General features: G+C 46.0%; 6 protein-coding genes, 1 long non-coding RNA gene, 1 other non-coding gene and 2 pseudogenes across 20 annotated transcripts; 4 read left to right on the top strand and 6 right to left on the bottom strand.

Annotated features, from left to right (window-relative positions):
- The first annotated feature begins 11418 nt into the window (after positions 1-11418).
- On the top strand, positions 11419-76694 carry GDPD4 (glycerophosphodiester phosphodiesterase domain containing 4). 2 transcript variants are annotated; one of them, XM_037523020.2, is made up of 17 exons: positions 11419-11504; positions 15957-16147; positions 19449-19552; positions 32258-32351; positions 33765-33824; positions 44184-44282; positions 44354-44447; positions 45276-45353; positions 45856-46001; positions 46377-46459; positions 59012-59168; positions 62629-62811; positions 63754-63908; positions 65754-65901; positions 71694-71776; positions 72453-72502; positions 74350-76694. In XM_037523020.2, exons 2-17 carry the CDS (start codon positions 15971-15973, stop codon positions 74835-74837), a joined length of 2199 nt encoding a protein of 732 aa, XP_037378917.1. In that variant the 5' UTR covers positions 11419-11504; positions 15957-15970; the 3' UTR covers positions 74838-76694. The 2 variants fall into 2 exon arrangements, with proteins under 2 accessions (XP_037378917.1, XP_037378916.1); XM_037523019.2 differs by having other exon boundaries at positions 62629-62844; positions 74350-76693.
- Positions 76695-80174: 3480 nt separating this feature from the next.
- Positions 80175-87258, top strand: LOC129146609 (uncharacterized). The gene is made up of 3 exons (XR_008553511.1): positions 80175-80441; positions 85496-85612; positions 87113-87258. It is a non-coding gene; the product is annotated as an uncharacterized LOC129146609 (long non-coding RNA).
- A 2455-nt stretch (positions 87259-89713) lies between these two features.
- Positions 89714-167628, bottom strand: MYO7A (myosin VIIA). 8 transcript variants are annotated; one of them, XM_054699553.1, is made up of 51 exons: positions 167396-167628; positions 165473-165531; positions 151822-151935; positions 147423-147575; positions 140388-140405; positions 138880-139064; positions 138293-138414; positions 138076-138218; positions 137713-137826; positions 136498-136651; positions 135845-135921; positions 135106-135225; positions 134364-134506; positions 133311-133521; positions 132414-132549; positions 129730-129836; positions 128980-129033; positions 126038-126175; positions 124208-124366; positions 123677-123769; positions 121540-121634; positions 120999-121083; positions 120241-120459; positions 119696-119803; positions 118306-118515; positions 117735-117938; positions 117319-117495; positions 116763-116852; positions 115317-115444; positions 112258-112384; positions 111439-111558; positions 110704-110877; positions 109701-109928; positions 108313-108483; positions 107053-107170; positions 106225-106351; positions 104702-104871; positions 103664-103854; positions 102897-103021; positions 102129-102286; positions 100924-101077; positions 99794-99949; positions 99217-99322; positions 98003-98116; positions 96883-96970; positions 96615-96721; positions 94117-94302; positions 93550-93666; positions 92403-92486; positions 91372-91491; positions 89714-90792 (listed from the first exon to the last, which is right to left on the bottom strand). In XM_054699553.1, exons 2-51 carry the CDS (start codon positions 165488-165490, stop codon positions 90703-90705), a joined length of 6606 nt encoding a protein of 2201 aa, XP_054555528.1. In that variant the 5' UTR covers positions 165491-165531; positions 167396-167628; the 3' UTR covers positions 89714-90702. The 8 variants fall into 8 exon arrangements, with proteins under 8 accessions (XP_054555528.1, XP_054555530.1, XP_054555529.1 ...); XM_054699555.1 differs by lacking the exons at positions 165473-165531; positions 167396-167628 and adding an exon at positions 156694-156714; XM_054699554.1 differs by lacking the exons at positions 165473-165531; positions 167396-167628 and adding an exon at positions 153793-153813.
- Positions 167629-170328: 2700 nt separating this feature from the next.
- On the bottom strand, positions 170329-220948 carry CAPN5 (calpain 5). 2 transcript variants are annotated; one of them, XM_037523010.2, is made up of 13 exons: positions 220903-220948; positions 205343-205587; positions 198303-198434; positions 183376-183584; positions 181120-181312; positions 179765-179958; positions 179176-179253; positions 177365-177560; positions 176623-176745; positions 175340-175536; positions 174331-174446; positions 173660-173796; positions 170329-172745 (listed from the first exon to the last, which is right to left on the bottom strand). In XM_037523010.2, exons 2-13 carry the CDS (start codon positions 205505-205507, stop codon positions 172566-172568), a joined length of 1920 nt encoding a protein of 639 aa, XP_037378907.1. In that variant the 5' UTR covers positions 205508-205587; positions 220903-220948; the 3' UTR covers positions 170329-172565. The 2 variants fall into 2 exon arrangements, with proteins under 2 accessions (XP_037378907.1, XP_037378909.1); XM_037523012.2 differs by lacking the exon at positions 220903-220948 and adding an exon at positions 220816-220852.
- Positions 192992-193522, bottom strand: OMP (olfactory marker protein). The gene has a single exon (XM_037523013.1). The coding sequence runs from the start codon at positions 193520-193522 to the stop codon at positions 193031-193033; it is 492 nt and encodes a 163-aa protein (XP_037378910.1). The 3' UTR covers positions 192992-193030.
- A 21011-nt stretch (positions 220949-241959) lies between the features above and the next one.
- ACER3 (alkaline ceramidase 3) lies at positions 241960-327888 on the bottom strand. Of its 2 annotated transcripts, none has more exons than XM_037523008.1 (11): positions 327719-327888; positions 289248-289358; positions 274909-274961; positions 269435-269487; positions 267283-267364; positions 260470-260505; positions 254622-254680; positions 251332-251433; positions 249219-249323; positions 244960-245005; positions 241960-242515 (listed from the first exon to the last, which is right to left on the bottom strand). In XM_037523008.1, exons 1-11 carry the CDS (start codon positions 327819-327821, stop codon positions 242462-242464), a joined length of 804 nt encoding a protein of 267 aa, XP_037378905.1. In that variant the 5' UTR covers positions 327822-327888; the 3' UTR covers positions 241960-242461. The 2 variants fall into 2 exon arrangements, with proteins under 2 accessions (XP_037378905.1, XP_037378906.1); XM_037523009.2 differs by lacking the exon at positions 327719-327888 and adding an exon at positions 298379-298527.
- On the top strand, positions 281520-282842 carry LOC119255649 (60S ribosomal protein L5-like; annotated as a pseudogene).
- A 27098-nt stretch (positions 327889-354986) lies between the features above and the next one.
- On the top strand, positions 354987-355057 carry LOC119256468 (small nucleolar RNA SNORD2). The gene has a single exon (XR_005127798.1). It is a non-coding gene; the product is annotated as a small nucleolar RNA SNORD2 (small nucleolar RNA).
- Positions 355058-375772: 20715 nt separating this feature from the next.
- TSKU (tsukushi, small leucine rich proteoglycan) lies at positions 375773-389663 on the bottom strand. Of its 3 annotated transcripts, XM_054699550.1 has the most exons (4): positions 387975-388844; positions 384400-384490; positions 380539-383394; positions 375773-378165 (listed from the first exon to the last, which is right to left on the bottom strand). In XM_054699550.1, exons 3-4 carry the CDS (start codon positions 380546-380548, stop codon positions 377084-377086), a joined length of 1092 nt encoding a protein of 363 aa, XP_054555525.1. In that variant the 5' UTR covers positions 380549-383394; positions 384400-384490; positions 387975-388844; the 3' UTR covers positions 375773-377083. The 3 variants fall into 3 exon arrangements, with proteins under 3 accessions (XP_054555525.1, XP_054555526.1, XP_037378904.1); XM_054699551.1 differs by lacking the exons at positions 384400-384490; positions 387975-388844 and adding an exon at positions 389596-389615 and having other exon boundaries at positions 380539-381599; XM_037523007.2 differs by lacking the exons at positions 380539-383394; positions 384400-384490; positions 387975-388844 and adding an exon at positions 389596-389663.
- Positions 389664-389839: 176 nt separating this feature from the next.
- On the bottom strand, positions 389840-406700 carry LOC119255047 (BCL2/adenovirus E1B 19 kDa protein-interacting protein 3-like; annotated as a pseudogene).
- Positions 406701-452082: the final 45382 nt, after the last annotated feature.

Genomic DNA, 452082 nt, shown 5'->3' with positions numbered 1-452082 from the left:
GAAAGCCTGTGGTGTAGTTCAAAGATCTGAGAGACAGAGAGCCAATAGTATAGATTACAGTCCAAGTCTGAGGCCTGAGAACCAGAAGCTCTGAGAGGAGGAGAGTAGGGCTCAATGCCCCAGCTCAACACTCAGGCAGAGAGAGTGATCTTCTTCCAGCTTTTTCTATTCAGGTGCTCAAGTAATTAGATGATGCACACCCACGTAGGAGAGGGCCATTTGCTTTACCCAGTCTACCAGTCCAAATGTCAGTGTCTTTTGGAAATACCCGTACAGACATAACCCAGAAATGTCAGCCAGATATCTAGACATCCAATGGTCTAGTCAAGCTGACATATAAAGTTAACTATCACACTTTTCATCCATATCTCCAGGTGAATGCTATAACCCCAGGGGGAATAAAGTAGGCTGATGGCTCTTTTAATGCTATGTGGTTATGGCTTTCAGATCAAAGGGTCGAAAATAGTAAGGTTGGTGGCCCCCAATATTGCTTTGGAGAAAAATACAGAGGTACAGGAGAGCTTCCTTGCAGTTACTTAAAGGACAGGTACAGTTGGGTTGCTTTTGTTTGAAATAGAAGGAATGTTAGATAATGGTAAAACCAGCTCATCTGAAGACAGGAGTAATGAGGGCACAAAGTTTGTACCACCTCAATCGAAGATTGCAGTGGTAAACTGGTTCTGATGAGGTCTGAGGAATTGTTCCAGGTGTTTCTTTGGAATCTTAGAGCCATCATTAGATGGGTGTTACAACAGAAGCACTGGTTGTCCAATGGTTGTTCCAATGGTCAATTTAAGCATTACAGGAATGACTGTTTACTGCTGGGATATCTAGACACCCTCTCAGATAATGGAACATGCCCAGGCAGTTTAAGATAGCAGACCTACATGCCCATTACTGCCTGCAGAGTGTGCAAGAGAACTCGGAAATGCTCTACCCACAGACAACTGTTCCTGTTTGATTCTGCTTATCCCCTGAACACATCTATTTCCTGTGTTTTCTCTTGCCATTTTATTACCACAAATGTGGCTTAAAAAGATGCAAATTATTTCACAGTATCTGTAGGTCAGGGGTCTATCCAGGCATGGCCTGGCTATTTTCTGCTCAGGGTCTCAGCAGGCTGAAATCAAGGTCTTGGTCCAAGTCCTATCTAGGGCTTGCAGTCCTTTTTCGACTCACTGGTTGTTGAAAGATTTCATTTCCTTGCAGTTGTAGGACTGAGGTTCTTGTTTTCTTGCTGTCAGCAGAGGACACTGTTACCCTCTAGAGAATGCCTGCAGTTTCTTGCCACATGGCCCCCCACAGACAAGTCACAGAATGGATGTTTGCATTCTCCCAGGTCAGAGAACATCTCTGATTTCCACTTCAGCAATCAGCCAGCAATCCATCAACTCAGCAAATGAGCCTGTTCATTTGATTAGGTCAGGGTCATTTAGACAATCACCTCAGAAATCTAATTTAGAAATTTAATTACAGCAAAAATCCTTTCACCACAGTACCTACATTACTACTTAAAAAACTTCTACACCAGAGCCCCCCCCCCCCCCCCCCCCAGTGAGTACTGGAGGACTGCCTTCTTCTGTTAGGGCTACTATAACAAAATACCACAGACTGGGTAACTTGCAAAAGAAATGCGTTTCTTACAGTTTTGGAGCTGGGGAAGTTCAAAGTCATGGCGCAAACAGATTCTAGTGAAGCCCTTTTCCAGGTTGCAGTCTGCTACTTCTCCCTGAGTCCTCACTCAGGGCAATAGCTGAGAGAGCTCTATGGGGTCTCTTTTGTAAAATAAGCCATTTTTTTAAGATTGATTTATTTATGCATATAAGAGTTGGGGTGCAGGCCAGAGATGTGGGGGGTGAGAGGACTCACCAGGGACAGAGTAGGGGACAGAACAGGCATACTGATTAAAACACTGCTGAGGGGAGTAGTGGGTGAGACAGGAAAGGTCTGCCTCGCCATGTGGGTTTCTCCCTGCCCGGCCAGGGATCGAACTTGTGCTGCAGAGCTGTGTGTTGCTTCATAATGTGGTGCTCAACCCCCTGCGCCACCAGGGAGGCCCCAATCCTATTGTTCTTGATTAGCCTTTAACTTGGTTAACCCTGTAACTATGGATGTTAATCTCAATGCCGCATAATGCACACACAAACACATGCACACACAGTTATGGCTAGACAATGTGTCCCTCCCAGGATATTTTCCCGTGTAGTCCAATGGCTTTCACCTGTTTGCCTCTAAGGACCATGACCTAGTATAACCCTGAGGTGATCATCCAGCTGTTTCATGTTTTATGGGGGTCTCACCATAGCCACCATGGTTTAAATGTTCAAGAGAAAACTTTCTAGTTGGCAGTAAAGAGAAAGGAATAGGAGGAGATACCTCATAGTCTTATTCCTGGTGAGGATGGATAATTTGGACTGAGCACAACAATGGGAAATCTTCCAGTTGTGCTAGTCTAAATAGCTAGTGGGATTACTCCAGTCACCCAGAGGATAACCCTGGGTGGCTTAGCCAGGGTGGTTTTATGTTTATTTATTATTGTTTTAACTAGACTGGATTGACACAGCTTCAAAATCTGACAAACAAAGGGCTGTCTGTGCCCTAATCGACCACCCTTTATGAATCATGATTACTGGTAGGTAGTGTAAGTATTCTGCCTCTGTGAGAAGGCTGTATGGTTATCTTAAGTATCCCGGTCAGAACTCTAGTATGTCTGTTCTTGTCTGAATCTGAGCTCACCCAACCCCTGGTTGAGGGAAGAGACTATTCACGGCTTTCCCTATTCCAGTGATTTTCAAAGTGTGGGTCTACACCAGCAACATTAGCATCACCTGAGAATTCCTTAGAAATGCAAATTCTCAGGGCCCTCTTTGGATTTGGAAGTTTCAGATTATTTCTCCAGGTAATTCTAATACAGCTCAAGGTTGAGCTCCTCTGCCTCTAGTCAGTGTATTAACATTCTCCAGGCATGCCTATAGATTGAATAGATATGCAGAACTGATGGAGTGGGACAGGTAGCATAGAGGCCATGTAGAGATCAGAGGTAGAGAACAACAGTGGTTGAGAAAAAAAGGATTAACTTGTCTAAGATTCTCTGTACGCTGGCCTCCAGAAAATGAATTGGCCATCGAGCTCCATGGAAACTAGCTACAGTAACATGCTTACAGAAATCAATTCTACCAGCATGCTGAATAGGCCACTTATCTGTCATATCAAGACATGACCTTTTGTCCCTGGTCTTGTTAGGCGAGAGTCAGTGCACTGCTAACTGATGAATCATGAAGTGGTGGAAAGTGCTAGAAGCCACAGTTCTATGTCATGGAGCAATTAGATCACAGCCCTTATCAGGTCAGTCATTCTGTTTTTAAGGTCTCTTTTTTTTTTTTTTTAAGATTTATTTATTTATTTATACAAGCACTGGGTACAGTCAGAAGCATGGGAGGGTGAGAGAATTCACCAGAGCCAGAGCGGGGAGCAGAGCAGGCAGAAGGACCGAAGTACACTGCTGAGGGGAGCAGCGGGTGGCAGGAGAGGTCTGCGCGCCATGTGGGACCCTCCTCGGGAGGCCAGGGAGAAGCCAGGGATCGAACCGGCGCCACAGAGGCTGCAGGCAGCTTCGCAGCCCAGTGTTCAATCGCTGCGCCACAGGGGAGGCCCTCAGGTCTCTTTCTTTGTAAAGAAACAAACTTTCTCATTGGAAGAAGAGGGAGGGAGTTATTGAGGAGACACTGTACGGTCGTATTCTTACGAAAGGACCAGGATCTCTCTCATTCCTGCATGTTGACTCCCAGGGGGATGACCAAAGGGGACTTCCAAACCTGTTACTGCTCCTATAGTCACTGGTTTCCTCCAGTAAATGCTATTCAAAAGGCCTGGTATGTGTGCTGTCTGGTAATCTTACTTGGCTCCATGTTATTCAGTTGTATGAATATACTGACTATTCATTCTTCTACTGATAAACTGTGGGGTTATTTTTTGTTTGGGGCTATGAGAAGCAATGCACACACGGACGTTTGTTGGAACAGCTTGTGTGGCTAAGTCCTTGTAGGGTAAATGAAGTTATCAGACTTTTTTACTCCCTCCTGCTTTTAGCATCTAACCGGCACCAGCAGTCTTACATGCACACATGTAGCTATGGGCATCTGGGCCCAGAGAGCATGGGGCATGTATAAATGTAAATGGAGACACCTGTGACGAGGGGTGATTAGGGTAACATCACTCTGAGGCAAGAGTAGGACAAAAGAGAGGAGACAGCCAGAGGAATACTGAGATAGAAAACTGGTCTGTCCCCTAGTTCAGCATTAAAGACCTGTAAAAACCCACCAGTGCCTCCAAAATTATTTTGATCTGTGAGGAATGAAGATGAACCTCCCAGCCTGGGATGGTTGTAAACAGTCCTGTACCCCTGGCTCTTGAGGTACCCCCGTGGCCTCCTGGGCTAGGCAGTACAATCTGCCCTACACCACTTTTTTTCAAACAGAGGAGGGAGGAAACTCTCTTCCCTGACCTCTGACACAGCCCAAGCCAGATGGGATGATGCCCTGTGGCCTGAACTCCCTCCCCTGACATCCTGAGTGAGGGAGCTGTGGGAAGAGGGAGGAGCATAGCGGCCATCAGGACTTGAAAGCAGGACGACATGTGGTTGACTCTTCCTGTGTGGACGGTCGCGTGTCCTGACCTGCTTCTTTTGCTGGGCTCTTTGGTGGTGGACAATGCCAGACCCTGCAGCTCTCCAGTCTGCTCTTTAGCAAGTCACCAGATGAGAGAGTGGGCCTGGGGCCCCTCGGTCTGTTTCCATCCTCCAAACTGGGAGCAAACTGAGCCACTGTCCACTGTTCCACCTACTGGGAGTCAGACAAATGGAGGGGGGGGTGGCTGTTCCCGAGACCAGAAAAGGGCTATTGAGACCCTCTGGTCAACATTTAAAAGAAGAATCCATAGTCACTGGTGAGGGCCGGCAAGGAATCATTTATAGATAAGTAAAAGAGAAGGAGAAAGCTCTGAGGAGACCTCCCTAATCATGAAGTGCTGGGGTTAGGGCCTCTATTTAGGTTTGAGGAATGGGGTTTGAGAGCAAAGCAATTAAACTTTATTGGCTAAGAAAACAAGGAGAGCGGACTTAGCTTAAGTTCATTTATTGTTTCTCCCTGTGAGCACCTATCAGCTGCAGCTTGGTGGTCACACAGGGCTCGTGACAATCAAAGGTGAACATCTCATGGAGGCTGTGTGCCTGCAGCTTCATGTGGAGCTGGTTTGGTGTCAAGGTCTGTGGCTCTTCTCCTGTATCTATCACTCCCCTTTTTGCCCATGCTGTGCATAGAGAGCTCAGGAGTGGTGGGGGTGGGGGGTGGGGGGATGGGATTAGTAATAAAAAACAATGGGCGGGGCCTCCCCTGGTGGCACAGCGGTTGAGCGCTGGGTTGAGACGCTGCCTGCAGCCTCTGCAACACCAGTTCGATCCCCGGCCACCTGCGAGGGTCCCACCAAAAAAAAAAAAAAAAAACAATGGGCGCAGGAAATTTATGGCAGCAGGTACGCAGGCTTAGTGTCATCAGATTATTAACCCTTTGTTCACCAGCCCATTGGAATGGCAAAATTTTGTCCTTCAGTCCTGTCCTGTCCTTGTCTTGGACCCTTCTTGTCTCAAGCAAGCCACCTGGCTTCCTCCCTCACATGCGAGGTGGCTCCAGGTTTGGCCCTATACTTCAGCAGACCAGCTGGCTTCTTTCCCCACATCCTCTGAGGCTAGTTCCAGGCATTTGCCTCAGGCCTAGGCAGGCTGGCCTTCTCCGCATGAGGCTGGCTTCTTCCCCACTCTGTGGCCCAGGCTCCTGCTTCCCCTGCTGAGGCAGCCAGTGGCCATCTTGTCAGAGCTGTCTTGTAACTTTCTCTTTCTCTCTTAGCCTTCCTATTTTTACCTCCCTTGAAATATAACCTGTTATTGTTGTTTATCCCTGTATGTCTGTTTTTGAGTGTGTCCTGCAGTTCTAAGTGAGGGATTAAGACCCACCATCCAGGTCTTCCCCTTTGGGCCCTAGGTTTGCTTAGTTTCACATCATTATATATTTATCCTGGTACCCATATACCCATAAGAACACATTTATCTAGGCAATATCCTAGGTATAGAATTATTGGCTCATAGGGCATAAACATCTTCAACATTTTAAGATAATGCCCAAGAGTTTCCCAAAGGGTCACACCAATTTACTTCTTCTTCTAGTATGGGAACACACACATTGCTCAACTGAGTGAACATTGCTCAGTCAACCCTTGCTTAATTTAATTGTTTCAGACTATTTCATTGCAACCAAATTGCTATGTGTGATAGAGGATTTCGTTGTGCTTTTACTCTTGGGAAGTGCTTTTGAAAACTTTTCCCCATTTTTTGTCCTATTTTGTCATCTTTATTTATTTATTTACTTATTTACTTATTTATTTATACAAGCACTGGGTGCAGTCAGAAGCACGGGAGGGTGAGAGAACTCACCAGAGCCAGAGCGGGGAGCAGAACAGGCAGAAGGACCGAAGTACACTGTTGAGGGGAGCAGCGGGCGGCAGGAGAGGTCTGCGGGCCATGTGGGACCCTCGCCTGGTGGCCGGGGAGCAGCTGGGGATCGAACCGGCGCTGCTGAGGCTGCGGGCAGCTTCGCAGCCCAGCGCTCAACCGCTGTGCCACCGGGGAGGCCCTATTTTGTCATCTTTTAAACAATTTCTGTTGGAATATTTTGTATATTCTTTCTCATTTATGTGTTGTAAAATGTTCTATTCTGTTGCTTGTCTTTTTAAAATTAAAACACCAATAATAATGTAAGCTAATGTCACCTCAATTTAAAAAATATTTTAAAAATATGGAAGGAAAAAAACAAAATAAAATCTTTTAGTTTGAGATCACTGTAAACTCACCTGCAGTCTAAAAAGTAACACAGAGATAGCCCACAAACCCTTACCCAGTTTACTCCCATGGCAACACCTTGCAACACTATCACCAGCAGAATATTGACACTCATATTGTAAAGATACATAATATTTCCATTACCACTGAGATCCTTTATGTTGCCCTATTATAGCCACACCCACCTCCCTGGGCCCCCAACCTCTTTACCTTTCTTATAATTTCCTTCCTTCATTGTTTTTCCCTTTATCTAGGCTCTTGAGGTATGAGCTTATATTATTGATTGAGACATCCTCCTTCTAATTTATGTATTTAGTGCCATAAAGTTCCTCTTCAGTACAAGCTTAGGTATATCCCACAAATTTTATGTTATATTTTCACTTCCATTCAGTTCAATGTATATGTAAAATTTACCTTGAGATTTGCACTTGATCCATATATTACTTAGAAGTACACTTAGTTTCCAAATATTTATAGATTTTCCTGTTATCATTCTGACATGCTATCTGGTTTGATTTCAGAATACACTCTAGGATTTAATTTTTTTTTTTAATTTGCTGAAGTTTGTTTAAGGCCTGAAGTTGTTGGATGGAATGTTCTATAAATACCAATTACATACCATTGGTTGAAATTGAATTCTTCTAAACATTTGCTAATTGGCCTGTTAATTGTTGAAAGATAGGTGTTGAAGACTTGAACTATTATTATGGGTTTGTTTATTTCTCCTTTCAGTTCTATCAGTGTAGGGTAAGGAAAAATGTCAGGCTTTTCTGCCCTCCCGCCATCAGGATAGATGATGGATCCTTGCGGTCCTGAATGCATGCCTGATGGCAGGCAACTGGAGTAGGGTGTGGGCATAGGTAGATGGGATTCACCTGGGCTGAGACTGGGCTTTTAAGGGCGGTGTCATGGGGACACCAGCAGAAGCCGAAAGAGAAGACGAGAGTGAAGCAAGAGAAGCAGAAGCTGAGAGAAGGCCAGAGCGCCCAGAGTGAAGACTTGCTGGGGGCTGGGAGGCCTGCCAGCCTCCTGGCCCCCCAGCACCCTTGCCTGCCATATCCTGATAATCCCAATAAAAACCTGCAAAACCACTGAGGACTCTGATTCCTCCTTTACCCAGTCTGCTGGATCAGAAAACCTGCACAGTGTCCATTCCTGCCTTTACAAGCAGTTTTTCATTAACTTATTTTGCAATTCTGTCATTAGTCTACTTTTTTTCTTGTACATTATCACTGCCCAAATCCAAGCTACCATTCTCTCCCCTGGGTTAGAGTGAAGTCCTCCCAACCATGAAGACTTACATGGAGACATACTCCAGGGAATTCAGTAAGCCCTGGAAAAAAATACAGTCTAACTCCCTTATGAAGTTTAAGTGTGGATAGGTCTGTAGCTTATGACTATAACCAGCCAACAGTGCTTTGAACAACATTGCCAAGCACTGTAGTAAGCATTGAGGACAAGAGATGAATTAGTTATGGTCTCTTCCTCAAAAAGATTACAATTAGAGGGGAGAAGCAGAAATTAAAACCTCAGCAAAACAAAACAGGTAAGTTTATTTGAAGAGACATTTGGGACAAGAGAAGGAAGCACTTAATCAGATATGGTGGTGAGAATCAAAGACTTCCTGAGCTAAATATTACACCAAGAAAAGGAATTAGCCATGCAAAAGTTGGGGACAGGAAGTGAGTAATTCCAGCAGTAGGGAAAGAATGACTAAAGATAAATAATGGTATAGGGGAGCAGTTCAAGAGGTTTGGTTTCTATATGAATGGAGACAGAGGAGAATAGGAGGAAGATGAAGCTAGAGAGGAAAGCTAGATCCAATTTAAGCTTATACTTTAGAAATGAATTTTAAACATTGTCAGATTTGCATTTTTAAGTGTTCATTATCTGCTCTTTGAGAGGTAGATTTTGCCAAATGCAACCTGGAAATATTGAGATACTTAAGGAGTACATTGCAATAACTATGTTAACTCTTACCATAGCAGTATTGAGCAGTTGCTACTAGCTGAGATAACTAGGGACCTGGTGCATTGAGATCAGCAAGATAATGACTAGGAGAAATGAATAGAAATTAGAGAAAGTATTATAAGCAAAACTGGGGAGGGGGGAGAGCAAAAGAAAGGAAGAACTAAAAACTGGATTCAGATCATGCCAGTTAGAAACTGGAGTCAAAGAGATGGAGCAGAACTAAAGAGAAAGGTAATGAATTCAAGTTAGGATTTACTGCGTTTGAGGTAGTAAGAGCAGGATATCCAGGTGAAAATGACGAGCAGGTATTGGAGTGGAAGAGTTTAGAGCTCAGCAATGAGGTCAGACCCAGAGAAATAGCTAGAGGAATCAAAAGAAACAAAAGTAAAACAGGACAGAGTTCAGGAGGTTAAAAAAAAGACAAGAAAAATAATTTTAAAATTGAGGAAATTCGCTACAAAAAATAGTGAACGCCTGAACTTAATGATTAACAAGAACTCAATTTAGGTGTAAGTTAGTGTTAAAAGAACCAAACCAAAACAAGGAGAACATACTTTAAAAGGTACATTTAAAATGAGGTGCTCTCTCTTCTGCACAGCAAAAGAGACAGTAACCGAAACAAAGAGACACCCCATGGACTGGGAAAAAATTTTTGCACACAACACTAATGATAAAGGACTGATCACAAAAATCTACAAAGAGCTGAAGAGACTCAACAAAAACAAAGTAAATAACCCAGTCAAAAAATGGGCAGAAGAGCTAAAAAGGAACTTCTCCAAAGAGGAAATGCAAATGGCCAACAGGCATATGAAAAAATGTTCAACATCACTTGTCATCAGGGAAATGCAAATCAAAACTACCATGAGATACCATCTCACACCAGTGAGAATGGCACATATTAAAAAAAGTAGCAACAACAAATGTTGGTGAGGATGTGGAGAAAAAGGAACTCTCCTGTACTGCTGGTGGGAGGGCAAACTGGTCTGACCACTATGGAGAGCTGTGTGGAGATTCCTCAACCTGCTAAAGATGGAGCTTCCATATTGTAGAGTAAGGTAAAAGTATCAGGCTTTTCTGCCCTCCCGTCATTAGGATAGATGAGGGAACCCTGTGGTCCTGAATGCATGCCTGATGGCGAGCACCTGAAGTGGGTACACCTTGGGTTCTTGGGCAGAACACAAGAACGAACGGAAGCCGAAAGAAGAAGAAAAGCAGAGAGAAGGCCAGTGAGCCCAGATAGAGTGAGGATTTGCTGAGGGCTAGGAGGACTGCCAGCCTCCCAGCCCCCCAGCACCCTTGCCTGCCATATGCCTGGTAAATCTAAATAAAAGACCTACAAAACCCACTGAGGGCTTCAGGACTCTTTTCTCCTTTACCCCATCTGCATGGGATCATAGAAAACCTGCTCAGTGTCATTCCTGCCTCACACATACGCTCTAGCAATTCCACTCCTAGGTATTTACCCAAAGGACACAGAAACATTAATTCAAAAGGGCACCTGCACCCCTATGTTCATAGCAGCACTATGTACAATAGCTAAGCTATGGAAACAACCCAAATGCCCCAAAATAGATGACTAGATGTAGGACAGGAACAGGACACAGTGCAGGTTTTCTGATCCCATGCAGACCGGGTAAAGGAGGAGTCAGAGTCCTCAGTGGTTTTTGCAGGTCTTTTATTGGGGTTCACCAGGCATATGGCAGGCAGGGGTGCTGGCTGGGGAGCTGGGAGGCCTGCCAGCCTCCCAGGCCACAGCAAATCCTCACTCTATCTGGGCTCTCTGGGGTTCGTTCTGCTGCTTCTCGGCTTCTCTTTCGGCTTCGGCTTCTACTGCTGCTGCTGGCATCCCCGTGACACTGCCCTTAAAAAGCACAGTCTTAGCTCAGCTGAATCCCATCTACCTATGCCCACACCCTATTCCAGGTGCCCGCCATCAGGCATGCATTCAGGACAAGGATCCATCATCTATCCTGATGGCAGAAGGGCAGAAAAGCCTGATATTTTCTTTACCCTACACTAGATCAAGAAGATGTGGTCCATATACACAATGAAATATTATTCAGCAATCAAAAAAGATAAACTCATGCAATTTGCAGCAACATGGATGGAGCTGGAAGGGATCATGCTCAGCAAAATAAGCCAGAAAGAAAAAGAAAAATACCGGATGGTCTCACTCATAGCAGGAATTTAGAAAACCTAAATAAGGGACCATGAGAAAGACTAATTATAATAAAGTAAAAATCAAAATCAACAAGCAACTATAAACCAGAGACACACTGTGGGGGGAGGAAGGGAGCAGGGATTAGGGTCAAAACAAGGGGGGTGGGAATTGTATGGGGACTATAACCAAGATGAAAATGCATACATTGTGCAAAAATGAAAAATGATGTAAAAATTATATAAAAGAAAAAATACCCAAAAAAAGCTCATTAAAAAACCTGAAAAGCCAAAAAAAAAAAAAAAAAAAGTGAGGTGCTCTGCACCAAGGTTGAGAGTCAGCCGGCCACGCCCTATCAAAGCCAGGCCACGCCCAGGCCACGCCCACTGCACACCTTCCGCGGACTCCTTCCGCTGCTCCGCCATCTTGAGAGACGCTGGTCTTCTAAGCAAGAAGTCCTGATTAGGGCTGGGGCTGTGAATTTCTGTAAGTAAAATGTCCAGCTCTGTGCTTTCTCCTCAAGCCTGTCTAGAAATAGCAGGAATTGCCGGGATAGTGTGTGTTATGCTCTTCTTCAGGGTGAGCTCACTTCCTCGGGGAACCTGGAGCTGCCGTTATTCCTTCCCTCTGCTCAAGATTCGGGGTGGGGGCGTGAAGTTGAGGACCCCACGGCTTCCGCCCAGATTTGCCCTTTTCGGGGTGAGGGGCCCTGAGCCCCCCAGCTTCGAGGCCCGTGCGGCGGCGTGGCCGGGGCTGATCTGAGCGTCCGAGCAGGCGCCCGGGGTCGGCCTGTGAGTGTCCCTCCTCTCTGTGCTCACAGCTCAGGGCTTCCTTTTACTCAAACTCTGAAAATACTTGTTTTGTGTCTAGAGTTTTTGTTGTTTATAGCGGGGTACAGGGAGGGATACGCTTTTGTTCTTGTTTCCCAAGCCTCCATGCTCAGGCAAGTAGGTGAGCAGGAGGGGCGTTGACTGAGGTTGGTGCAGACCCTGGAGGAGCAGGTTTTGGTGGGAAAGTCCAGGGTTTGGTGTTGGACATTGTCATCTTGAGGTGCCATCGAGAAATACAAGTGCAGGTGTCAGTAGGCTGTTGGGTGTGTGGATTTGGAAGTCAGAGGTCTGGAAGAGAAACATTGTTTATTGATCATTCCTTAAATATTATTGAATTTTCATTTTGAATTTGCTTGCTCTTATTGGTAGACACGCAGCATTTGTGAATGTGAGGGCAGTGGTTGTAGTAATGATTTTGATGAAAATGCTGCCTTTTATTCAGCATTCAAGTGATTTACTATCTCCGAAAGAGCTTTTGTTCCACAACATCTTTTTCGCCCCAATTTTGCAATTAGTCCCATCAAATTCATGCAGTTTCACCAACCAATTCAAACTTGTCTTATTTTCACTGTGATTATTTTCCTTTGTCCCAATGGTTATTTATAAATTGGGTGTTTAATTCCCAAATGTGTAATTTTCTTGGTATATTTTTCTTAAGTGTAATAGTTACACTGTCAGTTACACCAGAGACCTCTAAGAATTGAATTCTTAAGAATTGAATTCTTAGAGGTTTATTAATACCAATTTTTTGGTGCAATACATGATCCCTTTGGTAAAGGTTCCACTTTCATTTGAAAAGAATGTACATTGTGCATCATTGTGTTAATGAAGATTAGTTGAAAATTTCTATATTCTAATAGACTTTTTGTCTGCTTATTTTATCCTTTATTGAGAGAGGTGTGCTGATTTTCCCACCACAATTGGAGATTTGTGTGTTTTTCCTTTAGAGGCTGTATGATTGGGTTCATGTAAGATTGAAAATTCTTTTAAAATTTTTTAAAGGTTTATTTATGCATACAAGAGCTGGGGTACAGGTCAGAGGTGTGGGGGGTGAGAAGACTCACCAGAGACAAATGGGGAGCAGAACAGACAGACCAACTGAAATACACTGCTGAGGGGAGCAGCAGGTGAGCCAGGAGAGGTCTGCTGTGCCATGTGGGCAGCTCCCTGGCCGGAAATCGAATTCATGCTGCAGCTAGCTTCATAGTGCTGTGCTTAACTTATTCCCTTGCTCCACCAGGGAGGCCTCCCTGGTACCTTTTTCTTTCCTACTGAGTGACACCATTTAATATTTCTTGTAATGTTAGTCATCTGATCATTAATTCTTCCAGTTTTGATTATATGAAAAGGTTTTTATTTCACTTTCATTATTTAAAACTGTTTTGCTGAGTGTTGAATTCTAGGTTAATGTGGGGTTTTGTTTTTGTTTTTTTTTTTGGTCCTTTAAAGATGCTACTTCACTGTTTTCTGGCTTGCATCGTTTTCAGTAAGAAATCTTTTTTTTAAAGAATGTGAAGAAATATTTTTATATTTGTCCCTTTACATGTAATATAGCTTTCCACTCTGACTGGGTTCGCAGTTTGTCCATTTTCTCTTACCAGTGTTTTTAGGCACCTTGATTATGATGTCTTGTAATTTTCTATATATGCCATTTCCTTGGGGTTTCTTTTTTTTTTTTTTTAAAGATTTATTTTTATTTATACAAGCACTGGGTACAGTCAGAAGCACGGGAGGGTGAGAGAATTCACCAGAGCCAGAGCGGGGAGCAGAGCAGGCAGAAGGACCGAAGTACACTGCTGAGGGGAGCAGCGGGCGGCAGGAGAGGTCTGCGCGCCATGTGGGACCCTCCTCCGGTGGCTGGGGAGCAACCGGGGATCGAACCGGTGCTGCAGAGGCTGCGGGCAACTTCGCAACCCAGGGCTCAACCGCTGCGCCACCTGGGAGGCCCTCCTTGGGGTTTCTATACTCCTTGTGTCTGTGGGTTTTCACTGAATTTGGAAAATTTTCAGTCATTTCTTCAATTATTGTTTTTCTCTTATTTTCTCCCTCCTCTCTTTCAGAGTCTCCAGTCACATTAAAATAGATGGCTCATAGTTCTGTCGCCCAGCCTACTCTTCATTTTTAAACATTCTCACGTTCTATAATCTTTTCTTCTGTAGTAGCTAATCTGAGCTTAATCTAAGCAGTGTATTTTTCATCTCAGATAGGACTATCATCTCTAGAAGCTCAGTTTTCATCTTCTAACAATATTTCACATCTTTCCTTAGCATGCTTGTTTTCTTCTATTGTCTTGAACACATAGAATACAGGTGTAATAATGTTGCAATGTGCTTGTTCACTAGTTCTGTCATTGGAGACATTTTTTAGTAGTTCGTGAATATTCCCTCCTCCAATTGGGTTGTGTTTTCTTGACATGGTAATTTTTGATGGGATGCTACTGTTGTGAATTTGATCTTTGTTCGAAAACACCGTCAAGTTACTTGGAAACTTTTGATTCTTTTGAAGCTTATGTATGATAAGCTTTGTGTGGCTAAGTCATAACAGCTTTTAATGTAGGCCTAATTATTTCCACTACTGAGGCAATACTCTTCTGAATGTGCTATTCAGTAGTTTTACAAAGTTTTGTGAGGCCTGGAGTTTGTCTTACCACCTCCTTTTATATTGTCCCTTCCCTAGCCAAAGGTAATTTCTTCAAATGCATGTACTGACCAGTCTTCAATTGGAGACTGGGGTGGGAGAGTAAGATACAGGGGAACTCTGTGTGCTCAATTCAGGGATACTGTGCTCAATTCTGTGTGCTCAATTCAGGGACACTGTGTGCTCAATTCAGGGATACTGCCTGGCTCCACCTGAAGTACTTTGGGTATTTCATCCTGGAAACTCTAGTCAGGTTATCAGTGGGCATTCATAATGCACACTTCCTTTGTTTACCATCTCTCAAGGATTACTGTCCTTCAGTGCCTATTTCCCACTGTCTGGAAACTGTTGGTTCACATATTTCTGTTTTTTAGTTACTTAAGATATGAAGGTTACTTCAGTGCCTGCTACTCCATTTTGGCTGGAAGTGGACACTCAGACTATGACTCTTAACTGTAGCACTAGAGTGAGTGCTTTCACAAAAAGCAAAGTGGGCATACCATACAGTTTTCAGCAACAGATACTGTTGCCTGGGATCAGGTCATTTAAGGCTCTTCTTGCTTGTTTTTAAATAATTTGTTGTTCCCCTTCCCACATCTGATTCCAAACATTCTCTGAAAGTTTCTATTTCTGAGAACAATTTTTTTCCTATCACAGTGTGGTGAGAAAATGCAAGTGACAAGTAGGTGCCCCTCAATATCTATTTCTTTAAATAAAAAATACTTATCTGTTAGAGAAATGTCACATTCAGCTTCTGTAAGTGTCCTTAAATAAGGGGGCACAACCTTTGTTCCTTCCCCTTCTTGCTGATTGGAATTTGGAGTGATGAATAGAGTAGCCATTTTGGACCCCTGAGAAGAAAGCTCTGTGCTGTAGTGGAACAGCAAGGTGGAGCATGTCTAGGTTCTTAATGACATTGTGAAGCCCCATACCACATGATCTGTTATTTCTACCTTTGAAATATTTTTGTGGGCAAAAGAAAAAAACAAACTTGGCTTATTTCAGTCATTGCTAATTTGAATAGTCTATCATCCTAATTCCTTATGGGAAAAAAAGGGAAGGGGCAAACAGTTGTTTGAGAAACTTTTTATTCAAGGATTGTATTTTTCATATACTTCACCCATGCCTCTTAGTTCTTAAATTATTTCAAGAGCATATTATAGTTTAAAAACACATTCATATTTATTATCGAATTTGATGCATCCAGTGTCTTTTAATTGTTTACTAAAGAGAGTGTTGCCTTGTTAGAGGTGAGAAGTCTAAGCCTTCAGTGGTGCATTGACAACAGTAAACATTAACAGGTTAGTGACAAAGGTAGGATGAAGCTGTACTCTTCTGCACTGAATTCAGTGCATTTTCTTAGATTACCAGTTTCAAAAAAATTCAATTTTTGATGGAATTTTCTGTAGAATGGGGGCATGAAACATTTGAAGAAGCTATTAGATTCTGATTATTTTATTTGTCCTTCCAGCAAAAGGGTGAACTATGCAAAAGGTCGGGAGGATTTCGCGCAGGAGCAAGAGGTCAAGAAGAAAGAAAAAGCATACTCCATGGATAATCAACTACCAGTGCTATCTTACCTTCATTACTGGCTGCTACACCTGCCAGTGGAAAGTCCAAAAGGAGAAAAGACTTAAGCATGAATTCTGCTGCTGCTCTAGGGTATAGAAACATGGAAAACATCTGGACCACACTTTCTCCGATGTGGGGAACTTGGGCTGGTGCCAGCTTCCATGTGGGTTCATGGTAGTCTCCAGGACTGGGTGTGCTAGAGCTCTCGTTCTTCTGTGAAACGACTGCCGTAATTCTGGAACCAAAGTTAACCTTACAGAAACATGCGCTTGTTTTCCTCATGTTGTTGTATTCTTTACTTCTTTTCCTTACATCATTCACTCATTTATTTACTTTTGCACTTTTCATGTACTGAAACTTGAAGAAAAAATAAGGTTTAAGTAGTTTAGGTTCAGTTAGTTATTTTTGGCTAGGGATTATAGAAATGACTTAGTCTTTGATTTTATTTTCATTGTGAGTTTTCCAAAGCAGCTGTGCTTATGAGAGCAAAACAGCAAGTGGTTAACAAGGTGCTCTTTTATTATTGGTCAGACTAAAACCTGATTTTCCTTAAAGAAGAGCTCTGGTGAGAATGAGTGGTCACATGTTACCTACCCCAGTCAGGATGTCTTTTTTTCTCTGTGCCATATCTTGGCACACCTCTGGTGGGCTGTAAGATATAAGAGACCAAATGATGTGCATGCTGAAATGAGAAGAAGGCCATATCTTGTACCTCCCCTTACTTGTAAGCATGGTTCATCTAGGATCCAAGAATTTCACCAATTGGATCACTGTGTGGAAACAGGAGGCTTCTTTGGATTAGGCAAGAGTGTTCTTCCCCCTATGTCTTTCCTGCCCAGCTGTTTGACCTTTGTGCTGGTAACTGGGGATAACAGAAGTGCCTCAGACGTGGTTCCTGCTTTCAAGGAATTCAGTCTACTGGAGGAAAAGACAAGTACACACAATCTCAGGATACTAAGATATGTGTCATGGTTGTGTGTGTGCAGCATGTGTGTATCTGTGCACTAAGGGAGGGACGGATAAGTCTTTAGAAGGTGAAAGGTGACTACTAGTTGGATAGGGAAAGAATTGTGGGTGGAGGAATAAGGTTTAAGTAGTTAAGTAGTGATGGTATTGGAGGAGGTATCAAAGAACAAAGGTATAAGCTGCTTCAGTAGTACCCAGCAATAAGATTTGTTGTAAGGATAGAAGAGTTAATATGTGGAAAACACTTAGAATTGGGCTCAGCACACAATGAGTCCTCAACTCAAATGTGAGTTCTGCTTTTATTTTTATAACTGTTCCTGGAGTCACTGACTTATAGGAGTGATTTTCTACATATAGAAATAGTACAGGGGGTTCTGGGTAGAGAAAATAATGTGGTCAAAAGTCCAGAGATAGAGAAGCGCAGTGGTGTGTTTAGGGAAAAGCAAATTTCTGGTGTTGAATTTAGGGACATGTAAGGGGATGAATGGTAAGTGGTAGGTTTGATTAAAATATGAAGCATCTTTTTTTTTCTTTTTTCTTTTTTTGCATCTTAATGTCAAGATAAAGTATTTTAACTTTATTTTGTGAATAGTGAATTTTTGAGAAAGAGCTTGAGAATCAGTATAAAGAAATGGATTTATTTAGCAGAGACAAGGTTATGGAACACCGGTTAGTATGGACCACAATAAGTAAGATGACTGAAACCTCTGGCCCTCCAACAGTTTTTGTTCTTGTAGCATGAGTTAGGTAATAAACAAGTAAAGATTATTTCAGACTGCAGTAAGAGTTTTGAATATAATAAATGAAAAATACGCCAGAAACTGGAATGGGGAAGTGGTTTGAGAATACCTCTTTGAAAAACTATCATGTGAACTGTCTCCTAAATAGAGAGGTACCACTAGCCAGGTATACAAATGGGGGCAAAAGTGTATCAGGCATAGGAACCAAAAAGTACAAAGCTCTTGGGATGGAAACACATTTGATCATGTTCTAGAAACAGAAGAAGGCTACTGTGACTTGAATTCAGAAATGGAGTCAGTGTAGAATGAGTGGGATAAGATTAAGGATGGGCACGAGTTGATAACAGCAGACCTGTTGGCCAACGCAGGTAGTTGGATAATAGTCTAATATAATAGGAGACTCTTGGATGGTTTTGATAAGGATTTGTTCAGCAAAAACACGGTTATGGAACACTAGTTACTGTGGACCACAATAAATAAGACAACTAAAACCTCTGGCCCTCCAACAGATCATATTCTAGTGGCATGAGTTAATAAACAATAAATAAAGATTATTTCAGACTAAAATAATGGTAATATCTGATATGTGGTAATATATTTACCCTGTGGTAATATCTGATACATTTTTTTAAAGTTTATATACAAATTTTGTGCAGAGAATAAGACCCGAGTAAAATCCTGTGCTCTTCATCTTCCTAGATTCAGAAAGTGGTTGTGTAGTGCCTTAATAGCTATAATATCTCTCTTTTTTGCAGTCAAATGCTCTACCACTGAGCTATACCCCCTTATCTCTCTTTTTTGAAATGCCCTTTCTATGTTTTCCATTTTATTTCCTTATTCATACTCTTCACAATACCACCATAATTTAGACAGGGCAGGGATTAGGCTATCCCTTTTAGAGAAATTTACAACTGCCTGAAGAAGCAAAATTTCTTATTCATGTGATACAGAAATGTTAGGATTAATAACTCAGGTAGCAACCCAAAGTTAACGTTCCCAGGAAGGGTTTAGCAAACTCTGCAAACTCTGGCAAGACTCAGCTTGAAGACCTCCTATGTAAAGATATCCTGTATCTTGGCTTTGGGCTCACATATCTGGCTCTGCTATTTCTTGGCTGTGTGATCTTGAATCAATTACTTTACTTCTCTGAGCTTTAGTTATTCTGCAAAATGATGTTAATAATAACAGCCATAACTTATATGGCTATATTGCAAAATGAATGAAAGCAGCTTATCAGATTTCTAGTGTCCTCAAAAAACAAAAACAAAAAATGTTTGTTCCTCAACATACTCCCTTTCAAATATGGGTAGTAGATAAATGACTAAATGAACTAATGAATGAATGAATGAATGACTTAATGAATGAATCATCAAACATTTGGTAGCTGGAGATGTGAATGAATTCAACAGATGATTGTTGCAAGCCAGCTGCATTTAAAGAACCAGCTTGATATTGGCAATAAATACTGAGATGTGTTAGCAGAAATTCCTTTTCCTCAAAGAAATGGAGCAACAGATATATAAACACATCATTGCAATTCAGTGTAATAGGGGTAAAAAGAATGCAGCCTGGGACGGGTAATGCGTGGCACCGCATCTATACAGACCCTTGGCAAGTATGTACAGATATTGGTGAGTGAAATGGGTAAATGGAGCTAAATTAGATTCCTTTCTTTGTCTTCCCAGAGAGAACAAATATTTTGCTTATTTCTGATTTTTTCGGCTGGCTTGTCTGTGCTTTTGCTGTTCTTGTGGCTCGAATCCTCAAATGAATTCATGGGCTTTGACTGGTAAGTTTCACTTTTTGCATTTTCACTTTGTTCTGATGGCCACCTGGAATCTGCCTCAGATGAAAAGATCTATTGGCATAGTAGGGAGGCCAGACAAAATTGGGCATTTCCCAGAGAAGCCTGGAGGGTGAGAAGCCTGACCCTGGGGCCTGGTAATGAAACTCTTCACTGTTTTACCTGTGCCTACTCTCAGGCTAATTCTGGCTGAGTGGGGAAGCTTTCTCTGTGCTTCCACGGTCCCCAATCCTTCTGGTTGACATCTTGTTCCTCAGTCTCTTTATCTGGGTCATTGGTGCGTACGCTAGTTGGGCTCCATGATCTCTGTCATGAACCCTGATGTTCGTTGCCAACTCATTGCCTGCTCCTAAGTCCTTAGGGGACTTCCTAGGACTCTGAACATAGATATGCGAGTCCCTTCTCAGCACTTTTTCATGCTCCTTGCCCTTGCAAGTTCTCTGGCCTGATTGTTGCACATCTTACCCATTATTTGATATTTGGAGGAGAACGGGGTATTTTCAGTGTGAGGCTTTAAGAAAAATGGAATACCATTTATTTTCCCTTTTATAGAAGTATAATATAGTTTATTATTTTAAATCTAAAAATACACAAAATTAGAAAACTTAAAAAGTCTGTTTAGACTTATTCTTTTTTTTTTTTTTTTAAAGATTTATTTATTTATTTATTTATATAAGCACTGGGCACAGTCAGAAGCATGGGAGGGTGAGAGAATTCACCAGAGCCAGAGCAGGGAACAGAACAGGCAGACTGATGAAATACACTGCTGAGGGGAGCAGCAGGCGCGGCAGGAGAGATCTGCGCGCCACGTGGGACCCTCTCCAGCAGTTGGGGATCGAACCGGCACAGCAAAGACTGCGGGCAGCTTCGCAGCCAAGTGCTCAACCACTGTGCCACAGGGGAGGCCCTGTTTAGACTTATTCTTGAGGGACAATCACTTGTTATATTTCCCAGCCTTTTTTTCTATACTTATTTTTATATTATGCTCATTCTGTATGTATGTGTATATATATATATGTGTGTATAATCATTTTGCTTTTACTTTTCAGTTAAAATAATCACAGATGTTTTGATGAATTTTTAAAACCCTTAATGAACATCATAAAATGATTTCAAAATATTTCTTGACATGAGAATGCTGTTATATACTTTACCAGTTTTTATTGTTAGGCATTATGAGTGTTTCCATTTTTCTTGTTTTTATAAAAAAGAAGTACAGAGAAATCTTTGTATTTTGACTTGTGTTCTTACAATAGATTCTCATAAGTGGCATATTTGAGTCAAGAATAATAAACACTCCTGAAATATATTATGCCTATTATCAAACCTCTTTCTCAAAAAGTTGTAGCAATTTCCATTCACAACTGAGGTATATGAATCTCTCTTTTAACCTGCCATTGACCATTCTTATTTTGAATAATTTTTTTATCACATGTGTAGATGGAATTTCTTTTTAATTTAGTAAGTTTCAAAACTAGGTTATTTTTACTTTTTATTCTTCCTTTGTCTTGTGGGATTCTTAGTAAATTTCCTCTTCAGATTATCAGTTCTAAATCATACCATAGCACTTAAAATACAAAAATGTTTCATTTCTTTAAAAATTCCTGCGTTTTAAATTCTCTCACCCTCCCGCACTTCTGACTGTACCCAGTGCTTGTATAAATAAATAAATCAATCTTAAAAAAATGAAAATACCTGCATTTTAAAAAACCTCATTATTAAGATAGAATTTACATACAACACTCTATTAGTTGCACATGTACTGCATGATTAATATTTGTACATACTGTAAAATGATCACCGCTTCAAGTCTAGTTAACATCACACATAGTTGTCACAAATTTTCTTGTGTGTGACAAGAACTTAAAAGATTTACTCTTAGCACTACTTATAAATAAGCAATGCACTATTATTAACTATAGCCACCATACAGTACATTATATCGTTTATATTTTTTAATTACCTTCACCCATTATATGTACCCTCAACCCCTGCCTCTGGAAATCACCAGTTAGATTTCTGAATCTATAAATTTGGTTTTTGTTTATTTGTTTTAGATTTCACATTTAAGTGATATCATAGAATATTAGTTTTTCTCTTTCTGATTTATTTCACTTAGCAGAGTGTCCTCAGGGTTCATCCATATTGTCACCAGTGGCAGAATTTCTTTCTTCATTATGGCTAAATAATATTCATATATATGAAATTGTGGTTTTGATTTATAGTTCCCTGATGATTACTGATTTTGAGCACCGTTTGGCCCTCTGCATATCTTCTTTAGAATAATACCTATTCAGATCCTTCCACATTTTTTAAATTGGATTTTTTATTTGCCATTGAGTTGTATGAGTTGTTTTTATGTATATTGGATATTAGCCCCTTAATCAGATACATGATTTGCAACTTTTTTCTGACTTAGTGGGTTGATGTTTTGTTTTGCTGATGGTTTTCTTTGCTATGCAAAGGCGTTTTGATTTGATGTAGTTGGGCTTGTTTATTTGCTTTTGTTGCCTTTGCTTTTGGTATCAAATTCAAAAAATCATTGCCAAGTCTAATGTCAAGAAGCTTACTGCCAGGAGCAATAGCTAGAACTTTTGCTGGTAGAAGCTTTATGGCTTCAGGTTTTGCATTAAATCTTTGATCTATTTCAGTTGACTTTCATGTTTGGTGTGAGATAGCTGTCAAGTTTCATTCCTGCATGTGGCAGTTTTCCTAGCACTGTTTATTGAAGAGACTGTCTTTTCTCCATTGAGTTTTCTTGGCAACAAATATTAATTGGCTGTGTATGTAGTCAGCTAACTTTCTGTTTCTTTCAATAATGTATAATAGTTTTCAGTGTAAAAGTCTTTTACCTCTTTGGTTAAATTTATTCCAAGTTACTTATTTTTTTTATGCAGTTATAAATGGGATTGTTTTTCTGATTTCTCTTTCTGCTAGTTCATTATTTGCTTATAGAAATGCAACAGATTTTTTGTATATTAATTTTGTAACCTGATATTTTACTGTATTATTCCACTAGCTTTTTACTGTAATCATTGGGATTTTCTATGTATATTATCATGTCATCTGCAGGTAGTGATAGTTTTAATTCTTGCCTTCTTGGGTATCTTCTATATTCTTCTCTTGTCTAATTGCTCTTGATAGGACTTCCAACACCATATTGAATAGTCATGGTGATAATGCATATCCTTGTCTTTTTCCTGAATTTAGAGGAAAAATTTTTCACCATTGACTTATGAGGTTGGCTATGGGTTTGTCTTAGATGACCTTTATTATGTTAAAGTGTGTTTCCTTTGTTGAGGGTTTTTTTTAAATCATAAATGGATGTAGAATCTTGTCAAGTGCTTTTTTTGTTTGAGTCTATTAAGAGCATATATATATTTTTCTTTTTTGTTGATGTTATATACCACGTTTACTGATTTTGGGTATGTTGCCTTTTTGGAATAAATTCTACTTGATAATAGATAATAGTGTATGATTCTTTCACTGTGTTGTTGAATTCAATTTGGTAGGTTTTTTGTTGGGGATTTTTGCATCTGTTCATCAGAGATACTGGTTTATGTTTTCTTTCTTTTGTGCTATCCTTGTCTAGTTTTGGAATCAGGGATTGTTGGCCTCAAAAAAATGCTTGGAAGTTTACCCTCTTTTCACTTTTTGGGAATTTGAGGAGAGGTGTTACTTCTTTGAAACTTTGGTAGAATTCACTAGTGAAGCCCTCTGGTACTGGGTTTTGTTTTGGGGGAGACTTTTGATTACTTTTTCAGTTTGCTGATTGCTCGTTCAGAATTTTTGTTTCTTCCTCATTCAGTCTTGGAATGCTGTATGTTTCTAAGAGTTTGTTTCTTCTATATTGTCCAACTTGTTGCTATGTAAATATTCATAATACTCTCATAAGCCTTTGCATTTCTTTAGTATCTGTTGAAACTTCTTTTGTTTCTGATTTTATTCATTTTTTCTCACTTCGAAGTCTGGCTAAAGGTTTATTTTTCAGATCTTTTCAAAGAGTCAGCTCTTGGTTTCAGTTGATTTTTTGAATTGTCTTTTTGATCTGTAGTTCATTTATTTCTGTTCTAATTTTATAATTTCGTCCTTTTACTGACTTTTGGCATTGTTTTTTCTTTTTCTTTTTTTAATTTTCTTTTTTTATTTTTATATTCCCTATACAACTGCAACCCCGATTTTGACCCCAATCCCTTTTCCCCCCACCCCCAAAGAGTGTCTCTGGTTCATAGTTGTTTGTTGATTTTGATTTTTTTCCTTTCTTATAGTTATTCTTTTTCCTGGTCCATATTTAGGTTTTCTAGATTCCTGTTATGAGTGAGACCCATTCGGTATTTTTCTTTTTCTTTCTGGCTTATTTCGCTGAGCATGATCCCTTCCAGCGCCATCCATGTTGCTGCAAATTGCATGAGTTTATCTTTTTTCAATGCTGAGTAATATTCCATTGTGTATATGTACCACATCTTCTTGATCCAGTCATCTATTTTTGGGCAGTTGGGTTGTTTCCAAAGCTTAGCTATTGTAAATTATGCTGCTATGAACATTGGGGTGCAGGTGCTCTTTGGAATTAATGTTTCTGTGTCCTTTGGGTCAATACCTAGGAGTGGAATTGCTGGATCATATGGAAGCTCTATCTTTAGTAGGTTGAGGAATCTCCACACAGCTCTCCATAGTGGTTGGACCAGATTGAACTCCCACCAGCAGTGCAGAAGAGTTCCTTTCTCTCCACATCCTCTCCAACATTTGTTGTTGCTAGTTTTTTTAATTTGTGCCATTCTCACTGGTGTGAGATGGTATCTCATTGTAGTTTTGATTTGCATTTCCCTGATTGCAAAGTGACGTTGAACATTTTTTCATATGCCTGGTGGCCATTTGTATTTCCTCTTCGGAGAAGTTTCTTTTTAGCTCTTCTGCCCATTTTTTGACTGGATTATTTACTTTGTTTTTGTTGCGACTCGTCAGCTCTGTAGATTTTTGTGATCCGTCCTTTATCATTAGTGTTGGGTGCAAAAATTTTCTCCCAGTCAGAGGGGTTTCTCTTTGTTTTTGTTATTGCCTCTTTTGCTGTGCAGAAGCTCTTTAATTTGATGTAGTCCCAGCTGTTGATCTTTGCCTTCACTATCACTGCTTTGGGTGATGCGTCTATAAAGATGTCTTTGAGGTGCATGTCATGTAGTGTTTCGCCTATATTTCCTTGTATATATTTTATGGTTTCAGGTCTTGTGTCTAGTTCTTTAATCCATTTTGAGTTGGTTTTTGTGCATGGTGTGAGGTAGTAGTCAAGCTTCATTCTTTTGCATGTAGCGACCCAGTTTTCCCAGCACCATTTATTGAACAAACTTTCTTTGCTCCAGTGCATATTCTTTGCTCCTTTGTCAAAGATTAGTTGACCATAAATCTTTGGGTTTATTTCTGGGTTTTCTATTCGGTTCCATTGGTCCATGTGTCTGTTCTGGTTCCAATACCATGCAGTTTTGATTATTATGGCTTTTTTTTTTTTTTTGGTGGGACCCTCGCTGGTGGCTGGGGATCGAACTGGCACTGCAGAGGCTGCGGGCAGCCTGGCAACCCAGCACTCAACCTCTGCGCCACCAGGGGAGGCCCTCATTATTATGGCTTTGTAGTACAGTTTGAAATCTGGGAGAGTGAAGCCTCCATTCCCTTCTCTTTTTTTCAGGAGGGTTTTGGCTATTCGGGGTTTTTGGTGGCTCCATATGAATTTCATCAATATTTTTTCTATTTCTTTGAAGAATGACATTGAAATTTTTATTGGAATAGCATTGAATCTGTAAATTGCTTTTGGAAGGATGGCCATTTTGATAATGTTAATTCTTCCAATCCATGTGCAGGGGATGTCTTTCCATTTCTTTGTGTCTTCTTCTATTTCTTTTAACAGTGTTTTATAGCTTTCTTTGTATAGGTCCTTTACTTCTTTTGTTAGGTTTATTCCCAAGTATTTGATTTTTCTTGTTTCAATAATAAAAGGAATGGTTTTCTTGATTTCTTTTTCTTCAGATTTATTGTTTGTGTATAGGAAGGCTACTGATTTTTGTTTGTTGATTTTGTATCCTGCCACTTTACTAAACTGATTGATTAGTTGAATTAGTTTTTCTGTGGAGTTCTTGGGGTTCTCTATGTATATTATCATATCATCTGCAAATAGTAGTAGTTTGACTTCTTCCTTGCCTATTTGGATTCCTTGTATGTCTTTCTCTTGTCTTATTGCTCTGGCTAGGACTTCCCAGTATTATGTGGAAAAGCAGTGGTGAGAGTGGACATCCTTGTCTTGTTCCAGATCTTAATGGTAATGCTTTCAGCTTTTCACCACCGAGAATGATATTGGCTGTGGGCTTGTCATAGATGGCCTTTATGATGTTGAGGTATGTTCCTTATATCCCGAGAATTTCAAGGGCCTTTATCATAAATGGGTGTTGTGCTTTGTTGAATGCTTTCTCAGCATTTCTATGGATATCATAGAAATATCCATTTCTATGGATATTATCATATGGTTTTTATATTTCTTTTTGTTGATGTGTTAGATTACATTTATTGATTTTCGCATGTTGAACCATCCTTGTGTCCCTGGATTAAATCCTAGTTGGTTGTGGTGAATTATCTTATGGATGCATTATTGGATTCTGTTGGCAAGGATTTTGTTGAGGATTTTTGCATCAGTGTTCATTAGGGAGATTGGCCTGTAATTTTCTTTTTTTGTGCTGTCTTTGTTGGGTTTTAGTATTAGTGTAATGTTGGCTTCATGGACGTATTTGGTAGTATTCCTTCTTTTTCAGTTTTTTGAAACAGTTTGTGTAGGATAGGCACTAATTCACTACCATACGTTCAGCCGTGAATTAGTGTTTTTTCTTTTTGTAGTTCTTTTAGATATAATCTTAGATTTTTAAAATTTGTGATCCCTCTTGGGTTTTTTTTTTTTTAAATGTATGCCTGTATTGTTATAAAATTCCCTCTTAGCACCACTTTTACTGTATCCCATAGGTTCTAGTATGTTGTATCTTCATTTTCCCTGGGTGGTTGTACTTTGGGGAAGAAGGGGCATTTTGGGGGGAATTACTAGATACTGAACTGATGTGAATTCCTGGAGATCTAAAACACCACAGTGATTCATCAATCTGAGTAATGCTATTGAATGTTAGGTGAGCCAAGAGAATTTTGACTCAGGCCCATTTCCACAGGGGTCCCAAACCTACTCTGTGTTTTTTCCCCCCTCTAGTTCTGGAATGCATAGTTGAAATAAACATACCCTGAAGCAGGCAGAATCCCACAGTAGTACTCCATTATCAAATAGAAGTTATATATCAGGTACACCTCAGGTATTGCAGGTTTGACTCCAGACCACCACAGTAAAGTGAATATCTCAATGAAGTGAGTTGCATGAAGTTTTTGGTTTCCCAGTGCATATAAAGGATGTGTTTATATGCACTGTTAAGTGTCCAAAAGCATTATGTCTACAAAAGTCAGTGTATGCACGTTAATTAAATGTGACACAGAGCTGTGAAGTGAGCACATGCTACTGGAAAATGGCACCTATACACTTGGTCAACACAGGGTTGCTACAAACCTTTAATTTCTGGAACAAAACAAACAACAACAACCTACAATATCTGCAAAGTGCAGTAAGGCAAAATGCAATAAAACAAGGTGTACCCGTGTAAGAGTGAGTTCTAGAAGATCCTAAAACCATGAGTAAGTTTCTTGGGCAGCTTTTCATTCTTACCATAGAAGTCACCACAGAATGAATTACCTAACATAATGAGGCTTTTTATGCCCATGATGGCTCATATTCATTTTAAATATAGCTTAGTTAACATATAACTACACTAAAGTAAGAAAACAAATTTTCTGTGGTCAGGGGCTATTAAGACACTGAGAACTCACCCAAAGCTAGATAAAGAAGAAATAGAACACCTAAACAGACCAATTACAAGCAGCGAAATTGAAATGGTAATCAAAAACCTCCCCAAAAACAAAAGCCCAGGACCTGATCGATTTACAAATGAATTCTACCAAAGATTCAGAGATGAATTAGTGCCTATCCTTCACAAACTCTTCCAAAAAATTGAGAAGGAAGGGACAATACCAAACACGTTCTATGAAGCCAACATTACACTAATACCAAAACCGAACAAGGACAACACAAAAAAGGAAAACTACAGGCCAATCTCCCTAATGAACACTGATGCAAAAAAACCTCAATAAAATTTTAGCTATCAGAATCCAACAATGTATCCATAAGATAATTCACCACGACCAAGTAGGATTCATTCCAGGGACACAAGGATGGTTCAACATCCGAAAATCAATCAACGTTATCCAACACATCAACAAAAAGAAATATAAAAACCATATGATAATATCAATAGATGCTAAGAAAGCTTTCGACAAAGTGCAACACCCATTCATGATAAAAGCCCTGAAATTCTTGGGATACAAGGAACACACCTCAACATCATAAAGGCCATATATGACAAGCCAACAGCCAGTATCATTCTCAATGGTGAAAAGCTGAAAGCAATTCCATTAAGATCTAGAACAAGACAAGGATGTCCACTCTCACCACTGCTTTTCAATATAATACTGGAAGTCCTAGCCAGAGCAATAAGACAAGAGAAAGACATACAAGGAATTCAAATAGGAAAAGAAGAAGTCAAACTATCACTATTTGCAGATGATATGATAATATACATAGAGAACCCCAAAAACTCCACAGAAAAACTAATTCAACTCATCAATCAGTTTAGTAAAGTGGCAGGATACAAAATCAACACGCTAAAGTCAGTAGCCTTCCTATACACAAACAATAAATCTGAAGAAGAAGAAATAAAAAAAAACCATCCCTTTTATTATCGAAACAAAAAAATCAAATATTTGGGAATAAATCTAACAAAAGAGGTAAAGGACCTAAACAAAGAAAACTATAAAACACTGTTAAAAGAAATAGAAGAAGACACAAAGAAATGGAAAGACATCTCCTGCTCATGGATTGGAAGAATAAACATTATCAAAATGGCCATCCTCCCAAAAGCAATATACAGATTCAATGCTATTCTAATCAAAATTTCAATGTCATTCTTCAAAGAAATAGAACAATTATTGATGAAATTCATATGGAATCACAAAAAACCCCGAATAGCCAAAGCTCTCCTGAAAAAAAAAAAAAGAAGGGAATGGCGGCATCACACTCCCAGACTTCAAACTATACTACAAAGCCATAATCATCAAAACTGCATGGTATTGGGACAAGAACAGACACACAGACCAATGGAATAGAATAGAAAATCCAGAAATAAACCCAAAGATTTATGGTCAACTAATCTTTGACAAAGGAGCAAAGACTATGCATTGGAGCAAAGAAAGTTTGTTCAATAAATGGTGCTGGGAAAACTGGGTCGCTACATGCAAAAGAATGAAGCTTGACCACTACCTCACACCATATACAAAAATCAACTCAAAATGGATTAAAGAACTAGACATAAGACCTGAAACCATAAAATACATAGAAGGAAATATAGGCGAAACACTACGTAATTTGCATATCAAAGACATCTTTACAGACACATCACCCAAAGCAGTGATAGTGAAGGCAAAGATAAACAGCTGGGACTACATCAAATTAAAGAGTTTCTGCACAGCAAAAGAGACAATAACAAAAACAAAGAGAAACCCCACCGACTGGGAGAACATTTTTGCACCCAACACTAATGATAAAGGACTGATCACAAAAATCTGCAAAGAGCTGGTGAAACTCAACAACAACAAAGAAAATAATCCAGTCAAAAAATGGGCAGAAGAGCTAAAAAGAAACTTCTCTGACGAGGAAATGCAAATGGCCAACAGGCATATGAAAAAATGTTCAACATCACTTGTCATCAGGGAAATGCAAATCAAAACTACCATGAGATACCATCTTACACCAGTGAGAATGGCACATATTAAAAAAACTAGCAACAACAAATGTTGGCGAGGGTGTGGAGAGAAAGGAACTCTTCTGCACTGTTGGTGGGAGTGCAAACTGGTCCAACCACTATGGAGAGCTGTGTGGAGATTTCTGGACCTACTAAACATAGAGCTTCCATATGATCCAGCAATTCCACTCCTAGGTATTTACCCAAAGGACACAGAAACATCAATTCCAAAGAGCACCTGCACCCCTATGTTTATAGCAGCACTATTTACAATAGCTAAGCTTTGGAAACAACCCAAATGCCCAAAAGTAGATGACTGGATCAAGAAGATGTGGTACATATATACCATGGAATATTACTCAGCATTCAAAAAAGATAAACACATGCAATTTGCAGCAACATGGGTGGCGCTGGAAGGGATCATGCTCAGCGAAATAAGCCAGAAAGAAAAAGAAAAATACCGGATGGTCTCACTCATAGCAGGAATCTAGAAAACTTAAATAAGGGACCGGGAAAATGAATAACTATAAGAAAGTGAAAATCAATATCAACAAACAACTAGGAACCAGAGACACTCTAGGGGTGGTAGGGGGCGGGAGGGGAGGTATTAGGGTCAAAATAAGGGGGTTGTAATTGTATGGGGAATATAAATATAAAATTAAAAAAAAAAGACACTGAGAACTTAATCTTCCAAAATGTCACAAACACCATCTTATTCCCCACCGCCCATCCCAGCATACCAGGAATTATGGGATAACATCATGCCATCATCTTGCCTAGAACAACAAGAAGTTGGGAGGGGACTCCGGAACCAATAGTTGGGTCATGGAATACTCCGATATTACAATTGCATAAACTCTACAGCTGCTGATGAGATTAATGGGACAGGAAGCAGTAGAAGAGGGAGAGACGGAAAAAAATCAGTTTTTCCTTTGTCTGTAGTTTATAGCAGGTGGGTGGAGACTTCATTTGAGCTTGGTGAGTTTTGAACTGAACTGCACTAGTATTTTCTATCTATTATTGAATATACAAAAGAAGACATTTTAGATTGGAAGAGAGTAAGAGAAATCTAATATGGCCACAGTAATTGCCCCTCTCCCTGGCCTGTAACCAAATGACTAGACAAAGATAGATGCACCATTAAGTGGCAAACTTGGAAAGCAAAGTGAATATCACTACTTGGTTAAACTCTTTGAAAAATTCCTTGCATCTAAGACTATTATTAAGTCCATTTTTTCATAGTTCCCCTCGCCAAGATCTCAATTTCATTGTTTTGGTAGTCGCTATGCTTGTGTTAAAATATTTGGTTCTTGTAACATGGAGTTGAGTCTTCCCTTTATTTCTTAGAATATATTTATTTTATGGTTCTTTTCTGATTCTGTTAATTATATTTTCCTGGGTACAAGTTATTCTGTTACAGTCATCTGCTCCTTAGTGATGTTTCAGTAAACAAACTGCATGTAAGTGATGGTGGTCCCAATAGGTTATAACATACAACCTAGATGGGAAGTGAGAGATACTATCTAGGTTTGTGTTATTACACTCGTAATATTTGTATCATGATGATATCACCTAACACATTTCTCAGAATATGTCCCTGTTGTTAAACAAAGCATGACTGTCATTGGTTTTACTCAGTTCATTTGTTGATTTTACTTACACATTTTCTGATTCCTAGTTGTGAAGATCATCTTTTACAGAGTAATCCTTCTGATATCTAAATCCAGGATAGCTCTTGCTAGGAGAGTTGCTTGCCTGTTTCTTTCTTCTTGGAGCCCTTTTTTTGTGCCCTTGACCAAAGAGAATTTGCTTTCTTATTTTTAACATGGTTATATATTAGCTAATCTATATTTTATATCATAAAAATACAATTTTTTTCAGATTTTATATGGAAAAGAGGTCATTTCTATTTAAATGGAAACTGGATTCTTTGATATGTAATATCTATAAAACTGTAACACTGTTTCTTTTAGCAAGTCAAGAATTTTCACTCAAACTACTTTAGGAACAGAGCACATCAGGGCTGTTTTTTTTTTTTTAAAGATTTTTTTTTATACAAGAACTGGGACACAGGCCAGATGTGCTGGAGGGTGAGGGGATTCACCAGAGACAGAGCAGGGAACAGAACAGGCAGACTGACTGAAATACACTGCTGAGGGGAGCAGAGGGCGAGACAGGAGAGGTCTGCTGCACCATGTGGGTAGCTCCCTGGCCAGCCGGGATTGAACTTGTGCTGCAGAGACTGCAGATAGCTTCACAGCACTGTGCTCAACCGCCTGCGCCACCAGGGAGGCCCAGGGCAGTTTTTAAAAGGTCCAAATCTCATATAGAACAGAGCAATTAATATGGTGGCTATGTTTGTAGTTTTGTAAGAAAACATATGCATATGGACAATGAATCTGCCAAAATGGAAATTTTTAGTTTTATTAAGGTCGTAAATTTATGGATGAGTTTTTCTCTCTTGGCATCCCAAAATTTATATATTATTTTTTAAAGGGGGGTGTGTAACTTTTGAGTATATATTCTAAATAACTTTGAAGCATTATACCATGTATACCACCTCCTATTAATATACCCAATTTCTTTATAGTATAAAGTTAAAACTCCTCAACTAAATGTCCCCAACGTATCTGTTCCCATATTGCCCCTCTTCCTACCTCCCTCCATTTTCTTATGCCTCATCTAGTCTCAGTCTTCTCCCATTTCATGACTCAGACGCTGCTGCTGGTTTCTGCTGTATTTAAAGACTTGAAACACATTTTTGCAGGGTCGTTTATCTAGGTACAGGATTCTGGTTCTTCTGGTCTATCGTTGTCCTGAGTATCTTTGGGATCCTGACTGCCTATTCTCTATTATTGTTGGTGAGTAATGTTTTCCATTTCTCCCACTTCCTTCTTGAGTAGCCTAAGGAAGTGCTGGTGTCTGTAGTATGGTACGTAGTCGAGACTGGGAGCCATCAGAACCTTCGATCACTCTCGTCTTAGCAGAATTTGGAGTTTACACCTGCCACTTGAATTGTGGGTGAATGAGAAAGAGACTTGTGCTATTAGAGGGTGTGTCTTACCACTTTTACCCTTTGAAGGAATGGTGGAACATCCTCCTTTTATTCCCATTCCTTAGCTTTGTTCTATAACCCGCCTAGTATTGTCATTTTAGGTACCTTCATTTCATATTAGCAGTGCCTTTACACATTGAACGACCTGTTTTCATATCCTGTCTCCTAAGAATCAGTATTTCTGGGTCTCACAGATTAGCTGTTGTTAAACCTATTATAGTACAAATGCTAATCCCCTGGTGCAGGTACAAATTACATTTTAGCAAAAGTCTTTGCAGCGGTCACTCTCCCAATGTTGCCTGACATTGTTGTGTTGTGTAGTATGACAAATTCAGGTCAGGCAAGAGAAAGCTTATGGGAGGATAACTTTTTAAGTAATTGGAGTGTTTTAGTACCCACTTACACACAGGGCATTATATCTTTGTTTGTTTTAATGATTCCTTATCCCCACTGTTTTCCTGTCTGATAAAGAAGATCCCAACCCTTAAATAAGCTGCCATTTGCATCATTTTTTCCCTTTCAACCAAAGTTATTAATCATTATATGAATGATAGGTGCTAAGTAAATACAGATCAATAAAACAGAAACAGAAGTTTCTGTTTCATGCAGGACACTTCATAGAAATAAATATGAAATATGGCTACAAAAATCCCTTAGTTCAATGAGTTTGGAATCTAGTAGGACAACTAAGTCATAGACAAGCGTAAATAGCACACAAAGATCATTACAACAATCTTTAGAGAGACTTGAATAGAGTTCATCATGGGTTCTAAGAAACTGGGGTTAATTTCCGCTAGGTAAATGACCTTGGAAGAGCTGACCCTGACCTCTCTTCTCTCACAAATAGGTCTAAGTAATACTAGGAATAAAGTCCATCACAGGGAAAAAAAATTGGCAGGAACTCAGGAAGGATATTAGTGTGGTGATTGTTAGGAAATTCCAGAGGAGTTAATAATCAATCCTTCTGGGAGTGCTGGTGAATTTTACAAATAGGAGGTGACACTTTAATTGGCTTTGAAGGGTCAGTGTCATGGGAAGAGAGAGCTTTTCAGACAGAAAAATGACATGGCAAATTCTCAGAGACTGAAAAGTACAGCATTAGCAAGAAGTGAATATAGTGCCAGAATGTGAAAGGAATTTTCAACTACAGAACAGTGCTTTGGACAGCAACTTGGTGATTTTAAACTGACCTTTTCCTTTTTCTTCTTTGCTTTTTCAGCTACTTGGATTTTTGTTGATTTGGGAAGGGTATGAACTACATCTGCACTGGTTTCATAAGGTAGGACTTCTGAATCCTCAGGAGGCTTTAGACCAGGCAGTCAGTGTTTGGTACAGAGTTGCCCTTTCTCTCATTCATCCCCTTAGAAAGAAGAGATCTACTGACACTGTTTTTTTTTTTTTTTAATTTTATAGAGGCATGTTTATTTATATTTATTTATTTGTTTGTTTGTTTTGTTTATACATGCACTGGGTACAGTCAGAAGCACGGGAGGGTGAGAGAATCCACCAGAGCCAGAGCGGGGAGCAGAGCAGGCAGAAGGACCGAAGTACACTGCTGAGGGGAGCAGCGGGCGGCAGGAGAGGTCTGCGCGCCATGTGGGACTCTCCTCCGGTGGCCGGGGAGCAGCCGGGGATCGAACCGGCGCCGCAGAGGCTGCGGGCAGGTTCGCAACCCAGCGCTCAACCGCTGCGCCACTGGGGAGGCCCATACTGACACTGTTTTAACTGAAATCATTAAATTTCTAACATATCAGTGACATGTAAGAAACTGGACCCAAACTTAATTTTTTTCACATTCCTGGTTTTAGCATGTTTAAACTCATTTCTGTGACTGTTCTTATCCCAATAAAATATTAGGCAAACTCCTTTACTTTCCCAGTTTTTTATAGTCATAAGAATATTCTTATTTCAGTGATTAAAAGTTTCAGTAATCAGACTTCTTGTAATAACTTTCTTCCCTCTCTGTTTGGGCCTGATGCAGGCCTGGCAACATAATGGTGGTGGAGAGAGAATGATGGCAGGCCCCAGGGGAAGCGGAGATAGAAAAAAGAATATAGTCCCACAAAGAGGCACAATAGGTGTGTCTGGGTCTGTTCCATCAGAACTAGGGATATGCACAATTATTGGCTCTTTGCCTCCTAGGCCTTTTCTATGAGTATTTTTGGAGATCCTTCTGTTGACAACCTTGACTAATTTTCTTAATAGAGTTAGTGCAGCTTTTTCTCTACTCCCTGAAATTTCTCTGGGAGGTCCTCTTGATCCTCCCACTGCCTTAGTTTGGAGCCCTTTAAAAAATGACACCAGCATTGTTTCTCTGAAGTAAGCATCTTTGCCACCACCATCTGGACAGGAAGCTCATTTCTAGCATAGCCTCCCTCATCTGGGTGTGCCATGAGCTTGAGCAGTTCTAGCCATAACCTCTTGCTTTTCTCTATAGATTTTTTTCGGGAATGATTTTGATAACCATTCCTAATGTTTCATCCAATCCAGGAGCGTGTCAGACTCCCTTAGTCATCCCCTTCAAATTACTCAAGTGAGAGGTATGAACTAGAAATGCAAACGTAAGAGTTATTGGAATAGATGGAAGTTGAAGTCACAAGTCACATCTTATAGGGAAAAAATATAGGTTGAGAAATGAACAAATAAGTTTTATTTAGATTACCATCTGTTTTGCAGTTGGGAAAGCATGATCAGTTAGTTGATACCAAGAATCCCTCTATATCAAACCATCCTGATTACCATCCTAGGCTTGTGTCTGTTATGCAAACCATGCTAATCTTGCTATAGGCAGTAAATGCTTCTGCTCGGCCTCAGCCATGGCAGGATCTATTATTGCCTTTGAAATTGGGAAGGCAGTTTCAGGGTCAGCAGTTTAAGAACCTTTATGTAGCACAGAGAAGAGCCACTCTAGCACTTTTAAAGGATGCTGACGTTTTCTTCACCAGTCTAGTTTTCACTGTTGTCTGAGAACTCCCAGAAAACAGGATAAGGAATGGATTAGCTGATCACTGGTGATAACATTGCAGTAAACGTTTCTCAGTAAATCTGAATTCCTTTTCTACATTACATCAAAGAATGCTGGCATCCCAATATCATTAAGCATAGGCCACTATTGAGATAACCAGACAGAACTATCTTAGCTGCATAATACCTGGAATCTGGTATATTGAAACCAGAATCTCTGTTAAGTGTGCTCATTATCAATAAATTTAATATCATCTAAAATTATGTTCTTTTCTTTTTGTCTAGTACCCTTAAGATTCATCTCCCCTTCCTGTCGTAGTCTTCAGGGTTTATTTATTTATTTTTTGGTGGTGGTGGTTTTGTTGTTAATATTAATTAGCAAAACCTTCATCTCTTGAGGCCTTCTTGGCTCTAATTCTAGTTATAAGTCTAGGCAATGAGAAATGGGGTGTAAGAAGAGTTGGCATCCCTTTTGAAGGTAAATATCTTAAGCTTGGTCCTTCAGACCATGATGGGGTATGCTTAACCGACTTAGAATATACTGCTTCTGTTGGCAAAGGAAATTCTGTAGGACTTGGAGTTTAAGTTTTATTAAACATGTATTCAGAATAAACACTGAGGGAAAGGGTTAGCAACAGGCCTGTAATTGATTCTCCTTCTACCTAGGGATGCTCAGAAATAATGAATCATCTTGAGTAAAACTCTTGTAAACATACTAATAACCCAGCCCCCAATGGCAAACACACTGAAGATACTTATTAATGAAAAAATAATGGAAAATTCTTATCTGTGAACCTTTCTAGCAGGATATAACCTGGTATATCTGGGTTGCTTATTGTAAATAAACCTAGAACTTACAGATTTGTCAGGGGGAGGGGAGGCCTGACTGGCTGGAGTCGTATAGTTAATGGAATATGAGATAAGGATGCTCAATAAATACTCCATAAATGCTCCATAAATACCAAAAATACTCCTTCTGTGAAGCAGTATATCTGTATACTTTGCTCAAAACACTCTTCACATTTTAAGTCCAAGACTAAAATTATCCTAGTAAATGAGAAGAAAGAACCTTTTGTGAATAGCTGCATTTGATAGGATCAGCTTTCTCCAAGGGAAAATGTTCTGTCTGTACTGGTATTGGTTAAGATCACAGGATCACATAAGATTTATGTGAGTCTGATTTGACAATTAAACCTTTGTGTTATGATGCATTTGATAGGTTATTTAAGATTTTTGCATTTATATATAAGAGAGATTGGCCTATACTTTTTCTTTCTTGTAATGCCCTTGTTAGGTTTGGGTACCACTTTTACTGGTTTCATGAAACAAGTTAGAACGTGTTCCCTTTTTTTAGATTATCTGAAATAATTTGTTAACAATTGGAAATATTTCTGCCTGAACTGTTTGGTAAAAATAACTATTGAAGTCAGCAAAGGTTGCAGTTATTTGGTGAGAAGGTTTAATTATGGATTCACATACTTTAATAGATGCAGAGATTATGTAAAGAAAGGAAGCAGTGGGGGGGGTGGGTGGAGCAACATGGCGGCGAGGAGACACTGCAAGTAAGATCTCCCATTAAAAAAAAGTTAATAGGGAGGAAAAGCGGCAGGTCCCAGTGAGAACCGGGACACGGAAGATAAACGAGTGACTCCAGCAAACTGCCCGAAGAAGAAAGTTGCCATAAAAGAGGACCAGAAGGGAGGAAAGCGCAGAACCCTGCTCCCCTCCCCCGCCCACAAAGTCGGCACTCTCCGACCAGCAGAGAGGAGGGAAAAAAACAAACAAACAAACAAAAACGACCAACAAGAACAAACTACGCAGCAACCGGGACTGTGAGTGGAAAGGAACTATTTCAGCCACCACACCCCGTGAACGGGAGCTGTGGAGAATCCTGCAGGATCCACTGCAGAGGTGAGCTCCAGGCGCCATTAAAGAGAGACCCCGCCCCCCAGGAGGAGACCAGCACCAGCACACAGCCCCGGGCCGCCCGGTAAGCTTGCGCGGAAAAGCGGCGCGCTGGAAAAGCAGACGCGGATCGGGATCGGGATTGCGCGGAAAAGCAGTGCGGTTGAAAAGCAAACGCGGATCCAGATCGCAGCTGCCCAGGTCCCCACGCCTGCGACCTAGGCTTGCGGGGAGACGCGCGGAGGCCCTCACTGAGTGAGCAGGAACCAGGCGCCCAGGCACGGGAGCGGGATTCAAAAGGCACCATTCCTGTGCCACTGAACTGGGCTACAGCCCGCGTCCTGGAACTGAGGGCTTTGGAACTGAGACCCGGGGCACGAAATTAGGGGCGTGGGTTCCCCACGACGGTGGGGCACAAGGCAGACACAGCACCCTAAAGCCGTTGAGGTTTACCCTACCATCCCCGCTCTGGTCCCTGTCCCACGGGGTGGAAAATCAGCTCCCCAAGGGCTCTAGGAGAGATCTCTGGCGCCACCTAACGACTTGAAGCCAGCAGAGGCTCCTGGAGGAGCCAGTGGCCAGCTGGGGAGTTAGCCCACGCCGGCGCCCCTTCCGACCAGCAGTCTGAGCCCACAGGGGGAGCGAGCACCCACAGCCGGGGCAGACCAGGTGTGCAGAAGAGTGTGCCTGAGACCGGACGTGCAGGGAGTGTGTCCCACATCACCATTTTAGAACAGGGACATTTCTTCAGTAAAGACTACCTGCAGAAGGCTTCCTCAGGAGCCAGAGGTGAGCGGGGGAAGTTCGCCCACGCCAGACCCCCTCTGGCCTGCAGTCCAAGCCCAGAGGGGGAGCAGGAACCCACCGCCGGGGCAGACCAGGCGCACAGGGGAGTGTGTCCCCACATCGGCATTTTAGAACAGGGACCTTTCTCCAGTAAAGACTGCTTGAAACTGACATATGGCTCCTGGAGGAACCAGAGGGGAGCAGAGAAGTCCACCCAAGATGCCGGCCAGTCCGAGCAACACAGTGTCCCAATGCATACGACAAATTAGAAAACAGACAGTAGGGAGCAGAAGAACCACACGCAACCTAATAACTCCTCAGGAAAGAAGCACACCACAAAAAGAAAACCACCCCCCAGATTGCAACGACAGTAACTTGGAAGAACTTCTGAGCCTTCCAGAAAGAGAATTTAAAATTGCCATGATTAAAAAAGTGACAGAAGTCATAAAGGAAAACAATGATCAGAAGAAGGAAATTGAGTCCCTAAAGAGGGAAAACAATGGTCAGAAGAATGAAATTGAGTCCCTAAAGAGGGAAGTAAAAGAAATGCAGGAGATCAAAGAATTAATGGAAGAACTAAAGAATTCTGGGAGAAGCAATGGAAGCAGAATAGATGAAATGGAAGAACGAATAAGTACTCTTGAAGACACAGAAATAAAAAGAACCAAAACAGAAAAGGAAAGAGAAGTACGAAGGAAAAAAGAACGAAGAAAGACTTCGGGAACTATCTGACTCCATGAGGAAAGGAAATGTAAGAGTTATAGGAATACCAGAAGGAGAGGAGAGAGATGTAGGAACAGAGAAAATATTCAAAGAGATAATTGAAGAGAACTTCCCAAATGTGAAGAAGGAGCTGAAAATTGATATACAAGAAGCAAGAAGAACACCAAACTTCCACGACGAAAGGAAAAATACAGCAAGACACATAATAGTAAAGCTCCCAAGAATCCAGGACAAGGAAAAAATAATGAAGCTGGCAAGAGGGAAGAAACAGATAACATTCAAAGGAAAGCCAATCAGGCTGACATCAGACTTCTCTGAAGAAACACTACGGGCAAGGAGAGAATGGAGGGACATAGTCAACAGACTCCAAGAAAACAGATGCCAACCAAGAATACTCTATCCCGCAAAGCTCTCCTTCCTCTTTGAAGAAAGAATATGGACCTTCCCAGACAAACAGAAACTCCGGAATTTCATTACAACTAAACCCCCACTCCAAAAAATACTACAAGGAGACCTAAAGCCAGAACCTCAGAGGGACGAATAACAATGAAAGAAGGCCAAAAAAAAAAAAGTTATTAAAAGAATAAATAAATAAAATCAAAGGAAAGACCATCACAATGGCAAATACAGATGCTAACATATCAATATTAACTCTAAATGTAAATGGACTAAACTCTTCAATAAAAAGACACAGAGTTGCAGCCTGGATTAAGAAACAAAACCCAACCTTTTGCTGTCTCCAGGAAACACATTTAGCTACAAAAGATAAAAATAGGCTCAAAGTTAAAGGATGGAAAACAATCCTACAAGCAAATGGACCAAAAAAGAAAGCAGGAACAGCTATACTTATATCAGATAAAACAGATTTCAAACTCAAAAAGATAAAAAGAGACCCCAATGGTCACTACATTATGATCAAGGGGACAATACTTCAAGAAGAAATAACACTTATTAACATATACTCACCAAATGAAGGAGCACCAAAATATATCAGACAACTATTGTCCTCTCTGAAAACAGACATCAGAGAAAACACATACGTAGTGGGAGACTTCAACACACCACTATCAACAATGGATAGATCAACAAGACAAAAAATAAGTAAAGAAACCAAAGCTCTAAATAAGGACCTAGAGCAATTGGGCTTAACAGACATCTATAGACCACTAAACCCCAAAAAAATGGAGTACACATTTTTCTCAAGCGCACACGGATCATTCTCCAGGATCGATCACATACTGGGGCACAAGACAAACATCAACAGATACACCAAGATTGAAATCATACCAACCATCTTTTCTGACCATGAAGGCATCAAACTAGAAATAAACCATAAAAAGAAGGCAAGGAACTTTCCTACCTCATGGAGATTAAAAACCACACTACTGGAAGACCACTGGACTAATGAGGAGATCAAAGAAGAAATTAAAAAATTCTTTGAATTGAACGACAAGGAGGACACCAATATCCTAAATGTATGGGATGCAGCAAAAGCAGTAATAAGAGGAAAATATATAGCAATAGAAGCTCACATCAAGAAACAAGAAAGAACTCAAAGAAACAACCTAATCTCGAAGCTCAAAGACCTAGAAAAAGAACAACAAAAAAACCCCAAAACCAGTAGAAGAAAAGAAATAATAAAAAGCAAAGCAGAAATAAATGAAATTGAAACTAAAAAAACAATCCAAAAGATCAATGAAACCAAGAGCTGGTTCTTTGAAAAAATCAATAAAATAGACAAACCCCTAGCCAGGCTCACAAAGGAAAAAAGGGAGAAAGCACAAATAAACAGGATCATCAATGAAAGAGGAGAAATCACAACGGACACAGCAGAAATCAAAAGAATAATCAGTAACTACTATGAACAGTTATATGGAAACAAGTTTAACAATCTAGAGGAGATGGACAAATTCCTACAACTCTACAATCACCCAAAGCTTGATAAAGAAGAAATAGAACACCTAAACAGACCAATTACAAGCAGCGAAATTGAAATGGTAATCAAAAACCTCCCCAAAAACAAAAGCCCAGGACCTGATGGATTTACAAATGAATTCTACCAAACATTCAGGAACGAATTAGTGCCTATCCTTCACAAACTCTTCCAAAAAATTGAGAAGGAAGGGACAATACCAAACACGTTCTATGAAGCCAACATTACACTAATAGCAAAACCGAACAAGGACAACACAAAAAAGGAAAACTACAGGCCAATCTCCCTAATGAACACTGATGCAAAAATCCTCAATAAAATTTTAGCTATCAGAATCCAACAATGTATCCATAAGATAATTCACCACGACCAAGTAGGATTCATTCCAGGGACACAAGGATGGTTTAACATCCGAAAATCAATCAACGTTATCCAACACATCAACAAAAAGAAATATAAAAACCATATGATAATATCAATAGATGCTGAGAAAGCTTTCGACAAAGTGCAACACCCATTCATGATAAAAGCCCTTGAAATTCTTGGGATACAAGGAACACACCTCAACATCATAAAGGCCATCTATGAGAAGCCAACAGCCAGTATCATTCTCAATGGTGAAAAGCTGAAAGCAATTCCATTAAGATCTGGAACAAGACAAGGATGTCCACTCTCACCACTGCTTTTCAATATAATACTGGAAGTCCTAGCCAGAGCAATAAGACAAGAGAAAGACATCCAAGGAATCCAAATAGGAAAAGAAGAAGTCAAGCTATCACTATTTGCAGATGATATGATAATATACATAGAGAACCCCAAAAACTCTAGAGAAAAACTAATTCAACTCATCAATCAGTTCAGTAAAGTGGCAGGATACAAAATCAACAAGCAAAAGTCAGTAGCCTTCCTATACACAAACAATAAATCTGAAGAAGAAGAAATCAAAAAAACCATCCCTTTTTTTATTGAAACATAAAAAATCAAATATTTGGGAATAAATCTAACAAAAGAGGTAAAGGACCTATACAAAGAAAACTATAAAACACTGTTAAAAGAAATAGAAGAAGACACAAAGAAATGGAAAGACATCCCCTGCTCATGGATTGGAAGAATAAACATTATCAAAATGGCCATCCTCCCAAAAGCAATATACAGATTCAATGCTATTCCAATCAAAATTTCAATGTCATTCTTCAAAGAAATAGAACAATTATTGATGAAATTCATATGGAATCACAAAAAACCCCGAATAGCCAAAGCTCTCCTGAAAAAAAAAGAAGGGAATGGAGGCATCACACTCCCAGACTTCAAACTATACTACAAAGCCATAATCATCAAAACTGCATGGTATTGGAACAAGAACAGACATACAGACCAATGGAATCGAATAGAAAACCCAGAAATAAACCCACAGATTTATGGTCAACTAATCTTTGACAAAGGAGCAAAGACTATGCATTGGAGCAAAGAAAGTTTGTTCAATAAATGGTGCTGGGAAAACTGGGTCGCTACATGCAAAAGAATGAAGCTTGACCACTACCTCACACCATACACAAAAATCAACTCAAAATGGATTAAAGAACTAGACATAAGACCTGAAACCATAAAATATATAGAAGGAAATATAGGCGAAACACTACGTAATTTGCATATCAAAGACATCTTTACAGACACATCACCCAAAGCAGTGATAGTGAAGGCAAAGATCAACAGCTGGGACTACATCAAATTAAAGAGCTTCTGCACAGCAAAAGAGACAATAACAAAAACAAAGAGAAACCCCACCAACTGGGAGAACATTTTTGCACACAACACTAATGATAAAGGACTGATCACAAAAATCTGCAAAGAGCTGATGAGACTCAACAACAACAAAGAAAATAATCCAGTCAAAAAATGGGCAGAAGAGCTAAAAAGAAACTTCTCTGACGAGGAAATGCAAATGGCCAACAGGCATATGAAAAAATGTTCAACATCACTTGTCATCAGGGAAATGCAAATCAAAACTACCATGAGATACCATCTTACACCAGTGAGAATGGCACATATTAAAAAAACTAGCAACAACAAATGTTGGCGAGGGTGTGGAGAAAAAGGAACTCTTCTGCACTGTTGGTGGGAGGCAAACTGGTCCAACCACTATGGAGAGCTGTGTGGAGATTTCTGGACCTACTAAACATAGAGCTTCCATATGATCCAGCAATTCCACTCCTAGGTATTTACCCAAAGGACACAGAAACATCAATTCCAAAGAACACCTGCACCCCTATGTTTATAGCAGCACTGTTTACAATAGCTAAGCTTTGGAAACAACCCAAATGCCCAAAATAGATGACTGGATCAAGAAGATGTGGTACATATATACCATGGAATATTACTCAGCATTCAAAAAAGATAAACACATGCAATTTGCAGCAACATGGATGGCGCTGGAAGGGATCATGCTCAGCGAAATAAGCCAGAAAGAAAAAGAAAAATACCGGATGGTCTCACTCATAGCAGGAATCTAGAAAACTTAAATAAGGGACCAGGAAAATGAATAACTATAAGAAAGTGAAAATCAAAATCAACAAAAAACTATGAACCAGAGACACTTTTAGGGGGGCGGGGGCGGAAGGGGAGGGATTGGGGTCACAATGGGGGGGGGGCTGCAATTGTATGGGGAATATAAAAATAAAATTTATTATTCAAAAAAAAAAAAGAAAGGAAGCAAGCACTCTCTAGGGCAATATAGATGTAGAAAAACTACATTTTGAAGTGGAAGAAGTTTAAAATTTATGTCTTTTTGGTCTCACGGTTCTTTCTCTATGACGTATATAGCGTCTTGGCAGGCAGGTTTTCCCCCCACCCATTTAACAAATTGTTGGGTGCTTACTGTTGCCTTCTGTAAGGCAGTGAGGCTATAATAATAAATAGATATTGCCCTTCAGTTCATGAAGCTTGTAGTCTGTTGGAGAAAATAAATATTGAAAAGCCAGTCAAAACAGTAGTGAAAACAGTAGTGGAGATTTGGAATAATAATTTTTGAAACTGGCAAGGTTGAGGACTCAGCTAAGGTGGGGGATGCTAAATCAGTAATGGCGTCAGACCACGCAGCTGGGTAATTTTTCCCCCAAGCTCTCTGTACAGCAAAGACTTGGGAGACCAGAAGGTAAATGACCAATTCCATCCAATGTTGGGGATTTGCAAGAACCTTAGATTAAAAAAAAAAAAAACAACGATGAGGAAATGAGTTCCCTCGCCCTGTGGAGACATACATAGATCCCCAATGACAGTCATGATCCCAAGCCTAGTGCCTGGCAGTCAAGAAATTCTTTGTTTCCCCAGGTGCTGATTTTGCTAATCCTTCTGGCAGAGTTGTTTTTATTGTGGCTTTTATTTACTTACTGGAGAGAGAGGTGGCTGACAGTAGGGCTGTCACTGCAGGTAAGCATCATCCTGTGGGTCTAGCACTGACTGTCCAGGTGTATTGAGCCTGACTTTTGCCTTTCTCCCAGGTGTTTGCTCCCTTCATACACTTGATCTGCATATGTGTGATGACTGTTCTTTCCTGGCCAACGGTTAGTTACTTGATCCATTTGGAAAGAGAAGGTATGTCATGAGGCAGAATCTTGTCTGTTCCTTTTAGTTCTGGGTATAACTTACATACTGCACTATCACTATTCCTCTTTGAAATTCATTTCGCTTGTACTAAGGTCTCCTCCTTGTGTCAAACTCACAGACCCTATGTGGCCTGTCATAGTTTCCTTACCAAGCAGGCCTTCTTCTGGAAGATTTTCTAGAAATATTCTCCTTCTAGAATCTATGTCTCTATTATTAGACTTCAACTAGGTTGGGATGGGGACAGGACTAGGCAGAGGCCATTTTAATCTTAGTTGACCAGAATGACAGGACAAGTCAAAGCTCTTTTAGTTTGTATTCCGTATTACTAGTTTTACCTGATGAATTCAGACTAGGTTCAGATATCCCTGGTTATGTCCTAGTAACTCAGAGCAGACCCCTGTGAGTCCCTGTCACACCCAAGGACTTACAGCAGAAGTAAAGATTTTTATCTCTGCCATTGATTTCCTCTCTGTTCTTTGCCCTAATATCACAGAAACAAGGAAGAATCATAGCTGTAAACTAAATTATTTTGAGAATAGAATTGATTTTGAGATTAGAATTGTATCTCAGCACTCTTACTAAGACTCCATTAGATTTAGATTCTTCTACATCTCCTTTTTCACTTTTGGTAAAATAAGGAGTATTTGCTTCCCAGCTTGTAGGAGATGCAGACAAGAGGCAAACTGGATTGGTAGTGTTGCCATTAGGTGTTTATATTATGTGTATGCAGAGAGTGAATTTTTGGAAGTGTTGCTGGGGCAATAACTTAAAAGGGACAATAATGAATTCTTTTCTTTTTCACTTCCTAAATTTTAGTTCAAAGCAGAAGATACCAGATGATACATTATGGGAGAAAAACAAGGAAGAGCAATAATGTACTTGTAAAGTTGAGAGGTTAGAGCTGAACATCTAGATTTGAGAATGACTAAAGTACACATTGTAACTTAAAAATGTATGAATGGGTAAAATCTGTAGAGGTTTAAAACAGTAAGTATTCTATGATGTCCAGTGATAATAGTTATTGTGGACAGTTATTGTGGACTAGGTTGAGTCTAGCTTTGAATGCAGATTTGTGACAACCAATGTCCTTTCACTGTACTGCACTGCTGTACATATAGGGATGGTTTATATTGATCTTTACAAGTTTCAGGAGTTTCTCAGAACCAGCCAAACTCTCCCTCCTAACAACGTATTCCTTAACAATCCCAATCTTTCCTTTTCTTCCCACTTCCTGTTCAGTCCATTCCCTTCAAAGTGTGCAGTTCCAGCTAATGTGCCTTAATAATAATGCTTATATTGGGATAGTCCTGATGGCAGTTTTGTGATAGTTGCTGGGGATGACTCTCCATTCCTTTTTTTTTTTTTTCTTATTTCCCTCTCCTTCCAACTTTTTCAGCTATGCAAGTGGCTGTGGGATTGCCCTTTCTTTCTCTTCTTTTGTGTGTCTATATCATACCAATTGGAAAATATTCTCCCTGCATTCAGGAGAAAGACAAACTAGGACCCAAGCCAGACTTCTTTGGACACAGAGGTGCACCCATGGTAGGTCCAAGCATAATTATGGACATGGGTGAGTATAGGGGCGTGCAGTGTGTGGATGGGAGAGGGGACCTTAGAACCATAGGAACCCCTGGAGAGGAAATGGTTTGTCTTGAGATGGCAAGAAGGAGGAATTAATTGTAGAGACTGTACTTAAACCCAGGCCACCTAACTTTCAGTTCATTTCTCCTTAGTGTGGCCAGTGATACTGTCTCAAATAAGCAGAGCCCCAGAATCAGATTGGTTAGAGGAAAATACAGGCAGATTCTTTTAAAAAAGAGCCAAGGGAACCAAAGTTTGCTCCTAAATCCTTCCCTAACATGAAAGGAACATTTGGAGAGACTCGGGCATAGAGCCTGATGTCCTTTTCTTCCACAGTTGGGGCCTGAAAATACCATGATGTCCTTTGAGAAAGCTGTTGAACAAGGAGCCTTTGGATTGGAGACTGACATATACGTCAGGTAGGAAAGCAGGGCCTGGGGTGGGGAGGAGATAAGGCCAGTGCCATGGAAGGTGACCATCCTGGCCCAAGCTGTCAAGAGGGTAAACCCTGAGAAGTTTCTTCTGTGTTCATATGGCACATGTGTACATACCACACATATGAGCCACTTCTCCCTTAAAAGCTATACATCTGTACCACTGCTTTGTCAACCACAGGTTATAAATCATACATACTCTATATAATCTCCACACCCCATTGCAAACCATGCTTACAGCTTAACCCTATTGTAATACCTTAACAATCCGTATCTTCTCCTGAGTGCCAGGGAGATCCAAGTGAGTAAGATAATAGTCCTACCTAAGAGATTTTGCCAGCAGTGAAGGAGACATGACATGTTTACAGACAACCACAATGTAAGATCATTTGTGGTGAGTGCTTTCCAGAGAAGAATAAATAAATAAAATGCAGTGAAAATTCAGTAAAGTTCACTTCCTAATGTGTGATAAAGCTCTATGGTATCTAAATTTGTTTGGGTTGAACTTTGAAGGGAAAATACTATTTTATCTAATTGGTTAGAGAAAAGGGTACTTTTGGCAGAGGCAACAGCTGATTCAAAGGCTTCTATGTGAGAAAGAAGTTTATAGATCAGTGAGCTAACCTGTATGGATGCCAGAAGTGATATTCTGGCGATAGAAGAGGGCTATGTGAGGAGTAATATGACTGTAAGGCTCACTGAGGCTAGATCTCAACGATCCCTAGGTGTATATAATGGGCAGTCACAGCAGGTTTTAGAGGACAGATTACCTTATCACTTTAGGAAGATCATCTGGCAGTCTATGAGGGAAAATTGTGAGAGACGAGGGTATTAGGTGGTGGCAATATCCAAGGAAAACAAAGGAAGACTTGGATCACAGCAGAGATGAAAACAAAAAGACATGTTTTAGTGTAGAATCTATGTACCTGAACAGCTGTAAGTAGATAAGCATCATCTCTAGCATAATGACTAGCATATTAATGAATGTTGTGTGTACAAAATACCTTCATATTTATTCTCTGAGCAAACAGAACATTCTGTTTCACATGTGGTTTTAACCTGGGTTCAAAGAAGGGAAATGTATTGTTAACATCCTAAGACTAGGTGTACTTGGTAAAACCAGGATTAATAGATTTCCTGACTTAAGACCGGAGTTCTTAACATACCCGATAATGACAACTGTTCCATGCAGAATATTTGAATCAGAGCTCCTGGGTTCATTCAGGGAAGTGCCTGGTGTCATGGTATAACGTGGTAAAGGTGCTGAGCCAATGATTCCTGGTACATTTTCTTTCTCTCTTTTTTATTTCTGTGACCTCAGTTTTGGTGCGGATGATTCTTCCAGTCCTTCAGTTTCTCTGCTTATTGACGTCTGCATTTCTAATTATCTTCTTCTCCACATACTTTCACTACCCACGTTTATGGTCATACCCTAAGTCTCATCATTACCAAAATTTGCATATCAGAGTCCAGTCAGGGTATGAGTACCACCACACCAGTAATTTGAACAGGAAAACTGTAATATCAAGAATTACTAAGTGGTAAATTGTGGTTAACTACTAAAACAAACACTTAATAATATAGAAGTAGCAAAAGAAGCTAGTAGAGCTTTTGTTCTAGGAAAAATGGGGTAAGCACATTCTACCCTATTCTTTTCAAGAATTATTAAAAAAAAAAAAAAAACCCTGCCATAAAGTAAATTTAAAATCTGGACAAAATTCACAAAGCAATTGACAGAAGTCTGAAAGTTAGAGAAAAGAAGGTAAACTGGCTAGGGTTCTTAAGATTCCAGGAACTCCCTAGTAGGGAATGAGTTACCTCTTGTTTTTTTTTTTTTTTCATTTTCCTTATATATCCTGATATGAGTTCTGGAGAGACCTAACCCCAAAACACCAATAGATGCAAACAAAAAGATAAATCTCCAGAAAAGTCTGCTCATTCTAGTCAAATAACTAGGAAAAAAGCTGCCCAGCAGGATGTAAACATACTGACCATACCCACCCTTCTCAAGTACATACCACAAAAAGCATTTCCTCTTACCTCCTGGGCTGTGGCCCTGGAGACTGTGGGCAGATTCTTGCAGTCCATTCCTGACCTGAATTATGAGGTAGTACTCCATATCCCACATCCCCCTTCCCAATTTGAAAGTGAAGGGAGAGTTAGTGAGGAGTGATTTGTGTGTGTGTATGTGAAAGTATGCTTAACATAAAGTTAACCACTTGAATGTGTAAAGTTCTGTGGCATAAAGTACGTTCACATTGTTTTGCTATCATCGCCATCCATCTCTAGAACTTTTTACCTTCTCAAACTGAAACTCTGTATCCTTGAAATAGTAACTCTTTGATCTCCCCTCAAAATGCCTGTCTCTTGATCCAACAAATTGCATTCTAAATTAGTTAACAATTTTCTATTTCACATAACTAACATCATTCCTAGAAACTGTCATTATTTTCAGACAATATATTAAATAGAGAGAACTGGGCCTCCCCTGGTGGCGCAGTGGTTGAGCCCGCAGCCTCAGCAGTGCGTGTGCAGACATCTCCTGCAGCGCCCGCTGCTCCCGTCAGCAGTGTATTTTGTCAGTCTGCCTGTTCTGTTCCCCGCTCTGGCTCTGGTGAATTCTCTCACCCTCCCGTGCTTCTGACTGTACCCAGTGCTTGTATAAATAAATAAATAAATCTAAAAAAAAAATAGAATTCTTGAAAGCTCCCCTGAAAAGCTATTAGAAACAACAAATTAATACTGTAAAGTAGCAAGTTAAAAAATTAACATACAGGGCCTCCCCGGTGGCGCAGCGGTTGAGCGCTGGGTTGCGAAGCTGCCCGCAGCCTCTGCAGCGCCGGTTCGATCCCCGGCTGCTCCCCGGCACCGGAGGAGGGTCCCACATGGCACGCAGACCTCTCCTGCCGCCGCTGCTCCCTCAGCAGTGTACTTCGGTCCTTCTGCCTGCTCTGCTCCCTGCTCTGGCCCTGGTGAATTCTCTCACCCTCCCGCGCTTCTGACTGTACCCAGTGCTTGCATAAATAAATAAATAAATAAATCTTTAAAAAAAAATCTTTAAAAAAAAAAAATTAACATACAAATATCTGTTGCATTTTCATATACAAAAAATGAGTAAAAAGTCATCTGGACCTGTCTTAAAAATCTAAAAATGGAAATGCCATATGACCTAGCAATCCTACTTTTGGGTATTTATCCAAAGAATATGAAACCATCAACTTAAAAAAGTACCGTGCGGTGTTTATTGCAAAGTTATTTACAATAGCTAGGATGTGGAAGCAACTTAAGTGCCCAGTGATAGAGGATTGGATTGAGAAGATGTGGTATATCCACACAATGGTATACTATTCAACTATAAGGAAAGATGAAATGTTACCAATTATAGCAAAAATGAAAGGTTAGCCATATTCTCACTGTATATGGAGCAACACCTCACTGGAAAATATGGAATCATTTTCTGAAACAATCTTGCCCTTGTGTAGGTCAGAAGGAAAAATCTTGCCAGCATTCATTGGGAATCAATGAAAGTTGAAGCAGAGTTGACTGAAAGAAGATCCCAATAAACTAGTATAGACTTAATGCCCCCTCTCTCCACCAACTGAGTCTCTGCTTAACTTTTTATTATTATTATTATTATTTAAATTTTATATATTTTTTACATCATTTTCCATTTTTGCACAATGTATGCATTTTCATCTTGGTTATAGTCCCCATACAATTCCCATCCGCCTTGTTTTGATCTTACTCCTTCCCCTCCCCAAATCCCCCCCCCCCCTAGTGTGTCTGTGGTTTATAGTTGCTTGTTGATTTTGATTTTTACTTTATTATAATTAGTCTTTTTCCTGGTCCCTTATTTAGGTTTTCTAAATTCCTGCTATGAATGAGACCATCTGGTATTTTTCTTTTTCTTTCTGGCTTATTTCACTGAGCATGATCTGCTTAACTTTTTAAGGGCATAAATGTAAATATTGTACCTTCCAAGAGATGTGTGACAAAGATACCAGTTGTTTCTCTCGGTACTGCCTACACCTTAATATCCATGATGAACAAAATGTTAGATATTTCAATAAAGAAAGCAAGCCCTGTTAGAGCCTGAGACAAAAGGAAAAACCAGAAACATTAATTTTTATCTAGAGTTAAAATTTAATGTTTTGTTTATCATGGACTTTTGCATTACTTTTAATCTTTTTTTTTTTTTGATTTTTTTTTTTATTTATTTTTTTGTTTTGTTTTGTTTTTTTTTTTTTGTTTTTTTTAATCTTAAATTTTATTTTATATTCCCCCATACAATTGCAACACCCCATTCTGACCCCAATCCTTCCCCTCCCGCCCCCACCCCCAAAAAGTGTCTCTGGTTCATAGTTTTTTGTTGATTTTGATTTTCACTTTCTTATAGTTATTCATTTTCCTGGTCCCTTATTTAAGTTTTCTAGATTCCTGCTATGAGTGAGACCATCCGGTATTTTTCTTTTTCTTTTGGCTTATTTCGCTGAGCATGATCCCTTCCAGCGCCATCCATGTTGCTGCAAATTGCATGTGTTTATCTTTTTTGAATGCTGAGTAATATTCCATGGTATATATGTACCACATCTTCTTGATCCAGTCATCTACTTTTGGGCATTTGGGTTGTTTCCAAAGCTTAGCTATTGTAAACAGTGCTGCTATAAACATAGGGGTGCAGGTGCTCTTTGGAATTGATGTTTCTGTGTCCTTTGGGTAAATACCTAGGAGTGGAATTGCTGGATCATATGGAAGCTCTATGTTTAGTAGGTCCAGAAATCTCCACACAGCTCTCCATAGTGGTTGGACCAGTTTGCACTCCACCAACAGTGCAGAAGAGTTCCTTTTTCTCCACATCCTCGCCAACATTTGTTGTTGCTAGTTTTTTAATATGTGCCATTCTCACTGGTGTGAGATGGTATCTCATGGTAGTTTTGATTTGCATTTCCCTGATTGCAAGTGATGTTGAACATTTTTTCATATGTCTGTTGGCCATTTGCATTTCCTCTTCAGAGAAGTTTCTTTTTAGCTCTTCTGCCATTTTTTGACTGGATTATTTTCTTTGTTGTTGCTGAGTCTCATCAGCTCTTTGCAGATTTTTGTGATCAGTCCTTTATCATTAGTGTTGGGTGCAAAAATGTTCTCCCAGTTGGTGGGGTTTCTCTTTGTTTTTGTTATTGTCTCTTTTGCTGTGCAGAAGCTCTTTAATTTGATGTAGTCCCAGCTGTTTATCTTTGCCTTCACTATCACTGCTTTGGGTGATGTGTCTGTAAAGATGTCTTTGATGTGCAAATCCCGTAGTGTTTCGCCTATATTTCCTTCTATGTATTTTATGGTTTCAGGTCTTATGTCTAGTTCTTTAATCCATTTTGAGTTGATTTTTGTGTATGGTGTGAGGTAGTGGTCAAGCTTCATTCTTTTGCATGTAGCGACCCAGTTTTCCCAGCACCATTTATTGAACAAACTTTCTTTGCTCCAATGCATAGTCTTTGCTCCTTTGTCAAAGATTAGTTGACCATAAATCTGTGGGTTTATTTCTGGGTTTTCTATTCGATTCCATTGGTCTGTATGTCTGTTCTTGTTCAATACCATGCAGTTTTGATGATTATGGCTTTGTAGTATAGTTTGAAGTCTGGGAGTTTGATGCCTCCATTTCCTTCTTTTTTTTTCAGTAGAGCTTTGGCTATTCGGGGTTTTTGGTGATTCCATATGAATTTCATCAATAATTGTTCTATTTCTTTGAAGAATGCCATTGAGATTTTGATTGGAATAGCATTGAATCTGTAGATTGCTTTTGGTAGGATGGCCATTTTAATAATGTTTATTCTTCCAATCCATGAGCAGGAGATGTCTTTCCATTTCTTTGTGTCTTCTTCTATTTCTTTTAACAGTGTTTTATAGTTTTCTTTGTATAGGTCCTTTACCTCTTTTGTTAGATTTATTCCAAATATTTGATTTTTTTTGTTTCAATAATAAAAGGGGTGGTTTTTTGATTTCTTCTTTCAGATTTATGTGTTTGTGTATAGGAAGGCTACTGACTTTGCATGTTGATTTTGTATCCTGCCACTTTACTGAACTGACCGATGAGTTGAATTAGTTTTTTGTGGAGATTTTGGGGTTCTCTATGTATATTATCATATCATCTGCAAATAGTGATAGTTTGACTTCTTCTTTTCCTATTTGGATTCCTTGGATGTCTTTCTCTTGTCTTATTGCTCTGGCTAGGACTTCCAGTATTATATTGAAAAGCAGTGGTGAGAGTGGACATCCTTGTCTTGTTCCAGATCTTAATGGAATTGCTTTCAGCTTTTCACCATTGAGAATGATACTGGCTGTTGGCTTCTCATAGATGGCCTTTATGATGTTGAGGTGTGTTCCTTGTATCCCAGAATTTCAAGGGCTTTTATCATGAATGGGTGTTGCACTTTGTCGAAAGCTTTCTCAGCATCTATTGATATTATCATATGGTTTTATATTTCTTTTTGTTGATGTGTTGGATAACGTTGATTGATTTTCGGATGTTAAACCATCCTTGTGTCCCTGGAATGAATCCTACTTGGTCGTGGTGAATTATCTTATGGATACATTGTTGGATTCTGATAGCTAAAATTTTATTGAGGATTTTTGCATCAGTGTTCATTAGGGAGATTGGCCTATAGTTTTCCTTTTTTGTGTTGTCCTTATTCGGTTTTGGTATTAGTGTAATATTGGCTTCATAGAACGTGTTTGGTATTGTCCCTTCCTTCTCAATTTTTGGAAGAGTTTGTGAAGGATAGGCACTAATTCGTTCCTGAATGTTTGGTAGAATTCATTTGTAAATCCATCAGGTCCTGGGCTTTTGTTTTTGGGGAGGTTTTTGATTACCATTTCAATTTCGCTGCTTGTAATTGGTCTGTTTAGGTGTTCTATTTCTTCTTTATCTCGCTTTGGTGATTGTAGAGTTGTAGGAATTTGTCCATCTCCTCTAGATTTTTGAACTTGTTTCCATATAACTGTTCATAGTAGTTACTGATTATTCTTTTGATTTCTGCTGTGTCCGTTGTGATTACTCCTCTTTCATTTATGATCCTGTGTATTTGTGCTTTCTCCCTTTTTTTCCTTTGTGAGCCTGGCTAGGGGTTTGTCTATTTATTGATTTTTTCAAAGAACCAGCTCTTGGTTCATTGATCTTTTGGATTGTTTTTTAGTTTCAATTTCATTTATTTCTGCTTTGCTTTTTATTATTTCTTTTCTTCTACTGGATTTGGGGTTTTTTTGTTGTTCTTTTTCTAGATCTTTGAGCTTTGAGATTAGGTTGTTTCTTTGAGTTCTTTCTTGTTTTTGATGTGAGCTTCTATTGCTATATATTTTCCTCTTATTACTGCTTTTGCTGCATCCCATACATTTAGGATATTGGTGTCCTCCTTGTCATTCAATTCAAAGAATTTTTTAATTTCTTCTTTGATCTCCTCGTTAGTCCAGTGGTCTTCCAGTAGTGTGGCTTTTAATCTCCATGAGGTAGGATAGTTCCTTGCCTTCTTTTTATGATTTATTTCTAGTTTGATGCCTTCGTGGTCAGAAAAGATGGTTGGTATGATTTCAATCTTGGTGTATCTGTTGATGTTTGTCTTGTGCCCCAGTATGTGATCGATCCTGGAGAATGATCCGTGTGCACTTGAGAAAAATGTGTACTCCGTTTTTTTTGGGTTTAGTGTTCTATAGATGTCTGTTAAGCCCAAATGCTCTAGGTCCTTATTTAGAGCTTTAGTTTCTTTACTTATTTTTTGTCTTGTTGATCTATCCATTGTTGATAGTGGTGTGTTGAAGTTCCCACTACGTATGTGTTTTTCTCTGATGTCTGTTTTTCAGAGAGGACAACAGTTGTCTGATATATTTTGGTGCTCTTTCGTTTGGTGAGTATATGTTAATGAGTGTTATTTCTTCTTGAAGTATTGTCCCCTTAATCATAATGTAGTGACCATTGGGGTCTCTTTTTATTTTTTTTGAGTTTGAAGTCTGTTTTATCTGATATAAGTATAGCTGTTCCTGCTTTCTTTTTTGGCCCATTTGCTTGTAGGATTGTTTTCCATCCTTTGACTTTGAGCCTATTTTTATCTTTTGTAGCTAAATGTGTTTCCTGGAGACAGCAAAAGGTTGGGTTTTGTTTCTTAATCCAGGCTGCAACTCTGTGTCTTTTTATTGAAGAGTTTAGTCCATTTACATTTAGAGTTAATATTGATATGTTAGCATCTGTATTTGCCATTATGTTTGTCTTTCCTTTGATTTTATTTATTCTTTAAATAACTTTTTTTTTTTTTTTTGGTCTTCTTTCGTTGTTATTCGTCCCTCTGAGGTTCTGGCTTTAGGATCCTTGTAGTATTTTTTGGAGTGGGGGTTTATTCGTAATGAAATTCCGGAGTTTCTCTTTGTCTGGGAAGGTCCATATTCTTTCTTCATGGAGGAAAGAGAGCTTTGCGGGATAGAGTATTCTTGGTTGGCATCTGTTTTCTTGGAGTCTGTTGACTATGTCCCTCCACTCTCTCCTTGCCCGTAGTGTTTCTTCAGAGAAGTCTGATGTCAGCCTGATTGGTTTTCCTTTGAATGTTATCTGTTTCTTTCCTCTTGTCAGCTTCATTATTTTTTCCTTGTCCTGGATTCTTGGAGCTTTACTATTATGTGTCTTGCTGTGTTTTTCCTTTCGTCGTGGAAGTTTGGTGTTCTTCTTGCTTCTTGTATATCAATTTTCAGCTCCTTCTTCGCATTTGGGAAGTTCTCTTCAATTATCTCCTGGAATATTTTCTCTCTGTCCTACATCTCTCTCCTCTCCTTCTGGAATTCCTGTAACTCTTATATTTCCTTTCCTCATGGAGTCAGATAGTTCTCGAAGTCTTTCTTCATTCTTTTTCCTTCGTACTTCTCTTTCCTTTTCTGTTTTGGTTCTTTTTATTTCTGTGTCTTCAAGAGAACTTATTCGTTCTTCCATTTCATCTATTCTGCTTTCCTTGCTTTTCCCGGAGTTCTTTAGTTCCTCCATTAATTCTTTGATCTCCTGCATTTCTTTTACTTCCCTCTTTAGGGACTCAATTTCATTCTTCTGACCATTGTTTTCCCTCCTTAGGGACTCAATTTCCTTCTTCTGATCTATCACTTTTTTAATCATGGCAATTTTAATTCTCTTTCTGGAAGGCTCAGAAGTTCTTCCAAGTTGCTGTCGTTGCAATCTGGGGAGTGGTTTTCTTTTTGTGGTGTGCTTCTTTCCTGAGGAGTTGTTAGGTTGCGTGTGGTTCTTCTACTCCCTACTGTCTGTTTTCTAATTTGTCGTATGCGTTGGGACACTGTGATGCTCGGACTGACTGGCATCTTGGGTGAACTTCTCTGCTCCCCTCTGGCTCTTCCAGGAGCCATCTCTGCCTTCTGGGGGAGCTTTCTGCTGGTTTTAGGCAGTTTTTACTGAAGAAATGTCCCTGTTCTCAAATGGCGAAGCGGGATGCAGTCCCTGCGCCTCCGGTTTCAGGCACACTCTTCTGCGCCCCCGGTCTGCCCCGGACGTGAGTGCCTGCTCCCTCTGTGGGCTCAGACTGCTGGTCGGAAGGGGCCTGGCATGGAATAACTTCCCAGCTGGCCACTGCAGAAGCCTTCTGCCCTTTTCAAGCAGTCTTAAGAAATTTCCTGTTCTATGGGGTGTTAGTGACTTTTTTTTTCCTGGTCACTAGGTGGCGCCAGAGATCTCTCCTAGTGTCCTTGGGGGGCTGTTTTTCGTCCCCCCAACCCCGTGGGACAGGGAGCAGAGCGGGAATGGTAGGGTACACCTCAACAGCTTTGGGGTGCTGTGTCTGCCTTGTGCCCCACCGTCGTGGAGAACCCACGCCCCGAATTTTCGTGCCCCGGGTCTCAGTTCAAAGCCCTCAGTTCCAGGACGCGGGCTGTAGCCCAGTTCAGTGGCGCGGGAATGGCGTCTTTTGCACTGCTCCCGTGCCGGGGTGCCTGGTTCCTGCTCACTCAGGGAGGGACCTTCACCTCAGTGAGGACCTCCGCGCGTCTCCCCGCAAGCCTAGGTCGCAGGCGCGGGTACCGGGTACCTGGGCAGCCGCGATTCAGGTCTGCACTTGCTTTTCAAGCTCCCCGAGTGCGCTGCGTTTCTGCGCCAGCTTACCGGCAGCCCGGGCTGTGTGCGCGTCTCCCGGGGTCTTTGTTCTTCTCTATTGGCGCCCAGAGCCGTTCGCTCACCGCCGCGGCGGATCCTGCAGGGTTCGCCTCAGCTCCCGTTCACGGGGTGTGGTGGCTGCAATAGTTCCTTTCCACTCACAGTCCCGCTTGCTGCGTCGTTTGTTCTTGTTTGTTCTTGTTGGTCGTTTTAGTTTGTTGTTTCCTCCTCTCTGCCGGTCGGAGAGTGCAGCCTCTGTGGGCGGGGGAGGGGAGCAGGGTTCTGCGCTTCCCTCCCTTCTAGTCCTCTTTTATGGCCACTTTCTTCTTCGGGTAGTTTGCTGGAGTCACCCGTTTATCTTCCGTGTCCCAGTTCTCACTGGGACCTGCCGCTTTTCCTCCCTATTAACTTTTTTTAATGGGAGATCTTACTCGCAGCGTCTCCTCGCCGCCATGTTGCTCCGCCCCTACTTTTAATCTTTTAAAATATTTCATTGATAGTATTTCTTGTGATTGCTGATTTTTTAATTGAATTTCCGTTAAGTTTTTATATGAGGCAAGTGCACTACTGTTTTGCTATTTGTTTTCTCATTTCCTACTGCCTTTATATTAATGGAGTACTTTTTAGGACTTTATCTGCAATGTTGACTTATTTAACTGTATTTCTTTTTTTGGTGATTGAACTGGAAGTAATATGAGCTTTCCCTTATCACCTGTTCCACAAATATTACACATTTTTTATTTAAAAAAACAAGTCTTTCAACAGTATGTTCCATTTCTCCTCACCTATCATTTGATCTGTTACTGTCATGAATCTCATATCAAGTTTTGCTTTAGTCAATATTTAAAAAAATTAAAAAATGAGAAAAACATTGAAATATTTACTCATCTATTATTTCTGGTACTCTTCATTCTTCTGTGTAGATTCAAGTTTCCAATTAGTATCTACTTTTGTGTAAGAATATCTTTTATTTTTCTTACAGCACAGGACTGCTGGAAATGAATTATGTGTCTTTTGTTTATATGAAAATGTTTTCATTTTCCCTTCATTTTTTTCTGTTAAATATAAGTTTATTTTTGTGCCTGGGGAGGGGGGGATTTTTTTGTGTGCAAGAAGGATTTTGTTTTGTATGAGCTCAAAATAAGTATTCAGTTTATTAAAGTTAAATCCCCGATTCTATATAAACTAGTAAGTTTAGCTTATAAAGCTTATTCTACCTATAAATCTAACATTTTGGCTGTCATATTTGAGGACCTAGTTTTAAGTTACCCCATTTCTAAGGGGTGGCCCTCTGCAGTCTCTAAAGAATGCCCATGTAATTGTTGAGTTTTATTCACTCTTGCTGGATGGAACTTGAATGGTTCACACTTGTGTGTAAGTTCTTCCAATTGTTTGTATTAAAATTTTCTGGTAATTTTTCTTTGCTTAGAAGTTGTTCTTGGCCAGCTTCATAGAATTTTACACTGCGCATGTACCAGTCTCTCCCTCTCCCTCTGTTTCTCTCTCTTCCTCTCTTCTCCCCCCTCTCACCTCTCTCTCTATCACCTGTTTGACTCTAGCCCACAAATTCTAGCTTTCTAGGGCTATCCTCAATCTGATTTCTTTCTCCTTCAGCATGATAGAGCTGAATCCCTTTTAGGTCCCCCTTCCCATTCCACAATCCATTGTTCACCTGTAAGGAGGAAGCCTGGGTAATAGTAGAGTTTATTTCACTTGTTTGCTTTCCCTCAGAGATTATAATATTACACTCCCTGTTCTCCATTGAGTGAAAAAGTTATTTTCCTTATTTTGTCCAGTTATCTATTTCTGGGCAGCAGATTGCCTCACCTCTGTGGCTTCCTCATGACCATTACTGAGTTCTTTTCATAGATACTATAATGAGAAAAGAAGAAATTTTCATAAAAGTCAAGATTTTTCAAACCAAATAGCAGATAATAGAACAGAAACGTCTCTACTTATACTATCTATTGTGAAGGAACTAGCATCATAAATACTGAGAGCAGGTGCCTAGAAGGAAAATGAGTCAAAAAAAATAAGAAGATTGCATGGATGCCTGCTTAGTATGGTTCTGAGGACTTTAAGACCTTGCCTCTTTTCCACCCTCCTTCCCTAACTCTTAGGTCATTACTGTATCTACTACTGTGTTCCTGATGCCAGAGAGGCCCTCAATAGAGAAGAAACTCTTAAGCCATCATTAATCTGAGCATCTCATGTCACAAAAGATTGATCTCTAGGACAAAAATACTGACATCAAAGTATAAATGACTGGTACTTAGTCCTTTGTGACTTTTAGGAGGGAGTAAGGAACCTGAGTAAAATTTGTGACTTTTGGGGGTATTCTGAGAACCCTGTCTGCCAATGTGGCTGAATTCAGACTATCGATCCTTTCCTTGCTTTCCTCCCTCTGCCTGCAGTTACGATGGGGTGCCTTTTCTCATGCATGACTATGACCTGAGAAGAACAACCAATATCATGGAGGTCTTGCCAAATGCTGCCTTCCTATCTGGTTCCAGCTTCACTTGGAATTTCCTGTCAACTTTGAATGCAGGCAAATGGTTTTTACGGTCACCGGTAAGACACATTTCTTTACTAAATAAACCTGCATTGAATCCCTCCCTCCTGGAGATAAGAGCTTTAGATGAAGATAGGCAAGCATATACACAGTTTCATCCCAGTTTAGGGAGGAAGACTATAGTGTTGGCAGGAGAGCTAGTTTCTTTCTCAGTAATTTAGTCAGTCTGATGGCTGCTGTCTACATTCATTAGAAGACAAACTTAACCTTGTCATTTAATCCCATTTTATCCAAGCAGGTCATGAACTTTTACAGCATACCCACCATGTAAATAGCGTTTTTTCCTGGGCAAATATTTTGAGTAATTCACAGGTACAATACAGACTAGGAAAAGTATTTATTCTTGGCCGTTACTTATTACCATTTAACAAATATTTACTGAATACGTATTGGATACTGGGCACATAGAATATACTGGTGAACATACACTAAGCCATATGGAGTTCATAGGCAAGCAATTACATACATTTTGATAAGTGCTAAACTAGAGTTAATTTTTTGGTTGTTCAGGAGCATGTCAGAACTACATTTAGCTCAGTCTGAGGGATGAAAATGGATAATTCCAGAAGGAGATGTATAGACTAATAAAGGTGTGGTAAAATATAAAGCATGTGCTGTGTTCAGTGTCATTTTGAGGCAAGAGTGAATCCACTTGAGAAAATTGGAATATTGGGAATATAAATTGGTTCTACCATCATGGAAAGCAGTATGGATAGAACTCAGAAAATTAAAAATTGAAATTCCATGTAACCCAGAATACATAAACATTAATTTGAAGAGATACATGCCACCCCCTTGTTAATCACATCTTTATTTACAATAGCCAAGGCTTGGAAACTACCTAATGCTCATCAATAGATGATTTCATTTTCATGGTCTATATACACAGTGGAATACTGCTCAGCTATAAAGATGAAATCCTGTCATTTGCAGCAATGTGGATGGACCTAGAAAGGTTATACTTACTGAAATTAGTTAGATAAACACACTGTATAGTTTTACCCATATTGTGCAAAGGAAACAAAATGAATGAAGTAAATAAAAAAAAATAAAATTTTAGAGTATAAGACCAAATTAGTGACTACCCGAAGTGGAGGAGGTAGTTAAATCAGGTTAAAGGGGTGAACTATATGGTGAAGGATGTAATTGAATTTTTAGTGGTGAATATAAGGTAATATATTTAGCTGTTGATTTATAATGATGCACATCTGAAACCTATGTAGTATTATAGTGCAATGGTAGTTCAATAAAATTTTTAAAATTTCAAGAACAGTATTCCTCATGAATATTGCAAAAGTCTTTAGCAAATATTAACAAATTGTATCCAGCATCATATAAATTTATACTATGTTATAATCAAAGTACTTTTATCCTGACAGTGCAAGGCTGTATCACAGTCCAATTGGAGAGTACTTCCGGTTTCAGCTCCAATGTATACTTGGGAGTTGTTACTCCCATCCTTAAAATAAAGTTAAAGCCAAACAAATTAAAAACCCATCATTTTTCCTAGCTCTATTAGAGAACTAAAATCACAGTGCAAACCACCACTCTGAAATCTTGAAAATGTGCAATTTATGGCATTGGTAAGTTAATTGTCCTGAAACAGTATTGCAAGTAGCATTTACTGCCACAAAAATGAGTCCAGTGCCAGTTTTTGTCCCTGCATTTAATAAACCCCTTCCTAATTGAGCCATAATATTTCTTTGATTAAGTTCTACACAAAGTGTTAGCCATTATATATTAGCTGGTCAAAAATAAATCAGAACTTTTCTGTTTTCCAAAATTACTCAGATTAAGAGATTTAAACCATTAATTTCTAGCCCAAGCCTTGGGCTATTTTATTTACCACACCAGCCAAAATGAAAGATACATTTTTGAAAATCACCTCAAAATTTTCAGTTCCTGTTGATGGGTTCAATATCCTTAGAAGGCTGTTTCCTAGGAAATATGCTATTCCTTTACACTATAAGCAGATGTTGTCTGTTGAGGGTTTGGGGAGACCTATAATTGGAGAGGTCTAACAGCTTCACAGAATATTTGACCTTGTCCTAGGTTATGATCAAAAAACCTTTCCCCCCCACGTATTAAAGATTGCAAGAGTAGGGCCTCCCCTGGTGGCGCAGGCAGTTGAGTGCTGCAGTGCTGCGCTGTGAAGCTGTCCGCAGCCTCTGCAGCGCAGGTTCAATCCTGGCTGGCCAGCGAGGGTCCCACATAGCACGGCAGACCTCTCCTGTCTTGCCCTCTGCTCCCCTCAGCAGTGTGTTTCAGTCAGTCTGCCTGTTCTATTCCCCACTCTGTCTCTGGTGAATCCTCTCACCCCCCACAGTTCTGGCCTACACCCCACTTCTTGTATGCATAAATAAATAAATCTTTAAAAAAAAGTGAAGATAAAGTATCAAGAAAGAAATTACTTGAATCTTAAGAAAATGTGAGAAGCTAGTGTTTCCTTCTCCTGAGCGATAGCCTTTTATCACTGACTTCATCCACATAATTCTCTAAAATTGACAAATGATGATGAAAGTAGTTAATATATGTGTGTGTGTTTATATATAAGGACTGAAATATAAGATGAAATTCTGTGTATTGCAAATAAAATATGACGGTTTCTGCCATGAGGGAATTCACTCCAGTAGAAGCAGTAAGAAGTGAAGGAATGCAAGTGAATTGTGCCTTTTCTACACACATGCTCCTAGATCTTTGTAAATATTTTATCATTCAGTATTCAAAATAATCCCTTCTCCATTTTATAAATTGGGCAGTAGAGACTTTGAGAATTTAAATGGTTTTTTATCAAGGTTAGCCAGCAAGATGAATGTGAAGCCAGGATTTGAATCTGATCTAAGATGTAGGTAACTAACTGAAGAAGGCATAATGAGACATAGAATTACAAAGGCAGACAAATGGCCATTGATGTTTACTGTCATTGAAATTTCTTTAGCTCAGAAATATTTAAGGACGAGTTCCTGAAGGTTAGTAGCATTTGAACTTGCATGTTGAGGACAAAATTTTAAACAGTTGAATATGGCAAGGAAGGCCATATTCCGGGAGTATTGGGATTGAATCCAATTCATTGTGAAGTCAAAACCTATGTTCTTTGCATTACATAAAACTAGAATACTAAGAGCAAATGTGGGAAGCCAGTGTGACTAAAAAAGGATTTTGTTACTTTGAGATACAGGAAAAAAGCTAAAAAGGAAATTCATGAGAAGAACATGAAGGGACTTTCAGTACAATATAACAGTTTCTGTGATAGAGAAGAAATCATTTAAAAAATCATAATTACCTGTTTAATTTCCCTCCTTGGGATCTCTTATTCCAGGACCAGTATGTCAGAGGAACTGGTTGGTTGAATGGTAATGGAGTAACATGGAAGTAGGGCTGGGTGTGGGATATGTAACAAGAGAACTGGAAAATTCTTTTGATAGGAGCCAATGTATTCTCTGATATATTTATTTTTAGCCATTTTACAATATGGAACCCCTATCAGAGGCTGATAGTGAAAAAGCTAGAAACCAGACGATTCCAAAGCTATCTGAATTTTTGGAACTTGCACGGAAGGAAAAAAAATTTGTGATGTTTGATCTTCATCATCCTCCAGTAAAACATCCTTTCAGAGGCAGGTTTATCCGTGAAACAGTACAGGTGATCCTTGACTCTAAAATTGAGCAACATCTGGTATGTCTAACTCAATATTTATGGTAGAGTTGGGAGGGTGGGTAGCATGTCCCAGGAGCATAGCAGTTCAATCTGACCTACCTTGCACATCTTCCCTTGGATCCTTCAATAATTTTGCTCCGTATAGAAATTTTCCTTATACAGTTACATGTGGCCATGACCCAGTTAAATTTCTTTCAGTGCAGAGAAATCGAGGCTGTTTGCTATTTCACACCAAATACAATATCAGCAGTCTGTTAAAAAAGAATGTGTGTAATGATTATTTGATGTGACCTGCCTCATCACCAGCATAGAGATATTAGAAAAGCCTGGAGAACTATAAGATTGAGAGGATTTTGCTTCAATCAATAATACAGAAAGGACGTCTGATTCTTATTTGAGCAGAGATTTGTTCATCATGTTTTGTAGAAGCAGCTCTGCTTTTGGGCAGTTAATCATTTCAAATCTCATATTTTCAGAATGAGTAATAAAGCAAATGGTACATGTCCTTTTGCAAATAGAGCTGTTTCAACAGATGACTCATAACAGCATTCTTTATTGGCAGAAAATGACTCCTCTCAAAGGTGACTTTTAGGATCACTAGCCAGGGGATGTTTGATTCCCACCTCTCATCTGCATCTACCAATTCCTTATCTACTTCGGTAAATATGAAACTGTCAGCACACAATAGGCCCTTGGTACATGTTAATTGAGAAAATTCCAGTCTGGAGCAACCCTGGTGAAAACTCCTTATAAGAGTTAATTAGATGATACTAGACCAGGTTGACTTTATCACCGAGGGCTAGACTCTTTCTCTACTGCCTGTAGACTGTAACCAGTGCTGAAATGGGCTCTATCCAAAATACACAGGGCTGTTTGCACCTAGACAGCTGGATTATCCACTGAAGGACCTCTTGTTTCTCCTTACAGGTTTTTTGGTTACCAGGTTTGGATAGGACATATGTCAGGAACAAAGCTCCTGGTTTTCAGCAGGTGGGCCGGTTCATCCCAGTTGAAGCCCTTGCAAAACAAAAGATAAGAATAATAAATGTTGACTATAAGAGATTGTTCTCTAATGGTTTGAGGTGAGTGTTTGGCTACACCTCTGTTGGCATGTGTTGCCTTACTTGCACAAAATCTGCACTCCAGCTGAGCTACAAGGCTTCCCCTTTTGTCTCAGGATTTCTATATGTGGCTGTTTTTTTTTTTTTTGAATCCTCTATTTCCCCCTTCTTACCCTTCCCTCTCTTTCTTGCACCTTCCCTCTGCCAACAAACTTTTATCAAGCGTAGACTCCTTGGAACATAGTCTTCAGCCACTTCTCCTTTATGCTCCAGTCTCTCATTATTCAGCTCATGTTTTTCTATCCTTTGTGTTTTTTATTTTTATATAATATGGTCATAAAAAAGTCAGTTGTTTATATCCTCCTGTCATTACCAGATGGGTCGCAGTACCTCATGATAGTGTTATGACCAGATAGCCAGATTTCTTGTAAGCAAAATTAAGAACATAGCTAAATCTATATCTGTATATAACTTAAAATAGCCAAGCATGAGAAGAAACTAAAATTATTACCCACCATATTTATAAATATATAAGTAGGTACAAATTTTCCGATTTAATAGTACCTGGGAATAAAATGGTAACTTTCTGAAACTTGACAATTATTTATTACTTAATAATCCATCTTCTCTTTCTCTTCTATTTAAAAGTAGTATTTTCCAGATGATTCTAAATGCTTCAGAGACAAATTTTTCCTTGGAGATACAGATGTAGATCTATAGTTCTGTAGGTCTTTAGAATTTCCTTGGACTTAATGAAAGTCCCCCTAGATAACCTTTCTGCATCTCAAACCATGAACTAGTCTGATGCACGTACCTCTGTTTCTGATCCTGCTTTTCCTGTTTCTCTGGCCACGGGTATTTGATCCTTTGTCTTTTTTCTTTCAGCATTGGAAAATTATGTATTTTACCCCTCTTTCCCAGTCAGAATATTTCTCTTTGTCTAGTTGCTGCTCTATTTTGAGCACATTTCTCTGAATAGAAAATGGCTCTAACATGATTTCTTTCTCTTTTGCTCATAATTTAGATTAACCTAGTGGTTGGGAAAAATTATAATAATTTCCATTTATTGAACCTTTATTATGTGTTGGTGCTTGTGTTTGGTGGGCACAGGCCCTGTTTCAATGCTGACTTACCTGTCTACCTGCCTCCCTACACATATGACTTTGGATAGTTTTCTAATCATCTATGTTTTATGCCGATTCTAATTTTATCTGGGAATACAGATTCGTATCAGCCCAAGATCTGTACAAATGGTCATTTGGGTTCAGAAAGAACTAGAATTGCAGTAATTGCCCTTTGGATTTATATATGAGGATCTCTAGATTATTATTTCTGTAAGTCAGCGGCTATACTCAAGTAGCACTTCAATAAACAGACAAAATTTGTTAAATTCATGAACAGGTAATGGAATGGATGAATAAATATCTGGATCAAAAAATAAAAAATAAAAATATTCAGAAATTTTGCAAACCTGTTTTACCAGTGGTAATCTGAAATTAGCTGTGGTACAGGTGTTTGTACCATGGACATTGGCAAATGCCCGCAAATAGGCTTTCCGTTTTTTGTTTCTTCCTTTCATCTCATTCCTTCTCCCTCCCTCTCTTCCTCTTCTCCCCGCCTCCTTTTCCCCTGAGACATCCAATTTACTGAGATACCACTGTTGTTACTAGAGCAGAGATGTTAAATCCATTGCATTATCTAATAGCAAATGAGCCCATTCTGCATGTCACATCATAAATTGTTCCAGTACTAGGTGTTTGTGGTGATGCAGGCAACAACCTTTCACGAGCGTAGTGGCTGTTCCTCTTTTAAGTGGTGAAAAATGAGATTAAGTCTAAATCCCTTGTGGGTTTTTTTTTGTTTCAGAGATTATAAAGAAGCTAACATTACCATCAACTTATACATCGTCAATGAGCCTTGGCTCTACTCACTGGCCTGGTGCTCCAGTATTCACTCAGTGACCACAGATAACATTCAGAATCTGAGACACATAAAGGATCCTTACTTCTTCATGGTAAGCTGGTTGTACAGATTGTTCTTCTCTGTCTGGTATAATGGGAGTCTCCATCCCTCAGCCTACCCACTTCATAACCCACTGTGTAGTCCCTGAGCAGCTACTTAAAAGCAGGGACTTCTATGATATTGGAGATGTGGCACTCTTGCCTAGGTCCTTTATGACTTTCAGGGAGAAATCAGTATTGTTTTAATAATTACAGTCTACTGAATCTTCACAACATCCTTTTCATGCTTTATGTAATTTAACCTTCTGAGTTAGTCACTATTATTCCTTTGAGGAAACTGTACCATGAAGATGGGTGCATATGGGTGCATGATACAAGATTCAATGTTCCTTCAGCCACACCTTCCTAGCGGCATGGTGACAGTGATGAAGGCATGGAGTGTGGGGAGAAAGCCAAGTGGACTTGACTCCAAAGTGGTCTGTGTGCCCTGAACAAAATGCTTTTAAAGAGGAGAGTCAGTATCCAGTCGCCCAGCTTAATTTCCCCTTCTGGTCTCACTATTGCTTATTGCCAGAGGCTTGGTGCTATGAAGACTTGGGTTACAATCCCAACTAAATCCCATTACTTATTATGTGTGGAGGGAGCCCCAGTGTACCAGTCAACTCCTAGAGACCTTGTTTTCCTTATAGGTGTAGAACACAGTAGGTTGACTGAGTGTGACAGAGTAGTGTACAAGAGAAAACAGCTTAATTTCTTTCCACTGACTCTTTAAACTACTCTGTGATTTTGGTCTTTCCTTGAGTAGAACCTTACTCAGGTCCTATAACTTTTATGGTCATTCTAAGATAATTTTTTTTTTTTGAAGTTCACTTCAAAGAGTCTCAGTTCTGTGTCCTGTCTAGGGTAATAACTCAAACTCCAGACTGCCTTGAAAGTTAAACCTTTAGGCACAGAAGTCTAAATGGGAAACCTCAATAACTCCAGCCTCACTTGCCCCTGTTTTTGATATGCTCACAGTCAAGACCAGGAGAAAGGTGATGAGGGTCAAGGGGACAATCTCAGAAAACCAGTAGTCTGTTGAGGCCCTCTGATGGCAGTGCAAAATTTCTGACCCTTCCTTTCTCTAGTGGCTTAGGCAGCTTTCTGGAGTTTTTGGGAAACATTTAGAGGTAGACCTGTTAGCACAGATAAAGCCTCTCCACTTGTCTATCCTAATACAATTCCCTTCATGTAGGTACTGCATATTTTTCTCTTGTTTTTTTAAAAATTGATGACAAGAGTAAATTTCTTCGTTATATAAGATTTAATCATTACAAAAATGCATAAGTTAGAAGCAGCCCCCCTATAATCCTATACTCCTACATCAATAATGTCTCAAAGTTGTCTGTTTAGATATATTAAATAAAACTTTATTATATAAAATGTGATTACATTCAGTATTTGAATTAACAATATTTGAATTTATAATAAATTCATGTGATTCAAAATTCAAAAAAGTATAAAAATTCTACACCTGGCTTGGGTTTTTTTTTTTTTTTTTTTTTTATTTTTTTTTTAATCTTAAATTTTATTTTTATATTCCCCCATACAATTGCAAACGCCCCATTCTGACCCCAATCCTTCCCCTCCCGCCCCCCACCCCTCAAAAAGTGTCTCTGGTTCATAGTTTTTTGTTGATTTTGATTTTCACTTTCTTATATTCATTTTCCTGGTCCCTTATTTAAGTTTTCTAGATTCCTGCTATGAGTGAGACCATCCGGTATTTTTCTTTTTCTTTTTGGCTTATTTCGCTGAGCATGATCCCTTCCAGCGCCATCCATGTTGCTGCAAATTGCATGTGTTTATCTTTTTTGAATGCTGAGTAATATTCCATGGTATATATGTACCACATCTTCTTGATCCAGTCATCTACTTTTGGGCATTTGGGTTGTTTCCAAAGCTTAGCTATTGTAAACAGTGCTGCTATAAACATAGGGGTGCAGGTGCTCTTTGGAATTGATGTTTCTGTGTCCTTTGGGTAAATACCTAGGAGTGGAATTGCTGGATCATATGGAAGCTCTATGTTTAGTAGGTCCAGAAATCTCCACACAGCTCTCCATAGTGGTTGGACCAGTTTGCACTCCCACCAACAGTGCAGAAGAGTTCCTTTTTCTCCACATCCTCGCCAACATTTGTTGTTGCTAGTTTTTTTAATATGTGCCATTCTCACTGGTGTGAGATGGTATCTCATGGTAGTTTTGATTTGCATTTCCCTGATTGCAAGTGATGTTGAACATTTTTTCATATGTCTGTTGGCCATTTGCATTTCCTCTTCAGAGAAGTTTCTTTTTAGCTCTTCTGCCCATTTTTTGACTGGATTATTTTCTTTGTTGTTGCTGAGTCTCATCAGCTCTTTGCAGATTTTTGTGATCAGTCCTTTATCATTAGTGTTGGGTGCAAAAATGTTCTCCCAGTTGGTGGGGTTTCTCTTTGTTTTTGTTATTGTCTCTTTTGCTGTGCAGAAGCTCTTTAATTTGATGTAGTCCCAGCTGTTTATCTTTGCCTTCACTATCACTGCTTTGGGTGATGTGTCTGTAAAGATGTCTTTGATGTGCAAATCCCGTAGTGTTTCGCCTATATTTCCTTCTATGTATTTTATGGTTTCAGGTCTTATGTCTAGTTCTTTAATCCATTTTGAGTTGATTTTTGTGTATGGTGTGAGGTAGTGGTCAAGCTTCATTCTTTTGCATGTAGCGACCCAGTTTTCCCAGCACCATTTATTGAACAAACTTTCTTTGCTCCAATGCATAGTCTTTGCTCCTTTGTCAAAGATTAGTTGACCATAAATCTGTGGGTTTATTTCTGGATTTTCTATTCGATTCTATTGGTCTGTATGTCTGTTCTTGTTCCAATACCATGCAGTTTTGATGATTATGGCTTTGTAGTAGAGTTTGAAGTCTGGGAGTTTGATGCCTCCATTTCCTTCTTTTTTTTTCAGTAGAGCTTTGGCTATTCGGGGTTTTTGGTGATTCCATATGAATTTCATCAATAATTGTTCTATTTCTTTGAAGAATGCCATTGAGATTTTGATTGGAATAGCATTGAATCTGTATATTGCTTTTGGTAGGATGGCCATTTTAATAATGTTTATTCTTCCAATCCATGAGCAGGGGATGTCTTTCCATTTCTTTGTGTCTTCTTCTATTTCTTTTAACAGTGTTTTATAGTTTTCTTTGTATAGGTCCTTTACCTCTTTTGTTAGATTTATTCCCAAATATTTGATTTTTTTTGTTTCAATAATAAAAGGGGTGGTTTTTTTGATTTCTTCTTCTTCAGATTTATTGTTTGTGTATAGGAAGGCTACTGACTTTTGCGTGTTGATTTTGTATCCTTTGGCTTGGGTTTTTTTTAAAGGACTCAATTGGTCAGTTTACTGAGGGGTCAGAATCCCAAGGGCTTTTCCAGGTAGCCCACACTCTGGAGTTAGAATGTACAGATTCAAATCTTAGCTCTTCCACTTACTGTGTGAACTTGCAAATGAGGCACAGTTTATTTATTTGTAAATTGGGGATAACAATAATATAATAGAACTTTTATCCAACACAATCCAGCCTGATCATTTCCCTGTGAACGGAAATAGTTAAAAGGGGAATAAAAAAATTGTATACATTCTATTAGCTTTTACTACTTAAAAAAAAAAAAACCACCTAAACTCAGTGGCTTAAAACGAACATTTATTTCTCACATTCTGTGTGGTAGCTGAGGTGGTTCTAGGATGGGTGAGGGTGGCCTCATTCATGTATGAGCCATTTGGGAAGCAAGGCCCATGCAGTGAGAGGGTCTCCCTTCGTGTAGTCATTCATCCTCACGGAGGCCAACTTGAGCCTGTTCCCTAGTGGCAGTGGGCTCCTCGCTGCAAGAGAGCTCAAGCCACAGAGCACAAGCATTTCTCAAGGTTCTCCCCGTGTAATGTTTGTTAATGTTCCATTAGCCAAAGAAAAGCCTGTGGTCAAGTCCATTCAAGGTGGGAAAGGGGAGAAACAGACTTCACTTCTGGATGGGTAGGAATAGCCATGTCACATTGCCTGTAGGCTGCAGTTTGAGAGAAACATTGTGGTGATTTTAATAAATAATCTATCATGTACAAACCTCACACACTTTGTTTTAATATAAAAAATATTTATTCACTGTTTAACAAAAGTCATGTTCTTTAAGGATACTTGAGCTGATTGAATTCTGTATTTTCTTGCTTATTTAAATATCCAAATGAATTTCTAAGTTGTGTTCTTTAAAGCAGAACAAGAACTTAAAGTCATTGGGAAAGAGAATCTGAATCTAAACAGATTTTTATAATCTTCTTACCCCAATCTTTTAGTGTTTCATCTACACTTAATTCAATTGAAGATATTTTAATGACTTAGTTTGTCTTTCTTGAGTTTTTCAAAGCATTGACTTTATTTTCATGAAAACGACACTTTTTTCCCCCACACATTTTTACAGATTTAAGCAACATTTAATTACACTGCATAGTTATAACAAGTACAACTATTTTAAACCATTTGGGAAGCAAGAACAACTTATTCTTGATGACTGTACACCTCACCTGGTGGGCATCCTAGGTGAGGCCCAGATCTTAGTCAGTATGTTTCCAAGAGGGGGTTAAGAGCCTTAGTTTAGTGGAAGCTGCTTAAGAACTTCTACTGTACCTCCCTTGTAGTGCTGTTGTGATTGTGAAAATATCCTTAAAGTGCTTAGAATACTCCCCTAGTTCCTATAAATGCTCATTAATTATCAGTTGTTATTATCACTGTTGTGATCATCAATGTTATTAACATTATTACTCAGTCTAAGGGAAGACCTTGGGACAGGGTGAAGAGTGACCTAAGAAAGAATAAAAAGCGCCAGCCTCACTTGCATGAAGTAACATTGGAGGGGGAATAATGGAAGAGGAAAGGGAGGACCAAACCTGGAGATAATGAAGCTCACAGGGGAAGACCCGGGAGATGGAGATCTGGGAAACGGGTGACTCGTGTAAGGAGTATAGAGAAGGAGGTATGCTAGATAAGGAGGACTTTTAACTTTAGCATACTTAACTTGAAGCATGGTGATGATTTAGAACAATGATTCCAAAATATCATTTATAGAGTAGTCGCTTCAGCATCTCCTAGGGAGCTTGTAAAAAATGCAAAAATTCTGATTCCTAATATAATACCTATATTACTGAAAGCTATCCAGGGAGACTTAGCTAAACAGTCAGGTTTGGGAAATCATACCATGAAAACATAGTGTACTGGGAGTTATGAAACCTGGCCTGTGGTCCTGGATCCAGAAAAAGCTTGCTGCGTAATTTCTCTGGAGCTCTCTCACACCTCTACCGTGAGGGTCAAAGTAGATGAAGAATCTGAAGTGTTTTATTGCTTGTAGAGCCCCCTTACACATGTAAGGTGTGATTGTTAGCATGCAGCAGGTACTTTCTGTGTCAGAGACTACCTCGTCAACCAAAGTTCCTTCCCCTGGTCGTCTTCTCCTCACCTCCCCCAGCCCTGGCAGACTAGGCCTGTGTGGTCTAAAAATCCCTTCCAAGTGTAAACTTCTTCTTTTTTTTTTTTTTAAAGATTTATTTATTTATCTATACAAGCATTGGGTACAGTCAGAAGTGCGGGAGGGTGAGAGAACTCACCAGAGCAAGAGCAGGGAGCAGAACAGGAGAGGTCTGCGCGCCATGTGGGACCCTCGCAGGTGGCCGGGATCGAACTGGCGCTGCAAAGGCTGCGGGCAGCTTCACAGCCCAGCGCTCAACCGCTGCGCCACCGGGGAGGCCCCAAGTGTAAACTTCTTTAACTATGATTTGTTTTCTGTTTTTCAGACACCAGGCAACTATAGATTCTGGTGGATTTTGCTGGATAGCATTTCTGTAATTTCTATTATTGCCATATTTTATTATCATTGGTAAGCATGTATTTATAATTCTGAATGACTCCCAAAATCAAAGTATAAATGGTTCTTATGGAATGTTGAGAAAAAAGTTACATATTTCTGTACTCCCACGTGGCAAGTTCTCAGGAAGATAGAGTTTATAATCTGAATCTCCCATTTCTTCTCATGCTGCTTATGGCTTCTAATCCCTCTTCTACCTCCCCAGTATAAGAGAGTTTCTAAGAATAGGACTCTCACTAAAGTTCAGTCAGATTCAGTATGGATCAGTTGGGAGAGGACAGGGGTTAAAGGTTGTCCAAAATAAAATGCCTCCATCTTCAACAAAACTTGACATAGTAGGGTATTGTGCAAAGAGCAAACTTACAAGTTGAAAAACCTGGGTTTTAGCTACTGGCTTTGGTTTCTGAGTAATCTTGGGAGAAATCACCACCCCTTTCCAGATCATAATCTTTTTATCTCACTGTCAGAATCCTGGAAAATGCAACAGGGTTGCAGGATTCAGGTGAAATAGGGAACAGCCTGGTAGAAGAGCTTTAGCTAGAGGAAATCAATGTTGTTTATACCCATAATTTCTTCCTTTGTGAGTTTTCATTTAGAAAGTAAGAATTTGTTTCTTTACTGGCCACTGCTTTGTATTATTCTCCTTTTGGGAAGAGGCCTATGAGACTTACAGTCTGTTTCCTTCCAGGTGGAAAAACAGCAAAAAAGAACTCTTTAAAGCCACCGGCACAAGCATAGGTAAAGTTAGAGGCCTAGGCCATTGCTATATCTTTATTTCTACCCTTTCTTTCAAGACACAGAAGCAGTTCTCATGTCTGACAAGAGCTAAGGTTATCTGAGAAATGGGAAGAAGGGACCAAGTTGAAATTTGGAAGTGTAGGCTAGATGTGGATTCTAGAGGGCTAACAAAATAAAGCAGAAAAAGCATATTAGACAGATGTCAATACCCATTTATGATTTTAAAAAAAACCCTCTGGGCAAACTAGGAATAAAAACAAACTTCCCTAATCTGACAAAAGATAATTACAAAAAATCTACAGTCAGTATAATTTTTTTTTTAAAGATTTATTTATTTATTTATACAAGCACTGGGTACAGTCAGAAGCGCGGGAGGGTGATAGAATTCACCAGAGCCAGAGCGGGAAACAGAACAGGCAGACTGACGAAGTACACTGCTGAGGGGAGCAGCGGGCGGCAGGAGAGGTCTGCATGCCATGTGGGACCCTCGCCCGGTGGCCAGGGATTGAACCGGTGCTGCAGAGGCTGAGGGCAGCTTCGCAGCCCAGCGCTCAACTGCTGCGCCGCCTGGGGAGGCCCAGTCAGTATGATTTTTAATGATGAAATAATTTTTCCCTCTAAGATCAGAAATAAGGTAAGGACATCTGCTCTTACCATTTCTATTTAGTATTGTACTGGAGCACCTGGCCAGTTTAATAGTATAAATAAAAGGCCTAAAGGAAGAAATAAAACCCCTGACTTGCAGAATGATTATTAATATTAAAAAAAGCTTAAGGAGTCAGCAAACAAACATACTGGAACTAATAAGTGAGTTAAGTTAGCAGTATCTTGAATTACAAAATCAACATACAGAAAAATCAGCCATGTCTAAGCAATGAATAATCGGAAATTTCAGATGATTTAAATAGCATCATCCGTAACGACATAAATAAATATGTTTGAATCCTTTTCAAAGAAGATATATGATTGGACACTGAAAATTACAAAAATTTACTGAAAGAAAGAAAACCCAAATAAATGGAGCAGTGTACCACATTGACAAATTTAAAATGTAGTATCATAAAGGTATTAGTTGTCATGTCATATTAGATGTTAGAAATTGACCAGCAGATTAAACTCAGATACAATAAAAATCCCCTTCCTCCTGTGAAACTGACAAAAAAATGAATGCAACTTTTCTTTAAGATTAAAATTGCATTCCAGGCAAAAATAACTGAGTTCATGGTTTTTTACTTCTTTGGAGTCTCACTTTCTTTTAGATTTTGGTCCCATGTAGTAAATTCTTGGGAAACTTTGTTTTCTGTATTATTCAGTTTTTAACTTGTCTTTCAGTAAGAGTTACTTTCTTAGCTCCATTATTGGGAAACATCTCCATCTATTTTTTTCCATCAGTTATTTTATTTCTATCAAGTTATTTTTTGAATGCTTACTATATGGCATACACTTCTGAGCATTATGTGTGCAAGCAAGACAAGATCTGGGCACTTGGAACCCTCCCATTCAAATTGAGGATGTATTAATTTTCCTGCTCAAATTAATTTGGAAGTAATGGTTGTAAAATGCATGATCTTTAAGCAAATGTTAGTTTCTACTTCAGAGGGCTTCCATGGTGAGCTAGAATCTTATGCAATAGACTGTAAAATTCTAGCACCATGCTGAATGAGAGGCTCATAATAGAGTCTGCACAAATTTGGGATAGGGAGAAACGTAGGATGAAAGAAACTGAGATGGTAGTGAGGGACTAACATTTTAAAGATAAGTAAGATTTAGCATCAGCTAAATCAGCAGCAGCAGAGGTTGGAGAAGTAACATTTGAGGAATCCGTTTTTGTCTTTTCTATCCCACAGATACTCAGAGTATAAATCTCCAAAGGGGAAAAAGCGATAACCAAGAAACGTCAACTCCATCCCGAGTTAGGGAAATCCCTTGGACTATAGCATCCCTCTATCCAACTTTAACCCAGGATATAAAAAATTATCCAGGCACTCGCCATTTTTCAATAGTTCCCAAGAAGAAAACCAAAATAGAACCAGAGCCTGTCAAGGAAAATATGAGCAGACTGACGCACGCCCAGGGTGGTTCTAGACCAACAGCTCCCATGAGGACTGTCTTTGACCTGACCCAGTCAGCCTCGTGGGCAGCCACCCACCCGGATGCATTGCCCATCGTGAGTGCAGATGAACCATCAGTTTCCTCCACAGAGGTCTTCCATTCTGCAACACAGTCCACAAAGAACGTCTCTACTGAACCCTCCCAAGAATCCTCTTATGTGTTGCTTTCCAGTGCTTCCAGCTTGAGCTTGTCCTCTTTTTGGTTGTCATCTTCGAAGAAGTAATAGCCACATTTTGCCCCCTTTTCCTCCTCCTCGCTGTGCCCGAGGGTGGTGCTGGTGGGGAGAGGTCAAGAAAGCTGTGCGGTGGGGCCATTGAGGCTTTCAGGGGTACCATTCTGGTTTAGCTTTTTTTCTTTTCTTTTTAATTAAAAATGCATCTCAAGAGGATGGGCAGGGGGGAAATGATCTTAGAGCGGGAGCTGATTCTCTGGGCGTCACAGGCTTTGTCTCTTCTGGCTTTTTATAGTATCCCTGTTAAAGGACTGACGGGTGAACATCAGCTTGTAATAAAGGCAACATCTGAGGAACCCAAAGGAAAACGATGTATTCTCTAAATCCCCCTGTGATCACTCAGCCTGACAAGGGCTAGGGATGAGTGATGGAGCCTGAGACAGAATGACAGGTAGCTGGGCATAGTTATAACTCAGGGCCAACCATCTCATCCTACGTCCACATTCTGTCATCTCCTGTGAAGTGGGATGCGTCCTAATAGGTTCATTGACTGATTTCCCATTGGGATGATGGTACAGTCCAATAACCTTGGGCCTCGAGTGGGAACAGCCAAGTATCTGGACCTATCAATCTGAATGACTGCAAAGAAGGAAGCTTGGGATCTACCAAGTGAAAGAAGCAGTGAAATGAAATCAAAATGGAATATTTAAAAATACTTCATTAATCAAACCCAGGCATAAATTGTTGAATCATGTCCTTTTGACTGAACAGGATATTGCTACTTCCCTCACATAGGATTCAAACTAGTATAGAAAACAGGATAACTGTGACTGTAAATATAAATATTTAAGTAATTCTTCATGGTTATGGTAGAGAATTACACCAGACAGTAGTAGTTCTTGGAATCTAGACAAGAAAGTGACATTATTTTGAGATTGAAAGAAATGTAGGAGGAATTAGAACTAAGATTTGAGAAAAGGAGAGGAACAGAGTGCATATTAAGTAGATGAGAATAGTCAAAACTTTAATAGCAGTCAAACTTTTTATTGTCCTTTAAGAAATTGTGATAAAATACACATAAAATTTATCATTGTAACCACTTTTAGTTGTACAACTCAGTGGCATTAAGTACTTTCACAATTCATCAGTCTGTTCTGATTTCTGAACAGAAATTCTGGATAGAGTAAATACTTAAATTTAAGACCTGAAATCAGAAAACAGGGAAAAACCTGAATGTTGATCTCAGGAATGAGATCAACAGGCAACAAAAGCAAAAAATAGATGAGTGGGATTGCATCAAACTAAAAGGCTTCTGTTTAGCAAAGGAAACAATCAAGAAAGTGAAAAGCAACCTATATAATGGGAGAACATAATTGCAACCCACACACATAGTAAAGGATTAGTATCCAAAATATATAAAGAACTCACAACTCAATGGCAATGCATGTATTCATACATACATACATACATACATACATACGTACGTACATACTCAAAAAATGAGAGAGGGACTGAAATAGACATTTCTCAGATAGTCAACAGATACATGAAAAGGTGCCCAGCATCACTAATAATCAGGGAAATACAAATCAAAATGACAAAGAGGAATCATCTCACACCTGTTAGAATGGCTGTTACTTAAAAAGTGTTGGTGATAATGTGAGAAAACAACTTGGTGAGAATATAAATTGGTACAACCATTATGGAAAACAGTATGGGAATTACTAAAAGTGTTACATATACAGCTACTGCATGAATATGCAATCCAACTCCAGGGCAGAAAATTAAATTGTCTCTGAAAGAGGTATTTGCAATCCCTTGTTCATTGTAGCATTATTCACAATAGCCAAGATAGGCAAACACCCAAATGTCTGGCAATGGAAGAATGGATAAATATGTGAATATATGTATAATTCTATTATAATATGTATTACATAAAATTCCATTATAAATCTGAAAGAAAAAAATCATTACATTAATATTTTATATATATATCAGATATATATTCCTATATCTATATTAGTATAGATATCAGGTATATATATCAAGAAAATGGAATTCTAAAAAATTTCTTTTGGTTTCCATCTGCGTAGGTTATCTTTTTCCATCCACCCCTTTCAGTCTGTGTGTGTTCTTAGAGCTGAAGTGAATATCTTGTAGGTAGTACATAGTTGGGTCTTGATTTTTTTAATCCATTCAGCTACTATGTGATTAGAGATAGTCCATTTACATTTAAAGTAATTACTGATAAGTATGGACTATTGCCATTGTTTACTTTTTCCAGCTGTTTTGTAATTGTTGCGTAAGGATGATTGAAAGGTGACCTGAGGACGGCAAGGAAAAGGGCTGACAGAAACGCTGAGCAGAATCGAGTGTGCCAGGATGACGAACCTCCTGGGAGGGACGTCCTGTACTTGTGCCGTCCTTGGAAGTCCCCTCAGTTGTAACTTAGTGCAGCAGATGGCATGCATGGGCTCATGTACATAGCATGCTTGGGCTCACGTACATGGCGTGCAAGGCAAGGTCGTTCTGTTTTCTCTGACTTACAATAAAACAGAGATGTCCTTGTTCACAATTCCTATATAACCATGTTGAGAAAAATAATCACTGCTTGTAGCTGACAGCAGTCCCCCGTCTGGTGGGTCCTTCGCAATCAGCGTCCCAGGTCTCAGACCCCCCTTGAGGCTCACAGTAATTCCTTTGTTCCTGATTTCTCTATCTTTCTTTGCAATTGATGATTTTCTGTGATGGTGTGCTTACATTCCTTTCTCTTTTGTGTATCTGAAACCTGAACCCGATTTCAACAATGGCAGGAGCCACCTCAATGACAGGAGCTGGCAGGAGCAGTGGCAGTCTGTTCCACTACAGGCCAGCTCTGGCTGTGGCTCTTCAGAGCCCAGCAGCCTCCCTTTTGAACTTGGTGCCTGGATTATAGAATGGACCAATAAGATGTGAGCTACACACTGATTGGTGCTAAATGTTTTCCAATCAGCCATAGGATTGTAGACTTGTAGGTGGGGAACCCTGAAAGAGGATATAAGGCAAGGCTGGAGGGAGCTGTGAAGACTCTGTTCCTGGCCTCTAAAGAAAGAAGCAGCATCCAGCAGCCAACCTCCATGGAAAGAAGACAAGCCAAAGACATTTGCAGAGACCAGGCCACCATACCTGCCGCCAGTCTTGTCTCTGACATTGCCTGAGAAGAGAACCAAAGGCCCTGGGCCTGGTGTCTCAAAAAGCTGTTTGTTGTTGATACAGGTCAACAACTCACAGAGAGCTGTTAACACTTGATGTCTTTGACACTGCTGCTGGTGACCAGTAGTGATGACCACTACTGGCCAGTGCTGTCCAGCTCTGTTGACAGGTGATCAGCATTCTGCTTACATCTATACTTCTGGTGGACACTCGGTTAAGATAGCTGGCCACTTGTGGCTACATTAAGCTCTTTGTTTCCGCTCGTTGTAAAATAGCCCATTATTGTTCTTTGAACCTGAGGTATCTTGCAAGTGTGTGTGCAAGCAAGAACCCATAGACAGTGACCTGTCCTATATTGGGCACTGTCCTTTGACCTGCTGCACCCTATTGTATAGATGGAGCAATGGCGCTTGGTTTTTGGCTGTCTCTGAGGAGCCTTGTTTCATATCTACTATGGTTTTTTTGGCTTTGTGGTTACCATGAGACTTATATGATACACCTAGTATTTGTAATGGACAAAATAAAGGAGTGAGAGGCAGAAAACTTATTTATACATTCTTTGTCCCTCTCCTTTTCCAAATCTTATCCAATCTTCAAATCCTCACTCTGATTCCTCCTAGATTTCTTTAACTCTCAAATCCCACTCATTTATTTTTGCTAAGTTCATAAAAACTTAAGGGTGAATACATTCAAAGCCCTGCATTTATACTCTCCCCTCACCACATTTATATTTTTGATGTCATAATTTATGTCTCTTTATCTTATGGAAAGCTGCGTGGAGATTCCTCAACCTGCTAAAGGTGGAGCTTCCATATGATCCAGCGATTTCACTCCTAGGTATTTACCCAAAGGACGCAGAAACATTAATTCAAAAGGGGCAACTGCACCCCTATGTTCATAGCAGCACTAGTTACAATAGGTAAGCTATGGAAACAACCCAAATGCCCCCAAATAGATGACTGGATCAAGAAGATGTGGTACATATACACCATGGAATATTACTCAGCAATCAAAAAAAGATAAACTCATGCAATTTGCAGCAACATGGATGGAGCTGGAAGGGATCATGCTCAGTGAAATAAGCCAGAAAGAAAAAGAAAAATATCACTTAGCATTCTTGGTGAAGAGGTATTTCTCTCATCGCTTTGAATATATTGTGTTACTCCCTCCTGCTCTGCAAAGTTCCTGCTGAAAAATCTGCTGGTAGTCTTATGGGTGTGTTTTCTCTTGCTGCTTTTAGGAATCTCTCCTTCAATTTTCAACAGTTTGCTTATAATGAGTTATGGTTTGGGTCTTTTTGGATTCCTCATTTGGCAATCTCTGGCCCTGCATCTGGATATGTTTCATCCCCAGATAAAGGAAATTTTTAGCCATTATTTATTCAAATAAATTTTCTGCCTCTGATTTTTCCTTCTAGACCCCCTACAACCTGAAATTGGTTTGCATTGTTGCTCAATAAGTCTATGAAGCTGGTGTCATTATTTTTCATTCTTTTTACTCCTTTATTTGGAGAATTCAACTTTCCTGCGTTCAAGTTTGCCAATCTTTTTTCTACTTCATATATTTTGCTCTTGAACCCCTCTTTTGAATTTTTTAGCTCAATTGTTGTATCCTTTATCTTTGTGATTTTGTTTTTGTGCTTTCTTTCATTTTCTTTTTACTGAAATTCTCACTTTATTCATACATTGTTTTCCTGGCCTTGGGGAACATCTGTAACTGTTATTTTGAATTCTTTATCAGACAAGTCATTTATCTTTTTTCCATGAGTTCTTTTTCTGTGGTTTTATCTTGCTTTTCATCTTTCTCTTTCATTTCACATTCTTTCATAGTCTTCTCTTTCTTTATTGTCCTTAACTCACTGTGTTGCTTTCTATGCATTATACTGATCTCTTGGGTGTTTTCCACTACCTTATCTTACAACTCACTGATTCTCTCTGGCTACATCTAGACTGCTGATGAGCCTGTCTGTTGTATTTTTTGATTCATCTGTTGTGGTGCTGTTTGGAACTTTCTCCTGTTTTCTCTTTGTTGTAGTTCTGGTTTTGTTCATCCATTATTCTCCAGATTCAGTGAGAATTTTTATAACTGTTTCTCTGAAATCTTCACCATGTACTTCATTTATTTTTGTTTGATTTGTTTTTTGCCTCTCAGGTTTTGTTTTCTATCATTTGGGGTATATTGCTCTGTCTCCTCATTTTGATTGACCCTCTGTGTTTATTTCTGTTAGGATAAACAGCTATCTCTTCCAGTTCTGAAGGTTTGGGCTTGTATTAGAAATGAAGATTACAGAATGTCAGCCCAGAGTACCTGGTGGACAACGACTGCTACATCTGAGGCCTTGGTGACTGGAACAGCTGGTACAAAAGAGTAGGCACAAGATGGCAGCTTGGAGAGCTCTGTCAACAGTGTTGGGAGCTGGAGCAACAGGAGCCATGGGAGTGAGCTGCTTCAGGAGCTGCTGGTGTAAGCTGGTTGGGAAGTCAGTGGGCAAAAACCTAGGGAAGGGCTATGGATACAAACTGACCCTGGAGCCATGATTATGAACTATTTCTGTTGGCTTGAGTTGTCCTAGAAGCTGTAGCTGTAAGCAAGGAAGAATACTGTAGACATGAACTATACTAGCAGCCATGGACATGAGCCATGGTAAGTACTGTGTGATGTGAACTGTCTTGGGTGCTTTGTACCTAAGTTGTAGGCAGATACTGTGGGTCAGAGCTGCCCTGGAAACTGGACAAGCCATGGACAGAGGTAGTGTGTTTTGCCCTCCTGCCCTGGTACCTTGACTGAATCTGCAAGTATGGTGCATGCTAGTTCAAGACCTAGTTGTACAAAGAGGAAATTAGGGCACTCACCATTGTCTCCATTCACAGAAAGCTAGCCCTTTATCTTATTACTGTGGCTTACATTTTAAATTTAGCAAGTGGAACCCCTTGGGGTATGGTCTAAATAACCCTCAAACTGTTCATTTGTGTTGGTTCCCCAGCATGAATATATCTGTGTTCAGCCCTTTATTTGTTGTTGTTGTTTTTAAGATTTTTTATTTATGCATACAAGAGCTGGGGTACAGGCCAGAAGTGTGGGGTTGAGAGGATTCACCAGAGACATAGTGGGGAACAGAATAGGCAGATGACCCAAATACACTGTTGAGGGGAGCAGCAGACTAGTCAGGAGAGGTCTGTTGTGCCATGTGGGTTGCTCCTCCCTGGCCAGGGATTGAACTCATGCTACAGAGGCTTTGGACAGCTTCATAGGTTGCATCTTAACCCCTTGCATCACCAGGATGACCCCTGCTCAGCCCTTTAAAAGTAAAATCTCTATTCCCCTATACTCTTATAGTTCTCCTTAAGGAAAGCCCTTTTGTTTTCCACAGCTGGAAGTCTTTGCATCTCCAGTGCCATTCCCAGAGTTTGGGGCACCTGATGTGGGATGCAAGCCCTTCACTCCCCAGGGATAACTTCCATGTTTATGATATCCTTCCTGACCATGGATGTGCGGGGTGATGTTCCTGGTGAGATTGTGTCCTCCTCATTCCCACCCTTTCCATAGGAGGTCTTTTACTTGTTGTGGAGATGCTGATCCTCTAACCTCAGTTCTGTTTCAAAGGGAGTGGCTCCATATATAGTTATAGGTTTATTGTCTCTGGGGAGGAAGTGAACCCAGGAAGTCTGCCAGTTTGAACCCCCAGACTCTCAAAAGGGTTTTACTTTCTCCACACTTTCACCAACTATTGTTATTTTTTGTGTTTTTTATAATTGCTACCCTAATGGATGTTAGGTGATATATCATGTGGTTTTGATTTGCATTTCCTTAATAATTAGTGATAAGGAATATCTTCTCACCTGCTTATTGGCTATTTGTATATTTTATTTGAAGAAAGGTCTATTTAAGTCCTTAGCCCATTTCTTAACCTGATTGTTTTGTTTTAGTTCTTTATATATCTTGGCTATTAACCTCATGTCAGATATATGATTTGGAAATATTTTTCCCAGTGTTTGGTTGGGTTGTCTCTTTTTTTCTGTTGACTAGTGTCCTTTAATGCACAAAAGCTTTTAATTTTCATGAATTCCAATTACTGTATTTCTTCTTTAGTTGCCTATGCCTTTGGTGTCATATCTAAGAAATCATTGCCATATCCAATGTCATGAAGATTTTTCCCTGTTTTCTTATAAAAAGTTCTATAGTTGTAGCTCATACCTATAGGTCTTGATTCATTTTGAGTTCTTTTTTGTATATAGTATATATTCTCTTGCATGTGGGTATCCACTTTCCCAGTACCATTTATTGAAAAGACTATCCTTTTCCCATTGAATGGTCTTGACACCATTGTAAGATCAGTTGACCATATATACAGGGGTTTGTTTCTAGGGTCTCTATCCTATACTTTAGGATAGGATATGCTAGTGCCATACTGTTTTGGTCACTGTAGCTTTGTAGTAAGTTTTGAAATCAGAAAGTATGAGGCCTCCGTCTTTCTTTTTTTCAAGGGATTGTTTGGAGATTCATATGAGTTTTAAGATAGAAAAAAATGCAGCTGGGATCTTGATAAAAGTTAAATTGAGTCTGTAGGGCACTCTGGATAGTATTATCATCTTAACAATTACATTAAGTCCTTCAATCCATGAACATGGGATTGCTTTCAATTAATTTATGTCTTCTTTAATTTTTTTCCAACATTTTGTGGATAGTTTGTGGTTTACATGTCTTTCAATGTACAAGTCTTCTTGGTTAAATCTACTCATACCATATGTGGACTCCAGTTCATGGAACCTCAGAGGCAATTTCCTTTGTGTGCCTGTTTCTACTTACCCTCCACCCACTGTATTCTACTTTATTTCCAAGGCTCATATTGTAATGGGGAATTCAAGTTTAATACCAGCTCAGAGCCCAATTGGATATTCTTTAAATAATTGGTAAAAGCATAACTATGAACCACCGCAAAAAAGGAAAAAAATGTGTTTAGCCCCTCCTGTAATTCATTGTGCTTACAGTATGATTTGAGATTGGTCAAGAAGTGACCCATAAATGGAGGTTTAAGCTATTAAAGAATTTTTCAGCTTTCAGCCTGTGTCAAAGATAACAAAAATGGAAGGGAAATCCCTATGTCTAATCCTTTATGATAATATATCAAGAGAAGCTGAAGGGCTGCCAGATTTTCATGGAAAAGCCTCAGAAGTTTAAACCTGAGATGTTGCAAATTATTGAATCTGATTCACTTAACCAAGATCTCTTTTGGCCTGGGGCTTCTGCCTGTGGCCAAAATCTAAAGACAAGGCACCCAAGTGGCCCACTGACCAATAGGAAGAACAGGGTCCCAGGCAATCTCATCATGCCCCCCGGAGTTTGGGGGGTTTTATTGGGAAACAATTATTAGGAGCATCCCTGATAGGTAATTTTCCAGGTGAGGTACCTGATGTGGGACCACATCCAGTTCTCCACTTTTAAATTATATAGTTAGAAAGACCATAACCCCACTTACAGGGTAAGTCCCCCAAAATGACTGACTTGTTTGACTCTTTTAGGTGTTTATTGCCCAGCTTGAGCTAATATATATATATATATATATATATATATATATATATATATATATATATAGCCTCCTAGTCTCTTGTTTCAGAGAAAAAAAGAATAGTGCTGAAAAGCCCTACATACATCATAAAGCCCTGGGATCTGTTCTTCAGAAAGCAACCCAACTCGTGCTGCTACAGTACCGGTAGTGGGATCCTAATGTGGTGAGAAAGGTAGGATCCAGCACTACCAGGATTACATCCTAGCTGGGTTTAGATAAGTGGTCCCCAAGCAAAAGAACAAAAAAAGTGTTATCAAAGTCCATGAGCAAAAAAAAGGTCCATGAAAATAAGACCCAAATGAAAATGCATCAGCCTTTTTAGACCAAATACTGGACGCATATCACCACTATATTAATATAGACCTGGATAAGCCTAACAATTCTCAACTAATCAATATGACCTTTATCACTCAAAGTATGCATGATATACAAGATAAACTCCAAAAACTAAAAGGGCACTCACTCGTCTCAGCTCACATTTGACTAGCATGACTTACACTTTTTTCGTAACCAGTAACATCAAATAATCAGCAGGCAAAAGCGATTACAACTGAACTAACTCAAGCTATCCAGAGGGCCTGCCAAACTCAATAGGCAGCGCCCCCCCCCCGCCCCCAGAAATCATTGTGCTTACTTTATAATGTACTGTACAATATAAGGCAGTGCACATAGGTATGTGCGATTGCAGGACAGGTGGTGGGATTTTTCTGTCTCTAATTCAGAGGAGCTTGGTTTCACTACAGCATGGTTCTGTGTGTGTGTGTTTTGAGTTAGATGTGGGTTCAACCTTTAGTTCAGGCAGTTCTCCTTCCTCTTTCTATTTTTCTGTAAGTTTTAGATTGGGTAATCTGGTTAAGTCTGGTAAAATGTGTGGAAGCTGTTTTTGTGAAAGATCCTGTGGGCATATGTATTAGGCTCAGTTTCAACCTCCAACTTAAAATTTTTTATTGGTGGACCTTTCAGGGGGGTATGTGTGTTTTGTTTTGAGGGGTGGCAAGCCTTCTACATCAACCAAGAGTCTGCTTGGACAAATTCTGACTGCCCTCCATAAACTATGTTTGGTAAAGACATAGACCTGTTTGATGGCACAAAGAAGGGAAAAGCAAAATTCCCTTTCACTGGTAGCAGTAAAGGGAAGGGAAATTAGGAGGAAGAGAACCACCAATTACTGGAGATTTTGAAATTACCATTGGAGGATCCCTTTTAAGAGGTCAGTGCCTCTCCTGTCTTTAATTTATAATATTAGGTGTTTATACTTGTATTCTATACTTACATGAGTTTGTATTACAGATGAATCTCTGAAAGGGGGAAGAGCATTAAATAGGCACCATTTCCAGTCCCCCTTCATTACGGTCTCAGTTAGGGTCTACTATTAAGGCAGGCTCTCTGGTTCTGGATCTTCTGGGTCTTCATGGTGGAGGCGATGAGTTTCATCACTAGCCTTCTTTAAAGCCATTCACTGTTCATCTGACGTTAATAGCATATGTATTATATATCCACCCAGGTAGGCTGATACGAGGCTAAAATAGAGGTAAACAAAATAGCCATCCTTTTGGAATCCTGGTGGTGTAAGTCAAAAATTGAGAAGCAAGTGGGATTACTCCTTCACGTGTCTCTGTTCTGGGTGCCTCCTCCAAGCCTTCCTGTGTCTCTGCAGGTCTGTTCTCCAAGTCTCCTCTAGCTTCTCCTCATCCCTCAGCTCTACCCTTCATTAGGTGGGGCAAGAACATGGAATCTCCCCTTTTGATGGTGGTGCCTCTCCATAATCAGACAAGTCACAATTCTTTGAAATTTGTAATCATGAAACCCTGGGTGTATCACTCCAGAGAGAAGAAAGCCTTGGAACTCAGTGACCTGTGGACAAAACCCCATTGGTTCTGTGTACCTGTCAAAGCCCTGAGATACTTATTTTAGAAAAAGACAGAAACTTAGATTTCTTTTTCTCTTTCAGATACTCTTACAAGATACCCCTGGATTGACTTCCTAATGGATAGATGGGGGATGAGGCTATCACCCTTCCTAAGTAATTGCTCTAACTAAACCTGCTTTTCTCCTTCTGAAGTCTAAGGTATGTATGATGGCATCTGAGACCATGAGCGCTCTTCTGTCAGCACTCTCCAGTTTTGGGAATTTGATTTTGACTCCATGGAGAGAACTTGGTTGTGATTTTTGGCTTTAGATTTTTTAATTTTGTTTTACAATTTTGATTTTTTGTAACATTTTGAACGTGGGCTATGTTTTTATTTTCCCATTGTCTCCTTGCAAACTTTTTTTTTCCCCAAGTACATGGTGGTTAAGGTGACTACTGTGGCCCCTTTTCATCAGACAGTGGTAAGAAGAGTTTGTTTTTGTAAGGAAACAAAGAAAAAGCTCTGTGTCTTTGTAAATATGAGTGAAACTGCAGTTGCATAAGATATTCCATGTGGGTTAACTGAAAAGTAAGGAACCTGTGTCCATATGATGTATGTCTGCCTGTCTTCCCCTTGTGTCTAACTGTTCTGGCCTCTGGAAGATTAAAATTGGTTTAGGTGGCACCTATAGAAGTTTTGAGCTCAGAAATATTAATATAATGGCCTCATCAAGTTAAGTCCTATGTTGTTTCCCTAAGTCACTATTTTACATAGGCTTGCTTCTGACAGGTTGCAGCGTCCAGTTGATATCCCTTTATGTAATACTCTGGTAATCAGGTGCTTCTAAAGATCTAGAAAAGTTGTCATCCTGAGGCCCACCTACAACCTTCCTGGAAGAGACCCTATACCGTCTTTCTCATCCCCCGCCTTAACGTTAAAAGGCATAAAATTTTGGGTTCACCATACTCAGGTAAAAACATTCCACTTCAAAGAGTAGACTACAGTTCCTTCCTCTCACTTAACTTTAAAGCTCACTAGACTCCTCCAGCTTGGAATAATGTCAATCCTGATGCTAACCTCACTCATAGCTCTCTTTCTGTCCCTGACAAAACCAGGGATTAACAGCTTTCTCGGACGGGCTCAGTGCAGACAGAAACTGTCAAACCTCCTATTGGGTTTGCGGTCCTGTGCCCTGTTCCACTACTTCAGGGCTCCCCTGTTGGGTGTCCCCCTTTCAAGGAACAGACCAGATTAAGTTATGGGATTTTATCCTTTCAATCTGAAAACAGCTCCAGGTTCTCCTCAGTCACTAGGAATAACATGTGCAAATGACATGAAATACCATCACAGATTGTATTAACGAGTCAAAAATTTATGCCAAACCACAGCTAAACACCTCAGAAATCCTCTATCCATTTTAGTGGTGAGGAAAACCTTTAACTTTTGTTGTCTGAAAAGCTCTTTATTTCTCCCTCAACTCTGAAAAATAACCTTGCTGGGTAAAGAATTCTTGATGGAGAGCTCTACCAGCACTTGAATATATTATGCTACTTCCTTCTGCCCCAGGTTTCTGATGAGATAAACACCAATCATCTTATGAGATTAGTAAGATGTTTTTGTTGTTTTAATTATATGTATTTTGGTGTGGGTCTCTTTGGGTTCATTTTACTTGTAACTCATTGAAATTCCTGAATGTTAATATCTGTTTTTTTCCTTAGGTTAAGGGAATTCTCAGATGGGACTCAACCCACAACTTCGTGGAATGGGAAGATTCGGAAATTCCACTCCCCTAAGCATAACTAAAAGGAAAAACTGGGCCTCCCCGGTGGCGCAGCGGTTGAGCGCTGGGTTGCGAAGCTGCCCGCGGCCTCTGCGGCGCCGGTTCGGTCCCCGGCTGCTCCCCGGCCACCGGAGGAGGGTCCCACATGGCACGCAGACCTCTCCTGCCGCCCGCTGCTCCCCTCAGCAGTGTACTTCGGTCCTTCTGCCTGCTCTGCTCCCCGCTCTGGCTCTGGTGAATTCTCCCACCCTCCCGTGCTTCTGACTGTACCCAGTGCATGTATAAACAAAAAAAAAACAACTAAATGCAAAGTGAAATTGACAGCCCACTGTGAGCATCTCTTCATGGGAGAAATTAGAGCATTTTCCTGTAAAGTCAACAGGGTTTGCAGTTGTAATAGGTCATTGATTCTGAATACACAAATTTGAACATGGAATAAGTCAAATCAACTCCCAGAAACAGGACATTTGCAAAAAAAAAAAAAAAAAAGGAAAAACTAATGAAGAACAGATCAAAGGGATTTTGAAAAGTTCATCACCAGAGACGGGACTTTCCCATGCTGGTCTCACACTGAGGTTGGTGACATCATCTCTTACTGAGGTCAGTGCAAGTGACTGAGCCTCCCACACTGCGCGGCCTGAAGCACCTGCTCACTACTGGCTGGCAACAGTAAGGGAAGCTGAGTCTTAACGTTCCCCAAGCCAGGAAAGTGGAGAGAGAGAGCCACCCCAAGTGCAGGGCTCCAGGAATTTTCTCCCTCTTTTTAGGAATTCTAGCTTTGTTCATCCATTCTTACAAGGTCAGTGAGCATCTTTATGACCATTACTTTGAAGTCTTTATCTGGTAATTTGCGTCGATATGTTAGGCTTATTGCTGAGGTTTTATCTTGTTCCTTCATTTGGGGCACATTCCCCTCATTTTGTTGGTTCTGTGTTTTGCTTCTGTGTTAGGCAAAGTGGTTATCTCTCCCAATCTTGGTGGATTGGCCTTGTTTTTGTGATGAACTGTATCATTCAAGCTTGCCTGGTCTTGGTTTTCTCCTGAACTTTTGTGTTCCTTGCATCAGCCCTCTTTCTTGGTAAGTGACCAAGAGCTGGCATTCCAGTTGTTTCAGATCTGTAGGACTCAGAAACATTCTCCATACCACCTGGTCACCAGAATCTTGCTAAAGTGACATTTCCTTTATGTGTTGTGTGTGCCAATAGGCCCAGCCAGTGAGGTTGGTGGCCAGCAGAGAAAGGAAACATGTGGGTACAGGATCATGGCCTGGGGTGCCTGACCACTAGTGGTGGGGCATTTGACTCGTCAGGACACAAGGGCTGGTGTATGGTGTTTCACCCTCTAGCCAGGAAATTAAAGGGAACTGGCAATTATGGTATCCACCAGTACCATACTTGCTAGATGGGTCATTAAGCAGACCCTTCCCCTCACTGAATCACATTGGCCACCTGCCACAAAGACCCACAGTATCCATCAAGGAGGCCCTTATTCTGAATCTCAACACTGAGACACCCCCATGGTTGAATCTTCCTCCCAGGAATTCTTTTATACAATACATTACTCCTCTTATAGATAGATCATTCTATTAAAAAAAAAATGCACCCCAAGGGGATAGGTAAAGGAAAAACAGTTGTGCTGTTGGAGCTGGAGCTGGTTGTTTTCTGGGTGTCACAGAGTTTGCCTCATCCTGACATTTCATGTTATTCCCTGTTAAAGGACTGACTGCATGTAAATAAAGGCAACCTCTGAGGAACCCAGAAGAAAAATGATGTATTCTCTGAATCCCTTTGTGATCACTCAGGCTGAAAGAGCCTAAGCGATGAGCGATGGCATCTTGAGTCAGAGGTGACTGGGCATGGCTAGGAGTCTGAGCCAAAGATCTCATCCCACATGCACATTCTATGATCTACCCTGAAGGGGGATGCTTCCTAATAACTCTTTGTTGGCAGATTTCATATTAGAATGTTGGGCATGACCCCATGCCTACCTTAGAGCTTAGGGCAAATATCTGGAACCAAAAATCTGTGTGTTATAAGCAGTGAATTGAATTCTGTGTGGTCTGCATTCTTCACACTCCTTCTCTGGGTCTCAGCATCTAGATCTGTATGAGGATGGTGTAGGGGCAGACCACCAGCACCTTCCTTCTGGCTCAGATTAATCCTGGGTTGATTGTGAAATCATTTAAACATTGGTGAGTCAGGGCTGTCTCAGCCACATTGTCATCCCAGAAAGCAGGGCAACTGGTTTAGGGCCTCCATTTCTACAACCAGCCCCTTCCCCTCCCTCACAGGCATCTAGATGCAGATGTCCCCAAACTCTTGAGTATGTGCCAGCAAGCAGGACTTGGCTCTGTCAGAGTGCCAGGGGCAACTTGAGGGCAGATCACAAACATGCGCACCTTAAGGGGATTCTCCACTATCACTTCTTTAGACACTCATTCCGCTTCAGGCACCCATTCCACACCCAGGAGGATGCCCTACCCCAAATTATAACTTCCCTAGCTGAAGACCCCCCAAGAGCCACCCTGGTTGTGACCAAATTTACTTGTTCATCCTGGCCACAAAGTGACATTTCTTAGGCATTCACTGGATAAAAGGATTAACCCAGGACAGTTTTGTTCTTAGAGGTGTTTTAATGAGATAAGGACATGTTTCTGGAAAAATGCAAAGGCTACTCTGGTTCTACTGGCCCTAGTTAAGGCCCAGAAGCAGTTACCCCCTCCAGATCCCCAGCTCATAAGCATTTAGTTCCCCCTCCCAGACTGATGTTCGGCATGTCTCCCCAATCTGCCTTGGTCGCAGCCAGTCCCTTTAAGCCCTTTTCTAACACAGCTTGGACTCAGGTACACTCCAGCTCACAAATCTGGACTAGTTTGGCCCTGCATGCACAGACCAATTATACAGGCTACAGGGCCCTGACCTGGCACCCCAAAATCTCCCCTCTGCCTCCCCCTCCCCCAGCAAAGACACTATAGGGCCAGAAACTGAAACACATGCTTTTATAAAAGCCCTGGGTCACCAGGGGAGACTGGAGCAGGGGCTCGGCACACACACTGCAGTATATAAAAGCAGTCTGTCTCCATTACCCCAGCCGAGGGTCCTGGGCTTGGGGAATTAAGTCAGTCCCTTAAGTTTCAGAATATTCCTGGTTTGTTTGGTTCTCCATACTCTTGATTGCCTGTCCCAGTGGTACACAGAAAGTTGAAGGAGGTTGTGTGATAGGACTGGTCTGAAGTAAGAAAAGGCATCCAAGTGGCTGTGGAATCTTGTAAGTGGGAAGGCGACAGCAAGCCAGGACTCGAATCAACCCAGATGTCTCTCGGTGGAGGGAAGGGGTTCTGCAACCCCCCTGAGGCTCCCTTACTGGAAAAAGGATCAGAGGCTAAGTTGGTACAGTTAGTGGTGGCCTACCCAGTGCCCCAGCCCTGATGGCAGAGGCCCTCCACCAGCTGCAGGGGGAGCTGATGGGCCTGAACTGGTTGCTGCCTAGAAAGCAGACACCACAGTGCTGGTGCCACCCCTGCGCCGTTCACTTGCCGCTCCTGGAGCCCCGCTGTTTGCTCATAGCTGTGAGCATCTGGCTAATATAGGAAGTCAGGAGGTCATCCATCTTGTAGCCCTGGAAACAATGGAGAGAAGATAGAGTGCAAAGTAGGCCAGAGGTAGCCCACCCAGATCCAAAACACAGTTCCTGGGACCTTGCAGTGGGCAAAACTCTGGATAATGGCAAATCCTGTCTCACTCTGGACTCAGTCTCCCCACTCATGCTGCTGAAAGGTTGGATTCACCCAGCCAGATGTCTAAGGTTCAGAGCAGTTATGACCCCATATTAAGATCTTAGCTTGTGGGTCCCTCATATCCTGGATGTCTACCTCCAGGAGTGACTGAAAGTTCTACCAGTTGAGCTAGACGTGGAAGTCAAATTCAGTCCAGAAGAGCTCATTGCTAATGGTTCTCCTGTCGAACTCAGGGGTTAGAGGCTCAACCCCCAGATACTGAAGACACTCAAACAATAGTTGTTGAATAAGACCTAAGCCAGGCCTCAAAACCTCAAACTGACCTCCTCTTCACCCCAACCAGACCGACCCTTCACCCTGACCCCAGGCCAAGTTGTGCACGTCTCGTGTGTGTTCCAGGGGGGATGGCTGAAGCTACAGATGAGGCGGAGCCCGGTGGGCCTGGAAGGAAGAGAGCTCACCAGTGATGTCTCACAGAGCAGTTTGCTGCCGCGCACCAGGTTTCCGATGGTGATGTGGAAATAGGTGTTCCCGCTGCTCCAGTTGGAGATCTTGGTGAAGGGGTGAGTCGTCAAGATGTCCTGGGTGAGTAGAGAGAGTGAAGCTGCACAACCTGTACCCTCTGGCCTCACTCCCCTCAACCCCAGCCCACCACAGACACAACCCTCATGAAAGGCCTTGGGGCCTGGGAGGGCACAAGGAGCGAGAGGGTTGCAGCCAGCTGTGTAGTGAGACTGCTGTGCAGGCAGTCTCCTCCCGCCCCAGGCCTCGGCTGGGACCAGCTAGTGGGCCACCCAAGAAGTGCAGTAGGCTTTTGGGTATTTGGGGTCAGTATTGGAAAATTTGGAAGACCTGAAGGCACTGAAACTGTGGTCCTGGACGAGATGATCCAGGGAGAGTTTGAGGAGGGGGACAAGAAAACAGGACAGAGCCTTGGGGACACTATGACTTGGGTGGAGAAGCCCTTAAAAAATAAGAGGAATGACCGAGAGATCTAGGAGGAAAAACGGAAGTGGGCACATGAAGCAAAGAGGGTGTCACCGGTGCCCTTTTCCAAAGGTCCAGTCATATCCCTGCTGTGTCCATGGTAGGACTGTGCTTCCTGGCCCCCTTGGTCGGGGCTGCTCTGGTCCACAAATACAAGCAGCAGGTATCCTAGCACAGCCCGCCAGCCTCACAGTGTGGGCAAAGTGTTCGGAAGGAAGGTGTAGTTGGGAACATTCAGTCCAATGATGCTGCATGGCCAAGTACTAAAAAGCACCTCGCTGGATTTAGCAGCAAGGTGTTAGTTACTGGAGGGGAAAGTTTTGAGGGAACAGAGGAGGGGTAAGGAAGTGGACAGCGCAAACACAGACAACCTCTCAAGGTGTGTGGCCAAGAGGCCAAATGAGGTGAGGAGGGTGGCTGGCAGGAGCTTTGGGGGCTGGGGCCCAGCGGCCTTTAGAGATGCAGACAGAGAAGCCAGTCCCTGTCCATCCCTGTCACCGCTCACCTTAGTTCTGGGATCGATGAGGCTGACCCCATACTTGTTGATGGCAATTAAGAGGATCTCAGGGAAGTTGGGCTCTGTCGTTTGCTAGTGAAGAAAGCCAGAACCGTCAGGCGGGAGGCCCGGAGCAGGGAAAGCTCTGTGCATTTGGGGACAGGAGCAGACTGCACCCAGCTGGGATTAAGTCTGCCTCTCCTGCTGCCTAGTGGTGCGAGGGGTGCTGGCAGCCCTTCCACGACCTCATGGTTTCCACTTCTGCTGGGCTCTCCGTGCTACCCCACATCCCTTCATGGGTCTCCACCGACCCCCTGGCCCAGTCTTTCCAGTAGCAGCTCCTTTCCTTCTCTCCTGCTTCTCTAGGACTCTGTTCCAATGTCTCATCTTAAAAACCTTCCTTGAACCTGAATGTGCTTCTTGCTACTTACCTACCTCTCTTTTCCTTGCACAGGCAAACTTCTCTAAAGGCCTCCCATCCTAGCCCACCCCCCTCTTTCCTGACCTCGTGCTCTCACAGCAGCCTCTGCGCCATTCTCCTGCCTTTTCGTGAGCCTCAGATCCACCCTCCCCTGCAGTCAGACTGCGCTTCTGGCCTCATCACCCCTGTTCAGAACTCTCCAAGGTTTGCTGCCATCTACAGGAGGAAACCCGGCTTACTGATCTGCTTCTCTCCTTGGTCTGCTCACCTCAGACCCTAAACCCATAACCACTGGTGCATCCTGCCCAACCCATGCTCTTGAACCGCTGGGTCTTTTCTCATGCTGGACCCTCTGCCAGGAACATTCCCCTCAGGGTGTCCCTGGAAAGTTCAGGTGTTTACCTCCAGGAAGCCTTCCCAGCTTTCATAGTCTGGGTAGGTCTCTCTACCCAGATGAGGGACCCTCTGCCACAGCACAGATCATCCTCCATTAGTTTGCCAGTTTACATGTTTGCCCTCCCCTGCCATGCCGAGCTTCAGGACCCTCTGCATCCCGGAGCTCAGCACTTAGCCGAGACATTTAGCTCGGAGCAAGGCTGAGAATGTTCCCCTTCTTCCCTTGCCAGAGGGTGGCACAAACCATTGCTGTTTCCCACGGTCCTGGGGAGGACTCTCTGTGACTTCTTGTCCCCTCCTTTCCCTCTTCCTCCTCCGAGACGCATCTCCATAGCATACCTTCACCTCGAAGAAGGCGGAGCCAAAAGTGGGCCACTTGAAGATGAGCTTCAGGAAGGCCAGCTTGGCCTCCTCCTTGGACTTCCCTGCATGCTTGTTGAAATAGGCGACGATGGACTGCAGGGGGAGGGTGGGTCAGAGGCCTGTCCCCTGCCACTCCTGCCCCGTTTGCCCTGTTAGCAGCTGTCATGGACCCTGGAGGGCTGGGCATAGGATGGGGGTCCTGGAGACCAGGAGGGGTTCCCACTTATTCCAGTTAATGGACTCCTGACCTCCCTCCCCTCCTCCAACCAGGCAGGCCAAGAGTAGCAAGTAAAATAGGTCACCATGGTAACCAGGACAGAGCAGATTACTGCCAAGTCGTCAGTTGAATCCTGTACCTGAGGGACTGGAAAGTAAAGCAGATAGAGGGGAGAAGGGGAGGGGGACCCTCTCATATACAGGGCCACAGAGGAATTTCCTTGGGCTTGGGCTGCTGGTCAGTACCTGCCCTTTTGACCCCTGAGGTTCCCAGAGGCCCTCTGGGGGGGGGGCTCCCTGTCCCCACTGCCCATTCCCCATGCTCACCCGCTTCCAGTCGTCAGGTGAGACCTGCCGGATGAGGTCCTGGGGCACCAGCTCCCGTAGCAGCTTGGGGATGCTGGGGAAGTAGGACTTGTCCTCCTCGAACTTGACCCTGTAGATCAGCGCCCCTAGCTGTAGCACCTCCTCCCTCGTGCACTTGTGGTAGCCTCGGAGATACTTGGGCAACTCCTGCCAGACACAGAGCAGGTCACAGATGTGGAGGGTTCTGGAAGGAACAGGCTCCGAGCCGATCACCTTAGGCTGGTCTACCGTCTTATCCCGCACTTGGGCTTCCCCGCTTCTCTGGCCTTAGCTGACACTGCTCTCCAGGGACCGGAGACCAAGCTTAGGGAGACGGCAGTTGTGCCTGCACAGACCCAGCAGGAGATGTTGAAAAGCATAACCATGTGGAATGTGATCTTATTTCCTCCCGTAACAGTCCAGTGAGGTGAGCAGTCCTACTTCAAAGGTGAAGGTGCTCAGCGTGACCAGCTGGTGAACTTGAGACTATTCCATCGCCTGAACCTCCTGGGCCTGACCTTCCTTGGGAAAAGCCTGTCAGGCTGGCGCCTCCCATTGTGTTCCCAAGATGGTCTGGTTTCATCTGCAGCACCAAACTCGTCCCCCACCTTGACTTTCCAGACACCGAACCAGAGTAGCTGAGGTAAGGAGAAGCCTCTGATGAGCCAGTGCTTCCCACCGGCTTCTGGAGCCTTAACAGTCTTACCCACTGTTTGGAGCATAGGGAAACTGAGGCTGGCTCGAGGACACTGTAGATGAGAAACCTGACTTTTGCCATTATCACACAATTATATATAATTATGAGCCAGTTATTATCCACACACCTTTTTATCTACTCACTTCTCCCCATTCATATATCCACCACCCCACCCATTGGGTCTGCCTACCCCCACAATCCATTTCCCCATTTGTCAGTCCATCCACCCACCTGTGCACCTATTCTTCCACCTGTCCACTCACTAATACCCATTCGTAAATTCATTCACCTTCCAATCTCCTACCTATCCATTCATCGAGTCACCAATCCCCTAGACACCCATTCAGCGATCCCATAAATACTCACTGAGTAACTGTTATGAGTCAGGTCCTTTCAACAGTAACACATACCCTGTTGTCAGGGAACTCGTAGTCATGGCACGAGTAGACATTAACCATCATACCAAATCAATATATAATTACAGTGTTCAAAGGGATTGTTCTCTGAAGATGAGAACATATAACAGGGTAACCCGAAACAGTTGTGGGACAGGGAGGGACCTCCATTATGACAAGGTGACTGAATTAAAAGCTTAGGAGGTGAAGGAAAGAGTTGAAGAACACTCAAATGAACATTCCGGAGCCCCTGTGGCTGGCATGAGAATCTGAAAAACCTATAGCTAGAATGAACCAAGCAATGGGGTGCTACATACAAGACTAGGCAGCAGAAATAGGTAGTGCACTCCCCATTTAGGGTTAGGTCAGGATTTGGGGTTCCCTAGTAGCAATGGAAAGCTACTGAGAGGGTCTGGAAAACAGGATGGCCACCCTGTGGGAACAGATTGAAGGGGAGCAAAGACAGGTGGGGGAGACAGAAAGGTAGGGCTTCATCTGGGTGAGAGAAGATGGTGATCCGGCAGAGGCTGGTAGTGTGATGGAGGGACAGAGTCTAGAACTAGTCAGCAGGTGAAAGCATTAGATGAATGATTTGGGACATAGGAGATGAGGGAAGGGACATGCCAGGGCTGACTGTTGGGTTTCTGCCTTGGGGTAGTTGATGGTGCCAGTGACCAAATGGGCAACCCGGGGTCAGGGTGGGAGGAGGCATGGAGAAGAGGCAGACCCCAGGCTTGAATGAGGGCAATGCTTCTGACTCTCAGGCCAGGTGGGCCTCCATCACAGCCGCTGCCAACCCCGCCTCCCTCCTTCCCAGCAGCTGGGTTCGCATCTCTCACAGAATGGTAAACAGGCTAGCCCAGAAGAGCGCAGAGTCTGCATGAGCCAGCATCTGCATCACCACACCCAAGTTCCACCAGCCACGCGATGCTTATTCTATTATTTAGTCTCTAAGTCTCGGTTTCTCCCTCTGTAAAATGGGAACACACTACTTCTTGAAGTTTCTTGGGAGACAGAATGAGAGACAAGGGCCAGAGACATTATAGAGGCTCAGCATGTGGACTTCTGCAGGCACATGCATCTGCCTGGAAGTGCTGACAGACTCACACCAAGGGCTTGGCTACGCCCTGGCCCTGGCGTAGCTGTTTGAATTCGGAGGACAGCCGCCTCACCTGGGGAAGGAGCTGAGAAGGTGGGAATTGAATATTCAGAAGCTGTCAAGCCCCCAAGGGCTGGGGGTTAACCTGAAGACGGCTCTGAGGTAGTGACACTCCCTAGGGCCCCAGAAGTAACTGCTTTGAGGCCTTGCTGTTCCAGGGCTCTGCTTTCCCAGTCAAAGCACAGCCAGGCGGGCAGCACATAGAGGCAACAAGGACAGAGGTGCTTACCTGGTAATAGTGGAAGATGGAGTCAGCCATGGGGTCCTTCCCTGGCACTGTGGTGGTCCACAGCTTCTTCATGAAGAATACCTGATAGGTGAGCGATGGCAAGATTCCTGTGGCACAGAGGGTGGGCAGCGGATCATCCCAGGGCTCCTAGCACCAGCCTCAGAGGAGACCTGAGCTCAGATCCCATGCAGGTGGGCCTCAAGGTATGGCCTCGAGCCAGCACCTGCCCTGCTTGGACCTCAGAGGACCCGGACCTGGCCTCACATACCATCCTTGGCGGGCCGCGCCTTCTTTATCCAGTCTGTCAGGTGTCGAACAAAGTCGAAGAAGAAATCATTCTCGGGCACGCTGATGACCTAGGGACATGGCCATTGTAGTCTGCTCATTTTTGTTTGAGCAATAGTAAGTTTTCTGAGCTTCTACCCAAGGCCTTCCTGGTGACCTCTTCTCCTAAAGACTCCTACTTACAGTCAGAGGGGTGTATGTCAGCCCCACTCTGCCCTGACTGGCTGTTTAGTGTCCGCCACACAACCTATCTCCTGTCCAGAGGGAGAGTCACTGAGCAAAGACCTACTTATTGCTGTTCAGGCCCCCCAAAGTGGCTAAGAACAAGGCCCAGTCCCAGCCTTGGATATTCTTTAGCATCCGTGGCCTGTTCTTCTCGAGGCCTTAGCTCCCCTGGATCTAGGATCTCATTGAGGTCACGTCTGGGTCCCCAGTATCTGGTACAGGGACCAGCATGAAGTGAAGAGACAGACATGGGTGCCCACAAAACTGAGTGGGCAACAGGAAGGGGTACTTGATGTTGCTCTCTGAGACGGCTAGAGAAGCCTTCCCACAGGAGGGGGCTTTAAGGCTGGGCCTCAAAGACTCCCATGGACAGAGAAGTGGGGAAGAGCAATGTGGCGTGGTGGCAGGAGCATGTGCTTTGGAGTCAAACCTGGATCTGGGTCTCTGCTATGTCACCTTGAATAAATGATGGAACCTTTCTGAGCCCAGGTCTTGTGTCTTCTTGGGTAGGGGTGATCACCCTCCCTTCCAGGGTTATTTCGAGGTTAATTGGCCTCCTAATGGCAACTGAGGGATCAGTCTGAACAAATCTGGAAAGTTCATGTGTGTTGGGGCAGGGTGAGGAGCCACATGGTTCCCAAGGGGTCCGAGGCCTGTCGTGCAGTGTCTCAGAGGAGAGATTCAGGAGTAGTTGCAATATATAAGGGGTTATTCCAGGAATGTGAGAAGCAGGTGAGCATGTAACAGAGCCTACTCCTTCCCTCCCTCCTTTCTGCCTCTTGCCCTCCCCCTGCCGCCCCCACCAGCTCCTAAGACCTCACAAAATTTCCCAACAGGCCACAGCAGGCAGATAAGACAACCAATGACCCATAACCCACCTTGTCCGCAATTTTGACAAAGAGGCTGAACCCCTCGGAGGACTTGAGCAGCAGCCTGGCAGAGATGTTCTGGCAGAAGTCCTTGGCCTTAGTGCTGGACTCCACCTCGAAGGCCTGGGGGCAGGGAGGGAGGCTTGCTCGGCTCTGTCTGGCAGGGCCTTTCTGGAGGCCTTTGGCATCACTGGCTGTGTCTCCAACTAGACCAAGTCCCCTCCCATGCAGGACACCCTCCCTCTCCGAGGGCGCTGCCCGGGGCCTGGAGCCGGGCATGTTAAAGAAAAAGGGAAAAACAACTCTGTCTGGGTCTTCCCAGATCTCAGTTTCTGCAACCCTCCCAGTGGGCCTGGCTCCAGACCTCTGGGCCTGGCTGTCAAGGCATGCGTGATGGCAGAGGCCAGGACGAGGGAGATGGGGTGAGGAGGGAGACTAGAGGAAGAAGAAAGCAAAACCCATCCAGAGGGAGAGGAGAGAGGGGCAGCAGCCCAGGCTGGGGGTCAGAGGGAATGGAGATCCTTAGAGGGTTTAGGTGGAGGGAGGATCATGATTTAGGTGATGACTCCATGGAAACTTCCACTGGAGGGGACAAGAGAGGATTTTGGGAAGTTGCCTGTCCTTGTGGCTAGAATCTTACAGTGGCACTTCCGAGGCTCTAGTCTCTGGACAGGTTCTTAAAGTGCCCTTCAAACTGCGAGTTTCATGTTGGACTCTGTTTATCTGGACGAGAGGCAGTGCCGAGACAGGGCCGGGGCCGGGAGACGGCCTGGCCGAGTGGTAGGACAGAAAGACAATCGGGGCTTTTGGAAGAGGGGCCCGGGATCAGGCCAGGTGAGGAGGAGGGAGGGTCTCCAGAAAAATGGGCTGCAAAGCCCCAGAGAGGTGTGCCCAGGAACAAGGCTGGCGTCAGGGATGTGGCGCCCACACAGAGCACAACTCAGAGGGCAGAAGCACTTTTCACAGGAAGGAGGGCGGGAAGGCAGGAGGGGTGACCTTTTCTAGGAGGCTGCTCGGGAAAGCAGGGGCCGGACCAGGAACCCAAGACCCCTCCTCTTCCCGCCCCGCCCCCCCCCACGGAGTCCATGGCCTCATGGCTGAGCCCTGACTCCGTGAGGGGCATGAGGAGGGAGCGAGGTGGGAATAAAGGGGAGCCGTCAGGACTGCCCATGTCCCCCGAGGGAGCCCGGCCCTTCATGGGCCAAGAAGCCGGTAGCCCTCACCTCATCAGTGTCATCGGGGAAGTAGACCTTGTGGAAAATCTGGGTGGTTTTGTGCTGGATGGCCTCCACCTCCACCAGATGTGGGGGGTACTTCCGAGACCCATTTCTGGAAACCAGGGAAGGGAGGAAAGTCAAGAATAGGTGAATTCACGGGGCGGTGGGGAACCGAGGCAGACCTCGGCCCTGAGTCCTGTCCACCACTTCCTGCCCAGCGACGGTCGCTTAGCCTCTCAGAGCCTCGAGTTCCTCATCGGTAAAATGGGATGACAGCCAGGGGGCTCTGGGGGGTGGAATGAAGCCAAGGAAGCAAGTGGACTTGGTGAAGTACAAATGGTCCAGATGGTTTTCTCCCCAGCACACCTGATGCTCAGAGCCAAGCCCTTTTGAGCATCCAGATTCTCAAACTGTCCAGATGGGCACAGGATGCAGCAACCTTTGTCAAGCTGGCAGCTGTGGTACCCCAAGGACAGATCCCAATTGTTACGTGGCCACATCCTCATCCCGCAAGGCCCACGTGGCCAGAAGCTGATCCCGGCACCAGCCCCAAGCTCCTGCCCCTGCCCATCATCTGCTGTACCTCAGGGCTTTCTGGAGCCGCTGCAGACAGTCAATGGCAAGCGGGCAGTGCTTGCGGGACTGCAGGAAGCGCTGCACGTGGGGCAGGAGGATGTTGCTGGGTGGGAAGAGGCCCGTGCACAGCCACAGCAGCTCCCAGCCCCGCTCTTCACTGTACCTGCAGGAAGAGATGGTGTCTAGCATGGGCACCACGGGCCAGTCACCGGCACCCACCAGCCGCCCCCGCCAGAACGCTCCCTGAGCCTCACGCCCCTCGGGTCTTCACCGTGGCAGCACGGGCCTGCCCTGACCCCCACCCCTCTCTGAGGACCAGCTCCCTGACAGCCAGATTAATTAGTGCCGCTCACAGGGTGTGTTGGCAGCCTCGGCAGGCTACACAGTTATCAGTCTGATAAGGGGCTTGTGCCAGGATGGAAATCTATGATCTCGCCAAGGACTCTGGCTCAGTTAAGGATTTTTCTTTATAGTAAGACCTTCCTATTGAAGGAAGTTGAATGTGATTTGTATTCTGGCAGAAGCTCTTCACCTCATCTGTTTTTTAGATATATACACCGTGCAGTTAGGCGCCCCCCGAGCTCCTTGGGCCTGATAGGGAAGTTTGGAGAGCTGCTGGGAGGAGGGAACATTTGATGAGGAAGATTCTGATATGTAGAGAAAAAGAGAAAAGGTTTTCCTGGCTGTGGACACTGCAGGCACAAAGTATGTCGTGTGAAAAGATACCATGTACATTTGATGGTAAAGTAAGAGGTGCAGAGTGTGACAAAACTGGGGCGGGACTGGGGCTCTGAGTGTAAGGGAAGGGGGCGGGTCTTCTCAGGCTTGCTGATGAGCACCCCTCCTTGGGCTGGCCCAGCAAGGAGGAAAAGGTAACAAGCTCTGGGGCCCAACACCAGAGCCCGGGATGGAGGCAGAGCTAGGACTGGAGAGAGCTGAGGGGAGCGCTCTGCTCTGCGTGAGGACAGACTGTTCACAGGCAGAGCCAGCGGCTGCCTGGGGAGGGAGGCGGCTCCCAGTCGGCACACACACCTGACAAAGGAGATTCTTTTTAGCCCTGAGCACCAGGGGAGCAGTCAGTCCCTTATCCGCAACCCCCCACCCTGCCCCCACCCCACCCGCACCCAACTCCCTCACCGGATGTGGTTGTCAGTCAGCTGCTTTAGGATCTGCACGTACACCTCATCCTTGAGGGGTTCAGCCTTCAGGGCCCCCTCAAATATCTGATCAGTGAGTTCATTGACGGAGCGCATCCTCTTGGATGGGTAGTCACCCATGTACTTGAGCATGGGTGGGGAGCTGTCAAGGAAGGACTTGTGCCAATGAGGGAAGCCAGCAGGCTGAAAGCTGCTCTCCTCAACAAGGTCTGCTCCCCCCAACTGTGTGGCCCTGGGCCTCAGGCTGCTCCAGGTCGTCCCACCATGATCTCCATGCCCACTACCCACCCTTTCTTCCCACCTCCTCTGGCTGCCTCCTCATCGGCCGTCTCAGCAGCGCCTGCTTGAGAGGCTCCCCTGTGTGGCTCCACAGCTGGTCCTTGCCTCAGGCTTCTAACTCCATACCCAAAGACCTCATAACTACCAGGATGGACCTTCAAAATAAAAAAATCTGACCAGGCCACCCTGTGTCTAGTAGCTCCTGGGGTCTGTGAGACCCAGTCCAAGCTTCCTAGCAGGCTTGAAACAGTCAGCCATGTCTTCAGATTCCCTTGTTAAATTCTGCCTTTCACCCCTGAAATAGCCCTGTTCTGTTACCTCAGGGCCTTTGCATGTGCTGCGCCCCCCAGAACACTCCCCACACATCTCCCCTTTGACTAACAGAGGCCTACTCAGACTTCAGATATGAAGTGGTTGTGTCAGTTGCTTCAGGATCTGCCTGGACACTTTATCCTGGAAGGGCTCAGTTTTCAGAGCACCCTCAAAGATCTGGTTGGTAAGCTCCTACTTCTTCCAGGAAGCCCTCCCTGCTCTCTCCAAGGCCAAATCAGGTCACTGTGCTGTCCATCCCATCTCAGCACTAGCCCCAGTCAGCATGTCTTCTCTCAACTGTGAGCACCATGAGGGGAGGAACTGGGTCTGATCATGGCTGTGTCATCACGCCTGACTCAGCATGTAGTACAATACACATCTGTCAACCCAATGACAGGGTCAGAGGAGACAACAGACGAGGCAGCCAGGCACATGGATGGACCGACTTCATCCTTTATCTGCTGAACACGGCTCAGCATTCCCTACCCTCCCGGATCCCAACCGGTCCCCTTAGAGGGACTCAGTCCACCTAAATCCCCCTCCTAGGGCCCTTGCCCTGACCCTTCCTGTCCCCCACCCCGTGGGTGTGGATATCGATAAAGGCCATGCAGGCCTCCTGTGACAGCTCCTCACTGCCCAGAATCTTCTTCAGCAGCGCCTGCTTGAGAGGCTCCCTTGTGTGGCTCCACAGCCGGTCCTTGCCTCGGGCTTTGGACACCATCACCCGGCTCAGTGTGTGCTTGGGTGGGGGCCTGGCAGGGAACAGAAACAGTGAGCACCGATCCCCAGGAGACCCCATCCACAGCGCCCCCAGCATCAGAGGCCGAGAGGCGGGAACAGGCCTTGCTTTTCCTGCGGTGCCATGTGACCTGGCAGGGGTCACCAGCCTCCCTGGGCCTCACAGAGATACTCACATAGCCAGCCCTGCCCACCCGCCCAGAGCAGGGCCCCCCCCTCTGCTCCTGTCTTGAAAGTGCTGCCCGTAGCGCCCGTCCACCCCGGTCACCCCTGCACCATGCCGCTTGAAGCCACCTCCTCCCCAAAGTCTGTCCCCCAGCCCCCAGCATCTCCATCACAAAAGCTGGGCACACAGTATCACATCTGCCTGTCTCCCCTCGTGACTAAGCCAGGCACAGGCCCACCTGAGTACCCAGACCCACCAGGCCGAGCACAGTCAGCATCTCCTAAAGGGTAAGCTGGCACACCCCGAGAGTGGCCGTCTCAGGGGACAGAAACTACCCTCCCTGGCACTCTCTGACCCAAGCATGCTCGTGGGTGGGGCACTCACAACCTGACCCCACACATCCACCAGAGAGTGGCAGAAGCCTGCGGCCACCATCCTGAGCATCCCCGTTCCGTCACCTGAAGTAGTCGTAGGAAAATTCCTCCAGCGTGTAGGGCTTGGCGCGCACCTCAGGCTCCGCTGTTCGCAGCTGCATGAGCCGGATAACATCCTGCCTCTGGTCTGGGGTCATGGTAACCAGGGCCTAGGGGTCCAGAGACGGGGCTAAGGTCAGCTGTCCACCTGGGGTCCCTGGGGACCAATAGTGCAAAGCCCAGAGTTCCCTGCACTGAGGCTGGAGGTCACCTCAATGGAGGGGGACCCTGTGCCCCTTTGGACCCCAGGGGCCTTTCCTCCTTGGCATCTTGGAAGTCAATGTTGCCTCCTGGGCTGGGCTCATGACCCTTCCCTCCGGACAGTGTCTGAATGAGTTTGGGTCAGTTACAAAGGTGGGACCGGGGCGGGGTGGGGGGACAAATCAGTGGAAGAAATGCCTGACTCAACAGTCTGACTCAGGAGCTGCCTGAAAAACTGGCTGAGTTCTGGGCTGTGTGAGCAGAGCCAGGGCCTCCCTCCTCAGGTCTGCCCGCCCTGTGCTCTCCCTGCAGCTGACGCCCCGCCATGAGGCCGCTCTCCTCCCATGGTGTCCCTGGGACGTTCCTCCTCTGAGGGTTTCTAGCATTCTCTTCACTTAGCACAGGACTTAAGCCTGCAGTCCACGAGCCTTCCAGATCATCTCAGAAGTGGCAGGCCAGTGAGTGTCCCTCACTCCACTCTACAGACATGGAAAGAAGACATGAAGGGTTCAGGGGAGCCTTCCCACCATTGGCCACCCCAGACCACGTACCACAATCTCCCTTGGTGGCATGGTGACCGTGGGCATGACGTACACACAGTCGGTGGGGAAGTCCCCACGCTGCTTGGTCCTCTCGTTGATGCCGTTGGCCCAGCCGGAGGTCATGACCTGCTCGCCTGTGTCATGGTCCAGGATGATGAGGTCTCCTTTGGCAAAGCTGAGGAAGCCTGATTCCTCACCCGCTGGGAGGCAGATGTGCGCGGGGCCACACGGGGCAGAGAGGGGCTGGGTTGGTACTTTTATTTGGGTTAGTGACCGATAAGCTGACCCTCCCTGCTGAAGGACAGAGGCCCTGTCCCACTTCTGTCTGCTCACTGGGCACCCTGCCATCCCTTGCCATACCTCTCCACAATTTTCCTAACAGACAAAGCTGTTAGAGTGGCCCCTCCCTGGCTCAACACCCATGGCCCTTAGAAGAAAGCCCACTTGCCTTGGGAGCTGGCCTTGCTGACTCTCCTGACTTCACCTCACTTCGTCCATTCCAGCCAAACCAAACCATCCACAGTTCCCAGACACTGCTTTCTCCAGCCTCTGCCTCTACTCGTGTTCTCGCTCTGCCCCAAACATTGTGCTCACATATCCCTGAACCCCAGGCTGCATGGGTCTCTCTTCTGGGTGATCTCCCTTCCCAGATCACTGCACTGTGTTTCCACTGCCTCTCCCCACTGAGGGAAGAACTGGGATCCGTTGCATCTATTTCGTCCATGCCCTGCCCAGAGGCGGCCAGGGGAATGCTCAGGGTAGGTGCTATGGCTGCCATCATTTGAAGATGGTGAGTATTTGGAGGACACTGAGGAAGAACCCCTGATCTCACCTGGAGAGAGTGACAGAGAGAAGAATTGGAGAGGTGGGGAGGGCAGCAGGGAGAGGAAGACTCTCCACAGGGCACTGAAGCTCTTTGGTCTACTTGGAGCCAAAGGCGTCTGGGGAAGGACAGGTAACAGGCACTAGAGCCTGGAATGCCAAGGCCTGTGATCTACCTAATGTTCCTGACCCCCAGGGCCTAGCAGCATGTCGGCAGCCACTCACCAGGGTTGGGGTTGTCCTGCAGGGCCACCACATACTTAGACCTCTTCCGGAGCCCCTCCAGGAAAGTGACCACCAGGTCACGGATGTCCTCGGAGTTGCTGGAGGTGAAGGTGTACTCGTCGCCCTTGATGGTGGCCAGGGTGAAGCTGGGGGCTACCAGTTTCGCTCCCCTGCAGGACCAACACGGAGAACAGGGCCCAGCCGGGGTCAGTCCTGCCCAGCCCACGTCAGAGCAGCCCAGCGAGAGCAAGACACGGCACTCCCTGAAGGAGACCAAGGCCACCTCAGTCAGACGTGGCCCAGCCAGAAAGAGGCTAGTCCAGCCAGCATGAGGCCAGACACGTCTCAGCCTAAGTCAGACATGGCCCAGCCAAAGTCACACATGGTCCGAGGAAGGCCTGCAGTGGCCCAGCTCATCCCTTTTGCTATTTCCTTCTCCATCTTTAGTGACATCCCACCTCCTCCCTGACCTCTCACAGCCCTCATCACACTAGTCCCTTTGAAATGGTCTGTTCGATGTCCATCTCCCGTCTCTGAAGCTGCAAGAGGGTGAGGACTATCTTGTCCCCACTGTACCCTGTGCCTCTTCAGAGCTGGATATGGTCCAGCCCTGGCCCACACGGGACCCAGCCCAGAGCACTCCTGCACGCCCCAGGGGGAGGGAGGCACTGCTGAGAAGCCCTTCAATTCCAGGACCCCGGCTCCACCACCCCTTCCCACGGCACTGCACTGCGCTTTTCAGCTTACACAGAGCTCCCCCGGGAACGATTGCATTAATAAATGCACTCATCACTTTCAGGGAAGGAAAGTATAAGAACCTCTATTTTGGGGGCCTCCCTGGTGGCGCAAGGGGTTAAGATGCAACCCGTGAAGCTATCCACAGCCACTGCAGCATGAGTTTGATCCCTGGCCAGGGAGCTACCCACGTGGCACAGCGACCTCTCCTGTCTGGCCCGCTGCTCCCCTCAGCAGTGTATTTCAGTCCGTCTGCCTGTTCTGCTCCCCACTCTGTGTCTGGTGAATCCTCACACCCTCCCACAAATCTGGCCTGTACCCCAGTTCTTGTATGCATAAATAAATAAATCTTAAAAAAAAAAAAGAACCTCTATTTTATTTTTGGGAGGAGGATATAGAAGTGAGTCCCATTCAGGCTTTGAACTCCAGGCCAGACTCATTTTGTACACACTTGGCAGGCCCTGGCTGTCCTAACCACCCACACCCATCTCAACACAACTCCACCCCTACCCCCACCCCCACCTCCACAGGAGGGAGTTGCCTGAGGGGTCTTGTGCATGCAGACAAGTGCTCAGAGTGCATCTCTCCAGGTCAACACTCCCCACAAAGCCCTGGGAACCCCCTTCTTCCCCACCTGTCTGTCTGCGCCTCCATCTTCCCCTCCACACTGCAGAGAGTACTGAATCAGGACTCTGGGTTTGCACCCCAGCGCTGCAACTGGTCTTTACGCAGCTTTGGGCAGGCCCCTGCCCTGCGCTAAAGTGGGGTGTTGGGAGACATGGACTAACCGGCTGCTGGACACGGCCATGATCTCGGGAAAGGACAGCTCCAGAAGCACCTGCTCCTGCTCATCCACGAAGTAGACTCCTGTCCAGTTGACGGCCACAATGACGTCGTTCTTGGGGAGGCTGGGGCCTGGGGCAGAGATCAAGGCACTGGGAGGGCGGCTTCCCTGCTTCCACACCCATCCCCTCCAAATCTCGCAACCTCCAGCCCATTTTACAAATGGGGAAACTGAGGCTCAGAGGATACAACCTCCTTATAAGCTCAAATCCAAGGTGCAGTGGGAAGAGTGCTGAATTAGGGAGCAGCTTTGAGTCCTATCCCTGCACTGGTTTTGTGAGACAAGCCCCTACGTTGCAGTGGGGTGGGGTGCAGGGAGGGGTTGGACTAGGACTAGCTTCCCTCTGGCCTGCTTTTTGGTGCTCCTAGGAAACCCGGTACCAGCACAAGGCCTGGCACAGAGCAGATGCCCAGTAATGATGGCCTGCGGTGGCTGAGCAGATGGCCAATGTGCGGTTGCGATGGCCACATCCACTCTCAGCCTCACAGAGCAGGCCCAGCAGTGACAACTCTGGGTGACCCTCTTCTATACACAGTAGGTGACCTCAACAGGCAATTGTTCAAACCCTTTTACTGAGCACCTACTGTGTGCCACAGAGCCCTACTGGACTACAAGGGGCCAGACCCACTCAATACACTGACCTGGAAAGACAAAGTCAGCCCACAGGCAGAAGCCTGGCCAACAAGAGTCTGGCTCGGGCCTCCTCTGACCCCCCACTCCCCTGAGGTGTTGGTCAGGGAGAAGGGCACAGAGGCGGGGAGGCTGAGGGTACCTGAGAATTTGAAGGCTTCATAAAACCTAGAGAAGAGCAAGGGCCACTTGAAGCGGGCGTAATTGACCACATCCTCTTTGACCTTCTGGGCATCAGCTCTCCTTTGGGCGTAGATCCCCTGGAGGGGGACACGGAGGGACAGGGACAAAAGACACTCTACATGCTCTGCCTGAAAATCCAGTGTCCCTGCACCCAGGCCGAGAGTGGCCCCAGAACTCCATGGCCTCACCCCACCCCGTCGGTCACAGCCACCCCATCGCTCACGGCCCTCTTAGCAGGGACATCAGTGAGCACTCACTAGAGAAAGCAGGGCCCCCTCCCACAGAGCCCCTAATCAAGCAGAGTGACAGAAAAGCAGACGATCCCAGCTCAAAGGCAGGGATCGGCAGGAGGCATCTGGGGAAAGGAGCAGTTGGCTGAGCAGGGTGTGCAGGCCAAATCAGACTGGGGCGAGGGCACGGGGAGGGTAGGGGAGTCCGGCCAAGTGGAGTTGTGGGCGAGGTCACCACCCAGCTGAGCTTCCCGTGGAAACTGGCAGGTGAATGTGGGCGTTAGGAAGGTCATCGCTCTTTCTGGAGGGGCTGAGCGTCGCAGTGGAAGGGATGGGGATGGGGCGTGGAGGCTCAAGGGCAGCTCACCCGGGAGGGGAAAAGCTGAGTGGGAAGGGCTTGTGGGGTTCCCTGATTAGGAAGAGGCCACAAAGCATTTGAGATAAGAGACTGCCACTCTGGAGCCCTTGGCAACTCAGGACAAAGCTGATTGTGCTCTTACACACCAAGGCCTGCAGGTGAGAGGCCTGGGGGTCTCCTCCCATAGCCGGTGTCTTCCTTCTCCCAGGGGCAGACCCCTTAGCTTGAAAGGGAGCTACTCATGGTTGGTTTATGGCCCAGGAAGGAAGTTGGGCCAGGGTTCTTTTAGGGGAAAATGAGGTTATCCTTGCTAGAAGCTCCTCCAATGCCCCTGAGCCATAACTCTACCACCTAACCCCAACACCCTGGGCCCTTGGTTTCCTCCTGAGACTGCAGGGCTGGACTCAATCTGCCTGTGTGCCTGGCATCAGCCCAGTATAGATGGCAGAAGGCAAGTGAACGCCTAGAGGTCCACGATGGAGAAAGGCTGTGGGAGACGGGTCTAGGATACGTCATGTTCCCTTGGCCCGACAGGTCAGGTGAGAGGTGTGACCCCTCTGATTGCCTGGGTCCGGGCCCCTCAGCTGGGTCACCGGAGAGCCCTCCTCCAATCGTCTCTCAACCCTCCTACCTTCTTGTGGGCAGCAATGGCCAGCTGGGCCCACTTCTCCAATGTCTTCAGGGGCGTGATCTCGCGGTCGGGGATGTAGGTGGGCACGAGGCTCAAGAGGCGCTCCAGGATCATCTCAGAGCCGTAATCCACAAAGTACTGCTGGGAGGCCAGCTCAGCCAGGTCATCCTCCTGGGTGGGGAAGGATGTCTCAGTCACACTGTATAGGAAGGCCTTCTGGAATGCTGAAGGCCCCAGGCCCCTGCTTCCTGTACCCTGGCCTTTGGGAAGTTGTGTTCTCATGGACTCACCAGGAACTCCTGTGTACTTGGTGGAACCCTGTGCTCCCTAAACTCAGGTCCACACCCTTGCCTTCCCCCAGATCCCCTCGGCACTAGAACAGAGCTGGGTCCTGCCCAGGAACACATGTGCTGACCCAGGAGATCAGCTAGTCTATGGGTAAATGGGTCAGCCACTCTGTTCCCAGCCTAGGGAGATGGACGAGGGGTGACAACAGAAGGGGAGGGCTTGCCAGGTGACTGTCAGGGAGGACAGTGCATCCCCGCCACATCACCACACAGCCGAGGGACAGTGAAAGCGATGAACAACCAAAAGGCTATACTGAAGAGGCTTCAGAGGCCCGGGTGGGCTCTGCCTGGGGTGGATGAGCGGTAGCCCCTGAGGCTCTCCTGGCAGCAGGATCAATAGAGAAAGGCTCTTGGGCACTTTGAAGGGAGCAGACATTTTCCAGTAAGTTCAAAGTGTTTCCATTTTAGCAACAGATATGACTATACTATGCATTCTACTCGAACACCAACACCACTCAGCATCACCACTGCCAATATCACCACCTCCTTCACTAAAGCCACAATCACCACCACCACTGTCACTACCACCATCAGGAGCACCTAGGCCATCACTACCTCCGTCACCGCTGCCATGGCCAACCATCCCCTTGGCTTCCATCATCTCCATCCTTATCCCACCACCATAATTACCATCACAATCGTAAGGGTCGTGAGAACCATGGACGCCATCATCAAATACAAAACCACCATGTCATTCCTGTCCTCAGAAGGAGAGAAAAGGATAGGCATTTGCTAGCTTGGTCTAAATAAGGGGCTCTCTTCCTCCGTTAGAGAAGTTTTTTAGGTGAACTCAGAGCAATGCTGTGAGTTCTGACACACCCACTGAACACTGCACAGGGACTGCGTGGCTGGGATGACTCCACCGGCAGAGGCCAGACTGCTCTTCAAGATCCTTGCCTGAAAGGAGCGTTAGATCCGGAAGAAGCCTGCCTATGCCCAGCCTCCGTCAGGCTGACGGCGGGTCGTCGACAGTAACACTCAGCCCCACCTCAGAAGCAGGCCGCTGTGAGCCAGGCAAGCTCAGCCAGAAGCTCCTCTCACCTTCTCACACCTGTACTCCCCGAACTTGACCCCTCGCACCACCTGCTGGTAGATGAGGTTGGTGGCCACGTTGTCTTCCGAGGGGTTGTGCCAGGGTGTGAAGACTTCTTTTCGGAAGAACAGCCTCCAGGGGGCGTTGCGCTCCTGGGCGCCCTGCTCCTTGGCGTACTGCTCACACTGGGAGATGGCGTCCATGACGTGGTCACTGCCACTGCCCAGAGAGGACACCTGTGGCCACAGGGTGGAGGTCACCGGGGGACAGCAGGCAGGGGAGGACGGAAAAGCGCCACTGACCGCACAGTGCTCTTGCTGGAATAGAAAACTGAGGCTCTGAGAGAGGCAGGCCAGCTTGAGTCCCGGCCGTGGGCCCTGAACTGGCGCAGCCATGTGGGAGTTCCTATTTCTCGTGTAAGAGTCATGAAGCCTGATGGACAAAGGGTCCCTGAGAACAGAGGAGGTTTCTGTAGATGGGAAAAATCCAGGCAGAGTGTCTCTGGCGACAGGGTTCTATCCCTGGAGTTGGTGATGTTGCTGGGTGTGGAGGCAAAATCCTCCCCTGCCCACCCACCCCACCCACCCCTCCACAGCTCAGCAGAGAAGGTTCCAGACTCAGCCATGAGCCCAGGAGATGCGCACACCAGGTGGTCACTAAACTGGAGAAGAAACGACCCTAGCGAGCTGATCAGGAGTTACATTCCCATTTGCAAATTGGAAAGTGAATGTCAGAGTCAAGGGCAGCACACCCCTCCTTGTCTCTGCGCACTAGGGGAGGACTGCTTCAGGCGGGGCACACAAGGCTGAAGTGAGATCTGGGGTTCAATCTACATTGTACCGGATGCAGGTGGTTAATTGCTCCCCGCAATCCTACAGTCAGGCGAGCCAGGGTCACTGGCCTACTGACAGGCCTCGGAAGCAAGTAACTGCACAAGGCACCTGAGCCGGCAGTGGGCAGCACTGAGTTGGAGCTGTGGGGGACAGGAGGGAAGCCTCAAGGCCCAAATACCTTATCAAACAGGGCAATGTAGAGGGAGAACCCGAAGCGGTCCTTGAGTGAGATTTTGTCAGCCAACGCGTTGCACAGCTCCTTGGCTGTGGTTGCTGAGTCTGTCAGCAGCGTCTTGGTGGTCCCGTCCATGAATGTCACTGGCAACATGATGGGTTTCTTGGACTTGGTGGCCTAGAAGTGACGAAAGAGGGTCTGTGGGAATCCTTCCACTTCTGACCCACCCGCTTAGTCCCCCGGGCTCCTGGCTCCCTGCTCCCTTTGCGATCGGAGCTGCCCCCTCTTGGCCCCAGCATCCCATTGGGACATTGCCTGTGCCTTGTCGCAGGCGCCCAGGGAGGCCTGCTGTGCTCCGTCCCCCCACTGACCCTCCAGGACCCCTGAGCTGAGAGTTGGGGCTGAGAGGTCAGGCATTGCTTCTGACCTCACATCATGTAACCGTCACAAGAACTTGTGAGATGAGTGTCACTGTCGCCGTGCTGCAGATGAAGCCATGGAGACAGAGGGAAGTCCCTGCCCGGGGCACTGCTACCAAAAAGCCAGAATATGGGAGTCGATCGTCTAGTGGAGACTTTACTGTTTCAGTAGGTCTGGGATTCCAGAACCTGGGGGTGGGCACTTAAAGAGCCCAAAGCAAAAAATGTTTCTGGGGTACTGGAGAGACAGACACACACACACACACACACACACACACACACACACACACACACACGCCTGGTGGATCCAGGGCTGCACCTGCAGCTCCAGCCAACTAGGTGGCTGCGTCCGCGTTCCATTGACGAAGGTCCTTCTGAGCCGCTCCTCACAGTATGGGGCGTAACCAGGAGGTCCCCCGTGGATGAAGTTCCTCAGGTACTGCAGACAGAGACGAGGTGAGGGAACCCCCATTCTGACTTCTCTCAGCCTCCCTCCCCTGGACCATTAGACCCGCCTCACCAGGTCTCCCGCCACAGACCTGCCCCTCAGGTGCGCCCACACCGCTCCTCTGCTTTCCATGGCCCCCCGCTGCCCTCAGGACCATGTCCACAGGCCTCAGCTTGGCAGAAAGGCCCCACAGTCTAGCCCTGCCTAGTCTCAGCGGCAACCCCGCTCTGCCTAGCTTAGCGCTTGTCTGCTTTCATCCAGGCCCACCTCTCTGACTCCACCCAACTGGAGAAGCCTTCTCTCCATAGCACCCACCAGCCAGTGTTGTCCTCTGTCACCTGCGCTGCCTCTGCATCCCCAGTGCCCAGGGCCGGGCCCTGAGGAGCCGTCAAGAAAGGGGCCTGAGCTGAACTAGTGACTGCTCCATGGGAAGCATGCAGAGGAGAGGGACTGGGTTGCGCCATCAGACTCAGCTGCCTCAGAAATAAAATGGGGCTGAAGGGAGAAAGAGTGAAGTGCTGAGACGAGGGGTCAGGAAGACGGGCCCAGGGGGACCTCAGGCCTGACAGGAGACGGCCAGGCGGGGCCTCATTGCCAAGCCACTGCGAGCTGTTTCCCCTTGCTCACCCCTCAGTGCTGGGGGAGAGGCCCAGCTCCCCCCCACTCTAGGTGGTCAGATGCCTCCCTTACCTTAACAAACTTCTCTGAGGGGGCGAAGCAGCCCACGCAGAGAGACACGAGGATCCAGCCCCGGGCATAGCTGCTCTTGGAAGGGTTGTGAGTGAGCTGCTTGCTGATCTGGCAGTAGATCTCATCCCTGGGGAGGCAGGGAAAGGAGGAGGGAGAACGCCACAGAGGAGGGAGAGTGAATGAGGGAAACTTGACCCAAAATGGAGTCAGGAAGCTTTAAGAGAAGGGCTGTCAGGCACCCGCCGCTCCTTACGCTCCAACACCTGGCAGGAAGCCACTCATCCAGCATCCAGCACTGCCCACCACTTGCAGCCAGTGAGAAACCACCACAGCCTCAAACACTCAGTGAACTTAATGCAAAACTGCCCTTTCTGATTCCCTCTTAAAGCCTAATGAAAGCGGACCTTCCCTTCGTGGACTTGCCCGAGGCTCCTCACAGTTACTTGTCCTCAGGGCAACCCCTCTGCTACTGAAGAATTAACACCAGAGTGTGGTGCGGGCACAGCGGCCACTGGTGACCGCACTGATGAGCCCCCCCCAGGCTCTGCCTGGTCTCCCACCACCAGGTGGGTGGTGCCGGCAGCTGAGTTCACCTCTCTGAGCCCAGTGCATAGTCATGACAACTGGCAGAATAGAAACAGCAAAACATCTGGAGAGTTCTCCGGGGGATGGCATGAGTAGGGACTTTGGCTTTCTCTTCACATATTTCTGTACCAAGTGGCCTGTATTACTGTTGAAATCAGTTGAAGGCAATGAAGATAGGTTTGATGTATTCATTTTAAAGGAAAATGATAGTCCCTTCCTTATAGGGCTGCTGTGAAGAATAATGAGCCAAAGCTTATAAAGCATTTAGCACAGCAAACCCTGTCTAAATGAATGCTAGCTGCCCTGTTGACACTGCTTAAGGGGGGGACGCACCATGGTGAAGTGACCACTAGGGGGCACTCACCCCTGCTCTTCCCACAAAGGGCAGCGCTGGCAGGAAGGAGGAAAGAACTAATTCAGCGGCTCCCCAATTTTGAGAGTTCACAAGCCAGTGCAACTTCTAAATAAAATATGAAGGTGGCTAACTTTTTTTATCATTGTAGGGTAAGGTAAAAGTATCAGGCTTTTCTGCCCTCCTGCCATTAGGATAGATGAGGGAACCCTGTGGTCCTGAATGCATGCCTGATGGCGGCACCTGAAGTGGGTGCACCCGGGCTGAGAGACTGAGTTTATCAGGGCGGCGTCGCGGGGACACCAGCAAAAGCCAAGAATGAACGGAAGCCGAGAGAAGAGAAGTAAAGAGAAGGCCAGAGAGCCCAGATAGAGTGAGGATTTTCTGGGGGCTGGGAGGACTGCCAGCCTCCCGGCCCCCCAGCACCCCTGCTGCCATATGCCTGGTAAATCTAAATAAAAGACCTGCAAAAGCCACTGAGGACCCTGACTCCTCCTTTACCTGGTCTGCTGGTCAGAAAACCTGCACTGTGGTCTTCCTGCCCCTACAATCATAAGTAAAGACATTTAAAATACACGCCACAGGGCCTCCCCTGGTGGTGCAGTGGTTGAACGCTGGGCTGCAAAGCTACATGTAGCCTCTGCAGCGCCGGTTCAATCCCCGGCCACCGGTGAGGGTCCTACATGGCGCGCAGACCTCTCCTGCCACCCGCTGCTCCCCTCAGCAGTGTACTTTGGTCTTCCTGCCTGTTCTGTTCCCCGCTCTGGCTCTGGTGAATCCTCTCACCCTCCTGTGCTCTGACTGTACCCAGTGCTTGTATGAATAAATAAAATCTTTTAAAAAAATAAAATACACACCACACATAATAACCTGTCCACAATCTATACTACAATCATTTCATAAAACAAAGGTAATTTTAATGTCCAAAAAGTTGGAAAGCTGAAATCTTGGAATAAAGAGCGATCCTTTAAATAAAATCATATTTAGCCTCAGCACATCCTTATTCTTCCCAGCTTATCACAGACCAGTGACAACTTTCTCAGAGAGCTCTGTCTGCAGCTGGGAGCCCCTGACTGATTTACTTTATGGACAGAAAATAGAGGCCGAGAGAGGAAAGGGATCCTGGTGGTTCCCCGGGGAGCCGGCCCCTCAGCCTTCTGACTCTTGAAGGCTCCTGACACTGTTCTTTAGAAGTGAGTCTGATAGTGAGATAATTGGGAGGCAAATTGTTGCTCTTTAAACACACCTTGAGTCCTTCTTCCTGGTGGCAGGGGCCTGGGTGCTGTAACCATCTCTACTGGGACAGTGTATGGCCTCAAGGAACAACTAAAGGAGGCCTCAGTGGAAGGCAGGGTGCCCGGGAGGCAAGTGACCCCTGGGCAGGTCTCTTTGCCCTCTCTATGGGACCTCAGCTTTCCCTTTGGAAAAATGGGGCTCATGCCCATCCCCATCCTGCTGTCCTCCCAGCCAACACAAAGTCCATGAGATCAGCTCTCCTGACTGTCTTGTGCAGACAGAGCTCTCTGAAAAGCCCTGTCTGCCCTCCACCAACCAGTTAGGTTGATTCCTGAATTGCTTCTGGTAATTCCTGAATCGTCCTGTCTCCTTCATGACACCCCAGGAAACTGAGGTGGGCTTCTCCCGGGTGTAGGTGGGGGAGGGAGGCCCCTGCAGGATTTCAAGGCATGCTGAGCTCTGTAACTGTCCCCACAGGCCTGGCTCAGCTACACTGAGCTACACTACAGCTGGCAGGGATGGGGGTAAACCAGGAAACGCACGTAACAGGGTAATACTTAGGTCCTGTCACACACCTTCCAGTTTTATCTGCCTGTAGTCTATTATTCCCCCTTTACAGACAATGAAACTGAGGCTTACAGAGATAAATAACTCTACCAAGGTCACACCGCTAGCTAGCAGCAGAGCTTAATGCAGGCCTGTATGGCTTAGTCTAATGTGAAGGTGACAAAGTCACAACTCAGCCACCAAAACCTTCCAGGACCGCTCTGGGAAACAGCCTCCCTGAAGCCACCCATCTGGTGCTGGCCCCGCCCCCAGGTACTGATCCCGCCCCTCTGGCTCTGGCCCCACCCCTGGGTACTGGCCCCACGTCCCAGGCGCTGACCGCAGAGCTGGCCGCAGGATGCCATTGCCAATGATGAAGTGCAGCTTCTCCAGGTTGGAGGTGGGCCTGTCCTCCAGCATGCTGTTGCCCTGCACTGTGGACTCCCCGTCGTGCAGCCTCTTGGTTACCTGGGTGAGATAGAGGAACCCAGGCTTTACAAGGGAAGGATGAAGGGAGGGGCCTGCCTGGTGGTGGAGTCCACCACTCCTCCCAGAGCAGAATCCTGGGAGATGCAGAAGAGTGGGGCTTCCACTCCAGTCATACCCCTGCCCTGAGAATAGCAAACATTGGAGCAACAACTGGCCCAGAGAGCTCGGACCACTGGCCTGGTACCACCCACTTCCACATATAACCCTCCTTAACACTCCCATCCCCACACCAGGGGCCAGCTCCTCTGACTCCTAGTGGCCCCCTGTCTCTCTGGGGTGGGCCCACACACAGAACTGACACCCGGAGTATACTCCGGTTCCAATGACTCAGTCACCTTCACCAGTCAGAGGCAGCACCACTGGGCCCTGGGGAGCAGACTCAGACCTGGATTCTCACAGATGTGCTTCTCTCTGGACCCACATGGCCAGACACCAGCCTGAGTTCTACCCAGAGATGCAGAGTGAGGGGGTGAGCAACAGGAAATCACCCCTGTAGACAGGATGGACACAGAAGGTCCTCAAGTCTCCTGAGCACCCACTGGGGACATACCATCTTCCCAGGAAGACATGAGTGGGTATTTCTTCCCTGGGGTCCTCAGATTCCAAATGGCAGACAGAGCTAGAATTCAAACCTGGGACCATGTGACATTAAGCTGGGGTCTGAGCCTCAGCTGGGGAACAGCACAAGAGTAGAGACAAAGCAGGCTAGTGGAAGCCCAGGGGAGGAGTCTACTGCTGTAGAGGGGTTGAGGAAGCATCCAGGAGGCGGTGACACCCACACAGAGAAGAGAAAGGAGGAATATCAGGCAGAGGGATTGCTGTGTGCAAATGTAAGGTCGCAGGGGAGCCAGTCATCCTGATTTGTAAATGACCTGGTAGTCTGTCTGCCTTCCCAGCCTGGGCAATCCTGGAGCACAGGGCAGGACGGTGCTCAGAACACAGAGGTAACTAAATGAGCAAATTCAAACAAATTCATAGTATTAATGCCCCGAGGGCATTCTCACAAACCAAACAATTCTCAGCATCTGAAGTGTCCTTGGATCAAATGCAACTCGCCAATCACCTGGCTAGAAATGTTCTCCCTCCCCACCTGCAATCCAGCCCTCCCAGCTCTTGGGACGCCTCCTCTGGGAAGCCCTTTCTGATCTGGCCCAAGCCTGAGCTCATCAGCCTGTTCCTCACATTCCTCTCTGTTCTATCACTCCCCTTGCCGGCCAGTCGCTGGCTAGCTGGGGCCCTGGGGACAGGCACCCCCCATGATCTTGAGTTCAGCCTTGCCCCAGCCTGGGGATCTAACCTCCTCTGTCAGTTTGGACTTCTTCTTCAGGGTCAGGTGCACCAGCTTGTGCCTCACGCTGCTCTTCTTCTGCCCCTCGGGGAGCTGGGTCTGCGGGACCAATGGGGTGAGGGTCAAGCCACGGGGCTGAACGTAATGGCGAGACAAGCTGGCCACAGGACTGTGTCTAGAGGGTTGTCTCCCCACCACACCAATATTTACCAGGTGTACCACACTGCCACCCCCACCTGTGCTCCCCCAGCTTTCCCACCAGCAGTGAGAGATGGGAAGCCGGAGACCCAGAAAAGCACAGTAGCGCAGCCTGCCAGGCCTCCCGTGGAGTCAGCGTGTGGAGCTGGCTGACGGCAAGGCCAGCCTGGTGCCGCAAGGCCTACCCGGTGGCCTTCGGCAAGTTTACTTTCCCGCCAGTAGACAGAGGAGGGCGGGGAGGCAGGGTGGAGAGGCAGAGACAAATTTTAGGATTCCCCTTTGGCTGAGGACCCTTAGTTGGGGGGAGCTGGGTAGCCCTGCCCACTGGCCTGGGGAGGGCATCCACCAGAGGGAACCCTGGCCTCACCTCGCCCTCGCCCTGCAAGGCCTGCAGCTCCCTCTTGTACATCTTCTTGCCCAGGGTCTCATAAATTTTGGTCATCACGGGGATCTTCTCGCTGCCATCACTCATGGCTGTGTGGTACTTGGGCTCAGGGAGGTCCCCCATGAACCGGAGGATGGTGATCCAGACCGCCAGGGCCGCCTGGGGGCAGACAGAGCAGTCTGACCCCAAGCACGAGAGTGAGCACAGGGTATTACAAAGTCGTCAAATAACCTGGGGGCTTGGGGAGAGCTGGAGAACCCCACAGAAGAGCCACTGAGCTGAGCATGTGAGGGGCATTGCTCGGGATTTGCAGCAGGGGTGACTGCTGCAGAATGAAGTCAGCCCTGGTGCTGCCCCACCCCGGCTGCCTCCTCGGCACGCATGGGCCCTGCCCTTACCAGCTGGTCCCCCTCATCGTCGTGGTACAGCAGAGGCTGCTTGAGGGGCCTCCGGGTGTAGGTGTGCGTGGTTGTGCCCTGGAAGTAGGTGGCACCAAACTTGGCAAATTTATACTCGGAGAGGTCCTCCTCATCCTCGTCGGGCAGAGGCAAGGCCGCGTCCAGGTCCTCCTCCACCATCTCCCTCCGCCCACACTCCAGGTCCTGAGGAGACAGGGGATTCCCTTCCATGGGACAGACTCAGGACTAGGCTTTGTCCCCCCAACCTGTCCCTGCAGGCCTGATCTACCCCCGCAGGGTAGGGCTGTGTTCATCCTGTTCATCACCAGGCAGGACCTGACCACAGTAGGTCTCCTCCATAAATGAATAAAAGTTCATGGGTAGCCCTGGAGATGGACAGCAAGGTCACTTGGCAGGCTGGTGACTGGGCAGGGCCTGGGACCTATGGCCCCTGACCCAGGTCATCGCTTCTGCTCAGAGGGTACTAGGTGGACTGTAACGCAGAGAAGCACAAGAGCACTGAGGGTCATCTCACCAGGGACCTCTGGAGACCCTGTCCCCAGCCTGGTACCTCAAAACCTCTAGGCGCCTGGCCCTCCTGGCCCGGCAGGCCACCGGAAGTTCCCAGGAAGCCGAACATCTTGTCCACCATATCCGAGTGATTGATGGGCTCATGGCGGGCCTTCTCCATCTGCTCCAGCAGCTCCTTCTTCCGCCGAGCCTCCTCCTTTTCCTTCAGCTCCCTCTCTGCATCCTCACGAGCCAGTTGGGCCAGGCGCTCCTGGGAGGTTGGGGTGACACAGAGGAGGAGATGGTGTCTGCCCCCAATGCCACAGCCTCAGGGAGCAAGTCAAGAGCCTCTGCAGCAGCCAGGTCTTAGTCCCAGCCACCCCCAAGGCCTCCTGCTGGCTGGGAAGTCCTGAGCCCCCAGCTTCTCTATCTTGGGTCCTGCCCAGCTCATTCTTCACAGTCCAATGCAGACAGACGCCCAGCTCTGAACCACAGGGAAGCCTCGAGACAGCTGAGATAGTAGTGCCACAGGCGGGAGCTACCTCCTTCGAGGCACAGCCGGGAACTACCTCCTCCAGGAAGCCCACTCATGCCTCCCTAGCTGGAGGAGAGCACACCAGCCCAGAAATTCCACAGCTGCAGTTCTGAGGCTCTATTCCAGCACTGCGATATAGAAATACACACTGAGCCATGTGTAGAGTGACTGTTTAAAATGGTGAAAAGAAATGGGTGTGTTTTAATATCTCAATATTTTGGGGTCTCCTTGGTGGCTTTCAAGCTATCGCTCATGCTATCAAGCTACCGCCAGCCACTTTTACTTACTTATGCATATAAGAAATGGAGTGCAGACCAGAGGTGCGGGGGGTAGGGGTGAGAGGGTTCACCAGAGACAGAGTGGGGAGCAGAAGAGGCAGATCTACTGAAACACACTGCTGAGGAGAGCAGCGGGAGGGACAGGAGAGGTCTGCCTCGCCATGTGGGTAGCTCCCTGGCTGGGCTGCAGTGGTTGGTGATAGCCTGATAGTGTGAGACTTAACCCCTTCACCACCAGGGAGGCCCAATAAAAAATAAATCTTAAAAAAAAATCAGTATTTTGTTGAACCCAATGTTTCTGAAATAACATCTCAACACAAAATTATTAAGAATAGTACTGAGATATTTTATATTTCTCTTTCCTGTACCAAATCTGCAGATCAGTGTGTGCCTTACACTGATGGCGCTTTGTCATTTCAAGCGCTCAGCGGCCTCAAGGTTGGGGGCTCCCACACTGGGTGCGCTTGGCCAGCTGAGGCTTTTAATTTGGGCACCATCTCCCAGCTCGAAAGTTTTCCCAAGGGCATGGACCCTCTCTCCTGAGCCTGCAGCAGGCTCAGGCCCCTGGGGCACTGGGGATGAGCAGCCAGTGACCGAACCCGTGAACAACACCGAGGTGCCTGGCCTTGTCAGCTCACCTGATGCTTGCGTTCCGCCTCCTCCTTGGCCTTCTTGGCACTCATCTCCTTCCGCAGTTTCTCCTCCTCTGCCAGGCGCATTTTCTCGGCCTCCAGGCGCCGCAGGTACTGGGGGTGGTGTGGGTGGGCACTGAACCACATGGAGCGGCCCTGGCACTTGCTACCAGCTTGGCCCACCGAACCCTGACTGAATTCTGGGACTGGGGGTGATTCTGCCAATAATTTGGCACACAGGGAAGCAGGCATCTCAGAGATTCTTCCTGCCACAGAGCAGAACAGGGTACCATTGATCCGAAAGTCAAACCAGGTTTGCCTCAGCATCCCACAGAATCATAAGTGACTGGGGCCCTGACATTGGCTGAGAGGATGGAAATGAGGGCTGTGGCCTCAGTTTTGTGTAGTCCTCAGAGAGGGCATAGGTACCCACATAGGCCTCAGCCAACAAGTGGGGGTGATTTTCTGCCTGAGGTGGAGCAGCCCCCTCAGAGGACTCACCCCCCTATGGGGCTTGGGGCTGTGGGTGCAGTGGACTCAGGATCCCTTACCTCAGCCCTGAGGCGCTGGTGTAGCCTGCGGGCAATCATGCCCCGGGCATAGGCCTGCACGGTGAGCACGGCCCAGAGGCGGTGGCGGAAGGCTTTGCGTACCAAGTAGGCACGGCAGCGGGCCTGGAACTGGATGATGTGCCTGCGGGCTAGGTGGTACTGCTGGTGCAACTTGCGGGAACGTTGCAGGGCCTGTAGCCTCAGGAAGCCCAGCCGCATCTGCAAACACCGCCACCTGCTCAGCCGCTGCCCCAGTTCCAGCTTGGCCCCACCTTGGGAAGCATCACTCACTGGCTCCATGCTCACACCCGCCTGCCCCAGGGCCCTACTCTGTCTCTCCCTGTCTCCTTTCTGATGAAACTTCCCCAGGGTGTGCACTTGACTCCCCCTGAGTTGTGTTCCCTCAAGGACGCCCCATCCCCAGAGTAGGAGCCCATGTCTTCCTAAGCTCCTCCCCAGACACGAATCAGCCCTGTAGCCCAGTTACTCCACAGATTGGCCCATCCATTCCCAACCCTCTGCAAGGTCTCAAATAGCCCAGGTGCTCACAACCCACCAAGACATTCCAGAAGAAAAGCCACACACACTGCTGACCAGATGGGAAAAACACAGAACCAGACTTGGACTTTGGGCTGGAAGAATGGTAGGAGCTGGTGGGAGGCCAACCAGACCAGGGCACAGGCAAGTTCTGCTGCTATGGTAACAGGCCTGGGTTCAAAGGTTTCATGGGGCCAGAGCAGCTCCCTCAGAAGGCTCACCAGCCCATAGTTCCTCCTGCAGTTGTGGCCCCTCCAGTGCCTCTGGATCAGTGTGGCGGCGTTCTTCAGCTTCAGGAAGTTGGACCTGAAACAGCAGCATGTTGCAGGAGGTCCTCAGAGAAACAGCATCCAGAGGCAGCCAAAGCACAGGTGGGGCTTGGAACAGGAGGCCAGGCTGGTTCCAGCTCTGCCTCTTGGGCTATCTATATGACCTGTGGCCAAGTCACGTCACCTCTCTGCCTTAGTTTTCTCATCGTAAAGTGGTAGAATATACCTGCCCTGCCTCATAGGCCTGTCCCCTGGACCATGAAGGGAGCCATTCAGAAGATGTTTATTGAATGAATAAATGTATTAGTAACAAGTGGTGAATACGACAGATTAAAAGCTTTGAACACTGTGAAGGTCACTTATTACTGACTAACTTTTCCAGTGTATAGGTGAGGCATCTGAGACTCTGTGAGGCTGGGGCTACATGAGGTGCCACATCTTCTGACCAATTCCGAGTAAGCTGGCATGGGGAAGAGATGGTCTGGGCACGTACCTGTCTTTGAATCCCCGGATGACCTTCTGGAGGAGGATGACTCTGTCGGTGATGGCCTTGTCCCGCTCCACCTCCAGCAGCATGTCATGGTGGTCCTGGAGAGCAGGGCTCCTGAGCTCCCCGGGGCCAGGGCCTCAGTCCCAGGGCTGAGCTGCCCCCGTGGGCCCTCTCTTTCTTTACTGGGCTCCCAGCCCTGCTCTGGCCCCATGGGCAGCCTCACACAGCCGTGGGTACAGAGAGGGTGATGGTGGCTATGCCTGAAGGCCCAGGAAGGTACTGGAGGAACCTAATTTGACTGGATGGGGTCAGAGGCCCCATATGCACACACCCTGGCTTCATCTCTGTGGCCATCTCTACTCAGCCCCCTACTCCCTCCATATCTCTGTGATAGCGGCCCCTCATCTGGGCCAGGCAGCCGTTGTTGTTTCTCTCCAGGATCTTGACAACAGTCTCCTAATCAGTCTCCTACCCCCATCACTGCCCCTCCAGCCTCCCTAAAGAGGGATTTGTGTTTCTCCTGAAACACAGATCTGATGGTGCCCTCACACTGATACCCCATGGTTCCTGGGATCAAGCCTGGTCTCCTCATTCTGGCACTCAGGCCCTCCATGATCAGGCCCTGCTGACCTCACTGGGCCTCTCTCTTTCTCATCCCCAAGTTGGTCAAAACTTCAGTCCATGTGCACTGAATATCCACGTGCCAGCACTGTGCGAGGTGGGGGTGGGCAGTGAGTCCAGTGGACATGGACCCTGTCCTCGCAGGGAGCCACATCCATCAGATAATCACAGACCACATCATGTGGGGACAGGGCACAGAGGAGCAGCCTCAGCTGAAGTTTCTGAATGAATGAGGAGCCACAGCCCATTTCTGAGAAGCCCATTGAGGTGAGGATAGGAGCCATGACCATTCTCAGAGCTCCCTGGCTTCAGGCCCACCCAGGCCAGATGCCGAGCACCACACTTCAGCACCCATGACCCCCAGCAACTCACTCCCCCTCTCTGAGCCTGGAACGGGCACATAGTCCTAGCTCACAGGGCTGCTTGAGGACTTAGGAGACCAGAGATAGCGAGCCCTGCCCGCGGCGGTCACCCTGCAGGCTTTGCAGGTACAGCTGAGGTGAGAGTGACACTGTTGCAAAGAGGAAATGTAGGCTCGGGGAGATGAAGGGACTGGTCACGGTCCCTCAGGCAGACAGGGATTGGACTAGACTCCAGGACTCCCTCCGGCTCAGGGCTGGCTCTGCCTGTCTTTCCACACTGTCCTGGACTGGGCAAGCCCTGCCCCCATGCACAGGAAGCAGCCCTGCCCGGGTGCCCAGGACAGCTAGCAATCTAGTACAGCAGAACTAGAAATGGGGAAGCCAATGTGCAGAAGCTGGCAGTGTTCCTGCTGCAGCTGCCTCGCCACTGCCATCTCCCAGCAAGCACTGCTCCAGGCCAGGGTCCCAGTGGTCCAGCTTCCTGCTCCCAGCCCTGTCCTCCTGCCCCCAACTGCACGACTTCTGAGGTCCTATCTAGGGTACAGCTGGAGTCTGAGAGGGTAGGAACAGACCCCAAAACACTAACAGAGCAAAGGGGATGGCACGGGGTCAACCCAAAAATGCACTCAACCCAAAAATGTCCCACCTCCACCCTGCCAGATGCATCCTATTTTATTTATTTTCTTATATTATTGTTAATTTTTGAATAATATGTGATTTCTCCCCTCAGGTGTCGTCCCCGTGGTTCTACCACTACAGCACCCGTGACCCATCACCACAGTCCCTTGTGCTCTTCCCCTCCGTGTTTTGACCCCTTGCCCTTCCCCTCCTTGCAGTCACATCTTACTTTAAAGATGGGAAAATGGCACTCAGAAAGGACCAGTGACCTTCCCAAAGCCCCAGCACAGACAACCCCAGGGTCAGGATATGAATCCAAGCCTCCCTGGTCAACCTGCCTCTTGCCTTCAGTAATCTGACCCTACACCGGGATCATAGATGGTCTCAGTACCAATTTCCCCTCAGCCACCAAGGATCACACAGCTGCAGGACAAGAAGATCTTGGAGACCCAGCTCTGCCCCATCTGATGACGTGACTCCTCTACAGCGCCCCCTAGGATACCATCCCCACCGTGTCAGCAGTGCACAGCTGAGCTCACCTTCAGGAAGATCTTGGTTTTGCCGATCTGCCAGTCATCGTGGGCACCCAGCACAGCCTCTGCCATACGCTGGCATGTCCCCCGAAGGTCATCCTGGGGGTGTACGAGAACAGGCAGCCTCTCCAGTGGGAAGGCCAGCTGGATGTCTCCCTGGAGACCGGGAGGCCGCCACTAGCTTCAGCTCTGTCCCTGACTGGCTATATGATCCTGACTGGGCCCTGCCTTCTCTGCTGGCACTTTTCTCCTTAGCTCAGCCAGATGATTGCAAAACCTCCAATGTTTAACCTCCAGGACCCACTTGGCAGACCTGGTCTCCTCTACACAGCACATGTGTGACGTTCACACAGACAAATAAGGTGACAGGAACCTTGGATGCACCCCACTTCTGCCCCCCAATTTCCCCAGCTATAGCTGAGTTGGCTGAGCTCATGTCTTGCCGAGTTTACTGACCCAATGAGAAAAAACTAGGGCTCTTGCCAAGCCTAGAACAGGGACCCTCCCTCCTGCCATCTATGCCCCCCAGCCCTGCACCTGTTTGTAGGCTGGCTTCACGCCAGGCAGCAGCACTCGGTACCGCTCCACGAACTCCACGAAGCTGTAGCGGATGGGGTAGCCAGCTCGGCGGATTCGGATGGTCTCCATCATCCCCGAGTACCGCAGCTGGCGCACGCACAGGTGCCGGTCGAACAGCTGCCGGGCACAAAGCCAAGGTCGTCAGCACCTGAGGTTCCTGAAGGAGGCCAGCCCTGCTCAGGAATGCCCAGCCCCAAAGATCCAGAGAGGTCAAGGCCACATAGTAGATGAGAAGCAAAGGTAGGGCTGGTCCCAGATCTGCAGCTCACACCCACACAGTGGTCCAAAATGAGATCCTCCTGCAGGGTGAGCTGTGTGCTTTGGGGGCACAGAGGAGAGATGGCTTAATTACCCTTGGGCTAGCTCAAGGGGGCTTCTGAGTCTTTGCTCTAACCTCAACAGGACAGAGGCACTGGAGGGGCAGGATGAACACCTGCGGAGGTGTGGAAGCGTGAAAGCCCATGCCTGTTGGGGGACTCCAAGGGGACCAAGAAGGCTGATGCGCGCCAAGATTACGATCATACAGGTGGTGTGTGCCTTGCATCACCCCAGGCACCCTTCACACGGCAGCCTTGTAAGAGCTGGAGTTATTCAGACAACTTTCTGGCCATTGGCAGTAAAGTGCCTTAAGAGGCGCTTTTCTCTAATTGACACAGTCAGTGAGTGATGGCAGCAGGACAGGGCCTGGCCAGCCAGCCTCTGGTTGGGGAGGGACTGCAGAGGCCTCAGAGGCAGGTTCTGGGGGCAGCAGGATGGAAGGGCATCTCCGAGCAGGAGAAATGGCATCCATGGGTCCTGGCAAGGCCCTGATCTTGTGACCCAGACCTGTCTTAAAGGGGGAGCTTGCTGGAGCATTCTGTGACTCACACCCTGCAAACCAGGGCCTGAGCCCCAGGGGACTCTTAGGCCCCTCTGGGGAATGTTTTCCAGGCAGAGGCCAGGGTCAGGGGCAGGGTCAGTGTGCTGCTCCCGGCTTCCGTCACCTGTTTCCTCTCCCTCCGGGCACTTTCCCTAGCACAGCACTGGCCTCCTGCCTTCCTTCCCTCCCCAGACCCAAAGGCCCAGCCTTCCTCTGGCTTCCTCTGGCCTCTGGAAGAGCCTGGTGGTAAACAACACAGTGAAAGGAAAGGGATCCCAGTGAGGCTCTGTCCTGTCTGCAGCCTCAAGCCCCCTGTCTTCCATAAGCCTCCATTCCCCGATGGTAAATGTGGGGCCACGCTGTCCCTGCCTCATGGGCTCTTGGGAAGGTTGGATGTGGCTGTGGAAAGACAATCTAGCCAGTGCCTGGCACACAGAAAGGGTCCAACAAATGTTACTCCGAAGAGCAAAAAATTAAGAAGGTTCCCGGTCAGTCAGAGGGATCTGGGAAGGCTTCAAAGAGGAGGTGGACCAAAGGGGAAGGGATTTCAAAGGTACACCTTCAGCCAGAAGCACGGCTTCCATTTACCGAACAGCACTTACATGCCAGGCTGTCTGCATACTCACTCGTGCACAGAATCCCACTAGGAGTCCCATTTCTGTGAGGAAACTGAGGCACAAGACTGGTTTGTCTACAGTCACCCAGCTCGTAGCGATCAAGTTAGGATTTGAACCTGCACATGACCCACTGCGGAGTCCAGGGCACCTGCTGCCTCCAGCAACCTGGGGCCTCTGCTCTATAAATCCCCCCAGGTGCCCTAAAGAGGGCAAGAATCACACTATGCAGCCCCCACCCTGTCCACCCTTGGCCAGGCCCTTCCACCTCACCCTCCAGGCTGGCCCCGCTGGCCCGTGGCCAGGACTGCTCACCATGGGCTTCTTGAACTCATTGGGCTTGATGCAGCGCACGAAGAAGGGCTGGCAGGCGCCGAGCGTGCGCATCAGCAGCTCCAGCGACCGCTTGAACTGGCTGCTGAGTGTGGGCGAGCGCTTCCTGGTCTCTGCGCCCTAGGGGAGGTGGGGGGGACGGACCATAGCAGTGGGAGGAGCTGACCTCGCCCTGCAGTCCTGGAAGGGGGAAGGGAGGCCCCCAGGGTCGGGGTCTGGGGAGAGCCACCCAGGGAAACTGGCTGGTCAGGCGCTTGGGGTTTTCCTGTGACCCGCTGGCCTGGATTGGAGCTGCCATCCCAGAGGCACACTTTGAGGAGCTTCCCGGAACCTCCTGGGCCAGGCTCCCTGCCAGGAGGAACACTCCAGAGGAAGCGGAGAGCCCTGGGCTGCTGGGTGACTCAGGGCAAGGTGCAGCCCCTCTCTGAGACCCCATCCTTGCCTCCCAGTAAATGGGAGGTTCCAGAAGGGTCCTTCTGGGGCCGGCGTGGTCTCCATAGTGGGGTGGCTCTAGATCCAGGTTTGACAGACCTCAAATCAAACCCGGCCCACCACCTCCTAGCTGTGGGGTCCTGGCCAGGTCACTCAGAGCGCGGTGTCTCAGCTTTCTAGATGGGAATGGTGCCCTCTCGCTACCTGACATGGGTGGGCAGAGAGCAGGACTTGGTAAACAGCAACCAGGAGCCCCTGGGGGAGGAGAAGGGAGTGGTGGGGAGAGGGGGCCGGTCCCTCCCCCCTCCCTGTGGGATTAGTCTTCAGAGTCAGCCGTGGGCTGATGGGCAGCTGGACAAACCTCCTGAGAAGGCCCACACTGGCCTTCTGGCACTGAGGCCTGGAGGACACCACACCCCACCCCCAAGCCACAACCTGGTGAGCAGCCCTGTGACACCCTGCACCCCCTGCCCTGTCTCCATCCCCCTCTTAAGAATTCTGTGAAGTGAGGTCGAGGCCCTGGGGGAGGACCTGACGCTCCCCAGACGCTGGACAAAGAAACCAGATCCAGTTCTAAGGCATTTTTACGGTATTGCTTTTCTGGTGATTTCATTTGGGCGAAAATTTCTTACTAGTGAATTTGGTGATTAGTATGGGTATTTCTTTCACCCAGACTAACGTTGGACAATAGGCCACCAAATTGAAATAAAACTTGCCAAGAAACAGTAAACACTTACTATTCTAAAATTTGCAGTGTTTTCCATGGGATGTTTTTGTTTAGAGTATCTGCTAAGATTTTGCCAAGGGAAGCTGAGGAGTATTTATTTGCATTGGGGGGAGGGGAATGTCAGGCTTGGAGCCCCCCACATCTGTCCCTGAACTTGATCCAGTAGCAGCACTTGAGTGGCTCCCACTTGAGAGAGAGCTGCCCAGGTTGGGCTGTAGCACACACACTACACACAGCACACAACACACACAGATGTACACACAGAGCGCACACACATACAGAACACACCTACACACATAGAACACTTACAGCACATGACTCATCCAAATGTACACACAGCACATACACAAAACAATAGCACACGTCTCACACACACAATCGACACCCTTCTTGGTTTCGATCGTCATGCCCAGCTTTCTGCTGGGACTCGAACCCCACGAAGACAGGCGGGTCTGCCTGTTCACTGTCGGGCCCGGGGCCTGGCTAGAGTAACAATCATGAACACTTCGCTGAGCTGAAGTGCGGCTGCATTGGCTCCTCGCTTCCAAGGATGCACAGAATGATCCTCTGTCCAATTGCTCAGGCCCAAACCCCACAGAACCTGTCCCCAATTCCTTTCATATCCACTATGCCAACAACTCTTACTGGCTCTACCTCCAGAACAGATGCAGAATCTGACGACCTCCTCCTAGTGTTGGCCTGGTCCAAGCTGTCAGCCTGGCTTTCTTGGATTCTTGCAATAATTTTCAAACTGGACACACTGCGTCTGGCCCCCACACCACCCTCCACGCCACTATCTACACAGCCTGAGTGGGGCTGTTATAACACAATCCAGTTGTGTCTCCCCTCACACCCGCATATCCTCTGTGGCTCCCCAGTTCACTCAGCATGAACACCAAGGTCCTTAGAAGGACTGACAATGTCCCACTGGCTCTGCCCTCACTTAGCTCTCATCTCTTCTCCAACTTGCTCACCTGTTTCCAGCCACTCCAGCCTCCTTGTTCTTCCTAAGACACTTCCCATCAGCTTAGAAAGCCCTTCGGGGCTTTTGCACTGAGGATCCCTCTTCCCTCAATGCTTTTCCTCCAGAATGCACGCAGCTGGCTTCTTCACCTCCTTATCAGCCAACCACTAAGAACTTTCCTGACCCTCTATTCAAAATTGCAAAGCACCACCTCTGCCATTCACCCTCCTTCATTTTTCTCCATGTCATAGCTCCGATCTGACATACTACATATCGTCAGTATTAATTTGCCTATCACCTGCTTCCCCCTCTTAGACAGGGAGGTCCACAAGCAGAGAGGTTGTTCTCTGCTTTGGTCACTACTGTGTCCTTAGGGCCTGGGTCAATGTCTGCGTATGGTGGGCATGCAATCGATACTTGAGAATGAATGAATGAATGAATGAATGAGTGAGTGAGAACAGGCCTGATGCCTCAAAGAAACTCAGCAGGGGCAGAGAGGGGAGACACGGGTTCTAGTCCTAACTCTGCCCCTGGTTCTCAAACTACTCTGGGCAAGTCTTCCTCCATTTTCAAGGACTCAGTTCCTTCTTTTAGAAACGGAGGCACCTGTAATACACACAACTCAGGGAACAAAAAAAAAAACCACTCCACAAACCACTCCACAAAGAAAAAAGACACACTCCACAAAAAGTAAAAGAAGAAAATGTTGGTCCTCTCCCCAAGCCTCCACGCCGCGGGGGGCCAAAGACACAGCTCAGTCCCAAGGCTGCCACCATCCTCTGGCCGGGCAGAGCCCTTTACCTTCGTGGACGCCGTGTACTGGCGGAGAGAGCCTGACGAGTAACCACAGAGAAACTACAGCAGGAGCCACATGCAGGGCGAGGGGAGAAGGGAAGCAAGGAGAAGGCAGGGTCACAAATCAGCACAATTCCTCAGGAGAGCGCCTCGGGGCAGGGCCTGTGCTGGGGGTAACTTGAGTACAGGCACGGAGGGGGCAGGGGCTGCTCTCCCCCCCCCAGCCTTTCCAGGTACCCACCAGAAAACATGGGGACAGAAGGAAAATGTGAAATAAAAAGCACACAATCCTGCAGGAAGCAAGGCCGCCAGACTCCCACCCGAGGAAAAGAGGAAATGCAGCGGGCGGGGAATTCTCCCCATGTGTGGCGTCCACAGCTGCAAATCTGCCATTTATGCCAGTTTCTTGGGATCCACACCCCAGTGTGTCCTCAAGGCTGGGTGTGTCCCTCCACCGTGCTCCAAGTTAGCTGGGGGGGGGGGGGCACCTCCATGGTAAATCAAGTCCGGATCTGCTCTGCGCCTTCTCACATGACCCTTTGCTGGGCTTGTGCCCCACCTACACCCCCAAATCAGTGCCACAAGAGGACAGGATGGGAGGATCTTGATCAGCCCCCGCCCTCCCCGCCCCGCCCCGCTCCCTCCCACTGTCCCAGAGGAGCACAGCTGGAGTTCCAGGCCAAGGTTGGGGGTCTACCTTTGATGGAGCTGGGAGAAGGGGCCTGCCCCCACCACGAAGCCCTGCGCCCCCCTCACCATGGCGACGTCAGCCTGGAAGATCTGCTTGATGAACTTGTTCCTGGAGGAGTGAACCAGCTGGATGATGTCCCCATGCAGCGTGTCTCGGTTCTTCTCCAGGAAGCCTGGAGAGCGGCAGAGAACCGTCACACCTGGCCAGCTCCATGCTCCCACCTGACGAGAGCCAACCCCACCCCAAATCCACTATGTCCAAGCCAAGAGGACCCTCAAAATTCCCCTGTTCATCAGCATCCATTTTATAGTGGAGACACCAAGGCCTGGAGAGAACAGCAGCTGCCCAAGATCACAGAAAAAATGGGGGGCAGAGCCCAGACTGCACTGTTTCCCCAGTCACAGCCGCCCCCCACTTCCAGATCTGTTCAAGGAGAAGGGCAGGAGGCCTCGTTCCTGGGGAGAGAGTCAGGGCTACATTCTTGACTGAACCCCACCAGGGACTAAAATGCCATCCTTAGTCTTTTGAATAAAGAAGTCACAAATCCCTGTTAAATAAGCACATCCCCTGGGAGGGGATATACGCAGGCCTGGTGCCAGCAACAGTCAAGGACTTAATTAAAAAGACCTTGCATTTGGATGGCACACTGTGCCCTCACAGCACGGATGTGCACAACTGCCCCCGGACACGTGGGAAGGTGAGGGCTCTCTCCCCTCCCTCAGCAGGAAGGCAGTGCTCAAAGAAGCTACGTCAGCGAACACCGCACAGCCAGCCCCAGAAGGGTCAAGGCTGAGCTCAGTCCAGGGAGGCCCCCCATCTTACATGGATCCCCAGAGAAGGCTGCCAGTGCAGGGGCTGAATTAGGAACTGGATAATTAATTTCCCTGCCCTGCCATAGCAGTGGTGTGGTGACCCCGGCCCGGCGTCTGGGGACAGTGAGCTGCAGGAGGCACTTGCAAGGTAGGCTCTGCATCTGGGATGGAATTGGGGGGCTCACTATAGGACCCTAAGAAGGCCACTTCTGGGTCTCAGTTTCCTCATCATTCAAAAGGGAAAAATAATCCCTGATGATAATAAAAGCTCTTGTTTCTCTTCAGCTCACCTACCACTACCCAGTTCATCAATGAAATGCCACATAAAGTGTACTTTGTGGGAGAAATTGTTCAAAGTAGCTCAGACCTAGTCCACGACCTTAGTAGGGTCATTTCCCTCTTTGCTTTTCAGTTTCCAAATCCATAAACGCAGATGACATTTATGTTTCCTCCAGATCGAACATTCTATAATTTTATAACTCAGCATAGAGTGCGCTCAGTTTTCATTTCTGTATCCTCAGAACAGCATGGAGCCTGGTACATAATAGATGCTCAGTGAAGGCTGATTGAACTGAATTGAAAAATACAGTCGTCTATTACTCCAAACAACAGTGTTGTCCAGCACGCTTCAGATTGCACATTGGCTCCTTCTTCTCACCAGTGAAGTTGGAGCATCGCAGCAGCCTGACCCACTGACCACTCTCCTGCCTCCTGGACCCACCTCACCAGGAAGGATGAAACCCATGGCCTCCGACCGTGGCTGAACTTGACTGTTCTGAGCCCTCTTCTTCACCTCTCACTTCAAAATGAGCCCAACTGCATATCCCAGGAGAGAAAAAAGATCAATGTCCCCTTCGAAGCTCATACTTGGTCTTGTTGCTGAGTCTTGGTGGGTGATGGTGGTGGTTCTGTTTTGTGTGTGTGTATGTGTGTGTGTGTAGAAGAACTGGGGTGTAGGCCAGAGGTGTAAGGGTGAGAGGATTCACCAGCGACAGAGTGGGGAACAGAACAGGTGGATCTACTGAAATACACTGCTGAGGGAAGTAGCGGGTGAGTCAGGAAAGGTCTGCTGTACCCTCCCTGGCTTGGGCTCGAACTCAGGTTGTAGAGGTGATAGCACTTAGACTTAATCCCTAGGCCACCAGGGAGGCCCGAGGAGGCAGGACTTTGTAACCAAAAAGCTGTATCGTGTCATGGAAGTCTCAGTTTCCCCATAGGTACAAAAGAGCATTGCGCCCTCTCAAAAGAACTGAAAGCAGGGACGCAACCAGATGCCTGCACGCCCACCTTCATGGCACATCATTCACAATAGTCAAGAGGCGGAAACCATCAACATGTCCACTGACAGATGCCTGGATAAATAGAATGTAACATAATACATACGCACACATACATGCCACATAAGGAATGATATTTAGTCATAAAGAGGAGAGAAAAGCTGAATGTCCTACAACACATATGAACCTTGAGGACATTATATTAAGTGAAATAAGCCAGATACAAAAGGACAAATGGTGTATGACTCCACTTATATGAGGAGCTTATAACGGACAAATATGAAGAGACGGAAAGTAGAATAGAGGCTCCCAGGGGCGGGGAGTGGTGGAAGGCTGGGGAGTTGCTGCTTAATGGGTGCAGCTTTCCCGCAGGATGATGAAGGCAACGGAAGTGGATGGTGGTGAGGTCCACAGTCTTGGGAATGAACTTAGTGCTACTGAATTATAGGCTTAAAAATTGTTTAGCAATTTGTTTGGCTAATTTTATATATTTCTTTTACATTTTTTTAAATATAAAAAGAAAAAAAAAAAAGACTGCTGAGCCCAGGGCTTCCTAAAGGCCCTCCGTCTCGGTATTCCAGAACCCTGGTGTCTCCATCTGGCCTGGAGAAGGAAAGACAGCTTCTCTGCCTGATAGAGAGAGAGACAGCCCGCCTGTACCTTGGCTCTCATAGTAGACGACACCCGCAAAGTGGTTGATTCCAAACTGGGTGTCATAGTTGTTCTTGGGAGGAATGTAGTTTGAGTTGACCTTGTGCTGGGAGTTCAATTTATGCAACATGGTGGTGTCTGTGCCCTGTGGAGACCAAGGGGTGGCTGTCAAGTCTACCCCCTACTCATGCCCCACTCTCCACAGGGCCCTACTGCCTTCCCTGCCCATGTCTTTGCCTCTCCTCTTTTGTCTTTCCCAAGAGGATCTGCTCTCTTTTATTTATACCTCACACGGAGGCTCACTGGGCCTTCAGTTCCCCATCCGTTAAAGTGAGTGAAGTTACACAACCTTGAAAATACACTTCAGTTTAAACAGTCTATTAAGGGCCTCCCTGGTGGCGCAGCCGGTTGAGCGCAGCGCTGTGAGTCTGTCCGCAGTCTCCGCTGCATCGGTTCGATTTCTGGCCGGCCAGGGAGATACCCACATGGTGCGGCAGACCTCTCCTGTCTTGCCCACTGCTCCCCTCAGCAGTGTATTTTGGTCCCTCTACCTGTCCTGCTCCCTGCTCTGTCTCTGGTGGATTCTCTCACCCTCCCGCGTCTCTGGCCTGAACCCCAGTGCTTGTATAAATAAATAAATCTTTAAAAAAATTAAATAAAAGGTCTACTAAAATCATGGGAGCAATGTCTCTCTAGCTCCAAGTCATAGTTTGTGTCTGGAACACCTATCCTGTGCCAGCTATGTGCCTAGATCATCGTCATCTGGCCCAGGACCCCTGGACTGTAGGTGACTCTCAAAGGCCAGACAAAAGCCTTTGAAAGGCCCGGAGCCCCCTGAGAGGCTGGCATCCTTCACCCCATTTGGCCAATGAGGAGCACTGAGGCTCGGATGTGCCTGCAGCACACCTTAGGGAACTTGCTCTCCTCGTCGATGAGGGAGATGATGTTCATGGGCTTGTTGGCGATCATGTCCAGGGCGTCCTGGTTGTCAGTAAACTCGATGTGCAGCCAGTCGATGCTCTCCAGGTCATACTCCTCCTGCTCCAGCTTGAACACGTGTCGCACAAAGAACTGCTGCAGGTGCTCGTTGGCGAAGTTGATGCACAGCTGCTCGAAGCTGCAGGGAGGGGTGCAGGGCACAGGTGGGGGCCACCCAGGGCTCCCCTCTGCTGCCTTGGTGTGCAGCGCACCTTTGGACAAATGGTTCCCAATGCTGGATCTCCAGCCCCTGAGTGGGGTGCTTGTCAAATCTAACCCCTTTCATCTACACAAGAGGACATGCCCGCCCAGCGAGGGCAAAGGTCGGAGAGTAAGGCTAAAATCTGGGGCTCAGGAACCCCAGCTGAGGACCATTTTCCCTGCATGACCAAGCCTGTGGGGGAGGATTGAAGAGTGGGTGCCAACCCCCTGGCTGAGCACCTGTGAAGGGAAACCCAAGGCTCTGGGGAGGAGGGTCATAAGGAGAGAGCAAAGGACATGGGCGGGGGCGGGCAGGATTTGTCAAGCAGAGCCTTAGTGGCTGACACCTCTGCGCCACCAACTCTGGGCTCTGCAGGGGACGCTGTGTATTCAGCGTGGGTGTTCAGTGGTGGGTGAAGGCTCCGAGTCACCCAAACATTACAAGAAGTGAAGTGACTCTCCAGGGCCCCACAGCCAGGAAGGAGGGCAGAGCTGCTGCCTCCAGCCCCAGCCACCTGCTCTCTGCAGCCTGGGCTCTGGGGCCGGAGGGTCTGAGATGGTGTAAGAGCGTCCCCTGGCACCCCGGCTGGCCTCAGCTGCCCCAGGGGACTGGAAGGGTTGGGGAGGAAGGGAAGAGCCCACCAGGATGAGGAAGTGCAATTTTCCATCCCCTCAGAGCGTGCTGAGGACTGACTAAGTGCAGTTTCCAGGGAGAGCTATGGCGGCTCCGGTGTCCGCACCGTGGGAGGAAATGCCCACAGCGAGAAAGCCACGTGGTACCTGTTCACAGCAAAGTTCTCAAACCCAAAGATGTCCAGGAGGCCGATGGACCGGCGGGAGTTCTTCACTTCCTGGGACGGGGGCTTGTAGATCGCAGCGTTGATCTTGTCGACAATCCACACGAAGAGCCGCCCGTAGATGCCCTGAGAGGCGCCCGGTCGGCCACTGTGCCCAGCCACACCCTCCTGGGGAGACTGGCCAGGCTGCCGGCCTCACGGCGCCACTCTAGCCCCATCTGCGCTGCTGGAAACCCCAAACCTTTCCTCCAGCTGGTCTCTCTGCCTGCACCCATTCTGGCCTAACAATTGCTGCTTTTCAGAGCTCAGTGTGGGGTCAGCGCCACCAAAACTCTCTGACCTTGAAGCTGGGGAGGGAACTCTCCTTTGGGCTCCCATGTCCCCGTCTATTTGTCTCCATGTCTGGAGGGTCCCAGAGGCCAGCACAGGGCCTGCTGAAGGGTAGGGACTCAAGGGGTGACTCCAGCCTGAGTTTCAAGAGATCAAAGCAGGCCAGGGGGAGGGCTTGAGGGGGCCGGAGCTGGCAGGCCCTGGAGGGCACACACCCAGCTTCCTGTGCAGTGAAAGGGGCTCGGGGGAGGCAGACTCTTGCCCAGCCCCAGAGAGCAGACACTGTGGCCTGGGTCCGGGCCCAGAGGTCCACTGGCTCTGTGGACCCCTTGGGTCCTGCCCACCAACAGCCCCTTGGGTCCTGCCCACCAAAGTCCACTCCACAAACTGCCCACCTTTACAAAGGCGTCCCGCACATCCAGCGCCTGCTCCCTGCTGAGCGGGGTGGACACTGTCTCCCCACGGGTGATGAGGGTGCGGCTGGTCAGGCAGTTCATCAGATCTGGGGGGTTCACCTGGTGGGGCAACAGGCAGGTACTCAGTCAGGCAACCCACCCATCCCTCCCTCTGCCCACACCTAAACTCACTCCTTCACAGGCCTCGTCAACCAGGCCTTGCTCACACTGCTGCCTCTACTAAGAATGCCCTTCCCCACAGCCGAGCCTCCCCAACCATCAGCCCGCCAGCCCTGAGAGCTGCCTGGAAGGGGGTGTTCTTTCCTTACGACCTCTCTCTCCCGGCAGCATGTCAACTGTCCTCCCAGGACTGGCTCTGTCCCTGCCTTTAATTCACGCAAGTTTTTCAGCCAGAATGGAGTCCAGTGCTTGCTCACAGTCTAGCAGACTGACTCACTGAGAGGCCCTAGCCCAGGGTCCCCCAAGCCCCCCACCATCCCCAGAGGCACCATCCCCAGGGATGAGCAGCGAGGCCCCTGGGCGCTGGGCTCCACCCTCTGGGGCCTGTGCCAGTCCAGATCCTGCACTTAGTAAGCTCTTGATAGTAAATTTCTAGAACTCTTCCAGAGGGGTCCAGCCCCCTGTTCCCCACAAGCTCAGTCTTCTGACCCTGAAGTCAAAACTACCCCCACCCCGAGAGGAACAGAGCGGCTGTGGGGACAGAAAGCTGGGCACTGACCTCAAGCAGGGACGCCGCTGTGGCCAGGGACGGGGAAAACAGGACCTCACAGGCATCCAGGTTTTCAAATGTGCGGGCTGGTGGCAGCGAGAAGGCGGGGCGTCAGGCAGGGAGGGTGGGCCTGGGAGCGCCTAGGAGAACCTGGGGTCTGCCCTGCGCTCAGAGGGCACCAGCAGCACAATTAAACGTGTCTCTCGGTCAATACGATTGAGGAATGCCCTCCCCTTGTACTGCGGGCGCCCCGAGGGCAGGCACCGTGCAAGCCCAGCCCCGGCACCAGCAGCGGACACCCGCAGCCCTCTCCTCCCACCGCCGCCCCAGACCCCCAGAGTGACTGGCGCTCGGGCTTTGTGACAAGTGTGTCACTCAGCGCCTGACACCATCTGCCTTTCCCAAGGCCTCAAGGCCTTGGCACAAGCACTTCCTATTGCCTGATGCAGCCTTCATGTCTTTAGTCTTCTAAGACTCCGTGAACTTGAGCTCCTCAGAGCTGGGGTCATTCATTTATCCACTGAGAAAACTCCCCAGAGCTCCTCCTTTGTCCAGGGGCCATGCTGGGCACCAGGGGCAAGAATGGAGGGGACCTGGGGCCTGCCTCAGCGCTGCCCAGAGGTTGTTCTCCGTCTCCTCTCTGAGAACGGCTGCTTCCTCACCCTCGTACTGCAGGTTGCCTAGATGCAGGATGGCGGCCAGGAGCTTCGAGATCTCCCAGTTCTCGGTGTCGGTGAACATGAGCACCTTCATGGCGGAGCGGATGTTGGCGTATTCCTGGCTGTCCTCCCGGCCCTCACAGGTTGTGCAGTTACCCTGTGTGGGCGGGGTGGGGGAGAATGGGGTGCGTCACGGAGTGCCTGGGGCTTTGGGCAGAGACCTTATCTTGAGAGCTCTACAACTCCCTTAGAATGTCTGGAAAGTTCCTGGCTGGGCTTTTCAAGATACACTTTCTACACCTGGGAACCCTGGCTGTCCCTTTTCCCCGAGTCACTCTGCCTGGCAGTCACCCTGACAGCAGCAATACTTTACATTCTCCCCGCCTCCTAGGGCACACCCCCTCAGAAACTTGAACCCCTCACCAGTGCGCCTGGTGTGGATGAAGGGGGATAACTACAGAGAGACCGGCACGGACAGGGGTCTGCCCATCATGTGTGCCTGGGAGCTGTGCGTGTGTATGTGCAAGGGTGCCAGCCAGATACAGGATGTGTCCATGAAGGTCTGTCACACCTACCACTGCATGTACACGTGCATGCACACGCACACATATTGGCCTACATCCCCCAGGTGTCATAGCTCATATTGTACCCACGTAGTCCAGCCCAGCCCAGCTCCAGACAAATAGGCATGGGCTCTCCCCAGGGCTAAGGAAGTTGGTCCCCCAAGCCAGCCTGCTGTGTATGTGGCCCCCACCTGGTGCTAGGTGGCTGCAATGCCCCAGGACCCACTTCTCCTTGGTGGCCAGACAGCAGCATGACACTGCACTCAGCAAGCCCTCGAGGCTGAAGCTGCAGCAGCTTGACCCCAAATCCTGAGGGCCCTGGCGAAGGTCCCAGTCCCTGTGTTCTCAGGGACCGAACTAGTGCAGCACACGGGCAGGGAGGTCTATGAGAATGCATGTATGGCCGTGTGTCAGTCTGAGACGTCACACATTTGGGAATGTGTGAGCTGGTGGAGGGAATTCACCTAGATGTGTGTGCAAGGGGCATGTGACCAAGTGGGGGACAGGCTTCAGGGCACATATGAGCCCAGGGTGTGCTGGGGCAGGTGAGAGGACAGGAGGAAACCCACGCAGAGTTCCCCACTCACCAGGCCTGAGCTACCCTGACCTTGTGGGAGGGGCGTCCCCCTCCCCAGGGGCCCCACCTGGGCCTCACCATGGCCAGGTAATTATAGTCTGTGGCCTGGCCCAGGCCCAGCTTCTTCTTTTGCTCCTCGCTCATGCCCTCCAGCATGCAGTAGAACACGTGGTAGTTCCTTTCATCAGGGGCCTGAAAATGTGAGCACACGGCATTGGGGGGACAGAGGTAGGAGGGCAGGAGAAGGTCATCGGGAAGCAGACAATCAAGAAGGCTGTTGACATGGTTTACTATTTTAACACATGGCTTTTATGAAAAAGCCCCGGCGGGGGCGGGGTTTCACAGTGGGATTCCAGGCTAGGAGCAAGCAGGCAGCAGCGAAAAGACAGGGGGGCTAGTCAGCCTGGTGTGACCCCACCAACCCTTGAGGCTCGGGCCCACCTGGCGACAGACACGTGACTTCTCCAGCAGGTACTGCTCAATCTTGGCGCCCTCGATGGCACCCCGCTTGTTGAAGTGGATGTCGATGTACTTCCCAAAGCGGCTGGAGTTGTCATTGCGGATGGTCTTGGCATTCCCGAATGCTGCAATAGGAGGGGGTCACCGTCAAGGCCAACTCCCCCACAGCCACCCAGCCCCACCCTAGGCCTGGCCCTACCTTCCAAGATGGGGGTGGCCTCTAGCACCTGCTGCTCGATCCAGGAGTGCTGCCCGCTGATGGCCGCCAGGAACTGCAGGATCAGCTTGGTGCTCTCTGTCTTCCCTGCCCCAGACTCCCCACTGCAGAGGGAGCCAGGCAGAGGCAGGGCCCATCACAGCCCTGGCTCACCATCCCCATACTATGGGGTTTCAGGCCCCCCCGCCATCTGATTATATGGACCACTCAGAGCTGGGGGATGGCCAAAGTCACTCAGGGCTCTGCCCATCTGAAGGTTGCTTTCCTTTGCCATCAAGCAGACACACACTCCTCCATCTACGCTTGCTCTAGTAAGACACACACAGTCCTTGATCAAGGCTTTGTCCTTTTACTCCCTGGCCAAGGGAGGGCAGGAGCCTGAGGTCCAAGTGATCAGAATTTAACAGGAGACAACAGTAAACAAAGGTGGCCTCAAAAGCTAGCATGAATGGAGACACAGACCCTGGGGAAGGGGAGGCGATTCTCTACATTATGAGGTGTTAGCAGGAGCACGGAGCGGAGCTCCAGGCGATAAGTCGGGAGCTCCACAGCGCTGCTGGGCCGCCCACCTGATGATGCAGCACTGGTCACGGCTGTTGCGTTTCATGTTGAAGTAACAATTGTCAGCGATGGCAAAGATGTGGGGGGGCATCTCCCCAATCTTCTTGTTGGTATACTGGCGGATGTGCTCTGGTGAATAGATGGAGAGCAGCTGGTAGGGGTTCACAGCCACCAGGATGGAGCCCGTGTATGTCTGCAGGCAACAAGAGACAGGGGTTCACCACTTCCCTGTGGGAGGCTGTGATTCTAGAAAGCTCTCAGGCTTGCCCTTCTGCATCCCTCTGCATGGGGGAGACTTGCATTGGAATCACATGGTCTTGGAATTAGAGGTTCGCCTTTCCAGCGGTTGAGGTGGGGCCTTCAGACTAGCCTGGGGTGTGGCACTGAGTCTTTGCTCTGCAGTGTTTGATGGGGGGAGGAAGGAAGAGGGGAGAGAAGGAAGTAGGGACGCCAAGACTTGATTTCCTTATCTTTACCCGTAAAATGGGCATAAAATATAATGTTTAAGAAAATTAAAGATGTTGCTCTTTAAATTTCATAGCTTGCTTTTGGCACTCCTCAAATGTGGGCTCCCCCCTTTGCCCCAAGCCCTCATCCCCAACATTTGGGGTGACATCATAAATTGAGCCATTCGAGAGTGGAAGCTGGGCTGGTAAGAAGGGAGTGGAACCAATTACAATTTATTGAAGGAGCTGGAGTATGTGGTTTGGGGGCTGGGTAGGCCCAGTTTCTGTAGCATGGAGCCCCTGCTCAGGGGGCAGCACCTCCAGTCATCTTGGGGTGTGTGGGCATAGGGGTTGGATGCACCAGAGCACCTTCTAGGGGACTTTCCCTCCTTGGCTCCTCTGGGGCACAGCCTGGCTGCCTGGGCACAAGATTTCCTGCTATGGGCCTGGAACCCTGCCACCAGGGGGCAGCACAGCCTGGGCCTCCTGCTGCCAGGCCAGAGTGAGCACTCAGGGTCACACCCCCCACCCGCACCACTCCCATACCAAGCCCAAGTTGAAAAGGTCAAGTCCAGCCTATAATTGGTGATGGATGTATTGCCATCTGGGCCTGGAGAGGCCAGAGAAAGATGTGACCATACAGGAGAGGTGACAACCCCACTTGTCCCCTCCCGCCCAGGACATTTCATCAGAGCCACAGCCATGCCCCAGCAGCCTCAGCCCCAGGGAGCCCCGTGGAGAAAGCACTGTTGAGGGGCCGCAGCCCAGGGGAGGGCCCCACCCCCAGCCAGGGGGAGCTGCACAAAGCGGGCCTGGGCTTGATGCCCAGACCTCGGCTCCAATCCTGACCTGTACCCCCTGGGCCAGGACACCTGACCAGAATCTCCTCTCCCATCCAGACTCAACCCCCAAGCAGTGCACACAGAAGCAGCTGAGCTGGCCTGTCATGCACAAGAGCCCAGGCAGGTGGGCGTGGAATGGGTGGGGAAGGAGGCTGAGGGGAACCGCCAAGCCAAGCAGTGCTGAGAGCAGAGCCAGCTCACCCACCCTTCACAGCTGGTCACACTCACCCGCCCTCCACAGCTGGTCTGAGGTTGAAAGCGGGGGCACAGAAGAAAAGGGAGCTGGTCAGTGGGTAATGAAAACATAGAGGTCTTCTCCACCGCCAGCACCCCGTAGTTCAGAGCTGGGCCAACTCAGCAGGATTTGCTGACCTCCAACCCCGGGGCACCTCGGCGGCCATTCCCTCCAGCACAGTCGCCTCACTGAGGGAACTAGCTAGAAACTCGGGTCCTAGGTGGAGGGGTGGGAGGGGTCAGCCACGAGAAACACCCCCCTCTGCCATATCATTCCACTTATTTAAGCCTCAGTTTGCACACCCACCAGGTGGCTAAAGACCAAAGGGCCTGTTACTTTGACAGGTGTCTGGTATCAAGGGGCTGTCCACAGCACTGCTTCCTTTCTCCTTAACAACAGGAAATGCTCATCCCCTGGCCTCTGATGACCATGTGGCAGGAGGCTGGCTCCAGGTAGTCATTCAAGGATCCTTCACCCAAACAGGCAGGAGCCTAACAGCTGTGGGCCAGGACCAGGGTGGGAAGGCCCAGGGTTGTGGGCGCTCAGATGGGGCTTATGGATTCCTCGAGGTAAGGGGTTTCAGGAGACGGGGGGGCAGAGAGCTTCTCAGCGGGTATCCAATGCGCAGGCATGAAAGGGCAGGACATTTGGAAGGTCTGCTGGAAAAGGTCACCCTGCCAGCCCTGGGAGGATGAGAGCAGTCGTCTGCCGAGCCTGGAAGTGCAGACACTATTTCAGGCCTAATGACCCAGTGGACAGGGAGCGGGACAGAGAGGAGGTCTGAGAGAAGGCTCGCTCACCCAGGCCATGCTCTTCTCTCACCCACAGCCCTGCCTACAGCCCTGAGAGCGCTGCCGAGCACCAGGCCCCTCTGCCCTGTCTCTTGGACACCCCCACATGGTGTCCACCAGCTTCTGCAGACCAGGTTTGGTCCCTCTCTCCAGTTCTGCTCTTCTCAACCTGCCCAGCCCTGCCAACAGCACAACCACTGGCATATCTCACCCCGGCAGGACCTGGGAGCCCCAGATGCCTCTCTCTTTATGCCACCCCACCTCTCTCCATCAGCTTGGCCCCTACTGGTCCAGGTCACCACCAACACTCAGCCAACCACTGCAGGCCGCCCCCCTGCCACCCCCCCCCCCAGGATTGGAAAGCTGGAAGTGAGGGAGGAGGAGAAAAGTGAGGGGCTTGACTACCCAGGCCTGGCCTGCGCTCACTGAGGGGCCCTCAATCCTCTAGGCCTTCTTCTTAGGGTCTCATGGTCAGAAAGGGTTAATGTCCAGCTTCCCCTAAAGCCCATGGATCTAAGGGGCGGGATAAGGTGTAGCAGGGGCTGAATAAGGACTATTCCCAAGTCATGGACATAGCTCACGAGTTCCTGAGGGGAAGATCAGGGGGCCTCTCTGAGGCTAGAACACATAAGAGACAGATCAGGAATCAATTTCACCTCAAGTTCCACCTCCTACAGGAAATCCCCGGGTCTGCCAGCCCTGGGACCTTTCTTTGAGCAGGTCAGAGAGACCAAGACACACAGGGTGAGATGCACACTCCTTCCCAGAGCCACAGAAGTGTTCACTCAAGAAGACTCCACTGTACCAGATGGTGCCAGAAGGAAGGCTGAGACCAGAAAGGGGGAAGAACTTTCCAGGGCCACCTGCTAAGCCTGGGCCAGGCTCCCCAGCCCAGACTCCAGCTCTGCTTAGCCGTTGTCCCCACCTACCCTGCCCCCTGTTTTCTGTAGGACTCAGAGATGACCCCTGACTGGACCACCCTATAAGGGGTTACCAGGACTCCTCCCAGGGCCCTCTTCCATTCTGGGCTTATTTGTGCCTCCAGGGATGTCCCTCAGTCCCTGGGGATGGGCCAGCTGCAAGCAGCAAGCCCAGGGCACAGCCAGGACAGAGCATCTGCCCAGCCCAAGCCTGTGGGTGGTGTGGTAAGCTGAGGAAATACTGGGCATGTGGGGCTACGCCCAGGTAACCCAAGCCATGAAGTGACCAGGGGTTGCCACAGTTGGGGACAGAAGCAGTTTCCGGTGGGATAATGACCCGGTTGCCTCTTCAAAGCCCTGCTCTAATCCTGCCTGATCTAGCAGCAGCATAGCCATGGAGTCAGCAATTCTGAGCATGGCTCTCCAGACCAACGGACACCCAGAATGACGGGCCCGTGGACTATCTGAGCGGGGGCCTTCCAGGTGCCAGGCTATGATTCCTCACTGAGTCCCAAACAGACAGGCAGTTAAGACACCTCATCCTCATCCCTCCACAGGGAAAAGCATCCTGTCCCCTCCCTCAACTTCCGATGAGGCAGATGGTGCAAATCTTGGGGTTCTGGAGGACTCCTAAACCTATGGAATTATTTTCTTTGATGGCCTAGACACCTACTCAAGGACATACATCTAGGCTGATTTCTCTGCTAGCTGCCAGCTACTGAGATTAGGCCCCAGAACTTTACAATCAATGTCCCCAAACTGTTTTTCCTCTTGCTCCCTATGGATCCTGTTTTTGCATTAGTTCCTTGAATCAGCTGCCCCATGTGAGGAACCAGTTTGCCTACAAAATCACTAAGCTGCCTGCAAAATAAGCAACGACGTGCCTGTGAGTTAGTCACACGCATGGTCTGCAGGCTTCTTGGTGAGGACGATGTCATCTTACCCAGCTCCTCCCTGTGAACGGGTCCCTGGGCTCCTCCTGACGGAGACTGGATCCTGACCTCAACTCTGGCAGAGGCCTCCCAGGGACACTCCTGTATTCATTTGCCATCCAGGGAGAGGAGCAAGGAGTTGTGAAGCTGAATAAAGGAAACTGATTCAAAATGGAGTTGGGATGCTCTAGAGGGAACAACCTCATGCAACCACACTGCTCAACAAGCAACTCAATGCTTAGAGCCAGTGAGAAACCCAGGGGCCTAGAGAGCTCACTGAACTTTAATCCAAAATAGCACTTTCCAGGGCCTCCCTGGTGGCGCAGGGGTTAAAGACAGCACTAGCAAGTTATTGCCACCTACTGCAGCATGAGTTTGATCCCCAGCCAGTCAGGGAGCAACCCACATGGCGCTGTAGACCTCTCCTGACACCCGCTGCTCCCCTCAGCAGTGTATTTCCATGGATCTGCCTGTTCTGATCCCCACACTGTCTTTGGTGAATCCTCTCACCCCCATACCTCTGGCTTACACCCCAGCTTTTGCCTATAAATAAATCTTTAAAGGAAAAAAAAAAAAAACACAAAATAGCACTTTCCAGACAGTTTGTTCAATAAATGGTGCTGGGAAAACGGGGCTGCTACTTGCAAAAGAACGAAGCTAAACTACTACCTCACACCATGCACAAAACCAATTCAAAACGGATAAAAGAACTGAATGTAAGATCTGAAACCATAAAATATATAGAAGAAAATACAGGCAAAACACTACATGGCATACATGTCAGTAACATCTTTAAAGACACTCCCTCCAAAGCAAGGAAAGTGAAGGCAAAGATAAACAGCTGGGATTACATCAAACTAAAAAGCCTCTGTACAGCAAGAGACACTAACCAAAACGAAGAGACAACTCACTGATTGTGAGAAAATTTTTGCACACAATACAACTGACAAGGGACTGATCACAAAAATCTACAAAGAGCTCACAAGAGTCAACAAAAAGAAAGTAAACAATCCAGTCAAAAAATGAGCAGAAGCGCTAAAATGACACTTCTCCAAAGAGGAAATGCAAATGTTCAATGTCACAGAAAATCAGGAAAATGCAAATCAAAACCACAATGAGATACCACCTTACACCAGTGAGAATGGCACACATTAAAAATGTTGGCAAGGGTGTGGAGAGAAAGGAACTCTTCTGCACTGTTGGTGGGAGTGCAAACTGGTCCAACCACTATGGAGAGCTGTGTGGAGATTTCTGGACCTACTAAACATAGAGCTTCCACAGGATCCAGCAATTCCACTCCTAGGTATTTACCCAAAGGACACAGAAACATCCATTCCAAAGAGCACCTGCACCCCTATGTTTATAGCAGCACTGTTTACAATAGCTAAGCTTTGGAAACAACCCAAATGCCCAAAAGTAGATGACTGGATCAAGAAGATGTGGTACATATATACCATGGAATATTACTCAGCATTCAAAAAAGATAAACACATGCAATTTGCAGCAACATGGATGGCGCTGGAAGGGATCATGCTCAGCGAAATAAGCCAGAAAGAAAAAGAAAAATACCGGATGGTCTCACTCATAGCAGGAATATAGGGGAACCCAATAAGGGATCAGGGGAAAAAATAACAACAATAATAATGACAAAACACCAAAACTAGCAGGCATCCATAAATAAAAGATACTCTGTGAGGGAGGGGGGAGGAAAAGAACAAAACAGAGGAGAGTAGAGCACAAGGGACTGTGGCGAGAACGGGTGGTGGGAATTTTACGGGGAATACACAATGATCCATAAGTTATAACTAAAAAAATATATATTTTTAAAGATTTATTTATTTATACAAGCACTGGGTACAGTCAGAAGCGCGGGAGGGTGAGAGAATTCACCAGAGCCAGAGCGGGGAGCAGAGCAGGCAGAAGGACCGAAGTACACTGCTGAGGGGAGCAGCGGGCGGCAGGAGAGGTCTGCGCGCCATGTGGGACCCTCCTCCGGTGGCCGGGGAGCAGCCGGGGATCGAACCGGCGCTGCAGAGGCTGCGGGCAGCTTTGCGACCCAGCACTCAACCGCTGCGCCACCGGGGAGGCCCTAAAAAAATAAATTATTAAAAAAAATAGCCCGTTCCTATTATGCCGGCCAAAATTAGTCAGAAGGAAAAAGATAAATACCGGATGGACTCACTTATATGTGGACTACAGAGAAACCAAATGGAAGATCAAGAAAACGTGAAAACTAGCACGCTGCCTGTGAAAGGCGGCCTACGGCAAAGGAGGGGGTCGGGGGTGGCAAACCCGGGGAGAGAAGAACGCAGGGAATATGGTGATGGCTCATGGGTGATGAGGTGGTGGCAGAACTATGGGGACAATGATGTAAGAAAAAAATGTAATTAATAAAAATTTAAAAATATATATAGCCCTTTCCAATTTGCCTCCCAAGACCAATGTGCCAATTTGCCCTCGTGGTCTTGCGAAGGTTCTCCAGAGTTGCTTGTCCCAACTGAAATTCCTCTGCTGCTGCTGAATATGCTCAATTTGACTAGCTAAAGATTTCATTTCAAAGTTGACAGAAGGAACCACCAAGAACTGGAATGCACACCAGTGGGTCCCTCCGGGGTATCTCTGACCTGGGCTAGGGTTCTGGCCCCACCCACCTGGCTGGGAGGTACGGATGGTATCTGGAGGAGCCACCCCTGCCCTCAGAGTGCAGGAGAGGCCTGGGTGAGGGGGAGCGACAGGGGCTCTGTCAGTGCTCGGGGGTCCCTGCAATAGACTTCGTTGTATCTATACAATGGACGGACATCAAGGGTCTGGGCACAGAGTATCCTTGGGAGCCCAAAATTGCTGATGGAGAGGGAAGCGGAGGGCTTCCCTGGCATCTGAGGGCCACAGTGCCAGGTTTCTGAGGAGATGGACCCTTGACCCTTAGAGCTCTGTGCTAATTCCTCAGGGACAGTCCCCTGCTCCTGCAGACTCTTCCACACCTATCTCTGTGGCTCCCCTTCACGGTCACTCACCTGGCGCAGTCCTTCTCTTGCTAGCAGTCAGCCTCACCCACTTCCAGGTACCCCACCACTATCCCCACCTTGATGCTTTACTCCTATAGACCTTGCAGTACCTGTGCACTCTCTCAAGCCCTCAGAACCTCAACCTCCTCTGAGCCCTCTATGCCAGCTTCTCAGGCCTGGCGCCTGCCTCAGAAGGCTCCCTCCTGCACCTCCTTATTGCACTTCTGAGTGAGCTGCGTGAGGCAGGGGCTAGGTCAAAGCCACGCAGTGGCCCCAGCACTTGGCTCTGGGCTTGTTTGTGAACCTGGTGTTAGATCAGCAGTTCTCGAGTTTACTACAAAGATCCCTGAGGGCCCCCAAGGCTCTTTCTGAAAGTTTGCAAAGTCACTTCTTTCCACCTACATATCTGTGAGGCCAGATTTTCTTCATATACTTTAAACAAAACATCCCATCAGACTGGATGTGAAACAGAAAATCCAGACAGGAAAGAGATTTTCAAAACTTGTGAAAGAATGCCACTCTTCTCATTCATTTTTTAACGTTGACAAGTAGTTATTTTTCATAAAATATTATTTACATTACACTGTCGTTGATTTTTATGGTTATTTTTATGTGAATTGATTTTCTCTCTGTTTTAACTTCTTATGTAAATATCATTAACAATTATGCACACAAACAAACTTTGGGCTCTGCATTAATTTTTAAGAGCATAAAGGATCCCTGAGGCCAAAAAGTATGAGAACCTCGATACTAAACATTCTCATATTGTTCTGATGGTCCCCGAACCCCATGTCTTGGGATTAGCTGTCATGGTTGCCTGAGGCTGACTTTGTCTTTTTGAGTTTCGAGGCAGAGAAGTGTGGGGTGTGTATGACTGCTATTAAAATCGAGGTTTGGCCATAAGGGCAGCAGGGGTCAAGGAGCATGTTCTCTCTTCCAGCCCCTTCCTGAAGAGACAGATTCCCAGCCCATCCTCTTTGGACCTTAAGGACCTAATGGCTGGCCTCGACTCCACAGCAAATCAGGGTGGGGTAAGGGGAGGCAGCATTTCCCCATCATCCTTGTCTCTGTGCAGATCGCTGAGCCACTCACAGGCGCTGACCTCTCAGCGGATTCAGGGGCTTTGGCGTCACAAGCACTAGTGGTATAAACTGCCCCCTGGCCAACCGCAGACCACACAAGCAAGCCACAGCCCCAAACAGAGTATGAGCCACACACTCAGCTCAGGGCTGGCGAGTCCCAGGCCAGGTGGCCAGCAGCAGACCACGCAGTGTTCTGAGGCTGGACCCCCCAGGAGGCTAGACCCAGGGGGGAGGCTGGACCCCAAGGGGGGGGGGCTTCATGTGGGCAGGGCATGGCTGTAGACAGCAGGGCACTCACGTAGATGAGGTGTTCCCGGTAGCGGATGAGCAGATTGCGCAGGATGCCAGCCTCATTGAGGTCCCCCAGGCGGATCATGTCCTCCACGCCGTGGACTGATGTGGGGTGCATGGGCTTGATGTGTGTGGCCTTTTGCGGGGAGATCCAGTGTTCCTGTGGGGAGGCCCAGGGCTAAAGTCAGTGGCTCTCCTGAGGTCCAGCCTGCACAAGGGCGGAGATGGGGCCTGGGAGGGACGGGCCAGGGTGGGTGCGATCCTGGTAAAGACTTGGCCCTCTCAGGGCCTAGCAGTATGAAGATCGGACCGCCCACCTCCCCTGCTGCTCTGACCTCTCTCACCCCCTCAACCCCTTCCTCCCGTGACTTTGCAGGATAGAACGGGAAGTGTAATCATTGGAGTTAGACACATTTGCCTCCAAATCCAGGCTCTGATGAGTAAATGCCCAAAATGTAATTTCAGGGAGTGCCAAGCATAAACCAAGCAGCATACAGGCTGCAGATTGGCTCGGGCGCTACTGCAGACAGAGTGGTCAGGGGCCACCACCCCCAGGCATAGCCAAAATGATGGGAAGACACCCCTGCAAGAGGTGGGCAAAGGAAGGGGATCCCGGGCCCAGGAAAGAGCAAAAGGAAAGTCTGGGAGGCTGGCGAAGACTGGCGTGGTGGGCGAGGACAGCCAGAGGCAGGGCGGCAGCCGTGGAGATGGTAGAAGCAGAGCCATCTGGGATGAATTCCACAGAACTTGCTGCCTGTGGTGCAGGGATGAACTTTCAGAACTTCTGAGCTCCAGCAGGGCTGAGGGCAGAGGGAGCTATCCCCAGCCTTCTGCCCCCCCCCAGCCCCCATTACTGCACCCCTGCAATATTTGCTGCTGCCACAAGATGGCACCCTCTTGCACCAGAGAGCGACAGTACAGGCTCTTTGAAAGGCTTGTGGTACCCTGGCGTCCTCAGTGTGCTGGGAGCCTCCCTTCCTCTTGGTGGTCACCGTGGCCTCCTCCTCCAATCCCAGCCTCTCAAGGAAGTGGGAACCTGGACTGTGCTTTGGATGTGGCCCTTCAACTCTCTGGGCCCTTCCACATTCCCAAATGCCAGCACCCTGGGAGCCTCAGGACCAGGCAGGAGCCCGGCTCCCCATGTATAGCCCAGGCCTCCTCTGGGCTCCCTCGTGGCCTGGGCCTCCCACGGCGAGGCAGGGCCAGCACTGGGGTGCCATTGGCTGAGTGCAGTTGTGTCGCTGACTTCCCAATTTGCCCAAGGCTGGGAGGTCAGAATCCTTGTCTGCTACATCCCTGTTCCTCAGGGATCAGGCACAAATGATGAGGCAAGCGACCTCTGGTGGGACAGATGGGGGCTCGGCTCTGGGGACTAGGTCTGTGGAGAGACCTCAGGGGTTCCCTATTCCAAGGGGAATCCTCAGGATTTTCTCTATTCATATAAGACGTGAGGGTGAGGAGACAGCATCAAGGTAGCTGGCATGTGCACAGCCCTCAGAGGGACCAGGGACAGGGACAGCCATTGCCTGTGACTCCAGCTTCCCTGGCATTTCGCCAGCACTCCCAGGCCAGGAGCATTTCCATCCAGGTCAGGCTATCACACGGCCCTCCTCAAGGCACGAGCCATGTGGGTGTTGAGATCAAAGAACTCCTGGACTTTCCAATCCTTTGTGGAACATTCCTTTCCCCCAGGTACCTGTTTCTTGATACAAGCTGATCCAGTTGGAAAATTCCCTCTGCCTGGTGCCCGCGCCCTGAGTCAGTCCTTGGCCCTAGCACGGGCCAGAGAGGAGGACCCCTGGGCGGGCTCTCTGCTGTCCCCCGTCAACCCAGCCTCATCATAATCCTTCTCCTTGACAGAAGGGGCAGCCCGGCCTGTGCGTGCGCCTGCAGCTCTGTGCTCATCACTTTGCTTCCCGGAACCTCCGGGTCCTCATCTATGACGTGGGACTTCCACTAACAGTCTCTCCTTGGGGCTGTTGGGAGGATTCATTGACACAGTAAAGACAAACCTTTGTTTCATTCCTGCCAGGTCTAAAAAGAGCTGGTGCCTGGTGATTGCTCAGCCGGTGCCAGGTGTTATTACCCAAAAGTTGTCTAGCGTTACAAAGGAGACGCCTGCGCTCATTCGTCCCTCGCGACATCCAGTAACAGAAGCACTGGCCTCCAGTTTTAAAGACTCACACTCTAGGGGTAAAGTGACACGGCCAGTTACATGACGGACCTGAGCCTCCCCGCACCTCGTTCCTGCAGCAAAGGTTCCCAAACTGAGGTTAGCACTTCAGGTCAGTGCCCACAGAGGGCAGGTACTAAAAAGTGTAAGCAGGGCAGTCAACGGAGGCCTGGCTCCGAGGAGAGACAGGAGAGCGGGAGGAGAGAGAGCACAGCCAATGCTAAGGGGTCACATTTGGAAAGAGCCACATGACTGAGCTGTGCGACTAGGGGCTGCTCCACTGCAGTGGAGAGGGGCTCCCCTCTGGCAATGGGGACTGCTTGGGCAAACACAAGGTCTGGATTCTGTGAGGACTCGGGCTACCTCTTTCCCTGCACTCACTCAGCAAGTCTTTGCAGAGGAACTTTTCTGGGCCCACAGCTTACTGAGCTCCGGGAACCAGAGGCGGCTCTCTGGAGCTTGCCCTCAGGTGGAGGAGCCTGCCGGAAGGACGGAGGGGTGAAAGGAGATGGCCTTGAGTGCAGGGAGGGCCTGGGAGCAGAGGAAGCTCCTGGAAGAAGAGACCAGAACCCCTGGGGTCTAATGCCTCTGAAGCAAACCCAGCCTTCCTAACTGCTCTGGACAGCCAGTCAGCCCCCCTAAGCCCCCACTCTCTGGGCCTTGGTGGGGGTGGGTAGGAGGGGGACTCTGGGATCCGGTGACACCGTTATGGGACACCATGACATGCAACATGACCCCGGTGAAACTCAAGCCTGCAGGCAGCGCCCTGGGGCTGCACCCTGGGGGCTACATGCTGGTGAGTGGGCCTGTTTGCACTGCAAGCTGAGCTGTGCCCCCTTGGTGACTACAGCGTCACACTGGCTTCCTCTGGGGTCCACTGACTGGAGCCTCAAGAATGACATTGCAAGTGCTCCAGTTCTAAAGCCCAGGGACCAAAGGCGTGGTTACCAGAACCTGAGCCCCAGGTTGCCACTGAGAGCTTGGGAGAGGAAGCACATGGCTGGAAGCCGAGGACCCGGGTTCTAATCCCAGCACCCTCACTGACCAGCCGTGTGGCTAGTGCTAGTGGTCCCTCTCTGTGCGACAGTTGCCCCTTACGGTAGCGGTTGCTGCCCTCCCTGCCTTTCACAGGTGCTGTGAGTTGCCAGAGACAGAACTTGGGGTCAAAGGGCATTGCACCCTGATGTTCCTGAGGACTGCAGGGCTAACAGTGATCCTGCTGACCCCTCCATGTCTAGTCCTGAGCCTCCACGGTCCCGAACCCTCCTCTCATCCCCAGCAAAGATTTCTGCTCCAAATCACCGCACCCTCCTCTGTCACCTTAGGAGGCTCAGTCCAGGCCCGGTCCTATCTCCATGTCCCCAGGCAGACACAGCCCTGGGCACACCCCAAATCATGGTGCCTCATGTCCCTGCTCAGCTGCAGCCCTGCTCCCCAGACCACGATGACATGTCCACAAGCTGCGTACGCAGGTGCAGTACACATGCATACATGTCTGGGGCGCCTGGCATCCCCTCTGGCCCTCACTGGACACCCGCCTGCTCCAGGCAGGGCCCTGCTGCAGACCTTTGCTTCCCTCCCCAATGCCCACTCACACTGCCTACCAACTTGTATTTCCCGTGTCTCTTTCCTGCAGGATGACGAGCAATAAAGAGTGAACCAGAAGGACCCCAGGGCAGTGCCAAGGTGGGCGAGGAATTCACACGGTCACATGGGGGAGTCTGGGCATGCCAGACTAACTCTCACTTTGCGGAGGTGCCCTTGGCATGTGGTCAACAGCCCGTGAGAGACCCATTTTACGGAAATATCAGCCCCATTTAACAGAAGAGGAAACAGAAGCTTGGAAGGGCGAGAGACTTGGCCAAGGTTGTGTGTGCAGCTAATAAGTGGGACGTGAATCCAGGTGCTCTGATCCAAAGCACCCCTGTGCTGAGGCGCTCCAGCCTCCTTCCACCTCCTGTTCCCACCGCACACACAAGCACACTCGGACACACCTGTCCAGCAGTAGGCAAAGGGACTGAAATGCTTGTGGAAATAGCACTAGTCTAGAGCAGCAGGGAAGGTTCTATCTCACCAGGGTAGGGGGGAAGTCCCATGGTGGAGGGCATGGCTGAGAGGTGAACATGGGGCCGCAACATGGCTTCCACCCCGAGTCGGGCCTAGCCTGTGCCTCCAGTCACCAGTCAGCCTGCGTCGTCCCGGGGGCAGGGCCGGGGTGTTAGGGGCTACTTACATGGCCTTCATCGTCCACCACCTGGATCTGCCCAGAGTCACAGAGCTTCACCACTGCCCCAATGGGCACGTCGAACTCCTGTCCGGATCTCAGGTCCATCCAGACATAGTCCCCCTGGGGAAGGGAGAGAGCCCAGGCTGGGTGAGTATGGAGGGGGGGTGGGTACCCCATTCAGGCAGCTGTGTGCCCCATCCCTACCAGCACCAGAGACTCTTGTGAAAACACAGGAGAGTGGGGAGGAAGAAGGAATTGTGCTTGTGGGAACTGTCTGGTGGCTGGCCCTGGGCTGGACACTTGTTCATTGCCCTCATGTCCTCCTCTGTCGTGGCTGTTATTCCCATTTCATTTTATTTATTTTTAAAGATTGATTTATTTATGCATACAAGAGCTGGGGTACAGGCTGAAGGTGCAGGGGGTGAGAGGACCCACCAGAGACAGAGTGGGGAGCAGAACAGAAAGACTGACTGAAATACACTGGTGAGGGGAGCAGTGGGTGAGGCAGGAGAGGTCTGCTGTGCCATGTGGGTTGCTCCTTGGCTGGCCGTGGATCGAACTCGTGCTGCAGAGGCTGCACAGCTTCACAGTGCTGTGCTTGACCCCCTGCACCACCAGGGAGGCCCTATCTCCCCATTTTACAGCAGACTAAGCACAGGCGCAGAGAGCAGAGCTGACACCACACAGCTGGGCAGCTTCAAATCCAGGCTGGCCTACGCCCCGCTGCTCCAAGGCTCTACCCCCAGCACACGTACAGCAGCCTCATTACAGGTTCATAGGAGGAGAAATCAAGCCATTTTCTCTCTGTCCTAAAGGAGTGTCTCCACCAACAGCCTTCATCACCCCAGGGATTGATGTTCATAGAGTTATGAGCTCCTCGCAGTGATACCACTCAGCCATACCGCCTCCAGGCTTGCGGGAGAACCGACCTAGATGGGAGGGGTGTCACCTTTGTGCCCCCTGCAGCCTCTGGCACAGGGCCTAGCTCACACTGCACACTCCGTAAGGGCACCAGGGAGTCAAGTTTAAAACCCAGAGTCAGAGAAGTGGACTTGGAAAAACCACTTTCAGCACTGATGCCTTGCACAAATGTGTGCTGGGCACCTACTGACTAAATGTTAGGGCGTGGCCAGTGACTGTGGCATCTACATTCACATTGGGAGGACACCACAATTAACTGAGCAGAGACACTAGCATGATTGTTTCTGACAGCGCTGAGTGCTGGGAAGGACATAACACCCCAGTGGTGGCGAAGGATTGAGTCGTCCACGGCAGACTCAGTCCCCAGGGAGGCTACTCAGTGGAGGAAATCTCGAGCCGATAACTGAAGGGCAAGAAGTAGTCAGATATGGAGAGAGCAAAGATAGGAATCAGGGCAGAGGAAGGACAAGTACAAAGGCCCCGGGGCAGGAAGGAATGACAAGGAGGCCATGTTGGCAGGACCTGGGTAAAGGGAGGGAAGTCGTAGACATGGGCAAGATCCAGGACGCAGGCCTCCCTGGTGGCACAAGGGGTTAAGACGCAACCTATGAAGCTGCCACAGCCACTGCAGCACGAGTTCGATCCCTGGCCAGCCAGGGAGCTACCCACATGACGCAGCAGACCTCTCCTGACTCACCCTCTGCTCCCCTCAGCAGTGTGTTTCAGTCAGTCTGCCTGTTCTGTTCCCCACTCTGTCTCTGCTGAATCCTCTCACCACCCGCCCCCCCCCCCCCCGCCGCACACACACACGCCTCTGGCCTGTGCCCCAGCTCTTGTATGCATAAATAAATAAATCTTTAAAAAAAAAAAAATCCAGGACTCAAAGATTCTTGTTGACCTGGACGTGAAAGCATGGCTTTTATTCTAGTGCTATTAAGAGCATTCCTTTTGAATGGTTCCCAAATTCCCCAGCACGATGAGCGAACATAGACATCTTAAGAAAAATACAATATCAAGCAGTGGTTAGAAACAGAAGCGCTGATAATACTGACTCACAGTGAAATCAGCCTGCAGGGACAAGGTGCAGCAGCGGCTCTGGGCTGTGAGTCGGTGTCGGGGCAGGAATGGACACGGAGCAGGTTCTCTGACCCAGCAGACCAGGTAATGGAGGAGTCAGGGTCCTCAGTGGCTTTTGCAGGTCTTTTATTGGGGTTCACCAGGCATATGGCAGGCAGGGGTGCTGGGGGGTCGGGAGGCTGGCAGTCCTCCCAGCCCCCAGCAAATCCTCACTCTGTCTGGGCTCTCTCGCCTGCTCTCTGCTTCTCTGCTGCTGCTGGCGTCCCCGTGACGCAGCCCTTAAAAGCGCAGTCTCAGCCCAGGTGAATCCCATCTACCTATGCCCACACCCTACTCCAGGTGCCGCCATCAGGCATGCATTCAGGACCGCAAGGATCCATCATCTATCCTGATGGCGGGAGGGCAGAAAAGCCTGACATTTTTCCTTCCCCTACAGTCTGGAAGTTGGGTTCCAGGACCTGCCTGACCTCGGACAAGTCGCTGACCAACTTGAACTGCAGCTTCTACAAGTCTCAGTGAGGGGTGGGTCACTGAGTCCCAAGGTCGACTCACCACTGTTTCAGCCTCTCCCCATAGGACCCAACCACGTTCAGCCACAGCTGCCCCTGGGAACCCTCCCTTCACGGAGGTTTGCACGGAGGTTTGCACAGCTGCTCCACACCCGAGGGGGAGAGGAGAGCTCGCATGTCTGCCTTAGTCCCAAGGCCAAGCGGTGTTTCCTGCCACACTCCTCACCCACCCTACCTGAGGGCCATGGGCCACCTGCTGCTCCCGCTCATGGCCACCTGCTGCTCCCGCTCGGGCTATTCTCCTCCTTGCCGCCCCCACCACCCGGACCCCCACAGGTCTGTCCAGACCCGCAGCAAATGGCGACTCTTCCCCGGGCCCGCCCCTTTCCTCCGCCCTGGTCGGTTTATTCACTCAGGCGGCACACGTGGCGCACCCGCTCTGGCTAGTTCTGCTCGCAGAGGGGGCAGGCCCCGGCTGGACCCTCAGGTGGGAGACGATTTGGATGGGGCGGGGTGGAGAGGAAACAAGCAGACAGCGGGCCCCACAGGACAGGAGGTGGATTTCAAGCGTATTGAGAGGCATTTTCTAAATTTCACTCTGGCTGCTGTATGGAAAATGGAGACGTCCCTTTGGGCTCAAAGACCCCTGGGCTTGCCCCTTCCAGCCAGCCGTGCTGGGCCACTGCTGAGGCCACCACCACCATCTGTTCTGAGGGCCAGGCTGGGTGCAAGCTTCTCATCTGTGATGCTCTGGAGCCAAACACAGAGTCAAACACAGACAGTTTCTCTCCATGAAAGAGAGTGTGTCTGTGAGGGAATGACGGTGTAAGAGAGAGCACATGGACAAGGGGGGTGTGTGTGTGTGCATGTTTGCATGAGATGAACACAGACAGACACCAGGACATTATTATCCGCAGTATCCCCACAACAGACCGGGTAGCAATTTAGCTGCTTCCCTGTAATTAACTATCTCATTGAACTGAGTTCATGACATCCTTTAGTTGGAGGATTCTGTTTCCACTTCATCTCCTCAGAGAGGCCACACAGCTCTTCTGTGGTACAGCCAGGAACGAGCCCAAACTCCAAATGCAGCACTCTTTCCAAACATGCCCGAGGGCAGCCCGGAGAGCAACAGGGGACGCATTAACAGGGACCCTAGCGATAGATGACCATCGGCGCACAAGGCAAGCTGGAAGTTTCTCTAGTTTCAGCTAGAGATCAGAGGTCTCCCTGAGCCACCTGATCCAGGACAGGGCTTGTCTCACAGAAAATACTTCCCACTCAGCGCACAGAGAATAACCAACATGAAAGAACTCACGTGAGCAGTACATGGAGGATCAGAGAGGTCAAGTGAGGAGCGAGAGCCACACAGCAAGCGGAAGTGACTGAGCATCTCCTGGCCTGGGACTGCTGCCTGGAGGGTGGTGACTTCACTGTCACTGTGCTAAGTCAGAACTTGAACAAAAGCTAAAAGGGTTTCTGCTAAGGGGCTTCAGGGAGGATCCTGAGACCCTCTGAGGGGGACGGTTCCCATTGTCTCAGGGAAAGCTCGCGGGGCATCCAATGCAGCTCCCATACCAGAGTGATTTCCTAGGATGGACTGCACCAAATATTCAGAGCGGTCCCCCAAAACTCTCCCCAGGGGAGCCAGCATGCACCCACCGTGAACGCAGAGTTAAGAGATCTGGGTGCAGGCGCCAGTTCTACCATTAATACCACATGGCTTTGGCAAGACTGTCAGTGTCTCCCGGCCTCAGTGTCCACCTGTCTAAAGTCAGTGCCTGCGGAGGTGAGCCTTGACGTCTGTGGCCTCCAGCCCAGGGGGAGCCCAGCGGGGGCTCAGTATTTACTCGCCATGGGGCTTTAGCACTTCATGCCTCTTCCCACCTCTGGGACAGAACCTGGGGCTTCCACCCCATTGTAGAATGAAAAGAAGTCTGCTCTGGACACCTCCCCACCCCTCACTCGCCGGAAGACTAGTTTATTAGCCCCATTTTCAAGAGCGGGAAAGTGCAGCCCACTGACTCGCCCAGGGTGCCCCTGAGCCTGGCAAGTGCCCCGCTGCACCCTTGGGTGGTAGAGGGGCAGGTGGCCCACGCTTCCCCCCTACCAGGAGTTGGGGTCCTAGTCAGGGAAAGTCTGCAGAGGAGCACCCAGGGACCTCGGCGCTCCTTGCTCTAGGTCTGAGCACGGACAGGGGCGCCCTGGTCTGCCTGGGGCCATTCATCTCGGCGAGCACAGGGAGCACCTGCCTGGGGAGGACCACGCGCAGAAACGGAGGCGCCTGTTCTGCCAGCTCTCCGGGATCCTCAAGGTTCCCGAGCCCCCAGCAGGGTCTGGGGGGCACCTCCCGCCCCGGCCCGGGCCTCACCGGCAGGACGGCGTGGGTCTTCCGCGCCTGGTTCAGGCTGCGCACGAGCGCCCACCTGCCCGGCCTCCTGGCGCGCGCCGCGTCCGGCTCGGCGGGTTCGGCGGGATCCTCCGGGTCGGTGGGGTCCTCCGGGTCGGTGGGGTCCGCGGGGTGCGCGGGGGCCTCCATGGCGCCGAGGGGCTGGCGCTGTTCAAGTGGCGGCAGCTCGGGCTTCCGAATTCACCCAACCCGGTGCGCGCCGCCCGCGGGAACCCTAAACCCGGCCACCTGCTGCGGGCTCGTAGCAACGGCGGCTTAGGTGACGCCGCCGGCGGGAACAGGGAGGGGGCGCGGCGCCGTCGGGTCCCCTCCCTCCTGGTGGACCCCCAGCTTGATCCGGGATTCCCGGCGGACTTCGCCGCGCCCCAGCGGGAGGCGGCTGGGGGAGAGCCGCGCGCCCCAGGACGGCTGTGGCTCCCGGCGCGTCCCCTGACTCAGGGCTGGAGAAAATCACTATGTTTTCTATGGAGAGAAGCGCGGGAGGTCAGCGGGTAGAATCCAGTCACTTCGTGAATTTTTAGGACTGAAAGGAAGGTGCGTCAAAGATCTTCCTAGTGCAAAGGCTGCCTCTGGAAAGTGAGAGAGAAAAACCTTGGGGGAGGGGGCTTTGTGGGCAAAGTCCCTCAAGAGTCTGTCTTGGCCCTTCTCAGCGGCTCCTGAGCCAGCCAGGCCATAATCGCCAGGCCCCAGTGGAGCCTGCTGGAGAAGGGCCCCCTGGCTCCCCAGGGCAGCCAGCCCCTCCTGATGGCTGAGCTCACCCCAGTGGCTGCCCAGCTGGGCTGGCATGTCCTGGCCTGGGCAACTGGCTTGGGTCCATGCTGGGCCATGAGCCACCGTGGCTACCACGCCATCTTCTGCTATCCGCCCTGTCTGCTCGCTTCTCCCCACTCCTTCCTTCTCTTTAGGCCTCTTGTTTGCATTTTTGGCCCTCAGCGCTGTCTGGAATCCTGGAAGCTCCCTCAACAACAAACAAGCCGGAAGGAGGGAGAATGGCAAGGAAACTGTGACACCTCACACAGAACTCAGGCCTGCCCTGGGCCCTGACTTCCAACTACTACCCCACTCCTTGGGGACCCAGCATAAAGCTGATTGCTGGGCCTCCCACCCGCTACCTGTGCCTTCAGGAGGGATCAAACCCAGAACAAGCACCGTCTCCCTGCCCACCTACCCGCGGGACTCTGTTGGGACAGGAATCAGACCCTCAGGTACAGGGAGATGCTGGTGACCAGCTTCCAGGCATCTGGCCATTTAACTAATTTTCACAGGCTCAGACTAAAGCAGTGTCCTCAGAACTCTCGGGGTAAGGGGAGGGGCGGGGCCAGACCCAGACATAGATAAGGACAGTACAGCCAGATAAGGGGCAGATTAACCTTAAAGAGGCAGGAGGATGGCCACTAAGAGGTTGGACTCTGGAGCCTGATGGGTTAGGTTCAGTCTCACCGTGGTGAACCACGAGCTGTGTGACCTGTGGTAAGTCCCTCAACCTCTGTGTCTTCTCTGTCAGATGATAGCAGAACAGAGAGCGGCCTGTGATCATTAAACAGGTTCAGGTGTGCAACCCACTCACTGAGTAGCTGTTAGAGCAAATGTTGTTTGAGAATTATTATTAACTAAGAAAATCATGTTAAGGATGACACCTGGGTGTTGCGACTTTTAAAGCAAACATGTAGGGGGATGGCATTCCAGAAGAGGGTACAGCAGAGCTAAGAAGGAAGAGACAGGTCTGAGAAGTAAAACAGGTCTGGTGGATGGAGAGAAGCCAGCTGAGATGGAACAGGGTAATCCCCAGGGAAAGAGGAGGTTCCAGGTTCCCTGGCCCACCCTAAGGAAGGGTGGAGCTGGGGAAGAAGAAGAAGCTAGAAAGGGCTACCAGAAGGACTGAGAAAGCAGGAAGCAGGGAGAGGGAGCGAGGAAGAGATTTGGAGGAGGCGCGTGGAGCGGAGAGATGTGTGAAGTAGCTGCATTTGCTTCTCGGCCTTGGACTTGTCCCGGGGACTTGGGGACAGGGAAGGAGACATTTGAAAGAGACAGAGATGCAGGTGAGAGACCTGTGGGGAGGCTGACAATGGCAGCCTTTATCTGGATTTGGATTTTGCTCTTTTCCTTCAAGACTTTCCTGGCCCCTTCTACCCCTGTCCTGTGGGTCCCCACCAGAAGGTACATTAAGCTTGTGGCCAGCTCTCAGGCCTCAGTGGCCCTGCTTTTGTCCAACCCTGGTTGGCTGGACACTTAACCACGAAGAAATAGGTAATTTTGAGTGTTTCTTGGGGAAACTGTTTCACCTATATTCTTTCTCTCTTCTCTCTGTTGCATACTAATTGTATTAAAGTTCCTTTCCACGGAAGATCTTATATACTAGAGTATGTTTTGTCTTAATGTGGCAGATGGCACAACCCATTTAGAGCAGGCAAGTTTGGGGGTCCTGGGGTACCCTTACCCTGCCCCATAACAGGAAGATGCCCGGCAGGGCTGAGAGCCTGGCCCTGCCTGACCCACAACACCTGCTCTCAGGCCACCCCTGAGCTGATGTTTGGGAAATAGGCCCTGCCCCTGCACATCAGGGAGGCAAGTCTAATGCCCCTGTGACCCGCTCTGGTATCCTCTTCCAGATCCTCTTCCAGAACCAGGGATCACTGCTGCTCCAGCCTCATCTCCTGCTGTCCTGACCACATAGGACAGGGACTCCCACCTTTGCTCATGCTGAATCCTCGGATAAGAAGGTTTACTCCACTAGCTTCTTCTCAGCCCCTCTAGCCCCTAAGGCTTCACTGAGTCATGTGCATGCTATTCCCCACAACCTTTTCCCCCACCACCTTCTTCTCTGTACTCCCTGGGTGCTTCACACAGACCATGGTGCTGCCTTTACTCAGCACTGGATGGGTACCATCCAGTCCAGCTCTGGCTACCCACTTTACAAATGGGGAGACTGAGGTTCAGAGAGGATGAAGGGACTTACACAAGGATTGATAGCAAGTCAGGGCAAGGAGTTTTCAGGAAATAACTGTACCAACTGTCATCGGCAAGTGATGTCGACAAAGATGGTAGAGTAGGGAACCCCATCCCTTTACAGAAACACTAAGAAACATGCACCAAACTCTCAGGATCAACTTTACTGGAACTCTAGAAAATAGTTGAAGGTTTATAGTTACCAACCAAACACTGGACGCAGAAAAAGGTAGCTGAACCCCGTAGGAGAGTTTTGCTGTGTTTTCATCTACACACCCACCACACACACCACACACACCCACACACACACACTTGCAAAGATAAAAAAAATTGGGGTGGGGCTGTAGGTGTTTTAGAGACTTTAGTCACACCCACATGTGACAAAGAATACAGTCTGCACAAGAGTATTTTAGAAGTTACTAAAAGTACAACTCATATCAATCAGAAATGACAAACCCCGATGAGAGTCTGACTTCCAGAGTTAGCACATTACAGTATTCAAAGTGCCCCACTTGCAACAAAAAAGTAGGAGGTAGACTTCACAGAAAAAAAAAGAAATTAATAGAAACTTTCCCTGAGGAAGTCCAGATGCTGGACTTACTAAAACACTTTTTTTTTTAATTTATTTATTTATTATTTATACAAGCACTGGGTACAGTCAGAAGCGCGGGAGGGTGAGAGAATTCACCAGAGCCAGAGCAGGGAGCAGAGCAGGCAGAAGGACCAAAGTACACTGCTGAGGGGAGCAGTGGGCAGCAGGAGAGGTCTGCGCGCCATGTGGGACCCTCCTCCTGTGGCCGGGGAGCAGCCGGGGATCGAACCGGCGCCACAGAGGCTGTGGGCAGCTTCGCAACCCAGCGCTCAACCGCTGCGCCACCGGGGAGGCCCTACTAAAACACTTTAAATCAGCTGTTGTAAATATGCTCAAAGAACAGAAGGAAACCAGAGCAATATCTAGCCAAATAGAAAATATCAATAAGGAAATGGTATAAAAAGGAACCACACAGAAATTCTGAAGTTGAAAAGTATAATAGCTGCTGGGAAAAATTCACTAGATGGGCTCAGCAGAAAGAAAAAAAAAAAAAGAATTAAGAAAAATGAGCAGAACCTAAGGGCCTGTGGAACACCATTGAATAGACCAATATATGTATAATTGGGATCCCCCAAAAGAGAAAGGGGGAGAAAGAATATTTGAAGACTAATGTGTCCACACTGAGACACATTATAGTCAAACTGTCAAAAGACAAAGGAAGAATCTTAAAAACAGTGAGAAGGAAGTGACTTGTTGCATCCAAAGGATCTTCAACATGATTTTTTTAAAAAAGATTTATTTATGCATACAAGAACCTACAAGAATTGGGGCACAGGCCAGTTGTGCAGTTTGGTGAGAGGACTCACCAGAGACAGAGTGGGGAGCAGAACAAGCAGACCGACTGAAATACACTGCTGAGGGGAGCAGCAAGAGAGACAGGAGAGGTCTGCTGCGCTGTGTGGTTATCTCGCCAGCCGGCTGGGATCGAACCCACACTGCAGAGGCTGCAGACAGCCTCACGGCGCTGCGCTCAACCACCTGTGCCACTAGGGGAGGCCCAGGATCTTCAACATGATTAATAGCTGATGTCTCATCAGCAATCATGGAGGGAAGAAGGCACTGGGATGATTTATTTAAAGTGAGGAAAGAAAACAAAAATAATTGCTCCCCAAGAATTCTATGTCTGGCAAAACTATCCTTCAACAGTGAAAGAAAAACTAAGATATTCCTATATAAGCAAAAGTCGAAGGAGTTTGTTGTTCGTAAACCTGCCCTACAAGAAATGTAAATGTTAAAAATAATCCTTTGGGCTGAAATGAAAGGGCACCAGAGGTGAACTGGAAGCCATGTAAAGAAACAAGGGACCCTGGTAAAGTTTACCACTCATAAAAGCCAGTGTTTTGTTGCTGTTTTTGGTTCATAACTCTTTTTTTCTCCTTGTTTCAAAATGATTTAAAAGACTGATGCATAAAACAGCAATTATAAATCCATGTTAATAGGCACACAATACACAGAGATGTGATTCTTGAAAAATGGTAGTATAAAGGGAGAAACAGTATATAGAAGAGCTTTTCTATAGTATTGAAGTGAAGTTGCCATTAGCGCCACTAGATTGTTAGAAATGCAAGATGTTAATTGTAAACCCCAGGGTAACAAGAAAACAATTTTAAAAGTATGGGAAGAATGAGAAAGAAATCAAAACAATACACTGGCAGGGGCGGGGTGGGCAGAGGAAGTCAAACACAAAAGATAGAAATGTAGAAAAAAATGGTAGCTTAGCAGAATTAAGTCTTCAAATGCAAATGCATCAACTATCCAATAAAAAGGTAAAGATTGGCTGCATAGGTGTTGCTTTAAAATCATGCTCCACAGGAATCTAGAAAACTTAAATAAGGGACCAGGAAAATGAATAACTATAAGAAAGTGAAAATCAAAATCAACAAAAAACTATGAACCAGAGACACTTTTTGGGGGGTGGAGGGCGGGAGGGGAGGGATTGGGGTCAGAATGGGGGGGTTGCAATTGTATGGGGAATATAAAAATAAAATTTATTATTTAAAAAAAATAAAGAGAACTGATCACTATAAAAAATAAAATAAAATAAAATAAAATAAAATCATGCTCCAAAGATACAAACAGGTGACAGAAAAATATAGTGCATGCAAATAACCAAAAAAAGAGCTGGGCCAGCTCTATTACTATCAGACAAAACGGATTATACATCAAAATAAAAAATCGCTACAAGAGACAAAGTAGGACCTTATACTCTAATACAAAGATCAGTCCAATTGTTACCAACAGCCTGCAATTTATCTTCAAACGTCCTTTCATCCATGAGTCTATGTAAAGGACATCCAGTCCCCATTCGGGTCCCCCATAGAGCTGGGAGTTGTGTCCACGCAGCTCACCACCTCCCTGGATCACAGGATCATAGATCTCTGGGTCCTCACAAGCACCAGCTGCCTTGCCACTTGAGGCCCCCCCATCTGCAGTGTATTCCCCCAGTGTATTGTTTTGATCCCTTTCTCATTTATTCTTCTGTACATTTTTAATTTTTTCTCTAGTGGTTACCCTGGAGTTTACAATTAACGTCTTATTGCATGCCACAGAGCCTTCCTGACCCTCTCCCTGCCCCCTACCCAGCTGCTGGCTGGGCAGAGCCTCCCTCCCCCCCCCACTCTTGCTATCAGGGTTCCGCTCAGGGACACCCTTGCTTCTGCCCACACTAATCTAGGAGCTCCTCCAGGGCAGGGAACACGCCATTAATTTCTGCATCTGCTGTGCCCGCCCTGTTACAGATAAGGGGCTCAGTGCCTCTTTGCCGGAGGAGGGAGGTTCTGGCACATCAGGAATGTCCAGGCCAGCCACATGACAGATCTGCCAGACCCATACAGGGTCCCCAGGAAGAAGCCCACAAACTGTGAAAGCCACCCCGCCGGTCCCTGCAGCCCTGCGCTGCCCATGGGCCACCCCCAGTGCCCTGCACAGCAGCCCCTCTGGAGACCTCCTCTCCCTGCCTGCCGCCCCACCCCACATCCGGGCTCCCTCTCCTGTCCCAAGCTCCCCCTCCTTCTGCCTGAGCCCCCCCATCCGGGCTTCAGTCTCTTCAACGGTGACACAGGCACGAAGACCCCCCTTCAGAGCCTTGCGCAGGAATTCAAGCACAGCAGGCGCCGGGGCAGGGTAACCCTAGCAGGGAAGCTGGTATTAGAATCTGTGAACAATTTTTTTCATGAGTGAAGAGGTTTGGATTCTCGGTCCATCTCTGCGCCAGTGTTCCCCGTCCTTGGCACCTGATGGGGGTGAGCAAGGCTGGACGGATGGCAGGAAGGACTGAGGGATGGAGGCGGGAGGGGGAATCTGTCACCCCTGCGTCCCACATGGGACACTCTGCGCTTGAGGACAGAACCGAAGTATCCTTGCAGACTCTCAAGTTCTCACCAGAAGCAGGATGCGAGAGCAAGGCGCAGGGCCGGGGCTAGCGCCGCTTCACCAAGGAATTGCCAGATGGCCAAGCGCCGGGCCTCTCTGCTCAGCATGCCCTTGGGGTAGGAGCACTGTCCCCTCGCCCCTGGGATTCCTCCTTCGGTCAGCCCAGAGACCATCTCGGAAGAGGCAGTGGGGAGAGGGGGACGGCCGCTCCGCTCCAGGGCTTCCCAGGAGGCCAGGGGAGGCGGGGGAGGAGGTGGATTCAGAATCTAATGTGGGCCAAGCTGAGGCTTGAGAAGTCAGCCAGAAAAAAGGGGAGACTGAACGCGCCAGGCAGGCAGACAGGGGTGTGTGGGGGGCGGGTGGGGGGCGGGCGGTGGGGAGAGAAGGGGAGAGAGAACTTGGGCCTTTCAGGGCAGGGAGTGGAGGAAGGAGGCAGGAGGGAGGCGGGCCAGGGTGGCAGCTGAAACAAGAGGGGCTTTGATTGAACCCCTGGCAGCTTTTTCTCCTCTCATCGACTATGCCAGGAGAGGAGGATTTTTATTCTCACTTCACAGAGGAGGAAACTGAGGCTCGGGAAAGCTGAAGAACGTGCCCATAGCCCTCCCACTTGTCAACAGTCAAGCCCAAGGTGATGTGTGGATTCTGGGGCCACAGGCTGCATAGCTGGTCAGTTCCCCTGAGCTGGGGCCTTTTTCAGGACCAAAGAAGTAACAGAAACGCACCTCCTGTGTTTGGGGGGGGGAGGGGCAGAGCCCGATTGCACCTGCAGACACCTGCCCCCAGCAGAAGCGGCTGGTCTGCGGGTGAGGTGGACCTGCATTCAGAGGGGGCAGGTGGGGGAGGGGACAGCAGGCCAGAGGCCGGCCTCAGAGGTGCCCTGAGGGAAGGCGCTCATGGGGGCCATGGCGGCTAGGGCCCCCCCACAGTCCCGCCTGCGGCCCGGGCCCTGACACACAGCAGCTCAGGGCATGTGTCTCCCCTTCTCTTTCTGGTCCTGGCTGCTTCTGATGGGCCTTTGAATAGACTCCCAGGCCAAGGGCTTAGAAAGGGGCTCATCTTGCCCCGCAGCCTGCCTTCTCGTATCCACAACACCAGCGCGCAAACACGCTGGTCCTGTGTGGCTCAAGACCATAGGACATGCTGCCCATTGGCCTCTGGGGGCCGTGAGGACATGAAGCCACTGGCTGAGCCCCCCATAGCACATGCCCCTACCGGTCCTAGGCCCTGGGGCCAGGCTGACCTGGCTCAGGGCCCACATTCCTGACTCCAGCTCTGGAGACCAGGCGCTCATTAGAGCCTCAGGCTGATCACAGGGAAGGGCTGAAGGTCACGGGCCAGTGTAGCCCTGGGAAGGAGGGGGCCAGGGCAGCACCTTGGCTTCTTCCCCATATTTCCCAGAAAGGGGGTTCCACCTGTGGCCACGTCAGGCTCCACTCGCTGCAGCCCAATCAGCCCTAAGGCCCTTCCTGGTCTGGCTTCAGCAAACCAGACAACTTCTTTCCTTTCCCCAAGGGCCTTCCCATGTTTGAGACTTTGCCCTTGAGGTCCCACTGCCCGGAATCCCTGGGGATTCAGAGATCTCTGTAAATAAATCATTTCTGCCCTGTACAGAGATTCAGTGAGAAAGGGAGGCCCCTTCTCACACTGGAGGGAGGAGCGCTACGCTGGACTTGGGAGAATCAGGGAAAATTTCACAGCTGGGTTTTGAAGCACAGACAGGAGTTTTCGTGAAGAAGGGACAATGAAGCATATGGATGCGAGAATATGGGATGAAGCAGTGTTATTCCTCATATAAAAAATTGAGGCCAGTGGGGTTTGGGGAGCACTTACCTGCTGTAAAATCACCATCCTGGGTCAAGAGCTTGGTGCCCGTCAGGCCAGATACAGTTCTGCACAGGAGAGACCATATAAAACCTCTGAGTGGGCCACCAGCAGCCTCGCACTGGCTGGGGTCCCCTGGGCTCCTCCCAAAGCCCCAGCTCCTCCTCCCCCCAGGGATTCCTCCCTGGCTTCTCCCCTGCTGGCTGCAGCCCAGCCCGCGTGACCTGACTCTTAGCCACCATTGCCAGCTCCACTGCCCAGAGCTGCTGAGATCTCCCCGCGGTCACTGTCATTCAGGGGCTCCCCGAGGGCTCCCGGGAAGTAACATAGCCAGCCCCTCCCCTAGACATCCGCACAGCAGGGCATGGTGAATTCCAGGACTAGGACTTCGTCTCTGGCCTTCCAGCTTAAGGCTGCCCCAGAGCGGGGGCAGCCAGGCCCAGGGAGGGGGTCGCAGGCCAAGCCCAGCCTGTCCGTGTCCTGCCCTGCCTAGCGCCCATCAAGAACACCCCTGCACTCCCTGTGAAAGGTTCAGTCTCGCTCTCCCTGTTTTCCTTCCGCACCCCTTCACTCAGCCTCTTCCCCGTTCTCACTGTTCCTGAAACGTGCCTGTCCGTCTCATACCTCCTGGCTTCCGTACGCCCTTGCCCCTCTGCCTGGAATTCTAACCAATAAATCCTATGCTTCGTGGCTCAGGGCAGTTGGTCCCTCCTCGAGGAAGCCTTCCATGACCACGTCCGGGCTGCCAGAGTGCCAGCGCTCCCCTCTACCTGGATCTCACCTTATGTGCTAGGCTGACTGATCAGGGTCTGACCCACCACTGCTCCCAACGTCAGGCGGTTGATCCAGGGCAGGGCGTGGGGCTCAGCCTCATCCAGCAAAGGACCAGGCCTAGAGACAGCTCAGGATGGGCTCATGGGACTGAGCCTGGAGATCCTAGCGGCCCCAGCCCATAGATCTCGACATGAGGCCCCCTCTCTGCCCCCATGATGAGCATCAATTTTTTACAAGGCCCATTCAGAGGCACCTGGCATTTGATCTTCTGCCCAAGACACCTGAGCCCTGACCCCTGGCCTGGAGCTCTGGGATACAGCGGGCACAGAGATGGAGACCTACTCCCTGTCTGGGTGTGTGTCAAGGAAGGGAATTCAATAAGGACACACAAGGCACCTGCCCTGGGGGGCTACGTCTGAAGAGGATGCCCGGCCGATGCCCAGCCAACTGTGCTGAGCCCTGCAGCTGAGCCACGAGGGCAGAGCCAAGGTTTTCATGAAAGATTTGGGGCTTTGGTGGAGGGGAGTGGTGAGAGTATAGAATTTAAGGGTCACACATAAGGAAAAAGCTACAAGATAGATGCCCCCCCCAAGAAAAACAATACTAACCCATGTTAATTGTTTTTCAAACTGACAGCAGAGAACACGGAACGGCATCTATGTTTCTGTGCCCATGCCTAATTCACCCCTTCTTATAACCTACTCTGTGGGGCTTCATAATTCCATTTCACAGATGGGAAAGTTGAGGCACAGAAGAAGGAAGTGATTTATCTGAGGAGAGAAATAAAGAATAAGATAAAGAGAGAGATTTTAAAAAGAAAAGAGTGTAGGAGAGAGACCAAAGAAAACAGGGACCGAGGACGTCCTCCGCCACCCCCAGCTAGCCAGCCCCCGGGCCAGCCCTGGTTGGAAACAATTCAGTGGACAATATGCCCCCGGCTCTTCCTTCTCCAGGGTGCAAACTTCCCTCTCTCCACGCCTGGGATAGATTCATTTGATGAGTGCTGTGACTGAGCCCCCAAAGGAGCAGGAGGCACATTCCAGGACCCAGTAAGTTACTATGGAGGCGGGGGCTCCAGGGTGACCCAAACTCCCAGCTCCACTGAAGTCTGGCAAGCCCTTATCCCAGGGCCCAGAGCCGCAGGCAGCCCCTCCTTACCTGGATCCCTGTTGGCCGCTCTCAGTTGCCCCCAGCCTGGGAGGGCTTGGCAAGGCAGGGTCTGGGGTCCAGGACAAGCTGCAGATGCATGTGCCCCCTTCTCTGTCTTGCTCCAAGTCTGAGTCTGGGGGTCTCTGGGTGACTCTGTATCTCCCTCTCAGTCTCTCCTTTTCTTTCCAGGCCAGGGCAGCTGTCTGGAGGCACTGCCGCCCTCCCTCCCCACTCCAGAGCCTTCCCCCAGGAGGCGGAGCCGGAGGGCCCTCCAAGGTCTGGGTGTCATGACATCAGCATGGCGGGCGGGCTGTGCGGGCTCCGTGTGAGTGCTGGCTGCTCTGCTGGCCAGGAGGCAGGGGCCTGGATGTCTCTGCTGTGCTGCTGACCAGCGAGGGCCCAGGGCCCAGCCCACCCATCCCGGCTTCAGCTGCCTGCAGCCATTACAGCAAGACGACCTGCTTTCCCAGCATCAATGCAGGAAACCTGGAGCTGAGCCTCACTTGGTCACTGATTTGCCGAGTCTCAGCTCCTGCCTGCCCTTCGCCCAGTTTCTCCACCATAAAATGGCCCTTTGAGACACAGGGCAGGTTTTCTGACCCAGCAGACTGGGTAAAGGAGGAGTCAGGGTCCTCAGTGGCTTTTGCAGGTCTTTTATTTAGATTTGCCAGGCATATGGCAGGCAGGGGTGCTGGGGGGCCGGGAGGCTGGCAGTCCTCCCAGCCCCCAGCAAGTCCTCACTCTATCTGGGCTCTCTCTGGCCTGCTCTCTGCTTCTCTTCTCTCGGCTTCCGTTCGTTCTTGGCTGCTTCTGGTGTCCCCGCGACGCCGCCCTTATAAACTCAGTCTCAGCCCAGGTGAATCCCATCTACCTCTGCCCACACCCTACTCCAGGTGCCGCCATCAGGCAGGCATTCAGGACAAGGATCCATCATCTATCCTGATGGCGGGAGGGCAGAAAAGCCTGACATTTTTCCTTACTCTACAGAGACTTTTTTTTTTAAAGGGGCATGTATTTTTATTTATTTATTTATTTGTTTGTTTGTACATGCACTGGGTACAGTCAGAAGCGCGGGAGGGTGAGAGAATTCACCAGAGCCAGAGCGGGGAGCAGAGCAGGCAGAAGGACAGAAGTACACTGCTGAGGGGAGCAGCGGGCGGCAGGAGAGGTCTGCGCGCCATGCGGGACCCTCCTCTGGTGGCCGGGGAGCAGCCGGGGATCGAACCGGCGCCACAGAGGCTGCGGGCAGCTTCGCAACCCAGCGCTCAACCGCTGCGCCACCAGGGAGGCCCACCCTACAGAGACTTTTGATGAAATGACTGGGCAGGGCAGGAGGTGGCCACCCCAGCATCTGACCCTTCCTCCCCTGTCCCTGTATGCACACCACCCTTGCCCGAAAGCACTTCCCGGAGGGTCCCCTCAGATGTGTCCCCTGAAATCCGTCACTTCCATGCAGTCTCCACAATCGGTTCTGGGGGTTAAGTGGGGAGTAGCGCATGTTGTTCTAGAATCATCCAGGAAACTCTCAAATCAGCCAATTTGAAGTAACCCTGCGCGTGCCAGGGAACTGTACAAACTGAAGTGAAATGTGTAGTTTGGAAGTGCAGTATTGGGGGGCAGATGGAGGAATAAATAAATCATGTACAATTAGCACTGGTGAAAACAATGACACTGTGGGCTTCTGGTAGAGACCCAGCACTTCCTCGTCACCGCGCTTTGCCAACAGGTGCCTGGCACAGGCCCTACTGGCACAGACCTCTCCAGAGAAGCTGTAGGCATGGGCCAGGGAGGCACTCTGTGGATCCTCACCCTGTGTCACATGGGACCCCTTGGCTGCCACCCAGACAGGGCAGGCCCAGCGGAGCCCAAAGGCCCAAGTTCTCCACCTGCTGGTCAGGCACCCCCTTCAGAGCAGAACTGAGCCTACAGCCTCTGCCAGGGGGAGCAGGTGGGAAGCCACAGTGCCAGAACACAGCCTCTGCTGGGGCCAGGGCCCCTCTGACCCGACTGTCCTGACCCCTGAAAACCTCTGGCTGCTGGAGTGTCTGGCCTGGTGGCTCTGACAGGCGGTGCTCCGACTCCATGTTCCCGCCTATTGCTGACGCTAGGGACACACCACTCCTTCCATCACCTCTCGCTGAGCCTCCCTGGCTGGGTGGGCAAGTGGCGCGGGCCCTACGCAGACAGGAAAACTGAGACCTGGAGAGGAACATGGTGCCCAAGGACGGGCATGGAGAGTCGGGAGAGCAGCAGGGTGGGCCGAGACCTACAGATGCTAGAGCAGCTATAATTTACTCAGCAGGAGAGACCAGGCGCTCCACTAACGTGTGCTCAGCTCTATTATGTCCTTTGGGAAAATCTAGGCACTGATCTTAATTTACTTGTTCTCCCTTAATCCCCACTCACACAATCATCACTGTACCCCCAAAATCTATCCCCGCCATCTCTCCCCATCGCCACCCCCAGTCTCCCTGGCTCAAGCTGCCAGCACCTGCTCCTCAACAGCCTTTGTTCGGGTCTCCCCATGGCCACCTGCACCCCCAGCGGCCCGTCTCCTCTCTCCACAGCCCTCTCTGGAGGAGGCTGTCTCCTCCATGTCACAGGAGGGTTGGGGTCAAGGCTTCCTCACCCCGGCAGGCTCAAGAGGCCCCGCAACTCCTCACTGCTTACCAGGGGTTCTCTAGGTAGCATTTTTCAGGATCCAAGTATTTCAATTTGTCTTCCCCACTAGTCTGCAGATGCCCCAGAGCAAAGCTGCGGCTGCTTCCCCACGACCCCACATCCCCAGTGCCCGGCACAGGGCCAGATGACAGACGGACTGATCCAGTGATCTTAGCTCACACAGGGCAGGCCAGTTCCTCCCTCACTCGTCTCTGACCCCTGGGCAGTCACCCAGGCCTGGGAAGTGCCCCTCCATCATCCCTTACCTCCAGAGGGACAGACAAACACAGGACGATCTTTCTGGGATTGTGGTAATGTTTATTTTGAGAATGGAGATTTCTACTCCCTGGCACCGATATTGTGGTGAACCCCAAAGGGAATGAAGCCCAGGTCAGGGCAGTGTGGACCAAAGGCCCTGCCCTTTGCCGATGGAGACCTGGATGCCCCTGTAGGCTGTAGGGTGCATCCAGCCACCAGAGCAAATGCCCACCTCCCCCCCCAAAACCCCTTCCAGTCAGAGCTTGAAAAAACTCCATCTTCACCTTCCCAGTCTCCAGGGCCTTCGGAGGACCAGGATCTCTGCACAGCCAGGAGCCAGCCTGGCCCACCCAGAGCACATACGCAAGGGCTGCCGAGCCAGGTCTGTTTGGGGGGGAGCAGTATCCAGCTTCCAGGCTGACGCCCACACAGGCCTGCTGGCCGGTCTGTCACAGTTCGCTCCGTAGCCCTGATGGACACGGCTACGGAAGAGCCCACATGACAGCCCAGAGGCCCCAGGCCAGCTTATCCAGCCCTCGCTGGCCGGTCTCAAGAGTCTTCATAGAAATCAACATTGCAAAGTGGTGCTTACATGAGCGTATACGGCGCATACACAGAGATACAGAGAAAGGGTATTATTTTGCCCTTGTCAGCACTGGTTACTAAGAGTGCCAACACGTGAGAAACATTACCCCGCTTTGCAAGAGGGGGAAATTGAGGCACAGGAGGTTTAAGTGACTTGCTCCTGGTCATGCACAGAGTCCCAGCCCCAGGCCCAGGTTCTCAAGGGGAAGTTCCAGATTTTCGGTAAGAGCCCTCTTGTTCTCCGGGGGCCCCAGGGCCACGCGGAGCAGAGCTGGCCCCGGAGTGAAGAGGCAAAGTCAAGAATCCAAAATCTCCACCCAGGAGTCACATTTGAAGCTGAAAATTCAGGTCCCCAAAAGGAATTCCTGTTCTTGAACCAAGTGGTTTTTTTCACTGATGCCGCCTGGCCCGGAGCTGACATGGGCACAGAAGGACCCCCGGCGGGGGAGGCACCGACACGCCAAGAACAAGGGTCCGAGCCCGCCTGCAAAGCACCCTTGTCTTCACTCTCCTCTGAGGAGTATGGCTTCTCCCACCTCAAGCAGAATCCAAATAAAACCAAAGAACCACAGAATGGCAGTTTAAGAAGAAAAAAATGGGGGTTCAGCCTTTCAGTTTTGCTGTAAAAACCAACTGTGTTTTAAAACAGAGACTAGAAAACGCTGAGGGTTGAAGGGAACGTTCCAATCTGGGCAGAAGAGGCCTGGGGCCTCCTGGGCTGCATTTTGGGCGGAGTATTGGTGGAGGGACCTCGGGTGGAGTGATGGATTTACCTACCCCTGGCCAAGGCCAATGGGGAACCCGGCACTGGTGAATCTGAGACCAGCACCTCAGCGTCAGTTCAACCAGGAAAAGCCCAGGTCTTGCAGCAGAGGGGAGGCTGGAGCACGCCCCTCTACCCGCTCAGCAGGACACACTCCTAGCTTCTGGGTGGTGGGGGCATGAAGATGTCCTTCCTCACCACCACTGTCCCCACCTCTGCAGAGGCCTTAAGCCAGGGGCTGGGAATGGCCTCAGAGGCTGGGAGAAGGCAGCTGCACCCTCCAGGCATCGGCCTCTGATGAGACCGGGGTGCAGAGGTGAGGCCTGGGGGATGAGGAGGGTCAACTCCACCTGGGGTCTGTGGGCATTGTTTATTTATTTGGCAAATCTGTCAGATAAATAAAAGCACAGGGTTAGAGAATGTGCAGAGAAATTCCAGGCTGAGCAGGAGCCCAGGAAGAGCAAGGAGTCCTATCAGGGTGGTTAGAAATCGGGTCTTTACCTGACAGAAAAAGCAAGGTCTGCGGCCCGGGGCAGCCCAAGATCGGAGGGGAAAAGTGGGCTTGGGAATGTGGCAGTTTGTGTGTAAACAAGTGACATCTCCTTGGCACATGGTCAGCAGACAGCAGGGCCTTGGGAAAACGTTTCAGGGATAGAGTCCCTTAGCAGTGGAGACAGCTGGGGTGGGGCGGGCTATTTTAAATCTCAGGTTAGAAAACTCCTCCATGAGAAGGGAATGTCCTTGGGACGCTGAGGCCCAGGGAGGTGTAGAGACCTCCCAAGGTCACACGGCAAGTCAGCAGAGGAGCTGGGAACAGGACCCTGGTGTCCTGGCTTCCAGATTAGTCTCTAGCCAGCCCGGGTGGGGACACAGATGGTGGTGAGAACTGTGGGCCCCGGCGGCAGGCAGGCATCAGATAGCTGTGAGGGAGGCGCTGCTGAGGACATGCACACCAACAGTGCCAGGCAGGTCACTGGGCTGCCGGCTGCGGTCTTGGAGGTGGAGGGTGTGGAGAGCCTGGAGGTCATCCGGGTCAGCTTTCAGGTGCACCTGGCCCAGAAACTCATCCTTCAGGACTCGGTGGTTCCAGATCTAGGAGGGGAGAGAGGACGGTGGAGGGGGCGTATCCAAGACCAGGAGTCCAGGTTCGTGGGGAGGCCCTGGGGGTAGCGGATCCCCAGCCTGCAGGACAAGCCCGGCTGAGGAAGGGAAACCTGCAGAGCCTCTGCCTCACCGTGAGCCTCAGACAAGGCCTTCTGGGGCTGTGAACTTCCTCTTATCTGTCCAGGCTCCCTTCCACATTTAAAGTTAAATCTGTTATTAGCAGCCCTGCATTGACCTTGGACAAGTGATTACAGGCCTCCCCAGCCCTGGCTTTCCCCATCTTTAAAACGAGGGTTGGATTAACGGCCCCTTAGGTTTCTTCTAGGCCCAACAGCTATGGACCAATCCAGGGGGGCCCAATGTTAAGAAAACTTGGAGACTCTACAGTGGCTCCCCCGGGGTACTTGTGTGTTTGTTTGCAGATGGCTTCTCACCCAGAGAGATGCTGGCCTAGGCCTGCGGGACAGACAGCTTCCTGTTAATGAGCTCAGAATTGTCAACCACCATCCCTTGGCCTGAGAGGGGAAGTAAGTCAGGGCCCCGGCCCCCGGCTTTCTGATCCCTGCTTTTGGGAATCAGCCTCCCTGCAATGCATCTCAGTGTAACCTGTCCGGGTGGACCCTCCCACAGGGGACCTTAGGGACAACGCCTAAAGCTCTGGGGGACATGGTCGGGAGAGATGGCCACTGCCCCTGGCCAGGAGACAGCCCTGCAGTGTCTCAGGGTCATCTGCCAATCCGACTCCCCCACCCAGGAGCCATCCCTCTTCCCAAGGCCACACTGCTAGGGTCAGAGTGAGCACCAGAACCCAGTGTTCCTGGGTCCCTGACAAAGGCTCTGCCATCCTGGTCCTGCCCCTCTGATTGGGGGCCCCGGAGTGGCCCTGGGGCGAGTGGGCTCACCTGCACAGTGATGGGCTGGCCTGGCTTCTTGCGGTAGAAGACGCCCTTCACGTTGTACTCAGGTGTTGAGGAGCCTTTTTGCACAGCCGAGCGGACTTTGTCTCCCTCACACTTGATGATCACATAAGAGTTAGCCCCTAGAGAAGGAGAGTGGGCCATGGGGTAAAGGTGGGGGCTGGGGTAGAGTAAGATGGGACAGATTCTGGGAGCTGAGACCCCCACCCCCATCCTCTAGAGCAGACACCTGTGCTCATGCATCCAGGGAAAGGGAGACTAGAGCCTGAGGCACTGCCGAACTTCCAGAGACAGAAGGTAGACTCTGCTGGTCCTCCAGGCCTTTCCCCAGGTGGTTGCCCCTGCCAAGAGCACCCTTGTGCTCTCCTCTTCACCAGGCTTCACACTTAGCACCTCCTCAGTCTGCAGAAAGGCCACCTCTTCCAGGAAGCCTTCCCCGAGCCCTCCCTCCCAGCTGTCTGTTCTTGTGCCTGACTGCCCCACCATGCTGGGAGCCAAGTGCAGCGGTAGAGCCTGTCCCTCTATAGGCACTAGCTTCCTCCTGGACTGGACTGCGTGGACCTCAAGAAATGATTGCTCATTCCATGGGTGAGAGCAGGAGAGCTCTGGAAGCCAGTGTCTGCAGCTGGGTAGGGAGGTAAAGGTGAGGGTCTCACCGGTCGGGGAGTCCTTGAGACCAGCAGCCCCCAGGACATGGACCTGGGTGACCAGCTGGGGGTAGCCACATAGGGAGCTCCAGCAGGTTCGGGGGGGCTCGTCCAGGCGCAGCTCCCTGGTAAAGGGCACAGGTAAATGGGGGGCCAGGAAGAGGGAAGGTGAGGGGGTTCGAGAAATAGGGAAGGGACAGGAGCAGCACTTAGTCCCAATGGTGCTTGTCCTAGGTAAGCCCCACAACAGTGTCCACCATCCACCCCCACGCATTCTGCTGCTCTTTCCTGACCCGAGGCTGCCTCATCCCCCGAGGAAAGTACTTTGCTGAGCACCTACTGTGTGCCAAGCCTTCTGCTGGGATGCTGTATGATTTCTAATCCTCACACAGCCGTGGGCAATACGTGACTATCATGCCTGTGTTTTACAGGCTAGGAAGCACCAGGCCCACAGGGGAAGGGCTTTGCCGAGCTGGAGAGCAGTGGAGCCCAGACTGGGCAGACGAAGCCCACACACAGCTGCCTCTGTGGTCTGGATGTGGGCAGGGAGCACGGAATCTGAACCACCTGCCCCAGTGGGCAGGGCAGGGAGGCCCACACGGGGTCTGCCCCCTGCAAGGGCGGATGGGCAGGTCTCAGCAGTCCAGCCCCTTGGGACAGGGGGTTGGGGGGATTAGACTTCAAGCCCAGAATCAGGCAGGCTGAGTGGCCAAGGCCGACTCTGCCAGCAGCTGCATGACCTTGGACAACACCCAGCCTCAATCTCCAATTCTCATCAGTTAAACAGAGGGGTCAGGCCTCCTGCTGAGGGGTACAGGAAAGCCTGTGAAAGCATCTTGTAAACTGTGAAGTGCTATGTGCACATGAGCTCAGTTGTGGCTGAGGTCGGTGGGGACAGCGGAGCAGGGAGGACAGAGAGATGGGTGCTGGTGTCAGCTCAAGGAGGTAGAACCCAGACATCACTGGGCTGCAGATCTGGTGGCCCCACTGACCCCTGCTGCCCGTCAGCCCCGCTCACCGGCAGTTGGAGGGCACATCAGTGAAGACCCGGAGCAGGAATTCGCCAGGGTGGCCAGGCTCGAAGGTGGTGGGGATGATGACGTAGCGGCCCTCGGGCTGGTCCGTGCGCAGGAAGACGCTGCGGGAGTTGATGTAGATGGAGCTGGCGACCCTGTGCTGCAGGCTGTGCATGCGGTACTGCCGGTTCTCCTCCACCTGCCGGAGAGGCCGGGCTGGGCCACCAGAGCACCCCAGCCCCACGCCCACGTCCCCTTGCCAAGTGAATAGAATTCACTCACATGAAATGCCCAGGGTAGGCAAATCCAGAGACAGAAGCAGATGGGTGTTGGCTTAGGGCTGTGGGGAGGGGGTGGATGGAATTGGGTGGTGATGGCTAAAGGGGCCAGGTTTCTTTTTGGGGTGATGGAAATGTCCTGAAATTGATTATGTCAGTGGCGGCACCGTATTCTGCAAATACACTAAAAGCCACTGTATACCTTACATGGCTGACCTGAATGGAACGTGAATTCTAGCTCAGTAAAGTTGTTAAGGTTGGGGGGGACAACCAACTGCCTTGGTTAGCAGCACCCGTGGGGGCTGTCATGACAGAACCTATTATCACAAGTCAGAGCACGTGTCCATAAGCGCCCCTGCTGCCAGGGCATGCTGGACAACCCAGAACACGCACTGCGCTGGGCTGCAGTCACGTCAGGGAAGGTGATGACGTATCAGTTGTAACATGTCAGCACAGTGTGAACAGTTACACAGTGGCACGAGCAAACTGTCATGATATAAGCATGTCAGAGGCCCGGGCCAGCTCACACCACACGCCTGTGCCTTTCATTAGGCTCTCACTGTCCGAGGGGGACCAGGTGTCCACTGTGCTGAACTCACACCCACTGGGTATCACACACGTGCAAGGTCAGGGGGAGCAGCCGGGGTGAGCCTGCCTGGCTCTCCCAGTGCCCAGTGAGGCCTTCAACTCAGGGAGGCCTGGGGCTCTGAGGGAGGGAGCAGTGGAGGCCTCCCAGAGCCCAGCCTAACCACCAGAAGTCCTCCTCTTGCTCCCCCCCACCAAACAACCCAGGCCTAAAGGTCAGAGGCAAGAAGAAATCGGGCACAGCACCAATCTCCAAGCAGTCTGGGCCTTCTGGGTATTCCAAACTGCATCCCTGAGACATCAGCCAATGTGGCCAGGATGAGGGGGTGCAATCATCACCAGGGTATTCGAGAATACTTATTCCAGGCCCAGGCAGCTCCTGAGCTCCTCCCCAGAGCAGTGGGGTGGGGAGCTGATCTCACCTTGTAGATGTCAAAGCCAATGGCCAGGTTTTCACCTTTGCCCCCCCGACGGGTAGACTGTTTTGGCCGCTGCTGGATGCAGATCAGCACTTCATCTTCTGGCTTCTTGACATCAAAGATGTACTACAGGTATGGCCGAGGGAGACAGATGACAACGAAACCATGTCAAAGATGGACTCACTGGATCCTGAAAGCCAGAGGCATGGTCCAGAGCCAGGCCTCAGTGCAGTCACTTCCAAGCTGTGTGAGCTGGGACAAGCCACATCCCTGTCTGAGCCTCAGCCCCTCACCCGTGAGGGAGGCCCACAGTGCGTGAGGGGTAGGAGGACACTGGGCTCTGAGCTTGGCATGGCCACTGCTCAGTGAAGGCATGCCAGGGTGAGGACAAAGCAGTTACCGGAAGCTGCCAGGCAGAGGGCCCTGTGGGGAAGCCAGTCTGTCTAAGTTCCCCTGGACAGAGCAGCTGTGTGTGGTGTGGATACAAGGTCTTTGAGCCCCCCACTCAGCTTCTAAATGTCCATATAACTTTGGATAAGACACGCAAGAGTTCCCAGAGTCTCAGCTTCCTCATTTTTCCCATCCAGGTCAGACTCTGAGGCTGGGTCCCACGTGACCACACGGACGAACTGATTTGACCACCCAAGTGCCACTGCACTGAGGGATGCGCTGAGGGGACAGGGAAGTACCCAAGGTCATGCAGGTCACCACAGCAGGACAGAGGGGGGGCCCCATGAAGGCCTACCTGTGGGTTCTGGAAGAAGGTGTCCTTGTGGTTGATGCAGCCCCCGCTGCGGTTCTGCCGCGGGTCCTCGTGTTGCGTCCAGGCACCATGCAGCCGGGCCTCCTCCCACGTCTTGTGGATGCTCAGGTAGGACGTGTTCATCAGGCGGCACTTGATGATGTCGGTGAAGTATCGGCACACGTCCTCGAAGGTCATCCTGGGCATGGTGAGGGGCTGAGCTGGGAAGGCCCCCTACAGGTGCCCCCTCCCGCCCTGAATGCTCTGAGGGTGGACACACGATGTCATGTGGATGCTTCGCCAAGTATCTTTTAGCCTCAGTTTCCTGATTTGTAAAATGGCAATAAATCTCACAACAGTATCTCACAACAGTATTGCAATGGGAACACGTAGTACAACTTCCAGCAGACAGAAGCAGCTGGTACAGGCTCGCTGTTAAAATTAATAGTATAAATAACTCGGGCCTCCCTGGTGGTGCAAGGGTTTGGGCGCAGAGCTATGGAGCTGTCCGCAGCCACTGCAGCACGAGTTTAATCCCCAGCCAGCCAGGGAGCTACCCACATGGCGCGCAGACCTCTCCTGACTCGCCCGCTGCTCCCCTCAGCAGTGTGTTTCATCAGTCTGCCTGTTCTGTTCCCCACTCTGTCTCTGGTGAATCCTCTCACCCCCCACACTTCTGGCCTGTGCCCCAGTTCTTGTATGCATAAATAAATAAATATTTAAAAAAATTTTAAAAATAGTATAAGTAACTCGTTTCTACATAAAGCAGTTTCCCTCCATGAACTTCCCGCAGTGGCGGGGACACACACCACCAGAAGCCTGGGCAGGGAGGGGGGGTGCCCCCTTCAAGTGTGCACATGTATGAGAGCGGCACACACACGCGTGAGTGTGCCATGTAAGAAAGGCCTCAGGAAGACGCCCTTTCTACTGATAAGGGTTTTCTATTCTTTGCTTGGCCCTGAGTCACACTGGGCAAAAGGATCTCACCCACAGGAGTCCAGACCAGAGGGCCTGGGGCCTCCTGCTGCAGCTCCCTGACACCCGCAGGAGGGCACCTGCGTAGGGGATCCATATCACTGCCACCTGCCTCTGGCTCTGCCTGGGGCCCTCATGGCACCCACCAGACACTGGGCCCAGGAACTCTCCAGGAAGTGGCTGAGTGTCTGAATCAAGTGCCTTGCTGAAGAACAACACTAAATCTTACTTGGGACTAACGGCAGGCTGGATGGGTGCCGGAGGGAGAGAATGCCAGGGGGAATGAATGCAGGCTGGATGGGTGCAGGAATGATGATTGGGCTCTTTAAGGGAGGCTGCTACCATCTTCCAGCCCCACCCATCCACGTACCCCTCAGCAGCTCTCACCTCCCTGACCTCACTCTTCCCACACCCAGGTGTTCCCTTTTGCCTCTGGGAGGGGGCCCTCTCCTTGTTCCTCATACCCTGAGCCTCAGTGTAGGAGGTGGTCCCTCCCTGAGGCCCCTCCTCTCCCTCCTGCCCTGCGCAGCCTGGCTGCCAGCATCCCCCACCTGCTGGCATCATGCTCTACTTGCCGATGCCAGAGCAGCCCAGGCTCCCCTCAGGTGGGGAAGGGGACTATGCAGATGAAAGTAAAATGAAAAGGACCATCATTGCTCAGCTCATTTTACAGAAGAGGAAACTGAGGCTCAGAGAAATGGCGTGATTTGTTCACAGTGCAACAAGTGGGGCGTCTGCAACAGTCCTGGCTCCCACCTCCAAAGCAGCACTCCCGGGCCCACACTCAGGAAGCTTCCCCCTCAGCCTGGATGCCCACCCAGGGCCATGAACACACTCACCAGAATTCGCCATCATCCTGCACTGTCACCCCCATCTTCTCTCGCTCACTCTTGCTCACTTTCTGCCACTCCTCAGAACTGGGTGTGAGCACAGGGGAGGAAAGAGAGGAATATAAGATGAGTGGCCCCTCCAGGCCCACACGGCAGGGGCGAGGAGGTGCGAGGGACAGTTCAGCCCAGGACTCCATCAGTGTGGGTATGGTTGGGGCCCTGTCCGCCCACCCTCACTGCAGAGGGCATCCTCATGAGGGGCCTGGACCCTGCTCACCTGGGCCATGAGCCAAGCATAGAGCAGTCACCCCCATTCTCAAGCCTGCTGCGCTCCCTGCTCATTCCCCAGACTGGTCTCTGTGTCCCCTACAGGAGTAAGCACATCCCCACTGCCAGGCCTTTACTTGAACTTAATTCACCTCTCCTGTCCCCACTCCAAATTAGGTCTCCTCCTAATTTTCCCTCCCAAATCCATCAAAAGCCAGCCCCAGTGACACCTCCTCCAGGAAGCCCACCCATGTTTTTGCCCAAGCCCTCCAACCAGAGTCCACATGCTTGAGATCTACTTGGCACCTATGACCCTCCCCCAGAGCCTCACGTGTCGCTCCAGGGCCCGTTCCACTCCCGCTCGCCCCAGGGATTGCGCAGGCGGATCATGTCCAGCTTCTCAGACTTGAAGAAAGCCAAGAGGCCGTGGCCCAGGCGCACCTTGCGCACATCAGTGATGGCATACGCGTGGCCCTTCACCAGACCACATGCCAGACGGGCCTCCATGTCAGCCGCTGTCACTGCCTAGGGGAGGACACAGTTAGTGGATTAGAGAAGTGGAGGCGGTAGGCTCCTACATGCTGGAGCCAGAGTGTCACACACCTCCTACAGGACAGGGAGGGAACAGCAGTCAGTGTTCTGAGCCAGTGAGGAACTGAGCTCAGTGTTCACAAAGCCCCAGGGCCTCCCCTGGTGGCGCAGCGTTTGAGCGCTGGTCTGCAAAGCTGCCCGCAGCCTGTGCAGCGCTGGTTCCATTTCTGGCCAGCCAGGGAGGGTCTCACATGGCGCACAGACCTCTCCTGCTGCCTGCTACTCACCTCAGCAGTGTATTTCGTCAGTCTGCCTGTTCTGTTCCCCGCTCTGGCTCTGGTGAATCCTCTCACCCTCCCGTGCTTCTGACTATACCCAGTGCTTGCATAAAATAAATAAATAAATAAACCTTTAAAAAAAAAAAAAAAAAGGCCCAGGCAACAGTGTGGGGTGAAGGAAGCGACCTGCAGAGGGTCAGCCCAGGGCTGTGTTGGAATTGACCAGCATTGGCTCAGAGATTGTTAAATGTTCAGGAATTTTGCAAGCTAGCTGTTAAAGTGTTGGTAGCTTGAAATCAACCATGGTGGGAGGATTTACACCACAGAAATCAGCAAATGCAACAAATCAGGGCTTTTCATTTTTCCAGAGAGCCAGTTTATTAACATCCCACTGAGTTAGTCAAACCTGGGTTAAAATTCTATCATCTCTGAGACCCAGATTCCCCATCTGAATCAGGAGCAGTCAGAGAAATAAGGCAACCTTCCCAAGGCACCCAGTCCTGTACTGGCACCCCACAGGGGCTGCCTCCCCTCTTCTGACTGCCCCTCTGCTTGCAATGCCTCAACCCTAGGTTGAGGGATCCTCAGATGCTTAGACAACCACCATGCCTATATAAGAGCACCAGAAAAGGGGGATGCTGCTTGAACAGTGCAGGCACTGCACAGTGTAAGGGACTGGGGTAGGGGAGGTGTGGCTTGTGTTGCCCTGCACTGGGGAGGGGGCTGGCTGTACCTTGCAACTTCTTCCCTTCTCCCATGAGGCTGAGGGTCTGGATTCGTGAGCTAACCTGGGCAGGGGCTCCATCTGGGATACCACCCCACCTCCCACCCCGACAGGGGTTAACCAAGGGGAAAGAGCCTGGACTGATGTTCTCACCTTGATGGAGGCACTGATGAGGCCTCCCCGGCTGTGCACCTTTAACACTCGTTCAAAGAGCTGGTTCCTCTTGGCCTCATCATTGGCGAAGTCACCCTCAGTCAGGTCGATGGGCTCAGAAACGCCACCTGTGAAGTCCACCAGCGCATCCGCTGTGTTGCCTCCATCCAGGGCCTGATAGCAACCCGCCAGCCTGGGGGGGACACGGAAAAAGTTCCCAGCTTATGCTCCCAGACAGTCACAATCCTTCACCTTGCAGGGAATGAGCTCTGAGACTTAGAGAGGTGGAGCAAACTACTAAGGCCACAGCAGGCCACGGCAGAGTCAACGCTAGAACCCAGTCTCCAGCTCCCGAGACAATGCTTGTCCCACTGAACCACATGATTTCATCACTCAAATTCCCCCTAGCCTTAGCAGCCCTGTCTTCAAAAATTCGCTGTCCAGAAATCGAGCAATTCTTGTCAAAAGCAATAAATGTTCATGTATCCTTTGACACATCAATTCTGGATGAGTGGCATTGCTCATCGCAATGTAAAACAAGGAACAACGAAAATGTCATGTGAGAGCAAAGCTGAATTTCTTGTCTGACACATCAGGCAGCCACTGAACCCAGCACTGAATTGCTATGGCAGGGAAAATGCCAGTTCTGGCTTGTTACATTGGAAACTGTTATGTTCATAATGTATGCAATCAGTCATACAGAGAATGGTAAGCATCTACAGCAATATGCCGGGTGCTGTAGACGCAGCTGCAGCTCCCAGGAAAAGACCTGGGGTCTTACAGGCCCAGTGCTGCATGTAAGCCTGGAAGCAGAGCAGGATACTTAACACAGCACGACATACATAAACTGAAAATGGATACCATTAAATGTGGCTATATATATATGCATAAAGAATGAAATTTTGATATATGCTGCAATATACATGGACTCTGAAGACATTAAACTAATTGAAATAAGGTGGACACACAAGGGTAATATTGCATGGTTTCACTTACGTGATTTACCTGGAATCGGCGAGTTCATAGAGACAAAAAGCAGAATAGAGGATCCCGGGAGTAGGGGAGGGGGAGAGAGGAACTGCTGTCTAGTGGTACAGAGTTGATGCTGGGGATGATGAACAAGTGCTGGGTATATAGATAGGGTGGCAGGTGCACAGCATCATAAAAGTAATTCCAGTAACTGATGCATGCACTTGGACAGGGTTAACCTGCTAAATATTGTATTTCACCATCACAACAACAACAAACCAATAAAAGTGTTCCTTAAAAAACAAAAACAATCCCCCAAAGTCCTTAGTTCTGGAGCTGGAAAAGAGGCCGGCGCCTAGGGCCCTGAGCTCAGTGGCCACCAGGGGGCGCATTTTGCTTTCTTAGGATTCTAATTCATGGAGCGTTTTCTTGAGTTTTTGGGAGTTTTTCTCCCCCTCTGTTTCTCTGTATTTCTGTCTCTGTCTGTCTGTCTGTCTGTCTGTCTCTCTCTCTCTCTCACACACACACACACACACTAAGGACACTGACACACAGGCCTGGAAGAGGAACCAGGACGAGGATCCACAGGGCTGGGGGGCTGGGCTCAACCCACTGACTCCCTGCCCCACACCTGCTCTGCCTTGCAGGGGCCTGGGCAGACCACGCCGCCTCATATCCCTCCGCAGCTCAGCAAACCTTTGTGCTGGTGCTGGGGACCCAGAGTCTGGCAAAGGGCAGGAAGACATTCACCCAGACAGAATGGATGGACAGTCAGACAGGAAGACAGATGGACAGATGGAGGATGGGAAGCCTGGGAGGCAAGAAAGGCAGTTACTTGGCCCATCCGCCTCAACCTGCCCAAGAGCAGAGGCCATAGCCCCAGCCAGGCTCCAGGGTGGGCTCAGTAGCTTGAATCTCTGGGCAGCATCACCAACCTGCACGTGAGAGCTGGCCCTGGCCCAGGCCCCCTGCAGGATACCTGCCTGGGCCTGAGTCTTCACAGGCAGAAGTGTGTGCTGGGCAGAGAGCAGTGGTTGCTATATATATACCCAGCACCTCTCTGTATGGGTGACTGTGGGGACTTGAAACCAGGTACCCAGAGGCTTCTACCCCACACGGTGTACACTCAGCTGTGCTCTGGGTGCTCAGGCTCTGAGCACGCTGTGTGACTTTGCACCAGCCCCTCACCTCTCTGCCTGGACCGCTCGCCAGAAACACCCATGTGGAGCCCATCAGCAATGCTGCCCCAGCCTGGCACCCGCCCAGCTGCCCACTGCCGGCACCTACTTGGCATAGGCCTTCTCCACCAGAGCACACCAGAACTCATTGCGAGAGTTGGAATGGCAGTAGATGAGCTGGTTGTTGACCGTGGGCAGCCGGTCGTCGATGACCACGTCCACCCACTCCCCGAAGCGCCAGAAGTGGAAGTGGAAGATGCCTACATAGGCTTCGGGCTTCTCAGGATCCCACTCCTGCTCCTTCCAGTCTGGGATGACCTGGATGGGGAGGGAGGAAAGGATGAGGAGGGTCAGATCTGGATTCCAGAGGAAATGGGGGTGCATGCCTCCAGGGCACCCAAGTGGAAGGAATACTGGGTTCAGTCTCTGTCTCCACCATAAACCAATATGGGATTTGGCCATATTCTTCTCATCTCTGGACCTCAGATTCCCCGTCTCTGCAGTGGTTGGAGGCTCCCTTAGACTCCTTCCAGCTCTGTGATGTGAAGGTTCAAAGCACTTACCCTGTTCCTCAGAAATGCACCTGTCCATCCCAATTCCCACCTGGAGAATGGTGCCACCATCCCACAGTCCAGCCTGAGCCAGATGCTGGGCCACGCTGGCCTCCTCCCATACCTTCTCCAGTCAGTGAGGCCCATCCAAGCTCCTACATTCTGCTCAATCTGTCTGCTCCTCTCTACCTCTCTGGTACCACCCTGGCCCAGGGCCCCATCTCCTTGCCCTTGGACACTGTAACAGCATCAGCAGCCACATCTGCCCTCACCCCTCACAGCAGCTGAATGATCTTTCTGAACAGCTCTCTTTCCTGGAAATAAGGGTCAAATTCTTAATGTGCTCCAGCCTCCTCCCACCACCCAGGCTCATTTCTCTACTCCTACCCTCTCCCCCAGCCCAGCCCCAGACACTGCTCTGGGCTCTTCCTCCAGCTGACTCTCACTTGTCCTTTAGGGTCCATTCTTCTCCTCCTCCAGGAAGTCCTCCTTGACTTTTTGAAGGAGGCCAGGTCCTTTGTCCATCAATCATGGCCCCTAGACCCTCCCCACTAAGATACTTATCCTAGTTATAACTAAACTAGTGTGTGACATTGCCTTCAATTCTGACACTGTCACTGAAATGTCAGCTCTCGGAGGGCAGGGACACATCTGTCTTGGTCATGCTGTACATCCAGCACCTAGCACATGGCCAGGCCCAGAGGCAGTGCTTAATAGACATGTGTGCACTGAATGAATAAATTCAGAGGCATTGGCTGGGACTCTAATAACATTGGTTATTTGTGGGTGATGTTAATTATATTGGAAATGCCAGGTATCATGCCTGTGAATGCCGGGCATGGTCTATTTATTTAATTCCCACAATAACCTCTTGAGTAGATTACAATCACTCATCCTGATTTTACAAATGAAGAAAAAATGAGGCTCAGAGAGAGCAAGTAACTTGTCAGGATGACAATACACACCCTCTTTGGAGGCAGGCAAACTTGGTTTGAAGCCAGGATCCAAACAATGAGGTCTGGATAGTGAGGCTCACTCTGCCTGGCCCCAGTCCTTGGGAGGCCCCCAGTCTGGTGGGAGGGGGAGGCACACAGACAAGTATGATGTTGGGAGCACCAACACAGTGGAGAGAAGGGAATGGAGGCCCCCACCCTGGAGGGCCAGCAGCAGCTTCCGAGCAGGTATTCTGAGAGCTGGCCTCGGTGTGCCTAAACAGATGAAGGAAGACTGGCAAGCTGGGCAGCAGGCAGTGGGCAAGGAAGAGCCAAGTCTGGGTCACCTGCTGGCCTTGTAAGCATGAGACCAAGAGGGATTGAGTTTCATAGAGACCACAGGCAGCTCCTTCTGGAAGAAAAGCAGGGCTGCATCCAGCCGAGGAGCCACAGCCTCATCAGGAGTCTATAAATCCCAAGGCCCGGACCAGCCCGAGCACAGAGACTTCAGCCAAAAGCCATTCCCCAACCCCCACACTCATTAAAGATGCTTTTGTTTACAGCCTCTTGCCATCAACAGGGATGCTGGCAAAGAGAAACGCTCCCTAACGGGGCATTGGAGACCGCAAGGATGAAAATGCTCAGCACTCAGCACAGTAAGAGGCGCTGCCCTGGCGAGTGCAGCTGTGCTGGGGCCCGGCAGGCTGACTGTCTCCTCTGCTGCCCAACCCTCGCTGCTCTCCTTCGAGGCATTAAAAACAGGATACTCCAGCTGGCAAGAGGCTGCCCTGGGCATGGGTGAGGGAGGGAGAACTCACTCTCAGAGCTGCAGAGTCTGGCACTGCTGGACCCAACGTTCCGGCTCCCCACTGGCTACGCTCCCCGCCTCTGGCCTCCCTTTTCAGTCAACTCTGTTGAGCCTAGTGAAATCTCCCTGGCCACCTCTGCCCAAACCACCAGCGATCTCCCCCACTTTGCCTTTGGGACAGAAGGCTGTGTCAAGAATCTGGCATCCCCCTACCGCATGGCTGGGAAGGCTGAGGTCCACGGGGGTGCAGGGAGGCCCAGAGTGTGGGCACTCAAAAATGAGCTCACGGGCCTGTACACCATCCTCCACTCCTCCCTGCTCTGAAAGCTCTGGATTGAATCTGGGAGACGTGGGGGCCGGGAGGGTGGAAGAGGAGCCTCGAAGGGCACAGGGAGGTGCTGCTGGGGCCACGGGAGAATCATTAGCCTAACCCAAGCTTTGGCTCTGAGTCCTCTGTGGCTCAAGAAGCACCTAATGAGGCTCCAGAGTCAGTGATCCCGGGGGGGTCTTCATTTCCCCCCCTGCATTCACGGCATCGGACCTGGCTGTGGGACCCGGGCTGGAGCGAGGTGCCAAGCAAGAGGGAGACGGTCCTGGAAGGGGTGCTCACACAGGCATACACTAAAATCCACCTCAGAAGCCCAGGGAGCAAACAGAGATGCCTGGAGTCCCATCAAAGGATTCAGGAAACACCCTGAAGAGGTGCCCACTGGCCAAAGAAGGGTCAATCGATGAGGATAACCAAGACGGAGGATAACACATCCCATTTGTTCAAACCCATGAGCTCACAATGGTCCTTACACAAACAAATCATCACAGTCATCACTGGAGCTTGGCAGGGCGTCAGCTCATTATTTTGGTAGAATTAAGGGAAAAATCAAGGATGGATCCTGCCAATATAAGCTGTATCGGGGAGTAGCCAATAGCAGAAGAAAGGACATTTATCTCTGCAGATGAATTCCAGCTAGTAAATGAGGAAGAGATTAGAATATTAGATCACTACTGCTTTGCAACCACTGAAAAGTAGTGGACTCAGGTGACCGCAGCTTCTCAAATCAGTTTAGGATCCGGGATGGCTTCTAACCTCATTAAGAGGAATAAGCAGACTTTATGTGTCTCCTGAGAGAAGGACACAATTTTTGGCATGAAATGGTCATGTCAAAAAAGGAGTGTACAAGCCTTCTTAAGTCTCCAGAGGAAAGCTATCACTCACAAGAAATGCAGGACATGGGGAACATGTTAAATGACACCATAAAAATGAAGCCAGCCAGTCCAGAGTGTCAGAAATGCCACAGAACATATAACTGGATTTTTCAGCAAGGGCATTCCCAGGGAAAAATAACAGAGGAAGAGGGAACCAATCAGTTGTCATTTTTTACTTTTTTTAAAAAAAGATATATTTATTTATGCATACAAGAACGGGGCTGTCAGCCAGAAGTGGGCGGGGGGGGGGGCGCGGGTACGAGGACTCACCAGAGACTGAGTGGGGAGCAGAGCAGGTGGATCTACTGAAATACACTGCTGAAGGGAGCAGCGGGTGAGACAGGAGAGGTCTGCTGTGCCATGTGGATTAGATCAAAAGCGTGCTACAGAGGCTGCGGATAGCCCCATAGGGCTGAGACTTAATCCCTTGCGCCACCATGGAGGCCCCAATTTTTGACTTTTGGAACTGATTCAAACAAACTCTAACATACATCTTTATGGACAAGATTTCAATATTTTAGGTATTAATGAATTACAATAAAATTATTAGAGTTGAGGGGCCTCCCTGGTGGCGCAGGCGGTTAGGCACCACACTGTGAAGCTGTCCGCAGCTTCTGCAGCGCGGGTTCGATCCCAGCTGGCCAGCAAGAATTCCACATGGCACAGCAGACCTCTCCTGTCTCACCCGCTGCTCCCCTCAGCAGTGTGTTTCGTCAGTCTGCCTGTTCTGTTCCCCACTCTGTCTCTGGTGAATCCTCTCCCCCTCCCGCGCATCTGGCCTGTACCCCAGCACTTGTATAAATAAAAAATAAATCTTAAAAAAAAATTATTTGAGGGCCTCCCCGGTGGCGCGGCGGTTGAACACTGGGTTGCGAAGCTGCCCTCAGCCTCTGCAGCGCCGGTTTGATCCCCGGCTGCCGGGAGAGGGTCCCACATGGCGCGCACACCTCTCCTGCCGCCCGCTGCTCCCCTCAGCAGTGTATTTCGTTAGTCTGCCTGTTCTGCTCTCCCCTCTGGCTCTGGTGAATTCTCTCACCCTCCCACGCTTCTGACTGTGCCCAGTGCTTGTATAAATAAATAAATAAATCTTTAAAAAAAAAATCATCTATCCTTAAAAAAAAAAATTATTTGAGTTGTGGTATGATATTATGGTTAGTGGTTTCTTACTTTTTTTCTAACGAGTCCTTATCATTCAGAGAACCATCCAGAAAATATTTACACATGAAATTAGATGCTGGCTGGGAGGGCAGAGGAGGAGAAGGGCTGTGGCTTGACAATTGTTGAAGCAGAGAGAGGTACGGGAGCTAACTGGGTCCTGTCCTCCTCTCCTGTCTTCTACAGTGACATGCTCCACCAACACAGACACCAGCTCCCTGTCCCACGATTCAAAATCCTGCAGGCAGCCCTGAGGGTGCTCTCAGCCTCGTTCTGTAGGCTCTGTGCAAATCCACACCCTGGCTGCTTCGGGGCACCTCAGCTATGCAATGTGTGGCTCCCTCTGCGGGCACCTATGCTAATCCTGGTCCCCCAGGGGCTCTGGACCCAGTGCTCCCTTGGACACCATCCCTCCTCCAGGCTCCTTCCCTGCTCACTGAGGGGTTGGGGGCAGGGCCATGTCCCACTCACACCTAGATGCCCAGCACCCAACACAGGGCTCTGTAGATGAGAGGAAATCCCCAAGCACTGGCCACAGTGAGCCTCTAGTGGGCACCTGGAGCCATCTGAAGGTTTTCCCTGGGGACTCCAACCTAGACCCAAGAGCCCCAAATGTGGCTGGGGCAGGGTTCTGCCCTGGTGCATGATGAGAGGAGAGGCTGGAAAGGGCAGGCGGCACTGCTTAGAAGTGGTGTGTCAGTAGGTGTGTGCATGTGAATTACACAAGCGTGTGCACATCAGTGTATGTGTACGTAGTGTGTGGGGTGCACTTAGTGCAGAGAAAGGCATCTTGCACAGATTTCTGCCTAGGACCCCAAAGAGCCAGCTGGGAGCTTTCTGCGTAGGGTCTGCAGGGCTGAGGGGCCGCAGTGGGTCTCCTGTTACCCGAGCTGGGGAAGGGGTGCCACAGGGCCTCTATAGTCCTCAAAACCAGAGGATTCTGAGTATCGGAATAGCCTTACTTCTGCTTCTGATGCCAAGAGCCCCTAAATTCTCTATTTTCAGAGGCCATGACTGGAAAAGGCAGGAGGGTGGGGCACCACCCCTTGTCCCTTAGGAGAGCAGAGCCCCTCTGGTTCGCCACCTGGAGAGCAGCTGATGCACTGCAGGGGCCCTGGGACTCCCATCCACAGGCCAGGGGCTAGCAGACAAGGCTCAGAGACGTGGGCTGGGAGTCTTGGAATGGGCCCCTCCTGCTGGGGTCCCCAGCCATACTGTGAGGGCTGAAGGTCCCCTTGGCTGGGCCTAGTAATGGTGAAAGGGGAGTGTCCACTCCCTCATGACCACTCTTGGGCCACAGAGGCAGGCTAGGCCCCAGCTCCCGCCTGTCCCTTCACCCACACCACTGGCAGCCATAAGCAAGTCACCCCAGGCAACTCATTCTCTGCACCCGGAGCCCTCCTTAGTAATAAGGCCTCCCAGCACCCTCCTCTCAGAATAATCGTGAAAAGCAAGGACATGTGTGACTGGGAGTGTGGCGATGAGAAAACCTAGAGCAGATGCTGTGTGCCAGCTCGCAAAGCCAAGCTAACCCTCCCACAGCCTTCCAAGTGAGGCACCCTTAGCCCCACCGACAGAGGGGGCCCCCAGGGGCTTGGTGGCAGGATGGGGCCCTCACTGCCATCCAGTGCCTCAGCGGGAGGAGAAGTTCAGGAAATGGCCAGTCTCGGCACCACAGTTTCCATGGAAAATAGGTCCTTGTTTCCCATTCCCTGCATTCCTCCTGACCCAGTGCCGGGATAGAGCCAGGATTCTACCCCTGTCCTCAGGCGGAGGGCTGGGTAACTCGGTCTCCACCCCCTCCATCCACAGGAAGCTTTAGGAACAGATGAGGGGGTGGATGGAGGGGCAGTGTTTGAGGAGAGATAGGTCAAGGGAGGCAGAGACTTGAGAAACTGGGGGTGTGGGGTTCAGGAAGGAAACAAGGTGGTGACTGCTGCTCTGGAGAGAGCTCTGGGGTGGAGGACGGGGTGCAAGACCTCAAAACTTAGAAGCAGAGATTGTTCCTAAGCAAAACCCCAACTGTGGTCTCTAAAGCTAGGCCTGACCTTGATTTTTGGGAAGAAGCTGGCCTTGCTCAGGCTTGGGCCCTCGGGGAAAGTGAGGGCATCACCCCAGCCCATCCCAGGGGACCAAGATCTTCAGACCCAGATCCTGGTCCACACATTCCTCCTCTGGCCCCTCCACTCCCTCTGACCTTGGGTAGGTGGCTGCTTATCTGGGCCTTGGTTGTCTCTGTCCAAAGACTTAATGAGCTGGAGAGAGATTGAAGCAGGAAGTTTCCCAAGCCTGCTGCTTGGGGGAGTCTGCTGCTTTGATTCTGCTGCTTGCTGGAGCGGAGAAGTTGCTGGGTGTACTGCACTGCTTGACCTTGGCTACCTGACCCCCTTTCCGAATAATAAAGAATGCTTATGCTATGATGGATAGGGTAGCAAGTTTCCCCATACAAACTGTATAAAACCCTGCTATTTTTGCTCTTGGTGGATCAGCCTTTTAGGAGCGATCCCACTGAGCCCACTGCTGTGACAATGAAATCTCTCTCTCTCCAGCTCTCTGTGTGCCGCCTGATTTCTCTGGAAAATTGCCACAAGATGATGAGGGGACAGAGCAACGAGGAAGGGTCAAGAGGCACATGAATGTGATGCAGTGATATCAGTCTTATCTGGCGGGGCTGGAAGGTACCTCACAGAACCATTGTTCCCTCTAGAAAGTCAGAGGCTGGAAGAGCGTCAGGGGCTGCCTGAGGACATGTAGCAAGTTTGTGAGAGGTCATCCCTGGTTATACCCTCTCCCTGTCCCCCCACCCAGGCATCCTGCAAGGGAGACTTGAGATTGAGTGTGGCTTAAAGCATCCCCTCCCCCTGCTGGCACCATCCACCAAGGACCAGAAGGAGCTTCTGTGGCCTCAGCATCATTCTCTCCGTGCCCAGAGAGGCTGGTCTGGAGTCACTGCAGGAAAACACCAGGCGTGTTGCTTCCTGGTTGGATATCAAGAGACCTGGGTCTCAGCTCAATCCTGATGTCTGACCTCAGCCCAGTCACCTGGCTGTGCTGAGCCTCATCCCTGAAAGCTGGCAGGAGGAGGGGTTCGAGCGGGGGAAAAGGTCCAGAAGGGGTTACTCAGGGCTGTGAGGGGACAGGTAGGTCAGAGCTCCTGCAGAGGAGGACTGGCGTGCGGCGAGAGACTGTACACCACCCAGGCCGGACACACAGGTTTTATTGGGGACACGCAGTGGGCACGGCAGAGCACACACGGCTGGCACAGGGCAGGAATGGTGGGGCAAGGTGGGAGTGCAGGCAGTCTGAACCAAGCAGGTCCCTAGAGCTGCTGGGAGAGGTTAAGCAAAGAGACAGAAGGACAGGGCTGCTCCCCAAGGTCTGGCCTCCCCTAGTGGTCCGTGGAGAAGAAAGGCAGGAACTTCTCCAAAGTCCTGGAACAGGGTGTAAGTTAGAATCTGAAGCTGTGAGTTAGAAAGGACCAGAGCACACACACCACAGCCAATCTCCCACCTGATGCTAGTCCTGATGCTAGTACCCCAAAACTGCCTGCCTGCATCCAAAGTGGGGGTCCACCTTTCCAGCAGTGCCAACGGCTGCCAATGGCTCTGACCCTACATCTCTCAGTGTGTCTCTCCCCAGAACCCTCAGCCTCCAATGGCTCTGCATGAGGGAAATGTCATGGCCACATCCTTGACCAAACAGAGGGCTAGTCTTGAAACAGGGTGTTGATGGCACTTCCTATGGTGACCTTGGTGGATGCTAAGCAATAGGTAGGCCCCTCTCTCAAAGGGGTCTCACCAGGCTTGTGCAATGCAAAGAAGAATGAGGTTTGGGGATTCAAACTGAACCTGCTGATAATCTTGCCTCAGTTTCTTGTCTGATGAGTGGGTGGTGCAACCTCTGAGGGCAGTGTGTGCAACCTTCCATCCACTTCTGACCATCAACCATCATAACTGCACCCCCAGGATACCCCCAGTTCCACTAATGATTCCAGAGAGATTCCACACCATGATGAAACACATCCTCTCTGGCCAGGGAGCTGGGAAAAGCCTGCGCTCCCAGCAAGGCCACTTGAGAACCTACTGTCTCCAGCTCCAGGGGGCTGAACCCCTCTATCCAGCTTCCTCCAGACAGAAGGAAACCATACTGTTCCCCACTTGACTGCATGAACCTAAAAGTCCCCCAGCACAAAATTAGAGGCTGGAAGACCCCTGGCAGAGAGGCCATAGATTTGAGATCTGAAGTCACCCAAGTCGAACCCCAAGATCATCCTGACCAAGCTACTGCTAAGGGACACCCTTGGACCAGCTGGGCAGTTATAATACAGTTCACCTAAAATCAGACTTGTTCTTAGTGCAGGTTTAGACTCTAGAATATATCCATATGAATATAGCATGCTCTCTCTCAATATATGCACGTGTAGAGAGAGACAGATTGCTCTGTGACATGACAGGACCCCTTCCCTTCTCCCCTCCTGAAGCCATTCCCAGAAGAGCAAGAGCTGGACTGCATAGCCTCCAACATGCTGGCCACTCCCGACCGCCCAAGGCAGCCCCCCAAGCAGCCCCGCCCCACATCCCGAGGGCCCGAGGTGTCCTGGGACCATGCACTGGGGGCAGCGCTGCTCTGGGTCCTCAGGCTGGTGTTCACCTCTGGACACAGGCTTCAGCAAAGGTGTGGCGGCCAGATGGGCAGCAAGGCCTGTTTACTGGATTCCCCAAGGAGGCCGCTGTCGCCTCTGTCTCTGGTCTCTGGAGGGAGTTCGGTGGCTGGTTCCTTCCTTCTCTCTTCCATCTCTCTGTGTCTGTCTCAGTCTCTTTCGGGACCGTGAAGCAGAGAAGGCAGAAGTCCACGGTCCCGCCAGCGTCCCCACAAGCCTCCTCAGGCCTCCAGGTCTACAGCAGCAGCAGCAGCCAGTTCAGCTTCTAGACTACAGAGCCCTGGCTCCCCCGCCCGCGGCCGGAGCGCTTGCGCCAGGGACAAGAGAGGGAGGACATGAGCTCAGGGGGTCTGGCGAGCCGAGTACAGGTCAGCAGGTAGCAGAACGTCCCCAAACACACCTGGGGTGGGGAGCCGGGCAGGGGATGGGCGGTGGGCCAGAGGAGGCAGCTGCCGTCAGAGCTGGTTGAAGACCACGGAGGCCTTGAGGTTGGCGGGCTCCATGCCCTCGCCGAAGGTGATGAGGAAGAACATGACCTTGCGAATCTTGGCCAGATCCGACAGGCGCTCCCCGAACTCCTGGGCATCGGCCTCATTCCAATCCATGGCGTCCGAGTCCTCTTTGCGCCAGAAGATAGCAGCGGGGTCCAGCAGCTGGCGCGTCATGAGGTTGGTGAGGTCGGGTGTCCAGTTCTGGGAGGTGCCGGTGATGGTGACCTTGCCCGGCTTGTCCAGCACCACGTTCCAGCGCTCGAACTGTAGCTTCTGCTGCTGGATGAAGTCGAGGCGGTACACGGACTCGGCCGGCCGCAGCAGCTTCTCGCCGTCCTGGCGCTTCTCCCCGCGCTGCTTCAGGCTCTCCACGCGCAGCCGCATCTGCTTGGTCAGGTCCTCGTCCAGGACCAGCGGCATGTCGAGCTGTGGCTTCTGCGGCCCATCCTCCGCCATGGTCCAGCTGCTGCTGCTGCTGCTGCTGCCGCCGGCGCTGCCACCGCAGTGAGTCTAGGAGCTGAGTGGCCTGGGCCACACCACCAAGGCAGGAGGCCACCGCAGGGGCCCCGCCTACCTTTCCGCCCTCCCTCTCCCCTCCCCGCTCAGTCACTGGCCCTTCCTAGCCTCACCCAGTCCTCAAACTGGGGCAACAGTGAGAGAGGGAGTCTCCGAGTGACTCCTCTCCATGGGAGCAGGAGCAGCAATGGAGGCACCACAGGCAGCGGGAGGGTGACAGGCTCCTCAGGGACCAGATCGCTGATGTCAATTGCTGTGGCAACCGCCCTGACTACAGGGCTGGGCTGTGGCTGGCTTGTTTGTGAAGAGAGCAGTGTTGAGGGTGGAGGGTGGGGGAGAGGAGAGCAGGCAGGGGCCAGAGGTGGGGAAGGCCCCCAGCAGGGGCGAGGGCAACAACTACCCAGAGGGCCACCAATTTGAGATTTGAAGTCACCCACGTTGCTCGTGACTCCCCCTCACCCTCCACATCCAATCACCAAAGCCTGTCCAGTCCCCCTCCCCGATGCCCTGAGAGGCCTCCCCCACACCCCTCTAAGGGGACCCAGAACCAGCCCACCATCCTCTCCCACCTAGATGCCTGTCCTAGACTATGGTGCGCATGAGCATCACCTGTAGGACTTAACACGTGATTGCTGCGCCCCTGCAGAGTTCCTGATTTAAAGGTGCACTGGTGAGGCCTGAGAATTTGCATTTCTAACCACCTCCCAGGTAATGCTGAAGCTGTTGCCAGGGCTACACCTTGAGAACCACTGACTCAAATGATTCTTGCCTGCTGGCCCTGCCTCCATGCGGTACCACACAGCAGCCACATGACCGGGCTTCTTTTCGACTAAAATACCATCACTTATACCACCTGCCTCAGTTTCCCCCAGGCTACTGGAGAGAAGAAAATGACAAACATACATATCCCCAGTGCCTGAGGGAGAAGTGGAGTATGTGCGTGTAGGAAGAAGTGGAGTATTTGAGTGTAGGCGGGGGTGAGGGTGAGGTGGTGAAGCGAGGCTGCCATGCACAGAAAAGAGGACAGGGACACAGGTCACGGGTCACAGTACAGCAACTGAAAATGATCTGAAGGGTCTAGTGGGCCACAAGCACAGTTAATTCCCAGATGGAGGCTAAGGAAGTCAGTGGGACCTTGGGATACAGGAACAGGAGGGGTCACCGAAGGGACAAAGCTGTTAAGGTAATACCTCAAACCTTAGGGCCAGTTCACTGATTCCTCAAGGGCATTCAGGGCCTCTCTGGTGGCTAGGGGTTAAGTCTCAGCACTATGAAGCTACTGGCACCCACTGCCACACAAGTTCAATCCCTGGCCAGGGAGCTACCCACATGGCGCAGCAGACCTCTCCTGTCTCTCTGGCTGCTCCCCTCAGCAGTGTATTTCAGTCACTCTGCCTGTTCTGCTCCCCACTCTGTCTCTGGGGAATCCTCAGGCCCTCCATACCTCTGGCCCGTACCCCACTTTTTGTATGCATAAATAAATCTTTTTAAAAAAAAAAAAAAGAAAAAAGAGAAACAGCAAATGCTCAATTTCTTAAGGAGACTTGAGGTTGAGGAAGAATATGACTAATGTCTGTCTCCCCAGGGCCACACAGGAATTACTCAGAAAATGCTATCTGAATACACGAGCGATTGACACGACAAGAGGAGCTGCTGTGATGGAAAGGGTTTCCAAGGCCAGGACAAGAGGACATTCAGGAGGAAGAGAGTACACGGGCGCTGCCTGAGGTCAAGGTAAAGCCCAGGGCCAGGGGCGCACTGGAGAGGAGGTTCGAGGAAGAGGTGTGGAAGGTGAGGTGACAGAGAACGACCCTTCGGCTGTAGACTGAGGCCACAGGAGCAGGAGGTCCAGGTGGCTGGGGTGAAGGTGATGGAGATGAATCCCAGAAGGGATTCAACTTTCAGTCACCAGCACAGTAAATCCTGGAAACAACAGTATTTGGAGTGAAAAGACGGGGAAACTGCGGGTGCCAAGCCCCTGGTGACAAGGGTGCAGGCCAGGGTGGTTGATTGATTGGGGATGCTGGTTAGGTGGGCTGGGATGGGGTGAGGGAGCTGAACAGCATGAGCCTGCGGGGGTTTAGATGGAAAGAGTGTGGTTTGGGGGCGGCACTATGGAATGAGAATGCCCATCCCCTCTCCGGACCAGCAGGATGTGGAGGGAGCAGTTCAGACAATGGATGGGTGCTCAGGGGCCAAATTGGGGAAGGCCTGGTCTGCAGGAAGAGGCTGAAGGTGGAAACCATTGCCAGAGCTTGGGCCTCACAGACAGGACAGGAGGCAGGGTCAGCGGGACCAGGGTGAGGGAGGCCAGGGTCAGCCAGGGCCAGGAGGCTGCCGGCGGGGCTAGGCCCTGACATCCACACAGCTCTGTGCCCTCCGAGGGCCCCTTCCATCTTCCCACAACCCTGGGGACTAGAAAGGTCAGATTTACACCTAGGCCAGAGGAAGGAATGTCCCCTGCCCAAGGTTCCATGATTGGCAAGGGACCTAGCCAGAAGCAAACCCAGGTCTGGCCATGCCTGTTGGTGCCCGGCTGTATCAGGGACTAGAGGTAAAGGGCGGCTTCCAAGAGGAGGTGGCGTTAAGTGGAAGGTGTGATGTGCCTGCATCTGAGGCTCAGCATCCCCAGAGGGAGGGGTGGGAGGAGCAAGGGTGCTCCTCGGGCTGAACACCCCTCTTCCATAGAGAAAACAGGGTGGGGCAAGGGAGGCCCTGCAGAGCAACAGGTCCAGAAAACGAGGGGTAACAACAAACAGGACCCAGTCAGCAGGGACAGGAGGGGAGGGAAGGCATAGTAATGAGCTCCCCAGGGCCTTGTGCCTCCTTCCAGGACCCAGGGGCTATCACCACCACAGCACCGGGAGGCAGATTGCAATTGGCCCCAAGCACCCCCTGGCCCTGCCTCCCGGGGACCCGAGCTACCAGAGATCGTCTCCTCCCAGACAGGCTGCATGCCCTGACTCCCCAACAGAGGAGCCATCAGTGCAGAGATGAGCAAGGGCCTGCCCATGGTCACCAGACATCAAGGTCAGGCCCCTGCCTGCAGGTCCTGGGGCCCATCTTCCACTGACCAGAGGGGAGCTGTGCCAGGGGACGGCCTAGAACGCGTCCAGGGCAGGGTACACTGCAAGTCCTGGCTCTTTCTTGCAAATGAGTAGGCAGTCCATTCCCTAGGAGGGGACCGGATGAGTCAGGCCCCAGGAGGTCTGAGGCAGCCAGGCCAGATGCACAGCTGCTGCCCAGTAGCTGGATCTGACAATTTGGGAAGGGGCTCAACTTCCTTGAGCCTCCCCCTTGCCAGGCTCCTGTGGGCTCAGTGGGAAGATATAGGTTGGACTGGCTCAGCCCATGGGGAGCTCACCTCAAGAGGGGAGACCACAGATAAACAGGCAATTATAGGCAGGGTGGGAGCCAGCCCCACAGGATTTCTGCATGCCATCTCTATCCCAGCTCTAGCTGGGGGTGGAGCGCAGAGCAGGAGGCCTTGCTTGGGGCCTGGAGACAGGAGCGTGAGGACCAGCCTCTACCCAGAGAAGAGTGCCTGGCCCTGAGCCTCTCTGGCAAGGAGGCTCGTGAGTTAAATAATCCCCTGTGTGGCTCTCTGAGGCCCTCCCAGACACCCCATGACAGCACACAGCTATCCTTATCCCCACGGGACTGTCAGGGGCCAGACCCCAGGGATGGCCACCTGGGTGGCTTTGAGAAGTCACACCCCAATTTGGAAGACATGAGGGCAGGCCCCCACCACAGTCCCGGCCTCAGGCGAGGGCACAGCTCCCTCTGAGGGCTGACAGCGGAGCCCAGCCTGCACGTGAACACTCATGCTCAGACCCTGGGGCTCACAGCACCGCCACCAAGCACTGCACGAGGCAGTCTAAGTCAAGTGTCTGTTTCACTCTCACAACTCCCCAAGAGGAAGCTACCCTGACACCCTGAGTTTTCAGGGGAGCAACCTCAGGGTAATTATGAAACTACCAAAGGGTGAGACAGGGATTCAAACCGGAGCCTGTCTGTAAGACCGGGTGCTCAGAGTCCTCCGGCCCTGCCGCCAGGGCCGTCTAAGAGCAGAAACGGCAGGAATGAGAAAGGGGAAGTGACTTGACAAACTGGGATGGGAACCAGGATGCAGGCGGCCATTACTCTTTAGGGTGCACAAGTGCGGCCTCTACGACAGCCTCCAGATGCCAGAACAAACATGGGGGTGTACTGAGAGGCTGCCGTGCTCGGTTGCGCCACGAGAGGGCAACCGAACCCCTTTGGCGCCACTCAGGACGGAAGCCGCTTGAAACCATTAATCATGACAGTCACTCCCGCTGAAGCAGAGCAAAGCGAAGCCCAAGGAAGACCAAGGACTGGCCAAGTCACACAGCATTGGCAGGGGTTTCCTGAGCCCCAGGACCAGTGTCTGCACAATCACATGACCCAGGCAGGTATGCATTCTGCCTCGTGGCTCCAGGGACAACGTGGGCTCCCAAAAGTCAGAGGGGGGCACAGTAGAATCACCTGGGGAGCTATGCAGGTTCCCAGCACCTGTTCCCGGTACCTTAAGCCAGGAGGTGAGGGAAAGGCAGCTCTGATGCTCAGTCAGTACTGGGGAGCCCCAGTGTCACCCCACACCAGCCCTGCAGCACAGGCTTCCATCAAGTCCCACCTGCATGTGGGCAGCAAGGGCCACAGGCTGAGTGGACATACCCAGCACCCCCACCCCAAGACTCACCTTTTGCCACAGCGTCTCTCGGGAGGCAAGCGATGAGCACGCTGCCACGAACCAGCAGTTGCCCACCTGGCCCTGGTGCAGGTCATGGGAGCTGATGCCATCCACAAAGAGGCGGGGGTCCTCGCAAATATCCTGTGGGGAAGCACAGACAGAGATTCACCTGCCTCCTCTAATAACTGGGGGGTGGGGGAGGCACATGGCCAAGTTTCCCCAAATCTAACTTCCCCCAGGTATTGCCTAAAATGCCCTTCACCCTTCTCTCCCCTGCCCAAGAAACTGCTCTTCTGCTAAAGGCTTGGCAACTAATGAACACCGTGGAGGGACTTGGGGGCTGCACCCTGAGCCGACTCCTCTCCTGGCCAGCAGGGATCGGGGCCACCATCTCCAGCACCAGCAGCTTTGCAGGGCCACCCACCTGGCTTGCTGGGACTACAGTCATGATGTGGGTAGAAATTCCAGATGGCATGAGGAGTGCCAGAGGGGAGAGGCAGAGAGCTGCTGTGCCCGGCTGAGCTGACACTCCCAGCAACCCCTGCCCTGCCTCAGGCCTTGCCTCTTGCCAGTCTTGGCTTCTGGGCACATCTTCCTGCTGTCTCTGCTGACCCTCAGCCCACCTGAGGAGCATGGGGCTGTTGTTCCATCTTATGGATGAGGAATAAAAGTTCTGAGGGGGGCAGTGACTTGCAAGAACACAGAGCAAGCAAATGCCAAGGAGCCACCTAAGCACTCCAGAGTGCCCTGGACATGCCCTGTGGGCCAGGCTGGGGCAGGGTTAGGCACCAGGTGGTTCCCCAGTCCAGATCGCTGCATAGCCTGCCACCTCTCCCATCGGCATCTTCATTGTACAGAGCTGAGAGGGAGTGACTGCTTGCAGAGGGGGGCAGAACAGAGAAAGGGGTGCAAGTCCTGAGACGTGCCTTTCAAGAGCCAAACAACTACCAGCACCATCAGATCAGGACCCAGGCATAGGCCTGAGGGGTGGTGTTGTGGCCATTTCACAGGTGAGGAAACTGAAACCCAGAGAGACTAAAGAACCTGCCCCAGAAACACAGCACAGGCCTCCCCCACAGCAGGTGCTTCCAACTGTTGAGAAGTTCAAAGCAACAAAGCTGCTGAGAGCCTCCTGCAGGAAGCCAGCAGAGGGCAGCAGAGTCGGGAAGGGGAAAACCGAATTCCAGCTCCCCATTTACTGGCTGAGCAATTCTGTGCCAGTGTCTTCACCTCTCTGAGCCTCCATTTCCTCACCCACGCAGAGGAGACAGATTGTGACCCCTGCAGGGCTGCGTGAGTGCTCCACAGACCATGCAGGCAGAGCACGTGGCGGGTGGAAATGGAGCAAAGGGATATCAGTGTTCACTGAGGTGTGTGGGGCTCCTGTTGCCACCTTCGAAAGGGAAAGTCAATGTTTCGGAAGCTGATTTGAGGGTCACAACTCCCCTGAGGCGTGAACAGCTCCAGATGGGACTTTAGGGAGACAAGAGACCAAGCTGCAAGGTTTCCCAAGAGCAGACTGCCAGCCGCCACTGGTCTGAGTAATATTGTCCCAGGGAGGCAGCTGTCAGGAAGTGGGGGGGCCTCCCCTCCCCACAGCTCCGCTCTCTTATCTCCCAGGCCCAGGCTCACACCCAGTGCTGTGAGCCGGAGGGAGCCATGACTTAGCGCTTATATCCCTGGAGGGAGGGATGAGGGGGGGCGTCCTATCTGGAGGACCACAGCCACCACTCCCCATGGGAACAGGAATAGCCACCACCTGGCATCACTGGCGTCTGTAGAGGTGACCTCCTTGCACCTTTCCCTTGCAGATCTCCCCAGTCAGGGCCTGGTGACAGAGACACATGGCCCATTCCACAGAGAAGGATGTTGAGGCCCAGGCGGGGGGTGGGGGAGTTGCGAGGCCCAGGGTCAAGAGGCAGGTGAATGGATGGGATAGAATCCTGGCTGGCTGGGCTCTCTGACAGGACCCATCCCCAGTGAGCAGCCGCGCCAGAGAAAACCTGTCAGCCTGACACAGAACAAGACAGCATTAGAGGCTTCTCAGGCCCTGAGAGACTAAATTCAGGAGTCAGGAGCTCCAGCCTGCAGCCCACATTGCCCTGACTCATCCCACAACCAGGAGAGTAGCAGCCTCGCCAGCTCTGACCTAGAGACACTGCCTGAGGTTGGTGGCACCTGGGGTCTGCCCTGGCGTCCTGCAGCCACCTTGGGGGCACCGTGAGTGAAACAGCCACAGGAGAGTGCCCAATGACTAGGCACCCATTTTTGCAAAATGCCCCTGCAAGATGACCCCATCCTTCCCCAGACCCCTAGCCACCTACGCCCCCTTCCATCACCATTCACATGGGTTTGCCTTTGAGTCTCTGCCACCACCTGGAAGCTCCAGGCAATGACCTGAACCCGACTTCTGGCCTCCAGTGTGAGGAGCAGGGCTTGGCAGGTTCTGCAGGGGCTGCAGGCAGGATCTCTGGGAGCAGGATTAGAAGCAGAAAGTCCTGAAACAAGTCATCCCCCAGGGCTGGGAGGTAACTGCTATCCAGCCAACACGCCTCTCTGGGCACTGCCTCCTGACCTGTGGTCACCTCTCACTTGTCAGCCCCTCCCAGCTCGTCAGACCTGCTCCATTGGACACAGGCCACAGCCCACAACCACTTCCTTCCACAGCACAAGAGCTTCGGGCCTTCAGGACTCCAGGCCTCCAGGCCCAGAACAAAGAGGAATGTGGCAAGACAGCGGATCGAGAGATTCCCCACCCTCCTCATCCATCCACCTTCACTGCAGTCACCTCCTCTTCAAATCTAAGATCACAGCAGGGATCAGCCAGATGATTGGGGAAAATGAGGCGCAGGAAGGAGGCAGGACCTCTCCTGGGACAGGAGAAAGGAATAGTGTTTCAGGAGTTACCGTCAGTGCCCCACTCCATGCAACAGACCTGCTCCCCACTCCATGCGCCCCCTCTTCCTTCCTTCAGAGGGGATCGTTCCTGGGTAAGGCCATGCAAACTGCCTGTTTGTAGCATAAAGGGGCCTAATGTTCAGGAGGACCAAAGAATGTGGCTTTCTCCAGGTGCTGGTTTGGGGCACATGAGCCCAGGGGTGGGGCTGGGGACCACCAGGCCGCCTTGACAGAATTCTGGGAAGTTCCAGAACTGGCATCTGCTTGTTCCTTTCTGGGTTCTACCAAAGGCCCTGCAGGCTTATCTCCTGAGACAGGGAGAGGCAGAGTGCTGAATGGGGAATGGGGGTACACTCTGTCCCCACAGGGATGAGAAGAGACCCCTACAAGGTCCTGGGTCTGAGTGAGGAGAGGTGGCCTCCCCCACCCATACCTCAGGATTTCAGAGGGCACAGGCCTGTGACAGTCCCCTTATCTTCCTGTCCAGGCCCGCCTGGGGGAGGCCAGCCCATGTTTACTGAGGTGGAGAGAACAAAGAAACAATGCGGGAGGAGGTGTGCGCCCCAGACAGGTGCTGGGTGGGGACTGAAGTGGAAAAGTCTGGCCCCAACTGCAGAGTCTGCAAGAGATGGAACTTCCACTCCCAGGTCCCCAAAACACTGCTGGCCAGGAGCAGGTGGCAAGAGGGGAAACCAGCCTGTCATCTGACCCCCCATCTGTGGTATCTCACCCCACAGATGCGCCTCAGTCATTTCAACCTCCAGAGACCATGATCGGCAAGAATTATCCTTCCCATCTCAGACGAGGCGATTGAGGCCCAGGGAAGTGACTTGCTCAGAGTCAAACCCCCCGTACAGTACAGTCAAGGCCATCTGGTTCAAAAAACATCCTCCGTAATGCATTTTGGGAGAGAGGAGGAGGGAAGACAGAGCAGGGAGCTGGCTGAGGAGATTCTTCAAAACCAGAGAGGCCACAATGCCGACCAACTTAAAGAGAAGGAGCAGGAGGAGGGAGAGGGATGAAGAAGGCGTCCCCTGGGGTTTGGGGAAAGTTGGTTTTTTACTCTTTAAAGAGTCGAATTGAGGCCACCCTATGGTGCAGAGGTTATGTCTCAGAACTGTGAAGCGGTATCACCAGTCATTCGGCATGAGTTCAATCCCCGGCCAGGGAGCTACCCACATGGTACAGCAGACCTCTCCTGTCTCGCCTGCTGCTCCCCTCAGCAGTGTATTTCGGTCAATCTGCCTGTTGTGTTCTCCGCTCTGTCTCTGGGGAATCCTCTCACCCCCTGCACCTCTGGCCTGTACCCCAGTTCTTCTACGCAAAAAAAAAAAAAAAAAATCTTAAAAAAAAAAAAAAAAAAAAAGAGTCACACTGGAAGAGGAAGTGGGCTTCTAGGGCCAAAGTTCCCGCTCACTGGTCAAACACCCAGCAGGTATGAGTAAATAGTTACCCCACCAGGCTGGACCCGCCCGACCCGCCTGAAGCAAGCCAGGCCTGATTCCTGCTCCAGCCCCTGTTTTGTCAGGCTGCAGGGCCCGCAGTGAAACTGGGCCTGCCGCCACACAGCGGCTGCTCACTCACGAACTATCTGTCATGTCCCGGCTGCACGGTCTCACCTCCGCACCCAACACCTCTCAGTCAGTGCCTGGCCCTGCCCTGCCTCCCCACCCCAACTGATGCCCTGTGGTCACTCCTGGGCCCTCTTCAACTCCCCACTCTCAACACCAACCACCACACAAGGTCTGTCAGGGGTCTCCATGTCCAGGGCAGAGGGAGCTCTGCTTCTCTTTTGGTGTCTAGAAAGGGCCAAGCACAAAGTACAGAAGGCGGTGCAGGGAGAGGGCAAGAGGCCCAGAGAGGACAGGGGACTCTGCCAGGGTCACAGGGCAGGGGACAGCTGAGCCTGGCTAGCCCAGCATTTCCTCCTCTCACCACACCTCTCACTTTCCCCAGCCAGCCCACTTCAGCCTCCCTCAGAGCTATGGATCTCAAATATCTGGGTACTGGCCAGGAGGCAGGAGAGGGTCAGGACAGGGGCAGCAAGGGGGTGGAGTCAGGAGGGCAGAATGCTCAAGAGACAGCCCCCCTTCCTAGTACCCAAAGCCTCACAAAGACCCTTTGAGTCAGGCCTCCTTTCCCATCCATCAGACAGAGGAGAATAGGAAAGGCCTGGCAGAGGGGGTAGCCTGCGAGACAGGAATCTGTGGCCAGGCCAGGAGGCTCCTGGGAGCCCAGGAGAACCGAAGCAGGGGGTCGATGCTAGCACAGCTCATGGGGCTGAGGTCAAAGCAATGTGAATCCTTTATCTGTTGTTGGGGAGGCAAGTTGGGGGAGTGCAGGCTGGGAGGCAGGACTCCTGGGTCCCAGACTTGCTTTGCTACCAGCTGGCTGGGCAATCAGAGCATGCTGCCACACTTGGCCTCAGTTTCTCTACTTCTCAAGCACCTCAATCCAAAACAAAACAGGATTTTATTGGGATGGAAGGGACTTGAGATCATAGTGTAACAGGGTGGTCCCCAGGAAAGGGGGAGGTTCCAGGTTCCCTGCCCCACCCAAATGGAGGGTGGAGCTGAGCAGAAGAAGCTGCAGAGGAGACAGAGGAAGGGAGAAAGCAGGATGGAGCCAGAAGGAGACCTAAGGGAGGCGCATGGAGCCTAGAGACACGTAAAGAAACTGCGCTTGTCTTTTGGTTGTGGACGGGGTGACACAGATGTGGGTGAGACCCGTGGGGAGGTGACAATGGCAGCTTTTATCTTGATTTTGATTTTGCTCTTTTCCTTCCGGGCTTGTCTGGTTGTTTCTGACCCTTTTCTGTGGGTCCCCACTGGAAGATGCTTTAGACTTGTGGCAGGCTTTGGGGCCTTGCTCTGGGCCAATCCCATCTGGATGGAGTTTTACCCACAAGGGGACGGGTAACTTTGGGTGCTTGATTTAGAAACTAGATTCTTTGTCTTTCCTGTATTGTTTCCCAATTGTATTAAAGTTCCTTCCCATTAAAGTCTCATATGTTTTGTGTTGATGCAGCGGATGGCAGAACCCATTTAGAGCAGGCAGGTTTGCGGGGTCTAGGGTGCCCCTCTCCCTGCCCTGTAACAATAGTATAAGAGGAATGTGAAAACTAAGTTTCATTTTCCCAAATGTCCGTGGGGCTGGAGGAAGCTCTGTAAAATGTAAGTCTGACCCTGCCACACCCCACGAAAGCCTCAGAGCACAGCACCCAGTCCTGACAGGACCCCAAATGTCCCCCTCCCCTTGCTCTCCTTCACAGGCTCTCCCCTTGCCCAGGGGCACTGCCTCCTTGTAAACAAGCTGAAGGCTTAAGCCTCCCTGGGCTTTTCACACTCTGCCTTCTGCCTGCACAACTTTCCCGGCAAACGCCTTCTCTCATTATTGGGCAGCGGGTGTCTCCCCTGGGCCTCAGCTGGGTACAGCAGCATTACGGTCCTCCTTGTGACTGACTGTGTCACCAGCACAGCCGTGGAGAGAGGAGGGACTGGAGGGGTGGGGAACTGGGTGGTGTCCTCCAGTGGCCTCCCCAACACCCAGGCCCCCTGGGGCATGCACTCTCACACTCAGGAATGGGCTGAAAGAGACTGAAATCATGTTCCCAGGTCTAAGACGTCTGCTAAACACATTCTAGGTCCCGCCCTGGCTGGGCAGGGCAGTCACCAGACACCGACAGTGATGTGATGGCTGCCTGGCCTGGTGTGGGCAGGACTCACAACAATCCTCAGGCACCCTTAGTTTTTACTTCTATCATTATTGATTAATCATAATAAATACTGTCCATGTGCAGCAAATGACTATTTAATCATCATTATGATTAAATTCCTTACACTTGAATGTCAACTCTTAAAAAAAAGGTCACATCCACATCACCACATTTTTACTCCCAAAACAGGAGGGCAGCAGGGCAGAGGGCAGGGTTTCCCAGTGAGGGGTGGAGGCCCGGGGTGGGGAGGGGGAGTCATGGGGCTGCGGTGGTCCCGGCTCCCTGCCAGATATAATCCCACAGCAAGAGGCCCCACATGTGCCCCTCTATTTCCTGAGAGGACTCCCCCTGGCCACCCCACTGTCCCCTGCACACTGAGCCCCATGGGTGGGGCTGGGCCTGCTCATCTCAGTTCTTATTTAGACCAGTCACTGACCTTGGGCCGCTTCCATCTGACCATGGGTCCTGGGGTGCCCTTATAGTACAGAGAGTCATCAGTGGCTGGGAAATTAGGGTCCTCGAAGAGCACCTTCCTGCGCAGACAGGCCCGCTTCAGGGCTGAGTAGTTCTGGTCCTCGTAGGGCTTCACGCAGGAGAACATGGCGGCCGCTGCCCCAGGGGGGTGAGGCTGAGACAAGGCAGTGGACGATGGAGGGGGTATGTGGGTAGCTCCAGGGGCACCTGGGAGGACAGAAAGGCAGGACATCATCACTCACCAAAGGCTGGGGGCCCAGGGCACGATGCGTCAGATGAACCCCCATGAAGCAAGCAACCTCATTCCTACCCATCAGACAGAGGAGAACAGGAAATAGTATTTGTGGGCCTCCCCTGGTAGCGCAGGCGCTTGAGCACCGTGCTGTGAAGCTGTCAGCAGCCTCTGCAGTGCCAGTTAGATCCTGGCGGCCGGCCGGCGGCGAGAGTCTTATATGGCGCGGCAGACCTTTCCTGTCTCGCCAGCTGCTCCCCTCAGCAGTGTATTTCAGTCAGTCTGCCTGTTCTATTCCCCACTCTGTCTCTGGTGAATCCTCTCACCCTCCTGAGCATCTGGCCTGTACCCTGGTTCTTGTATAAAATAAATAAATAAATTTTTTTTTTGAAAAAAGGAAATAGTATTTGTACAGGCCAGGAACTGAGGCTCAGAGTGGGGGAGAGGCCTGCCTAAGGTCACACAGCTGGTGCTTGCAGAGCAGGGATGGAAACCAACCCACCTTACTCCACAGCCTGAATTCTCTCATTCGTGATGCTTAAAGGTGGTGCCAGGCCTGCAGGCCAACAGGCTGAGGACACAATCACGGGCTGACCAGCCACTGCAGCTCCTTCCTTTGTTTCGCCAGCTTCCCTAGAGCTCCCTGGGGCTGAATCAGACTAGAGGCCAACCCGCAACCCCTTCAAGAAAGCAGTACTAGCCCCAAGTTCTTCTCCTCTAGACCCTCGCCCCTTGATCTAGGGTGACACACTTCTGTCTTACACAGAAACCTTGATCCAGGTATCCCTGCCTCACCTTCCACAAATTCACTGTCTTTCTCTCCTGCCCCTCCTGCCAGCACTTTTGGGATAAGCGTCTCCGGTTCTGCAGGAAGCACTCTCATCACTCCTTAATCCTAGTCACCTACCACCTGTGGAAACCCCGCACCCACAATCTCCAAGGTCAGATTTTCCCACCTTCCAGACTTCCAGCCTCTCATGTGCCTGAATGTCTCCTCTCCCAGGGCTTCAGGGGCATCTGGCACTAGGCTGACCCCTCTCCCACCCCTACCTCACCTGCTCCTCTGGGGCCCCCAGGGGGCTGCACCATGGTCTGCTCATGTCCCCTCCGATACTCCTGTGTACAGCCTAGAACTCTCTTCTGGGCCCCTCATAGGCACCAATCAAACACTGAACTTATCCCCCACACATGCCTGGATTCCCTATCCCAGGGGATGGGGCAATAAGCACCCCATTTAAAACAGAGGCCCTGGAACGCGAGGCCTGCTTGGTTTGTTCCTCCTGCACACACAGCTCTGAGCACAGAGGCCACACAGAGGGCGGCTTCACAATAGCACCTTCCCTCCTGCCCCAGAGGACCAGCCCACAGCCCTGAGCCTCACAGCCAGGTGTGGACCAAATGCAAAGGCCACAGACTGGAGTGGCATGGCCAGAGATGGCCTCCAGGAGAGGGGGCAGGGCAGGGTAGGAGCAGCAGCCAGCAGGACCTGACACACAGGAGCCCTGACGGGGTCTCCTGTGAGGTCAAACCCCCGAATATCAGCCCATCTGTGTCCTGGTGTGGCCAACTCTATGAGACCCCGGGCACAGCCCCATGTCTTGCCCTGGGTATCGGGGAGCCTCTCTGAGGCACAGGCCACTTCTCAGCCCAAATGAGGGAAACTGAGGCCCGACAGGCTGGCAACTGGGGTGAACAAGAGTTTGGGAGCAAGACTGACATGGATCCAGTCCCAGTTGCGCCACCTGCCATGTGGCCTTGAACAAGCCACTCAATCTCCCTGACTCCCCATTTTCTCATTTCCACCATGGACAGGGACAATGCTGCTTCGGTAGCTGGATTTTTTTTTAAATTAATATTTTATTTTATATAATTCTTATATCATATTTCATTTTTGCACAATGTATGCATTATCATTTTGGTTATATTCCCCATACAACTGCACCGCCCCTTATTTTGACCCTAGTCCTTCCTCTCCCTGCCCCTCCTGTGGTATGTCTCTGGTTTATAGTTGCTTGTTGATTTTGATTTTTACTTTGTATTAATTAATCTTTTTCCTGGTCCCTTATTTAGGTTTCTATTTACAATAGCTAGGCTATGGAAACAACCCAAATGCCCAAAAATAGATGACTGGATCAAGAAGATGTGGTACATATACACCATGGAATATTACTCAGCATTCAAAAAAGATAAACACATGCAGTTTGCAGCAACATGGATGGCGCTGGAAGGGATCATGCTCAGCGAAATAAGCCAGAAAGAAAAAGAAAAATACCAGATGGTCTCACTCACAGCAGGAATTTAGAAAACCTAAATAAGGTAGCTGGCTCTCAGTTAACTAAAGGCCAAGGAGATTGCTTAGTGGGCCAGGGGGAGGAGCCACCAGAGTAGAGAAGCCACATCTCAGTCCCAGAGAGCCTCATTCCTCCAGCACGGGCCAGGGGCCAGCCACCCGGCTAGAGGTTTGTGTACAGTATTTGAAAACAATGAAAATAGGCCCTTGTGATTTTTCAGAAAAGAAAACTGAAGCTCAGTGGAGAGATGACTTGCCGAAGGCCCATGGTAGAGTCTGGACTTGAACCCACCTTGGGGCATCTACCTTGGTCTTGAGACCTGGCAGCTTAGGAAAAGGGCTGAGGGCGGGGCAGGGCAAGGCTCCCCCCACCCCCCCAACTACAGTGACAGAGTCAGACTGACAAGAAGGAAAAGAGAGGTGGATGCACCAGGGAAGTGAGAGTTAGGGATGAAGATGAGCGTGGGGGTGGGTGGGGGGTGAGTGCAGAACATGGAAGAACAGCAGGAAATGTAGGGAGGGCCAGTGGGCCCTGCCTGCCAAGGAGCTGAGAGCTGCTTTGTCCTCTGCTCCAGATGCACAGCCACTCATCTCTCGCCCCCGCACCCACACAGGGCTGGGCTCCATTGCTGTGTGACCTCAGGCCAATCACTTTAACTTTCTGATGGTCCCTCTCTCCCGAGGCCAATAGCCTCCTCCAGTCCCACCCACCCACCCCGCTCTACCCCACCCCACCCCACCTCGGAAGCCAGAGGGAAGGGGGCGGGGGCAGAGAGACAGTCCCCAGGCACAAGCACACAGCCACACAGGAGAGTCATTAGCATCCCAGCAGGACCAGCTCAGGAAGCAATTCAAGCTGCAGGAATTAGATCAAAGAAGTTGAAAGCAGGAACCCAGAAATCAACTCCAGCACTTCCAGTGTTGAGAGACCCAAGGGCCCAGGGCGGGGAGGTTGCTGGCCTGTGGGTCACGCAGCCACTGCTGGTAAGGAATGAGGGTTCTGGCTGCCTTCCAGGCCAGGCAGGGGCCAAGCAGCTGGGAAGATTTGCTCCCGGGAGGCAACAACTGAGGGAGGTGGGGCTGTGAGGGAAAACTCCACTGGGCCAGAGGCCAGAGAAAAGTGACCAGGCCTGGCTGATAGAAGAGCTGAGCCAGTGCAGCCACCTTTCTGGCCTTACCCCTGCTAGTGAGGCTGACCCTGGCCTACTTATGTCAGGCTCTTATGGCCTTTGCCTTTGCACAGCTTGCCCCTTATGCTCAGACTGCTCTCCTGCACCCGCCTTCTGCCCCAAGGTCTCCTCTCACTCCATCCGAGGTCAATACACCCATCGGGCACAGAGCCTCCCAGCTCTGCTCTCTCCCTATAGTTTCAGGCATAACCACTGATAAGACAGGTGGCGGCAGGGCGACCTTCCAAACTCAGGCCTTGCGTCTGAGCCTGAGTGAGGGCTTCCCAGCTGTGCTTTCAGCCTTCCCTTTGCCCCTGCCAATCTCACCATGCACCTGCTATCTCCACTCCAGGCCCAAATTCCAGCACAAAGAGCTCCTCACACCTCCCTAAACCTGTTTGCTGAGGATCTCTGCACACACTGCTCTGGCTACACGCGGGTACTTGGAGGAACTCCCAGTCACCTTTCAAGACTCAACCCAAGCACCTCCTACCTGCTCCTGACATTGCTCCTCCTGTCACATCTAGTACCCTGGACCCCCTGTGATGGTACTGCTACACTGTACCCCACACGTGTGATACCTAACACTGGCCTCAGTTTCCCTCGGCCAATAAAAGTAAACAGTTGGAAAAAAAAGGAAAGTGGTTTAATTTGTCAACAACTGAGGAGGGTAGCAGATTCGTGTCTGAAAGACAACTGTTTTGCTCTTTGGCAGAGGGCAGGGGTATTCATAGAAAGGGGAAAAAGGGAGGGTTAGGGGGAAAAGGATGTCCTAAAGTTAATTCCATACAGGCTTTGTGGACTCCACCCCCACCCCAGGCCAAAGCCAAGACACTGGAAACTCCAAATCCCATCACCACCAAAGGGAAGGTGGCTGGGACCTGAGGGTGGGGTTAAGCAGCCAGGTTGAGATAAAAGGCAGACACATGGGCTTTGGGGGTCCCCCATTTTGGCTCTCCACCAGCTAGCAGCGTCTGGCCAGCTCTGAGAGTAACTTTGGGTTTCCAGGTCGTCGGATCGGGTAGGATGCATTAAAGACTTTATTTCCCTATTTTCTCCCTGAGTTGTACACTTTCTTTATTTCCTTTTCTCTTGTAAATAAACCTTTTATTAACCTTTTGTGTGTGTCTGTAGTAGAGTATTAATAAGTCCCTTTAAAGCGCGCTGGTGAGGACCCACAGCCAGGAACCCGTTCAATATGGGGGCTGCTCTATAACAGCTTGGCGCCCAACGTGGGCCAGGGTCCGCAAAGGGGAGGGGGAAGGGCTCTGCGCGGAGACGGATGGGTGCCAGTTTGCTTTTTTCAACAACTGCTGTTTAACTCCCTTTTCCTTGGAGTGCAAGAAGACAAACCTGTCAAACAAGGGGGAACTTGCTAGAAAGACAAACTTGTTAATGCTTATCTGAGAGAGGGGTCATAAAGGAGGCAAACTTGTCAGATAAGGGGAAGTGACAAGAGATGGAGGAAGACAGACTTGTTAATTCTCATCTGAGAGGCCAGGCGTGTGGAACTGCATCAGGAGCACATGACTCCTTCGTCTCCAGCCCAGCCCATGCCCTCCAGGGCAGGACCCCGGTCCCCAAGAAACAGAGGGGTACATTCAGTAGTCTGCTGGCTGAACCAGCAGAGCGGATGCAGGAAGGATTCCTTCACAAGTGGGCAGACGGGTAAGAGCAGCAGGGACCCCCAGGGGATCAGCTCTGTGTCAGGGCCTCAGAGCTCTCTGGTCTCCCTAAGTCCAGGTGGGCTTCCAACCAGACCAGCCCTCAGTCTTCCTCTCTTCTGCTCGCCCCTGTCCCCTCCCCTCCTCCCGCTCCTGACAGGGGTCAGAGCCTGAGCTCACACTCCCACTGTCAGGGGAAGGCACTTCTGCAGCCCAGTCCTTCTCCAGCTCCTGAGAGGGCCTTGGCATCCCTTCCCCCACGGCAGCCTGAGCATGTGACCCTGGACAGCCACGTCAGCGCTGGTCGTCACGCCCCGCAAGGCCCCTGCCCATCTCCTACTCGACCAAAAAGACCCAGAGCGACAGCATCTGGCTGGAACTGGATGCATTTTCTGTTGTTTTTACTTTAAGATTTTTCCAGGTTCCATGTATTTATGGAGAGGAATGCTGACTTCTCGTTTACTGTAGCTACAGTTTCCCTTAAGAAATATTACGGAAAAAGGAAGTTGATTTAAAGAAAAAGATTAAGTTCCCAGTAATGTGGGTGGCAGCCTCGGCGGTACACGAAGCCGGGCAGGACAGGGTGTTGCCCAGGAAGGACTGGAGACAGTCTCACCTCTCGGACCTCTGGGCTTTCCTCTCAGAGGGAGGATCACGGAGCCAGCACATAGAGGCCAGTGAAGAACTAGCTAGAAGACTCACTAGCAGTTAACAAGATCTATGAAAAGTTCTAGAAAGTGAGACTGTGTGGTACTGGCATAGGGGAGACGAACAGACCAACAGAACAGCATAGAAAGTCTAGCTAGGGGCCACAAGCACACCTGATTATGCTGAGGTGACAGCAGTGCCCTGGAGAAGGAATGCCTTTTCAAAGAATGGTGTGGGGGCCTCCCTGGTGGCACAAGGGATTAAGCATCACACTACGAAGCAATCCACAGCCTCTGCAGCATGAGTTCGATCCCCGGCCAGCCAGGGAACAATCCACATGGCAAGGCAGACCTCTCCTGTCTCACCTGCTGCCCCCCTCAGCAGTGTATTTCAGTCAGTCTGCCTGTTCTGTTCCCCACTCTGTCTCTGGTGAGTCTTCTCACCCCCTGCATCTCTGGCCTGTACCCCAGCTCTTGTATGCATAAATAAATAAATATTAAAAAAAAAAAACAAACCAAAGAGTGGCGTGGGGTCCACAAGCTATGGAAAACAATTCCTCTTGATCTAATTCTTGCTACACACAAAAACCAACTCCACATAGTCTGTGGAGCTAACTGAAAAGTAAAACAATAAAGCTTTTTGAAGCAAACATAAGAAAAAGAGCATGTCCAAATGGCCAATAAATGGAAGACGTGCACAGCTTCCCTATCACCAAGGAAAAGCAATTAAAAACCACAATGAGACACCAAAACACCCCCACCGTAATGGGTAACATGAGAACACACCCCCCCATACACACACACGTAAAGTGAAAATACCATACATGCATGCACGCGCACTCGCGCATGCACACACACACACACACACACACACACACCAAGCACAGCTCTTTAACATTGCTGGTGGGAGTGTGAATTGGTACAACTAAAGCTAAACAAACACATAGTTTCACATCCAGTAATTCTACTCCTAAGTATACACCAAACAGAAATGCTTATACATATTCACAAAAAAGCATGTGCAAAGGTATTTATCACAGCAGTATTTGTTACAGCTGGGAAATGAGGAAAAAACCCAGTGTCCATCAACGGAAGGATAAATATGTTGTTGTGGTGGAATATTACACAGCAACGAAAATGATCAAATTATTGTTACATGCAACTCCATGGACTGCACAGCATTAATATCAAGCAAGAAAAGGAAAACTGTGATTCCACGGACATAAAACTAAAAAGCAGGTACAGTTTATCTTTGGGGGATAGAAAGCAAGAGAATGGCACTTTTGGGATAGTAACTGAAGGGGCAGAGCAGACTTCTAGTGTTCTGGTCACAATGCTTCTGAATCTGGGTGGTGGCTGCATGGAGTGGTAGCTGTGGAAATTCACTCAGCTGTGTGCCTACAACTTAGGCGCTATTCTCAAGGTCAGTTCTGCTTCAATAAACAGCTAAGCCAACAGAATAACCCCAATGGCCTCTAAAAGAAGGGTTGGCGGCTTCTGGGGGCCCCATCTCAGCAATCCTGGGCCCTTCACAGCTTGAGCCCTGGGAGGTACTGCCTGGTACCCAGGGTGAGACGCTGGGAGTGGAGGCACAGGAGAGAGCCCCAGCCCTGGTTAGTCCTGGCTGAGTCTTCTCCTCCATCTCTCAGGCTACAGCTTTGACCTTGGAGTGATCATGTCCAAGAAGGGGTCACACAGGTGGGAGTGGTGCCCCTAAGCCCCAACCAGGCACACACTTCCAAAGTTTCCTCTGTATTTGAGAAAGGGGTGCCAAGGTTTCCTTTATATCTGAGAAAAGGGTGCCTGCCAGCCCAGAACCACCCCCCGGAGATGTTCTGGGCAGTGCAGTGCTCACAGGATGGAACTGAGCCCCTCCAAAGGGGAGATGTGGTAGGCAGGTGCTCATGGGATCCCACCAGAGGTCCTGAGCACCGGGCCAGGCTCCCAAGGGAAGGAAGCTGAGCAGGGGAGGGACCCGAGATCCGTCTGACTGTCACATGAAAAATGCACTAGAAAAGGGCAAGACTAGAGCAGAAGCAGCAACAGGACGGCCACGGAACTGGCAGTGGCGGGCTCTTGTGAGTGGAGAGACGACAACCCAGTCCTTCTAGATCTGTGTGGGAGGGGGCTCAACTCAGTAACCAAACTGTTGTGGGGGTAAAAGAAAACCCAGGAGGCCTGCTTGGGAGTCCTCCTCCGTCTGCCCGTTCCCCACACCCCATATTGGTTGTCCCTTGTGCAGGAAAGGCCCTGCAGAATTATCACCCAGTGCCAGTCAAAGGGGCCCACGATGCCTCACGCCTATAACCTGGGGACTGAAGCCCCCCATCTCTCCCACCTCCCTTCCTCGACCTCCCACTGCCTCCCACCCCAGACCACAGGGCCCCTTCCCTGCGCCATATGATTCACAAAGGGCTGAACATCTGGGACTTATCAGCAGTTTTTGCTGCCCTGAGCAGACAATGAGGGGTTTAGACTTTAAAGGCAGACCCAGGAAGAGGGGGTGTCACAGGAGGACAGACAGACACATAGTCAGCACCACGGCAGAAAGGCCTGTTGCAAGGGGAGGCAGAGCAGGCAGAGCAGGCAGGACACACACACGTGGGGGGGGGGGTGCAGGCGTTGAAGCAACAGCTGGGAGGAAGCTGAGCACTGATTGGGGAAGCTGACAGGACCAGATGTGGGGCTCTAATGGGGATCTGGGGGGTCAGGGGGTGAGGACAGGGGCTGAGGCTGTGACTCAGGTCAGGGAAACCCTGGGCCAGGGCGAGGCAGGCCAGATGCCAGAGAGGGGGCCTGGGAAGGGCAGAGCCTTCCAGTTGGGCAATTGCTGGTAATTTGTGTTTGTTTTTGCCAATGGCAGCGTTTCCTTTCGCCCCATGCCCCACTCCCTTCTCTTCTCGCTCCACCAGCCAGCGTTTCACTAGCACGTTCCATGTGTCCTGTTAAGGGCGGATTCTGGGCTCACAGGACTCCTGCTCCCCCTCGCACCACATCCTGAGCAACATGACAGGATGGGGGAAGGAGACAGCGTGAGGAGGGAGGGCTGCGCCAGGGCCACAGGGCGGCAGGGTCGGGGCTGGGGCCCGGTGCCAGGCCTAGTGAGTCACTTTGGCCAAAGCTGGCACAGAGACTGGGAAATCCTGTCTTTCTTCTCCACTCCCCTCCTTTATCATTTCTGTCCTCCAGCTGCAAAGTGATCTTTTAGGACGTAAACAGACAAGTCACTACTCTGTGCAAGGAGAGAGAGGGGCTGGAGGGCAGGGCCAGGCACTTTAGGGGAGCAGGGTCTCTGGCTGGTCCGGGAACAATGATGTCCCAGGAGCAGGAGGGAAAAGCCAGTCTTGGGCCAGCTGGCTGTGAGCCCCAGGCCTCTTCCCCACAATTGTTCCATTTGGGAGTTGGGTGCCCGCCACAGGGCGCTGGGAGGGCCGGGCCAGGAAACCTCTTCAAGCAGAGTGCGCCTGGGAGCAGAATCTCCAAAAGTCCGCTCCGTGGGCCACTTGAGGAACAGGAAGAATCTGGGAACCCGCCCACAATCCCAGAAGCAGGGACTTTCCTGGGCAAGGACATCTAAGGCTTGGCCTCAGGTAGGGTGAGCACCTTGTCCGGTGTGGCCACAAAGGGCCCACAGCCCAGGAAACCAGGGTAGCTATCACCCCATCTTGGTGGGAGCAGCCCTGCACCACATCCTGCCAGAGAGATGCTGAGGGGGAAGATGGGCCACTTGTTTTCTCTCCTACCTGCAGTGGGGGTGAAGAATGTGAAATCTGGGGCCCCCCTGGTGTGCAAGGGGTTAAGCACAGCACTGTGAAGCTATCGGCAACCTCTGCAGCACGAGTTCAGCCTGGCCAGGGAGATGGCCCACAGGGCACAGCAGACCTCTCCTGGCTCCTCACTGCTCCCCTCTGCAGTGTATTTCAGTCAGTCTGCCTGTTCTGCTCCCCACACTGTCTCTGGTGGATCCTCTCACCCCCACACCTCTGGCCTGTACCCCAGTTCTTATATGCATAAATAAATAAATCTTTAAAAACAAAAAAGAATGTGAAACCTGAAGCTGCAGGTGCAGGTACTGCTCCCTCCCCCGGGGGCAAACAACCTGACAAAATGACCCGTGATCAGGCCACTAGAGCAACGGCGCACCTCTTGCTGCGTGAGCCCCAGCGAGCCCCTGCCCTCTCCAGTTCTCACTACTGAAGGGTGGGGGGTAGGACACTTGTTCTTTTCTCATCTACTGGGTTCACCACCAGGACATCCTCTTTCCTGGTTTCCTCCTTGGCAGTCTGTGCCCCTCCTGCCACATGCCTCTGAGACTCGGGGTTAGAAACCCGGTGGGATGGTGCCTACTTCTCAGACTGGGAAACTGAAGCTCAGTCCTTAGGTCAATCTCCTACAGGACCTCAGAAATGAGCTGCACTGTTCTCACTGCACAGATGAGGACCAGGGCCCAGGGAGGGAGGAAGAGCACCCCGAGCCGGGACCCATCTCATGTTGGAGCTCAGCTCCGCTGCCCACACTGGCGAAGACAGCCACCCCCACCGGCTGCTGGGAGCGCCCCATCCAGCCTTCCCCCACCCCTGCCCTGTGCCTGGCTGAGGGGGCCTCGAGGAGTCACACAGCATTCTGCCCTGGAGTCAGCCTGGTGGAGGAGATGGAGACCCCAGGGCCAGGCTGAGGGGTAGCTCTGAAAGGGCAGCCAGTGACTCTCAGAGAGGGCAGGAAAGGCTGCCCAGAGGAGACGGTGTTTAGGCAGGATTGCCAAGGATGGGCTAGGACTTGGGAAGATGGAAGTGAAAGGCTTAGAGAAGGACGGTCTAGGGGAAACCATTTAGGCACACAAAGGTGGAGGCCCAAGGAAGGGGCTGGGAGGGGCAGGAGAAGGGACGAGCACACTTTGCCACAAGGGCTCAGAAAGCCAGGCTAAGAAGCCGGGAGCACGCGGGTTGTAAGAGGGGCTCCTGGGCAATTCACAGCAAGGTTGGCATGGGAAGAAGGCCGGGAAGCCGGCAGGGAGGCCAGACTGTAGAACTTCCCCCCCCCCAGAGGGAAACAGCTGGGTGTCCCATGGCTTTGGGGATGAAACGGAGACCCCCGGGGGCAGCTTCACAGCATGAAGGGGTTCTCTGGGTATCTGCAGCCCTTCTGGGCTCCAGATCCTGCTCTGCGCCTGTATGTTCCTGCACATGGCGGCCCTGAGTGTCAGTGCCTCCTCCTCCCAGTGCCCAGCAGAGGACAAATCAGTGCCTTAGTACGTCCGGTCCACATCCTCCTCCTCGGATGGAGAGATGGGGGCCGGGGCCCGGCACAACAGTTCCCTTCTTTGTGCCCCAGATTTCTCACCTGTAAATGGAAGGTCTTTTCTGCTCTACTGGGCCAAGCTGTCCCCACCCTTTGCTCCTTTCCAGCACCCCTGCTCCAGGTAGTGCTTATCCTCAATTGGCCTTGGTGTATTCATCTGCAAAATGGGGCTCCTAGCCCGGCCATCCCTCCCAGGGTGCCGGAGATGTCACTGGGTTTATTCCATGCACCCTGAAATGAGCTTCGTTCCACTCTGAGAGACCCACCACACGGTCAAGTGCAGGAGGGGGGTCCGGTCAACTGGGGCAGTGCCTGGGGACATGTGGCACCTTCCTCTCTTCCAAACATGCCTGAGCTCTGGCTACTGGGGTCTCTGGGGCCAGACATACAGCAGACCCAGGCTCTGCCCGAAACAGCTCCCACTCGAGGCGCAAGTCAGGCGCTGCGGGACCTGGAAGGGGAGCTCTCTGCGAAGGGAGCCTGCAGCGACACTGCAGTGCCCGGGTTTCCTAGGTAGGCAGAATAACGGCCCCCAAAGACATCCACATCCCAACCCCTACAGCCTGGGAACGCTACTGTGTAAGGTCAAGTGACTTCCAGATGCGATTAAAGATCCTGAGGGAGGATTATCCTGGTTTATCCAGATGGGCCCTGCATGTCATTATGAATGTCCTTACGAGAGGGCTTCAAGGGGGGACTAGACCCCACGAAAGGAAGGAGGCAGCAAGATGGAGGTAGAAACTGGGTGATGAGGCCACGGAATGCCAGAAGCCGCTGGGAGAGACAAGGAACACTTTCTCCGCTGGAGCCTCCAGAAGGACCTAGACTGCGTGATGGCAAGGATGATAAGACGCCTTTGAGGCGTGTGACCTCCCAGACTGTAAGGGAAGGGATTTGTGTAATGAGTGGTAGCAGCTACAGGACAGGCACGCTGTTCCTGAAGAAGAGTGGGTGTGATGCAGACAGCCCCACCCCCACCCCCCTCTCCTGCTCAGGAGGCCAGTGACTGGCTGAGGATGAAGTTCTTACTCCTTGAGTTGCAACAGTGTGAACAAAGTCACCCCAAACTTCCTTGCCTTAGTTACTATTATTAGTAATAAACACTTGGGCTCCCTCCCCAACCCCCTGACTGGCATAAGTCACACAGCAGCAGTGGGCACTGGGGTGGGGTCTGGCTGGCAGGGGCAGGCAGAACAGACCAACAGGCTCTCTAGCTTTTGCCCCCAGACCCTGTGGCTCTCCCCTGGGCACCCTTCAGCAGTGATGGACAGCCGGGTACCAATAGATGGGCTTTGCTCTAGCCACTTTCCCCTGCAGCTGACCAGGTGCCCCAATGTGGCAGAAAACTACAGCCCACACCACAGGCCATCACAGCTGCAACCGCCAGTACCCCACACGCCAGGAGCTGGGAAATCTTGGGGGCCTAAGAAACATATCTCCAGGCAAGTAGAATAGAGAGCTGAAACGCAGGCCATCCCAGCAAGCAAATGCTCATATTGCACCACGTTTCCTTTCCAAGCCTATGGGCTGACTTCACAAGGCATCCTGGACTGGATTAGAACCCCAAAGGGATTTGACCCATTTTGCCTTTAGTGAGCAGGGAAGGCACGGCCTGAGGCCCAAGGGAAGTGAAATGGCTCTTAGCTATAGTGAGGCAATCCCAGGCACCACCATCTACAGAGGAGAAGCTGCAGGTACGGGAGCCTGGAAGGCAACTCCTGGGGGGACCACTACCACCCAAGGAAGTTTTGGAAAGTTTTCAGCGGGAGGAGCGAGGCATGAAGGGGCCCTCTGGGAGGGGCTCAAGGAACAGAGGAGGGTGACTGCGTAAACATTCAAAGACAGGTGGCAAGGTGAGCATCCCAGCTGCAGACAGACTTGTACCCAGGCCCTGAGATGGCTGGGGAGCAGCTTGGGGAGGGGCTAGCAGACCCACTTCTGCAGCTGGGGGACCCCAAGGCCCACTGTTGAGCATTCTGCTTTTAGTTTAGGGGATGGGTGCTTTCGTGAGGCCCAGGGATGAGGTGAAGCAAACAGTAAGCCCTCCCATGAGAGGGGTCTGAGAGAGTCAGGGTTTCTCCACCCACTCAAGCCTAGAGAGAGATCCAGTTCCTTCTCCCAAAGTTGGCTCCCCCTTCCTCTAGGCTGTCTCCCCCAGAGAGGGGGGATTAAGTGATGCTGATTATTAGTTACTATGAATTTTAATGGCTACCAAACACCGCACACTTAGTAAAGTACTTTCAGTGACACGCTCTACCTTCATCACCGAGATTCCTGAATCCCTGAGACTAGGCAGGGATGGGCTAGAGCAAAGCTCATCTATTTATGCCCTTCGAGATCACATACTGAGAGTAAGAATCTGGACACAAGGATAGACCTTGCAAGCGAGAGGGGTGGTGGAGGGAGGGTTGCCTGTGTCCACTGGGGCTCCATGAGGACCTCTGTTCAGAGCTTCAGATGTGAAAGCCCAAAAGGGCAAGCAGAGGAAAAAGCAGCCAGAGACAGGGCTAACCTGGGAGCAGTGTCTGGGTCACCCCGAGAAGCCCACAGGCCTCTCACAACCCTGTGTTCAACCAACACTTAGCTGACTCCCCCAGATCTGCTCTATCCCCAGTGGCCCGTCTCAGAGAGGGATCTCCCTCCTACCCTTCCCCTTGCTGGGGCCTGCGCAGCCCCTTAGCACCACCTGTTCACCCCTACAACCCCATCAGAGCCTCTCCTCCCAAGTCAAGTCAAAGCCTCAGGAGAGGGGAGGAGAGGGGAGAGATAGGGGCTTCTCACTGCACTGGCGTCAAAGTGACCCACCAACAGCAGCCAAACTGACACATCTCGAAGCACAGTGGACTATTTACTGCCCCACCCCACCGACTATCATCTAATGTCACACCCGTAGGCCTTTGTCTATGCGATTCCCTAGGCCTGCAATGCGCTGTCCTTTCTTCCCTGCCTGGTGAGCTTTTCTTTCTTTGAGACCCATCCATACATCTGCAGTGAGATCACTCCCAGGTAGGGACTGGCCTCTCCCTGCCTTGGGCTCCCAGCCATGGGTACCACTCTAGCCAGGGTCTTATCTGTGGACTCACCTGCCTCGCCAGTCCGAAAAGAGGCTCCTTAGGGCCATGACCCCACCCAAGCACCTTTGTCCTAGCACCTAGCTGTGGCCTGACCTGAAGCAGCAGCAGCTGGACCCATCCAGTCCCTCTGGAGGACTACTCCTATCCCCATCCTGGAACTCTGGGGACTGGAATAGGGACTCAAATTCCGGAGAGGGGGATCCTCAATCCTTGCAGCAGAACACGGTTGGTCCCACAGGAGCCTTCACTCTTTTTTTTTTTTTAATATTTTATTTTATATAATTCTTACATCATTTTTCATTTTTGCACATTTTCATTTTGGAGCCTTCACTCTTAGGGTAGGCTGAGGCTACCTTCTAACCCTTCTCTTCCAAGAAGTCTGCCTAGATTTCTCCCTCCCTAGAATCTTAGCTTCCCTTAGCACTTCTCTCCCCAACAATGCTAGTGCAAGAAGATTCTGGCTTGAGAGCTGACCCAGGTTCAAACTCAGTCTTTGGAAGAGAAGGCTGCACACGCCATCCCTCTGTGGCCCACGCTCCTCATCCCTATGGGGTCTAGGGTTGAAGCCCACGACAAAAAAATAAGGTTGGAGAAAACATGGCACCTGTTAATGATCTTCTGCCCGACTTCACCTCTGAACCCCAGATCCCCAAACTCTGAGGGGCAGAGAAACCCAAGACTCACCCTCTCCCAGAGCTCCTGGACCCCAACACATCGGCATCCAGCAACCCAGGAAACAAGGCCCCTAATCAAACCGGGAGGGGGGGTCGGGAAGGGATTGGGCCCTGGCCAGCTCCCTGCCATCCCTTTCCTTAGCTTCCAGAGCCTGGACAGGGGTGGGGGGTACGGGGGGGGGGGGTGGTGTAGCTGAATGGGTGGAAGGCTGGGAAGGGACAGGCTGTGAGGAAGAGGAGGGGCTTAAATCCCCGCCGCGCGACTGACCCGGGAGGCCCGGGGAGAGGGGCAGAGGGCCCTCGTCGCGGGGGGACAGCTCCCCCCCTCCACCCAGGGGGCTCCTCGAGGTCCCCGCTCCCACCTCCGGGCCCCAGGTCAGCGCTCACCTCCGTGCAGCCCGGCCTGTGGGATGCGCGCGCCGCCCCGCACACACCCCTCCCGGCGCGCGCCCCGCTCTGCGCAGCGCCTCCTACCTGCCGGCCCCGCAGGTGGCGCCGCGCTGGGGGTGCAGCGCGCAGCGCCCACGCCAGTGCTGAGGACTGGTCGGCCCCGGGCTCGGGCCGGGGATCCCCTGCGGCCGGTCTGGGGCGGGGGCGGGAACTCAGGCGCCCCGGCTGCGACCCGCCCCGCCCCCGGCCTCCGCCCCGCGCGCCCCGCCCCGCGGTCGCCGCCCATTGGGACGGGGGCGTGGCCAGTAGCGGGGAGGGCGTGGCCAGCGCGAAGTGGGCGTGGTCATCTGGGCGGGGGTGCGTCCCGCGCATGCGCACGGGGGCCCCGGCGAGAGGCTGGGGAGCTGGGCTGCTGGTTCTAGCTCCGAGTGGGAGGGGGTGTCTGGAACCCGCTCGGCTCGATCCGGCCCCGAAGGTTGGGTCACGGCAGGGCACGACAGCGAGGGCCACGGCAGGGGTCTAGGGAAAGGATTCAGGGGGGCAGCGCACAGCTGCACCCCCATCTTGCCCATATCCGTTTGCAAGTGTCTTATGGGGAGGGACCGGCCGGCGGGCTCCGGGCAGCTCCCCCGCCAGCCGGGAGCCGCTCCGGGACTTGTGTGGGGGATTGAAGGGGGCATGTGTGAATGACTAATCTGGGGGCGCAGGGGGGCGCAGGGCTTGATCGCCTCCTGTCCACCAGAGGCCCCTGCTGCCCGGAGACTTGCATCACTTCTCGTCGGGGGAGGAACCTAAGTCCTCGCAGCCTCCTCTCCAGGCTTCCCAGTCTGGGCCCATGAGTTCACCCACCTCGCAGCCTCTCAAATCATCGAGCTTCCCGCCCCACACAGCCTCTGTCCCAGGCCTCCCAGATGTGGCTCCAGTCCCTCAGGAGCTTCCTACCAGCCAGGGAAGACTTTCAAATATGCGGCCATGACCCACCATCCGCAAGGTTCCAAGACTGAACCCCTGTCTGATGGCCCCACCTGTACCCCACTCTGCTGCCTGTACCCTGGGCTGCAGCCCCCCTTCTCTAACAGTCATCCAGTGGTGCCCCCCCAGGCCCTCAGCACTGCCTCAGGCCTCCTCTCTCTTTAACCTCTCCCCACCCTAGACCTTATTTATGCTGATCAGCCTTTTTCTGGAAGATTCTACCTTCCCTGGTCACCAGTCCTGAATTCAGCCTTTGGCTTTAATGCCATCTCCACCAGCTAGACCCAACCCTCTTTCCTGAGCATTGTCACAGTATTGTCCTTTGCCTCTTCCACAGACTCGTGCTGCCCCTTCCGGTTAGTGGAGGCTCCTGGAGAGCAGAGGCTGAGGCTCCGTCTGGGGAAACAGTAGTACCTGGTGAAGTGGGAACCTCTGGGCCCAGTCCTCATTGTGCCTCTATCCTTTCTGAGTGTCGTCTTCCTGTCTGTATAATGGAGGTGTGTGATGATCAATTACAGGCCAGTTGTGGGGCTCAGTGAGGCCCCATCATGTAAGGTGCTGGCACCTGTGCCTCTGGGCTGGTATTGTGTTGGGGTGCAGCTGGGGTCACGTCTGAGAAAATATGTCTGCCTCATGGTGGAGTTCAAGGCATGTGCAGACCCCCTCCTGTGTTTCAGAGCGTGAAACTGTTATAGGACAGGGAGAGGGGCAGCCCAAACCCCGCAAACCTCCCTATTCTAAATGGGTTCTGCCATCCGCCACATCAACACAAAACATAGGAGACTTTAATGGGAAGGAACTTTAATAAAACTAGGAAGCAATACAGGAAAGGCAAAGAATCTAGTTTCTAAATGAAGCACCCAAAGTTACCCGTCCCCTTGTGGGTAAAACTCCATCCAAATGGGATTGGCCCAGAGCAAGGCCCCAAAGCCTGCCACAAGTCTAAAGCATCTTCCAGTGGGGACCCACAGAAAAGGGTCAGAAACAACCAGACAAGCCCGGAAGGAAAAGAGCAAAATCAACATCAAGATAAAAGCTGCCATTGTCACCTCCCCACGGGTCTCACCCACATCTGTGTCACCCAGTCCACGACCAAGACAAGCGCAGTTTCTTCACGGGTCTCCTGGCTCCATCCTGCTGCCTTCCTCTGTCTCCTCTGCACCTTCTCCTCTTCCTGCTCAGCTCCACCCTCCCTTGGGTGGGGCAGGGAACCTCCCCCTTTCCTGGGGACCACCCTGTTACAAAACCACTAGAGGGATGTTGTCGTGTGTGCATGCATGGGCTCTGGACTCACTGCCTGGGCTCTTATTAGCTTTGTGAGCTGAGGTATTTGGCCCAACCTCTCTGTTCCCCAGTAGTCTCAGTGCAGTGGCACCCATACCCCAGGCGTGTTGTAGGAATAAGTGGACAGGCCCATGTCAAGCCCTAAAGTGGGCCCTGGATCCAAGTAAATGCTCAGCATGGTTTAGCTGATGTTATTTTCATGTAGCCTGACCCCTTCATATTTTGAAGGCTCTGGGTCCCCAGAAGCAGAGCTATGTATACAAGGCCAGCTAGAAGCCCCAGCATCCCAGAATGCTAGAACTTGAAGGGCCCACCTCAGAGCCTGTCTCTGGCAGCCCCCATCTTCTCTGACAGGGGAAGAAAGAGACCTACAGAGAGACAGTCACCTGCCCAGGGCACCTAGCATCAGAGGGAGAGAGGTTTTGAGACAAGCCAGGGGGAGCCTGGCTGCCCAACAAATCTGGGGGAGAGGTGAGGCTTTAGGGGTGCTCTGGTCTAGGACCCTGCTGCTCGGTTTTCATAAACTGAGTCATCCAGAGGTGCCACCATGGGGCCTGATAGATAAGGGCTTTTCCCATTTAATTTTCCCCACCACCCTATGCAGGGTCCCTTATTATCCTCATTTTAGAGGTGACGCGGTGAGCCTCAGGGAGATGGCCTGGGTTGCATAATTAGGAAATGACAGAACTGGGATCCACACCAACACTGAGTGACTGTACTCTTGTGTCATCCCCTCCTCCTCCTCTTCTCTCTTCCAGCTGTCCCCCGACTTCTGTAGGTTCCTTCACGCACCCTGAACTATGTCATCTTCTTCACATGTGGAGTGTGTGTGTGTGTGTGTCGATCTCTGTCCAATTTTTTCCTCTTTATAAGGGCATCAGTCATATGGATTAGGGTCTACCCAAATGACCTCATTTTAATTTGATCATCTCTATTAAGACCTTATTTCCAAATAAGGTTACATTCTGGGGTACTGGGGTTAAAGGTCAATAGCTTTGGGGCAATAAAATTCAATTCTTAATAAATATGTTCCATATTAATGAATCACATGATTTTCTCAATAGATTGGGGGGAGCCTTGAATAAAATTCAACACCTATTCATGATATGTTCCAATAAAGTAGCAACAGAGAGATACTTCATCAATATGATAAAATAAAGCCAGCATCTTATTTAATCAAGAAACTTTGGAAGGGCCTTCCTAGTGGTGCAGAGGTTAAGATTCAGGGCTATCAAGCTATCGCCAGACACTGTGGCCTGAGTTTGATCCTCTGCCAGGGAGCTACCCATATGGCACAGCAGACCTCTCCTAACTTGCCCGCTGCTCCCCTCAGCAGTGTACTTTGGTCAGTCTGCCTGTTCTGCTCCCCATTCTGTGTCTGGTGAATCCTCTCACACCCTCCACACACCTCTGCCCTAAACCTCAGTTCTTCTATCCAAAAACAAAACAAAACAAAACAAAACAACCACCACTTTGGAAATATTTCCTGTAAGATCAGGAATAAGGCCGGACGGCCACTATCTCCACCACTATTGCACATGTACCAGACATATTACTAATACAATTAGACACAATGAATCAATTGATCACCTAAGAATAAGAAGAAATTGAACTGTCTCTATTTGCAAATGATAAGTTATACCTGAAACCCCCCTGAGAATTAATGATAAAACTAACTCAAACAGTAAAAGATTTCAGTGAAGTAGCAGTACATAAAAAAAAAAATTTTTTTTTAAAGCTTTTTTATTTATTTATCCAAGCACTGGGTACAGTCAGAAGCGCGGGAGGGTGAGAGAATTCTCCAGAGCCAGAGCGGGGAGCAGAACAGGCAGACTGACAGAGGACACTGCTGAGGGGAGCAGCGAGCGAGGCAGAAGAGGTCTGCGCACCATGTGGGACCCCGCTGGCGGTCGGGGATCGAACTGGCGCTGCAGAGGCTGTGGGCATCTTCTCAGCCCAGCACTCAAACACTGCACCAACGGGGAGGCCCACAGTACATAAAATTAAAACACAAAATTCAGTTGTACGTATACAAACAATAGCAGAGGCCATCGAGGAGAGAAAACCCTATTTATAATAAAATCAAAAAGTAAATCCTTAGGATCAAATTTAATGAGATGCATAAAATTTATAGGAGTAGAACTTTAAACATTCTTGCATGACCCAGGAGAACAAATGGAGAATCATCCTCTGTTCTTGGATGGAATGTGTCAACATTATAAAGATATCAATTCTCCCTAACTTAATTTGTAAATTCAATGCAAATCCAATACAAGTACCAACAAGCTGTTTTATGAAAACAGACAAGTCAATAACAAAGTCTGTTGGGAAAAATAAACAGGCTAGAATAGGAGGGAAAATACTGGAAAAGAAAAACTGTGAGGGAAAAGTAAACTTTCCAAAGCTTAAAAAAACAAAAGCTTCTGTAATTAAAAATGGGTGGTGTTGGTGCAGGAAGAGGCGAATTGAAATACATTGGAAAATTTAAAGTTAGACCCGAATACATCTTTACCCTGGCAAATTGAGATGCCATCTTTGTTACATACTAAAGAGGGACTTTGTCATAAATGGTGCTGGGACAAGTGGGTAGCTATTTGGGGAAAGGTAAAATTAGATCCATATGTCACACCCAACAAAAGAATAACTACATGGATTAGGGTTCTCAGTATAAGATCTAAAACGATAAAGGACCAGAAAAAAACTTGAGTGATTTCATCTTTAATTTTGATGCTGAGAAAGAATTTCCATGATTCAAAACCCAGAGACCATTAAAGACAAAATCGGGAACCCTCCCTCAGGCAGATATGGGTCTACGCTCTCAGCTCAGGAGACTCCAAGCAGCAGATTGAGCCAGGGGGGATTGCTCAGCTCAGCACAGAGTGGGGGAGGGGGGGCAGGCGTGAAGTGGGGTTTCCCTGGGGTCTTCTTGCTGGGCCTGAAAAGACATGTAGGTCCTGAGGGTAGCCAGGGAAGGTGGATCCAGGTCCCCTTAGCACCTGGGGACAGAAGCTCGTTAACCTAAGCTTTTGGGTTTAGTTGCAGGTTTTAGGTACTCTGCTGCCTGGGAGGGGCCCCGGGAGACCATTTGGACAACGATTTGAGCTGGGATTGGGTGGGGTTGCACCAAGAGCCTCTAGCCATGCAGGGAGCTGTCCCCCATCTCCGTGGGACTCCCTTCTCCCCAACTCTGTGAAGAACCTAGCACTGTTCAGGTGTGTGGGGATGGGATTCAGAAGCCTTCAACCTGGGCCTGGCAGTGAGACCTGGGGGAGGCTGCTGTGGAGAGGAGTGGGAGCCGTGGAGGGGACTGGGGTGTGTGGGAGGGTGGGGAACCTGGCTGACGTCTGGCATCAGGAGACATCCCCGCGCACACCTGCCTCTGTCAGCATGCTGGGTGCTGTAGGGGCAGGGTGGAAGGGTCCGAAGCAGCTGGGATATGACGTGAGGGACCCCCATCACCCTCAGGTGCTGCCACAGGCTCCCCAGGACTCCTTACTCTCAAATACCTCCATCCTGGGGCCCACAGAGCCCCCTGTCTGCTGGGCCTGCCTGCCCCAGTCACCCCACCATTACCTGAAGCAGCTGCCCTCCGTGCTCTGACACACTCCCCACCCCTCCCCTCTGCCTCCTCCCAAGACACCTCCTTACCCCCAACTCACACCTATTATTGCTCCCCAAGACCCCCTTCTGCTCCCCAGATCCCTTCTACCCCAGCAGCCAAATGAACTTTCCAAAATACAAACCCAATCTCCCACTCTGGCAGACAGGATTAAAAATAAAAGCTGACATTTTAACAACTGATGTCATTTCTTTCTGCCTGTTTGGGAGCAGATTTAACCTTTTACATAGACTGTCCTTCTGCGGGGATAACCCATTAACAGGCCTGTTTGTTACTCAGAGGACTGGTGGGGTGTAGGTGGGGGTAGGAAGAAGGGGGTCAACATGTAAATGACCATCCAGGGTGCAGAGGGATCATCCCCCAAAATCCGTAAAATGTTGACACTGGCTGAGCTGCTCTCCTGGCTTCATATTAGGGAAGGCCATTTGGGTAATGATGGGCTCTGCAGCCAAAGAGGGGAGACTTGGGCACCCCTGGGGTATCTGTGTGAGGCCCAACCCCTGGGACTGCCACAGGCTGGCCACCAAGTTGGGCAGGGCCTCTGTGGCGTCTCGTTTCTCCTGGCCCTGCTTGGCTCTAGGCTCACCCCTTTCTTCCAGGTCCCCGGTGCACACACTTGAGGGTCCCCGAATGTGCCCCTCCCTCAGTGGGACTACTCCCTCCCAGTCCTGTCCCCGCTCCTCAGTCTCAGCACTCAAGCTCCTGCAATCATCTCCCTACTGCCTCTGCGGTGGGGGGGGGGCTGCCCACACTGGTTTGCACCCTGCCCCCTGCCTGGTTTGCCCACTTCTGTCTCCTTGTCTCACAGTCATCTCTGGTCCCAGAGGTTCCTGCTCTGGTTTCATTGTGTCCTTCCCTATTATCCCCATTCCTGCCAGAGGCGACCCATGAGGTGTTTAATATGTGTCCTTAGACCATGTGTCTTACTTATATTTACATAAATGTAATTTCCTCTCTACTTTTCTCTCGTTGCACTAAGTGCTACGCTTCTAAGATCCCTCCTTGTCTCTAGGTATAGTGTCTACACCGTTGCTTCCGGTTCCTTGGTGGCCCTGGAGGGACTGGGCTCTGGGGACCGGACCCCTCGGTGGCCTGCAGTGAGCCTCCTCACACGTGCAGACTAGAGTTCCTTTGGAACATTAACTCAGAACGCTGTGGTTGGGAGACAGGAGCCATGTGGGCCACTCACTGTAATGAAGTAGGCAGGATTCATCCAGAAAGCCCCCCAGCCACCCCCACCCATATGCACATATCCCTGACATTGACATTTATGGTAACTTCTAATTTCTAATTGTCTGTAAGTGTAAATATCTCCTTGTTTTCATTTGTCTTTTATTCTGATCCTTCATCATTGGAGGATCTTCTCTAAGAAACAAGCATTGGTGAAGATGTGGAGAAAAGGGAACCCTCATACACGGTGGATGGGACTATAAATGGGTGTGAGCACTGTGAGGTCCTAAAAAATATTCACAGTAGAAACATCAGAGGCGCCAGCGATCCTCTTTTGGATGTTCACACAAATAATATGAAAACACTAATTTTTAAAAAAAGATTTATTTATTTATGCATACAAGAACTGGGGTGCAGGCCAGAGGTGTGGGGGGTGAGAGGATTCACCAGAGACAGAGTGGGGAGCAGAACAGGCAGACTGACAGAAGTGCACTGCTGAGGGGAGCAGCGGGCAGGACAGGAGAGGTCTGCTGGCCAGGGATTGAGCTTGTGCTGAGAGGCTGTGGATCGCTTCATAGTGCTGCATCTTAACCCTTTGCACCACCAGGGAGGCCCCAACGTTAAATCTTTAGAAAGTTGAAAGAATAGAATGAGGAACATCTTTATGTTCTTTTTAGGATCTTGCTACATTTGCTAGATCTCCTTCCCTCTCTGTCTCACACACAGTCACACTGTTCATGCCTGGTATAAGGAAATGGTGTTAGTTTTTGTACCTTGATTTTGAATGTGGAAAACTTACCACAAAGCTGCTGGTATGTTTTTATTATTACCACAATTTGAATTAGATTTTGTGTCATGATCCTTTATCTTTACCATCTGTGATTCACTTGATTTCTATTTTGTCCCTTTTAATTTTTTTCATGGTGGATTTTCAGATTTCACCACCCACTCATGGGTCTCACTTAACTGTTAGAAAACTGCTGCTTCAGACTAGGTTGGGGGGGGCCCTCCCTCTGTGCCCCCACTGGCTGTGCTCCCGTAGGATGGGGCACCTACCTGCTCTGGGGTCACTCCTGGCACAGAGGGATAGAGCCCTGTCTGGCTGAGCTCAGTGTCCTCAACGCTCACCGTAGCTAATATTTGAGCTCTCAAATGTCCCCTGTCCAGGGCTGGACTCCAAGCTGATGTCAAGCCTGGGTTCCTTGCTGTGCCCCCAGCTGCTGTGTGAGGCTGGATTGGCTACTGGTCCTCTCTGGGCCTACTTTCCCGTCCGCTGGGGTGGAAGCAGAGAGGGCATCGTTTGGGGGGCCTTCAAGCTGACTTCCTGTCTCTCCTATTTACTCTTTTCTTCCTGGCTTGAGGGGGTGGCAGGCAAGGCATGGAGTGAGGAAAGATGAGATGGGATCTTACCGTAGAGCTCCACCCTCACCTCCCTCCTCAAAGGCTACTGCTGCTTGCTACCAAGGCACTGAAATGAGTAGAGCTGGCGACTTGAATAATGCCATGGCTGTGTGTGTGTGTGTGTGTGTGTGTGTGTTGTTTGGTAGGTAGATTAATGGTTTATAATGAGGTGAACTGGCCCCTGGGAGAGATTTAGAAATTTGCTAGGGAATTTTTTTTTGTTATGCTGAAGAATTTACACATTAAAGTGCACATTGTTCAAAAGTATTTTTAATTTGCCTTTTAAAATTATAATTAAAGAATTATAAAATTTTTGAGCCTCCCCTAGGGGTTATGTCTCAGAGCAATCATTGTTACGACCTAAGTTTGATTCCCGGCTAGGGAGCTAACCCACATGGCACAGCAGACCTCTCCTGACTCGCCCCCTGCTCCCCTCAGTAGTGTGTTTCAGTCAATCTGCCTGTTCTGTTCCCCACTCTGTCTCTGGGTGAATCCTCTCACCCTACCCTGGAGCCTCTGGCCTGCACCCCAGTTCTTATCCAGTTCTTACCCACCCACACACCCACACACACACACACACACACACAAGAATTATAAATTTTTTTTAAAAAATGTGTGGTCAGTTTATATTACCTAAGCATTTCATTGCGTTAATTTGTTGTAGAAGGGGGAAGTTGGATCTGCTAAGGTTGCAAACCTATGAGGTTTGATAATTTTCTTTTTACCAAGTCTCATCAAATCTATGTTCTTTGTATCAAGTCATTGTATTTTTGAGCTTTTGGCTTATCTTGCTGTACCCTCAAGTGTTGGACAATGCTGAACAAAAACTGGTGTGATGGGCACAACTAGTCTTGTTCTGAATCTTAAAGGAGATGCTTTCACCTTTTACTAGGTGAAATCATAGGTGGATGCTGAGTTTTATTTAAAGAAAAACTTCCTGCATCTAGGAGACTCATATTTACTTCTTTTGGTTGATGTACCACATTCACAGATGCTCATTTTTTACTCATTTATTTTGATTGCTTTTCTAATGCTAAAGCCACATGGAATTTCTGTGGTAAATCTGCCAGGTACTGATACATTGTCGCTTTCCACTTGCTAGCATTTCTGTGCGATTTTACGTCTGCTTGTGAGACAGGACCATCATTTTCCTTGCTTACAGAACCCTTGTCAATTATGTTGGCCCCAAAAAGGACGTTGAGAACTCATACTCCCAGGACCCAGATTTACACCAACCTAAAGGACAAGCTCCTGGCCTCTACAGAAACTGTGTGCAGGGTGCGCCCCCTGGCGGCCTTAGGGCGCAAGAGCTAGAGGGGCCGGGCAGGATGGGCCAGGCCGTGAGGAGCCACCAGGGGGTCCCCAGGCTGCAGGCTGTAGGCCTGCCTTGGGTAGGTGACGGAAACAAGCAGTTCAGCTTCAGAAAAGGGATGAAATGGACCCATTCAGGTCTCCCACAGCGAGCCATCGACTTCAGGGATCTGATCATGCTGACCTCTGAAGTTCCTGAATCTTAATCTTTTTACATGTAAAATGTGGAAAATCCACCTCCCTGTTCAGGACATGGGAGGGAGTTGTCAAGGCACAGGATTCAGACGTTCTGGAGGACAGGCTGGTGTCCTCACCTGTCTTGCTTAACTGTTACAAACACTTGATTAATGACAGCAAGGGGCAAGGAATTCAGGATAATACTTCCCAGAATAAATGCTGTCATTAGGGAGGTCTGTGTGAAGGTCTATTGTTTATTCATCAAATTTTATTATTTCACTGTTGTTTATTCAACAAATATTTATTGGATATTGTTGTCAGCAGAATAATGGTCCTCAAAAGATGTCCTAATCCCTGGAACCTATGAATATTTTGGGTTATATGACAAAAGGGGAATCACTAAGGATATAGGAGGCATGGAGGCTGCTGATCAGCTGACCTTTGATTATTGAGGTGGACCCAATGTGATCACAAGTGTCCTTAGAAGGTAGAAGAGTGAGGTGTGATATTGCTGGGTTTTATTTATTTAAAATTTTTTTTTTTGCATAGAAGAACTGGGATATAGGCCAGAGTTGGCGGGGGGCGGGGGTGGTGGTGGTGAGAAGATTCACCAGAGACAGAATGGGGACCAGAAAAGGCAGATTTACTGAAATACACTGCTGAGGGGAGGAGTGGGCGAGACAGGAGAGGGTTGCTGCGCCATGTGTTAGTAGCTCCCTGTCCAGGGATCAAACTCAGGCTGCAGAGGTGATAGCACTGAGACTTAATCCCTAGGCCTTAAGCCCCTATTGCTGGTTTTTGAAGGAGGAAGAGACATCTGGAATCTCTTTATGTCAAAATCTCCATCTTCCTGTGAATTTATATCTTGCTGTTTCCACCTCAGTAATGGTACCACCCACCTGTTATTCAAGCCAAAACCCAGGATTGATTTCCTCCCTTACCTCATTCCCTCCCCCTAATACCCAATCCAAGTCTGGTGGATTCTAACTTCTAAATATTTTATCAGTCTGTGTACTGCCATTCCCACATCAACAGACTATTTCAAACAAGTATTTGGCGCTCACATGAAATAGCTTCCTGTTAGGTGTTTCCACATGCTTTCTTACTCTGAGCTGATTTCCCCCCAATAAATATTTTTAGATTGAGTTGTTTGCACACAATAGGTGATACTGAATTGAATCGTGCTACATGGCTGCTCAGGGAGGGAATTGAGGCAATCCATACTCTCGTCCTCCCTTTTTACAAAGCAGTCCAAACTGCTTTGCAAATTCACTGTGTTCTCTGCCAGGCAAGTGTTCCTGGCTCTCGTCTTGCAGCATCCATTTGTTGAACCAGGGCAAGCTGTCCCTTCCTGACACACAACAAAGGAACTAATTGAAGAACGTATTATGGTTAGCAGTGATGGAAACCATTCCAGCAGGCTTGGCTAGGAAAGCTATTTGAAAAAACTGTGGTTTGGAAAACAAGGTGAATTGCTGGAAATTCTAATTTGTTTTATATCTTGCAGATGGTACTTTGATCACTGCGAAAGATAGAGCCATAGACATGCACGGCTTATGCAGCAATTCCTTCCTCCCCCACTCCGCCCGCTGTTTTTGCTGTTTCTGGTCTATCTAGCCCCTTCATTGTGGGAAACTGCAACGTTCACGCATTTACTCCAGAACTCCTAATGTTGAGAACGCTGTTTATTTATAGATCTTAAATTTGTAATTGAAAAGTTAATTAGCTTTTAGCATGGTAAATTATCCAGTTACAAAGACTTGGAGTAGAAGGTACTGTTATAGCATTCAGGATGCCATTAACAACAACAAAAAAACTCACAGAATGATTACTAAATATCCTTCCCTGAAGAGGACTGCTGCTGGTCTATATGCCTCCTCATATTTGGAAACTGGAATAAGGTATGTCTTCCTGAGATGTAACCACCCCAAAGCATATATACCTTGGCTAGACTTCAGCATCCACTAACCCCCCGCTCTCCAGCTGAGTACCTTTGTGCAGTGCACAAACTGTACAATTAAACCGGTATCTCTGCCTTTAATATTTAGAATATTAAATATAAACAAGGGATAAAACATTACTAGAAGTCTTATTCAAAACAGTGTAATTTGTGACATGCATTTGAGGAGTGTGACCCCATGCCTCCGATTCACATACATGGATGTTAACAAGTATTATATTGATTTAAAAAAAGTATAATTTAATACTTTCACCTTATAGAGGTAATTAATGCTGAAATTTAGCCCAGATCTGGGCTAAAATACATAATTCTACTGTCTTCTAGAAGAATGTGGCACTGACAAATCAAATATGAGTAAGAAGTGAATAAGCAGGTCTGAAAATGATGAGTTTCCTTGTAAAGAGAAAATTAGTTCCTTGTAAAGATTAAGTGAAATCTAGGTTTATTAAGTAATTGCAACTAGAAGAGGAAGCTTAGATTGATGTGTTACCTTGTCATATTGAGAAGTGATTCAGAAATATTAAAAGTTGTGAAAATGCCTGACAGTAAACAATGTCTGATTAGTACATTATACAGAAAATGAAAATGTTCTAAAATACTCACTGATATAAAATAATTTGTCTCTAAAGAGCCAAAAAGAAATGAAGACTAATTGTGGAAAGGACTTAAATGTTCAGAAATAAACAAAGAACACAACTATCATAGTTTATCAGTTACTTGACAACAACATGACAGATTTTACATAGCATGAGAAAAAAGTGGTGAAAAGAGCCTAATTTTCTGGAAGTCAGCTCAAAAATTGAACGGAACTAGTATTTTTAGACATTATGGGATAGCTTGGATTTCCCTTTATAATGAAAAAAAAAAAAAACACCTGTATTTTTCTTTTTTTTTCAGTTCATTTTTTAAAATTTTTAAATAAATTTTATTTTTATATTCCCCATACAATTGCAATCCCCTTATTTTGACCCCAATCCCTCCCCTCCCCGCCCCCCACCCCCCATGGAGTGTCTCTGGTTCATAGTTTTTTGTTGATTTTGATTTTCACTTTCTTATAGTTATTCATTTTCCTGGTCCCTTATTTGAGTTTTCTAGATTCCTGCTATGAGTGAGACCATCCGGTATTTTTCTTTTTCTTTCTGGCTTATTTCGCTGAGCATGATCCCTTCCAGCGCCATCCATGTTGCTGCAAATTGCAGATGTTTATCTTTTTTGAATGCTGAGTAATATTCCATGAAAAACCTGTATTTTTCAAAGGTTTAGTCACTTGGAAGTAGGCTGTTGCCAAGTCAGTAAAACTGATATTAAAAAATAATTTTAAGGTTTAAACATCAATCCTATGATTATATTAAATAAAGTGGGAGATGTCTTAAATGTATGGTATTTTCATTCTGACAGACACAAGCGGGAATTGTGTTCAGAGTGCACTGGGAAGCACTGCCCTATCTCCGTTACGGAGCTCACCGGGTGAACATCTGCAGGAGGGGAGGCAAACTCCCAGAGCCAGAGAGTAAACGTGTGGAAGTTTGCAGGCCACACACACCTCTGTTGCATGTTCTTTCTTTTTTTTTTTTTTTTAAAGATTTATTTATTTATTTATACAAGCACTGGGTACAGTCAGAAGTGCGGGAGGGTGAGAGAATTCACCAGAGCCAGAGCCGGGAGCAGAGCAGGCAGAAGGACCGAAGTACACTGCTGAGGGGAGCAGCGGGCGGCAGGAGAGGTCTGCGCGCCATGTGGGACCCTCCTCCGGTGGCCGGGGAGCAGCCGGGGATCGAACTGGCACTGCAGAGGCTGCGAGCAGCTTCGCAACCCAGCGCTCAACCGCTGCGCCACCGGGGAGGCCCGCATGTTCTTTCTTTTTGCATGTTTAAACAACATTTAAAACATTTTTACCTTGCAGGTCATGCAACTGCAGATTGGATTTGGCCTGTGGGCTAGTTTGCCAACACCTGGTCCAGAGCTGTTTGATGTTATAAAACGTTTTTATTATCTTCTTTAGGAGCAGATAATCTCAGAATGAGTATTTATAGGGAGCCACATTTATATGCTTCAAGAATTCTTTAATAAATGTGCTCTGCTGCAAACTTAAGCGACCATTTGCAGATCTGATATGGCCAGAAAACTCGCAGAAGCTTTATGACAGTTTTGTGAATAAAATTACAAATGACTAAATCAAGTTCAAGTATCAAAGTTGTGCTCTTTAAGGCAATGAAGAAGGTCTTGCTAGTAAGGGCTGGAAAGGAATTGAACAGAGCGGTGTGACTGGGGCCATCAAATCGACAGCTGCAGAGTGGAACAGAATCGGGCAATTGCAGGTCATCTGTGGCCTGTGACCGAAATTCTGGAGTTAGGTTTTAGGGCTTGCCAGTTGGAAATATTCTTTTTCTACACAAGCTGCCAATCTAAACAGGTAGTAATTTGCTACATTTAGTGATAAATGCAAGTTTTGTGAAACAATACTAGATATTTAAAATGTATTAAATGGGGGCCAGTAGAGCTCATTCCAGATGACTGACTGTGCACCGACAACACCAGAAAATCTGCAGCAAACAATTCTGCTTAGATTCATTAATGAAGTGTCTTCTTGGCCACTCTGATTGCCTAAGAGAGAGGACTGTTGGTTGATGGAACTGGTTATCGCTTATGTTTTCTACTTTCTCCTCAATGATGTCAAAGTTTCATTAGCCAAGGTGAAAGTTTATAGTCCAAAGCAAAATTCAGTTAGAATTTCAAGCAAAGCAGTATCATATCTGGGTCTAGGTCATTCCCAAATAAGATACTGAAACATCACTAAACTTAAGTTTACTTACTTTTTACTTACTTTTGAAGAAATTAAAGATTTTGGGGGCTGTTAAATATGTTCTTTTACCACATTTAAAAATTGTAATATAAACATATGCCTCTACAGGTTGAGGCGGCATATTCATAAATTTGCTAATCTGCTACGGAAAGCTGATGAGTGACACTTCACAATGACCTATTTCCTCATTTTCTCTAAAATTCCTAAGGGCTAAGCATTCTAATCAATATATGGAAACAAAAAATACTAGATATAATAAAGAAAAAAACCTTGAAACATCTGAAAAGATGTTTTTGTTAAGGAAAATGGGTAATTTTGTCCTAAAGTAGCTATCTAGAGTTGTCCAAAGGTTGTTCCCAACGGGAGGTAGATGAGGGACCAAAACCCACATGGTGTAAAGCTGCAAAGGGACTATAGAAAAGGGGAGGGTAATTTATTTCATGTGATCAAACTCAGAGTACATGCATTTGTTTCTTAAATGAGCTTAACAGTGTACTGATAAAAAACTAAAGGTCGAAATTCACTGTTAAAAGGACAAAATTTCTTCAATACTGGTCTGTTCTTAATAAGACACTAATTATTATTAGTTTAACATGGGTGACTAAAGCATTGTTTCAGTGACCTGTGAGCTTATTTAATCAGGTGTTCAAACCTTTTGACAGTTTCTCAAGATTAAATCCCAAATAAAATCTTTATGACCTCTGACTGAGTTTGAGATTTCCCAGAGGGCCCCTGGAAAATCTCAAAGGATTTGTTCTCTCATCTCGTAAAAACACATTTATTAAAATAATTAGGTTTATGGTATGTTAAATTACATGGTAAGCATTGTCAAATAAGTATGTCTAATCTTCCCTAAATTATATTTGTATTAAAGAAACACTTTATATATTCCATCGATAATCTATAGCAATTTAGTAATTACAGCTTTGTAAACAAAAATGAACATTTATCTTTTCTTCTTGTCTGATTCCTCTGAAACTTGGAAACACTTATGGAATATTCTTTTTCAAGATAATAATTATTAAAATATATACTGTAAGAATTTTTTCTCTTTGTAACAAGACATACTTAGAAATAGTAATTTAACTAAAGGCATTGACAAGAATGCCGTATTAAGAATGATGTGCACAGAATCAGGTATGATTAGTTTTAAGGAACTAAGGATGACTTTAAGGAGCCAGTAGTTCCAGAGTCCTCTAGGAAAACTGGCCAGGTATCTGGCTTACAGGGTTTCTACCCTTACCAGTGAGCAAGGAAGGTCAATTCCTGGCAGGTCCAGGAAGCTTAGGTTATTTTCAAGAAGGAGGAATCCATCCAAATCTGTAGATACTGCAAGTGAAGTCTAATGGTGGGTCTTGGACTTGGCTTCCTAGTCTCAAGGCTTTAAAAGTCTGATCTGAGGTTTTTCATATAAGTTTTAGCAAAACAAACCTTAAAAGGCCTATATTGTCAATTATTAGTCTTTCTGTGCTTGTGTGTATATAGTCAGGCCAAGTTTGATGAGTTATAACTTATTCTACAAAGATTCTTTGATTCTCTCTGATAAAACTGGAGGAGATTACAGAAATAAATGTTAAGTTTCTGATAAAAAAGAAAGATGAACATGGAGCCATCCCAAGTCTGGATAACCACCAAGGTGGGAGCTTATTGGGGGTCAGGCATGTTGGGGTCTGTGAAGATGCTCCACAGCACAGAAAAAATGAAGCCACACAGTCAAGTGCCTCTTGGTTCCCGGGATTGCAACTGCACCCATCATAGTTTGACAAAATTTCCACCAGTCAGTACTGCAGTGAACAAAAGCTGCATTTGGGGCCTCCCTGGTGGCGCAACAGTTGAGCGCTGGGTTGCGAAGCTGCCCGCAGCCTCTGCAGCGCCGGTTCGATCCCTGGCTGCTCCCCGGCCACCGGAGGAGGGTCCCACATGACGTGCAGACCACTCGTGCCGCCCGCTGCTCCCCTCAGCAATGTATTTCGGTCCTTCTGCCTGTTCTGCTCTCCGCTCTGGCTCTGGTGAATTCTCTCACCCTCCCGCGCTTCTGACTGTACCCAGTGCTTGTATAAATAAATAAAATAATTTAAAAAAAAAGCTGCATTTGCATGAAGTGGACATAGTTCTGCCCCCTTTGTCTATATAAGCAAGCTCCCTGCTGATCTCTTCTGCATGCAAGTGGTCTTTGAGTCTGTATCCCCCAGACTGCAGTCCTGAAGGCCAGAATAAATGTTTGCTGGAACACTCGTGTTGTGATACCTCTGCTGTAATGCTCGAGCTATAAAGCAAGAGCTCTAACACCACTCCTGACACCAGAACTGTAACACTTGAGCCGTAATTCCTACTAGACTTTCTATCGTGGACATGTCAATGGAAAACTATAACCCACTCTTGTGGATTATCAGAATCTAGGTCTGTTCATTCTTTCGTCATTTCACCTCTTAGTAAGCTGAACATTGTCATCTTATTTATGCATTTTGTCAGTAATGTTTCAATTTTTCTTCCACTTTCCTGATTTGACATCAGTAAGAACTAATAGTGCCCCTTTCCTGAGTCATGTAAAATAAAGCTGGGCAATTTGATAACTCTGCAGTATTTTTTACCACAATAATTTAGGACACTCAGGAAATTTACCAGAATTCTAACTGTGAGACTGTCACTGCTATCCTCATGCCATTAAAGACACTTGAGATGAACATCTACATACCCTTTTGACTCACTGAGCTAAAAAACTGAGTTAATATTCTTTTCCAACTATTAATTTTTGGTCTTTCTTTTGTTTGTTCACAATAACCTATGTCTTCTTCCCCTTTGCAGATTTCTTACCTTCCAAATTCTAATCCAAATCTTTTCTCCAGTTTCTGGTCTATGAAACTTTTTGGAAAGCTTTATACAGGAGATTGAAGGGACTAGAACACATGACTGTGGTATAAAGATTATTTTGAGTTGAAGGTATTTGAGAATCAACAGGTACAGGAAGAGGTTTTTCTCCCCTTGAACTCTCTTCTTGCCTAAAGCAGAAACTCCCAAAAGAACTGTCATAAATCTTCCGCTGGGAGTTTCAAAACCAAGAAGATTGATCCTTATCACTGGAGATAAATTTAGCACCACATTTACACAGAAGACACAAAACTATCATATCTCCCACCTGTTCTTTAGGGTCCATATATCTTTCCAAAAAGTCATCTGTGTTTCCATAATTGCTTTCTCCCCTATTAGGGTGGTAACAAGTCATGAATTCTGTCTCCTTGACCACAAAATTTTTCTTTGAACTCCTGTATACATACATACTTGAATAAAAATTTGCCATTTCTCTTGCTAATCTTTTTCAGTTTGATTCACAGGCCCCCCCCAACTTCTGAATTTAAGGAAGTAGAGAAAAAGTGTTTCCTCTCAAACAGGAGAAATTATTAAATCTAATGGTCCGCTCACATAAACCTCATTAATACTGGCAACTTCTTCACATCTAGCAACTACATGTAGATAGTACATTTTTTTTTCTTCTTATTTTTAAAAGGACATGCAAGTTTGAAAAACAGCACTGAAGATTACCATTTGAATGGGTCATACTTTTTTTTTTTCATTTTACAGCCCCTTCTACAAAAAAACCTAACTACTTTTCACCAAATTTTAATAATTATTTCTAAATGGTTACAGAATAGTTAATAAGCTGTAATTTTAGACACTGATAAAACAAGACAACATGATCAAACTAATTATATTATGGCATTGATATGATGTAAAAGGTAAGACAGAGGTAGATCTGCAAGTAGCCACATTATTGCAAACGTTCTCTTTAAAACATCAGTTTTACATAAATGTTTATCCAGTAGCACATCATAAACCACAGTCTTTGTCATGTAAATGTGGAATTGAGAGTGGAAACTGTCAGACTTAATAATGAATTATTTTTCCAAGAGCAAAGTAATAAAGAACCCACAGGACTCATAAGAAAGCCTTAAACAAATTGTCAGAAACTTTTAGGAGTATTGGCTAAAGTTCTTAAGGTGTTGGCATTAAAACAGAACTTACTTTTTCAGACATTTAAAGATTTCCATGCATTGTATATACCTCAAGTTTTTGGTCTCTTTATTTCTTTAATTCACACCTCCTCTCCTTAGTGTAAGAAAAATACTTCTAAGTATAGGGAAAGCCTAGATAAACATACCTGGGAATTTTCATTATGGTTAAATCATAATATTTGATCTAATTCTGCTAAACCAAATGCCACTATTTGGGGTTCTCATTTGTAGATTTTTCAAAAATGATTGTTTCTCCTAGTACCATTAATTTATATATCACAAGGATAAGAGAGATCACTTCAGGTGATGGTAATGTTTCAGAAAAGCAACAAGGTTTAGGGAAGGGTATGAAGGGTGGCTGATGAATTTAACATAACCATCTTCCTAGTTTTTTTGTTTTTGTTTTTAGAGTAGGTTTCAAAAAAAAATAAAGTAGGTTTCAATCTTCTGGGGTGATAATGGCAGCACAGGAAGGATATTGAATGTGCAAGCAAATTGCTTCTTTCATACCCTCATAAAGTATTACTGCTATTGGGGTCACAGATGAACAACTTCCACATAAGGTGATATGCAAATAAACCATTTACAAAGATCAAGAAACAGGTTTTCTGTAAACTCTAGTCAACAGTTTTCCAAGAGAAGGGAGAGGAGAGTGATAATATCCAACCACGTAATGCCTACCCAGAATCCTAGAAGAAAACAGTCACTGAAATAAAAATAACAATATTTTGAACATCAGCAGCATTTTGATAATACCCAGATAATACTCAATTTGGCACAGATGCAAAATCTTGAGTGGGTTACTTAGGCTGCCAAAAAGAGCCATGGGTGAGGCACAAACTAGGTTGAAGAAGCGAGGAGTTGGATTTAGTCTGCTTTCTGCACAATACTCACAAGTGTTTTAGCCTGAGCTTTCATGCCTTTCCCACCACAGAAACAAGGGTCTCTGAAGAATCAGTCACAGTGTTACAAGTCACCTAGTGGTGCAGAAGCTTCTCCAAGTAGGCGCTGTACAACTTTATTCAGTAAGAGGCTGCAGGTGGTGGTGGCTGCATCACTCGTTCGATAAAAATGCTCTAAAGGGCGTCAGTTCAGTGTCAAGGTGTGGTCTCTGTACCCTTACTCTGACTTTAACACTGCAGAACCCCAGTCTTACAATATTTAGCAGTGTTGTCATGAACGATGTGTCTGTAGATTCTTTGGGCAGAAGTGCATCTTCAGTGCAAGTACAAAAAGATCGTGGTGTGAAACAAACAAACTCATTAAAAACATGTTAAGAGGCTGACTGCCTAGAGAGCTGCACATGAAATGCGGCCAGAATTCAGCCTCCTCTGGCAAAAGAAAGAACAGTCTTATGGGCTGTGTGTTGAAGTTTTTTAGTTTTAAACTTTCCTAAGGCACAACCAAATTCTTTTAGGTGTATGTTTGGCATTTTTCTTACTATAAAAATAGGTGGGAGTATCTACCAATGGCATGTTAAGGAAAATAAAACTAAGGCCAGTAAGTGAAGAAAAACACCATTTGTATTGGGTTTAAATTTGTACCAACTACTTAATGAGCACTGGAAAAATGACAGACGTATTTTATGTTTTTGCATAAGAAAAACATGATTTTCTTCTGCGGTATAGCTCAGGATTTAATCTAAGGTAATGTTTAGATGTGGTAAAAGCATTTGGATTTTATAATGTCTAATTAGGAAAAAGTCATAAAAATGCTAAATATGGTGACATAAGAGCAGGTCAAATTAGGGTTTCACTGTAGTTAGGTATTATGTTTGTGAAAAGTGATTCCATTTGTTAATATTCAAATCCAAATTAGAATGAGCTGCCTTATAAAATGAGATTTCACTGCCATTTCTTAAGCACTTAATTTTGGGAGTTCTATATCAAGTGCAAGTAAGTTAGAGCTGTTCTCAACCCTTTCATCTATTTTCTTCAAAAAATGAAGGAGCAGGTATCCTAATAAGTTTTTTGTAAATTTGATCGTTATAGCTCTAGTTAGCCCAACACATTTCCCTGGGCTGATATCACCATCCGTGGTCTCTCTGAAAACTAGAAAATACTGCATACTTTAAAAAGTCAGAGTAAAACCACCTTTATAAATTCAAGTAAATTATGCTAGTAGGATGGAATATGGGTAGGTTAGACCACCAATCATGTTTGCTAGTCATAAAACGTGACAAATTAAAGATCAAGAGACAGAGCAACCCCTTTTAACTGGTTGGAGGTGTGACATTCTACAGGGGCCCTGTAGAATGACTGACTGGCTGTGGCCACCACCAACTCTGACTGGCTGTGGCCACACACAGACACCCCAGAGCCCACTGCAAATCCTGGATGTAGTAATTATAGAGAATCCAGTGGCTCTCTGGAATCTGGCTTACGACACAGAAGCAGACAGTGAAAAATTGGAATCCTGTAGACAGCACTTTTTCACCTGGGAAAACCATCCATGAGGTTAGTGACACAAACGTGTAAATCAATGCTGACACAGCAAAGTGTGGCTGACAGCTGTCCATCTGCATATGGGGTTTTGCCAGTCCTTAGCAGTTTTCATATGTAATCAAATATTAAGAAAAGTATAATTCACATGCAACCCTTGTCAAAAAAGAGAAAATGGTTAATTTTCTATCATCTGCATAATTGTTAACTTGTTAAGAAAAGACCAATTTTCCCAGTATTTGAGTATATACATACACATTATAGCTGTTTCTTCTGAATCATCTTAGGGTGAGGAGGACAATGAGATAAACACACAAGCTAAACACCCAGCAAGCCCCATTCCTCATTCTGTGTGGTTGGCAGCATCAGGTAGAAACGCTGACTCCTTTGCTCTGGTAACCATAACACATTCGAACATGTAGATCTTCAGGCATTTCCTTATTCATCTGGCCAGGCCTGTGGCAGGTGCTCTTTTTCTCTTGTTGGAATAATTCATTAGAGTTTCCTGAGCGGCTCAAACAGGATCACCGGCCAGATTCCAAAGAGAAACTGTTTGGAAACAAGTTAAGACAAAATGAAGATAAAATTATTCAGTTAAGGCAAAATGAAGAGAAAATTATTTCACACTACCCCTGAGAAAGAAGGGAAAGAACCCATGTGCTACGACTCTAGTGACTGGTAGGCTTGCTAGTAAGGACCTAGACTTGCATGAGAGCTCAGAAACTCTTTTTATTTATTTAAATACATTAAACATTTGCTTTGTTAAGAAAGGAGCTGGGCATTTATAATTTAATTATAATTAAAACAATTCTGCATTGTAGCTATTACCAGCTCTATTTTGTTTTTTAATTTTTAATTAATTTAATTAATTTTTTTTTTTACAATGTTTGCTTTCTTTTCTCAGGTGTAGTCCCTGTAGGCTTTCCCCACCAATTCACCCTCGCACCATTACCATAGTCCCTTGTGCTCTTCCCACCCTCACCCTGGTCTCTTTCCCTGCCCCTCCCCTGCAGTATGTCTCTGATTTGTAGTTATCTTTTTATTGTTGTTTGGTTTGTTGTGTTTTTTATTGTTATTATTATTTTTTTACCCTCGGCCCCTCATTTGGTTCCCCTGTATTCCTCCTACAAGTGAAACCATCCGATATATTTTTTTCCTCCATCCATGTTGCTGTGAGCGGCATTAGTTTATCTTTTTTGATTGCTGAATAGTATTCTATTGTGGATCTTCTTGATCCAGCCATCTATTTTTGGGCATTTGGGTTTTACCTGTTGTAAATAGTGCTGCAATACACATAGGGGTACAGGTGTTCTTTTGAATCAATGTTTTTGTGTCCTTTGGGTAGATCCCTAGGAGTGGGATTGCCAGGTCATATGGTAGCTCCATTTTTAGTAGACTGAGGAACCTCCAGACAGCTTTCCATAGTGGCAGTATCCAGTTTGCACTCCCACCAGCAATGTAGGAGAGTTCTTTTTTCACCACATCCTCGCCAACATTTGTTACCAGTTTTTTTTTAATATGTGCCATTCTTACTGGTGTGAGGAGGTGTCTCAATGTGGTTTTGACTTGCATTTCCTTGATTATAAGAGATGTTGAACATTATTTCATGTGCCTATTGGCCATTTACATTTCCTCTTTGGAGAAGTGTCTTTTAAGTTCATCTGCCCATTTTTTTTAAAGATTTATTTATTTATGCATATAAGAGCTGGGGCATGGACCAGAGATGTGGGGGGTGAGAGGATTCACCAGAGACAGAGTGGGGAACAGAACAGGCAGACTGAGTGAAATACACTGCTGAGGGGAGCAGTGGGCAAGACAGGAGAGGTCTGCTTCACTATGTGGGTTGCTCCCTGCCAGGCCAGGGATCGAACTTGTGCTGCAGAGGCTGCAGATTGCTTCAGAGTGCATTGCATAACCCCTTGCGCTACCAGGAAGGCCCATTTTTTGACTGGATTGTTTACTTTGTTTTGTTGAGCCGTGTGAGTTCTTTGTGTATCTTTGTGATCAGTCCTTTATCAGTTGTATGGAGTGCAAAAATTTTCTTCCAATCAGAAGGGTGTCTCTTTGTTTTGGTTAATGTTTCTTTTGCTGTACAGAAGCTTTTTAGATTGATGTAATCCCAGCTGTTTATTTTTTCCATCCCTTTCTTTGCTTTAGGGGATGAGTCTTTAAAGATGTTACTGAGATGTATGTCATGTAGTGTTTTACCTCTATTTTCTTTTATGGTTTCAGTTTTTTTTTTTTTAAGATCTATCTATCTATCTATCTATCTATCTATCTATCTATCTATCTATCTATCTATCTATCTATCTATCTATCTATCTATTTGTTCATACAAGCACTGGGTACAGTCAGAAGCGCGGGAGGGTGAGAGAATTCAACAGAGCCAGAGCAGGGAGCAGAGCAGGCAGAAGGACAGAAGTACACTGCTGAGGGGAGCAGCGAGTGGCAGGAGAGGTCTGCGCGCCATGTGGGACCCTCCTCTGGAGGCCGGGGAGCAGCCGGGGATCGAACCGGCGCTACAGAGGCTGCGGGCAGCTTCGCAAACCAGCACTCAACCGCTGCGCCACCAGGGAGGCCCCTGGTTTCAGTTCTTATGTTCAGTTCTTTTATCCATTTTGAGTTGATTTTTGTGCATGGTGTGAGGTAGTGGTCTAGTTTCATTCTTTTGGTTATGGTGGTCCAGTTTTCCCAGCATCATTTATTGAACAAGCTGTCCTTGTTTCATTGTATATTCTTTGCTCCTTCCATTTTATTGTTGAAGAAATTAAGGCTTAAGGAGACTTGCCCAAGATCATAGCATAGCATAGAAGTGGAAGACTTCTGAGGATTCTGAGGCATCCAGTTCCAAAACCTATACTCTCTCCATTATATCTCCATACCTCTTCTTCAACCTTCATCCCTTTCTCCCAGTACATCCTACGCAACATACACACACACACACACACACACACACACACACACACACACACACACATACAAAGTAGATTTACCTTCACTTTTGGCCTGTATCTCAGGTAAAGTGTCCTTGTGTACAAACTGAAAGAAAGGGGAAGGTGGAAGACATATCAGACCAATTTTTAATTTATGCAAATTGGCTTACTGACAAATTTAACCTCTGTATATGTATTCTTTGTTCATTTAGAAAGTTTTTTTTAGCATTTAGTCTTTGTAAACCACTTGGCAAGATGCTAAGAAAAAACAGAGAAATGATCAGTTCTCAGGCTGTGACCTACGCATGTTTACAGTTTAGTGGGAACATTCTACTTGTGCCTGTTATGATTCATACCATGATGGCCAGTTTCATCTTTGACTATACAAGACAGTAAGAATTAAGGTACAGATTTTAATATGATGGGACTGTCTCGATAAACTCATTGCAAGTTGAAAATATTACAAGTTGAAAAGGTATTGAATACATTTAACCTCCCTGATCTCAGAGCTTAGGTTCCTCCCTCCCTTTTCTCCCCTGCCACCCAGGGTTCATAGTGACCTCTCCCCTGTATGGCCCCAGGTATGTGTGCTGTGTAGCTTCCAGGTCTTGTAAGTGATCCACATCTATCTTTTCAAAGTTTCTTTAGGGTAATGCCAAAGGCATACTGCAATCAAAGTAAGAACCACAGTTTTCACAGTAATGGTTATTGATAGGCTGAGACTAGCAAAAAATAATCTTCTTCACATTATCCTTTAAAATGAATCACCTCTGAAAATGAGATTGGATTCTAAAATCAATGCATATAGCAACAGTATAATTAAACTGATTCCTGAAAAACTCATTCAATTGTCCATAATATTTAGCACACACTATAGTATACCTAGTATAGTATACTATTTAAATGTATTCAAATAGTAATATACAGTATATCATGAATACACATACAAAACATAATTTTTAGCTTGAAAAACTTTCCTTTAAACAAAGAAAGAAAAGGCGAAAGAGCATGTACATGTGGATTGGTGTGATTTGATGTGGTCATGATGCCACCCTCCTATGTACCAAACCGAAACTGTAAATACTCTAACAGGTTTTCAAAAGTTAATCTCTGTAAGAAAGTTGCCACCTCTTTATTTCTCTTTATGAAAGAGAAATTTATTTCATAAAGAGAAATAAATGGACTGGGGCAGCAAAGCCCTGAATTCTAGGGCAGTGGTAAAGGGAAGGGGGAAGTGAGAAGCTCTAGCCTTTTCCAATAAAATATAATGAGTATTTTGCAGTAAGAAATGCAATAAGTAAAATAAATATACTTTAAAAGTTAAAAGAGTTCTTCCATGATTAATAATCTTGAGCATGAATTCAATGTTTTTTCTCCTACCGCTCTATCCCTCAACTTGTAGCTTAAACTTTTTGTTAGAAAAGTAGAACTAAAATTAAATACTAAGCACCCTTTCTTCTCACTTCTCCTTCACTCCCCCGATGTGATATATTTTCCAACTGCATTCCAGGGAACCCTGAGAACTGATTATGATATATCCCTAACAAAATTCTCTGTGACCCTCTGAGGTTGATAACACTAGAGCAAATATCAACTAGTATTTACCAGCTGTTAATCCCAAAGGAATACTCTGTACTAGAGAAGATAAAAACAATAGCTCATGAAATCTATATTGCCCTGTGCCTCCTTGACCTGGGAATGCAATGTACCACTCACATTCCTCACACACCCCACCTCACTAATAATCACAGCACCCCTGACATTTGGGGACCTGGCTTCTTGTAGGGTATTAGCCTTGCAGATTCCCTTGGTGGCTGCCTTGTATATAAGAAATTCCTTTGTGAAAAAACTTATTTTGTATCTCAAGAGTTTGGCTTTCTGGGTGGTGACTGAAAGACCTGGTTTCGTCATTTATAATCTCACAATAAATAGCCAAGAAGAGGTGAAATTATATTTGTTATGTTATATATTCTCTAGATAGGTGAGATGCAAATGCTATTTTGGGGAGGTATTCTAAAAATTTCACTTGAGTAAATCTTCCCATTTGTTCAAAGGAAAAAATCCCCTCCCCTTTCTCTACCATATTTCAGCTTTCTCAATTCTTTTTTTTTTTTTTTTTTTTTAACTTTATTATTATTTTTTTTTTATAGAGGCATGTTTTATTTATTTATTTATTTGTTTGTTTGTTTGTTTTGTTTATACATGCACTGGGTACAGTCAGAAGCGCGGGAGGGTGAGAGAATTCACCAGAGCCAGAGCAGGGAGCAGAGCAGGCAGAAGGACCGAAGTACACTGCTGAGGGGAGCAGCGGGCGGCAGGAGAGGTCTGCGCGCCATGTGGGACCCTCCTCAGGTGGCCGGGGAGCAGCCGGGGATCGAACCGGCGCCGCAGAGGTCGCCGGCAGCTTCGCAACCCAGCGCTCAACCACTGCGCCACCGGGGAGGCCCAGCTTTCTCAATTCTTGAGAAGAATTTGAGGTTAAATATAGCTTGACCTCCTGGTAAAGAGATCAATAGGTCATTTGACAATATTTACTGAGTAGTTACTATGTGACAGCCATTGTTTTAAATATTTGGGAGAGTGGTAGTAGAAAAGATAAAGTTCTTGCCTCAAGGAACTTGTCTAGTTGGGGGAAGTAACCATGTAAATATACAACTGGTTATAAATACTTTGAAGAAAAGTAAGCCCTGGGTAGGGGGAAAGAGTGATATGGAGGTATTTGAATAAGATGATGTTTGTTTTATTTTTTTGGTGTAGGGTGGCTGGTGGAGGAGACAGGTGGTAGAGGCCATGATGGGGGACATACCATTGACCAGATGTTGTTTATTTTTTGGACAAGGGAAAAAGCTCTTAAAGTGGAGGTATCTGTATATGCAGTCTGGCAGGAGGGGAGGGTACTGAAAAAGTCCATTTACCAAGAAATCAGGAGAATCTGAGAGTAGCTCAGATTCAGGTTTCTTAGGAAATAGAGAGCGGAACTTAGCCTCAGTCATCACAGCAGCTAGCATCTCAACAACTCGCCGAAGGTACACAGAATAAACAGAGTTCTGATTCCCTTTTTTTTTTTTAAGATTTATTTATTTATTTATACAAGCACTGGGTACAGTCAGCAACGTGGGAGGGTGAGAGAATTCACCAGAGCCAGAGCAGGGAGCAGAACAGACAGACTGACGAAACACACTGCTGAGAGGAGCAGCAGGAGGCAGGAGAGGTCTGCGTGCCACGTGGGACCCTCCCTGGTAGCGGTAGCTGGGGATCGAAACGGTGCTGCAGAGGCTGCGGGCAGCTTCGCAGCCCAGCGCTCAACCACTGCGCCACTGGGGAGGCCCCCTGATTCCATTTTTGCCATATATCGCTGACTTCCAACAGAATCTATTAGGGGAGCAAGGGATGATAAGTGACAGCCACTTTATTTCAGGTAAGGAGCCAAATTAAGCTGGGGACTTCAGAGAGTGATGCCTTCCAAGTCTCTTACTCAGGGGATCTGGCAGCTTCCCCCAAGCCCCACCCTCCCAAATTTGTTCTTTGCAAAGGTATCCTGATCAATAAGAAATGAAAATGTTCATATCCTATTTCTACTAAGAAAGGAGATGAATGATCTCCTTAAAATATAGAAAAAGTGTTAGAAGTCAGTTAGTATAACTGTCTCACATTAAAGATGAAAAAACCAAGTTTCAGAAAGGGAAAGGGACTTGTTTAGGATTACTACGGAGAGGCAGAAGGCAAAAATGAAACATAAGTTCCTGATTCTGGGCCTCGCAGTGGCTCAAGGGGTTAAGCACAGCACTGTGAAGCTATCTGTAGCCTCTGCAGCATGAGTTCGATCCCCGGCCAGCCAGGGAGCTACCACAGGGAGACCACTCCTGTCTTGCCCGCTGCTCCCCTCAGCAGTGTATGTCAGTCAGTCTGCCAGTTCTGTTCCTTGCTGGTGAATCCTCTCACCTCCCACATACCTCTGGCCAGTATCCCAGTTCCTGTATGCATAAATAAATAAAGCTTTAAAAAAAATTCCTGATTCTGTCTCTGATATTTTTTAAATTTTTATTTATTTTTTTAATAATAAATTTTATTTTTATATTCCCCATACAATTGCAACCCCTTATTTTGACCCCAATCCCTCCCCTCCCGCCCCTACCCCCATAGAGTATCTCTGGTTCATAGTTTTTTGTTGATTTTGATCTTCACTTTCTTATAGTAATTCATTTTCCTGGTCCCTTATTTACTGTCTCTGATATTTTATACTTACACCATCCTACATGCAAAGTAAAACAAACAAACAACAAAACTTCCAATAGACTAATGAAGTCTCTATTTCCTACCTGAAAAGTATGTGAAGATAAGAACCGAGTCCAGTTAAAATATGCCACCATGCATGAAATTGTGTGGTAACACCTATGATAGGTGGCACCTGCTTGCGAAAGTTCCTGTGTGATGAGAGGGAAAAATCACCATGTTAAATTTTTTATCTATTTAGCAAATAATACCTTCAGTCTTAGAGTATTTTGAAACATCATTCTCAAACATTGTTTAATATCCTTTAAGTTTTCCTAGTACATTTCAAAGAATAGTATTTTTAGCAGAAGTTCCACTGAGAAATGTCTCTGTTGTCAAAATAAACATAGGAAATAGTTTACTGCTCTTTTGGAAAATTGTAATTAACAGATTAAAAGCTTTGAAAAGTCATGACATAAATTAAAGTTTGTCATTTTTTTTAGGTGACCTACTGATTTAAGGAATCCTTTAGGTACGATCTCTTTAATACCTACAGAATAGGTGTTGCCTTTAACAACACTTTGGGGGAAAACTGGTCCACTCAGCTATTCACTCAAGGAAACTAGATACATGCTTTTCCTGTGCCCTGCACACAAGGATCATATTCAAAGAATATTACATAGAATAAAAAGTCCTTTGGTATCTATTATTTCATTTCAGAGTGAGTCTCTGAGGTGGGTATTATTAACTTTGCCAGATTAGTAACCTAAAATTCAGAGAGACTGAGTAGCCCAAATCACTTAGCTGGACCTCAAAATTTAGATCTGTTGATTAAGTGTACAGGATTTATTAGAGGGGGTAAATCAATGTGAAACAACAAATGATTTTTATTATTTCCCTAGCTACTCCTATTTTGAGTAGCTATTTTGAGCTCTATTATTACTCTTAGAACTTACTTTCATAGTGGCTCTTAGCCAGAGGATGTTGACAGCAGTACCAATGGGGGTTCTGATGGGTGTTAGTGATTCAGAGTCACTCTCTTAGCTCTAAGCAAGGTGTATTACTTGATCAATACATTTAATGTCTACATTTACTTATCTAAGATTTTATTGTTGAAAATTTCAAATGAGTAAAAGAGAAAATAATAATATACCCAAAACCAAGCTTCAAAAATTATAACTGAGGCTAATCTTGTATCATCTATATTCTTAATCCACTTCTACCCTCCCATATTATTTCAAAATACCTGATATTGTATCATTTTACTCTACATGTTCTAGTATCTCTAAAAGATTAAAACCTCTTAAAAAAAAACCATGCCATTTTCACACCTAAAATATTAATAATCATTTAATATAATCTAATATTTAATTACTGATCAAGTTCCAATCACCTCATAAATTTTTGTTTTTTTACAGTTGGTTTGTTTGAATCAGGATTAAAAAACAATGAACACACTGAGTTTGATTAATATGTCTCAACTCTCTTACATCTATTATATTCTTCCTTCTTTCCCTCCTCTCACAATCCCCAAATTTATTTGCTGAAGAGACCAGGTCATTCATATTATAGGTTTGTCACAGTCTGAATTTTGCTGATTGCCTCTCTGTGGTGCTTTTCAAATATATTCCTTTTTGTCTTCTGTTTACTCAAAACTGTTAGGTTATGGAATTTTGAGTTGAAAAAACTCATTAGTTTAACCTATTTAACATGTTCATTTTATGGAAATAGAGGCCCAGAAAGACAGTGTCTTAGTAATAGATAGGAGTTCAGAAAACTAAATCTAAGATTCAACTCCAGTTAACACATAACTGTTGACAAGATGGTGAAAGGAAGCAATATTTAAAACACTTAGAAAATAACAGTAAGCCTTTTAAAGTATAAAATTAATATATGTATTTTATATGCTTATTACAAATCATTCTTAATCCAGTAAAGCAGATTAGGCAGATTTCAAAGACCTAGTTAATAATTGATTACCACTGTATACTTCTCACACTCCCCCAACCCCACAGATATTATAAAATGTTCTTAGGTCCAACTTTTTGGGTAACTCAAACAAGTGTTCCTGGAATTTAACTTTATTGTGCTGTACATATCTTAATTTCAACCACAGCAAAAATTCATTTCAGAGCACTAATAATTCTATATACTTAGGAAATTCTGTGCTTAATAGACTATTTCCAAAACATATTTTTCAAGATTGAAAATATATCTTACCTCAGTGAATCACAAAAGATGTTATCTATGTTCCAAAATAAAAATCCCAATAAAAATATACCTAAGGATGTATAACCCAATCCTCTAAGCCAAGGATAAACCCTGTGGGAAAAAACAAAACGAAATTTTATCAGCTCATGTCATAGTCAAGAGTCTGGAGTCATCACTTTCATGAGAAAAAAAGGTTTTCTTTAGAATTAAAAGCAAAACTGAAAACAAAACAAAAAAAAAAACCCAGCAAAAATCTATCCATTAAATTTTGTTTACTATATTGGGTACTAAGAGAGAGTATGACACTAAGACTTCACTAAGTGTATCAAGACAGTAATCTGAAAGTGCCAGTAACTATTAGTCCTATGGAAGAGGGAGGGTGTGGGTGGAACAAGATTAACATTGACTGAATCATCTGCTCTGTGACAGGCACTGTAGTAAATTTCTTCCTCTCTTGTATACATACACATATAATACAATGTAGCATACAATTCAATGAAATATTCCAATAAACCCTGATGGAGAAACTGAAGCTTAGTGAGCTCTCCAAAATAATAACACCATTTTATGTTTTTACAGTTTCTATGAGGTACATCTGAGTTATATTTAGCTGCATTTATTTGACGTGTACATTCGATGAGTACATCTGTTTATATCCATAAGATCAATATCATAATCATGATAATAAATCCACTACTTCCAAAAGCTTAGCTTACATTTTTAGAATGTTATATAAATGGAGTAATACAATTATATATCTTTATCGTATGGTTTCTTTGATTTGGCATAGTTATTTGGAAATTCATCCATGTTGTTTTATTGCTGAGTATGTGTTGTGGCTATCTGTTTTCCCCTTGGGAGGTTCTAGGCTCTGTCTCACAGCAGTTTACTTGTGAGGATCTGGAGGAGGTGAGTCTGGTGTCTGCACTCTGCCACCATCTTGCCACACCTCTTCTCTACTGTATAGAGAGACCACAATTTGTTTATCTGCCTTAATATCGGTGGACATTTGTGTCGTTTCCAGTTTTTGGTCACTACAAATGAAGCAGCTATAAATATTCATAAGTAATAAATATTCATTCTTTCATTTCTCTTGGGTAAAAAATTAGGAGAGGAATGGTGGTACCTGAATGTTAAACCGTTTAAGATACTGCTAAACTATTTTTCTAAGTGACTGTATTGTTTTACATTCACATTCTCACCTACATTTGGTATGACATCAGTATTTTTCATTTTAATTGTTCTAGTTTAGGTGTATAGTGGTATCTCACTGTAATCTTAATTTGCATTTTCCTAATGACTAATGTTATTGAACATCTTTTCATGTGCTTATTTGTCATCCACATATCTTATCTGACACAGTATTTGCTAAATCTCTGCTCATTAAAAATCCTGCTGGTGGTCTTATTGTTGAGTTTTAGGAGTTCTTTAAGTATTCTAGATGTAAGTCCCTTGTTGGATATATATTTTATGAATATTTCTCAAAGTCTGTGACTTGCACTTTACTTTTTTCTTTTTAAATTATATATTTTTTTAAAATTGAGGTATCATTGGTTTACCATGCTGTATATGATCTAGAGGTACAGGTTCATACCTCTTCAGATTTATGAATATTTCTCAAAGTCTGTGACTTGAACTTTACTTTTTTCTTTTTAAATTATATATTTTTTTTAAATTGAGGTATCACTGGTTTACCATGCTGTATATGATCTAGAGGTACAGGTTCATACCTCTTCAGATTTATGATACCACACCAAACACCAAAGCACCCATAATCCTTTATCATAGCATATTGGACTCTTTGTTCATGAACCCTCAAATCCCCTCTCTGGTAGCCTCTAATTCTATAGTCAGATTTCTATGGTTTGCTTTAGTTTTGCCTGCTCCTTTGTTTTATTTCTCTATATTCCACATACAAATGAAATCATCCAGTACTTGCCTTTCTCCTACTGACTTACTTTGCTTAGCCTAATTCCCTCTAGTTTCACACATGTTGCTATAAATGGTAAGATTTCAACCTCTGGGGTTTTATAGCTGAGTCCATTGTGAAAATATGCCACGTCTTCTTGATCTACTCATTTGTTGTTGGGCACTTAGGTTGTTCCATAATTTGGCTACTGTAAATATGCTACAATGAATACATGTGAGCATAAACATGCTACAGTGAACACAAGTGAACAAAGATGTTTCTGTATTCTTTGGGTAGCTACCAAGGAGTGGGACTGCGTGGGATTACGCGGTAGATCCATTATTTGGGAAGTACACAGCAGAATGGATAATAATTCTAGGATTATAACCAGGAATGACTGGAACAATTCAGCAAATACAATTCAGCAAATCTAGCTTCTCCTAGATTTTGAATGCTGAATACATTCATATTATTCCTTTTTTAACAAGAAATTGAATAGCAGCAAATTTCTGTATCCTTAATAGCAGACACATTCATTTTTTCCAATTATCAGTTTCTCATCCAAGGCATTAGGAAGATCTTCCTAAACTCATACGTCATACTGTTTATTTACTGAGTAGCTACTGTTTAGCTAGGTGCTGTGTAAAGTACTCACATGAACATTTCTTATTTAATCTTTATAAACTCTGTAAAGATTGTGTGTATTTCCCAAATGACCTTTCTGGAACAATGATTCTTTGTGGCATTAATAGTTATCCTTGAATAATGTATTTTTTATAAAAAGATTTATTTATTTATGCATACAATAGCTGGGGTTCAGGCCAGAGATGCAGGGGGTGAAAGGATTCACCGAGACAGAGTGGGGAACAGAACAGGCAGACTGATTGAAATACACTGCTGAGGGGAGCAGCAGGAGAAACAGGAGAGGTCTGCTGCACCATGTGGGTTGCTCCCTGGCGGGCTGGGGATCTAACTTGTGCGGATTGCTTCATAGCGCAGTGCTTAACTCCTTGCGCCACCAGGGAGGCCCTGAAAAGTGTATGATAAAGGGGTTCCCTAGTCAAGTAGTTTGAGAAACAAATTTTTAACTAGAGGATTTTTCAAGGCCTTTAATCCAATGACATTATCTTTATAAATATTCAAAAGAATACCATTGTACATAACTTTTCCTCAAATTTGTTAGGACTCTTGTTTTCACTAATGAGTATTAATAACTTGCTAAAAGACTGACTAGTATTCCTTGTAACTTGTCATAATAAATGCTGACTTACAGTTTTCTATCAATATCCCTGCTAGAGTTGGCTTTTATGTGTTATTTCAATTCAGGCAATAGATTTACCACTTGAAAGTACTCTAATCAGAGTGTTGGTGATCCAAACTTGTTACTTACCATGTAACAATATAAATAGATCTTAGTACTAATGTGAAGACCAACATCCCATACATGACCTGAACAAGAAAGGAAAAATGAAGTCAATACAATCATGACTATGGCAAAGTAGTTTTGCCTACAAACTATTTTTGCCTACAAAAATAGTCCTAAATGCAAACATTTATTATATTTTAAAGAGCAGAAAGTTTTAAAATGTGTAATTATGGAATTAAGAGTCATGCTAGCCTCTGAGGAAAATTTAAGAGCCTGCTTGTGAATAACCAATATCAGAAGTCCTATGTCACTTTTAATTTTGAATGGTTACCTACAATTTTAAATATCTGCTTTAACCTGAACAAATGCTATAATTATGCCTCACACTCCCCATATCTTTACCTTCTCTTCAGCTACATGTTCAAAACATGATTCTATTTCCCATTTTATAAAGATCTAAATACAAACTCTCATAAATGTTTCTGAATTCATATATATCTTCTCCGTGCATTCTTTCTCCAATTTCTAGTCTCCAAGGAGAGAGGTGCCCACTTTTCCGTGGCTAAGGTTAATCCATTACCTGTGGTTTTTATTCTACCTTTTCCTAGACTTGGTCTATCAACTAACCTTTCTTTTCTATTTGAGCACTGGTAAGTACGTTACCTGGAAAATTGAGTCTAAAAAGTATGAAACATTAAACATAAAAATGTATAGTATATAAATGCACAGTTTGACAAATATTTATGAAAGCAATAGTTGGGAAAGTATATTCAGGTCAATAAATGGATCCTTGTTAACAACCCAGAAGTGCTGCAAGTGTCTCTTCCCAGCTCAACTATCTCCCTTCCTCCTTCTACAGTTTCCTGACTTTTACAATAAATATTTTTCTTTTCTTTCTTTACATGGCCGGTAACTTAAATGAGTCTCCCAAATATTCACTCCTGAAACAATAGTTTTTATTTAATTTACAGTAAAATAATATTGTATATATTGTACTTGTTTTTGTTTTATCTTTTAGGATTTAATTATGTAGTATATTTAGTCATAATTCTAGTGATTAAAAATATAATTTATTTCCGACTTGTACTGTACTGGTGGGTATTTTTGAATTATTTTCAGTTTTCACTACTATGGACATTCTTGTACACATGTATACAAGTTTCTCAAGGGTATGCAGCTAAAAACGCAATTGCTGGGTTGGAGAATATATGTATTATCAAACTTCGCAAGAGAGTTGAATTGTTTTCCAGAGTGGTTATACCAATTACCCTCCAGTCAATGTGTATGACTGTTTCTCTGTAACATGTTTTCATTTTCTTTATGATGAACCCAAATTCTTAAATGATTTCGGTTGTCTGTGTCTTATAATGGCACAGCTATTCATTTATTTAGACATTCTCTAATATCTCTAAATATGTTCTATAATCTCTTATATATACAGGTTTTAGATGTTTATTTTAAATTTATTCCTAGATGTTTATAATAAATTTTATTCATTTTATTTAAGTGGTACTTATTAAAATTTCATTTTCTGTTTGCTGCTGTTATATATAAATACAGCCATTTCTGTATAATGTTTTTATATCATGTGAATTTACTTTCAAAAGTCTCTTCTAATTCTAATAATCTATAATCATCTACAGATTTTTTAGGCTTTTTTTTTGCTGTTTAATGAAAATACAAGTGAATAATTCCACTTTTATTTATTTGCTTTTCAATAAGCTTAAATCTTTGAGGCTTACAACATTATAGATTCTGTGTCCTAAGGCTTTATCAGGAAGGGTGCTTCGGAATTTGGCAGGAACCATGTCAATGTTTCCATGCATATGAGTTACCTTCCCCAGAAGACTGGTTTTATTTGGTTTGCCACCAAGAATCACTGTGTTGTTCTTTCTTTGTGCCCACAAGCACATATCTTGCCTAGAGAGAATTCAGTTTCATTCTAAGCATTAAAAAAGAGCTTCAATTTTAGGAAGAGCTGTGCACTCTCTCTGGTTCCAGAGCCTCTACTTTGAGCAAGAATGGTCTGTACCATTCTTTTTTTTTTTTAAGATTTATTTATTTATTTATGCTGGGGTACAGGCCAGAGGTGAGCGGGGGGAGGGTTGGGGAGAGGGTGAGAGGATTCACCAGAGACAGAGTGGGGAACAGAACAGGCAGACTGACTGAAGTACACTGCTGAGGAGAACAGCAGGCGAGTCAGGAGAGGTCTGTGGCGCCATATGGGTTGCACCCTGGCCGGCTGGGAATAGAACTCGTGCTGCAGAGGCTCTGGACAGCTTCACAGGTTGCGTCTTAACCCCCTGCACCAGCAGGGAGGCCCAGTCTGTACCATTCTTAAAGTCCTATTCCTAGCATGCCTCCACATGCTCCAAAATGGATGAAAGAACTCTAGATTTTCTAAGTATACATTTGTAAGTGATTTGTGAATATTTACAGTTTTGCTTTATCCTTTTAAACTCAGTTGTTTTTATTTCTTTTTCTTGCCTGAGTGGGTCAGGACCTCCAGCAGAATGTAAATAAATTTAGTGATAATGGCCCTTATTATCTCATACCCATATTGGGTATAGGTTAAAAAGATATTTTTAAATAATCTTTATTAGATTAAGAAGTTCTCATTTATCTCTAGTTTGCTAAGAGTTCTTAAAATAATAAATCAATGTTTACCACATATTTTCTCATTTCAACATAATTAGGTAATTTTTATCCTTTAATATTTTAATATTCTTTTTAAATATTGGTTAATACTCTAACTTTATATTTCTGGGATACACTCAACTTAGTCATGAATTTTGCAAATATTTTGCTGAGGACTTCTTACTGTAAGTATAACTCTTTCATATTATCCTTGTTGGTATTAAAATTAACAGAATAATTCCAATTAAAATTTCGTTAATTTCAGCATGAGTTGGAGAGTATCTCTTTTTGTTCCATTGTCTATACGAATCTGTGCAAAGTTGGAATTATTCTGTTAATATGTGGTAGAACAGTCTAATGAAGATTTCTGATTACCAAATCAATCTTGTTTAATTATAGGACAGTTTGTATTCCTTATTGTTTTTATAGATTACACTTCTTCTAGGAATCAAAAAATATATTGGTATATAAATTCAGGGCATTCCTGGTGGCCTAGGGGTTAAGTCTCAGTGCCATCACCAAGAAGTCCTGAGTTTGATCCCAGATCAGGGAGCTAACCCACATATGGCACAGCAGACCTCTCCTATCTCACCCACTGCTCCCCTTAGCCATGTATATCAGTATATCTGCCTGTCCTGATTCCCATTGTTTCTGGGGAATCCTCTCACTCACCCCACACCTCTGGCCTGCACCCCAGTTTTTCTATGCAAAATAACAAGAAAACAAATGTTCATCACATTCAATTATCTGCTAATTTTCCCAGGACTTGATGTGATACTCCCTTTTCATGTCTGATATTGTTTACGTTTGTCTTTTCTCCCTTTGATCAAATTCACCAAGGAAATATCAATTTTACTTATCTATTTTGTCTGATATTAAAACAACTATACCATATTTCTTTCACTTAGTGTTTACAAAGTATAGTATTTTTCCAAACTCTTAATTTTCTTTTCTTTTTTTTTTTTTTTAAAGATTTGTTTATACAAGAACCAGGATACAGGCCAGATGCACGGGAGGGTGAGAGGATTCATCAAAGACAGAGCGGGGAACAGAACAGGCAGACTGACGAAATACACTACCAAGGGGAGCAGTGGGCGAGACAAGAGAGGTCTGCCAGGCCATGTGGGGTTCTCGCCGGCTGGCCAGGTTCGAACCCATACTGCAGAAGCTGCAGATAGCTTCACAGTGTGGCATTCAACCACCTGTGCCACCAGGGAGGCCCCCAAACTCTTAATTTTCAACCTTTCTGTATCTTTGTTTTAGGTGTACTCTCTTGTAAGACCTTAATATGACCCCTACCTCCTACTTGAGGTCTCTCTGTTAACTAAAATCCATCAAACATTTATTGAGTACAGTATTAGACTTTAGGATGTAATGGTATGAATAAAGGGCAAATATACAGCAATAATTATTTTGACTGACTTTCAATATTTCTTCAGAGTTAATATTGTCCATGTCCCATTCATTCTGTCCTAGTCCTTGGATTAAGCCAAAATGAACTGGTCAGTTATTTGGAATGCCTTTCCATGTTTTTGCCTATAAAACTTGTGAAACTGTTTTATAAAGTAATGCCTGCATTTAGTTTAAGAGTATATTAGCATAACTATGATCTAATTATATAGGAAATACCAACCGTTTAGCCTTATATGAGTTATTTCTACTGACTTCCAAAATGACTTTTATATCCCTATTTTGACTGTAATTATAGGAATATGAAATCACAGTCAACTAGTTTAGTCCCTTCATTTTACAAATGGAAATCTAATGCCAAGGTAAATGAAGTGACTTGTGTGAGCTTATACAGTGAGGCAATGTTTAGATGGTAGAAACTCTAGATTCTTCCAACCTCAGCTCTTGGCTTTTTCTGTTAGTTTCTTTGCTATGTTTGGGCAATTGGTTATCATTAATATAATGCGTAAGCCCATTGCAAACTCCAAATGCTTAACTCCATTACCTATCCCAACACACTTTCCTACTCACTGGGGCTTTATGTATTATTACTATGTTTATTGCCTTGTCCTTTGCATTATCTTACATTACTTTTATGATATACTTATGAATAATACCTTTCCTGTTTTGAACCTTTTACAGGTGTGACTACAAAGAATAGGCACAGCAAAAAAATTTATCCACAGATAACAAAGTGGCAAGAAACTGAGATTCCAAACTTCAAGAAACTGAAATGGTAAGATTCCAATTTCAGACCAGAGCTCCCTTAGATTAGAAAACATTGTTTTATTCTCCTTTTCTATCATCTTGAAGATCTTGGAAGTTAATATAAATCTAGTCACAAATTCCAAAGCTATTTCCCACATACAAAAACCAAAACAAATTTTCTAAGTTTCTGTTTGTAAAATACCAACTTATATGAAAGAATGAGAGCAGCAGTCCAAACTTACAAACATTCTCAGAAAAAGCAGTTCTCTTTGCTTAAGAATGATAACCAGAAAATAATTAGGGGGAGAGTTTTTTAAGCCATAAGTATAAAATATTAATTGTATTTACTTAAGAGAGCAGCAATAGGATATTCTAGTTTAGACATGTGAGGCGAAAGCCTCTTCAAAGAAGCTTCACAAAGTATTGAAAAATACAATCATGTCACAATTGGGGGCCAATCAATATAGGTATAATTTCCCTACATGCAATAGATATATTTTGTAGTATTACCTTAGATCATCTAAGGAGATATGCCCTTGTTTACATGAGCACTTCTTTTACATATTAATTCCAAGAACATATACCACACATTTTTTAAAATTTTTTTTTAAATGTTGCTTTTTGCAGACTTTACTATTTTTTATTTATTTTTAAAGACTGATTGATTGATTGATTGATTGATTTATACAGGCACTGGGTACAGTCAGAAGCGTGGGAGGGTGAGAGAATTCACCAGAGTCAGAGCGGGGAGCAGAGCAGGCAGAGGGACCGAAGTACACTGCTGAGGGGAGCAGCGGGCAGCAGGAGAGGTCTGCGCGCCATGCGGGACCCTCCTCCGGTGGCCTGGGAGCAGCAGGGGATCGAATAGGCACTGCAGAGGCTGCGGGCAGCTTCGCAACCCAGCGCTCAATCGCTGTGCCACCGGGGAGGCCCCCACCTCTGTTTTAAACACTGAACTGTGCTAGGATATTTACCATTTCATTTTCAGAAGTTGTATTTGCATATATTTACTGAGAAAGGAAAACACTGTCTTGGTAAGTATTGTTAAACAAATGTGTAATAAATATTTTTTAATTACCTGATGGAATATAGGTTCCTTTACCTTAAGGTAAACCTGCAAAATAATAAAAGAAACACATGTGAATGAAGTGCATAATGGGAGAAGAAAACCTGACACAACTTTACAAATTCCTCTTCTGCTTACCTAATCTGCTATTTAGATTTACTCCAGCCATGTAAAACTAGTCAGATTAGGTGGTATGCCACAGAAGGGTTAGAACCAGCTAGAACAGTTTTCCTCCAGTTCTAGCCTAACATGGTAAACTAAATGTTTCAAACCAGTGGTGAAGTAAGTACTCTGGCCTCTTCACCTCCGTATGAGCATCAAAGAGGGGCAAAAATGCACAGCTATGCAAAGGGCTGAAATGATTTTTTTAAAAAGATTTATTTATTTATTTATACAAGCACTGGGTACAGTCAGAAGCATGGGAGGGTGAGAGAATTCACCAGAGCAGGGCACAGAACAGGCAGAAGGACCGAGGTACACTGCTGAGGGGAGCAGTGGGCGGCAGGAGAGGTCTGCGCGCCATGTGGGACCCTCGCCCGGTGACCAGGGATCGAACTGGCGCTGCAGAGGCTGCGGGCAGCCTTGCAACCCAGTGCTCAACCGCTGCGCCACCGGGAAGGCCCTGAAATGATTTTTTTGATGATCCCTCTAATATATCTATTCAACCGCAGAAACAACTCTATATTTAGAGACAGCAGTTAAATTTTAAACTGTGCTACCTGTTACATGTTTGAGCAAGTTATTTCACCAAAAATACTCATTTTTCCTTATCTGGATAATGAGAATAATAAAGGCCAGGAAAATAAGCTTAAATACATGAAAGCAGGTGGCAAGTAATAGGTTTTCAATATGTGAAAACATATAAAACTATTTTTTTCTGCTTTCTTCTACTTCTAGAAACATCTTAGCTAGATTCACCTGGATTCATTCGCAGTTATACAAACTATGTGTTTGAGGTTCCAATGTCATGTGGGTGACTGAATTCAATGCCTATTTAAAATTTAGCATGCATTTATTGCCTTGTAGGAATACACCTTTAAAATGACATGGTAGAGAGGAATCAAAATGTGAATTTGAATCATAACCCTGAAATGACTTCTATCACTTACAAGACAAAGTTCTTATTTCAGAACTTTCCATGATCTCACTCCTGCCCTCCTGCTCTCCTCGTTTAGTTCTCCTCCAAGGCTTCAGAAAGTACAAAATATGCTAGTTTCGTGCTTTTGTATCTTTAAACATGTTGCTTTTTACTTTGTTCAGAAGTCCTCCCCTGCTGGCAAACAATCATCTTTAAGGATTGGGTTCAAATGATACCTCTTTCTTGAAGCCTTTTTTGACCCCTTATCTGTTTAGCAGAAACAACTACTCCCCTTCCTTTATAGTTCGCTGTCCCATGAATAAACTTTATGGCAATTATTTATTAGTTTGTTTCTTTCCCTTACAAGGAAAGTCTCTTTGACAGCAAGGACCTATGCATCAAGATCTTTATATCCTCATTTAATGCAGTGCTGATCTCACAAACTTTCATAAAATTTTACAATTTGGTTACAGAATTTTTTATTCATGAAGGAAATTTCTATGATCCCTACAATCATTTCCTTTAAGCACCTATAGAGTTTTAATAGTATATGTGTATGAGAGATTATATATCTGTAACTCTAAACTTAGTAAGAAGAATGCTTTTCATCTCTGAAATTTGTTATTTCAAATACATATTTCCATTTATATAGATTCAGATTCTCATTGTTACTAATAAAAAGATGCAAAAGAGCATACCTCTTAAACACAATTTTTTTTTGGCTTTATTTATTTATATTTTTTCATGTTTACATGAACTTACTTTATTTTTTTATTTTATATATTTTTCACATCATTTTTCATTTTTGCACAATGTATGCATTTTCATCTTGGTTACAGTCTCCATACAATTCCCACCCCCCTTGTTTTGATCCTACTCCCTCTTCCCCGCCCCCGCCCCCCAGTAGTGTTTCTCTGGTTTATAGTTGCTTGTTAATTTTGATTTTTACTTTATTATAATTAGTCTTTTTCCTGGTCCCTTATTTAGATTTTCTAAATTCCTGCTATGAGTTAAAGACAATATTTTTAAATTGGTTGATAACACTATATGTTTTGGGGATACAGGTTCACACTTTTTTCAAATGTATGTGATCACACCACACCCACCACCAATCACCTATAATCATTAACCTTAGTCAACTGGGCTCCTTCCTCCCTTCACTCCCCAACTCTCCTTCTGGTAGCCTCAGTTCTGCAGTCAGATTTTAAGAGTTTACTTTGGGTTGGTTTTAACTTTCATGCTTTATTTCTTTATAGTCCACACACGAGTGAAATAATCATGTATTTTTTTTCTCCTTCTGACTTATTTAAGCTAAACCTAATACTCTCCAGTTCCATTCATGTTGTCACAAATGGCAAGAAGTCATGTTTAAATAGCTGAGCAGTAGTCCCATCATGTAAACATATCACACCTTATTAATTCATTCTGTCATTTAGCAGTTAGGTTGTTTCTACATATTGGCTATTGTAAATAGTGCTGGATAAGCATAGGAGTGAAAAGTATCTCTTCCAATTAGTGTTTTTGTATTCTCTGGGTAGATACTTAGGAGTTGGACTGTTGGGTCATATGGCAGATCTACTTTTAATGTTTTAAGGAATCTTCATACTATTTTCCATGGGGGGGTGGGGGGGGATAGCCACTTACACTCCCTCCATGTACGAGGGTTCCTTTTTTCAACTTCCTTGTCAATACTTGTTGTTTCTGGTCTTTTTATGGGCCATTCCCCCTGCTGTGAGGTGGTATCTCACTGCTTTTGATTTGCATTTCCCTGATATTAGTGATGATGAGCAATTTTCATGGGTCTGTTGTCCTTCTGTAGGTCTTTTTTGAAGAGGTGTCTATTTGGATCTTCTGCCTATTTTTGTTTTTTTTTAATTGTTTTATTTGTTTTCTTCCTTCTGAGATTATGTGTTCTTTGTAGATGTTGTATATTAGCCCCCTTTTTGGATGTGTGATGTGCATCCCGTTCAGTAAGGTGTCTCTTCATTTTTTTAATGATAGTTTCTTTCCTTTCACTACATTAATTACAATTAATTACATTAATTGATGTGTGGATGTTGACCCACTCTTGTATTCCTATATTTTTTATCTTTCCAAAGAGCCAGCTTTTGGTTTCACTGATCTTTGTACTATCTTTTTTATTTCTGTTTTGTTTATTTCTGTTCTAATTTTTATTATTTCCTTCCTCTTGCAGCTTTTGGTTTTATTTCATTCTTTTTCTAGTACCTTAAGAGTATTTATTTGTGTTCTTCTTCTTTCTTCTTTCTTTCTTTTCTTTCTTTTCTTTCTTTTTTCTTTCCTTCCTTCCTTTTCTTTCTTTTTTCTCTTCTCTCTCTCCTTCTTCCTCTCTTTCTCCTCCTCTCTTCTTTCTTTCTTTCTTTCTTTCTTTCTTTCTTTCTTTCTTTCTTTCTTTCTTTCTTAGATTTATTTATTTATTTATACAAGCACTGGGTACAGTCAGAAGCGCGGGAGGGTGAGAGAATTCACCAGAGCCAGAGCAGGGAGCAGAGCAGGCAGAAGGACCGAAGTACACTGCTGAGGGGAGCAGCGGGAGGCAGGACAGGTCTGCGCGCCATGTGGGACCCTCCTCCGGTGGCTGGGGAGCAGCAGGGAAGTGAACCTTCGCAACCCAGCGGCTCAACCGCTGCGCCACCCGGGGAGGCCCCTGATCTATCTTTCTTGATGTAAGCCTGCACTCATATGTTTTTCTCTCTTAGTACTCTTTTAATTCTGTCCTATAAGTTCTGGTAAGAACCTTTCTTCTTCATTTTTCTCCAGGTATTTTTTAATTTCTCCTTTGATTTCCTTGTTAACTCAACAGTCACAGAGTAGCACGTTGTTTAGTCTTCACATATTGAAATTTTTCCTGCTTTCTTTCTGTGGTTGATTTCTAGTTTGAGATCATGGCAACCAGAGGAAATACTTGATATAATTTTAATAGATCTGTTGACACTTGTTTTGTGACTCAACATATGGTCTCTCCTGAAGAATGTTGCAGGTGCACGTGAGAAGAATGTGTACTCAAGTTTTTTGGAAGTGGAGAGCCCTATTATATCCTTTTGGTCTAATTTCTTATTTAAGGCTATTGTTTCCTTATTGATTTTCTTTCTAGTTGATCTCTCCACTGATATAAATATGTGGGGAGGGACTGCTGAAGTCCCCTATTACTATTGTGTTGGTGTTAATGACAATTTTTGTTAGGCAAAAGAAATTAGAGTTCTTGCTATATGGAGGTATTAATTCATAACTATATGACATGTAAGCTATTATTATCTTCATTGTAAAGATGAGTATGATTAAAGCAGAGATTACATAATTTGCCTGAATTTGTCTACAGTTATTAAAGTAACAAACTCATATCTGACTGATTCTTAGATATACATTTTCATCATCAACTTTAAACTTACAAAGGGGTATCAAGATTCTGTCACCAATTCTTCATATGAAGCTGGTTGACCAGACAAGTCACTAAAACTCTCTGGACTTTTTTTCCTCTTTACACAGTAAAAAGATTTCCTTTCACCTCTGTAATTCTAAGATTCTTTCATAATTAGCAAGCAGGTTATGCAAACAGGGCAATGTAGAAGCAGAAGAAAATAGTGTATATGCTCTTTCAACCTCCTATTCACCTTCTGTCTCCATCAATCTACTGCTTACAATATTCTTATTAACACCACTTGATATTTTAATTAAAATTTTTGGGGTCAAATATAAATCTTCATCCTCCTCATCCTCTCAAAGCAACTAATACTGTTACTCCTGGAAAATCCCTTTGTACTCTGTGACAGCAAGCTCTCCTAGTTTTCCTGTATCTGTCATTACTTGTTTTAGTTTCCTTTGCAGGCTCTATTCCTTCCATCTGACCTTCAAATGCCAGCGCCCACTGTACAGCATGATGGGTATATTTAACAAGACTATATTGACTATTAAAAATTTGTTAAAAGAGTAGATTTCAGGTGCTCTCACCATACACAAAATGTGGTAACTATGTGAGAAGATAGGATAATTGGTTGGACTATAGTAATCATTTCCCTATGCATATGTCTAGCAAATAAAGATGTGCATTTTAAACATATACAACTTTTATTTAAAAAGTGTTGATTCTTAAAAATGAACAATGATGTAAAAAATAAAAAAAAAATTGACACCCAATCTATTTGGTAAGTCTCAGATTTCATTAATATAAGGTACTTTAATTTCAAGACACTCCAAAAAGAAATTTATCTTTACCTCCTCTGACACAAACTTCATTCTCTTTTCTGCAAAATCAACTCTTCCTCCAGGATTCCATTCTTGGTTAAGGACCTTGTGTGTGTGTTGATGGCTAGGCCATAAACTGAGAAATCATTCTAGATAGTTCCTTTTTTCACTCCATTTCTACCCCCTCTACTTAATGGATCACAAGTCCTGAGGATTATTTATGATACTTGTTTGCATCCATACAGATATTTTGCTTCAGTCTGAGTCTATTACCTTGCCTAAGTAAATGCAGAAGTCCCTGGGACTAGCTTCATATTCTTTTAATCCATTCCTCCATAACCAAAGTAATCCTTCTAAAATAAATATCTAATTATATTTTTTCCTTTACTTTAAACCAGTTACCACCTTGAAGATAAAAATCCAAACTTAAACATAGCACACAAGGAAGACTCTTTATAATCTGACATTTGTCTAATTCACTCCTTACCACTTAACATATGTTTTAGCATATTAAATTTCTCCCAATTCTACTAGCAGGGATGATTTAGTGAAAACCCTCCCAATTCTATGACAGTGATGATTCAATGAGTAAAGTTCTCAGTATAGTATTTGGCACACAATTAAGTGCTTTAAAATGACAGTCCACTATGCTATTCCAAAGTTCTCTTACTATCAACAATGTAATACTTTATTTAGAAATGACTCACTACACTCTTTCATAGGGTGCCAACAAAACTCTGAATAATCGGTTGTAACTCAAGTGCCTCCCCTCTGGGACATTCCTTAAAACTCAGTCAAGCAATCTTTATTCATCCTCCTTTACCTCACTGCCATATATATATATATATATATATATATATATATATATATATATATATATATATTTTTACCTCAATTAATGCAATAATCATCTTTTAATGCAATTCTTTGCTTACAAGCGTGACTTCCCTAGTTGTACGCACTCCTAAGCATAGCAACTACCCCTTAGTTATCTTTGCATTTTTTACTGCCAGTTATGGTAGGTTTGTAGTAAAAGTCTGTTGAAATGAATAGTCTCTTAACAAAACATGTAATTTATTCACTTTAAAGAAAAAAAGCACTAGGGTGGAATCAGAAGTGACCAGTTATCGCAACTTATTAGAAAAAGGTTAACCATTAAAGTAGCCACATAAGCCTAATGAAGCAGAGCCAATCTCTTTCTCTCTCTTTCACGTTCTTTTTTTAACAATGAAGTAATATGTTCATGCTTGAAAAAAATTTAAGTTTTTCCCCACTGCTAGTAAATATTCACCTTTTGTTTTCCCCCATTAAAAAAATAAAAACAGGTTTAAAAAAAAGCAACACTGTTTCAACTTCTTGTTGAGAAATAACACCTGAGTAGGCACAAAGGGGTAACATTTGTGAGTCATGTGCAGAAGCATTTCAGTTTGAACAGCAGGAAGCAAATGCTGGAAGCAAAATGTGCCAAACCCAATAAATGGCTAGTTCACTCCTTACCACTTAACATATGTTAAGGCTTAATTTGTTAGAAACAAAATACAACTTACTGTGGTTACTATTAAACTGAATAGAACTAAGGTAAAAAGCAGATGGTAGTTTACTGAGTTCTTGATCTTGAAACATTCAAACCTTAAAAAAAAAAGAGAGAGAGAGAAAGAGAGAGAGAGAGAACAAGAAACTTGTTTTAGAATATGTACTTAGGAAAGCAAACAGAATGCTGTCTTTATCACTTGTATACATATGTCTGGGTCTTGTGATACCCATTATTTCTTCTACCCATATTCTCATCTTAGAGAACCCAAATTGCCTATAAACTCAAAGAGGCAAGGGAGGTTGGAGGGAATCACTAGTAGGCACCTGAATTAAAATGAGTCAACAAGAGTCTGTCTCACGAAAATCTGGAGTCTGGGAGCCAGAGACTGAATCAAATATGTAGAGGGAGTCAAAGTATAAAACCATATGGACTCCAGGTTTGAAACTGATATTTAGACAGCTACATTGAATGAACAAGTAGAGGAATGAACAAAGAAGTGATGTGCAAAGAGGCAAAAATTAAGCAGAAACAAAGACTTGAAGCTATGTGGAGTAGAAGGAATAGGGAAAAGAGAGAGGGAGGGAGCTGCCCTTCCAGTTCTACTGAACTTCCTACTGTTGGTTTTCATATAATTTCCTAACATCCTTATAATAAATCACTCTCTTAAATAGAGCTGGCTTGAGTAGGTTTCTATATCTTGAATGATTCCTAAAGTACACAATTGTAACTTTCTCTTTACTTAATGTCTCCCCAACCACGTTGTGAATTCCTTGTGAGCTGATATAAAATCTTTTTTTTCTCACACACCTAATTGTTAGAATAGTATCTGACACATAAGAAATATTCAGTTAATAAGGAAATATGCACAAATATTTCACCATCAGTAAGTGTTCAACCTTTGAGCCTATGCTTTGGTGCAAACAATAAGACAGTTCTCTCAGTTAGCTAATTAATTGGCTGTGGGCACTAGGCCCAACTCCTATTTCTTTATCTGAAAAGAAAGGTGGTTGACCCAGAATGTTTTTATATTGAGTTCTGTGACTTGACAACTTATTCAAAAAAAGCTCATCTGAAAGCATTCTTCTAGATATCAGCAAACTATAATCCAAGGGCCAATTTCTCAATCCAAGCCTATTTTTGCAAATAAAATTTTACTGGAACACAGTCACACCCATTTGTTTACATATTATCTGTGACTACTTCCAACATACAGTAGCAGAGCTGAAGAATTGCAACAGAGACCAAAGGCCCACAAAGATGAAAATAATAATTATATGGCCTTTTACGGAAAAAATTTCAGATGAACTTCTTTCAATAATACAGTTTTCAAAATGCTTAGATTTTTGCATCTCTTTAAAAGATATTGTTGAGCTAGCAACGAGATCATATTAAAAAGAGTAAGATTTAAGTATCAGTGCTAGGGAACAGAAGGTATTATTTAGAAGATAAGGATACTAAGCTTGTACAGTTGTTTCTTAGTAATAGGGCTACCTTTTGAGAAATGTGTCATTAGGCAATTTAGTCATTATGGGAACGTCACAGAGTGTAGTTACACAAACCTAAATGGTAGCCTACTATACACCTAGACCATACGGCATATAGCTTGTTGTACCACTATCATCTATGAGGCCCAGTGTTAACTCAAATGTCATCAAGTAACACACAATTTCCAATTCTTACTACCTACATGAGTTTAGACATCTCTCCTAAGCTTATGCTTACATCCTTAGACAAGCTACTAAAAATCTCTGAGCTTTAATTCATCATATAAAAATGGAAAAATATAAATAAAATGGAAACAATATTGATTTATCTTGTATAGCTATGAGAATTAGAGACCATTTGGCATGCTGTCTAACAGAATTACAGGTACAAAGGTAAATATTCTTTTTATGGCATAATATATAAAATATTTATACAAATTTGTATACAGTCATAAGCCAAGAAAAGGCAAATTATGTAAGTGAAACCAAATAAAATTCTACCTAAATTATTTGTGGGATTATGAGACCACAAAAGTTAATAAGCAACATTATTATATCTTCACAGAAATTATACTCTACATTGATATTGCAAGTCTTATAATTTTCTACACTATTAACAATCTATGAGCAAATACAAATTTAAAATTATCAAGCAACCAAATTTTAAATATAAGTACTTACATGCAGTAGACAAATATACAACAGCTATATATCATTGGGAGTTCATCCAATAGCTAGAAGAAACAAAGATATCACGATGTGAATATTGTAGAGATGTAATTTTTATGCAAATCAAAATAAAACATCAGAATGATTAAGATGGTCAACTCATCTAATATCTTTTACTGATATTTATCATTATGTAATTTACTGAGGTGTGTATTTAGTTTACTGTTTCTAAACAAACAAGCTCATCCATCTACCTGTCTGTCCTAGTATATACACCTAAGTATGATGCCTCACTCACTAGGCAGCTCGGATCATTTGCTATCACGAACTATGAGACTGCACCTCCAAGAAAGAATGATGTCCACCATTTAAAGGTCAGTGGGTTCTATCAGTATTCGTTCACAATTCTCCCTCTTCCCATACCACTTAAGATGTATAAAATGTTCACTAATATACATTAGATGAGATACTAATGGCCCAAAAGTCATTTAATCTAACTACCCTTTATCTCTGAAAAATAGTATTATCAGCAATAATAGTAATTACAGGTATTATATATTAAACTACAAGCTAGATACTAGGCTAAGTGTTATAGGTGGGTTATTTCTAATCTGTAAACCAACCATATAGAATTTATTACCTACACATGCACTTAATCTTTTTTTAAAATTTAAATTTAATTTTATTACTTTAAAATTTTTTATATTTATTTTCTTACATCATTATTAATTTTTGGACAGTATTTGATTTCTCCCCTCAGGTAAATCCCCATATTTCTCCTGCCAGCACAGCACCCAATGCACTTAGTTCTTTAATATTATATCTACCATGTGCTAGGAAATGTGTTAGTAGTAGAGGATACAATGAAAATAAGACACAGTCACTGTCCTCAAGGAATTCATGGTTAAGTAAGGTAGAAGAAATGAAAAACATGTCAGTAAATATAGAGTCAAGTTTCCAACAAAAAAGAAGGTATTAGCAAGAAATGAAATGGGGTAGTAGAGAAAAGCATTCTAGGAAGAAGGAAGAGAGCTTATGCAAAGTGATATTTTCTGATAAACTATCAGAATAATGAAAATAGAAGCATTTGTGCAAGATCTTATAATTAAATGTTTTACATTCATTATCTCATTTAATTTTCACAACAAAGTGGGACAGAATTAGAACTCAAATAGCCAACTAGGAATAATAAATCTGAAGAAATTATACTCCAAACTTGAAATCACTCTTAAGAGAGGACTGTTAGTATTTGCTAGTAGTACTCAGTTTAGACAGGTGTAAAAATACTAGGCCTCTAATTTCTCTACAGCCACAATAAGTTTAGACTGATGGATGGTTCATTGACCACCAGAGGGATTCAGCTCTTAGCTCCAATGACTGTGCATAACAAATGAGGGCCTACCATAGCTGGGCTACATTTATCCTGAGAGGAGACAAGACAGGGAGCCTGCAAGGAATATTCACCATCATTTTATATAAAGACCAGTCTAGAGATGGAGAAGAGATGGAGAAGCTGTTTAAACAAGCCCTTATGCACTGATGAGCCTTTCCTTCTCAATCATTAGGAGAATGGGTCAGGTACCTTTTCTGCCTAGTTAGGTAAACAAGTCTTGTCTTAGCACATTCACCCAGTTGTTTTTTTCACATATGGGACATACATGCACTAGATTCCAGGGTTAATGCTGTAGGAGTAAGACAATGGACAGCAGGAATGATCCTTGAGAATTAAAAATTTATCCAAATCTTAGTTAGAAAACAGCTGTTGGAGGAATGTCAGAACTTGACAAAATGCTTTGTAAATTCTTCTAGTTATCTATAACTGTATAGCAAATCACCCCAAAAGTTAGCAGCCTAAAATAACAATATTTAGTTTACTTACAAATATGCATTTTGAGCAGGGCTGGGCAAGGATAGTTCATTCAGTATCAGCTGAGATAGATCAGTGGTGGGGGCTGAAGTCATCTAATGATCCACTTGTTCAAATTTTTGCGAGTTGATGCTGACTAGAGTATGGGATTTCAGGTGAGGTTCTGAACATGGTGCTGATTTCAAGGTAAGCATCCCAGGAGGACTAGGCAGATCTATACTGCCTTTTGACTCAGCTTTGGCAAAAAAAAAATATCCTACCTCTTCAGGACAGTCAATGTTATATTGTAAGAAAAGCATGTGGGGTGAGATATATTGGTATGAATATCTTTGGAAAACACAATAATCTGCCTCCTAAATCTCAGTACCCCTATGAACATATGGTAGTATGCATTAGGATGAAGGGTATTCTGATTGGCTTATTAGTATAACTATTTCTCCAAAGCACCCTGGCAGTCTTTTAAAGTGACTTTTCTTTAAAACAAATGTAAACATGAATTTTATTATAAAATATCTTATGTTTACTGCAGAAAATTTGGAAAATGTAGAATGGCAGAGAGAAAGATGTAATTACTGGTTATCTCACAGTCCCTGGATAACTACAATTTACTATTCCAGCACATTTAATCATTCATTCGTGTGGTTAAATGCCCGTCCTCCTTTCCTCCCTCCCTCCCTTTCATTTATACATCTATTGTGTGCATGCCATGCATGCTCAAGATACAGAGGTATTTAAGAGAAGTGAGATCTCTGCTCACACCAAGTTTATATTCTAGTTGGAAGAAACTGTAAATAAGGTAATTTCCAGTAGCAATAAGTGCAATGACGAGCACTTCATTAAGTAAAGCTAAAGAATTTGTGAAAGGGGTTGCTTTAAATAAAATGATCAAGGAAGACATACCTGAATAGGCAATATTTGTACTGAGGCATTAAAAAAATTAGACATGCAAAGATTTGAGAGAAAAGTAGGTACACATACTTTCAATTTCAATTCATCAGCAGGATTCATTCCAATTTTTATCTTTTGCATATTTGCAACTCTGTTCTCTGAGACAAATAGACTTCCACTATTTTAAAATATTTATCTAATTAACCAACATTCTATCACTGCCACCTCTCCTCCTAAGACAGCCTCCTCACGCCACTCAGGCTCCAAAACCCCGTGGCAGGCTGCTGAATGGTCTCTTCGGCCTGCTCATGCTCCCCTATCCCACACCGGGCCTTCCTGTCATGTGGAAGCCCTCCCTACCGTTTCAGGGCACTGAATCCCAGCACAGCTGTCTCCACTGCATGAGGGCACTCCTGACCCCACTCAGATTCCAATCATGTGCCAAACTACCTCCCTACTTGCGTGGACACCCTCCTCTTTTGCGCTGAGCTCTCCCTATGCACAAACATCCCCGGGGCTCTGACACCTCTGCTGGATTCCCTGCTGTGTGAGCACCCTCCTCGTGCTGAATTACATTGGACTATCCTCCCATGTGGACATCCTCATCCCACCCAGCTCCAGTGTGACTGGAGTGCCCTCCCCCGACATGGGGCTACCCTCCCCAACATGCTAAGACTCCACACTGGGTCACCCTCCCAAGCACAAGTCCTCCTCTCCACAGTCAGGCTCTAATGTCTAGCCTAGGCGCTTCCCATTTTTAAAATTTCTGTTAATATTACCGACATGTTCCCCATAAAGGTCAGGTTTCTCCCATACCATCAAAAGATAAGGGAGCTTGATATAGGAGTAGGAGTTCAGGATTTGTAATCAGGAAAACTGATTTAGAGTTACCACTGATAAACTGTTAGTGATTTTTGTCAAGTCAAATACCTCCTTTCAGTTCCAGTTCTGGAATTTGTAGTAACTACCCAAGACAGTACATGTGACGGCACTATTGATTGAGCTGGACAAATACTAAGTATTTTTTTAGTATGATAAAATGCAGAGTCTTATTTTCTGGGTGACTATGTAGCTGTTGCTGACTAGTATGGCCATTCTGATTGTTGACACCATTGCTATCTGGTTGTTAAAATGGGTTAAATATTATTCCTGTCATTTCTCACAATTTCTTCTACCAAACTTGTAGCTTTATCAATGCTATAAGATATGCCACACATTTCACAGACTCCCTGCTTCTGTTCATGTCATAAGGCAGGTCTGATGTCATTTCATCCTTTTACTACCTAAAACGTTTCAATTCTTTGAGGTTCTGTTCAAATGTCTTTAACTTTTATAGAAACTTCCTGGTCTCACTGTATTGCTACAGATTATCTGTACTTTTAAAAAAATTAACTTTTATATTTACTATTGTGTATGTCTGTTTTCCCAGCCAGAAAGTGTGAGGAATAGTGTACTCTAGGCGCCATTAGGTCAGGCCCATGTCCTACCCCTTTGTGGACTCTCCGAGTTCAGCACAGCATGCGCAGCACACATGACACCTACTATAAATGTGTTGAATATTAGAATCAATTCTAAGAATTCTTATACAATTCTTATACTTAGATATAACTATAATCAATACTCATAGACTGTTGTATAAATGGATCCATGCAGGGTAGAACTGTCTAGGTGCCTTACATGCATTTGCAATAAATCTAAAGTGAGATATCCTGGAAGTGTGAAATATACATCTGATTTCAGGAACACAAAACATTTCATGAGTAAATTTTCATACTGAGTACATGTTGAAGTAATACTTTGGCTATACTAGGTTAAATAATTAAATAATTTTAAAATTAAATATAGTTAATGTTATTAAAATTAATTTCACCAATTTCCTTTTTTTTGCAAAAAAGCATCTTGGTTTATTGTAAAAATTAGAATCCACATTATTTGTACTTGATTACAAGATTTTTGATGTTACATCAGCCTTTGAATATTTGTTCAAAAATTAGTCTTACCCTTTATTAACTTGTGTCAATAAAATTATGCCTAAGAGCATCTTCTTCTTTTTTTAAATTAATATCTTATTTTATATAATTCTTACATAATTTTTCATTTTTGCATAATGTATGCATTTTCATTTTGGTTATATTCCCCATGCAATTGCACGCCCCCCTGACTCTTTAAAATACATTAACTAGAAAAATTTAAATTTATATGTATCTCATATTCTCCTAGACAATTCCATTCTAGAAGTTTCTAGATTAGGGATGGGAAACAAATCAAAAGATTGAGCCCTTAGAGGAAGGGTAGTAAATAAAATTTCTTATATAGCTCTAAAACCTCATTAGGTAGAGGGATTAGACCATTCAAATGGATATTAGGAGAGGCATCGAAGAAAAAGAATTAATTATTTTGGTGAAGTAATTATATCTTTTAAAGATGTCTCTGTTGGACTCTATTCTTTAATCCTGCTCTAAAACTGTTGATGCTTGCACAAAGGTGGTGAGAAAACTATACAGCTCTCACTTGTTTTCTCTATGAGCAACTTATTTGCTTGGCTTTTTACTTCACTTAGTTGACTTGGATTCTTTGGCCTAACGTAAAAATTCCAGCGATTACAAATCAAATCTTTTTCCCCTTCAGTTTCCCTCTCAATACCAGCCTCTAGTAATGTGTACTTTTCTCAAATATGATGAGTCTCTGGATTAAGAGATACAAGCATTTAGTTAATTTTGTCATTACTCACCTGCATTTCATATTTCAGAGTCATGTGGAAGCACCAGGATCCCAATCCTACCACTGAAATGAAAACAAACAGAATTAGCAAAAAATTCTTTGTGGGTAACCAGAGTGACCTGAGAAAAAAAAAAAAAACATTTCAAAGCACTGAGTTTTAAGAAGAACAAAGTTTATAACATCTTGTGGCAGGACACAGTAGACTCTGAGTAAGCTCTATAACTGATGAAATTCTGATATAAAAAAATACAGTGTAAATTCTCGCACATTCCCTCTACTACCTATGTATCTACTGAGATGATCATGATTTTTTTATCTTTCATTTTGTTGATTTAATGAATTTGTGTATGTTAAACCATCCTTGCATCTCTGAAACAAATCCACTTGATCACAGTGTATGATCTTTTAAATGTACTATTACATTTGGTTTGCTAATATTTTGTCAAGGATTCTTGCACCAGTGTTCATCACAGCTATTGGCCAACATTCTTTTTTTGTGTGGTCTGGTTTTGTTATCAGTATTATGCTGGCCTCATAAAAGGAGATAAAAAGAACTCACTCTTTTTTGATCTTTTGGAAGATTTTGAAAAGGAAGGGTATTAGATCGTTTAATGCGTGGTAGACATCTGGTCCTGGGCTTATGGTTTTGGGGAGGATTTTGATTACTGTTTCAATTTCTTATGATTGATATGTTCAGATTTTCTGTTTTGTTATGATTCAGTCTTGGGATATTGTACAATTCAAGGAATTTTTCCATTTCTTCTAGGTTGTCTGATTTGCTGGCATACAGATGTTCATAGTAGTCTTTTATGATCAAAAATGACTATTTAGAATTTTTGGTTCACAGCACAACTGAGCAGAAGGTAAAGAGATTTTCCATAAAATGCCTGACCCCACCACGCATAGCTTCCCCTACCATAATGGTATACATCTGTTACAATTAATGAATCTACATTGACACATCATTATTACCCTAAGTCCACAGTTTATGTTATAGTTCACTTTATAATAACATCTACCATTATAGTATCATACAGAATAAGTTCACTGCTTTAAAAATCCTCTGTGCTTTACCTATTTATCTTTCCCTCCCCCCATGCCCTGACAACCATTTATCTTTTTACTGTTTTCAGTTTTATCTTTTCCAGAATGCCTCATAGTTGAAATCATGCAGTATGTGGCCTTTTAATATGACTGATTTATTTCACTTAGTAATGCAGATCTAAGATTCCTCCATGTCTTTTCATTGCTTGATAACACCTTTCTTTTTAGCGCTGAATAATATTCCATTTTCTGTATATACTTAAGTCTATCTATTCACCTAAAGGACAGTATGGTTGCTTCCAAGTTATGGCATTATGAATAAAGTTGCTATAAACATCTGTGTGAAAGTTTTTGTGTAGATAGAAGTTTTTAATTCTTTTGGGTAAATACCACAGAGCATGACTGTTACATTATATGGTGAAAGTTCTGTAAGAAATCACCAAACTGTCTTCTAAAATTATGCATCCCACTAGCAATGAACGTAATTGCTGTTACCCCACAACCCCATTCCCCACAATAATGGATATTTCCTGAGCACTTAACGAAGTTTCAAGCATTTCACTAAATAAAGAGGTGATGTAGTCTTTCTCTTCAGAAGTGTAAGCAAAACATGAAAAATATGGAAGGGACCTTTTCAGAGCTATGGGAGTCTATGCAAAAGGATTTGATTATTATCTCTCCTGGAGATTCTGGGGAAGTAACATGTATATAGACCCTAAGGAATAAATTGGATCTAACCAAGTAAAATAAATTTTGTTTTAAAATGAGATCATTCTATGTAGCAGGACCATCTAGAGTAAGGCAAAGCAGTATATTCAAAGAACTGAAAGGATCTGGCTTAGACTGTGATCAGCGTTGGATTAGGGAGCCAGCAAGGAGACTGGTTTGATTTGTAGGAAGTTGACTGAGGTAATATTCAAATCTGACTTGTATTTGGACTTTATCTTAAGACAAAGTAAGGCTGTTGGCAAACTATACATTCCCCCTTTCCCTACACAGGAATTAACATGATTGCTTTTGCATTAAAAAAATATTGTTCTGATTACAAGGTAGGAAAATGTCTAAAAGGAATAGTCTCCCAATTTTGAGAGCAAAAAGGATTCTTAGCAACCATTCCCCCCCCACACACACATTTATAAATTGTATACATAATACTATGTTAAGACACTTCATATATTTTAAAACACATACATTTTAAAACACAGGAATTTAGAAAAATGAGCAAAAGAAATAACATACATACAAAATAGAAGGTACAAAGCTTTCTTTCTGAAATCCAACAGATCATTTTTTCTCATTCCCTAGAGTGTGAGCATCCTACTCAGTAGCTGTTAGATTAATTTGATAGTCTAAACTCTTTGAAAGGCATTGATGGAATGCCATATTCAAGTTCCATTCATTTCTTTTACCACAACTTGTAACTCATCACACTGACTTCTTCAGGTCTCTTATTTCACACCACAAACTTCTAGGCTGCTCTGCTATTGCTTATCCTGTGCTTACCCTGTTTTTTTCAGTTTGGAATTTCCTCTATTATTCAACCCTACCAGCTCTAATCTATGTCTCTGTTTATTTAAATCTCATGCAACTTCTAGCTCCAATTATTTTTTTGCTTTCCATTCCTTTTGACTTTTTTCTCTTGACAAAATTTCAAATTTCAGAAATGTTGAGTGTTGCTAACTCCTGTATATGTTCTACTCAGACTCACCAATTTTTACATATTGTCATATAAATTATAGTATTATATGTTAAGATTATAAATAAGTAATATAGGGCCTCCCTGGTGGCACAGGGGTTAAGATGCAACCTATGAAGCTATCTGCAGCTACTGCAGCATGAGTTCGATCCTCTGCCAGGGAGCAACCCACATGGGCAGCAGACTTCTGTCTCACCCGCTGCTCCCCTCAGCAGTCAGTCTGCCTGTTCTGCTCCCTACTCTGTCTCTGGTGAATCCTCTCACCCACCCCACACCTCTGGCCTGTATCACAGTTCCTGTATGCATAAACAAATAAATAATCTTTTTAAAAAATAAGTAATATATAATTATTTTGGGAACCATTTATGAGTAAATTGGATACATCATGATCCTTCACCTCTTAATACTTAAGTGACTAGTTCATATCCTTGTTTAATGTCTCCTAAATCAAATCTTCCTCTGCTTTATCTAAAGTCAACCATACAAAGCATCTAAGAAATGTTTGCCTAAGATAGTAATTATCAGTCTTTGATGAGCACTATTTTGCCTAGAGGACTCTGTAAGTACTAGTACTAGATTCCTACTCCAGAAACTCCTGACTCAGTCAGTACAATGGTACCTATATTTTAAAGGCCTGTCAATAATTTTGTTGAACATCAAAAACCAAAGAGCAGGTTAAATTCATCTCTGGCCTGTACCCCAGCTCTTGTATGCATAAATAAATAAATCTTAAAAAAAAAAAATCTCCAGAACCAGCACAAGGTCAAGCAAATACAAAACTTATTAAGTATTTGCTGAATGGCCAATTTCTTTCCTTTCCTCTCACTGATTCATTAAAGTATGTGTTATGTACAAAAGAAGGTGGTGAGAAATGACCCTGAGTTGAGAAAATGTAACAAGGGAAATGACATCTGAAGAGGTAAAAACTATGTGGGTGGAATGTGGGCTTGCCTGACAGTATCATCTGAGATAGAACTAGATTTACAGGCAGAGACAGTGAGGGAGAACACACAAAGGGAGACTTTACATAGAGTTTGAGAAAGGTGTGGAGAGGGAGAGAGAGAGGGATAGGGTACAGGTATAGGGATACAGATACAGGGTGTAAGTAAAAGGTACAGGTATAATCACTTCATGCAGGAGGGTTAGGGAGATTATGAAAGAAGAAGAGAGGTGGCTTTGGGAGCATATAAAGTATTTTCTAAAGTTTGCATCTGTAATTCTGGTGCCAGGTGTGGTACTTTATATACTCTATCGCCAAACTTTTCAAGCTCTCCATTTTCATTCTGTATAGGAAAAAAGCTGTTTTCAGAAAGGTCAAGAAATTGGTCAGGGTCACATGGACAGATAGTGGTGGGGCTGAAGTGAAAAACAAAGTCTGGCCCTAAAGCCTTTCCACTGCTACCCTTGGAGGCAATGAAGAGAATTTTGATAAAGCTGTAGAAGGGGAGGTATCAAAAAAAAAAAAAAGAACTTTTCTTAGGAAAGAAATTCATGATGCCCATGTACCTGTGAGGTTAGTAAGAAGTCCAGGTTAGTGAAAAACAGGTTCTGGATTAGAATGATGCCAATAAAAGTGGAAAGAACGAGGCAGATACTGGAGACCAGAAAGATACACCGCTGAAAATTTGGCAAATGAAAGGACATGGAAGTCCAGAAGGTAGGAACAAGAGGACCAATTAAGGAAGAAACTGGTTTTGTGCCCAGGACCTAAGAAAATTGGAACGGGAAACAAAGGCAGGAGGTGATTTACAAAGGGAGGGGGGCAGAAATAAGGCCCTCCAACATAAGCCAGATGGGAGAAACTCAGCCTCAACTCCACATTTCACATGTAATCAAAAGAGAGTTCAGGGCCTCCCCAGTGGTGCAGCAGTTGAGCGCTGGGTTGCGAAGCTGCCCGCAGCCTCTGCAGCGCCGGTTTGATCTCCGGCCCCCAGCAAGGGTCCCACATGGCCCGCAGACCTCTCCTGCTGCCCGCTGCTCCCCTCAGCAGTGTATTTTGTCAGTCTGCCTGTTCTGTTCCCCGCTCTGGCTCTGGTGGATTCTCCCACCCTCCTGCGCTTCTGACTGTACCCAGTGCTTGTATAAATAAACAAATAAATCTTTAAAAAAAAAAAAAGTTCAGAAAGCATTTTGGTCACTTCCTATCCAATCCGTGATTAACTCAAGCTCTCTCCAGATACATAAAAATGTTGGAAACAAAATTAGACCAAGAGAATAAACACGGATATGGTGAGTCTTTTTAAATGGTTTATCATGTTGACTATACTCAGGTCTAAGGGAAAACTATGGTGTGTTCATGTGCTTTAACAGGGAAGGGGGAGTAAAAGCCTTTTAGTTATAAAAATTAACAAGTCACAAAAGCAAAAAATAAATAAATAATACCCCACCAAAGTTAGTAATACCTGCATGATTTATCTCAGTAAAGACTAACTTATGAATCTTATGATGAAAAATAAGTTGTAATTTAAGGTTGCACATAAAATTATCCTTACAAGATATAAGTATATTAGAAACTAATCTCCAGAAACTACTCCTTTGGTGTATAAACTTTAACAAGTCAATGCTGATCCAAAACTTAGGAAAGGATCAATTCTTCTTCATCCATTCCTTGAAGTGATCCATACCACTGAAATAGCATTTTTCTGTCTTCAACTTATTCAGTCTTTAGTAACATTTCATAATTCTGACATTTTCCTCTGATGCTTTTTGTAACATCCTATTATTCTGGTTTTCATATCTTACTACTTGCTTTACCATAGGTTCTTTTTTGGCTCTTGTATCACTGACATCTAAATCAGGGTCTATAAATTCAAGTGCCCAGAGAGGCATTTGTGTAAAATAGGCTGAGTGAAAGAAAAATAAGGAAGAGTTTAGCCACTGTGTCAACTGGACAGACAATACTACAGAGACCACTTGGGTTAATTATTACTGTGCAGACACAAACACCTAGTGATTTTGCATTTTCTAATTATCCAAAAGTAGGCAGAGATCTGGATTTTTATGGGAATTCTCAATTTTCAAATGAAGTCAACTAATTTAAAACACGGGTTATATTTTAAATATGGGACAATTAAAACACATCTGCATGCCAGATTCTGCCTTTGAATGTTGATGAACATATGATATTTATGTTTATCTTTGTGCCCTCTTATCTCTAGATATACATTCCTTTTGCTAATTTTATTTGTCACCATGACTATGAAAATGATGCCTAAACCTCATCTCTGAACTCAAATATCATATATTTAAATGCCTATTTGACTCTTCATATAATTCTTTATAGGCATTTCAATCTCAACATATCAAAATAGAATGCTAGCTCTCTGCTCTACGTGGTTGCTGAAAATCTTTCTTTCATTCAACCTCTGTAACTAATACATTAGCAAGTCCCATAAGAACTACCTTGAGATTATATCCTGAGTCATCTCATTCTCTCCAAACTCCACTTGTGCCATCCTAGACAAAGTACTACCATATCTTACTTGGAGCATTACAATAGCCTCTGTTAACTGGTTTCCCAACTTGCACACTACTGTTCATCAATTCATTCTCAATTTAGCATAATAAACCTGTTTGACACATTCAAATTTATCAACAGCTACATGATTTTCTGCAATGTTATCTAAACTGACACAAATATGAAATTCCTGAATGGAGAAGTTGAATTATTTAGGTCAAAGGAATAAATGTGCAAAAATAAATTATAAAAATTAGAAATTCTGGAGATATTTTAGAAAGGAATCTAAGTATTTCCCTTTTCTTTTTCTTGAATTCAAACTGATTCAATCACATGAAGAATAAGACATTTCATTAATATATGGCTGACCTTATCCATCATTTAAAAAGTCTTAGACATCAAAGTTAATATGAAATTCCTTTTTCCCCCCTGCCGAAGCGCTGCCGGGCCTGCGCTGCTTTGGCAAATCACGGACAACTGGTGTCTGTGCCGCAAAATGGGGTTTGTAAAAGTTGTCAAGAATAAGGCCTACTTCAAGAGATACCAAGTGAAATTCAGAAGAAGGCGAGAGGGCAAAACTGATTACTATGCTCGAAAATGCTTGGTAATCCAGGATAAAAATAAGTACAACACACCCAAATACAGGATGACAGTTCGGGTAACCAACAGAGATATCATTTGTCAGATTGCTTATGCCGTATAGAAGGAGATATGATAGTTTGTGCAGCTTATGCTCATGAACTCCCCAAGTATGGTGTGAAGGTTGGCCTGACAAATTATGCTGCAGCATATTGTACTGGCCTGCTGCTGGCCCGCAGGCTTCTCAATAGGTTTGGCCTGGACAAGATCTATGAAGGCCAAGTAGAGGTGACTGGAGATGAATACAATGTGGAAAGCATTGATGGTCAGCCAGGTACCTTTACTTGCTATTTGGATGCTGGACTTGCCAGAACTACTACAGGGAATAAAGTTTTTGGGGCCCTGAAGGGAGCTGTGGATGGAGGCTTGTCTATTCCTCACAGTACCAAACGATTCCCTGGTTATGATTCAGAAAGCAAGGAATTCCATGCTGAAGTACATCGGAAGCACATCATGGGGCAGAATGTTGCAGATTACATGCGTTACTTAATGGAGGAAGATGAAGATGCTTATAAGAAACAGTTCTCTGGGCCTCCCCGGTGGCGCAGCGGTTGAGAGCTGGGTTGGAAAGCTGCCCGCAGCCTCTGCAGGGCCGGTTCGATCCCCAGCCACTGGGCGAGGGTCCCACATGGCACGCAGACCTCTCCTGCCGCCCGCTGCTCCCCTCAGCAGTGTCCTTCGGTCCTTCTGCCTGCTCTGCTCCCCGCTCTGGCTCTGGTGAATTCTCTCACCCTCCCCGCGCGTCTGACTGTACCCAGTGCTTGTATAAATAAATAAATCAATCTTTAAAAAAAAAAAAAAAAAAAAAAAGAAACAGTTCTCTCAGTACATAAAGAACAATGTAACGCCAGACATGATGGAGAAGATGTATAAGAAAGTTCATGCTGCTATACGAGAGAATCCAGTCTATGAAAAGAAGCCCAAGAAAGAAGTTAAGAAGAAGAGGTGGAACCGTCCCAAGATGTCTCTTGCCCAGAAGAAAGATCGGGTAGCTCAGAAGAAGGCAAGCTTCCTCAGAGCTCAGGAGCGGGCTGCTGAGAGCTAATAAGCCAAACCATTTTTTAATGGAGATTTTTAAAGACAATACAATAATAAAATTATTGATCCAGCAAAAAAAAAAAAAAAGTTAATATGAAATTCGCATTTGTAGAAATTACCCAGGATTTAAAAAAAAACAAACAAACAAGCAACAGGAACAATTTTCCCCACACAGTCATAGCTAAGGCAGTCAAAACAGTAATGGAATTGGAATAGGACAATGTACCATCTACGTCTTCTAATTAGAAGTTCATTTTCACAATACTTTACTATAATTTTAAGAGTCTCTCAAGCATATAATAGAATTTCACTGTGTTGGAACTCCTTGATTCAAATATTTTGGCATGCCACCAGTCAAATTTTTCAAGGTTATAAGAGAATTCAGATATGCTCTCATTTACATTTATCTTTACCTATTTGAGCACACTGTAGAAAGAACTGTACAAAATCCCAGGTCTAACTATTATTTATCAACTTTGGCAAATTCATAAATCTCTTTGAAACTCAGGTGCCTCAACCTAAAATAAGGATAGCAATATTTATCATGAAAGGTAGTGAAAACATTAATTGCACATATATGCAAAGAGTAGGAATTATTATTATTATTATTTTTTGTGGAGGATGTGGGCAGACTAGGAATTATTAATCAAAAAATTAAAATGCTATTTCTGTTGGGTTATGGGATATATTGCACTATTCTCCAAATTTGTATTCAATGTTACTATCACATCATTTTTCAACAACTAGGAAAGAAAGATTATCGAGGTTTCTTGCAATGTCTGGAAAATTGAGGATGAAGAAGGAAATAAATTAGTAGGCAAGTTATAAAATAATTTCCAAGGTCCTTTCCACAGCACATTGATTTTATGTGTGTTTCATTACTAAGTGTAATTGCTACAATTTAGAAAGTTATTAGTCTAGTATGCACTCCATTCACGTCCCCATGACAAGAGGCATGGTCTCAAGAACATTGCAAATAACTTTGATTTAGTCTGACAGAGAGAGAATATAGGTATGATCACACTAAACTGAAGACTGCTGAATGCAAAGAATTTTCAGTGGTCTTTTTCATGGGGAAATGACTTTGTATCTCTGTGATATTTCCACTTTAGTAATTTTCTATTTCAGCATTGGATGTAAAAAGAGATAATAAACATCTTTAAAAGACTTCCCTGTTTTACTTTCTGACATTTTTGCAACTTGCGTTCTTTTTCTTGTTGCCAATTACCTATTCATCTAGATCACTGCATATCAAATACATCTATATACCTATAAATAGATTTTGTTGTTTATTTATTTTGCAGTTTATCTCTCCTTAATGTAGCATAAGCTCTGTGGGGACAAGGACTTTGACTTTTCTGCTGTACATAAATACTCAAAAAGTATTTGTAAAGGAAAGAATAAGTAAAAATGTTCTTTATTTTAAAAGAATAGGACACATTACAATTTGTTGACTTTAGGAGTAAAGAGAAAAATCTCATAAAAATATCTCATGGAAAAGGTTTCTTTTGATTTGGTTCTATTTTAGATAATGCACAGTTTTAAGTTATTAGTGTGTGGTATGATTAAAAGCATATCAATCTGGGTTTAAGTATAACTCCATTTGTGTGATCTTAGCCAAGTTAATTCTCTGCTCAAATACTGTATTTAAAAAACAATATTCAGTGTTTTAAATGACATAATATAAATTAATGTACATCCACCAGGCCTGATATATAATACACTCTATGATCTATGATTCTTGTTGTCTCCTCAAATTCCAAAATGTCAACAGCAAATTCTATAGCCTCACAAAAATGAATGACTAAGCCAATATCCATGAAGTTTGGAAAATTCTAAGACTCCTAATATAAAATATTAAACCAGGCAGATAGAATTTATTTTTTATTTATTTATTTATTTTTAAAGATTTATTTTAATATTTATTTTATACAAGCATTGGGCACAGTGAGAAGTGCAGGAGGGTGAGAGAATTCACCAGAGCCAGAGCGGGGAGCAGAGCAGGCAGACTGATGAAGTACACTGCTGAGGGGAGCAGCGGGCAGCAGGAGAGGTCTGCGTGCCATGTGGGACCCTCCTCCAGTGGGCGGGGAGCAGCCAGGAATCAAACTGGCGCTGCAGAGGCTGCGGGCAGCTTCGCAACCCAGCGCTCAACCGCTGCGCCACCGGGGAGGCCCCAGGCAGATAGAATTTAACTTCAACTGTGCTTTTAATTTATTCTTCCAGTTTTAAAACAGGACAAGAAATATTAACTCATTTGAATGCTTTACCATTCTTCTCTATTTATAAGCAGAAATAATTTTGCTGGTTTACAAAATGTTTACTTAAAACAAGTATTAGATTCTTATTTCCTATTCAATTTAATAGCAAGTTTTACTAAGGCACTTATTTGAAAAACAACCAGAAAAGATATCTTTGAATCTTTTACTGATCTTCCTTGCATAAAATATATTATCTGGAATACAATATAGAGGGTCATAAACGAAGAAGAGAGAGATACATATGCTTCCAAAGCAGCTATAACTAGAACGGCAAATTAAATAGAAATCATGGTTACTGTAAGAAATGGACATTTATCAGAGACACCGGACAGGAGAAAATATGAAAAAGTAATATCTTTAACTCTCCCCCAAATACTTCCTAATCCAACTTGGTGCTTTTTTAAAATAATAACCACAACTGTCAGTACTCACTCAATTACAAAATTATTTGACCAATGTCTTCTCCCTTACTAGGCTATAAATTTTAATGAACAATGGCTTGACAATTACTAGCTCATAACAGAGTCTCAGTAATTACCTACTGAACATTTTAAAATATAAATATATGAACATTTTAAAAGTGACTAAATGCTTTTTTAAAAAGAAAACTCACATTTTTTAGGTTGAAATAAGCCATAAAAAATTTAGTTTCTTCACTAGAAAGAACAACAATATTTCCTGTATAATTCCTAGAAAACCACAAAAAACTATTTTTCATTAAGATGTTTATGAGGTAAAAATGATTTACAATATTGTTAACGTTTTAGGGCTATAGGTTCACACCTCTACAAATGTATGTTATCACACCATGTCCACCTCCAAAGCCTCAATAATCCTCTACTGTACTCTACTGGGCCACCCTCCCCTAATGGTAGCCTCAGTTGTTGTCAGAAATTTGCTGTGATGTAAGTTAAGCTGATTCATATTGATTGCTATGACTGATATGTTTAATCTCACTTCTATCATACTGTTTTAGTATAATTGTAATATATAATTTTTTATTTACTGTATTTCTCTGTGACATGTCTTTCATGCTCTTTTAAAATAATCTTTTGGTATTGAAGAAGTTTTCTTGTTCTAGGAGTTACTTTTGCACTTATGCTTTTTTATCCTGAGCCCCCTGTTATTTAACATGAACTTTTACTATCTGGTTGTCACTTTAATGTTCATTGTATGAACTAGGCAACAATCAGTGGACTTACTCTACCCTGCCTTTTCTTCGCCCATTTAAAAAACCATGTTCTTTCTATTTTATCAGTCCATATAAGCTTCTGCTATTCTTCAATCCTTGTCTACTGTTTCTGTGTTATATTTATAGTTAAATAAATGTTCAACATCATTTTCCCAGTCATCTCTTGGTTGGATGATTTCCCAGTCATCTCTTGATTGGATGAACATCATTCCCTAGTACATAGCAGTCACTAGGACTTACTGTGAAGGTGATAGTCTATATATTCACAGCCAAAAATTGTAATCAGTAGCTACATATGGGTACTAAACACTTGAAATGTGGCTAGTGTGATGAACTGAATTTTACCTTTTATTTATTTATATTTTTAAAGATTTATTTTTATTTATTTATGCATATAAGAACTAGGGTGTAGACCAGAGGTATGTGTGCAGGGCGCGGGTGAGAGGATTCACCAGAGACAGAATGGAGAGCAGAACAGGCAGATCTACTGAAATACACTGCTAAAGGGAGCAGCAGGTGAGATAGAAGAGGTCTGCAACGCCATGTGGGTTAGCTCTCCCTAGCTGGGGACAGAACTCATGCTGCAGTGGCTGAAGATAGCTTGATAGTGCTGAGACTTAACCCCTTGAACCACCAGGGAAGCCTTTATTTAATTTTTATTGTTCTAAATTTAAAATGTCACGTGGCTAAAAATATTAAATTAAATAGTACAGTATTAGTGGATTCATCAAGGTGTTATGTGCACATTATTCAATGAGTACATGTTTAAAAGTTTTTCTATAACCTAGATTCCTGAAAAGCAACTTGGTTATAATATAAAATCTTTGGTTTGTATTAAAAATGCTGCTCACCCCACTGGTGCCTTCCTTTGTATGTTGCAGATGAGGTCTGATATTCTTGTCTTTGTATATAATCTGGATTTTTTCCATAATGCTTTCAGGATTATGGAATCCAATAGTGTTATTTTTTCTTACATTCTTTTTTCATATTAAGTCTTCAAAATCTAGTGTATAATTTATTTATTTTTAATTTTTATTTTTTTACAACATTATTCATTTTTAAACAATATTTGCTTCCCCCCTCAGGTGTAGTCCCCATAGAATTTCCTTCACCAATGCACCCATGCACCATCACCTCAGTACCCTGTGCTTCTCCTCCCTCCCTTTGATTCCTCTCTCTCCTCCTCCCCAGAAGGATGTCTCTGATTTATAATTGTCTATTTTTGCTGTGTTGTGTTTTGTTCTGTTATTATTTTTTTACACTGATGTTTTATTTGGTTCCTCTATATTCCTGCTATAAGTGAAACCATCCGATATTTTTCTTTTTCCTTCTGTCTTATTTCACTGAGCATAATTCCTTCTAGCTCCATCCACATTGCTGTGAGTGACATGAGTTTATCTTTTGTGCTTGCTGAGTAATATTCCATTGTGTATATGTGCCACATCTTCTTGATTCAGTCATCTATTTTTGGGCATTTGGGTTGTTTCCAGGTCTTATCTATTGTAAATAATGCTGCAATAAACATAGGAGTATAGGTGTCCTTTTGAATAGATGTTTTTGTGTCCTTTGGGTAAATCCCTAGGAGTGGAACTGCTGGGTTATATGATAGCTCCATTTTTAGTAGACCGAGGAACCTCCAGACAGCTTTCCATACTGGTTGAACCAGTTTGCATTCCCACCAGCAATGCAGGAAAGTTCCTTTTCGCCACATCCTCGCCAACGTTTGTTGTTGCTTGTTTTTTTGATATGTGCCATTCTTACTGGTGTCAGGTGGTATCTCAATGCGGTTTTGATTTGCATTTCCCTGATTATAAGGGATGCTGAATATTTTTTCATATGACTATTGGCCATTTTCATTTCCTCTTGGGAGCAATGTCTTAAGTTCTTCTGCCCATTTCTTGACTGGATTGTTTACTTTGTTTTTGTTGAGTCATGTGAGTTCTTTGTGTATCTTTGTGATCAATCCCTTATTAGTTGTATGGAGTGCAAATATTTTTTTCCCAATCAGTGGGGTATCTCTTTGTAAAAATCCAGTAACTTTAAAAGGCTACATTTCAGAATTGACCATTCCAAGTCAGTTTTATGATTCAAAAATGGATCTTTCAATATGTATATTTAGATTTCTCATTTCCAGTAAGTTTTCTCAAATTACAGTTTTAAAATATAAATTTTATTCCATTATATTGTTTTTTTTTTCTTCTCCAAGGACTCTATTACATGTATGTTGGACCATCTTAGCCTGTTTTCCCTTTAAATCACCTTTTCTCTGACCCTTTTTGTTGATCTCATTTTTATTCTTTGACCTGTTTATCTTTCTTCAATAGCCCTTATTAAATACTCAACACAGTGTAGTTCAGTCTTAGTTTCTTTCTTAAGCAATTCAATTTTCTTTCTTTTTGGGAGGAAAGTGGGTTATTTCTGTTATGAGTTTTAAATTGTTTGATCCATTTGTTTGAGGCTATTTAATTCAGTTAAGACTTTTGTGTTACAGTTTTATCCTGCTTTATTATTAGTTGTGGGGGAAGAACTTCTATGAATCGAAAGGTTTTGACTCACATTTTGTTTTCTTTCCTTTTTGGTGGTATTATTTATAATTCTTTTGTGGATGGGTTGGATCAAAAGATTTCCATTTCAAGACTGCCCTCTTCTGTCAGGATATTGAAGTTCAATGTCTTTACTCAGAAATTTACTAGTTTTGAGGGTACTGGAAGGGGTTCTTTGTATTTCTTTTGTCTCAGTAGGATTTTAATTCCTCTAACTTCCTTCTTTCTCCACACTAACACCTTCCCAAAGGATACCTCTCCCATTCTAATTAATTTTCCAACTACATTTATTCAAAATGTAGTTCAATTTAGTGGCAAGATCTGTAGAGTTAATTGAGAATTGTAGCGTTAATAATTCACAAGTTTCAGGATATGTTCAAGTGTAATAAAGAATGCAAAATTCAGAAGCTATTTTAGAGATAAATGAGAAAAACAGTCCAGCTAAATATTATACATCCATTTTTAGGTGTCATACATACCTGTGAGTGCTAAATATGCTGCAATATACCGCTTTTCAAGTCCATCTTTAACACTCTGAATTGCACCAAAAATTGGAGGTATGATCATAATCAGGTTACTCACTGTATTCCCTGCAGGAGAAAAAAAAAGCACAAAAATATCATTAGATTACTCAATAACACTTTAAATAAAGACATATTCACTTGGTCCTCAACAAAAATTAATTAAGATGACGTCTCAGAAAGATGGTGGAAGATTTTTTTAGGTGCTGAAGAAAATTAATTCTCTACTCAACAAAAAATTTTTATGTGAATTCAAGTAGAATAAAGATACTTTCACCCAAATGAAACTAAAAATTTTCCACCAGAACACTCACTAAAGGAAATTCTAAAAGTGAAAGGGAAAAGCATCAATTCATAAAAAAGAAGGGAAAAAGAACCTCAGAGATATAGCAAAGTTGAATAGGAGGAGGCAGCATACATTAAGGCTTTCAAGGGTGGTCTATGGATGTGGTATGTCAAGATAAAAATACAGAATTGAGTTAATCTTGTCTGTTAAATCAAACAAATTGAAGTTTGCATTTTCATGTCTTTTTAAAATTCCACTCTACAGTAATACTTTTAGTTACTACATTTCTAATAAAACACAAAAGACAATGTATTTTATCCAGATTATTGCTCCTGTTTTAATAAAACAAAATTCAAACATGATCAGCAAAAAAACCAACAAAACCCCAGTAGTAGAAGTATGTAAGGGGAATAAAAGGGTAGAGTTTTAATATGTAAAGCTAAGTTGTTATCAGTGTAAAAAAGTCTGTTGTATCTAAAAGATGTTTTATGTAAGTTTCATGGTAATCACAAAGCAGAAACCCTATATACACAAAAGATAAAGTAGAGGGAATTAAAGTACATTACTACATAAATACATTATATGCATTTATTTTATGTATATTTTACATTATATGTATTTATGTACACCATAAAATAAAAAAGAGAAATGAAAATACAAGGGAACTATAAAAAATCCAAGAAATCAAATAATAAGAAGCATTAATAAGTCTTTACCTTCCGAAGATACTCTAGGTGGATTCAATTATCCAATCAAAAGGCAGAAAGTGCCTGGATGAATAAAAGAAGACCCAACTATAGGTAGCCTATAAGAGATTCACTACAGTTTCCAGGATAAATGTAGTAACTAAGGAATGGAAAAAGATATTCCATGCAAGTGGAAACCAAAAGTGAGCAGGATAGTTCTACATATATCAGAGAAAAAAGATTTTAAGCCAAAAGCTAACAAGACAGGAGATCATTATACAATAATAGTTAATTCAAAAACAACCTAAGTATTCAAAAACAGATGAGTGGACCAAGAATATGTGGTGCATAGCTACATGGAATATTAGCCAGCAATCAAAAAATAAACTCAAAGTCAATTAAAAATGGATAAAAGACCTGAATGTAAGATCTGAAACCATAAAATACATAGACGAAAACATAGGCAGGGCCTCCCTGGTGGTGCAGGGGTTAAAGTCTCAGCACTATCAAGTTATCTCCAGCCACTGTGTGACTTTAATGCCCAGCCAGGGAGGGAACCCACATGGTGAAGCAGAGCTCTCTTGTCTGGCCCGCTGCTCCCCTAAGCAGTATATTTCAGTAGATCTGTCTGTTCTGCTCCCCACTCTGTCTCTGGCGAATCCTTTTACCCCCCCTCACCTATGGCCTGTACCCCAGTTCTTACATGCATAAATAAATTTAAAATAAACTTTAAAAAAAAAAAACATCGGCAAAACACTCCAGGACATAAACCTCAGAAACGTATTTGTGGACTCATCTCCAAAAGCAAGATAAATAAAAAAGAAAATTAACAACAGGGACTATATTAAACTGAAAAGCTCAGAGAGAAAGAGAGAGTGACCAAAACAGAGACATCCTACTGAATGGGAGAAATATATCTGATAAGGTATTGATACAGAAGATTTACAAAGAGCTAATATAACTAAACAAAAAACAAACAACCCAATAAAAAAATGGGCAGAAGAGCTAAACAGGCATATCTCCAAAGAAGACATGCAGATGGCCAACAGAGATATGAAAATGTTCTTCATCTCTTATCAGCAAATGCAAATCAAAACCACACTGAGATGCCACCTCACACCTTGTGAGAATGGCCAGCATCAAACAAAACAAAACAAAACAACCACAAACAAGTGCTGGGGAGGGTGCTGAGAAAAAGAAACTCTATTACATTGTTGGTGTGTTGTTGGATATTGAGACTGGCCCAGCCCCTGTGGAAAGAAGTGTGGAGATTTCACACAGTATTTCAACCGTGTGGGCACAAGGGTCAATGGTGTATTTACTTAAAAAAATCAGTGGACCTGCATAGCTTAAACCCATGTTGTTCGAGGATTAGCACATTTGTAAACCATATTCACCAGCATATTAAAATGGTCATTCACATGAGAGAGTGGGATTTTATTCCTCGGAGGCAATTCAACATATACAAATTCAACATATACAAATGAATAATTCAACATATAATTCAACATATACAAATGAATAAATGTGATGTAACACATTAAAATAGTGAAAAATGGAATTCAGGGCCTCCCCGGTGGCACAGTGGTTGAGCGCTGGGCTGGGAAGCAGCCCACAGCCTCTGCAGCGCCGGTTCGACCCCTGGCCACCGGGTGAGGGTCCCACATGGCATGCAGACCTCTCCTGCCGCCCGCTGCTCCCCTCAGCAGTGTACTTCGGTCCTTCTGCCTGCTCTGCTCCCCGCTCTGACTCTGGTGAATTCTCTCACCCTCCCGCACTTCTGACTATACCCAGTGCTTGTATGAAAAATAAATAAATAAATCTTTAAATAAAATAAAATTCACACGATCATCTTAATGCAGAAAAAGCATCTGACCAAAAAAAAATAAATAAATAAAACATCCTTTAGTGAGAAGCTCACTCAACATACTAAGTGGGTATAGAAGGAACATACTACGATACAATAAAGGACATAGATGACAAACCCACATTCAAATATACTCAATGAGGAAAGACTGAAAACATTTCCTCTAGGATCAGGAACTAGAAAAAGGTGCCCATTTCACCACTCCTAGTCAACAAGGAACAATAAGTCCTAGCCATGAAAGAAAAGGATATAAAAAGGCATCCAATAGGAAAGAAGCAAAACTATTTTTGTTTGCAAATGATATAACTTTATATATGGAAAATCTTAAAAGACGTCACCAAAAAAACCCTGCTAGAACTAACCAACAAATTCAGTAAAGCTGAAGGATACAAAACCAACATACAGAAAATAGTTGTGCTTATATACACTAACTATAAAATGTCTCAGAGAGAAATAAAACAATCCCATTCACAATAATATCAAAGACAACAAAATATTCAGAAATAAATTTAACCAAGCAGGTGAAAGATTGTACACTAAAAACGGCAAGACTTTGGGGCCTCCCCTGGTGGTGCAGTGGTTGAGTGCTGGGCTGTGAAGCTGACCGCAGCCTCTGCAGCGCCAGTTTGATCCCTGGCCACTGGCGAGGGTCCCACATGGCACGCAGACCTCTTCTGCTGCCCACTGCTCCCCTCAGCAGTGTATTTCATCGGTCTGCCTGTTCTGTTCCCCGTCCTGGCTCTGGTGAATTCTCTCACCCTCCATTGCTTCTGACTGTACCCAGTGCTTGTATAAATGAATAAATAAAATCTTAAAAACAAAAACAAAAAAAAAGCAAAAAAAAAACATGTGAGACTTTGATGAAAGAAAGTGAAGAAGATACAATGGGAAACTATCCCATGTGTATGGATCAGAATAATTATTTTGTTAAAATGTCCATACTATTTAGAATCATCTATAGATTAAATGCAATCACTATAAAAATTTCAGTGACCTATTTCACAATCTTAACATACGTATGGAACCACAAAAGACTCCAAAATGAGGTGATATCTCATTGTGAGTTTGATTTGCATTTCCCTTATATAAGTGATGTTGAATAGCATTTTTTTTTTCATGTGCCTGTTGGCCATTTGTGTGTCTTCTCTAGAAAAAGTATCTATTTGGTCCTCTGCCCATTTTTTTAATTAGTTTGTTATTTTTGTTTTGGGCTTGTATGAGTTCTTTATATATTTTGGAAATTAACCTCTTTTTGGACATCTGATGTGCAAATATCTTCTCCCAGTCCACAGGTTGCCTTTTGATTTTTGTAGTGGGCAGAATAACTTATTATATTGCTTTCAGTAAATCTCAAATTGTACAAATGGCAAAGTAATTTACCTAGATGGAGTGTGGAAATATAAGGTGGGGAGCCAAACAGGTTGAAAGTTATATCTCCAAGGAGGATTTAGCAATAGCTTTAAGTAAACCTGAAGAAGATGTTGACTATTGTGCCATTCAGAAGAGTGCCAGGATTCAAATTAATGAAAACTTGTCTGATGGCTGAGATAAAGGAAATGAAACATGTCCAATACACAGATAATATTAAGCTTAGCTGAAATATCAATACTATGGAAGTCTGAAATACATTTAAAATGACTTGGAGGAGGGAGGTTGGGGATGATCCTAAAACTGCAATTAAGGATAATACAAAAATTTTACAAATTAGAAAGATGAATTACAAACCAAAAATACAGTCTACTGTGACAGAGTAAGAACAAATCAGAGAGAATGTTCCAAAGGCAGAAAAATATTTCAGTGTCAAGGGTTTACATTTTGTACTACAACCACATTTTCCATTCTTGCATTGTGTTTTTTAAAAACAACATCTTTATTAAGACATAACTCATATGTCATAAAATGTACTATTTTAATGTGTATCATCCAGTTTTATCATCAACAAATTTTACTTGTTGGACTTTATCATCCATCTTCAGTAACAAAAAAAAACCCTTTATTATTTACATTACTAGTTATCACAGTCCACTAGCATGGAGAGACAAATAGAACAGATAAGATTCTAAGAACAAACTAACGTTTATGGTTACCTGCTCTATGACAAGTGTGACCTACTGTGCAGTGGAGAAAAGAAGGCCTTTTCCTTAAACGATACTGAATCAACTGGATATTTACATGGGAAAAAAAAGAATCTGGACCCTAAGTTCACACTTTCTACACAAAATAAGTTCCAGGTGTAATGCAGACATCAATGTGAACAGTAAAACTTTTAGAAGAAAACATCAGAGAACAATTCATAACCTTGGGGTGGCAATGATTTTTGTCAACAGGACACAAAAAGGATTAACCACAAAGCAAAGAACAGATCAATGAATGAAGAAAATAAAGTCAAAAAGAATAAAAGTTGTTAGTGAAGACCTGATTTAAAGAATGCAATTGTTCTGTAATTAAGGGATATATAATTTAACTTTTCAACTAATTTAACTTTAGCTAATTTTCACCTTGCTAAATAAAATAATGCACATAAAATGGTCACAGATTTAAAAAAAAAAGTTAAAAAAAATGCTATGTCAAGATAGTCCAATCAGAAGAGATAAAGCACAGCGGAATTTGAACAGGAAATGTTTACTACAAAGAATCATTAACTTTAAGAAGTTAGAGTAATGAGGGATTGGCTACTAAGAAGAGAATTCTACAGACTACAGAATAGCAGGTGTAAGGTGCAACCACTACCCCTAAGACTAAGATAAGACACTAAAAGAGGCCCCATCCCAGGTTAAAATGGCACAATTGGGAGAGGCACAATCATGCCACAGTAAGCAGAAGAAATACTGATGTGGTGCCACTTGCAGTTTATTAAAAATCCACCCATAAGAGTTTGTCCTTCATCTGCCCTCCCATGTGCCAGGGAAAGTTTATCACATGGACAAGGGAGCTAACAGTCAGTAGGAGCTGCTGACTGCAGCACTATGTAGGGGCTGGCACTGGAGAAGCTGACCAACCCTCAGGATCTGTGCATGGGGGATGTCTCACACTGTATAAGAGAGATGCTGAATAAGTCACTTGTCCTGTAAGAACTAGACACCAGAGAAGCCACCACACCAGCACACTAGAACCAGAAAGGAAAATCCCTTCTTCTTGCCAAGTCTCTTCAGTACCTCTACTGACAAAGTTGAACATCCTGCCAGCAGTCAAAAGAAACATTAAAGGGCCCATGTTCATTTCCAAAGAGGGTGCACTGAATGATGAATTTGAAGTTGAGGGGTAACAAATTGATAACTGGCACAATTATAAAGCTATGCTTTCAACAATCACGACTTGGAAAAATTACAGCTAGTGAGGGTTCCTCAAGCACCAAAATAAGAGTCAGTGTTTGAAGATGGCGAAATGGATTTTTTTTCTCTTATATTTTCTACAATGTGGTATATTATTTGATAATTTAAATTTAAAATACTAACATAATGGATGGTAGACAATAAAGGATACATTACTAGAGTTTAGTTGTGTTTAGAGTTAACTGCTTCCAGACAATTGAATTAAAACAGGTTTTTTCTGTTGATAAAAATCAGAGAATCATTCACAGATCACATAATAGGGTACTAAAATATTTTCTTCTTTTCTTGAGGAAAATACTGTTTGGATTCACTTAAAGGATCTTAAAAGTCAGAAAACTATGGTATTTTTATACTGTAGAACACAATCTCTTTGTATTCTCACCCAAATACAAATTATAGGCAAGGTTGATAATATTCTAATAATTTCACCATTTCTTAAAAAGTCAGTTTTGGGAAAGGAAAAAAAAAAGCCACCTGAGTGCCCAGAAGAAAACGTGTCATATATAGAGAGGAATTGCTCAGCTATTAAAGAAGGAAATCTTGCCATTTGAGACTATATGGGTAAACCTTAAAGGCATTATGCTAAATGAAACAAGCTGGACAGAGAAAGACAAATGTCACTTGACCTCACTTACATGTGAAATCTAATACCAAAAAGGAAACAAAAAAATTAAACTTTTAGACACAGAGAACAGACTGATGGTTTCCAGAGTTGAGGAGTAGAGGGCAGGCAAAATATGGGTGGAGGTCAAGAGGTACAAACTTTCAGTTATAAAATAAATAAGTTATGGGAATGTAATGTACAGTATGGTGACTACAGGTAATAATACTATAATGAATATTTGAAAATTACCAAGAGTACATCTTAAAAGTTCTTATAAGAAAAAAATTTTGTTGCTATGGTGATGGATGTTGACTAGACTTTGTATGCTTAACATATGTGTTGGGTATCAATTACCGTGTTGTGCACTTGCAACTAATATAATGTGATGTCAGTTATTTCTCATTATTGAAAAAAACGATGTTGTAGTGACTTGAATAGTGTCTCTCCAAAATCCATGTCCACCAAGAACCTTGTAATGTCACCTTATTTGGAAATACGGTCTTTGTACACATAATTAGCTAAAAGATCTTGAGGATGAAATGATCCTGGATCTTAGGGTGGACACTAAGTCCAATGACTGATGACCTTATGAGAAGAAGAAAATACACAGAAACTCAGAAAAAGAAGGCAATGCAAAGAGGCAGGCGGAGAATGGAGTGCTGTGTCCACTACAAGCCAAGGAGCACCAAGGGCTGCCGGCGGTAACCTGAGGCTAAGAAAGAAACATGGGACAATTTTCCCTCAGAGTCTACAGAAAGAACCAATCCTACAAACACCTTGATTTCAGACTTCTGACCTCACCTCCTTCACTGTGAAAGAATAAAATTTTGTCATTTTAACTTATCCAGTTTGGGTTACTTTATTATGGCCACCCTAGTAAACTAATAAAGATATTCACAGTATTTGTTTTTACAATGTAAAACCTGAAAATAACATAACTTTTCAACAGTCCAGGATTAATTACATAAATTATGGTGGATCCATAGAATTTAACTGCATAATCATTTTTTAAAAGTAATGATAGATCATTAACTGTAAATGGCAGTTAGACATTGTTAAAGGAAAAAAAAAAGGTTCACTAATCTTTGGAGAGGAATCCCTAAGAGTCTTGAACAGAGTAACTTTGAAGCAGAACTGCAGTCAGAAAAAAATATTTTTCCTTTTGAGCCTATTACATATAAGAAAGCTACTTCAAAAAAATTTTTTTGTATGTTTTAAGGCAGTTAGGAATTTTTTTATGCCACTGTAAAAATATTAACGAAAATAAATCATTAAAATGTGAATGTGTCCTTAGTAGGATTAGAAAACAACTCCATTACATCATCATTGAACTACATCTAAAATAATGTGCATTAGGCTGTAATTATCTTACTCTTTTGTAAATGTGGTACTAGTTCAATCTGCAAGTTGGCAGAGTCTGCTTTTCATTTACATTACCTTATAGCATTTTTCATAGTACATGCTCAGCATTTACTAGTGAATGATTGAATGAATGTAAGACTACTACTCTTAAGAAATTTATTTTTTTATTTAAAAAAATTTAACTGAGAAGACATAAAAATCTATTGATCTAATCTAGTGAAAAAGAGCTATGTATGCAAGGCATTGTGTGCTGAATGCCAGATGAGAGATCAGAACAGTAAGAGCTGCAAGAAGGGTTTGACTATTTAGCAAAGTGATTAGAAGATTTTTTTCTCTTTTGAGCTGGGTCCTAAAAAGAAAGTTTCAATTACTCTTACTTGGCCTTTCTTCCCAAACCTAAACATACTTCCTCGTGAACTTAATATGAACATTTTCACTTTTACAATATGTGGTTTTAAATTTTTTTAATAGATAATGTGCAAAAGATAGAAGTGCAATGTATGTTTTTAAAAATAATGTGACAATCCCGAGATTTAAAATCAGTTGTTCTATAATAGGAAATAATTGTCTAATGAGAAAAACATTATTTTCATAAAGGAAATCCAAATGAATGTAACATCAATAAGAAATACAACATACCTATTACCTCATTTGAAAAAAAAAAAAAAGAAAGAAATACCCATAATCAAGGCTAATACAAATTGGTATCAATAAATCATCTGTTGGTTTGGTATAACTGATGAAAATTTCACAGAACAGATAATATTTGAGTAGCCCTCTCACAGCAGTTAGACAAGTACAGAGAACAGTAATCAGGGCAGAGATAACATAAGAATGTACAAAAGCAGGAAAGCACATACCTGGGAAACCATGTAAAGTAACTTAAATTATATCTAGGGGCAAGTTGTACTGAGAGATAAAGGTACGAAGATAAACTGGAATTAAGACAAACCTGGGTAACATGTTTGTGACCTTCTTAGCAAACTCCAAAAAGTTTGAACTCTATCCCACAGGGAGCAAATGGAAAGCAAATGATGCAGAAGAATGATAAAAAGACAAGTAACTTTAAGGTAAGTCTGAAAGACTAGATGTGGTAGGAAGAGAACAAATAATGGCACTACTGGATGAGTACAAATATGTCATAATGAGGGCATGAACTAAGATGGCTGTGAGATGGGGAAGAGAGAAGGCATGAATTTGACGAGCATAAGAGTCTTCTCTATGATGAAAGAATATATTCCCAATAGGTACTGCCAATTGGTTATGCAAAAGATAACCAAAAAGCAAGCAATAATTACTACTCTTCTGAAAAACTAATAAAATGTTAGAGGTGTGAAGAAAGATAGCAGTTTTCTTTCCATAGAAGAAAGGAGGAAATAACTTTAAGCAGGGACATCATCATAAATATTTCCTAAACATATATTTCATAATACTTAATAAAGTATTTAGCATAGTGGCTAGCATATTCAAGTGTCAATAAGTATGAGTTGCTAAATTAATTTGCTTTTTATAGTATTGAAAAGGCCAAAAAAGTACCTTATTTCCCTCAGAAATCTGTATATTCTTTTTTTTATATACAATAGCTGGGGCACAGGCCAGAGGCACAGGAGGGTGAGAGGATTCACCAGAGACAGAGTGGGGAGCAGAACTGGCAAAAAGACCCAAAGCACTCTTGAGGGGAGCTGCAGGTGCAACAGGAGAGAGCTGCTGCGCCATGTGGGAATCTCCCTGGCCGGGAATCAAACCTGCACTGTAGAGGCTGTGGACAGCTTCAAAGCACTGCACTCAACCCACTGCGCCACCGGGGAGGCCCCTTTATATTTTTTAATAAACTGTGGTTCCGTCTTGAAATCTTGGCACAACTGAGTTCTCAGAATTCATATTTTCCCTGCTACCTAAAGCATAAGGAGTTTCATAATTGTTTGAAAGAGTCTTTAAGAGAAAAGGAAATACATTTAGTAGTTGGAAAGGACATCAATGAGGATTTCAAACATGTCTGTGCATACAGTAGGGTGCATTTGAAATGATTAATTATATATTCTTATAAGTCCTGCTAAAATATACTCCTTTAAACCCTCTACAAAGTAATAAATTTCTCAACAAAGTAACAGACTCCAAAGCTAACAGTTAAATATGATGTGTGCAAGTGGACAAATCTTTTTTGGGTTAGAACAACAGTTCTCAAACTATGGGCCAGGCACCCTTTCAGGTGTTGTTGAAGTCAAACTATTTTTGTAATACTAAGAGTTATTTACATTAGTCACTGCATTGGCATCTGCACTACTAGCACAAAAGCAATGGTGGGTTCAATTGTTGGCACCTTTGCATAAATCAAAGCAGTAGCAATCAAGCTATATTATGTCATACTATCATCATGTGTTCACTCAATACCATGAGTGTATGTGTGCACGCGTGCATGTATGTATGTGTTTAAAAAGCCAGTGTCAACTAACAATGCCTTTGAGCAATAAAACTTCTAATTGTATTAATCGCAACTCTTGAGAACACATCTTTTTAATCTGTTCTGTAATGAAATAGAAATTTGCATTCAAAACTTCTACTATAGGGCCTCCCCAGTGGCGCAGCGGTTGAGCACTGAGTTGCGAAGCTGCCCACAGCCTCTGCAGCGCCAGTTCGAGCCCCGGCTGCTCCCCGGCCACCGGAGGAGGGTCCCACATGGCGAGCAGACCTCTCCTGCCGCCCGCTGCTCCCCTCAGCAGTGTGCTTCGATCCTTCTGCCTGCTCTGCTCCCCGCTCTGGCTCTGGTGAATTCTCTCACCCTCCCACGCTTCTGACTGTACTCAGTGCTAGTATAAATAAATAAATATTTAAAAAAAAAAACTTCTACTATATATTACAGTGTGATGGTTGTCTCAAGGAAAAGCATTTGTGTGATTGTTTTAAGTTGTGATTTCAACTAGACCTTCTCGTAGGGAACATTATTTTTACTTAAAAGAAGAACTGACAGGTGAACTATGATTATTTGCTATTAGGTTCCAGAAAATTGTTTTTCTGAAAATGAGTAAAGTGGATCTGTCGGAGAAGTGAGCTGATATGTTTATTTCTAATATGGTAAATATTGATAGAATCTACATAAACGAAACCTTTTCTAGGTTCTTATTAATTTTTCAGAGTATAGGAGTTCTGAAATCAAATTAATTGACAACTACTGGTTAAAAAGATGTTCTATAAGCTATAGGGTAAAGTTGGAACACATTAAAATATATCATGTGATAATTTTAATAATCTGTCCCCAAACATTCTCCGCTTTTCTATTCCCACCATCAGATTATCTCTGCACGACCACTTTAAATGATCTGTCCCCTAGAAAAGAACCAGTTTATGTACTGATGGTGTTCATCTGAGAGAACCGGTTCACCAGCCGGGTCTGACTGCATGACAAGAGTGACTTACATAGCCCAGTGGGCTCTTAAACTTTCTTAAAGCCAAGATTTATCATCTAGATCTTGGTTGGTGATCCAGACATGAAATGGATCTACAAATGAAGTACGGGTCCTAAGGAATTTGTCCCTCGAGGTCACCCACAGTCACAATGCTCATCTGCACTCTTTCTTACTGTACCATATCTTTCACCTTTAAATAAAAGCCTTGGAGGAATGTGCACTGTACATGTTCATGAATGTGAAATAATCATATGGCCCAGGTCATGTCCTTGCAACCCTTAATAAACTTTTCTTTATATTGTACTGCTTTATGGTTCATAAATACTTCCATATCCACTAATAATGCATTCCAAAGGTGATCCTATAAAGAGATAATCTCATCATTTACTAGAGAAACTTGCACTAAAAAGATACACTTCTCCAGACTTGCCTAACCTGTAAGAGACAGAACTAGACAAAAGCCTAGGTCTAGGACTGTCAATTGGACTATGCTGCCACCAAAATTTGCATCAATCACATGTCTATGTTATAATGTGAGGGTTTAAGGTAATACCTCTGTATCCCAACAAAGCTTACTCAGTCATAATAGCTTCTGCATCATTCATTTATTAAAGAATTTTCATTTTTAAAAAGATTTTATCTATTTATTTTTACACAGAATAACTGGGGTACAGACCAGAAGTGCAGGGGGTGAGAGGATTCACCAGACAGAGTAGGGAACAGAACAGGCAGACTGACTGAAATACACTGCTGAGGGGAGCAGCGGGCAAGACAGGAGAGGTCTGCTGTGCCATGTGGGTAGCTCCCTGGCTGGGGATCAAATTCATGCCACAGAGGCTGGTGATAGCTTGATAGTGCTGACACTTTAACTCTGAGACACCGGGGAGGCCCCTGCATTCATTCATTCATACATTTATTTATTTATATATTTTAAAAGATTTATTTTTATTTATTTATGTATATAAGAACTGGGGTATAGGCCAGAGGTGTGTGTGGGTGGGGCAGCGCGTGGTGGTTAGAAGATTTACCAAAGACAGAGTGGGGAACAGAACAGGAGGATTGACTGAAATACACTGCTGAGGGGAGCAACGGGAGAGGCAGGGGAGGTCTGCTGCACCATGTGGGTCACCTCCCTGGCTAGGGATCAAGTGCTGCAGTGGCTGTGAACTGCTTCACAGTGCTGATACTCAACCCCTCATGCCACCAGGGAGGCCTGTGAAACTATTTTTGAAAATAAATACCTGTTTATATATAGAACTATCTCATTTTTAACAGTATAAACAACTAAATAATTTATTCCAAGGGAACACAGTAAGTGAAAAGTAGGTTTATAATTGATTTCACTTAAATTCCTTAAGTGTTAAAATTAAATAAAAATTTAAGGATTATAAAATGTGAGTTTAATTTTTTTTTTTTAAATCCCCAAATCTCTCAAGTGAAATGTTATACTTTTCCCCAGGTCCTTTTGGTTAAGTTCCACTGAAACAAGACTTTTTCCCAGGGTATTCATCACCCAAGTGTCAGTTTTTAAAGGTCTGAAAAAAACCTGCTTTACAAAAAAATCAGGGAAAATAAGATAGGTCATCCAAGACAAGTGTGCCATGGTAGCAAACAGAGGTTTTTTTGTGATCCAACTAAAATAGCACAGTGCCATTAACGCTCACACACATACATACCAGGAATATTTCCATGGCCTTGTCCTTAACCTTTAATCTAAATACTGAATTTGTTATTTTTAACCTTGATTTTGAATTTATCTTTTGAAACAAAGAGAATGACACAGTGAAAAAGAATCACGCAAACTTGATAATAGAAGAAAAAGAAGATTATTAACATCTATGAGTTTATACTCCTGGAAGCATGCTAGTAACTCTTTTACATATTTTTTTTCAACATAAAAATCATTTTGTGAGCTGTGTGTTATCATTCTTATTTTATATATCAGGAAACTGAGATACAGCAAGATTTAGAAATTTTCCAGTGTTATAGCTACTATGTGATAATATCTGGATTCAATCTCATGGTATTTCTCTGTAACAACAAAACCGTGTTCCTCCTACTGTTAGAGGAAAATAAGATGCAAACTCTGAGCCAGTGAACTGACATCCTGGATGAACTCCATTCCTAATGACTTTATGGACTCTACCTCCCATCTGTACGCAGAAGAGATCAGACTGCTAAAATAATAACTCCCAGCATGCTATAGAACTGACTTCCTAAATGCTGGGCTGCTAGGAACTAGAGGCAGAATTAAGTGGCCATACCTGTCTTTTAATTGAACACATGCATACTTGGACACTTCCTTCTACGATAGATGTGCACCATTATACTGCTGGAAGGAGACATGTGGGGGAGAGACATAGAGAGACAGAAGAGATATTTGGAAGAGACATATGGGTGAGAAAAACATGGGGAGGCTATCTATACTTCTGGTCCTTAGCAGCCAATATAACACATGGCAAAATTACGTGTGTGTGTGTGTGTGTGTGTGTGTATGTACAGATTTGCAGTAAATATTAGTTAGCTGAATATTTTATATGTTGATAATGCCCTGAAATCGCTAAGTACTTGAATAAGCTGATCATGTGATTAGCCTCAGTGACACCGAACTTAAAGTTCTGGGTTTGTAGTTCAATCTGGACAAGGATTCTGCTTTAATCACTCATCATCGAGACACAGTACTGATTATCTAAATTGAATCATCGCTTCTCTAGCAGCATCAATTTTACCAAAATAACTTCAGAATGACAATCTGGCAAAAATAAATCTTTTTTATTCTCTAGATTAAAATCTAGGGCATAAATATCTAGCAATTCCTCATTGGTGTAACAAATATTTGTGGAGACATAAGTCTGTATTAGACACTGTGCTAAGTGTGGTGGATACAGAGTGAAAACTAAAAAATTTTGTAACCTGAAGCATCATCAATATAATGGAGAATATAGATATATATCTAAATAATGACAACACTGTGTGAAGTATACACACATAATTCATCACTCAATAAATACTTACTGAAAGTCTCATGTAGTGCTGGGGATACAGCAACGAACAAGACCATAAGGCCCCTATCTTCAGAGTCTTTACAACTTAATAAACCTCAGATTTCCCAAGTTTTCAGAAAAATGAACTTGTGGTCAAAAATCACAACAACACATGAGGAAACATACAGCTATAAGGAAGTAAGAATAGAATCAGACAAGCAAAGATAAAAGATACTGAAATTACTGCATACTGCATACAGAACATTAAACAAGTATATTTGCTATGTTTAAAGAAATAAAGGCCACAAAAAATAACTATGGAAGAAAATATTATCCAAAATAGCCAGGGCCTCCCTGGTGGTGCAAGGGGTTAAGCACAGTACTATGAAGCTATCCGCAGCCTCTGCAGCAAGAGTTCGCTCCCTGGCTGGCCAGGGAGCTACCCACATGGAGCAGCAGACCTCTCCTGACTTGCTGCTACCCTCAGCAGTGTACTTCAGTCAATCTGCTTGTTCTGTTCCCCACTCTGTCTCTGGTGAATCCCCTCCCCTCCTCCACCTCTGGCCTGTACCCTAGTTCTTATATGCATAAATAAATCTCTGCTGACGTGGCTACGGGGGGCAGGGGGACAATAAAAATATAAAAAATGGAGTATGACAAACATTCTACAATGGCCCCTTGACTGTCACCCTCTGGTACCCATACCTTGTGTAAATCTCCCCATGTATAGACACAACTTGGGACTTGCTTCTAACCAATATAATATAGCAAGCTGACACGCTAGATGTGAGTATGTGTATGTGAAGACAATACATGAGATTGTAACATCTATGTTGCTGAAATCTCTCTACGCTTATTGGTTTGGAAAAAAAATCAAGCTACCATGTTGTGGGTTGCCTATTTCAGGGTCCAATTTGGCAAGGAACTGAGGGCAGCCTCCAGGAGCTAAGCGAGGACAGCCACTGCACTAATGCCAGCAAGAAGCTGAACCTAAGCCCTACAACCACAGGGAGCTGAACTCTATTAATGGAGTCTTCCCTATTTAAGCTTCAGATGAAACCACAGTCCCAGATAAAATTTTGATTGCAGGCTTGTGGGGCCCTAAGCAACGAATCCAGCAAAGCCAGGTCAATGCTAATCATCGATAGAAACTATAAAATTATAAATCTGTATAACTTTAAGCCACTAAATTTGTAGCAATCTGTTATGCAGTAAATAGAGGTAGAATAACAGAAGGTTATACTGCATAACAATAGAATATCAGTTATGAAGAGTATAATCAAAGTTAAAGTTGATTCCTTGAATTATATAAAAGGAAAGAAGCAGTAACTTTGGACTTTAAGTTACACATACATTAAAATTTTTTTTTAATGTAATCACTAAAAGAGCAAAACTAGAACAAATCAGCAGCTTCCAAACTAGTGGAAGGGAGAAGGGAATAAAATAAAATCTAACAAAATCATAGAAGGAAAAACATAGGGAAGAAGAAAATCCTTACAAATATAGGATAAATAAAAAGCATTAAAAAGAGGTAAGACTTATCAGTAATCACAGTAAATGTAGTAGAAAGATAAAAAGTGAGACTGAAATTTTAAAAGACCAGGAACAACTATATGGTATACAAAAGATAAACACTTAAAACATAAAGACACACAATAGCTTAAGATAAAATAGCTGAAGGTCAAAGACAAGAAAAAAACATATGCCATGTAAAAGACAAAACAGATCTTAAGGCATAAATTCAATATATATAGCTTAAATACAGGTCATTTTTATAACATATTTATTTATACATAGAAGAGCTGGGGTATAGACCAGAGGTGCAGGGGGTGAGAGGATTCACCAGAGTGGGGAGCAGAACAGGCACATCTACTGAAATACACTGCTGAGGGGAGCAGTGGGCAAGACAGGAGAGGTGTATTGTGCCATGTGGGCTAGCTCCCTGGCCGGGGATTGAACTCATGCTCCAATTGCTGTGGACAGCTTTATCGTGCTGTGTCTTAACCCCCTGCGCCACCAGGGAGGCCCGATTCAGGTCATTTTTTGAATTAGTACCATGTCTTGTTCAATCTCCTGAAGACGCAAACAACTTACTGACTGAACAGTTTCAGAGTGGAAGAGCAATTTTATAAAGATACCTATACAGCATGTCTGCCATATAAGTAAGAAAGACTATTCCAACAGAGCAATAAAAAATAAGGTAGGCTATATAAAATGACAGAATTAAAAGTAATGCACATTATATTTCCAACCAAGGTATAGTGACAAGTACCAGATTTACTCTCCAACCTGAGACAACCAAAAATGTACAAAATATACGAAAGGTTAGTAGGCAAGGAAACTTCAGGGAGTGATGACTATGTTCAATGTCTTGATTGTAGTGATGACTTCACAATAGTAAATCTAGCAATTTTATCAAACTGCATGCTTTAAAAAAATGTAGCTTATTATGTCAAAATTTTTTATATAACTTGGAAAAAAGTTAAAATATCCAAACATTCAATACATGCATTGAATTCCTACTGTTTGTCAAGGATTGTTGGTACAAGATAACACAAAGGTCAACTGAGCTTTAAAAAACTCTAAATCTAAGGGGATAACAAGAACAAAATCAAGTATAAATATAAAACATATTCAAAGAGTAGAAGGAGCCCAGAAGGACAAGCAAATCTATCTGGAAAAACCAGGGAAGACTTCAAGGAAGAAGGACTATTTAATCTGGACTTCTAGAAGGCTGAGGTTGAATAAAAGAAATAAATTATAGAGAAAACCCCTTGTGTTGGGAGGGGGGCAGTGAACAGGGGAGCAAGGGGTTAAGTTCTGATTCCATAAAACCACTGTAGGGATTCTCACAGAAATAGCCTCTCCGTAGTTACTTTATAAGCCAGGAAAACCACCATGCTGATATTCAAAGCCAGACTGTATAGACTGCTAGAGGAATTAAGCCCTGTACCAGAAGGCCAGTCCATCAAAATTCTATTTCCTGGTCTGCGAGGTCTAACTCAATTTTCTGATCTAATCTCTAATTTCACTGTCCATACACTCCCATTATTCCTTGAATTCAAGATTTACTCATCTCCTATTTTCAATGCCTTTACAGTTCAAGGTAAGTCAGTCAAGATAGCTGCCCCCTAAAACAAAAGAAATAATACACATCAGAGGGAAATAAACACAGAAATCACTTAATGTTCACAATGTCCATAATCAAGCCTAAAATTACTTCACATATAAAGAACCAGGAGAAGGAAGCATGTTCTCAAATGAAAAGAATATCAACTGAAACTGACCCCAAGATCATCTGGAAATTAAAAAGTTAGGCAAGGGCTTTAGACAAGCTATTATAACTATGCTCAGTGAATTAAAATAAACTATGCTAACAATAATGAACACAGGAACCCTGGTGAAAATAGAAAGGATAAAGAAATGGAAATTTTAGAACTGAAAAATATGATATCTGTAATAAACTATTCACTGCACTGATTATAAATGGAGATAAGAGGAAAAATGGAAGTGAACTTGAATACTAATCAATCAAAATTATCCAACCTGCACTTTCATTGAGAAAAAGATTTTTTTAATAAAATGAACATATATTAATAGACCTTAGTGATGTCTTAGATGACACCAAACAGTCCAGCACACCTATAACTGGAACTAAATGACAGAAGAAAGATAATTAGGCAGAAAAATATAAATAGTGACCAAAGTTTTCCAAAAATTGATTAAAGACAGATATTTAGAGATAAAAGATGCTCAACCTGCTGAAGGAAAATGATACCAGAGGAAAATTCAGGTCCTCAGACAGGAATGAAAGTTATCAGAAATAGTAAAACAGTTAAATACAAGTCAAGTATTTCACCTTTTAAAAAAAATTATAACTTATTATAACTTGTAAAGTTTGCAACATACTTAGACATAGTACACATAACAACTATAGCATAAAAAACAAGATAAGTAACATATGGAACTTTACAGGTGTCTTATTCTGCATGTTTTCTATATTTTTCAAGAAGTGGGTTGTGAAAAGTTAAGGAGGTACTCTGTATTCCCTACAGTAACCACTAGATAAATAAATAATACAAAGAAATATACCTGAAAAATCAGTAAGAAAAATCTAAAAAGCAGACAGAAAAAAAGGTAAGAGGAACAAAGATAATAGTAAATGAATTACTAAACAAAACCAAAAAAGGGGCAAACTTGAAACAAGTTTTTGTTTTCTTTTTTTACTCAGATATAATTGACATATAACATTTAAAATAGCTCTGGGTATACAATGTATTGATTTGATATTTGTATATATTGTGAAATGATAACCAGGATAATGATCTACATAAATCTAGATAGTACAGCCTACTATAGAGCTAGGATTTTATATACTTAGGGGTCAAGATGAACAAAACATGAGATTAAATCAAGCACAAGGGAAAATGATGCTATCAAGAGATGTGGCAAACATGAGCTATAAGAGGCTGCTGTGTAGTAAGTACTTGTAGGCTAAGTACATTTTGAGGTGTAATCTTTGCTTAGCATTTAACCAGGTTGTCCAAGATATTAACTGGGAAGAATTAGCATTCGATAGCACCTGTTGGAAGAAGTGGTGGCTTTTTTTTTTTTTTTTAAGTAAATGATGTGAGAGCTGACTTCCCTTGGAGTGAGTGATCCAAGAAAAAATTCAAGAAGCCTTTTCTAACCTTGTATTCAAAGTCACACCCCATTACTTTATTTTATTAGAAGAAAGTCACTAAATATGGCCCACACTTGGGGAAGGTAATTAAGTTTTACCTCTTTGAACAGGGAAGTAATAAAGGATTTGTTCACATCTTTTAAAACCACCACAGTTGACAAGTTGATTCTAAAAATATGTATGGAAATATATAAAACCTAGACTATCCAAAACAATCTTCAAAAAAACCTAAGTTGGAAGAGTTACAATACCTGGTTTAAAAACCTACTATAAAGTGGCATTTATCAAGACTCTGTGGTACTGGCATAAAGACACATAGACCAACAGCACAGGAAGAAGAACGCAGAAAGAGACCAACATATATACAGCCCAATGATTTTTGACAAAGGAGCAAAGGCAATCCGACAAATCCAGAAAAATCCAATTATTTGCCATTATTTTTGGCAAATAATGTTACAACAACTGGACATGCATATGGGAAACTAATAAATGTCAATGTCTACCTCAGACCATATGTGATTGTGAACTTGAAATGGATACAGGTGAAAATGTAACTTATAACTATAAAAATTCTGAAAGAGGACATGAGAGAATATCTTCACAAACTGAGGATAAGCAAAGCTTTTTAGACAGGATAAGGAAAGAAATAACCATAAAAGTAAAAACTGATCAGTAGACTCCACCAGGATTTCAAACTTCTCACAATCAAAGGAGACATTTAACAAAACGAATAGATAAACTATAGAGGAGGGGGAAAGTCACAAACATTCACCTGATAAAACAATCTATGTCCAGAAAATATACACAGTTCCTACAACTTATTATTAAAATGACAACCAGTATTTTAATGCATAAAAGATTTTAAAAGACACTTAATAAAAGAAGATATGCAAATGGCCAAGAAGTACATGGAAAATGTGTTCAGCATCTTTAGACATCAGGTAAATGCCAATTAAAACCACAATGAGATACTGTGACACACCAGAATGGATAAAATTAAAAAGAATGACAATGCCAAATGTTTTCGAGAAGGCAAAACACCCATAACTTCCACAATAAGAATGACAAATGGTGTATCATTTTGGAAAAAAGTCCTTATAAAACTGAACACAAACCAACCCAATGACCTGATAATTCCACTCCTAGGATTTTACACAAGAAAAGACTCATATAAGGATGTCCAGTCTTGTATAAGATTTGAATAATAATTGTCATAAAAACTTTATTCATAATAGCAAAAAACTGGAAATAGCTCTGGTGTCCATAAAGGAGATTAGACAATCTATGGTATTATTGACCAATGGAATACTACTCAGAAATAAAAAGGAACAAACTACTAATACAACAACAGGGATAAATCTTATCACATAAGTATGACTCCTAAAGAGTTAATATATTTAAACTTTTTTTCAGTTTTAACTTCTAAAGTGGCATATGCTGATAGATTTAACTCACAGAGCTCTTTAGAGTCATCAATAATTTTTAAAAATGTAAAGGAGTCATGAGATGCAAAAGCTTGAAGACTTTTGATTTAGTAGAAGTGGAATATGGGCATGCCCTACAATCTAACAATTATACTCCTAAGTATATGCAGAAACTCTTACATTCATTTACACCAGAGATCACCAAGAATGTTCTTAGCATAAAAGCCCAAAAACAGCAAAATGCCCAATGACTGAAGAATATATAAATCAATGTATTCATATAGTGAAATTCTAAAAAACAGTAAAAGTGAACTATATCTACAACCATCAACATAAAGGATTCTCAAAAAGATGGATGAGATATAGTGTTTGTGTATATATAGAGAGAATATAGACATAGTATAATTACACTTACATAAAATATAAAGCAAACCTAAACAGCATATTTTCAGGAATACATAAATGGTAAAAAGCTAGAAAATTGATTGACATGAAGGCAGATGGGGCAGATGGGGGAGGAACATGGCATTAGGGAAGGATACACAGGCAGATAAAAGTTTAGTTGATGACTGCACTTAACCTAGTAAAAATTCTCCTTTAACAAGTTCATAATTCTCTCAATTTTCAAGCTTTAGGGTGGACATTTCCATAGTAGTAAAAGAACAAAGATTGGCAAGACAAAATCAAAGCAATTCCAGGGATGAACAGCCTATCACACAACAAAGCCAGAATGCCCTCACATTTGCTTTCAAAAAGGAAGGGGTGGTCAGCAATCGCTCCGCCCAAGGTAAAATGGCCTAGAAACCGTTTTTCACCTTCAGATAACACTGTCCTATATAGACTCTTTCCTTATCATGTCTCAAAGAATAAACGAGTGAGTATCAGTTGTAAAAAAAAAAGGTTTTGGAGCAATATTAAAATGTTAACATGCATGATTTTGGAGTTCCATTTTGTTTTCTAGCTCCATCCAGTCTTTCCACTTTCTGTTAAAATCAGTTTGCTCTGAAAAGTTAAAGAACTTTAAGAGCAAGCATCCACATCTATAATGACTTAAAGCTTTTTTTGGTTCTGCAACTATTTCAACCATTAATCAACAAGAAGTACATTTTCACTCTTTTGAGACTCATGAGTACATGGCAACAATAAATAAAATGAAATATGAAAAATTTAAAACTGAAATATTTGGATAGAAGGGCCTGTAAAAGTATTAAACTAATTTTTATTTCTTTTAAGATTTTATTTATTTTTATACAAGAGCCAGGGTACAGTCCAGATGCATGGGAGGGTGAGAGGATCCACCAGAGACAGACGAAATATACACTGCTGAGGGGAGCAGTGGGCATGACAGGAGAGGTCTATGGCGCAATGTGGGACCCTCGCCGGCCGGTGGGGATCAAACTGGCATCAAACTGGCGTTGCAGAGGCTGCGGACAGCTTCACAGCACAGCGCTCAACTGCCTGCTCCACCAGAGGAGGCCCTAAACTAATTTTTAAAGTCTCATCTTCTAAGAATAAAAAGTGTGCTATAATTTGGTAAACAAAACAGAAATTCAACTTCAGATACTGTTTCAGTTACCTACCACTGAATAACAAATCACTCCAAAACTTCATGACTTCAAAAAAAAAATTAATATCACTCATAGGAACAGCATGAACACCGAAACGTGCAGGAGTGTACATGTCTATGTAAATATCCTGCTTTGGCAGGAGTACAGTATCTTGGGAAGCAAGGGAAGAAGGAAAAGCAGGAAAAGTAAAAAGACTGAAACTAAATGTCAGAACAGATGTGGCTCAAGTGCTGTGAATTAAAAACAGGTTAGCCAGGGCCTCCCCGGTGGCGCAGTGGTTGAACACTGGGTTGCGAAGCTGCCCGGGGCCTCTGCGGCGCTGGTTCGAGCCCCGGCTGCTCCCTGGCCACCGAAGGAGGGTCCCACATGGCGAGCAGACCTCTCCTGCCGCCCGCTGCTCCCCTCAGCAGTGTGCTTTGGTCCTTCTGCCTGCTCTGCTCCCCGCTCTGGCTCTGGTGAATTCTCTCACCCTCCCGTGCTTCTGACTGTACCCAGTGCATGTATAAACAAACAAATAAATAAATAAATAAATACATGCCTCTGAAAAAAAAAAAAAAAACCAGGTTAGCCATTTTGGGAAAGGTCTGGCAGCTTCTAATAAAATTAAACATATACTATCTTACAACCCAGTTATACCAACACTAAATACTTATCTATGAGAAATGAAAATACATAGCCACAAAAACACTTGTAGAAGAATGTCCATGGCAGCTTTATACAGCTTTATACATAATTGCCAAAATCTGAGTCAGGTATCCATCAAGAGGAAAATAGACAAACTGTGGTATAGTCACACAATGGAATACTACGCAGCAATAAAAAGGAACTACCGATACATGCAATACATGCAACAACATGAATGAATCTCAAAAACATTTTTGCTGTATGAAAGAAACCTAATGCTAAATAGTAAGTCCTATATGATTCTACTATATGATCACAGAACAGGAAAATCTAATCTATGGTGGGGAAAAGGGGAAAATCAAAGCAGTAGTTATCACAGGGGAGAAGGGAAAGGTCAACGTGGAGATCAACAGAGGACAAGCATAAGGACCTTCCCTGCTTGATGACAAAGTTCCATGTCCTGATAAGAGTTTTGGTAACACAGACGTATGTATTTCTCAAAATTCAGCAAATATACATAAGATTTGCGTATTATATTGAATGTAAATTTTACATCAAAAGAAAAAAACATAAATCGAACTTTATGGTATGCATGTTGAAGTATTTAGGGGAAAGTATACAGATGACTGCAATTTACTTAGAAATGTGTCAAAAAATAAAATGAGTTGATAGGGAAAAGATTCGACAAATGGATAGGTATATGATAAAAAAAATATAGCAATGATAGAACGTAGGTGGTAGATCAACAGATACTGCAAAATTCTTCTAACTTTGCTTATATGCATGAAAATATTCATTTAAAAAAAGAAGGCCTTTTCAATTCATCTCATATTTGGTCTTTATCATTCAGCCAACAGAAAGTCTTCAAAAGGAGACAGAAGTATAATCAAATTCTTTAAGGAGGACTCAATCAAGGTTTAAAAACATATCCACAGGCCTCCCTGGTGGCTCAAGAGGTTGGGATGCAGCCTATGAAGCTGTCTGCAGCCATAGTACCACGAGTTTGATCCTCGGCTGGGGAGAGGTCAATATGGTGCAGCAGACCTCTCCTGACTCGCCCGCTGCTCCCCTCAGCAGTGTATTTCGTGGGTCTGCCTGTTCTGTTCCCCACTCTGTCTCTGGTGAATCCTTTCACCCCCCCCCCAACACTTCTGGCCTGTACCTCAATTCTTGTATGCATAAGTAGATGAATCTTTAAAAAAAAAAATCCATAACAGAATGGCGTTATTACAAATGACAAGGGAACAGCATGTGCAAAAGCAACCAAGCTAAGTTTATGTGACACACTAGGTACTCCAACTAACCTTACCACTAAAAACACCTAAAAATTCTGGCATATTAACGCAATATATTTAAACAGATGAAAGAGAGGACAGAAGGTCCATTAAGGTGAGAAGTCAAGTTGGAGACCTCGCCAAATAAAGGTTTGACCTCCCCATCCTCAGGTCCCAATACTTAGAATTTGCTCTGAGGCCTTATACTGATTAGGTGAGGTCTGCCCACATTAGTGAGAGCAATTTTCTTTAAAAAGTCAACTGATTGTATATGTTATCCTTCATCAATAAAATATTATCATAGCAATACCCAGTTTAGTATTTAGCTGAATAACTACACACTGTAGCCTAAATAAGTTCACTCACAGACATAACCATCACAGATAAGGAGTCCACAATATCACAAAGTATGATTTTTAAACTTATTTTGACTAGAGTCCAATTCAACAAACATATATTAAGCACCTAGTATGTACTATACACTTCACTAAGTGCTTTCACATGTATCATGCTATTTAATTCTTTTAATCCTACCAAATATTTTTCTCATTTTATAGAAAATAAAATCATACTAATTAAGTGATTTGCCCAAAGTCACAAGGGTCTATAAAACAATACTGAAAGAGGAATCCTGATTCTGATTCCAAGTATTACACCAAATATTTTCCCCACAGTTAAACAGGTAGGATTTCCTGTCACCATAAGCTGCTTTAGCTATCCATATAGGGCACTATCATTTTGCTGAGTTTTTAAATGTTCTTCATATATACCTTCACTCCTTTTAAAATGCTCTTCTGCATTACCTAAAATTCTCCAGCTGAGACTTTTTACTATGGACTGGGAAAGGAAGAAGGGTAGAACTCAAAATTGAAGAAATAACATAAAATTTTAATCTGAAATAATAATGCTCTGGAAAAGATGTTCTTTTAAATGTTTACTATTCTGTGTATTCCAGTTCAGTGAAGTTCCCCAAACTACCTTTTAAGCTCTTTATTCTCCTTAGTTACCCACACACAACAACTTGTCTCATTAAACAACTATAAAAAATCAGTCATTTCTTCCAACTTGTGCTCTAAAATGAAAATTCTTCCTAGTTAATATCTTGAACAACCTGGTTAAATGCTAAGATTAGATTTTAAGATGTAATCAGCCCTCAAGTACTTACTAAGCAGCAACCTTATATATCTCGTGTTTACAGCATGTCTTGATAGCATCATTTTCCCTTATGCTTGATTTAATGTCATGTCTTATTTATCATGGCTCCGAAATATACAAAGTCCTAGATGTATAGTAGGCTATAGCATCTAGATTTGTGTAGATACACTATGACATTTTACACAATGACAAAGTCAACTAACAATGCATTTCTCAGAATGTATTCCATCATTAAGTGATACATGACTAAATAGACTTACAACGGAATATTACCCAGCCTTAAAAAGGAAGTAAACTCTAACACTTGCTACCACAAGGATGAACCACAAGGACATTTTACTAAGTGAAATAAGCCAGTCACAAAAATACAGGTACCATATGATTCCACTTATATGAGATAGCTAGAGTAGTCAAATTCACAGACTGAGCGGCCTCCCTGGTGGCACAAGGGTTTAAGACACAGCATTATGAAGCTATCCAGAGCCACTGTAGCACGAGTTTGATCGCCAGCCAGGGAGGTGACCCACATGGCGCAGTAGACCTCTCCTGTCTCATCCACTGCTTCCCTCAGAATGTACTTCAGTCACTCCTCCTGTTCTGTTCCCCACTGTGTCTCTGGTGAATCCTCTCACCCCCCACACCTCTGGCCTGTACCTCAGTTCTTATATGCATAAATATATAAATCTTAAAAAAACATTCACAGACTGAAAGAAGATATTCAGGGAGGGGCGGAAAGAAGGGTGAGGGTTGTTTGATATTGTTTCACTTTTGCAAGATGCAAAGAGTTCTAGAGATTGATTGCTCAACAAATGGTAATGTACTTAATACTACTGAGTAATACATTTAAACATAGTTAAGAAGGTAAATTTTATATGCATTTTCCCACAATTAAAAATAATAAAGAGAGAGCGAGCAAACTGGTGTGGCCGTTCTTCTGGTTATGGCAGTTCTTCAAGCATTAGCACTATAAAGCCTTTAAACTTTAAGTTTCCAATAAGCACCTTTTCCTGGTAGCCCAATGTACCACATAAATATATCTATCACAGCACCTGAAACAATTTACTGAAAGTCCTTATCTTGCATACATTTATTCTAAACCCTGCTTCATTTTGTACTTCATTCTTCAGTTGATTTCTGGTACGTTTGAGCTGTAAGTTGGAGATAATGCTGCTCTACTATCAATAACCCATTGGAAACAGACTGTTTTCCTTTAGGTGATGAGGATGTCACCTCTGCCAGCTGAACCCAAAAGAAGCCTAAAGCATGCTCACTTACTCAAAGCTGCTATTCAGAGACGATGGTAAGATGGGGTCTGAAAAAAGGACAGGGAAAGAAAAGCAGCAATGAACTACAAGCAGCAAGATGCCTGGATGAGTTTATGTGTATGGCAGAGACAGCTAGTTAGAGCCTCCTTGGTTTGGGGCTGCCATGAGAAGGAAAAAAGGACCTCTTTACCCCCATTTAAGTAAATCCCATAGTAAAGGTTCTAAAGACTGAAAACTGCCCTACTTTCCTTCTCCCCAGTTCCTATGAAAAAGGTGAAGAAAGGGGCAGCAAACCTGTGAGAAGGGACAATTCCCACCTAGTGTGAATCATCTTAGCCCAAAGACAAAAGGGAGATGGCCAGATCGTCCCACCAGAAGTCACATCCATCTTCTACATCTGTGGAAGTTTTACTAACCAGGTCATCCCCAGAGACTGAGGCTGCCCCTATAAAAACTCAAGAAATTTAGAATATTTTTTAGCTTTCTGATAAATAAACCATCCTTAATAATATGTCAATTCTTAGACATTCTTCTTTCAAATAAATTTTTAGGAACACTTTCCCCTTGTAAGTAGGAAATGTCTATTTGAACATAGCTGTTAATCACCTTGCTGGTCTATTAGTCACCTTCAACAAAGAGATGGTCTCCATATAGTTTTAGATTCTGAGTCAATGACAAAATAGGTATTTAGGGAAAATAGGTTTGATAAATAAAACATTCTGGATAATTTTTAATTGGGTAATTCTCTGAGGTCATAATTGAAGCACAGAATTCCCTTCCTTTTCCATTTATGTAATATTTCTTCTAAGAAAGCAAGAGCACCTGAAATTCCACTCCCGACAGGCAATATGTCTTTGTAGTAAGAGTTAGCAGACATCTATCCAAACATCATTTCTGCTTCTTAAAAGCTGCCTGACACATAGCGGGTTACTTAAGTTTTCTAAGACTCAGTTTCTTCATCTATAAAACAGAGACTATCACCTACATACCACGAATGTTGTAAGGAATAGAGAATGTTGTTAAGTCTTGACTTTGCAAATGCACAAATTCCAAATAATATCACAGTTATATAATATCTATCCCCCTACAACACAGATTTCAATCACCACAGTACATTAACTATAAGTAACTGAATATGGTACAATCTTCACAACTAGACCTTCAATTCCACAAATCATTAGGTAAATAATAAAGGCAACTACAGAGACTACATCAGAGGTGAGAAATCAAACACTGTCCAAAAATGACCAATGATGTAAGAAAAAAATACTTAAAATTCTCATGAAATTAAAAATAAAATCACAGTATATTTAATAAAAATAAATAAATAATAGAAGCATAACACAATAACTAACCAAGTCACTTTCAGAGTTGTTGATGGAGTTGACAAAATAAATTGCAGAGGAATGGTAATTGGACTATTTGTAGACTTCTCATCAGCAACAGTAAAAGCCAGGAGACAATGGAATAACATCTTCAAAGAGCTGAGAGAAAAAGAACTATACCTAAATTTCTAACTATGGATAAAACATCAAGGCGAATCTCTAAGTGATCAGTCACTTCACAGCCATTATTCAGGTCATATACAGATGGGCAAAGCATGTAGTTGAGTTGCCTCTTCTCCTACTGGTAAACATAAATAATATTTAAAAAAAATAAATAACTAAAGGTGGGAACAGACCAGTAATGACAAAATGCATCAAAAAAATCACTGTTCAGGGAGCTGAGGCGAACCCTGCAGGATTCGCCGAGGCGGTGAGCGAAGGGGCGCCATTAGAGAAGAACAAAGACCCCGGGAGACGCGCACACAGCCCGGGCTGCCGGTAAGCTTGCCCTGAAAAGCGGCGCGCTTGGCGCACTTGAAAAGCAAGTGCAGACCTGGATCGCGGCTGCCCAGGTACCCGCGCCTGCGACCTAGGCTTGCGGGGAGACGCGCGGAGGTCCTCACTGAGGTGAAGGTCCCTCCCTGAGTGAGCAGGAACCAGGCGCCCAGGCACGGAAGCTGTGCAAAAGGCGCCATTCCCGCGCCACTGAACTGGGCTACAGCCCGCGTCCTGGACCTGAGGGCTTTGGACTGAGACCCAGGGCACGAAAATTCGGGGCGTGGGTTCTCCACGACGGTGGGGCACAAGGCAGACACAGCACCCCAAAGCTGTTGAGGTGTACCCTACCATTCCCGCTCTGTTCCCTGTCCCACGGGGTGGGGGGAGGTGAAAAACAGCCCCCCAAGGACAGTAGGAGAGATCTCTGGCACCACCTAGCGACCAGAAAAAAAAGTCACTAACACCCCATAGAACAGGAAATTTCTTAAGACTGCTTGAAAAGGGCAGAAGGCTTCTGGAGGACCCAGTGGCCAGCTGGGAAGTTAGCCCACGCCAGGCCCCTTCCGACCAGCAGTCTGAGCCCACAGAGGGAGCAGGTACCCACGTCCGGGGCAGACCGGGTGCGCAGAAGAGTGTGCCTGAAACCGGAGGCGCAGGGACTGCATCCCGCTTCGCCATTTTAGAACAGGGACATTTCTTCAGTAAAAACTGCCTAAAACCAGCAGAAAGCTCCCCCAGAAGACAGAGATGGCTCCTGGAAGAGCCAGAGGGGAGCGGAGAAGTTCACCCAAGATGCCAGTCAGTCCGAGCAACACAGTGTCCCAACGCATACGACAAATTAGAAAACAGACAGTAGGGAGTAGAAGAACCACACGCAACCTAACAACTCCTCAGGAAAGAAGCACACCACAAAAAGAAAACCACTCCCCAGATTGCAACGACAGCAACTTGGAAGAACTTCTGAGCCTTCCAGAAAGAGAATTTAAAATTGCCATGATTAAAAAGTGATAGATCAGAAGAAGGAAATTGAGTCCCTAAAGAGGGAAGTAAAAGAAATGCAGGAGATGAAAGAATTAATGGAGGAACTAAAGAACTCTGGGAAAAGCAATGAAAGCAGAATAGATGAAATGGAAGAACGAATAAGTAATCTTGAAGACACAGAAATAAAAAGAACCAAAACAGAAAAGGAAAGAGAAGTACGAAGGAAAAAGAATGAAGAAAGACTTCGGGAACTATCTGACTCCATGAGGAAAGGAAATATAAGAGTTACAGGAATTCCAGAAGGAGAGGAGAGAGATGTAGGAACAGAGAAAATATTCCAGGAGATAATTGAAGAGAACTTCCCAAAAGCGAAGAAGGAGCTGAAAATTGATATACAAGAAGCAAGAAGAACACCAAACTTCCATGACGAAAGGAAAAACACAGCAAGACACATAATAGTAAAGCTCCCAAGAATCCAGGACAAGGAAAAACTAATGAAGCTGACAAGAGGGAAGAAACAGATAACATTCAAAGGAAAACCAATCAGGCTGACATCAGACTTCTCCGAAGAAACACTACGGGCAAGGAGAGAGTGGAGGGACATAGTCAACAGACTCCAAGAAAACAGATGCCAACCAAGAATACTCTATCCCGCAAAGCTCTCTTTCCTCCATGAAGAAAGAATATGGACCTTCCCAGACAAAGAGAAACTCCGGAATTTCATTGCAACTAAACCCACTCCAAAAAATAGTACAAGGAATCCTAAAGCCAGAACCTCAGAGGGACGAATAACAACGAAAGAAGACCGAAAAAAAAAAAAGCTATTAAAGAATAAATAAATAAAATCAAAGGAAAGACAAACATAATGGCAAATACAGATGCTAACATATCAATATTAACTCTAAATGTAAATGGACTAAACTCTTCAATAAAAAGACACAGAGTTGCAGCCTGGATTAAGAAACAAAACCCAACCTTTTGCTGTCTCCAGGAAACACATTTAGCTACAAAAGATAAAATAGGCTCAAAGTCAAAGGATGGAAAACAATCCTACAAGCAAATGGGCAAAAAAAGAAAAGCAGAACAGCTATACTTATATCAGATAAAACAGACTTCAAACTCAAAAAAATAAAAAGAGACCCCAATGGTCACTACATTATGATTAAGGGGACAATACTTCAAGAAGAAATAACACTCATTAACATATACTCACCAAACGAAAGAGCACCAAAATATATCAGACAACTGTTGTCCTCTCTGAAAACAAACATCAGAGAAAACACATACGTAGTGGGAGACTTCAACACACCACTATCAACAATGGATAGATCAACAAGACAAAAAATAAGTAAAGAAACTAAAGCTCTAAATAAGGACCTAAAGCATTTGGGCTTAACAGACATCTATAGAACACTAAACCCAAAAAAAACGGAGTACACATTTTTCTCAAGCGCACACGGATCATTCTCCAGGATCGATCACATACTGGGGCACAAGACAAACATCAACAGATACACCAAGATTGAAATCATACCAACCATCTTTTCTGACCACGAAGGCATCAAACTAGAAATAAATCATAAAAAAAGGCAAGGAACTATCCTACCTCATGGAGATTAAAAGCCACACTACTGGAAGACCACTGGACTAACGAGGAGATCAAAGAAGAAATTAAAAAATTCTTTGAATTGAATGACAAGGAGGACACCAATATCCTAAATGTATGGGATGCAGCAAAAGCAGTAATAAGAGGAAAATATATAGCAATAGAAGCTCACATCAAAAAACAAGAAAGAACTCAAAGAAACAACCTAATCTCGAAGCTCAAAGATCTAGAAAAAGAACAACAAAAAAAAACCCAAAACCAGTAGAAGAAAAGAAATAATAAAAAGCAAAGCAGAAATAAATGAAATTGAAACTAAAAAAACAATCCAAAAGATCAATGAAACCAAGAGCTGTTTCTTTGAAAAAATAATAATAGACAAACCCTAGCCAGGCTCACAAAGGAAAAAAGGGAGAAAGCACAAATACACAGGATCATAAATGAAAGAGGAGAAATCACAACGAACACAGCAGAAATCAAAAGAATAATCAGTAACTACTATGAACAGTTATATGGAAACAAGTTCAACAATCTAGAGGAGATGGACAAATTCCTACAACTCTACAATCACCCAAAGCTAGATAAAGAAGAAACAGAACACCTAAACAGACCAATTACAAGCAGCGAAATTGAAATGGTAATCAAAAACCTCCCCAAAAACAAAAGCCCAGGACCTGATGGATTTACAAATGAATTCTACCAAACATTCAGAGACGAATTAGTGCCTATCCTTCACAAACTCTTCCAAAAAATTGAGAAGGAAGGGACAATACCAAACACGTTCTATGAAGCCAATATTACACTAATACCAAAACCGAATAAGGACAACACAAAAAAGGAAAACTATAGGCCAATCTCCCTAATGAACACTGATGCAAAAATCCTCAATAAAATTTTAGCTATCAGAATCCAACAATGTATCCATAAGATAATTCACCCCGACCAAGTTGGATTCATTCCAGGGGCACAAGGATGGTTTAACATCCGAAAATCAATCAACGTTATCCCAATCAACAAAAAGAAATATAAAAACCATATTAATATCAATAGATGCTGAGAAAGCTTTCAACAAAGTGCAACACCCATTCATGATAAAAGCCCTTGAAATTCTTGGGATACAAGGAACATACCTCAACATCATAAAGGCCATCTATGACAAGCCAACAGCCAGTATCATTCTCAATGGTGAAAAGCTGAAAGCAATTCCATTAAGATCTGGAACAAGACAAGGATGTCCACTCTCACCACTGCTTTTCAATATAATACTGGAAGTCCTAGCCAGAGCAATAAGACAAGAGAAAGACATCCAAGGAATCCAAATAGGAAAAGAAGAAGTCAAACTATCACTATTTGCAGATGATATGATAATATACATAGAGAACCCCAAAATCTCCACAGAAAAACTAATTCAACTCATCAATCAATTCAGTAAAGTGGCAAGATACAAAATCAACACGCAAAAGTCAGTAGCCTTCCTATACACAAACAATAAATCTGAAGAAGAAGAAATCAAAAAAACCATCCCTTTTATTATCGAAACAAAAAAAATCAAATATTTGGGAATAAATCTAACAAAAGAGGTAAAGGACCTATACAAAGAAAACTATAAAACACTTTTAAAAGAAATAGAAGAAGACACAAAGAAATGGAAAGACATCCCCTGCTCATGGATTGGAAGAATAAACATTATTAAAATGGCCATCCTACCAAAAGCAATATACAGATTCAATGCTATTCTAATCAAAATCTCAATGGCGGGCCTCCCCAGTGGCGCAGCGGTTGAGCGCTGGGTTGCGAAGCTGCCCGCAGCCTCTGCGGCACGGTTCGATCCCGGCTGCTCCCCGGCACCAGAGAGGGTCCAATGGCTGCAGACTCTCCTGCACCCGCTGCTATCAGCAGTGTAATTCGGCCTTCTGCCTGTTGTGCTCCCGCTCTGGCTCTGGTGAATTCTCTCACCTCCCGCAATTCTGACTGTACCAGTGCATGTATAAACAAAAACAAAACAAACAAATAAACAGCTTTATAAAAAAAAAAAAAAAAATGTTTAAAAAAAAAAATCTCAATGGCATTCTTCAAAGAAATAGAACAATTATTGATGAAATTCATATGGAATCACAAAAACCCCGAATAGCAAAGCTCTACTGAAAAAAAGAAGGAAATGGAGGCATCACTCAGACTTCAAACTATACTACAAAGGCATAATCATCAAAACTGCATGGTATTGGAACAAGACCAGACATACAGACCAATGGAATAGAATAGAAAATCCAGAAATAAACCCACAGATTTATGGTCAACTAATCTTTGACAAAGGAGCAAAGACTATGCATTGGAGCAAAGAAAGTTTGTTCAATAAATGGTGCTGGGAAAACTGGGTCGCTACATGCAAAAGAATGAAGCTTGACCACTACCTCACACCATACACAAAAATCAACTCAAAATGGATTAAAGAACTAGACATAAGACCTGAAACCATAAAATACATAGAAGGAAATATAGGCGAAACACTACGGGATTTGCACATCAAAGACATCTTTACAGACACATCACCCAAAACAGTGAGAGTGAAGACAAAGATAAACAGATGGGACTACATCAAATTAAAGAGCTTCTGCACAGCAAAAGAGACAATAACAAAAACAAAGAGAAACCCCACCAACTGGGAGAACATTTTTGCACCCAACACTAATGATAAAGGACTGATCACAAAATCTGCAAAGAGCTGATGAGACTCAGCAACAACAAAGAAAATAATCCAGTCAAAAAATGGGCAGAAGAGCTAAAAAGAAACTTCTCTGAAGAGGAAATGCAAATGGCCAACAGACATATGAAAAAATGTTCAACATCACTTGTAATCAGGGAAATGCAAATCAAAACTACCATGAGATACCATCTCACACCAGTGAGAATGGCACATATTAATAAAACTAGCAACAACAAATGTTGGCGAGGGTGTGGAAAAAGGAACTCTTCTGCACTGTTGGTGGGAGTGCAAACTGGTCCAACCACTATGGAGAGCTGTGTGGAGATTTCTGGACCTACTAAACATAGAGCTTCCATATGATCCAGCAATTCCACTCCTAGGTATTTACCCAAAGGAAACAGAAACATCAATTCCAAAGAACACCTGCACCCCTATGTTTATAGCAGCACTGTTTACAATAGCTAAGCTTTGGAAACAACCCAAATGCCCAAAAATAGATGACTGGATCAAGAAGATGTGGTACATATATACCATGGAATATTACTCAGCATTCAAAAAAGATAAACACATGCAGTTTGCAGCAACATGGATGGCGCTGGAAGGGATCATGCTCAGCGAAATAAGCCAAAAAGAAAAAGAAAAATACCGGATGGTCTCACTCATAGCAGGAATCTAGAAAACTTAAATAAGGGACCAGGAAAATGAATATAAGAAAGTGAAAATCAAAATCAACAAAAATCTATGAACCAGAGACACTTTTTGGGGGGTGGGGGGCGGGAGGGGAAGGATTGGGGTCAGAATGGGGCGTTTGCAATTGTATGGGGGAATATAAAAATAAAATTTATTATTAAAAAAAAAATCACTGTTCAAAATGCAGCAAAAAACAAGTGATAATATTGGCAGTGAAATTTCAATCAAATGTAAATGGAGTACAGAAGAAATAGATCAACGTGGGAATATTGATCTTGCTGCCATTGGAGGGGCTCTAGACATGAGGGCAGAGGAACTCGGTAAAGGCAAACTTATCAGATAAATGAAGAAAGTGGCTGTGAGAAAAGGATAAAGATGGACCAGAAGTGATATCAACAAAAAACTTCACTTTAAAGAAATCACTGATATTTCACAATATTTAAAGTGCAAAACGTAAAATGTTGGAAGCTGATCCAAACTTAGGAGTATGACAATTCACAAGACATGTAACTATATCATAACTTATATGACAAGAAGGTAATCACTGTTCAAACTACTTATTTCTAATAATACATTTTTTATCCATTACATACAAACTTTTCACTTGTGACTAATATAATTACATTAAAATAATATAATGCAATTAATATGAAACATGTAATTAATATAAAATTGAGATATTTTATGCTCCTTTTTTATAATCAACCTTCAATATCCATGTGAGTTTTACATTTCACATTGCAATTTGAATACTAAATTTCCACTGGAACAAACCACTCTTGAAAAATTATTTTACAAAGGAAGGCTTTTAATTCTCAATGTTTAAATTACAGGGTACTGAATAAATATTAATTTTACTAATTTTTCGTTTTTCTATATTTATAACCAACCGCAGATTTGGTTTATAACTTTTGACAAAAATGTTTAAAGGTCACAGAACAATTATAACATTTCCTTTGATTAAGTCATTCTGCTAGCTTGAAACTGCATAGTCAATGGTATTGTTCTATACTTTCATGCAGAGTGCACACTGCTTGTAATAATAACTTCTGGCCCATCAAGGAGCTTATTATTTTACAACTAGAGAAGCCTTCTACCCTTTCCCCTACTTCTTACAATTTGCTCAAACAAAAAAAGATTTGAACTGATCTTGAATGATCTAAAAAGACAGCTTTTGAGGTTTGTCAAAGAGAATCATTGTCATATATAAACATGCAATTCCCCAAGCTTCTGTTACCCAAATATGCAAACCCTAATGCTGAAAGATAAACTTGAATAATTATTCAATTTATCCTTTGTGATAGTATATTATTTCATGCTTGTCCTCATCCCTTTCATAAGGGGGTAAAACAATGTGTGAGGGAAGTAATATGGTATAGTAGTTCTAGAGTCAACCGCAATATGCATACACCTCTATATCACTTTTTGCGACCTTAGATAAGTTACTTCTTGACATTTCAACTTCCTAGTTTATGAAATAAGGATAATAGTACCTTTTCTTGGGAAATACGGTAACGATCAAAAGAGGTAAGATCTAGAAATTGCTTAGCAAATTGTTTTAGACAGTAAGCACTTAGCTATAGCCATTGCCAATTTTATCATTAACCTTAGTATTTCTCTCATTAGTGTAAATATTTTAATAATGATGATGTTGCACTTATTTTTAAACACATTATTAATCAGCATAAAAGCTCAAATTCTCTTACTCTAAGATATGACAGATGCCACTGCTTGCTCGCTAAGAAAGCTTGACCTCAACTTCTCCAGATCATTTTTGCCCAAGGTGCAAGCGCAGAGGGATGCCAACTTTCACTCATCTCGCAATCTCTCATTCGTATGTCAAAACTTCCCTGCAGTCTGCTCAGAGTTTCCTCTTCTGAGGACATTAAAAACTAGAGTCATTTCCCATTTCTCAGAGCTATCTGCCAGAACGGTAGTGTCTTGTTCTCTCACAGCTCACATGATTTAACTGTCAGTTTTCTCTCTTGATTCTAATCCTTGATTCTAAACTAAGAGTCATTAGTACCTATATCTATCCATATAGCTGCAAAGGAGCTAAAGGTCAACTAAACCAGTCCTTTTCTCTACTAAACAATTCCCTCTAAAACACTCACGTGAGTTAGTTGAGCAACGACTGTTTTCACTTCCAGTGACAGTGGCGTCCACCTCCCAAGTCAAGCCCTTCCTTATACTTTTAGTTAGAAAGTTTACTTAGAAAGTTTACTTATGTTGAAGCAAAACTTTCCCCTTACAATAAATTTCCAGACATATTCTAGTTCCACGTTTTAGAGAAATAGAAATTTTAACCGTTCTATATGTCAGTCCACCCAATATTTGAAGACTCTTGAATTACTCTTCTCCATTTTATACATTTCCAATTCAGAAAAAAATGATTTTAAGGCCCCTCCCTCTTGGATTTCCTCTGGCTCAAGCATGGGCTTGCCAACTCGATCTAATAACTCTAAGGTAAATCCTTTTCTTTGCCAACATTTGGGTTGCCAAGTTGTTACAAATGATCCCTTTGCCCATATTCTATCATTACGTAAAAATTACTAATTTAAACTAGTAGTTAAGGACAAATGGCTGTAAGTCTAACTAACGGTTTAACAGGAATGATACTACAACCCTGAAAACTGTAAAAACAGTTCCATTTTCTTTTTTTAGAAAAAGGAACTTGGCTAATTAAAAGGGCAGAATAAAGGAGGATCAGCTGGCATAAAACTCTTGCCTCTTTCCTCCAAAACCAAACACATGCCTGGGAGAAGGACCAAACAATAGGAAGTTTTGCTGAAAAGTTTTTGTTTCATGTCCTGAGAAAGAGAACCCAATTAAAAGAAAGCAATAATAGGGGCCTCCCTGGTGGCACAGTGGTCAACCACCACACTGTGAAGCAATCCACAGCCTCTGCAGCACGAGTTCGATCCCCGGGCGGCCAGGGAGCTACCCACATGGCACAGCAGACCTCCCCTGTCTGCTGCGCCCCTCAGCAGTGTGCTTCAGTCAGTCTGCCTGTTCTGTTCCCTGCTCTGTCTCTGGTGAATCCTCTCACCACCAGCATCTCCAGCCTGTACCCCAGTTCTTGTATGCATAAATAAATAAACCTTTTTTTAAAAAAAGCAATAACAGCTCTCCAAAAAATACTCTTTGTACTTTGTATCTGAAGAAGGAGCAAACGCCATGCTCTCAAATCCTTTGACCAAAAGACAATAGAAAAAGAAGCAACAGAACTTTCCTGTGCTCTCCTAAGCACGGCAGGGATAATCTTGTGAGGAAACATAGAGAGTAGGGAAAAAGCACTCCCGGGCCACTGACGCCTGCCAGGGGGGCAGCCCAGCAGGAGGGGGATCCTTTTCCAAGTCCCCACAAGGTGCAAGCAGTGCAGGCGGTGTCCCCAAGTGACCCTAACTCTGGTCATAGAACAGGAGGAAGGGTGGGCCCCGGGGCTCCCGGGCGCTCGCGCCAACGGGCAAGTAGAGCCTGGGCGCTCTGCTCCCGCTTCGGGGGCGAGGAGGCCGTCGAGGAGCCCCCCAGAGCTCTCAGGTGTGTGAGGACAACCTGGCGGGGTGGTTTCGGGCGCCGGGAGTCAGGATCTGCGACTGGGAATACCGTTCCTGGAGGTGACCGAGGACATCCAACAGGAGCAGAGAGCGAGGAGGGGAACGGCCTCCCCACCGAGGGGAAATTCGGCCCCGACGGCTGCCGGCTCCGCGCCCGGGCGCAGGCGGTGCGGCCGCAGCAGGCGCAGGTGCCGGGGCTCGCCGGCAAGGACACCCTCGGCCCCGCGCGCCCGGCGCGCCCCGCCGCCCTCAAGGCAGTAGCTCCCACTCGCAGCCCTGCCCCTCGGGGCCCCCTCAGGTCCAGCAGGGGCTCCCCACTTCTCCTCGAGCCCCCCTCGAGCCGTCCGGCCCCCGGCGCTCCTCCCGGCGCACACAGGCTTCTCGCCCCGCTCCCCTCCCGGCCGGCTCCCCCCGGCCCGCTCCGGCTCCTCGGCCCGGCTCCCCACGCCGCCTCCGGGTCGGGCCCGGCGTCTCCCCGCGGACCGCGTCCCCTCAGGCGGCTCCTCAGCCCGTCGCCTCCCTCCCGCCTCAGGCCGGGCCCGGCGCACTCACAGAACTCGGCGACGAACGGGGTCACCGCGTAGTTCTCCTCGCACCAGTCGAGCGTGGAGGTCGGGGGGCCCCAGTAGCCCTCGCGGTCCACCGCCGGGGCCATCGCGCGCAGCCGCGTCTCCGCCGCCGCCCAGGCGCTCCGCAGGCTGCGCTCGGCTCGGGCTCCCGGCCGGCTCCGGCCCCGCCCGCGCCCGCCCTGGGGCGGAGCCGCGCGCCCCGCGCTCGGCCCGCGGGAGACCCCGCCCCCCGCTCGGCCCGCGGGGAGACCCCGCCCCGGCGCGCGGGCCCGGCCGGCGCTGCCCGCGCCCGGCGCCGAGGGGCCCGGCCCGCCTTCCGCAGGAAGGGCTGGGGCGGCGGCCTGCGCGCCGGCCGGCTCGGGCTTGTCGGCGCGGGTGCTGGCGGCCCCGGGCGGTTTGCTGTCGGGGTGTGTCTGGGCCACTGTGTCAGGGGGTGTGCGGTTTAATTTAATTGGGGCGGGGGTGGGATGAAGCTTTAGATCAAGCCCTTACTCGATGCAGCCTGTTCAGAGATCCTCCAAGTGCCTTCCTCTGGCCACAGGCCTCAAAGGGAACCCAGAAAGAGAACACTGCCAGCTCCAGGACTCCCAGAAAACATAGTGATTTTCTAATAAAGGGTTGAATGTGTGTTGAGAACAAAGGAAACGGGCAGCAACCCAGAAGCCAGGAGTGAAGTGAGCTTTGAGATCCTAAAAAATAATGCAGCAGGAGCAGTCACGCAGTTTTCCTGCTTACGTTTGGCTTCCAAGTACAGGAGCTTCTGCTATCTGTAATTGTGCGCTACTCTCCAGCCAACCAACGGCCTCCCCTGTTTCCAGCCTCAAGAATAATGCTTCACAGAGCTGCCAGAGGGATCTTTTAAAAACACACATGCAATTGCCCCAGCCCTTGGGTTCAGCGACACAAATTCTGCGCTAGCTGGGAACGTGCTTTGCTCCTGCGGCTCAGCAGAGACTGCCTTTCTCTGTCTCCATTGACTTAACTCCCACCAGCTTTTTAAAATCCAGCTTCCTAAAGCCCTCCCTGACTTGCCCCAAGAGTTCCTTTGCCTTTTATTCACCTCCTAACTTGATTATGTCCTGAGCAGAAATCTTACTTCCCATTCTCTGGTCCTAGCACCTAGAACTCTGCCTGATCCTGCAGTTTTAAATGAAGAAAATAGATTAAGGACGAAACAATTGCTATTTTCTAAATAAATCAGGTAAGGCTTAATCACAGGTAAAAGAGAAAACAAGAAGAGGTAAGAAGTTCACAACCTGTCTACCAAATGACCAAATATGATAGACGCAGAATCATTACTTGCACAATGCAAAATCTAGGAATAGAGATGGTGTGTTTTATGGCAATAATAGAATATCTAAGAATTCTCTTTTGAACAGCAAACTCTGAGCTTCTGCTATGTACAAGGCGCTAGTTAACTGTTGTGGGAATACATACACACACACACACACACACACACACACTCACATATATATATGAAAACTCCAAGAAAGGCAGTCTCCAGAGAACAAAATAAACAAAATAAAAGCCATTTGAGTTGTAAGAAACTTCTATTTCTGATCATTTTTAATCTCATTCTCTAAAATGTGTTTTGTGTATGTTTTGAATGTATATAATAACCATCATTGTATGTACTTTATTAACGAATACATCAAAGGTATGTTTGTATACATAAAATGAATATACAGAAATACAGACTCCAAAGTGATTTGTTGATGACATGTGCAATTAACACTATATAGATTACAACAATACACATATTTTGCTGAGAGAAAATCAAAAATTAGGGTTTCGTGGGAGCTGCTAAGTAGAAAGAACTCCTGACCCAGCCAAGTGGCTCAGGGCAGGAGCTGAAGCTTTAACTTAATACCTTGCACACTGTTCATCAACGGTGAAAAAAAAATCTGCCATGACCCAAACAAAATTTACCAAGTGTACCAAGACAAAAGGTACATTGCAATAGTATCACTCAGAAAACACAATGTGAATTTCACAGTTCCTTCAGCAATGTCTTGTCGTCCTTTCTTCCAGAAGCCTTTCCCTCTTGAGTATAAACTCAATGCATAGAAAGTAAGAGACCTAGAGTAGCCAATTACCTTGAAAGAGAAGAACAAAGTTGGAGGACTCAGACTTCCTGATTTCAACACTTACTACGAAAGTTACAGTAATCAAAACAGCATAGTCTTGACATAGGATAGCAGTATAGACCAATGAAATGGAATTGAGACTCCACAAATCAACCCTTACATTAATTATGATTAGTTGGTTTTCAGCAGAGACAGGGATCCCAAGACAATTCAGTGCAGGAAAGAATAGTCTTTTCCACAAATGGTGCTGGGACACCTGGACATTCACATGCAAAAGAGTGAAATTAGACTCCTACCTGCCACAATAAACAGAATTTAACAGAAAATGATATGTAAATTTAAATGTAAGAGATACAACTCTTAGTAGTTTACATAAAAGTAAATCTTTGTAACCTTGGGTTAGGAAATGCTTTTTAGTATAAAATACCAAAATAATGAGTGACAAAAGAAAAGATAGGTAAGTGGGATTTTATCAAAATGTGAAAGTTTGTTATTGCAAATGACACCAACAAGAATGTAATAAAATACCCACAAAATGGGAGAAAATATTTGCAAACCATATAGCTGATAAGAGACTTGTATTCAGAATATATGAAGAACTCTTACAAATCAATAAAAAGGCAAATACAATTAAAAAATGGGTAAAATATCGGAACAGGCATTTCCCCAAAGAAGATACACAAATGACCAATGAACACATGAAAAGATGTTGAGGTTGCCATGAAAGAAATTCAAATCAAATCACAATGAAATGCCACTTCATATACACTGAGATGGTTATAATCAAAAAGACAAGCAATAACAAGCGCTAACAAAATTGTAGAGAATTGGAACCCTCATACATCGCTGGTGTGTAAAATGATCCAGCTGCTTTGGAAAACAGTTTGGCAGATCCTCGAAATACTAAACAGAGTTACCATAGACCTAGCAATTCTACTCGTAGGTATATACAAGAGAATTGAAAACATATCCACAAAAGCTTGTACAATTTTTTCACAGCAGACTTATTAGTAATAACCAAAGAAACAAACCAATTTCAAGCAATTGATAACTAAATTAATAAAATGGTAAATCCATACAATGTTATGGAATATTATTATTAATAATATTAATATTATGGAATACACCACAACCTAATTATTATGGAATATTAATATTATTATGGAATATTATTTGGCAATTAAAAGGAATGAAATAGTGGTATGTGATGTAACATGGATGAATCTTGTTAACACTTTGGTACATCAAAGAAACCAAACACAGAAGGGTATCTATTGTATAATTCTATTTATAGAAAACATTCAGAATAGATGAATTTGTAGTGACAGCAAATTCGTGATTGATTGAGAGAGAGGGTGGGCATGGGAATGACTGCTAGTAGGTTCATGACTTCTTTGGAACTGATATGTTCTAAAATTATATTGTAAAACTACGTGAACAAGCAAAAACAAAAGAAAACATTAAATTGTGTACTTTAACTGAACACTAAATGTTCTAAATAGCTAAACTATATGGTATGTGAAATCTTAATAATATAGCTGTGTTTAAAACAAAGCACTACATTCTTATTTTAGAAAATACCAAAGAAGTGTAAGAAAATAAACTACTCATAATCCTACCAACTAGCAGTAACTAGTGTCCACATTTAAGCATATTTTCTCCTAGCATTTTATCTGCAGATATTTTTTAATGTGGTAGAGCTAATATTGACTTCAAATTTCATATTTTATAAGCTTTTCTCATGCCATTAAAAAAAATCCTTGTAAGTATGCTAATAATTACATTCAATTTTATAGATACACCACAACCTAATTATTAGATAACCATTTACTATTCCCTTACCACTGGGTATTTAGTTTATTTATTTATTTTATAGAGGCATGATATTTATTTATTTATTTGTTTGTTTGTTTTTTGTTTATACATGCACTGGGTACAGTCAGAAGCGCGGGAGGGTGAGAGAATTCAACAGAGCCAGAGAGGGGAGCAGAGCAGGCAGAAGAACCGAAGTACACTGCTGAGGGGAGCAGCTGGCAGCAGGAGAGGTCTGCGTGCCATGCGGGACCCTCCTCCGGTGGCCTGGGAGCAGCCGGGGATCGAACCGGCGTCACAGAGGCTGCGGGCAGCTTCGCAACCCAGCGCTCAACCGCTGTGCCACCGGGGAGGCCCTATTTAGTTTATTTTCAATACTTATATTTTATCTTTTAACTAACACATGAGAACTCAAATTTTGACAAGTTTCAACCAGATTTCTGCTGAAAACTCTTCTTACTAGTTCCCAAGACAATGCAAATAAATCCAAGATCTAATTCATTTTTTCTATATGAGGTATGTTGCACCATTTCATAACCGCAAAGAAAACTTTGAAGTCACAAAAACCAAATATGTAGGTTCACCACAAATTAAGTGATCTTATGTCTACATACATCTTGGCCTCTCTTACCAAAAGGCACATTCTGGACAACCCATCAACATAATATCTGTGGGGGGAATTGTGTCACCTAAGTGCAACAGACCACAACCTGGGGACATAGGCCCAGCCTCTCAAGGAAGAGTCTTCAGCCCCCCAGGTTGTATGCTTCTGTAACCCCCGCCATGCTTCTGTAACCCCAGCATTTCCCTCCTCCATAACCTCTCCCACATTTTGTGATCATCTATTTAGGAATTAGTTTTCCAGATCCTGTCTCATTCTACCTCTGTATCTTCAGTTCCTCACTTGGGCCTGACACAGAATTGATACTCAAGAAATATTTATAGAATAATAATAATGATAATAATTAAAAAAGAGAGAGATCACATGTATTGAACATTTACTACAGGGCCAGGAATGGTTCTGCATTCCTCATGAGGTAGATACTGTTCTTTTTGCTATTTCATAGCCAGGGGTGTTTAAAGTACAAAGAGGTTAAGTTATTGCCCATGTACATATGACTATTTAGTAGCAGAGCCGGATTTGAGCATAGGCAAGCTGACTTCAGAGCACAGATGCTTAACAACTACATTAAGAAAAGTTGCTAGTGAATTTGCAAAATATTGATAATGAAGCCTAGCTCTGAGAATTTTATAGGGATATAGAAAGCACCCATGAGGGTAAGCCACACTAGTATAGGAACCATGTAATACCATTATGTCCCCAACATGCAGTTTGGTACTGATTAAATCCTTAATGAACATATAGTTAACGAATGATACAAAAAAGTAAGGATTAGAAAAAATATAAGACTTTTATCCACTTTGAGATGGGTTTTGTGTATGGTATGAGATGGTTTAGTTTCATTCCTTTGCATGTGGCTGTCCATTTTTCCTAGCACTATTTATTGAAGACACTTTCCTTGTTCCAGTGTATATTCTTTGTTCCTTTGTCATAGATGAATTGACAATATATGTGTGGCTTTATTTCTGGGCTTTCAATTCAACTCCATTGATCTATATGTCTGATTTTGTTCCACTGTCATGCTGTTTTTATTATTATGGCTTTGTAGTATAACTCAAAACCTGGGAATGTCATACCTCCATTCTGCCCCCTTTTTGTCAGGACAGATTTGGCTATTCGGGATTTTTGTGATTCCATTTGAATTTCAGCAATGTTTATTACATTTCTTTAAAGAATGCCATTGAGATTTTTATTAGAACTATATTGAATCTGTAAATTGTTTTTGGTAGGGTGGCCATTTTGATAATGTTAATTCTTCTGATCCATGAGTGGGGAATATCTTTCTTTTTTGTGTGTCTTCTATTTCTTTCTTTCTGTTTTTTAATAAAGATTTATTTATTTATTTATTTATTTATTTATTTATTTATTTATTTATTTATTTATACAAGCACTGGGTACAGTCAGAAGAGCAGGAGGGTGAGAGAATTCACCAGAACCAGAGCAGGGAACAGAACAGGCAGACTGACGAAATACACTGCTGAGAGGAGTAGCGGGCAGCAGGAGAGGTTTGCGTGCCTGTCTTCTATTTCTTTCAATGGTGTTTTGTAATTTTTTTTTAAGATTTATTTATTTATGCGTACACGAGCTGGGGCACAGGCCAGAGATGCAGGGGGTGAGAGGATTCACCAGAGACAGAGTGGGGAACAGAACAGGCAGACTGACTGAAATGCACAGTTGAGGGGAGCAGTAGGTGAGACAGGAGAGGTCTGCTTCGTCATGTGGGTTGCTCCCTGGTGGGCCAGGGATTGAACTCGTGCTGCAGAGGCTTCAGATTGCTTCATAGTATGGTGTTTAACTCATTGCGCCACCAGGGAGGCCCATATTTTGTAATTTTCCTTATTAAGTCTTTCACCTCCTTTATTAAGTTTATTCCCAGTAAACCTGGGGGTACAATTGCAAATGGGAGACTTTCTTAATTTCTTTCTCTTCAAGAATTCAAATACTTTTGAATTTATTACACACTGGTGTAATAAATATAATCAATTAAAAAAAAGAAAAGATACTAGAATAAAGAAGTTTTTATTTTTTAAAAAGACTTATTTACTTATGCATAGAAGAACTGGGGTACAGGCCATAGGTGTGAGGGGGGTGGGAGGGCTCAATAGAGACAGAGTGGGGAGCAATAGGCAGACTGACTGAAATACACTGCTGGGGGAGCAGCAACAGGCAAGACAGGAGAGGTCTGCTGCGCCATGTGGGTAGCTCCCTGGCCGTCCAGGAATCCAACTTGGTGCTGCAGAGGCTGTAGATAGCTTCACAATGCTGTGCTTAACCCCTTGCACCACCAGTGAGGACCAATATAAGAAGTTTTTAATACTATGACATTTATTATTTACTTTCTCTGTTTACTATAATAGACAGTACATGTTCATTATGAAAAATTTTTAAATACAGTTGAGGAATAGTGTATTATGAAATATATACAAATAAATATAACTTACATGTATCAAGAATAATAATGAAATTAATCTGGATAGAGCCACTACCCAGGTTAAGAGCTATAAACATTGATTCTTTAAGACCCTTGTATCCTTTTCCAATTTCATCACTTCCCGCCCTCCAGAAGCAACCACCTACCTGAATTTCATTTCTATGCATCTTTCAACTTTCTAAAACCTTTTTTCAAGTAAGTTTATGCTTGAACATAGATTTGGCATGTTTTTGAATGTTATAAAAGTGGGCTTATATAGTAAGTTTTTTTTCTGAGACTTGCTTCTTTTTAGCCCAACAGTATCCTTTTAAGATTCATCTGTGTTATTGCATAAAGCTATAATTTATTCATGTTTTAGTTTTATATGAATTTTTCTATTCTATGACAACACCACAAGGTTATTTATTTTCCTGAGATGGATATAAACTGTTCTCCATTTTTGCTATTATAACCAATGCTCTCCCAATCATCTGTTTTTACACATTTTCTGATACACATGTTTCTTTAGCATGTTACCTATGAATGGAAGTGTTTGCACATTTTCAAATTTATCAGATAAGACCAAATACTGTTCTAAAATGGTCATACCGGGCCTCCCCGGTAGCACAGTGGTTGAGCGCTGGGTTGCGAAGCTGCCCGCGGCCTCTGCGGCGCTGGTTCGATCCCCGGCTGCTCCCCAGCCACTGGAGGAGGGCCCCACATGGCGTGCAGACCCCTCCTGCCGCCCGCTGCTCCCCTCAGCAGTGTCCTTCGGTCCTTCTGCCTGCTCTGCTCCCCGCTCTGGTGAATTCTCTCACCCTCCCGCGCTTCTGACTGTACCCAGTGCATGTATAAACAAGCAAACAAATAAATAAATAAAACATGCCTCTAAAAAAAAAAAAAAAATTTAAAAAAAAAAATTAAAAAAAAAAATAAATAAAATGGTCATACCAATTTACATTTCCACAATAAGATTATGTTTCATAATATAACATGTCACTATACAAACATCTAAAATCACAATAAAAAATAAAACTAACATCACAATAAAAATGCATAAATCACCTAGAATTTCATCACTCAGTAGTAACTACTGATATTTTAGTGTATTAGTGGCCAAACAATTTTCTCCCTGTCTATATTTTATTAAAACATACATATGTTTTATTAAAATAGTTACAAGGTATACATCATTTTGGAACTTCTTGTTTTCATTTACAAAAGGATATGATAAGCATTAAAGAATAAATTAAATAATAAATAAACATTATACTTCTAGAAACATCATTACCATTATCATCACTCCCAATACTATACTTTGAGGCTCAGCTCAGCTGCCACCTTTGTGTCTGGACCCCAGATCCCACTCCTCAGTGTAGAGTTAGTGTTTCCTTTTCATTGTTCCTTAGTGTGCATTTCCCACACTTGACCAGTTTGAGCACACAGATGCAAACTTCCTGGAGAGAAAGGATCACCCATATTCTCTCTACGTTCCAGTGCCCAGCATTGGGCCTAGAATATGAGCAAATCCATAGATATTTCCAGGTTAAGTAATAAATCTACTTTTGTGAAACAATCGGCATAGCAACTAAGAGTATCAGCTCTGAGTCTTAGGTAGTTCTAGTTTTCTTCATCTGCCAGCTTACCTGATACTGAATATGAGCTATAAACTATCTTAACTACTTTAACAAAAGATGGTTTTGGGAGGGCGGCACGATGGCGGCAGAGTGAACATGCTGAGCTCACCTCCTCTATACACGCACATCTAGATTGCAGCCGACCAGAGGCAATGTTTCCTGAAAGAAAAACAGACAAAATTAAAGCACATGCTAGGAGAAACAGACGGAGGAGAGCAAGGGAATGGTGGGTGAATGGGCAGCTGAACCATACAAAAATACTAATTTGAAGGGCTATGTGCACTCCTACGTTAATAGCAGCACTATTTACAAATTGCTAATAACAGAGGAAACGATTAAGAGGATGTAGCATATATACATGATGGAAGACTACTCAGTAGTATATATATATTTATATATTTCTATATATATCAATAAAGATGAACTCTTGCCATAAATGGAATCGGAAAGGGTTATGCTAAATGAAATAAGTCAGAAGGGTAAAGACAAATACTGGGTTAATTCACTCAAATGAAATATAGAGAAACAACAGAAAGGAAATGACAAAACTAAACCAAAACAAACCCTAGAAATATGACTGCAAATTTGAAGTGCTATAATGTTGCCTCTGAGGAGGGAGAGGAGGGAACCAGCAAGGGAAGGGACCCAATAATCTATGGTAAAGGACTGTGGGTGCTTTGGTGGTGGGTGATGGGGTGATATACATCGAGGGAGTGATGAAGCTATCCCCCTAAATCACATGCGGTGTTGTAAACCAATGCTACCTCAATAAAAATAAAAAAAATAAATAAGTGTTTTGTTTAACTTTAAAATCACAAATGTCAGTAGAAACTTTTCTTCTTCCATGATAAATGGCAAAATATTTTTTATCTTCAATTATGAATATTGAGAACTGTTTATGAACAAAAATAAAACAGCCTTTTTTATCAAAAAAAAAATTAAAAGCATCTGGAATGTGGTAAACATGACCTTATATCCCAAACCTATCTCTTAATAAGCTGTGATTTTGGTCCTAGGAGCTTCTCTAAGCCCCATTTTCTCCCTCTATAAAATGGAGAAGCAAAAATACCTATTTTATGTTAGGATTAAATGGAAAAAAATAAGCACAATGTAGAACTTGGGAAATGGAATAACAGTACATCTCAATGGTATTGTAGAATTATTTCACTTTGTAGGGAGTTGAAAGTCTCCTGGTAAAACACAAACTGTGTCATGTCCAGGGCAGTGGTGGGGGAACATCCCAGTTTGATTTTCCTGTGAGACCTGTTTTCTAAACTAAGATGAAATTTGGATTATAAAGAATGAAAAATGAATTTTGTACTTCTTGAGAGAGCTAAACGTTCCAGGCCCCTGCTCTCCCAGCATCTGTCCTCAGCTCCCTCTCTGTTACCTCAGCTGTTATCTCTGTTAACATCTGCTGCCAGGTCTCCTGCACTGTTCTCAAGGATAGAACAAAACAGACAAGGTTCAAGGATCAAAATGAAAAGGAACAGTTATAACACCTAATACAGATAACATTTACTCTGATCCTGATAGTGTTCTAAATATTCTTCAATATTACCCTTTAAAATCTTGCTAGCAACCCAGTGAATGTGGGCTATCTCATTTATCGATAATGGAACTGACACAGTGAGATGAAATATTTCACTCAAGGGCACTTGGCTAGTAAGCAGTTGAGCAGAGGCTGGAATCTGGGCAATCTGGTGCCGGAGGTCCTGTTCTTAACTATTGTGCAGAGCTCAGAAGAACGTGCTGTGCGGGACAGCAAGGACTGGGGTCCAAGTGGGGTTTGATTTCTCTCTGCACCTGGAGGGTAAGGAATATTCTCATCCCTTCAGGGACAATGGGTTTTAAGGGACCTAAATGATTTGACTGAAGAGATCCACATGGGTAGTTCGCAGAGAGGAAAAATGGAATTGGGAGAGACTGATGATGTGGAGGTTGCAGAAGAGACTGGCAGTGACTTCATTAACAGCGTAGTGAGGGAGAGGAAGGGATATATTTACACATGTTTAGGGGAAGAATCAATAGGATTTGGAGAAAGATTTGGGGACAAGGATCTTCTAGTCATTCCCAGCTGCTGAAAGACCAGAAAGGCCCTCTGGCTGCAGCGTGTGGATGCAGGTAGTTAATCAGAGCAGGAGGAGGAGAGAACGTTATTGGGCAAAAAGAGAGCCTGCCAGGCCTTGAAAGGGCAAGAGTGTGGGCAGAAAGAGACATTCAGAGTGTGCAAAGATGGGGGAGGGGAGGACAGTAGCCAGGGACAGATAATGGAAAGACTGTGGTCTTACAGGCTGTGATCGGTGTTCGGGCTTTATCAGACAGAACAGGAATGTTCAAGAAAGGGAATAACGTGTTTCCATGGATTGGGGAAAATAGATTTTCAGTTTGGGGATTTTTTTGTAGGGAGCAAGATGAGGCAAAAAGAGGAATCAGGAAATTTAATCTGATGGGTCTTCTAGTCAATTTGGAGACTGTGGCAAACAAACCTGGCCAAAGATAGGACAGTCAAGTTAAATTGCAGCACAGCTCCTGGGCAGTCCTTGCACTGGCCTTCTTGGAAGTGCAAGGAACATTTGCTTTGTGGAAAACAGAGCAAAGCTAAGGTTTACCAGGTTAACTCCTGAGCTCCAAACACACCACATCCTATAAGGTAAGTTACTGCACATGACATACCATCAGCCCTTGGTTAAGTACCTGGAAAAGTGTCCCAAAATAAATTTCATGGAGTTGGGAATTACTTGCATATCCCTAACTTGATTGCTTTTTTTTATATGGGTTTATGGAAACATTAACAATAAAAAGGTATCTCAATGACACCTTCCCTATGAATAGGAATTTCTCTCAATATTGCCTAGAATGGAGCTTTCTCTCTCCTTTAAATCATAAGAATCGCATTTGTACATATTTAAGTGTCTGGTTTTCTTGCATCCAATCAAATGCTGTAAGTTGCCATTTAGATGCTGACCCAAATCTCTATCTTTAACCCAGATCTATTTCCTGGGCTTCAGTCCTTGAATCAATTAGGATCATGTTTTGCTGCAGGTAACAGAAAATCAATCCCAGGGACTTAACTAAATTACGGTTTATTTTTCTCAGATGGGAGACAGCCTGCACCAAACAACAGTTCCACAACTCCGGGATCTCGCTGTCTCTCTGCTCTGCCTCACTGAGCATAGGGTCTTCATCCTCATTGTCACAAGATGACTGCATCTTGCCCAAGCATCACAACTCTGTCTAAGTAAGAAGAAAAAAGAAGGCAAAGGGTAAACCCTGGCTGGAACTGTTCACTGTTATCTGGAAAATGGTTGCTTCTCCAGAACCTCCACCAGGTGAAATCCAATTACAGTTTATTGATCAGAACTAGGTCTTACGACAAACCATAGAGAGTCTTAGAAAACTGATAAGAGAGTCTAAGAAGATGATACTTTAGCTGGACACATCACCGTCACTAGCAAAGTTAGATTCTGTGAGGAAAAAAGAAGTGAGAAAGGATACTGAGTGAGAAACTCGTAGAATATCCCACAGATTTGCATTTTCTATCTACCTTCTGGACAGCTCTCCTGGGGTATTTTGTGAGGATCTCAAGTTCAGCATGTCTTCCATTGCAATATTTCCGCTCCACGCTGGTTTCCCTTCCAGTGATTTTTCACTACAGTGAAATTGACAACCACTGACCTACTTTGCTAAAGAAAGCAGCTTTGGTGCCTTCCTGTTCCTCATCCAACCAAATCCTATTAGTCCCTATAGATTCTTCTACCTGTCTATGCCCCTCCTTCTCTTACTGCCACTGTCTCCTGGACTGGGGGTGGGGAAGTAAATATGTCTATGCTCTGCCTCATAGAAGAAACTTCTGCCATATTCCCATCCCACAACCTATGCTTTCCATTGTGGCTGCCAGAGGGCTTTTTTTCTTAAATTCAAGACGTTCACTGCCCTTTTCAAAACAAAGTTCAGTGATTTTCCACTACCTGGAGCATCAAATTCAAACTCCCTGACATGACGAAGGAAACTCTTTGTGACCTCACCTCCACCCATCTCTCAGGCAAAGTTACTACATTTCACACTCCAGATGTACTAAAATCTTTCTAAATACTCTGCCCTAAAAGAGCTACTTCTCTCACTGCTGGGCCCTGGTGAACACTTTCCCTTCAGCTTGAATTTCCACTTTCTTCCTGTCCCCTTGGCTAACTTTTTTTTCTTATCTTTCAGGTTTCAGCTCAGAGCAGGTTTCCTTCAGAAACTTTCCCCAGACCTGCCAGTGGAACACTTAACATGTCTTCCTCACCAACAAGATCAATGTTCTCAAATTTAGGAGAACTACAGGATCACTGCTCATTCTATTGCTCCAGAAGCCTATAGAATCAGGATCTCTGGGGTGCATGAATCTGCAGCCTGGGTCATGGTGAGGCAGATGGTCCAGGAAACAGAAGATGAGAAACACTGAACTGGACTCCAGGCAGTCTTGGAACAAGGAAGTTTCCTAGCTCGCCACTGTGTCCATAATGCTGACCACAGGGCCAGGCACAAAGTGGGTCATCTGTCTAACTCCAAGTGCTTTCTCTTTTCTCTAAGTTGCTTCATCCACATAATAATATGGATTACCACTTACAGGGTAGTACACACTGTTGCCATACAGACAAGTAAATAAATAAATTTATGATTCTCCTTCAGTGATTCCCTATTATCTGCAAGATTAAATCCAAACTCTCTGACGTAGCTGAGATTAGAGTCTAGCAGAAGCTTTTCTTATCTCTTGACTTTGAGCAGTTTGCTTTAACTGTGCATGTCTTGGCTCCCTCACCTGAAAATTCAAGCTAATACTTGTACCAACCTCAAAAGGTTGCTATTAAGAGTGAGATAATAAGTTTAAAGCACTTAGGAGAACACCTGACACACAGAAAGAAATCAATACAAATTGACCATATATTACTACTGCTGCCACCACTGCTACTGCTACTACCACTATGAGTACCTATTAAATTCCAATCACGTTTTTGAGTAAGCGTGGCTATATGTATCATTTCACTGAATTCTCCCAGTCACCTAACAATTCAAGTACCATCACCCCTATTTTATAGATTAAAAAAACCAAGGCTCAGAAAGGCAAAGTGACTCATACAAAGTAAAGGTGAGAAAAATGGAAGAGATAAAATTTCATCTTTAAAGATAAATCAAGTTTGGCAACCATGTAGAACAACTTGAACTTCCATTCGTTGTTTGTGGAAATGTAAACTGACATGCTGTCCCTTTGGAAAACAATGGCTGACAATGGGGAAGTTGTGTGCCCCCTCTTCAGCAAATACCCTTTTAGGAATGTCTTCTAAAATATTCCCACACCTCTGTATGAAGTGGCAGGTACAAGAATGCACATTACACAAGTATTTGTGGAACAGAAGGATGTTTATGCAAGCAGTATAATCACAAAATGAAATACTGTCGCATACAGCAGTTATACTTGAATGAATTGCATAAACAGGGTGGTCCCCAGGAAAGGGGAGGTTTTGGGTTCCCTGCCCCACCCTAAGGAGGGGTAGAGCTGAGCAGGGAGAGAAGCTGGAGAGTGGAGAGAAGGAAGGGGAGCAAGAAGACCTGGAGGAGACACCTGGAAGAGAGAGACCGTGTGAGGAAGCTACACTTACTTCTCTCAGCCTTGGACGTGTACCAGGGGCTTAGGGGACATGGAAGGAGACACTTGAAACAGATGTGGGAGAGAGGCCCTTGGGGAGGTTAATAATGGCATCCCCTTGCCTATGGCTGGCCTCTTCTCTATGGGTCCCCACCAGAGGTTACCTTAGACTTGTGGCAATGAGGGGATAAGTAACTTTGGGTGCTTGAATTGGAAACTATATTCTTTCTCTTCTCTTCTCTTTATTGCACATTAATTGTATTAGTTATTTTCTGTTAAAGGTCTTACACACTAGAGTGTGTTTTGTCTTGATGTGGAAGATGGCTGAAACTATTTAGAGCAGACAGGTTTGGGGGTCCCGGGGTGCCCCGACCTTGCCATGTAACAGTACTAGAAGCATAGTGACTTGATGGATTGACAGGCTCCACATACAAGATGGCAGCCACCATCTTGCTATTCCCCAGTGTTCTGAGAGCTATTCAGCAGTATATTAAATGCTCCAATGTTTAAGTGCCAAAAGAACTGAAACAAATGTAAGAAATGCTAAAAGAAATGCTAAGCTGGGTAATAAGTACATAGAGATCATGTTATTCTACTTTTTGTGAATGCCTTATTTTGTAATTTTTAAAAAGATTTTTTAAGAACACTCAAAAGAGTGGCTTTGGGGGGTCAAGCAATGTCCTAAATTTCTCCTAACCCATTCCACCACCACCCCTCAGGGTGCCTACTCCCCAAGCCTCACAGCTGCCTCCTGTTACTGGAGCTGGTTGTGTTCAGCATCAGTGGGGAGGCCAGTGCCTGTGGGTGCCCCAGAGGTCTGAAGTCAAGCAAGCACCCGGCATTTGCCTGTCCTGGTCTGAAACTGTCCCACCCCACCCGACCCCGTGGGGTATGCCTGCTGCTGCCTTGTTGGTGGCACAGAATTCCCGCCAAGTGGGGATGTCATGCCAAGGTCCCCCTCCAGCTGGAAACTCAGCCCTGAGGCCCTGCATGCCCTGCGGGAAGCCCTCAGCGCCCCGCTTTCCAGCTATAAGGGGCCAGCCAACACCAAGGCGGGATGCACAGGATCCTGCAAATTCCCATTCAAACGTGTTAACTTCAGCATTCTCACAGTCTTAGGGTCTTGTAAACTTCCTGGACTTCATCGTTACCGTTCATGGATACGTAAAGATGTCATAATGTCACCAGATATTAATAAGCACACCCGAAAATCAGGTGACAGAACAGTGTGTGTAACATAATCCCAACTCTAAGTGTAGATTTAAAAAAAGCGAGATGGTCTCACTCATAGCAGGAATTCAGAAAACCTAAATGAGGGACCAGGAAAAAGACTAATTATAACAAAGTAAAAATCAAAATCAACAAGCAACTATAAATCAGAGACATACTAGGGGTGGGGGGTGGGGAGAAGGGATTAGGGTCAAAATAAATGGGGTGGGAATTGTATGGGGACTACAACCAAGATGAAAATGCATACATTGTGCAAAAATGAAAAATGATTTAAAAATATATAAAATTAAAAAAAACATGCAAAAAAAGCGAGAAATGACTATGTAAAGTGGGATTAAGAATGATTTTATTACTGACTGTGTTTTTCTAAACGTTCTACTATGTCATAATTGGTTTTTAAGACTGGTGTAGGTGAGAAGTAAAATTGCCCTTAATCCACATTCTTGACTGAGTCCTACCTGCAACAAAAATGTTAAGGTAGAAAAATTCAATTCACGGTGATAGGAGCCTCAAAGGCAGCCAAGCAATGGAAACTTAGGTACCATTCTGAGCTAAGGATACTTACGGAGGGCTGGGGATGGTGGAAGGCAATTCACAGGAAGTTTAGAGGAGCGAAAGTTTGGTAAACAAATGTTTGCTCCGCCATGCAGGTAAGTCAGGTGGAAAAGTTATCTCTGTTAATAGTTCTCTTCCTGGTACAAGAACCTCTTTGTTAAGTTCTTTTAGGTAGTTAGGGGAAAAAGTAAAAAGCTTTTCCTCCTTTTAATCCACATACCAAATATGGCACATTTGGGGGTGGCATATTCTGATCCTCTTCATTAACTTAAAATAATTGACTGTACAGGTTCAAAATCTCACCAAGTACAAAAGTACTCAAAAAGTCAGTCTTTCTCTCACCCTAATTCCTTGACCATCCTCCCCAGAGGAGGGTTTTATATTCAGAACTAATTTTGATAATCAGAGACAATGGGGCATTTGCAATGAATGAAGTATTTGTTTCTTGTAGCTCCCGTTTAGAGTTTGGGAAGATGCTTAGGTCAGGAAAAAAATTTTGGAATCGCACAGGATTTTGAACTATAGCATAGTTCTGTGACTAGTATAGTCTTGAGCAAATCACCAAACCCTTCACATCTTCAGTTTTCTCATTTTTGAAATGGAGGTTTCACCCATCCCGACATTTTATTGTAAAGACTACATGCGAGCATATGTATAAAACACTTAATTCCATTGCACACATATAAATGCCCAGTAACTACCAGCTGTAGTCCTTATAGTAACTATTACTGAGTGGTATGCAGCACATGAATTAGCACTTAGTTAAGGTTTCAGAAATGACTGATAGACTATTTGTCTATTGGGGGGAATAATTTCTGAGGTGAAAGGCAACTATATATGTATATATATAGTTATACCTGGATTTTTCATATATAGTTATCAATATATATAGTCATAAACGTATATAGTGTTATATATATAGTGTTATATATATAAATATAGATATTTATTTATATTTTTATCTATTTATATTTATATAATTATATAAATTTATATAATTATATAATTTATATAAATTTATATAATTATATAATTTATATAAATTTATATAATTATATAAAAAATCCCCTGGAGGTAATGAGGGCTTCAAGGAAACACAAATTCCTTTGAGCTTATTATCTGGTGGGTGGGGTGATGGATTCAGTATTAAAGCAGGAATGCTGAGACTATGTTCTTTAGCTAAAGCAGGCCACAAAGGTTGTGGTCAAACCCAAACATTTATGCTCTCAAAAGTCTCCAAAAAAGCAAGCAAGTAACCAGACAGAATTGAGAGCTGGACTGGGAGTGAGGAAATGAAAATGCATTTGTCCATTGTGCTGAACAGGAGTCCCACCTTTTGTGGGTGAGAAAATCCCCTAAGTGCACAGAATAATTGGATCAAGCACAGAGTTTAGAGTACTAGATTATTTTAATAAAAATTGGGGGTGGGGAAAGGGCATAGTGGGGCCAGGTAAGAAACCAGCATTTGCCAAGTTCTGGCTTACATGTAAGGCAATTCATATCCTTTTTTTCCCAGCAGTTATTGAATCCTCATAATTTTGTGAGGTGGTACTGCCCTGCAGATGAGAAGCTCAAGATTAGGGAAGTTGTGACTTGATTAAGGTCACATAATTATTAAGTGATTGAACTAAAATTCAAACAATGACTTACTCCAAATTGGCATCCTTTCTCAGTGTATCAACTTATCTGTCAGCTTCCATGGAGGAAATGGCTTAATGTAACAGAAAGGCAAGTACTCTCAAGTTGGATTCAATTCTGGAGACTTTCTGGGTAGACCAAGCAACTCACTTATTATCTCTGAACCTTGATTCTCTTATCTGCAAAATGAAGCTCATGACACCTGTGCGGATGGACGGAGCAAATCGATCTGGCAACGCTACATAAATTTGACAGAGCTATGTGAATGTTAATGTTTGTTGTTAGGGGGCTAGAATTTTGGGAAGTCTCTGAAAGAGGCTGTGCCCAGCAAGTACCTTCTCGAGCCTGGAGAGATGAAATGGAGGGAATGGTTTGTCTTGCCTGGAGCAGAAGGGCTTTGCCCAGTATTTGGTACTTGAAAACAGATCAGTGAACATTAACTGAAATTAATCCACACACTGTACAGGAAGTGGTTTGGGTGAAAAATGACCCTTTCATTAAATAATATTTATTACTCGCTCTGTGCAAAGCCCTGAGCTGGGGCGTGGAAGATAGAAGAGAATGAAATAGGTCCTTTATAACATGAGGTAGAAGGTGCTAAGTACTACCAGAGAGGTTCTCTGGGACTGCTGTGGAAATAGACATAAAAGACCCAGACCCTTGCTCTGAGAGCTATACCACACCCTGACAGAGTAATCAGGGTCACAGATAAGAAAGAACTGTGGGTGGTTGGAGCCAGTGGGGCAACTCCTACCTGGGGACAACAGACACAGAGATAGTGTGGGAGGAAAGTGGTGGGTAGGAGATTAAGGTTCTTGGCTGTTGGTTCTAACTCAAGGTGGGTTGCATCCATTTGCGGCATGGACCTTGGTGAGTTTTAGGGATGGAGAGGAAGGGGGAGGAGGAGGGGGGAGGGTGACAGAGAGGGATTCATAGGATGCTGTGAGGAATGGGATGTTTGGGGGCTATTGTGCAGGGAGGGGATAGAGGGTAGAGTGGACTAGAGAGGATCTTTACTTAAGAAGTAGCTCAGGGCCTCCCTGGTGGCACAAAGGATTAAGCACAGTACTGTGACGCTACCACGAGTTCCATCTGGCCGGCCAGGGAGCTACCCACATGGCGCGGCAGACCTCTCCTGACCCACCTGCTGCTCCCCTCAGCAGTGTATTTCAGTCAGTCTGCCTGTTCTGTTCCCCACTCTTTCTCTGGTGAATCCTCTCACTCCCCCACACCTCTGGCCTGTACCCCAGTTCTTGTATGCATAAATAAATAAAATCTTTAAAAAAAAAAAAAGTAGTTCGGAGGGCAGGTTTCTCTTCTGAGACCACATCATAACATGGGGAAACTCAACATATAATACATCTTGCACTTATTACAATCATATTCCTAGTCATTTAGGTTTTCTTTTTTTTTAATTTCTGATTTTATCTTTCTTATTTTTCATTCCTGCTTCCTTTTGCCGTTGCTGTTATCCTGTACTTCTTTTATCTTGGGGCCCACATGCAGTCATACTGGGCTGGGGGCTGGGAGGAAGGGGAGATGTTGTTTAGGGGTACGCGCTTGCCTGTAGTAGATAAATAAGTCCCGGAGACCTGATACTCGGCACAGTGACTACAGACACCAAACTACTATGCACACAAAACTTGCTAAGCAGCTAGATTGGCATTGTTCCAACACAAGGTCCATTGTAGCCAGCTAAGGCAACAATGGCTTCCATATTGCAGTGTAAGCTGCTCCGTGAACCTGAGGGTTCACAGGGTACCTTTCACAGACCTCTGCACACCTAACCTCAATGTTCCCATTAGGAAGAGAGCAGTAAATAGCTTTAGGGCCTACCCTACCTTACTGGCAACATAGATTAAATAACAGAGCTTCTCCAACTGGAGTGTTTTCAGTTTGAGCTCAGTTTTTCTGCTGGAGATAGGGCAGTCCAGCCTAAAACTCTGAGGTAGAACACCGGCTCTGGTGACCTGGGGGAGAGGAATGACTCAGGCTTGGCTAGCAGGGAGAGTTTCAGACTTTCTCAACTGAGGCACTTTTCTCATTCTGCACTAACAGCATGACTCCAGGTAGCAACAAGGGAATCCATTTTAATCCTCACAGGGCAGAACTTGGCCGAGACTCTGCCATCTGCTCAGGACGCTGTGGGCTGTGCCAGAGGAGCAAGCATGGACTTCTCCTTGAGTCCAGCCTCTACAGGCCACTGCCTCGTGGGGCCATGGGGGAACCCAATCACCTCCACAGTCTCTCCCTTTAAGGATCACTGGATACAGGCCAGTCCATAGCAGGTCCCCATGGCCCCACTGCTGGGTACTCAAACAATGGCTCATTTAAATTTTCTGAACTTCAATTACTTTCTCTATAAAATGAGGCTAGTTATACATACCTCATGTAGCTGTTAGAGGAATGGGTTTGCTCAATACTGTAGCATATGTGCACCCAGAGAACATCCAAGATATTCCTTGCAATGCTACATGTAATAGGAAAACACTGGAAACTTCTGAAGTCACTCTCAACACAATGGATAAATAAATTACAATGTATTCACACAACAGAATACTATACAGCCAACAAAATGAATTAGACCTCTTCACATAGACAAGAGTGACTCTTGGGAGCATAATGTTGAATGGAAAAAATAAGTCATGGAAAAATACATATACTCTAATTCCTTTTATTTAAAGCTTAAAAACATGCAAAAATTAAAAAAATACTCTTTGAAGATACAAATACAATCATGTGTTGCTCAATGTCATCTTCGTCAACAACAGGCCACATTTACAATGGTGCTTCCATAGGTTACACCATCGAGCCCACACGTGTAGCATCTAGGTTTATAAAATTACGTTCCAATGTTCCCCCAGCCACAAATCACCTAAGAATACATTGCTCAGGATGCAGCCCTGTTGCTAAGTGACACATGACTGTATGTGATAAAACTATGAGGAAAAGCAATGGCAAGAAAAGGCAGAAAATCTGGGCATGTGACTATCTCAGGGGTGAGAAGGAAGGTGATAGATGGGGAGAGGTACTTAGGGGAGTCCCAAGGTTATGGTGATGTTCATTCTAAAAAATTATCTGGAGTGCATTAGTTTTGTTGTATCATTGTTTTTAATACCATATGCATATTTTATGAGTTTTCCTTTTTTTTTTAAAAAAATGTACTTTTTTAAAATTGAGGTAACGCTGTTTTGTTTTTGTTTTTTTTTAAAGATTTATTTATTTATTTATACAAGCACTGGGTACAGTCAGAATCGTGGGAGGGTGTGAGAATTCACCAGAGCCAGAGTGCGGAGCAGAACAGGCAGACTGACGAAGTACACTGCTGAGGGGAGCAGCGGGTGGGGTGGCAGGAGAGGTCTGTGCGCCATGTGGGACCCTCACCCAGCGGCCGGGGATGGAACCAGCGCTGCAGAGGCTGCGGGCAGCTTCACGCCCAGTGCTCAACCGCTGCACCACCAGGGGAGGCCCCAAGGTAACATTGTTTACAACACTGTGCACAACTTAGAGTTATAGGATTACACCTTTCAGATGTATGTTACCACCCTATACATACCACCAAGGCACCTCCACCATAGTCCATGTACCCTTTCCCCATGGTACCCTCCCCATGGCAGCTTCAATTCTACAGTCAGATTTTTAGGGCTTGTTATTGGTTTGACTTTATCCGACCCTTTGTTTTGTTTCTCTATAATCCACATATAAGTAGCCCCATTGAGTATTTGTCTTTCTCCTTCTGACTTATTTCACTTAGTATTATAAGGATTCCTTTTTACCTACTTAATATTAATACAAACAATGACTCAAAGTCTATGCCATCTATGACTGACTGCTGTAACTGAATAAAGTTTTTAAAAGAAACAAGCAAATGTAGGAAATTAACTTTGGATAGTTTGACTTTTGGTGATAGGCATTGGCAAAGTGATAGTTTGAGGAATGACTCATTGGGGTAGCTAATTTTCTGTGGTTTACTTGGAAAATTGACCTAGAGTCTGGTGTTTAGTAACATCAGGGCTATTAGAAGGGAGCTCGGCGTGCTTGAGCCTGGAGGAGGGGCCCTAACCCTGCCTGGGGGAGGAGGGGAGCTTTGTTGCAGGCCTGGCCTAAAGAATGAGTAAGTGCTAACCAGTTCAGTCAATGCTCCCCTTTAAAAGCCTCAATATGCCCACTTTTCTGCACCCCCATACCCACCTCTGCCTAAGTCTAAATCCCTGGCATCTTGCTCCTGGACCTCTCTTATGGAGGCCTCCGGTTGGGTCTCTGGACATCCCCCTTCAGGCGTCACACCTGAGCCAGCAGGAAATTTCCCATTTAAATCTGATTTTTTATCTCGGGCCTGACACCATTCAAAGGCTCCCCATGACTCATAGGGTGACAAATTATTAACCTGGCAGTTTATTGAGACAATTAAAGGAGTTAGTGCATGTAAAATATCTAGGGGAATGCTTGGCACATAGTGATGCCGCGCACATATAGCTGTGCCAGTCTGTGTCCCCCTGACCTCGCACAGCCTCTGGGGCAGCTCAGGACCTTGTATCTAATCCCCAGCTATTCCCCACTCTTCTTGCAGTTCCCGGGATTTTCTGTGCTCCCTATTCCTTCAGGACGTTGCCCTTTGACTTAGCCTTGCAAGTGACTTTTCAGGGCAGTGTCTTGGCACACATGAGCTTCTGTGCCCAGTCAAGGCACTTCTCTAGGACAGGAATGAGTCTAGTTTCTCTCTCTGTGCTCCTCTGTGCCAAGCACAGAGCAGATGTTGGCAAATTTTGTTAAAAGAATGGATGGGGGGCTTCCCTGGTGGCACAACGGGTTAAGATGCAACCTATGAGGCTATCCGCAGCCACTGCAGCATGAGTTAGATCCCCGGCCAGGGAGATACCCACATGGCACAGCAGACCTCTCCTGACTCGCCTGCTGGTCCCCTCAGCAGTGTATTTCGGTTGGTCTGCCTGTTCTGCTCCCCATTCTGTCTCTAGTGTAACCTCTCACCCACCCCCACACACACCTCTGGCCTGTACCCCAGATCTTGTATGCATAAATAAATAAATCTTTAAAAAAAAAAAAAGAATGGATGTGTCAGAAGTGAAAAATTGAAGCCAGGATCAGAGATTATTTCTTATTCCTCTCATGGTAGCAAAGCTTTAATTTGCACCGTGTTGGCCTGTGGGCAGCCAAGATAATGTGCTCATTTGCCCAGCATTTGGGGCATTGCAGGGAGTTTTCTGAGGACTTTACCACTGAGAACCACTTAACTGAAAACTGAGCAGAAGTCTCAAGACAGCCGGAGGAGAAGCAGATTTTTGCTATTGATCAGCAGGACCCTGGACTCTGCAAGATGCAGGCGCCCCGGCAGCCTTGGGTGGGGTCTACGTTGCTGTCTCCCTCCATTCCCCGCTTGATTATTCCCTTGTCTCCCCTGCATGGGGGGCAGCTCATTTATGGGCTCCCACACATGCTGGCCTGTCGTCAGGGGAGACGGGCTGAGATGAGGAAGCAAGCAGGTACTAGCACATTCACAGCAGCGTGGCCACTGCATCCTCTGGAGGCTGACTGGTCCAGCTACTGCCTTGAGGGAGTGTCTGTGCACTGGGAGTGCCCAGCAACCTGTGGGGATGAGTTTCTGGTTAGTGTGTGTGTGAGGGGGGATGTTGATGCCATCAGCTATCACATCCTTCACAGAGAAAGTTCTCACCAGAACTGGGTTTTGAGGCAGGGGCAGCTGTTTCCCAGTTGATGAGAAGTGGGGAGTGAGTGGAGGTGGGTGTCATTTGTAGAAATGGGAACAGCATATGCCAAGACACTGAGGCCTGAAATATCACAGGTTAACCATGGATTATGGCCAGTGGCTCTGCCAAGAAGTCCTTGGCAGAGGGAGGGGGGCAAAAATCAGGCTGAGGAGGGAGACAACTGAGGCTTCATTTTGTGGCGACAGGGACCTAAGGAAAGCTCATCAGCAGAAGAGAGGCAGATTAGATTTTCATTTTTGAAAGGTCATGCTGGCAGCCTATGTGGGACTTAGAAGGAAAGGGAGAGACGGTCTGGAGGTTGTTGCAACAGTCCCAGCGAAAGATGTTCTGGTCCTGCAGGACAGTCAACAGTTCTGAGGAACAGAGACAGACTCAAGCCACCTTTGCACCCTAGGACAGACAGGCCAGGAGAAGCATCTATTAAATATGTATTATGACAGGCCAGGAGAAGCATCTATTAAATATGTATTATGTCCCTGCTGGGTTCAAGAAAACATGTCCATGTGTGAGAGGAGAGGTACAGAAATGAAAGAGACATACCCTTACCTGAGGAGGCAATGCATGCTGTACATCATGTTGACCTAGTGCGCACTTGGGTCATGCTCAGATAAATGCAACACAGGGTCCACAATGGGCAGTGTGCCAGGAGCAGGACCGTGAAGTACTGTGGGAACTTAGATGCAGGAGGGACACTTCCAGCTTGTGAAATTGGATAAGGTCAGGGAGAAAGGTAGCATTTGAGTGGGACCCTGGGATCTGTGGTGCAAGGTGCTGTGGAAGGCCACTCCAGGCAGGGGAAACTGAGAGCACAGCGATGTCAAGGCCCGAAGAACTGTGGTTCATCTGCTACCAAATATTCTACTTAAGAGGTAAGGAAAAATTGTCCTTACATTTTCCGGTGGTCTGATTTTGGTAGCCAACATTGAATGGGGAATACAAACAAAAAAATCAGAAAGTTTTGCAACTCAACCTTGTAAAAAAATAAAGAAACTGTTTTGTTCCAAGGAACAAAACAGTGTGTCTAAATAGCCAGATGGACTCTTACACAGTCATCAATGACCTTGTCTGCTTAGTAATAGGATTTGTATTTACACATGTTTATTTATTCATCCAGAAGTTATTGAATAGTTTATGTGCCATAGCCTACATTTGGCGCACCAAGATTCCAAAGCTATCTAAGACAAGGACCTGCTTGTCTTACTCCAGCCACACTGACACCTTTCTGATTCTCTGATAGTCACACTTGTCCTTACCTCAGTGCCTTTTCACCCGATGCTTCCTCATTTTATGAAACACTTCCCCTAGATGATCCCATGGCTGTGTCCTCCTCAATCTTCTGATCTCATCTCAACTTTCATCTCTACAGATAAGCCATTTCTATGACCTTGACTTAGAAGGACCTTCAATCTGCCACATTAGTCTCTTAATTTATATTTCTCCTACAACTTACAATAAGTGTAAATCATCTCATTTAACTGTGGACATCTGTTTTGTCTGCACTTTTCAATACAATGTCATTTCCATGAGACCAGAAACCTCATCTGTCTTTGTTCATCATGATATAGCTCAGGCTTAGATCAGCGCATGCTTATTATATAGTAGACATTCGATAATGGCTTGTTGGGTTAATGAATGAACCAGACATCTTTCAGCTTTTAGTAACATATAATCTAGAACGTGAAGTTATCCATTTAAATAATTACAAAAGAAATGCCAGAAATAAGGAAGGAAATTAGTATCATCTATTATGTTGAATTACTTTTCATGGAGTCATAGTCAATCTAAGTTGGATGGGAACCATCTTAGTCTTTAGAGGCAGGCCGATCTGGGTTTAAATGCCAGCAATATTGGTTGCTAGCTCCACAAGGTCACTTAACTTCTTAAGTCTTAGTTTCCATAGCAATAGAATGGGGGTAAGAATATCTACTTTATGGGAAGGCAAACTGGTCCAACCACTAGTTTGGACATTTCCAACCATGGAAAGCTGTTTAGGGGACCTTCAAAATACTAAAAAATGGAGCTACCATATTACCCAGCAATTCCACTCCTAGGAATCTACCCACAGGACACAAAAACATTAATTCAAAAGGACACTGCAACCCTATGTTTATTGCAGCACTATTTACAATAGCTGAGATATGGAAACCACCTAAATTCCTCAAAACAGATGACTGGGTCAAGAAGACATGGTATATATACACAGTCAAGAAAGATAAACTCATGCCATTTGCAGCAACATGGATGGAGCTGGAAGGGATTATACTAGGAGAAATAAGTCAGAAGAAAAAAAGATAAATATCAGATGGGTTCACTTATAGGTGATATATAAAGAAATCAAACAAAGGATCAGGAAAAGGACAAAACTTGCAGGCAAACAATAAGATCTGAGACATATGCAGGGGTGGGGGAGGAAGGGGGCTCAAAACAGGGGCAGGAAGAGCACAAGGAACTATGATGACAGCTGCTTTGTTGGTGGGATAATTATAGGGGCTACACCTGAAGGGAGAAATCAAATATTGTACCAAAATGAACAGCAATGTGAGGAAATTAAAAAAAAAAAAGAATTCCTATCTTAGAGGAGGCATTAAATTAAATATTAGATATAAAATGCCTGGGACAGCATTGGTACTCAGTAAATGTTACCTGCTTCTCTCTCCAGTCTGTGGCCTGTGTGGGCACTAGCTGTTCACTCTCCAGGCAGTGATCTCCCAAGTACTGATCTTGCTCTCTAGAACAGGCCCTGAACACCAATACATGTGGAACAAATTGTGGAGCCCACTCTAAGGCCCTTATTCCGTAGATGAGGAAACTGGAGCCCAGAGAAACAGAGAGATTGTCCAGGTCACACAGATGTAAATGGCAGAGTGATGCTTACAGCCAGCTTGATTTAGAGCTCAGCACGTTTTTTACATCTCCAATACCCTGCTGCTCTGGTTTTATTCATTATTCACATATGAGCAGTCTGTACCCATTCTGGGTTTTGTATGCATCCACACAGCTCCTCAAGGCTCAGGGCAATTTTAGACTGTGAGAATGCCTGTGCCAGGGCTAGTAAACAAAGCTGGAATATTTCACAAACTTTATAGAAAGTGTTTACACCAGGCTGACCACTAACTTACAGTAGTAAACTGTCTGAAATCTCACTGGCTAGAAGTACAGGCAGAGAGTCCCACTAGCTATTCACCTGTTTCCAATTGTGCTGCTACATCATTCTGTTCAGTCCATAGTGATCCCTAATGCTAGCTCAGTGCTGAACCCCGCACTAAGGAAGAATAGTGAGGTCAGTGTGGTGGGGGAAGGTGGGGGCCCCTTAACCAAACTAGGTAGGAGGCTGCAGGATGGGCTTCCTGGAGGAGGTGACATCTGAGTTTCATGCTTTTTTTCTATGAGGAGTATTTTCTTGTCTTGGCAGCATAGCTTTCACCAATCCTGGAAAACAGGCAGTTGAGGGAGAGTAAACTGACCCCTAAAGCACTTTAGTTTTGTTCATTGGAGACTTGGGCAATTCAGATTTCCCTGTGGGAGTCTGATGTGGGTGATTTTGCCTGATGTCATATATATTACCCTGGAAAGACACATCACAAAGTAATACAAAATCCTTTGGTGTAAAAATTATAGGGTTTAACAAAAAAATGTTAGAGGCAGATCATTTCAATCCTACAGGTCTCTATAAGCAAAACACAGCACCAATTCTAGTAAAACAGCAGCAGGGCTAAGCCACTGCCAGCACCAGCAACATCAGTCACTTCATCCCCCAGCCTTAAGTCTGAGGTTTTGTAACTTCCTCCCACGTGTAGGACTTTTATGGGGTTTGCCTCTAACAGAGATTGGATTCATCAAGTGAAAAATCCGATCTAAGGTTTAGACTTCTTCAAAAACTAAACACGTGAAATGATGACAATCATCTTTTGGAACTGACCCAGAAGTGAAGAAAACACTCATTTTCTGGTCACTTGATTATTTGGACATCATTCATGTACCAAATGGAATACATGGTGTGAAGTAGAATTGATGGTTTGTGTGGGATCGGTAAATAAGTATCCTACTTTTCTTGGGGAAAAAAATAACTAAACACTTTTTTTTTTTAATAAAGAGGAAGTGTCTCCACAGCTTCTTCATCTGGATTCTGCTTCTGCAGAGAACCCAGCACAGTGGAAAGGATAGTGGTTCTTGAAGCCACTAAAATGGTGATGGCTTGCACCAGAGAAATGTGCTCCTGCAGGAGTCTCAGCATTTTTGTAAGGTCTTCACAAAATGCTACATCTTCCTCTTTCATTGTGAGAAAGTTGCTTCCAGTTACCTCAAAACATGAACTTGCCAGAAAAGATTGCATATGAGCCTATACGACCTTGCACAAGACGGCCACCGTGCCCCCATTTGTTTCATTCGGGTGCTGGCTATTGCTGTGAAAGCAACACATTTCAGCAGGACACACTGTTTGAGTCTTCATTGGGAGGGAAATGTAAACTTCTTCAACAAGTTTTCACAGAACCGCTGGCCTTGCCTTTCTTACAGGTGATGGTCAGAGCCCACCTTCCCTTTACAAACACCCTCCAGGGCACCTCTCTTCAACCAACATGGCAGTTTTGTGAATTAAGATGTGTGGGTGACAGAGAACATTCCACTGCTCCCTCTCAGCAGGGAGAGAGCAGATAAACAGAGGCAGGAAGGGTCTCAGGACAGGGACAGGACTCAAAGACAGATGCGTGCTGTTCCCACAGGCTGGTAAATGAGAGGCTAAACCAACTTGATAACTCTAGACCCAGACATCTGCTATCATAATTTCCTTGGCTCATTGTTTTTATTAGTAATTTCTCCCAGTCTGTGCAATCCTGAGTTAGCTCAGTTATCTGAGCTTGCACAACTTATTGAGTTGGCATTACAGAAAAAGGGAGTTACAGACCATGAGACTAGACCAGTCCAGACTGGGACATGTAACTCCTAGAAGATGTTCATCCATGAGATGTTCACGAGTCTTGCACAACCACCAAGCTGCAGCGGATTGGTGCTTACAATTAGAAACCCTAAATGGACCATATTCGGAAGGACAAATGAACTTTAGCCATGTCTACACTCTTTGCCTTCTCAATCAATAAAGATTAATTTCTTTGTTTTCAACCCCCAGATCTAAAATCTATATGGACCCCTAACCTTGCCAATGGGGTAGTCCCCATGCCCAGAGAGGTCTCCTCAGAGCTTTCTTTCCTTGCTCTTTCGCTAATCAAAGAATGCTGACTCCTTGCCAGCCTTCATCAGTGTCTGTCGAGTCCTCTTTTCAGTCTTGACCAGAGAATCTCCAGAGCCCTTTTCTGGGCTTGGGGGCAGGGCCCCTTGAGTCCTCCTGATTCCCAGCAGGTGCAGCAGTAGACAGTGACTGGAAGGGGGGTGAAATTGGACTGAGGGGCCCTGGGATCCTCTCCATTGTCTACTGATCTTTCCCCACCACCTTAGAGTGACAAACTGGCAGTGGCAGAAGAATAGACAAAGTCAGCCACCTGCAGAATGGCACTTGGAAGTGGGAACAGGAAGCCCACACTTAGGTTAAACCATGCAATTAATGATTCCCATTTAGTGAGCATTTATTATAAAACCAGCACTGTCCCAAATGCCTGCAATATTAGTTCTCCAAACTTCTCCCAAGTCCTGTGACATATTAGGACCACCAGCGTAAACCCAATTTGCAAGTGAGGTCCCTGAAGTCTAGAGAAATTCAGCAATTTTCCCAAGGGGATTGTTAAGCAGGGAGTGATGGGGACTGGGTAGGAGGTATCTGATTCTACATCCCACTGACTAAAAGATCTTGGGCTCAATGAGGCCTCAGAGGGCTGAGACTACTTCTTATTTGTCTTCAGGTGTCTACAGGGCCACTAACAGCAAGACAACCCACACAGGAACATGCTAAGAAACTAAAACCCCACCTTGAAGATACACAGAAGGTTGATACTGTCAGGAAAAGAAGAAATAGAGTGGACATTGGAGAGTGGACTGCACTGTCTATCTTTGTCCCTGCCTGTGAGCCATCCTGTTTCCCAATGAGAAGGGAAAAGGGGAATGTCTTCTTTACTTAAGCCAACAGAGGGGGTCTTCTAGGGAACCATCCAGAGAATGTGGCCTTTATGCAGTGCCATTTAATGGGCATAGAACACTTTTCTGACCCATAGTGAAAATGTTGCTTAGAGCGCCCACTGGTGGCTGGGTCTTGGGATTATGACTGTCAGATGCCTGGGGATTTCACTAGGGCTAGACGGTCACCAGGGAGAGGAGCTAAGTTAAGAGGACCTCCTGGAAGAGTGGGTGACCCTTTAGAGGAGACCAACAGGAGCTGAACTGAGGGAAAAGGCATAATTTCAGTCATGGAAAGCAAACAAGTCAAGAGACTTCCCCGGGGGGGCGGGATAGGGCTGTGAGGGACTGCCAATCCTCCATAAGACAAATGCCAGTGATTTTTCATGGATGTGCTGAAGATGACCCCAGTATCAAGTTACATCTGCACCAGTCAAGTTAGACCTTGGCTGCCCCTTGTCTCTCCTCCCGTGGGAGTTGGAGTATTTGTGCGTAAGGATGAACAACAGGTATTAGAGAATGGGGATGGAGGTGCCTCGTCCACCAACAGGACACCCTTAGACACCCCAAGCTAGAGGGCACAGACTCAGACGCCAGACTCAGTCACTCCCTTCTAAGGCCAAGGGAACAGTCATTCAAAAATAGATGACTTTTTTATACTGATGAAATACTCCACTTTTGGAACGAATGACTTTTTTTACATGAATAAATCTAATATCCCTTTAAATATTGACATTCCTTTACGCTCAAATAAGGAGTGGGAGATATATGTTGCTTTACATTAACATCTGGTTATATTGTGGCCACTCAGTTCCATCCTATTCCTTCTGTTCCTGAATGAAAAGCGCTGCTCTGGACCGGAACCCCTGGGACCATCCATTGCAAGAGGCCTGGGCATGATGGAACCCAGTCCTCAGCATCACATTTGTACTGGGAACTTTTCCACGCTCCTGGGAAAATGGGGGAGGAGCACAGTGTATATAAAGACACAAGAGAGGTGATGTCCCCTCAGAAGGACTCCCAGGTGAGTGTATCTCTATGAGGTCCCCAGGGGATACTGCCAGCTAATCAAGCCCATGCAAGACCCCAAAATGAGCATCACTCATACTTTGGGATGGGGGTGGGCGGCATATGACGCTTAAAAAAAGATAGATATTGTTTTTCCTTTTCCGTACATGTATTCATTTATAAGCTAACATTTCCTGGCATCCTACTGTGGCGCAGGTGCTGTGCTCCAGTCTGTGGGTAACCTGCAGGTTTAATAAGAGCCTTTCAGAAAACAAGAAATACCACTTCACTAAAGGTTCATGTCAGTTACCTGATTTCAAGAAGCAATAGAGGCATGTCTTAGAAGTGAACAGCCATGGCGGCTGTCTTGGATGGGCCTGCTCCGGTGCCATCCTGGTCTCGCTCCTGAGCTGGCACCTCCTCCTGGCTCCCACATCTTGGCCAGGATCCATCTCTGAATCTGCCTCGAACCCTAGGAGTTAAATGCTCAGGTTCCCACGAAGGCCCTGCCAGGCCATCTGGGCAAGCCTTGGATGACAACACAGGGCGGGCCCATGTCTCCAGATGGTCCCACAGAAAGCTCAGTTCTAAAAGCAGTTTGTGAGCTCCTATCGGTCGGGCAGAGAGAGCCGGTGCTCACAGGATTTGGTGGCACTAAGAGAAAGCGTAACATGATGAATTCTTTTTACATGTTTTCTTTTTATTACATAGGTCATGTATGGTTTTTTTTAAGATTTATTTTATTTATACAAGAGCTGGGGTACAGGCCAGAGGTGTGGGAGGGTGAGAGGATTCACCAGAGATAGAGCAGGGACCAGAGATAGAGCAGGGAACAGAACAGGCAGGACCAGAAACACTGCTGAGGGGAGCAGTGGGCAAGACAGGAGAGGTCTGCCGCGCCATGTGGGTAGCTCCCTGGCCAGCTGGGAATTGAACCCACGCTACAGAGGCTGCGGACAGCTTCACAGTGCTGCGCTCAACCCACTGAGCCAACAGAGAGGCCCTGATGTATGTTCTTGTTGAAATTTTGAAAAATGCAGATAAGGGAAAAGAAAAATGAGTACTAACCCCACTACCCAGAGATCAGCACATTTAGCATTGTGTGTAGTATGAGAAACTGCTCCCCTCTCCCACTGCCCACTTGCTGCCTGTCAACACATACACACACACCACACACCCTCTCTCACATAAACACTCCTCACACATATTGTATACACACACACACACACACACACACACACACACACACACCATGAGGAGAACTAAAGAATTTAATCAAATTCTTACTGGAATGTTCAATCTGAGTCTTTCCTTTTAAGACAGCACTTCCCAGAACTTAATGGGCCTAAAAACAAGGAGGATCCCTATAAAGAAATGCGACCCTATTAAAAGCATAGATTTCAGACCCTGATTCAGCAGGTCTGGGGTGAGGCTCTGGCATCTTAGCAAGCACCCAGTGGATGCTGACACAGGAGTAGGAGGACCTTCTCTAAGGAGACCATGAGTTAAAGGGTAACAGAACACCTTTAGGATCTTCTGGTGGACTCTCAGATAGAGGGGCGAATAAACCAACCCCTCTCAGCAGGACAGGGGTGAATGGGAGCTTACTGACTTCTGCCTTACTCCTTAAATAGAATTATTTTCTCTCACTAGGTGCTTAGACTGGGATGACAACTTCTCCTTTGGGGAGATATTGTGCTTTGTCTAGGTAGTTCTGTGGTGAAAGACAAATGACTATCAAAGAAGAAATCCACTTGGACTTAGGTTTTGGATTTCTGAGGCCCTTCACCCTGACTGTTCTCTAGGAAATGTGCACCCACAAGCCTCAGCTGAATCAGGGCCTCACATAGTTCCAGTGTGACCATTCCCCGCCTCCCCACAGCCCTGCTGAGGGACAGAACTTAACTCTTCTTAACTTGGGGAAATGCAGTGGGTGGATCCAGAGAGCAAGTCTTCCCTTCCTTTGGTGGGAACAGGATTTCTGTGGGATAGGAGTGGAGTCAGGGGAAGAGGCCTGAGAAAAGGAGGGTTTTTGAGGAAGAGAAGTGTGGGTCTCAGAGCAGGGTAAGGGAGGTTGGAAACTGCAGCACGTCCTAATGGAGGCTCCCCCTTTGTGAAAGATCCTGAAGGTTTCTCTTCTAGATGTTCTGAAATGTTGAGAGAATGAACTTTAACTTCCCCTCAGACATTATAGTTCCTTTCAGGACTGTTGTGATCCTTTTTTTTTTTTTAAACATTTATTTATTTATTTATTTATACAAGAGCTGGGGTGCAGGCCAGATGCGTGGGAGGGTGAGAGGATTCACCAGAGACAGAGCAGGGAGCAGAACAGGCAGACTGACAGAATACACTCTGAGGGGAGCAGCAGGCGCAACAGGAGAGGTCTGCTGTGCCATGTGGGACCCTCGCCGGCCGGCTGGGATGGAACCAACGCTGCATGTGGACAGCTTCACGGCGCTGCGCTCAACTGCCTGCGCCACCAGGCGAGGCCCTGTTGTGATCCTTTTGTACAGAAACGTTGTCCCTTGCCCAGTTGAATGTAAAATCTTAGGGAGACTCCTGGGGCAGAGAATGAGGGAGAAGAAACCCTGTTCCTTCCCATCTCTTGCAGCATTCCTGTGGAGAAGGGTGTTCACCATCCCCACTGAGGTGACTGCAGCCCAGAGACATGTAGCCTGGCGGCCAGTGGCCCCCAACAGCCAGGCACAGGAGGGTCCAAGAAGACTGCATTCTCCCAACCCTTGCCTGAGAGGGTAGCAAAGTAGCGTTCTACATAAAACAACATTTTTAAATTGCAGTAACATTGGTTTATAACATTATATTGTTTCAGATGTACAGACATTTATCAATTTCTGTTTATGCTACATTGTACTTTTCACTTAAGTTCTATCTTTGAAAGGAGAAAAAAAGAAAGACACTACAGGTACCAGGCTACCTGTAGCCAATTGGTGTGCAGACTATAAAAGGATATTCTTCCTCAAGACACTTTAGTGCCATCTGTCACAGACTGTCATGAAATTTTGATAAAGAAAGCCCTTGACTACCATCCACTGGAAAACGGGCATAACAAATATGCAACTCGGTGGCAAGGGCATGTTCTTACAAGAAGCACTGTGATGTGCTGCATGACAGCAGTCACAACCTTGCTGACAGGTGCCTCTGTATCCTACAGACCAGGAAGCTGAGTTAAGAGGATGGATAACAACCAGGGTCACACAGCCGGTTAGAGGTAGGTACAAATCCAGCCAGTGTGACTCCAGAGACCAAACTATGTACCATTAGGCCACACTATTTTTGTTGGAAGTGTTTGTTACTTCCTCATCTCCTTGATAAACCCTTGACTGTTAGCCTTAAAATGTCAAATTTTAAACTTCAAATGTCACCTCCTGTTACCATGCCTTCTTTGATCTCACCAATTCCAGTTGGCCATTCTCTCTGCCTCTGATCTCTATTCCCCAACCCTGGACTTTAGACAGCCCTCTATCGAAGCCTTGTCTATGAAATGAAATTGGTAGGTTTGCAAACTGCCTCTATCCTGAGGTAGCGGCAAATTCAAGGGCTTTGGGGCTGGCATAGAGGAGCAGCTCGGTTATGATGGATGAAAAGAACTGAAATGAATCGGCATATGAGGCAAGAGGACCCAGGGCTCTCCCAGAACCCCTCCCGCTCTCCCAGACCTTCATGAATCCATGACTCAGTGTTTGATTCTAAACCTCTGGCAAAGAGGGCCAGCAGAAATTTACAGTGGTGCAGAAGCAAGGGAGGCAGGGTGAAGAGTAACTGCCAGGAAATGGCAGCCATGCCTTCTCAGAAGATGTCAGAGTGATTAGATAGAGCTTCTTGGAAGACTCACTCGGCCCAAGAAATACTAGTGTATGCCTGAGGCCTCGTGCCCCAGACAGAGCAACCAAAGCCGTCAAGGTCACTGCCAACTATGAAATCCCCAGATGCTCCTACATTGTGGGTTTTCAGGAAAAGAAGAAACAATAATGAGCTGTTATTCTGGAATCAGAGAACATTAATAACACTTGCTAAGAAATGGTAAGGGACTTTCTGCCAATTTCTGTCAAGTGTCCAAAAACTGCCTGTGTCTATGTGCAGGGCCTCTGGAGGCAAATGTGAGAAAGTAATTAGTTTTGGGCCCCAAACAAAGGAAGAACAGGACCTCTCTCCAGAACTCCACTGGATCTCAAGGGACCAGGATGTCTCCTCCTCACCCGTTAGATCTTACTAGTACTTACAAGCAATATGCAGTGACTAGCATTTGGTACTGGATTTAATTTCTTTATAGTTCTATTTTATGCACTTGTCATTTGAAAAAATAATTCCCACTGTATTCAAAAGATTAATAAAGTTGATCTCACCCTTTCATTAATTCTTTTTCTTTTTAAATTAAATATCTAACCTGTATCTCTGGGCCAACTCAATAGCCCCTCACCTTTATCCTTTTCCTGTTCTAGACTCTTGACCTCAGCCCAGTTGGAGTGAGCTCCTGGGAACTTCATAGGCCAGAGATCCTCATGCCATTCACTGGAGGCCTCTGACCTGCCTGGGTCAGGAGGAATTGTGCAGTCAGAACCCGGAGAAGCAGACGCTTAGCTGCTGCTTGGGTCCAAGGGGCTGCTTCCCCACAAGACAGAACACCAAGGTGAGAGACCACAAATCCAGGGAGAGAAGCACCTTTAGACTCTTTGCCATTGCTCTACGGGAAGTGAGTCCAGACTCACATCTTCTTTCCAGCAGAGGACATAGATATTATGTCCTTACAAAAGAATGAGGAGCACTCAAAAGGGATAAGCAAAATCCCTGTTGATTTATCAAGAGTGGGCCACTTTGCACACAGTGATGTTTGTTGTTTCAGTTAAAAAAATTCATATACAGACATGTACAAGTACACATACACATCCACTTAAAAAAAAAAGAGGATGATTTTGCAATACTTTTTCTGCCCAGTTTCAAAACATTAATTATTGTGACTGTTTCCTGGTACTTTCTATTTCACAATGCTATTGCCTAGTACGAATGTAAACATTTACTTTCCCTTTCTGTTGACTATACAATTATTTATAAAAGGTGAATTTTTAAGAATTGATGGGCTGCTAACTCTTTATGTATGGCCCTTGTCTAACTTTTCCTTCTGCATTTCTACCGCCAACTCATCAACTGAGCCAGAAGCATGGATTCAAATCAAACCCCTCTCTGTTTCTCATCCCTGCACCCATCAGTCACCAACTCTGTTGTCTGCCTCTCCAGGCCCTCAGCCCTAGCTCAGACACCATTTTCTCTGGACAGTCTAGAGATCCCCCTCTGACTGATCTAGAGATCCCCCTCAACACCTCCTCCTCTCGATACTGAGTCATCTTGGAGCCTGGATGATATTCCGTTTACTCACTTACTTGAGAGCAGAGAAAGAAGCCAAGAGCTCCAACTCTTGTCAGAGGAGAACCATGTTTAATGGACTCACTGTACCAGAGTTTTAAGGGAGCAGATCTCTGGTGCATAAGGAAGAAATTGGTGACCATGTGTTAGAACCAGAAAAGACTCCTATATTGCATGGGTGCTTGCTGGGACTTGTAGGGGGTCAAGATGCTCGCTGGATGCTCTGCTGCTGAGAGCTCAGCCCCCTGGCCATTGGCTGGCAGCTCCTCCTGGATCCTTTCCCTCCCACATGCTCTTTCATGGGCCCTCATCTTGGCAGGCAGAGTGGGGCTCAGACCCTCCGCGGAGAAGCTCATAATAGGATGCTAAATAAAAACTGAATTCTGGAAACATGAAGGGCCCTCAGGGAAGAAAAGGCTGTTCATGATTGAGGTTGGCTGCAAGAACATACAAAGCCCACTTGAGTGTTTTGTGATTGTGCAACTTTGGCTCAAAATTCTTCTTTAGTCCAGAGATATGATACCACCTCTCGGCGTGGAGGGAAAATGGCCTTATGTTTTCCTTCCAATCAGAGTCAACACAGAATCTTGGACTTTCGAAAGACCTGGAAGGCCTTTTACTGGAGTCTCTCCAGTCTATTTAATATCTCCCCAGAGCATTGCAAACAGAACCAGCTCCTTCCCATGCCCGGAGTTCCTAGGAAGTCTCCGGGTCTTTGCTCAGATCTTTGGAAAGCCCTTCTTGGGCCCTCAGCGGGGAGACCCTCTCTCAATTCCAAGATTGGCTCTCATAGGTCACCTATGCTTGTTCCCATCTTGTCTATCAGGACAAACTTGCTTTCCTTCTGCAATTTGCAGCCCAAGTTGGCTTTTCCCTTCCTTGTATCTCATAGACTGAGTTGATTCCATTTCTCTGGATTCTCCCACAGTGCCCTGAACTTGTCTTGATCATACTATCATTGGTTTACTCCTTTATATTCCATCCGGCTTCTTCTCCCCTCCCCTTTGCTCCCCATGCCTCACCTGGCCGCTCCTGAGGGCAGTCCCCCTCCCATCAATAGTTCATCCCTATTCCAGGTGCCAGGCCCAGGGCTGGATGAATGAATGAGAATCAGAGACAGGAGATCACAGGCCACTTCCACCACTGGGAACCACCTCTATTGTCTGACTCAAGTTCCTGATTTTCCTAAGTGCTTCTCTGCTCTTGGTCCTTCTGGATCCTCATGGTGTCCCTGATGTCATATAGGGATGGGACCTACCCCCTGGTTTGCACATGAGGAAGCTGAGGTCCCAAGAAAGAGAAGTGACTTGCACAAGGGCACCTCAGAGCCCTGCAGGAGCACAAGAACAGTGTCTTTCCTTCCTCTCTTTCTGTCCCCAGCCTTTCCCGGTGAGGCCTGAGGGGTTAGGGAGGCCTGCAAGTAGCTTGTGGGCCCTGAGGCAAGTGGGTGGGGCATGCGGAAGGTGGCTTGATGATTGAGGCTTAGGATAAGTAGACCCCCTGCCTGGACTCCAGAGCAAGCCTGGCAGGAGGCATCTCCTGTGCTTCCTTTCTACTTCCTAATCCCAGTGGGGGAATCCAGATGGTCCATCAGTATCCTGGTAACTACAGCCCTGTTAAAAGTCAACTGAGGGCCTCCCCGGTGGCGCAGCGGTTGAGCAAAGTTGCCCCCGCAGCCTCTGTGGCGCCGGTTCGATCCCCGGCTGCTCCCCGGCCACCGGAGGAGGGTCCCACATGGCGCGCAGACCTCTCCTGCCGCCCGCTGCTCCCCTCAGCAGTGTACTTCGGTCCTTCTGCCTGCTCTGCTCCCCGCTCTGGCTCTGGTGAATTCTCTCACCCTCCCTTCAGTCGCTTCTGACTGTACCCAGTGCTTGTATAAACAAAACAAACAAACAAACAAACAAATAAATAAATAAAAACATGCCTCTATAAAAAATAATAAATAAATAAATGTTTAAAAAAAAAGTCAACTGAGTGCTGTATCATGGCAGATACACAACAATCATCTATGAAATTGTGCCCTTGGGTAAGCAAGGCATCCAGTTTTTCTGGGTCTCAGTATCTGGATCTAGAAAACTAGAAGCTTTGAGTTTTACCCCGAGAAAGTGGGGACAGGGACAAGATTTTTGTCTCTTAAATTCTTTAGGACTACCAAAGGAAGGGGTGACTGCTGTGTTTATTTGTGTAGTCCAAGGGGTAGGATTAAGAGGACTGAAGGAAGGCGGAGAAGTCAGCATAGATTTGGGGTCAGTGGAAATGTTGGGCTATTGAGAGTTAGAGCAGCTATAGAGAAGAAGGGGTGACCTTAATAGGTAGTGAGTTCCCTGTCACTGGAAGTATGCAAGCAGGGACCAGCGACCATTTTGGGACATAATGTAGATGATGGTAGGATTGGATCAAATGATATGTGAGCTATGACTTTTGTTACCTTTGAAGTCCTCCCTGTGCCCATCATAGTGTTTTGCACAGGGTAGTGATGGCAAAAGCTCAGGTTCAGAGCTGGGAGACCTGAGCTCCACTCTTCACTCATGTATATAACTGGGATGAGGCTTAGGATAAGTAGACCCCCTACCTGGGCTGCAGCTCCTAAATCTTTAAAATTGGAATAATAACCTCTGTTCTGCTGCTCTTTCTAAGAACATGGTTATAAAAAGACTTGTAAGCGAGGAAATTCATATGCTTACCAAAGATCAGCATTAAAAACAACTTTTTGGGTGTGTTTTTCAAAAACAATACATATTTATCCTAGCAAATATGGAACAGGTAAGCCCAAAGAAGAAAATGTAGATTTACCCAATTGCACCATCCAGAGCTAACCATGATAAACATTTTGCCATATCTTCTTTTAGTTGCATTCCGATGGGTAAATGTATACATGTCTATATGTAAGCCAAATATTGTGTCAAATAACATGTATCATTTTGTACCCTGTTTTAGTTTCTATTTAAGCTATTTATATAAGCGTGAACATTTTCTCACATCTGTAAATATTCTTTTGCAGGTTTAATCTTTTTAAAAAACCCTTTCATTGAAGTATAATATAAATATAGAAAAGGGCATGCATCCTAAGTGTTCCTTAAATTTTCACAAACCAAACTCATCCATGTAACCAACCACGGATCCACAGAACATTCCCCTGCCTCGAAAGGGTGCTGTCAGGGCTGCTCCCTCTATTCCAGGGTTTGAAGCTCATTTAAATTAATTAAATGAGTGGTTGGTTTAACCGCTCACCTATAGATTCACAGGAAGTTTCAAAAAATATATACAGGGAGGTCCAGTGTACCTTCCATCCAATTTCTTCCAATGACAACATTTAGCATAATTATAGCACATTATCAAAACCAAAAAATGGACATTGGTTTCAGTCTCAGATTTCACCAGTTTCACATGACTCGTTTGTGTGAATGTGTGTGTGCTGCGATCACTAGTATAGATTCATATAACCACTAGTATAATAAGAGCACGTAATTGTTCCTTTACCACAAGGTTCCCTCCTGCTACCTTTTTATAACACAACCCCTCCCCTCCCCCTACTCCTAGCCCCCTGGCAATAATTAACCCATTTTCCATCTGCATAATTTTATCATTTCAAGACTATTCTATAAATAGAATAATATAGCATGTAACCCTTGGGTACTGCCTTTTATAACCCAGCCTAATTCTCTTGACATCCATTCAAGTTGTTGCCTCTATCAATAATTTGCTCCTTTTAATTGTTGCATAGTATTCCAGTGGTTGGTTTATGACTCACCTATCACGGCTGGGTCTTATGGGCCATGCATTGTTTAGTTAGAGAACAAATTGTTAAACTGCTTTTCCAGCATAGCTCTTTCCTTTTGCATTTCTGGCAATGCATGAATGATCTAGTTTCTCCACCTCCTGAGCAGTATTAGTGTGGTCGCTATTTTTCTTTCAGCCATTCCGGGAGGTGTGTGGTGATGTCTCACTATGGTTTGAACTTGCATTTGACTTGGGCCACGTCGAACACGTTGAATATCTTTTCCCATGCTGATTTGTGATCCTCTTTGGTGAGATACCTGTACATGGTTTTTGACCCTTTTCTGCTTGGAATGTTCTTTTTGTGGGAGAAGAATTTCTTCTTTTTCCAGGTGAGTTTTGAGAGTTCTTATATATTCTAGGTACAATTTCTTTGTCAGATATGTGGTTTCAACTGTTTTTATCCCAGTCTGTATCTTGTCTTTCTATCTCTTCACAAAGCAGAAATTCAAATTTTGATGAGATCTTATTAATCAATTTTTTCTTGTATGGACTGTGCTTTTTACATCAAGTCTAAAAAAATCTCTTTGCCTCGCTTTTCCCCCCCCAAAAGTGGCATAATTTTATGTTTTACATTTAAGTCTATGATTCATTTTTAAAATAATTTTTTGTAAGGATTGGATAAGGGGTTTTGAAAGCTACCTTTTGTGTATTGTTCCATTCCATTTTTATCTGTTTCCTCCAGGTACTTTTGTTCTGAGGTCTTTCTTGGATTTATATATAGGTGTGATTTACATAGAGAGTTAAATTTAAAATCTATCTTGTTTTTTAAAGATTTTTTTACTTATGTATACAAGAACTGGGGTGTAGGCCAGAGGTGCGGGGGGTGAGAGGATTCACCAGACACAGAGTGGGGAGCAGAACAGGCAGATCTACTGAAACACACTGCTGAGAGGAACAGCGGGGAGTCAGGAGAGGTCTGCTGTGCCATAGTGGGTAGCTCCCTGGCCGGGGATCGAATTCATGGTGCAGTGGCTGGCGATAGCTTCATAGCCCTGAGATTATCGCCTACACCACCAGGAGGCCCTCCATTGGGTTCTAATTTGAATGTCTTGATTATTAATGACCAGTGTTCAGGGCAGACAGGAGGATGCTGTGATTCTGTTTCCTCTCTTCCTTCCCTGTGTCTTCTTGCTTGCTCTCCGAGGCCTGCTGGGGTGGGGGAGGGGGAGATAGCCTGAGTCAGTGCTGACTCCTCTGTGACAGTGTGAATGACGCTGGACTAGCCATAACCCTCGGCTTTGATCCTTGGTTTCTTCTGTTGTAAAGAGAGCTAACTGCGTCATTCTAGCGCCTCACAAGATTTTTGTGAAGATTAAAACATATCGTGGGCTTGCAATTGCTGTGAAGCATTAAATCCTGTTCAGATGCTAGATAGGCGTAATGATTTTGTTTTAGTTCCTTTTCCTCTGTAATTTCTGGCTACACTTTGCACTGGTGTAATTTGCTTTACAGTGCCCCCTGGTGAATAGCAATGAAATAAAGATCCAAACCTCACAAGGGCCTAAATGAGACCTGAAGGTGGAGGGGCAGCAGGAAGAGGGCCAGAAGATTAAGGTAATAGTGTGACATGAGTACCTACCAGTCAAAACCAATGCAGGGCTTTGAGCTGGGATATGTACCCTGAACCTAGTCTTGGGGGATAGAGGAAGGAGATGATGTCCCCTGAGCTCCTTAGTATGTCAGTGATGGAATAGGGGCCCTGAATGTGATCATGTTCCCACTTTGAGCGAGAAAGCTGGAACCCAGGTGGTAAAATGCATTGGCTGGGGTGTTGCAGCTAGAGAGTGACAGAAGCAATGGGATGCAAAGTACCACCAATTTCCCCTGCCACTCTAATTTGAGAAGCAAACTAATGTCCCCCCTTCATGCCTGGGTGTCCCCACATAACCAGATGCTTTTAGTTAAATCTCTAAGGTCCCTGTTAAAAAGCCACAACTTGATTGGAGGCCACACATGTCCTCAATTGTGGAGAGCAGTGGCCCATGGGAGTTCTTGGGTTGACCATGTGCTGAGCAGAAGAGGCCTGGCTAAAAAGATCAGAGGACCCAGACTCCAGTCCAGGCCCACTTGGCTGTGGGGCCTTGAGCAAGTTACTCAAAAAGGGGAGGAATGGAGTCTTGGCCCAGGGAGAAGGTTCTCCACCACAGAGTAATTGTCCTGGGCCATGAGAACTAGCACAGAGGGGAATAGAACCTGTTCCTGACTGACCCTGGTCAGTAGGTGAGGTAATGGGCTGCAGCCCAGGCCAAAGCAACTGGGACCAGGCCTAGGATCTCGATATGTCTATGAGGACCCTAATGATTCCTTTCCCAGGACCCCACCAAAACCCAGTCTAAATCTCTGTGAGAGAATAGTCAAGGAACTGACAGATCCTCTGTTTTCTGGTTCTGGAAGGTTGACATTCTACTTTCCATGCTATGGATTTAGCAGTTTCTTTATGGGCTCCAGAATCAGACAGACTTGCTTCAATTATTTTGCTTCAAATATTCAAAAACCTGTCACTTCTCAGCTGTGTGACCTTGGATAAACTAATCTCTCTGAGCCTCCATTTCCTTTTCTGTCAAACATCTTTTGGTATAGTGAGAATGAAATAAGTCAATGTACAAACAGTGACTATTTGCTCAATTTTTGAAAACACCCAAATAAATGCTTGTAAAATACAAAGATGGGAAGTTATTTTATCTGAGGAGAAGATGTGAAGGCTATGCGCTGCTAGCGATGGCCGAAATCCACTGCTCATTCACACATCTTTTTTGACTTTGCCTCTGCTCTCTTCCTGGAGGACACTAAGCCTCAGGCTTGGCTCTCGAGCTCCCCCCACACCTGCCCTCCTCAAACAGGACAGGAAGAGAAGCAGCAAACAGCCCCAAGCAGCGCCCTCTGGTGGGCACAGTGCTCGGACAAGGCAGAGGCTGGGATTCTTTCCCAACCCTCCCCATAACTCAAGGCAGGAAAGTCCTGTCCCCCCACCCACCCCGTTTGCCCTGATGTCAGATGGGACCCAGGTTCCCGTCCTGCCTGCACAGCCACTTGCCATCTTGTATTTCAGTGACCAGAGAGCACCGGGCCAGGTCTGGATTTGGTCCACTTCTGGGTACCCTGTGGCCAGGACTGGGGTGTCTTTCTGACAAAGGCAGACCTTTAAAGTATGTGTGTGGGGGTATCCTGAGCACTGAGGTCAGCGCCACCCACAGGGCTCCCCTAATCTTTTGAGTCATCCTCTCAGCATCCTGTTGCCTTCGTCCCAGAGTTTAATTATTCTTGTCCTCTCTCATTCTCATAGCCTGAGAAAGGACTTCCCATCACATGACATCTCCCCAGCCATGGTAAGCCTTTTGGGCAGGCTTACCAACCAGGTCATATATTTGCCCCTTTTTAGGGGGCATTTCAACCCAAATCTCTGCAGCAGAGCTGGAAGAGGACAGGGTTGGGAATGGGGCCTCTGAGAACAAGCCCCAGGGTTCTGCCATCTACTCTCTGGGCCTCAGTTTTCCCATGTGTGAAATGGGCTCGCTACTATTCCTGCCTTGTCTCCTGACAAGAGACTGTGAGCAAATGAAGTGTGGCTGCAAAACCTAAGATCTGTGTAAACGCCAACGTGTTGCCCAAACCTGATTATGAGTAGAATCATCTGGATGTTTTTTCTGATTTGAAAATTCCTACATACATACACTTGTGTTTGCATGTGCACACACACAATACTGAAAGTTAAAAATTTTGTAACATGGAAGTCAAAGTCTGGTACATTTGAAAAAAATGAGATTTCTCTGGCTTCCTGCTGCTTCTGTGTTTTGTGTTGTGCTGCAGGCGGCATGGATCTGGCCCGCCAGTCCTTCTCAGACCTCAGTTGGAAGGTGCCTTAGACTCACCTAGGCTGACTCCTCTTACAGCTGGGGACACAGGCTCAGAGAGGTGGGTCACCCCTCCGTAGCCAGTGGGGCTGCTGTTGGGGCGGGTGAGGCGTGGAGCAGAAGGGAGGAGGTCACAGCAGAGGTGGGTCCCTGCCAAGGAGCTGGAGAGTGGAAGCACATGGACTTCCCGCCCCAACCTACTCCCCCAGCTTCAGGCCTGTTGGTACTCATACCTGCCACCTGATGGATAGAAGGGGAGTCGGGCAAGAAATGTCCTATTGTGGAGGGGTTGAAGCTAACACTGGAAGTCTCAAGAGCTGGTTTCTCCATGAACTTGCTATGCAGCGTAGGGAAAGTCACTTGATCACTCAACCTTCATTTAACCATCAATATAATGGGTGTAATAGACCCATTTCACTCATTTATCAGATGTGTATTGATAACCAAGTATGTGCACCAGCCTCGGTGCTAGGGACCTTTTGGGAAGCAAGGTAACCACAGCCCCTTCCCTCAGTGTAGAGAGGAAGCTGAAAAAATATACAGGAAATCAATGTGATGAATGTCATTCTAGAGGGAAGAGGAGGTACTGCAGGATCACAGAGGAGGAACATCTAACCTTGCCTGGGAAGGGTTGGGGAAGCTCTTCAGAGGTGCTTCCCCGCAGAGGTGGTAAAGATGCTGACACAGGTCAGCTAAATGAGCAATAATCAGGCTGGTGGCTATGAGGGAAAAGCAGCCATTGCCTCCTCCCCCACGCCTTCCAGAGGCAGCTTATATTTGCCAGGCTTGAAGTGTTTGATGCACACTAACTTATTTATTCTCCTCAACTACTCTGGGAGGTAGCTACCATCTCCATTTTACAGATGTGGAAACTGAGGCTCCAAAAGAGGTTGAGTTGCTTACCCCAGACCACAGAACTATATGCAGCAGAACCTGGTTCTGAGCACTGCCAGCCTCTCTTTGGAACCTGCACCTTAGCCACAAATTATTCTGCCTCAAGAAGCCCTTGCAAATTCCCTTAGTTTTAGGGAATTTGGTTGGGGCTTTATTTGAATTTTAAAAACAAATTTTTTTAAAATATTTATTTTCTTACATCATTGCTAATTTTTGGACAGTATTTGATTTCTCCCTTCAGGTGCATTCCCTGTAGTTCCCCACCCCCACGACCACAGCACCCATGATCCATCACCATAATCCCTTATGCTCTTCCTTGCCTGTTTTGACCCCTCTCGCTCCTCGTGCTGTGTTGTATGCCTCAGATCTATGGTCGGATTGCAATTTTGGCTTTTCCTGACCCTGGTTCAATTTCCTTATATTCTGCATATAAGTGAGACCATCTGATATTTATCTTTTTCCTTCTGACTTATTTCGCTTAGCACAATCCCTTCCAGCTCCATCCATATTGCTGCAAATCGCATGAGTTTATCTGCTTTGATTGCTGAGTAATATTCCATTGTGTATATATACCACATCTTCTTGATCCAGTCATCTGTTTTGGGGCATTTAGGTTGTTAGGTAACTTGATTTTTTTTAGCCACAATATTATTCCTTTTCCTCTGTCTGAATAGGATGCCTAATGCCAGTGTCTTTTTTTCTGTCTTCTTGTATCATGTATATAATTATATATACACATTATATATACATAGGTGCATTTATCAAGAAACATAAATGCATGGTGTATTCCTAAGAGTATTTTGACTATCTAATTGTTATCCAGAATAAAATAATAAATAACTTTGGGATTAAACAGTAAACACAGGAAGAATTTTCTGGTCAGAGCAACAAACACAGTAATCCCCATAAAAATAAACATTGGTGCGTAAATGAATAAAAGAATAAACACAGAGCATGTGACTTAACTGGAGGGCCATTTGCTATGCCAGATGTTGAGTTGTAAATTAATACTAGGAATTGATGCACAAAGAAATAAATGCAATTAGTTGCCTGGTGAACATTAGCCAAAATGGAACACTAAGTATTGATAGGCAAGACCCTATTAGCTTATGAACTCTGTTTCCTTGGTGAATGTTAGGTAGCCTGGCAGTCTTGTCCAGTGAAACATCCTTGAAGGCAATTGAAGGGTGGTAGTACCCATAGCTCTATCTGCCCTTTCTATTTCTGAATATTCTTTGTTCATGGCAGGGAAGGGAAATGAGAAAGTGGTGTGTTAACACCCTTGGGAGGGAATTCCTGGGTTAGAAGGAGTCTAATCAACTCTCTGAACCACAGAGGGATTGGGTAACGCATCCACACAGATACACCAAGTCTCTGCTTTTTGGGCTGTGGGATCTTTGGAGGGCCCTGCACTTGATTCAACACTCTACTCTTGACATCTTGAAACTGTTCATGATTTTTTAAGTAGAGGCCCAGCATTTTCACTTTATAGAGGTCCCAGAGATAATGAAGGCAGTTCTGAAGCACAAACTCCTGCCCACCTGCCATGTGACCTTGAGTTCCTCCTCCCTGGGCCAGGTGTACCCATCCGTGAACTGGGGGCAGGAGAGGAAGGACTTTTGACTTTGATCTTTGACTGTCATTAGCGGTCTATTTAAAAATATTTAGAGCTGTATAACGTCCCTAATTTATTTTCAACAGAAAATTAGAAGGAACCCAGTGACTTTTGGTTTCTCAGAGAGCCTCTGCCCTCCGTGACACAGGCATGGCTGGCGCAGGCCGCTGACACAGGACCAGCAAGAATGAGGGGCTGACGTCTGAGAGAGAAAGCCAGGCCCAGGCTGTTTATCCTCTGGAAAGTGACAGTACCTGGGCAGTGATTGTGGGAGGAAATGAAAACGTGCGAAGTCCAAGAAACATGTGCCCAGTAAACCACATGAGATGCATGGAAATGTTTGTGACCCGGACAGGGCCCTCATGGCAAAGTGCCTGAGCTGTCGCCCTACCCTTGAAATACAACTGAAGGGACATGAAGGCCCAGCCCATGTTAGGCACACAGAGCAAAATTCCTGTGGCTTCCAGTATGTGGGCCATTCTACAACCTTCATCCTTTACAAAAGTCTTCAGTTTCAAGCCAGTGATCAGAATGAATCTAAGATGACATGGTTCTGAAATCTATCTCCTAATTCTATTTGTTCTATGGAATGACGGACGGAGCAAGCATTTTTGGAGTTTATTTTGTGCCAAGCACTGTACTTGATTCTTTTCAAATGCTACTTCACTTACTCCACACAATCCTGCGGTGGACACATCTTCAAGCCAATTTTCCAGGCTCTAAGACTTTAAAGTGACTTGATCAGAGTCGTACATCTGGTTCGTGATGGAGCTAGGATTTTAACTCTTTTCCGTAAACTATAAAACAGAACCACTGCACTGTTTTCTATAATCTTGTGAGATTCTAGTGCCCTGTTCTCGGCCCAGGGAGTTCAGCAGGGCAGAGTGGGCGGCAGGCAGCGCCAAGGCCATCTGGCCAGGCAAAAAAGGAATTGCGCGTCTAGCCATGTGTGACCACGAGGTGGCGCTGCGAGCTGGGCGCCTGCTCATCTGACCAGAGGGGCCCTAGGAGGCCCACCACGCCCCTGCCCTCACCCCTGGCTTTCCGTGCCGCTGCCCCGTGGTGCTTCTGCTCTCCCCAAGGGATGCTGGAGGCCGGTTGAGTGGGGCCTGTGGGGTAGTGCCCCAAAGGAAGGGGGCGCCTGCATAGAGTGGCTGGTCCTGGCCAGTCCTGCTGGAGCTTTACTCCTGTCCCTTGGCAGATGTGCAAGCTGCTGGGCCCTGCCTCAGAGCTCAGTGCTTTCCTGCTGGAGCCCTGGCCTGCCCTCCCCTGTCTCTATCACTGCTTTGTCCCTATGTTTATGATGCCATGCTCCTTCCCCAAGGGCTCCTTCTTCAAGTGGGGCTTTGGGAGGGCCCAGCCTTGCCTGGTGAAATTCCCAGCTCTCTCTCCACCACCCCAGCATCTGAAGCCTCTCCTCCCAGGGAATGGAGGGGTGGAGAACCAGCTGTGGACTGTAAGGGCTGGAGTCTCACCTTGACACCCTCTTCCCATGCCTCAGCCCCATTCCATAGTCACCCATGGGTAACAGCCCAGGTGGTGATAGTGTTGGGGGAGCTGGTGGCAAGATGGGCAAGCTCCCACCCATACCTGTGGGTTGAATGTCCTGGGTTCTGAGTTGAGGCAGGGACGGGAGGAAGGGCAAGAGCCCAGAGTGACAGCCTGAGCAAAGGTGGAGATGTGCAAGGGCCTGACCAGTTCATGGAGTTGGAAGGGCAGGAAGAGGGGAGATGATGAAGGTGGACAGGGTGCAAGCTGCATCAAATAACACGAACAACTCCTGTCCCCTCACTCCCTCAAAACTAGGTCACTGGGCTTCTCCCCCAAAACTAGGTCACTGGGAGCACATTTGCCCAAGGCAGAGCTTGTCGGGGTTTGTCCATGTGGCCCCAGGGCCCCATCCAGGGAATGTTGGTGGAGTCTGATCAAATGATAGAAAGAGGGACTCTGTATAGTATTTATTAAATCAGGGACGGTTAAATGGTGGGTGGAGTGGTGGGGGAGGACAGAGCTCTCATTGTCCCGTGGGTGTCTCTGTGGACCAGCCCCTCATGCCCGCGTGACCGCTGCTAGCTGGCTTCCTCCCAGCACCTCCTCGCCCCACACATCCCAGGACACAGCATGACAAAAGTGAACAAATGCAACCTTTTCTTTATTTACAAATGACATGTTTCCATCCCTTGCCAGCAGGGGAGGGGTGTTGGTTGAAAGTGACAGTCTATTAAAAAGGCAACAACTTTTACAAAATGAAGACTAAGGAAAGAGCTCAGGGCTGGAAAGTGGAGATGCAGCTGTGAGGGTAGAGCACAAACCTGGTTTGTGGGGTGCCCTGCCTCCTTCCGCTGTATTCTCAGCCGGGTGAGATGTGCTGCGGGCCCTCTTGGGCTCAGGGACCAAGGGGGCCGAAACCAGGACTCGTGCCAGTGGGGTTCCAGGACCACATCGGCTCCTTAAGGGAGCACCTAGAAGCAGTACCTCAGGGGTCATGGGTGCATTTCCAGTTTTGCCAGAGGATCCCACCCCAGAATGGGAAACAGGCCAAATTGAGAGTCGAAGCCTGAAGCTTCCAGAGGCTCTGACAGCTGGTAAACTCAACTTAAGCCACCCAGACCAGAGTGCCATGTCCTAGGCCCTTGCCTGTCCTGCTCCCACTGCTGTAGGGTACAAACAGTAGAATGTGGGGAGCCCAGAAAGGGGAGAGGAAGGGCATGATTTGGAAAAGACAGAAAAGCACAAGGGCCCCAGCTGGGTGGCAGGATGCTGTCTAGTCACAGCTGCAGTACCTCAGATTATCACTTTTCCTTCTCTAGGTCTCAGTTTCCCCATCTGTCACATGAGGAGGCGGACTTTTTTCTCTCCAGTCTTTCCTATAACTAAAGGTCTACCTAGGGCTCTACAGGAAGAGGCAAGGATGAAGCAGGCCTCATGTGCCCAGAGCAAAGAGCAGGCTATGTCATTAACAGAAATCATGCCCCTGAGTGACTGGACCATGGGCCCACTGGGACACTCGGCCATGGACCTGACCTCTGCCCTGCAGCAGAACCTCCTGCAGGGCCTCCTTCTGCAGGTTGGCCCAGGCTTGAGGGAAGGCACTTTGGGGACAAGTAGGGAAGGACAGCAGGGGACTTCTTTCTGGTTTGGCATCGAGGACCCTCTGCTTATGGTTTGGGGGGGCAACATAGACAAAGTGGCAAAACTTTGCTCCTGGGTGTGGGTCCCAGGTCTAAAGCCTCTTCCCAGGTCCACAGCTCTGGTCCACAGCTCTGGTGATGATGCCACCACATAGGCCAGCAGAGTCCAAATTGGCATTGGCACATTAAATATAAATTATCCAGGACCCAAGGACACCCAGGGAGGCAGTCTAATGTATGGCCCCAGGCCATGCCATTCGTCACAAGGTGTTGGGACCTCTGGCAGCAGATTCCTGGGTGTCTATGCAGTGCAGGGCCACCTTGGGGCTGGAGCCAGGCTGCCGGGGATAAGTGCCCTCCCGCACCAGGCGCCGGCACCACACCCCCTGGCCCATGCTGATGCTCTGCAGCGCCGGGAGGTGAGGGAGCAGCATCTCAGGAAGAGGCACCATGCCAGTGCCCGACAGGTCCAGCTCCTGTAGGGAGTCCAGGCCCGAAAAGACCTCAGCACCTGCCCACTTGAGCTTGGGGTTGCCTGACAAGTCCAAGACCTGCAGGCCTTGCAGCTCATGGAAGCCATAGGGTTCCAGCTGGGGGTGACCCTGCAGGCTGCCCAGTGACAGGTGCATGAGGCCAGTCAGCCCTGTAAAGGCACCTGGGCCTATGGCAGTCAGCGGGTTCCCATCCAGGCTCAGGTAGCGCAGGGGTAAGTCTCGAAGGTTGGGCACGGCGCGGAGCCGGTTCCAGGCCAGGTTCAGGCTCTGAATGGTGGGCGTGGGCAGGTTGGCCTGCCCAGGGTGGCGCAGGAGGCGGTGGATGAGGTTGTGGGAGAGGTCCACGTGCAGCGCCCTGCCCTGGCTGTGGGTAGTGAAGGCAGACATGGAGACCTCATGGAGCCGGTTGTGGCTAAGGTTCACATCACTCAAGGGTGAGCTGGTGAAGCTGTCGGCTGGCAGGGCTGCCAGGCCATTGTGGCTGAGATCGAGTGACTCCAGGTAGCGAAGGCGGGAGAAGGCCGTGGGTGAGATGCTGGTGAGCAGGTTGTGGCTGAGATCCAGGCCAGCCAGCGTGGTATAGCCTGGCCCAGCCAACACCGACTCATTCACCGTCTCCAGCCGGTTGGAGGAGAGGTCCAGGTGGGCTGTGTCCAGGGGGATGGGCACAGGCACAATGTGGGGGCCCAGCCCACTGCAATCCACTCGCGTCAGGCTGAAGCTGTCGAAGAGGCCGAAGGTCTCCACCTCACACTGGCATCCTGGAAAGCATGGCCGGGTCGTCTGGGCCCCACTCACAGCGAGCAGCAGCAGCTGGGGCAGCAGCAGGGGCCACGGCATGGTGGGGGCTGAAAGGAGAGCCACAGATGAGGGCTGATGGCAGGCACCCCGAACCAGATGGCCCCAACCCCACCCCATAAGACACCAGCCAGGAAAGCTGAACACAGCTGAAAGTTGCCACCGATTCCCCCCAGTCCTCCCAGGATGTTTTCCTGAATGTCTCTTCATATAACTTCTAGTCCCTGGTCCTCTCCGGCTTCACTTTCTCCCCTCTGTATGGTAACTCACTTAGGTCAAGGTGGATTTTAAACTGGAAGCAACAGAACCCTTTCTAAATAAGATTAGCAGATGGAAGCAGGCCTGTTCTGCCTGAAGTGAGAGTGGGACCTGGAACCTTGAGCGTCTGCCCACCCTCTTTGCTGTAAAATATGGAGGAACCCAGCTGAAAAGTCCTTGAACTAGACAGTTTCTTCCACTGACCTCTCCAAAACCTAAGCCTGAGTCCACGGCTGGTCTCTACCCAGGCCCTACCAAGGCCAGACTGCAGCTCAGGGTCAGAGTTAGGGTGCTCCCTTCCCTCGGCCGAGCCTGTGCTGGGCTAACCGCCCCACTCATGACCGCCTTGAACCTTCACAACCACACTGCAAGTCAGTGATTTCTGTCTCCACTTCAGGAAGAGGGAACTGAGATTTAGAGAAGTTCAGCGAGCTCTGCACAGTCACACAGCTGAGTGGCAGCGGAACTCAGGGGGATACAGAGGAGGAGCTAGTTCTCAGTATGGGTCTCAGGCTGGGCCAGGCCTGACACCCATACTCCAGTCTCCCTGAAGGAGGCTCTCTTCCTCATGGGCACTGCAGTGACGGCCCCTGGTCTGGCTGACATTGGCTGGGTCCACAGTCCTAAGTCCCCTGACAGGGTCTGTCCTCCAGGGGCTGATCCTTCATTCCTAGACTTCCACGTGGGCACTGAAGACACATGTCCCAAGCTGCTTTCTCTCTGCCATGCCCCCACCCCTGGCTGACATAGCCATTATACCTGTCTGGCTTTTCCTTTCACCTAGGGCTGAGCTGGTTTCTGGTCCCCCCATTATACAGAGGAAGACACAGAGGCCCAGAGAGGTTTTAAATGGTCTCACTCCAAACTAGTAAAAAAACGGGTCAGGATTAGAACCCAGGCCTGCTCAATTCCAATTCCTCTTTTCCATCTGCTGCATCCAGCTATACTGGCAGGACAGTGGGTGGAGAGACAGGCAGGGTCCAAGAGGGGTTTTTTTTCACACATGCCATGATGCAAACCACTTCCTCACTCTGGGCCTCGGTTTCCCTCTCTGTACAATTATAACAGTAGCTGCCACAGATGCCAGCTACCACATACCTGCACATTGTCACATTCAATCCTCAAAGCCCATGAACATCTGTCTGACCTGAAGTCTGTGTTCAAGCCCACTGGAGCTCCTTGGACAGTGGTGCTCCCTGATGCTTGCAGGATAAGAGAGGGTTGAGCAGTGAACGCTTCAAACTGTAGTTACCCCACCCCCAGCACAGCAGCCACTGCCAGGAAGACAGAAGGCACCAAGCCTCACCCCAGGTCTCTTATTTGGGGTGGCACTGGTCCACACCCCTGCCACTTATCCTCCACCCAGCCAGCCCAGTCCTTTGGGAAGGGGATGGGGAGAGGATGGGGCAGACCCAACCTGCCCACCTTCTGGTGGGGTGGGGGGAGCAGCAGGCTCGCATTACCAGGCCTACATGAAACTTTAAAGGGGTAGCCACTTGATCTGCACGCTGGCTCTGCCCAGGGGCAGGGAGAAGGGGGGCTCTCCTCCCTCACACCCCTATTTGGGCCCCTCCTTCCCCACCCCTTTCTTTTGTAGCATCCAATTTGAGGATTAAACCCAGCCCAGGTGCATCCTGGGCTTGGTCCCAACTGAGGCGGGTCAGAGAGCTCAACGTCTGGAAGCAGAAGGAAAATATTAAGTTGCTTCAGGCCTCTTTTGTTTCCCTGGGTGAGCGCCTCACAGCAAGGGCTCATTACTACTACCGGGCCAGGCAGCACCTTTCTCACTAAGCCGATCTCATACCCACCCTTCCTGGGGTTTACACAAACACTGTACACACACACAGTCTCCCAGATTACCCTTTGGCTCCCAGAGGTGATTATACAACGTGCCTATTAAATGTCAAACGGCCCCTCACGAGCTCCTGCTTATATAACCACAGTCTGAGAGGTGCCCATCTCCAGGCCTCAGCCCTGTTCTCTGTCTCACAGGCAGTAATTTCCACCCTGCCTTCCTCACCCACATTCAACTTTTACTGAAGTGCAACGCAAACTGGGGAGAGCTGTGCAGGCGCGGGGTGGTCATCACGCAGCTGTAACTGTGAGACTGAGTGGCACTAGTGAAAGCTGATGTAAAGGGAGCAGAAGCAATGGTGGAGGCCCACCTGGTTCCATGCTTGTGATGCCCCAAGGCACCCTGGACACAGTCCTTGCGCAGTCCTCCACAGGGCACACCTGCCCAGGCCCCTGCTCCGTGCCAGGCCTAGATGTTAGCAGTGGAGAGTGATGACGGTGACACCTAGCCAGTCCTCACCCTGTGCGGGTGCTGGACACCTGTTCATTCAGTCACTCCATGGCAGTCTTAGGCCCATATTGAAGTGGAGGAAACTGAGGCCTCGGAAGGAAAGGTGGCAGAGCCAGGAACTGAACTCCGGGCTTAAGTGGGAACACATACTCCTACAGGTGGCTGGGAAAACACAGCTCAATGCCCAGAGCCCTTGGGTCAAGTCCCAGCAGCCAGGGACTGGCTGTGAGGAGGTGATGTGGAGCTATTTCATATTCAGAGGCTCCAGGGGTTTCCTGAAGTGACAGCAGAGCCCAGAGACCGCTCAGGGGTGTTGTCAGGCTGTTGGAAGAAAGAGGAAAAATGTGGAAGCAACCTCCCAACTTTGGACCCAGAAGTGGGCAAGGATGGGAGTGTGGCTAATGGTCTTTGAGAGTCAATGTCCCTGAGGCAATGCTCCTTTTGGCATCCTAACAGGAAGGGGACTGCTCTCCAAGGCCATTGTGTGAGAGCCCCAGAGAAGCTGGGCTACTACCCCAGGGCCCTCAGCAAAAGGGCTCAGGAGTCCAGGGAGCAGACCATTTCCAGAAGGAAGCTGAGGGAAGCTTAAGAAAAGTCCTGTGGCAGGCACAGGCCTTATAGTTACAAAAGGCTTTTGTTCATTCGATGCTCTGAGTGTCAGGCTGCAGAGCAGGGTGTGCAGTCCCCGGCTTTAGCACTGAGGAAGCTACAGCCCAGAGACTGTGTAGTGACTTGTCCTCGGCCCCCAGGGCGGGGCTGGCTGGGGTGATGCTCAAGCTCTGGCTTCCTGACTCCCGGACCCGGCTTCCTGGCCCTCTCAAGATGGCTGTCGAGCTCTGCGAGGGATCTTACAGCATCAAAAACCATGTTCAGAAGAGTTTGCAACCTCATGGAGGGGCCGACGTCATAATGCCAAGTGACCTTATCAGAGAAAATGACATGTCTAAGAAAATTATAGCTATGCATTAAAAAATAAAAAGCCTGCCCAAATCCTAATTTTAGAAAAATCTCAGAAAAACCAACACAACCGTGGTTTTTCTCTAGTGGTAGAACTTTGTGTGACTTAAATATGTCTTTATCCCCTGCCCCCCTAATTTCCTCTCTTTTAGTAAGAAATATAGAAAACACATCGAGTGACAAAGTCTCCTAGCAGGATGGCCTCCTGGCTATGTCTGGTTTCTCTGGTCTGGCTAGCCACAGTCTCTGAACCTCAGTCCTCTCATCTGTAAAATGGAGTTTTTAGTAGCTACTTCGCAGGACTGCCATGGAGATGAGGCAAAGTGGTAGAAGTAAGGCACCTAGCAGGGGTGGGGAGCAGTGTGGGCTGCCCTGCCTTCCTGCAGAGACAAGGAGCAGTAAGGTGGGGGTCAATGGGTGGGCCTCACCCCAACACTATCTCTCTTTTTCCTTCTTGAACAAACGTGTATCAAAGGTTCAGCACCTCCCAGACACTGTTTCCTAGTAGGGTGCTGGAACCAGGGAAGGATGAGTGACATGAGTTTCTCTTGACAAAAACCAACAGCCTTAACTTAGTGGTAGAGGAAAGGCCTTCAGAGAGCTGGAAGGTTGGACACCAACTGGCAGTGAAATCCAGGCAGCTCGCGATATCTCCCTGGACTTCAGCTGTGATCTGGGGGAGCAATGCTGGTCTAGTCAGGCTCAGAGAGAATGGGTGTGAAGAGTAGACTGAGAAAAAGAACACTGTAGAGAAAAGAGACCCCAAGACGCAGGTGCCTTTTCATTTGAGCTATGCCCATTGCATACATAAATCTCCATCGCAAACACAATTAATTGAACACTACATCACTGCCTGGGGAATCTACACAGGATCTCTGGGAAGTCCCTCCCTACTGATCAGAATTGGCCATCATGATGAAGGAATGCCAGGGAACAGGAGTCACCTGATAAACTGGTTGACTTTGGAAAGTGACATCCTCTTTCTTAGCTTATTTCCTCACCTGAAATGGAGATATCAATCCCTTCCTCAGAAAGGCTGCTGTGAGGACAAGAGATCACAGGCACCAGGACACTGACAGATGCACACTCATGGGTGCTTGTGTCTCTCCTGGGCTCCACAGTGGAAGGAGGCCCCTCAAGAGAGCACTGAAGGACCCCCCTCATCTCCTTCAGGGCAACAGGGCACGATTAAGGGAATGGCCCCAGAGGACAAACAGCTCAAGTCTTAGTCCCTGCTCCAGATGATTATTCACATCTTCTGACAGTCCCCTCCCCTCTCTGCACTTCAATTTCTCCAGTTTCACAATAAGGGGTTTAGTCTAGCTAATCCAGTTCTAGTGTTTCAGGATTTCAAAGTTCAACAAAGCTGTTCCTAAATCTCTACATACTAGGCCAGGTGAGGCCTGTGTGGGCTGGGGGGTGCCCGGGCCCCTGTGTTCACGGGAAGGTGGAGGGTAGGCTAACAGACCAGCCGCGGGGACAGAGGACCAACTGATAACAAGATCACTAACACTGGCCTTAGGGTAGGCAACCAGGATTCCAGTTCCAGATCTGCCACGATCTGTGGGGCCTTTGCAGTTTTCTTCATTTCTTTGAGCCTTGGTTTTCTCACTGGTGTAGCAGTAGGAACATGTTTAACCTGGGACCTGTGCTCTCCCCTCAGGAGAAAGAGAAAGGCAGACAGGTGGCTACCATAGGCGGCCAGGGGTAAAAAGGACTCTTTGGCTGAAGACTTATCACTTCTTTTTTCATCCCCAACCTGCAGATAAAAAATGCCCACTGATCAGCCAGGTTATAGCCACAGGGTGGGAGGAAAGGGCCTAGACACTGCCCCTACTCCTGGTTTGGGGGACAGGGTATAAGGACCCGTGGGACAGCGGCTGTGAATTATTCATTGTTGAGCCCACAGTGACTCCAAGGGAAATTTGCTGATGACCTGGGAGGTCAAAAGAGTAAATGATGTGGCCCTAGCAGGATTTCGGGCAGGATTTCGGGCAGTCTCCCCACCGAGACACCTCAGACCCTGCCAGGAGAGCCTCTCAAACAGCCTTGGCCACATCACTCCCCTTCTCCAAAATGAAATCAAGTTCTCCCTCTCCTTAACATGGAGGCATCTGGAAGTTGCCCCCACCTCTTCCCTTGCCCGGCTGAGATCGCCATCTTGATTTGAGCCCACAGTGACAATCTCTGAACAACGCTCAGTCTCCACTCACCATTCCTCAAACTCAGAGAAGTCCTGGGCTGTGAGCGAGAAGGCCCCTTGTCTTCTGTCTCATCGCCACGCCCTCTCAGGCAGCAAGGCCCAGAGAGGAGCGGTGACAGCAAGGAAATGGCAGTGCAGGACCCAGGACCTGGGTCCAGATGCCGCACACAGAGAGCAGTCCAGCCCTCACCCACCCATCCTGCCCTGGCCCTGCCGGCAGAACAAAGCTTGCCTGTCCATCCAGGCTGCAGGCTACCTTTCCCTCCCTCCCTCCCTTATTTCCTCCCAGGCTCCTCTTGCTGCAAGATCCTTCAGATGAAAACTGAGTAAATTCTGTCTTTATTTGCCTGCTTTATTTCCTGACAGGAAGTGTCAGCAGTTTGGGGCAGTGACCCTGCCTTCTTCACTGTTCATCCCTCTCCCCACCAGACAGGAGTGAGTGTGGCAGAAACAGCTGGAAGGACAGAGTCCAGCGGTTAGGAGTCCACCCCTGGATTCAGACCCCAGCTGTGAATTCAGCTCACTGCCTACTGGCCTCAGGTAAGTCTCAAATTTGCTCACTCTCTGGGTCCTCAACAGGGACGACACAGAGCTGGAGAAAGCATTTTTCGTGATCGCAAGTGAAGCATTCAGTCTAGTATCTGGCACCTGTCTGGGAGACAATGACAGCGATCATTTATTAAGCTTCCTGAAGGCCGTGATCATGTTACTTTTCTGTCTGTTTCTTCCAACCTTAGTACCCAGTGCAGCGGGAGCCCCTGGCTGGTCTGTAACTGCCTGTGCCGTCTCTAGTCACTGTGCTGGCATCCGCTGCTAGGACCCCAGTCTCCCTCTTCTGAGAGGACCTGTCTGGGATTAGGTGGTCTAGCTCAGGACCTCATGGTCCATGTTGCTGGCCCATCGTGCCACAGCACTGCATCTCAGGCCCATAGAACTTGCCGGCTTGTCATCACAACTTCCAGAGGGAGCCCCTGGCACAGGAACAAAATGGACAGGGTACTGAGCATTGGCCTAGACCAGGGCCTCACCTGAAACAGGCCTTTGCCTCCACCAGCTGCTCCTCAACATGGAGCTGCCTCCTACCCTGCTCCCCTCTATCATGAGCTCACCATCCCTGACGCCAGAGAAATCCCCAGGTGGGAATTCCATTAACGTCCTGCTTCACAGCCACTTAGTCAGCTCTGGAAACGCAAGGCAGAAAGAATTTCAGGGCCAAACTCCCAGAGCCTTGAGGGCCAGCTCTTCCAACAGGATCACTAATGCCGCACATCTGTACAAACACATCAGCAAACCACGCACTTCTGCACCGGCAACTCATTTCTGCCTCACCACAGTTCTTGACTGTGGGGACTGCTATTTTGCAGACAGGGAGACTGATGTTATTCAGTTAGGTAGTGAGAGGAACCAGGAATCCAGATGCCTTAACTCCATATCTGGTGCTTCTTATACCACTCTTTCTCGACTTACAAATGGGCACGCTAGAGCTGATGGGGCTGGACTACAGCCACAGGTTTACCTGTCTGTCCTCCTGTGGGCAAGGATGGAGTTAGATTCATTTTTGTGCCCTTGGACCTGAGCACTGGACCTGGCACAGATTTCTAGAGGAAGATATATCAGGCACTTAGGGTACAACCGCCTCACACAAGGACATTTCTCGACCTTTCCAATGCCTCACCAACGATCATCTGTTCGGTCACTCTGCAGGATCAATAAGTCAGATGCTGTTATTTATCTAACAGCTGCATGCAGAGTCCAGAGTCACACAACCAGTGTGAACAGGGGCTGGATGGGGATCCAGGTATTCTGACGCCTATTGCCTGGCCTCCTGTGATGTCATCCTTGGAAAGGCCTGGACGCTAAGCAACCTCACCCAGTGAAAAAAATCTACAGGAAATGAGCAAGCTCCCAATACTATTTTCTCTTTACAGTGTCTTCTTCCAGAAGATGTCCAAATCCTTGTCAGTCTGAGGCAGCAGAGTGGACACAGTGGGAGGCAGTCTGGGTCAGAGGAAATGGCCTTTGCAGCCAGGCTGACTGGGCTCCAAGCCCACAGAACCTCAACGGACTATAAACTTGCATGAGCTCTCACTCCTGACTCTAAGCCTTCATCTGTAACAAGGGCGAAACCCCAGTTTTGGTCCCTGCATAGTGACAGTCCCACTGCACCCCATCACAGGATGGTTTCCCAAAGTAAAGGAAGACATCCCCACGCCTGGCGCAATGCTGCTCATTGCATGTGGGTTCCTGCCACCTTCTCCCGCCCCGCCCCCCACATACACACAATGGGTGACCTCAGAGCCAGAAAAGAAAAAGGCAGAGAAGCATCCAAATGCATTCCCTAAGCCTAGAACTCTCTCTCAATACCCATATTCAAGGCCCAGCTGGGGTTACTAGTACTGACCAGACTTTATAGGGAATGGGTTCAGGGGAACTGGAAAGATTGCAGAGGCCAGAGAAGGCTGAAGTTTTCTATGCAAGACAGGATGAGAGACGGGTACTGTCTTCACCTCAACCCCCCTCAAGCCCAGCAGTGGCATCACCCTGTTCAGATTGGGCTCAGGAGTCCTCCTGGTCCAGGTTGCTCCAGCAGCCTGGTTATTGGCAACCCTGCCTCCAACTGCCAGCTATGCTGGACACCTGAGCACACTTCCCAACAGAAGGCTGGGACCCCACCCCTGCTCCTCTATGGAGAGCTTGTTAGTCTGGAGATGCCTCTCTCTCCTCACAGGCTGCTCCCTCTGACAAGGTGACAAAGATGCCTTCCTTCTCTTGTCTCACTCATTCAATTCAAAAGCCTCCTCCTCTGTGAGGTTTCTCAATCTAACCTGCCCCCCTCATCCAGCAAAAGGTCACCCTGACCATGGTCCCTGGACTGCCCCAGTAAAGGATTAATATGTTTTGTGGCCTGTGGTCATGTTGGAAGCTGTGGGGCCAGCCATGTGAAGAGGAGATAAACCAGATGAGTAAAAGGTCCTAAACAGAAAAGCTTCCCTCTGCTTTGGCTCAATTGGCTCAAGTCTGCAGGATACTTAGGACTTTGCCATGTGGGGAAATGAGGTTTAGGACCACCAGAGAGGCTGTCTCTGCCTTCTATTGTCAGTGCCATCCAACAAATATCTGTATATAACACAGACGACAAACCACTCTCATTCTGTTTGCATATGTAAGTCATCCTGCTTAATGTTCACAACAAATCAGTGAGAGAGACAGGAATCACTATCCTCATTTGAAGGATAAGGAGACTGAGAAGCAGAGAGGTAAAGCTACTTGCCCAAGCCCACAGAACTAGGAAGCAATGGAAAGGCAGTGAAATCCAGGTTTTTCTGATTCTAACAGGCTGGAGCCACTAGGCCTCTAGATTGGTCTCCCAAGGCCTCCCTAGTGGCTCAGCGGTTGAGCGCTGGGTTGTGAAGCTGCCCGCAGTCTCTGCAGTGCCAGTTCAATCCCTGGCCACCAGGTGAGGGTCCCACGTGGCGCAGAGACCTCTCCTGCCGCCCGCTGCTCCCCTCAGCAGTGTACTTCGTCAGTCTGCCTGCTCTGCTCCCCGCTCTGGCTCTGGTGAATTCTCTCACCCTCCCGCGCTTCTGACTGTACCCAGTGCTTGTATAAATAAATAAATACATCTTTAAAAAAAAAAAATAGATTGGTCTCCCAGTCTTCAGCACCAGCCACAAGCCAGAGAAAGGTTTCACAGAATGACCAATCACATCCTGTCATGCCTTCTTAAACTGGCCAGCAGCTCTCCACAGCCTACAGGTTCCAATCCCAGCTCTTACATCTGGCATTCATGGCCCTCATATTGGGTCCCTGCCTTCCCTCTGGGTCTCAAGTTGAATTCTAGTCCTCCACCCCACTCCTCTGCATCTGAAAATTCACAATGCTATCCATCTCTGAGCTATTATCAGAACACAAGAGTAGATCCCACAGTAGAAGACACTTCCTGCCTCTGGGGTATGTTCACTCTGGTTCCCCAAGGCTGCATTCCAGCCTTCCCTTCCTGGGTAGCATTGGCTCCAGGCCCATCTCCCTTCATCCCTCCCTAACTTCAAAGCCACCTTCTCCCCTCCCCCCTCCTTCAAAAGGGCAAATTAGTGCCTGGGAATTCGGTGAAGACAGAATGGAGGTGTGTGTTAAACCTCAAAGTGTTTCCAGGTTCTGGGCCCAACCAGTCAGCCAAAACAGGAGGGAGGAGAGACTGCTAGCACCTCCCTTTCCAGAAGGGAAACTGAGGCCTGGAGAGGGAAAGGAGAGTTCCTGTGGTGGCGTCTTTTCCAGATGAGAAGCAAAGTACTAGGGTAAAGCCTGGGCGGAGGGCAAGAAAAGGAGGTACGTTAGGGTTATCTGGAAATATGGATCAAAAGCCCAGCAGACTCCTGCTGCCTCAGCCCTGCCTCATGGGTCAGTCTTGGGCTTTGCAAGTCTGGACTTCTCAGAAGGCTAGGGTAGGCAAGAAGGAAGGATTGGAAAAGTTCCTGAGTCACCTCTTGCTGAGGCCAAGTGTGGGAGGGCCAGCCCTCAGCTCAGGCTCCAAACCCGGGTTATCCCCACCACCCACTCTGCCTTCTCACCCCATCCAGAGCCGGGTGACTGCAACTCCCAGAGGCCCAGCAACCTGCCCAGCGGTCCACAGTGGGCAAGTGCTCTTCCCACTAGAAACCATTAGAAACCAGCCCTAGTAAGGGCTCTATCTCCGCAGCTCAGTTTGGGGGCCAGGATCTGGAGAAGTCATTGTCTTCTCATCTATGGGATCTGGGGACTGGACCCCCCTAAGCCTTGGGGGCCCGGAGAACGGATCTCCAAGCGGAGGCAGGGGCCGGGCCCGCCACTCGGCTGAGCAGACACGTCTCTCACGGTCACATAAGCTCTTCTCTCCCAAAGAGCTGGGCGGGCAGCACCTACCGCGCTCTCTTCTCTCTCCAGCCCCCAGCAGGGGCCCAGGACTGGCCACTTCCCTCCTCCCAGCCTGCTCGATTTGGGGTGTCCAGCACGCTCCGCCCAGCCCTGGCCCAAGGGGCTGCCGATCTTACCACCCCCACCCCGTACCCCTCAAGCCCTCTCCCGTCCCGCACTAGCCTCAGGCCTGCGGGAGAGGAGCTCGGGGAGGCTGTCAGCGCCCCCACCCCCTAACTCAGGCAGCCACTGGAGGGGGCGGAGAGGAGAACCCCGGCTGTTGCCCGAGGAACCGCGAGAAAAGTTTGCAGCCAAGTCGGGGGCCCGGGTGGACAGCGGGGGAGCGAGGCGCCGGGGCGGCGTCCGGCTCTCTGCGCTCACACCCTCCACGGACACCCGGCGACACGTCGGCAGCAGGGACCACGTACGCGGACACCGGCCGGAGCGCGCGGACACCCACAAACAGACGGGGCGCCCGGCGCGGGACACGCGCGCGCAGCGGCCACGCGAGGCCACGGGCACACAAAGGCGCGGGCATGTGCCCGTCCCACGACCCAAACCCCAAAGCCCACAAGCGCGAGCTGCACGTGTCCACACAAAGACCCCGGAGGCCCCGGCCCACGCCCCCCGCCCCGGCGCAGCCTTTGTTTGGGGGCGCCTCTCCCTGGGCGGGCTCCCCGGGCCGGCCGAGCCCCGGGCATCCGGCGCCCGCGGCGGACACCGTGGGTCCGAGAAAGTTGAGGGGCTCCGTCTCCGCCCCGGAGTCCAGCGCCGCCCGCCACCCGGATGAGAATGTTGGGTTCGGGGCTCCGGATCCCCGCCCGCAGCACGGATTCCCGCTCCACCCGAGGAGGGACCCGCACCCACCTGGAAGCTGCACCGCAGCCACCTCTGCGCGTCCACCCAGGCGGCCCGGCCCGGGCCCTCGGGCCGGCGCTTTTCTCACCGCCGCGCGGCCCGCCCCCCGGCCCCCGCCCGCCGCCGGGCGCCCCCCCCACTCCCCGCCCACCCCGCGCCCAGGGGCGGCTGCAGCGGGCGGCCCGCGGCCTAGGGAGTGTCGCCAAAGCGCCAGCCTTTCCTGGCGCGCTCGCGGCCCGCCCCAGGGAGCGTCTCAAAAGTACGCCCTCTTCAGTGGGTCTCGCTCCAGCTTCCTGGAGCCCAGATCCCCGCCCCCTCCTCGAGAGTCTCGGCAGATGGCCTCGCGGTCCAGAACATCTGGGGGCAGGGGGGGGGGGTGTCTGTGACACAGAGAGAGACGCTATTCCCTCTTATCGAATTCATTACCCTCATTTTAAAAAAACGGGGAAAGGTCTAGAGAGCTCAGCAAGAGGAAGACCAAGGATCTGAATCAGAGAAAGGTTGGTTGAAAGATGAAGCAGCAGAGAGGAGAGAGGGTTCAGGCAGAAGAGCTGGCAGGAGAGGAGGGGGAAGGCATCAGACTTACTTTTTCTGGAAAGAACCATCTACTTCTGGTTCAGTTTCAAGAAACTGTGAGACCAGGCAGCAGCTTGTCTGTGCCTCCCCAGTCAGCCCAGCCTTTCCTACCCCTCTTTATGGTAAAAAGGGCAGGAAAGCATCCAGAAAACTTTTGAACATGGGGGTGCAAGGGAGAATAGCCTGGTGGATGCATTCCCTAGAAGGGGGGGTGAATTTGACTCCCCCTCTATACATCCAGGCATTGTGAAGGATGAGGGGAATCCTGGGGAATCTCAGAGGCATTTGGCCAGCTGCTTGAGGGAGACTTTGATCTTGAACCCTGGACCTCCCAGGAACTTCTTCCTGCTGTAAAGTGGCCCTCTGGGAACAGAGATTGGGCAATGTTCCCCCTGTGGTAGCCCAGACTTGCACACCCAGTCTTTTTGCTCCGTCTCTTCTTATTACTTTTTAAATATTTTAATTAAAAAAAAAAAAGTTGCCTGGGCTTGTGTATATGTGTCTGCCTGCCTGTCTGCCTGGGGAAGGAGGGGGAAGCAGAGGTCACTATTCTGGTCCTCGGGGCAGCAAAATCAAATCTGCTGCCTAGAGAACAGAATCTTCTTCCAAGCCCCACTCCCCCAAGTTCTTGGGTGGTCCTGACAACTCACCTGGGCTGAGATCTGAGGACCCTGCCAGTTAAGGCGGTGCAAGGAGAAGACCTGATCCGTCTTATCAGTGGGGGAGCAGGAAGAACTCCCCTCTTTTTTCTCAGCCCATCCTCCTTCCCCAATTAGAAACCCAGCTGCCAGAACTGGGAGACCAGCAGGGGTCAACAGAGTCCAACCTGCTCTTTCAAACAGTCTTTGAAATCATGCCGCTGGCTCCTTTGCCTCCTGCCACCTCTTCACAGTGGGGCTTCATAAACTGGCTGCTGAGATTCAACTCTGCATCAGTGTCTCTACATCCTGGGGCTCTCCAGAAGATTAAGTCTTCCTACTTCCTGAACCCTCTACCCTGTTTTACTTGGTGAACCCTCTCCCCCCCTCCCTTGTACTGGGTTCAGGTTCCCTAGGTAATTCTGCCACCTCTTACAGGCTCTGGATAACCTTTGTTAGGCCAGTTACCTAACTTGCCTAACAACTGCAAAAAGGGCTTTTGTGAGGAGTCAAGGAGGTAACTTAGTAATGTAGTAGTGTGGCCCACAAGGAAGCACCATTGTGTTGTTGTGTTAGCACTCTGAAACATCTCCCCACAGGGTTTGCTTTAGAATCTGGAAAACCAGCAGGCTTGGGAGGCTGAGTCAAGAATGAGCTCTGATCCTTTGGCCCAGGTATCCTATCAGCCAGCTCCCCTACTGTAGGGGAGGGCTCTCTTTCCAATGAATCTCCTTTGGTCCTGTCCTGGGGACTTTCATCCTCCTCTCCTGGACATGGGCTTGTGGTGTGAGGCTCAAACCCAGTTAGCATCAGAGAAACAGACAAATACTCAGCTTCCAGGAAACTCAGGGATGCTAACTCCTGCTACTCTTTTTGTGTGCAGGGCCCAGCCAGCTGGGCCAGATTCTCTAAAGGGCCTCTCACTTCACATAAGCATCAGAAACAGCTCTTCACACCTTGGCCAGTGGCTGACCTCAGTGTCTGAGCACTTCCATTTTAACCATTTCCCCTGATCTTCCTAACTGGGAGATTACCTACAGGAGCTTTAGATAAGGACACGCTAGCTGGACCCACTGTGCCTCAGGTCAAAGTTCTCTCTGCCTTCAGGCACCTCTCCTGTCTGTTGTCCCCAGGGCAGCAAAATGGATCTTTCTAAACTGCAAATCTTCAAAATGCATCTTGACATTTGCTGCCTTAAAGCCCTTCAATGGCAAAACCTAAACACTAGTACAAAAAGGAAGAACAATGCAAAAAATATATAAACAAAAATTTTTTTAAAACCAACTCTTTGACTTAGTATTCAAGGCCCCTAGGATATGTGCTGCCCCCCTACCCCAGCCCCAACCCCTCTCTTCAGCCTCATTTCTGGCCACCTCATATTACATATCCTAAGCCCTACTCCTCTAGTCCCATGGATACTAGGTGGAGGAAGAAGAAAGAGGGTGATGCCTTTGCATTTTTCAAGTCTCTGTCAAATTACGCCCCCACAAACCTTCTGCCTAGCAAAGTTGGTCCCTCCTTCTATAATGTTGCCATACCCTTTGTACATATGCATTCTCATTTTCACCATCCTCTCTACCAATCTTGTGGCTATTGTCATATGCCAGGCCAGGAACTGCGCTAGAAACAGACTGCTAAAAGATCACTCTATCATTAAATCCCTACCCCACCCACAATGACAGTGGTAAGGCCCAGAGGGCAAGAGATCTTTTTCAGGGTTACACAGCATGTTCTCTGCAGAGCTAGATAAATAGAGCACCTGTGTGCCTTCTGCTAGTTGCACAATGTGGCAGAGTGGAGCAACCCTGGAGGCTGAGAGTTGAAAGTGCAAATCATTGCTTTACCTCGGCCTGTCCATGGCCTTTGGGTAGGTCAGTTGCTCCTCCTGAGCCTCAGTTTCCCTACCTGTAAAATAGGGATAAATGAGAAGTCCTACCTCACAGGGATATAAGAAGGACAGATCGATTAATAAAGATGTGTTGCAAGCTGTAGGGAGCTGAGTACTTTTGACCACTTTGTCTGGCCAGCCTCAGTGTGACTGAAGGTGTTTGGTTGAGGTCCTCTTAGAATTCGCCCATTAGTCCCTTTGGCTGCCTTGTTCATTTCTCACCTTTTAGAAAAGTGAAGATGCCTTTCTTTTTCTCCCCTTATCCTAGTTGTCAAACCCCAAGCAGAAACTCTCCAAATCCAATGTATTTCTTTGAACTTCCAGGTATCCCCAAATATTTTTCTTACTCTGTTTTCTTCTCCCCAGCTATCAAAAGCTGGCAGATCTAAAGTTAATAGAGCACCAGGACCATGTGAAGAAATAAGAGAAAAGAATAATTGGTAGAAAAAGATGCCTGTCTAAGCACACTCTGATTCTGCAGATATGGGCTGGCCTGGGGCATGCTGTATTTTTTCCATAAGCTCCTCTGGTGATTCTGATGTCATATGGGGGTGAGGGGACATGGCAGAATACCTTTGGGCTTACAAAGCCCTTCCCCACACACAGTCATTTTAAGCATCTGACCCAACTTCATAGATGGTCACTTACCACTTCCATTTTACAGATGTGGAAACTGGGACTCAGAAATCACTCACCCAAGGTCACACGGGTAGAACTTAGAACTGGTTCTTTGAGATAAGCTAGCCGCTTCCTCTACAGGGCAGAATTCCATGCCTGGGCTTTGCTGTTGTCTCAGCAGTCACTGGGTGACAAACATGCCTCTCTTCTGCCAAATCAAATGCTTCCCTAAATATTTCTCTCCCACTGTTCCACCTCATGCCTTTTCCCCTGCCTGGAATGACTTTCTCAGCCAGGCCACCAACTGTGTAGTCCTTGCTGTCTTCTGAGCTCTGCCGCCTCCTTCACAAAGACATTTCCACTTACCATATTTCCCTTCCTTTGAGCCGGATGCTCTTGGTTGTTACCTTTGTGCATTCCTTTCACCAGCCCTGCCTCTTGCTAAGATTGATGCTAAGATTGATGCCCTAAGATTCCCGGCTTTTGAGTTTGGGGTTCTGGCAGCTCGTTCCTATCTCAATGTCTTTTCCCCCCCGCAGTTCCCTTACAAAAATGGCCCCTGCTCTATTCAGTCTTTTGGTTATCAATTAACATTCAGCTCAGTGCCACCTCCTCCAGGAAGCTTCCTTGAACTTCCCAACCCTTACCTCCACCACAGGAAGAAGCCCTTCCTCTGTGCTTCCACGCCACAGGGGGGCTACTACCTCTATCATGAACCAGATTATTCATTCATTCTTTCATTTTGGCGAGGTGCAGGCTTTTGAGCCAAATTGCTGTGGTATGACTCTCAGAGTAGATAGACCTTAAACTACTCTCTCTGCCTTATTTCTCTTATCTGTAAAGTGAGGGAAATAGTCCCTTCCTCAAAGATTGTTGTAAGGATTAAGTGAATGAGCTCATATAGAATGTATACAAGAGTGCCTGAATGTAGTGAGGACTTGATGAATATTAGCTACCACTACTGTGATTTATTAAGGCCTTCTACAGTATGGGAAAAACATTTGTAAAATTGGACAGAGAAACTGAGGCAGAAACCTGAGCATATAGCTCAGGCAGCTAATATTCATCAATTCCTCATTTCATTCAGACCACAGTGTGGGGCATTAATATTCATCAGTTGTGTGGGGCATGGAGGATTTGGGAGGCACGTAGTTTCTTTCTCCTTGCAGAGAAAAAAAAAAGAGAAAGAGAAGAAGTTGGCTTTGACCTTTGGTGGGGGAAGGAGCACAATAGAGAGGAGGTTCCTTCAGCAGCAGCCTTTCAGCTCTTCAGCCCTTGGGACAGGAGACCTTGGCTTACAAAATGGTAGAAGACTTTTGGTCAAATCTGTCAAGGTCTCAACCTCCAAATTTCCCAGATTGGCAGTGGTGGCAGTGGCAAGAGGGCAGGAACAAATTGTTTCCTAGCAGCTGCCAGAACTGGTCTCCTGCCAGGAGACTGGGTCCGCACCTGAAGCCCTTCTCTACCTTGGCTTCCAGTCTTCATGTGAACCCAGAACCTCTGCCCCTCCCTGCATTCAGGAACTAAGACCTGATGGCAGGTAACACACCTGCCGCCACAGGAGCTGGGGGCTGGCAGGGGTCAGATAGCAGACAATATCCTGTTGTTGTCCTCCTTTTCCTTATGAGAGGGAGAGTGGCTTGTGCAAGGTCACAGAGCTAACGAGCATAAACTTTTCTAGACTCCCAGTCAAGAGCCCTTTTTAATCTCTCTCTATCACTACTGTAACTACATATTTTTCATTCATGCATCCTTCCATCCACTTGTCTTGTTGGGTTTAATCTGTCCATCCATCCAGCAGATGTTTACCTGTGAGTCTCTGACTCATGTTAGGGCTGGTACTGGGCTCCAGGAGTCACAATTTCCTCCTGGTCCTGTCTCCCTAACGTGGAGCAAATGGGGTCCTACCACCACACTCTGCAGTAGAGTCCCCAACTGGGGATTTGGGGTTCCACTACTGGCTTTGTCACCAATTGACCTGGGAAGAAGAGCTTATTAATAACATATTAATAATTTGTTAATAAGCAAGAGCAGCTTCTTAATTACATATTTGTAGGGAAATTTCCAGGTGACAGTCTCCCTGACCATGGTCTCCTTGGCTCATAATTATAGCTCCCGCTCTAGGGAAAGTGGTCTCATTGACACTGGTCCTTGAGGGCAAATGAACCCTGGGGAACTTTGTTATCAAGCTTGGATGCATGATTATGTTATCTGCAAAGGGCAGTGTACTCAATTTATTGCTTTCTGTGCCATTACAAACAGAGGTAAAGAATGATATCCCCATAGAAGTTAATTGCCAGAATCACTCCTGTCTACAAACATACAAGTTATAGCAACTGATTTTCAGATACTATTTTGATGAAAGTTCATAGAATATTATATTATCTCACAACTGGACACACACACACACACACACACACACACGAAACAAAAGCTTGACAGGACAATAGAGATAATACATTCTTCTATTTTGTTTTCTGACCTTTTATTTTCTACCTTGGTCTCCTCAATTAGAAATAACAATGGTGGTGACAACCCTGGTAATTGATTTTAGATTCCATAGCAGGCAGTTTGAGAACCTCTGTTTTATTATCTCCTCTGTTCAAACAAAAAGATCAAAAGAAGGAAAGAATATCTCTTCCTGTCTCGTTGCTCTACTGGCACTGCTCTCTCTCTCTCCTCTCAAGTCTTCCTCTGAAATATCCACTTAGAAATATTGACTGAACATTCACTGAGAAAATACCAAGCACTTAACTTGCCTTGCATCCATTAAACTTCTTAACTGACAGTCTCGATTTATGGTTTCCACTTTCTCCCTCTTCATTCCTCCCCTCTGCAAAACCCTTGCTACTGCTAAGCTGCCACAGTTCTCCCCAGCAATCACCCGTGACACTTGTCACAGCCAGCTCTCCCCTCCGCTTCCCTCCTCATTTTCTCCCTGTACAACTAGCTGCTCCTTCTTGATCTCTTTTGCTGGCTTGATCCCAAGCCATCTGTGACTGCTCTGTACCCTTACTCTCATCCTGCATCCATCTCCTGGGCTTCTCACCCAGCCCCTGCCCATGCCTCCAGCTGCCAAAGAATGTGTCTGTATCGCCAACCATCATCTCTCATGTCAGTCTGTCTGGCTACTTGCCTGCTCATCCCCTCCACTTGAGAGTCCCCTAGGCCTCACATCCAACTTGCCTAAATCAAAGGTTTAACTCGCACCCACAAACCTGCCCCACCCAAGTCCTCATCTTGGGGAAAGGTGGCCCCCCTACACCCAGGTGTATCAACCAGGGACCTGGAACTTGTCCAAACGTCTTTTTCTTGCCCTCACCGGCTGTGTGCCCCTGAGATTCTCAAACCTGTCCTCTCCTTTGTTTGTGACACCTGACCCTAGTCCAGGTGATTGCATTTCTTGCTTTGACCATGGAAGTGACCTACGTGAGGTCTCCCTGCCTGCATATCATCACCTCTAGACCAAGCTCTTTGGAGCAGTCTGAGGATATCTTTTGAATGCTTTACTGATCTTGTCTCTCCCTGGTTTAAAATCTTCCCATAACTGTTGCCTTTAGGATGGAATTACAATTGTTTACCATGAAGAACCCTGTGCAAGCTGGCCCCACCCTACCTTTCCTGACTCAACTGCTGGCCTGTATCTCTGCGTTCCAGACAAATGCAACCACTGATTTTCTCTCTAACTGGAACACTAGCTGAAATCCCTTGCTTCCTCCAGTTGCAGCTAAGCAGACAGCAATTCAGGAGAACTTTTTTCCCTCTGATATGGGTCTCGCTCTCTTGCCTGGTGCTCCTGCAACTCCTGCTGCTTCTGTCACGATGCTCGCCACGCTCTGTCATAATTGACTTATGCTTATATTTTTTGTCTGCAACTATGAGCTCTGTGGGTCTGGGGACCATGTTGTGCTTGTTGCTGTGTCCCCAGCATTGAGCTCAGGACCTCGCACATAGTAGGTACCCCATGATGATTTGTAGAAGATTGGGCTTTTAGACTTAATGAATGTTAGCACGGACTTAATGAGAGAAGCATAACAGCACCATGGTATTAGGAAGGAAGAGCAACCAGATGTTTGGAACATACACTTACAATCAAAGTCATAGGACATTGGGATGATGGAAATATAGTGGCTGGCTTCATAGCATGTAGACACATGGGGCCAGAGAATATTTCAGTTCTATCACATCCCGGCCATGATTTCAAGCAAGTTGACCAAGCTCTTTTTCTGACTTCTCAGGCCAGGGCCTGCCAGTGTGGGGACTGAGGGCAGAGAGACCATGGGCCCCTACTGAGGGCATACAGAGCTTGTGAAAGGTGGCGGGGGTGGGGGGGTTCTCTTTGTAACCAAACTACTGTCATGAGGCTCTGATTGGGAGACTTTAGTTGAGTTAGTTTACCCAATCTGATTGTTTTCTGAAGCGTATTTATCTGGAGGCTCAGAGGACGAGCCTCTGCCCCAGCCTGGTCAGACCTACATCTCTGCTAATGATTAGGGCCAGAGGACGAGGACAAGCACCCTTCAGGAGGATTCTCTCTAATTGGGACAGACTGAACTGAACAAATGGGAAATTGAGACTCAGAGAGGATAGGAATCTTTCCAACGTCACACAGCATGTGGGGAACAGCCATGCTAGAATCTGCTCCTTTGGCCGCCCAGCCAGGTTTCTCATTCCCAACCTCTACAGTGCTTGACTATCTGGAGACATTTGCATTGGTCTGGAATGATAGGTATGATACTTAGAGTTTCTGAAGACATTATGCTCAAGGTCCATTCTTCAGATGCTGTGAGACCAGATAAGGAGAAATTATTTCTTAGTTATTATATATAATATATATTATTCTTAGTTATTATATATGCATATACATTAGTTATTCTTGTTAATTCTTTCTTACTTGATCACAGTGAGGTCATGTGGACAAAACATTTCTTACACACCTGTGTAAGATAAAGAGAAGAAAGAGGCTTTTAGGTCAGGCTTTGGGTGGAGTGTACACACTTATTACTTACAAGGCTCAGAGATGTAAAGCAACTTACGTGAAGTCACTCAGCTTACCAGTAGAAGAGCCAGGACTTGAACCTAGTCTCTGGTTCTGAGGCCCAAGCTGTTTTGTAACACCAGGCAGTGTATCTTGGCTATGCACAGCCTCAGGCTCTGGAAAGTGGGCAAAGCAAGGAGGCTGTTGTGAAAATGATGAGCTGAAACAGATGATGGGAACAGCTAGGCCAAGTGGGGAAGTGCTAGCTCTTACTCCACACAGACCTGGACTTGAATTTTCTCTGCTGCTTCCTTTAAGAACTGTCAAGACTCCATTTTCTTTTCTGTAAAATGAAGAAAATTATTACCCTGCAAAGTGGTGGAAGTGATTCAACAGAATCACATGCAAAATCACCCAATACTGGTAATGCTAGTAATTGTTCAGTGAGTGTTTATTTAATTATCAAAAATAACAATCCACCACAATAAACTTTCTAGATGTATGCCTTCAGTAAAGACTTGCTGAATAACAGGGGTGACTCAGTTCACATACCTGCCCTCAGGGCTGAGACCAAAGGGTAAGGAGTGGCGGGCAGGGGCAAGGACTAATATTTACTGGGCTCCTGCTGTGTGCCAGGAAGTGTGCCAAGTGTTGTAATCACTGGCATCGCTGTTGTGAACGCTCACAACAAAGTAGGTACAATTATTAGTCTGATTGTATAGTTGGAGAAACTGAGGCTCAGAGGGAAAGCAGTTGTATGACTTGAGAGTGGATAAAGGGAGATTTCAATATCTGGCTGCTGTACCTGAGACTCCTGGGCTCGACCACACTCCTCTACATTCACATCTGCCCAGAACTTCACTCAGAACTGGTTCAGTTTCAGCTCCCCTGTGCTGGGTCACACTGGACCCACCTCAACCCAAGTGGGCTTTGGCCCCACTTTTGGGGCTTTGCCTGTCTCAGCCAGTCTCAAGTTCTCAATGCACTTGAGGAACCAGGCGGTGAGGTTCCGCCTGTGTGTCCAGTCTCATTTCCTACCACACACCTGCCCACCCCAGCGTAGCCAATGGTCAATATGCTAGGCCTCAGGCCAAACCCTTGAATACCTTCCATCCTAAGTCTTTGTTCCAGCTGTTTCCACTCTTCATAGTAACTGCCCCCCTTTGGCCCGAAGACTGAAATCCTGAGTGTCTCTAGGTACAGGCCTAGGAACAGGGAAGGTCAAAGTCTTTCCTCAAAGCTAGGGCTTAAGGGGAAAAAGTCAGCTGGTCTGAGTTTGGATAGGAGGAGTAGAGGATGAAAGATGAAGGAAAGAGAAGGCAGGTAGAAGAGCAGGGCAGGAACCAGGGTACAGTTACATAAGGCTGTGTGCCTAAGGCCAGCTCAGGGCAGAACTCAGGAACTCGGGCAAGTGAAGAGAGTTCATCAGCTTCGGGTTTTTGTGTTATCAGAATAGACAATCCAATAACAATGACGCAAAGGAGGGCTCTCTTGGTCATAGCAATTATCTGGGGTCAGTGAACCTTCCTGCCCCAGCCAGCCCTGAGCCCTACTATTTGGTGCTGCAAGACAGAACCAAAAAGGAGACAGGACACTAGTCTGTCCACATGCTTTCATTTTAATTTCTGGTGGTGGTCACAGACTTGGACATTTCTAGAGTGCTCCCCAACCCTCAAGCTGTGGCCACCTTTGAGACTTACAGTGACCTCAGGAGGAGGCTGCATGCCCTCATTTTACAGACCGGTGCTCAGAGACGACAAGTAATTGTCCAGGGTCCACAATGAGAAAGAGGCAGAGTTGGGGCTGGAAGACAGTCTCTGTGCATTGGGCACCTGTGACAGTGGCCCCAACAAATGAAACTTAAAGCCAACAACTTAGCTGGCGCTTACAAAGGGCAAGATACAGCTCTTGTCTTAACTCATTTGTTCCTCACAGTTCTGCCTGGAAGGCAACATTATTATTCCTACTTTTCATAAATGGAAACTGAAGCATAAAGATGTTAAATAATTTAATTCATGGAGGAACTAAGACCTGAATCCAGCCTCTCTGGTTTCTTTCTTTTTTTTAATTTTAACATTTATCATTTTTTACATTTTTTAGACAATATTTGCTTCCCCCCACCCCCTCAGGTGCAGTCCCCATAGAGTTTCCTTCCCCAAGGCACCCGTGCACCATCACCTCAGTCCCCTGTGCTCCTCCCTCCCTCCCTCCCTCTGATCCCTCTCCCTCCTCCTCCCCTGCAGGATGTCTCTGATTTGTAATTGGCTGTTTTTGCTTTGTTGTGTTTTGTACTGTTGTTATTTTTTTTACACTGATGTCTTATTAGGTTCCCCTATATTCCTGCTATAAGTAAGACCATCTGATGTTTTTCTTTTTCCTTCTGGCTTATTTCACTGAGCATAATTCCTTCCAGCTCCATCCACATTGCTGAGAATGGCATGAGTTTAACTTTTTTGATTGCTGAATAATATTCCATTGTGTGTACATGTTTCCCTTACAAGGGGGGACTTTAAGTGCAGGGAGTTTCAATTATGCTGCGAGGGTCCTGCCCTCTTTCTCGTGGGCCTGCCAGCCGGGCCCTGCGGTCAGCAGCACAATCAGTTGGCCTGGACATGGATAGGTGGATGGAGGAGGCATTTCCTCCAGGGAGGGCTGCCAGCCTCACTCAGTCTAGCAAAGGTCAGGGAGATTAGAGCACTCCAGGGAACTCTGGTACCTGCTCTGGGCGTCTCATCTCCAGGGGGAAACAGGCAGACCAAGTGGCTTTGAATTCATGTACAGTCCTGGTGGGGTGTGCCATGGAAAACTGGTTCCAACGGGGTCAGGACACTTGGGCAGATGTGATCATGGGGGCCAGAGCCTAAGGTTCCACCCTTGGCTCTGGCCCTGCTCACAGATCTTTGCCCTGAGCATCAGCCTCCCTGTCTCTACAGTAAGGGCTTGGTCAGTGTGCTTTCTCATGACGCTCCAGCCCCCCACACTCTGTTCTGCATTATAACTCCTTGGTGCGTCTTCTTTTTTTAAAAGAATGAGACTCCCTGCCAAGTACCTTCTTTTTTATTTTTTAAAGAATGATTTATTTATGTATACAAGAACTGGGATATAGGCCAGAGGTGTGGGGGGTAAGAGGACCCACGAGAGACAGAGTGGGGAGCAGGACAGGTGGACTGGCTGAAATACACTGCTGAGGGGAGCAGCAAGCAAGACAGGAGAGGTCTGCTGCGCCGTGTGGGTAGCTCCATGGCCAGCTTGAGATCATGCTGCAGAGGCTGTGGATAGCTTCACAGTGCTGTGCTTAACCCCTGTGCCACCAGGGAGGCCCAAGCACCTTTTAAGTTAGAAGGAGTTCATGGCTGCCCCACTAGCTGATTCTGGCTCTCTAGCAATTGTCCTAACCCAACAGGAACCTCTGCTGGTGGACAACAGGGCTGGTGTTCTGACCATACTCGTCAGCATCCATCAGACCATATTGCTGTGCTGCTCTGTGGCCATACGACAGTCAGGTCATGTGAATATTGCCCCAGAAGGAGAAGCAGTGCAGTGAGTGTAGACCAGACACACGAGTTCATACCCTGCCTTGGCCACTAACTTTCTGTGTGCATACTTCTCTCCTCCCAACTTCAGTTTCTTCTAGGTCCCCACCTCACAGGGCTGCTGTCCTGAACGGAATAATGGGTACAAGGCACCTGATAGGTAACAGACACTCAGAACATGTTTGCTCCCCTGTTGCAAGTGAATGAGAAATGTTTGGGTTCAAGGGAGAGGGAGAAGGATAATGTGGTATGATAGAATAAAGGTAGATTTTTGAGCCAGAAAGCCCCAAATTCAAAGTCTGGTTCTGTTCCTTACTCATTTTAACAGACTGAATTCACTGGCTCTAAAATCCACATGGTCATGTCCTTACTCCCAGTACCTTAGTGTGAACTGTTTTGGAAGATAGGGTCTTTATTAATGAAATTAAAATTAATTAATTAAGTTAAAATGAGGCCATAGGGTGGGACTAATTCCAACATGAGGTGTCCTTATAAGAAGATGAGACTTGGTACTCACGTGCGTTGAGGAAGAGTGTCACATGAACAAGAAGACAGCCATCTGCAAGCCAAGCAGAGAGACCTCAGAAGAAAACAGCCCTGCTGACACCTTGATCTCAGATTTCCAGTCTCTAGGACCGTGAGAAAGAAAACTTTTACAATTTGAGCCACCCAATTTGTGGTACGTTGTTATGGCGGCCCCAGCAAATGAATATGCAACATAGAATAGTTACCCTTTCTGTGCTTCAGTAGTGGTTAAAATGAGATAATGCTTGAAAAAGCAATAGCATACAGTAGGCCCAGAGCAAATGCCAGCTTTGCCTCCTCTCCAAACATGAAAGCAACAGTTGGCTCCGTCAAGGGAGGGGAGTGGATATGGTAGTGAATCATATTGGCCTCAGCATGAACCAACAGGACACCTGACCCTTGACCAGTCATTCATCTTTCCCCAGACTAGCAGCTCTGCCCTCAACCCCCTCCTGGCTTTTGACACTGGCTTTCTGTCTGGCAGGATGTGAAGTGATCAGGGTTCACAGAGGCTTTTGCCTCTGCGCATGCTTAGCAGCTAGCCTCCCAGGAGTGGTTAACTAGCTTGCTTAGGCCCTGACACCAGGGTAGGGTTGGAGGGGTAAGGAGGGTGGCCTGGAGGTCTTTATGGTAATATAGTGGCCACATTTTCCAAAATTCTTGTTCACTGTGTCTTATATAAAAGTTTGCATTTTTTTTTTATTGGGGTAAATTTGGTTTACAACACTGTCTATGATTTGGGGGTAGAGAGTCACACCTCTTCAGATGTAAGTGATCACACCATGTCCACAACAACGCACCCATAATCTTCCACCACAACCCCTTATGTCCCCTCCCCCACTTTGTTCCACAGTCAGATTTTCTAGGGTTTGTTTTGGTTAATTTTGTCTGTTCCTTGTTTTGCTTCTTTATTTCCCACATGCGAGTGAGATCATCCTCCATTTGTCCTTCTCCTGATTTATATACATTATATGTTTATAGCAAAATCCCCTTCAGTTTCATTCTTATTGTTGCAAATAGTAAGATTTCATCTTTTCTTTTTTTTAAATATAACTGAATAGTATTCCATTGTACATCTATACCACAGCTTCATTCACTCATTTGTCGCTGGGGACCGAGGTGGTTTCCATCACTTGGCCGTTGTAAACAGCACTGCAGTGAACATGGGAGGGCATGCACACCTTTGAATTAGTGTGTTTTTGTGTTCTTTGGGTAGATACCTAGAAATGGAATTGCCAGATCATATTGTAGATCTAGTTTTAATGTTTCAAGAAACCTCCATCCTGATTTCCATGGGGGCTGGACTAGACTACGGTCCCACCAACAGTTGTGCTCTGTATCTTTTTTTTTTTTTAAAGATTCATTTATTTATTTATTTATTTATATAAGAACCGGGGTACAGGCCAGATGCCGGGAGTGTGAGAGGATTCACCAGAGACAGAGCGGGGAACAGAACCGGCAGACTGAGAAATTCACTGCTGAGGGGAGCAGCGAGCGTGAAAGGAGAGGTCTGCCACTCCATGTGGGACCTTTGCTGGCCGGATGGTATCGAACCAGAGCTGCAGAGGCTGCGGACAGCTTCACAGCACTGCGCTCAACCGCCTGAGCCACCAGGGGAGGCCCTGTGCTCTGTATCTTAACTGAGGCTCACAGAAGCCCTTTCAGATGGGCTGGCTAATGTCTTGAGACAGAGAAACTGAGACCCAGAGGGGTGAAGGGACGCCTCCTAATTCAGCAACACTGTGCTGGGTTAAGACATCGGTACCCAAATTCAGGATCCATCTCTTTCCATCACCGGGACCACTTGTTTGCTCTCCAAGGCTCTGGGAGGCTGTGGGGTTTGGTGGACCCAGGAATCACCAGATCTGGGCTCAAGTCCCAGGCTGGACCAAGGACGACTTTGTGACCCTGGGCAAGCCCCCCTCCTCAACAGACTATAGAGAGACTATGTGAAAGTTGGGGGCCACCTCTGCCCATGGAACTCTCAAGGCGAGCATTAATGGCAGCTATTGTGGCTGTTTCATAACTAACTGCTCAGTAACTGTCGCTGAATGGGATTCCTGGAGAGTCAGGAAGTGTGTCTGTGGGTGGGAGAGAGTCTGGCACTTCCAGGGGCCCCAAGGCTTCCTGCCCACGTGCCTCCTTCCCCCAAAGCCTGGCAGGGAATATAATGGAGTGACCTGAGAGTGGGTGGCTCTGGAATTTACCTCCCCCTCTACCGTACCTGTCTGATCCCCCGTCTGCCTGTCTGCATTTTTGGGTTCAGTAAACACTGTTTCACTTTCTTCATAGCATCTATCATCATCCACATTTATCTGGACTATTATATTTTCTCTATCATCCACCCCCTCTCACCGCCATAGTCTAATGGTCACATGGCAGGGATTTTATCTGTGTTGTTCTGTGCCGTCTCTCTTGGGAGAGAGAATAGGACCTGCACGTAGTTGGTGTTCAGTCATTATTTGTGGAATAGATGAATAAATGAGTATATTCTTTGGGTTCAGCCCTTTCTGCACTTGGGGATGTTGAATTAAGTCAGAGCCTATCCCTGTTTTCTAGAGGCTGTCAGACTATTGGGGGAGGCAGATGCAGATACAGAGTCATCACGGTGTGACCTGCCCAGTATTGAGGGTAAGAGGCACCTGGCCTGGGGAAGCCAGAGCAAGTGGTGTCTGATTTCCTTGGGGAGCAGGCAGAGCTGGGTGGAAAGGCCTGTGAAGCCTTTCAGGGAACCCTCAGCTGAAGAAGTTAAAGATGAGTAAGAGTTGGGGGCAAAAAGGAGGACGCAGAATTCCAAGCAGAGAATAGCACTTGCAAAGGTAGGAAGGCCTGAGAGATCAAGTTGAGTCAGGGGCCTCTGAGGCTGTGGAGGCAAAGCAGGGGCCGTGGGTGCTGGAAGCAGCATCTGAGGGGAGGTCTGACGTCTGCACCACGGAAGGACAGAAGGACGAGCGAATCTAGAGCTGCAGTTGTTGCTCCCCTACTGCCTGGCTTTCCCAGGTTAGCACAATCTCCCCTTTGTCTCTGCCTCTCTCTTCCTGACTCCTGGGGGAGAGTGGCGAGGGCTTGGGGTCAAGGCCCATCTGGCCTGGCCAGGGTGACTTGGGGTGTAGGAGCTGCCACTCCTCTCTCTGTGCCCAGTTTCTCCTCAGACGCACAGTGGGTGGGAAATGAGAGCCTTGCAGGCCTCCCCTCCCAGAATTCTGGTGTGGTGGCGTAGAGCAGGGGCAGGGGACATGTGGTGGTTTTTCCAGTCAGGAGACACAGCTGATGGCCCCAGGAAGTGTGACTCATTCACCCTCACTAGGGACAGGAATCAGGATTCTGTATCTTAGTCCTTCAACCAGAAACCTTCCAGCATAGGTAGCCACAGGGGAGCCATGGGGAAACTTGATCCCAGGGAGACGGATTCTGATCTGTCACAGACACTTGGGTTCATCTGCCACGTTCTGCCTTTTTCTGGGCCTCCACCCTCCTTTGTAAAATGGGCATAACAGTATCGGGCCTCTCTCTGCAGAGCCAGACCCTGCTCCTCATCCTGGATTTGGCCCTGGCTCGCGTTGGGCAAGTCTTTCTCTTTTTTTTGGGCTTCAGTCTCCCCATCTGTGTGTTTGACTTGGTTTTCACATCTATTCTTTTGTTTTACTAATGAGAAGCACAGTGTTTACAGAACAGATAAACACAAGCAGTGCAGCCACCCAGGGGCCAAGCCAGCTCTTCAGTGAACTGTGTTGCAAATTCTGAGATAAATTCCCACTTCATGAGGAAAGCTGATTCCACTTCTTTTCCAAAGGTGCTGGTGGAGGGTGTCAGATGCCTCCCCCTGACCAATGGCCAGCAGACAAGAGAGCAGCAGAGACAGAAAAAAACTTCTAGAAATTAGGCTGAGAAAAAGCCTCCTTTCTTTGCAACACTCATGCTTTTTTCCTGCTAGGAATGGGCGTACAATTGAGGCATTTGAAGAGGAGTTTCTTGGGGGGATATTTTCTGTCCAACTTGACCAATCCCAGATCCACTCTGAGTTATTCTTCAAGATGCTTTCGACTTCTTTCCCTCTCTCAAAATAATCTTTCTCCGCCTAGAGCTGCTTTGCCCCTCCAACACTATGTGTATCTGTTTCAGAAGCTCTGTGTGTGTTTGGTGGGGGTCTGTGATCTGGGCGGGCTGTCACAATGAGAGCTCCTGGAGCTGCTCTGCCCAGATTTGTGCAGGGCAGCCAACAAGATACTTTCCATGTCTCCATTATAAGTAGAAACCGAGGCTGGTGCGCTGCTCCTGTCCCCATTACTGCTATCGAGTGATTCTACCCAGGAGCCTCACAGGGTCTCCTGCAGTTTGGGTGTCCCAGTTTGTGACATGGCTCAGGGGAAGGAGTAGTGTCTAGGGTCAGGGTGGGCAGCAGGCAGCAGGCCTGGTAGGCGGGCAGTTGCGGGACATAGCATTGGAGCTTGAACACTTATTTCCATTGTGTAGATGAGATAACTGAGGCCTGGGGCAATCAGATATTTGCTTATAGTTTGCATGGTCAGTATGGTAGGGGAAAAGGCTGTCTTGTTCATATCGGGGTTGCCCTGTACCAAGTATACTTGGAGCCCAACTAGTCTGGTTAAAAACTTTTCATTGGCCCATCTCTCTGTTCCTGCCATGGCCGAGATTGAGGGTCTGCTCCCTCCCAGAGCCTCCTCAGAACTAGCTCCTGGGTGTTTGTGCAGTTCCTAAAGCGAACCAGGCAGGAGGCTCTCTGCTGGTGTGAAGACTTGGGGACTGAGTCAGTAGTCAGAAGTCTCATCACCCTGAAGGAGTCCAGGCAGCACCCGCAGCCTTGGGAGGTGGGCTCTTACATGGGTGAGGAGGGACTCTTTTCTGCACCCTCAATTCCCCCCTTAAAGGTGGTCTTTGCTGCAGTAGCCTGGCAATGGGCAGTGTCCTGGTCTGGGAATCCAGAGTCCAGGCAATAGGCCCGACAAATGGCAGGCAGTGTGACCCCAGAGGGGGGCTCTTTGCCTTAAGGCCTTCAGATTCCCTCTGACTTTGGTGGAGGGGCAGGCTCCCGAAGCAGCACAACTGCAGCTGAATCAAATGCTGTCTTGGTCTGATCTAAAAGGGCAGATTGATTCTGAATGTCCTCCCTACCCCCTCCAGGGCCCCTCCCAAGTCTCTGGAGCTGCAGCTGGGCCCACCCTACATCTTCTCAGAGGAAGTCCTTTCATTTAGGAGAGCAGTTCCCGCAGACAGTGATGGAATGGGAGGGGTGGGAGGGATGAGCTCAGAGTGGCCAGCTGCTGACTGACGAGGTGAATCGTGGCCTTGGGTCAGACAGATCATTAACTATTTGTCTGACCTTGGCCAGAGTTCTCAACTTCTCTGAACTTCACTTTCCATAGCTGTAAAGTAGTGATAATCATAGCAACTACTATAGAGGATAGTAATGTAAGTACTATTTATGAGATACAAAATAGGGATAAACTAAGAATTAAAGGGAAGTATGTCTGTAAAGACCTTGGCACTGGGCCTGGTACAGAGTAAGCACTCAGAAAGTATGGCCTCTCCCTAATCGCAGGTACTGTCCCTCTTCCAGACTTCCACTTGCTATTTCCTCTCTCTGGCTGCCATTCCTGAGGCTCTCCTATTCCCGTCCCACAAATGTTCCCTGACTTACTGAGGCTCTGCTGGTGCCAGGTCCTGTGGAAATGAGCCTGGATGAAGATTTCATGCAGAGCAGCACCCAATGGCTGTACTCCGGACCTGGTGGGAACCCCAGCGTTGGAGGAATTAATCAAAGGTTTCCCAGAGGAGGCAGAATTTAGCCAGAGTTTTGCTGGAGGAGTAGGAATTGGCTGGAAGAAGAGAATAGGATTCCTTTTTCCATTTAAAGGCATTCCAGGCAGATGAAATAACATTCGCAAAAGCAGAGAGGTGTGAAATAGCATGTTGAGCTTGGGAAACTGCAAGAAGCACAATATGGTTAGAAAGTTGGGAGCAAGAGGGGAGGGTGAGAGATGATAACAGACTGGAGAGGAGGTATAGGGCAGACCATGAACGGCCTGGTGTGCTAAAGACATTCAAAGTTTATCTAGAAGGCAATGGAGAGGGATTCCTTTCATTATGCAACAAATATACTTGAGGATCTGCTCGACCACAGCACCTTTGCAGTGGGCACTGTGGTACGCTGCCCAGACGCCAGTGACCCCCAGCTCGGACTGGAGCATTCCTCCCTCTCATGGCTGACAGAAGCTGACACCCCCATCCTGCCATTACCTTAGGCTGAAAAGATGTTCCTCATACACTATCCCATCTTTCTGAGGATCAGCCTGTGTTCAGAGACTGGTTCTTTTTGCACTTTCAAAGGCCCAAACCTCTTACCCCGATTTGGGTCAACTAAACTGTCACCCCAGCTCTAGAGCACCCCCAGAAGTAGACATTTATGGGGTCTAATCACAGCCCAACTTTTTCCTTTGCTCATCCTGCTTCAATCAGTTCCGTACAGGTATGATCTTGAAATCAATTCTCCATCTTCCTTCTTCCAGCAACTCAGCTCAGAATCTCTCCCCAAGAAGCCAGCCTGTAACATCACTGAGAGACGTCGGTGGTGCTGGACATCTGATCTTAACCAACCAGACTCTGCTTTTGGAAGGTGACTCTGCCCACATGTGAGAACGAAATGGAGGGGTGGAGGGCGGGAGCCCACAACCCTGTGAGGAGGTTGTTCTGATTTAGCAGAGGGATGACGAGGGCTCAGGGTGGGTGGGATGAGAAGGAGGGATATTCTGAGCATGTAAAGGAAACAGAACTGCAGACAGGGCCAGACTGTTTATGCGAGCTCCCGGAGCAGCTGGGCAGAGGTAGAGCCAACTCCTAGGAAGGATTTCACAGGACTCTGCTCAGCGAGGAGTGGAGAACATGCCAGGCACATGAGGCATCTAGGTGGAGGCCCAGGAAGCAGGGCTGAAGAGCCACGATCAGGAGACGGGTCTGAATTAGAGGTGTGGATCCAGGGGTTCACCAGCACTGGACGTTTCCAAGCATTCACTCACACCCATTAATATGTTTAATATGGACACCAAGCAGGAGACCTTCTATAGACCAGATGTTAACTCTTCAGCTTGCTGTATCGTAGAGGTGCCGAATGGGAGGGACATTCAGGGGACCCTGAGCAGCAGCTATTTATCAAGCAGTAAATTATCATCTCTGTCTGCCAGCTCACTATCAGCCCTATTGGTTCCTTGCATAATCCTCACAGGAATCTGCTGAGGCAGATATTATAATCCCTTCTTAAAAAAAGGAAACAGCTCAATGATGAGTGAATTGCCAGAAATTAGCTCCTAAACAACCTGTAGTTGCTGGAGTGGGGATCAGAACAAGGATTCTTGGCTCTCCAGTCTTTCCCCTTTTTGAAATAGCCAGTTTTTGTAGTGAATTCTAGAACATCTGATCATGAACCAAAGACTCCTTCCAAGAAATGGTGCTGAGCATCTTGGGGAGGAGGAGAGAAATGGCACAAGCCCAGTGCTAGGCACCAGAGGATTCACAGACCTGGGGATCCCCCAGCTCCTGGTTGGGAGTCCAGGCATATGTGTCGAGGTTCACACATGCATAGCATGTCCCCAGTATCAGAAGGAGCCAGCTGTGTCTGCCTCAGCTTGGACTTACCACCTCCAACCTGTTCCCTCCAGGGAAATGGGTACCTGCAAAGAGTGAGCACCTTCTTACCAAATATGTTCCACTCATTTCTTTCTTTCTTTTTTTTTTTTTTAAGGATTCACCAGAGACAGAGCAGGGAACAGAACAGGCAGATCTACTGAAACACACTGCTGAGGGGAGCAGTAGGCGAGTCAGGAGAGGTCTGCTGTGCCGTGTGGGTAGCTCCCTGGGTGGCCTGGGGATCTAACTCGTGCTGCAGAGGGTGTGGACAGCTTCACAGTGCTGCATCTTAATCCCTGCACCACCAGGGAGGTCCTCACTGATTTCTGAGCCATTCACTTGCTACTGAACAGTGTAGCTTCCATGTGCCCTATGCCACCCAAGTCCTGCTTTCACCTGGGTCCACCCTTACCTGGGTCCAGGCTGGTAGAGAAGCTGGGTGCTAGACAAGCAACAACCACCCAGTGAGAAAGACTGGGGTGTACAGGGACAGCTTTGATCTTCCCCGTGTTCCCTGTGCCAGCACTGGAGGCTGACAGGAGTAGTGATTAATGAAGGAAGGGAGGGCAGAGTTTGGACAAAAGGAAGGGCTTCCTGACTAGCAGGAGAGAAAACGCTGCAGGGGGAAACTAGGGGTGGGGTGACATTTCCGTAGTCCCTGGAGAGCGGAGCAGGGTGCCAATCTCTGCCTTGCAGGATTTGACAACCACCCATCTAGAGGCGGGAGTCTGGGCTGTATAAGATGCTAGCCCAGGCTTTACCAGATCTGGAATATCTGGCTCTGCCATGGCTCTGGGTGTCATTCAGGGGCCAAATATGCCAACGTTCTGGTCTTCTGGTCTTCTCCTCTGTGGCTGGGAACACACTAAGCACCTACATCCTGCTCAGAGAGCCCAGCTCCCTGTTGGCAGCTGGGAATGGGGGAGGGGACCGCTGTTGCCCCCAGCTCACTGGAAGTCCCCCGGCATGACTTTCTAGGGTTGAATTGTGTCAGGTTTCAGAAAACATGGCCTGTTTTGTTTTGTCTTTTCTTTGAACTTTTTTTTAAAGATTTATTTATTTATGCATACAAGACCTGGGGTACAGGCCAGAGGTGTGGGGGGTGAGAGGATTTACCAGAGACAGAGTGGGGAACAGAACAGGCAGACTGACTGAAATCCACTGCTGAGGGGAGCAGCGGGTGAGACAGGAGAGGTCTGCTGTACCATGTGGGTAGCTCCCTGGCCAGGAATCAAACTCGTGCTACAGTGGCTGCGGATAGCTTCATAGGTTGCGTCTTAACCCCTTGTGCCACCAGGGAGGCCCTTTTCTTTGAATTTTTAAAATTTCTATGAGAATATCATTTCAGAAGCCAGCTCCTTACACTTCTCCTGTCTCTCAGTTATAATTTCATCTTCATCCCCAAGGGGTCGTGGTCCTCAGAAAAAAGAACAGTGCCTCTGTGACCACCTCCCCATAGAAGTGGCTGCCAGTGGAGGGGACAAAAGCAGGAGCAGGAGGAGACTAAGCTTAGTGAGCACCTGTTGTGCCTGGTCTTCCATAGGGAGCATGGCATAGCACCTCCATTTTTTTTGGATGAGGAGACAGAGAGTAATATGTAAAGGAGAAACACGATTCAGGGGCATTAGGCTAATACTAATAAAAATAATTATTATGATAATTATTATGTTAAACCATTATTGAAACCACACAATTTCTTATGGCGCAACATAACATATGTAATTTGGGCCCAATGCAAAATACTCCCTGCTGTGTTCTTGCAGGAATTCACTGCACAGAAGGAATTATTCTGATTTCAAAGTAGAGGAACTCTAGGCTGAGAGAGAGCAACACCTCCAGCAAGACAGTAATGGAAGCCAGGCCTTGAACCCCTGAGACAGTTTTCAAAGCCCCTCCACTATTTACTTTGTCTCTTTTCTTGTGACTCATGATGTCTCAGGAGGTGAAAGAGACTGACTTGGTGGTTGGGAAAACCCAGATAGGAATGAGCTCTGCCGCAAGTGCCAGGTGGCCTTGGGCAGGCCCCTCCGCTGTCTGGGTCACACTGTCCACATATGTAAAAGGAGGGGTTAAACTCACCCAGAACCCCCTCTGGATCTTTTGAAAGTGTGCTGTGTGCTTGGAAGCCTGGGGCCATGTCTGCCTCGTCTGGGCTCCCAACCCTTGACCCAGAGGCGGTCCTGGTGAACTTTCATTGACTGTGGGAGCCGGAGGGGAGTGTGTGCCTGTGCTGGGGGTGGACACCAAGAGAGTGGGCAGGCAAGTCTTAGGCCTCTAAAGGGGGAGATTCTGGGGACTCTTCTTAGCCTTGCTGTGGGGCTCTTAGTCTGGGATTCTCCTCAACAGGAAGACCTGTGGCTCTTGACTTGAAAGGTGGGAGTGGGAAGCTTGCTAGGAGTCTGTAGTGTCTAGAGTCTTCCCCTGAACTTCCACAGTCACTAACGTCACTGCACTGTGCCAGGGCCCCCACACCTACTCAAGGGTAAGAATACCAAGAGCACGGAAACACCCAGCAGGAGACAGAGAAAGCTGTCTGTCTGCCCACCTCAGATAACTGCCCATGAATCTTGGAGGTGAAGGAATGAGAAAAAGACCAGCGCTTTCCACATGCAGGCTCTGGAGGAGGACAGAAGTCTGGCCGCCCCCAGGGAAAGATCTCAGATGTTTTATATTTCAACCTGGCTTGGCTTCTTGTGCAGGTGGCTCAACGTGAAGGAGGAGTTGTGGGTCTTCGTCTGACCATCTGACCAGCATGTCACAGTGGCAATGGTGACCACTTACCAACACTTACTGTGTACCAGCAAAGATGCTCAACTCTACATTTATTGCACATTTAATCCTCACAGTAGCCCTGTGACTATTTTTATTCCCATTTCAAGACTGAGAAAATGAAATCAACCAGCCATCATCCATCTAATATCCATCTAGCCAACCGACCAGCCATCCCACCAAATAAACAACCAGTTACCCATTTGTATGAGAGAAGTTTCAACAAAAAACAGATTTGTACTTAAATTAGGATAGTCAAGCTAGTCTTAATAAAGAGACATTTTATAAAGATGGGGAAGGGATAGTGTAAAGGGAAGCATGTGGGATCCTGCAGACCCACCTGTCAGGAAGAACAAGGCTGATGTCTCTTAGAACCTGAAGGGGTGAGGGGGGAGAGAGAGACTGATGGAACCTGGCAGAGTCATTTGGAGGGGACCTGACAGACATGGTGCTTTTTGTGAAAAGGTGCCAGTCTGAGGCACCAGGTAGAGAGGGGGCCTGAGGATCAAATACCTGGCTTCCTCCCTTCTGCTGATGGCTCCCCTTTGGCGAACCCAATCAGAAGCCAAAGGCCTGTTGGTATATTTCCTTCAGGTCATCTTCCAGGGCACAGGTCAGGGTGGAGAAAGGGGGAGAACAGACCTGGAGGGACAGAGGGAAGGCACCGAGCACACCATCATCCACCCTGTCTCTGCGGGCACTTAGCTGTTGGTGTGGGGTATTATTCCAGGCAAAACGATGTGGTTCACTCCTTCATTCATCAGCATCCTGAGGCCTCTGTGAGGAGCTCCAAGCTGGTTGCTGGGGACCTGGGAAGGAGTGGGACCCAGCTTCCGCCCTTGACTTACTTACAAGCCACTGACAGTTTGTCCTGGGATGTGCAACACCCTGCTGGCCTCTTTCAAGTGGGTTTGGGGGGTGAGGGGGAGAGTCAGACGAGATGGAAGCTGTCCAACCAGCAGAAAGTCTATTTGCTGAAATGGCTAATTTGTTTAATTCTTCTTAAGGTTATAGTTGTCTTTTGAGAATGAAAGTTGTAGTCAGGGGATAAAGGATAGTGCTTAGGGTCAAAGTGAGGTTCAGTGCCATGGCTCATTATGAAGAAACAAAGCCCCAACCACATGATAGCAAATCAAGGTCCCAGGACTTCCAAGGTTCCTGCTGCCTGTGAGTCAGGCAGATCCTACTTATGAAAGACCTGGTTTCTGCTACAGCTCAGCTGTGCAGCCTTGAAAGAATCCCACCTTCCTCTGGGCCTGCCTCCTCGGCTGCAAAGAGGTACTTTAGCCCTAATGTTGCTGACTCTGGAAGGAGGCCACAGCTGGGGACTCTTGTCCCTCCCTGTGCCGTTCCCAGAGTTTAGGCTAAGCCTCTCCTGAGTGCTTCTATTTTCCTTCAGGACCTTGAAGCTTCTGCCTCACTCCCCTGCTTTCAACTACCAGTGTCCCCAGTGGGGACAAGGACAGTGAGGGTTACCATTATAGATCAAAGGTGGCCGTGAACGGGTGGCCCTTGGCATTGCCCTGTCACTAGGCACCCCTCCCCACTCTAGTACTGCAGGTGGGGTAGGGGGTGAAGCTCTGAATTGTCTGAAAGAATCCAGAACTGACGAGAGTCGAGTCCATCAGCAGCTCCTTTGAACACGGCTGATGTGAGCCGCCCCTCTCTACCCTGCGCCTGTGTCAGGGTCTCTGAGGCGAGTGTCTTCCCCTTGCTGTGCTGGGAGGAACATCAAAGCCCCTTCCAGCTGGAGGCCTCACTCCTTTTTGGAGTGGGGCTGAAACTGAACCCCATTTGTACAGGTCTATGACATCTCCCATCACAATATTCTGCCTTCTGCGCACCCGCTGCTAAATGCACCGCCCACCCCCAAATCAATTGGCAGCAGGTGACTCCTTCGATTACAGATTCATTCCTGTGACACCGTGGCCTTGACTGTCAGTATAAATGGGGTGAGGCTTGCACGAGAGAATGTGCGTCACAGAGGAGCGTCATTGAATTTTAAAAAGTCAAAGAACATTGAACAAAGACTCAACAAGTGCTACTGGCCCTTCAGTCCCTGAACCTAGGTGAGCATTTCCAATGAGGACTCCAACATTTACCCTGATTGGTAGGCTGGTTTGGCAACTCTAGCCAAGAGACTTTTTTTTTTTGGCAGGGTTCCTGGATGTCCCTCAGGCTGAAAGGAGAGGAGAGGTCAATGTCAGGCGCAGGGGAGATATTCTGGGTCACCCAAAAGGAACATGAGCTCTTACCAAGATCTCACAGCAAAGGTATTACCAAGGTCTCACAGCCTCAGTCTGTGCAGAGGACCAGCCTTCTGGTGGGACAGGGTTGGGGAGGACCGAGCATGGAGACCGAGGAAGGAATGAACAGAACTCACCTGAACAGGCCGCTGACACCCAGACTTGGCCCTTCCTACCCTACTCGGTTTCTCTTCACCCCCAGCCCGCGCAACAGCTTAGATGATTATCTGCACGGGACACAGGAGGAAACAGATGCTCAGAGAGTGGGGCTGACCTGCCCAAGTTCTTTGCAACCAGAAAAACACACTCCATGTCCCCGTGTTCCCTACCCCACACAGAGACTCTGCTTTGGGAAGTGGAGAAGGAAGGGCAGGTCCTTTCCCAAAGGATGGAGCAGGTGGCCAGCATGACTCCAAGATTCAAGGAGCCTCGGCCTGGAGAGCACTGACAAGGCAGAGCAGAGAAGCACACAGTGGCTTCAGAGTCAGTGTCACCAGCTCAGGGGTGGGTGATCTTGGGCAGGTCATTTCACTTCCCACACCTCCATTTACTCCCCTGTAAAATGGGGCTAATGGAAAGCTCCACCTTCAGCGTGTTGGCGCGAGAGCTCAAAGAGATGCGGTGTGGGAAGCTTTTAGCCCAGGTCTGCCTCAGTGCTCCCTGTGACTGTCAGCAGGAGTGGGGGGCGGAAGTCCCCTGGGGTTGGGACAAGGGCGCCACGCCCCAGGAGAGCACCAGGGAGTCCCCAGGGAGGACAGGAACAACACACGGGGACTTCTTTGTCCTCATCCTTATCCCACAGAGCTATTCCCTCTTCCACACTCTCTAATAACCCTGCAGCTGAAATTGTTGAGAGAATTGCCTGGCCCTTTCAGACTCTAATCTCCTCTAATCCTCCTGTTCTGTTCCGCACCCCTTTTCGACACCACTCGCCAGAGTTCTTTGTTACTTGGAGGGGTAGCATGGCTTCTGTGGAAGCTGGGGAATGGGAAGTGGCTGAAGAGAGAGGAGGACAGAGGGGGAAGCTTCTCCTTCCACAGAAGATGGGACCCAGTCTCCAGGTGGGATGGCTTCAGTAGAACTGACATCATTCTAACAGATGCCACACCAAGCTTTTTTTTTTTTTTTTTTTTTTTTTTAAAGATTTATTTATTTATACAAGCACTGGGTGCAGTCAGAAGCGCGGGAGGGTGAGAGAATTCACCAGAGCCAGAGCGGGGAGCAGAGCAGGCTGAAGGACCGAAGGACACTGCTGAGGGGAGCAGCGGGCGGCAGGAGAGGTCTGCGCGCCATGTGGGACCCTCCTCCGGTGGCCGGGGAGCAGCCGGGGATCGAACCGGCGCTGCAGAGGCAGCGGGCAGCTTCGCAACCCAGCGCTCAACCTCTGCGCCACCGGGGAGGCCCTCACACCAAGCTTTTTAAGCCCGTCCCTTGTCGCTGTCCTGCCTCACCTGCTGCAGCCTGGTATGCACGCTAACACCGCTTACCATGTTCTTCACCATGTCTTTTGTCAAATTCAGTGGACACCTCTCCCTTGAATTTGAGCAGCTGGCCCTTTTCGTGTCATTGGCTCTCTGGACCTGCCCTCCTTGTTCAGACACTTCACTTGGTGCAAATTCCTTCTCTCCCTCTCCTGACAGGTTCTGCCCTCGTCCCTAGGCTGTGCCTCCTCACTGCCCTCTGAGTACTGCTCAGTGTCCATGGCTCCCTCACCATGGCTGTGTCCAGAACCCATCCCTGGCCACATGTCCCCCACTGCCCTGCTCAGCCCTCTTCCAGTTCCTCGCTCCAATGGTAAACTTCCCCAGCTCTGTACCTCCACCCACCAACCCCAGGACAGAACCACCTGGGTGTCCCCTATCTCAGCCTGTCCAGGTTGGGGTTGTCTGATCCTGACTCCTCCTTGCTCAAAATTCACCATCTATAAACACTTTTGCAAATTATTTGGCATCACATATTGCGGCTGGACATGTACAGTCTCTAACGTGGCGATTTCACTCTTAGGAATATACCAGAAATGTGTATATCTTTATACCCAATGCCACTCACAAGACTATTGATAGCGCTATGACTAATAGCCCAGCCTGAAGACCACCCACATGCCCACAGCCAGGTGAAGAAACAAACAGATAATGGTAGTCACACCGATTGCTGTTATAGCAACAATATCAAAGAGCCTCAAAAATATACCATTGAAAACAAAAAGGAAATAGAGTTCACACTGTATTTCATTTATATAAAGTTCAAAAATAAGTGAAACAAATCTAAGGTGCTGGAAGACAGGAGTGTTGTGCCCAAGATCAGCAGACTCAGCGAGCATAGCCTCCAAGAATCCAAAGACAGCTGATGCAAATGTAGAAGGGAGTTTATTACGGACTCGAGTCAGGGCTCATGGCGCCTACAAAAGCAGTGGTAGATAGCGAGAGCCCCGAAAAGATGAAACAGGGGTCTATTATAGGGTCATGAGCGGCATGAATTTTGAAAGAATCTGGCAGTTACTCATTGGCTACTACAAAGGCATTTTGGTGCGCACGGTTACAGTTTCAAACTGATTGGACGGTTAGAGATGCTGTCCCATTTATGGATAGGACTGCCCTCATTGGCGGCTGGGGTGGTCTGCTTTTTCGTCACCAAGTGGAGTGAGGGTTGTGACTATTGAAACTACCTCTGGAATGTGGCTGTACAAGGACTAACATATCAAGGTGGAGAATATACAAAATGGCGAAACCTTGGCGAAGCTTGGTTTCACAAGGAGGAGTCTAACCTTGGGAGGATGTAATGATCTAGGGGTTTGAGGAGGTGGAGGCAGCACTCTGGGTGCTGGAAATGTCCCATATTTTGGGCTGGATGTTGGCTACATGGGTATACTCCTTGTGAAAATTAATTAAGATGTATACTTCGGATATGTGAAATTTTTTTTGCAAATAAATAAATGAAATCCTCCACAGGTTTTTAATTGCATTCAAGATAAAACCCCCAAGTTCCTCTCTAGCATAGTAAATGCAAGGCCCTTTACAACATGGCTCCTGCCTTACTACCATCATCCCACCCCCCCACCCCAGTACCCCATTCCCTGGTCCTAACAGCACCAGGACATTTACCAACCCCCCAAAACTAGATGCCCTGGGCTTTTTCATGACTTGTTCCATCCATCTGAACTGGACAGTCGATTCCGTCTGGCTACTCTGGGATATCCTCCAGAACCTTCCCCTCCTCCTCAGCAGTAAGTCACCAGCCTAGGCTGGCCCCAAAGCACTTGGGTCAAACCTCTGTCCCAGCATATGCTCTCCTATTGGGAGTGGTAGGTGCTCACCTGCCCTCCCCTGAGGCTGTGAGCTCTGTCTTGAGTCAAGAGACGTTACCTTTGTTCTTAAATCCCTGCATGAACTCAGGGCCTGGAGTAGATCCATTTCACTGAGTTATAGAAATTAACCCCTATGTAGTCACACACTTCATCAGTCATTTTATGGCACAGACCAAAACAGCACAAAGGAGAACAAACTGACTATACAGATATCAGTCAATACAATGTTTTAATATTTTGGATCAGGATATTCCTGAAAAAAATCTGAGCTATCTGGTTGCCATGGTCTTTCTTGTGATGAGGAAACCTAAGGATAAGCTAATTCATACTAAAGCATAAAGAATGAAAATGTTGGCATTTAAGGGAGGTCCCTGGAAGGGCTCTGCAATGGAATGGAACACAGAGCAGGCGCAGGGGCGATGATCTCTTCTGAACGACTATGTCTTAGTGGTCAGATGGGCAACGGGTCCCCCTCACACCCTGTCAAATTTAAAATATAGTTTCTTTAGGGCCTCCCCTGTGGCGCAGTGGTTGAGCGCTGGGTTGTGAAGCTGCCCGCAGCCTCTGCGGCACCGGTTCGATCCCCGGCTGCTCCCCGGCCACCAGAGGAGAGTCCCACATGGCGCGCAGACCTCTCCTGCCACCCGCTGCTCCCCTCAGCAGTGTACTTTGGTCCTTCTGCCTGCTCTGCTCCCCGCTCTGGCTCTGGTGAATTCTCTCACCCTCCCGCGCTTCTGACTATACCCAGTGCTTGTATAAATAAATAAATAAATCTTTTTTAAAAATAAATAAATAATTAATAAAACATTAAAAAAATAAATAAAATAAAATATAGTTTCTTTAATAAGAAAACTTATAGGCAAACAATGACCTTGGGGTCCCTGAGGGCTGGCCTTCCTGAGAATGTTGCTTCAGGGGGAGGCCCCCTTCCATCCTAGGAGAGTGAGGGGTCCTCTGCAGGGAGAGGTGGTGGGTCAGGATTGTTGAGAAGGAGGACACTGGAAACGCCCGCAATCCCAGTTCTAAGGTTACCTGGGAATGAAAACTCAGGGTCTGCTCAGCATGCAGCATGATGGACTTGAGGTCTCAAGGCCTTGAGACGTGCGGGGCTCTGGGGATCAAGGCTCAGCTGGAGCATTCATCTTCTGCCCAGTCTGGGAAATGCAGCCACCCTTTACAGGGGTGGAGACAGAAGGGTGGAGAAAAGCTATCCTTGGAATTAGAGTGGTTTGTGGGCTGGGAAGAAAAAGCTGCCTTCCTTCAGGGGAGACAAAGGGACAGAAGCCATTTCTGAGGGATGGAAGCCAAGCTCCACCCCATCAGGCCACCATGGCCGTGGGCCAAGCAGGCGAACCTGCTAGGCTAGGAGCCCAGGTGCACCCTGAGCTGAGCTTGGCATGGAAGTGGCTGAGGCCCCTCAGAAGAACATGTGGCCTGGCAGGGAGCCCGGCTTCAGCGTCAGGTCATGGGGGCCAGTGTTTTGTGCGGAGACCCGGGTGCTAGGCGGGAGCTAGGGTAGCAGAGGTTACTTGGACATGGGTGTTTCTCCTTGCTGGGGGCATTCAACTAAGTTCCTCGTGTGGGGGGCAGTGCAGCATGTCTCTCTCCAAAGTTGGCAAATTGAGCAAATTTTAACTTTTTTTTTTAAAGATTTATTTTATTTATTTATATAAGAACTGGGGTACAGGCCAGATGTGCGGGAGGGTGAGACGATTCACTAGAGACAGAGTGGGGGGCAGAACAGGCAGACTGACGAAATACACTGCTGAGGGGAGTAGCGGGTGAGGCAGGAGAGGTCTGCTGCACCATGTGGGACCCTCGCCGGCCGGCCGGGATCAAACCGGCGCTGCAGAGGCTGCGGTCAGCTTCACAGTGTGGTGCTCAACCGCCTGTGCCACCAGGGGAGGCCTGCAAATTTTAACTTTAAATTAGGAAAAAAAAAAAAAAAAGACAACAGCCCTAGAGAACAAATTTGTTGCATTTGATCACATACCAATTAGGAACGTTCCTATAATAAGATAGTTTAATGTTAAACACAAATGAAAAATCAAGAGAAACTTTGCCACTTATATAAAAGGAGCTAGATCATGTCTGGAAAACAGGAAGAACTTTGTAAATCAGACATCATTAGTGCTCAACCAAGGAACACCAAAGGACCCCAAACTTAAAGGGGTTCATGCTCTAAAATGGGGTTCCCCAACCATTGCATAAAGACAAAAGAAACAGCCTCTCAGTGTGAAAGATCTCTAACAGATTAGTGTAGAGAGAGAGGAGAGAAAAAAGGATATTCTTAATAACAATTTACCAGGGCCTCCCTGATAGTGCAAGAGGTTAAGACGCAACCTATGAAGCTGTCCACAGTCACTGCAGCACAAGTTCGATCCCCGGCCAGGGAGTTACACACATGGTGAGCAGACCTCTCCTGACTCACCCACTGTTCCCCTCAGCAGTGTATTTCAGTCCATCTGCCTGTTCTGTTCCCCACCCTATCTCTCGTGAATCTTCTCACTGCCCCCCACACCTCTTGCCTGTACCCCAGCTCTTGTATTCATAAATAAATAAATCTTTTAAAAAAATAATAATTTACCAGTAAAACATCCAAAATTGCCCATCCCCTCAGGGGCAAATGCCTCACCAAACAGAGTCGTCCTGAAGTAGGACGACTGGACCCCAGAGCTTGCTGTAAGCCTCCACCTTCTGGTGGAGAACAGCAAGAAAGGGGTAACATGAAGGTGCCAAAGAGCTAGAACTAAAGGAGAAACCACACCAAGGCAAGGGCTGCCATTTTCAGGTTCCCACGAGTCTCTCACGCATGTGTGTCTGTCGTGTCTCTCTGTGTCTCTCCTCTATGAGTCTCCTTTCAAGTCCAGGGTGCATGTCAAAGCCAGAGAAGCAAGAGCCCTTTCTGAGCCCTCCTGCCTCCAGCGTTATATGGCTTCACTAGGCCACTCAGCTCCACCCCTGGTTCCAATAGTTAGTCCAAGGCGGCTGCATGTAAGTGGCAGCAAGGGACCATGGTACCTCCCCTAACATGGAAAACTAGAGAGTGTTTGAAAAGGAAAGTCACAAAAGGAATAAAAAGAATTTAAGCATGTGACAGTGGCCACCTTGCTGGTCCTCAGAGAAATGAATGTTTAAACCAAACATGGAAAGGGAAATTCATTTTCACCCTTAAGATTGACCAATTTTGAAAAATAATGACAGCTAATATGGGTAAGAGTTGCCCGCAATGGCATGGGAAACCCTTTTCGGAGGCCCATTGACGGGTGCTCAGAATTTAAAATACATAACATGCCTTGGTGTAGGTCATCCCGGGATTCACATCTTGGTATTTCCCCCGACACCTGCCTATGTGTCCCGAGGAAGGGAACAGAGAGCTGTTCATTGTGGTGGAAAATTTCGGGGAGTGCGCAAGAAGAGAGTGTGGTATATTCATTCTGGGGGATCCCAAGCAGCCAGCGGGTGTGCAGCCCTGTATACTCAGGCTTCTGGTGTGGTCCAGGCAAGGGGAGGCTGAGCACTTCCTCTCTTGTGGTTGTCCGGTGTTCCAATGAATTGGAGGCCAAATTGAGAGTCAGTGAGTTAATAGGCTGAGGGGAGGCGATTGGGTAGGGGGGCTACATGGGGAACAAGGCAAGAAACTGGTTCTGCAGGCATCACGACCCAGGGGCTGCCAGAGGAGCCAGGGCCACCACCAGCGCGTGGGCTGGGTTGAAAGAAGACCCTGCCCAGGATCCAGCAACCAGCGGGCTTAGGGTGGCCCTGACAGGGCTGCACTGCATCTGCGGCTACAGGGCCAGGCCCTCCCTGCTCAGTCACACGAAGGCTCCCCCCACACTCTCGCCCTCCACACCTGGGAGTCAGGAGGAGGCAGAATGTGACTTAAAGAAAATTTAAACAATCGTATCAGACCAGAGCTTGAAACCAAATTAGATGGCATTATGTAATTTTTTCCTCCTGACCGGGGTGGGAGTGGCTTGGGAGGAAAGTCAGATTAGAAACAAACAAAATAATTACAGTTTCCTTGTGCACTGGCAGCACAGTGAGCACAGTGAGCTGAATTTTGTGACCCTGATGTAATGCACTTTGTCGGTTCACTTTCCTCTCTAGGCATCCCCTCTCCTCCCGCTGGCTCCCACTCACCTCTTGGTCTAGCCCGATTCCTCCTCAGGGAGCTGTACTTGAACCCTACCACGCTGCCCATGGCTTCTCTACCCAACTCCCCCCTTTTTACAGCATTTAGCACATTGTGTTGTCATGCTCACATCAGACTGTGAACTCTGGGGGACAGAGGCCATCTTCTTCTCTTTTTTTAAGATTTATTTATTTATACAAGACCGGGGTACAGGCCAGAGCAGGGAGCAGAACAGGCAGATAGACTGAAGTACACTGCAGAGGGGAGCAGCGGGCGCGGGAGGAGACGTCTGCCCCGCCAGGAGGCCATCTTCTGTTCTCCAGCGTGCCCTCAGTGCCAAGCACAGAGCCAAGCCCACGCAGGCACTTGTGGAGTGAATGAGAGAATAACATGAACAAGTGCGTGAGAGAGGTTACATTTACAGAAGACCTGAAATCCTGGTGACCTTGGGCCTGTCAGTTCCCCTTCCTGGGGCTCTGTTTTCTAGCTATAAAGAGGAAAGCGTTCCTGGGCGTCTCTCTGACAGCTCAACCCACTCAGTCCTTTTCTTGCAGTGCCAAGTTCTCTGTCCTCTCTGCCCACGGAGAAACCCTACAGACCAGAGAACCTACCGGTGCAGAGCTCCCTGCCCCTTGCCAATTAAGGTCTTTGCAAAATCCTGCTGCTTCCTTTTTCCAGACTCGGCTCATGACTGGCTTCCTCCCCACACCCTCCTCCTTGAGGGACCCTGGCTGTTTCCAGATGGGTGTGGTCCCGCCTCTTTCCTGGAGTCCAGCAGGCCGGCCAGCCGCTGAGCCCCATCCCTGCAGCTGCCCAGGGCTTTCCCCAGCCGGGGGCTGGGGTTGGGAGGAACCCCATTCCCCTTCTTGCAGACTTTCTCTGTCCCTCTTCCCTTCTGTGGCTGTGGTCCTCTCTCTCTCTTCTGTCTGTCTGTCTCTGATCTCTGTGCCCTTGAATTTGTCATTTTTCTCTCTCCACCTTTCTCCCCCTACTTGTTCTTGGTACATTTCCCTCCCTGCCCCTCTTTCCTGTGTTGTCTGTGCTCCCTCCTGTTTGCTCCCTCCAGACCACAGTCCCACCCTAGTGGCCCACAGACCTTAGCAGACCTTAATTCTTACTTGTCCCCTCTGTGGGGGGCAGAAGGGGGGCACTACAGGACAGAGACTGGCCCCAACATAGACGGAGGGAGCATGCTGGACCCATAACATCTAGCATTGCCTTCCCGAAGGGCAATAGGGCATGGCTGTGATCCACGGTCAGGGTTGTCTGAGCCTTTCCTGGCATAGTTACCCCACCCCTACCCTGCAGAAAGCAGCTGGCCCCCTTCCTGTCCCTCACTGCTGCAGTGTCCTGGTCAGGGAGTGTCCCCCTCGCCCCCCCCCCATGCCTAACAAGGGCTTCATTCACGGGTTCCCAAGGGTGCTGCTTTCCTCTGCTGGCTTCCTCCCGCAGAGCCTGCTGGGAACTGTCTGTTAGATATCAGGGCGACTTCAGTGGAAAGGAGTTAGACCCCAGGACCCAATCAGGGGGACAAGAGAGAACAAAGAACCAACATGAGACTGGAATGCGAAACCCGAGGGGAGAACTAAACATGGATGATTCAGGTCTGCTGGATGCTGGTCTCTGCCGCTTTCTTTTTCCAAATCTCTGCTTTTTTTTTTTTTTTCCTCCCCTGTAAAATTCCCTCCTGGTGCATTGTTACAAGAATTAAATGCATAAAACACCCAAGACTGAAGGCTCATAATAAATGTTATTTGAGATGTGTCTGAGAGCTGGACGCAGGCATGAGATCTGAGTCAGGAGACCTGTGTTCAAATCCCAGCTCCACCTTGCGTGGCCTGGGGGGAGGGGAGAGTCAAGAGGGTCAAAGAGTCAGTGAAGGGAAAAGGGAAGAATGACCGACTCTCCGTCATCCCAGATCCTCGCGTGCATCCCAGGTCCTCGGGAAAACAGCTGTGCACCCTGCCTTGTGAGGCTGTTTTGAGAATGCAATTAAATAAGGAATGTAAAAGTGCATAGTTCGTGCTCCATAAATATTAGCTCTCTTTATGTAAGATTATAAAATATATGATACTATATAAAAATTATATAAGATCATAATTATAGTAATTTTTAAAAATTTATGTAAGGTTATGGTTACAATGATCAGCTTAAGAATTAAAAGAACAAAATTCAGAATTTAAGGGTCACTCCATATATAAAATGGACCCGTGACCCCGCTTATGCCTAAACTGCTAAGAAGCAGGGTAAGAAATGTGACTTGCTTTCCACGGGCTCCTCAGGCCCCAGCGGGCAGTGTGAAGGTGACTGGGAATTGTTGTTGCTGGCTCTGGACCCAGGGCCCAGGCGGCTGCTGAGGAGCCAGAGCTCTAACGCAGGAAAGCTGCCTCCTACAGCAGACGGAGCAGACCAGAGGCAGGGACGGACCTGCCAGTGAGTGTTTAGCCCAGGGCAAGGCTGTTTCCATGATGACAATCTTCACCCCATCTCGGTAGGGAGCCGGCACTGGATCCCGTCCTGACTTGGCATGGGCCTCAGTGACAGCCAGACAGCTCTTCCCTTTCCCAATCCCGGCTGCCCTTGACCACAGCCCACATGCCAGCACATCTGTGGTGGGCTCTGGCTGTCCCTGCCACCAGGGCTGTGCTGTCTGAATTTCTCTTTCTGTTCTTATCTTGTCCTCCCTTTAATTGTCAGCTCCACTGCAAGCCCCTAAGAGCTCTCTGTGTTGTAGCCAATCACTCTTGGTCAGACACACTGGGCCTCAGTTTACTCTCCTGTAAGACAGAGATGTTCCTACCTACCTGTGGCCCTTATGAGCATTGAGCAAGAAAACTGTACCAGCGGGATTTTTGCATGTACTTCTCCCTTATCCTAACACATTCTTGTTCTAATGGGACCTTTGTCTTGCTGTTCCTTTTGTTAGTTGGCATTGTTCCCCCTTCAAAATGGGAAATTCTTGAGTATAGGGCTATTCCCAACACGTGTGGCATATCCTGAGTCAACATAACACCTGCAAGGGGAGGAGACCCAGGCCTGACCATCACAAAATAAATAGAGCCACATTCTCTGAACACTCGCTTATGTGCCAACAACACAGGAACATTCTGTGAGCATTGCTCAAACCAAAGATACTTAGTGAGCATCTACTCTGTCAGGTTCTGTTGACAGCACTTAGGGGACTTCAGTGAAAAGAAGTCACAAATTCCATCCTTGCAGAGCTTGCCTTCTAGTAGACAGAGCAGATGGCAAACAGCAAGCAGTGAGTGCTAGGAGGTGACGAGTGCTGTGGGTAAAAATAGAGCCGTGCAAGAGGAGTGTGGGGGAAGGGGAGAGCGTTACACTATTAAAAAGGGTGGTCTGTGCAGTGCCCCCTACAAGAGGAACTTTGAGCCAAGACGTGAAGGGGTGAGCGAGTTGGCCATACAGATATATCTGTGAAAGGTGTGTTTTTGGTCAAGGGAACAACCAGGGCAAAGGCCCTAAGGTGGAGCCCGGATCTGGTTCCCTGAGGTGGAGAGGGGAGCGTTAGGAAAAAGGGTAGGTGGCCCTGGGCCAGTTCACCAGGCCCTATGGCCATGGTAGAGGCTTTGACTTCTGCCCAGAATGAACTAAGGAGCCACTGGATGTTCTGACATGATTCCACTTTCCTTTTAAAAGGATCACTCCTTGGGCCTCTCCAGTGGCGCAGTGGTTGAGGGCTGGCTTGTGAAGCTGCCCCCAGCCTCTGTAGCTCCGGTTCAATCCCTGGCCCCCTGGTGAGGGTCCCACATGGCGCGCAGACCTCTCCTGCCGCTTGCTGCTCCCCTCAGCAGTGTACCTCGTCAGTCTGCCTGTTCTGCTCCCTGGTCTGGCTCTGGTGAATCCTCTCACCCTCCCACACTTCTGACTGTACCCAGTGCTTGTATAAATAAATAAAAATAAATAAATCTTTAAAAAATAATAAAATAAAAGAATCACTCCTCGTGGCTATTCTGTGGGTTCAAATCCCAGCTCCTCTTGGTAACTTTGGAACTCTGGGCAAAACATTTCACCACTCAGTTTCAGTTTCCTCTCTGTAAAAAAGCAGATTAAGACTGTGTCTAACAGATCCTTGGCAGAAATTCCTGTCTGCTTTTAGGCCTAAGAATAGCAGTTCTGAGCAGTTGGTCCGTTTTCTTCCGAGAGCTGTGGCTGCCTTTCCCAGGCTTCCTGGCTGCTGCGAGTCCGCAAGCAAAGCGCATGTCTTTCCAGAGCAAATGCTTTTTAATGTTATGTCCTTTAAATCATTTATTTAAAATAATAGCTTTTCCTCAATTATAAAAAACTATATGTCAATGTTAGAAATTTTGGAAAATGGTCTTGAAAAGCACTGTGAAGAAAAATATGACCCAAAGATAACTTTTTTGTGGTATTTTTTTTAATCATCTGTAAGATTAGGAAAAAACAGTGCTATTAAATGTTTATTTTCCTTTCTCCCATAGTTCCTTTAACCCCATGCCCTAGCCCTCACTCAGGCTGCCAGGGGCTCACTCAAGCCTTCATGCCTCGAGGGAGTAGAGATAATAAAGAAAGCAAACACTTGACTTCTGAGGTTTAGCATAAGCAACAAAAGAATTGGAAGAATTGATGAAGAGTAAGCAACCCAGATTCCTATCAGAGAATATTTTTTCTTTCATTAAGTTTTAAATTGTCTTACATTGTTGTTAATTTTTGTACAGTGTTTGATTTCTCCCCTCAAGTAGTCCCTGTAAATCTCCCACCACCACAGCACCCATGGACTGTCACCATGGTCCCTTGTGCTCTTTCCACCCCTGTTGTTTCAGATGAGAGAATGTTGTTTTTTTTTTTTTTTTAAAGATTTATTTATTTTTGCATACAAGAGCTGGGGTACAGGCCAGAGATGCAGGGGGTGAGAGGATTCACCAGAGACAGAGTGGGGAACAGAACAGGCAGACTGATGAAATACACTGCTGAGGGGAACAGAGGGCAAGTCAGAGAGGTCTGCTGTGCCATGTGGGTTGCTCCCTGGCCAGCCGGGGATCGAACTCGTGCTGCGGAGGCTGCGTATTGCTTCGTAGTGCTGTGCTTAACTCCTTGTGTTAGGGGGAAAAGGATGTCCCAAAACAAATTCCATATAGGCTTTGTGGACTCCACCCCCACCCCAGGTCAAAGCCAAAGACACTGGGAACTCCAAATCCCATCACCACCAAAGGGAAGGTGGCTGGGACCTGAGGGTGGGGTTAAGCAGCCAGGTGGATATAAAAGGCAGACATGTGGGCTTTGGGGACCCCATTTTGGCTCTCCACCAGCTCGCAGCGTCCGGCCAGCTCTGAGAGTGACTTTGGATTTCCAGGTCGTCGGATCGGGTAGGACGCATTAAAGACTTTATTTCCCTATTTTCTCCCTGAGTTGTACATTTTCCTTATTTCCTTTCCTCTTGTAAATAAACTTTTTATTAACCTTTTTGTGTGTGTCTGTAGTAGAGTATTCATAAGTCCCTTTAAAGCGCGCAGGTGAGGAGGCTTTGTGGACTCCACCCCCTAACACTTGCGCCACCAGGGAGGCCCCAGAGAATGTTCTTAAGGAGAGCAGAGGGAGACAGTGGGAGGCAAGAAGCATCTGTTCGCCCTACCTGCCCCACTTTGCCCCAGGAAGTGAGGGTGCAAGGATGGGGACCAGCTCCAGCGAGGTAGAGGCACCTCCATAGGCAGGGATGACCTGTACCCTCCCTCTCAGCAGAGCCTAGGGAGGCCAGGACATTTGACCACCTTGATCCTGCTGGGGTTCTGAGTAGCAGAGCAGAGGGTATGGTGGGAAGTCTATGTAGATGGGCTAAGAGTCTTGCACAATACCCCACAGCCAAGGGGAGGCTTAGAGGCAAAGGGAGATCCTGAACCCTGGGGATATTGGGGTGTGAGGAGAGCAAGCCAGGTCCCCCATGACAGAAACAGGATTGGAAAATCACAGTGCATCTGGTACATAGCTGTATGAGTTTTCTGTGGCTGCTATAACAAATTGCCATATGCTCACTGACTTAAAACAAGAGAAATCTACTCTCTAGCAGAGCTGCAGACTGCAAGGCTGACATCACTCTCACTCAGCTGAAATTAAGGTCACCCTCCATTGGAGGCTCTAGGGAAGAATCTTCTTGCTCTTCCAGCTTGTGTTGGCTTTTGGCATTCCTTAGCCATGCTTTATCTCTACCTGTTTAATCTCCCTGTTCTGCTCTTTTAAGGATATATGCAATTGTGCAGATAATCCACGATAAGCTTCTCCTCAAAAGATCTTTATCTCAATCGCATATTTTGCCATAAAACAGCCACCTTTTGTCATATAAGGTAATATTCATAAGTTCTGAGGATGAGGAAGTGATTATGTCTTCAGGGGACTTTTTTCTGCCTATAATAGGGGTCCCGCAGTAGCTGAGAAAGCTGCCTGGAGCTGAAGGGCCTCATAGTAGGAGTGAGACTGGGCTAGAGGAGTGCGAGCAAACCTCAGGACATCAGATTTTATTTGAGTCAGGCTACACTGGACAGTTGCTTAGCCTCAGGTGAAAGGAGGAGCTGGTCCAAAGACCTAGACAAGTCCCTTGGGGGTCTGTACTAGCTGGAACAATCCTCAAGTAGATAATTGACTAAGGCATGGACAGTCTGACGATGTATTAAGTCGATGATGATGCAAATTAATATCTATACATCTACATATACAAACATATATACATACATACATAGAAACAGATATATATATATATATATATATATATATATATATATGTGTGTGTGTGTGTGTATGTATAATCTTACCAGGATGAAAAAGGATGCCACTATTGGGAAATTGCCAATATTGGAAAATAAGTCAATAAATGAGAGCCCCATGTGTATCATGAGATGAGCTGAGAAAGCAGCTGTTTGGAAGCCGGTGACTTTCCCCAATAGTTCTGTGGCTGGTCTCACTCACTGGAATCTTAAAGAAGCCCTGGGGCTGGATTCTCAGACTGACCATCTGGGCCCTCATAAAGGATCATCTCATTACATGCTGATCGAATTCTTAGTTTAGTAGCCATCTCCTGGTGCCTTCTTTGTGCCAGGCCCTTGGCTGGTTCTTGGGACACAGAGGCATTTCAGACATGCTTCTGCTGCCACAGAGCTCAGTGAGGGCTGGCTGAGATGGGAGAGTTCAGTGCTGTGATGTTCCTCCAGCTCCATTTATGGAGCACATGCTCCAGGTGTCAGTGCCCCCTGCTAGATATTAGATGTTTGAAAATGGTGAACACGGGAAGCCTCACACTTAGGAGACAGGTCAGAGAGGGAGAGTGACATGCCCAGAGTCACACCTGGGTAGGGTCAGAGCAAGGACTTGCACTCTCCAAGACTCAACCTTTCCCCACCCTCAGTGGGCATGACTCTGGAGGACAGTCCAAAGCAGCTGGTGGGGACATGGCTCCCCATTCTGTACCCACTTGGGTCACCCACTTCTCCCCCCAACTCCTCCACATGAATAGATGTTGTATATACCTTTGGTTTTTGCTTTCTCTGCCCCTTCTCCACCTCTCAGATTCAAGATTGCAAAAGTGTTTGCCCTGTGGGTAAGGCTGAGGCAAGTCTCCAGGCCAGATGTTCCTGGTGTATTCTTGGCGTGGGGGGTATTGAGATAGCAGAAGCCCAGCCTAAGTGTGCACACACATTACCATATCAGATGTTGTAAACGAGGGTCTGAGCAACCAAAGTAGCTGTATCACCCACAAAGTGCAGGTGGCCTGGGCGGTGGGGAGGTCAGAAGCAGGGGGTGACCTAACCTCAGAAGTTACACAGCATCACTTTGGCTGAAACCTATTGGTCAAGGCAGGTATAAGCACCTGCCAGGTCCAAAAAGAGAGGACTTAAACTTCTTCTAAACCAGCATGTGGGCTGGGAAATACTGCTGCAGGCATCTTTGGAAACTAGGATTTGCCTCAGCCACTTAGTAGCTTTTGTTTTCACTTTATGGTATCTTTAAAAATAACGTTTTTTTTTTTTTTTTTAAATTTATTTATTTATTTATTTATATAAGCACTGGGTACAGTCAGAAGCACGGGAGGGTGAGAGAATTCACCAGAGCCAGAGCGGGGAGCAGAGCAGGCAGAAGGACCGAAGGACACTGCTGAGGGGAGCAGCAGGCGGCAGGAGAGGTCTGCGGCCATGTGGGACCCTCCTCCGGTGGCCGGGGAGCAGCCGGGGATTGAACCGACGCCTCAGAGGCCGCGGGCAGCTTCGCAACCCAGCGCTCAACCGCTGCGCCACCGGGGAGACCCTAAAAATAACGTTTTAAGGATAAGCTCTTAATGTCTTTTTTATTGACTAACATAGCTTTACAACATTATATAGATTTCAGGTGTACATTATAATCTCCACCAAAAGTCTTGTTTTCATCCACCACCATGCAACTGCCTCCCCTTACCTGGTTTGCCTACCTCCACCCCCTTCCTCTCTGCTGACCACCTTTTTGGTCTCATAATCTAAGATTCTGTTTATGTTTTGTTTATTTCTTTCCTTTTATTTTTTGGAGTACAGCTTTCTACTCCACCATCTGCATATACTATATTATGATCACCACAGAAAGCCGAGCTTCCTTCCAACACCATATAATTGACCCCCAAGATTTATAGCCCCTCCCCCACCGCCAACCCTCTTCTACTCTGGTAAACATTTTGTTGTCAGAATCTAAGGGCTTGTTTTTGTTTTGTTTGTCTGTTTGCTTCGTTTCTTTAGCGTCCACATATGATTGAAAATTTGGTAATTGTCTTTCTCCATCTGACATTTCACTCAGCATAACCCACTCAATGTCCATCCATGCTGTCACAAATAGCAAGTTTCCTTTCTTTTTTTTTAATAGTTGAGTGCGCTTTCTCTCTCTCTTTCTCTCTCTCTCTCTCTCTCTCTCACACACACACACATACACACACACACACATCTCATCTTCTATAATCAGACGATGGATTCCCCTGTGTTCTTCGTGATATATTTTGATGAACAGAAGCTCTAAAGTCTGCAGTAGTCAAATTTATTGCACTTTCCCCTTCTGTTTGCATTCCTTAACATCTTGTTAAAGGAGTCCTTCTTTACCTTAAGTTCATAAAGGAATGTTCCTATATTTTCTCCTAAAATTAGCAAAAAAAAGTTTATTAAGTCTGTTATCCATCTGGAATTAATTTTGGTGTATGATGTTAAGGTGCAGATCACATTTCATTTTTTCCAGAAGGACAACCAGAAGTGTCGGTACCACTCAGTGAACTGTCCTTTTTTCAGCAGAATGCAGCTGTCGTATATCAAGTTTCCATATACATGCAGGGGCCTCTATGTCTAGAGTTTCTGTTCTGTTCTATTGCTCTAATTGCTTACCACCTATGTCAACACCCACTTTCTTTGGTTTCTATGGTTTTATGATAAGTCTCAATGGCTATTAGGGTAGACCCCTTACCTTGTAGTTATTTTCAGGAGTATCTAGAGCTTTTTGGTCATCTAAAAAAAAGATTGAAATTACAAAATTTTCCAAAAGATTGGCTGGAATTTTGATTGATATGAAATCAATGAATCAATTAAATGGTAATTTTTTTAACCCACAAATCTTAAATATCTCTCCAATTCCTAAAGGTCTTCTTTAATGTCAATATTTTCATTCAAGTTTAAAATCTTTCTCCATAAAAGGGGTAGTTCATCCTTTATTAAATTTACTTCAGGGTACATTTACATTCTTGTTACTATTGTAAATGCATCTTTTAAAAATTACAATTTTGAACTTTATGTTGCTGATACATAAAAAGCTCACCTGCTTTTTATGGGTTTAATCTTATATTCACCCATTCTGCTAAACCCTATTATTTTAATTGTTGATTTGGTAATTGTTCATAAACTTTATTAAGCCAATAACATCATCTGCAAACAGAGTTTTGCTTTTTCTTCATGTTGTTTTATTTCTCTTTTCTTCTCTTTATTTTATTGTGATGGCTGGTGGCTCCAGAACTGAATTCGATGGAAGTTATAACTTCAGAAATTCTTGTCTTTTTCCTGATTTTAAAGAGGACATTAAAAAACAACTGACTGTTGAATAGGGTGTTTGCTTGTGGGCTTTTGTGAGCCCACAAAAGAACTTTCTTTTTAAAGTTCAGACAGTTTTTGTCCCTTCCAAGTTTGCTAGGTTTTTTTAAATCATGAACGAATACTGAATTTTATTGAATCATATTTTTGCATCTATGAGATGAAAATTTGGATCATCTCTTTTAATCTTCTATTGTATAACACTAGTTAAAATAAACCACTAATAATAGTGGCTTAAACATCAGAGAATTTTATGTCTTATGTACAAGTCCAGAGTGTACAATTCCGGGGTAGTTTGATGACTGTGCTCCAAGAAGTCCTCCATGCCCAGGCTCCTCCCGTTTTGTGCTCTGCTCCCTCTCAAGAGGGTACCCTCATAATCCAGGATGGCACTCCTGTCTTAGTGGTCCCGTGCCCCAGGGAGTGCAGGAAGAGGGGGGCAAAGTGGGCAACTCACTCTCCAGAAAGGCTCCTGGAGGCAGGTGCCCTGCAATTTGCTTGTAGTGTATTTGGGATTTTTGCAAATATATTTATATCTTCTATAAGTTCCAATTTTCCTTCACCCATGACCAACTTTGATTTTGGTGTGAAAGAGTGGTATAAATTAGAGGTTATCCATTTCTTAAAGGTTTTACATTACTTATATGAAAACCTTTCTGTCTTGGGAGTTTTATTGTTGGAAGATTTAAAAAATTACTGTTATTTTAAGTCTGGCATCAAGTTTTAGTTATTCAGCATGAAAAAAGCAGTTCTTAACAATTTCATATTTACAGAAAAGTGCAAGTTGATTGTGCATACTTTCTTTTTTTTTCCTGAACAAATATTTGAATGTTTCCTACAAATGAGGACGTTATCCTACACAGTCACATTAGGAACATCAAAATCAGGAAAGGAACAAGTACACGTCAGTCTGCTCCTTGGGCTCCATTTATATTTCTCACACCTCCCTAATAGTGTCTTTGACAGCCAGAGGATCCCATTCAAAATCATCTTGTATCATGTCTTCTAGTCTTCCCCAGACTGAAACACTTCCTCCTCCTCCTCCCTTAACTTTCAAGATCTTGATACTCTTGAAGATTACAGGCCAGTTATTCTGTAGAATGCCCTTTAGTTTTGGTTTATCTAATGCTTCCTCAAGATTAGGCTTTGAATCTTGAGCAATAATGTCACAGAAGGGACACTGTGTTCTTCTGTGCATCTGATCAGGTGGCACATGACTTCAATCTGTGTCATTACTAGTGATGTTCACTTTGATGGTGTTTGCCAGACTTCTCCCCAGGAAAATTACGCAGAAAATGATTCCTTTTCCATTTGTGATGATTGAGTATTTCGTAGGGAGGTATTTTGAAACTACGTCAATATCCACTTTCTCATCAGATTTTCCCTCACTCCCCTTTCTTCCCTGCCCCCATAGCTTTTACTTTATTCGGTGAGTTATAATCTGTGACAATCATTATTTACTTTGATGCACAAACTGTTTCAGATTTGACCAGCGACTACTGTGTCTTTTGCTGTAGCCCCATCATTTTCTGATTATTTCCTGCCTTTTTAGCTCTTTAAATTGTTCCAGTCTTACTTTTCCTTGCCCAGGTCTTGAGTTAGCCACCTTTTTTACGAAGCCAAGGTCTAAGAGTTAGGGTGTTCGCTGCTATTGGGGTGTGACTGCTCTCAGAGGAGAGAGCTAGACAGCATCCCATCTGGAAGACTGTGAGTTCACACCACTACCTCCAATTCCACCCAATACCACAAGATTAATTCTATTTTTCTCCCCTTCCATATTTGTGATGCCTTTCTTTAACAGGGAGAAAACTAAACACATTTAATATTTACTCCTTAATATATTTACTTATTTGATCATTCATATATTTACTTATCTGATAATGTGCAGTCAACTCTCCACCATGAAGACACTGCTCCTCCCTCATGTGGACACGGTCCTCACCCTTCCTAGGCTTGGGTATCGCTTCCCTTGCTATTGACTGGGGACCTGGGAAAAGTAAGTAAATAGTAAGAAAAAGGTCAGTTTTGCTGAACTCACCTACTCAATGCTCAGGCTTTGTCAAACAACCCTAACTGAAGAAATTAAAGTCTTTTTTTTTAGTGTGTGTGTGTGTGTAGAAGAACTGGGTTGTAGGCCAGAGATGTGTGTGTGTGGGGTGGGTAAGAGGTTTCACCAGAGACAGAGTGGGAGCAGAACAGGTGGATCTACTGAAATCCACTGCTAAGGGGAGCAGTGGGTGGAACTACTAAGGGGAGCAGAGGTCTCCAGCACCATATGTGGGTTAGCTCCCTGGCAGGGCATCAAACTCAAGCCAGAGGTGATAGCGCTAAGGCTTAACCCCGAGGCCACCAGGGAGGCCCCAAGAAATTTAAATCTTACTCTGAAAATCTCTTTTAATTTTGAATTGTCACTCAAAAGGAAATGCTTTGTTTTCATCACTGGGGAGAAAATTTTGTTAATAATGTTAGATAAAGAAAACACGGTTTAAAATCCTCTCGGAAATCTTGGCTACACACTTGATTTGAGACCTTTTTTTAAAAATGCACGTAGTGCTTCCTTTCTCATCTTTGTCGGCAATGCTCACGGAGGGTGATAACCCATCCTTGGAAGACGTTAATCACAGCCAGCACACTCACTGCCATAACTCTGATGTCCTTGTTGTTCAGGGCCCCATGCTGAAAAAATGTGATTGTGGTGTCTTGTTCACTCTGTACCATCTCCTTGATTACTTTCTCCCAACTCCCTGCCTAATAGTGTTTTCTCAGTCCTACCCCTAGTCAGTTTCTTGGTCCCCACCCCCTTCCCACTCCCGCCCCCCCTCCCCGCCTGGGACCGATAGCTGGGAGCCAGTGCCACAAGTCTGCCCAGAGCAGGCTCCGCCCTGTAATGGATGTAATGGAAATAGCAGTTGCAAGGTTGGCTCTGGAGACATGTTGTGTCTAGTTGGCCTCCTCTGTCTCCAAGAAAGTTCGGGAAGTCAGTCACAGCACTCAGCTGGGCTCCCACCCAGCCAGTGCCCAAACCCAGAGATGGGGGAATCATTCCACAAGCAATCCTCACCCCATTTGTGTGCACATGCATACACGTGCATGCACGCACGTGTGCTCACACACACACACACACACACACACAGAGACAGGTTCCCAAGGTCACACACTTTCTTCCTAGCACAAGTCTGACCTGTCCATATTGTCCTCCACCCACCATGACAACCCAGCAGTAAAAACTTGACAGCGGAGAAGCTGAGGGCACTGAGGAATCTGGAGCTGCTTCTAGAGTGTCACAGCAGAAAGAGTTAAGTCAGATCTGATATCTCTTCGGGTGCCGGGATGTAGTCAGATTTCTGACCCACAGCTCAGGGCCTGCATTTTTAGGAGTTAAGTGGTGTGGGAGTAAGGGTTGTACAGGGGCAAGCCACTGGGAGCATAATCTTTTTTTAATTGACATTAACACTGGATTATAACATTGTACAGATTTTAGGTGTGTGGCATGGTAAATCAGCATCTGTATATGCTACATTGTATTTGCCGCCAGAATTCTCTTTTCCATGTTGATCCCCTTTACCTGTTTTACGCTCCTCTCCTCTTTCCTGCTGGTCACCACTAATTTGGTCGTGGTCTAGAAGTTCATATTTATCTTGTTTGGTTCACGTGGTTTTGTTTTGTTTCTTCATCACATGTGAGTGAGATTACGTGGCGTTTTTCTTCCTCCTTCTGACTTATTTCACTAAATATCATGCCCTTTAGTTCTGTCCAGGTTGTAGCAAATCACAGGATTTCATTCCCTTTATGGCTGAGTAGTATTCCACCGTGTGATATACCACCTCTTCTCTATCCACTCCACTCATCTGGCATTCAGCACTTAGGTTGTTTCCAACTCTTGGTTATTGTAAATAATGCTGCAAGGAGCAAGGGGGCACGTATATATTTTTTTAATTAGTGTTTTGTATTCTGTGGGTAAATACCCAGAAATAGCATCGGTGGATCATATGCTATTTCTCTTCTTAAATTTTTAAGACATCTCCATTCTGGTTATTTTTTTAAGGTTTATTTATTTATGCATAAAAGAACTGGAGAGTAGGCCAGAGGTGCGGCAGGGTAGGGGGGATGGTTAGAGGATTCACCAGAGACAGAGTGGGGAGCAGAACAGGAAGATTTACTGAAATATACTACTAAAAGGAGTAGCGTTCGAGACAGGAGAGGTCTGCTGTGCCATGTGGGTTAGCCCCCTGGCCGAGAATGGAACTCAGTCCATAGTGGTGATAGCGCTGAGACTTAACCAGTAGGTCACCAGGGAGGCCCTCCATACTATTATCCATGATGCTTGCACCAATTTACATTCTCTCCAACAGTGCACAAGGGTTGCCATCTCTCCACAGACTTGCAGACACTTGTCTAGTTTCTTGTCCTTTTGAAATAGGCGTTCTCACACTGTGAGGTGATACCTCATTGCAGTTTTGGTAGCACAATCTTAAAGGAAGCAAGAAGGCCCTAAAAGGTAACCTCAGATGTCAGAGTGGGAAGTGAGGGTATCTGGTTGGAGGTACCTGTGAGAGACTGCTAGTACTGGGAGGAGTTGCCTCCTTCCCTGACTCGCTGCCCAGGCCCCTGGGCGTTGAGAGCAAGTGGGCTACTCAGGCCTCTGTGGCCTAGCGTCGGTTCTGTGCATCTGGCCCTGCTCTCAGCCTGTGATTCTGGGCTGGGCCTGTCCTTTCTGGGTACTAGGACTGTGGAGAATAACTTGACAGCACTTCAGCTCCAAACTCTCAACCTGATGTCCTCCTGACAAGTGAGGCTCACTTTCTCCTCAAACTGCTGCTCACCATGGTCTGGATTCTCCTGTCTACTCCTTTGCTATTTGTTGCCAGCTCTTTGTCGCCAGCTCTTTGTCAGTTGGCAGGTCTTGGCCAGCCTGCCCTCTGTTGCCTGTTTCGTTCATTTTTCTGGAGATTGGGGTGAAGCTACAGTGGGAAAGCTCATCAACCTGCACATGCATGAGGAAGGCAGGGACTGAGATTGTCCAGGCCACAGGACCCTGTTCCAAAGTGAGCTCTTCCCATGTCTTCTTGTGCCTCCCCCTAGGGAGGTTGCAAATCTGCAATCCTCTGCCTCACCCACTCCATTATAGTGGAGGGAAGAGGGGGACAGACTTGGTCATCTTGTATCTGGGTACTAACAACAGAGCTGGCATAGAATAGGGCACAGATCAGAAAACATCCAAGTCACAGGTGAGGGGGGTGAATCTTAGCAAGTTGGACATGTGACTGGGATGTACCCAGAGGAACTTTATCAAGAATGAACACAAAGATCTTTCCAATCTGGGGACAGAGTTGGGCCTGGGTTGCTGGTAGAAGAGGCAGGCCTTCCAGATCATTCCAGATCCCAGACCTTCCAGCACTGGGGCTGCTGAAACCCAGAGGTGGGATTGAGCCCCCGCAAAAGCAGGTGTAGACCAGGGTGGGCACGGTCCTGCTCAGCTCTACAGTGGCCTGCAGCACCCAGGCTGGTTCTAAATGCTGCCTTACGGGAAGAAAAAGGTAAAAGGCCAGCACCCCACACCGTCTTTGGATCCTCTCCCAGTCTCAAGGCCTGCCCTTGCAAGCCTCTTTGAAATAGGAACACTGTGGTGTGGACACTATTCCTCTTCAGAATCAGGGTCATGGTCCAGGTCAGGATCAGTTTATGGCTCGAAGCCTGCTTCCTTCTGCTGCACGTTGGGCTGCACGTTTCCTAGCCCTGTCAGGCCACTTGGTCCCAGGAAACATGATGCTGCTTCTCTGTTTATTTTTTGAAGCCATGTAGAACCCTGCTTGGCTTCCTTCAGGGCACCGCCTATAGCAACCTCATGCTGAGGCAATGTAATCCTTGTGATAAATCCCTGGCAAGGATTACAAGTGACAGCAGCACATAAAATAAACGCCAAGGAAAAACCGCCTCCCAAAACGCCCTGTTAAGATGGCAAATTCACACCCAGTTGCCGGAGGAGGTGCAAGTCAGTTTCAACATTAAAATGTTAACTTCCCCCAAAGCCAAGGTGCACATGGAGTTTCTGGGTGTGTAGCTAAGTGTATATTTGGTGTCCACTGTGGGTGGCAAGATGGGGTCCCTTCACTCAGTGGCATGTCTCAAGAATCTTCCCCAAACTCCAAGCAGCTCTGCACCCTCCCCCCGATGCCAGTAACTTCCACACTCATCTAGAACTGTCTCCATTCCCCAGAATCATTTTTATCCTAATGTAACTTCCTTGATTCTCACAGAAATCTCATTAGGTCAGAGAGTCTGTCTTCGTTTTCCAGTTCGCACTTGATGGTGGCCCCGGGTCAGTCAGTCAGCACATCTGACTGTCGGCGCCACCAGTGTGTGGAGCACCTCCAGGGTGCTCCAAAATCTCATCTGATTCTCATGGCAAGCCTAGAAGCTACACTGATTCCCTGATCTCAAATAGGGGACCCTTTTTAAAATAGGGTCTGGGTTTGAAGTACTCTCCCATTACCAGAGTGGATACAGGGGTGTGTCTCTAAGCCTGTGCTCCTATGTCTCTCCAGGGTCCTCTGGGTCCTGAGCCTTTCTCCTGCCAGAGCTGGCAAAAAGTTACAGGCCAGTGGCTTCCCGCAGGAGGTTTTCAATGCCAAAAAAATTCCAGCCTCAGTCAATTCCTGGAGCCTTAGTGCCCTCTGCTGGACAATGCCTTCATCTGTATTAGTATGCTGAGTCTTTTTCAAAAGGGCATTTATTGCTTCATCCATCTGTTTCTCTTTTCATTCACCCATCCACCCACCTATCCAGTCATATATCTACTGACTCTCCCATCCATCTATCCATCCATCCATCCATCCATCCATCCACCCATCCATGTTCCACCCACCCACCCACCTATATACCCATCCATTCTCTATCTGACCATCCATCCATCCACCCATCCATCCACCCATATTCCACCCACCCACCCACCCACCTATGTACCCATCCATTCATCTATCTGATCATCCATCCATCCACCCTCCCACCTACACAGCCATATCCATCCATCCACCCCAGTTTCATTGTTGTCCTGTAGGCATCATCCTCATTCTCTGGGGCCCTCATTGCTGTACCCCGAGGTCTCGCTCTGCACCAGGTCTTGTGTAGGCCTCAGTGACACAGAGAAGGAAAAACACATTGTGCGCCTCTTTCCTGTCTGCAGGGCACCCTCACATGATATCCTCTGTGTCCACGACAACGCCAAGGAGACTTACCGTCCCTATGTAAATGGCAGGGAAACAGAGACCAGAGCGGCCAGGCAGCGTGGTGCCACAGGAGCAGTGTTTGGGGACAGAGGCTGCTTTCAAATGGAGGCTCCATCACTTACCTATTCTACGACCTTGGGTGTGGGTTCCTCTGAGCTGACTACTAGCCTGCCACTCATGGGCAACTGTGACCTATTTGCTATCTACACATCACAGCAGAACATTCCTCGACTCCCTACAGAGTATAGCTCCTATCACAAGGCAGGCCTGGGGACGCCTAGGCTGAAGTTGACCTGAGTACGTGACTATCTCCATGGCGGGCCCGGGATAACTCTGCTTGTGATAACATCATACTTTGCTGACGCGAATGTCTCTTGACACATGGTCACAATGTCCCCTTCCCTGTCCCTCGTAAAACTTTGTCCCCCATTCCTATCCCACCCTCCGGACCCTATTCCTCATACCATTGTGTCACGATCAGCTTTTACTAGCCTGGATGCTTTCAATAAATGGCACAAGAACTTCTGCTCAAGCAGCAGAGTCTTGCCTTGCCAACCTGCTCCACGACTGCTGTGTCCCTGTGTCCCTCATTGCGTTCCCTCCGCAAAGTGGCAACAAAGTTCCTGTTGCAACACTTAGGCAAGCTTCTTAAGCTCTATGAACTGCAGTCCGTCACCTGACAAGTTAACCCACCAGAGTAATATTCATGTGGTCTACACAGCATGCCAGACTGGGCTTTGGAGGCACACAATGAACAGACTGGAAAGGCTCCTCCTCCCCCACACTTGACACTCTGGAGGTTAAAATGAGGATTGAGTGAGACAAGATTATATCAAAGTGCCATGTCAGTGCTAGGATGTCATGTCATTTGTTATCACCTAGATGAGGAACAAGAAAGGACTTGGGATGCTTTCCTGAAAAAAGAAAAGATGAGGGAATTATTGATATTAAGTTTTTTTGTTTTCTTTTTTTTTTTTTTTTTTTGCATAGAAGAACTTGGGTGAGGGTAGAGGTCGGGGGGTTAGAGGATTCACCAGAGACAGAGCAGGGAACAGAACAGGCAGATTGACTGAAATACACTGCTGAGGGGAGCAGTGGGCGAGACAGGAGAGGTCTGCTGTGCCATGTGGGTCACCTCCCTCAAAGTCCCCAGCTACCGAAAGCCTGGTATTCAGTTTTTCCAGAATTCTCCAAGAGTCCATCTCTCTAGATGCTTATGCTGGTTTCACTGCCTCGAATGCCTTTCTCTTCTGTCCGTGGCAAACTGCATGGATTCTCGAGACATAGTCAGGTGACATCTTGAAATGGTCCTTGCCTCTAGCCAGGAATTTGTTCCCTCTTCTCTTCACCTTGGACTTCCTTCTAGAAGATCTATTAATTGCCCAGGCCTTTCTCTATGGCAGCCGACACCAAACTGTCGCCACTTCAGCCATGGAACTATGTCCAATCACAGGATGGGGCACTCAGGACAAATTGGTTAAAGGCTAAATTTGATAGATAAGCTCTGGCAAGAGCAAGATTTTGGGTGAACAGCAGAGCAGCGGGTATGGGGTTCTAGCTGAACATCAGCTCTGGGTGGACCAAGGTGAGCAGAGTTTCCTGAGGTCTCTGGATACCCAGTGCAGAAGGTTCCAAAGCAGAAATAGAGTGTCTTCCAGATCAATGGAGATTTATGCTCAAGTTTGGTCCCAGGCCTGTCTGTTAGCCTTATGGGTTGAGCTGACCTTGCTTCCAGGCCCACAGCAAACATTTGGAAATACCTGGCATTCCTGGGTCTCTGCACATTTGCTTGTATCACTCTTTTCTCCTGTGATTTGCTCCTGGACACATGATTCCTTGTCAGGGTCTGGATGGACTAAAGGCTGCTGGCCCTTTGCCTCTCCCAGAGAAATGTGGCTGCACTGATGTCTTCTGTGTGCACGCCCAGATCTACTATCTACCCTTCCCCACCCCTCAGGGCCCCCAGACTGACTGGCATGGCAATAACCCCGCCCTCTCTTGAGCCCTGGATTCTGGCAGGGTTTGGCTGTTGAGAAGCCCTAGTAGGAGACCAGAGAGTAGGAGACGTGTGGTTGGTTTTCTAGTTCCCTGGATTCTTCTCTGCAAGGACACCACAGTTTGTTGTGTCCTTTCGCATTCTGAGGCAGCCATCTCTCTCTCTCTTCTCTTGGCGCCTAGAAAGCCCACTCCTCGCTGCCTCTGGGCCTGGGAGTCAACGGTTCTGCTGCTGTTAACCTCAAGTTATAGCAAAATCTTTCTCTTTCTCCTTCTCCTCCCCATCTTCTGCCTTCTCTTTCCTTCCTTCTCCGCATTCCTAACCATCTTCCTGAGTCCCCTGTGCACACTCTTTCTTCTCCTTCAATAATCTTCATGGTACCCTACCCCCACATTTGTAATAAGTCTTTGTAAACAGGACCGCCTAGAATTATTGTGATTTGAGTGGGACCTCCACTTCCCTCCGGGACCTGGAATTTTGGAATTCGGTTGGTCTTGTATTTGAGCAATAGGAGGACTGTCTCCTTGCCGGGGGCATAGGATGCATGTGATTCACGGAATCAGGTTGATTACTCAGATGATTATTGGTAACATCGACCCCGCCATGTCACATGGCTGTGCTGCACTCCCCCCTGCAGTGACCTTTAGGGCTAATGGCTTTCGCCACGGTCCCTAGGTCCGGCTGGGCAAGGAACAAGCGCGCAGGGGGAGAACAGCAAAACGCCCTGAAGCAGGGGCAGAACAGCAAAACCCCCTGAAGACATAGAAAAGACGGAAGCCTGTTGAAAGATAATAACCCCAAGGAGCCACTACAGGAATGCTGACCGCATGGAACCTTATCTCGCCTTCTCAAGGCCCACAAACTTTATTCTAATACAACTGTCTCTATAAAATCTTTTCTCTTTCTAAAATCTTTTCTCTTTCTCTGTCTAAAAAGGTCATTGGTTTGCTGATTAAAAAAGAACATATGAAATCTAATAACTAGGCTAATTCAAATGAAATGTTACTAAACTCTGTGTATTAATAGGACTGTTAGCTTAATAATTTCTCAGTTGTATGCTTAGCCTTGTTAGCATTAATCTTAATGATAAAAATATTACATTGTGAAAAGTAAAACTCACCTGTGTAAATTTATAGTAATTTAGTGGTAATGAGTAGTTAAAATAAAAAATAATCACATAAAACAAAAAGAAAAATTAATAGCCTAACTACTTAGGAATGTGCCTGGGTCCAGATGTAAATCACTGCCCTGTCAATGATAAGCTAAACCTATAAGCAAGCTGATTTCTTCACTGATGTTTGCCATTCCTATGCTTTTAGAAAACATATATATACTGGTCACCAACTCAAAGAAAATTACACTCAGATTTTCACTCTCTTGAAGTGTGTCTGTTTGTCATTTCTTTCGCCGAATCCCTGACCACCCTGCGCAGTCTCTCAACCCTGAGACGTCCTCATCGTTCACTGCTGTGCTGGTCCGCGGCATGGCTGGGGTGCTCAGCCCTGGCATGACGATTCTGATTGTAAAGACAGTGGTGGCCCCAGACTTATTCCTGTTTTCATGACAGCTCGAAGGAGTCCCTCCTGTCTTGTGGGTGCAGAGAAGGTATAACTGCGGACCAAGCCAGGATCTGATGGTTTAAAGTGGCAGCATTGCAACATCGCCATACCTGGTCTCTGGGAGAATTTTGAACTGAAAATTTCCTTACCCCTCCTTTACCAGCAAATGCATCCCTTCCCTACCTGCCACACTGCAACTCCTCCTCTGCATCAAAATCTTTCAGTGGCTGCACTGGGAGCAGTCCTTCTAGAAGCTGAAAAACGGGAGAAGTCCAAGCCTGCACAGACAGGGTAGTCCATTCAGTGAAATACAACACTGTCAATCTATATTAGCAGGGGACTTTGGGAATGGACTGCAAGGGTGTTGGACTAAGGGGAAGAGTTCTAAGACCTGACTGGGTCAAACAGACATGGGTGTCCTAGCTTGGGATTATGATAGTATTTTGATTTGATCACCCAAAATTGGTTTTAATCATCTGTTTGACTGATTAAAATTTTCACCCATTGGTGGCCTCACTGAATGAGGCTGAAATATCAGAACATCCTTGGGTTTCTATGTAGGCAAGTGTCTGAAGTTTCAGGAAAGTGCACATGTCGAAGCGGATCTATTACATGTGAACTGCTCATACACATGGGAGGAACAGGACGCTCCTTCACCAAAACAGTAAGGATGGGCCTCCCCGGTGGCGCAGTGGTTGAGCACTGGGTTGCGAAGCTGCCCGCGGCCTCTGCAGCACCAGTTCAATCCCCAGCTGCTCCCCGGCCACCGGTGAGGGTCCCACATGGCGTGCAGACCTCTCCTGCCACCCGCTGCTCCCCTCAGCAATGTACTTCAGTCCTTCTGCCTGCTCTGCTCCCCGCTCTGGCTCTGGTGAGTTCTCTCACCCTCCTGCGCTTCTGACTGTACCCAGTGCTTGTATAAATAAATAAATAAATCTTAATTAAAAAAAAAAAACAAAAACAAACCAGTAAGGAATGCAGTCACGGGGAGGGGAACACCACTGTCCTTGAAGAAGTCGAACGTGTCCTCTGCAGGCCAGAGGTGGCCACGGGGGCAGCTGTCCTGGAAGCCCCCTGATCTCAGTGTAGATAGTGGAAGCCCAGATAGGTGGCAGCACTTAGCCATCAGAAGCAACCTGGGCACCAGGGTCATAATAAGCCACTGGCATGGAATGGTTATTGGTTACTGGAGCGTTTAGGGGATGGTTGATTAACCACAGGGCCCCTAGGGGGGAAATGCATGGACACCTTCCAAGGTGTCTTTGACATGCAAAATAAGAGCATGTTTAGTTCTGTTGGGTAGAAATCATCACCATGTGATTGCCTCTGACCCAGGTCCCCAGCTGAGCAGTTCAGATGCTTAGAGCCTTGACTGAGAGGAATTCTGGGTCCCTTTAAGGAAAGTAGATGCTGTGAATCTTCCTCCACCGGGTCCTATGGCCATTTACCAGGGATGACTGTTCTCTGGGGAAAAGAAAGTATCCAGACTCTCCAGGAGGTTATAGACACTGACTTTGACTGTCACTGATGCCTGAAGAACAACACTGCCCCAAGGCTACTGGGAAAGAGCAGGATGTCAAGTACTACCCATGCAGTCTTGGCCTGGGGCCTTCTAAATAAGGCTAGTGGGGCCAGGCTTCCATCCTGTGGGTGATATCTCAGCCCCAGATGAAATCTCTACCTTGGTTCCCTGGCCTGTGAATGGAGTTATATGGGGGAGAACATCAGGGGACAGCCCTGAAACTGCTCCCCACCCAGCTTTTCCCTGTCCGGAGAGTGAATCAAATAAATATTATATCCTTTGGGGAAATGCAGAAATGAGTGTCTCCATCAAAGACTTAGGAGACGCAGGGATCGCAAGCCCTATCACATCCCATGCACCTTGCATTTTGACGGGTACAAAGGCCAGACAGGTGCTGAAGAAGAGTAGAGTCACAAACTGAGTTCCAGGGTGAAGCCGAGTGAAGTTGCCTCTGCAGATGTCTCCGTTGGGACAAATCGCCGCAGCCTCTCATGCCGGGTATGAGGCCGTTGACCTGGCAAATTCTTCTTTACCACCTTTTTTATCAGTGAGAAGAAAAAACAACAGCAAATGTTTTCCAGAAAGTGGTGTACCTTTACTGTTTTGTCCCCAGTTCTCTGTTTTGTCCCCAGTTCTCTGTCCTAACAGAGCTCAGAGGGACCTCGAGTCAGCTTGCTTTCCCACAGAACGTGCTGCATGACCGCACCTCAGACTAGCGGGAGGGTCTCATTGCAAAGGATCGGCGCAGTAGGCTCATTTCATCTCCTGTCACCCAGAAGCACCTGGCTTGCTAGAACTCTGGAGCAGTCTGCTGAGGGCTAGTTACAGAATGAGCTGGGCCACAATATCCTGTATTTACAGGTTGCAATGTAGACTTTACACCAATGGCCAAGAGTGCCCTCTTCCTGTGTTCAGAATGCATAGGTCAAGAATTACGGAATAAAGGGGGGTGGCCTCTCTATCACGCCACAAAGTGACTGAGAGAATATTTGCTGCCTGTGCCTGTGACCTTGGACTTGGTGGTTGGGAGCACCTGGGTCTCCAGACAGGGAGCACTTCCACCAGACAACACAGTGATTCACTAGATGAGGAAGAAGCTGAAACTACCCCATCACCACCTTAGGCCCTTCATAACCCTAAATCAACAGGGAGAGAGGGAACTGTTACTTTATGGACCAAGGTGACAGATCCAAATGACAAGGAAATTTCATTATTGCCACATAAGGGGCCCAGGTAGGACAAGGTCTGGCACCCAAGGTATTAACAGGAGGACCATTTAGTCCTCTCCTGGCCAAAAGACCTGGTCCAGGCAGGCCCTAGGTCTGGGGCATACAATAGGGGAGGGGGAAGGAGAGGGATTGAAACAGGGGAGGGGAGAGAGCACAAGGGACTGTGGTGACGGTGCATGGGCGACTTGGTGGTGGGATTTCTACGGGGACTACACCTGAGAGGAGAAAGCAAATATTGTACAGAAATGAACAACCATGTAAGAAAATAAAAAATAAATTAATTTAAAAAATAAAATAAAATGTCATTCATATTTAAAAAAAAAAAAAAACAAACAGGAAAGAAAATATCTGGTCCATGGTAAATGGAGGGCCCCAGTAAAGACCAGATCACTGAGCATGCAGGTGCTTTGGGGAAGAAATTCTGGCTCACCCCACCAGTAGAGAAGTCTGTCTATCTGGGGTGCTCTGAGAAACTAGGGGAACATAGAATAATGGTAGACGAAGGTGGCTTTGATCAGCAATTTAGATGACCAGTCAGCTGTGGAGGTGGAGACCCCAGCAGCCATGTGTTATGTTGCTTGTTTACTTAGAGCCCATCTTCTTATGCTCAGAACACCAGTAGTGACTAACATTTTAGAGGGTGAATGGTTGTAACTTGAATTGATAACATCTTGCTAATACAGCTGATAGCTGTATCAGCTACTGAGCGAGACATTGCAAGTCCTCTTCTTAGGGACAACTCTTCCATGGGCGCATGCTGAGAGACGAAGAGGTGGGCCATGCCAGCTTTCACCCTTTGTCTGTCAGATGATCTCTTTACCCTCCTCACTGAACTCTCTGACTGGGGAAGCTGGGGAAAAAATCATCTTTCCTGTATGCTTGTTGGCTTCTGGTTGGGCTTGTTGGTCCAAGAACATTGGATCAAGGGATCAAAGGATCAAAGGGAGGGAGGAGTGGAGTTAAGACATTTATTTCCATTGCTGCCTCCGTGCAGGGTTGTCTGGAACAGGCTGAATCCTTCAGCCAAGACCATTGCCCTGGCAGTGGAGGCATCTCTCTTGGCTTTATCCTTCCAGCATCTAGTGACTGCTTTGTCCCCTCCTCCCTTTGGGCCTGGGGATGGTAATTGTTTTGCTACTTCAAACCATATCCTATCTTTTATATCCTCTCCATCCTTTTGTTAATAGTTCCTTTGTAAATAAGACCTTTTCAGATTATTCTAATTTCCATGTGCCATCCTCTTTCTGCTGAGATCCTGACTGGTACAACTTTCTTTAAATATTCTCCTTTCTGGGGCCTCCCTGGTGGCACAAGGGGTTAACACATAGCAGTAGCATACAAAGCAATCTGAGGTCACTGCAGCACGAGTTCGATCCCTGGCCAGGGAGGTGACCCACATGGCGCAGCAGACCTCTCTTGTCTCTCCCACTGCTCCCCTCAGCAGTGCATTTCAGTCGGTCTGCCTGTTCTGCTCATCACTCTGTCTCTGGTGAATCCTCTCACCACCATCCCCACACCTCTGACCTACACCCCAGTTCTTGTATACATAAATAAATAAATCTTAAAAAAAATAGGTAAATAAATATCCTCCTTTCTTGTACAACTCAAGGGGAATCCTATCTACCATCAGTCCTTTCGTGTGAAAATGGTCTCCTTATAACCTTCCCAAGAGAAGATTTTAGACTAGAGAAGAGGACTTTGCCCAGAGCATGGAGGGAGACGAGAAGAAGATGGTAGGAATTAGGGGAGGGATGTGGGATGTGGAGGGACAGAAAAAAGGAGTCTGCAGCTGTCTTCTTGCCAGAGCCAAGAAGCAGGTGGCAATGAAATAGGTAGCAAGGCTCAGATTGTGATTCAAATCCTCACCTGCTTCCTGCAGAATGTTACTCAATTCTTTGAACTTCTCCAGTCTCTCAAGTTCTTCTATTGTTCGTTAGGTACAAGGAGTAGTCAAATGTTAGGGTGGTCCCTGTGTGACCACGACTGCCTGGTGTTGGCACCCCTGTGTAATTCCTTGCCTTAGTGTGTGAGTAGCTTCTGACCAATACAATCAAAGTCGATGAGCTGTCACTCCCGTGATGATGCTACATTACCTTCTGTTACATTGTCTGAGACGGTCTTGCCAGCAGAGGCTCTCTTTACTGCTGGCTTTGAAGAAGTAAGCTGCCATTCATCTATAGCCGGCAACTGAGGGGGTTGGGAAGAGTATTCTTCCCCAGTTGAGCTTCCAGATGAGAAATCAGCCCTCAGTGGCAGCCCATGAGTCTCTAAGCAGAAGTCCCAGCTAAGACCAGGTTTCTGACCTACAGAAACTGTATCCATGCATGCTGTTTTAAGTTACTGCGTTTATAATTTGTCATATGACACAGAACACTAATACAATGCATGGTGTTTTTATTTTCTTATTTATTTTTTTAAATAGAGGCATGTTTTTATTTATTTGTTTGTTTGTTTATACAAGCACTGGGTACAGTCAGAAGCGCGGGAGGGTGAGAGAATTCACCAGAGCCAGAGCAGGGAGCAGAGCAGGCAGAAGGACCAAAGTACACTGCTGAGGGGAGCAGCAGGCGGCAGGAGAGGTCTGTGCGCCATGTGGGACCCTCCTCCTGTGGCCGGGGAGCAGCCAGGGATCAAACTGGCGCCGCAGAGGCTGCGGGCAGCTTTGCAACCCAGCGCTCAACCGCTGCGCCACCAGGGAGGCCCATGCATGGTGTTTTTAAATGCTGGTTAAATTAGCAAAACTGAATGCTGAAGAAGAGATGGCTAACCTTGCATACATATATTATTGATTGGTATTAACACTTTTTTATTCCATTATGAAAGTTTTCAAACATATGCAAAAGTCAGAAGAGTAGTATAATGAACCATGGCCTAGATTAAAAAATTAAGACATTCCTATATTTCATTTGCCCCTCCCCTTTTTGTCTAACAATTGCAAAATAAACTCCAAACATCATGTCATGTCCCTCTATGTACATTCAAATATGCATATTTGAAAAAAATGGCCAGTTTCTTACAGAATCACATGCCATCACACCTTAAAAACCTTAACAACAACCTTGTATCAGCTAATGCTCAGTCCATCTTCAAATGTCTCCAATTATCTAAAACAAGTCTTAGTGTTAGAACATTTTTGGGAGCTGCAGCCTGAAGCAATAAGTAACAAGATCTTTTAAAATGTTCCTTATCTTTGATCCTGAGTGGCTATTCTTCAGGGTTTATGATAAGGAAAAAATTCAAACAATGATGAAAGGCTGATGTCTATGAAAGAATTATTAGCATTTGTCACTTATGTTACATTGAGGACATCAGAGGAGGCATCCAGCAAAATGAACAGGAGGCAATTTTGTGACAAAGAGAATGATGAAGCAGAAGCTGAAACTGGAAATGACCTTGAAGACCTCAAACCTCCTTTAGGCATAGTCTGACAGATTTCCAGACCCACAGTGGTTTTTCAAGCTTTTGATCACAGCAAGGAGGATGAAACTGCGAGTTAAAAAGGACAGCATCAGGGGCAAGCAAGAATGTTGCTATTTTTATGTTAAATACATTGGGAAATGGTGGGATTCTAAGAACTCCAGCTTTGGAGTCAGACCCATATATATTTAAATTCTGGCTCATATACTTGCTGTGTGACTTTGGACAAGTTACTCAGTTACTTAAAAAAAAAAAAAGATTTATTTATTTATGCTTACAAGAACTGGGGAGTAAGCCAGAGGTGTGGGTGGGGGTGAGAGGATTCACCAGAGTGAGTGGGGAACAGAACAGGTAGACTGACTGAAATACACTGCTGAGGGGAGCAGCAGGCAAGACAGGAGAGGTCTGCTGCGCCATGTGGGTAGCTCCCTGGCTGGCCAAGGATCAAACTTGTGCTGCAGTGGCTGGCGATAGCTTGATAGTGCTGAGATTTCAAACCCTGCACCACCAGGGAGGCCTTACTTAGTTACTCTTGAGCCCCCAGTTTCCTAGTCTGTAAAATAGGGGTCATATGACTCACTTCACAGTATTGCTTGAGGGTGAAATAAAGTGATGTATGTAAAACAACTGAACCCAGTGACTGCCACGTAGCTGGCACTCATGACTGTGAACATAATTAATTCTCTAACTTCAGCAGTTTCTTAGGATCATCTGCATAATTTTGCAAATCCTAAGGCCTATGGAGCACTCCAGACCATCAAACTTTCTGGGATGGAAGCCAAACACAACAGTTTTTCTTAAAGCCCCTCTGGCATTTCCACATCGATGGAGCCTCCTGGGCTAGATGCAGGCTGAGCAGCTCAGCATGCTCCCGCCTGCCTAGGCTCAGTGGGAGTGAAGCATAGCTCAGGACGGTAGCAGGGACAGGAAGGGGGAGAAAGTGTCAGCAGTCAGTGTTCATTCTGGAGAACAGAGTCCTCACCAGTACTTCAGAAGTTGGAAATTAGAATGGGGAGGTGATTGCAAAGATGTTGGGATATGAAGCAGTTCAGAGGTTAATAGCAGCAGAAATTCTCTCCTACCCATGTGGGCAAGGATAGGAACACAGGGATGAAGGATGTGTTGGTACCTGAGCCCAGAAATTGGGGTACCATAGGGAGGGGTGTCTGATGAGGCCAGAACCAGGGAGGAGACACATGCTGTCCAAAGCAGAGAGACTTTGAAATCTCCTGGCTTCTCTTTTTCTTCTGGCCTCCAAATTCTTGTGAGTGTCTCCTACTGGCTGGCTTCACACAGAACCAGTGGCAGGAAACATCAGAAGTGAGGTTTTCAGGGTCAGTCCCCTGAAGGAGAGAGTTCCCTCCATAACCCCTCTCGTGGGTGCCCAGTCAGGTCTGGAAAGTCAGGGAATGGATCTGGGAGCATGTAGGCATGTATTTGGCACCTCAACAAGGACCCTAAATTCTTTCAGAACAAGATTAGGCTAAACAAAAATCTCCAACAAGAAGATAATTACTGTATGACATATCCTCTCTGTGCGTCCCTTCGCCATTGAATTTACACAGCTTATAAAGAGTGTATAGCAATATGGAGAACTCCTATACTGAGTTATAATGTTACATTATCATCCTTCTTTCCTTTCTCCTTTTTAATACCTACTACCACATTCTAACATTGAAAAAATTAGTCTTCTTATTTGCCATATTTATTGATTGTTGACTTACCCACCACTCCTTACCCCTGTTAGAAACTTAGCTCTATGTGGGTTTGAGTCAGGGCGCAGTGGTTGAGCGCTGGGTTGCGAAGCTGCCCGCAGCCTCTGCAGCGCTGGTTTGATCCTAGGCTGCTCCCCCGGCCACTGGAGGAGGGTCCCACATGGCGCGCAGACCTCTCCTGCCGCCCGCTGCTCCCCTCAGCAGTGTACTTCGGTCTTTCTGCCTGCTCTGCTCCCTGCTCTGGCTCTGGTGAATTCTCTCACCCTCCCACGCTTCTGACTGTACCCAGTGCTTGTATAAATAAATAAATAAATCTTTAAAAAAAAAACCCAGATCTATAAAATAAAAAAAAAGAAAGAAAGTTAACTCTACGAGGTGTTGTTTTGATTGGCGTATCTCAAGCATCTAAAACAGCACCTGAAATTTAAGAGATCTTAATAAATATTATTAAATAACTAAATCGATGTGAAGCAAGTGAAATACAGCAGCCACTTCACTAGGTTTTTGTAAGGGTTAAAGGATATGGGTATGTAAAATCTCTAGCGCACAGTGGATACTTACTATACTTAAAGGTTAATTTCACTTGGGTAGGAGGAGAAGAGTTTAAAATTTACTACTCTATCATGCCTATCATCACATTAGGATCCACACCCTCCCCCAAGAAAAGATGAAAAATCTCTATTATAATGTCAAATAATCCATGAGCACTGATGAACGTAGCTTGGACCTGCCGTTGGGCCTGCAACTTACTAGCTCTGTGTCCTTGGTCAAATGGCCTAAACTCTCTGGGCTGTATTTTCCCTGTCTATAAAATGGGAATAGTAATGATACTTATCTGGTGGGTTGTATAAACATTGTCCACCACAGGACTTGGCACACAGTTGATGCTCAATAGTGGTGGTTTCTTTTTTTTTTTTTAGATTTAT

This window comes from Talpa occidentalis, unplaced genomic scaffold, assembly GCF_014898055.3.
Source record: "Talpa occidentalis isolate TD23 unplaced genomic scaffold, MPIMG_talOcc4v2.1 talOcc4.3, whole genome shotgun sequence".
NCBI lineage: Eukaryota > Metazoa > Chordata > Mammalia > Eulipotyphla > Talpidae > Talpa > Talpa occidentalis.
The sequence above is the reverse complement of the archived record's forward strand: the minus strand, read 5'-3'. Positions and strand labels throughout refer to the sequence as shown.

Excerpts from the sequence above, each read along its gene's own strand:
- GDPD4 (XM_037523019.2), top strand. The coding sequence starts at position 15,971 with ATGCAAAAGGTCGGGAGGATTTCGCGCAGGAGCAAGAGGTCAAGAAGA. Across the intron at positions 45,354-45,855 it reads TGTACTTGTAAAGTTGAGAG|CTATGCAAGTGGCTGTGGGA; the intron begins GTTAGAGCTGAA and ends CAACTTTTTCAG. Across the intron at positions 71,777-72,452 it reads GCCATATTTTATTATCATTG|GTGGAAAAACAGCAAAAAAG; the intron begins GTAAGCATGTAT and ends GTTTCCTTCCAG.
- MYO7A (XM_054699552.1), bottom strand. Across the intron at positions 99,950-100,923 it reads CTGACTGACAACCACATCCG|GTACAGTGAAGAGCGGGGCT; the intron begins GTGAGGGAGTTG and ends CTCTTCCTGCAG. Across the intron at positions 90,793-91,371 it reads TGCTCTGTGAGACATCACTG|GGCTACAAGATGGATGACCT; the intron begins GTGAGCTCTCTT and ends CATTGTTTCCAG.
- OMP (XM_037523013.1), bottom strand. The coding sequence starts at position 193,522 with ATGGCGGAGGATGGGCCGCAGAAGCCACAGCTCGACATGCCGCTGGTC.
- CAPN5 (XM_037523010.2), bottom strand. The coding sequence starts at position 205,507 with ATGTTCTCCTGCGTGAAGCCCTACGAGGACCAGAACTACTCAGCCCTG. Across the intron at positions 179,959-181,119 it reads TCATCAGTGCCTCCATCAAG|GCAGTGACAGCGGCTGACAT; the intron begins GTGAGAACATCA and ends GTCCTCCCCTAG. Across the intron at positions 179,254-179,764 it reads AACGGGCCCTGGAGCGACAC|TTCTGAGGAGTGGCAGAAAG; the intron begins GTGAGGCTCTGG and ends GCTCACACCCAG.
- ACER3 (XM_037523008.1), bottom strand. The coding sequence starts at position 327,821 with ATGGCCCCGGCGGTGGACCGCGAGGGCTACTGGGGCCCCCCGACCTCC. Across the intron at positions 254,681-260,469 it reads AGGAACCTATATTCCATCAG|GTCATGTATGGGATGTTGGT; the intron begins GTAATTAAAAAA and ends TTTCTTGTTCAG. Across the intron at positions 245,006-249,218 it reads TATCTTCACATACTTTTCAG|TTTGTACACAAGGACACTTT; the intron begins GTAGGAAATAGA and ends CCTTTCTTTCAG.